Source organism: Heteronotia binoei, chromosome 8 (assembly GCF_032191835.1).
Source record: "Heteronotia binoei isolate CCM8104 ecotype False Entrance Well chromosome 8, APGP_CSIRO_Hbin_v1, whole genome shotgun sequence".
NCBI classification, from domain to species: Eukaryota; Metazoa; Chordata; class Lepidosauria; order Squamata; family Gekkonidae; genus Heteronotia; species Heteronotia binoei.
In genome coordinates this window covers 100,602,136-101,101,809 of record NC_083230.1, presented here as the reverse complement: position 1 = coordinate 101,101,809, position 499,674 = coordinate 100,602,136, and the positions used below count along the sequence as shown (strand labels likewise).

Genomic DNA, 499,674 nt, shown 5'->3' with positions numbered 1-499,674 from the left:
AACAGGTCACGAAAGCTAGCTTGGGCAAGGGGCTGTTGTGACCTGAGGGTCAGTGAAGAGAACCATTGTGAAGATTCAGCCAGACAGTCCCACAGTTGCCTGTGAAGCTCTGGATTTTAATCTACCTATGCAAATGGCCTGCGGCCAAGCTCGTTGAAGCTTCTGGTGAAACAGGGCATTTAGCGCATCCCTGTTGCGTTCTTTTGCCTTGCTGCATTCCATCTTAACACTGGCTAGAGAAGAAACTTTGGAGCATTGGACTCTATCTTCATGGCGTCTCATACCACTTCCTGATTCCAGCCTTAAAAGAACAGAGCATCTGCTTGGGAAGCAGAAGGTCCCAGGTTCAATCCCCGGCATCTCCAAAAAAGGGTCCAGGCAAATAGGTGTGAAAAAACTCAGCTTGAGACCCTGGAGAGCCGCTGCCAGTCTGAGAAGACAATACTGACTTTGATGGACCAAAGGTCTGATTCAGTATAAGGCAGCTACATATGTTCATATGTTCACATATATATATATATATGTTCATATGACTTTTGGCTATGAGTATATGAATGGTTTATTTGAGAGTGGCTTCCCTGTGCACTTTGTAATGCACTGTAATTTTCTATGAATATGTTATAAACATTGAATTTCTAGAAACGGAGGCTGATTTGATGTGGATGCCCTTGTGGCTTTGTTTCCAGCTCTCCTATTTCACGTTACTCTTTTTGGAGGCCCTCCCCCCACTTCAGGGTCATCAGAAAGCGGGGGGAGGGGAGGGAAATGTCTGCTGGGAACTCCATTATTCCCTATGGAGACTTATTCCCATAGGAAATAATGGAGAATTGATCCACAAGTATCTGGGGCTCTGGAGGGGCTGTTTTTTGAGGTAGAGGCACCAAAGTTTCAGCATAGCATCCAATGCCTCTCCCCAAAATACCCCCCAGGTTTTAAAAGGGGGTCCAATTCTATGAGCCCCTAAAGAAGGTGCCCCCATCCTTCATTATTTCCTAAGGAAGAAAGGCATTTAAAAAGGTGTGCAGTCCCTTTTATATGTGATGGCCAGAACTCCCTTTGGAGTTTAATTATGTTTGTCACACCCTTGCTCCTGGCTCCACCCCCAAAGTCTCCTGGCTCTACCCCCAGTCTCCTGGCTCCACCCCCAAAGTCCCCAGATATTTCTTGAATTGGACTTGGCAACCCTACATCCCTAGCTGCAAGAATAGGCCCCATCTCGGGCCTTTTTTTGAGCAGGAATGCACAGGAACGCAGTTCTGACTGTCTTGGTGTCAGGGAGTGCGGCCTAATATGCAAATGAGTTCCTGCTGGTTTTTCCCTACAAAAAAAGTCCTTCCTCATCTTACCCCCATTTCAAACATCCTCAAACCAAGGAATAGAACATGCAACAGAGATGTGATCTAAATGAGGCTGCCAAGTTCAGATTCAACTCCTGGAGATTCAAGGGCAAAGCCCTGGGAGAGTGGCAGGGCTTTTTTTTTTTTTAAACCAAGCAGGAAGTCATTTGCATATTAGGCCACACCCTGACACCAAGCCAGTCAGAACTGCATTCCTGTGCCTTCCTGCTCAAAAAAAGCCCTGGAGAGTGGGGTATAAGAAGGGGAGGGACCTTGGTCAGGTATTACGCTATGTAACCCACCTTCCAAAGCAGCCATTTTCTCCAGGAGAAGTGGAACATTTGTTTTAAATAAGTAAATAATTGATACACACATGATTTATGCAGTCAAGAGATCAGTTGTAATTCTGGGAGAGCTCCAGTCCCTCTTGGAGGTTGGCAACTCTAGTTCTGAACCGATATTTCTCAAGCTTATGGGATCCACAAGTCCTACATAAGAACATATAAGAGAAGTCATGTTGGATCAGGCCAATGGCCCATCCAGTCCAACACTCTGTCACACAATGGCCAAAAAAACCAGGTGCCATCAGGAGGTCCCATCAGTGGGGCCAGGACACTATAAGCCCTCCCACTGTTGCCCCCCCCAAGCACCAAGAATACAGAACATCACTGCCCCAGACATAGAGTGCCAACAATACGCTGTAGCTAATAGCCACTGATGGCTCCCTGCTGCATATGTTTATCCAACCCCTCTTGAAGCTGGCTATGCTTGTAGCCGCTGTCACCTCCTGTGGCAGTGAATTTCATGTGTTAATCACCCTTTGGGTGAAGAAGCCCTTCCTTTTATCCGTTCTAACCCAACTGTTCAGCAATTTCACTGAGTGCCCACGAATTCTTGTATTGTGAGAAAGGGAGAAAAGTACTTCTTTCTCTACCTTCTCTATCCCATACAGAATCTTGTAAACCTCTATCATGTCACCCCTCAGTCGATGTTTCTCCAAGCTAAAGACCCCCAAGCGTTTTAACCTTTCTTCATAGGGAAAGTGTTCCAAGCCTTTAATCATTCTAGTTTCCCTTTTTTGCACTTTTTCCAATTATATATTGTCTTTTTTGAGAATTGTACACAGCACTCCAAATGAGGTCGCACCATTGATTTATACAGGGGCATTATGATACCGGCTGATTTGTTTTCAATTCCCTTCCTAATAATTCCCAGCATAGCGTTGGCCTTTTTTATTGCAGTCGCACACTGTCTCAACATTTTCAGTGAGTTATCTACTTCGACCCCAAGTTCTCTCTCTTGGTCAGTCTCTGCCAATGCACACCCCTTTATAAGGAAGGAGGCCAAACCTCTCTCACACTCATTATAAAAACATGAAAATGGAGGACCCTTCGAAGAATGAAGTCAGGGACTAGAATTACCAACCTCACAGCAGCACCTAGGATTCTCACAGAATTACAACTGATCCTCACCCAACAGAAATTAACTCCTTGGAGATTTGGACTATTGAGTGTGGGGGGGGGGGGCAATAGTAGTCCTCCAGTGAGCTCTTATTTCCACTGAACTCCTTTCCCTGCCCAGGCACTTCTCCCCCTCACCTTCAGGAATTTCTAGCAGCCCTTTCAGAAACATTCTGCCTCAGGGGATGAAATCAGTTCTTTGGAAAGGGCCAGGCCATCATACAGTTCACACCACCTGAGAGTCACCTCGCTTCCAGATAACCTCAGGGCACTACCCAGAAAAACCTACCGATTGGCTGCAGGGGTCCAACAGCTCAGTCTGAAGGACAAAATGGCTGAAGGGCAGCAAGGAGGCACAGTCCGAATGTAAAAATAAAATAAAAATTGCTAGTTCAGCAAAATCTAAGGAGAGTCTTCAATTCTGGCTAACCAGCTTAAATAGCACTATATGGCAACCAGATGGGATCTCAGACAGGAGACTCAGACATTTTCTAACCTCCAGTGCTGGAACCATCAACCTTAGCTTTAGAAAAACTCAGGAAGTTCATTTCAGCCCAAAGCTCCACCCCTCCCACAATGAAGCATGTGATCCAGGGCAGCAACATTGTCGTACACAAAGAGGACCTAGGTCTGGTGCATCCGGAATACAATTAGAACTCTTTGCTCTGTACACGTTCAGAAGCACTTCATTATTCCACTTTACATGGGCCACAGCTGAGTTTTGGCAGGGAACTGAAACTAACTTCTTTCCACGGCCTAGTCAAATTGAGTCTCGAGTTCCTTATTGCAATCTGGCCTCTTGTTTATCAATTAAAAGTGGCGCAAAGTTGGATTCGATTTTACTTCAGACTGGATTATAATATGTATCTCAGCTCTGAAAAAAGGCCAGATTTCTACCCAAATGTCCCAAGGTCATTCACACAGTCCTCAAAAAGTAACACACACAGTAAAAGCCACAATGACTGAGAGAAGAAATTAGAACTACAAGAACTATACAGCACTGCAGAATGCTTGAAAATATAAGATGGTTTATGCATTGTTCAGTAATTATGTTATATTGTTTTTCAGAAATGTCCAATGGAAGAAGGGAGTAAAAGTGTATTGTAGAGTGTGTTGGGGGCATGGGGGGTGGTGTCATCTCTGCCCCATAGAGAGTGGTGTTACCAAAGTTTACAACAACAAAAAGTAGCCCAGTGGCACATGCTGGAGGCAGTGGGGTGTGGTGCGGGGTTGTTTTTGCTTCTGGGCCAATTTGCCAGGTATTTTGGAGCAAAACTTGTGTTCATTTCTTTAACCACTACACGCAACTCCCATGGACCCAGAGGCAAAGGCACATGGTGAGGAGGGGCTGTTCCTTTCACCTCCCTCCCAGTGTAGATCACTTACTAGGATAGCCAAGCTCCAGGTGGGGTGTGGAGATCTCCCAAAATGACAACTGGTCTTAAGGTTGACAGGTCTGTGTTGGAAAATACCTGACGACTTTGGGGGTGGATCCAGGAGAGGGCGGGGTTTGGATAGGGGAGATGCCTCGGCAGGGTACAATGCCATAGAGTCCATCCTTCAAAGCGGCCATTTTCTCCAGGTGTAACCAGGATAATGGAGAAAAACCACAGAAGAAGCAATATAATACAAAAATAGGCCGTGGTTGATTAACTAACAATATAACAAACTGATTTTCAAATTGTAATATTTCTCATAAATAATGTCATATATCACACATTCATTTCAAAATCAATCAACAATACAATACACAAATTCCTATATGTTGATACAAAATGACTCATATCAGTCCAAATAGACTTATCCAATTAATAAAACGCTTGTGCAATGTCTTCTTCTATATAATAAATATGAAAATTTTAGAATCTTTTAATGGATGCCCCAAAACTGCCTCTGACATCGCTCACTAGCTGATCAGCATGTTTCAGTCAACCTTCCTCATGGAGGGGTAGAAAGTTGTCCTCAATAATACAATTTCCAACCACTGGAATACTTTTACTTAACACATCAAGCACAAGTCCTCTTCAATGGAGAAAGCTTCAATGGAGAAAGCTCCATTGAAACATACAGGAATTTGTGTATTGTTGACTGATTTTGAAATGAATTTGTGATTCATTTATGAGAAATGTTACAGTTTGAAAATCAATTTATTATATTGTTAGTTATTAACCATGGTCTATTTCCGTATTATTTTCTCCAGCTGAGCTGATCTCTGCCAGCTAGAGATCAGTTGTAAAAGTGGGAAATCTCCAGGCCCCACTAAGGGCTGTATGGCATCAAATGAGCCCTGCAGAGTACTTTCCCTTCTGAAATTATTTTCTCTAGGATTGCCAACCTCCAAATGGGGCCTTGGAATCTCCTGGAATAATAACATCTTCAGACTACAGAGATCAGTTCCCCTGGAGAAAATGGCTGCTTTGGAGGGCAGACTCTACAGCATTGTACCCCACTGAGGTCCCTCCCCTCTTCAAAGTCCAGCCCTCCCAGTAGGATTGCCAATCTCCAGGTGGAGGCAGGGGATCCCCCAGTTTGGAGGCCCTCCCCCCACTTCAGGGTCATAAGAAACTGAGGAGGGGGGAGGGAAATCTCTGCTGAGCACTCCATTATTCCCTATGGGGACCAATTCCCATAGGATATAATGGAGAATTGAAATGCGGGTATCTGGGGGTCTAGTGGGGCTGTATTTTGAGGTAGAAGCACCAAATTTTCAGCATAACATTCAGTGCCTCTCCCCAAAATACCCACCAAGTTTCAAAATACCCACCAGGGGGTCCAATTCTATGAGTGCCAAAAGAAGGTGCCCCTATCCTTCATTATTTCCAATGGAGGAAATAATGTGTACGGTCTCTTTAAATGTGATGGCCAGAATTCCCTTTGGAGTTCAATTATGCTTGTCACAACTTTGCTCCTGGCTGCACCCCCAAAGCCTCCTGCCCCACCCCCAAAGTCCCCAGATATTTCTTGAATTGGACTGGGCAACCCTACTTCCCAGGCTTCACCCCCAGTTTCCAAGAGTTTCTCAACCTTGAGCTGGCAACACTGCAGTGCTTTTTTTGAGCAGGAACACACAGGAACGCAGTTCCAGCTGGCTTGGCATCAGCGGGTGTGGCCTAATATGCAAATGATTTCCTTCTGGGCTTTTTCTACCAAAAACGTCCCGCAACCCTGCATCCCTCCCCAGGCCTCATCTCCATATCTCCATGAATTCCTCAAGTTGAAGTTTGCCATACTAAGAAAGGAGGTCTGCATCAGAAAGGAGAAAGTTGCCCGTTAGGCTGGATCCAACCCACTATCTAGGAGTATAAGGGAAGGCAATTGCAGCTTCAGGACAGAGGCCAGAGAACTTAAAGGAAGGAGTTGTAGTTGTTGCTGAATTTTTGCTTAGTTACTAGTAATAAAACAAATTAGGCCATGGAATGATCCATTAAAACCTGAAGTGAATAGACTATGGTTGCCAGGTTTGTGTTGGAAAATGCCTGGAGACTTTGGGGGTGGAGCCAGGAGAGGGTGGGGTTTGGGGAGAGAAGGGGCCTCAGCATGGCACAATGTCATAGATTCCACTCTCCAAAGGTGCCATTTTCTCCAGGGGAGCTGATCTCTGCCGGCTGGAGATCAGTTGTAAAAGAGGGACCCCAAGTGTGCTGAAAAATCTGAATATTTTTCAAAAGTATGGGTTAATAAAACCATCCAAAATGATCAAAGCATCACCTGTAGCTTTAGGAAATGAATGTCCTCAGTGGCTGTTGCTAAGCAGCCACAACAGTATTGCCAGCTCTCAGCTTTAATGTCAGTAAAAAGAAGGGGGAGGGACCTTTTAAAGATTGTTTTGGCCTCTAAAGGAGAACTCTTTGGGGCCAGGCCTTGGCAGCAACCTCAAGCAACTTGCATCAGCAACCCAGGCCTGGCTGCTAGCTACTGTTCAACATCAACCACCCCAAGAAAGCCAGTGGTTTGTAGTGGTTAGCGTTTCAGAATAAGATCTGGAAGACCCAGGTTCAAATCTTCACTCTGCTGTGGAAGTTCATATCGTGACTTTGGGCCGGTCACACATTTTCAGTCTAACCTACTTCACAGGGTGGTTGTGAGAACTGAATGGAGGAGAAGAGAATGGTGTAAGCTGCTTTTGGTCCCCATTGTGGGGTATAATTGAAACAAATATCGATATGGCTGGGGGACAGGAAAATGATAGGTTAGTCAGGGGATAGGGAGGAGAAAAGGAAGTAAGGAAAAGTGAGAATATGAAGGTTTCCAGAAAAAGATAAAAGAGGAAATAGTGTGGGAAGGAGGGTACAGGGAAAAGAGAGGTGCCCCCCACAAGTCCTTGTGGGTCCCCCCATCATGCAGCTGAGCCCTCTGGCTGCCACTGTACAACTGGACCATAGTTTTCCGTGGTAGAGGCTGCAAGAGGGAAAGAAGGGAAGATAGCTGAAGACAGGGCCAGATATGAGTAGGGTAACTGGTGGGTGAGAAGGAAAGAAAAAAGCAGGAAAAGGGGGAGAGGCTATGGGGGCTACCAGAGGAAAAGGGAGGGTTAAATGTGAAATGCCCCTTGCAAGTCCTTGTGGGTCTCCTGCTTGGAATGCCCTATTCTTTACACACAATTCTCATGAGACAACAGATGAAGCATATGAGCCCTGCCCTCCTTCAGAACAGCCACTGTAACCACTAACTATATGCTCCATCATAAAGAGAACAGAATAGAGGGTGAGAGGTGGATGAGAAAATACAATTATTTTGGGTGTCATTCCTTAGTGAGCGTTGATGAGCTTGAATCTTTCCTTATAGTATGGCCTAGAAAAGTAAGGAAGGCCAATCCAAAGAAAATCTGATGGCTTTGAGAAGTTTTAGCATCTCAGTGAAAACAGACTTCTACAGAATCTATATTACATTTTTCTTTTTAGAGGGTGCTGTGCCCAGATGAGACAACACAAAAGTCAACAGTTACACAGACTGACCTAGAAGGGACTCTTGATGATCTTGTAATGTCTACAACAGAAGGGTCTTCCGAAATAGCTGAAAGCACAGAATCATCACCTGAGCTTCTCACTACCATGGAAACGCCTGCCATAGAGATCTCGACCATGGCTCTCCCCACCACAACAACCAATGCATCCCTTCCCAAACTTCTCTCTAGCAGTTCCATTGAAATGGCCGCCAAACTCATTTCTCAGATCCTCGATGCTTTAACAGCTGCTACAAATACCTCTTCCGAATCTGCCACCTCGGAATCTTTAATGGAGCTCACCTCTGCTAGCACTACCACAGCCACCCCAGAGTCCTCCTTCGAACTTGCCATGACCACTACCATGGCAGATGAATTCCTACTTGAACTCACCAGCACTGCTGCCATCATCACGGAACCTGAGCTCGATCTGGCCACAGTGGCCACCATTGCAGCACCCACACAGGCTACAACCCCAGAACCTACTGAGCCTGTCCCCGACCTTGCCACAGCTGTGGAGCTCATTTCAGAGCCCGCTTCTGACACCACTGAGAGTTTTCTTGACCTCCTGGCCCATACCACTACAACCACATCTAACCCAGAGACTTGTATTGTGGATTACCCTGAGACCCTCAGTACTTCCACAGATTCCACCTCATCTCCAGCTGCAACAGCCACAACTCCCGCTTCCACCTTGCCCATCCACACAGCTGCCACAACGGCAGCGGCTGCCGACACCTCCCCCATGACCACTGCATCTCCGCAGATTTTTGTCCCTATTTTTGATGCTCCCATACCATTTCCTCCTCCCCAGCCCAACAGTACCATGCGCATTCTCATTCTCTCTTATATCGGAGATAAAAAAGGCAACAATGAGGATGCAGCAGGAACCAGCCCCTCGCTACAGACTGCATCGGGGTCTGACAACATCCTGCAACAGGAAGAGATTGAGAACCCTCTCCCCATTAACAGCTTGAAGGACCTCTTCTTCCGGTTACATGACAAAAGCGTGCAGCGGCTGATGCACAAAATGCAGGATAGGATTTCTGGAGAATAGAAACCAAAGTTACTGCCTAGGTCTCTGCAATTCTTGTGTGTACTCAACCCAAAAGCAGATAACAGGCAGCTTCAAAGATGGTGGTGCCACAAAGGCCCATTTATGTGGTCTCTTTGGTACAAAAAGCACGCTCTGGTCAGACATTTCTCAGGTGGAATGGCTTTTCTGGAAGGCGCTTGGTCAGTAGCAGCTCACTGAAGTTACAGAGTCTGTGTAACATGATACTCATCCTTGGGAGGAAAGTGGGACCAAACTAAGAAGAGCTTGGTTTGGGGGAATTGAAGGAGGACAGAAGTCTATGGACTTTTACTGGGAAGGTAGTTCTGAATTCCAGCATAAACTTGAGCTAAATGAAGAATCTCAGCCTTAACTCCTCACATTCCTTAAACTGGGAGGTCTCTGGTCCTGAGTGAAGAAGAAAAATAACTCTCCTCATCTGGGTTTCCAGGCAGGACACTAATGAGACATGGAGAAAGCTAGACCATTCACCTGCAAAGGAGCTGGCTGGTCATGGTCTTTTAATGGCTGGTCATGGGCTTCTCCATCTGAAATGTCAGAGACCATATACCAGGACTCACTGATATATCACCTAACTGCTAGAGTTACTGCCTGCTTGATGCATGTGATTTCTTAAGCTAAGGACTTAACATTTACACCTGAGACAGAAAGATAAACCCACTATCATTATTTTTAATTAGTGATATTGCTGTTAATCACGTACAAAATAAATACAGTTTAATAATGAAAGTTCACCAAATGTCAAGGGTATACTGGGTTTTATCCAGTCCTAAAAATGGCAAAATCCTGGACCAAGGAACATTGATTTGCAACACTTGTGCAACTGTCTTCCATTTGTGTGTTAAGCAGGGCTTTTTTTGTAGAAAAGCCCAGCAGGAACTCATCTGCATATTAGGCCACACCCCCTGACATCACCATTGTTTTCCACAGGGCTTTTTTGTAGGAAAAGCACAGCAGGAGCTCATTTGCATATTAGGCCACACCCCCTGACATCAAGCCAGCCGGAACTGCGTTCCTGCTTTTAAAAAAAAAAGCCCCAATGTTAAGTATCCTCAAGTCGCTTCCAACTTGTGCAACCCTGCAGATGGTCAGACCTCCAAAATGCTCTGTTGTTGGCAGCGTTGCTCCAGGCTAGCCAACTGAGGGCCACAGCTTCCCCTATGGAGTCAGTCTTCCATACTGCAGTCATTATAGCAATGGGTGGTCTAGTCTAAGGTAAGAGTTTCCTTAGGTAACAAAAACTAGCATACTTCTTCCATTGTTACTTGTATACAGCAAGGACATTGGAGAGGGGCTGTGGCTCAGTGGTAGAACATAAGAACATAAGAGAAGCCATGTTAGATCAGGCCAATGGCCCATCCAGTCCAACACTCTCTGTCACACAGTGGCCAAAATTTTATATATATATATATATATATACACACACACACACACACAAACACACACACACACACACAGACATATACACACTGTGGCTAATAGCCACTGATGGACCTCTGCTCCATATTTTTATCTAACCCCCTCTTGAAGGTGGCTATGCTTGTGGCCGTCGCCACCTCCTGTGGCAGTGAATTCCACATGTTAATCACCCTTTGGGTGAAGAAGTACTTCCTTTTATCCGTTTTAACCTTTCTGCTCAGCAATTTCATCAAATGCCCACGAGTTCTTGTATTGTGAGAAAGGGAGAAAAGTACTTCTTTCTCTACTTTCTCCATCCCATGCATTATCTTGTAAACCTCTATCATGTCACCCCGCAGTCGACGTTTCTCCAAGCTAAAGAGCCCCAAGCGTTTCAACCTTTCTTTATAGGGAAAGTGTTCCAGCCCTTTAATCATTCTAGTTGCCCTTTTCTGGACTTTCTCCAATGCTATAATATCCTTTTTGAGGTGTGGCGGCCAGAACTGCACACAGCACTCCAAATGAGACCACACCATCGATTTATACAGGGGCATTATGATACTGGCTGATTTGTTTGTACACAGAGGGTCCAAGGTTCAACTCCCAGCACCTCCAATTTAAAGGACAAGGCAGTAGGTGATGTGAAAGACCTCTGGTTGGAGAAGCTGCTGCCAGTCTGAGTGGACAATACAAACCTTGATAGACCAAGAGTCTGATTCAGTATAAGGCAGCTTCAAGTGTGATCTGCATCAGTGACAGTAGGCAATCCAGCATCACAGAGATCCAGTGTCTTGAAGTACAGCATTGATAGAAACGTAAATCATGCCTAAGAAGTTAGTAGCATGTGCAGGCCTCAAATTCAGCGGGAGCTCACAGGAGCACAGCTCCTGAACCTTTCTGAGAGTTCCACCTCCTCCTTCCCACCTTGTCCATTGAATAGTAGGCGCAGCTGCATAACAATCACTGGATGAGCTCCACCACCTATTTTTCTACAAAACGACCCCTGAGCATGCGTACTTGCAACTGATCAGCCAGGAAGGCTTTGACTAGGGTTGCCAAGTCCAATTCAAGAAATATCTGGGGACTTTGGGGGTGGAGCCAGGAGACAGTAGGGGTGGAGCCAAGATCAAGGCTGTGACAAGCATCATTGAACTCCAAAGGGAGTTCTGGCCCTCACATTTAAAGGGACAGCACACCTTTTCAATGCCTTCCTTCCATAGGAAATAATGAAGGATAGGGGCACCTCCTTTTGGGGCTCATAGAATTGGACCCCCTGGTCCAATCTTTTTGAAACTTCGGGGGTATTTTGGGGAGAGGTACTAGATGCTATACTGAAAACTTGGTGCCTCTACCCCCAAAAAACAACCCCCCCAGAGCCCCAGTACCCACGGATCAATTCTCCATGATTTTCTATGGGAATAAATCTCCATAGGGAATAATAAAGTTCCCAGCAGACATTTCCCTCCCCTCCCCCCGCTTTCTGACGACCCTGAAACGGGGGGAGGGCCTCTAAACCGGGGGATCCCCTGCCCTCACCTGGGGATTGGCAACCCTAGCTTTGACAAAGCAGTGCCTGAAAGATCTTTGGTTGGTATCTGCTTGGGGGCTGCCAATTAGAAGAGCTGACAGTGCTGGAGGAGGATCAACCACTAGTCTGTCTAATTCATTGTGAGACAGCTCATAAGATCTATTGGGTAGCATGGGTTTGCTCCATCTTTCAGAAGCTAGTTGTTCCCAGAGAGCCTTTCCTAGGGGGAGAGGGGAACCAATGAGATGTGCTGTTTTCCATGATGCATTCTGTGTCACCTCTAGGGGGAAGTTCTGATCAAAGCACCCTCAGTGTGTTCCTTTAGCCCAGAAGAGGCAAGTTGTGAAAAAGCAAAGTTCTTTCTCTGAGACCTTGGGTGTTTCATGCAAAGTGAGAACAGTGCTTGTGTTGAAACAGTCCCTCTGATCCAAAGAGCATGGTTTCTATATGCCTTAGAATACAGTCATGGAATGTATCCTTGGTCTCCAGATCTAAACAACCAAAAAAGACCAACGTGCACAAAGTACATCAGATCCACATGTTTTTATTTCAATTAGTTACTGCACAGTAGAAAGCTTTAAATGGGTAAACCAATTCTTTCCCATGACTTCAGGGTAAAAAACACCCCCAATTCTTTGGGAGTGTTAAAAGACAAATACTTCCATTTGGAGGTGAAGCTGACATCTGGTTTTTATCATTCCTGTGGACCATTTCAAGATTCTTCAGAGGTGTTTTTGCTAGGGGTGCCACTTGCCAAGTCTGTGTTAAAAAATCCCTGGAGAATTTGGGGGTAGATCCAGGAGAGGGCAGGGTTTGGGGAGGGGAGGGGAGGGACCTCAACAGGATTGAATGCCACAGAGTCCACCCTTCAAAGCAGCCATTTTCTCCAGGGGAGCTGATCTCTGTCAGCTGGAGACCAGTTGTAAAAGCAGGAGATCTCCAGGCCCCACCTGGAGGCTGGCAACCCTAGTTTTTGCACATTTTCTGTTATTCAATAAAGCTGGTCTATACTTACTGCTTCCTTCTGTACTTCCCCACCCAGATGTCAAGCAGTTAGCATCAGTACTCACTTCTTCATCCCAATCTGGCAAGCAGATTACTCCTAAGCAGAAAATAGCATGAAGTTGAACTCCATTCCTTACTACACACACACACTTTCCATGCAGAAAGTTCCAAGTTCAGTCCCCACCAATACTTCCTCTAAGGTGCAGAGTCTTGTGAACAAAAATTCTACTTCATGAGATACTGGCATTAAAAGTTGTGAGCTACTGCATAAATTATTGTGCTCTGGGGCCATCCTTCCTGAGCTAAGACAAAAATGTGTGAGCTGGAGGCTGAGAAACTGTGAGCTAGCTCACACTAACTCATCTTAGAGGGAACACTGGTTCCCACCCTCTCTTGTTAAAAGATCTAACGGAACAGATACTAGCAAAGACTGCTCTCTACCCAAGACCCTGGAACGTTGCTGCCAATCAGAGTTGATGATACAGCCCCAATGGTACAACTTGCTACAAAGTTACTTTGTATGTTCATAAGGGGTAATTTAGGGTTGCCAGGTCCCTCCTGGTAACCAACGGGATAAGGTGACTTACCAAGAGTGGAAGGGAGGCTCAGCCAACGTAGCAGCGATATGTGTGTCTACATCCCTTCTGACATGCCCTGGGAAGTGACATCATCACGCAGTGACATCGGGCAACACTCTGGTATTTGGACAAAAACTTTATGGTATATTTGGCTTTGACCCAAAAGTGATGTAGACATCACTGCAATGTTGGTTGCGGGTAGGTCTTCCCTGCCAGCCAACTAATGTTTGGAGTCTAGACATCTCTGGAGTGCTCTGATGGCATATGTAGTCTGGCCCTTATTTGCTACTAACTTTCACTTGATTATTTGGTATCCAGTAACATTGCTCAAATGTAGCATCATCTGAAATATCTTACAAGTTAAAATATCTTGCATGTCAGACTCCTGAGTCCTTGTGTCAGAAAGAAAATAAGCTGTCACTCAAAAGTACCTGTCTGGATGGGTTCCTCCAGATCCAACAGAGTAAGGTCATTGCTAGAAGGAAATCATTGAAGTTGGAATGGAGGTGTGCAGTTTTTGCAAGGACCTGGACCTAGCCTTTTACAGTGGGCAGCAGATAGGTGGCCCCTAGGATAACTTTGTCTGTTTGCACACTAGAAGAAAGAGAACCTGTTTTGTTTATGCAATTTATTTATTTATTTGTACCCCGCTAAACTGAGACTATGTATGTTGGTCACATGATGAGAAAAGACACCACTGGGGAAAAAATAATGCTAGGAAAAGTCGAAAGCAGCAGGAAAAAACCCCACATGGGATGGACCAGGGGTGGCCAAACTTGCTTAACATAAAAGCCACACAGAAAAAAATGTGAGATGTTTGAGAGACACAAGACTCAAACAATAGATTTTTGAAATCTGCAAGGAAGGAAGGCAAATAGATGGGGGGAGGGGGGAGGTAGAAAGAAAGCAACTTTAACTGCATTTTCCAAGTTGCTGGCTGGCTTGGCTTGAAGAAGTTATTTAAAGAAACAAATGCTTTCTCCAAGCTGGCTGATGGGGGGGCGGGCTTTGGGAGCCACACAACATGTGTGAAAGAGCCACATGTGGCTCCCAAGCCACAGTTTGGCCACCCCTGGGATGGACTGACTCAATAAAGGAAGTCACAGCCTTTAGTTTCCAAGACTTAAGCAAGGATGTTAATGATAGTGAATTTGGAGATCATTAATTTATAGTGTTGCCATGAGTTAGAATCAACTTGACTGGCACATAACAACACACATGCACACACACACACTCTGCTTTTCTCCTCAGAGGGCCCCAAAGTAGCTCACAACAGAAAAACAACAACACTATACTATTGTCGCGTAGACACAATGCACAACATATTTCAGCATGCAGGAGATATTCCTTTCAATTGAAGAGTAATATTGCAAATTATATGTATTTCATCCTCCAGTTTCTGAACATCTGTGTAGGTTCCATAGTTTGTGGTACAATACTAGCAGTAACTTGACGCAGACCGTATGATATTTTCTAGCCCAAGAACCATTCTCCAAAATCATGTCTGTGTTTGTTTTGCTCTGAAATGCGTTAGTCAAGTCCAAAACTCCCAAGGGTGTGGTTATTTGAACATGCCTAAAATTGCAGCATCCAGCTGTCAGGAGCCAGTTCTTGTCAATCAACGTTCCTGCACAGAAGTGCTTGTTCTTATACTACAGGTTAACAAGCCAAGGCCAGGTCTTTGGGGGTGCTAGGTTGCCACCAACCAACCTCAGCTTGCCCTGCTCTTCCTTTGATGGATGTGCAGATGTTTCTGCCATGGGGAACAGATCCTCTGGTGGAATTCTACATTGTCCTGAAATTAGAATAATCAGGGCTTTTTTTGAGTGGGAACGCACAGGAACACAGTTCCGGCTTGCTAGGCATCAGGGGGTGTGGTCTCATATGCAAATGAGTTACTGCTGGGCTTTTTCTACAAAAAAGCCCTATGTGAAACAATGGTGACATCATGGGGTGTGACCTAAGATGCAAATGAGTTCCTGCTGGGCTTTTTCTACCAAAAAAAGCTCTGAGAATAATTCAAAAGAAATAATTACCATACAGCAAGAATATAGAAGATTCCTTTTGTTATGGGTTCGTGCTGTCATTCTTCAACAGCTGATTAATTTCACAAGGCCCAGTGCTGGTCTTATTTTGTTACCTTCCTTAAAGGTCTTATTGTGTTACCTCATTGAGTGCAAAACACAGATCCAGAAACTATATTGAGAAGAACAGACCAAAGACCCATTGAGTCCAGCATTCTGTTCACCCAGTGGCTATAATGTAGTGGGTTCAATGCAATGAGGAGATGAGGTTGCAGAGATCATAGCTCTTTATTGAGTTACAGCATGGTAACCGCTGAACTAGAAGACTGCCCAACTGAGGCAACAGGGCCAACTATATACAGCTTAAGCACTAGCACGCCATTGGATCATTCAAACCACCAGAGGGCCCATGATTGGAGCAGGGCAGCAGGGATTTTGATCCTACTGTCCATTGTTCCAGAATCCCCAAGTTTAGGCCTAAAGGCACATTAGTCCACATACACAACAGTGGCCAACCAGCTATCTCTCTAGAAAATCCACAAATGAGATGACTGCAACAGCATTCTCCCATCTGTGGTCCTCAGCAACTGATATAAAGAGCCATTGTGCCTCTGGTGTTGTGTCACACAGTCGAGTCCGACTCTTTGCAACCCCATGGACCAAGTCATGTCAGGCCCTCCTGTCTTTCACCATCCTCTGAAGTCTGCTCAAATTCATGTTAGTTACATCAGTAACGCTGGCCAGCCATCTCATCTTTTGCCGTTCCCTTCTTCTCTTGCCTTCTTTCTTTCCCAGCATCAGGATCTGTCAGCATATAAGAATGCTCAATAAGGCATTGGGCTAGTGACTACTGAGATCATGCTGATCTAACTGACAGTCAGTGTCAAAAAGATGACATCAGTGTTTAGCAAGTCTCAACAAAGTGAAACCAGTTCTGACCAGCATTTGGGCATGAGTGCAGAGATTGAATGTCCAGTGCACAATGACTCAGCACTTGTAACCCATTGGTGCAGAAACTATGTAATTTGTATATAAGCAGTGCTGTGCTGTAGAATTTTCCCTTCTACTCTAGATGGTTGTTTGGCAGAGCACTTTGCTGGTGAATGTAAATATTGTAAATAAATTGTATATAGTTAAGCGCAGAGTGTCGTTGGACTGTTGCTTGCTATATTGACTCACCTACCAGGGCTAGCGGTACCAGGGCTAGTGGAAATAACTATAAAACGACAGGATCTTCTCCAGTGAGTGCTCCCTTTTCACTTGGTGGCCAAAGAATTAAATACTAAATTTATTGTTATCTGCACAGATGCACATAATAGGATATCGATATAGGACAGAATTTCCTATAACCTTTAGAATGGCTATCCAGAATCTGGAGAATTCTATATGAAAGGATTAATCTATCATAAACAACAGCTATGATATTGGTTTGGGTTCTGATAAATTTGTTGAGCAATGCAATTTTTTTAGTCTGTTTTGGAAGAATAACAACCCACCCCCAAAAGACATCAAAATATGCCTGAATCCCATAAACCCAATGCAGTGTTTCCAGTAAGCAATATTACTTTTAAATCATGCTCCATTTTTTAATTTTGATACATCCAGTACAGCATGGAACAGTCAGCTAAATGGATTCCAATGGTTACTGTGTCTTTAAAAGCAAGTATAGTATGAATGGCCACCCAGTGGAGAACTATCCATTCAATTATGCCATTTGGCCATTGACCACCCCAGTTGAACAGCATGCAGTGTGGTGCAGATCACATAGCCAGTTGCGAACATGGATTAAATTTATTCAGGTATGAATATTCAGGTCTGTCAGTCAGCAGGTTTAACATCAGTGCAGGACCAATTTTATCCCATTGGCTTTGTGTGAAGGGCAGGAAGTGGGGAGAGAGAACAGGCATGCAGAATAGTATTTACTTGCTTCAGAAGCAACTAGTTTACTGGGTGGACCTGAAAGGGAAGTGACATCATCTATCAGCTAATATTTTTAAGAAATCCATCTCTGTTAGGTCTTTTGCAAGGACCTAGTATGTCTGTTATGTCTTTTGTTTCATGGCTTACAGCTACTTGTGAAAGTGGCTAATGATGTTGACTGAAACCTCTATTAGGCATTTGTTCATAAGAATCATAAATGGCTAATTTTATTCCATAAACTTGAGGACAGAGGCTAGCTCACCTGTCTCTTGGAGAGAGCTATGAAATTCAAAAGGCAGAAAGGCAGGAGAGTATAATAATGAAATGGGTAGGTAGTAGGGTTGCCAAGTCCAATTCAAGAAATATCTGAGGATTTTGGGGGTAGAGCCAGGAGACTTTGGGGGTGGAGCCAGGAGCAAAGTTGTGACAAGCATAATTAAACTCCAAGGGAGTTCTGGTCATCATATTTAAAGGGATTGCATGCCTTTTAAATGCTTTCCCTCCATTGGAAATTATGAGGGAAAGGGCACCTTCTTTTGGGGCTCATAGAATTAGACCTCCTGGTCCAATCCTTTTGAAACTTGGAGGATATTTTGGGAAGAGGTACTGGATGCTATGCTAAAAATGTGGTGCCTCTATCTCAAAAAACACCCCTCAGAGCCCCAGATACCCACAGATTAATTCTCCATTATACCCTATGCCATGGGAATTGGTCTTCATAGGGAATAATGGAGTGCCCAGCAGATATTTCCCACTCCCTCCCTGCTTTTCGATGACCATGAAGTGATTGGCAACCCTTGTAGGTAGGAATTCTCCTTATTGCAAGTGTCACAACAGGATATATGTATGAATATCAAAACTACCTGATACATCCCTCCTGCTCAACACCGTCTAATCTGACTGGCAGTGGTTTCCTGGCTGTAAAGGTCTCTCCCAGCATCTATTATTCAAGGCCTGCTCAGATAGAGACACCAAGGACTGAATTTGGGATCTTCTGCATGCAAAGCATAGACCCTGGCACTGAATCATATCCTCTTTCCTCAGGCTCTGAATTAACTTTTTTAAATGGAAAGGAAGATCCCCCCCCACCCAGGTCACACAAATCACACAGGCATGGTGAGGACAGTTAAATGAGAGCCATGCTATCCATCACAGGCAGTATCCACGAGAAGCATGAGATATGCATACATGCACAGATACTCTATCTCAAACTGCAGTTATCTTGTTAGCTGGGATGGGGGAGGAGGAGGAGGAGCAGGAGGAGAAGGAGCAGGAGGAGGAGCAGGAGCAGCAGCAGCAGTTGGATTTATATCCCGCCCTCCACTCCGAATCTCGGAGCAGCTCACAATCTCCTTTACCTTTCTCCCCCGCAACAGACACCCTGTGAGGTCGGTGGGGCTAACAGAGCTCTCATGGAAGCTGCCCTTTCAAGGACAACCTCTGCGAGAGCTATGGCTAACCCAAGGCCATCCCAACAGCTGCAAGTGGAAGAGTGGGGAATCAAACCCGGTTCTCCCAGATAAGAGTTCGTACACTATACTAAACTGGCTCTCATGGGTCTCCACTGTCAGCACTTTGAGAATTTTGAGAATGGAGTGGGCACCAACACAAAACAGCTGCCATGAGGACAATCATAAATATCTTTCTACAATGGAGGCAGGTTATTTGGATAGGTGACCCTTGCAGACCCAAAGGTAACACTTTCCTCCTGGGTTTTTCTGAAGCATCTTCTACTCCAGTGAAATGCAGGAAAGCCAGGATTTGATCTTTACTATTGGAGAAAGTTTGTTGGAAAAGCACATGGAAACCGGGTGTGGGGGGGGGACCACTGGTGGGCACAATGTCGAGGATCATGGTGAAAGATACTGTTGGGGAGGAAGGAACTGACCCCTGGATGGAACAACAAATGAGAGCTGTGCATTAATTATTGCTCAACTCATCCAAGAATGCCTTTATGACGCACATTGCCAGACACTTATTGCATGCACACACAGAGAGCTAATTGAGAAGACTGATGTCAATGTTGGTTCTGAGCTTCAGTTACATTGACTCTTGAACTCTATCCCATTTTTGCTTCTCTGTGCTGGTCGTTGATTGAGCTCTTCAAACACCATCTTGAAGCCTCTGTCCTCGACTGAGTTTTGAAACACGCCGTCAAGTAACTGCCACTGGAAACAAATTGGAGATCCCTTTTTTTGCCACATAAACAACCTGCAAATCACAGAAACAGAACACTGGTCATAGGCATCAAATTCACAATGAGAACACATTTCCACTTACTGTAGGAAGAATCTGTGCATAATCAACAGGCCACCCACTTGCCCACCTCCCTAATTTGCACTACTATTGTATATGATGAATCAGAAATCCAAACCAAATGCCCAGGAGTTTCAAGGATTAAAAGACCCACACACAGGGAGGGGTTGACATTCACTATAAATATCCTGTATGTATAAGATCTCATCCTAAAAACTTCTGGTTAAAATAATCCTCAGGCGTCAGAGCTGAGGGCTCTCCAAGAGTAGATAGGGTTACCAGGTCTAAAACTGAAATCCAGATGGGAATTCTGCCACTTGTGGTTTTAAACTATCACTGGAACATTGCAAACAGACACAATGAAAAACTTAAGGAGCAGTGGAGTTGCGCAAGGGATGGATTTCACACATCATTTTGGGCTGAACAAGTTTCTAGTATCTCTAAATACAGATGTTCAGACTCAGTTGCCAGCTCCTTACTTCTTGCCAGCAGAGGGAGGGGGGCAGCACTCTGCCCTCAAACAACCTCCCCAACATGATGACATTACATGGAAGTGATGTCATCATGCTGGGGATGTCACACAGGGACACACTGGTTTGAGGGCAAAACTCTATAGGAAACTTGCCCTCAAACCAAAGCATCCCACTTAAGAACATAACAACATAAGAGAAACCATGTTGGATCAGGCCAATGGCCCATCCAGTCCAACACTCTGTGTCACACAGTGACCAATATATGTGTGTGTGTGTGTATACATGCACACACATATATACACACTGTGGCTAATAGCTACTGATGGACCTCTGCTCCATATTTTTATCCAATCCCCTATTAAAGCTGGCTATGCTTGTAGCCGCCACCACCTCCTATGGCAGTGAATTCCACATATTAATCGCCCTTTGGGTGAAGAAGTACTTCCTTTTATCCGTTTTAACCTGACTGCTCAGCACTTACCTTTATCCTAAGGATCTCATAAGAACATAAGAGAAGCCATGTTGGATCAGGCCAATGGTCCATCCAGTCCAACACTCTGTATCACACAGTGGGCAAAATACACACACTGTGGCTAATAGCCGCTGATGAACCTCTGCTCCATATTTTTATCCAATCCCCTCTTGAAGCTGGCTATGTTTGAAGCTGCCACCACCTCCTGTGGCAGTGAATTCCACATGTTAATTACCCTTTGGGTGACTTCCTTTTATCCATTTTAACCTGACTGCTCAGCAATTTCATTGAATGCCCACGAGTTCTTGTATTGTGAGAAAGGGAGAAAAGGACTTCTTTCTCTACTTTCTCCATCCCATGCATAATCTTTTAAACCTCTATCATGTCACCCCGCAGTCGACGTTTCTCCAAGCTAAAGAGCCAACCTGTTTCCATTATTCCATAGGGAATAATGGAGTGCCCAGCAGACATTTCCCTCCCCTCTCTGCTTTCTGATGACCCTGAAGCGGGGAGAGGGCCTCCAAACTGGAGGATCCCCTGCCCCCACCTGGGGATTGGCAACCCTATTTTAAATCTCATCTCCAGATTACAAAGATCAGCTCCCCTGGAGAAAATAGCTACTTTCATGGTGGACTCTGTGGCATTGTACCCCCCTGAGGAATTTCCCTACCTGGATGTGGCCGCCCTACTCCCCATCCTCCACCAGTGGCCAGGGAGATCTGGCAATCCTGCTGGCATCCTGACTTCAGAAAGCTTTTCCACAGAGCCAGACCCACAACAGAACAGGCCTGGACTTTGGTCAATGCTAGATGGGCAACCCTAAGTGGTCAAATAGCCAACAGATGGCTGCCTGATGACCATAATTGGCACACAGAAATACATGGAAGGAAACAGTCTCTCAGTTACAACAACAGGTGCAGAAAAGCAGTCTTATGAAGGGCTCCTTTCTTTGCTGTACATCAAGTGACAAATAAACATACAGGCCGACATACCAAGTACTGCTGAATTACAATCCGGTCCATCATAAATGTTAAGAGAGTCCCAGACACAGTCCCTGCTTTCCTCGGTTTCAAGATCCTTGATCACAGCTTTCAGCCTGTTCCCTGAAGCAGAATAAGCTGTCCATGTGCAGGTCGATAAACTGGGGTAAATATGCGGGTAATTAGGAGAAGTGATCTCGGCAATTCCGACTGGAATCAGATCCAGAATTGGACATCCTTAAGGAGATAGAGAGAACATTCCTTAAGCTATTGGGGCTGTGGCTGTGTCTATTGCCAGGCAGGGCTTTTTTTGCAGCAGGAACTCCTTTGCATATTAGGCCACACACCTCTGATGATGGCAGTTAGGGCTGCCAAGCCCCCAGTCTGGGCGGGGGTTCCCCCACCTGGGAGGTTCCCAACTGGGGGGAACCTCTCCTTACATCGCTGGCATGATGACATTACCTGGAAGTGATGTCATCACAGCAGCGATGCTACGCGGCGGCTGCTGTAGGCATTTCTGGGGAAACTCTATGGTTTTCCCAGATGCTCTAGCCATTTGGGACAGAAAACTCTAGGGTACAATAGGTACCATAGAGTGTTTACCAGAGAGTTTTCCCGGAAAAGCCTAGAGCGGCTGCTGCATGTGGCACCATTGTGATGATGTCACTACCGGGTGACATCATCGCATTGTGTGCTTGCAAAGAAAGTCCCCCGCTGCAGATTGCTGGGGACTTGGCAACCCTAGATGTAGCCAATCCTCCAAGAGCTTACAGGGCCTACTGTAAGCTCCAGGAGGATTGGCTACATTAAGGCCTTGAAGATAAGCACTCCTAACAAGCAGGAAAGAGAGCAAGTTGCTCTGAGAACAGCTAACACTGTCCCACTCATGGCAACTGAGCATGTAACAAAGATTGAGTCATCCAGCCCAATACAAGGTTGCTGTTGCAAAAGATGTATATGACTGAACAGCCCACCTAGTTTGGCCTGAGATTCATTCATGCTTTTGTCACAGTCAACCAAAGCAACTCAGTCTCTTGGGGATTTCTGGTGAGTCACGAACAAGACTCTTCTCACGACATGCTTTCAAAAGAAAATGGGACTCTTGGTACATTCTGAGTCTCCATCCCAGAATGTTAGTGGAAGAAACTGAAGCCAGAAAATGTCTATTGTGTTCTAGAGTGCCATTCAAGCTGGATGAACAAAGAACATTAAAGGTTACTTTTAAGAAGCAGAGATTTCTGACTGCAACTATGGTTAAGGACTCGCTGATTATCCACTCGGTGTGATTCAAGACACAGCCTACTTAGAAAGTTATTTCCATTTGGATACTTTCATTCTCCTAGTAATACATGCACACACACATACACAAGGAAAGATCTGTTCTTACCTTTACCATTGTCTCTCATTCTCTTTAAGACTGGACCTTACAGAAGAAGAAAAAAATGTCAGGACAAGGAGTTAAAATTTACCAGGGTAGGCCATAGAGTGAGAAGGTTTCTGTAGCCTCAAGGTATTAGCCAAAGAACTTTAATCAGTTATTGTTGGTTTTCAGAGAATAGCCATGTTGATCTGTAGCAGAACAGCTAGATTTTTGAGACCAGTAGTATATTAGAAACCAACAAGATTTTCTGAGCATGAGCTTTTGAGAATCCAAGATCTGACAAAGGGCATTTTGGATCTGAAAAGCTTGTACTTCAAAAATCTTGTGGGCTTTTTAAGGTGCTACTGGACTCCATACATAATTTTGGAAGCAAGGGAGCTTCTGGAGGCTGAAAAAGATTTTGAATCATGTCCTCTGTGGACCGTTCCAGCAGGTGGGCTACTCTCAACTGAGAGAGCCCAGCAGAAACTTCTGCTGGTTCGGTGCCCCCTCCTTTGATATCAAAGTGCAATATTTTATCCAGGCATCTGATGGATATGTCAGAAGTTCTCTTTTTGAGTCCTCTAATATAGGGGGGTTCCTGTGGCAGGGGGAGAGCCTCATTTGTAAGAGAAAGTTATTACTTATTTCCTCCTACGGTTCTCTACATTGCTTAATCTAGATGCCGTCAAGACGTCCTGCAAAAAAGGCTTACTTACTGGGCTGAATTTCATGGATTCTGTAGGCAAGAACAAATCCTTTCATCGTTGTTGCTGTGCCAGAATTAAAGGTCAGCATCACCACAGGACCATGAGACTTTAATGGAAAGCGTGGAGCTCCATCACAGAAATTACCTGTCAGACAGAAACGTATTACACAGAAGGCACCCTGACACTGCAGTCTCTCGTTCGTACAGAATTTCACGTACACAGGAGCTCTCGGCACACTGGAACAGTCTCCAGCAAAAAGCTGTCTCTTAAAAGCATAGGGCCCATTATCTGGAATAAATTTACATGGCTGGAACCCAGCAGTGTCTCATTTGGTTAGCTTGGATGAAAATATCTGAGGCTGCCACCACTAGAATATTAACATACATGCTATTCAGGAAGCTTAGAAGCAAGATACAGGACTAGCCATGACAAGCCCAGGCCAGCTCCCAGTAGCCCGTGATAACTGCATATATCACACATGGGTGCCGGGTCCATTTGGGAGATTCTCATGACACCTGCTGACCCTGCAGAAGCAGACTGCTGTGAATCAGCATGGGTCCATTTACCTACAATGGAAACAAATTGCAATTACTGTTCTATTTTAGTTGGGAGATATAGCTAAGGCAAAGAAGAAGAAGAGGCTGGATTTATACCTCACCCTTTACTATACAAAGGAATCTCAGAGCAGCTTACAATCTCCTTTCCCTTCCCCTCACCACAACAGACACCCTGTGAGGTGAGAGAGCTCTCCTAGAACTGCTCCTGGACAGAACAGCTCTTGTGGCTGACCCAAGGTCACATCAGCAGATGCATGTGGAGAAGTCCTCCCAGATAAGAGTCTGCACACTTAACCACCACACCAAACTGACTCCCCAACTTACCTCATTGCAAAAACCTCTAAGGTTTATAATGTATGGTTAAAAACAGGGATGGGTCAAAATCAACACTTGGGAAGAGACAGGGTAAGAGCATTCTTATACCACTCTAGCACAGCTATATTCAATGTAAAGACCAATGCATTTTTCCCCACCATAAACTTCTGTTGAATAGAGCCTACTTCTACAGGTGCAAGGAGTACATTTATTTTATCATGTCTTAGTCTTTCATGGCCTAAAGATGCATGCAATGAATACAGTTGATATATCTACACGCACAGTATGAGGAGCAATTATAAAAACTGGAGTAAAAAGGACATGAAACCTGCAAGGTATAGACTATGCAAAGCAATACTTAGAAACAATAATTCGTAGCTAGTGAGAACATAATCTTCCTGAAGCTGTGCTACATTTACTGAACTTCCATAAGTATGAGAGAAATGCTTCATCTCTATCTAAGTCCTAGTTTTTCCTACTGGTCAATTGTAATTCAGATATTTCATACCATACAAGACTAAACAAAGTTATACTCTTCTATGGTTAATGGAGTCAACAGGCTCAGAAGAATATAACTCTGCTTTGGAGACTGTACTGGTAACCTTCATTTGAAGTTCCTTTGTTATCATGAACATATGAAGCTGCCTTATACTGAATCAGACCCTAAGAACATAAGAACATAAGAGAAGCCATGTTGGATCAGGCCAACGGCCCATCAAGTCCAACACTCTGTGTCACACAGTGGCAAAAAATTTTATATACACACATACACTGTAGCTAATAGCCACTAATGGACCTGTGCTCCATATTTTTATCTAAACCCCTCTTGAAGGTGGCTATACTTGTGGCTGCCACCACCTCCTGTGGCAGTGAATTCCACATGTTAATCACCCTTTGGGTGAAGAAGTACTTCCTTTTATCCGTTTTAACCTTTCTGCTCAGCAATTTCATCGAATGCCCACGAGTTCTTGTATTGTGAGAAAGGGAGAAAAGTACTTCTTTCTCTACTTTCTCCATCCCATGCATTATCTTGTAAACCTCTATCATGTCACCCCGCAGTCGACGTTTCTCCAAGCTAAAGAGTCCCAAGCGTTTCAACCTTTCTTCATAGGGAAAGTGCTCCAGCCCTTTAATCATTCTAGTTGCCCTTCTCTGGACTTTCTCCAATGCTATAATATCCTTTTTGAGGTGCGGCGACCAGAACTGCACACAGTACTCCAAATGAGACCGCACCATCGATTTATACAGGGGCATTATGATACTGGCTGATTTGTTTTCAATTCCCTTCCTAATAATTCCCAGCATGGCGTTGGCCTTTTTTATTGCAGACGCACACTGTCTGGACATTTTCAGTGAGTTATCTACCACGACCCCAACATCTCTCTCTTGGTCAGTCTCTGCCAGTTCACACCCCATCAACTTGTATTTGTAGCTGGGATTCTTGGCCCCAATGTGCATTACTTTGCACTTGGCCACATTGAACCGCATCTGCCATGTTGACGCCCACTCACCCAGCCTCAACAGATCCCTTTGGAGTTCCTCACAATCCTCTCTGGTTCTCACCACCCTGAACAATTTAGTGTCATCCGCAAACTTGGCCACTTCACTGCTCACTCCCAACTCTAAATCATTTATGAACAAGTTAAAGAGCATGGGACCCAGTACCGAGCCCTGCGGCACCCCACTGCTTACCGTCCTCCACTGCGAAGACTGCCCATTTATACTGACTCTCTGCTTCCTATTACTCAGCCAGTTTTTGATCCACAAGAGGACCTGTCCTTTTACTCCATGACTCTCAAGCTTTCTAAGGAGCCTTTGATGAGGATCTTTATCAAAAGCTTTCTGGAAGTCAAGGTAAACAACATCTATCGGGTCTCCTTTGTCCACATGTTTGTTCACCCCCTCAAAGAAATGTAACAGGTTAGTGAGGCAAGATCTTCGCTTGCAGAACTCATGCTGAGTCTTCCTCAATAACCCGTGTTCATCAATGTGCCTACTCATTCTGTCCTTGATAATGGTTTCTACCAACTTTCCCGGTATTGAAGTCAGACTGACTGGCCTGTAATTTCCCGGGTCTCCTCTGGAACCCTTTTTAAAGATGGGGGTGACATTTGCTACCTTCCAGTCCTCAGGAACGGAGGCAGATTTCAATGAAAGATTACAGATTTTTGTTAGAAGATCCACAAGTTCAACTTTGAGTTCTTTCAGAACTCTCGGATGTATGCCATCCGGACCTGGTGACTTATTAGTTTTTAATTTGTCTATCAGTTGTAGGACCTCCTCTTTTGTCACCTCAATCTGACTCAGGTCTTTCAACACCCCTTCCAAAATTAGTGGTTCTGGGGCGGGCAAAAAGTTCTCATCTTCCACAGTGAAGACGGAGGCAAAAAATTCATTTAGCTTCTCAGCCATTTCCCTATCCTCCTTCAGTAATCCTTTTACCCCATGGTCATCCAAGGGCCCCACTGCCTCCCTGGCTGGTTTCCTACTTCTAATATATTTGAAGAAATTTTTATTGTTGGTCTTTATGTTTTTTGCAATATGCTCCTCATAGTCCCTTTTTGCCTGCCTGATCACAGTCTTGCATTTGATTTGCAAGGGTCCATCAAAGTCAGTATTGTCCACTCAGACTGGCAGCGGCTCTCCAGGGTCGCAAGCTGAGGTTTTTTTACACCTACCTGCCTGGACCCTTTTTAGTTGGAGATGCCGGGGATTGAACCTGGGACCTTCTGCTTACCAAGCACATGCTCTACCACTGAGCCACCATCCCTCCCCAACCTATTAGAGCAAGGGTCCCAACCTCCAGTCCATGGACCGATACCGGTCCATGGCCTGTTAGCAACCGAGCCATGAGTTGTATAATTATTTCATTATATATTACGATGTAATGAAGATGATGATGATGAAGAAGAAGATGATGAAGATGATGATGATATTGGATTTATATCCTGCCCTCCACTCTGAATCTCAGAGTGGCTCACAATCTCTTTTACCTTCCCCCACAACAGACACCCTGTGAGGTAGATGGGGCTTAGAGAGCTCTCCCCAGAAGCTGCCCTTTCAAGGACAACTCTGCGAGACCAATGGCTGACCCAAGACCATTCCAGCAGCTGCAAGTGGAGGAGTGCAGAAATCAAACCCAGTTCTCCCAGATAAGAGTCTGCACACTTAACCACAACACCAAACTCATAGAAACAAAGTGCACAATTGTATTATCTCAAAACCATCACCCTTCCCCCTGGTAAAACCAGTCTTCCACAAAACTGGTCCCTGGTGCAAAAAAGGTTGGGGGCCACTGTATTAGAGTATTCATACCCTCAGCTTCATCATGGCTCAAGTCAGCCATTTTTGTTGAAGAACGGCAGCTTTCCAGTCACCAACAGAGTGACCTGATGCACTGAAATGCTACACTGTAAGAATGTCCAATATTCAGAGGCGGTCTTAGAGAGAAAATTTGAGAACTGGGCCCCCAAATCACTGTGTGAAAGTGCTTCCCACCAAGGAAACAGAGAGAGGAAAAAGCCATCCCCCATATCTGTCTGTCAAGCCCTGCGTTGGGCCAGGAACCGTCCTAGGGGCATAGCTTAAGGCTTCACTGGGCTGGCTGTGATGCTTTCTACCCACAATGTCAGCTAGGAGCTCAACTTTGTTTGAAGTCTCCTTTGTGAGGGGCTCAGTCCCCGGAGCACCTCCTGCCTGTACAGCTCAGCCTGCTGACAAGAGGCTCTCCCCACACCCAACCTACCAGCAAGCATGGTGTAGTGCTTAAGAGCAGTGGATTCTATTTAAATTCAACTTTTATTATTTTCCAGAATTACATATACAGGTAAGTAATGTGCAAGATAGTCATAATAATTCAAAAGAGCAGTGGATTCTAATGTGGCTTTGATTCCCCTCACCCTCCTCCACAGGAAGCCTGTTGGGTGATCTTTAGGACTCTCTCAGCCTCATCTAACTCACAAGGTTGCTTGTTGTGGAGAGAGGAAGGGGAGGTGATTATAAGCCACTTTGAGATTCCTTAGGTAGGGAAGAGGGATATAAAAACCTACTGTTCTTCTTTTCCTCCTACGCTGATGCCCTCTGCCCTCCACACTTCCTGAGGCTCTGGCAGCAGGGGGGATTGCCATAAGCCTGCAGCCTGATCCAGCTATAGAGTTGCCAACAACCAAGTGGGTCCTGGTGATCCCCCAGAATTACAACAGACTTCCAGATGACACAGATCAGGCTGCTTTGGAGGATGAACTCTTTGGCATTATACCATACAGAGATCCCTTCCCACCCCAAACCTTGCCCTCTCCAGTCTCCATCCCCCAAATCTCCAGGAATTTCCCAACCTGGAACTGGCAACTCTAATCTGCCACCACTACCACCACTTCATGATACTGGGGGCTTTAAGGCAGCTGACTGCAGTACGAGCCCCACCCCACCACTGGGGCAGTTACCCTGGAGGCCCTGTGCTTAAAAACACCCCTGCCAATACCTAGTTAAGCTATTTCAGTTTAAATCCAATGTCTCCACCAATGACTACTATAAGTGGCAAAGACAATCTAGTCTTCATTGTAGCAACCTTTTTATGTACTTCGAAAAAATTATTCCCAAGAACAAAGGCAACTGGGTTGTCTTTTCACTGTAGCAGCTCATCAAATGTCTCACCGAGCACCTCCTTTGCTGATTCAGATCCTTCATAAATGGAGAGTCCACCATGGCATTCCGAAAGAGATTTTTCAAACATGAAGTCTAAGAAATCCAACTGAATGACAGAATTTAATGGGCTGACAATTCTCCAGTGACAGCTGCAAGTTAGTTAAAAAAAAAAGCCATTAAGTAATGAGGTCACATTTATTCTACCACATGACAATCAAGTGTGGGCTGACTGGTAAACAGAATGTGGACAGCAAAGGGAGACAGTTATTACTTAGCTATGGAGGTTTTCTAAATAGTTATGTCAATTAGTGACATTGCCAGAAAAACAAATGCTGCAAGAAGGTACCAAAGAAGGAGCCAAGGAGATTTTGAAAGGGCAAAGCTCTGTCTTGCGCATGAAAGATTTCCAAAACAAAACCAGCAAAATCAAATAAACACTCCAATCCAAAACCTGTTTACTCAAAGGAATGCATTGCTAATACAAATAAGATATATAGCCAAGTAAACAGATTTAGGATTGCATCCCTTAATTAAAATTCTAATTTAAGAGGCTGTTATTTATTTAGCAGTAATCTCTAGATGCTACTAAAAACTCTGGTCTTTCCTCCACCCCACTCCACATAATAGGAAGCTTCTTTGTTCAGGGAAGTGAGGATAGAAAGGGAACCTGAGGTATAAAGCATTCTCCTCAGTAGTGCTGAGGTAGAAAAGAGAGCAGTGAAAGTCAAACATGTACTGGAAAGTTGGCAGAAGATAACCAAGTTTTCTTCTGTATTCAGCCTAGGTGACCTTTCCTCCTGTCAGTGACACACACTGAAGTCTAAACGAGAGGCTACTAAAGCAGTAAACTGTGAGAGAAGAGCATCCTGATCAGCAGTAGAAATACAGCAGAAATTGCTAGAAACTCTGTTTGGGCCTGGCAACTGACACTTCCCCACTCAATTTCCCTTCCCTCTTCCTTTGAACTCATCCTGCTCTTTCCCTCTTCCTCAGACAGAATATACCCAAGGGTTTAGGAGGACATAGCTTGGACTTCTTCCCAATGTGAAGCAGTGTGATTAGTGATGGACTAAGGTTGCCAGCCTCCAGGTGGGGAATAGTAAAAATATCAAACTGTGGAATAATGACAAACTATATTTACACTGATGAATGGATTCTAAACACTGCAAAAGTATCATAATTTTCTTAAGTGCATAAATTGCTTAAAGTGCCACAAAAGATATTACAATATTGAATACATCAATATTCTCATCCTATACTCAAAATATATCCAAAGTCCATTCCATAAAGACATTCTGTGGTTTCTAATAGCAAAACGTCATCTCTCTGCTCCTGCAGACCAATTTAAAGTGCTAATGCCAGTTTCGTTACACCAGTGGTCCCCAACCTTTCCGGCACCAGGGACCAGTTTTGTAGAAGACAATTTTTCCACTGACTGGTGGGGGGGCGGTGCTGGGGGTTTTGTCACCCCAGGCTGCCCTTCCACCCATGCCACATCCCTGCCCCCCATGGGGGTCTTTAAATGGGGGAGAGACTGGCGCTGTTTCTGCCTCCTCCTCCCATTTAAAGACCCCCACTGATCAGCTGATTGGTGGAGGTCTATAAATGAGGGGTAGGCTAAGGCCACAGCAGCGCTGCCCCTTCTGCTGGCCTGGGACCCTGCAAAGGGAGGCAGCCTTGGAGTGAGGCCTTGCCAGCTCTTTAGTCTGGGGCTGCTCTGCCTCACTCCGCAGCCCAGTTGCTAGCAGACTACGGACTGGGACTGGTCCACGACCCGGTGGTTGGGGACCCCTGCGTTACACAATAGAAATTTTCAGTGGTGTGTAGTTCCAATCTTAATTTGTTCTTCAATATGGATATCTTTTTTTCAATGGGAAACTTCCCAATTATTATTCAATCATTATTCAGCTATGTATTTTAGAATTTAATGCATGGGCCATGGTAAGCCCGACAGAAACATCAGCCTGTGATATCAAAGAGGCATCCCACATACACCACCATTCAACGGGCCATACTTCTTCAGCACAATTCACAGAGAAATCTCTCCAGGTGGGGCCTGGAGATCTCATGGAATTGCAACTGATCTCCAGGTGACAGATCAGCAACCTGGGGTGTGGGGTGTGGAATGGTGGCTTTGGAGGATGACCTCTATGGCATTATACCCCACCGAGTCCCTTCCCAAATCCCATTCTCCCTAAGTCCTACCCCAAATCTCAAGGAATTTCCCAACCCACAGTCGCCAACCCCAACCAGGACCTGGATGATTTTGGGTCAGTCACTCTCTCCTCGCTCCCCTACTTCAGAGTTGTTGTGATTTTGGGTCAGTCACTCTCTCCTCGCTCCCCTACTTCAGAGTTGTTGTGATTTTGGGTCAGTCATTCTCTCCTCGCTCCCCTACTTCAGAGTTGTTGTGATTTTGGGTCAGTCACTCTCTCCTCGCTCCCCTACTTCAGAGTTGTTGTGAGACAGAGTAGGAAGAGTCCAAGATCCTTGGAAGAGGTGTAAGATATAATCCTATGAATTGTCCTTACACTGATTTACCTCTTCAGTGAAGGCCAACACAGACAAAATGATAGAAAATCCATATTTGTATCTCCAGCATGTTTTCTAACAGTTAAATAGCTACTGCGGGACCCACAGCACGGGAGGAAGAGATTAGACCTCCCAGGCCATTTTACCTGATCTCGAACATCATGTTCCATCCCAGGTTCTGTTTACTAGTCACTTGAATATTGCCTGTGTGTTTCCTCCAATAGGGACAATAATAATGTCAGAGAGGGTGAATAGGTTGGGAAAGCAGCAGAGGTGAGATAGAGATAATCCTCATTTCTTATTAATTGTGGTCAATGAACCTGAGGGTTTTTTTTAAACTCACGGGAGATCTAGTCATGGATGTTCCAATATTGCATTGGGTTTGATCCTCAGAACAAGGCCAAAAATTTCATGAACGAGTGTAACAGCAGAATAAAGAAAATACAGTCCAAACCTGCTTGTAAAATGCTATGACATTGAGATATGTTCCTCCCAGGTCAGCCACTTCTCAAAGTCATTACAATTCACATAAAGATTTATTATTGAATGTTACAGGCTTACTGGAAAGGTCCAACACAGGAAGTGATCTAGCCATAGATTTCTGCAACAGGTTAGAATGAAAGCTGCGCTCTCACCTAGCCATGTCGGAATACCCATTTGGAAAACGTGGCGACTGGATCATTCCTTCCCGGGCAATGAGGATGGCATCTCTGCAGTCAGCCAGCTGCTGGCTCAGATTGTTGAGGTATTTCATGCTTTCCCCCATCTTTGGCCATTGTGGGGAAGGAATGAATCATTAGCAAGTGGAGATTGTGAGATTTTATTTCACTTTCAGGCATTTGATTGCTCTTTGGTTAATGGACAATGTGGTAGGATGAATTATAGGATGTAAGAGGAGGTACAGAGATGAATTTGTATGGAAGTGGGATCTTACATATCCTATTTATAGGAGAGCCAGTTTGGTGTAGTGGTTAAGTTAGCAGACTCTAATATGGGAAAACCAGGTTTGATTCCCCACTCCTCCACATGCACCTGCTGAGTGACCTTGGGTCTATCATAACTCTATCAGAGCTGTCCTCTCAAGAACAGTTATCTGAGAGCTCTCTCAGCTCCACCTATCTCACAAGCTGTCTGTTGTGGGGAGGGAAAGGAGATTGTAAACCATGCTGAAACTCTGTTTGAAGGGCAGAGTATAAATCCAATCTCTTGCACAGGGCTTTTTTTGAGCAGGAATGCACAGAAACGCAGTTCTGGCTGGCTTGGTGTTGGGGGAGTGGTCTAATATGTAAATGAATTCCTGCTGGGCTTTTTCTACAAAAAAACCCTGTGTTAAACCATGTGATGTCAAGGGGTGTGATCTATTATGCAAATGAGTTCCTGCTGGGTTTTTTTCTGCAAAAAATAAAGCCCTGGGTCTAATCCTCTTTTCTAGACATCTACACTAGCAACTATCACTAACTCCTCTGGCTGGGAGTTCCACACATTAATTATGCTTTGTGCGAAAGAGTTGTTCCTTTTGCCTGTTCTGAATTTACTGCCCAATCAATCATTCAGATGTTCCTTCGTTCTAGTATTATGGGAAAGAACCATGGTCATTGTGTCCTAGAAAAAGACAGATCGTTGCACAGTAGGAGATTTGAGGAGGAGAAGGAGGAGGAGGCTGTTACCTTGTCCATAAGGAGTGCCTGACAGATTCATAAATGACTTTGGTGGTCCCACTAAGGTTTCATGTCCAGTATTATTTATCGGCATACCCGCTGGCCCCTTTTCTGTTACAAGACAAGTTTGTGTAAATACCAAGAACAGAACAAATGACAACATTTCTTTTAAAAAGATACACCTTCTAGCTGCCATATGGTAGGATTCCCCCCAAAGCTATGCATTTCTAAGATCTTCTACAGATAATAATATAACATTATTTTGTCAGTCTGCAGATTCACTGTGCAAACAGAAGATTTAGTGCAAAGTGCAACACCCAAGCAGGCTATTTAAACCTTACTGAAATGTTTAGGCATTCTTGAACTATAACATCTAATATTTAAATTCCATCTTATGGAGTAGATATGATTCAGTCCCCTCCACATCTGCACAAAAAGCTGTTTGTATCCAAACACTCTTATATATCTCTGCGGTGACTGGAAGCAGAAATTTGGTACTCTTGATCAGCACTGTCCATATATTGGGTGCATCAAAGTGGACTGGAATGCTCCCTCCCCTCACCTGTGCCACCTACCATACAGAATAAGGTGGTGAGGTGGGAATCATATTGGAGCATAGAAACATAGAGCTAGAATGGGTCTCAAGGATCTTCTAGTCCTTCCCCCTGCACAACGCAGGGAATACACAACTACCTCCTGCAGTGATCCCTGCTTTATGCCCAGAGGACGACAAAAAGCATCCAGGATCCCTGGGCCAATCTGGCCTGGAGGAAAATTCCGTCCTGACCCCAAAGTGGCAGCCAGCATGACCCTGGGCAGGTAAGAAAGGGCTACAAGAGTTGAGCACCGACGCATCCTTTCCTGCCCTTCTTCAGCCTTCAAAGCAGCACAGCCCACCACCTCCCAAGGAAGCCTGTTCCGCTAAGGAACTGCTCTGTCAGGAAGTTCTTCCTAATGTGTTGCCCCACAAAAACGTTTGGGCTAAGCCACCTCGACGTGGAAACACATAGGAGCTGTTTGGTACAAATTAAATATCAGGACTGTATCATTCACCTCCTTGCATATCTGAATATTTCAAAATCTATATGCTTGACAGGGACTAGTTTGAGAGTGTATACTACTCAGGGCTTTTTTTGTAGAAAAAGCCCAGCAGGAACTCATTTGCATATTAGGCCACACTCCTGACACCAAGCCAGCTAGAACTGCATTCCTGTGCATTCCTGCTCAAAAAAAGCCCTGACACTACCTAACCAGCATGGTGTCGATGTTAGAGTATCCATCTCAGATCTGGTAGACACAGATTAGAATCTCCACACTACCACGGACATTCACTTAGATGACCTTGGGCCAGTTACTCTCTAACCTAATCTAAGTAGCCTAACTTACTTCAAAGGATTTTTGTTGGTAGCATAAAATGGAGGCGAGAACAAAGTTGCAAGTTGCAAAATGGGTATACGGTGGATGGACACATTTGGGTTCCTGGGCTATGTATCAGAAGGGGGGAAATTAATCTGGTATTTTCCAAAATACTTTCTGTGCTCTCAGTTGGCATTGTAGCAGTAGCCCCGTTATTTCCACAGTACTTGGCTACAGCAACATACCAGGGCAATGCTAGTGGTCTTAGTGGTAAGACATCCTCTTACAAAGCAGGACATTTCAGTAAGAGATGCCAGTCATTGCTGCAGCAGAAAGATGTAGCCATGCTTACCTTTCATTCTGGAGAAGATCCAGTCCAGAAAGACGCTCACTCTTGTATAAACACCTGGTTTCTTTGGCCTGGCACATCCTACGCCCCAGCTGACAATGCCGTAGAGTGTAAATGATGAGTCCTCATTTTGACAAACCAGCGGGCCACCTGAATCCCCCTAAGAGACAGACGTGCATACATAATAGTTAGTTTCTTGCATTTTCCAAATAGCTTATCTATAGAGTAGCTACCTATTTTCTTGGTTAGCTATTCTAGCATCCATCTCTTAGTATTTCTAGAACAGGAATGTCTCTTTTGTCCTGGGACATTCCTTTAAGAAAACTGACTGGGCAGGATGTCTGAGCATGGTTGGCCATCTGTTCACACACATTTCATGTATCCAGTCCACCAAATAAGCACTGCTAACAAGAGGGCCATCCCCAAATGAAACTGTGTATTCGCTGAAGACTACAGTTAGTGTTCTCTAGCCTGGAAGTGAAATCCTTAAATTACTAGCATTACCATCATTCACGAAACACAGCAACCCACAAGAAACTTGCTGCATCCATCTTGTGGTGAATTGCAGGATACAAGCCCACCATTACAGAATTACAGCCATTCTCAGAAGGTTTTGATGGTTAACTGAAATTTTAGTTTTAATTTTCCAGATTGTCTTACATGCACTTCTGTGTCTTTTACACTGTACCTTTCTATTTCCATTTCTAGCCTATGAACTCTGTTGCAGTCTGTGTGTGTCCCCAACTGCTGAACTGATGTGGGGGATTATGAGGGGCAGGGCCTTCTCTGTTGTGGAAACTCAGTCCCCCCTATCAGTTCAGCTAACAATGAGATGGTCAATTTTTAGGTGCCAAGCAAAAGCATTCCCCTTCTCCCGCTACCTAAGCCTTTTCATTAGTTGCCAGTACATTTGGATTTCCCCCCTTTTTAGAACCAGGAGATTTTATTTTTTAATTTACTGTGGTTCTTGGTTTTGAATATGTGTCTGGTTTCTTTGTTTTATTTCTAAATCACTGTAGTTTTAAAAGAAGTTTATTCTGAAGCTACATTGAGAGCTAGTGAAGTATGCTTTTTAATTAAATAAAGGCATAGTCAGCACATCTTGGTCCATGGATTGTTACTAGAATTGCTGGGGTCTCCTCTTTTTAATGGAAAATTAGTGGAGGTAGATCATAGGTAGAGCTAATTTGGAGCAGTATCTAACCAAATATATACCAAGGTCCAGTTCCAGAAAGAAAGCTCCAGATTTAAAATAATTAAAAATGTTCTTTTGTTACACCTCAAACAACTTTTTATTGGGGAATATTAATATTTCTTAGCTCAAAATGGTAGGCCTACGAGAGGTGAGGTGTATAGGATCTATGTCTTTGTCTACGGAGATAGACCACTGAAAATCCTTTGGCTAATAATGGATTTTATTATAGCATAGGGTTTCAAATAGTTACATCTCAATCAAACAATTTCAAGCATACAAGAGGAATTACAAAAGAGGTTAGCTGAATAAGCAGGATGGGGGAGGGTGATACAATACTTAGATCTTTGCAGGGCAGGCTCAGTCAGAGGAAATGCAAGGCTTCTGGAGGGAGATTTCTCTTGAGAGGAGGGGGGGGGGGTGAGGGTAGGAAGGGGGTGGAGGAAGGAGAGGATGAAGGGATTCCCTTTTTCCCTTTCTTCCCGCGCTTCCCACGCTTCTCTTTTTCCGTTCTTCCCTGTGCTGTGCTAAACCTGACAGGTTGGGTTGTCTGTTTTCTAGGGTAAATTACGTCACATCACTCAATTAACCTACCCAATGAGGGGACAGAGTGTCACACCAATGGAAAATCGGGGTGTCATATCCAATCAGAGACCATTCGTATCATAGATTCATACCCCAACATAGGCATTTTAATTACACTGGCCAAATGACTTTATGGCCTTGTTTTTCCCAAAACTGGTTCCTTTGAAGCTCCCCAAAAGTGATAGATTTCTCTCTTAGTGTCAAACATGGATGGGCATCCATCAAGTGGTCAGGGGACTGGCTGACTTTGATGGCCTTAGCAATTAATTAAAGAAAAATAGAAACTTTGTTAAAAGTCGGAATTGTGAGATCAGTTTACACGTTATTCACAACAAAAGGAGTACCTAACCTTTAACCTTCGTGTTTCTGCCATCTTGTCCTGAGGATTACCAGATACAAGCCATTTATTTGTGTTGGAGGTTTCCTGGTTCATTCTTATTTCCTTATGCTTTGATAACAGGACTTTTAAAGGTTGCCAAAAAAGTGGAGGAATTTTTATGGCAGTGCCCACCAGTCTCTCTGAGCCCGAAACTTTTTCATTCCCAGGAGCAGAAAGATGGATGCTTCTCAACCTTTCAGCTGGCCACATGTTGTTCTGGCTTGTGGACCAGAATCACATTACAGACCTGCTTTGGGGTCAAGAAGGAATTGGATTTGTCTCCCTTATGTGCAAGAAAGACCATTCCAATTCAAATGGGCATTGCTGTATCCAATTAATATTCTAGGGTTACATTGCAATATCACATTCCAGGGGTGCATGGCTTGGGAATAAGTACAGGGGTGTCTTCCTGGGTATCACATTTAGAAAAATATGTGTAGAAAATATAATCATACTTGAAACATTCAAAAATACACACGATCCAAAAAAGCTAGAAAAAACATGGGTGAGAAGTAGAGACTTTGAGGGATGGTTACAGAGACAATATTACCTGTCCAGATGTGTAGACATCCATGTAGAGAAAAATGGAGATAGGGACATGCACAACCAGCATGACACATCAAAAAGGCCCAATTACACAGTGTAACAGGGGGTACAAATCTATCTTGGGGCCCACACATTGCGCAATGAGGCAGGGTTTGCTCTCATGTTTTATACTGTTTGGGAAGGGCAGTGCTCCCTCCTGGGAAATGATGGAGTTAATGATTGCTGATGGGCTTTCCGGGGTGTTTTGAATGGATTCCCAGTTTGAAACAAAAGGTGGAAATGGGTTCCTGCTGGGTGTCACAAAAAGCCATATAATTTATTGTTTGAGGTTAATTTTATCTGGGTACTCTGGGGAAAGAGGCAGGAAGGAGGGGGGGTTTGTGCGATGGGTTTTGCACATTAGCATAGGGTGTCTCTTCCTTTGAGAACGCACGCATAGCTGGTCTTGAGGACAAAAGGAGATTGAGGAAGAATCGCGCTGCTACAGCACCAGCCCCAGATCAGACTTTTCCCTGCAGCCACTGTGGCCGGATCTGCCTGTCCCGCATTGGTCTTGTCAGCCACCAGCGAGCCTGCAGCGGACGTGGACTACTGCACCCTTCTTAAATCTTCGTTCGCGAAGTCAAGCAGAGAGAGAGAGAGAGAGATAGGGTAACAGAAAAGGTGTTTGGGTGGGGTTTGGAGACATGAGAGGATTAGGCACATGCTGCCAGCCAGGTCTAGAAAGACAGATACTATACCTGGTAGAAGCCATTGTGTTCTGACATTCCATCGCAGGGTGGGGAGGATGGAGACTGGAACTAGCCTTGAGGGTACCTGTTTTGCAACCTTAGACAGAAACTCCTTTTGGAGAGCATTGGCAGGCTTTTGGCCCAAGCAGAGAGTGTTCTTACTAGGCCTGTTTTTACAGGATCTCTGGTTCCAGTAAAAACATGAGGACCACATTGTGTATCGGGGCGCCTCCATGAGTCAGGCAGAGCCTCTTGGCTACAGGATGCCTTCCAGAGTGAAAACCTCTCTCCCCGCACCTCATTTTCTAATGGCACTAGACAGCCAGAGCGGCGTAGTGGTTAAAATGTTAGACTAGGATCCAGGAGACCTAGGCTTCACAATCCCCAGTTTGAGAGCCAGTTTAGTGTAGTGGTTAAGTGCATGGACTCTAATCTGGGAGAACTAGGTTTGATTCCCCACTCCTCCACTTGCACCTGCTGGAATGGCCTTGGGCCATAACTCTCTCTCTCTGAGCTGTTCTCTCAATAACAGTTTCTGTCAGAGCTCACTCAGCCCCACCCACTTCACAGGGTGTCTGTTGTGGTTAGGGGAAGGGGAAGGAGATTGTAAGCTGCTCTGAGACTCTGAGTTAAGGGTGGGGTATAAATCCAATAGAATTAGAAGGGGAAGACATGGAAGTAGTGACAGACTTCACATTTCTGGGATCCAAGATCACTGCAGATGGTGGCTGTAGCCATGAAATTAAAAGAAGTTTGCTCCTTGGGAGGACAGCTATGGCGAATCTGGGCAGTATAATAAAAAGTAGAGACATCATCCTGCCAACAAAAGTCCATATAGTCAAAGCGATGGTATTCCCAGTAGTAATGTATGTCTATGAGAGCTGGACCATAATGAAGGCTGAGTGCAGAAGAACAGGTGCTTTTAAGATATGGTGCTGGAGAAGACTCTTGAGAGTCCTTGGGCTGCAAGAAGATCAAATCAGTCAGTCCTAAGGGAAATCAACCCAGACTGTTCCCTGCAAAGTCAGATGCTGAAGCTGAAGCTCAAATACTTTGGCCACCCAATGAGAAGGGAGCACTCGTTGGAGAAGATCCTGATGCTAGGAAAGCAAAAGATGAGATGACTGGATAGTGTTACTGATGTAACAAACATGAATTTGAGCAGACTTCGGAGGATGATGGAAGATAGGAGGGTCTGGCGTGACTTTGTCCATGGGGCCGCAAAGAGTCGGACTCGATTGTGCGACTGAACAACAACAACATAAATCCAATCTCTTCTTCCTCTTCCTCCTCCTCCCACAGAAGCTTATTGAGTGACCTTGGGCCAGATAGCCTTTTGCAGCCCAGCCTACTTCACAGAATGGCTGTTATTAGGACAAAATGGAAGGAGCGAAAACAATGTTGTAAGCTGCTTGCAGTCCTCCACTGGGAAGAAAGGAAAGATACCCTGTGCAAGCACCAGTCGTTTCCAACTCTGGGGTGACATTGCTTTTACAACGTTTTCACAGCAGACTTTTTACGGGGTGGCTTGCCATTGCCTTCCCCAGTCATCTACACTTCCCCCCCCAGCAAACTGGGTACTCATTTTACCAACCTCGGAAGGATGGAAGGCTGAGTCAACCTCGAGCTGGCTACCTGAAAACCCAGCTTCTGCCGGGGATCGAACTCAGGTCATGAGCAGAGTTTAGGACTGCAGCACAGCAGTTTTAACACTCTGCACCACGGGGCTCTTGTAACTGGGAAGAAAAGCAAGGTATAAATACCTAAACCAACCAATGCAGTTGCTGCAGCTCACCTGGCAAGTGCCTTGGCCTCTGGAGGATGCAAACCCGGCACAGAGCATCCTGGCTGTTATCCCTCTGGGGTGGTTGAAATAATAATTTTGCTCACAGACATCATTATTAAGCATAGGCACTTGGGTCTGCTGCAAGCGGCTGGTGAGGCCCCCAGCTGTAAGGGAGGCAATGAAGTAGAACATTCAAAAGAAGCGCAATTTATTTCTAGGACTGAAAAAAGAGAGAGCTTAATAGGAATAAATAACCGCAGACTAGAGATGAAACTGTCAGGCCTGCAGGAGAGCAGCTAATCTACATTCACGGTCTCAACATCTCCTTAAGATCCCTGGACCAAAAGAAGTTCGATTGTCCACCACCAGTGCCAGAGCGTTCTCAGTAATAACCCCCACTTTGTGGAATGCCCTCCCCAAAAACATCAGGGCCCTGCAGGACCTGCCACAGTTCCACAGGATCTGTAAGACCAAATTATTCAAGCTCTCCTTCAACGGTTAGGGGGAGGTGGCTATTACCTTACAGCACCGATAATCTCACTGAACTAATATAATAGAAATTAGAAACTTGCCATCTTGGACTTTTAATGAATAGATTGATGATTGTTAATATGTATGGAAATGTTTTATTATATATTTTATTTTTAATATTCTCTGTCAATTGTTAATGTTTTTAACTGTGGTTAGCTGCCCTGAGCCTGTCAGGGGAGGGTGGGATATAAATCTGATTAAATAAATAAATAGTCTGTGCAAGTACAACTTGCATCTGAGTTAGGGTTGCCAAGTCCTGGAGATTTGGGGGTGGATCCTAAGGAAGGTGGGGCTTGAGGAGGGCAGGGACCTCAGCAAGGTATAATACCATAGAGTTAGGGTTACCTGGTTCTCCCTGGCCACCAGCAGGGTGGGGGGTAAAGGTTGCCATCTCCAGACTGAGAAACTCCTGGAGATTTAGGGGTGGATACTGGGGAGGATAGGGATCTCCATGAGGTACAGTGCCATACAGTCCACTCTCCCAAACATCCAATTTCTCCAGGGGAACTGAGCTCTGTAGTCTGGAGATAAACTGTAAGTCTGGGGATCCCCAGGTTCCATCTGGAGGCTGGCATCCTTCATAGAGTTTACACTCCAAAGCAGTCTTTTTTTTTCTTCAGGGGAATTGATCCATGTATTTTGGAGATGGCATAATTCCAGGAAAACTCCAGGCCCTGTCTAGCGATTGGCAACCCTTATTGGCATGACCCAAAAAAGCCCAGAATTTCCTCTCATTGCAAGCTGCCATGGTGGGACATGGAATAACATCCCAGGGCACCAAATTCCTCTGTTTAAGATGCCCAACACTAACCTACTATTGACACAAACATCTTTGCTAGGACTCTGTCCAAGGATAGCTCTACCAAAGAGTATTTCCGCATGATTGAAACTGATTAATTCAATATCTCAAAAGCGTTTGAAGGCTGGAAGGAGATACAGACCAATTTCTTCCCCCTTTGGTGATACGCAGTTGAGGCAAAGAGATTTGCAGCTCCTCCAAGATCTCTAGCTGAGAGCCAATGCAGCGTAGTGGTTGCTTCTGGTGGCTTGTCAGTGAAATCCTAAACAGAGTTACACCCTTCTAACACCACTGAAGTCAAGGGGTTTAGAAGCATGTAACACTGTTTAGAACTGTTCTGTTTGCGGGGCCGGCCCTGCTACTAGGCAAACTAGGAGATTGCCTAGGGTGCTGGCCTTTTGGGGGCGCCAAATTGGGTGCCCCCGTGTAACTCGGTGATGTTATCAGTGCAGAGGTGGGGATGCCAGAAGTTAACCTTGCCTAGGCCCTGTCTGTGTGAAACCTGCTCGTGCTTGACAGTATGTAATCTCCATTAATTCTGCAACAGATTCTGTACTCCATCCTAAAACTCACAGATTGAGGTCTCTTCACCATGTCCTGAAGCGTCTTTTCTTCCATTCCTTTTTTATGTTTTGGTGGACCACATATCCAGCCTGATTAAAAAATTCAAAGGAACATAAATGCTTGCACAAGGTTTTGCAATAAGTTTGGTGTAGCACAGAGTGGAAGAGCCCCGTGGTGCAGAGTGGTAAAGCTGCAGTACTGCAGTCTAAGCTCTGCTCACGAAAGCTAGGTTCAGGTAGCTGGTTCATGGTTGAGTCAGCCTTCCATCCTTCTGAGGTCGGTAAAATGAGTACCCAGCTTGCTGGGGGGAAGTGTAGATGACTGGGGAAGGTAATGTCAAACCACCCCATAAAAAGTCTGCCATGGAAACATTGTGAAAGCAATGTCACCTCGGAGTCAGAAATGACTGGTGCTTGCACAGGGGTACCTTTACCTTTTTAATGACATGGGACCAAAACACAGTTGTCTTTTTTGGAACATTTCTGTGGCCCTGCATAACTACCCATAAATCTGGATGAGGACCAGGGGAGGTCTAGGTTCAAATACTCATTCAGCCACAGTGTACACTGGATGACTTTGTGATGGCCATTCTCTTTAAGCCTGGACCTCTCGCACAGGGCTGTTGTGCAAATAAATCAAGGCTGAGGAAAAACAGTGCAAGCTCCTTGCAGGAAAAGTGGGATAAAAATATAATAAGAACAGATGGACAGATAGTAAACTCACATTATGGAATAGCATTCAAAATAAAGGTCTCCATTTATAGTCTCAGATTCTAGTTACTAGATTGCCCAAAATTAGAGCATGAACAGTGTCAAGATCATAAAACTGAAAGCTTCAAACTTCTTTATCCTGGCACAATATCTGTTTGTCTGTCTCTCTCCCTCCCTCCCTCTCCCTCCCTCCCCCTCTTCCTCCCCCTCTCTCCCCTCCCTCCCTCTCCCCTCTCTCACTGCCCCCTCTCCCCCTCTTCCCCTGCCTCGCCCTCCCTCCCTCCCTGCCTCTTCCTCCCCCTCCTCCTCTCCCTCCCTCAGTCACCGTGGCTAGTAGCCACTAATAGACCTATCCTCCATGAATCTATCTAATCCCCTTTTAAAGTTGTCTATGCCTGTGGCTATCACCACATTTTCCTCCCTGTGAGAAGAAATTATAGGATGGCTTGCCCTTCCACATTACCCTGGTTACCTCACTGTCCTGATGGCATTCTCACATGAACAGAGCTTTCTACTCTCCTCAAAACAGAACATTTCAAAAATAAATATCAGCACATATCATTTGAGTTATTTGGTCCGGGCATCTAGCAGACATTTCAGTCCTAGTCAAAACATCAACAGGGTCATCTTCAACACTGATAGAGCCTCCAGACTTTTCCAGTCCACAGTAACACTCGGCATTCACCAAAACAGATCTTTTGGACAGAGAAAGAACATTAGTTAGTGATACAACCGCTCCATAAGAGAAGAGCAAACTGACCTTCTTGGATGCTTCCCCAACTAGTCACCGTACAAAGCAGAGAATCAAATAATAGCTCTGTGTAGTTGGGCAAACATATTGGCCGCACTGCAGCGTTGTAAGTGAGGGGGCCTTCGAGCTGGACCAAGGCGATGTCAGAATCATAACTTGTGACATCAAAGTCTTCATGGATTAAAATGGTCTTTACTCTTCTTACCTGCAGCAAGAAGAAGCCACAAAGATGTCACTAGCAAATGGCACATGAGTAAAATAACCTTGATATCCAACCCTTCTCTTTGTCATTATTTTTAAAAGTCTAACCACTGCAACAGCAAGGCCATAAAAACCAACAAATTAACTTGATCAGTACTGCCCCCACTCCAAAAGTGGACAGTCTTCTGATAGATGGCTTAACTGGCAGCGATATCCACCACTGAGACACTAACAATATAAAGAAGAGCAGAATAATACAGGTATATCTGGCAATGAATAAATCCAAACAGGAAGTACATTTCAACCTGGACTCTGAAAGTGTAGAGGAGCAGCAAGACCAGCCTGGCAAGAAGCCAAGGAAACTCGCAGGAAAATGAGTGTTTTTGTTGAAATGCAGGGCAGGAGGAGTGAATGAGAGAAAGGGCAAGGTGCAGTCATGTTCACAACTATTGCCTAAGACAGTAGTCCCCATCCTTTTTGTGCCTTTGGATATCTCTGGACTTCTGATGCAGATTGGTGGGCACAACCACAAAATGGCTGCAAGAGTAGGTGGAGACAATCATAAAATGGATGTTGCAGGAGGTGGAGCCAACCACAAGGTCAGCTGATATGTAATTGAAACTTTTCAACATTTCAGGCGGATGCTCTAACAGGATGCCTTTTAATCTGCACAGCCAATCAGAAGCCCTGCTGGGCCAAAGCTCCACCTGGCTCCGCCCACTTTCGAAAAGCACTTGGTGGGGACCAGAAAAGGTTCTGGCGGACACCATGGTACCACACTGGCAATAACTCTACCCTAAGATGACATCAGAAGACAACTGTCACATTTTATCCCTTGCCTTTCTGTTGTGATACTGTGTCAGGCCTGCCTAAGTTACTAACAAGCAGCATGCTTGAAGAGAGGATAGATTTGATAGGTTACTGCCCTCCTGTAATGGGTCTCCAATCACTTTTGCAGGAGCAAATGTTACTTGCCTTCTCAAGTTGCCAGCTTCCAAGTGGAGCCTGGAAATCTCCCAGAATCAATCTCCTAGAGAACAGAGATCAGTTTCCCTGAATAAAATGGCTACTTTGGAGGATGGACTCCATGGCATTGTCCCCATTGAGGTCTCTCCCATCCCCAGGCTTCACCCCCAGATCCCCAAGAATTTTCTAGTCCACAGTTGGTAGCCCTATTCTGGGCAACTCTGAGCACTTCCAGAGCTTTTTTTGTAGAAAAAAACAGTAGGAGCTCATTTGCATATTATGCCACACCCCTGATGTCACCATTGTTTCATACAGGGCTTTTTGGTTAAAAAAAGCCCAGCAGAAACTCATTTGCATATTAGGCCACACTTCCTGACACCAAGGCAGCCGGAACTGCATTCCTGCTCAAAAAAAGCCCTGAGCACTTCACAACAGGAACCTCCATTCTTCCAGATCATGGAGATCAACTACTTGGGACTAAACATTCAGATTTTCCTAGGCAGAGGTGGAATTCTAGCAGGAGCTCCTTTGTATATTAGGCCACACACCCTGATGTAGCCAATCCTCCAAGAGCTTACAAAAAACAGCCTTGTAAGCTCTTGGAGGATTGGCTACATCAGGGGTGTGTGGCCTTATATGCAAATGAGCTCCTGCTAGAATTCCACCCCTGCTCCTAGGCAATATGCACTTAAGAAGCACAGTTTACACATGCAGCAGAGAGGACACAGGAATACATCCAGGTGCTGGAATGGACACTTCGGACTGCACCTGAGAGATCACAGCGTGAAATATTCCTTGAGTTAAAATCTCCCAGCAAAGCAAAAAACAGCATACCAGAAAAAAGACTGGGAAGGAACCTTTCCTCAGATGTACCAGGATTCCATTTGCAAGGAGTTGGTTTGAATTGTTTGCCATGGTGCAATCTCTAACTTCCAGTGGTGGATTCACAATGCAGAGAGATAGTCTGTTCCTGGCTGGATAAGATGCTGGATAAGATGTAGAGACTGACCAAGAGAGAGATCTTGGGGTCGTGGTAGATAACTCACTGAAAATGTCCAAGACAGTGTGCGATTGCAATAAAAAAGGTCAACGCCATGCTGGGAATTATTAGGAAGGGAATTGAAAACAAATCAGCCAGTATCATAATGCCCCTGTATAAATTGATGGTGTGGTCTCATTAGGAATACTGTGTACAATTCTGGTCACCGCACCTCAAAAAGGATATTATAGCATTGGAAAAAGTGCAGAAAAGGGCAACTAGAATGATTAAAGGTTTAGAACACTTTCCCTATGAAGAAAGGTTAAAACGCTTGGGGCTCTTTAGCCTGAAGAAACGTCGACTGCGGGGTGACATGATAGAGGTTTACAAGATTATGCATGGGATGGAGAAAGTAGAGAAAGAAGTCCTTTTTTCCCTTTCTCACAATACAAGAACTCGTGGGCATTCGATGAAATTGCTGAGCAGTCAGGTTAAAATGGATAAAAGAAAGTACTTCTTCACCCAAAGGGTGATTAACATGTGGAATTCACTGCCACAGGAGATGGTGACAGCTACAAGCATAGCCAGCTTCAAGAGGGAATTGGATAAAAATATGGAGCAGAGGTCCATCAGTGGCTATTAGCCACATTGTGTATGTTTGTGTGTGTGTGTATAGGCCACTGTGTGACAGTGTTGGACTGGATGGGCCATTGGCCTGATCCAACATGGCTTCTCTTATGTTCTTAAAATGAGCCCAAGATATGGGGAATCCAACAAGAGCCAAAGCTAACAAAATGAAGAGCAAGCCCCAAAGCAGGCTGTTTGTAAACTCCACAAAGTTGTAGGCAGTTAACTCTAAAGTGATTTTTAGAAGATGGAACCAAGATCTATCAGATACAGAAATCCATCACAAAGAAAGAAGGGAAAGAAATATATCCATATTTTTTAGCCTCTTGGCCCCAACCTGTTCAGCTGGTTCCTTCAGTAATCTGTCATGGTCTCCAGCAACCACTGTCCAATATAACGATTTGTTTGCTCTGCAATGCAAACAACAACAAAAACACAGTCTGCAATTAATCTTATATCTTTTGTAACTCAAAGGCCAGATGCACAGCACTAACTGAAAACTTGTGTTATGGATTTCCCATGAGGAACCCTGAGACTTGTACTTTTGTGAGGGTGTTAATTCTTTGTGAGAGATCTCAACTTCAGTTCCTGCAGCATCTTCATAAAAGGTAAAAGTAGCCCTCTGTGCAAGCACCAGTCGTTTTCAACTCTGGGGTGACGTTGCTTTCACAATGTTTTCATGGCAGACTTTTTACAGGGTGGTTTGCCATTGCCTACCCCAGTCATCTACACTTCCCCCCCAGCAAGCTTCATACATCACCATATTTTGATTCTCTCTGGCACTGATTCTATACACAGACATAGAAACTTAATTCTGGAAAGAAAACAAGAGTTTTAAAAATCATTCTAGTCACTGTAGCTTTTCTATCTGGATTACAGAGACTGGAACCATGAAAGAAAAAGAAAACTAAACAGCAAATTTCAAAACAGCTCCAGAATGCATCGAACAAAAAACCTGCTAAACTGACTTAAGTCATATCTTTGAGCCAAACTACACATTCAGGTTATTAACTAGATCCAGGTGGGGAGCCGTGTTGGTCTGAGGCAATAAAGCAAGGATAGAGTCCAGTGCCACCTTTAAGACCAACAAGATGTTTAAGGGTACATCAGAACAGCTCTGAGAAAGTTATGAATAACCCAAGTTCACTCCAGGATGTGCATGTGGCAGAGTGAGGAATCAAACCCGGTTCTCCCAGATTAGAGACTGCACACTTAACCACTACACCAAACCGGCTCTCTGCAGGATGGACTGAGCTGAAGAAAACCACTCAGCCAAGGTTACCCAGAGTCTTTCAGAGCCCAAGCAGAGATCTGAACTTGAATCTCCTCCAAGATCCAACTGCAACACTATCTGTTGCACTTACTCCCCGAGCCCACAGAATTTAAGGAACCATTGGTCTACTTACAGCTGCAAACAGTGGGCTGCAGTGAGCACCCAATCTGGGCCAATGATGACACCACTACATGCGTAGTCCCCCAGAAAATGCAAGCCTACATGCCATGGCCAGCAGTGGGGACAACTTTCTTCTCCCCCAACAACACGTCTGGACTGCCACTGAGGACCAAAGGGGGGAGAGCCACAAACATCTGGAAGGCAAAAGAGAAGCTCCTGGCAACGTGTTTACAGGACAACAGCAAATAAACAGAGCCAAGAACTGAAAGCAGTATAGGTATTCAGATCGCAAAGCATGGAGGCACACCATCCACCAGGCTGTCTCTTCCTTTGAGAACACACGCATAGCTGGTCTTGAGGACAAAAGGAGATTGAGGAAGAATCGCACTGCTACAGGACCAACCCTAAATCAGACTTTTCCCTGCAGCCGGTGTGGCCGGACCTGCCTGTCCCACATTGGTCTTGTCAGCCACCAGCGAGCCTGCAGCAAACGTGGACTATTGCACCCTTCTTAAATCTTCGTTCGCGAAGCCAAGCCGAGAGAGAGAGAGAGAGAAATGGCAAGATAGAAAGCCACCAGCTATCAGAGAATGGCTTGCAAAAACTTGGAGAATCACTGCAGAGTCTAAATTAACTGGATAAACTCAATTGAGACATTCAAGAAAAGCCTCAGAAATCTCTCAGAAGTCATTGTTACCCTAATGTCACGTACCGGATAATAATATAAACATAGACAGTATTTTTCCAGAATATAACAGGTGTTGGTTGCCATGTACTCAATGATGTTTTATCAGTAAGTTTTAAAACACGAGTATCAAAAAAGATGACTTTGTGTCCTCAAGACATTTCCACCCCAAGTAAAAGATGACTGTCGTGATCTTTGAACAACTTTAAACATGCATAATTTATTCCAGTTTTGCTAAGCTCGGAGAGGACATTGAGGTAGCATGCCCTGATCTCTGAAACTCCTGTTCACAAGTACCCCACCCCCTCCAAAGCTTCTGAGAGTCTGCCAGAGGTCCCTTGCCCATTATTTACCAACCACACTTTTAAGGGCTACAAGCTGGCTCCTCACGCTTCTGAAAGTGCAGGCTCTCAGAAAGCCAAGTTCTGCATCCGTTACCAATTTCTATACATGGCATGAATGACCATGGCATACTAAGGATCAGCGTAAACTGTGGCCTTCTGCAGCACCCATGTCAAAACACAAGTTCTGACAATATTCACAGAAAGGATGGATCCTTTTCTATGGGATGCTCAGGACTTTGCTTTGAGATACAAACTCCTAACTCCTTCATATTGGTGCTGGCTGCCTGTAATTTAAACCCATTATTGGAAATCCTATCACTTATTAAGTAGCTAGATTTTGTGTATTGGATGCTTAGGTCATGGAAACTGTATGTTAACTAGATTCCAGTGTTAACTTTTTATTTTTTATATCTTGCATTCTGTATACAAAATTTTAAAAATTATATGTATATGGCTGGTCTAGTGACTGTAATGATAAATATCTACTTATCCTCCGATGCCAACAGGAACAGTTCCCTGCCCTCTTCTAAGTGACAGAAATTTGTTCAGGCCCTACCAACTTTTGTGCCACTTTTCTTGAATGAGATGTCTGTGGCAGCCTTTCACCCCCACTCCCACCCCCAAGTAGGCTTTTAAAAAAATCACTAATTGACATACTCCCATTTCTATCTAGTCATGTTTCATCAAGTGTCTGCTAATACATCTGAAAACAGGAGAGGAAGGGAGGGAGGAAGGAGAGAGAACAAATAAAAGAGAGAGAGAGAGAAACCAACCCCAGGGATTCCCTACTAGCTCCAACTCAGAGTTTCATAATTTCCAAATCACATCTTACTTTTCTTTGACAACATACTTCAGAAATGAAAAATCAATAAGCACTTTCAAAGAGGAGGCTTTTAAAAAAAATTTCTCTGGCAAGATTCGCTAGCAGAGAAGAGAAGCATCTATAATGGAGAAAACTTAGAATGAGAGCCAAGACAGGCTTGGCCGCTAACATTACAAACAGATGGAAGCAAGACCCTTGTCAACCTCATGCATGAGCGCAAACACCCAGGAGTCTGCCGCTCCAACTATTCATGCTAGATTAAATAGACAGCCTTCTCTCTGTAGACACCGCTGCCCTTTCATCTTAGGATATTCATGAAAGGGGATGTTTGTTGGATGACACTTGCTTACCTGCAGGTACCTGCTTTGGAATGGATGCTTGTACAAACACCGGCCCTGCAAATTCAGCTTGGGTGTTTTCTGCAGGAGATAAATGAGGGTTTCTATTCAGTTCTCAGCAAGAAGCAGTTGTTCTCTTCTTTCCTTCCATTCCCTTCTTTACTGCCTTCCAGCCCCCAACTTTATTCATGGTCAGCAACAGTCAGCATGGAGGAGAGGGGGATGCCATGAGCCCCCAAAGCTGCTCAGCCCAGGTCCACACTACGTCTACCATGTGACCTCCACAGGGACCTGCAGTCATACAGCAATTGTGGCCTTTCCTGCAGGAACTCAATTCTGAAGTGCCTTGGGGGGCTGATTCAGTCAGGACCATGACAAGGTGTCAAGATCGCTTGCCATTTTATTATATCTATCCAATGTATTCTGTTTGTAAGATGCCTGCCTGCTTTGCTTTGATGCACAATGCTTGCACTTTGTAACAGACATAAGTAACTGTTTATGCCCTGCAGACCGGTACTTCAAGGTCACTATCTGGTCTGGAGAGACAGCACTGCTGCTCACTGCCTGCTATGTGAGAGAAGTTGGTGGGAAACAAGTTATACTCATTGTGAGGGTTTTTTGCACTGTAATTTAGGCGGGCTAAGTAATGGCCTTAGATAAGGTATATAAGACTGGTCACCACACAGGCGACCCAGTTTTGACACATCTGTGTGTGGGCTACTGCTCTATCTATCAATAAAGACAATTTTCTGACAACACCGGAAGTCTTCTTTAATTGAGGATCGTCCCAGAGCTGACACAAGGGGGGAAGAGAGCTTCAGTCTTCCCTCCTGTGGCATTTTCCCCAACCTGAAACAACAGAGGGGGCTGCATGTGCAAGTATTCAGTGTATGTGCGCCTCCAGGATGAAGCAAATGAATCCCCCAAGGGCTGCTTCAGGTAAGGAGAAAGGTGCAGGGAGAGAGACTGAAGGCCCTCCCTCTCAGCTTCAGAAGTGAGTTCTAACAGGGAACTCGCAGGTAGCATACAGTCTCAAGTTCCCATGGCAATCATGCAACGTAGCTTAAGCCTCAAAGACATTTTACCACCCAAAGGTAGCCATGCTACACAATCCAAATGATCCATCCCAGGATCTTCTGCCGCAGCTTCAGGGCATCTCCTCTTAGGTCATATACCCCAAAATGTCCCTGCCCCAATGGACATTCAGGGTTGCCTGGCCAATCAAAGTTGGCTGCTAGCTAGACTCAGGGACTTCTCCCACAGGCCCTTATATGGGGGAGGGTTACTGTTTAGTAGGGTAACACCAACAAAATAAATGGACTAAGACAGGGGTTCCCAATCCCCAGTCCATGGACCAGTACCGGTCCACGGTCTCTTAGCAACCGGGCCGTGAGTTGTATAATTATTTCATTATATATTACAACGTAATAATAATAATAATACATTGGATTTATATCCTGCCCTCCACTCCGAATCTCAGGCCGTTTTCCCACTTAGCGTTTGCTCCCCTTATTCCCCGGCGCAATTATCTCCGGATCATTTTTTTCGTTTTCCCACTAGTGACTCTTTGCGGAGTCGCCTTCCCTGAAGCCCCGGCTCAAATCGTTTTCCCACTGGCATCGGCTTGAGTTCGATGCCCTGTCAATCATTTTTTTTTTAAGCGCAAGTCTGGTTGCGTAATGACGTACTAACGTACTAACGTAACATCGAGCTGTTCCCTCCCCTTCATTTCGTGGACAAACCGCATCACGTGTGCTGCTGTTGCTCATGGATTGGCTGCAGCTGTAGAGTCCTCCACAGTCCTTTATGTATTAACAGAAGCATTCCTAGCACTATATCCCCCCCCAAATTCTGAATTTGCGAAATATCGCAATAACGAAGAGAGAGAAATCGAGGGGTTTGTGTGTGTGTGTGTGTGGCAGCTTCTTCCCTTCGCTCCCTCCCGGGTGGCGAAGCTGGGATTTCCTCCGCTCTCTTTCTTTCCCCTCCCCGGCTGGCGCTTGCAACGGGGGACCTGACTGATTCCTGCTGCCAGAGCTCCCCCCCCGCCCCATTCTCTCCTTCCCCTTCTGTGGCGGGTGTGAAGAGCGAGCTCCGTCTATTTTCTAACCGAGCGGAATGTAGCCAGGGAGAAGAATGCAGGACTCCAACTTCCCATTTTATACATGGCGATTTTGTGCAGGTCCAGAAATCCTGGTGGCACAGCTGAGGGAGGCATTCCGTTTTTAACACACACACATGAACGCTTTGGCCCGCACCGGCACTAGATTCCCCCCCCCCCCAACAATGGAGAAGCGCCGCCGCCGCCAAATGTCTCTGGGCGGCTGGGCTCCCTTTGCCAAGGCGGCGGCGGCAGCGGGAAGCCGGCGGGGTCAAGCGGGGCGCAAATGGAAGTGAAGTGGGGGGGTTTGAGCTGGGGAGAGTCGAAGCTGCCGGGGCCCCTCCGCCGGCCCGCTGAAACCGCCTCCTTCCCGCTCGCCCTCCCCAAACTAGACCCGAAACGAACTGGCTGGAAAAGGCCTGCTGGGGGGGCTGCCGCGGTCCCCCCACTGGGGCCCCTAAAGGGAGAAGAGGCGGGGGATAACGCAACAGCGAAATAACGCAACTATTCCAGGAGGGTTTTTTTTTTCCCCTTTGTTAATTTCGAAATATCGCTATTACGCAAAACTGTGAAGTTTAAAAAAAAAAATGGCCGCGCCGGCACTTTGGGGAAGCGCCGCGAAAGGCTGATGATTGGCCAAGGGGGTGGATGGGGTGGGAGGACGGAAAGGGAGAGGGTGCCGCCCACAAAGCAGTCGATCCGGCGTGGATGGATTTCCCACAGCAAACTCCGCTGAGTGGATCCGGAGTGGATCCGGAGGTTTTCGGAAACTCCGGCAACATGCTGAAAAACATACTCCGGCGTAAAATCCCTGTAGCGCCGGAGCAAACCGCAGCGCCGGAGCAAGATGTGCGAAATCCAAGAGAAGATCCGGAGGTAAATGGGGCGCTACGACGGAGCAAACGCTAGTGCGAAAACGGCCTCAGAGTGGCTCACAATCTCCTTTATCTTCCTCCCCCACAACAGACACCCTGTGAGTTGGGCGGGGCTGAGAGAGCTCTCCCAGAAGCTGCCCTTTGAAGGACAACTCCGTGAGAGCTATGGCTAACCCAAGGCCATTCCAGCAGTTGCAAGTGGAGGAGTGGGGAATCAAACCAGGTTCTTCAAGATACGATTTTGCACACTTAACCACCACACCAAACTAATAGAAATAAAGTGCACAATTGTATCATCCTGAAACCATCTCCCTGCCCTCCCCGGTCCGTGGAAAAATTGTCTTCCACAAAACCAGTCCCTGGTGTCAAAAAGGTTGGGGACCTCTGGACTAAGAGTCACAGCATATGGACAGCGCTGCCTCACCAACCTGAGGGGGAAAAGGTAAATCTGGCCTTGAATCCTCGAAAGTTGTTCTCTCCATCACTCTGAAAGTGTATCAGCAAGATATTTCCAGAGCTCCAGATGGGGGGAGGAATTGAGAAACCACAAAGAAGAGCTGAAAGGAGACAGACATCAGCACCATTAAAGAACAAAAGCATTCCTTTACTTTTCCCCACAGTGGTCCTTCCTCAAGACCTGAGATCCTTATTGTGTTCTTTATCATACCTTCACCAAGCAACATGTCCTTCCATTGTCTGCCTTACTGGCCAGCATTCCCACTAACTACAGAAAGCCGGTGAAGGTTTAGGAGAACCATGTTCAAAGCCCATCTCAGCTACCAAGTTCACAAAGGCAGCCTTGGGCAAATCATCCCCCTCTCAAACTAATTTACCCCGACACAGAGTGTTGGACTGGATGGGCCATTGGTCTGATCCAACATGGCTTCTCTTATGTTCTTATGACCATCGCAAAGCTAACATGTCACATTTAGAACTCTGAGAGGAAGAGTGGAACCACTAGTCTAATGTGTTCTACAGGAACATAATGGAGACACTGTGAAGTCTAGTGAGCTACAAAATCAGTAGTAATCCTTTGACCAGTCTCTTCACAGGCAAGTATCTCTAGAGGTTGGGACAGAAGGTATTGTGGAATATTGGCATAATTATGTTAATTATTGTTCTCCCCCCTCCAGTTCTTTCTTTTGCATGCCTGTTAGGTTGAAAGGACAGGTTTCTTACCTGTAACTGGTGATCTTCGAGTGGTCATCTGTGCAATCACACATATGGGTAATCCGCAGGATTGGCCCCGACCTCGGAGAGTTCAAAGCAATCTTGATCGTAGATCTGGCGCGCCTCCCACTTGTCCTGGGAGGAGACAGCTACTGCGCATGCCTGGACAAGGGGGAGGTGCTTAGCCACTCAGTTTCTTCCCGCCGCCGGATAGGTGGAAATAACTGTGCTTACTAGCTTCCAGCAGCGGGGAAGGCTGGGTGGGTCTGTGTGATTGCACAGATGACCACTCGAAGATCACCAGTTACAGGTAAGAAACCTGTCCATCTTCTTCGTGGTCTCTGTGCATTCACACATATGGGTGATTAGCGAGCCATTTCTTCGGAGGTGGGTGCTGGACCTGTAAGAACATGAAGGGTTAGAGCGTAACGTAATGATAGTGGTACTCACAGTGGTTAGTCGAAGATCGATCGTAGCACTGCTTGTCCGAAGGAGGCATCTCGCCGGGCACGGACGTCGAGAGCGTAGTGCGAGGCGAAGGTAGATGTGGAGGACCAGACGGCTGCAGCGCATATGTCCTCTATAGGGATGCCTTTCATGAAGGCAGACGAGGTAGCCACGGCTCTGGTTGAGTGGGCTCGTATATGTTGAGGGATTGGTTGCTTTGCCAGCTGGTAACAGAGTTCGATGGCAGCAACAATCCATTTGGAGAGTCTCTGGGTAGATATTCTGCTGCCCTTATTATGGGTAGCGTAGGTGACAAAGAGTCTAGGGTCTTTACGGATTTGGCGGGTTCTGTCTATGTAGAAGGCTAGGGCTCTCCGTGCATCCAAGTTGTGGAGTGCCCTTTGTCCCGCGTCCGCGGGGTGCTGGAAGAAGGCTGGTATAGTGGACTGTCTTCCTAGGTGAAAGGTAGAGACGACCTTGGGTAGGAAGGTCGGGTCAGGTCGGAGGACCACCGTACTGTTATGAAATATCGTATACGGTGGGTCTGCTCTGAATGCGCAGATGTCACTGGCCCTCTTGCCTGTGGTGAGGGCCGTAAGTAGTGCCGTCTTCCATGACAGCAGGTGTAGTGGGATGGAGGCCATGGGCTCGAAGGGTGGTTTCATGAGTTGGCTCAGGACTAGGGACAGGCTCCAGGTGGGTAGAACTTGTTTGATTGGTGGGTGTAGGCGAATGATGCCCTTGAGGAAAGCTCTGGTCGCGTGGTGAGAGAATACCGTTGTGCCATCGATGCGGGGGTGGAAGGCAGAGATGGCTGCCAGGTGTACCTTCAGGGAAGAATACGACAGACCCGCTCTGGATAGCGTTAAGGTGTAAGTTAGTACCTGAGGTATAGTGGCGAGGTTGGGGTCGAAGTTGTGCTGTGAGGCATAGTGTGAGAAGCGTTTCCACTTAAATAGATAGGATTTCCTAGTAGATGGTTTTCTGGAGTTCACTAGGACCTGACGGACCTCCGGAGGGAAGTCTAGAAACTGATTCTCCAGGCTGTTAATTTGAGCGATGCCGGGTTGTGGTGAAGGACCCTGCCGCCCTGTTGAGAGAGGAGATCCCGTGTTTGAGGGAGCTGGATGAAGGTATTGTTGGACAGGAGCAGCAAGGTCGTAAACCAGGGTTGGCGCGGCCACCATGGAGTTATGAGGATGCAGTTTGTGTGGTCTACCTGAATCTTCTGTAGAACTCTGGTGATAAGTGGAATGGGCGGAAAGAGGTAGTGGAGTGTTCCTTTCCAAGTTTGTATGAAGGCATCCCCCCTGGAGAGGTGGGATGGAGGACCTCTCATGTAGAAGCGGGTGCATTGGGCATTTGACGGTGAAGCAAATACATCTATCTTCGGTTGTCCGAAGATGCTGAATATCTGTCTGATGTATCGGCTGTTGATAGACCACTCATGGTTGTTGGTGGAGTGGCGGCTCAGGGCGTCTGCCTGGGTGTTCTCGGCCCCTGGTAGGTGTACGGCCGTGAGGAAGATGCCCTGGCTTATGCTCCAGTGCCACAGGGCTAGGGCTCTCTTGCAGAGTCTGACGGAGGCGGTGCCGCCCTGCCTGTTGATGTAAAAGACTGTGGCGATGTTGTCGGAGGTGACCTGGACGTGCTGGTTCCTTAGCGATGGGAGGAAGGACCGCAAAGCCTTGTGCACTGCGATGAGCTCCAGGCAGTTTATGTGGAGAGAGCGTTCGTAGTCTGTCCACTGGCCCTGCACCGTGAGGTCTTCCAAGTGGGCTCCCCATCCCCAGTTGGAGGCATCTGTGGTTACAATCACCGAGGGCGGTGTCTGCTTGAATGGCATGCCCTTGTAGAGGTGATGTTCCTTGGTCCACCATTTGAGGGATGGTACAATGTGTAGTGGAAGGGTGAGCAGTGTGGATTGATGTTGTGTGTGAGGGCGGAAAGTTCTTACGAACCACATTTGGAGGGGACGCATGTGCAGCTTCGCAAACCGCAGAACTGCTGTGGTTGCTGCCATGAGGCCTAACATTCTCTGGAAGGTGAGCGCTGTTTGGGAACGCTGGGCGATGATAGTGTTGGCCAGTGACATTATGGCGAGTGCCCTGTCCTGAGGTAGGAAAGCCGTTTGTGAGAGGGTGGAGATGTCTGCTCCTATGAATTGGATCCTTTGGGTAGGGACTAGTTTGGATTTTGAGAGGTTGACTAGGAGGCCTAAGGTGGCCAGGGTGGAGAGGGTGGTCGAGACGTCCAGTTGTAGTTGCTCCCTGGAATGGGCGACGATCAGCCAGTCGTCTATGTACGGGAAGATTGATATCTGTTGCTGGCGTAATGTGGCTGCTACTACTGCCATGCACTTGGTGAAGACCCTTGGTGCTGTGGAGAGACCGAAGGGAAGGGAGCAGAACTGGAAGTGCTGCTTCCCTATGGCAAACCTGAGGAATCTTCTGTGATGATGGTTGATTGTAATGTGGAAGTAGGCGTCCTGGAGGTCTATGGACGCCATCCATGCTCGTTCTGGGATGAGCGGGAGGATTGCCTGAAGCGTGACCATACGGAATTTCTTGTAGGTTATGTGTAGGTTGAGTTTGCGGAGGTCGAGAATGGGTCGGAGTCCTCCGTCCTTTTTTGGCACCAGGAAGTACCGGGAGTAGAAGCCGGTGCGATGGTATTGGGGTGGGACTGGTTCTATCGCGCCCTTGTCCAGCAGAGACGCGATTTCCGTCTGCAGGGGTGCGGACGGGGGTGTGGTGAGGAACCGGTGGTGCTTTGGAGTGGACGTAAACTCTATTAGGTAGCCTCTTTGAATGATGGCGAGGACCCAGGCGTCGGATGTTATGGTCCTCCAGGCAGTGTAGAATGGTTGTAGTCGTGTTGATGGGTTTGGCTGATGGAGGGAGACTGGACGGCTCGGGGCAGGGAGGTCAGAGAGACGGTTTGGATGTGGTTGAAGGTTTCTTGGTTGTTTGGCGTCTGTGTTGAAAGGAAGGCTTGGACTGCGGTGGTTTGCGCTTCCATGGTTCCTGTTGTCGTGGGGATCTGTTCCCTTTGTATTGGTTGGACCTCCAGTTCCTTTGTCGATTGGTTTGGGTCAGAGGTTGGGAGACTCCCAGTCGTCTTGCCCTCTTCCTGCCATCGTCTACAGATGTGAGGATGTCATCTGTAGAGGAGCTAAACAGGCCAAGGCCATCAAAGGGCAAATCTTCAACTTTGTATTTGATGTCTGGTTGGAGGGAGGAGGACCTGAGCCACGCGTGTCTGCGGAGTGCTATGGCTGAGGCCAAGGTTCTGGAGGAACACTGTGCAGCGTGACGGGCAGTGTTGATTTGCTGTTTGGTTACTCTGGCCATCTCCTGCAGGGTCGTGGTGGCTGACTTTTGGGATGCCTCGGGCAGGGATGGTACCAATGCGGCGAGGGAGGTGGTCAGGTTGTGGGTGTATGCGGAGAAGCATGCCATGTAGTTGAGGATTTTGGTTGTGGCTGTAGTGAGGGCGTAAATCTTTCTTCCGATGGTGTCGAGTTTTTTGCCCTCCCGTTCTGGTGGTACCGGGTGTCTAGTCTGCTTCGACTTCGAGGACGAATGTACAATGATCGAGTTCGGAGCCGGGTGGGTGAACAGGAACTTGGAATCAGGTGCGTGTATCTTGTACAGCGCTTCAACCCTCTTGGATGTTGGCGGTACCGATGCCGGTTTGTCCCATGCTTCTTTGAGTGTTTCTAGTAGAACGGGGAGCATTGGGAGAGAAGAGCTGGATGGAAGATCCGCGTGGACTAGATCAAAAACGACGTCCGAGACTCTGGGGGCGTCCGTATTGAGCTTTAGATTTAGCGAGCTTGCCATGTTTGCTACCAGGTCGAGGTAGGATCTTGGGCTTTCAGACGGTGATAAGTCTGCTGGCTTGGCTATGTCGGAGTCTGGGGATTGTAGGTCCGAACCCGAAGAGTGGTCGGAGTCGGAGAGTTCCTCCTCGGATCCGTCGTCGGTTCCTTGAGGTAGGTCGGGCTGTGTTGTCTTGGGAGCCGTGTGTAGGGATTCTAGTGGTGACGGGAGCTTCGGTTCGGCGCCGAGGTCCGTAGGGTCGTCATGGTGAAGCGATTCGATCGAAGCAGTTTGGAGTCTGTGTGTGCGATCTCGGTAGCGCGGAGACTCTTGGTAGCTGTGGTAATGGCGATCATGGGATGGTGATCGTCGGTGCCGTCTTCGGTGCCGTGGGGATGGAGACCTAGATCTCGATGGAGAGTAATAGTAGTGTCTCCCCCTGCGGTGGCTGCGAGAGCGCCGGCGGCTGCGGGACCTGGTGCGGCGGCGACTGCGGGACCTGGTGCGGCGGCGGCTGCGGGACCTGGTACGGCGGCGACTGCGGGACCTGGTGTGTCGGCGACTGCGGGACCTGGTGCGTTTGCGACTGTGAGATCGAGGTCTAGTCAGGGGATCTCTCGGGGTCGAGGGTTCTCTGGTGAGCGCGTGGGCGTCTATCGGCTGTGAGAGATCTACGAATTTAGTGGGGTCGAGAGTGTGGGTCCTAACGGATGCGGTAGAGTGCGTATCCAGCAGCTGGTCTGGTGGGGAATTCGGAATGGACGGCGACTTTGATGAGATGCGGATGATTTCCAACGGAGTGATTGACGGTGTTGCCGTCGACTTCGACGTCGGAGTCTTCGGCATCGATCCGGAGGCAGTGGCGGTCGGGTTCGAGGCCTTCGGTTTGGTGGTCGGGTTCGAGGCCGAGTCGAGAGGGCGGGTCTTATGCTTTTTTGAGCTAGTGCTGCCCGTCGGGTCCGAGTGGGCGGAAGCGGAGCGGCGACGCTTTTTGGGGTCGTCCGACTTCTTAGAGTGCTTGCCGGTCTTAGGCTTACAGGGAGTCTGTGCCACGGAAGCTGCCGACTGCGCCTCTCCCACGAGGTGTGGGGAAGATGGCGCGGGTTGTTGTTGTCCGCCACGCGGCATGGCCGGTCGGAGTGAGGTTTCCATGAGGTGGCTCTTGAGTCTCGCGGCGCGGTTCTTGCGGGCCTGTTTGCCAAATTGGCTGCAGTGCACGCAGGAGTCTGGACGGTGTGCCTCTCCAAGGCAGAACAAGCAAAGAGAGTGGCCGTCGGACGAGGGGATTTTTGAGGAGCAGCTGGTACAGCGTTTAAAGATTATCTTGTCCCTTCCTTCCATCCGCCCGGGAGGGGGGGGGGGAGGGAGGGGGAAAGTCCAGAAAGATAGTAAGAGGAGGCTTTTTTTTTTTTTTTTTTTTTTATACGATACCAGGAGAAGTAGAAGATGAAGAATTGAAGCGAAGAGAAGGTAGTTGTTTGAGATTGCAATGAAGAAGTTGGAGATCAACGAGGAAGGTGCGATCCGGTCGGCGGTAAGGAAGAAACTGAGTGGCTAAGCACCTCCCCCTTGTCCAGGCATGCGCAGTAGCTGTCTCCTCCCAGGACAAGTGGGAGGCGCGCCAGATCTACGATCAAGATTGCTTTGAACTCTCCGAGGTCGGGGCCAATCCTGCGGATTACCCATATGTGTGAATGCACAGAGACCACGAAGAAGATCCACCTGTTTTGCTTTCCTAGAACTCATATCCTTACATAAGCACATGAATGTTTTGTTGCTATCCATGAATTGAGCATATAATTCTACCAATGCTGTTAGGGAACTGAGGTCCTATAACCAGATGCTGAAAATGATCCAAGGCTGAAATGCAGCAAGCTTTTTACTAGACCTCAGGTCATACATATTATTCTCTGGTAGTTTCAATTTGTAATTGGTTCTTTGCATTTCTTAGTGGCACTAGTGTACTCCAAATATTAATTTTCAGTTGTTGGATCTCTAGGCTGTTACCCAGGGGCTCTGCACTTGTGCATTGGCAACTTTTAAAGGATTCAATGGAGCTTTCAAATATATCTGAAATTGTTTGATATTTCTTCTTCAATGGTTTTCAGGTAAACTAGCCACTTTATTACTTGATTGTTACATAAAGAGTTATTTGCTTGCTTGCCCCTTTGCTTTCTGTCACCTTTTCCTTTGATATTGTATTATATTGTAAGTATTATGCCTTGAATGCAACAACAGAAAGGCAATATACAAAAGTATGCTAAAAGATATGATTTGATCAACCCCCACCTTGTTCTTAGTAGCTGACTTTTTTTAGATTTGCTATATGTTTTGCTGCACCAGTTACATTATTCTAGCATCAGTATTTGGGAATGCCAGGGGTAGGGACTGGCACCATATATAATCCTTGAACGGTGTGGGGGGGTTGCCCGTATCCACTAGATTCCATCAAGCTGAATGAATTACTACCTAGTCGGTGTTCCTCTTCTGTATCTCCAAACACAGTGATGGCATCATAAATACAGTCCTGGCTGACTTCCACAGCAAAGTCCTCAAATTCCAACTGTAAGGGAACAACACAGTTTCCACCACCAAAGGTCATCCTCAATTTACACAGTGTCATAAGTGCAGCAATGAGCAAAGGGAGAATTTGGCATTAGGGCTCATAATTTTTTGTTGCATATCATGGCTGAATCACGCTGATGTTTCGGGACAATTTTATTGTATTCCCTTCCCAAACTAGGTACTGACCACCTGGTTACTATCCCTCATTGCCTTTACAACAGGCCAGAAATCTGCCTTAAACAGATTTATTGACATATCCCACGAAGCACGCTCTAGTCCACAAAAGTTTATGCTTTGATAAATTGGTTTAAGGTATCACAATGCTGCTTTGTTATTTCTGCAGCAATGGACAGACGTGGCTACCACTACCTTTATGGCATGATCCACGGGGGCTTCAATGAGCCAATGGCATTTGGTGTGGCTGGGATACAAGCCAGGGTAATTAGCTGTGTCAATCTTCCCCTCTTCCACCAGCATTGCGACACTGCCACAGCCGGAACCTATCAAACAGGATGAGTGAATTAGAAGCACTCACTTCAGGCATGTCTCTCTTTTATAGATGCCCATGTAAAATTATTCATTCAGGACCAGCCTCACCATGGAGGCAGAGCAGCATGGGACGAAATCATTTGAGGTTTCATTAGAAGGTGGCAAATTGCCTCTTACTAAGTGTTAACTCTAAGAGGCACCACATTCAGATCAGAGGCATCAGGTGGCCCTGGGTTAGTCCTGCTTGCATCGCATTTCTTAAGACAGAGACATAAAAACCAGGCAGGCTGATTCCTGGAACATGGGTAGTAGTAGCAACATGCCTTGCTAAAGGGAGATTTACTGGGGAGTGTTATTTCCAGGCAGGCCTGAACTGCAGCAGCTCCAGGATCTTAAAGTAAGCACAGCTGGAAACAGAATGCTCAGACCACTCTGCCAACAACACACGAAACCTACTGAAAATTTAAAGCACCTCGAATCCTTGCTTAGCATTCCAGCCCTGCAACATGATGGAACTCTCTGTCTGGAGCAGTGATGCTCTGTATTCTTGGTGCATGGGGGGGGGGGGAGAGACAATGGGAGGGCTTTTGGTATCCTGGCCCCACTGGTGGACCTCCTGATGGCACCTGGTTTTTTGGCCACTGTGTGACACAGAGTGTTGGACTGGATGGGCCATCGGCCTGATCCAGCATGGCTTCTCTTATGTTCTTACCCGTGGCTGCAATTTCATACATATGCAACAGCAGCCACTTGTTTTTCTTGGCATATTCTAGGCATTTTCTAGGAATATTAAAGGTTGGGAAGTCAACTCACAGGGAAGTAGGATACTTCCAGAAGCAGCAGAACATGCAGACAACTGAAGCTTGCTCCCTAGGTTCTCCTCCATGTCTTATGATTGAGACATGTGTTTATTTTAAACATTTGTATGCCTCTTTTCCACTGAAATGACTCCCGAAGTGGTGAACATCAAGGCAATGAAAAATTTAAAAGCTTTAAAATGAATTTAAAATGTATATATAAATATTTAGGAAAAGCAATCAAAAACATATAGATACACACATGCACGCACGCAGGAAAGAAGGCCTGGGAGGGACAGTTTTCTCCCAGAAAGAAAGAAGTAGAGAAGCATCAATGCCTGAGTGCAGTTACCTGCTTCAGAAGCCTTATGCACAGCAGTGAAAAGGAACTCAAAGCCGCCCCCAGTCTAGCTACTGTCAGACACAAAAGTGACTGTTGCTCGGTTAGAGTCTATCAGCAGAGGGGAGGGTAACACATGACCACAGACTTTACCTAAATAAAAAGAATGGGGTTCAAAAAGCTGAAGATTTACATACAGAGAACTCAGTTCAGGCCATTGGTGACATCCTGGGCTCATTTTGTAACAGGAGCTCCTTTGCATGTTAGGCCACAGACCCCTGGTATAGCCCTGTAAGCTCTTGGAGGATTGGCTACATCAGGGGGTGTGGTCTAATATGCAAAGGAGCTCCTGCTACAAAATGAGCCCCGGTGACATCTAAGAACTCCTGGTTAGATCACACATAAGACCATTCAAGGTTCCACAAGGGAAGCTGTCACGTTCTCAGGGTTCAGGCAGGCAGGCGTCCAAAGCCAGTCCAAGGTCAAAGTCCAGGATGTCAAGCAGGAACCAAGTCACCAATGCAGAATCACAAACTGGAATCAGAAGTAAATGTCCAAAAGCCAAAAGGTCAGGGTGCCAAGGAAATCAAGCAGATCAGGAAGGAGTGTGGATGCAAGCCAGAGAATAGACTTGTTGCTTCCACAAGATTACCAGGTCCTGGATGGGGGCTATATGGGAGTCAGCCTGTGCCCTGGGTGGCAGTGACTCTGCTAGAACTCAGGGCTGAGAGATATGAAGCATTGGCATGCCTCATGTCTTTGCTCTGAAAGTTCTTTCCGGAGCCTGCTTTGAACTCTTGAGATGGGAGGAGGAGACTGATTGTCAACAGCTGACACTGGTGCCTGGAGAGTGATTGATGAGCCAGCTGCTGTTTGTTCAGCCGAGGAACTGGCTGGCAACTCTTCTAGGTCTGTTAGCCCTTCCAGCTCCTCCTCATCAGGGCTCATGACAGAAGCAATGTCTCAATGGATACAGAGGATGCCCATGCTTAGTAACAAAGTTCAGCAGATGACCTTGGATTGGTAGCTGTCTTTCAGCTTAACAGGATTGTCATATGGATAAAGTTCATATATGAGGGGAAGTGGCAATCACACTGCCTTGAGCTCTTTGGAGTTAGGGAAGAACATTTGTTTCAGAAGTCACATGATTCTCACATCAGCCCCTTCTGCTGCCCACATTGGCTTTTGACAAGGAAGAACTCATGTAAACTTAATTACAGTTAATGTTTGTAGTACAGCTGTACTTCAGGGGTCCTCAGCTTTGTGGAAGTCATGGGCATTACTGGAATTTTGGGAAAGGATAGTGGGCATCACCACAAAATGGTTCCCATGGGAGATGAGACCAATCACAAAATGACTGCCACAGAGGCCTATTAGAAAACATTGAAATGTTCTGAGGCAAATGCTCTCCTTTGGCAGAGGCAGCTATTTCCAAATGAAGACCCCAAGGAGTCTTTCTTAAGCACCTCCTGGAATCTTTGCTTTGGGGAAAAGATGAAGATGCAAGTGGCATCAAAACACACATTAATGGGCTCCTTATTGGGGATTGCTGCTGAACTATATATATAAGGAGTGGGGAAATCTTCCCAGCAAGCCCCCTCCCCCATTTACAAACACATATAAACAAACATTTACAGACAGACAGACAGCAATGAAGACCCTGTGAATTTAGGGGGAGGTATTTGTGAGTTTCCTGCATTGTGCAGGGGGTTGGACTAGATGACCCTGGAGATCCCTTCCAACTCTATGATTCTATATCCAGGCACGTCTGAGTCATTTTCCCATGGCACTATCCCACATGGAAGTCAGGTGTGAAACACAGGAGCATGCAGCATGGATGATCTCTTGCATCTTTTGCACCTAGCCACATCCAGAATGGAAAGTAAATGGTCCATGAATAGGTGTTCCAGCTTGCTGCTTCAAACAGCAAGCCTGAAAGGCAATTTAATATCCCAAGGAACATTACAGGAAAGTTATTCTGAGACGATACCAATTTTTCCATAACAAAACCTGAAATCCAAAGTGGGATTTAGAAGCAATGAGCTCTTACCATACACATGTAAGAGCATTCACATGTAAAGTCCAAGATTAGCAGAAACTGACTGAATGTGAAGTGCTCTAATATTCTTGTGTAGGCATTTTATCAGCATCTACCCCAAATTCCTTTTATTATCAGAATGCACTACATAACGTATATAGTTAGAGGATTCTAATCTAGAATCCATCTGTTATTATGCCCTAACTGTGGAAGGCTGGAAGAGAAACATTTTACATACCAATTAATTTCCCCTCGCTTGAATGAAAAGTCACGGAGTCATGGTCACATCCAACCTGATCTTCTATGTCTACTTTGATAAACTGCACGAGCATGAATCTATCTTCCAGCACAGTTATATTCCAGACGCAGAGGCTGCAAGCAGACAAGCCAAGAGGCATCAGCACCAAGGACAGAGGCCAAGGCATTGCTCCGTTAGCACATCACACAAGTTCTGAACAGTCACCGACCCTTTTGCCAGGAATAAATGCCTTGCATTCATTGCTAAGCCAAGCCTCCATTTCATTTTCAAGCTTTTGGACTAATTCACAAAATTTTCTGCATAAAAGAAGAGCCCTGCTGGATCAGACCAGTGGTCCATCTAGTCCAGCATCCTGTCTCACACAGCAGCCAACCAATTCCTCCTAACAGTCAACAACAGGACATGGAGGCTAAGGCCTTCCCCTGATGTTGCCTCCTGGCTCTGGGATTCAGAGGTTTAGGGCCTCTGAATGCGGAGGTTCCCCTCAGACACCATGACTAGTAGTCTTTAATAGACACCCTCCACAAACCCCCGGAACTGAAAGAAGTTTGATTATCTACTAGAGCCAGAGCATTTTCGACAATAGCCTCCACTCTGTGGAATGCCCTCCCCGAAAACATCAGGGCCCTATGGGACCTGCCACAGTTCTGCCAGGCCTGTTAAGACCAAACTATTTAAGCTTGCCTTCAACAGTTAAGGAGAGGCAGCAAATGCCCCACAGCACTGTCAATCCCATTGGACAAATACAGATACTCAGAAACATCGACGTGCATCTTGGATTTTATGGTTAGAAATGTGTGGAATTGATTTTACTGTATATTGTTTTTAATATTCTATGTGATTTTTAACTATTGTTAGCTGCCCTGAGCCCATTAGGGAAGGGTGGGATATAAATTTGATAAAAAATGAATGAATTAATTAATCTAATCTGTGGGCATCACTACATCCTCTGGCCATGTATTCCACATTTTAATCACTCTCTGTATAAAAAGTCAACATGAAGGTGTTTGCAGGTCAACAGGAAGAAATAAAGTGGCTACAAGTAGAATATTTTTATACATGAGTACAAATGAACACATTTTTTTCTCTTTTCCTTTGTGTAAACTCCTAGCCCATGCATCTTTTCTATCACAGACTTGTTGGGAAGGATGTTAAAAAAATTAGCACAAGTAGACAAAAAATGGACAGAGTAAATGCATAACAGTAATAGCAATCAGGCTTCTTGGACTGCAAGGTTTACTCCACAGCAGGTAGCTGAAAATGTACCTCAGTGGGTGTAAATCAATTAGTTATATCTTCTGATAGGCAGCTGCTAGCAGCAAACAGGCGATGCGGATTGGCTATGGGATGCAATAAGGATTTACGATATCATGAAGGGGAGCACTAAATTACCCCAGCAAGCAGGTGGTTCCTAAAACAGCATTTGGCAGATTAATGCTAACTCAGGGGAGCAATTGAAGGGAAAATTGGATAGGATGGAGTATGTGCCTAACCCTCCCTCCCGGCTTATCTCTATAAATTCTCTCCAACAGCTTCCTCCTTGTCTGCCTTCCTGGAATCAGAAGCAAGCCTGACTTGGAGTGAGATGGGGGTGCAGCCTGCAGAATGCACAAAGTTTCCTTATACTGAATTGGATCATTGGTCTACTCCAGTCACAAGTGGAGATCCCCAGGGTGTCAGGTAGAAGTCTTTGACATCTACCTGGTCTTTTAAACAGGAGATGCCAGGGACTGAACTTGGGACCTTCTGTATGCCAAACCGATAGATCCAAGTGGGCAGCTGTGTTGGTCTGAAGCAGTAGAACAAAGTAGAAATCAAGTTTCACCTTTAAGACCAACAAAGTTTTATTCAGAATGTAAGCTTTCATATGCATTCCTATCCCCTCATCTGAAGAAGTATGCAAGCATACGAAAGCTTACATTCTGAATAAAACTTTGTTGGTCTTAAAGGTGCAACATGCCAAGCAGATGTTCTACCTCAGAGTCTGACCCCACCCCTAGAAGAGGGGTGTTATGCTGAGTTTCCTTTGCCCCCATTCCCACATTAACATTACCCAGTGCATGTATTTGGAACCCCGTGTTTACAGAGGTAACTGGCAGTTTTATGCTAAGAACAGGGTTACAACATACCATTGAAAGAAGAGCATGTGGCATTTTGACAAAACAGGGCAAGAGATCTTGCTAAACAATCTCTACTGTATTTCTTTACTCACCTTCTTTTCATTTCAGAAGGTACTGGTGACACAAGGCAACCAGCATATCTGGCAACCTTTTTTTTTTCTACAAATACCTCCTATACAAGTATGAGGTTTGTCAAGTAACAATCAGATTTCCTCTACAGAAATATAGGTGAAGCTTTATTGAGTTGCTTCAGTACATAACCCTTCTTATTGCAGAAGCACTGCTAGGAATGAAAGTAATTGATACAGGTAGTCCTAAATAACCCCAGTCCCCAACTCCCCCTTAATTAACCCATCTAGCATAAACAGCTGAAAAGCAGTTACTCTCTAATGTAAACAGAGCAGGATATAACTCAAATAAGTCACAAGGTGTTATCTGGAAGGATGCATCTCTCCTTTCCCCCAGATGGTGTGTGGAGGAGTAATTTGTGAGATGGTGTTCACAGATCAATTCACAAAAGGGTGCTTTTATGTCGCTTCCCAACCATTCCCCAAGGACATGATATTACAGAGTTCAGATAATACAATACAAAAACCTGAAATAATCACAAGGTTATAGCAGAATAAATAGTATGGATTCTGACAACAAGATGGATTTCCTAGAACTCAACAGATACCTGTTATCAAGATAATGATCCCCCATGAGGCGTGGGTGCCGAATGTGGCCCCTTTCTCCAAATATTGACATTCCATGGGAGCTGCAGTCTTCCAGACTGGTGGGCAGTGAGTGGCTTGGCTCAAGTACTAGGCAAGAAAAGAAAGGGAGTCTTACTTGAAAGTATTCTCATAGCTTTGTCCTAAGCAGAAGCACACCCTTCTAAACCCACTGATTTCAATGGACCTAGAACAGTATAACTCCATTTAGAAATGTGGTGTTAGGGTAAACCAAAATAGACCATATGTGTTATAAGAGCTGGGACACAGATGCCCAACCTGATGTCACACTTAGCATCAGTGTAACCCAAAGTGTTTTGTTGCTTTGCATCGCTCTAAACATTGAGGATGTATGTGGAGGGGGGAGGTATTTGTGAAGTTCCTGCATTGTGTAGGGGGTTGGACTAGATGGCCCTGGAGGTCCCTTCCAACTCTATGATTCTAGGGGTAAGAAATGTACCTCTGGTGTTGGGGCAGATGTAAGCAGGGCTTTTTTTAATAGAAAAAGCCCAGCATGAACTCATTTGCATATTAGACCACATCCCTGACATCACCATTGTTTCACACAGTTTGTATTGAAAAGCCCAGCAGGAACTCATATGCATATTAGGCCACACCCCCTGATACCAAGACAGCCAGAACTGCATTCCTGATTTAAATTTTAAGAAGCCCTGGATGTAAGAAATGCTCCTTTGGGTCATTCAGAATTCTATATGGTTGGCAACTTGGGACAGACTGGTGATGTTCTGATTGGCCATCCAGCATGCTGCCTGAGGGCCAATGCAGTGGTTTTCTAACTTATGCCAGTATTATGTTAGAGGAAGGGATTTGCCAGATCATGGCTTCTCATCTGCAATTAGAAAAATCACAAGAAGAGGAGCTGCCTCTGCTACACATCCCCTCCTCCCACACTACCCTGACGACATAAGCAAAACCCTCTCGGTTTAAAGAGGGAATCTAGCTGCAGTGAAGCCTACACAGGCTGTAATCTAATGGATACAGCAGCACTGCAGCAAAAGCAATGTCAGAGTTGCTGCATTCATTGCCACAGAAATTTAGCACCACGGCTTTAAAAAAAACCACCTGAGCTGTGAGTTACGAGAACCCTGGTGCAATTCTCACCTCTAAGGGCCAGAATAATCATGAGTGTGACATGAACTGGGATACAGATACCCGACTCAACTTGATGCCACACATAGCATCAATGTGACTCTGACACGTTGTGTTGGCTCCAAATGCTGGAAAGGAGAAGGAGGGACTTGAGGCTTCCCTTCTGGGTTGATTCTAGAATGGAAATGGCCATGGGGTGAGCCTGGAGCTGAAGGAAGCAGCAAACAGGCCTCCCTGCAGCCATTTCCACTGACAAAAAGGACACGGAATGGGGTCACTTTCTCCTGAAGACCCTTTTCTTCTTTCACAACAGTTGGAACCAAAGGGACTAACACAACACTTTCAAGGTAAGTTACACTGAACTTATATGTAACAAGAAGTCTGGGTTCCTGGCAATGCTAACAGAGGGAAAGAACAAAACAAAAAAGGCAATGGGTGAGAAAAAAAACAAGAGATCTGTGATTTATTTTTGGAGAAGGGATTCTCTGTAATGCCACAATACTGGAAAAAGTTGAATAAGCAAAAAAGAGAATGCATATACACATGGGAGCCCACAAGACCCACCAAGCCTGGCCAGCTTCACCATCCAGCCACAGCAGTGGCAGTGCCTGAGATCTGTTCTGATCCCCGTATCAGTTCCATCTAGTGCCACTGTGGATAAGCCCAGAGAGCCTCTGCACCCAGCACCACCCACCATTCTGCACCCACCATTACAGGTAAATGTGTTGTCTGAGGGTGCCCAGTTCATGCTGTTTTGTTTGGGGCAGAGAGAAAAGCAAAAAGCTCATGGCCAAAATTACTAAGAATAAATGTGTATTGCCAATGCAACAATAAAGTGTGACTCTGTATAAAAATGTGTGTGCAATTATTTTCAAAAAATACCAATTACAATACTTATAAAGGCTGAACAACATACAGCTCAACATTTCCACCTATGTTGACTTGAAGGTTGAAACCCCAACACTTAGGGTAAATAAAAACAATGTACTTCAATCCAGTTATAAATAGAACCACAGCAGAGCTAAAGTCTTTACAGCAGAGATCTATTCTTTTCTTAGAGCTCCTGTGGGTATCCAATGATGATCTCTGGTGTCCCCATGAGTTTTGGCAACAGACCGCTAACTATACTGAGCCGTTTCATGGCATAACTGGATTGAAGTACATTATATTTATTTACCCTAAGTACTGGGGTTGCAGCCTTCGAGTCGTTAGCTTTTCACTTTTCTCTCTGATTCCTTGCACGGCTTCCTCCTTTTGTGCTGTTTGGTTTGGCAATTTAAACCTTCTTCTGCGTTTTATTTGTGATTTCAGATTTTTCTGCAAACCTGGGGAGGGGATCCCTGAAGTTTTCAGAACAATCTGTTTAGCGATCCGCAGATGGGAGGGGTGACACATCACTTTTAGATATTTACTGGTTAAAAAAGACAGGAAGATACTCACTAATGGCCATATTCTGAGCTACAAAGTCTTGCAGCTCAGCAACATTAGCAAAGACGCCTGGGGAGCCTCTGCCTCCAGGGCTTCTCTCGCCAGCCAGCCAGCCTCTCGCACACCCAATCCCCCAAGATGTGACACCAGCCAGAGTCCAGATGCCGCTGGGTTTCCTGCATGCTAGTGGGCCTCCAGAATCACCCTGATATAAGAGAGGACAGGGAAAGACAAGCTATTCATCTCATTCAGAAAACTGCCTCAGAATTCAGAGCAGGGGTGGCCAAACCTGCTTTAATATAAGAGCCACACAGAATAAGCATCAGATGTTTGAGAGCCGCAAGACATGAACAAATATTACACAAGCATCTTTACTGAAACTCTTAATATTGTCTTTGCACATATATATATACACGCACACTTTACAACATGATCATGCTAGAAAGAGACTTTTTCAAAAACAAAAGCTGGGAATAACAGTCCCCATATGACCAGGATAGGGAAAAGTTAGGGAATTATTTTTTTGGCACTAGTGGGAGAAGGAAACACACATGTACCATATAAATCACTGACCACCATTTGCATCATTCTGCATCTCTCTTTTTTCCTTGGCACCAAGGTGAGTAAATACAGCTCCTACAAGAGCTATGAAATGAAAGGGAAACTCTGCACCACCCTCTTTAATTGCATCCCTCCTTCCAGTGGCTCCCACAGCTCTTGCACTCTCTTTCCTTGCTTTAGGTCTCTCAGCAACCTCTCTGGTGGTGGTGGTGGTGGTGGTGGTGAAAAGCTTGCAAGCCTACCTATTTCCCCCTCTTTTCCCACTTCACATACAGCAAAAATAGTCGCCTACCTATGGATCAGTGCTCAGAGGCTGACTGAGGTCCCAATTCTAAGCATGCTTACTTCAGAGTAAGCCTGCATTAAGTTCCTCCTTGACCTCTAGGTGTTGCACAGTATATGTGAAAGAGCTTCCTTTCAGGGGACCAGGTCTTCTATTAGTTATGTGATTTCAATCCTGCCTTTCACCCCAATGGGGATCCAAAGCAGCTGACATCATTCTCTCCTTTTTACCCTCACAGCAAATCCATGAGATCGGGGGGCAGGGGGAATTCTAGCAGGAGCTCCTTTGCATATTAGGCCACACACCCCAGATGTAGCCAATCCTCCAAGAGCTTACAAGGCTCTTTTTGTAAGCTATTGGAGGACTGGCTACATCAGGGGGGTGTTGTCTAATATGCAAAAGAGCTCCTGCTGAAATTCCAACCCTGCATGAGATAGGTTAGGCCGAGAGTGTGTATCATGCATCTTTCCACTGAGGTAGTTTCCAAGGAACCCCCAAGAATCTTCAGGACAGTTTGGAAACAATAAAACATTGCAAGAATTAATGTCAGGAACAGAAAAGAGGAGCGGCCTGGAAAAAACCCTAGAAGAGAGATGGACTGAATGCCTGTCACACGCCTGATAAAATGAAGAAGATGAGAACATCATAAGCTGCTCTGGGACCCCACTGGGGGGAAGTAAACAGTTAAATGCCTCTTCCCATCATACTGGCTTTCACTGTATTTATCAGGGGTGGAATTCTAGCAGGAGCTCCTTTGCATGTTAGGCCACACACCCCTGATGTAGCCAATCCTCCAAGAGCTTACAAAAAAGAGCCTTGTAAGCTCTTGGAGGACTGGCTACATCAGGGGTGTGTGGCCTAATATGCAAAGAAGCTCCTGCTAGAATTCCACCCCTAGTATTTATGTAGCATTGGAATCTCTCTCCACATACAAAATCTTCCACCACATACAGATATGAAGGCCAAGGATGGTTACATGGATTCGTTTAGCTGAGGGAAAGAAAGCTGAGGCATAGCATATCATTAGACGGCACTCTTGAATCCTCAAACTAAAGTTATTTCATCATCTCAGCCCTGCTGTCCAGCCAGCCCTGCAGAGCAATTTGATTCACACTGATGATCTCAATCCAGTTCACACTACCAACAGGAACTGCCATAGGATCAGTGTTTCCTCTAAGCTGAGTTAGTGTGAGCTAGCTCACCATTGTTAAGCCTTCGGCTCACACATTTTTGTCTTAGCTCAGGAAGGATGGCCCCAGAGCACACTAATTTATGCAGTAGCCAAATCGCTCACTCACAACTTTAATGCCAATAGCTCACAAAGCAGAATTTTTGCTCACAAGGCTCCACAACTTAGAGGGAGTATTACACAGGATTAATGCACAAGACTCTGCAGTCCACATTGTTACTTTCCTGTAGCAAGTATGCCTCCAGTAATCCAGGGACAGAAATCTGCTTGGGATCAAAGGAAACTACTTTTCAGATATGCACTTAACCAGGGGTGGAGTTCTAGCAGGAACTCCTTTGCATATTAGGCCACACACCCCTGATGTAGCCAATTCTTAAAGAGCTTACAAAAAAGAGTCTTGTAAGCTCTTGGAGGATTGGCTACATCAGGGTGTGTGGCCTAATAAGCAAATGATCTGCTATAATTCCACACTTGCACTTAACAGTTTTCTGTTCTGGTCTTATATGGTCCCGTTCCCTACCTGGCATGCATCCTTTCTGCCATCAGGAAAGCCAGCACACAGCACAGAGCTCCCCATTGGAGGCAAATTCAATGTTTCCAACAGCTCACTGCAACTTCTGCTATCAAGGATGGGCAGAGCCACTTCCTGTAGTATATTGGACAGAGCACCAGCTGCAAGGGGAACAAACCAAAGCAACATCTGAAGGTTTTTTTTCAAGGAGCCTCAAAATGGAACAACACCCAGCTGTTCCCTAGCTGTATTTTAACATGAGACTCTCTCTGTTGGGTCACACCAAGATTCCAACCACTCTAATATCCTTGACCATGGTTAAGGACAAACACACACACACACAGGTTGTTACTAGGTTTCTGCACCCACCTAGCGCCTCACTCTTCCCTTGTCTTGCTGAAAATTTTAGTCAAACACCAACTCCAGTTACAAATTCAAGAGCACAGCTTAACCAGAATTAGCTCTAGGAATGGACACGAACCAGGAAAATGTGGTTCAGTTTGTGTCATGCTTGGTTTGTGAACCACAAACAATCACAAACGTTCTGCTGTCAAATGAACTGGTTCAGTTTGTGAGGTTCATGAAGTGGTAGAATGGCCCTCCGGCATGCTAGACACCAAACTCACAAGGAAATCTCCAGTGGACTCTCCTCTACCCAGGGCTGGTATATAGGAGTAGGCCAGGGAGGTGGCCACCTAGGGCACCACCTGGCCTACAGGGGCGCTGCTGGGCACCCCTTCCCCCTATCCCACTACTCTCGGTTTCTGGGTTTGCACAGACCCAGGAAACCGAGAGCAGCAGGGTGACGTGTCAGCATGTGCTCTCCTCTGAGCCTGCCTTCTCTTGCTGGGAGGTCAAGAATGGCTGGGTGGCACATCAGCATGCTCTCTCCTCCAAGCCCGCCTTCCCTTGCAAAGGAAGGCCGGCTCAGAGGAAAGCATGCCCCGCCCCACTGCTCTTGACTTCCTGGGTCTGCCCAAGATGGGGGTGGGGCCTATGGCACCAGGAACTCTGGCACTGGGCCTGTCTCTAACTGTCCTCCCTGTTTGGTGAGGATGGATTTACAGGGTCCAAGTTACAAGTTTGTGTCCTTCCCTAGTTAGCTGTCCCTCCACAAACTGTCTGATTAAACTCTGGTTAAGGATCCTGCTTACTGGTATGAACACAGAACTAAGTCTCATTAATTCATGCATTTGTACATCGTACATAGTCAGTTTTTAAACTATGACTTGCAGCACAAGAATGTCGGGGGAAGGTAGACCGAGGCACACATCTGAGGTCAGCAAAATCAAGGTTTGTGCATATTTTCCCCTAACTGTGGTTATATGCAATATCAGTATGCAGCCTGGATTGTTCTAGAGATCAGGCTGGCCTAGATGGCCCAGGCTATCTCATCAGATCTTGGAAACTAAGGAGGGTCAGCCCTGGCTAGTATTTGGATGGGAGACCACCAAGGAAGTTAGGGTTGCTGCACAGAGGTAGGATAAGGCAAGCCATCTCCATTAGGCTCTTGCCCTGAAAACCCTCTGAGGTCACCACAAGTCGGATGTGACTTGACAGCACTTGCCCCAAAGTATGAACTTATGCTATAGCGGTGCTCTTTTACAGATTGAAATTTACTTTTATTATTATATGATTTTATTGTGATTTTATTATTATGTTGTGCTCTGCCCTGAGCCCCTACGGGGGACTGGGCGGAATATAAATAAGCTAATAATAATAATAATGTTGCCCAATTGCTATCACCGTGGTACTTGAAAGCAGAAGCTTGTTGTGGGCTTACCTTCAGAGACCTTGCCCCACCCACTCACCACACAGAGCATCCCTACTTCAAATGTGTCTTCTTTGTGGGGAAGACAGATTGGCTGAACTTCAGGCCCTAAAATGAAGGGAAGCACATTAAGCAACTTTCTAATAACATTTTTAAAAGGTATTTTGAAAATAATTCTTGAACAGTGTTATGTATCTTTCCATGCAGAATCAAGTGAAATGAAAACTGCCTGTTCTCCAGGTTACAATTTCAGCTTTACATTCTTAAAATGTACATAGGGAGTTTTTAAGTTGGTTCTTTCCAAAGTCCTACATCTCAGAATCATAGAGTTGGAAGGGACCTCCAGGGTCATCTAGTCCAACAATGCAGGAAACTCACAAATACCTCTCCCTAAATTCACAGGGTCTTATTGCTGTCAGATGGCCATCTAGCCTCTGTTTAAAAATCTCCCAAGGAAGGAGAGCCCACCATCTCCCGAGGAAGCCTGTTCCACTGAGAAATTGCTCTAACAGTCAGGAAGTTCTTCCTAATGTTGAGCCGGAGACTCTTTTGATTTAATCTCAACCCATTGGTTCTGGTCCTACCTTCTGGGGCCACAGAAAACAATTCCACCCCATCCTCTATATGACAGCCCTTCAAGTACTTGAAGATGGTGATAACATCACCTCTCAGTCGCCTCCTCTCCAGGCTAAACATCCCCAGCTCCTTCAACCTTTCCTCATAGGACTTGGTCTCCAGACCCCTCACCATCTTCATTGCCCTCCTCTGGACCCATTCCATCTTGTTAGATCCACCTGCCTATATCACAGCAATGCCTACTAAGGAATGGCCCCATTTGCTGTCTCAGCCTTTGGGCACCACCACAAAAAGCACCACCTGCAAAGAGGCAGTGTGATATTGCCTGTGGAGTCTTGGGAAATATTCCTGCATGTAGGACATATCTGTACTATGGACCTAACGGGACCTTAATACTCACTCCCTCTCCTCAAGAAACCTGGGAATTGTAGTTATGTGAAATGGGTTAGGTATATTCTAAGGAATTTTAAGGATCTTTACCAACAAACTACAAAAGACAAAAAAAAGCAAATATATCTGACCTGAGAGTGATATGAGTGGTATGAGCTTTACTGCCGAGAATTCTGTACCTCAAAGAGACACAGAAGGGAATCTTTTGTTAGCAGATGTGGGTTTCCCGTCACAGTGCTCCCAGGAAAGAGAAGATGCACATGACAGAATTCTCTCTTCTATGTAGTGAAAGAGTGGGTTTTTATACCCCGCTTACCTTTATCCTAAGAATCTCAAAGCAGCTTACAACTGCCTTCCCTTCCTCTCCCTGCAACAGGCACCTTAGAATCATAGAGCTGGCAGGAACCTCCAGGGTCATCTAGTCCAACCCCCTACGCAATGCAGGAACTTCACAAACACCTCCCTCCACTACCACATATATCCCCAGTGGCCCTTGTTCCATGCCCAGAAGATGGCAAAAACCTCCATGATCCCTTGCCAAACTAGCCTGGAGAAAAAATGCTGACTGACTACTTTGTGAGGACTGAGAGAGCTCTGAGAGAACAGTGGCTGGCCCAAGGTCACCCAGCTGGTTGCATGTGGAGGAGGAGTGGGTAATCAAACCCAGTTCTCTAGAGCAGAGTCCACAGCTCTTAACTGCTGCACTACACTGGCTCTCCCCACAAAAAGTACTTGTGAGGTAGGTGGGGCTGAGAGAGTTCTGAGAGAACTGTGACTGGCCCAAGATCACCCAGCTGGCTGCATGTGAAGGAGGAGTGGGCTCTCCAGAGCAGAGTCTGCTGCTCTTAACCACTACACGAAGCTGACTCTTTCAGGTTATAGGAATCTCCTCAGCAGGTCGTGGAATTACAAGAAGCAAAAGATACCACACAAGCAGCCTTGAGTCTGAGGAGAATCACAGGATATAAATATTCCCCCAGTCCTCTTCCTATCAGCAGTTACCATTGATTGAGTCCTCTTACCATATTTTACTCTGTATTTCAGATACAGAAGAGCTATATCTGAATTCATATACCCAAATCTGCTGAACGCAGGGTGGAGAATGACTTTTGAGACAGGAATGTTTTGTTCGCCTTTATCTGTCCTTCTGAGGTCATATTCTCCAACAGTCACAATCAAGTTCTTCACAAGTTCCCTGCTAATCAAAGCACCAAGTCAGCAAGAAGGGAGAAAAATTGTAGCTCAGTTGGCAGGGCTGTGGAAAGGGCACATTAGTTGGCTTAATCCCCTGCATCCCCAGTCAAAATCATCCTAGACAGCTGACTCAGGAGAGAGCCTGCTGAGAGCAGAGCTACACTTTACTTGTAATCCCATGACTATATTCCTCAATTTAAAAGCTGCAATTTAATGGTGAGAGATTCAACTCTTTTTCTCTCAGCCCATTTTCCTGCCAAAAACTTGCCTCCCACCAAGTTGGGGTTTTTTACCTCTGTTAGGGAAATATTAAAGGTACTTGTACCCTGTCCCCCCCTGTAGAGTATCGGACTCAGCGCAAGCGCCGCGCGACCTGAGGGCGCACTCAGGTCGCCGTGCGCTGCGCGGGAAAAGCCCCGCCAATCCAGACCAAGGGCGGGAAGTTTAACTGGCCAGGATTGGGCTGGCCAGCGAAGGGGATGTTCCGGGATGCATGTATAAATTAGCGGACCCGGCCGCGTCAGTCAGTTCTGTAATGTACCAGCGAATAAAGAATAAGCTTCCACCACGACTCGTCTCCCAGTACATTACACTGGCGATGAAGGTGGGATCTAGCTAGGTCCGGCCGCCCGAGGGGAACCAGACCTGGCCGGAGACGAGGAAGGTGGGGACCGCAGGACCGCACAGCCCGCCGCCACCATGGCGAACCCGAGTGTAACGACGGGCCATCTTGCGGAATTCAACCTGGAGCACCCCGAGAGATGGGAGACCTATACGGAACGAGTCGCGTGCTACCTGCGGGCGAACCTGATCGACGACGACGACCGAAAGAGAGACGTCCTGCTGAGCGTCTGTGGAGAAGAAACTTTCGAGATCGCACGCGGTCTCTCCGCTCCGGCGAAGCTGACCGAGAGGACCTACGGAGAGGTCGTGAGGCTCCTCACGGACCACTTTTCGCCCCAACCGTCCATCGTCGCCCGCCGGTTCCTCTTCCACAAGAGGGACCAGAAGGCGGGGGAGACAGCGGCGGTCTACCTGGCGGCCCTTCGGCAGATCGCCGGAAACTGCAGTTTCGACAAGAGGGACGAAGCCCTGAGGGACCGATTTGTCTGGGGCCTCCGGGACGAGCGACTGCAGCAGAAGCTCTTCGCAAAAGAGGAGCTCACCCTACAACAAGCCTTCAACGAGGCGACGGCGTTCGAAAGGGCCACCAAGGCGTACGGCCAGCCACGTGGGGAGGCAGTCCACCAGGGAGAAACGGAGCCGGAGGACCGAGCAGAGGAAGAAGCGTTCCAGCTCCGGCGGCCTCAAAGAGCGGACACACGGGCCCCCGCGAGACAACGAGCGACGGAGAGGGCCACCGCCACCACCGGTTCCCGGTGCGCCAGCTGCGGCGACCCCCACGAGCGGAGGGACTGCCCGTACCGAAACCTGGACTTCCGCAGCTGCGGAAAGACAGGCCACATCGCCCGGGCTTGCCGGGCCAAGAACAGCCGCCGCCAACCGTCAGCGCATCACGACTCCATGGACACACACACGACGGCATCCACCAGTCTGCAGGTATTGAGCTTGCCCCTCTCGGCCCCAGACAAGGTCAAAATGTCAGTCCTAATCGAGGGCGCCCCCTGCATCATGGAAGTAGACTCGGGGTCCTCCATCTCTATCATTTCGGAGGAAACCCTCAAGAGACTATGTCCCAGCCGCCGCCTCCAAATGAGGCCAGTGGACTTCGTACTGAGGGATTTTCAGAAGAACCCAGTACACATCGTGGGGTGGGCCCGGGTGCATGTAGAAAGAGGGGGTTTTAAGGGGCCCCTAGACATCCTAGTGGTCAAGCGCCAACTGACCACACTCCTCGGGTTGGCTTGGTTCAAACCACTGGGGATCCAGCTGGTGGGGGTGGACCACGTGCAGACCAGCCATTTCGACGGGGTCTGCCGGGAGTTCCCAGAGGTTTTCGACGGGTCCTTGGGGAGCTACAAGGGCCCGCCCATCACCCTACCGATCGACCCTATGGTCAGGCCCATAAGGCTCAAAGCGAGGCGCGTTCCGTTCGCCCTCAAACAAAAAATAGAGGCAGAGCTGGACCGCCTCACAGCCCAGGGCGTCCTAGAGCCGGTAACGTATGCAGAATGGGAGACCCCCATAGTAACGCCGGTCAAGCCCAACGGGGAAGTAAGGATCTGCGCTGACTACAAGTGCACGATAAATAAGGCACTGCAAGACAACCCCTATCCAGTCCCGGTAGTCAGCCATGTCCTGGCAGCACTAGCCGGGGCGAGGGTTTTTGGGAAGCTGGACTTAGCACAAGCATACCAGCAACTGCCGGTCGACGCTAAGACAGCGGAGGCACAGACGATAGTGACCCACAGGGGTGCGTTCAGGGTTAAACGGCTGCAGTTCGGGGTTAGCGTAGCTCCGGGGATATTCCAGAGCATAATGGACTCTCTTCTCAAAGGGATCCCCGGAGTTCAACCCTTCTTTGACGACGTTTTAATCGCCGCCCCCACCGATGGAGAGTTCGGCTGCCGCCTGCGAGAGGTCCTCAGACGGTTCCAAGCGGCGGGGCTGAAAGTCAAAAAGGAGAAATGTTTGTTGGGAGTTCCGCGGGTGGAGTTCCTGGGGTTCGCCGTGGACGCGGCTGGAATTCACCCAACGGCAGACAAGACCAGGGCCATAGTTCAAGCCCCTGCCCCCAAATGCAAAGCAGAACTACAGAGTTTTTTAGGTTTATTGAACTTTTACCACGCATTCTTGCCCCACAAGGCCGCCGTGGCGGAGCCGTTACACCGTTTGTTAGATAAACAAGCCCCGTGGGTCTGGGGTAAACACCAAGCAGCGGCGTTCCAGGCGGTGAAAGACCTCCTGGTCTCTAACGCGGTACTTCATCACTACGATGAAAACTTACCCCTGATCCTGGCTTGCGACGCCTCTCCCTACGGAGTGGGAGCGGTCTTAGGGCACCAACTCCCGGGCGGGGGAGAGGTGCCAATCGCTTACTACTCCAGGACTCTGTCCCCGGCAGAGAGGAACTACGCCCAGATCGATAAGGAGGCCCTGGCGATCGTGGCGGGGGTGCATAAGTTCAACGACTACCTCTACGGTAGGCGCTTCACCATCGCTACTGACCACAAGCCGCTCCTCGGCCTCCTAGCCCCCGATCGTCAGACCCCCCAAATTCTGTCTCAAAGGGTTTTAAGGTGGAACCTGTTCCTGAATTCTTACACGTATACGCTGATACACCGCCCCGGTAAAGCAATGGGTCACGCTGACGCCCTCAGCCGCCTCCCGCTACCCGCGACGGACCCAGATCCCGCCCCGGCACACGGAGTGATGCTCATAGAGTCGCTCCCCGAGCGCCCCCTGCACGCGAGCGAGGTGGCTCGGGCGACCGGGAGAGACCGCGTCCTCGCACGGGTCAGGGACTGGGTGGGAAGGGGGTGGCCCTCGGGCAAAGCGGAAGAAGCCTTCCGGCCGTTCGCGGCCAGGAAGGACGAGCTATCGACACACAAGGGGTGCATACTCTGGGGTAGCAGGGTGGTGGTCCCCCCCCCCTTGCGCAGGCAGGTATTAGAGGATCTCCACGAGACCCACCCGGGCATCGTGAGAATGAAAGCCCTGGCACGGAGCTACGTGTGGTGGCCAGGCATGGATGAGGAAATAGAAGGGTGGGTAAGAAGGTGCCAACCATGCCAGGAGTCCAGACCCAACCCGCCGTCCGCCCCGACCCACAGGTGGGAATCGAACGGGCGGCCATGGTCCCGCCTCCATGTGGATTTCGCGGGGCCGCATCAGGGCCAGATCTTCTTTATACTGGTGGACGCATACACGAAATGGTTGGAGGTAATCCCGGTGGCCTCGACCTCCACCGCAGCAGCAGTCCGGGCGCTCAGAAGGGTCCTCTGCACACACGGGATCCCCGACACACTAGTAACGGACAATGGCACGGCATTCACCTCCCGGGAATTCCGGGAGTTCACCGACAGATACCTTATAAGGCACATAAGGTCCGCCCCATTCCATCCAGCCACCAACGGCCAGGCGGAGAGGATGGTGCGGACCACCAAGGAAGCCCTGGGCCGTATAGTACAAGGGGAATGGGACTACCGCCTCTCAGCCTTCCTGTTCCACAACAGGATCACCCCAAACCCCATAACCGGTTTCAGCCCCGCAGAACTGCTCATGGGGAGGAAACTGACCACTCGTTTAGATAGGCTACACCCGGACAGGGCGCCAGAGGTCCGCGGGACCCCCGAGGTCAGGGAGGCAGTGAGAGGGTTCTTCCCGGGCGATCCAGTGTATGCGAAAAACTTTTCAAGCGGCCCCGAGTGGTTAGCGGGAAGGGTTTTGAGGGTGACAGGCTCCCGGTCCTACGAGGTAACCACCGCCGGAGGCCAGGTGCTGAGACGGCACATCGACCAGCTGCGCCGCCGCACCCCACCCGAGGAGTCAGCAGAGGGAGAAAGCAGGGAACCGCCGGTCACGGTACCGCCAGAAGAGGCGCCGCCAATACAGGAGCTACCAACGTATGATGCCCCCGGAGCCGCGGAACCAGAACCGGAGCCAGTACCCGACGCGGGCGGGCAACAGCCAGAAACGGCGCCTCCCACATCGGGATCGGGCCCCCCACCGACGGCAACCCCGAGGAGATCAACACGGGAGCGCCGAACACCAGGGTACCTAAAGGACTATGTCGTTTAAACTAGGAGGGGAGGAGTGTAGAGTATCGGACTCAGCGCAAGCGCCGCGCGACCTGAGGGCGCACTCAGGTCGCCGTGCGCTGCGCGGGAAAAGCCCCGCCAATCCAGACCAAGGGCGGGAAGTTTAACTGGCCAGGATTGGGCTGGCCAGCGAAGGGGATGTTCCGGGATGCATGTATAAATTAGCGGACCCGGCCGCGTCAGTCAGTTCTGTAATGTACCAGCGAATAAAGAATAAGCTTCCACCACGACTCGTCTCCCAGTACATTACACCCCCCCCCAAAAAAAAAGCAGTTTAGGGATCATTTTAAAAAGAAGAACTATAGTATAAGAGTCTGATCCCTCCCTTTCCATAGTTATTGCCTTTAAATGGCAGCTCCAACAGATGCATTCTGTTCAAGAAAATCTGTGTGGACAAAATAATAAAGTACTCATTGGGGCTGTTCAGACGCACAGTATAATCAGTTGTCGCTGCTGCTTCATACCGGATTAAAAGTGGCTGATCAGACAGCAACATCTGTCTCCTGGTATTAACTCGTAGTAGCCACCCCCCCCCCCCCCCACAATCCTTCTTGGAACCGGAGTATTTTGTTACCTGCTCCTTTGCGGTGTTTTTTGAGTTCTCCGGTTTCACCTTGTAGTTTTCCCATCTGGATAGTTCTCGATCAACTTCCGGATGTCTGAAGGCTATCCCGGAGAAAAGGAGCTTCAGACATCCGGTTTACGGTCGCCATTTTTTTTTACTACTTAGCAATATGCGCATAACTGCATAACCACATGCTGTTTTAACCTATGCACATGTGCGCATAATGCATGCACACCAATAATGTGTGCATGCGCTTAATGCACATAAAAGTGGAGAAAAAAGAGAATTGCATGGTGCAGTCGTGTGGATGGCAGAAGACGGTTTCACCATGGAGTGATTCAAATTGCAGTATGGCAGTCTGATCGATAATATCCAGAACAAAGATATTCGGAACAGAACCGGGTCAGTTTTACATGGACTCAACATGCTGAGTGAACAGGGTCATAAAGTGTCATTCTTTCCAAAGATCCTGTGGCACCTGTTACTGATCAAATTCAAGGACATTTTATTGCAGCCTACAGTAAACAACACGCAGTGTAAGCCCAGGCATATCTACACAGAAATTAGAGCATGGATGGCCAAATTTGCTTAATGTAAGCGCCACATAGAGTAATCAGATATCTGAGAGCTGCAAGACATTAAGTCAGATGATTGAAAGCAGGCAGGCAGGCAGGCAAATAGACGGGGGAGGGAGAGGTGGAAAGAAAGCAACTAAATGCATTCTCCAAGCTGCTGTTTGGTTTGGCTTGGAGAAGTAATTTAAAGTGACAAATGCCTTCTCCAAGCCAGCTGATGGGGTGGGCAATGGTGCTTGCTTACAGGTAAGTGCACACAGGATAGTGTCTTCAACAGACCCAAGTTTCTAGGGACTGTGGTTTGAATGAAACAACTTGTCTGATGCAATGTGCAAAAAGCTAAGCTAGATAGTTCTGACTGAGTGTGATGGTGGTTCTTTATAACCTCAAGATAATTATTTTTATGTTTCAGATTTACTCTACACCAGCTCTCTATCTTGGAGCCCTCAAAGGCAGCCCTTCGGAGGGCTTGATTTTCCTCATCATTTTGAGGATCCCCCATGTTTCTGATTACTCTCATTTTTCAAACTTTTCCTGGTGAGCAAAGAGTTACACAAATTGACACTCTGAGGGAGGGGGAAAGTTTGTGGAAGAGGGGAAAAGATTTTTGGATCAGTAGGAAAGAAATGTTGACAGTAAGATTTAAAGGCCATGGATGTATATAAGGTTCAAATTGCAAAATCAATAACTCAGGTAAATTGAAGACTATTTATTCTGGCTATTTCATAACCACCAGAGATACATGTATACCTGAAAATCAAAATGTATATTGCTGGTGTGTGTGTGGGAGGGTGTTGTGTGAAGGAAGCTGCAACTTTTCTCCTTAATTGGCAATCTTGCAAAAATGTTGCTCTAATTCAGGGGTGGGCAACCTGCAGCTCGGGGCCACATGTGGCTCTTTCACACCCCACCCTGTTGGACAGCTTGGAGAAGGTATTTGTCTCTTTAAATCACTTCTCCAAGCCAAAACAGCCAGCAGCATGGAGAATGAATTTAAAGTTGTTTTCTTTCCACCTCTCCCTCACTCACCTATTTTCCTTCCATCCTTCCTGCCTGCCTGCTTTCAAACGTCTGATTTCATGGCTCTCAGACATCTGATGTTTATTCTGTGTCTCTAATATGTTAAGCAAGTTTGGCCACCCCTGCTCTAATTTCATTACACATGACCAGAACAGACTTTGAATTCTCAGCTCAAGCACAGACAAAATCAGTAGGATGGGGCTATGGCAGGGGTGGCCAACGGTAGCTCTCCAGATGTTTTTTGCCTACAACTCCCATCAGCCCCAGCCATTAGCCATGCTGGGAGTTGTAGAAAAAACATCTGGAGAGCTACCGTTGGCCACCCCTGGGCTATGGGAAGGACAGGTCAGGGGTAGCAAATCCTTCCACGGTGAGCAAAAACCGTTTAATTTACATAGAATCATAGAGAATCACAGAGCTGGAAGGGACCTCCAGGGTCATCTAGTCCAACCCCCTGCACAATGCAGAAAATTCTCAAATGTTCCCCCCATGTTAATAATATATAAATAATATATAAATAAGGTTGCCACCCCTCCAGGCAGCACCTGGAGCTCTCCTGTTATTACAACTGATCTCCAGACAAGAGAGATCAATTTCCCTAGAGCAAATGGCTGCTTTGGAGGCTAGACTCTGTCATTATACCCCGCTGAGGTTTCTCCCCTCCTCAAACCCCACCCTCTCCAGGCTCCACCTCCGAAATCTCCAGTGCTTCCCCACCCAGAGCTGACAACCCTAGTACATAAATATAAAGCCTTATATTTTTATTTAGGCTAACTCCACTTTTTGCCACTCAAGAAACTGGATATGCATAAACTACAGCTATTAATGTCAATGGGCCTACTGAAGGAAATGGAATTAGACACACACAGAGAGAAGAATTCATAAACTTACGAGTCAAGATTTACCACACAGTGAGCTGCGGTAACCACTATGTTTTCATGGATCAAACTGCCACCACAGAAATGAGAAAAACCCAACTTGATGGATACCTAGGCAGAAGGGGGGAAAAACACCACACAAATAACATGGATCATTTTGACAATTTCTTGCACACCTGCCAGTTTGTGTGTCAGCTTTCAACAGGCACAGAAGAGAAAAGGTCTGTCATTGATATTGTTATCCCCATACAAACAGAATGCCATGCTGAGAGGGAAGGAACCTGAAACACAGTTCAGTCCCTGCTGCCAACCCCATCCCCCATATATAAATTCATTTGACCCAATACTACCTTGTAACCACCCTCAACATTAAAATCCCATCCCGCACAAACACAGTCTCCTAAGAAAGAAAAATATGCCTATTTTGTGTATGAATTGACACAAATGGCCTACAAATATAGGGCTTGCAAGCCCAAACTGGGCTCCCCCTACACTCTACTAAAACATGCCTGTTTTATTCACCACCCCTGCATTTGAGTTCTGCCTTGGGAACAGTGCCTAGAAGACGCAGACCTTCAACAACATAATGCTCCATCAATATTCTAACAGTTAAGTCTTTAGACTCCAAAATGATTGGAATTGAAGAGTGGTTAGAGTGCTGGAGAATTCTTGTCACAGGGTTGCCAGCTCTGGGTTGGGAAATTCTGTGGAGGCTGTTTTCAAGGTAGAGGCACCAAATTTTCAGCATAGCTGCTGGTGCCTCTCCTCAAACAGCCCCACCATCTGGACCAGGGGTCCAATTCAATAAGCCTCAAAAGAAGGTGTCCCATTCTCCATTATTTCTACTGAAGGGGAGGCTTTTAAAAGGCCTCCTTTTAACCCTTTCACAACCTTGCCCCTGGCTCCATCCCCAAAGTCTCCTGGCTCCACCTCCAAAGTCCCCAGATATTTCTTGAATCGGATTTGGCAACCCGTCCCTAATCTGAAGTTTAAAGGAACTGCTGTATTTTCTGGTTCCAGTAAGGCAAAGTGAGCGAGGGCACTTTGAAGGCCCAATTATATTAGAAATGCTGACTGTTTTATCAAAATTGGGTTCTTTCTTCCTACAGAAGCTGCTTCTGAAGCAGAACAAAATTAACATTGTGTAGAAAAAGGAGTTCCTTTCATCACAGTTATTTCTGAAGACAAGATTGACTGTAGTCATTTCTTAGTTATCAGGCTTGTATATCTTTAGGTTTAAGATAAAAAGAAGGAAGAACAGCATTACCTGAATGTAGCATCTCAGAATTCAGTGACTGAGAAAAATTAAATTCTTTGGGTGTCTGCCTGCTTTGTTGCCATAATTCTGTCCTACTCCACTCCGCCGTTGCTGAACCCCAGCTGGCTGTAAAACATAATAACCCTGTGTGGGAAAGCCAAGGACAAGCAAGTAATTTTACCTGATCCCTAGCCTTACATCTGGAGATGCTTCCCTGTTAAAATTTAAACCTTTCTCTTAAAATAGCAGCAATTACCTGTTGTTTTTTCTGAATACCTCTCTTTTTGCCCAACAGCTATCTAGAGTGACAATTTTGTCTATAAAACCAAAAAAACTGGTTTTTAGTAGAGCCCATCTTAAGAAAACTTTGAAGTGCATCATCTGAAGGAGAATGCTCAAATCCAGAGGCAAAATGCAAATTTAAGTCTGCCTAGAATCCAACCACAAAATGAGGTTTTCCTGGCAAGCTCTTTATTCCAGATAGGTAGCCACTGCTTTCCTGAGGGTTTTGAGGGCAGATGGCCAGCCTGCCCTGCCAGTTCCTAACAATCTGAATGCAGAAACATCAAACAGATCTCCAGATAAAGCTCTGAGTAACTTCTACCCCACCCTAGGTAAAACCTTCAAGACTGGGACAAGAGAGATTACCTGCTCCTTATGATGTAGGCATACCAATATTTTGTCAGTCATACAACAGCCAGTGGCAACAGTCTGTTTGGGGGTTTTGAGAAAGTTGCTTCATTCTTCTACACATTGTGTGAATTGGCAATTCTTGATGGAATGCAGGTTTTGTATAATTTTGAGTATTTGCTATGGCCAAGACAAACTTGACTGAATCAATGAACAAGGCAAAGCTTTTAAAAAACAAACAGCAGGACTTTAGCAGTTCGTGATAAAATTTCTGCCGTCCATAGGGTTGCCAAGTCTGATTCAAGAAATATCTAGGGACATTGGGGTGGAGCCAGGAACAAGGTTGTGACAAGTATCAACTCCCAAGGGAGTTCTGGCCATCACATTTAAAGGGACCATACACCTTTTAAATGCCTTCCCTCCATTGGTAATAATAAAGGATAGGGGCATCTCCTTTCGGGGCTCATAGAATTGGACCCCCTGGTCCAATATTTTTGAAACTTGGGAGGCAATTGGAGGAGAGGCACTGGATGGTATGGTAAAAATATGGTGCATCTACTCAAAAACAGCCCCCCACAAGCCCCATATACTCCCTGATCAATTCTCCATTATACCCTATGGGAATCAGTCTCCATAGGGAATAACAGAGTGCCCAGCAGACATTTCCCTCTCTCCCCCACTTTCTAATAACCCTGAAGCGGGGGGGAGGGCCTCCAAACTGGAGTATCCCCTGCCCCCACCTGGGGATTGGCAACCCTACAGTTGCAAATGAGTTCCTGCTGGGCTTTTTCTACAAGAAAAGGGCTGTACAGAACCACTGTACAGGTTGCTGCCTTTTAACGAGAAGTGGCATTTGTTTTTCTCAAAAACTCACTTGGTTGTGTTTGTTGAAATTGATAGACAGTGCTCAGCTGCTTCTCCCAAGATCTGATCTTCAAAAACTTCCTAGGTAGATGGATCATATTAGAGCTTCTTGAACCTTCTGAAACAAAGTGCTCTCACTATAAATCCAAGTCCCTTGTTAAGGGTTGGTGAACAGGATCACTGAGCTTTTGACCAAGCATCTTGGCTTTTAAGAGCAGCTCAAAAACAACAATTCAGCTTGTGAAATTTTCTCTAGAGGGATTTGGTGGGGAAAGCACCACCAGCTGGTTTCTATATTCCAAGCCATTGTTAAAGTCACACAAGTAGTCTGGTAAGCAGCTGGCAAGCTGGGAACCCTACATGAATTCAGAAGGGATGGTGATAATGGAAACTCACAGCAGCAGCTTTGAGGAACTAGGATCTAGAAAGCTGTACACACCGACAAAAGTCAGAACATCTTTTTAGATGTCAGTTCACCTGATAACCACTCCCATTTTCCTGGAAGACTCTGGAAAACCAGATATGTTTGCAAGCTGCAGTCTGCAACAATACCATGAATAGTTTTTTGGGGGAAAGCAACTGACCATTGGAGGTGATTTCTACCTTGTTTCCCTGAAAATAAGACCTACCCCAAAAATAAGCCCTAGCAGGATTTCTATGCATTTGTTAAATATAAGCCCTACCCCGATAATAAGACCTAGTGATAGGCGTGGCTATGCAGCGTTTCTGCATAGCCACGCCATGCGTTTCAGCGCGGAGTGGTAAGGAAGACTGAAATACCTGGAGAGTTATGACAATGTTCCAGAAGATGACTTAACTGTATTTGAATAAATGTAGATTGTTGTATCATACTTAATAAAAAATAAGACATCCCCTGAAAATAAGCCCTAGTGTGTCTTCTTGAGAAAAAACAAATATAAGACAGTGTCTTATTTTCGGGGAAACACGGTAGTGTTACTAGTTCTGGCTTGGGGAACACCTGGGGATTTGGGGATAGTGCCTAGAGCAGGGGTGTCAAACTCATTTGTTATGAGGGCTGGATAAGACCTTGTCGGGCTGGGCCATGTGTGTACCTATTTAAGATTAGGTAGCAGACATATAAACTTTTTTAAGGACACAAACATAACTAATTTTTTAAAAACTTAAAACATGCTTAAAGCATTAGCACTTGTTGGTCTTAAAGGTGCTTTCTTTGTATTTCTCCCATGGGATCCAGGGAACTGAGCAAAGGAAACTCTGGTTCTTTCCCTTCCTCCCCAGGGGACCAGGAGGGAGAGGAGCCTCAACCAATGGAGAAAATCGAGGTTTTGCTCTGTAGCTCCTGTGCGATTGAGCAAGTCTTGTGAAGCAACCTGACATGCAGAAGGAAGCAGACAAAAGCCAGTTGCTTGGGGGCCTGATAGGAGCCCTCCTGGGGCCTGATTTGGCCCCCGGGCTGCATGGTTGACACCCTTGGCCTAGAGTTACCAGCTTTGATAACTCCTGAATATTTGGGGGCAGAGCCTGGGAAGAGTAGAGATCTCAGCAGGAATGTGGTGCAGGCTCCAGTTGAGCATGATTTATACATGCTGTGCTCCACTACCAGGCAGTACTGTTTTGGTGATTTTCACCTTGGTTTCAAGTAGTTTTATCTGCCTTCTGTGTCTACTCTCCAAAGCCAACATTTTCACCAGCAGATCTTACCTCTTGTGGTCCGGAGATCAGTTGTACTTCTGGAAGAACTCCAGACCTCACCTGGAGGTTGACAATCCTAGCTATTTCCAGTGCATGTTCACCTGCAACCAACCTGTTCACAACAAAAGACATCTTCAGATGTACAAGGACACTTACCATATGGAGCGATGAAATAAATAAAGCAGCAGCACAGGGATCTTCTCAGGGACCATATAGAACAAATGCTAATCCACTCTTCCATTTGGAAAATGATGAGAAAAACGTGGACCAAAAATAGGCTTTAAAATTGCTTCGCTTTAGCTCAGACCTAAGGGGGGGAAAGGTGGGGGATGATCACAAACAGTGTTCTGTCCCTTTCAGTACCCCTTTACTGAAAATGGAATAGCTCAGGGTAGATTGACAAAACAGGCTTAAACTCATTAAAGGGCCATGTTAACTTCCCTGGGAACTGCAGTGTTTTGGGGTGGGGCTACAGCTCTTTCTTTTTAAGGTTTCTAAGCACCTCAGGACACTATAAATTCCCAAGGTTCTTTGAGGGCAACTTAATGATGCATAAAACCAATTTACACCTGTAGCATAACATTGCTCTCCACAGAAATACTTTGAGGGGATTTGATCAAGGTTCTTTCCACCCACCCTTGCCAGAATTGTGTCTTTCTTCCTTTGCAAATAATTGGTTTTTACAGAGAGACACAATGGGCGACCTAAAGATTTTAGTGGAAACTAAATTTTCCTACTGAACAAGCTTTATGTGTATCCACAAAGACTCCAGCTTTTATGTATGTGTAATTTGTTTAAAATTCATGAGATTTTTAAGGTGACCATTTGCGACAGATTAGAGGATTCCTGTATTTGTTAACTATTATGGAGTAGAAAGGAAATTGGTAAGAGCATTTTCCTTATCCTTCCGCAGAACAAAATTCCCTTCTCAAGATGCTATTCAACATACCAAAGTCCCCTTCTCTATTTAGAGCCAGATTAACAATTAGGCCAAGTAGGCACTGGCCTACGGGCCCCCATGCCCAGGCTGGCTTTTTCCCCGGTTTCCCCCTTGCTCTCAGCCCTCCCAGCCTGCACATGCTGCCAGCAACTGAGCTGTTCTTTGCCCCACTTGCCTGGTGTGGCTGCTGCAGGCATTGTCACCAAGTTTGCCTCTCTCTGCCTCTCCCCTGCATCTTAGTAAAAGGGGCTTTTAAGAAGGTGCCTGCAGGCTGCAGTGGGGGCCGTGGGGTGGGCGCTCAGACTCTGAGATAATTTGTGAGGGACCCCCCAAGATTTCGACTGCCTAGGGGCCTCCACAGGGTTTAATCCAGCACTGTCTCTATTATAGGGAGTGGTGGTGGAAAGTGCCCTGAAGTTACAGCAGAATTATGGCGACCCTGGGGGGTTTACATGGCAAGAGACTAACAAGTGGTTTGCGATTGCTTTCCTGCTGCATAGCAACCTTGGACTTCCTTGATGGTTTCCCATCCAAATGGTAACCAGGGCCAACTCTGCTTAACTTCCAAGATCCTATGAGACTGGGCTGACTTGGATAGTCGTGGGCTTTATTATAGTAGGCATCCAGAAAACCTCAATGACACAGAGTTGGATCCAGCCAACTTTTTTTATCTTGTCTAATTCTCCTCACTTACAGATTCCATCTTGCATGGCTTTTGTCCAGGCAGGTCTTGTGATTCTCCCAAGATCTGCTCTTCAGAAAGTTCCCAGGTAGATGCACCATATTAGGGGTTCTTGAATCTTCTGAAGGGATAGATTCATGAACAGAAACAGCAAAGTATTCTCACTATAAATTCAAGTCTCTTGTTAAGGGTTGGTGAAAAGGATCACTAAGCTTTTGACTTTTGGTGTCAAAGGACTCGCTCTTCTTTTTTCACCAACAGGAAAGTGGGTTGGATCTAAGCCATTCTGTTGTCAACTTTCTCCACACACCACAGATTAGTTTGGTGAGGTGGTTAAGAGCAGTGGACTTTAATCTGGAGAACTGGGTTTGATTCCCCACTCCTCCGCATGCAGTCAACTGGGTGATCTCGGGTCAGTCACAGTTCTCTCAGAGCCCTCTCAGCCTACTTCATGGTGTGTCTGTTGTGGGGAGAGGAAGAGAAGACGATTGTAAGCCACTCTAAATGAAGGGCAGGGTATAAATCCAACTTTTCTAGAAGCGTAAATACTCCATTTTTAGGCTTTCCAGTTTCTACTGTTTTCAGTCAGGGATCCTGTAGGTTTAACAGTTGTATGAAAAACAGTCAATCACTTTGGGCTGGGGGTTGACCCTGAAAATTTGATCCCAAGCCTGGGGATTAGTATAGGCAGGTTTCATCTGTAAGATGAGAGCCAACCATGCAGGCAAAGTCACAGGCAAACCTGTTCTGTTTTGTGCATAAGGACAGTGTTCCCATGTAGAGATGTGAAGACCCAGAAGAAAAAACCAGGAAAATGTGGGATGGGGTCCATTTTTTCCTGAGGCCATTTTTTCATTTTTTTTCCAGTGGAAAAGTTGGAAATTTGGGGAGTGCAGAAAACAAAACTCACTATGAAATATTTTGTTTCAGAATGAATTGAATGCTTTCAGAAACTTTTTTTTGTCATCAAGTCACAGCTGACTTAAGGTGATCCCGAGGAGTTTTCAAGGCAAGAGATGTTCAGAGGTAGCTTGCCATTGCCTGTCTCTGCATAACAACCCTGGCATTTCTTGATGGTCTCCCTTCCATATACTGATCAAGGCCTCTCCTACTTTGCTTCCAAAATCCAATAACATCTGGTTAACCTGGGCAATCCAAGTCAGGGATGTAGACTTGTACAACTAATTCAAGATGCATTTCTGTACCAAGGAGGATACCTAAACTTCATGAGGGTAACTTCATGAGGGCAGGCCAGGGGTGGTCAAACTTGCTTAATGTAAGAACCACATAGAATAAACATCAGATGTTTGAAAGCCACAAGGCATGAATGTCAGCTGTTTGAGACAGGAAGGAAGGAAGGAAGGAAGGAAGGAAGGAAGGAAGGAAGGAAGGAAGGAAGGAAGGAAGGAAGGAAGGAAGGAAGGAAGGAAGGAAGGAAGGAAGGAAGGAAGGAAGGAAGGAAAATAGATGGGAGGGGTCCTTATTCATCAGATTTTGAATTGATCCTTATTCATCAGATTTTGAATTGGTCGGGTTACTGGTTTTAGAATTTGCATCTGATAATGTTATGTCGACTTCCTGCTATGATGTTTTAAATGCATTCTCCAAGGGGCAGGGTGAGATCAGAAAGAGGTAGGGCAGAAACCGCACCAAAGCCTCAAAGGAAAACCCTGAGCTCTCGCTAACCAGTAGCCACAGATGGAATAGGCAGCATTCAGCTGGGACTATGTCTAGCTGTTCACATATTATTATTGAAAGCTAAGAGTTTCAATTTACGGTGAATTCAATACAAAACTGTACTCATAATTTAATCACTGCAGTTTGATTATATTTTATATTATTTACCACAAATTTTGAAGAAAATGAAGCCTTTTATAACTTTTAGTTCTGTAAATATGTCACATTTTGTGATTTTATATACTCAGGTTATAAATGATGCATTTTATGTTGTTAAATTAGTTCAGGTTTGATAGGACTAAGTATTGTATATATTTCAGTTCCCCCTCCCAAATTTTGTGGGTTTTCTTCCCTGGAAAAAAAACACAGGATCCTCCCACCCACCCACCCCCTTCCCAGCAACCCGATGCTTAAAAAATTCCAGGAAATTTTACATTTCTATTCCCATGTGGTTAATACACCTGCCACAAATCCATCTACTTCCAAATATCCATACAGTCCACAGTCTGCCAGCTGAGAACCTCTAGTCAAGCCTGTGCCCCCCGCTGCAGAGGTAGAGCAAGCAGAGACAAGGCTTTTTGGTGGTGGCACCTGACCTCTCCCTTGAGGCTCATCTGGCACCTACACTTCTTTCCTTTAAGTACCAGGCCAAAACATTACTTTTCATCTAGGCTTTTAACTATTTTTGGTTGTTTTACAGTCTGCTCCTACCCTGAAGGTAGCGTTGCCAATCCCCCATTGGGGGCAGTGGATCCCCCATTTGGAGGCCTTCCCCCCACTTCAGAAAGTGGAGGGCGGATGAAAATGTCTGCTAGGCACTCCATTATACCCTATGGAAGCCGATTCCCATGGGGCAGAATGGAGAATTGATCTGTGGGTATCTAGGGCTTGGTTTTTATTTTTGTTTTAAAGATAGAGGCACCAAGTTTTCAGCATAGCATCCAGTGCCTCTCCTCAAAAAGCACTCCAAGTTTCAATACTATGAGCCCCCAAAGAAGGTGCCCCTATCCTCCATTATTTCCAATGAAGGGAAGGCATTTTAAAGGCATGCAGTCCCTTTAAATGTGATGGCCAGAACTCCCTTAAGAATTCATTTGTGCTTGTCAGAACCTTGCTCCTGGTCTCACCCCAAAAGTCCCCTGATATTTATTGAGTCAAACATGGCAACTCTACCTGATGACTATTTTATACATTAAAAGTTCTGTTTGTTTTACATGGTTAATATGTTTACGGCTTGTTTTAATTACATATTCATTGCCATGTTCTTAATTATGTGAGAGTTGGCTTTTTGTACTGTTTTTATTGGAATGGTTTGCTTTTATTGATTTTTGTTCCTTACTTAATTTTATTATTTTTGTTGTGAGCCACTCTGGGAGATCTGGGAATACAGCAAACAAATAGGTAGGCCAAGCAGGCAACGAGGGCACATTCTTCTCTTTTGATATCCCTGTCCTAGAGTAGGTTTGAAGGGGTTCAGTAGTTTGACTATTTTGAAGCCCGCAAAAATTAGTAGCAGGCAGGAGGGACGGAATGGTGAAAGCACTTCTCAAGAGTGATCACCTCTTTTTACAGTTGCTGATACATGCCCTGCCCCAGGGCTATTTTTGTAGGAGCACCTCTTTTGCATATTAACCCACATCCTTCTGATGTAGCCAATCCTCCTCGAGCTTATAGCAGGCCCTGTACTAAGAGCCCCTGTAAGCTCTTGGAGGATTGGTTACATTAGGGGTGTGTGGCCTATAATATTCAAAGAAGTTCCTGTTACCAAAAAAAACCCCTACCCTGCCCACTCTGATAAAGTTGGGAAGGGGACTGTCTTAGAAATCTGTTCAGGTATCATGCAAGCACAGTCCCCTCCAAAAGTCTTTTTTAAAAAAAGCTAGTGGATCTAATTCATGGGTAGCCAGACTGGCTCGGGAACCACATGTGGCTCTTTCACACATGTGTGGCTTTCAAAGCCCCCCACCCCAACCCATTGGCCAGCTTGGAGAATGCATTTGTTTCTTTAAAGTTTAAATCACTTCTTCAAGCCAAGCCAGCCAGCAGCTTGGAAAATGCATTTAAAGTCGCTTTCTTTCCACCTCTCTCTCCTTCCCCCAACTGTTTGTCTTCCTGTCTGCCTGCCTGTCTTGCAGATTTCAAACATCTGATGTTTGAGTCCGGAGGCTCTCAAACATCTCATGTTTATTCTGTGTGTTTCTTATATTAAGCAAGTTTGGCCACCTCAGTCTAATTGATAGGTAGACAGAAGGGATGCCTATTGCTTTTTTTTTTTTAATCTGTTTTATATTTTCAGCACTCAGAGTATTCACACATACACATACACACACATACGATCATGTAGTTTTTGTAACAGCCCTATAGGTTAGGCCAGTATTATTACCATATCAAAGGTGAGGGAAAACAGAAAAGTGGGGCTTCTTTGCCCAAGGCCACCTTGTGAGTTTATAGTTGAGATGACGTTTGAAATGAACACCTCCCATATTACCATGCATTGTTTCCTTTTGAAGCTCTGTCTCCCAGTGCGCTTTCTCCTCTTGTTCAGTGCTTTTGACCTTTCACTAGGCAGGCACTGCCTTGTGCCAGTTTGGACTTGAGCTCTGCCAACATTCCTGCTTCTTGTCCTTTTCAGGGCTGAACTGGATTTCCAGTAATAAGAGTATCTCCAGGACTTTTCTGACAACTGTAGCTTTAAAGAATTACTCCACAAGTAGGGTTGCCAAGTCTGAGTTGAGAAATGCCTGGAGATTTGGGGATGGTGCTTTAAGAGAGTTAAGTTTGGGAAGGGGTGGGAGTGGGACATTATACCTTTAAGAGCTGTTGTACATGACCAGAGAAAAAGGTATACTATCCAAGACTCCACCCTCTAAAGCTGCTGTTTTCTCCAAGGGGGACTGATCACTGTCATCTGGAGTTCAATTCTAATTCTGGGTGTTATGTGTTGCATCTCACTGGGTGCTTGTTGCCTGAGCTTGATACAGGCACTCCTTGCAAACCAGGATCCTGAGGCCAGAAAGAGCTGGCCAATCAGGATGCTAGGCATGTAACAATTTGTAACAAAGAGATGCAAATGAAGGATTCTGGAGTGAGCCAATAGAAGTAATTGTTCCCTGCTAGTGCGGCATGTTTAACTCAGCCACAGTGTATATAATGGGTGAAGTGCTTGTGCTGTTTGTGACTGTTTCTTGTAGTGTTCTTGGTTGATTCAGAGCTGGCTGAATTCACTTTATTTCACTGGGAACTCTCCAAGCTTTACTTGGAAGCTGGCAACCCTATCTCATAGGCTTTTTGTTGGCCGCTCACATTGTTAACCATGCCAGCGTACGAATTCAGTGTGAAACTCTACACATCTGCTTCCATTAGGCATTGTCTGAATTTGCTCTGCAGATCTAAAAAAAACCACCTAAATCCAAAATTATATTGATTACTATGAGGAATCCTTGGGGTGCAAGACATGGCAGACAACATCTGGACCCCGATCTTGTTTTTCTGCACATCTTTAGAGTGCCAGTTTGGTGTAGTGGTTAAATGCACAGTCTCTTATCTGGAAGAACCAGGTTTGATTCCCCACTCCTCCACTTGCACCTGCTGGAATGGCCTTGGGTCAGTCATAGCTCTCGCAAGAGTTGTCCTTGAAAGGGCAGCTTTTGGGAGAGTCCTCTCAGCCCCACCTACCTCACAAGGTGTTTGTTGTGGGGTAAGAAGATAAAGGAAATTGTGAGTCTCTGAGATTCAGAGTGAAGGGTGGGATATAAATCTAATCCAATGTCTTCTTTTTCCTCAAACATCAAGCCAATCTATGGAATCCCAGGAAGTGTCCTAAAAATCACCTTAAAGCACAACTCTTTACCTCTCTGTTTTGGGGCAGAGGAGGATAACCAAGATTCCATTGAGAATAGATCTTTTGCTACTCAATTTATGGAACAAAGAATTAAAACCATGCCTTCAGAATGAAAAGAAGTAAAAGTGAAACTATGTGTTGCAGCAAGTTTTGGAAATGTTTTGACCCACCTGCAATCACCAGTTGGCTTGGCAAAGTGTTTGATTTTTGCTTGATGGATAAATTGTCATCTCAAATGGTGCAGGGTGACACTGGTCCTTATTCACGTGAACAGACACAGTGGTTGATTCAACAAGCTGGTACCCATCTCCAGGACTGTAGTTTCCCTTTTCCCAGCCATTGCAGCGGTAGAAATGGCTGCTAGCCCCTTGCTAGCCCACCCACCCACTCACACACACATTAACCATTTACTACATCTGTGCTCTTCCCACTGAGAGCCAATTTGGCGTAGTGGTTCAAAGCATGGACTCTAATCTGGAAGGGCCAGATTTGATTTCCCACTCCTCCACATGCAGCTGCTGGGTGACCTTGGGCCAGTCACAGTTCTCAGAGCTGTTCTCTCCTCAAGAGCAGTTCTCGAAAGAGTTTTCTCAGCCCCACCTACCTCACAGGCTGTCTGTTGTGGGGATAGGAAGGGGAGGAGATTGTAAACTGCTCTGAGACTCTGAGTGAAAGGTGTGGTATAAATCCAATCTCTTATCTTCTTTCTCTTCTCTTCATTTCCCACCTGGCCATTTGCAAATATAAATAAGTGCATAGAGAGATTTTCCAGCATGAATAGACTTAGATAAATCCTAAAGTGTAGCATGTGTATATTGGTCTTCCCATCTTTCCTGGTGGTTTATGCCCTGGAGAGCTCCTGGTGGCTGGGAACAAGTCAAACCAAGATCTAGCAGCACTGGCTACCCTGCAGGGCTAAGATCCAGCCCGTGGCATCAACAGTGTGTGTAGTGGTTAGAGTCATACTAGAAGATCCAGGTTTGAATCTTCACTCTGCGACAGCTTACAGGATGACCTTGGGCCAGTCACACACTCTCAACCTAAGCTACCTGAGAGTGTTTCTTTGAGGATAAAATGGAGAGAACAACACAAGGCATTTTGGCATCTCATTGGGGAAAAGTTGGAGTATAAATAGATAAATAAAACAGGTGAAGGCTGGTCCATTGCCTCATACTGCACCTCTGTTGCCAACCCAGTCTGAGTTGAGTGGTCCCTTCAATTTTGCAGTCCACCCCTGAAATGAGAGTAAACCAGGACAAATTTTGGCTTTCAAATGAGCATATTAATAAAAGAAGTGAATGTTATGGCATGAGATTTTGTTCCATGAAGAGTGAGGGTATTCTTGTTATACACCCCTCTTGTTTTTGAAAGCTATGGTTATTTCAATCACTGCTGTACCCACCTCAAAGCCCTCACCAATTTTAACCATGAGGTGCTGCCTTACTTATGAAAGCACCCCAACAAACAATGGGGCCCTCATATTTTGACCTGAACCAGAGATCCCACAAAACAGGCCAACACACTCTGCTTGTGCAAAGAACTAGTCAGGGGTCTCAAAACAGGAATTCTAGCTAAGATAGCAAAACAGAATCCTAAAGGCTGGTTCCAGTCTCCTCTGTTCCCCCCCCCCCATCCTCCAATAGAATGTCTGTATCAGAGAGTTCTACCAGGTGAGTATCTCCATTTCTAAGGGTGTCTGGCAACATCTGCCTAATCCTTTCTTGTTCCCCAATACCCCACCCTGGCACTTATCATGTTATCCTATGGTAATGTGCAACCATTGCACAAGCCCCCTTTCCTTCCTGCCTTTTCCCCAGCGTACCGAAGTAAAATTAATCTCAAGCATTAAACCATTGTGGCCCTTCCTGACACCCATCTGGAACCCATTCTCACCTTTTGTCTCAAACTGGAAATGGGGTAAAGAGAAAAGCCCACCAACAATCATATTCCAGGTGAGTACCACCCCTTCAAATACTGTAAAATATGAGAGCAAATCATGCCCCTCCATGCAATCTGTGGGCACCAAGATATATTGTACCCCGTTACTCTATGTAATTGACCCTTTTTGAAATGCCACACTGGTTATGCATGTCCCCATCTCCATTTTGCTCTATACAGATGTCTGCACATCTGGACAGGTAAATATCACCTCTGTAACAATTCCTAAAAATCTCTATTCCTCATCCCTAATTTTCCTAGCCTCTTGATTGTGTGTATTTTTGAATGCATTAAGTGTGATTGTATTTTTTCTACATACATTTCCAAATAAAACATTTTAAAGTATTTTAAATCTGGAGTCTTCTTTCTGAAAACTGGACCTTGGAGGAGGAGAAAAAGACTGCAGATTTATACCCTGCCCTTCTCTCTGAATCAGAGACTCAGAGCAGTTTACAATCTTCTATATCTTCTCCCCCCATAACAGACACCCTGTGAGGTGGGTGAGGCTGAGAGGGCTCTCACAGCAGCTGCTCTTTCAAGGACAACTCCTGCTATAACTATGGCTAACTAGCAGCTGCAAGTGGAGGAGTGGGGAATCAGACCCGGTTCTCCCAGATAAGAGTCCACGCACTTGACCACTACACCAAACTGGCTCTCTACACTCACTACACCAAACATGCTCCACAGTAGCTCTACCTATTGTCTGACTCCACTAATTTCCCCATACAAAGAGGAGACCCCAGCAATTCCAGTAACACAATATGCTATTTAAGCAGAACTTTTCAGTCAGTTATTTTCCCAGCCTTGTTTTGATGAAGGCAAGATGTGCTCAATGTCAGGTAATGAATGTCCATTGTTCTGTATGGAATGAAAACTTCATAGAAGCACTCAGGATTCTGACCTTACAAGTCAAGGAGATTCTCTTGGCTGTTTGCTTTAACACGAGCCGTATAGGAAATCGTGAACCACTTGGTCTGTGCACCTATTACACAAACAGCAAAGAACTACTACCTCTGTGCTCTTCCCACTGTGAACAGAGATAGCGTCATGTGGACCATCCGTGAGTTCCATTAACTGCTATGATGAAGCTGATCCATACGGGTCCTCTTCAGAGGTGGCACATCAGTTATGGAGTTCTCTCTTGCATGAGATTGGTCCGACGTGCTCCACTGGATATGAAAACATTTTATTTTACACCAGATATGCTCCACTCAAGTGTTTTAAAATGGTCACGAGAAATTATTTTATTTTATGCCACGCTGTAGATTGCTGGGAGTTAACATTTCCTCCCATTTTAATATGTCTTTTGTTCATAGTGTTTTATTGGAATGTTACTATTACCTCCAGCACAGATTAAAGTTGCTTTTTTGTGCAATAAAAATAGGAAATTCATTTTGCAAGATTAATTGAATATCCTGCAAACACACACACACATGGAACAATCCTGCACAAACCATTCAACTGCACAGGTTACGAGCCAAAAGACAAAATAAACTTAGGCTTGTTTATAATTTTTATAGAAAATAGACATTTACATACATTTCTTTTGTTGGAATACTTCTTTGATCATAACTTTTGTAAATAAAACTCATCCGTACATCAGACAGCAAAAATAAAGGACATTTTAAAATCCTGTTATCACTGAAATACATCCCACTGCTATATTGTGCATTTAATTTATTTAAGAAAAATAACCAATATTTGAAAATAAAAAAGGCAAACCTATGAAGACAAAGATAGAGCAACACAATACAATTAAACTTTCGCTTGGTGAAGGAGATAGATGGCATCTGGTTTTGGCAAAGAGTTTTCTATATATTCATAGAAGCCACATATTGTGATCCAGAGAGCTCTCCTCCCCATGCCCCGTGTATTCAATAAATCCATATACACATCACAAGGAAGATTCAAAATGTATTCTCAGAGAAGGCCATCAGCAACTTCAGCACTTTTCAAACACCATGAACAATCAAAAGAAATGTTCTCGTCGCTATTTTTATGAAGTGTACATGGAAGCAGACGGCTAACATTCCAAACTATTGCACAAGTCCCCTAAGGCAAGAACCCCTTTAGATGAGCAATAAGCCAAAATGCACAGAGCAATTGCAAATGAGGGCCAGTATGTACGAGGCAATCTGGCAGTTTCTCAAATGCTTTGCAGAATCACAGGACATGTACAAATGATGGTTTCCCAAAAGTGGTGCTGGCATGTTATCGCGGCAGCTATTATTAGTTAGCACATGAACAAAAATAGAGCTCAGCTGTATATCTGTGAGTTTGCATGGTTTTCAAAAGAGAAAAGCAGTACAAGGGGATCCACTTTCCTGCAGCATTGCCCTCTCTTTTCTTATATTAAAGCATTATTATTTTTAAAGGGAAAAAAATCTTTCTTTGGACAATTCATGTTCCTCCTCGGAATGAGCAGGGACAATTCACAATCTTGTTTAGTCAGCTGTAACCCTCTACTGACTTGTATGGAGCTAGGGAAAGAGGAATGTAATTAGAAACTTAAGATGTAGGAAAAAGAGAAAACAAGCTCCCCACACACTCTCACCTGCCAATATAACCACTTGGAATGAGGCTGGCTTAGCCATGTGGGGACAGAATTGAACAGAAAGTGAGTGGAGACGGAAATTCAGCTGGTTTTCCTAGGGAACACCATAAGATTTGCTAAGCTCTTTTCTAGGGTTGCCAGGTCTGACTCAAGAAATATCTGGGGACTTTAGGGGTGGAGCCAGGAGCAAGGGTGTGACAAGCTGAACTCTGAAGGGAGTTCTGCCCATCACATTTAAAGGTACCACATACCTTTTAAATGCCTTCCCTCCATTTGGAAATAATGAAGGATAGGGGCACCTTCTTTTGGGGTTCACAGAACTGGACCCCCCGGTCCAATCTTTTTGAAACTCAGGGAGTATTTTGAGGAGAGGCGCTGGATGCTATGCAGATAATTTGGTGACTCTCCCTTAAAAATAGCTCCTGTGAGCCCCAGATACCCACATCAATTCATTATATCCTATGGGAACTGGTCTCCATAGAGTATAATGGAGTGCCCAGAAGACATTTCCCCCCTCCCCCCCGTTTCTAATGACCCTGAAGTGGGGGGAGGGCCTCCAAACTGGAGGATTCCCCTTCCCCCAACTGGGGATTGGCAATCCTACATCCCACCTTAGGAACATATAAGTTAGTTAATAAGGGTGTGGAGTCCACATTTACTATGTTACTATGGTCACTTTTATGCTATTATTACAAGGCTGTGAGCGATTTTGCATTCTCATTATTCTCACTTGTAACTTCTTGTTTCTTTGAGGGATTTTTTCCCTGTTTGAACGTGTTTTGCTTCCTCTAGTGGTTCATTCGATATTACAGTGGTTCATGTCCGGCATTATCACCCTGCAGATTTAAACTGCGGGGTTTTATGTCAAATATAAACCAGCATGACATTGAACCAATCACTAGAAGGAGCAAAACACGCATGGAGCAGGAAAAAAATCCCTCGAAGAAAAAGAAATTTACAAGCAAGGAAACTGGGAATGTGGGATATGTCTATGTCTTTCAAGCTGCAGACTACAGTGTTGAATTCCCATTGCAAGAACGCTTAGAAGGAATCTAGCCCCTTGATTGCCTGGAGATGCAGGACTTGGGCACTGCAAAGTCCCACAAGCTAGAACCAGTTGAGTTCAGAGAGACCATCAAGTTGAAATACCCAGGTATTTAGCAATGGGAACCTTTGTTGTACTATTCTATACAGTGGATGATTTGAGGTCAAAGAAATACTGTTTATTTATCTTGCAAGTGTTTGCTCACAAAGGCAGAGGTTATACTAACACTACAAGTGGTATGCTGGATGAAGGCTAGTGGTACTGTAGCATTAAAGGAAAAATTGTGGCTTAGATGTCTTTATGGAGTTTTATTTTAAGAAGTCCTTGAGAGGCTGCTGCTGAATCGTTGCACATTTCAGGAGACTCTGGAGTGAATTATCTGGTTGAAACATTAGGTGTTTCAAGGCTTTTCATGAAAATGCCAAAAAAACAACCTGAACTCACCAGTGGTTGTATGCTGTAGATCAAGACTGATGGATAATCCCTATTCCAAAGACTCTTTTGCCCCATCTCATATCTTCTCATCAAGGAACCAGCAATAAGCCTTTGAGAAACGCCAAAGCAGGCTTGCCGCATGTTCCTTACTTCAAGAAACTGTTCCTTATTTCACAGTCTGTTTCTTATTCTGGAACTTTTTGGGCAGCAAACCTACTCCTAAGGTTGCCAAGAAAAGAGTTTGAAACAAGTGTTCTACACACACGGGCATCTTGTACACAGACATCTGGCACAACAATTCATGAAGATGAAGAGATTTGAGAACCAGAGCTAAAGGAGCGCACAATTAGTGCCCTAAACCAAGTAAGATCTATGCTTTGAAATTCTCTAGGGAATAAACTGCAGGATCTATCTAAGAAGCAGCTCAGTTTTGCATGTACAACCAGCTGCTGCCTGGCAGCAATATCAAAATAAGATAGCTTGTCCAATTGCCAGTGCATCCTTACCATTAACATAGAGCCTCTAGTCTGAAAGCTCGTGGTACATGGAGTTCATGCACATGTAAGGCTTCCCCATTCAATGTCATAGACAACTCTGCACACACTTTTTGTGTATGTAAAGCAGCCCACTCAAATGAACTGCATAGGTAATTCCTTACTAGGCTGCATCCAAATGGTTGACCCTGATCCAAAAGAAAATTACATCCATAGGAATTTCCTTGGATGCATTTTGTCTATCCTCTGCTCCTGCGGTATTTCAGTCCATTAAACGCAGACTACTAGATATTCAGTTGCAACGTCTAACTGAGGCAGCTCGGAAAACTTGCTCCCCAAGCTATCTGGGTTTATCCCAGACTCCTGGGTTTTTAGCTCCCTATTTCCTCTTTTTAACTGATCCTCACCAAAGAAGAGCATTCATGCTGGCCAGATTTAATGCACTACCATCGGCCATCCTCTCCGGAAGATACCACAGAATCCCCCGCAATCTTAGATGATGCCCTTGTAGCCAAGGAGTCATCGAAACGGTCTCTCATGTTCTTCTGGACTGCCCTTTCTATAGCAGTCCACGAGCAAGATACCTAGATGCTCTGCTCTTTGACCATCAAGGCCTCTCTGTCAATGCCAAGGTTCGCTTTTTACTCCACGGGAAACACAATTTTGTTATTACTCACGTTGCTTGCTTTTTACAGGTTGCGATCCAAATCAGAGACGCTTTTACTCATGCATAGCCCACAGCTATTTTATGTCATTTAACTTTTGCTGGGGTTTTTTTTTAAGGTTTTATTATATCCCACAGTGTTATTGTTGGTTTTTAAAGTATACTGTACCCTTATATCAATGCCAATAAAGGTCTATGGTATAAAACTAGGCTGCACAGAGCTGGACAAAACTGATGGAATGGGGCAATAGCTGGGTTTTTAAAAATAACTCTGTCACCACATTCAAATGAAAATATAATCTTAGATTTCAAAGTGAAGCTGGTGAACTGAGATCTCTTTCCGTCAGAGTTTAGTTTTAGATTGCCATTTGAGATTGGAATTCATAATCCCTATGCCTTGAACTCTTTATCTGCTCAGCATCAATTCTTCATTTGAGATTTGGCTCCTGTCCATCTGTACAGGTGTGCTTGGTTGGAAAACAGCATTTCAGCACATGGGAAGAGAACTGATTGTCTATTCTGCATTTTTTTTCCTTATAAAAGGCTCAGGTATTCTTAACACATGCTGCACAGGCAAACAGCCGGACAGTAATTGAAGTATTTGGGCCTGCATTTTGCTTTTGAGCTGCGTGGGGCGGAGGGGGAGGAAAGAGGCATCTCCTAATATCTACAGGGGTAAGATCAATTTTACTGCCAATTACTCTGCACCACTGGAACAGTAAAACCAAGTAAGAGACCTATTCCAGTACAATTGGACCAATATGCAGTAACATTTAACAGAGAGAGTCTTTCTCCATTACAGTCTTCATTCATCTCGCAAAGGACTTGAATCAGACAGTCAACAGAACCATCTTTGTTATTCAAAAGTAACAATGTGCTTTTCTTCATTTTAGTGAATCTCAGTCTAGGCAAAACTTCGATTGCTGCACTAGATCACAGAACTGAAAACTTAAAATTACTGCATGAACTGCAGGAGAGGAAAAGGGACAATATGTGTAACACTGTCTCTTTTCTCTGGCAGTATTCCACATTTGGGGTAATTTTGCACAGCCAAAACTGGCTCACGGATTAGATTCCAGCTGTGTGCACCTGACATGTCATGGCATGTTGTGATGGTGTGGCTGAACAACAGATGCAAAAGATGTTTGTTCCAGATTGGGGGGCGAGGAGAAGAAGAAACCCACTTTTATCTCATCTCAATTGCAATTTTTGAGTACAATTAAGGGTGCTGCGCATTTGAAAACGACATAGGGTTTAAAATGGGCTCATGTTAGTCTTATTTGGGGGCAATTCTGATTATGTGAAAAACAGCTAGATGTAGAAGGGCTAACATGGAATGCCCGCAAATGCCTCCCACTCAAACGCTATGAGCGATGGGTATCTTAGTTTAATGTCATTGCACGTCTAGTGCACAAAGGGGTCATCGTCTTCTGCTAAAAAAACCAGTGGATCAGAAAAGGAACAGTGCTGAATAGGTCTACTTGGGAGCAAGTCTCATTTTATTCAATGGGGCTTACTCTCAGGAAAATTCTCTTCAGATGCAGCCAAAATGTATTTCTGATAGGGCGTAGGGGTTGACTGGTTCTTCAGCTTACTGCACAAGTAACTGGTAGGCTGCAGCACTCAAGGAAGGGCACTGTGGGGCCACTCCACGGAGCAGGTTCCATGTCTGTTTTAATGCCCCCTCCCACCCCCTTCCCCACATTCTAGGACTGCAATGACAGTGGTTTTTGAGCCAACCAGTTCATGATATCTCTTTCTGGCATTCCAGTTTCCCAACACCCTATTCCATGGCCTCCATGCCATGGCAAAGGTAATCTCCATTTATGTCTATATTTGCATAAACTAACATGTGAAAATTACCAATACTCAGGGCTTTTTTTGAGCAGGAATGCAGTTCCAGCTGGCTTGACATCAGGGGGTGTGGCCTAATGTGCAAATGAGTTCCTCCTAGGCTTTTTCTACAAAAAAAGCCCTGCGTGAAACAATGGTGACATCATGGTCTGTGACCTAATATGCAAATGAGTTCCTGCTGAGATTTTTTTTTTTTTTTACAAAAAAGCCCTGCCAATACTACTGCTTCTGGTTAAGAAAAAAAAACCATAACCAGGGCTTTTTTTTAAGCAGGAACGCAGTTCCAGCTGGCTTGTCATCAGGGGGTGTGGCCTAATGTGCAAATGAGTTCCTGCTGGGCTTTTCCTACAAAAAAGCTCTGTGTACAACAACAGTGATGTCAGGGGTGTGTGGCCTAATATGCAAATGAGTTCCTGCTGAGAAACTTTTCTCAGTTGAAGTAGACAGAAACCATTCTTTTACTAAAGTAATGTTTCTTTTTCTTAAAGTTGCTTAAAATTTAAACACAAATTTCAGCATCACATTCTGGATACATGCACCTGGGACAGAGAATGAACAATTACCGTCAGCTAGTGGTACAAATCTAGTTTCCAATATGTTTCTCCCACCACTTGGCAATACAGTCACCCTTTTATCCTCCAGTATGCAACGTCACCCCAGAGTCGGAAACGACTGGTGCTTGCACAAGGAACTACCTTTACTTTTTTTAATGCTGCATTTAGGTTTCGAAGTGATATCAAGGAAAAATATCTCTTTGGAGGAAAAGCCATAAAGGAATTTGTTTCCAATAAGAAGTCTGTTAATGCTTGATAATGAAAGATTCTCTGTTTGAGACACTCCAGTGTTTGTCTGTTTTAACTCCTGTTCCTTTATTTCAGGACCCTCTGCTGTTAACGTGTTACAATTTCAAATTCTGGAATAAAAAAGTTTTTTAAAAAAACATTGCCACAAATCAGATCTAGAAAATGATGGAGAGGGGGCAACATCACACTGGATTGGCAATAATGTCATATGAATTCCGCATTAAAAGTGGATCTATTATGGTAATTGCAGACTCAATCGTCAATATTGAAGCAACCACATAGAAGTTTCACATATACAAAGTCTTACAGCGGTCCAAAGGAAGCTGAAGTTAAGCACCAATGGTGTCATCCTAAGCAGAACTGCATCCTTCTAAATCCCACTAAAAACAAGGAGACAAGTTAGTCATAGCCAGCTTGTTGCTTTGTTTTCAATGGGACTATATGACTAAGGGTGATATTACGTGCATATTTTAAAGTGCTTTAAATTGGCAGTCACAAATTTATCACTCTTTCAATTACTCTGAATTCACATTATGCTTTTCCCATTTTAAATCTCACCTTCACTCCTAAAACTAAGGCAGGAGAATACCCTCCCAGCCCCTAGGATGATGATCTGTATTGCCTAGCAACTGGGCAAAGAGGGCATCCCACAGAAATCCTTCTAGTGAGCCTCTCCCACCACTTGCTCCCCTGCTTCCCCCTCTCCAGTGAAACTGCCGAGGTTGCAAGGGTGGGGGAGCACATGCAGAATGGGAGAGAAACTCAATGTGCTTTACGTGGCACATGAAAAATCTGTCTCTTTTATGTGTAGAAACCATCAGGGAGCTTTTGCTGCAGTGCATAGAACTTCCTGCTGCGGACTGAGCCACAGGTCTGCTACAGAAGTTTTACCAGGAAGGATTATATTCAGGAAGTATACACTTTGCAAAATAACTGCTTAACATTTTTCATGAAATGCAGATGAGATAGTGGGCCTTAGCCACAAGCTGATTAACTTTACACTGATTTATGGTGACATATGAACATATGAAGCTGCCTTATACTGAATCAGACCCTTGGTCCATCAAAGTCAGTATTGTCTTCTCAGACTGGCAGCGGCTCTCCAGGGTCTCAAGCTGAGGTTTTTCATACCTATCTGCCTGGACCCTTTTTAGTTGGAGATGCCAGGGATTGAACCTGGGACCTTCTGCTTCCCAAGCAGATGCTCTACCACTGAGCCACCGTCCCATCCTGCTGGATCAAGGCCAGCAATTGCCTGCTGGTTTTATTTAGATTTCTGCACTTAACTCATGCAAAGAAAGGTGGGACATACATAATGAGTAAGCACAGGGGTCCCCAACATTTCTCAGCCTGTGGAATTTTGATACAGGATAGTGGGCACAACCACACAATAGCTGATGCAGGAGGAATGCCTCTTCCACTACCTCCTCCTCTGTTTCCCCCTCTCCGGTGGGAATTACATAACTTTAATTGTAACTCTTCAACATTTCAGGCAGAAGCTCTGTCTAACAGGATGCCTTTCAATATACTTAGCCAATCAGAAGGCCTACTGAGCAACAGTCCCAGCCAGCCCCACCCACTTTCTGAAAGCACTTGGTGGGCACTGGAAAAGGTTTCATTGGGCGCCATGGCAGCCACAGGCCCCAAGTGAGTGACCCATGACTTAGCACATCCTTAGGTAATGGCTAAGAAAGACTGGTTCCCATGAAGTGTTTATACCTGTTTGGATTTTGTCTGCGCACAATCACCTTTCCTTTTATAGAACATCTTAGATTTGTGAAATGGTTTATCATCTTACTGCATTTTCTTGAACATGTGCTACGAAAGAAACAACTACAATACCATTTTACAGATTTATCTGAGAACATATTTCCCAGCTCCACTGGGTTACGCTAAGAGAAAGACTAAGTAGGTCTACTCAGAAATAAAGTCCCATTTCAATAAATGAGGCTTACATCCAGGAAAATGCTGTTCAGATTGCAGCCACTGGCTCCCAACTATTAAGGCCACTCAAGGTAATGTTACCTTTTCTCGGTCAAGGATCCTAAGATCAGCATTTCTACTTAAAAAAAAAAAAAAAGCTCTTGCATTTTTTTCAATTTACATTTCCCAAAACTGCTGTTTTAAAGGTAAAGTGCACCGGGATGGAGAGCTAATTACACCAAATATCAGAATGTATTTATCCTGTCAAGTATTGAGAAGGATTTACTGCCTCCCCAGATGTCTGATCAAGTCTGGAATGACAGCAATTTTTTCTTGACTGCAAGATCAACTGTAAAGGTAGGCTTGCCACTAAAATGGGCACACACATTGTGGTTTTTATGCTTCATGATTTTGATCTGCCTGGTTAGCTGCTTTTAATGCTTTTGCCTCTGGTTCCAAGATATGCATATTTAGGGTGCTGATAATCTGTATGGCTTTTTCTTATGGTTGTTATTATTTGTTGTAAGTCACTTTGAGAATATTTTATTAAGAGGGTGTGATACAAATGTTTTTGAATTGGTTTGCAGTTCACCCATTTGATAGGGACTGTCAGGGCTTTTTTTTGTAACAGGAACTCCTTTGCATATTAGGCCACACACCCCTGATACAGCCAATCCTCCAAGAGCTTACAGGACTCTTCTTACAGAGCCTACTGTAAACTCTTGGAGGAATGGCTACATCAGGGGTGTGTGGCCTAATATGCAAAGGAGTTCCTGCTACAAAAAAAGCCCTGCTGTAAAAATATAGTGCAACCAGTGTTCTGTGAGCCCAATTTTGGGGTAAGAGGTAGGGATGAGTTGGGTTCTATAAAATCGCTGCCTGTTTCCTTGGCATGCTTAATTCAGCCCTGCCTGGGTATTCCTTTGCTCAGAGACTTGGCAGTCCTGTTCACATCACCCAACGTCCAATGGCTTTGTGAGGGAAAAACCTCTTCATTTTATCATAATGAGCCCCCCATCCATGCATATAACAGCTAAGCTTCTAAATGGGTAACTACGGAATCCTTATCTGAGCAAGGAATCAATAGAACAGGGTGCCAAGGGTCATGGGAGAGGGGGAATGAATCTACTTCAAGCTCTAGGGCATCCAGTTACTCCAGAAAAATTAACAGCATCATTCACATACATTCCTCTTCTCTGTGGTTGCCACCTTCTTTAGCTTCACAAAAATAAGAGCAACAACCACAAGTTACATTACATGTCTGCTTGTGAAAGAGGTCATCTCAGCTCTTTCAAACACAGCGAGCAAATTGAGAAAGATATATATATATAATAATATTTTATTATGTTAAATAAATAACTCACTCACACACACACGCACACAGAATAAAAACACCCAACCCTGTCCAATGTGAATTCTCCTCTGTCACATGTACGCTCTGATATTCTTAATCAAATGAGAGTGATGGAACTGTCCATGTGAAAAGAAAATAGCTTCCCCCTCCAAAAAAAAAAATCTGTTTTCACTTCTCACCCCGCATCTCACAACCCGCCCCCCCCAAACTCCAACAATCCAGAACCTCTGTAGCAAGTTAAAATGTCTCTAAAGCCTCTGCCAAGGTTCCAAGGCCCACTCACGTAGCTTCTGAGTGCATTGTGGGTATTCTCGGAGGCTCTCTTTCCCCCAATACCCCCCCAGTGGCCAACTGCCAAACTGCCCTCAGGTCAATCAGACTCTGGTGATGCAGTACAAGGCTCTTCACTTGTAAAAAGAAGCTCGCATGCAGGTGGGTGGGTGGGAAGTCATCTTTGGATCCCAGCTGTTCTATTTTGACCAATTCACATTATTTTCCAGAAGCAGCTGCAACCTTTAATATTGTAAAAACAAGGTCAGCTGTTTGGGCTGTCTTTAGAAACGGACCCCATCACCCTACTCAATTCATTTCACTCTCTGCAGAAGCCCACTGTTCAGTTGGAGAAAAACAAAGCCAACTAATTTCTGTTGTGAGATCTTTGAATGTAAACTGTCATTTAAAGAAAAATGACGTTTCTCAGGAGAGAAGTCTCTTTGGAGATCTCTCTTAAGGATGTTCAGCTAAAAAGCAGCCATACCTGCCTTTTCCTTGGATGACGAGTCAATTATGTCCAAGGAATTACAATCAGAACCCCTGAGATGGCTTCTTCCCTGGAGCCATCACAGTTTCCTCCCATATTTTCTTAGGTTGCTGCTGCTGCTCTCTTATGGACCAATGAGCCTGTTTTCCATTGCCCTCTAAAAGTAAAGGACTCCTTTGAGAAAGTCTTCTAATGGACTCCACACGCCTTGTCCCCACTCTGTGACGTAGCAAGCCAACACCTGACTTCCCACTGTGATCCCTGGGCTCGATATTTTTAATGAGTGAGAGCCGCACATTACTGATCCATCTCCCGTGCTGAGCATTTAATGGAAGTAGGATGGAACATACCCAAACACACAGATCTGGATGAACATGAGATTGTTACCCATCTCACAGCACATTCAGAGAGAAGCAGCAGGACTCGCATAGTACTGGTGACTCAAGGGTGATCGCCAACCCATTTCCGGTCTGAATCACCACCACACCTCTTTCCAGGTTGTTTCCATCTTGTGGGGAAAATCAGGGTTTTCCATAGCATTCTCTTGTCTCCTGAAGGCAGACATTCATCTAGTCCCTATTTATCCTCTCTCGTGAGCTTCCTGCAGCCGTTTCTCTAAACGGTCCAGTTTAGCCAAATTCTCTTTCAGCAGTTTGCTATTCGGAACCAGCAGTAAAGCTTTCTCATAATAACCACGTGCCGTGATGTAGTTGCCCTACAAAAAAGACCGGGGGCGGGGAGAATAAAAGAGTTTGCATCACTGCTTGTTCTATAAATCTGTATTAGATAAAATTGTTCTACAGACCCGAATGCCAATATAGCAGGTTGCTTCCACAGATTCTCAGAGTGGTTCAACAGCGGTGTGCTCTGTATGCTGATGGTCCCTGGTCTAGTTCTCTCTACTCAAAAGAACTCAGGTACCAGGCACTGGGAAAGACCTTTCTCTGTCTGAGACCCTTGAAAGCTACTGCCTGCGATGGTCTAATTTAAAGTAGCTTCTTGTATTTACATCCATATGAACCTCCTTTCTGATGGAATTGTGCTCTAGTGAAGTTGCCAAGAAACAACTCTGAATTAGGAAGTTCCGAAACTAACATTGCAATCCTAAACATAGGTATATGCTTCTATAAATCCACTGCATGCAATGGATTTAGAAAGGGGTCATGTCATAGAAAAAGAGGTGCCAGAGCTCATTATCACAACTCATTTACATAACTCGTTTGCATATGTCACATACCCCTGACATCACCGGAAGGTGTACTAAATTATATCAGCTCAGGATCTACCTTAAAATGCTTCTTGAATTATGTCATAATAAAACCCATCATACTTTTAAAATTATTTTCTCCTATGTGGCCACAGTGGCATGAGAAAGATTTCCATCTGTCTGCTTTATATGTTTTGGTTATTTTCCAGGTTTTTTGTGGGGGGGAAATATTAGAATTTGTCAAATCTTAGCGTTCAACAAAATTCTCACAGGGGGTTTGAACAATGGAGCCCAGAAGCAAATATTTGAGGTAGAGGGGTAAAGAAAGAAAAAGCACAATAAAATGTAGAGGTTCCAGAACTCCGCTCTTGTGAGTTCCTGCTCAAAATGAGGCTAGGTTAGAAGATGTAACCCTGTTTAGGACTGGATCATGAAGCTTCTTTCTGCCTTGGGCTAACTAACAGTGCCACCCCACATAGTGTTATACCTAAGTCCATTGAAGTCAATGGGCTGTAAAGGATATGACCCTACTTAGGATTGTACTATAAGCAGCCTGAGACAATCCACTACTGCATTTACCATCTGGAATATGGGGAGAATACTGACCTACCTTATAGGTTTGTAGCAATACAACATAATGCTTGTGATGCACTTTAAACAGTCTATAGTCCAAAGCCTGGACTAGGGATGGGTCCAGCGATGGCGTCAGCATTCCTGACGCCCTAGGCGCTGCCCCCAGCAGACCCAGGAAGGCAAGGACAGTGCAGCATGACACCTTGTGTGCTCCTCAGAGCTTGTCCCACTGCTCTTGCTTTCCTGGGTCTGCGCAGACCCAGGAAGAAGAGAGAATGCGGGCTCCAAGGAGAGCACATGCTACTGCCCCGCCCCTCTTGCCTTCCCGGGTTTATTCAGGCCCATGAAGGTGACAGCAGTGAGCCCGGGGGGTGTGCCCAGTGGCACCCTTGTAGGCCAGGTGACACCCTAGGTGGCAGCCTACCTGGCCTACTCCTACACGCTGGTCCTGGATGGGCACCAGCGTCTGAGGGCATTCAAGGCAGGCTGTGCTGAAGCTAAGAAGGTCTGTGTCTGGTCAGCACCTGGATGAGAGTCCTCACGGGAACCTCATGTATATTTCCCCAAGTTCCATGATGGAAGAAAGGCAAGATATAAGCGAACAAAGTGTTAATGAAATGCTAACTGTGATCATTCTTAGCTTATCAAAGTTTGTGGACTTCTCACAGCATTTACTTCCTACGATGCTTTCGTTCCCTTTTATTTTGGCCAAGTAACCTTCCATTGCCCTGAAACAGCCTTACTTTGTCCCATGAAGCTGCCTTAGACTGACTCAGACCCTTGGTCCATCACGGTCAGTATTGTCTACTCAGGCTGGCACTGGCTCTCCAAGGTTCTCATGCAGAGGTCTTGCACCTCACCTACTGCCTGGTCCTCTTAACTGGTGGTGCCAGGGATTGAACCTGTGTTTTTTTGCATGCCAGAAAAACACAGGTGCTATCACTGAATCACAACCCTATCACTGAATCACAGTCCCTATCACTGATCACTAAATCACACTCTATCACTGAATCACATCCCCTCACCTTGGATCCTGGAAATTAAGCAGGGTTGGCCCTGGGCAGTATTGGGATGGGAGACCACCAAGGTAGCCCAGGGTTGCTGGGCAGAGGCAGGCAATGGCAAACCACCTCTGAGCATCTCTTGCCTTGAAAACCCTGTGGAGTTGTCATAAGTCGGCTATGAATTGACAGCACTTTCTGCCACCACTAGTCTTCCATACCCAGTATGTAAGTGTTGGAGCTACACAGAAATCTTTCTCAGGTGGCTGTTGGAGGCCAAAAAGGATGAGAAAAAAAGCCAGATGTTTTGTGCCAGACCAATATGCTGTCCTGAAGCACTAGCCAACTATCAGATTATTTCCCCTCTCCCCCGCCCCGCTCCAACATCAGCTCACTTGGGTTTATAGGACCAAAATGGCCAGAAAGGTTTTGTCTTTAGCCTAAGGGGAAAGGCTGAGGGACTTGGGAATTCTGTGTGGAGAAGAGAAGGCTCAGGGGGAACATGATTGCTCTCTTGAATATATGAACATATGATGCTGCCTTATACTGAATTAGACCCTTGGTCCATCAAAGTCAGTGTTGTCTACTCAGACTGGCAGCGGCTCTCCAGGGTCTCAAGCTGAGGTTTTCCACATCTATTTGCCTGGACCCTTTTTTGGAGATGCAGGGGATTGAACCTGGGACCTTCTGCTTACCAAGCAGATGCTCTACCACTGAGCCACCGTCCCTCCCTGTGCAGAGGCAGGCAATGGCAAACCACCTCTGAGCATCTCTTGCCTTGAAAACCCTGTGGACTTGTCTTTTAAGTATTTGAAGGGCTGTCACTTAGAGGAGGGCAGGGAGCTGTTCCTGTTGGCAGCAGAGGAGAGGACTCGCAATGATGGATCTAAATTAAGGGAGGGAAGGTACCAGCTGGATATTAGGAAAAACTTTTTGATAGAAAGAGTTGTTCCACAGTGGAATCAGCTTCCTGGGGAGGTGGTGAGCTCCCCCTCACTGGCAGCCTTCATGCAGCAGCCAGACAAACACTTGTCAGGGATGCTTTAGACCAGGGGTCCCCAACCACTGGGCCGTGGACAAGTACCAGTCCATGGCCTGCTAGCAACCGGGCTGCAGAGTGAGGCAGAGGAGCCCCAGACTAAAGAGGCAGCATGGCCTCACTCCAAGGCTGCTTCCCCTTGCAGGGTCCAAGGGGCAGCGCTGCTGTGACCTTAGCCTACCCCTCATTTATAGATTCTTTTAATGGCAGGAGGAGGCAGAAACAGCCCCAGTGTCTCTCACCCCCATTTAAAGACCCCTCATGGGGGCAGGGATGTGGCGTGAGCAGAGGAGGGGGAGCCTGGGGTGGCGAAACCCCCAGCACCGCCCCCCCCTCACACTGGTACATGGAAAAATTGTCTTCCACAAAACCGGTCCCTGGTGCCAAAAAGGTTGGGGGCCACTGCTCTAGACTGATCCTGCATTGAGCAGGCGGTTGGACTAGATGCCCTGTATGGTCCCTTCCAATTGTGTGAGTCTATGATTCTGTGATTCTCCCAGTAGTAGCCAAGTTTCTGCCAATTGCTGCCACTGTGGTTTTTGCCTACAACATTTTCTGTAAGCCTCTAAGATGAAACCTGTCCCTTCTCTCCTAACAAAGCTGGCAGAGGCAGAGCGGGTGAATCTTCTTACCTTGATATGTTCAATCCCGCCCATGTTCATCCAGGCTTGTGCTTGCTCTGGGTTGAAGTCAACGGCCACTTTATAGCTCTAAATTAATACAGATTTTAAAAGTTAGAGGATCTGTCATCTAGAGTTGAAATCTTAATGATGCTACTGACAAGTGTCTCTGAAATCGCCTTAGTACCATTAACGTTTTCCTGCAGGACATCATAATTTTTTACAGGCCAACCATGGAAGGATCCTGTTTTGCAAGGGTTTTGACAGCTGTTTCCTTGCAAAAGCGGGGTGGGGGTGGGTAAAGCAAAGTACATGGAAGAATGGGAAATATATTCCTATTTAGGGTGTCCAAGAGCAAACAAAGCTTTTGGGGAAATTGTACATCAAAACACACTGCTGCCGCTAAAATAATTAACGCCCCCCCCATGTATCTAGACCACCACCACCTCAGTCACATCTGCTATAACTTTACCAATATCCTGACATCAGGATGTTCTGTGTCTCTCTATTTGGTATTTTACTGTAAGTCTGTTTACTATGGGGGTATTACAATTGACTCAGCTTGTTTGTATAAAAGTCTAGAGCCATTTTATAGGTCTAAATGAATAAAGTAATGTTCCAAAGTTGTTCTTTCTCCTACAGGAATCTCTGTCATAGGCAACTGGTGTTCCCTCTAAGCTGAGTTAGTGTGAGCAACTCACAGATTTTTTAGCCTCTGGCTCACACATTTTTGCCTTAGCCCCAGGATGGCCCCAGAGCAAAGAAATGTACGCAGTAGCCAAATTGCTTGCTCAGAACTTTAATACCAGTAGCTCACAAAGTAGAATTTTTGCTCACAAGACTCCACAGCTCAGAGGGAACATTGTACATAACCCTTCCTGCCAAGGGTTGCCAACTGCCTGGATGGGAAAAAAATCATGCCCCATTGATACAGAATTAATAGGATGTTATTTACCAGGTGATGTTATTTACCCACCATGCTGTGCAAAGTTTCAGTTGCTCATTTTCACACAGGGAGCCCTCTATTAAAGCACATTTTTCTCCTGGCCTGCTGGCAACCTTCCACTTACCCCCTGCTTGTGTCACTCCATAGTATAGATATTTCTATCCCTGCTTTTCACTCCAAAGTCACTTATATCATCTCTCCATCCCAATTCATATCTTAGCCCTGCAACACCCACCCTGAGAGGTAGGTTAGGCTAAGAGAGAGAGATTAGCCCTAGGTCATGGAGCGAGCTTCTATGGCAGAGTGGAGAGATTTGAACCTGAGTCTCCCAGATCCTGGTCCAGCACTCTCACTGTTTACACCATGCTGGACTTCTGTCTTATATCTAATCCAAAAAAAGCTAATCCACCTAGTGTAAAGAGCTCTGCTTCAGTATGAGGTAGTACCGCAGGGCATTTCGGGTCACCTTCAGCCACCCTACAAGAGGCATTTCCAAATTCAGTATAATCCAATGAGACTGTGTCTAATAGAACTCCCAAAATCAAACCTATGATTTAGGCCTTAGAGCTTTGCTGGGGGTAGTTTGGAAACAAGTGTACAAAGGCATAGGCAGCCCAGGAATTCTATCTACTTCTCTAATTTATTTATTTATTTATTAAGTTTGATTTCTAAGCCACCCTTCCCAAAGATAGGGCTCGGGGCGACATAGAACAAAAAACAAAATAAATAGTAGAAATCAAATCAGCATTAAAACCCTTTAAGAACAGCTATAAATCCATAGTATATCCAAGATAGCAGGTAAAATTTCCAGTTCCAGTTCCCACAGGCCCCCTAGGATAGCATGGGTGTAAAGTGGTGATGGGTGGGGGATAGGAGAGTGCCATACCATCGCTGCCCTCAACCAAATGCCTGGCAGAACATCTCTGCCTTGCCTGCCCTGCAGGAAGGTAGTAGATCCCACAGGGCATGGATGTTCTCAGGCAGAGAGTTCCACCGGGTAGGGGCCAGGGATGAAACGGCCCTGACCCTAGTTGAGGACAGCTGCATCTCTCTTGGACCAGGGACCACCAGGAGGTTTCTGTTCCCAGAGCGCAACACTATTCCAGGGGCATACTGAGAGAGGCAGTCCTGGAGATATGTGGGTTCCTGCCAGTAAGACTTTTCAACTAGAGAAGGAAGACTGAATTTCAATACCGCGCTCTCCTTTGGGGGTGCCCTTTACTGTGTGATTCCTCAGCTGTACCTTGTGTTCATTTGAATATATCCAAAGCAATCTTCAATGTACTGTGATGTGCTTAATGAAGTGGTCTATATGTTAGAAAGTAAAAATAAGGTTTGTAATTTTTTTTTTACCTCAAAAGCCTTGTCCAGATGATTTTGTTCTCTTAGCTGGTTTCCTTTTGTGAAGAAGAGCTCCGATATGACTTTGGGGTCCTTTGGTTTCAGCTGTAGAGCTTTATCTATGGCTTCAAGTGCCTGCACCAGACAAACAGCATGAAAAACACAAGTACAGCAATAAAAATGGCTTGTCTGGAAATCCCAAGATCACTCACAAAGAACTGATTCACCCATGTCAATCCTGTTGCATAATGTAAGAAAACGCCCCTACGCTTCATGGTTAACATAAAAGAAATGTTGGTTGGTGAATCAGAAAACAGAATTTTTCTGTTGGAATTATATCCTAAGGCTGGGATAACTGAAAATAACAATGTAACTGGAAACAAAAGAACTGCAGCAAACTGGGCCCAAAAGAACAATTTAGCAACAAGGGCTGTGAAACAGCTCTGAGTGTCTGTTTTTGGTTACCGCTGTCTTACCAGAACACATAAAAATGTCAGATAATCGTAACATACACGCATAATTCTACGCACCATGGGGCTTGTTGCCAAGGCAGTTCCTTGTAACAATCTACATGCTCCTAAGAGGAAGATGATACAAATCTGAAGCACTCCTGAGAATCATACTTTGAGATGTACATGCTTTGACATGTGTCATTTAGAGAAGTGATGTTTTCCAATATATAAATATGGGCAGTTCAGGCTTTATCCTTACCTCACTTCACTGAGCATCACTATATCTTGTACCTCTCAGATCCTTCTCCTGAAGAGGTAAACTCAAGTAGTGGCTCTCTGGTCCCTATGGACTATGCATCTACTCTTAAAAGCGCTGTATTTCTACACATCTGTCATGGTATGTCAGTTTCAGGGGAGGCTGAACCATAAAAGGCTTGAGTCTGGAGCCTCTACTTTCAGCCATTGCTCCCAATACGTGTCTGACAAAAACGTTTTACTGGTCTCTCATGCCAATGATTTACTTTGTTCCTGCCTGCCATCTACCACAGAGAAAGGAAATAAAAACCCCATCTGTTGTAATTGTTATAAAGTTTAAAATATCAGGATCTTGTGATCAACTGTTAGCAGTCAGACCCCTCTATTAGGACACCCTCCCCCCCCCCGATGTAGCCAATCCTTCAAGAGCTTACAGGGCTCTTAGTACAGGGTCTACTGTAAGCTCTTGGAGGACTGGCTACATCAGGGAGGTGTGGACAAATATGCAAAGGAGTTCCTGCCACAAAAAAAGCTCTGGCAGGAAGCATCTCCCTCCCCACCCCTCCACTTCACCTGTTGTCTAACTAGATATTTCTGCTTTAACTAATCTAGCCACAAAGCCTGCTACAATGTGTGCACAAACCACATGAAACACACAACTTTTGGGGGCCACCTCAAGCTGTACGAAGTGCTGCTTCCAAATCGAGTGCATGAACTGGAAACTTCACTATCACAACAGCATCTCTACCTTGTTGTAGTTCTCCTGCTTGCTGTAGATGGCTGATAAAAGGCGGTAGCACTCCAGGCATTCAGCCTCCTCAGTCACAATATGATTGGTCATTTTTTCTGCCTCCTTTGTCTGTCCCATCATTGCCAAAACCTGAGCCTACAAAAAGCAAAAACAAATATAAGGCACCCCCAACCTTCCTGCTGAGCAGTTAGAATACCTGTGAATATTCCGTTGCATCAAAGCAGGTCAGGATATCTGAGGTGTGCTTAAGCCTGTGAGATAGAAGCTACTAAACTCACTTTACACGATTATATTTCAGTAAGCATCTCTGACTGGTTTCAAAAACGATAAAAAGAATTTGGATTGAGTTTGAACATTTTATCTGGCTTCCTCGCCCTTACATAAACGTCACAGTATGTCTTTGTCTAACGGGCAAAACAACAGGGGACAAAAGAAACAGATGGCTTTAAAAATAAGTGAGACATTCGCTTTTTGCCAGGAAAGCCTGAGGTGTCCCTCCCCCCACTCCCGCAATGCAGCTATCTTTTCCACTGAACTAGAGGCTGACCTGTGGTCATCTTTTTGATGTGAGGCACAAAAGTAATCTGATTCGAGTCTGAAAAATTCAAGGACAAGCATGAACTGACAGGTGGCATCTGGAACTGCTGAGCATGGCCATAAAAAGATAATGGCCCTTAAACTTGCACTGGCAGGTATGGTATTTTAGAGCCTTTTAGAGACAGCAGCTTTCAAAAAGAGAGAGAGAAACACACACGTATTTGACACGGAGTCAGGACTAACAAAGCCATACCTCTCAAGCCTTCGGAGGTCTTTGCTAAGGTTTAAATCAGGGGTGTCAAACATGCAGCCCGGGGGCCAAATCAGGCCCCCAGAGGGCTCCTATCAGGCCCCTGAGCAACTGGCTGTCATCTGCTTCTTTCTCCCTCTCTCTTGCTTCCTTCTGCATCACAGCTTGCTTTGCCAGGCTTGCTCAATCATACAGGAGCTACAGAGCAAAGCCTCTATTTTCTCCATTGGCTGAGGCTCCTCCCTTGGGGAAGAAAGTGGTGGGGGAGGGATAGATTGCTTCAAAGGAAGTTCTGGCTCTTTCCTTCTTTCCCCAGGGGACCAGGAGGGGGAGGAGCCTCAGCCAATAGAAGGAAGAGAGGCTTGGCACAGTAGCTCTGCTGTGTGACTGAGAGAGCCTGGATTGCACATGAGAGATACAAAGAAAGCACCTTTAAGACCAATAAGTATTAATGTTATAAGCACGTTTTATTTTAAGCTTTTAAAAAAGCTCACACAGTTCCGCAGGGCCTGCAAAGCAGCACTCTTCCACCAGGCATTTTTGAACTGAAATCTATGACAACAGATATTATACTATCTGGCCCAAACAGACACCAACTGGCTCACCTTGAATACTCTATTGTGCCCCTGGGACTTTTCTTTTAATAGGACAGCCAGTATCGACTGAAACATCAATATATTCCGATATTAGATCGAAATAGCACCTGAACACAGTTTTACGATTTATTTTATATATTTTACCTATGTTGTATTCTTAATTTTATGCTTGGCTTATACCAATATTGGTTTTTATGACCTTGAATGTGAGCTGCCCTGAGCCTGCTTCGGCGGGGAGGTTGGGATATAAGTCTAATAAATAAATAAATAAATCTTTGTGTTTGTCTGTGCCCTTTATAAAGTTTATACCTCTGCTGCCTGGCATTACATTTTATGACACACACAGCCTAGACCAACAAGGTCTCATTCATGTCAGATCCGGCCCTCATAACAAATGAGTTTGACACCCCTGCTTTAAACTGTCCTTATGATTGTTTGGCTCATGTACTCACCAAGGCCAGCCGGGTCTCCCTGTTGGATGGCTGCAGGGCTGCGGCTTCCCTGTAAACCTTCAGCGCGTCTTCGTAGCGCCCCGTGTTGTAATACAGAGCTCCGAGGGGTGACAGGATTTCGGGATTCCGCGCCACTTTCAATGCCCTGAAGGATGGCAGCCAAAACAGAAAGAACTGGAGGTGAGAAAGCAAATGGTGTGAATTTAAGGAAAGGAAAGGAAATGTCCCCTGTACAAGCACCAGTCGTTTCTGACTCTGGAGTGATGTTGCTTTCACAAAGTTTTCACAGCAGACTTTTTACGGGGTGGTTTGCCATTGCCTTCCCCCCCAGCAAGTTCGGTACTCATTTTACCGACCTCGGAAGGATGGAAGGCTGAGTCAACCTGGAGCCAGCAACCTGAAAACCCAGCTTCCGCCGGGGATCAAACTCAGGTCGTGAGCAGAGCTTAGGACTGCAGAACTGCAGCTTTAACACTCTGCGCCACAGGGCTCTTCAATATGAATTTAAAGGCAACTGCAAAAAGAACTAACACAAAAGCACACAGGTATGGCTTTTAGCAGGTGAATGGTGGGGGGCGGTCTTTCATGCATTGAACAGTTCTCTGCTCTGCTTCCACGATCCCTTTCCTTGTTGTGTGTTTGTCTTGTGTTTTTGCTTCCCTAGCTTCTACCAAAATATCCTGAATGTCAGCCAAAAGAAGAAAAATCGAAAACACTCCCAACTGCAATAAAAGAATAAAATATGTATAAAGAGTTGGTTTGCATAATTCATCCAGAGAAGCATCATTTGCATTTTGCCTGGAATAAATTCAGGATCTGGCTGGGGTGGGCTGTTTGACAAAAAGACTGCCAGCGTTTTGGGGAAGGGAAAAGCCAGATTTCTCTCTTCCTGCTTTCCTTACCGTTTATACCAAGACTCTGCGTCCTTGTTCTGCCCCAGTGAGCGGTAAAGCCTCCCCAGATTCACCATCGCCACGTAGTGACTGGGGCTAAGCTGGATGGCCTTCTGGTAGTGGGATACCGCAGCCTCTGGAGAGCCTGCAAAAGACGATTACGGCTGGTTATGACTGCCCTCAACACAATCAGGAAAGCTACTGTGAGATTTAGCCCAGGGACACACACTGAGAATTGTGTATGAAAATGTAAAAACAGCAAGAGTAATCCAATTTGTTGCTTTTTGGGTTATACTAAGGGGTCTTGCAACCTATTTGAGCATGTGGGTACATCTGGAATTTTGACACAGCATGGTGGCCCCAGCAACAAAATGGCTGCCACAGGAGGCGGAGCCAACCACAAAATGGTTGCCACAGCTTAACTTCAGGAACACAGAGCAGATCCTTGTGCTGGGATGGCACCTGCTGCCAATACAACATTTTTAGATAATCTGCACAGTCAATCAAATCTCCAGTGGCCAATCAGAAGTCTTGTTGGGTGAGGGTCTTACTTGGCCCCACCCACTTCCTAGGAACACTTGGCAAGCACCGGGGAAAGTGTCAACAGACACCACAGCATCCATGGACACCATGCTGAAGACTCTTGTGCTGAATGCTTAGGGACAGGGTTTATCAAGGACTGCTTCCTCCTCCATTATGGACTTACTGAATGCTTAGTGATTTTCAGAGTCTTGTTATGCGTGCTCCCACTGTTAAGAAGTGTGGGTGGGTGGCCAGGTGATACGAGATCTTTTTGGTAGTGACACCAGGGTTATGGAATACCTCTCCTAGGAAATGCTACTATGGCCCCTTAGTGCTGCCAGTAAGGAGGCAAATGAAAACAGTGGTATTAGTTCTGTAGTGATCAGGCCTGTAGTGAGGTTACTTTTCCATCATTGGATTGCTGAGTTTTTAATGGATTGGGTGCGATCAGCTGCTGTTGTATTTCTGATTTGTTCTGAGGGCAGCAGCTTTGTGGATCTAGTTAAAGTCAAAAAGTGGGATTAAAATGTTTTCTGCGAATAAACTAAAATATAATAGTGAATGGAAATTTACTATATGGTTTGAAGGTATTGGGCACAACCTTATTCATCCTACACACATACGGGGACCTGCTATAAATTAAATTTTAATTTAATTAGCACCCCCCCCCCAAGGGAAAAAAAATCCTGATTATGGCCCTGGACAAAAGAGTGCACACATGGCTCAATGCAGAGAAAACTCAAAGCAGCAGTCTCATCAATCAATCAATCAGTCAAGAGCCAGTTCAGTGTAGTAGTTAAGTGCGTAGACACTTATCTGGGAGAACCAGGTTTGATTCCCCATTCCTCTACATGCACCTGCTGATGTGACCTTGAGTCAATCACAAGTTCTCTCATATCCGTTCCTCTTAAGAGCAGCTTCTGTCAGAGCTCTCTCAGCTCCTCCTATCTCACAGGGTGTCTGTTGTGAGGAGGGGAAGGAGATTTTAAACTGCTTTGAGACTCCTTCAAGTAGAGAAGGGAGGGGTATAAATCCAATCTCCTCCTCCTTTCATCATCATGTATTTTTATTAGTATTTATTGCCTGCTTTTATTGAATTGGTTGTTTTCAGAGGTGGGATTCTAGCAGGAGCTCGTTTGCATATTAGGCCACACCTCTCTGATGTAGCCAATCCTCCAAGAGCTTACAAGGCAATTTTTTGTAAGCTCTTGGAGGACTGGCTACGTCAGGTGTGTGTGGCCTAATATGCAAAGGAGCTCCTGCTAGAATTCCACCCCTGGTTGTTTTATTGTTTTTTATTTTAACTAGTTAGCTTCTTGCTTATTGTTCATTTCTGCTTGGTTCTGCCATTGCTGCCTACTAGTAATTAACCTTTGTGGGTCATGATGTGACACACTTATGTGACAAATGTATCTCTGTGTCTGTAACCTCTAATGTCCCCTCCTGTTTTTCTCTCTCCAGCAAGGGTTTTTCTTGCTGCCAATCAGAGTAAACGATACCAGGCCTGATGAGCCAACAGTCTGTAGAGCAGTTTCATATAGACAGCAGACATTTGTACTGACAGCCAGTATGGTACAGTGGTTAAAGCACGATCAGGGATACCCGTGTTTGAATCCTTACTCTGAGCCAAGGCAGCGCGCTAGGTGATCTTGGGTCAGCTGCATCCACTCAGCCTAACCTCCCTCAGAGGATTGTTGTGAAAATAAAATGGAGGAGAGGAGAATGATGAGTCCCCATTGGGAAGAAAGGCACGGTAAAAAGCAAATAAATATTTTAATCCCTGCTCAGCCATGAATCTTAGAATCATAGAGTTGGAAGGGACCTTCAGGGTCATCTAGTCCAACCCCCTGCACAATGCAGGAAACTCACAAACACCTCTCCCTAAATTCACAGGATCCACACTGCTGTCAGATGGCCATCTAGCCTCTGTTTAAAAACCTCCAAGGAGAGCCCACCACCTCCCAAGAAAGCTTGTTCCACTGAGGAACTGCTCTAACGGTCAGGAAGTTCTTCCTAATGCTGAGCCGGAAACTCTTTTGATTTAATTCCAATCCGTCGGTTCTGGTTCTACCTTCTGAGGCCACAGAAAACAATTCCACACCATCCTCTATATGACAGCCCTTCAAGTACTTGAAGATGGTGATCAGATCACCTCTCAGCCGCTTCCCCTCCAGGCTAAACATTCCCAGCTCCTTCAACCTTTCTTCATAGGACTTGGTCTCCAGACCCCTCACCATCTTCGTCGCCCTCCTCTGGACCCCACATGAAGATACTGACCAGTCAATATCTTCCAGATTAGCCTGTCCAGGTGGTTGTAAGAATAAAATGCGATTAACCCCACATATGCTGACCGGAGCTTCCTAGGAGGTAAACAAGAAGGCTGCACAATCAGTTTGTGGCAGATAGATCCAAGTGGGCAGCCGTGTTGGTCTGAAGCAGTAGAACGAAGTAGGACTCAAGTTGCACCTTTAAGACCAACACAGTTTTATTCAGAATGTACGCTTTTGTGTGTGCATGCACACTTCTGCAGACGAGGAATCAGGTACAGTGAGCAGTGCTACATATTGCTGGTAGGCAGTGGCTTAGAATGCAAAATGTTTGTGGCAGAGGCGAGAATGGATTCTTTCTGCCACATGGACTACACCGACGTTGCCTAAACAGTCCTGAATGGCACCTTTATTTCCATGTCACCACAAGGTGGAGCCACCTGACTGCATTTGTCAGGAGCAAGCAGCGACTTATGAGATTTTGGGGGAAATTTATTATAGCGGGGAGAGAAAGAGTGTGCTGTGGGTAAGCTGATTAAGCAGAATCATTCATAGGTGTCTTTGCATTAAAAACAACAGCGACAAATGTGCTGATGTTGATTTCATCCTGAAGGGGGGAAAATGACAGATTGCTAGCCTTGAGAAGCAAGCAGCTATTTAAGATAAATTTTGTACATGAATCCACCGCCTGTCACGTGGAAACATCTCCCACAGCAGCATGCATACATAATCTGTGCGTAAAATGCAAATAAACATGTCAAGGTTAAAAATAACCAAAGTTTAAGAGTTGCCAGGGGGGGCGGGGGGGGAGAGACTCTTGAAGTGCTGTTATCTTCATTATAAACTTTCAGCCGTTTCACATTAACATATGGCAGCAGCGCTCCATTATTCAAGCGACATGGACAATATTTTATTCATTGCAAACTCCAGGCTGGATTACTGCAATGTGTTGCATAGGAAGTCTGTCCTTAAAGTATGTCCAGAACTGATAGAGACCGCAATGACCTCCCCATCAAAGTACAGGGACCACATTCCCAAGAACAGGAGTCAAACATCTGCTTTGGCTTCCCATGGCTTTCAAGTCATCCTTCAAGGTTCATATTCTGATCTAACAATCCATAACTGGCTTTGGCCACTAACCCCTGGAAATCACCTTTCTTATGCTCTTTCACAAGCTCTGAAGGTGGGCTGCAGAAGGAAGCAAGAGAATGTACTCTTAAATTCCACGTTTCCTAATTTCTATTGTAAGCCATTCCTATGGGAAAACTCCCCTGAACTCACCATATTGTGGCCAGTGGCCTGATTTTCATATGTGTAAATGCATTGGAAAGGCCAGGATTCAAATTCCTATACAGCCATAACATGTAACAAACCAGGGGTGCCAAACATGCATCCAGGGAGCCGAATCAGCCCCTCAGAGGGTTGCTATCAGGGCCCCGAGTAACTGGTTGTCACCTGATTCCTTTTCCCTTTCTCTTGCTTCCTTCTGCAGCACAGCTTGCTTTGCTATTTTCTCAACTGGCTGAGGCTCCTGTCTTGGGGAGGAAGGAGAGCTTGCTTTGCCAGGCTCTCTCAATCGTACAGCAGAGTTACTGAGCTAAAGCTTGCTTTGCCCAGTCCCCTGGATCCCATGGGAGGGATACAAAGAAAGCATCTTTCAGACCAGTGAGTGCTAATATTTTAAGCAAGTTTTTAAGTTTTTTAAAAAATCCTTAATTGTGTTTGTGTCCTTTATAAAATTTATATCTCTGCTAGCTGATCTTAAACAGGTACACACACGGGCTGAACATGGCTCGGCCCAGAATCGGCCCTCATAACAAATGAGTTTAACACCCCTGTAAACTATCCAGAGGCTAGATGGCCATCTGACAGCAATGCTGATTCTGTGAATTAGGCAGATCATGAGAAGGAGGGCAGGATGGGTTGCATCAGTGTTTAGTTCTTGTGACCCTTTCTTACACGCTCAGGGAAATGCTTATTGACACTTTGGGGTCAGGGAGCAATTTTTCTCTAAGCCCGTTTGGCCAGGGATCCTGGAGGTTTTTGCCATTTTCTGGGCATGGAGCAGGGGTCACTGGGGATATATGTGGTGTGGGGGCAGGTATTTGTGAAGTTCTTGCATTGTGAAGGGGTGGCCCTGGAGGTCCCTTCCAACTCTTTGGTTCTATTATTCTATAATTCTAAAGTTTGCCATCTCATAGAAATCTCATGGTAAACTTGGTAACATCCAATATTCCTGGAAGTATAATAATACTTTATGTGGATTAACCCTGTTCTGGAGAGGAAGTCTTCAGGCAAGCAGAGGATCCCCATTCCAAGTAGTGTTACACACAACAGTGGAATAAGGCAACGCTCAGTTTAAGAGCCAGCACTGTGTAGGGGTTAGAATGCTGGACTAGGCTCTGAGAGATCCAGAGGGTTCAAATCTTCACTCTGCCACAGATGCTCATAGGGTTACCTTTGGTTAGTCTCACTCTTTCAGCTTAACCTAGGGCTTTTTTTGCAGCAGGAACTCTTTTGCATAGTAGGCCACACGCCCCTGATGTAGCCAATCCTCCTGGTGCTTACAGTAGATCCTGTTAGCTCTTGGAGGATTGGCTACATCAGAGGGGTGTGGCCTAATATGCAAAGGAGTTCCTGCTACAAAAAAGCCCTGGTTTAACCTATCTCACAGGGTGGTGATTGGGAAGATAAAATAGAGGAGAGAACAGGGCTTTCTGGCATTCCCATTGGAGAGAAACATATACTTGGAAGCATCTAAGAGAAAAGGTAGAGCAGAACTGGCTTTAAACCAATCAAGAGTTTTCAGGACAACAGATGAGCAAAGGTGGTTTGCCATTGCCTTCCTCTGCATAGCAGCCCAGCCTTTCTTGGTGGTCTCCCATCCAAGTACTAATCAGGGCTGACCCTGCTTAGCTTCCAAGCTCTGATGCATCCACGCTAGCCTGGGACACTCAGGTCGGGACAATGTTTTGTTATTTCCAAGAAAGAAGAGAATTTGCCCCCAGAGATTTGCAATCAATCCCAGGCATCACTAGGAACAAGACAAAAGGTTTCTAGCTGGGCCCACGTGAAGCCAGTGGTTGGGAGTTTTTAAATTCAATAATCATAATTTGAGATTTGGGGAGACGTTTTATTGGGACATAGTTCGTAATGGACTTTCTGTTTCCGACCTGGATGTACTCAAGTAACAACAATCCAGCTTTAAAGTAAATGAAAGTTAATCCTGCTGCAGGTGACTTTATTTATTTGATGAAACGTTTATACCCTTCTTTTCCAGGTGGTTCAAGGCAGCCTACAATAACAGTTCAAAACCGTTTCCAGTTAAAACGAGTGCAAACCAACAAACCACAGATGCCTGCCAATTTAAACCTCCTCAAAAGCCCTTGCAAACAAGCAAGCTCTGCAGCACCTCTTGAAGATCTCCAAGGGATGGGGGGACTTCTTCTCATCCCTTCTCATATACAAGAATCATGGTTTTAAAATTCTGCTTTTAGAAAGAAGATGGTGATGATATTGGATTTATATCCCGCCCTATACTCTGAATCTCAGAGTCTCAGAGCGGTCACAATCTCCTTTACTTCCCCTCACACACACACAACAGATACCCTGTGAGGCAGGTGGGGCTGAGAGAGCTCTTACAGCACCTGCCCTTTCAAGGACAACTCCTGTGAGAGCTATGGCTGATCCCAGGCCATTCCAGCAGGTGCAAGTGGAGGAGTGGGGAATCAAACCTGGTTCTCCCACATAAAAGTTCGCACACTTAACCACTACACCAAACTGGTTCTTAGAAAGAACCTAGCTCTCATAAATGTATGGGAAACAAAGAAGCAATCCTGAAGCTACGGTAGTGGATAGCTATATTTTTTTAAGAATGCAGGAATGTGGATTTTATCCAGGCTTAGAATTCAGGGGAGACGAACTCTGCTTAACTCGGGCATCTGCATTTTTTGCACGCTGCTGGTAACCGGGGTTTTGGCTTTATGAAAGAAGGGAAGGGGGGAAGTGTGCGCCTGCACATGGAAATATGCCAATTTTGCGCACATCCCGGCTTAATGTCAGCTTAACACGACATCTGAATGAAGCTCAGAAGACAAATAAATAGAGAGAACTAAAGACCCATTAGATTTTTAAATTACAATATTTTAATTATCTTGTTCCAAGAGCTTAATTGACGGTTTGAAAGGGCTGGGGGTGGAAAACAACAGGTCTCCCAGCCGTGTCAGCTGGCAAGAGAGAGATTTGTCACAATTCCCAGCATTTTAGCCGCTGTGCTTTTCACGTGTGCTGTCAAAAGTGTCTTTGGGGAATGTGGGTGGAAATATAAGACAGTATGAGGGCAAAACAGCGTGAGGGACATTTTCCTCGTATCTAGCCCATGTTTCTGACATCCTTGACTTTAGATATAACACAAATAATCTCACTGCATAAATGGAATAAAAACCGCCAATTTCCGTGCTTATCTAGTTTTTTTTGTCTGTTTTTTTGTCTTGTGCATTTAGAAGGTTACCTCTCTACTTCAAAATGTAAAGACTGTGTTCTCATCTCTCATCTCCTCCAAGATCTTTGGAGAGGAAAACAACAATTGCAAAACAAGAATGGTTCAATGCAAGAACCTGTGCACTGAGACAGGAGGAATGGGGGAGGAAGAAGGGATTGTATAAACCCAAGACAATCCATTTTAGTTCCTGCACATGAACAAACTCCCGTGTGCCCATGATACTGAATTCAGCCAGAGCATTTGCAAAAGCCTGGATTTTGCCAGAGTTAAGATACATTCACTTGCCTTGAAAAGCCCCTTGCTGGGTCCACAATAAGTCAGCTGTGAACCAGTGTTTCCTCTAAGCCGAGTTAGCGTGAGCTAGCTCACAGATTTTTAGCCTCCAGCTCACACATTTTTGTCTTAGCTCAGGAAGGATGACCCCAGAGCAAAATAATTTATTCAGTAGCTCACAACTTTAATGCCAGTAGCTCACAAAGTAGAATTTTTGCTCTGCAGCTTAGAGGGAACACTGGCTGTGACCTGTCAATTGTTCACATACACACACAAGATACATAAATTTGTAAAAGGGCACCACTTATCTCCCCCAGACACACACAGTGCACAAGAACAATAGATTGCCCACAGACTGGCAATCCAAAATGACTTTCCCTGCCACTGCCTGGCCTTTAAAAAGATTCTCCCCAAAGCACTCCACGTACTTTGTCCCCATTTTAACTCTGAGATATGCTGAGCACAATAGCTGAAGGCCCAGGCAATTGCATAAGCTTCACTGACAACTGCTCAGCCAAGTGTTTCATGCTGGTTGGGGGGGGGGGCTCTCAGGAAGCAAAAGGGCAGCTCACTTGGTTGGTCAACTATTCAAACTCCGCCAAGTGACCATTTCTACTATGCGTATGCCAGGCAAGGAACAGAAGGCACAGAAGCAAGAACTGAGTCAATAGCATCGGAGTGGAGCACTCACCAGCACTGCTGAAAAAAGCATTCTTCCACTCCACACACAACTTTCCCATTTGGCCAAAAATGTGCCTATTTGCAAAGCTTTATTTATTTCGTAGCAGCTGCGTCCTGCCCTCTCCAAGCTGGAGAGCCGCTCTGCTGCTGAGCAGCTGTGGCAAAGTGAGAGAAAGTGGCTGGAGCATTTGTAGCTTTGAGCGGCCGTACCGTGTTACTGTCAAGATATGGTATGTAGCCGCTGCAAGGCCCTGAGAGAAAGGAGTGCAGAGCTTTGCGGGGATTAAAAAAGGTAAACAGGTGCAGGCTGGATATCGCTGCTAATTGCAAATCTTTGCAAATGCACGCAGTGTGACTGGCCAGTCTAGAAGTGGAGTCAGGATTTATTCATTTACTTAACTCAAGGGAGTTTTAGGGCTCTCTAAACTCAATATTAATATTTGAAGCTGGCATTTCCTGCGCAGCCAAATTAAATGCCAAATAGAATTTTCTGCCTTGAACTGCTAACAGGAAGGTGGGACACCTCTTCCCTCACTGCTGCAAGACACACCTGCTGTTTAATCTGGGCAGGTGCAGTGATGCATGTGACATGACAGCATCACATTATACTGTGACTTCATTGATAAAGTCACGTGGGAACCAATCACCAAGCCAATTCAGTGAAGGCAACTCAAGACCAAAAGAAAAGGAGAAAATATAGGGCTTTTTTTGGAGCAGGAACACACAGGAATGCAGTTCTGGCTGGCTTGGTGCCAGGGGTTGTGGACTAACATGCAAATGAATTCCTGCTGGGCTTTTTTGCAAAACAATGGTGGTATCAGGGGGTGTGGCCTAATATGCTAATGAATGCCTGCTGGGCTTTTTTGTGAAACAACGGTGATGTCAGGGAGTGTGGCCTAATATGCAAATACATTCCTGCTGGGCTTTTTCTATCCAAAAAGCCCTGGGAAAATGACTTGCAGAGCAGTAGAACGGAGGGGAGAGACGGCATCAGATTGCAAATCTATTCATGAATCTCATTGTGCGAAATGGGAAGCACTTTGCAACAGCTATGAACACTTAATCCTGGGTCAGTCTTGATTTTACTTGACCGCAGTGAAAAAGCTTCCAGAAGTCCCAGGCTCCTCAGATGGTTTTTGCAAATAAACAGAGCTAACTAACTGCACAGTCCTAAGCAGAGTTAGACCCTTCTAAGCTCACTGACTTCAATGGACTTAAAAGGGTGTAGCTTTGCTGAGGATTGCGCTGCAAGAGCCCTTTTTCCAGAATACCCAGATACAGCACACAACCACCCGTCTCCTTTTTTACTTACCGGTATCCACTAAGAAAACCCCATAGTTATTATGCAGATCTGAGCTCTCTGGGCAATTCTCTATTCCAGCTTGATATACTTCCTCTGCTTCTTTTAATTGATCCTTAAACACAGAAAGAATTAGGAAATATAGTTATTCAAAGTACAGTCAGCCCTGCTATAAATGGCTACGCACTGATTTATTTCACAGAAACAGCTGGCTTACGGAGATGGACACACACACAGTGCCCTCCCTAGAAGCCAGCAATAACCCTGACAGAGCAATTCCAGTACTCACAGATGGCCCAATGAATAGCCAGACTAGGTGCAAAGCAGTCCTGCACAGTGAAAACTGAGCAGGCTTGCTGCTGCTCCAGCCTCCTTGGCAGAAGAACAGGGGCACAAATAAAATTAATGCAAGCAGAATGTTCCCAGGAGACAGGGAGATTCACCAGTTTGCTATAAGGTGAGCCTACACAGAACTATCCCACACAGTGATGGGAATGGGAGGGAGTCCTCTCCTCCAACAGGAGTGCCAGCTGCACTTTGAACCACATTTACTTTGGAGAAGGGGTGTCGAACTCATTTGTTATGAGGGCCGGGCCATGTCTGGTTGGGCCAAGCCATGTCAGGCCATGTGTGTACCTATTTAAGATTAGGTAGCAGAGACAGAAATTTTATAAAGAACACAGACAAACACACAAACACACACATATATATATACACACACAAACTTAAAACATGCTTAAAACGTTAGCAGTCATTGGTCTTAAGGGTCCTTTATTTGTATTTCTCCCATGGGGTCCAGAGAACTGGGCAAAGGAAGCTCTGGTTCTTTTCTTCCTTCTTCGGGGACTGGTGGGGGGAGCCTCAGTCAATAGAAGGAAGAGAGGTTTGGCTCAGTAGCTTTGGTGTGCAATTGAGAGAGCCTGGGAAAGCAATAATAATAATAGCTTTTATTTCTATCCCGCCCTCCCCGCCTAGGCGTCTCAGGGCGGCTAACAACAGCTCATACATTAACATAAATAATCGGTAAGTAAGATCTGAGAGTTCTACTTAGTGCAGCCGCAATGTCCGGCCAAGGGATTCCAGTGCTCCTGGGGAGAGGAAGGTATGACGGTGGGAGTAGACAGTTATATAAAGGAAGGAGACAGAGACAAAAAGGGGCTCGGCCGCCTTCCAGTCTACTTCCCATCCCAACGGTGGCAGGTAGTGGGACCAAGAGGAATTGCTTGCCTCTGTCATTGGTGTTATGCAACGCCAGGTCCATAAATAACAAGACCGCGACCCTGAGGGAGTTTTTGCTCCAGCAGGACGTGGACCTGGCTTGTGTGACCGAGACCTGGGTGAGGGACGGGGAGACAGTAGCACTCTCCCAAATGCCCCCCCCCGGATACTCGGTCTTTCACCAATCACGGATCAGCGGGCGGGGGGGAGGAGTGGCGTTACTCATACGGGAGGATTACTCCTTTTGGGCCCTCCCGGACCCAAGGATTGAAGGTATTGAATGTGCCGGTTTAGCGTGGGATGCCGGAGAGGGGTTGGCACTCTGGTTGGTGTACCGTCCGCCTAACGCACCAACCAGCGCCTTACCATCACTATTGGAGGCAGTGGCAGGCTGGGCATCGAGGTTCCCGAGGCTTATGATCTTGGGTGACTTCAACGTCCATGCTGATGACACGGCCTCCACTCAGGCGATGGACCTAGTGTCTTCCATGGCGACACTGGGGCTCTCTCAACTTGTTACGACTCCCACGCATCAAGCCGGTCACACACTAGACCTGATCTTTGCGTCCGGGATTTTGGTGAGTGATATCGCGGTAGAAGCGGTACCATGGTCGGATCACCTAGCCCTTAAGGCCCGTGTGGGGACGCCACACCAACCCTGTATGGGCGGAGAGCCTATTTTGGCTCGCCCCCGGAGCCTGATGGACCCGGAACCAGGGCCATCGACGAAATAGCACCTCGGCGCCCTCGGCGCCCTCGTACGAGACTGGCACCATGGTACACCTCGGAATTGCGCCAGCTCAAACAAGGGCTCAGACGACTAGAGAGGCAGTGGAGACATACTCGGGACGAAGCAATGAGAACATCCTACAGAACGTTTATGAAGTCTTATGAGATGGCAGTCAAGGCTGCAAAGAAAAACTACTTTGCAACCAAGATTGCATCTGCAAATTCGCGCCCAGCACAATTGTTTAGAATAATTGGGGATCTTATAACATTGCCACAAGGCAAACCAAACATTAGAGAATTGGAGATCGGCTGTGAGGCATATGCGAAATATTTTGCGGATAAAATCTCATTGCTCCGCCAAGACCTGCCTACCACCTTGGAAACAGTGAGTGAAATTGAGGCTCCGTGCCTGTCTTCGGGTTTGGTTCTGGATCGCTTCGATCCGCTCAACCTGGAGGAAGTCGATGGGATCCTCTCCGCTGCTCGCCCAACAACATGTGATTTGGATCCGTGCCCCTCTTGGCTGATTAAATCTTGCCAGAGGGAGCTCAGATGTCCTTTACGGGACATCATAAATAGATCCCTCGCAGAGGGGCATTTCCCAACGCCTTTGAAAGCTATTCCTCCTCCCTTCCTCCCCAAGGGAGGAGCCTCAGCCAATGGAGAAAATTAAGGTTTTGCTCTGTAGCTCCTATGCAATTGAGCAAGCCTTGCAAAGCAAGCTGTGATGCAGAAGAAACTAAGAGAGAGGGATAAGGAAGCAGATGACAGCCAGTTGTTCAGGGGCCTGATAGCAGTCCTCCTTGGGCCTGATTCGGCCCCCAAACTGCATGTTTGACACCCCTGCTTTAGAGGGATGCTACTGAATATCCAGGAAAAGAAAACAGGCAACTGATAGTCTAGATAGAAAATACACGGGCAGGTGCTGTGCAAGGAATCTTCATATGACTCTCTTTGGTATGGTGCCCTTGTCTTAAAGTTCCTCAACAGTGATGGATTACAGTCTTTTCCAGAGAGACAAACAATACGGTATTTCTTAAAATGTATGTTGGAAAGCAAACTGAGTCCATAGAAAAGATTTCCCAGGTTGGGTGCATATATCCTGGAGATAGTATGTGATGTACTTAATATTATTATCCTGAAGTTTACTACTTGAATTTTGAAAATTAAACATAACTGCTTATATATCCTTCATATTATTTATTGTGCCTTGTTCTAGCCCTTAGGACAGGAAAGGTTTTGAATCCTATCAACTTTTCCACTATTCTGGGGAACCACAAGACCCACATAGGCAAAAAGCTGTGCTGGGCACAGGCTCCAGAAGGGAGGGAAACTGGGCAAGACTGTCTCTCCAACCTCTGGAAAAGGCAATAGGATCCAAAAGACCAGAGGTACACAGCACACTGCAGCCTCCACACATTGCCTATGTGGGTCTTGTGGTTCCCCAGAATAGTGGAAAAGCTGATAGGATTCAAAACCTTTCCTGTCCTAAGGGCTAGAACAAGGCACAAGCATAGACAGCTTCAAGAGGGGGTTAGATAAAAATATGGAGCAGAGGTCCATCAGTGGCTATTAGCCACAGTGTGTATATATGTGTGTGTGTGTGTGCGTGTATATATATATAATTTTTTTTTGGCCACTGTGTGACACAGAGTGTTGGACTGGATGGGCCATTGGCCTGATCCACCATGGCTTCTCTTATGTTCTTATGGCTACTGGGAATTCTTCTCAGACTCTTCTGGCTCCCAAAATTCTACCATGTACAGCACACATTTTCAGGATTCTCTTTGTATCCACAGAGATAAGAAACCTACTTGGGGGGGCAGGGAGTCTCAAGATGTAGAATCCTGTGTCAGAAAGCAAATCCTGGATTTGCATGGCACTGTTATAGAAACCACAGAATCACTACTACATGATAAAAACAGGGGTGGAATTCTAGCAAGAGCTCCTTTGCATATTAGGCCACACACCCCTGATGTAGCCAGTCCTCCAGGATTGGCTACATCAGGGGTGTGTGGTCTAATATGCAAAGCAGCTCCTGCTAGAATTCTACCCTGGATAGATCTACTGTTCTCAATGGTGTCAGGAACAAGTTCCTGACAGTTATAGCTTGGGATGGTACTGCGGTTTGTTTTGCTGGTATTATTATCCTTGGTCATCAATGATCCATCATGATCATGCATTTATGATCATGCATTTATTATCATTATGCATACTAACTGGATACTGTGATTGTATCCATGAATACTAACCCCCATTGATATCTTTAGCAATTTAATACTTTGTGTGTAGTGACATGTTCCAGGCCTGCAGGTGGGAGAGGAGCACAGGGAGACAACTCTAATCTAGTCTCCCTGGGCAACGCTGATAGGAACCAACTGAATTGGGAAGAGTATGTGGAATGTGACCTTGATGGGGGGTAATACTGAGGCCTGGGGAAGGACTTTATATTACTTCAAAAGACTTTTTGAGGGTGTGGGCAAAGGAGAGCCGTTATGTTGTGACCTGTAAGTGTTAAAGATCTGCCAATTCACTTCAGTCTGGCAAGACCAGGTTTTGCTATGCATGCCATTAATGTTTGCTTCGAGCCTCATCATTAAAGCTTTTTTTGACCCAACCGACGGAGCCTCATGACTGAACTTGGGTAAAACCTTACAAATGGGCAACGAGGAGTGTCTTGCCTCAGCTGACAACTACTACAAGAGACCTGGGCTCTTCTCTTCACTATGCCATCCCATTTTATGGGGGAATGGAGCCCAGAAGCTCCTTTATTACTTGCTCTTTTTAAAGTCAAGTAACCGTGGAAACCACGTGTCCTGCTCTTCACTTTGGGGCTGAATGTATGACTGTCAGGACTATACTGGATTCCTGAATGGCTGTAGCAGAAACCAGACTAGGACTGTTCCTGTTTTCCAGTGTGGGTTGTTTGTTATTAAGCAAGAGCCAAACCTGGAGGAAGGGGAAAGGGAAGGGGCAAAGAGCTGAGAAGAGGGCCTGTTGTGTATAGGCTGAAGTTCTCCATGGTCTAGGCCAGAGGTAGGGAACGTTGGCTCTCCAGATGTTTTTTGCCTACAACTCCTATCAGCCCCAGCCAGCATGGCCAATGGCTGGGGCTGATGGGAGTTGTAGCCAAAAAACATCTGGAAAGCCAACGTTCCCTACCCCTGGTCTAGGCAAGGGCAGAAGGCCAGCCTTTTAGCCATTACACTTGCCTCAGCCTATCAGACTGCATGCTAACCACAGGGATTGATTTACACAACCCTGTTGCCCTCTTTGCTCTGGGATGTAAGCACAGTCTTTAGAGTTCACTAGGATAACCCCATTGTTCGATAACAAGATTCCCATTTCAGGCCCCAGAAACAACCTGTTATTCGTGACTTGTTCAGAGGAATGGGATTTAGCCGCGTTTTTGCTTCTCTGGGTTTTCCTTCCTCAGTGGCCATGATCTCCCTGTCTACTTGGTTCTGCATCTGTACTGGAACCTACTGGCTGATCCTGCCAACTTTGCTTTTGTTGTTATAATTTGTGGAAACTTTGTAATGTTGACCTCCAGGTGTGTTTTCTGGGGAAAGTTCTGTAAAACGCCTCAAAGCCACTAAAGTGACTCTCCTCTTCTCCTCTTCTGTCTAAATCATCCGATTGCTCACAGGAACCAGCATTAGTCTGCTGTAACACTTCAGTTCAAGACACCTACAGCAACCTCTCAGGTGTCTTTCCCAGAGCAGCATTTCATCAGAAAAGGCCCCTCATGATTGTAGCATCAATCTGGGCAACCTGACACAAGACTGATGGGCTAATCCCCCCTGTACTATTGAATCAAGTGCTGAATCCCCATCATTTGATATCATAAACTTTCCCAAACAGATGGGTTTTTGAAGTTAAGTCTGAAAGCCGCAATGGTACTGTGCAGTTTGCAAGAATGGGACTCCAGTTTCCAAGCCACGAAGTCTTCCAAAGCAGCAGAACACAGTCTTAGTAAGTTCACTGGAATGCTGTTTTGTGTAAGCATTCTCTTCTTCTAAGTCTGCTGCAGTTTGGAAAATCACCTTTCAAGAGGAGGACAGGGTAATTACGCTGACTTACAGCCCAACTTCTGTGAGCATGAAACATTAATCTTAAGTGCCCCTTTTACAACTCCTGGAGCAAAGGAACATCAGCGCTCATTTTAGATTCCCAGGGAAAACGTGCTGTGCAGGACCAACTGAGGCAAGTTCCATCCCCTAAAGAACTGTAATAAAAATATATCCAGAACCTGCAATTCATCAGTATGGCTAGAAGGTGTCTGTAAGTGTAACTTGCAGCACTTTGGCCTAGTGTGCGCATGACTCTAGCATGGGAACTGAGGTGGCACAGCTTTTTCCCATTCTGTACCTTTTGCAATACAATAAACCTGGGCAGTATAATACAAAGTAGAGACATCACCCGGCCAACAAAAGTCTGTATAGTCAAAGCGATGGTAGTCCCAGTAGTAATGTATGGCTGTGAGAGCCAGACCATAAGGAAGGCCGAGTGCAGAAGAATAGATGCTTTTGAGCTGTGGTGCTGGAGAAGAATCTTGAGAGTCCCTTGGCCTACAAGAAGATCAAATCAGTTAGTCCTAAGGGAAATCAACCCAGACTGTTCCCTGGAAGGTCAGATGCTGAAGCTGAAGCTCAAATACTTTGGTCACCAAATGAGAAGGGAGCACTTCCTGGAGAGCTTTCCCCAGATGCTAGGAAAGACAGAAGGCAAAAGAAGAAGGGGACGGCAAAAGATGAGATGGCTGGAGAGCATTACTGATGTAACAAACACGGATTTGAGCAGACTTCGGAGGATGGTGGAAGACAGAAGTGCCTGGCATGACTTTGTCGCAAAGAGTCAGACTCGACTGTGTGACTGAACAACAACAAAAACCTTTTGCAACATGGGCATCCTCTCTGTGACTTGTTACCATGTTATTTTACCTGGTGAGAAAGAACTGCATTGCAGCACCTTCTACAGTAACAGGAGTACTGGGCTGTGCTTCCTTTCACTTGGAATACTGGAGCTCATATGCTCCCATTCACAGATAGTTACCTCCAGTACTCCCTTTTAGCTGTGGAGTCTTGTGAGCAAAAATTCAACTTTGTGAGCTGCTGGCATTAAAGTTAGGAGCTACTGCATAAATTAGTTTGCTCTGGGGCCATTTTTCCTGAGCTAAGACAAAAAGGTGTGAGAGGCTAAAAACTGTGAGAGGCTAAAAAATTAGCTCACACTGATTCAGCTTAGAGGAAACATTGGTTACATTTATTCTTAAAGCTACCTCCCTTTGAACAACTCTTAGGCTGCAGCCAGACCAGCAGTTCAAGCTGACACAGGGACAGCTTGCAGATCGATTAAAAAATCAAGTTCAAATGTGCACATCTGCCGCCCGTCCAGCTCCCGTACTCACCCCATCCTCTGGCGGCTCTGAGGTGGTTCAAAATTCTTTTGCCTAATGGTGCAAAGGATGCTTTTTTAAAAGACATTATACAACAGCTTGATGAATTGACACATGACCAAGTTTTGATAATGGGGGATTTTAATGGACAGGTCGTTAGGGGAAAAAAAATAATAGTAAAGAAGGAAAATTGCCAAAGTCTTTTTTTGAACTGGTTAAACAAGGAAATCTGGAAGATATATGGAGGAAATTAAACCCTGAAGTTCGGGACTATACTTTCTTTTCTGCAAGACACAAAACTTTTTCTAGAATTGACATGTTGTGGGGAACTAAAGATTTAGGTCTTATAACAAGGAAAATAGAGATTTTACCTAAAATTGGTGCTGATCATAACCCAATAATGTGGATTACAAAATTGTCCAAGAAGGTGAGAAGATGGAGATTGAATGAAGATTTGCTACAGAATAAAGAAAGAGTGACATACCTAGAAAATGAAACTAAAGCTTTTTTCCAAGTGAATGACAAAGAGGATATTGACTTTCAGATGGTTTGGGATGCCTATAAAGCAGTAATGAGAGGAATGTTGATTACTTTGAATAATAAAGATAAGAAAGTAAAAGAAAAACAGTTGTTGGGCATTCAAAATAAAATAAAGAAAAAGGAAGGGGAGTTGAGAAAAAGGCCAGGGAAAAAGAAAATTTTAAGGGAAATTACAATATTACAAACTCAATTGAGACATTTGTTAAATAAAGAAGTGGAATGGAGTTTGAAAAGACTTCAGCAGAAATCCTTTGAGGGAGCAAATAAACCGGGAAAGTATTTGGCTTGGCAATTGAAGAAAAAGAGAGAAAATAGAATTATTAACAGAATTGTGGTAGATGGAAAAGAAGTGGTTACTCAAGAGGGAATAAAAAGAGAATTTTTTAAATACTATGCCAAATTGTTTAAAGGTGTTAAAATAAAGAAAGAGAAGATGGATGAGTATTTACAAAAGATAAAAATAGAGCCCTTAACTGAAAATATGCAAAAAGTTTTGAATGATCCAATTGAAAAAATAGAAATTGAAGCAGCAATTAACGCAATGCAGAATGGAAAAGCACCTGGGCCAGATGGATATATAGCTATATATTTTAAAACTTTTAAAGATGAGTTAATACCAAAATTGCAGAAGTTGATGAATATGATAAGAATAAAAGGGAAAGTACCAAACACATGGAACGAAGCTGTTATTTCGTTGATACCTAAGGAAGATAGAGATGTCACGAACATAAAAAAAATTATAGACCAATTTCGCTATTAAATAATGACTATAAAATATTTACAAGAATCTTGGCAGAATGGCTTAAACAACATTTGATAAACTTTATAAAGGAAGATCAAGCAGGATTTCTTCCCAAAAGACAAATAAGAGACAATATTAGAACTGTTGTAAATATTGTAGAATATTATGAAAGACATCCAGAAAAAGAAGTAGCATTATTCTTTGCAGATGCAGAGAAAGCATTTGATAATTTAAATTGGGACTTTATGTTTGCAGTAATGGAAAAAATGGAGCTGGGAGAAAACTTTATAAGAATGATAAAATCAATACATTCTGGACAAAGTGCAAGGTTGTGTATAAACACAGATCTTACAGAAGATATGAAAATTAGCAAAGGTACTAGACAAGGCTGTCCGCTTTCACCATTGTTGTTTATAATGACTCTTGAAATATTACTGATGCAGATCCAAGAAGAAAAAGAAACAGAAGGATTAAGAATAAAAGGATTTACTTACAAATACAGAGCTTTTGCTGATGATATAATGTTTATAAATGAAAAACCCATACAAGTTACACCTTTGTTGCTAGCTAAAATTCAAGAGTATGGGGAGTTGGCGGGACTTTGTATTAATAGAGAAAAATCAAAAATTCTGTGTAAAAATATGCAGATGAACAAGCAACAAGAATTACAGAGACTAACTGGTTGTGAAGTCACCTCTAAGGTAAAATACCTAGGGGTGGAGATAACAGTGAATATTGATCTGTTTAAAAATAATTATGAGAAGTTATGGCGTAAAATGGATGAAGATATGTTAAATGGAATAAGCTTAACTAGTCATTGTTGGGTAGAATAGCTGAAATTAAAATGAATATCTTACCAAGAATAATGTATTTGTTTCAAACTATTCCTATAGTGAAGGATGGCAAACAATTTGATAAATGGCGAAGAAAAATTTCAGAATTTGTGTGGGCTGGGAAGAAACCAAGAATTAAAATGAAAATTTTGACAGATGCAAAAGAGAGAGGTGGGTTTCAACTACCGAATTTAAAATTATATCAGGAAGCAGTTTGTTTAGTGTGGATGAAAGAATGGATAACGTTGTTAAACAAAAAACTTTTAGTGTTGGAAGGTCATGGAAATAAATTTGGATTATGGAAAAAAGAAGATGGACTTTTTTTCTCTCATCATTATATAAGAAATAATTTGCTAAATACATGGATTAAATACAAGAAATATGGAGATTATTTGTATTATGGAAAAAAGAAGATGGACGTTTTTTTCTCTCACCATTATATAAGAAATAATTTGCTAAATACATGGATTAAATACAAGAAATATGGAGATGAGAGAAGATCGTTATGGATCGTGCCAGCTGAAGTAATAAAAATAACGGCTGAAATAGGCGAAGAAAAGTGGTTGTCATATAATCAATTATTACAAATACAAAGTGAAAGAGTTAAAATGTTTTGGCAGATGATTCAGCAAGAGATTTCTAAGATTTTGGGATATGAGTTTAACAAAGTTGCAGAGACTTTTCTGTTGGGATAACAAATGGAAAAATTTCCAAAAGAAGATAGAACTTTAATCTGGTACTTGCTCTCAGCCACTAGGACATTATATGCGCAGTTGTGGAAGCAAGAAAAAATACCAGAGAAATGGGATTGGATTAAAAAAGTTATGACATGGAGTGAAATGGACAAATTAACAAGAATATTAAGAGACTATGATTTAGAAGTTTTTAAGACGGATTGGAAAAAGTTTAAAAGATATGTAGAAAGAGAGTGGAAAATAAAAGGACATTGGACAATCTTTGATAATGATTAAGTTTTAAAAAGAAGAATATAAATTTTTGTTTTAATAGTTAAGGGTACCTTTAAATATTTGCATTTTAAGTAAATAACACCGGCAGGGGTCAAGTAACAGGGGGAGAGGTGTGTAGAAAGTAATATATGGGGTAGATAAAAGAAGTTTTTTTAAAAAGATGTAAAATATAGATTTATTACCATATGTTACAAATAAAACTGTTTTAAAACCAAAATTCTTTTGCCACACACCATCCACCTTTCCAGACATCTGAACATTGGAGAGCACAAGGAAGGCGGATTGAGGGTGTAAACCCACCAATCTGCTCTAGGCACTCACCAATATTCTTTAAAAAAAAAACCTGCCCTAGGCACATGGGCACAGGAGCACATTGCCACTAAAAAAATGAAAGGAACAAAAGAAACTCAAACCACACTAAGGAGATGGTGCTCAAGAAGAAGAAGACTGCAGATTTATACCCCGTCCTTCTCTCGGAATCAGAGACTCAGAGCGACTTGCAATCTCCTATATTTTCTTCCCCCACAACAGACACCCTCTGAGGTGGGTGCGGCCGAGAGCGCTCTCGCAGCAGCTGCCCCTTTCAAGGACAACTCCTGCGATAGCTATGGCTAACCCAAGGCCGTTCCAGCAGCTGTAAGTGGAGGAGTGGGGTGTCAAACCCGGTTCTCCCGGATAAAGAGTCCAAGCACTTAACCACTACACCAAATTGGCTCTCTCAACTGACTCTCAACAACTGACTGTGCTGAAGCACCTCTCATGCAAGATACAGGAGCCTTGTGCAGCAGCTTCTGATTGCTCTTTGTCCACTCCAGTTTGGGGTGGCACAGTCTGGGGCGCCTCCAGTGCACCCGAAGCTGCCTGTCTGTGCCCAGCCACACCTGCCCAAAGCATAACAAAATAACCCTAGATATAATCAACTGCATGAACAGGCAGGCTTTAGGCATCCAGTGAGTTATTGCCATATAATGTTTAGGAAATTGAAGGAGGGTCGGGCCTACAGAGATGCCTATGGATGAGCAAACCTAACCTGCAGTCCCACCGTCAAGAAAGCCAAAGCTTAAAACTGAGCTGAGGCTGGTAAGGGATGCCCAGAACACCAAATGGGAATTTTTCAGGCTTGCTTGAAGTAAGAGGGAAAGGAAGAAAACACAGCCTGCTTTTTAATGAGAAAGCTGAAGAGCTGACATGAGAAAAGAGAAGGTGAAACAACTTCAACCCCTGTTTGGCTACTCCTTCCAAAAAGGGAACTGTGTGTGACCTCACAAAAATAGTGTGAACAATGAAGATGCTGGATGGCAGCTCAAGTTTGGTAATGAGCAGGTCAGGGAATACCTAGTTAAGTTAAATGGGTTCAAGTCTAAATGGCCAGATGGATGGAATTCTACAATACTAAAGGAAATTGCTAATGTACTGTCAGAACCTGTATCATCTTCAAGAAATCCTGGAGGACAAGTAAAGTATAGCAACAGTCACAGAATTACAGAATTAAAAAGTTGGAAGGGGCCTGAAGACCACCCAGTCCAACCCACTGGGTCATGCAGGATGACCTAAAATATTCCTTACAAATAAATATCCAATTTCCACTTGAACAACTCCAAGGAGGGAGAATCCACAACATCCTTGGGAAATGAATTCTACCAATGAACTGCTCTTATTGTTAAAAAGTTTTTCCTAATAGCCTACCAGTATCACCTCACCCATAATTTAAACCCATTATTATGCATCTCATCCTCTGCCACCAACTGAAATAGCACCTTACCCTCCTTCAGATCCTTAAAAAGGGTAATCATAATCCCCTTTTCCAGGCTGAGAAAATTTTCCCACTGTTCCTAAGGTTTAGTCTCCAAAACACTAACCATCCCCATTGTTCTCCTTTGCTCCCCCTCTAAAGTTTCCAAGTCCTTCCTACAAAAAGACCTCCAGAACTGGATACCACTATGCCAAGTGGAGCCTGACCAGTGCAGTATATAATGCTACTATCACATCTTGTGTCCTAGACATGATGCATCTGTTGATATACCCTAAGATCACATTTGCCTTCTTTCTTGTCACATCACACTTAGGTGTGTAATTCTGGTGTAAACCAAACTGAATAAATACCCCAAAAAATACCTTATTGGTTTCTGGGGGGAATTTATTCTGCTGAACACTTCTCTAATTTGATTCAGTTACCCATACAGCTGAGCCTAAATAAAAGCCTGTATTTGGCTTTTATTCAGGCCCATCTTGGAGAAGGCATTTAAAGAGACTGCAGTCATTTAACTTCGAATCTTACAGATTTGTCAGGATGCAGGGAGTTTAAAGTATTCAGACTATCATGGAATGGCTACCAGGGGATCAGTGCCTCATAGCACCTCTCCAAATTTCTACCTCTCTAGCAAGAAAATGTTCTCAACATGGAACATAAGCACAGTCACCACCATCTAGGAATTCTCTTACCCATGAATACTAGGATTCAGGAAGAAAAAATCCATACTTCCAGAATATGAGGTTTAACTAAAAATAACCACTGCAAGTGTTTTAGTTCTAGCAGTTACTGATGGCATCCTCATTTGGCAAAGAAGAAATAGAAAGCTCATCTGGATCTTCAGCGGGGGCAGCAGTTCCAGATGTTCGTAGGTACACAAATTCCTGTTGAATCACATGCAACACCTCCATGTGGGTGCAACCACAGCTGGATTGTTCTTTTAATAAAACGAAGCATTTGTAAGGAATCCATGAGCTAACAATATGAGGATCTGTTTTGGTCATCTGGTCAAGATGGTCCCAGACCATAACATCCACTTATTCTCTACAGACTTTAAAAATTGCTTCCATGCATAAGATACTGCCTGAAGGAGCTGTTCAGATCAATGATGAACCTTTCTTATGGGTTTTCTTTAATCTCAGCAGCAAAGAAGGTTATAGCTTCTAAGGGGCAATTGCTTTTGACTCACAGCTTCTTTGACTCTATATTAGTTATTGCTCTAAATGGCCTTTTGACCAGTGTTCCATGCTACTGAAAATCCATACTGTTTAAACCACATGTCACTGAGAGCAATTAATTTCATTTATTTTTCTGGAGCTGGTTCAATGTAGGAGCTTATCCATACTTCAGTGGCAAAGCAGGGGGAGAAATTAGCATGCAGAGAGTTTTCCACTCTATGCCTGTAGATAAAGAAAACCAGCATCAAAAGGCAAAGTTCTAGTTTTTTTTCTCCCAACAGCCCTTGTGGTGGTTTCTATCTAGGCTTATGAACCCAGGCCCTTTAAAAATCATCCCCCCAAGGAATGAGAATAAGGCGGTATGATAGCATTTTAATAACATAAAGAATAGCGCTTCTCCCCATTTCAAAAACTTCATTTGCCTTTTACAAGAACAAGGAAGTGAAAAGATTTCAGAGCTGATTTAGTAATGTTTCACATCAGTTGTTTGCAAAATGGTGCAAGTGCTCCTACTGAGGAATGATGAGGGAGAGCTACACACACACACACACACACACACACACTGGTACAAAGGTGTGACAGCCGCTGACATACTGAGAGAACCTGCAGTGATCTGGCTTTACTGTAGATAGTTTCCATTTTAGCCATGGTTTGTAACAAGATTTAGAATGGGACTGCAAAATCACGGTTAAGGAGGAACCTTAGTGAAGATCCCCAAGATCCCCCTTTCCTCTCCCGTTTTGAAAGGGAATAATTGCAGGAAACAGATATGAACTCTCAATCCTGCACACCATATCAAATATCACATCCTTTATTATGGTGTATGTACAACAAGGGAACCGATGCTCAGACCCAGAATCTACTGCATCTATAAGGTGTTTGGCAGACAGCTTTAGAAAACAAAACGCTATCATACCAGCAAGGAAAGTGAATTCTTAGGAACATCTCTGTCAACTGCAAAACATTGAAACTGAGCTTCCTCTTCCCTTCCTGTTTGCAGGTATTTAAGCCTTGGCATGGCCCATGAGTTAGCCCATGAGTGAGCGGTACCAAGTGAAATGAGGAGTTTATTGTATTTAGGGGTGTGGGTGTGTTCATTTGGTTTGGATTTCTGTAAAGAGGGAAGACCAGTGTGGTTAAAATTTTCCCTTAATATACAAAAAAATTTTTTTTTTGCAGTAGTCAACCTGAACAGCTCCTTGGCTGGTAAAAACAAAACACACAATGTATAAACCAGGGGTGGCCAAACTTGCTTAATGAAAGAACCAGATAGAATAAACATCAGCTATTTGAGAGCTGCAAGACGTGAACACTGTGCACTTCCAGTACTTGAGAGCCGCAGGAGGGAGGGAGGGAGGGAGGGAGGAAGGAAGGAAGGAAGGAAGGAAGGAAGGAAGGAAGGAAGGAAGGAAGGAAGGAAGGAAGGAAGGAAGGAAGGAAGGAAGGAAGGAACTTTAAATGCATTCTCCAAGCTGCCAGCTGATGAGGCTGTGGGGGCTTTGAGAACCACACAATATGTGTGAAAGAGCCACATTTGGCACCCAAGCCACAGTTTTGCCACCCCTGGTATAAACAAGTTAAAAATAAAGGTGAAATATGAAAATGAGTATGTACAATCCAGGCCCAGAATTGCAACTACCTTGACACAAATTTGCTTCCAATTTCTTAAACAGGTTTTTAAAGCCCATATTTACACCAGCATAAAAGACAGCTGTCAGTGATGATGTTCATGTTGAGTGCATTTGATCAGGGGAAAGTATTCAAAATAAAAGAAACTGTGAATACAGATTTCCAAAATTTTAAAAGGAGATATTATATTATGATATTCCTTTGGAATTAAGCTTTAGTCAGTTACATTACCCGAAAGGCATTGTGTTAAGTGCAGATTTAGAGTTAGCAGTAATCTTATTGACTACTAAATTAAATATTGCTTTTAGTCGGGGGGGGGGGGGGGGAAGGGGGAGGGGAAGTAATCCAACTATTTCTGATTGGTTGAAATGGATTTGGAATATAGCTTTAATAACTAAATTAACTCACACTTTTAGGGACCAAAGGAATAGATTTGTCCCTAGAGACGGGTCTGTGGAGAGAATGGTCACTGTTTATTGGTTTCTGAAATCTAAACATAAGCAATAATATAATTCCATAGGCATACTATCAGCCTTTGTGAACTGCTCATTCCCCCCTTTCTCTTTTTCCTTTATTATTATGTATCATTAAATATCATTACTATTATAATTCAGTTTTGTTATTAAGGTGTCATTCTGCTTCTTTTGTCAGTATTTCTCCTGCACAAAATGCACTCAGCCCTAATTACGAGCATGCTTCTTCCAGCAGCAAGACAATTAAACGTAACGCTAGTAACCCAATACAGACACATGATTGGCTATGTGAACCTGAAGGGAACAGGTTACCTGTTCAGCCAGCAGCGAAGCGAGGCTGGAATAAGCATCTGCAAACTCTGGTCCATACTGAATGGAATCTCTCAGCAAGAGAGCGGCTTCCTCCTTCTTCCCTTGGGACCTGCAAGCCATATGAAGGGAGGTGGAAAAGAGGCAGTTCTTTTAATAACATTCTCTGCTCACCTATTGATTACAGCACGGCTAACAGACTCGAAAGTGCCCGTCTCCTCTTTTTTCAGCGAGGACTAAATAATTAAATTTCTTCCATCGAGCATCTCCTGGGGCAGTATCATATTCCACAGCCTGTCAGCACAGAGACGAGGGGGAGCGGTTACTGGATATGCGCTCTGCTTTGTGTGCCTTGGTACTTGCCAGCAAAGTTTCCCATCGCTTGCTGGGCAGGCCTTGCAATTCACCACAAAGCTCTTTCTTTTACTGTTCTGCCCACCCCCCACCCCCTTCAGTTGTACTCAGCAACATAAAGCCCCTACTGAACCTAGGCTAAATAAGGCAGGCAAAGCTGACCAAAAGGGGAGTGGGGGTGAAATCCGTTTAATACTTTGCTCTCTCCCTTGTCCTGCTCAGCCCAAGACTCTCGTTCTCATGAGGAATGTCCAACACTCCAAAAGAGAAGAGGGACCCAACAGGAAGTCTGTCTACTTTCAGAACAGCCTGCAATCCAGAGATTCTTAACGCAATCTAATTTCATAACATCTTGAGCTCTTCCTGTTCTTGGAATGACCCAGCTTGATGGGAGAGAAAGGAATGCATGGGTAGAGAATGACATGTTATTAAAAAGGTACCAGTAGCATAATGCACAGGTGAAGGGGGATTGGTTAAGTTCAGGGTACATGACAAGGCTTTCTGCTACACTGTGTGTGTGGCGGGGGGGGGGGGGGCGGGAACTGAGACGATGAAATCACAGAATCATAGCATTGGAAGGGACTTCCAGGGTAATCTAGTCCAACTCCCTGCACAATGCAGGAAACTCACAAATATCTTCCTCCACACATGCCAAGTGACACCTGCTCCATGCCCTGGAGACAGCAAAAAAACCCTTCCAGGATCCCTGGCAAAACTGACCTGGAGAAATTGCTGCCTGACCCTAAAGTGGTAAACAGCATTCCCTGGGCAGGTAAGAAAAAAGCCACAAGAGCTAAACACTGATGCAACCCATCCTTCTCATGATCTGCCTAAGTTCACAGAATCAGCATTGCTGTCAGATGGCCACTTTCCGAGGTAGCCTGTTCCACTGAGGAACTGCTCTGTCTGGAAGTTCTTCCTAATCTCTAGTAGAAAACTCTTCTGGTTTAATTTGAATCTCTGCCTGAGCTGCCTGCTAAACAGGGCACAGTAGCTTCCCCCCCCCCCTCTTGTGGCACAACATGGTACAGGGTGAGACTGGCACTTTCAACATGCAGGGCAAGAGCAGACCTACAGGAGGAGGAGAGATGCATGCATGCCTCCTGTAGTTCAATGGAGAAAGGCTGCGATAAATAGATAAAATAGCTACTGAACAGCATAATGAAAGTTTCACTGTATACTGGATTGAGCTAGGAGGCTGCTATTTCCAACACATTAGTTTCCTGTCATTAACATAATTGCATGACATTTGCATAAACACAGCAGACATCAAACTCCAGACAGTTCTTCCATCCACATCCTACAATATTCTGAAAGTGAGCATGTACTTGACAGAAACTGATACTGGAAACAAGAATTTGGGTCTCTTCTTAACTTCCATCAAGGTTTCCAAAACCTTTTGTAAATTTTCCCACCACATTTTCAAACTTATCTCCAGAAGGGCTAGGATCAGAACCCTGTTTCAATGCCAGTCTCTTGCGCTGGGGGATCAGATTATTTTCCCAGTTAATTTTGACAATACGAATTTAAGAACAAGACATCTTGGCACACAGGGCTGCTACAACCAGCTGCAGGTTTGAGTCTTCTCCTTGATGAAATGTCGCTCTATGGCAAGTTTCCCCATCTGGGCTCCGCTTCATTGGCTGTCATGTTTTGGCTGTCATGCGACGCGCTTTGTTATGATCAGGCCGTAGCAGGGGAGAGGAAAGGAATAGACCCAGGACTGCTGGTTTTGACAGCAGCCACGCACCAAGGAGCTTGCTTCAATATTTTCCTGCCTTAGAAGAAATCAAACTGAAATAAAAAGCAGCGTGCCTTTGCTAACTCTGCAGTCATGCAAATAACTTCCATTATATAGTCTTTGAAGCTCGTTGTACGTAAAATCTGAATAGATGATAATAATAAAAGCAGGCTGAACAAAACGCTAAATGGAAAATTTTTGGCGCTGGGAACTACAGGCACTGATGAAGCATGTCTCAGCACCCAGCCACAGTTCTGCCAAACAGAAGTGAACCATGAACCCTTGAGAGGGAGGGCAGGAAGAGATGACCCAGTGCTTGGCTCTTTTGGCCCAGGGTCATGCTGATCAACACTTTGGAGTCAGGAAGGAATTTTCCTCCAGGCCAGATTGGCCCAGGGATCCTGGAGGGTTTTTTTGCCTTCCCCTGGGCACAGAGCAGGGGTCACTGGGTGGGAAGGGGGAGCTGTGAATTCCTGCATTGTGCTGGGCCCCTTCCAGATCTATGTTTCTAACCCTGTTGGCCTTAATGGAAGGTACTTTTAACCCCCTTTTGGAAGCTGCATGCTGACATGCACAGCTTCCCTGATCATTTAAAAAAGAAACAAGCAAGGACCCACAGCCTCTAATAAATGTTAGCAGTTTTCTCCCTTGTAGGGGACATGACTGGGGGTTCCAGAGCTGGTGGCTTGGCTTGACTGACATTCATAGCTGATGAGCAGGGGTGGAATTCTAGCAGCAGCTTCTTTGCATATTGTTCTTGCTTTTCCAGGTACATTAATGGGGCCTGCCTGTCAGAAATTGACAAGTGACAACTAATGTTGTGTAGTGGCTAGAATGATGGATAAAAACTGAGGAGACTTGAGTTTGATTGCTTACTGTGCTACTGTATGAATCTGGGTCATTTGTTTTCCCTCTTGCCTAACCTTCTTCACAGGGTTGGTGTGAGGGTAAAAATGGAAACAAAGAGAACCATGTATGCCTCCCTGGCTCTCCTAGTAGGAAAGACAGAATAAACACATACAAGACAGACTTAACTTACAGGGTGCCAAAATCCATCATACTTAATTCGGTCCCTCTTTGTGTGCGAGAGAGGAGCAATAATCAAATTTGTTTGCCCAAGATATTCTGGCAGCCAGCAAGGAGTAAAGCAAACAAACTGAAAAACCTATGCAAGCTGTCATCTAGGGACTGGTTTAGGATCCTTATCAATAGTACCACAACTCAACGTTAAAACCACATTTTGAAAGCATCATATCCCCAAGAAATGAGAGCTGCTGGACAGTTTGTCCTGTTTTGACAGCAGAAGGACACTGCTGACACTTGATGGCCTGTATCCCACTGGAGGATGAAGAAACAGATGAGTCCAAGATGGTATTGGCTTGATGTCACTAGGACCTGTAACAGTGTCACCTGAGTGGATATGGAGACAGTTGCAGGGTCTGGGCCCAGGGTCTGTGTCTCTGTTAAGAAGCTGTTTGTCAGATAATGTATCTGATAAAGTGAACTCTAGTCCACAAAAACTTATGCCCAAATACAAATGGCTGGATCTTCTGGATCCAACACACAAGTATTTAAGGTGCCACAGAAGGAAACTGGGACTGCAGTCACATGAGCAGTTTGATCCTTAAAGAGCATGATCAGGCAGGGACAACCTGCCCCAGTTGTTGCCACCCCATTCTGCCCCATCTTCGAAGCAGGGTTAACAAACACCGGGGAAAGTCCAATCTTTACGGATGCCGGTGTTTTCATCCCCGCATTTCCGACTGTCTGAACTCCCCTCTTGCTAAGTCAAGTTGTTTAGGAAGTCACAGAATCATAGAGTTGGAAGGAACTCCTGGGGTCATCTAGTCCAACCCCTGCACAATGCAGGAAATTCACAAACACCTTCCCCTAAATTCACATGATCAGCATTCCTGTCAGATAGCCATCTAGCCTTTGTTTAAAAACCTCCAAAGAAGGAGAGTCCTGAACCTTCCATTTCTTCCTCTCTCTTTTTCTTTTGGATAAGGTAATGATGTGTGCATAAGCACACACGCTGTCAATAACCACAGCTAAGTCGTCATTCTGGATTGGGAGTCCCCAAGGGAGTTGTTTTTGAGCAACAACCCCCCACCCCCATCCCTTCTCTCCAGTTTCTGCATTGGAATTGCTGTTGGAGAATATCCCATGATTGACACAAGGGTAAATGTACTAAAGTCAATGGGACTACTCTCATGTTAATCTGTCCACCCTCCCCCCCCCTCCATGGAAGAGAAGGGAAGGAGACTGAGAGGGGGTGGAGTACTTAGCAGAGGGACTGTGGAGCTGTCAAAAAAGGAGCCGGAGCTTCAGATACATGCTTATGTGCATGAGTGAAAGACCAAAAAAAAAATGGTGCAACAATCTGAATGATCGACCATGAAGTGACCGCATGGTGAAGCCAGTTCAGGGTGGCATGTCTGATCAAAATTTCCTGTTACAAAATAAAGCAGTGTAATTAGAGGCGTGGTCAGATCATTATAAGCCTCTAACATAACCACAGCCCAGGTCTCCTGTTATAGTAGAAGTCCCCACCCCAGTCCCCTGCTGCCCAATGAAGCAGTGGGAGCAAAATGGGGAGAAAGTGCATTTGTGGCATCTCTTCCTGTCACACACCTGGAAGCGATATCATGCATCACCACAATGCTCAAGCAATCCCAAAATGTTCTGCAAAATCACAGAGATTTCGGAGATTGCTAGAGCGCAGCAGCAATACTGTGATGTCACCTCCGGGTATATGTATGGAAGTAATGTTATAAAATCATGTGACATCTACACCGACCCACCCACCTCATAGGAGTTGTCAGCAAACTTCCCAGGAGTTCTAGCATTGCCACAGGACTCCCGCTTATTTTTTTTGATGCAACACTCAAACACAACTATTACACTGGAATCGCTATAATAGAAGCAGAACCTTGTGAGAAAAATGCCAATCCCATACCATCAAAAGAATAATCACCGGGGGGGGCGGAGCATAGCCACGAGCAATGGTGGACACATGATCCTGCTGCTCCTGCAACCCCCTCCCGATTATCACTAGAACGGACGGTAAAATCGCCGAAAAACAGCTTCCTTATCTGACGATTACTGCTAAAGCCTTTAAAGTCACAGTCGAGTGTTTGAGGCAACAGAACTCCCTTACCACTAAAAACCGAGAGCAAAAAGGTCGGCCTATAATACAGCCAGGACACGAAACGGAGCAAAAATGGCGGCCGCTAAATTGGGCGACGCAGAAACTATGGAGGAGATGCCCATGGAAGCCTCTACAATCAAAACATTACAGGACACCCTACAAGAATCTCTCCACTCTTCCTTCCAGAGTTCCTTTAAAGAAATGGAAGCTACTCTGTTAAAAACTCTGACAGAAAAAATGGAGGAAATCATGAGACCAACAACACAGAAGCTTCAGGAAATATCAGAAGCTGACTCTCACTGCACAGACTGCTGAATCAGCCATGAACCTCAGCACGATCCTTAAAGATGACTGCAAACAAACTCAGGAAGACATAATGACTATGAAAGATAGAATGGTCACACTGGAATCAACGGTAAGACAGAATAATTTAAAATTTAGGGGGCTGGAGGAAGGATTAGAACAAGACTCAAATATTACTGACTTTATGTCCCAATGGCTCTCCTCAGTTCTTCATGTTGATAAATCCTTCCCAATAGCTATTACTAAGGCATACAGGCTGGGATCAATCAAAGCTGCAAATAAGCCCCTTCCAAGAGATGTCTTAATAACTTTGCAGGACTTAAGCATCAGAAATGCTTTAATGTAGGTGGCAAGAGAAAAAGTTTTTTTGGATTACAAAGGCTCCCATATTCTAGTCCTCCCTGATGTACCAGCAGAGGCTCTCAACTTCAAAAAATTACTGAAGCCAGTCACCAAACATTTACAAGAAGCTCAAATAAGATATCGATGGAACCCAACAGGGAAACTTTCTGTGTGTTATCAAGGCAAGACTTTTCAGGCATTTGATGAGCAGTAGGGACTACTACTACTCAAAGCTTTAAAACTGGACACTAATCCAGATCAACCTACAAAAACACACAAAAGAAAATTGTCATTTTCATCTCCTCCACTGAAGTCAAACAAGATTCCAGGATAAAGAGTTCCAGTCAACTTTAGAGCATGTCTGTGTCTGAATACCAGTAGTGAGCAAACAGAGGTATATTCTCAAAGATTTCAGGTTTTCACGGCTGGTAACATCATTAGGGTTTGTAGAATCTTTCGGGCTCAAGTGCCGTGTTCTACTGGAGAAAGTTTTCCTTCCAGATGTTTCGTTCTCAGCTGCGGAGAACATCCTCAGTGGCGTTGCAGCCGGAGCAGGTGCGCTGACCTTCTTGGCTGCTGTGCATTGAGTGGGGCCAGGGCTGCTGGAGAGCTGTTATTTCTAGGCTGGAGGGGGTGTGATGAAAGGGCAATTGGTTTGTGGATGTGCCCATTGTTTGGTGGGGCTTCCTGGAAGGGTAGTGATAAGGAAACTGGCTGTTGAATGTGACCATTGTTCTGTGTTAATTGCTGGGAGGGTTGGAAGGGGTGTGAAGATAAGGAAGATGGTTGTTGACTGTGCTGATTGTTCTGTGGAATGTGCTGGTTCATTTAATATTATGGTTATGTTACTATATGCCTTTTGGTTGGCAAAAGGGGTACGTGGAAGGGTGGAATGGCATAAAGCTACTAATTGCAATATTGCAATATTGGTAATATCTATCCCGCCCTGAGCCGCCTGGGCGGGGAGGGCGGGATAGAAATGGAAGTTGTTATTATTATTATTATTATTATTATTATTATTATTATTATTATTATTATTATTATTATTATTATTATTAAATGGTTACCAAAGTTAATTTATGCATAGTCAGTTCTAGAATTGCAAAAAATTTTTACCTTTTATAAGGGAGGGGGCGTGGGAGATTTAGTAAGTTAGGACCTAAGCTCCAGCAATTGTTACCAAACGCAAACGTATTACTTTAGAATCTGTAGAAAATAGATTCACTGTTACTTAGGGGGGGGTAAGGGTAAAAAAGTTGTAGATTGTAGAGTTAAGAACTTTAAAGTATTTTAAATAAGTTTCCTTTTATCCAGTTTTTTTTGGGGGGGGGTTGGTGAACTTGTTTGTAATATTTTATTTGTTGTTTATTTTGATTACAACTGGTGTGTAGCTAACACAACAGCAGATAGATTGGCTAGTTTCACTGCATAGTATAATTAGTCATAAGAGTACACATAATTGGTCGGTTTTAACTACTCTTCAGCTTTGAAATTTAAAAACCTTGTTTCGCAAATTCTTTCTACTATTCACTGCTTAGTATTATTGTAACATCTAATCACTAGGAAATGTCCTCAGGATATCAAATCGTTTCACTCAATGTCCTAAATCAGAGATGGTTCCCACTTTGACAAAGGAATAGTGAATATCTAAAATGGAGGGAAACAGGTTATTCTAGATTAATAGACCTATGTGTTAACTACACCTTTCTTGAAAAAAAAACAAATGGAAAAGAAAATGGTTCCAATGTCTACAGGTTAGAGACATGTTTGGCTCAGTCAAAATGAAGGAAGCTTTTAAACGCTCACTAACAGAGTATGAAAATTTTATCAAAAACCTCAAGGATAATACCAAGGGTATACTCTCCAAAACATACAAGTTATGCCAACATATATTAAAAAAACAAGAATTTCAATACCAAAAGAGGTGGAATGAGGATTGTCAAAAGGTTATACCAGATAATCATTGGGAAATAATCTGGAGTTCTTATTGTAATAAATCAAAGGTTTTTAACCTAAAGTTCCAATTTCATAAGACTCTTCTACGATGGTATTGGTCTCCAAAAAGAGTAAGCAAAATATTTCCTTCAACAGACCCGCTTTGCAAGAAGTCTTGTGGAGAACAATCTGATTTTTTCCATGGTTGGTGGAAATGTAAATACATTACCACATATTGGCAACAAATTAAAGAGCAAATTTACTGAATCACTCAAATAGACCTGCCATTGGAACCTGATATATTTCTACTCCATAACTGGGCAGATTCAAAAGTGAGTTCTAGCACTTCAGAATTAGTCCATATTTTAATAGCAACAGCGAGACTGACTATTGTTACGTGGTGGATGGGCAAAAGTATTCCGACAGTAGACATGTGGCACCAGAGAGTATGGGAAATCTTTATTTTAATAAAATTAGCATACAATTCATATGATATAAAATATGAGCAGTATGAAAAGCATGTATCATCAGTGTGGTTCCCTTTGGTTTCTTATTTCTATGAGAAAAACATTCTTCCAAGTAAACATTATTACAAAAAACTGATTTATCTGTACAAGGATTAACTCATTGTATAATAGGGAAGATATTTTATTTTGTTTAGTTGTATATATTTTGGTTTAATATGATTTGTTGTTTAAATTTGTACGTGATGAAAACAAATGAGGATGCAGTTTATATTCTGTATGTATGGAATTGACTAATAAAGACAATTTATAACTTCAAAAAAAAAAAGAATAATCACAGCACATTTTGTTACATTAAAAAAAAAGAAACCTGGAAAGGCCTCTGTTCAGCAAACCATACAGGGTTTTGATAACTCCAAAAGAAGGCATTATGTGGATAAAAACCCAACGTATGTACTCTGCCGTTGCAAAATACTTGTTTATGTTAAAAAATTGCATTCCCTCCCCTGTCAAAAACTCAGCAACATAGTTTTACTTAAAAATCAAAGTCCCTGAGAAGAGCAAAATACAAATTGCTCAGTGAGACTTGTGCCTCCCATGAATCAGCAGGAAACCGTTGTCTAAATGGAAAGTTCGCTCAGAAGAACTGATTAAGGAGCTTTGCTTGCCCTCTGGGAACTATTTGCTTCCGAGCCTTGCGGGGGTGGGGGAAGTCACTTACTGGTAGTCTCTCTACTCTTCTGCTTCACACATCTATGAGCGAGCACAGGACATGGGGAGTTCTGAATGATCCTTTCCCCCTCTCATGTTGAGGTTATTGTAGTGAAAGGCTTGGACAGAAATGGGAGCATCACAGGGCCATAGCCAGGATTTCATGTTTGGTGGGGCCCACAACAGGATTTGTTGTTTGGGGGGAGGTGAGGGGCCATCCAGTTTGGGGAAGCCCAGGGCTCTCAGCACTGCATGCTGCCTTGAGTTCCACAAGTTATCCCCCCTTCATGCCTGGGCAGTCACAGCAGCTCTGCTCCCCCACCCCTTTCTTATGTGCCCCTCTCTCAGAGAAACAGAGACCTCTTGATTCTCCCCTCCCCCCTTTGCTCTGCTAGGTGTGTTAGGGAAGGGGAGGGGGGAAATGAAAAGACCATCAGCAATGCTACTACTTGTTCAGAGTGGTGGTGAGCAAAGGGGACAATTTGGGGGCCTCCAATGGAGGGGCCATATAGTTGGAAGGGGGGTTGAAAGGATGGGCCTGGTCCCTCCCAGCCCCCACTGTAGCTATGGGCCTGGAGCATCAGTACAACAACACATCAATGAATAAAAGGAATGAGGAGACAGAAATTACACCCTTTTCCATCCCTGCCAACCCCCTTGCACAGCTGAGAGTTAATACCTGCTGCTTTTCTCTTTGAAGAGATCTAAGGAAAAGGTTCCAAATCATAGAGACTGACATGTGAACAGTATGCAAACTATCTGAGGTCCCTGTTCTCCCTATATTTGAGCTGAGCTATATTCATCAAGCTGTTTATCACAGGTCCCAGGCTGCAGGCTCAGGAACAAGAGCCCTTTAGCCCAGACGAAAAGACCTCAGGCTTGTCAAGATTAGGGTTGCCAGGTCCCCCCTGGCTGCCAGTGGGGGGTTGGAGAGATAGGCTCCCAGCTCAATGGGGTATTATGCCATAGAGTCCACCCTCCAAAGCATTCCCTTCACTCCCTGTGTCCCACCCGTGAAGACAGCATTGCATGTCCAGGGTCAGCTCACCCCAGATAATCCCTTATTAGACCAGCCACAGAAAGGGCAAAGGAGGAAGGGCCAAACCATTCCCACAATGCTCAGGGAGAGGTAGATGGCTTCAAAGAGAGTCAAGGAAAAGCTAGAACCCCACCCCACATGACTGTGGCCTAATTAAAGACAGGCCATGAAAAATGGGTGCTGCAGTCCCAGACTCTGACACGCCATTGGGAGAGTCTGATACCTGTTTTCCAAGGGACAAATTACACATTATGCAGCAAACCAGTGGCAGGTTGTTGTACAGAAAAGCAGATTGGGAGGGAGCCATTTTGAGCAACTCAGCACCTTCCTCAGCTTTTTCTCCATTCAGTATAACCACTTTCCAAACTTATTTTAAAAAAGCAGCCAGCAGGGCTCTCTTACATGCATTTGGGCACAGCATACACAAGGCAGAAGGGGAAAAAAAGATTTTACTCTCTGAAAGCCATTTCCCCAACAGTGTTTTAAAGAAACGATACCAGACCCAGATGCACCCTATGGATTCCAACTTCCAGGTGGGACCTGGGAATCCCCTAGAACTACAGTTCATCAGTTCCCTTGGAGAAAATGGATGCTTTGGAGGGTGGACTCTATGGCACTGTGCGCCACTGAGGTCCCTGTTCTCCCCATAGTTCATCCCCAAATCTCCAGAACCTGGATCTGGCCACCCTACCCCACAATCCTCCCCCTGGTGTCCAGGGAGGAATGGCAGCCTTATAACTCCCATATCTGGGGGAGGGGGAACTGAATATGAGAATATAGGTTTAAATATACATATTTGCTTTCAGTCTCAGGTAGGAGGGTGGACTATAAATAGTGTATTTGCTAGAAAGAGAAACGTTTACATAGACATCTCTTTATGTCCTGGAAACACACCTGCATACACCAATCCTACTTTATTATTACTGAATTGTATGTGGTTCAGCAGGAACTATTTTGAATGCTATGCTCTGCAAGTACTTTCCCACAGTGCATCAGGTTTGTTCTTTGTCGCATGCTACACATACTCAAGAGCACCAGGGGAGCCGCTAGATGTTTTTTCATTTGGGCAGGGACTGAATGAAGCACCCTCTGAACTGTATCTCATAAGTGTTTTTGCCTTTCAAGGAGGACCGATTAGCACAGAAAGCTCTTTCCCCCCCTTCCCTTTCCTTTTTTGGGGGGTGGGGGGGGTAATTGCGATTCTTTTACCTGCAAGATTTTTATCCACTCAGCACAGACCACCAGCAAACACACTTCGGAGAAAGTGGCATGTCAATCATATTCAAAATAAATATTTTACACTTATTCCTCACTTATTCCTCACAGCAAAACACAGCCAATGTGGTACAGTAACAAGTACATTGGACAACAATCTGGGAGTCTCATGTTCAAATCCCCATTTTTCCTTATGAGCAGGGCTTTTTTTGTAGCATGAACTCCTTTGCATATTAAGCCACACACCTCTGATGTAGCCAATCCTCCAAGAGCTCACAGTAGGCCCTGTAAGAAGAGCCCTGTCAGCTCTTGGAGGATTGGCTGTATCAGGGGTGCGTGGCCTAATATGCAAATGAGTTCCTGCAACAAAAAATGCACTGCTTATAAGATTGCTGAGTGACCATGAGCCAGTCTCTCTCTCAGCCAGGGTTGCCAGGTTGTAGTCTCTCACCGGCGGGGTGGGGTGGGAGGGAGCTTTCTGGGAGTAGGGGGGTGGGGAAGAGACATCACTGCATGCAACGTCCCCATTGTGATGACAGCACACAGAAGTGACGTCATCATGCCAGGGATGTCATGCAGCGACACTCTGGTATTTGGGGCAAAATTCTATGGTTACCACAGAGTTTCACCCCAAATAGCAGAGTGTCGCTGCACAATGTCCCAGGCATGATGATGGCACTTTCATGTGATGTCATCTTGTCAGGACGTCACATTGAGTTGCAGCTGTTGGAGGTGGGGCTTCCCCCTGCTGACCAGCTGGCTGGCAGCAGGCAGGAGCCCACAAAATTGGGGGAGCCCCCACTCCCACCTGGGGGCTGGCAATCCTTCTCACAGCCTAACATACCTTTCGGGTTGTTGTGAGGATAAAATAGAAAAGAATGATGTTGCAAGCTGCGCTGGGTTCTCGTTGTCAAGAAAATCAGGGTATAAATAGCTGAAATTTTTAAAATAAAAAGTGCAGACAGAACAGCTTCATCCATGTACACTTTCAGGGAACTATGGTCCAACCATCCCAAATGAGTACAGTTGGATACTGAGGGATACAGGTACATCATTTACATTTGACATATCAACTGCAAGAAAAGCCAAAACACCATAACCCACAGCAATTTTGTCCTACATGATATGTGGGCACACTTGACACAGTACAGCCAAGCAAGCAGAGTAGAAGGCATTATTTGTGGCTTTACAAAAATAATCAGTTTTGAAACTGATGCATAAAGGAAAGGGGAAACGGCAACTACCAATAATTGACGCTCAGTGAATTTGCCACTATACACAGCATTTGAAGTCCTGCCTGGGAATTTTATGACACGTTTACAGACCCTGATAATAGATGACTGTTTGGTAGACAAAAACCAGCATTTGGCAAGAGAACAGGAAATGCCAGTATCTGAAGTTAAAGGATTAAAAAACCCACTTGGCAGCAGTAAAATCTTTTTATTACCCACAGGCATAGTTCCTGAGCACGAAGTCATCCTCTCAGTTATGCTCCTTTTCCCATTAATGGCTTTTTTTTTTTGTTTGATCAGAGAACAACGTGCATCTTTAAAGGAGATCGTAAAAAGATTATAGAATCTCTTACGTGACAGCAGGAATTACATATGTTGCTTGGTCCCGTGAGGAAATGACTACTCTGGTCCCATTCCAGACACACACACTCAATTTTAGATACGCAAGCAGTTTGTAGTGGGTGAACAGAGGTGGTTTTCACATTGAAGAAGGGAAGATGCTCCAATGTGAATTAAGTGGGATACTCTGGATAGGAAGTTAATTTAGCCACAACAGACCTTAATTCAAATTTTACCTATTCCAACAACTTCTTGTGTGGTCCTGGGCAAGTCATTCATTAGTAATTTCACCTGGTTACCCTCATGCATTGGTTTCTGGGAGCTTTCAGGAACACCATAGAGGCAAGTTACGATGGTTAGCATCAAGGTCTAGGACCTGGGGAACAACTCATCAGGTAACCTTGGTTTTGCCAAGTTACCATGACCCAGTCTTCTCTCTCTCTCTGCCTAACCTACCTTACAGAGGGTAAGGTGGAGGAGGTGAAAGCTATTTGATCTGCTATTCTGGGACCCACTCTCCAAGAGCAAAGCAGGAAATGAATGAAAGAAAGAAAGAAAGAAAGAAAGAAAGAAAGAAAGAAAGAAAGAAAGAAAGAAAGAAAGAAAGAAAGAAAGAAAGAAAGAAAGAAAGAAAGAAAGAAAGCAGCATCACTCAGCATTCTACAATGACATGTAGGATACATCAATCTCCAATTTTGACATATCTATTTCCTTCTCTGTTCCCTGCCCCCAGAATTAAACCCAAACAAATAAAAACCACATAAACTAAGCATTATTCCTGTTTGCCCTCTGAGTTTGTTAAACATCTTCTTTATGCTGTACGATGATTTATTACTCACTCTCCATCTATATGTATAGACTGAACATTTCCATTTTTATTTCTGTCTCTGTCTTGATTCCAATTGGCCTTTCCTGGCAACTAAACACTCCCCCCTCCCTCTCTCCTTCCTATATATATGAAGAAGTGTGCTTGCACACAAAAGCTTGAGTAAAACTTTGTTGGTCTTAAAGGTGCCACTGAATTCAAACTTTGTTCTGCTGCTTCAGACCAACATGGCTGCCCACCTGGACACCAGAGAGGCAAGTTACAATGGTACCTGTCTTTTTCTCTATCTGAGGCATAAAAGATCCCAGAAGACCTTTTTTAAAAAAAACAACAACATTTTTTTGTATTTTCATGTGCATTTGTGCACCTGGAAGTTATGTTGACCTCAAGTGACTGACCCTTACTGGGGGCATGGAGGATATTCAGAGAAGTAGCTGAATAAACCCTGCTCCTGCCTCCAGCTCTGGCATTCCAAGGAGGTATTCCATCCAAGTACTTGCCAGAGTCAACCCTGGGCTTGCCTGGGTTATCTAGGTCAGGGCCCCACAAGGCCATTTTTGATCACGGCAACAGCACAGGATGGGAGAGTTAACTCTACTTTCTCCAAAACTGTGGTCCTGATCCATGCTGAGTCACCTGTTAGCTCCATTTTTAAGTTAAATTGCCCATCTGATTATCTAACACCGGTCCCCGGTATCCCTGTAAGTTCTCAGCATAAAAAATTTAGCAGAAAAGATGGATACAGTTGTTGAACTAGCCCCTTGGGGGCATCCTGCCTTTTCTCCAAGTATTGTACAGATCTCAGCCAAAAAAGATTTTTTTGATAAGCATGCTGCTGGGTCTCCAGGCACTCAGCATTTGCCTCGCAAGACCAGGCATGGCATGCTCAAGGCTCTCGGGAGACCCAAGCGTCTATTATCTTCTCTGATGCACAGACAGGCAGAGTGTAGCAAACAGCAGGCTCCATCTATTCTTTTCCGGCAGCAATAAACTCTAGTGCAATTTGCGCTAGACAAACTTGGCCTGAATAGTTACTCCAAAAGTTTAGAAAGATTAATTTCCTAATTCATTACTGAGCTTCCTCAGGGCGCCCCATATCTCACGAAGGAATCCCTCTCTAAGAAATAAACTATGCGTTTATCTTTTCACCCTGACGTTTCATCAGAGTTAAGTTTTACACAGCATGGTCCCTGCGCAGAGCAGGAGACAAAGGGAGACTTTTAGGGCACATGGAAACATTCAGAATCTTAGTAATGACTGCATGGCACAGACTGCATTCACTGCATCTGGGGCAGAGGCAAAACATCCTCTGCTGGACCTGAGGAAACCTATTTCTTCCGGTCTGCAGCCAAAGGGCTGCTGCACAGCAAAGACAGGCTGGACCTTGCACCAAATTACATCTCCCCCCTGTCTCTTGGTGCAGGTGTTGAAAGTGCAAAATAAAACATTTCTCTTTTTAATTAAAGCAAAAAAAAATGAATAAAACATGCAGGATGCTTTTTAAAAAACATAAAAGTAAAGTGGAGAAGGTAAAGAATATTCATTTTGGAGCCTGGGAATGTGCTGTTTGAAAAACATGGGGTGAACAGACGATCACCCCGACAGGCAAAAACCTGTACCTGCTCTTGATCGCAGGTATTTATTTACTTCATTTATGCCTGCCCTTTCTCCCCAACGGGGATCCAAATCAGTTTATATCAGTCTCCTCCCCTCTATTTTATCCTCAAACAACGGGGGGGGGGGAGGGCAAGAGAGAGAGGGAAGTAGATTGAGAGACAGAGAGGGACAGAGACACAGAGAGAAAGAGACAGAGAGACCCTTCCAAGGTCACCCAGTAAGCTTGGAAAAGTTATTTGAACCAGGACCTCAAAGATCACAGTCTGACACACTAACCACCACACAATACCAGCTCTCTGTCTGCATCCTTAAGCTACGTGAAGCTTCTGACCAGTTACTGAATGGCTCAGAAGAACATCAAGAAAGAATTAAAATAAGTATTTTAGAAGGAATTATTAGCACACGTGCCTCTGCTTAGTGTGCAACAGACACCTGCCCCTCTCAAAGATGGTGGAAACAGGAGACAGACGAGAAAACCATCATGAACAGAATTTGGAGAGCAAATGATACAAATCTTTTATATGACTTAATTCAGTAGCCAGATAATCAGGGAAAGCTGGGGGAGGCAGAAAAGGGAGTTCTTGGAACCAGGGAAAAGCAGGAAACACTGGGGAGACTGAGAAGCAGATTGCCTGGGATGGAGGACATGAAGCATAATAAAATGGCCAAATCCTAAATTAGTACAATAGACAATTATCACAAGGAAAAGGTGGGTATAGAGAGCCAGTTTGGTGTAGTGGTTAAGTGCATGGACTCTTATCTGGGAGAACCGGGTTTGATTCCGCACTCCTCCACTTACAGCTGCTGGAATGGCCTTAGGTCAGCCATAGCTATTGCAGAAGTTGTCCTTGAAAGGGCAGCTGCTGTGAGAGCCCTCTCAGCCCCACCCACCTCGTGAGGTGTCTGCTGTGGGGGGAGAAGATATAGGAGATTGTAAGCCACTCTGAGTCTCTGATTCAGAGAGAAGGGAGGGGTATAAATCTGCAGTCTTTTTTCTCTTCTTCTTCTCTCTCCTGATAGGTTGGCTTTCAATTTCAACTTGGAAGTTGTTGTTTTTTTAACTGAGGAAATATTTACTGCCTGCAAGTTGAAATGATAAAGGCTGAAATTCTAAGAACATTTTCCTGGGAATAAGATCTATGGAGCAAAATGGCACTTTTTTCTGGGTACACATGCTTAGGGATTGCTCATTCAGTCACTGCATTCCACTGTATGTGCAGATCTGACAGACGACAGTGAAAAACTGTGGCAACCTGTAATTCATTATCCCTTCAACGATAGTCTGAAACACTCCACAGCCCTTGGTGAACCTCCAGTCATCATGGGCATCCCATCTCTCTAAAATCTTCTGGAAGACATGGAAATCCAAGTCTTGTTGCTTTATATCCCAGTACGATTTTGCACCAGTTCTCTTTCTCCACACTTTAGTGTTATAGAGGGCAAGAAAACGATGACATATGGTTTTTTCTTTTTTTAAAAAGCCTTCATTACATTATCTAACTACAATATCTAGCCTATGGATGCATTTCCTACGGCTAAAATAGAAATTGGAAGTGATTTTTTTTTGTTATTGTCAAAGGACAAAATGTGACAAGCCTGAAATATCTCATCCTGTGGGCTACAAAACAAACATACTGAATTACAATGAATAACTCTCTCTGAAAACATCACTACATCTAATAGTCCCTTTGCGCATGATGAAAGCAGCCAAACCGGGTCCCTTATTGACAACATTCGGGTATTTACACCCTCAGGGGACTCTCCAGGTATGCAGAAAAATATAACTTTGTAAATTAAACAAAAGGAAATAGGGGGGGAAACCCTGAATAAGTACCCTAATGGGGACTGAAAATATCCCGGGGGGGGGGGGGGAAGAGGAGGAGGAGATTGGATTTATAACCCGCCCTTCACTACCTGAAGGAGTCTCAGAGTGGCTTACAATCTTCTTTCCCTTTCCCTCCGCACAACAGACACCCTGTGAGGTAGGTGGGACTAAGAGAGTTCTGACAGAAACTGCTCTTGAGCAGAACTGCTCTGAGAGAAATTGTGACCGACTCAGGTGCATGTGAAGGAGTGGGGAATCAAACCCGGTTCTCCCAGATAAGAGTTCGCACATTTAAGCACTACACCAAACTGGAATGTTGAATGCACTTTATAATAGAAGGGAAAGGGGAGGGACAAGAAATTAGCCTATTACAGACCCTGGGAGCTGGGGGGACAGATTTTGGGGAGAGTAATGTCCACACTCTTCCCCTCTCCCATGATATTGTCTACCCCACACCCCTCGTCAGATGGGAAGGAAGTTTAAACAGAAACTAAAATGCACAGCGGACAGCACAGGAACACAAGTGACCCTCCCTGTCCTCATTTCTGTGGTCAGTTCTGATTGGCCTCCTGGGTGAAAAGTCTAATCCTATGAAGGTTGCCAGTCTGCTGCAGACATGATAACAACTCTTGAGTTACCTTAGAGATGAACAAATTTACTGCAGTGTGCCCATAAACTTTTGTGAAACACATCCCACTTCATCAGATGCAGATGAAAAATATCACTGTGTTAGGACTCGAACCCACAGTTGACCCTCCTGCTATGATCGAACCCACAGTGGACCCTGGTGCTATGAAATTCCAGGCAGGTTTTTAGACACTGTTCCATTCCTGAGCACCAGCCGGAAAGGAATCTGCCAGACTTGACTTAGTTAGTGAGGCTACTGTTTCAATTTTAAAACTGTAAAGGAACAAAATGGGATCCAAAACCTACTTGAGCAGATTTCCAAGATTGAAGAGAGCCCGGTTGTGTTGTGGATTTAACTGGAGGGCCCTTCTGTAGTACTCTTTTGCTTCCACTAGGTCTTTGGTCAATGTTCCCAGGTTGTTCAGAGCACTTGCATGGCGAGGGTACAATCTGTCATTAGAACAAAAAAAAATGAGAAAGCTCATTGTTCTGCTGTGAACAAACACCCAAACCACACCCTCCTGTAAACCCTAAAACTATTGTAGTTTTCTCTATGAATAAATTGTAGTTTTCTCTATGAATAAATTCATGGAAGTAAATGTGACTGGGGCATGAAGAGCTGATAAAGGATGCTGAAGCAGGCTGAAAGTGCTTCCAAAAACAGGATAGCCATTTCCCCCCTAAATGAGATCAGGCTGCTGTTTCTGTAAGCATTCAGAGGAAGACACAAGTGCTGGGCCGGAGGAGCTGCTTCTGACTTCACAACACTCAGTCCACACTTTCCAGGGGAAAATGTATCTTGCTGTTTCAGGAGACAGAAAACTGTGCAGGACAGAACATGGCTGTCCTCCAAGAGCAAATTTCAGAGAGCAGCCCTGTTGGTCTGCAGTGGAAAAGCTAGATTTGAAGGGAGCTTGGAGTCTTCAAAGCTTATAATATGAAAATGTTGCTGGTCTCTGAGGTGCTACTGGACTCGAATCTAGCTCCATTAAGAACAAAGCCACCTTGGGCCAGAACAGGAGAGATGCTGGAAGACCCTATTTTATATCATCTTAGCACCTTTGAAAGCTAATTTTTAGGTGCGGGGGCCTTGACTGGACACACATATGGGAGAAAAGAAGGGGTTAATTTTTTCACCTCTGCATGGTTTCATTCCCCTGCCTTGGGCCCATCCTTTTTCCTTCCAGAGCTAATAGGAGGGGGGATGTTTTAATCATCAAAATTAAAATTCCCTCCCTGTGGAGGCAAGCTTGTCAAGATTTAGCTACAAGATCCATAATTTCTCTCTCATCTAGTTTGACCCTTCATTGGCACCAACACTCAAAAAAGAAAAGTGAAAATATGCTCATCTTGGCAGGGGGTAAATGCCCCAAGCCAGCAGAGATTTGTCTCCTAAACTCTGCCTCTGACGGAGAGCTTCCCAGCAGACAGAACTGCTGCTTCGTTCCTATTCCTCTCTACTTTTCCTAGGTAGGGGATCCGACATTAAGTGATCTTACACTGAAATTAGGGTTCAGGATTCTATAAACGGCAGCAATACTCAAAAAGAGAGTGCCTTTCTGCATGTAATCCCACAGGCTTTTTATTATGAAATACAGCTTTCCAGTTTGGATTCTGTCTTACAAAGTACATGTGTAAGCACATACATAACACACAACAGGCTGTATGTATCACTGGTAATGGTAACCATCTGCAAGCAATATCTCTTTTGCTATGTATCTCATTAGGCACAAAATCCTCTTCACTTCACCTAATCAAACGCCAAGTGCTGCATTATTTATGAAAGAAAGCTGCATTTCATTAAAATGCTCACCGGGGGTAGCCAGTTTAAAAAATCAGTTTTGGAATCCTCGGCATTTTTTACACAAATTTCTTTTTCTTAATAACTATAGCAAAAGACCTGAAATGGCACAATTCATTATTCCTTGTGGGGGGGAGGGGGAATTGGAAATGCACTTTAAATGAGGTTTGGCTTTGATTTCTGTACAAAAGACAAGCAGGATGTTTTCTTGGGGGCAAAATGAATTATTCAGAAGATTCCTTCAACGCCAGTGCAGTTGTCAGAATAAATTGCAGCAGCCTAGCCTTGAACTATTAAGGTAAGCACGGCACAAAACTTCTGCTGCCAATTATGGCCCCTCCCCATTTACCATGAGGCTACCCGTGCCCCCGCTAAAGCCTACCATAAAACAGAAGTGTCTCTGACTGCCGAAAGACTGGCAAATCTAAGTCACTGGATGACAAATAGAAGATGGAAATGCATTTCCAGCTTTTAAAGAATGGAAACCATCTAAGGCACATACCCATTTGCAAGACATATTCTTGCTGCCACCACCACTGTCTGCTCAGTGCATGGTGGTGGCAGCAAGAATTTCAAAATCAATTGGGAGGGGAGAGGAGGGGAGGAGGAATGAATATTGTCCTGGATACAATCTAGGAATCTAGCAAAACCTTTAATTTGTTGTTAATTCGAGAGCTGGGGGATTAGGTAGGATGATAACAGGGCTGCCGTCACTTCCAGAGCATTGGAATAACCAAACAGAAGAAGCTCTGCATTAAGGCAGAGACTGCATGACAGAGCAAAGCACTCACCCAGACTGAGAGGGATTGTTTGTGAGAGCACCAGCAGTCCTGGAGCCAGCCAGTCATGTAAGAGAATTCAGGCAGTGAAGAGAATTTTCAGAGAGAATGCAAGAGCACAGGATAGGATAAGACCAAGAGGAACACGAAGCTGAGATATTAAGGATAGGCAGGGATAAACAAGTTGAGGAATTTGTGAGGTTTTTTTTTAACTAGTACAATAAACTTCAAAACGGAAGACTTCAAGATTCAAGTGGAGTCCCTTGTGTACTGTTTGACATTTTCAATGTTGGTTCTGTTTCCAGTGGACTTTTGACTTTGAATACCATGGATTATATTCTATTTTGTATGAATTCATTTTTTCTTGCTTGTATTGTACTTTGTAGTTTATACTGTTTTTCATCACACTAAAAAAAAGGTAAACGTAGTCCCCTGTGCAATCATCATCATCATCACATTTTATTTGTATCCCGCCCTCCCCGCCGAAGCGGCTCAGGGCGGTTAACAACAAGAATTTAATACATACATTGTACAATATATAACATTTTAAACTACAATTGATTAAAATCTATTAAAATTCTAAAAACAATGACATTAGTATGTTGGTGCTATAATACCGATGGTAAATTTCCTTAGCAGTTTAGCAGTTTCAGTCGGTGAAGGCCATTCGGAACAAGATGTTCTTGCAGGCCCTGCGGAACTGTTCAAAGTTCCGCAGGGCCCGCATTTCCTCTGGAAGCTGATTCCACAGCTGTGGAGCCATAGCAGAGAAAGCCCGAGTACGGGTGCTCTGGAGTTTTACCTCTTTTGGCCCGGGAATAGTCAGCAGGTTCTTCCCTGCTGACCTCAGTGCTCTCTGGGGTTCGTACGGGGAGAGACGGTCCCTAAGGTAGGCAGGTCCTCGGCTATATAGGGCTTTAAAGGTAATAACCAGCACTTTGTAATGAATCCGGTATGTAACTGGCAGCCAGTGCAGTTCACGCAGCCCCGGCTGTATGTGCTCCCACTTTGGGAGCCCCAGCAACAGTCTGGCAGCCGCGTTCTGCACTAGCTGCAGCTTCCGGGTTCGGCACAGAGGCAGCCCCATGTAGAGGGCATTACAGTAATCTAGTCTCGAGGTGACCGTTGTGTGGATCACTGTTGCCAGGTCCTGACGCTCTAGGAAGGGAGCCAACTGCCTTGCCCGCCTCAGGTGAAAAAAGGCTGACTTGGCAGTGGCTGCTATCTGGGCCTCCATTGATAACGAAGGCTCCAGTAGGACTCCCAGGCTTCTGACTCGGCACGCCGCTTTCAATGGCGCCCCATCAAAGACCGGGAGAGATATTTCCCCTCCCAGAGCACCCCGACCCAAGCAAAGGACCTCTGTCTTCGCCGGATTCAGTTTCAGCCCACTCAACCTTAACCAGGTTGCCACGGCCTGAAGTGCCAGGTCCAGGTTCTCTGGGGCGCAGTCAGGCCGGCCATCCATTAGTAGATAGAGCTGGGTGTCATCTGCATACTGATGACACCCAAGCCCATACCTCCTGGCAATCTGGGCAAGGCAGCACATATAGATATTAAATAGCGTCGGCGAGAGAACTGCTCCCTGAGGCACCCCACAGTGTAGTGTGCGTCTCTGGGAGAGCTCACCCCCGATTGCCACCCTTTGTCCCCGATCCTCAAGGAAGGAGGAAAGCCATTGTAAGGCCGACCCCCTAACCCCAACAGGGGCACGGGTCCAAATCACAAGTTGTTGGGCGTGCACAGGAGAGAATTCCGTCGACTTCCTCCAGGCTGAGTGGGTCGAAATGATCCAGGACTAAACCCGAAGACATGCACGGAGCCTCCAGTTCGTATACTGTATCCAATGTGATTGGCAGGTCCTTGCGGAGCGACGTGATTTTGTCTGCAAAAATTTTTGCAAAAGCCTCACAGCCTATTTCCAATTCTCTAACATTTAGCCTGCCCTGGGGCAGTGTGGTTAAATATCCAATTATTTTGAACATTTGTGCTGGGCGCGAATTTGCAGACGCAATCTGGGCTACGAAGTAATCTTTCTTCGCAGCCTTGAGTGCCATCTCATATGACCTCATAAGCGCTCTATAAGATGTTCTCGCCGCTTCGTCACGAGTGCGCCGCCACTGCCTCTCTAGTCATCTGAGTCCTTGTTTCAGCTGGCGTAATTCCAAGGTGTACCATGGAGGCAGCTTCGAACGAGGGCGCAGAGGGCGTCGAGGTGCGATCTCGTTGATTGCCCCGGTTAGCCGATCTTGCCAGGCATCAACTAGGACATCAAGGGAATTGCCAGGGGGCCAGGGGTCCTGAAGAGCCATCTGGAACTGTTCCGGGTCAATCAGGCTCCACGGGCGAGCCAAAATAGGCTCTCCGCCCTTACAGGGTTGGTGTGGCGTCTCCATATGGGCCTTGAGGGCTAAGTGATCCTACCATGGCACCGCCTCCATTGCGATATCGCTCACCCAAATCCCGGACGCAAAGATCAAGTCTAATGTGTGTCCCGCCTGATGCGTAGGAGTCGTAATAAATTGAAAGAGTCCCAGTGTCGCCATGGAAGACACTAGGTCCATTGCCCGACTGGAGGCCGCGTCATCGGCATGGACATTGAAGTCACCCAGGACCACAAGCCTCGGGTACTCCAATGCCCAGCCCAACGCCACCTCCATCAGGGATGGTAAGGCGCTGGCTGGTGCGTTAGGCGGACGGTACACCAGCCAGATCGCCAACCCCTCTCCGACATCCCACGCTAGGCCGGCACATTCAACGCCATCGATCGTTGGGGCCGGGAGAGCCCGGAAGGAGTAATCCTCCCGTATGAATAACGCCACCCCTCCCCCCGCCCGCTAACCCGCGATTGATGAAAGACCGAGTAACCCGGAGGAGTCATCTGAGAGAGAGCCACTGTCTCCCCCTCTTGTACCCAGGTCTCGGTCACGCAAGCCAGGTCGGAGTCCTGCCGAAGCAGGAAGTCTCTAAGAGTCTCGGTCTTATTGTTTATAGACCTGGCGTTGCATAACACCAATGACGGGCGTGGACAATTCCTCCTGGTTCCACTACCTGTCACCGTTGGGATGGGAAGTAGACTGGAAGGGGGCCGAGCCCTGTTTTGTCTTGGCCCCCTTCCCTTGCTCCTCTGTCCCTTCCCACCGTCATACCAAGCACCACTCATTTCCAACTCTGGGGTGATGTCGCATTATGATGTTTTCACAGCAGACTTTTTAAGAGATGGTGTGCCATTGCCTTCCCCAGTCATCTACACTTTCCCCCCAGCAAGCTGGGGACTCATTTTACCAGCCTCGGAAGGATGGAAGGCTGAGTCAACCTTGAACAGGCTACCTGAACCCAGCTTCTGCCGGGATCGAACTCAGGTTGTGATCAGAGAGCTTCGACTGCAGTACTGCAGCTTTACCACTCTGTGCCATGGGGCTCTGTTTTCATCACTCTACTCCTTTGCATTATACTGTTTTCATTATACCTATGCACTACTGTTTTCATATATAAGGGAGTGATTTTTGTGTTCCCTTGTTAGAGGCAATGCAGCAGCAGAGGGTCCTTGCGATGGGAGGAGCAAACTGATCTGTATGCTCTCCATATGAAACTCTCTGGCCTAGTGTGGTTAAGAAGCAAGCAACCAAATATGACTTGTGATTCTCTTTTGGCCAGACATTAGTAGGAAGCAGTCTGAATCTCTCAGGTTCAGCAACCATTCACACATTTCACCTCATAGGAGACTAAGTCCTGTGAGGAAAGGTTGAAGGAGCTTAGTATGTTTAGCCTGATGAGGAAATGGCTGAGAGGTGTTATGTTCTTGAAGTGCTGTCATATAGAGGAGGGTGCAGAGTTTTTTCTGTTGTCCCAGAAGGTCGGACCAGAACCAATGGGTTGAAATTAAATTAAAAGAGTTTTCAGCTAAACGTTAGGATGAACTAGGATGAGCACTTCCTCAGTGGAACAGGCTTCCTTGGGAGTTGGTGGGTTCTCCTCCTTTGGAGGTTTTTAAACAGAAGCTAGATGGCCATCTACAGCAACGATGATTCTGTGAACTTAGACAGATGAGAGGGAGAGCAGGAATGGTTGCATCAGTGCTTAGTACTCATGGCCGTTTCTTACACGGCCAGAGCAATGTTCCCTCTAAACTGAGCTAGTGTGAGCTAGCTCACGGTTTTTTAGCTTCCAGCTCACTCATTTTTATCTCAGCTCAGGAAAAATGGCCCCGGAGCAAACTAATTTATGCAGTAGCTCACAACTTTAATACCAGTAGTTCACAAAGTAGAATTTTTGCTCACAAGACTCCACACCTTAGAGGGAACACTGACCCAGAGAAACGCTGATCACCACTTTGGGGACAGGCAGCAATTTTTCTCCAGGCCAGTATGGCCAGGCATCCTGGAGGGGTTTTTTTGCTATCTTCCAGGCAATTTCCTGCATTGTTCAGGGGGTTCAACGAGATTACCCTGGAGGTCCCTTCCAACTCTATGATTCTATCTATCCAAAGACAGTTCGGTCCCTAAAGACTCAAGCCAGCACTTTTAAACCTACCCCACACTTCCTGAATTCTGTGCTATCAGACCCACATATACCAGCAGGCTTGGTTAGTTTCTCAGTTTCAAGAACAGGTGTTGAGTATTGCTGCAAATCTCTTAATTTTCGCTTGCTATTAAGAAGCCGCCAAAGCTTCCCGATCAGGTGTCCTCGTTGGTCTGAGCAGTATGTGGATCCAGGGAAAGGCCCAGCAGAGAGATATACAATTTTTAATATTTCTCTTAGGGTGTTCAAATGGCCACAGTGTCAACAGAATTACTGCAGCTCGGCAGCCAAAAGGAACCCCTCTCTGGATGGATATTAAATCATGAGGCATGATGAAAAGAAAAAAAAGAAAAACAGGCTGCAGCTTTTTATATTTTTTGTCGATGAAATTCTAGACTCCTTACTGGTGAGGAGGAGGAGAGAGGAGTAGACTGTAGCATTAGCACTAAGGAGATATGAAAGGAATTTCATGTCAGTGGGAACTAAAAATAAGAGACAGTCTCCCTCAGCTATTTACCACAAAGCCAAAGCATCAGACATACGCTGTACATAGAGAAAAATATTTTTTCACATCCCCATGTCCTTCCTGTGTATGACAGAGACACAAAGATGTTTTGCTATTGTGCCAAATACCTCAGGAGGTGTTCTGCTAACTTGTTTTCTAACTCTTTTTGTAAACGCAACCCATCAGCAGGAAAGTTCAGTAATGAGAAACCTGTTCACCCAGTGTCAACAGGGTTGACAACTCTAGGTTAGGGAATTCTGAGGTTGGTGCCTGGAGATGGATCTCTGCAAGCTGTTATACCATAGAGTTCACCTTCCAAAGCAGCCATTTTCTCTGGGGAACTGATCTCTGTAGTCTGGTATTCAAAAAGCTGAAGAGACATGCCTCCAGAGGTCCATTGCCTCTCAAATTCTTCCCATAATCCAGTTCATAGTTCATTCTCTCCCGTCCCCAACACAAAACACAAAGCTTTGTTTAGAAAAGATTTGAAGAAGTATCTCTCTATACAGTATAGCATATGACTCGATTTTGTGCTGGTGCTGGTGGTGGTGATATTGGATTTATACCCCGCCCTTCACTCTAAATCTCAAAGCAGCTTACAATCTCCTTTACCTTCATCGTCCACAACAGACACCCTGTGAGATAGGTGGTACTGAGAGAGCTCTCAAAGAAGCTGCTCTTTCAAGGACAACTCTGTGAGAACTATGGTTGACCCAAGGCCATTCCAGCAGCTGCAAGTGGAGGAGTGAGGAATCAAACCTGGTTCTCCCAGATAAGAGTCCACACACTTAACCACTATACCGCTTAACTGGTCAGGGCCAACCCACATTGTTAGGCAGTAGCGATACCTGAATGCAAGAACCGGCACTCATCCAAGGTGGTACATGCAGGTGCTATAATATGTGATTATGGTTTTTCCCCCCCAAATAGTCATGATCATGTTAATTGTAGCCACCATATGCATATCCCCCGACACAGAAATACTGGTCCACACATACATGGCCTTCTGTGTGAGCGATGCTCAGCTGTGAACTGGGGGACTAAACTTGTGTACCCTCAATGTACTCAAGGGAGTCATCACAAAAAGATGCTGTTCCTTGCCTTCAACTTAAGACCGGCTAGCTCTTTTTTAATGTTGTCCAAGACTGTGGATCCAAAAATAGTAGAGCAGCTTACAAAATATTTTCCAGCACTGAAGAGAATGAGGTAACCCATATCCATATGAAGCCCACGAGCCCCATGAAAATTTAGTTAAGGGCCAGAGTTGTTTTTCAGCCCAAGCATCAAAGCGCACCTTGCAAGCAACGCTTTGAAATGCCTGGTTCTTGCAACAAAAGAGTCATTTAAGTTTCACAGCCATAACTGCCTTGAGACCAATCTTTAAGAAATCATTCCTAGAATATACTAGAGGGCATCGAAAAATACTTAACACATCACAGAAGAGGAACGCTACGGCTTTTTCAGACGTAGCAGCACAGAACATTCTAAGCTTGTAAAAATAAAATATGGAACAATGACAACAAGGAAGAAAAAGGTGGGATAATGGTGTTGGCATTTTAATTCTTCCCAGAAAGAAACCCCCGATGGTGCCCCAGGCCACCTGCAGCCCCTTGCTGCAAAGTATTCAGAATGTGAAGTCAGAGGGCAATTTAATGAAGTTTAAATGAACCCAGACATTGCTAGTTTTCAATACAAATAAAAACACTGTCAGGAATCATGTGGGGAAAGTTAGCAGGAAACCAGAGTCTCCATAGTATTGGCTTGGGTTTCATTTTAAAAGAAGGTAACCACCTGATATTCAGTGGTATTTACTTTAATAAATCTATGGCTCAACTCTGTCCCTCCTCCCAAACCTGTCTCGCATGGAAGGTCCAAAAGTATCGGTATGTACATAGCAAACTTCTTTATTCTCACTATATCAAAACCACAAGCACATGAATGCATGAAGCTGGCTTATACTGTATGAGATCATCAGCCCATCCTGGTCACTATTGTCCACTGACTTGTTGGAAATATGTATCTGTTTTGTATGTCCTTTGCAATGTTCTAAAGTTCCAGTCATTCTAGGGTTAACACTGTGCCTGATTCCCTATTGTCTGCATGACCTAGGAAGAAGATCCTGGCTGCTGTCAATCAAGGTCTAGAAGTGGGGAAACCTGTTTTGTCTGTTTGGTCAGTTAGTCAGGTGACCTTGTTCAGGCAGAGAGGTCAAGAAGAAGGAGAAAGTAGTCTCCATTAAGCACATGATCTTATAGTGTAAGCATGTAGTTCTATAGTGTTTGTTATTTTCACTTCCCAGTACCCTTTCCCTGTAGAAATAAATATGTTTTTGCTTTTTCATGTTAAATGCCTCTCGATGATTATTTGATCCAGTGATCCATCACACTGTTTGAGATAAAGAAATAGAATTTCAAACAGAATTCCCTAACATGACTGAAGGTGGGATCTTGGGTAGAGGTCTTTTGTTATGGAATAGGCAGCCTCTCCCCCTTTCAGAGAACACATCTAGGGAAAAACACTCAAGGCTTTTCGCTAACAAGCATACAGTCTTTATTTTGGATGATCACCCTGATGTCTGCAAGAACAGATTATGAAAGCACCTGGAGGAGGAGGAGGAGGAGGAGGAGGAGGAGGAGGAGGAGGAGGAAGAGATTATTGGATTTATACCCCACCCTTCACTACCTGAAAGAATCTCAAAGCAGTTTACAATCTCCTTTTCCTTCCCCTCCCCAAAACAAGACATTCTTTGAGGTAGGCAGAGCTCTGAGAGAGCTCTGACAGAAACTGGTCTTGAGAAGAAGAGCTCTGTGAGAACTTGTGACTAAAACCAGGTTGCTTACCTGTAACTGATGAACTTCGAGTGGTCTTCTGTGCATTCACACCCATGGGGATAGCGCGCCTGTGCCGACCCCGATAGGTACTTAACAAGCCAAAGGATTTTTGCGCCCAGACTCCAGTGAGTGTGCACAGGAGCCCCACCACGCATGCTCACCAGAGTGGGCGCGGACATCCCTCCAGTTCCTTCTGACTGCTGTATGATCCTAAATAAAGCCTGAGGACCGACAGCAGTGGGGAAGGAGGGTGGGTAGTGTGAATGCACAGAAGACCACTCGAAGATCATCAGTTACAGGTAAGGAACCTATTTACCTTCTTCGTGGTCTCTGTGCATCACACCCATGGGAGATTAGCAAGCTAGGCCTAAGTCTGGAGAAGGATGCTGGAGGTCATTCAGGCATAGCAGACAGCAGGATAACATTGCACACTCCAAACACTGGTGCAGACACACATTGAAGGCACAGCAAAATGCTAAAATGCCTAGATCATAGTTCTGCAAATCTCTTGAATTGGTACATTGTAGAGGGAGAAAATGAATGCAGCTAAGGCCTTAGCAGGGTGGCCTCAAAGTGGGTTAGGGAGCGACTTCGGCTAGGTTGCAGTGGAACTAAATAGCTTCCGTAGGAACTAAAGGGAATCTCTGTGAAGAGATGTCGTGATCTAGCTTCGGAGAAGTAGGGAGAAGGAATGAGTTAGCATCATTTCTATAGGTTTTAACCTTCTGAAGGGAAAAGCAAAGGGGGAAAAACCCTGAGATCTTTGAGCAATGGCACCTCTCTCCAAGTGCTGACAAAGGAGAAGGAGGTTGGAAAGAAGTGTCAGAGTTAAGCAGGGACTCAGACCCTAATTTCAAAGGAAGGACACCTTTGTAGAAAGGTAATTTACCAGCGTCATGAAGTGGAAGGGCATCATGACATAGAGGTTTGAGTCCAGATATCAGTCTAACGGAGTTGATGGCCCTCAACAGCACTGCTTAACTAGACAAGGAACAAACAGGCCTGGTGGCCAGGGGCTTGGTCGGTTTCCTTGTCAGGTTAGACAGGAGAAAGGCAAACCCCACAGTGGAGTGGGTGGTTCAACCAGGGGATAAATGCAGAGGAGGCCTTTAGGAACCACATAGCATGAGAATGCATAGCAGGTACCTGTCAAAAGGGGGTACAATGTACTGCGGCAGCCAGGAGGCCAACCTTAATAGAAGAGGAGTAGAGGACTAAAGTCTACTAACTATGGTGTAAGGTTATAGATGGCAGAAGGTCCCCCCTCCCCATGAAGGAGGCTGTCAGGAGGGGGGCAATCAGGACTATTTGTAATTGTGCCATTATAGAGAGAACTTCTACTACTCAACCGCAGGGTGCTTCCTGGAAGAGGAGAGCACAATAAGACCTTCCAACCCATCTGTGAGAAGAGGAGTACATTGTAGCACAATGTCTGGTCTTCGTGCATCAGGTGAAGATCCTGGGAACAGGAGGCCATCCCCCAAGGGTAGAAGTCCACTCCTGTTTTGGGGCATAATATTGACATCTCCGATCTTGAACAGTAGTAATGGAATAGTTGGAGGGGACCTCAAAGGCATAATACCAGTCGGAGAGATGTTCAGTTGATACCTCACTCATGAGGGGCTGCTGCCCTGTGGCCCAAAGGATCCGTCTGCCATTCAGGTCTCCAAATTAGTGGGAAACCTGCAGGAGAGAAATGGAGGTCCATGCTTTCTGCCCATATTCCCAGTGCAAGGGCATAGAGAGTCCTGACAACAGTCCACCTTGACCATGATGTATATGAGGGCTGTGGCAGCTGTGTAAGAATGGAAACAGCTTTGCTACAAGTAGTGGTTCGAAGAAGCATAGAGCATGTTCCCCAACCAGCAGTTCTAGGAAAGTAATAAGGTGGTTGGCCTAGTTACGAGGTCTTGGGTTCCTGACACAAGGCCATTCGTGTGCACATCCCAGGCCCTAGGGAAGGAACTGGCAATGATTACAATTGTAAGAGTAGGGAGCTGGAAAAGTGTTCCCAAAAGCCTAGACAGTCCCATTGTCCACCAGTCCCATGGCTGAGCCACTGGTTGATAGGGAGAGGCAGAACCACGAGGGGTCTTTGAAAGATCCAAGAGTTCTGAAGCATCAGATATGCAAGAAGGGCATGGGAAGGTCGGTAGACATCTAGACTGAGGTGGTCAGGCCGTGAGACAGAAAAGGTGTTGAGTGAAGGAAGATGTACCTTGTCTTCATGCTTGGAACACACATACCACAAGGGGGCAGCATCCAGCGCCTTGTGTAGGAAGGGGAGAAATCTTGGAAGTTGGGCTCCATGGTCTCCTATAGATTGGATCTTGGTGGGATTTTCCCTCCTTTAAATTTTTTTGGGGTGTGTGTGGTGGGGGGTAGATTCACCCTGCATCTCAAACTGGAGTAGGTCAAAACTGGACTAAATTCAGTAAGTGTGGGTCTGTTCGGATTTGGATGTCCCAAGTGCAGATGTAGATATTCCAAATGGTGTCCCAAGTGCAGATGTAGATATTCCTAGCATTAGAGCATATGTAGATTTGGAAATGTCCTATCCTCTTGTTGAATCAGCAGGAGGATATTGTTTAGGACAGACATGCCGGGGTTATGAGATATATGAGAGCCGGTGGTCCCCTCTTTCTTTCTTTCTTTCTTTCTTTCTTTCTTTCTTTCTTTCTTTCTTTCTTTCTTTCTTTCTTTCTTTCTTTCTTTCTTTCTTTCTTTCTTTCGGAAAAGAAGAATAGAACCGCAGAAGGGTGGAAGAAACTTGCTCCCTGACTCGGTTAGTGAGGAGTAGCTGTGTGTCCTCCAGGGGAACGATTGAGAATGGTGATGGTATACACTTACACTCAGTAGGTAGCCGAAAAGGATTGTACCACAGGTGTCTCAGCTATGATAAGAAGGATCCACCTGACAGAGACAATGAGTCCCCGAGCTGGTCAGAATGGGTACAGGCAAATACGTTAGTGGAACTTTGATTAGTTGTAAAAGGGTATGGTGGATGCTGAGGTAGAACCATGCCCTCATGAGAGTTCAGAGGGGTAACACTGGGGCTGCATTTGTTCTAGACAATGCCTTAGATGTCGAATCTGGAGGTGAGGCCAGAGTTTGCAGCATTCATGATGCTCTTGAGCATCTCTCATAAAATGATAGCTGTACTTCCGTGTACATGGATAATGCTGTAAGTAAGAGTACCTCAGTATATACCCTAGTGCCCGTTTGAAGGGCAATGCAGTAGAACCATCTAAAGGTGACAGCTGAGGTAAGAGTCTTGATTGCAAGGTTGACCCATTGTTTGGATAGACTGAGCTGTAGTCGGAGCAAAGATGTGCTTCCTTTGGATGCATTTGGCAGTCTAATGGTTAATGTTGAGGAGGAAAGGGGGAACTGCGTGTCTGAAAGCTGTTCCCCTAACACATACTGGTACTAGCTCATGTCAGTAGAGTAGTTGAAGGTCTTAACGTCTGGGCACCAGCCACATAGAATGCTTGCCCAGAGTGTTGGTTTCTCTCTCCCTCGTTGGGGAAGGGGGGGGGGGGTCAGCAGACTGCAGACCCTAAAAGAATGACTCCTGGATTAGATATTGGTGAGTGAGCGTAAACTCAGTCCCAGGTTCCTGCATACAAGATGCAGCTAGGGGGAGGGACTTCAAGAAGGGGTCAGCATGGATAAAGAATCCTTTACAGGTTAAATTAAAGGCAAAAGTATAGTCCCCTGTGTAAGCAGCTGTCGCCTCCGACTCTGAGGTGACGTCGCACCACAATGTTTTCACCTGAACCGAGCTTCCGCAGGGATCGAACTCAGGTAGTGAGCAGAGATGACTGCAGTACTGCAGCTTACCACTCTGTGCCATGCCTTTCAATGGTGAAAGCAGGGACAGTCAGTGACGTTCGGGCAAATCAAACCAATGCAGAGTGGCTGAAGCTTGATCTGCATCAGAGAGGCCAACGTAAGGGGAACAACACTGACATTTGGTGTTGATGACAGCCTTGTCAGTTCACTAAAATTATTTGTGAGAGCACTCTTTCCAGTGTTGATCCAGTATCGGGTTGGTCTGGTTATTGTTACCGACAGCTAGGATAACGGGTGGTAAAGCACCCACTGGATCTGGAAGGCTTCAAATTGCTGGACTCAATCAAAAGGCTCTCAAAGTCGAAAACACGGAAAGGTGTCTGGGACGGGGTGCACCCCGTGCAAATATTGCCCCCATCACTTAACCCACATAAAGGATGAGGGCAGAGGCGGCAGCAGATGTAGGAAGTGTTACTGTCCTCGCCGCTGATTAGCATCCAATGTTGAGGTCGGATGGTGGGGGGCTGGGGGCGGCGGGGGATGAAGAGCCGCTGCCCTCACCACCGATAGGCCTCCACTATTGAGGTCGAACATCGGTATGGAGGAACATTCTAGCACTGGTGCCTACAGGACTGCAGCTGAGTGGGAACCACTGGCACTCGGAGGCTGCGAGTGCATTTGCACTCCAAGCTACAAGAGCTGAACTACCAAGGTGGAAGTGAGTTGAGTGTTGGGGAGCTTAGTTGGTAGGGATGACCTCCGACACGGATCCTCTTGTAGAGGCAAGTGGCGTATGACAACTGCAGTCATGTTTGCCACGCTTGCCCTCCTCTGTAATCCCTTATCCTCCCTGCAGCACAAATTCTGACAGGTAGCAAGGACTCCGACTTCGATGCCGAGTTTGCTCCTTCGAGAGAGCGGTCGGAATCGGAATGGGATAAGAGCCATGAGAGTTTCCCTCGCTCTCAGAGGGCTTGAGCACCAACACAGCAAGTTGGGCCATGCATCATCCGGGTCGAGGACGTTCCACTCTTTCCAGTCGGTGTGAGAGACGACTTGGGCTTTGTGGGCAGGCATGTAGCTCAAGTTTTCTTTCATCTGCGGAAACGACTCAGCACAATGTGGGAGTAGATCCACATTGAGAGTCGTCCTGAGAAAAAAGAGGGGACCAACGGGAGAGGAATTTGCTCTCCCACATTAGGAGCCATTTTAAAAAACACCATCCAGTGCTGTTCCATTCACGGAAGGGCAGCGGGAAAAAAAAGGGAGGGGTGTCCAAGACTGAGGAAAGTAAAGTCTTGCACTTTCCCCTCCTGCTCTACACTCCATGATTGTTTTAGGTTTCCTTTGTTTTGAGATGTAGATAAGAAGAGAATATTTGAAGAGAGGGAGAAGGTGTAGCGAAAAGTACCGGCTGGAGCGAGAAGATCGACTTATCAGCGTGGCGGTCAGAAGAGAACTGGAGGGATGTCCGTGCCCACTCTGGTGAGCATGTGTGGTGGGGCTCCTGTGCACGCTCACTGAAGTCTGGGCACGAAAATCCTTTGGCTTGCTAAATACCGATCGGGGTTGGCTTCGCGAGCGCCGGCTGCGGAGGGGGCGGCGTGCTTCCTCCGTGCCTGTCTGCCTGGCTCCAGCTCTGATGCTTAAAGCAAGCGCCGGGATCAGAGGGCGGAGGGAGCGATCCTGGCGCTTGCTGTAAGCGTCAGACAGGCACGGAGGAAGCACGCTGCCCCCTCCGCAGCCAGCGCTCGCAAAGCGCTGGGTTTGCGGTGGGGGCAGCGTGGAGCGATTCCAGCGCTTGCTGGAAGCAGAGCTGGAGCCAGGCAGGGAGGCACGGGGGGAAGCGCCGGAATCGGAGGCGGAGGCAGCAGATCGCCCCCCAGGAGGAAGGTGTGTCCTATGGTCCGAAGCGTCTTATGGACCGAAAAATACGGGTAGGTAAGAAGAAATAAGCTGCATGACATCTACCATGATAAAAAGTTATGGCAAATTTACTGGAAAGAGGGAGAGAAAAATCAAGCTAACAGCTATCTGTATACTGTATACTAAGTCAAGGGGAAAATGCAGCAAATGTTGACTCTTTGACCATGAAATGACATCACACACATCTGTATGCAAACTGCTGTTTCTCATTTTTAAGAGCCACTGTGGCAGCACACCAAATCTGAAGCCGCACCTGGAGAAACTTCTACATACTAAATCCCTTAGAAACTTCCCAATGGGGTATTTTTTTAAAGCAGCAACAAAAACTTTCAACATTGTGAACCTTCCCATTAATATTTAAAAATGTGAACCCTTGCATCAATGGCCTGTGACGTTGTCCAATACCACCGCAACTCTGGGCATATGAGCAAACTCATTTAAGTCACAGCAATAACATAAGCCAAAGTAGTAACATTTTGTTTTGGCAACACCCACTGTGTACAGATAATAATGAAATGACTTGAATTGGTGCAAATGGAAATAAGAAACCTAAAAGGTTAATATGCAATTAAAGGGCCAAACATTAAAAGCAAACTGAATAATAAAACATAAGCAAACATACATGTATTATTATAGACAGCTAAAACCATTTAGGGGCCCATCATTAGCCTCTATCCTTTGTACAGTCATAAAACCATAATGGGAACCCATTTAACTTAACTTGACCTGACACATTTCAACTTAGATTGGTGGTCTTCAGAGGTCAGAAAAGTAAGTACACATATTGGCTCATAATACAGAATACAAGAACAATGCTGGACCACAAGGAAATTTAATGAAGTGACAAAGGCTTAAAGATATTCTTGAGGCTTCTTATTCTAGAAGCCTTATGTCCTAATCAAGGGCATACATATTGCATCCAGTATCTTATTGTATGCCTCATCAAATGATCCAGAGTGGATCAAGGTCAGAACCTATGTGCCAAGAGTTAACTGGAAATAAGCAATCTTTGTCTGCTGATAAATAGCTGTAGTTAGAATTCACAGAGATGGAATACAATCAATCAATCAATACTTTTATTGGCATAGAAGATGGAATACAATTGCCCAGTCATCTCCTGGGAAAAGTGACTGAAGATTATATTCTGTAATTGCCTAGTCAATTCATTGTGCTTCATCCTCTTTCCCCAGTTTGGTGCGAAAAGAGCACTTGAACATGAAGAAAGAAGAGTTGGATTGATATCTTTGCTCTTCACTCAGAGTCTCAGAGTGGGCTTACAATCTCCTTCCCTTCCTCTCCCCACAAAGGCACCTTGTGGGATAGGTGGGGCTGAGAGAGCTCTTTGAGAACTGCTCTTGAGAGAACAGCTCTGAGAGAACTATAACTGACCCAAGGTCATGCAGCTGGCTGAAAGCGGAGGGAGTGGGAAATCATACCCAGTTCTCTAGATCAAAGTCCGTCACTCTTAACCACTACACCAAACCGGATCACAGGCAGCCATTTTATATGGAGCCAGACCACAGGTTAATCCAGTTCAGTACTATCTACCCTGCCTGAAAGAAGAGGTGAAGGTCTTTCTCAGCTCTGCAGAGGTCTTTTTCCCCCCAGCTATAGATTAAACCTGTCGACTTCTACATCCAAAATGTGCTTCTACAGTGAGCTATGACCTTCCCTAACTCTTGGGAATTGCACTGCAGGAGGTAAACTGTGGTTTATCAGCAACACTGCGGTGAACAGGAAAGAAACACTTAATAATCCAGTCAGAAGGCATTTCAACACCACACTAAACGTTCCGCACATCACTAGAAACTGAGCTTCCCCACATTCATTTTTAAAAATCTTTTGCACATATAATATGCATGCACAGTAATGATGAGCCATTACTTATTTCTATTGAAGGTGAATGTCCTTTCATCATATTGCAGCAGGGTGTCACATACAGAACTGTCGGAGAAGCAAACGTGCTAGAGCGGCAAGTATTTTAAAAGGTACCTTAGGGTATAAGCTTTCACCTCTCAACAGTATACTCTGTTTTGTAGCATCTTTCTCCTTTTCTAAAACAGTTCAGCAATATAGCATACTCCCTTTTTTCCCTCCTGAGGCCAGCTGCAGCACAGCTGGCAAGCTGCCACAGGAGTCTATTGTGGTGATTTGTCTTTATTGCTTCACTGCAAGTAAACTTAAAGGTTTATAACCATTATCGCCATTCCAGAATATCAACCACTCGTGAACTCTGGTTTAGACACAGTTCAGTTTGCATTCCCAAAAAGAATGAACCTTTCAAGGTATACTTAGTTTCCACATCTGTGCTTGGCACAAGGGAAAAGTTTTTCCAGACCAATACGTTTATGCAGAGAAGTTTATTTTAGATTGTTTAAAAACAGGACTGGCTCCCCACTGTGCAATTCCAGATTTGCAACAACCCAGGCAACACCTCATTAGATTGCTCTAACGCAGCCAGTGGTCCTCTATGCTTTACATTTTTTGTTAAAAGTGATTTGTTCACCATATACAGTATGACAATGATCTGTACTAATAAAGATAGATCCAGGTAGGCAGCCGTGTTGGTCTGAAGCAATAAAGTTAGAGTCCAGGGGCACCCAGTTTTATTCAAGGTATGAACTTTCATGTGTATACACACACCTTGTCAGATACAGTGCGATGGAAGAAAACCATTCAGATTTACAGATAGAGTGGAAAAGCAAATCAGCATATAACATAATGTAGACATTTTGAGACAAACCAGGAACAACAAGCCAAGCGTACAAAGTCAACAGGTGTATGGATCCAATTAAGGAGGAACAACAGTCAAAACAATAAATACGTCAACATAGGAGATAAGTGTGTAAGAGAATATTTTCTAATTGTGGAAATGTTAACTGAGATCCCTTTATGATGCCCCATCCATCTCTCCTCAAGTGTGAAGGTAACAAACAGCATGTCTTTCTTTTAGTTGGGATGGGGTACAGTATATTTCAAGTTTCATTGCATTAAATTATAATCACTATATGTTGCTCTAAACACTATACCAATGTGTTGTTCTTTAAGGGTGTTTTATTAGAAAAAAATCTACTGTAAACTGTAAACTGTAAATGATTGGGGAAGGCAATGGCAAACCACCCTGTAAAAAAGTCTGCCATGAAAACATTGTGATGCAACACCACCCCAGAGTCGGAAACAACTGGTGCTTGGCACAAGGGACTACTTTTACCATTTTACAAACAGTATTCATGTATATTATTCTAATTGTACTAATAAAGCACAATGTTCAAGAGTTCTTGTTTCAGGCATTACATCCATATATCTAGTTCTAGTTCTGAACCTGGCCCAAGGCAGAGGATTTTTAAAAAAAAAAACCCAATGGGATCAAATACAGAAAAATACAAGAAAAATATTTTATTTTACCCCCCAAAAGGGGATAAAATAAAATGTTTTAAAATGCAAAGGCTTGCAACATTACCTCATGAGATCTTGTCAGCCATTCTGGGTTGCCTACGCAATTGCATACTACATCATTATTTTATTTATTTATTTATTTATTTATTTTATTCGATTTATATCCCGCCCTACCCCACCGAGGTGGGCTCAGGGCGGCTTACAACATAAAAACCAACAAAATCAATTTAAATACATTAATAATACATTAATAATTATAATTATACAATAAAATACATAAAATACATATAAAATACATAAAAACACATAAAACTCACTTCAGTATGTACTATGCTACCTTCCTTAAGTCAATTCTTCAATATTCCAGTATTAAGTAATCTGGTGTTCGAGATTTGAGTGTTCAGGCATTCCGATAACAATTAATTGTATGCCAACCGGAAGAGGGCTGTTTTGTGATGATGTTTTCTGTGGTCGCCTAAGGAACCCTAAATGGGTGCTGCAGTTTCATTTGGAAGTTCAGGTCATGGGGAAGGAGCGTAGGCAGGCATTAAGGACTAGCAGGAAGAGTGGGGAGGAGGGAAGAAAAATGGAGGGACTAGAGGAAGAACAGAAAGCTGGGGAGAAGCTCCAACAGGGAAGAAAGCAGGGTAAACAGCAAACGAGAGGGGGAATGTGAAAGTGGAGTTGAGGAAGGAAGCAAGAAAGGAGAGAACCTGCAGGGGCTACAAGAGATAGGGATGCCGGTCTCCAGGGGGACTATGCTGTTTATATATTTTATTTTTTAGTGTGGATAATCCCTTTCCTGAAAAAATTTACACTGAAACAAACATATCAAGTCGCTTGTCTGTTGCAAGGGATGTTCATGTTGCGAGGGATGTTGTGAGGTGTTTTCACCGTTGGCATGGAAGAATGACATTGAAATGACGACATTCTCCAGTAAGAAAAAAGAAGACAAAAGCACTCCTTCTGTACTGAGGAATTTGATAAATGTTTTTGTGGTTCTGTTGGAGGATACTGAAATATCTCTGCATTAGTTTTGTATCACTTGGCATTAGTTCAAAAGGTACTATGTAATTATAAAGGGCAACTACAATGATTAAAGGGTTGGAACATTTTCCCCATGAATAAAGGTTAAAACGCTTGGGGCTCTTTAGCCTGAAGAAACGTCGACTGCAGGGTGACATGATAGAGGTTTACAAGATTATGCACGGGATAGAGAAGGTAGAGAAAGAAGTACTTTTCTCCCTTTCTCACAATACAAGAACTCCTGGACATTCAATGAAATTGTTGAGCAATCAGGTTAGAACTGATAAAGGGGAGTGCTTCTTCACCCAAAGGGTGATTAACGCATGGAGTTCACTGCCACAGGAGGTGGCGTCAGCAGCAACCATAGCCAGCTTCAAGAGGGGATTGGATAAACATATGGAGCAGAGGTCCATCAGTGGCTATTAGCCACAGGGTATTGATGGAACTCTTTGTCTGGGGCAGTGATGCTCTGTATTCTTGGTGCTTGGGAGGGCAACAATGGGAGGGCTTCTAGTGTCCTGGCCCCACTGATGGACCTCCTGATGGTGCCTGGTTTTTTTGGTCACTGTGTGACACAGAGTGTTGGACTGGATGGGCCGTTGGCCTGATCCAACATGGCTTTTCTTATGTTCTTACGTTGATAAGTTATTCTTTGTAATTAGCCACAATAACTGTCGTGGTTCTCTTTAGTAGCCTCCAGGTAGGACCTGGGAATCCCCTGGAAATACAGCTCATCTTCAGACTATACAGATCAGTTCCCCTGGGGAACATAGAGCTGTTGGAGCATGGACTCCATGGTGTCGTACCCCCCCCCAAGGGTCCTGTCCTTTCCAACCACCCCCCTCCCCCCAAATATGCAGGAGTTTCCCAGTCTGGATCTGGCAACCCTACCTCCATCCAGGGGGAACCTGGTAAACCCAGCAAGAGGAGATGTACAGGAAGAGGATAGGAAGAGCAGAGGAAGAAGGAGCAAGGGGGGGTTGAGTTCCCTTGCAGTTCCCACTGTTTGTTATAACCTATTTTGCGTTCTTTCCTCTCCCTTTAAGAACAAATGGGGTAGGATTCAACAGTTTTGAAACCAAAACAAAGGTCCTATTCACAGATCACAACAAAATCTGGCTTGTCCATGAGGAGCAGAAACCAGGCTTGTTGTCATGCTTGCTTCCTTCTCTTTACCTGCATGCACAGATCCAAGCCGGCAGCCGTGTTGGTCTGAAGCAGCTGAACAAAGCAGGAGTCAAGTTTCACCTTTAAGACCAACCAGTTTTTATTTAGAACGTAAGCTTTCGTGTGCTCTTAAGCACATTTCATCAGACGAGGAATCCAGCACAGTGAGCAAAGCCATACATATGTATGGCTTTGTTCACTGTGCTGGATTCCTCATCTGATGAAGTGTGCTTAAGAGCACACGAAAGCTTACATTCTAAATAAAAACTGGTTGGTCTTAAAGGTGAAACTTGACTCCTGCTTTGTTCAACTGCATGCACAGAGTACAACTGAGACTTCCTGGTTTGTGAAGTCTTCATCCAAAATCTGATTTGGTGTGACTTCCAAATACAGATCCATGAGCAAATTGGCAATTATTTTTTTCTAGTAAACCAGGATTCTAAACTAGGATTCAACTGCAAAGTGATATGCACACAATCAGAAAACAAGCCATGTCCATCACATATGGAGCATCCAAAAAACTGTTCTGAACAGGTACACTAGTTTGTATAATATCTCCCTCTCCACCAGCATATCATACATCTTTTCCAGTCCCCTGGAAATGAGCTGGGGTTCATTCTTGAAATGTATGATGTTGTCCTGAACCTCCACCTCCATATTCATTTCAAAGACTTATTCTTCAGTGCAGCTATTGCTTTGTACTGTATTTCACATCTTTTCTGGTATAGACATCCAGCTGAGCTTTACATTTAAAACACCTAATGTTATATAAACCCGCATACTAATGTTCATTCCAAAGTCTCAGTATCTCAAAGGAAATACCGCATTGTGTTATAGGTGCTTCCTTCCCTAGGAAAATGTGTGGAAAGTAAAATATTATTTTAACCTGGAACATATAACCGTGCATGCGTGTGCATGTGTGTGCCTGGAAGTCATGGCTGACCTCTGGCGAGCCCTAGTGGAGCTGGGAGGCAAGGACATTCAGAGAGGTGGCTTGCTGCCTGCCTATGCGTTCCATCCAGTAGGCAAACTGGGCAATTGCCTAGGGCACCGGCCTTCTGGGCGCACGAGACTGGGTGCCCCTATGTGACTCGGTGACATTATGAATGCGGGGGGGGGGCACACCAGAAGTTAGCCTTGGATTCTTGTATGTTAGATTTGTATTTCTGTTATATATTTTCCCTAGGAGAGCCAGTTTGGTGTAGTGGTTACGTGTGCGGACTCTTATCTGGGAGAACCAGGTTTGATTCCCCACCCCTCCACTTGCACCTGCTAGCATGGCCTTGGGTCAGCCATAGCTCTGCCATAGCTCTGGCAGCTATGTCCTTGAAAGGGCAGCTGCTGTGAGAGCCCTCTCAGCCCCACCCACCTCACAGGGTGTCTGTTGTGGGGGAGGAAGGTAAAGGAGATTGTGAGCCGCTCTGAGACTCTTCGGAGTGGAGGGCGGGATATAAATCCAATATCTCCTTCTTCTTCTATGTTCTCTATGATCCCCTTGTATTGGATTAGATTTTATTTTATTGAATCTAATCCAATACAAGGGGAACATAGGGAACATAGGGAAAATATATAACAGAAATATAAATCTAACATACAAGAATCCAATTAGATCATTGGATGCATATAACAAACAATTTACAAAAACAATACGTATTAAGGTATTAAGAATCAACAAAACACCTACAATTCATTTTATTAGGCAAAAGGAAATATTCCCAAAGAATTCCAAAACCGGGGCCCAAAGCAAATAATAATCTATAGCCAAATCAGTATCATTTTCGAAGAAAGGGTTATCCATTGTCTTACCCATTACATACTGGTCCCATAACTTATCATACCACATTTCAATTGTAGGAGTACATGGGGGTTTCCAATTTTTAGCAGTTGTCATCCCATGTTCCTGCTTATTCTTTCTCAGCACTGGACTGACCTAAGCATTGCAAGGCCTAGCATTATAATCCAGACTTCAAAAGCAGGTTCACTTCCCTAAAATTGAGGGTTATCATTTTGACTCCTGTCGTTGCACACTGGCTTCTGCTGTTGTACACTGGCCTCTGCTCATTAACTATTTGGCAAGAGCCACTCGCATCCCAGCCAGCTGCAACAATCTTCCGGCATCACCGAAATCAAGATACTCACATGCTTATTTTTGCCCGTGTAATTTAGCTGCTAGTGTTGGAAAGGTAACAAATCAGATCAGGCAACTACATCTTAATTTCAAGTTGCCAAGCAACCGCACATCCACTGCTGGAGAACTCACTGCCACCAGCAACTTTGGAAAATGTGATTCGCAAAAGGCACAAAGCACCAAGCAAGCTCATGTTCACAATGCTCTCCAGACCAGGAGTATGATGTGCTATGTACCTGATGCTTAATTAACACTCCTGGCAATCAATCCTCAGCCTCTGGCAAAATTAAAGCTTAGCCAAGTTGAAGACAGCACCATAACTATGGCAACTCAGTTCTTGCTGTAGGGGAGAGGGTAAAATAGGGGTGGGGGGAGATCTCTGACAGCAGTTACTTTGCACTTAGGCTAATTCACAAGCAGACAGCTGCACTTAAGGCCTGTTGAAGGAGGTATGCATTGTACTGTCAGTAAGAAAGGAATAGAGAGGTGTGTGTTGTACTGTCAGAAGAACAAACAGGAGTCATGCAGTGTCTAGACTTCAACCAGGAAGCAAAATCCATATACTACTTTTTTTTTTAGGGTCAACCAGAAGAACACAAAAAGCTGCGCAAAACTTTCAAACTCATCAGAACTTTTCATCAGACTAAATGTTACAATTTTTTTTTAAACAGAGAGGGGAAAAGCAGATTTTCCAAGTTGAGATCTTAAGACTCAGACTGATTCCCCACTAGACTTATGCCGCTTTCACGCTCTTTTCTGCAGGGCTTCCATCGGATTTCACACTATTTGCCCAAGGGCTGCAACTTGCTTTGCCTTTTTCATGCGGCAAACAGAAACCGGTTTTTAGAGGCTCTTGTTTGCTGCATGAAAGAGGCAGAGCTAGTTGCAGCCCCGGGGCAGGTAGTGCGGAATCTGACAGAAGTCTCGCAGCAGAGAGTGAGAGCGGCATAAGGCTAGTGGGGAATCGGTCCCTGAGTGTTGGTGTTATACTTTATATTACATGGATTTTGTTTCTTGTTCTGGGTTTTGTGTACAACTTTTCCTTTTATTTATGGATACAAAATTTCAGCAGAGAGAAAGAGATTTGTCAACAGGATGGGAAGAGCCTGTGAAAATACTGCTGATACAAGGCGATAACAACTTGATTTAACTTCAGTTTTATATACCTTGTGAACACCTGTAAATTCATCTCAAGCACAGTTAAAATACAGACTACCAAATGCCTTCACCTATTCTCAGCCTGCAAAGAGAACTATACTTCCCACATGGGTTTCTGAGTGACACTTGGACCTTGCCAGACTTTGAAATGTCCCCCCATTCACCTTCATTTTCTTCTTCTTCCCAGAATGCAAATATTGTAATCTAACACTTTCAGCAATTAAGCTACAGTCTGTGATGCAGTTGCACTTACTATTCAGTGGACAAGGTGGGAAGGAGAAGGTGGAACCCTCAGAAAGATTCAGGAGCTGTGCTCCTCCCGCTGAATCCGAGGCCTGTGTGTCATTATGACAGAAATGAGATAGAGAGATGCGGCTTCCAGAAAGCAGCCATGAAACTCTCCACTCAGATAGCTCACGCCCACCACAACAGATCAGAGCAATTGTAATTGCATGCTAAATGTTATCAACAGTAATCTGACATCGTGGTTTGCCCATAAGTGGTACAAATGCTGTTTGCTTGCTACTCCCCCTTCTCCCTCTCCTTGCGTGCAAGGAGTGACTGAAGGTTTCTAGGTCTAGAAAGCCTTGAATCATACTTAAAGTAGTTACAAGGGTTGCCAACCCCCAGGTAGCCAACAAACAGAAAAGGCACACAGCTGAAATTACTGGAAAATTGGTGTAGTAAAATTCCTTATCACAAAGTGTACAAAAAGTACAAAGATTAGAACATTCACAAAGGGCGATTTCCCACACAGCTTACCGAGGAGCGAAGTCCCTCCTCACTGCGCAGCGTCTGCTCGGATTTTCCACCAACTGCTCCACGGATTCAGGAAGTGCCGCACCTTTTGCGTTGCTAACGTAAACTAGGGTTTTAGCAATTTCCATTTGAGATGCAAAAGGTGCGGCACTTCCTGAATCCGCGGAGCAGTTGGTGGGAAATCCGAGCAGACGCTGCGCGGTGAGGAGGGACTTCGCTTCTTGGTAAGCTATGTGGAAAATCGCCCAAAGTGTACCAATACACGTGTACAGTAATCTTATATAATAACAGAGGCTCGTACAAAAGCTGCAATCAAGTGGATCAAGATCCTGCAATATATATGTCTCTCTAGCCCATTGCAAACATCACGAAGTTCATATCAGGAACCAGTCCACATTTTAGAGATGGCAAGTGGGTAGAGATGCAGCAAACCCCCCCCCCCAATGCTTTCCAATAACGGGGCCTTACACTGGAGCCGGCCGTTTCACTGCAGCCAGCATTGCGAGACTCGTAGCAAGAATTATCTTTGAGTTTATTGAAGCAGAGTCACCCCAATCTGAATATCCGATGAAGCGGACCAGTGAAACGGCCAGCTCCAGCCTGCAGCCCTGTCATTGGAACGCGTCGGGGGGTTTTTTGCTGCATCTCCATCCACTTGTCATCTCTAAAATGTGGATTGGTTCCTGATATGAACTTTGTGATGTTTGCAGAGGGATAAAAAGACATACCATATATTGCAGGATCTTGATCTGCTTTATTGCGGCTTTTGCATGAGCCTCTGTTGTATAAGATTACTGTACACGTGTATTGGTACACTTCGTGAATGTTCTAATTTTTTTATTTTTTGTACACTTTGTGATAAGGAATTTTACTACACCAATTTTCCAGTAATTTCAGCTGTGTGCCTTTTCTGTTTGTTGGGTTCCTACTCCATGGCTTCCTCTACGTGCTAGTCAAACCCCCAGGTAGCAGCTGGAAAGCTCTCAAAATTACAACTGGTCCACAGATAACAGAGATCAGTTCCTCTGGAGAAAATGGCTACTTTGGAAGTTGGGCCTTTTGGCATTGTATTCTGCAGAGGTCCCTCCCCAAACCACACCCTCCCCTGGCTCTATCTCCAAAATGTCCAGGTATTTCCCAACCCAGTCCTGGCCACCCTAGCTGATGTCTCAATCTGAGTCAAAATAACCCTCAAGTATAACCCTCTGTTTCATCCCAGTTTGGGGTGAGGTTTCCATATCAACCACTGAAACGATTGTCTTAAGAGAAACAGATCAGAGACAGGATCAGTTCCTTATGAAAATTCTGCCATGGCTCATTCTTACACAGGCCTTCGTCATTTAGAAAAATACCAAAACAAAAAGGTGTTGTTTTTAAACCTGGTAAGTAAAGCAATTAGATTTGTCTTGGCTCCACATTAAAAACTTTAAAGCATCTGGTAGTGAAACGGAAATATCTGGCTACGTCAATTTTTTCAAAGGTTTTTTACAATGAAAAGCGCTTTCTCTACAACCTTAAAGACTTTTGGCTCAGGGCCAAATTATGTGTCGCATGGGAGATGCTGCAACAGTCCCCCGGTTTTTTAAAAAATGGAAAGCAGCCACAGGAGGCTGCCAGAAAACCTGCAGAGATGTTGCTGTCTCCTGCCTGGGAACTAATTTACCAACAGATTAATTTTGTATGAGAAATGTTAATCCACGCCAGCCTATTGTCTATGCAAATATAAACTCCTGTCTATCTTTTGTACTGATGCAGATAAGCCTTTTAGGGGACCAGACACTTACTGCTGTTTCCCCAGGGCATCCTGTCCAAGGCAAGTTACTCTTCTCACATGCTGCAGGTTTCAAATATGGAGGAGGAAAGGCGTAATAAGGAGCAACGGTATAAGCAGTCTATAGGCCAAACTACAGTTCGCTAGAGGGATCTAAGATATGATTCTATGACGTTTCGTGAAGCAGCAAAAAAACCAACAACAAACACCAGTAAATGAATATGGGTCAGACCATAGAGCTGGGGAAAGGGGTTGACTCTTCCCCCATTCTCGTGCTATTTCTCCAATTAAAAATTGTTAAATGGGGAGTGGGGAGATGGGTACAAATGCCTCCCTCCTCACCAGAGTTTAAAGCATCTAAGAATGGGAATGTCCTAAGATTGGGCGGGGGGCGGGGTCTAAATTACATGGTGGGGATCTCCAGCATAATCTATAGCAGAGGTGGCCAGACTTGCTTAATATAAGAGCCACATAGAATAATGTCAGATGTCTGAGAGCCACAAGACATGAATGTCAAGTTGCAAGACAGGAAGGAAGGAAGGCAGTAAATAGATGGGGAGGAAGGGGGAGGTGGAAAGAAAGCAACTTTAAATGCATTCTCCAAGCTGCTGGCTTGGCTTGGAGAAGTGATTTAAAGAGAGAAATGCCTTCTCCAGGTTGGCAAACGGGGCAGTTGAGGGCTTCGAGAGCCACAAAATGTGTATGAAAGAACCACATGAGGCTCCCAAACCACAGTGTGGCCACCCCTAATCTATAGTTTGGCCCTTAAAATGTTTTCAGAAAGTAGCTTCTCCAGCAAAAGTAATGTTAAAATAGGAAACTGAGCAGCTTCCTTAAAGGAAAGGAATGTTCACGCTTAAGGTCTTACTGCTACAGATGCTGATTTGGTGTTGCATTTCTGTACTGTCAGTACTGTTCTATTTGGACTAGCAGGTATTAATAAAGGTATAAGTGCAGTGCTAGTGTGGGTTAGAGATATCAGGTACGCGAATTACATGTTCCTTACTCGAATACTGAGGTCTAAAAGTGACTACAGAGATCCTTAATTCTGGATAGGTAGCCTGTCAGTAAAATAAAACAGGAATCCTGTGAATCCCTGAAAACTAACAGAATTTATCCCAGTTTCCAGGTTTGCTGAATCAGATGCATGCATCTGATGGAAGTGAACTCCAACACATAAACGCTGATGCTAGAATGTTTAGTTAGTCTTTATGGCTATTTTATGTTGCTACAGAATTCCAGTATTTAATTATAGGACTTGTTTACAAAGGATAAATTGATGAGGTGAACTACTGTAAATTTTGCATCTTGGATTCACAGAAGACAGCCTGGTTTCTCACTATACTAGGACTGTTCAGAGGTTTTTTTGCCTCCAATGTGCTTCTGAACATAAATGCGGTATTCCTTAATAGAGACCTTTCTTTACAAAATATCGGAATGGGAAATCAGTGAGGTTCACAAAATCTGAGGATTCAAGTGAAACAGCCCAACTGCTTCACTAATACATTCTCATTTGTTCCAAATGCCCGGATAATGAAGATACTCATGGGTGAAGACAGCAATTTCCTGGTATGACCTTCAAGCTGACCTCTGGCAACACTCGAACCCCTCAAAAGGCATAGCTCAGTTTTTTAGAGAATAGCAAATGATTTTATAAAGCACACTGCAGCATTCTTCTAACAACAGACTCTTCATGGCCCCTTCATAGAGTGCTGAGCAAATATTACCAGTTCCATTTTGCATACAGTAAAATGGGGAGGATCCACCAGGAAACATGAGGAAACCCATTCTATGACAACCTCTTCCTACTCATTTCCAACAACAGGTGTCCCATGGGCACCATGACACCCAACAACACTTTTCCTGGTGCCTGCCAAGTGTGTGTGTTTAAGAAAGTGGGCAGGGCCAGGTGGGTTATTTGCCCAGCAAGACTTCTGACTAGCCACTGGAGATCTGACTGCCTGTGCAGATTTTTAAAAATGTTGATTTGGCAGCAGCTGCTATGACCAGACAAGAATCTTCACTGTGTGACTGAAAGTGAGTTGGGGCAGCCATTTTATAGCTAGCTCCATGTTCTCCAAGTAGCCAGTGTGTGGCAGCACGGATCATGTATGTCTGAATTCAAAAGGAGCCCATGGGCTCAAAAAGGTTGAGAACTCTGTCCTGCAACTTCTTTCTAGTCACTTATATGAATTAACAAAATGGTTATCGGGAAGATTTCCATGAACTTACTTGAGTGCTGTCTTGTAGTGGTAGATGGCTTCGCTGTCACGACCTTGGTCTTTCAAAAAATTGGCATAGTTATAATGCACCTTGGCATTGTGGGGCAGAGTTTGCACTCCTGACCTAGGAATGAGAAACCACATAAGAAAAGCAAGGTAAATTCATGAGCTCATCCCTCATCAGTGCACCCTGAGAATCATCAAGTAAGAGCAAAACATGCTGGAAAATGAGTACTCAGAAACAATCCTAGCGATTCTCTTATTGCGCTTTCGTAATTCCAAACAAAACTGCATTATACCAGATCAGGGCATCAATCCATCTAACTCAGTACTGTTTACTCTGAATGGAAGTGGCTCACTCAAGCCTTCGACAAAGATCTTTCCCAACACTTGCTGCCTGAGATCTCCTAAATGAAGAATCCAGGGACTGAATTTGGGTTGTTCTGAGTGCAGACCTTGTGCTCTTCCACATCTCTCCCTTGGAGGGGCAATCCCACTGAGTCTCTCAGCCAGAAACACAATGCCAAGCTGGTGGCATTCCTTGATATTACAAATGTCTCCTCTACCGCAGGAGGGCAGCAGTGAACGGAATGGCAAAACTGTGTGGTCATAAAGCAGGGTGTAGCCTATGCAATGATCAATGGCTTCTGCTGAAACCTAGCAGGAAGTCCCTACAGGGGTAGAACAAGAGAGTGGAGCTACACCTGTAAGACAAGGCTGCACAAAAGACCATCAGCTAGATGGAACAAGAGGCTTGTCAGGAATAACAAAGAGCTGCTGGTTGTCGATAAAGAAGGAGAGAGGAGTCAGGGCTAGGAGAGAGAGAACAGGAGCATGAGAATCCCACACATTCAGGGATGCAGTTTCAGCACGCAACAAAACAAGAGAGGAGGAGGAGAAGAAGAAGAAGAAGAAGAAGAAGAAGAAGAAGAAGAAGAAGAAGAAGAAGAAGAAGAAGAAGAAGAAGAAGAAGAAGAAGGAGAAGGAGAAGGAGAAGGAGAAGGAGAAGGAGGAGGAGGAGGAGGAGGAGGAGGAGGAGGAGGAGGAGGAGGAGGAGGAGGAGGAGGAGGAGGAGGAGGAGGAGGAGAAGGAGAAGGAGAAGGAGAAGGAGAAGGAGAAGGAGAAGGAGAAGGAGAAGGAGAAGAAGAAGGAGAAGGAGAAGGAGAAGGAGAAGAAGAAGAAGAAGAAGAAGAAGAAGAAGAAGAAGAAGAAGAAGAAGAAGAAGAAGAAGAAGAAGAAGAAGAAGAAGAAGAAGAGAAGGAAGAGGAGGAGGAGATTGGATTTATACCCTGCCCTTCACTAGCCAAAGGAGTCTTAGATTGGTTTACAATCTCCTTTCCCTTCCCCTCCCCACAACAGACACCCTATGAGGCAGGTGGGGCTGAGAGAGCTCTGACCGAAACTGCTCTTGAGCAGAACAGCCTTGAGAGAACTTGTGGCTGACCCAAGGTCACATCAGCAGGTGTATGTAGAGGAGTGGGGAATCAAACCCAGTTTTCCCAGATAAGAGTCCATGCACTTAACCACTACACCGAACTGGCTCTTGTGTTCCTCAGAAGCCTTTGTGTTCCTCAAGAGCAGACTGAGGTGTTTTCCACATAGAAACAGGCATGTTTAGTTTCTTTGCTGCTGCTGTGGCTGTTGATGCAGCCCAGCAGCAATGGGTTATCCACATGGCAGGTTTTCCCATAGTTTCCTTGACCCAGACCCCAACAGCAGCCATTCCGCCTCCCACCACATCACCAGGGCTTTTGAAAATCAGCAAATGAATGCCATTATATCATTATAACAACATATCAATCTGAGCGCCAGATTCTCTGAATTATTAGATTTCTTTTTTAAAAAAAGAAGAATTAATTGCAAAAGATATACCTTGCCTCTTTTATCTCCACAAAGAAGGGGGCTAGAAACTTATAAAGATGAAAGCTGGGAATTCAGTGAACCTGATAATACACCTTGTCAGTTAATACACAACTGTCAGTTAAAAGTGGATTGGCTCTTTCTTGCCTCATTTTACCCCCTGCAACCTGCCTGGAACGTTAGAAGAAGTAATGGTAGATGTTGCAGGAACCATTTGAACAAAATAACCAGTGGGAAGTGGGAGCTGAGCAAAATTGCCTCACCTTGCTTTTGCTGCAAAAATGCCTCTAGCACCAATGAAGTCCCACAGGCTAAGAAAGAAAACATGGACAGCTTCACCCAATTCACCCTCCTTACTCTCCTCTCCCCCCCCCACACACACACACCACTGCCAGCCCTATGGCATTTTATCCATGCAAGTCCAGCACTTGCAGGTTGTTGAAGAAAGGAAAAAAGGAGGAAAGATCCACATCCAAGAACACACTGGTGTTTACACTGCACTGGATCCAGTCGGCTGATTACAGCTTACAGTTCTGCCTACACTTCCCCTTTTGTCATAACACCCATTTGCTCTGGGTGACACTTCCATACACACAGCTTTCCTAGCCATTCTGCTGTTACTTTTATTAAAATGAAAGAGGAGCCCATATGTACACAACTATCATGGGCACATCACATCACACATAGGACTTGGGGCGGGTGGGGGAATAGAACTTTTGTCCAAAGGTTATTTCCAGGGAGTATCACCAATTATGGCACTCAACATTCACACAGTGAAGAAATTGCCAGACATTTTCTGTAGAGCAGCCCCACATCTGACTCTGACAGACTTCCCTCATCTTGGGGAAGGGCTGTGGCTCAGTGGTAGAGCATATGTTTAGCATGCAGAAGGTCCCAGGCAGGTTCAATCCCCAGAATCTCCCGTTAGTAAGGAGCAGGTAGTAGGTGATGTGAAAGACCTCTGCCTGAGATCTGGGACAGCTGCTGCCTGTCTGAATAGACAATACTGACTTTGAGGGACCAAGGGGCTGATTCAGTATAAGGCAGCTTCGTGTGTCTGTGTGTGAAATCATAATAACAAGGACTGGTCCTACATGCTTGTAGAGTCAAAGTGACTGGCATTTATTAAACCTGGTCCTTGATCCACTCAGGAAATTGTTTCCTAATACTAGAAACACTAATTTCCCAGCCAAATGAGGAAAACCTGAAAGACACATAATTAGTCAGCATAGGACAAAATTTTCCATGTCTGTTTCCTTCATCCTCTCAACTGCAATTTTCCATACACATTCTTCCTAACATAAATTCCTAAACACAATTTTTCTCCTTCAGGGAAAAATGTGCAGCAAATGAGGTGGCCAAGGGAAGGAAAAGCCAGATACACTAAGTTTCAGAACAATGTCTCTGCATGATTTCCTTCCTAATTGACTGTTACGGTGTTTCTGACAGACTAACCTCTAACACAACGTGCTGGCACAAAGTCCAGTGATGTAAATTAATTTGTAAAGCCTTTACCAGTGCCAGCTTAAAGCAAAAATAGTGATGCAAATTTGCTTATTTTGCATAAATGTGCTCAGTTTCCTTGCTGAAAGCTAGTGTGGTCTAATTCGTAAGAGAAAGAGCTGCAGAATCAACAAGACCCATATTCCATCAATGCCAAAGCTATATAAGATAGCCTTAGACAAAACCTTACCTCAGTCACATATACTATGGGGATAAATAATAATACCTACCAACTAGAGTTACTGTAAGAACGTGCATGAATGATCTGGACACTCTGAAGTCAGAGAGAGAAAGATGACTGGGCCATAGAGCATGCATCAATAAATCCATACAATGAGGCCCGGGACAGTCAGGAGGCGGATCAACAAGTCCAGAGGAAATCCTCAGGTTTTAAAAAAAATTCAGCATGGCAAAAATATTAGGGGTTTAAAAACCCCTCAACATTATAAAAGCAATGTCTGCCAGTTTGGTGTAGTGGTTAAGTGTGCAGACTCTTATCTGGGAGAACCAGGTTTGATTCTCCACTCCTCCACTTGCACCTGCTGAAATGTCCTTGGGTCAGCCATAGCTCTGGCAGAGGTTGTCCTTGAAAGGGCAGCCGCTGTGAGAGTCCTCTCAGCCCCACCCACCTGACAGGGGTCTGTTGTGGGCGAGGAAGATAAAGGAGATTGTGTGCTACTCTGAGACTCTGAGATTCAGAGTGGAGGGCAGGATATAAATCCAATATCTTTTTCTTCTTCTTCTTGTTTAAGAAAACAGTGCCACTGAACTCTTGTGAGGCTGAGATCTGACAAGCCATTTCGGGGGTTGCAATACTGCAGTCCCCTAAGCTATGCTCACGACCTGAGTTCAATCCCAGCGGAAACTGGGTTCAGGTAGCCAGATGAAGGTTGACTCAGCCTTCCATCCTTCTGAGGTTGGGTAAAATAAGTACCCAGCTTGCTGGGGAGAAAGTGTAGATGACTGGGGAAGGCAATGGCAAACCACCCCGTAAAAAGTCTGCCGTGAAAACATTTTGAAAGCTACGATACCCCAGAGTCAGAAACAACTGGTGCTTGCACAGGTAGTCACCTTTACCTTTTTTAAACAAAGCCCAACTAACACTGCTAAGGATTCCAAGCCTCAGTTAGTGTCAGCATAGGGAAGAAGGAAGAGACATAGATTAAAACAGGGGAAACCTAGGAGAGAGAGAAAAGGTAACACTGAAGGTGGTAGGAAACAGAAAAATTAAAAAAGAGAAAGCTGCAGAGGGTGGAGGGGAACTGAAAAAGGTGCATGAGGGAGGGAGGGGACAGAGGCTGCCAGGAGAGAAACAAAAAATGGTAAGGTTAGAAGCTGCAGGTCCTGGCAGGAGGAGGCAAATAGGAAAAGAAAAAGGGAGAAAGGATATGAGACTCTTCACAGGTATGTGTGCATGTGCAGATATGTCTATACACACATCGGCACCAGACCCTATTTCATCAGATACATAAAATTGTTGCACAGAACCTCAAGAAGAAGCATAATAGCATAACCAGAAGTTTTAAGCAATATTTATGTATTATATACTTAGAATATTGGTCACCTCTCAAGACCTGCTCAAGGGAGTCCATAAAGTATAATAAAATATATGAAAACAGCATAGAATTATCAATAATAAACATATGTTGTCAAAGGCTTTCACGGCTGGAGTCCATTGGTGGTTGTAGATTTTCCAGGCTGTGTGGCCATGGTCTTGATATTGTCCTTAATGACAATTTCAAATGAACACAGTAAAGCATTTCTTGCACAGGGAACAAACCATAGCTAAGGCAGTTTTATCACCTCCCTAGACTTTCTGTTTGCACATTGAGGCATTCAGACAGATCTCAGCTTGGCATCAGCCCCAACCAGCATGGCCAATGGCTGGGGCTGATGGGAGTTGTAGGCAAAAAACATCTGGAGAGCTACCGTTGGCCACCCCTGATCTACAACAACCAATAACAAACATATATTAAAAACACGTGAGGGCATTAAACAGCAATTTTTTAAAGCTTATACCTGTGACTAGAAGCTTACACTTCCCCTGGTCTCCTGTGGCAAGAATCATCTGCAAATTAACACTTACATTTATTTATTTTATTATATTTATAACCCATCTTTCTTGCTGAGACTCAAGGCAGATTGCATACTGTAAGTCAGAAAAGTATAAAATCTTCAAAACCCCCCCCCAAAAAAACCCCCAAACCTCCTGGACAGCTTAAAAGATCCAAAACTGTTAAAGGGAACACTTGTAGCATTAAGCAATGGAGTCTCTCACTGGCTGTTGCTAGGCAACCACAGCACCCCATACTCTGTCAGTAAAAGGCAAGGGTAGGAGTAGGCCCATTCCAGCCCTATTTTGGCCTCTGAGGCACAACTCATTGAGGCCAGGCCTGACTAGAGCTGCCAGCTCCCGGTTGGGAAATTCTTGGATTCTAAGTGTCTGAGATAAACTCAGCCTGGGATATCTTTCTTTTAGATCGCGTGCTGCACCAGGCAATTACTTCTAATTCTATTATATTGTTTCTTAATAAACCAAGCAAGCAATCTTAAACAGGTCTCCTAGAATCCTACTCACGTCTATTCAGTGGGACTTCTCCCAGGAAAGTGTTCTTAAGATTGCACTGCAAATGTTCATGCTATGTGGATCCAGCTTCTAGTTGTAGTGTGTTGCTTTAAAATATGTTAATGCCTAATTGTAGTTTCATAGGCCTAGTGTGGACATAATTCTTAATTATGGTTAGTGCTGATCACAGTTTTTTGCTTTAACCTGAATTAAGATCTCAAATGCACACTGAAACTATTGTTGAGTTTGCCAAGCTGAGATCTGTCTGAATGCCTCAATGTGCAAACAGAAAGTCTAGGGAGGTGGTAAAACTGCCTTAACTATGGTTTGCTCACTGTGCAAGAAATGCTTTACTGTGTTCATTTGAAATTGTCATTAAGGACAATATCAAATTTGCATTGATTTAAGTAGCAAGTTTTAATTATTTGTGTTAGCTCATTATGAATTCTGGTCCACAGATTTACTTTCGACTTCATTTTTATATGAATTCTTTAGCACTCTTTGCACTTACTTTGCCCTGTTGCTAATCCTCCAGCAGAACTGGTTGGCCATTGTGTGAGACAGGATGTTGGACTAGATGAGGTGTGTGTGAAAAAATGATCTAGATGTCAAATATGCTAGGTACAACTACCATTCTGCAGTAATCCTTTAATGCTCCTGCATGTGTATCCATCCTCATCTTTCTAATAAGACCTTTTAAAATTGTCCCAGATATTACAGTCATCAGAAGACATACTAGAACTTTTTAAAAGCGGGCTGATTTAATAAAGAAGCAATTTGCTCATCTGAATAACTGAACACATTAAAATCTCTTTTGAGTCATATTAAAAATGGATAAACAATCCTCCAATTCTCCAATCAAGCTAAGTGACACCAAAGATGGGGGGAAAGCCCAACCCAAAAATGGAATTGGATATGTAAAAGGTTGAGCTTCAGGCCATGGCATCCCGCCAGGTTTCAAGTCATGAGTTACTTCCTGCTTACACTGCAAGTCCTCCCACTTTCATGGAAGAAGGGTGGCAGGACTGGGAGTGCACCAGGATGGTCAATGGAAGGCCCTGCAAGGTGCACCAGGATGGCCAATGGCAGGCCCTGTGGCCTAGACAAGCAAGCTGCAGCACTTATAGAAGAGGCCTGCCTCCCTCTCTTGGTTGGCCGGCCAGTACAGCCATGGTAGCTAAAGGCTGTAGCCAGCCAAGTGCCATTGTCCCCTGACAGTTTTGTGGGCCTACTAAGCATGGGGGAACTGCTGCATCTCCCTCCCATACTGGGCTTTAGAAGTAAGCAGGTTAACTAGTCTCCCATCAGGTTCTGGGCAGCTGAAGAAGTGGCAGTGAAGTCATTGTGTCTCTTGGTTCACCTGTGATAACACTTTGCTCTCTTTCTCAGATGCCTCCCCCCATTAGGCCATCCCACTGGAAGGAGGGATGTGTCATGGGTGCTGGGGGCCCTGCAGAAGAAGCCGAGCCTGCAGAAGAAACTGTGCCCCTGCCACCTGCACAGTGCCCCTGCCTCCTGCTGGAGAAGATCCAAGCCCCCCTGCCTCGCCCTCTCGGGTGGCTCGTGTGCGTGACCGCCTTTGTCAGGACCCAGGGATCGGAGGAGGGCGGCACGCTCACGAGCAAGACGCTCCCTGAGCCCTGAGTTTTGAAAGGATTCTGGCCCTTCTAGGAGTGAGGGTGCTTGAGTCTCAGCAGGATCCTGGCTGCCCTCTGAGTCAGCAATTAGCCCAAATGGGCAACAGACAGCAGAGGGCTATATAGCTGTGGGCTTTGAGAGAAGGCTTTGTGGAAGCAACTAGTCACTTACCTGACGTTCTAGCATCCACTTCGGCTTCTGGACCCCCTGACTTCGGCTTCTGAACCTCTGACCTACGATACCTGGACTGTGATTCGGTTTTGGCGCTTTGGACCCTCCTTGCTACCCAGCTACAGACCTTGGACTGCCCCTGGACTTCGCCTGGCCTGGCCCCAGCCCGTGACAGGATGGAATAAAAGAGGGCAGCGCAGGGTTCCTCCTTACTTTCATAGCTCTTTTAGGAGCTGTATTTACTAACCTTAGTGTCAAGGCAAAGAGAGATGCATAATGATGCAAACAGTGGTCAGTGATTTATATGTTACATCTGTGTTTCCTTCTCCTACAGGTGCAAAAAAATAATTCCCTAACCTTTCCCTTTGCTGGTCTTATGGGGACTGTTATTCCCAGCTTTTTGGGGGGTTGGGGTTTTTTTTAAGAAGTCTCCTTCTAGCATGTTCATGCTGTAAACTGCATACATATGTCTCTCATCTTTCAGTGCAAAGAAAATACTAACAGCACAATCTTAAAGGGGGGGGGCTGAAAGTGCTCTGGAGTCAGACTTATCACTATGCTGGCGATAGGGAGAAATACGCCGGTGTATCCTCCTCCACGCCAGCGGAAATGGGGCGTGCGCCACTCTCCGGCCGCCGCAGCGTCCCACCGCCATCGGCTGAGGGTGGAGTGCCGCCCCACCGAGTTTGTGGTGTAGCAGAGGCGCAGGGTAGCATGTCGGCGCAGGAGGGGGGCGACCAAGGGGCTTGGCCACTGCTGGTCGGCTGCCAGAGAACTTTTGGTGTGGGAACGCCCCCGCCCCCCCCTCCTGCCAGGCGCAAACCTGCACCACAGAAAATGCCGGCATGCCCCATAGGCACTCATTGAAACAAAAAACAAAAGGAGCTCGCAAAATCCTTAGGGAGCGGTGTGAGTGCCTCACCAATCCCCTTGCGTCTCGGGCTGACGAGCCCCCTCCCCAGCACCCAATCGCAGTCCCCCCCTCCTAGAAATACTTCTGCTGTGGCCTTGCACAACTCAGTTGTTAGGGACAGCTTCGCATGGCGGGAAGGTCTGCCGGCGAGCTCTCTGCCATACGGACTTACAGCGAGGGACAGGCAGGCACGTTGGTGATGGGTTTTGCACTGTGCGGTTGCTTTGACAGTATTTTTGACTTGCGAGGGGGAGAACGAAGTCTCTCCCCTGGGGCTAACTGCTCATTTCCATGTCTCCAAATGTTCCGGGCTCCCAGAGGCTCTGCATGCGAGGACTGTCGCCCATGGCTGGGTAAATTGCACTGTGCCCCCCCCCCCCACTGTCCTCCCTCTCCCCTCACTCTCGACTGTTCGGTGTGCAAGCGTCTCTGACACTTGAACCCAGCAGTGAGCTCCAGCAGGGGGCATTTGCTGACCCCGCTACCCTGTGCTGCTGCCTGCTCCCTTCCCTTGGTCTGCCCTCTGCCGCTTTCCCAACCCCTGTGTCGCTCCATACTCCCCCTCTCCACCCCATCAGCTGTTTCTGCCCACTGCTCTGAATGGAGCCCCGCCCACAGCGAGACTGTCCAGCATGCACCAGGGAAACTGTTGCACTCTGTTCCAGAAAAATAAAGTCTGATCTGTACCTTCTGTTGTCTCTCCTGCTTGGCATCTGCTGCACATTCCCTGGGCAACCCCCCCCCCCCACTCTGTCAGTGGCCTCTCTGAGGGAATTCCTGGGAGGGTGGGCAGACTTGGGTCTTGGGAGGGAAAGCGGGCTATGAGCTGCCACACTTCCCTTGCATGGCTGGACAGGGGAGGGGGGTATTGCCCCTCAGCCTGCCCAGCCTGACGGCCTACCCGACCCCACAGGGCTGTTGTGCGCAGGACACAAGGGGGGGCTGATGAAGTGGATGCATGCCCAGCAGCTCACACTCTGAGTTCTGCGGCCCTCAGGGGAGGTGTTCCTTGCACATAGGGAGTGGTGGCAGGGCAACATCAGGGGGGGGGGGGCTCTGGGTGGTGGTGGGTATCTTTTAGACTTGGTGGTCTGCCCACTCCCAGACACACTTTCCAGCCACTGTTTAGAGCAGTGAACTTCTGCACTTTGTGTTTTTTGTTTGTCTGCGCATGCCTCTGCCCATCTGTCTGCCATTGGCAGAGTCTCTGACAGCAGGAGGGTGTGTGGGGATTGACGGCCTCTCAGGTGCGAGTTTCTACCCCCTCTCCCGGTCACATGCAATGGGCTGGCCAATCCTGTGGTCCCGTGCGAGCCTGTGCCTCCCCCGCCTCAGCAGCGGTCCAATGGCATGCGCATGGGCGTAATCACCATGGTGACGGGTTTTCTCTCGCTCATCGGGCTCACGCTCCCCCTCCACATGTGGCGTAACGTTTCCCCTTTGGGAGCCGACTGTGGCCGCCTACGCTAGTTCTGCACTCGAGCGCAGCTATATGGCGGTTCTCTGGATTGGGCTGCCCGGGTTTTAATAAAAATGTGTGTGTTCATGTTTTGCAGCTCTCAGACATCTGATGTTTATTCTATGTAGCTCTTATGTTAAGCAAGTTTGGCCATCCCTTGATGATATATACAGTTCGCAATAGTACAGTACACAGTCCTGTTCTTTTTATAAAATCATATTCCTGAACCATTTCGATATAATACAGCCCCATTACCCTCATAAAAATGCCCCCCTGATCAATTCTCTTTTATATAGTATGCAGAATGCCTGAAGTGTAGGAGCCTTCTGACTTCATCAGGGACAGAACTCCTCTAGATGGGGGTTGGGCCAGCTCGTCCACTAGAAAATTAGGCGGTTGCCTAGGGCGCTGAATTTGGTCCCTCTCCCCCCGCGGCAAAAACCTAGTTTTTGTGGAAGGAAGGGAGGAGGAAGTGCAGCAGGGAGGGGGGGGGCGCGGCACCGCAGGGGGGAGGTATGGGAGCCACTGTGGAAGGGGGGTGGCAGGCTGCGAGTCTGCCTAGGGCATCATGTGTCCTCGGGCTGGTGTTGGGGGGGTCATAACGGAGAACACATGTGTTTAGGCATGTCTTGATTCTTCCTATTTGAAAGGTGGAACCCTCAGATTCTTTTAGGATACAGCTGGAGATGCTAAATGTGGAATTCCAAGCCCCTTCATTACACTACAATTCCCAGGATTCCTTGAGCAAGGCCATGAGAATATGCTGAGAGTCAAGCAGTAGATTTTTCCACCTGTGAATCATCACCGTAGGTAATAACGTTTCCCCTACATGATAAACTCTTTGCTGCGCAATCTCCTATTAAATTGCCTTCCATTGATCTTTCATGAGTGCTCATGGTTGGAACTTATTAAATAATCCTGTTTGCAATGCACCAAACAAGGAGGACTGCTGCGCACAGCACTGCTAGTTCTGCAGAGTTAACATGCATAAGTAAAAAGCAGTAAAAGCATCCTTCTGCGTGGGGAGAATCATCCCTAGTCAGCACATTTGGCTCAGGGAACAGATTTGCTGAACAAGGAGAATCCATTTATAGATGGGATACAGAAGCATTTTAAAGGTTTGATGCCCCAAGACGAGGAGACATACGGGCTTTAGATGCATGATCCTTCTGTCACCCCCTTCCAGGGGGATACATGGCATTTAAGAATGCTGATTTTACAGTCGATACTCTAATGGCAAATCTTTCTCAGTAAAATACAGCATTTATTATAAATGTATACATTATACGAGCCGTTGCAGTGGTTGGAGTGCTGGACTAGGATCTCAGAGACCTGAGTGCAAATCCCCTGGGTGACAAAGTTTCATTGTTGTTATATTTATACACCACCTTTCCTCAGTTTAAGACAGCTTAAGACAGCTTACAATCAGGGCTTTTTGTAGAAAAAGCCCAGCAGGAACTCATTGGCATGTTAGGCCACACCCCCTGACACCAAGCCAGCCAGAACTGTGTTCCTGTGCGTTCCTGCTCAGAAAAAGCCCTGCTTACAATAATAATTAAAACATTCCCGGCTAGAGCCAAAGATAAAATAACAAGCCCCCAAACCACACCCCTTAACAGATGCCTGCTGTTCAACCCCTCCTCAAAAGCCCTGGCAAACAAGAAAGCCCTGCAGCGTCTCCTGAGGATCTCCAAGGAAGAGACCCTTCTCCAGGGGTTGTTTTGTAGAAAAATAGATGGTGGAGCTCATGCAGGGATTGCTATGCAGCTGCACATACTATTCAATGGACAAGGAGACGGAACTCTCAGGAGGAGGAGGGGGAACTCTCAGAAAGGTTCAGGAGCTGTGCTCCTGTGAGCTCCCACTGAATCTGAGGCCTGCCCTTCTCACCTCTTCAGGGAGCCCATTCCACAGAGCCAGAGCCGCAATGGGAAAAGTCTGGACTCTGATCGATGCTTGACAGGCCACCCTAAGTGGATAGCCAACAGATGTGGCTATCTAACGACTGTAATTGGCATACAGGGACATACGGAAGGAGATGGTCCTTCAAGTATGTGGGTCCCAGGTTGTAAAGGGCTTTAAAGAGCATAACCAGCATCTTGAATTGAACTCTGAAGCAGGTTAGCAGCCAATGAAGCTGGGCAACATATGTTCCCAGTGGTTAGCCCCTGAGACTAGTCAGACTGCCAAATTCTGTACCAGTTGTAGTTTCTGGGCTGTCTTCAGGCTGGCCTTATGTAGAATGCATTGCAGTAATCCAATCATGAGGTTACAGAAGCGTGGATCAGCATGGCCAGATCAGCTGAGTCTAAAGAGAAAGTTGATGAATCAGATGCAGGATATAGAAGGTGCTCATGGCCAACTGCACCAACTTGCTTTTCAAACATTGAGATATGGTCCAAGAGCACTCCCAAGCTCTTAACCTGCTCTGAAAAAGCCAAGTGGATTCAGACCTTCTAGAATATCAACCTTTGCAAGGTTCGGTTCTTGTCAGGGCTTTTTTTGTATCAGGAACTCCTTTGCATATTAGGCCACACACCCCTGATGTAGCCAACCCTCCAAGAGCTTACAGGGCTCTTAGTACAGGGCCGACTGCAAGCTCCAGGAGGATTCACGACATCAGGGGTGTGTGGCCTAATATGCAAAGGAGTTCCTGACAAGAACTGAACCTCCAGTCCCCTAAACAGATTATTAGCTAGGAGCTCAATCAGAGAGCCAGTTTGGTGTAGTGGTTAAGTGCGTGGACTCTTATCTGGGAGAACCGGGTTTGATTCCCCACTCCTCCACATGCCACTGCTGGAATGGCCTTGGGTTAGCCATAGCTCTGGCAGTGGTTGTCCTTGAAAGGGCAGCTGCTGTGAGAGCCCTCTCAGCCCCACCCACCTCACAGGGTGTCTGTTGTGGGGGGAGGAGATTGTAAGCCGCTCTGAGTCTCTGATTCAGAGAGAAGGGAGGGGTATAAATCTGCAATTCTTCTTCTTCTAGGTGCTCACTGGAGAAAAGAAGGTCCTTTTTCTTGTGTTGGGCCCACTACAATCCAAGATGGGCCCATGGCTGTCATGACGACCATGAATTCCTGAGCCTGACCTGACAAGGCATCCTTGGTATGTATGCTGAAATTCTCACAGATAATCATCCATGAGATTCTCAGCGTCAAGTCCAACACTACCTCCGTCAGTTCAGCCAGAGATCCCACTGCTAAGCTAGGCAGATGGTTCACCAGCAGGATCCTTAATCTGTCTCTGGTGCCCAACACAAGGTATACACACAATCAAAACCAGCTCTTTCCCTTCTCTCCCCAAACCACCAGGACAGCAACAGGCACAATGTGTGACCTTGAACAAGTCCTACACTCTCAGCCTCACCAGAGTTATTGTGAAGATAAAAGTAAAGAAGGGAGAACCATGAATATCTCCCTAAACCCACTGGAAAAAGGGTGGGAAGAAAATGCACTAGACAGAGAGAGGTAGACATAGAGCCTTGCAATTTCAAATGAAAGTTCTGCCACTTTTTTATTCGTCTTTGCCTTTATGCTGTAATATCATGAATGACAGAGTTGGAAAAGACCTTGCAGACCATATTGTCCAATCTGTGGTCAATGAAGGAAGCCCAGAAATAGACAGATGGCTATCCAGATGGCTACCCAAACTCTACCAAATGATAGCCTACCTACAACCCATCAAGGTAACTGGTTCCAAGCATTTAGTACAGCTAAGTATCATATCTTCCAGAAATCACAGATGCAAAGTCATACCTGAAGAGAGACTCCCTGGACAACCAGATTTCATTCTGCTTCACGGTTTTCCAGGAGAACAGCAACAGGAGCAAAGCCAACATAGTCATCGCAGTGGCTCTCCATTTGTTTAACCATGTGCAAAGCTTGTTTAAGCCGTGGACCAAAAGGATGCAGTACCCCATACTGAAAAGGCAAAGGCGAAAGGAGAAAAGAGAGAAATATCAGAGTCTCAGTGTTACAATTTCATTCCATTCAGACATGATGCAACGCCATGATTTATTTTAACTATGATTCATCTGCAAAAGAGTCCCGTGGCGCAGAGTGGTAAAGCTGCAGTACTGCAGCCGGAACCCTCTGCTCACGACCTGAGTTCGATCCCAGCGGAAGCTGGTTTCAGGTAGCCGGCTCCAGGTTGGCTCAGCCTTCCATCCTTCTGAGGTCAGTAAAATGAGTACCCAGCTTGCTGTGGGGGGAAGTGTAGAAGACTGGGGAAGGCAATGGCAAACCATCCTGTAAAAAGTCTGCCGTGAAAACATTGTGAAAGCAACATCACCCCAGAGTTGGAAACGACTGGTGCTTGCGTAGGGGACTACCTTTTTTTTCATCTGCAATGCTAGGATTCAGTTTGTGGGAAACCATCTGCTAGAGGAGGAGCTGGAGCTCCCAACCTTTTGAGCTTGTAGGAACCTTTGGAATTCTGACATATTGCAGTGGGCACAACTACAAAATGGTTGCTACGGGAAGAGGAACCACACATACAAAGAGGAAGCCCAAGTGCAGGGGAGAAAGTGGAATTTTTAAAAAAATACATTGGAGAAGAGGAGTGAGAGAGAATAAAATCAACATTGTTATGCAGGGGTGGAATTCTAGCAGGAGCTCCTTTGCATATTAGGCCACACACCCCTGATGTAGCCAATCCTCCAAGAGTTTACAAAAAAGAGCCTTGTAAGCTCTTGGAGGATTGGCTACATCAGGGGTGTGTGGCCTAATATGCAAAGGAGCTCCTGCAAGAATTCCACCCCTGCTGTTATGGCAGCTGCCACTGAAACAATGTAATTTTAATCTGCAGAGCCAATCAGATTTTCATTGTCCAATCAGAAGCCATCCTGGGGAAGAGCCCCATATGGCCACACCCACTTTTTAAAAATAGTCAGTGGGCTCCAGAAAAGTTGTTGGCCATGGCACCATGCTGAGGACCCCAGCACTTGAAGATTAAATATTTTTGAACAGAAAAAAACCCTTGTATTTTGAGGTCCAATAGAGTAAAAGAAAAATTTCTATCGAATTTAAACACTCAGGAATAAATATGATCCTGTGTAAGTCATGCTTCTACAGGGCAGACTGGAAGGCATATTGCTGCCAGCTGAAGCTGAGCTTTTGTTTGCTCTTCTTGTTTGCAGGTATAAAGCTTGAGCATGGTCAGAGAGGCAAGCTCTTAGAAGTAAGATAAAGGGTAAGAGCCAAAGAGCTCCTGGCCTATCTCCCTGTGGCCTCTGACAAACTAGCCCTTGGGAATCAGGATTGGCACAAGATATAGCTGGTTATATTTTGGTCTGTTTTGTACCCCTCACGCTCTGCATTTTGACAGTGGTTTTATTATTGTTGTTGTTAATTTATGTCACTTTGAGGAGAAAAGTAGCCAATAAAACACCCCTAATGATCAAGAAATAATACTTTTGCAAGATGCCATCATGGTCTGAAAGGCCAGTACAAACCACAGTTTGCTGATCTGAACTGCTGGGACAAACTAGAGTTCTGCTAAAGAGGAAGTAATGATATTAATCTTGGTTTGCAAGGAGGAAGCAAGGAAACACACGAGCACAACACTCTGGCGCTGAATGAATAACCAGCACTATGCCTGAATTGGCCCAATCAGTTTAAATTACTAGAAGGAAAAACCTATGAAGCTGCCTTACACCAAGTCAATCTATTAATCAATCTACCTAGACAGGAAGCAGCTCTCCAGGGTCTCAGGAAGTGAACAGTCTTTATTTAGCTGGAGTCTTTGGGGAATGACCCTGAGAATGGAAAGGAAAGAGTCCCCAAGTCTCCTCTAGGGTTGCCAATTCCCAGGTGGGGGCAGGGGATCCCCCAGTTTGGATCCGCTTCAGGATCATCAGAAAGTGGAGGGGGGGAGGAAATGTCTGTTGTGAACCCCATTATTCCCTATGGAAACCAATTCCCACAGGGTATAATAGAGAATTAATCCATGGGTATCTGGGGCTCTGGGGGGCTGTTTTTTGAGGTAAGGGAACCAAATTTTCAGGATAGCATCCAGTGTGTCTCCTCAAAACACCCTCCAAGTTTCAAAAGGATTGGACCAGGGGGTCCAATTCTATGAGTCCCAAAAGAAGGTGTCCCTATCCTTCATTATTTCCAATGGAGGGAAGGCACTTAAAAAGTGTGCGGTCCCTTTAAATGTAATGGCCAGAACTCCCTTTGGAGTTTAATTATGCTTGTCACACTCTTGCTCCTGGCTCCACCCCCAAAGTCCCCAGATATTTCTTGAATTGGACCTGACAACCCTAGCCTCCTCTAAGAAAGTCAGGAGTTCTCACACAGTCACCTACTTGGCTTCAGAGAGGGGATGCCATCAGGCATTTGAAGACCATTCCCTGAATCTGGCAGTGGTAGAATGGATTGTACTACTTCAAACTTCTGGGGAGGAACATTTTTTAATTCTGTGCAAGCAGGCCCTGCCCTAGGGTGCGTGGCGCCCCAGGCGGACTGACTGCCCGCAGCCCCCTCCGCATGGGCACCCCTGGGCCGCCCCCTCTCCCCTTCTCTGTGACGCTGCAACACAGTGCCGCGCTCTGTCCCCTCCACCCCCACGTGCTCACAGGTGCAACACCAGCCTCCTGCTTACCCACTTCAATGGGCATTGTAGTACAGCGTCCTCTTAATACCGAGCAGGAAGAGGTGGTTTGCCATTGCCTGCCTCTGTATAGCGACACTGGTATTCCATGGTGGTCTCCCAGATGAATACTGATCAGAGTTGAGCCTGCTTAGCTTCTGAGATCTGACGAGATCAGGCTAACCTGGGCCATCCAGGTCAGGGCACAGTCTGTTCTACCATCTCATGTTTACACCACAGTTGAAGAAATTGTGGCTTACCTACCTCAACCCACTGGATTCAGTTTTGAACCAGGGGACTTTCTGCTGCTTACCTCTTGTTCTCAATCACATTACTGTAAACCAAAAAATCCAGAGCTACACTGGCAGCTCTGTGAACCGTAGACTGTATACTTTAACAAGGTGTTTTGTATGGGAACAAGCCATGTGTGTGTTTGAGGGGGTCTGTTATAAAACCATCCCTCTAAAATTCTCTCTGCCTGAAGTTCCATAGGTGCCCATCATTAACTGTCACTCAAAATACTGGGCATTTTTACTCAAGAAGAAGATGAAGATATTGGATTTATATCCTGCCCTTCATTCTGAATCTCAGAGCGATCACAATCTCCTTTACCTTCCTCCCCCACAACAGTTTCTTTGAGGTGGGTGGGGCTAAGTGAGATCTCATAGAAGCTGCCCTTTCAAGGACAACTCCTACAAGAGCTACGGCTGACCCAAGGCCATTCCAGCAGCTGCAAGTGAAGGAGTGATGAATCAAACCTGGCCCTCCCAGATAAGAGTCCTTGTACTTAACCACTATACCAAACTGGATCTCAAGGGCCATCTTGGATGCTCAACTGAGAAACTTCTCATATAACAGTAAGTAAATGAGTAAATTCTCAAGTAACATTAAGTAACTGAGGAACTTTTCATACAACATTAAGAGTTTTACTTTGATTTTCACTTCACTGCCAACATAATGGCTGATTAGGTTTTTTTATGTATAATTGCTATTTTGTCTGGAAATTTTACTGTTTAGCATAAATTGCTTTGGATTTATTAAGGAAAGTGCAAATAAAATATAAAAAACAATTATCTAAATTAACTAAGTCAACATAACTTTACAAAACAATATTTTCCTTAATCTGAAAATAAGTCATCTAAATACATGGAATCTGTGCTACATCACTTTAAAAATTGCATTCGCCCACAAAAAGGACCTTCAAGAGGTGGTCCCCCCCCTCCAAAAATACTATTCGGATTGAACCTATGACATGCTTTTCTAATTACAAATAAACAAATCTTTGCAAAAAAAAAAGTTTATGGTTTCTTAAATTAGTTGATGTGTTTGCTTAAAATATAAACCAATGCCAGGATGCTCACATGCACAGATATCATCACTATAAATCTATCCAAATACCAACTCCATCTTGCATATGGCCAAAACGCATTTTTCACTCCAAAGGACCCATTTGCTATTTAGTTAAAAGAGCTAAATCTACAGTCTAGACGTATAGCGCCATGAGCTAATTTGTTTTTGTTCTCTGGCAATGCCTCGGCTTTTATTCCAGTGTATTCATTGGTCTTTGCCAAACTATACAGCAACAGCATCTCCTGTTTGTCCTTATGAAACCCAACCACTTTTTTTAAAAAAAGCAATCAGATTTTTCTTTGGAGTGTTGACATTAACAGGCACAGACCCAAATGTCAAATGTTCAAATCTGGGTAAGAATCTTTTTTAAAGCTCTTTTGTAATAGCTGTTGGGAATAACTGGTATAGTTAATCCAGTATCCCATCTCAATTTAGCAGAGTGCATTTAGGCGACACACAGCAGAAATCCTTTGTACTCCGTATGCTGGCAGAGTTACAAAGTTACACAGAGCCACTTGTCAGTTTCAAGACAAACAGCAGTCCTTTTATTTAGGAACGGCATTCTAGATAGTAAAGTTTAGAGAGACAAAGTCTAATCTAACTACCTTGGATGGGCCTGGATGCTGAGTAACGGCCCCTTCTTTGTGTAGGAGGGAGGGAGGGAAGGAGGGAGGGAGGGAGGGAGGGAGGAAGGAAGGAAGGAAGGAAGGAAGGAAGGAAGGAAGGAAGGAAGGAAGGAAGGAAGGAAGGAAGGAAGGAAGGAAGGAAGGAAGGAAGGAAGGAAGGAAGGAAGGAAGGAGTTTCTCTGTGTTATCAAAAGAAAAGGGACAGAGCCAGAGAGATCCAAGTGGGCAGTCGTGTTGTTCTGAAGCAATAGAACAAAGCAGGAATAAGTTGCACCTTTAAGACCAATGAAGTTTTATTCAGAATGTAAGCTTTCGTATGCTCTAAGCACACCTCATCAGACGAGGTACCTGATTCCTCACCTGATGGTGAAAGCTTACATTCTGAATAAAACTTTGTGGGTCTTAAAGGTGAAACTTGACTCCTACTTCGTTCTAGAGGCAGCAAGAGTAACAGGAAAGAAACCCACAGTCTGCCTGTCTGTCTAACTAACTCTCTAGCCTGAGGCTAGGAGACAATGTCAGGTCCTCCTCTTCCAACAATAGCAACATACAGTGTTTGCAGAGGCAGAAAACTGTAATACCAAAATTGTCTTTATTTCTTCCATTTTAAAATATGTGAGGAAGGCTTCAGGGAGACCATATTTTCATCATGCAAGTATTCCCCATGCATGTTTATGTACATGATCACTTCAGGCAACCCAGCCTGTGATATGGCAAAAATATATTAGCCATTCATTCATTCATTCATTATTTTATTTGTATCCTGCCCTCCCTGCCGAAGCAGGCTCAGGGCGGCTAACAACATTAAATTAATACATTGAGCCATGACTTCCACAATTGCAGCTGCAGCATCATAGGATATGCAATGTTTCTCCAAGCAATCACAAGTTTAGAGCCAATCAATTTTCATTACTTTACCTAATACAATACTAATCACAGAGATTAGAATCCTTCAGGTCTCTTCCCCAGCTGAAGGAAGATGAGGTCTGTAAGACAACTGGTATATATACTCAGCCTCTAGCTAGCCCCCCTGTTAAAAGACCTCCAAAGACAAATGAATGGACAAGAGGACCAGGTCAAAACGCCTGGAATATAAACTCTGGACTGTGAGGCCTCAATACACTCTGTTGGATGAAACTAAGTGTTTTTGCATGTGCAAATTGCTCTGGCTAAAGAGAACGACCTTTCTTAGCTCCTTCCACTTGCGGATGTCAGAAATTTCCTAAGGAATTCTGCTTCTGGAAGGTCCCCATCCCCTGGGAGCAAAATTCTGAGGGGAGCATTTCAGGCAGTTACGGGATGGGAAAATGATAATGCTGCATCCTTGGATGGAAGTCCTTGTACCCCCAGAAATGCTGCACTCAATCCAACCCACTATTCCTAAATCCTCTGAAGAATCGAGGGGTTGGAGCACTTCTCTCCCCCCCCCCTACAAGAACAGCAAAAACACTTGTTAGTTCATCAAAGAAATGACTGGGAAGAAAGAAAAAAAGTGTATAAATATTATAAAGGTATTTAAAGGATAAAATTATGATTGGCAAAGAGAAAATGTGCAGAGAGAACAAATGTTTTTTCGGTTTCTCATAATTCCAGTTCACCCAATTAAGTTGATTGGCAGGAGCTTCAGGACCAACAAAACCAGACCTTCCCACACCGCAAAAAAAAAAAAAAAAAACCCACACAAAGTGTATAGATTTATTAGCACCAGGCTCCTGATATAGCAAACGAAGTGAAGTGCTATTATACTGACCACATCATCCAATAAACACTCTGCGGCCAACCACTGGAGAATCCCTCTTATAATAAATTAGCAGTGGAAGTTCACTAATTGCAAATAAACCTCATTGCAATTAATTTTAGCACAATCCAGTCGGTGGTAGATACTTTAGGCCCTGCTGATTTCAGTGGGAATGACCATTTGCTGGGTGCTTAAGTCCCAAAGAAATTTACAGGGATTAAAACTGTATCATTGGCTGGATCATACCCTTTCTATTTAATAACAAACTTCTATTTAATACATTTTCTATAGACTGAGGGGAACCTCCACATTCAGAGGTATTGAGCCCCTGAAAATTGGAGCCAGGAGGCAACTTCAGGGGAAGGCTTCAGCCACTATGACCTGTTGTCCGTCTGGAGAAACTGGCTGGCCACTGTGTGAGACAGGATGCTGGACTAGATGGACTATCAGTCTGATCCAGCAGGTCTTTGATGTTCTTATGTCTCACAGCAAACCTGTGTGGAAGGTCACTATTTCCCCCATTTTATAAAAAGAATGCAAGCAGGCCATGATTTGCCAAAGGCCAGACAACTAATGAATTCATGGTAAGGTAACGTTTCAAACCTCATTCTGATAGGTGTAAATAAGGCTGCAATCCACAAAACTATTTGCTGAAGAAAAACCATCTGATCAGAAGAATATAACCTAAGGATCCCTAAGAGCAGGGGGCATTGTTTTGCATGCAGAAGGTCCCAGGTTCTATCCTTGGCATCTCCAGGAAAAGGGGTCTTTCATTAGGAGATGTGAAGGACCTCTGCCTAAGACCCTTGGACTGCTGCTGCCAGTTACAATAGAAGATCTGGACTTCATTGACAAATGGTCCATTTCAGTATAGGATAGCTTCATGAGTTCAATTCCTAGTAAACATAAAAACTGCATTCGTTTACTCCTGTTTGGACAAACACATGCAGTTTTCTAGGTATAAAAGTGATCACTAGAAACCTCATGCTGTATAAGTAGTACATATTAAATTTACTTCAACTCAAATATATATACTCAACAGTCAGCATTTGTGTAGTGCTTTCAGTGTTCAAAGTGCTTCATACCCATCTTTGATCCTCAGAACATCCCTGTGTAAAGACTCATTACAGTGTAAAGGAAGTCAATGTGACATACACCATATTGTATGCTGCTACTAAATACGTTTGTGACAGAGGCAAGATCTGAATGAGTGAACCCCATGGTTCAGAGCTCATTTTCTGAGCCAAAATAATCACCAGTTTACATACAGAGGTATGTTCAAGGAAAATTAAAAGAAACAAACCGAAGACTACCCCAAAGTTGGCTGCTTACAGACAGCTGGCTCAGGGTGGCATCAAGCTGCCCCACACTGAACTGGCTGGAAAAGGAGTGCCCAGAAGCGTCCAGACGCGTGCAGCCTGCCCCTGGAACAGGGACTGGCAGCAGGTACCCTGGAGAGAATCCAGAGCGCTCATGCACATATCTGTCGCTCCCCAGACACTCCCCAGGTGCTCCCTGGCCGTCCAGACAGCCAGGGAGGCTGCTCAGAGCCGCTTCAGAAATCAGGTGCCACTTTGGAAGTGGTACTTTTCTGAGGCGGCTCTCCTGCCGGCCAGGCAGGGTGCATGCAGGACGGGAACGGCAGACCGATGTGCATGTCTGGACACACTTTTTAAATCTGCTTGCCTGCTGTCACCAGGGTGGCTTAAACCACCCGTTTGTAACCAGCCACAGAGCCTCAGTTTTGTTCCTTGTATTACCAACAGCATTGCTATAAACATGCAAAACTTTGGATTTTCAGGACTGACTGTGGCATGTTTAATCAAATAACATACACCAGAAACAGAGAGGGCAAATGACATGGAAAAACTAGCATTCCAATCAGGAAGCTAGAAAGAAAAAGGTACACCCTGGAACCAAGTGAATAACAACAGAATCCTTGGCAGAAGAAACAGAACTCTCTTTTCATGATTTTAAGAGGTCACCCACCTCATGAAAATTTCAATTCCATTCTCGCATCCTCAATCACACTATGAATTTTAATTGCTATTGAACAAAATGCTATTAACAGAGGTCAAGTAAAAATAACTGCAAAAGTCACTTCACATCTTTCATTTTTTAAAAAAGCCAATTTAAAAAGGTATCAAATCTTCTTTTGGCCTGTTACACCGAATGCAATTTCCTGTTTTAAGGGGGGGAAAGATGAACATACTGCAGCTTTTGAGAAACATGGGCTCAGTGGACCCAAGTTTTGACTGGTGCAGATCTACAATATGTGGAAACAAGCAAAAGGTGAAAGGCAGTGCCACGACCAATCACAAAACTTAACTCACAAGTATTACTCAAAGAAACCCCCTTTATATGTGTATGTGTTGTGCCATCAAGTAGCTTCAGACTTATGGAGACAGTATGAATTAATGTACTCCAAACGTCCTATCGTTGACAGTCTCTGACAGCTGTAACTTCCTTCATAGAGTCAATTCATCTCTTGTCTAAGGCAGCAGGAAAAAGAGGATCTTTTCCTAGAATTATTGTCCTTTCCACTGACTGTCTCCTCATGATCAGAGCAAGCCAGGTTTACTCAGAAGTCAGTTCTATTTTATTCAGTGGCACTTACTCCCAGGAAAGTGTTAAGCCAATGTGACCAAAGTACAATTGCCTACATTTAGTAATTTTAGCTTCTAGAGATGATATTGATACTGGATTTATATCCTGCCCTATACTCTGAATCTATGGTCGTTTTCGCACTTAGCGTTTGCTCCCCTTATTCCGCGGCGCAATTATGTCCGGATCATTTTTCTCATTTTCCCACTAGTGACTCTTTGCGGAGTCGCCTTCCCTGAAGCCCCGGCTCAAATCGTTTTCCCACTGGCATCGACTGTCAGTCATTTTTTTTTTAAGCGCAAGTCTGGTTGCGTAATGACGTACTAACGTACTAACGTAACATCGAGCTGTTCCCTCCCCTTCTTTTCTTGGACAAACCGCATCACGTGTGCTGCTGCTGCTTATGGATTGGCTGCAGCGAAAGGCTGATGATTGGCCAAGGGGGTGGATGGGGTGGGAGGACGGAAAGGGAGAGGGTGCCGCCCACACAGCAGTCGATCCGGCGTGGATGGATTTCCCACAGAAAACTCCGCGGAGTGGATCCGGAGGTTTTCAAAAACTCCGGAAGGAGGTGGATCTAGATACTCCGGCGTGAAACCCCTGCAGCGCCGGAGCAAACCGCAGCGCCGGAGCAACAGGTGGGAAAACCAGGAAAAGATCCGGAGGTAAATGGGGTGCTACGCCGGAGTAAACGCTAGTGCGAAAACGGCCTCTGAGTCAAAGAGCAGTCACAATCTCCTTTTACCTTCCCCCCCCACAACAGACCCCCTGTGAGGTAGGTGGGGCTGAGAGAGCTCTCACAGATGCTGCCCTTTCAAGGACAGCTCTGTGAGAGCTTTGGCTGACCCAAGGCCATTCCAGCAGCTGCAAGTGGAGGAGTGGGGAATCAAATCCAGTTCTCCCAGATAAGAGTCTGCACACTTAACCACTACAGCAAACTGGCTCTCAATGTGAGAGAATATGGGCTTCATTTGATCTAGAAGCTATTTATTTTGTCTTTGAGGTGGTATAGAATATCCATAACTCTTCTCCAACACTACATTTCAAAGGAACCAATTTTCTTCCTGTCAGCTTTGTTCGTTGTCTAACTTTTACACCCATTCATAGAAATGGGGAATACTATGGCATGAAGTAACTAGATCTTGGGTCTCTCTTATACATCAGAAGATAACTGGCAAAGTACATTCTGTGAAAGGACCTGTAAATATCTGACATGTCTCTGTTGATGGATAAGTCTCCTGGGTCATCATACAATGTTTTATTTATTAATTTGCTTACTTATTCATTTAGACCTGCCTTTATCCCCCCATGGGGACCCATCATTCTCCTCTCATCCATTTTACATACACCCCTAGCTGCTACTCATGTGCTGGCAGTATACTCCCATCCAAATCTTGCTCCACACCTGCTGGAAAAAGCAGCACAAAACTGTACACATGTAAAATCCATTTGTATGAACTGCGTTTAGAAACCACCTGGGAACCAATGTAGCCCTCTCAGCCTCAGAACAACATACTCCCACTCCTTCACTCCCATCATTAACCAGAGACCAGCCATTCTGGACTGACTGAAATTTCTACTGTAGCCTTAAGTTTACTAGACTTGCATTCCCATCATCTTTCTCAAAGAATAATTGTAGCCAGGCCTCATTTTGAGCAGGAGCGGAACTCCGGAACCTCTAAATTTTATTGTACTTTTTCTTTCTTACCCCCCCCCCCCCCGCCTTTCCACTCAAATACTTGCTTCTGGGCTCCATTGCTCTAAACCCCTGTGAGAATTTTGCTAAACTCTAAGATTTGACAAACTTTCTAATATTTTTCTCCACAAAAAAGGGGGGAATAACCAAAACATATAAAGCAAACAGATGGAAATCATCATGCCACTGTGGCACATAGGAGAAAGTAATCTAAATAGTATGATGGGAGTAAGGTTTTATTATGACAATTATATGTCAAAAAGCATTTTAAGGTAGACGCTGAACTGATATAATTTAGTACACCTTCCGGTGACATCAGGGGCATGTGGGATATGCAAATGAGTTGTGCTAATGAGCTCTGGCACCTCTTTTTCTACAAAATGACCCCTGGTTGCAGCCAACAAACTGGTTACTGGGAGAGGCTGCGGCTTAGTGGTACAGAATCCAGCTTGAATGCGGAAAGTCCCAGATTCAATCAGCAGCATCTCTAGTTAAAAGGATCAGGTAGTAGGTGATGTGAAGGCCCTCTACCCGAGACCCCAGGTTTGGAACTGGGGACCTTTTCCATGGAAACAGATGTTCTGCCACTGAGCTGCAATCTCCCCAGTAGAATCCAAATCCAAGGAGCTGATACTAGGCAAATGCAAGCATTATATTTCTGCAACACTCATGGATCCTGTCCAACAGTGAAAGTTCCCAGGACTGACACAAATAGAAAAGTGACTTAAGCCCATTAACCAGGAAATGGTTTCTGTAATTTGACCATTGTGTGATGCAGGCAATGGAAAGGGAAATAACTAAGAGCACATTAGCAATTTCAGATAAATGGATATTGTTCTCAGAAGAGAGGTTCTTGGATAATCAAGCTTTTTAAAGACTCTAGGAACCAATAGTGATTAAAGGGAGAGGGGAAGAAAATCCCTGAACGCCATACCAACGCTGGCTGCTTCAAACTCATTCCCTCTGAACAGCCTTCAGTACCTGACTTGGGGCATTTGTAAAACACCAATGTTACTCATACAGGATTTTAGCAGCTATGGGGAGGATGTATATGGGGCTTTTCAGTTCTCATAAATCTGTAGTTATCCAACTGTGTCTACTCAGATGTGAGTCCCACTGAAATAAATAATGGATGTGGACTCCATCTTGAGTCCCTGTGAGAAAGGAGAATTATAAAAAACATGAAAAGTACTGACAAATGCTATTAAATAGTTAGATAATATGATGGAACGATAAGATTTGCTGAGAAATAAAACTGAACAACAAATTGGTGATGAGGACATGCAGAAATATGTATCTGAATCTACAAAAAGTCACTGATTTGACTTTTTTAATATTCCATCCTTTCTCTGTGGGATTATTCTACTTTACCCCTACAATCCTGGCCAGTAGGTTATGCTAGTTATTTCATTAGCTTCATGACTTAATCTATTAGGATCAATTTCTTTTATATCCTTCCACCCAAATGCTCAAGGCAGTAGTTTCGCCTTCTCCACAACATCACAACAACCCTGTTTGGTGTGAGCTGAGGCTTTGAGAGTTTTTCCCTATAGAAGAAGATTGGTGCTTGGTATGAAATGTGAATGAACTGAAGTGATTTGGAATTGCAATTTATAAGATTGTGGACAACTTTCTGTCCTTCCACTAACTAAATAAGATGTCTGCAGCTTAGCTGATACATACAGCAGAATGAGATGCTAGAATTCTGAGGCAGGATAATGGATTAGATCACACCAGATTCCAAATGGGGGGTTCACACTGAAAAAACCCCTCGCATGCACCACACACAGTAGAAAGCAACCTGAGCTAAAACCTCTGTGTGTTGTACTGTCTTTTTTTGTTTGCATTGAGCTTTTAAAATATATATACATGGGAAAGCATTCAAATACACTATTCTCCCAGCGATGTGGGTTTGCTGGAATAATTTGAATCGGATTTTTTTTTCATTCAAATTTAAATTATAAATAATTTAAATAATTATAAATAATTTAAATAATGTCAGAAAATTTAAATAATGCTAGCAAAAGAAGGCAAGTATGCTATGTACCAATCTGGACTATGTACAAGCACTGGGGCTGGTCCATACCTAATATCCCAAATTCAGCCCATCTAACTTGACTGATTTGCAGCATAACAGCCATGGACAAACACTGGGGTTGGTCACATGGGGGCATTGTTTATGTATGTGGGGTAGAAAATAAAACGCTAGAAAATTTTCTGCATCACGGCGCTGTTATCCTTACCTGCAGTCTGAACTGGTACAGTCTACTAACTCGTTCAGCAGTCAGTAGACCCATTTTAAAGCTGATGCCTGAAAGGCAAAAGATTTACCTGCAGGACTTTACATTCACATTGGCATCTTGTTCCAATGGGTGGCTTATCTGTGCAAAGCCACTATGCATGCTTAGCAGGCTTAGCATGCCAGGAACCAGTAGACTGTGTGTTACACTGGTATGTTAACTTTTAACAACCACTCTATGCAACTGGAAAGTTGTTCATTTAAGCTTCTTTGTCTATACCATATAGGGCTGTCAGTCCCTTTGGTGGTGGCAGGGGTCCCCTGCTGCCAGGCCCCTCCCCACCACTGTCGATCAGCTGGCAAGCAGGGGGACTTACCAGGATGAAGAGGGAAGCCCAGGCCATGTCATCAGTATTACATAGGAAGTGACATCGTGCCAACGACATTAAGGTGATGCTCTGGTATGTGACCTTAAAACTCTATGGTAGAAGCCATTTTTATCACAGAGCTTTCCCCAAGTACCAGATTGTCACAGCAATGTCACAGTGTAATGGCATCACTTCCTGTGTGATACCAGCAACATGGCCTGGGCCTTCCCCTTTCTCCTTGTAAGTCCTCCCCCATCATTTGCTGGTTGCCAGGAGGGACTTAGCAACACTAATACTATATCATGTGGCAGACCAGGCCTTGTTTCATCCCACTGACTTTTGACTAATATTCAGTTATTGCCTTCTCCCAAATCAGATGGCAGTTGTCACACAGTTGTCCCCATGCACGCAGTAACAAATGTTTATTTTTATATAGAAAAGATCAAAGAGGGTCTTCAAATCACCTCCATATACACCAATCGAGCGTACTGTCAGTCTGCACCATTTAGGCATCCTCACTGTATTCTAAATTAAATAGCTAAGAGCAGAAATAAAATTCACAGAAGATGTATTACATTTGGCAACAAAGCAAGAGATGAAACCACTTCTAAATAGCATTTGCAGTAACATTAGGAGGGGGGAAAGCCAGTCCCTGCTCTATTTGTTCAATCGTTTTATTGCCAAACTCCCCCTTGGAGCAAAGGGGAGGGGGAATTATTCTTCCTTTGCTGAGGTTATCAGCTATTTTTAAGGAGAACCAAATGAGAGACACAATTCATCACTGTTCAGTATTTCTGAAAGCAATCGAGTTTAGCCCTCTCCAGACCCTTCCCTGTACATGCCTCCTTCTCTCCCCTCAGGGAACCTTGGAACAACAAGCAAAGTCTATCCGTTTTCAATCTAACATACGAATTAGCTGCCACGTACATTTTTCATTCTCAAGATTTAAGTTCCAGTTCTGTATCAAGCTGAGGTATGAACAACATTTGAACAAGGAAATTCAGGATAAAGAAGCCAGAGTTGAAAGAAAAGGATTTTTACCTCCCAGTGGCATGAGGAGGATAGAGGAGGGAAGGGAAGGGAAGGGAAGAAGCATGAAAGGTTGCATCCCTTTCAAAACACTTTCCTCTTTAACATTAAAATCTCTCTTAACACCAACCAACACTCCTGGTTGGATAGTAGCAATTCTACAGCCAACGAGAGATCAGAATTATAAGCCCTGTGTGCCTTTTCAGAACAAAAATTGAAAGGGAGGTGTCTCCCCCCTCCTACCCAAAAAACATGACTTCAGGGAGAGATGCCATCTTCCTATTCCAAGGCTGAGCTGCAAGACACCCAGCAAGACAGATTCAACTTTGTTGGTCTTAAAGGTGCTACTGGATCCCAACTTTGTTCTACCCGGCAAGATACAGGTTGAAGGTTAGGATGGGCAGCACAGATGAGTGGAGGTGGGCTAGGCTGAGCAGGACAAGAGGGAGAATCAATTTTTTTAGGCTGAGAATCAAGTTGTTCAGACCTATGTAGCTAAGCATGAGTCAACATCTTTGTAAGGCTGGGTGAAAACCAATTGGCCCTTTAGTATCACATCACCGCTGCTCTGAGCTGGAAGCTGGGACAATGCAACTCATCTGGGATGGTTGTACTGAAGTATAGTAATTTGGACAAAAGTAAAGAATCTCAAGAGAACAGTCCCATTAGCCAGCTAAGAACAAAAGATCTCAAACTGTATCTAGTTTGGTTCTTTAAAAAAATTACAAATGCAAACAAACAAATGAAAAATTCAGGCTTCTCAGAGAGGTATCCAGTGGGATCTCACTTTGACCATATAGACCACAGCCAGTTTGGTGTAGTGGTTAAGTGTATGGACTCTTATCTGGGACAAATGGGTTTTGATTCCCCACTCCTCCACTTGCACCTGCTGGAATGGCCTTGGGTCAGCCATGGCTCTTGCAGCGGTTGTCCTTGAACAGGCAGCTGCTGTGAGAACCCTCTCCAGCCCTACCCACCTCACAGGGTGTCTGTTGTGCAGAAGGAAGATAAAGGAGATTGTGAGCTGCTCTGAGACTCTGAGATTCAGAGTGGAGGGTGGGATATAAATCCAATATCATCATCATATTTACAGCAGTTCCCATTCAGGGGCTCTGCATGTATCTGTCGCAACTGCTACCGTTGCACAATTGAAGTACCCAAAACCTGGCCACGACTGTGCAAATAAAGGTGACCCTCATCCACGTAAGAAATCCACATGAAGTCACCAGTCGAGAGAAACACCACCACCTTGTAGGCACAGCCAAGATGCAAGTCTGGCAGCAACCCATCACACTCTGGTTACACTCAAGCACATGCTGGTTGTGGTGTGAACTGGGCCACCGAGAAAGGAAATCCCTAATCACCACCAACGGTAGGCTCATTCTCTCAGGGAAAGCTTTGCAGCTATGATTCATTCCATCAGGCAGCTGGATTTAGTCAAAGTGCAACTGAGATATTTGAAAATTACTGTTACCATAGCACCTAATTCAATGAAGCCCTTGAGCAGGTCAGTATTTAACCCAGAAATTTCATTTCTAGAGATTTATTCAGAGCTCGGCGAACAGCAAACCATGAACGTTAATAAAGAGGTAATGTTTAAAAAATTGCATAACCCAGAATCGCTGCACAGCCCGTAACTAATTAAACTGTTCTATTTGCCACCGTCCAACAGATGTTGCTTGAGAGGTCTTAGAGAAAACGGGAGACATTTAATATTCACAGATGTTTTGAAGAGGGGGAGGGTGGACTGTATCTATATGTACATCGAGAGAAAGATAAAATGAAGAGTGATTTCAAAAGTGCGAAATTACCTTGGCATATAAAGGACACGCTCCGCCACAACAAATCCCACCCTGAAGAAGAGGTTGCTGGCTGGTATGAAGGGAAAAACCAGGAACAATAGCCCAACCAGGACTTCTCTGTGCTCCAGCTTCTGAAAGAGAGCAAGAATTGGAGGCACGTGAGTGAAAGAGAACACCAAATTGAGGCTAGATCGCAGGCTCATTTTTCATATAACAATATCTATACTTAGTAGCAGGCCTCAAATTCAGTGGGAGCTCACAGGAGCACAGCTCCTGAACCTTTCTGAGAGCTCCTCCTTCTGAGAGTTCCACCTCCTTGTCCAGTGAATAGTATGTGCAGCTGCATAACAATCCCTGGATGAGTTCCACCACCTATTTTTCTACAAAATGACCCCTGCTTAGTAGAGACCTGGACTATCTGGATATTCATCATAAGTGTGTGCCAACACACTTCTCACTTTTGATGCACTTGGGTGTCAGCCATGACACTATTCACCATCTCCTTTGTATTTATTCACTAGATTTTGTTAAAAGCTCACCCAAGGGGTCTCACGGTGACTTACAACACTTAAAACAACATAATAAATAAGAAAAGCCAGCCAAAACAAATAATACATATGAAATGTTATAATATATAGCTCAGCATCATATTATTTATCAAACCAGGTATCCTCCGTGGTTTGTTCTGCCGCAGCTGCCAGTTTCCTCCACAGCCAAGCCCAGTGTAGATGACAGAGTACTCCATGACAGGGCCTGCATCATCCACTGCCACAGCTGAACCCGGTGTGGCTCCTGCAACCCTGGCATGGCTGCCAGCATCCACCACCACTATGACTCGGTCTGGCTGCTGGCCAGCTCATGCTGGGCTGAAGTAGCTGCTAGCATCCTCTGACATGGAGGCTGGGCCCAGAGCCACTGCTGGGCCAGGCCAGAGTGACTGTTCCAGGGCTTTTTTTTTTGTAGAAGGAACTCCTTTGCATATCAGGCCGCACACCCCCGATGTAGTCAATCCTCCAAGAGTTTACAGAACTCTTAGTTACAGGGCCTCCCGTAAACTCCAGCAGGATTGGCTACATCAGGGGTGTTTGGCCTAAGCAAAGGAGTGCCTAATACAAAAAAGCCCTGCATGTTCTAATATGCCTGTGCATGCAAATATATTTGGGGGGGGGGATTTAACCCCCCTATATTTAAATACCAACATCTCATGGTTATTCTGGATTTAGGATGCAGAACATGCATCATCCCACTTTTTCAGTATATACAGGAAGATAGTGGGTGGGGTACCATCCAAACCTGTTTCATTCTGCCCAAAACAGCTCAAGAAAAGACAACACCTCCCCCCCCCTCCCAGGAGAGGACTGATTTGTTGCAGCTTCTGGTCACAAAGGTGATGGTTGAACAAACAGCATGTCTGACAATTTGTTCTAGTTTCTGAATTTGCAAAGTGCATACAAGTTCTGATTTCTCAGCTATGTTTTCAGCTCCGTCCTTGGAAAAGAGTTAACTTTGAACAGAAGGATTAATATCCAGAAAAGGCTTTGAACAAACTGATTTAACAGTTCAGTTTTGATACATATATTTCTATGGAAATGTTCTTTTAAGCTCTAGAGAACCGCTCACTTCATACCAACAGAACTGACAAACTGGAAGGCTTTGGTATAGTCATGTGAGTGTCACATAATTGGGCCTCCATTATATACACACGCCCCAAATATCCTTGAATCTCAGAAATCATATTTTATTTTCTAGTTAGTTATGATAAGGGATAAGGAATGATATGTATGTGTGCGTTTCTGATTTAATTTACACGTGCAAATATATTTTGTATCATAACAATTCTTTCGTATTTACTCATTTCAAGAATATTTACATTTATTTCAAGTTTTAAAAAAAAAACCTTAACAGATAAATAAGACCAGGACACAAGGTTCCCACTTGACACCTGGAATATATTAACTTCTGACTCCAGTCAGAGGGCTGTAACCTATAAAGATCAGGCATCAACACAGCTCTCTGATTTAGTGGGTAATGTTGCTTTGGAACAAGCAAAGAGACCCTTCATTTCCATGTGTCTGTTTTAAAAACAATGCTTCCCTTATGTTGGGGGGTGGGGCGTGGAGAGAGTCACCTGTTATAGATTTGCTTGAATAAGATTACCATAATAATCTGCAACAGTAGGTAACACGAGACACCAAAAGAAGAAATTTAATTGTCCCAGCTAGAACTGGGCTAGAACATTTCGTAGTAACCGGCTGTTCTCTTAAGCACTATCAGATGCTTAATGATCACAGCTAATTGCGTAATGATTGCCAAGAGTGACCACCTCAACACTAATCCAGAAGGTACCTTCCAGGAACAAATTTCTGCAGGGGTTTTAAAACCTGTTGTAATTGGTCATTTGCTTAGCAATTTGCTGCAAAACAACCTCTTCTTGCAACTGTTAACTTTCCCTTTGAGAATGCCCTTCCAGACACGGCGGCAAACTTTCGCATTTGATGCCCAGTAAAACTAAGCAAATGTGACAAGGAATCACCAAGAGGCCAGAAACATGAAGCTTCATGGTGTTATCTTTACAGCCATGTTTCAGTCTATAGCGCAGTGAAGCATTTTACACTGCTCAAGCGCCAGGAAATATTGCCTCCCATATTCTTCAATGGCACCGCCATATACACGGACAACAGATGCACAGCTTAGATGGAGTATCAATACCGTATCCAAATATCAAATCATACACAATTATACTGGGGCCTCCACTTATCCTAGAAACTTGTTTTCAACTGGCCAAACCAATTCTCCAAAGTCCTAGGGATTGTAGCTTTGCAAGAAGCTCTTTATTCTGTGATTGGAGACAAATTGTTCTAGCCAGTCCTGGAAGCCTGTTGGGACAACAAAGAGCTTTTCCTTTTCCTGGCAGGGAGCCATTATTGTCTCCCTTCAACTCACCACTCTGATAGCCACAGAAGGCTGTGCTGAGCAGGCCTGATAGGAAAATGCAGGCCATCCTGGCTGATAAGTAGAGGGTAGGGTTGCCAGGTCCTATTCAAGAAATATCCGGGAACGTTGTGGGTGGAGCCAGGAGACTTTGGAGGTGGAGCCAGGAGCACAATTAAACTCCAAAGAGAGTTCTGGCCATCACATTTAATGGGACTGCACACCTTTTAAATGCTTTCCCTTCATTAGAAATATTGAAGGATAGGGGCACCTTCTTTTGGGGCGCATAGAATTTGACCCGTTGGTCCAATCCTTTTGAAACTTGGAGGGTGTTTTTGGTAGAGGCACTGGATGCTATGCTGAAAATTTGGTGCCTCTACCTTTAAAAAAAGCTCCCCCAGAGCCCCAGATAACTATGGATCAATTCTCCATTATACCCTATGGGAACCGGTCTCCATGGGGCATAATGGAGTGTCCAACAGGTATTCCCCCCACCACCACTTTCTGATTACCTTGAAGCAGGGGGAGGGCCTCCAAACTGGGGGATTCCCTGCTTCCACCTTGGCAGTCCCAGTAGAGGGTGCGGTTTTGGCGCCAAAAATCAAACCTGCTTCTTCATGATCCAAGCTAACCAATTTGCCGCCTATGCCTCTTTCCAGAAGCTCTGCCATGGTGGGACAGCTGGACATGCAGGTCTGCAGGGATTTCCTGCTCTGCTGCCTGGGGATCAACTCCCCCAACTCTCCCTCAGAGGAGGTCTCATGGTTGGATACCTCAGCTGCAGACATCACCGTGACTGAGGCAGCAGGCAAAAGGAAAATAGCCATGGGGGAGATGTGACCAAAAAGAACAAAGTTTGTTATTTAAAGAAATGGGAAGAAACAAACATGGAAAGAGAAAAGCCATGTGCAACCAAAGGAGCTCCTTAAAGGAAAATCTCAGAAGTTCTCTAAATCCACTGCTCTCTCCAGCGGAGGCAGGAAAAAAGACTGAAGGTGGTCTCCTCCTCCCCCCAGAGATGGAAAGTGCAATAAATTTCCTGCCTCTAGGGATTGTGGAAAGAAGAACCCAAGCGTATCAGAATGTCCTTCTCCCCTTGATAGAGAAGCAGACAATAACCAAAATGCTACACTTGGGAAAAAAATCAGAGCCTGCAAATGGTAAACCAATTTCAACTTGGATGTTCCTAAGCCCACATTCTTTATGTGGAGGAATTATTTATTGGACTTAGACCAGGGAAGATTGACAAGATAGAAAAAGCCAGTGTTTCGTATTAAAGGCAAGAAGTGAACAAAAAAATAACTGATGTGCAATAGTCCAGAAACAGAGCTTTTATGATAAAACTCCCATATGCTGTCAGAGAAGGAACAATTTTCAGTGAATTTGCAAAGTAGCAACTTGTTCTTCTTCATTGCTAAGAAGATAATTTTTTAAAAATAACAATTTAGTAGATGAAGAGCAGCCAAAAGACAGTACTTTTTCACACTATGCACAGTTAACTTGTTGAGCTCACTGGCACTGGATGCAATGACGGCCACAAGAGGAGATGGCTTTTAAAAGGGGATTAGACAAATTCATGTAGGAGAGATCAATCTTTGGCAATTAGCAGTGATTACCTAATATGATCTTCTTGTTCAGAAGCAATATCCCCCTGTATGCTGATTGCTGGAAAGTAAGAACAGAGGACGGCTTTGTCATCTGAGCCCTCTCTGGGGGATTTGGTTGGCCACAATGGGAAACAGGATGCTGGACCAGAACAACTTCATTGGTCTGATCCAACAAGGATTTTTGTAGGTTATTAAGGACTGGTTTGCTGGCTCAGACCACAGGCTTTCTAGTTCAGCATTCTGTCTTCAACAGCAGCCAGCCAGAGCAATCTAGATGCTCACATACAGGGCTAAAAGATGACAGATATCTTCCTCTGTGTTTCATCTGGCACTCAGAGATATACTAATGTAGATATTAGATGCCATGGCTGATCAGCACCAATAAATCTGTCCATTATATCTGCAAAATCCTTTTAAAATCTCTACACTATATATTGTAAAAGCAATGTGTAAAGCAAATTCCACAAATTGTGTGTAATTAATAAAGTATTTCTGATGATCCCCCTATGCTGTCTACCAGGGGTCTTTAGACTGGGTTTAGAGAGCTACTGGGGAATCCAAGTGTGTTGTCCATACAGTCTTATTCAAGCACAAAAGGGAATACAGAGTGCAACATCAGTCCCTGAAAGGAGCAGGGAGCATGCCTGATTCAAGTATAGATGTGATCCCAAAACCTTCACTCAGTGCTTTATGAATGACTTAGACAAGGAAGTTCAGAATGTGCTCATCAAGGTTGCAGATGATACTGAATTGGGTGGTGTAATTAATACCTTGGAGGACAGCGATATGTAGCTGGATTTGGATACAATTAACAGACTGATCCCAGGCAAATAAAATAAAGTTTGAAATGAAGAAGTGTAAAGTGTTGCAACTTCGGTAGTAAGACATCAGTTATATAAATATTGGATAGGTCAAATCTTGCTGACTGTGAAAAACATCTGGGGTTCTAGTGGACCATAAGTTTAATAGGAACCAGCAGTGTGTAGTGACAGTAAAAAGGCTATGGAGATTTTTATTTGTTAGTTTTATTTAATCAGATTTATATCCTGCCCTCCCCTGAAGGGCTTTTTAGGTTGAATTAGCAGAGTGTGGTGTTGAGTTCTCATAAAGTATTGGTGCTGCTGTAGACCGCTTTGGTTTACACCTCACCTGGAGGGATGTGTTCAGTTGGGGAATCACAGTTTCAAAGGATGTCAAAGAGACAGAAGGAGTCCAGTACAGGGCAACTAAACTGCTGAGGGGTTTCGGGACCATGTCCTTTGAGGGGAGACTGAAAGAGCTGGGAATCTCTACGCTGGAGAAAAGATACTTGCAAGGCGATGTGATTGCCACCTTCCAATACCTAAAGGAGTGCCATGTGGAAGGTGAGGAAGAAATGTTTTCAGTCCTGTTGGAAGGCAGGTCTTGAACTAACAGATATGAATTACGGTACTGTAAAGGAGGTTTTGTCTAAATTCAAGGAAGAATTTCCTGATGATGAGTTGTGTTTGACACTGAAATAGTCTCCCTTATGAGGTGATGGGTTCTTTGTCATTGGAGGTTTAAGTACCAGGTACCTACTGCCGTGAAAACGTCGTGATACGACATCACCCCGAAGTCGGAAATGACTGGTGCTTGCACAGGGGACTACCTTTACCTTTTTACCTACTTGTTGGTGATATTACAGCTGTAGTTAGCAGGTTGTTGGACTAGATGGCCTTAGTGGTCCCTTCCAATGCTGAATTTCATTAGGTTATCCTGAGTGTCAAGACAAAGAGTGTTCTATTTTTTCCCCTTCATGCCACATCCAGGTATAGCAAAATCAGCTATAGATGAGTATTGGGCACAGACAAAAGGTCCCAGCCCCTGCCTTTGGATTTCCATTTTAAAAAGGATCTCAGCATGCAGGGGCAGAAAGTAGGACTGTGACTTTGGAAAACTACAGCCAGTCAGAAATAGTGAGGTTAGCAAGTCTTTCTCTGTCTAATGCATTCCTTACTTTGATGCAGCAAGTTCAAATGCAAGTGAAATGTTAACACTTAGGAACATTTTGTGTTATCGTCTTTCATCGACTTCAAGACACACACATGACTGAGAAGTTATTAATCAGAGCTTAATCTTCATTCTTCATATTTTCCCCCTTTTTTGCTCCTAGCAGCTTTATGAAGAATTGGATTGATTTTATCCACCTTAATCCCTACAAACATTAACTTTTTACTGAACAAAATGCATAGAAGGCATAATAGACTTATTCAGACAGGAGACAAAAAAGACAAAATTGGGTCTATTTTTTTTTTTAATGACCTTTATAGATTCTGTTCATTCCAAAAAGACCGCAGATTGCTTCAGTGTGCCAAGGAAGACCAACAATTGAATCTGATGCTCAAACAAGTTGTACATTTATGGGCATAGAATAATTCTTGATAAAAGGGCACCACAATGATTTTTCAAAATACAAGAATAGTATTAAAAAGAGTCCTTCAATGAACTTCCCCGTACCCTCAGATTTAGGGTGGATGAAGCTGTGCTCCATATACCTGAAGAGGCAGCATGGTGTTGTGGACAGCATGTCAAACTACAATCTGGAAGACCCAATTCTGAATCTCTTGTTGTTGTTGTTGTTTTCAGTTGCACAATCAAGTCTGACACTTTGCGACTCCATGGACAAAGTCATGCCAGGCCCTCCTTTCTTCACCATCCTCCAAAGTCTGCTCAAATTCGTGTTTGTTACATCAGTAACGCTGTCCCGCCATCTCACCTTTTGCCGTCCCCTTCTTCTTTTGCCTTCTGTCTTTCCCAGCATCAGGATCTTCTCCAGGGAGTGCTCCCTTCTCATTTGGTGACCAAAGTATTTGAGCTTCAGCTTCAGCATCTGACCTTCCAGGGAACAGTCAGGGTTGATTTCCCTTAGGACTGACTGATTGGATCTTCTTGCCGTCCAAGGGACTCTCAAGAGTCTTCTCCAGAGTAGCATCCTTTATTAAACTCTCGTAATACAGCATTTTGCCCTGACCTCGATAGCCCAGGCTAGCCCAATGTTCTTAGATCTCAGAAGCTAAACAGGGTTGGCCCTGAACAGTATTTGGATGGGAGATCACTAAAAAGTCCAGGGTCACAACATGAAGGCAGGCAATGGCAAGCCACTTCTGAACACCCCTTGCCTTGAAAACCCTTCTCAGCTGCTGTAAGACAGATGCAACTCGACAGAGAGAGAGAGAGAGAGAGCACATTTAGGACATTAGGACATTAAAATAAGCCAATTATGTTTCTGACTATGAAATTTCTACTATAGTTGTATGTGCATTTGCAAAGGCAAAACATGATTGAGTGGACAGGATTGTGCGTGCCTGCATTTGTAAATGGGGATTCATAAGAAACAGTGGCTTTAAAGATCTGAGATATGGGGTACCTGAATATGCACCAACAGTGTCATAGTTTGTATTCCGACCCTGTGGGTCAGTTGTCTGAAACTTTAGAAGGAACAGTCACATAGGAGCATGACCTCACTCTGCTATTTGTGTCTCCTTAAGGAATCACTGTTTTGGAGGTCTAGGCTAGCCTGATCTCATCAGATCTCAAGAAGCTGAGCAGGGTCCACCCTGGTTAGTACTTGGATGGGGGAGACCATGAACAAAGTCCAGAATCACTTTGCAGAGGCAAGCAATGCCAAACTACATAAGAACATAAGAGAAGCCATGTTGGATCAGGCCAATGGCCCATCCAGTCCAACACTCTATGTCACACAGTGACCAAAAACCCAGGCGCCATCAGGAGGTCCACCAGTGGAGCCAGGACACTAGAAGCCCTCCCACTGTGCCCCCTCCCCTGTACCTCTGCATGTGTTTTGTCTTGAAAAAAACATGAGGGGTAGCCATAAGTCAGGTAGAATTTGACAGCACTTTATACACACACACTGGATCACTTGTTACAATTTTAAGAGCTTAGGGCCAGAAACAGAACTTTTCTTCTGGGGGAATACAGCTTTGATTCCTGGGAGAATGGAGTTCCAGAACCTTTTCATAGAAACAAAATTCTCCAAAAAAATTTTTTTAAATTCGCAAGGGGCACCTATGTGTTTCTCCTTCATTTCCCTCTTGAGAGATCTGGCACTTCTTTCTCCAGAAAAAAGCTCTGGCCAGAAGTGATGCTGGGAGTTCAGGTGCAGGGGGACCAATTGGTGAGAGCCAGTTTGGTGTAGTGGTTAAGTGTCTGGACTCTTATCTGGGAGAACCGGGTTTGATTCCCCACTCCTCCACTTGCACCTGCTGGAATGGCCTTGGGTCAGCCATAGCTCTGGCAGAGGTTGTCCTTGAAAGGGCAGCTGCTGTGAGAGCCCTCTCCAGCCTCACCCACCTCACAGGGTGTTTGTTGTGGGGGAGGAAGGTAAAGGAGATTGTGAGCTGCTCTGAGACTCTTCGGAGTGGAGGGCGGGATATAAATCCAATATCTTCTGAGTAGGGGAGGGTGACTCTAAAGTTTCCCTTTGGCCATTTCCCTGACCTAAAATTACCATGTAGAGCTGTCATTTGCCCCAGTGGCAGAAAACTACAGGGAACTGATATGGGTACCTGTATGCTTGCCCCAACAGGGGAAATAGGAGCTCTACATGGCTATTTCAGCTCAGGAAATATCATGTGGGGGGAAATTAACCCCATTCCTCTCCTCATACCACAGCCCCAATCTGAATCAGACCCCTGCAAATCTGATAAAGAAAAGAAAAGCCAGGACCGTCCATTCACAGAGCTCCGAGTTGTGGCTGGTTTAGCCCTTAGATCATCTGCTAGGTGGTTCATAGGCTCATATGAGCATCAACAAGGCAAGCTGAAGCAGGGGTGGGGGGTGAGGGGAAGAATCTCATTTTTGCCAGCCAGAGTCCTTTGACTTATTGCTCCCTCTTTGTGAACCAAATGCTAATGCAAAGAGAAAGCGCCATTCCTGAAGCATTAAGAACATCAATAGTGACCTTCGTGGAGGTGTCGGATGGGAAATCGAGCAGGCCCTCAGGAAAATCAAGGAAAGATTTCTTCGAAATTGCTCTACTATGAAAATGAAGGCAGTTTCCAGAGAGCGAGAAAACGTAAGCAGTCAATAAACAGCCGGGCTCACCTTGCAGGGTCTTTGAAGCATGAAGGCAGAAAGTGTCTGGAAAGGCAGAAGGTGCGTTCGGGGAGGGGGGGTGCTAGATGTGATTCCAAAACTCTCTTGCATTTTGGCCTCTACTAGATTAATAAAGTGCAAGTGCTTTCACTAAAGTTTAGCTGGTGATTGGAAAGCAAACTGTAAAATTATGGCAAGCTGTGATAAGGTCTCATACATGATACATAAGAGGCTACAAGTGCTAACAAAAAGCCACAGGAGAGGGAAATCCTCAAAGGGGAAACCAAGTTTCCTAATTTTAATGTGTTTAGAATACACTGTTTGGGCATGCACCAGGTATGCTGTGAACAGAATCCTGTTAGTTTTTCTTCCCAGTTTTGTAAAATTGACCCAGCAAAACCCCCAATGTGCAGGATAGGGTAAAAACCATGCAGCAGTTAAGAGTGTTGGACCAGTATCTGGGAAACCCAGGTTTGAATCTTCACTCACACCATGAAAGCATACTGGGTGACCTGGGGCTAGTCACACTTTTTCAGCCTAGCCTACCTCAACTGGGTGGTTGTAAGGATAAAATGAAGGAAAGGAGACCAACATAAGCTGCTTTAAGTCCCCACTGAGTTAAATAAACAGTACAAAATCTCCTTTATCCTGGGAGAGAACTGACAAGTAATTCAAACTGGGTTTCAATGAGAACCAAGGCAGAATTTCCATTCTCCTTCTCCAGTGGTGGACAATTAAAGCCGGAAGAGAAAAAATGGCACCCAGCAAACCAGAGGACTGAAATGAGCACCCTGAAAATAATTAGGACATGCCCATGGATAAGAACCTATTCAGCACACTTGAAAGGAAATTGTGTTAAATTCACTAACAGCCACACTGCACGACACTTTTAGGTCACCATTTAATTAGAGACGTAATTAAATTGCAAGTTGTCATTGTCTCCTTGCTGAGCTTACATAGTGTGTGAAGGAACTGATCCGCAACTTCACACAGGCGTACAACTGCAAGGGAACTTTGCTGGGGGCTACAGTGTAAAGTCTGTTGGAACAGTCTTGTATGTGCAAGAGTGAGGTCAGCATATTGCTCAGTTATCAGTGGTCAGGAAACATGCCCCAAACATGTCCCACCTGTTGTCCCACTCCCATTCCATGCCAACACCAGAGGAATCGGTAATCTATAAAGTTGTGGCCTGATTTTTCCATACTCCAGCATGTCTGCATTGTCTTTCAATTTAAACTTAGGATGTCAGCAAAAAACATGTCCTTGACTCTTTCACAACTTTAAGTAGCGGACTGATTACATAAATCATCAGCTGAAAGCAGATCCTCAATTAAAAATGTTTTGCTCCAGGGGTCCCCAACATTGTGCCCCAGGGCACTATGATCACTGTCAACGCCTTTCCTGCTACACATCAAGTATTTTGAGAAAGTGGGTTATGCTATGTGGCGCTTTTGCCCAGCAAGGTTTCTGACTGGTCACTCAGGTAGGGTTGCCAATTTCCAGTTGAGGGCAGGGGATCCCCTGGTTTGGAGGCCCTTCCCTCATATCAGGGCTGTCAGAAAGTAGGGGAGAAATAGCTGCTGGCTGCTCCATTATACCCTATGGAGACCGGTCCCCATAAAGTATGATGGAGAATCGATCCTTGGGGCTCAGGGGGACTGTTTTTGAAATAGGAACACCAAATTTTCCACATAGCTGCTGATGCCTCTCCTCAAAAATCCCACCCAAGTATCAAAAGGATCGGATCATGGGGTTCCAATTCTATGAACCTCCAAAAAAGATGCCCCCATCTTCCATTATTTCCAGTGGAGGGAGCATGTAAAAGGAACATGGACTCTTTAAATGCAACAGGCAGCTGATCTGGAACTCACTTCAGAGTTCCCTCTCCTGGACCCGCCCCTCTAATGGAGGCTCCTGGTAAGTCCCCTGCCCACCTGTCAGCCTCACCTGGTAATCCTACATGGGATATTTGATTGGCTGTGCAGATTTTAAAAAATGTTTTTTCAACAATTGCTACCACAGCACAAGGTATGCCTTGTGTGCCTGAAGGTATGATGGGGCAGCCATTTTGTGGCTGTGTCCCCCTCACTAGGTCAGAATTGCAAAGATGCCCTGCCAAGCAGCAGGAAACCAGGAAAGACCTGCTGGCTGCCACCACTCTGGTAAGGGTCTGTTAGGGAGGGCCCAGAGCACCCACCGAACCCCTGTATCTTCCCTGTGAGCAAGTACCTTTTAACTGTGACCAAAGAGACATGAGGACCCAGGCAGTATAACAATAACAAGTTTATTATAAGTGCCCAAAACAACAAGTGGTTTTAATTATTAGTGCAGTAAAAGATAGAAACAGTAAAGATGATATAAAGTGAAATAACAGCCATTAACATACATTCCCGTCCCTCTAATACCAAAGACTCACCACATGTGGGTGAGGGATCTCTCCCCAGCTCCAGCCTTCTCCAGCCCAGCCTTTTCAAAGAGAACACAACACCCTCTCTCCAGCTAGCTTTTTAATGTTAGGTACCCTCCTAGGTACCAGCCCGCTGGGCAAGTTTCCCCTCCAAAACTACTGCCCACCCAATCAGAGGGACAGAAGGGATCCTGGGAAATGTAGACCCTGCAGCTACTCCAGAACAGGATTCGCTGGAGCCTATAAGCCACACTACGCATAGGATCATGATATACTAGGGTTCCCAAGTCTCTTTGCTGCTGTAGCGGGGGAGTGTTCTCTCATTCAGACTTTGCACTCACTGTGCAATGACATCGCCCAGAAGTGACATCATCATGCCAGGGACATTGCACCAGGGACACTCTAGGTAGCACCGTAGAGTTTTAATGCGATTCCTAGAATGTCCCCAGCATGATAATGTCACTGCTGGGTGATGTTATCACACCAGAGATGGTGCATAGCAATGGGACTCTATGGGGGCAGGCATCCCCCTAGCAGCTTGCTCCCTGCCGGCAGACTGGGGCCCTCCAGAGTGGGAGATCCCTTGCCCACGGTGGGAGCTTGGCAGCCCTATGATACGCCCACAGGCTCAAAAAGGATGGGGATCCCAGAGGGATCGCCTAATATATATGCTATATGAAGGGGACACATTTTACCAAATACAATGTTGATACTATAAAGTGCTATACATTTATAGTATTTGATACTACATATAGTAGTGTTGATACTATACAATATAGTGTTGATACTATAAAGTGCCATCAAATCACAGCCGACTTATGGCACTCCTCATGAGACATGGGGCAGGAGATGAGCAGAGGAGGTTTGCAGTTGCCTGCCTCTGAATAGCCTGGGTTTCCTTGGTGTTCTCCCATCCAAGCACTAACCAGGACTGACCCTGCTTAGCTTCTGAGATCTGACAAGAGCAAGCTAACCTAGGCTATCCAGTTTGGGGAAATAAAAATGTTAGTTTATAAAAAGAAATGCCACTACAGGCATCTCTCTTGGGTCCTTATGGGCTGAAAAGGAACACATTGTCTGGCAAGAACTATGACCTGCATGCAGGAAACAGAAACACTTCTGGGAACAGGTTTAATTAAACCTGACTAGACTGAATAAAGAAAATCAAATCTGCAGAGCCTCTTCTCTCCTTGTTACGTGAAAGAATGCAACAGAAAGTGGCTAAGAGTAAAAGAAACAATGCTGATCCCCCCAAACAAGCAAATGAAAGTATAAAGCTATGCCTCCATAAAACATACAATGCAATACTCTCTCCAGCAAAATAATACATGACCCTTTCTAAGAGCAGCATGAGCAAAAGTACGTGAGGCAAAATCCCGCGAGCCATCCATCTAGGAACCTTCTGGATTACGAACATTAAAAAAAAAAAATCAGTGATTGAAAACAAAACCATCAACCTTCATTGCTTAAGTACCTGTTATCAGCTTTGTTCAAGCATTCCAACAAGGTCATTACCCAAACCGCAAGCATCAACAACAAATTAGTCTCATTTAGAAAATCACTGGTAATGAAAGCAAAAATCCAGAAGATATACTCTGTAATTATATTCCACCCAACGCCACATCTAGTTCTTGCCTGCAAAGAGCATGTTCACCTATCTCGACACGGCACCTCCCAACCCCCCAACCCCATATCAGCAACGCTAAGCTCTTTCCTTTTTACCATACGCTTGCTTTCATTTTTATTCATATTCATTTAGATATACAGTCTCCCAAGGCTTGCAGAAATTGTGCAAAAATGAAAATCAGAATGTCCAAGTGAACAACATGTTTGGTAACAAAAGGAGGGGGGGGACCCACGTTACAATCATCTATTAAAATGCACTCCCTTCCAATGCATGGCCAGTTTACATAACCAGTATGAAAACGTGGGCTGAAAAGATGCATGCAGCGTTAGGCACAAAGTTGAGCAACCACACATTCGCTCTTATCCTTTCCCCAATTCACTCAAAGCACATTTTAAGCTTGTCAATATACCTCCATGATTTGGTCCTTTTTTCCTGCTATTAAGCCATAGCTGATCAAGGTGATCCCGGATAGGGTTTTCAAGGCAAAAGATGTGGTTTGCCCTTGCCTGCCTCTGTGTTGCAACCCTGGCCTTTCTTGGTAACCTTCCATCCAAGTACTAACCAGGACTGGCTTCTCAGAGCTGATGAGGGATCAGGCTAGCCTGGGCTGTCCAGGTTAGAGCCTCAGTCTTTTTAAATCACTCTTTATTCACATTCCCATTTCTTTGCAGTCAGTTGCCTTGTTCATGCAAAAGTCACTTCCTGCATTACAAATCAGCAAATACACAATTACTGAGGAAGCTCAAACCTTGAATAAAATTTTGTTGGTCTTAAAGGTGCTACTGCACTCGTAACTCTGTAACAGGCAAAGGAGGTGCATGATGCTACAAGTTTTGCACAGGTTTAGAGACACATGCTACTTCCACCTGCTTCAAAAAGCTCATTGCAGCCTGAGAACACACCCTCAAATTCTTTGCAACGGGAAAGGGGAGAGAGGAAGGCAGGGAAGAGCATGTGTGTTTTGCGCTGCCTTGACAACCAACTCTGATACTAGATGCAGAAAGATCTAAATCAATTGTAACTCCCTACTACATATATACTCATGGAAATAAATGCATTATATGCCTTGCACATTACAAAGGACATCAAAGAGGTATATTTGTCACCAGCAAGTAAAGAAGAAATGTTTGTGGAAAGCAGGTTTCTGTCTGGTCAGCACAAAGGCAGGTTAGAAGTTTGTGTTTTGAACAATTTTGCACTGTGTTTAGTGGTTATCTGTTTATTGACCAGTCATCTTTTTATCAGCCCCTTTTACCCAAGAGCTTAGGATGTGTGTAAGGTTCTCCCTTCTCTCATTTTAACCCCACAAGGCAGAAAGAGTGATTAGCCCAAATGAACTTCAGGGCACCACAGGAAATTTGGGCACCACATATTAAGAACGATATAGACAAGTTGAAACAGGTCCAGAGAAGGGCGAAGAAGATGGTGAGGGGTCTGGAGACCAAGTCCTATGAGGAAAGGTTGAAGGAGCTGGGCATGTTTAGCCTGGAGAGGAGGCAACTGAGAGGTGATGTGATCACCATCTTCAAGAACTTGAAGGGCTGTCATATAGAGGATAGAGTGGAATTGTTTTCTGTGGCCCCAGAAGGTAGGACCAGAACCAATGGGTTGAAATTAAATCAAAAGAGTTTCCGGCTCAACATTAGGAAGAACTTCCTGACTGTTAGAGCGGTTCCTCAGTAGAACAGGCTTCCTCGGGAGGTGGTGGGCTCTCCTTCCTTGGAGGCTTTTAAACAGAGGCTAGATGGCCATCTGACAGCAATGAGGATCCTGTGAATTTAGGGGAAGGTATTTGTGAATTCCCTGCATTGTGCATGGGATAGGACTAGATGACCCTAGAGGTCTATGATTCTATGATTCTAATTAGAACCTGGGTCTCCCCAGTCTTTATGGGCCTAACCAAATATGTACTTTTTACATGCATGCCAATAAGAGGGTAAAGTGTCGCTCCATACAAATGGTTGCACATGACCAGATCTGGTTCCAAATCACTGCTTACACAACACAGGCCCACTGAATCACCCAAAGCAGTACTCTGATGTCTCCCCAGATTATCTGATTAAACATGTGTCTTTCTTCATCTCAGAAGGGAGAGGTCGCATTTTAAAAAACTTCTCTGTTGCATGGCTTTTGGAGCATTCAGAAACTTGCCATCTGAAATCCATTTTAATGCTCTTTGAGAGGCACATTGCAGGTTTTCCCACCATGCTCTGAGACATCCCCCCCCCCTCCCAACACACACACTGCTGCCCTTTCGGTCTTTGTAGTTAATGTTCAGCCTGACTTAAGATTTCTGACGATCTCAAAAACCTGCCATTTTATTCCATGTCACCTGGTCCTAATGAAAATTTATCGCATGACTATTATTTGGGGGATTTTTCCTGGGCCAACATGGCTGCCTAACATCTAGCTGTAGAACGTGTTCAGAAACAGAACAGGTAGGGCTGCCAATCCCCAGGTGGGAGCAGGGGATCTCCCGGTTTGGAGGCCCTCCCCCTGCTTCAGGGCCATCAGAAAGCGGGGGGGGGGGGGGGATGTCTGCTGGGAACTCTTTTATTCCCTAAGGAGATTTATTCCCATAGAAAATAATAGAGAATTGATCCACGGGTATCTGGAGCTCTGGGGGGGGCTGTGTTTTGAGGTAGAGGCACCAGATTTTCAGTATAGCATCTAGTGCCTCCCCCCAAAATATCCCCCAAGTTTCAAAAAGATTGGACCAGGGGGTCAAATTCTATGAGCCTCAAAAGAAGGTGCCCCTATCCTTCATTATTTCTTATGGAAGGAAGGCATTGAAAATGTGTGCTGTCCCTTTAAATGTGACGGCCAGAACTCCCTTTGGAGTTCAATTATGCTTGTCACAGCCTTGCTCTTGGCTCCACCCCCAATGTCTCCTGGCTCCACCCCCAAAGTCTCCTGGCTCCACCCCCAAAGTCCCCAGATATTTCTTAAATTGGACTTGGGAACCCTAAGAACAGGTCTGTCTTAGCTTTCCAGACTTACAACTTCTTCTGGGTATTTTGCTTTAAGAGCACAAAGCAGTTCAAGGTACAAACACCTCCTTTGTTCTCAAAACAGAAGCTGGCAACATTTCTATTAGCTCCTCGGTATCACGTCACTCGTCCTGCTCCTGCCTGGTGTTGCAAAGCATTTGCGATTAAATTCACACATACCTCCCGAGTCTCCCTGTTTCATTACCAACCCGAGGCAAGCAGCACATTTCTGAAAAGGTGGCTAACCTAGGCTAAATTGTCAGCTCTGTGCCAAAAGCTTGTATTACTTGAGACTTTAAAAACAAAAGTTTTTTAAAAAACTTGTAAAAAGAGAGAGAGCCTTCAACTCATTTTTGTTTGTTTGTTTCTCGTAGTGGAGTTTATTTGTACCACAAGCTCTCCAAGCATAAGGACTGACAAGCTGGATGCGTATGCTTTAAAGTGATCGGTCAACATGGTCACAGGAAATCTGATTAGGATGGAAGAGGCGGACGAGGAGGGAATGAGGAGCCAGTAGAGTGACAAATGAATTCAAAAATGAGGTTCAACAACAGCTCTCTTCCTAATATAAGAGGAGAGGCTTAAAAACACTCTAGTCTAGTCCCACATTCTCATCATCTGCCTTTCTCCCTCTTTTCAGCTACAGCTAACAAGAACAAGGAGATCACAGGTACAGAGGAACCAGATATTTCATCCGTCCATGCATTATCTTCTGCCCAGGACTGATGAAATGGTGGAGAAAGTATTCAGGCACTAAGTCCAAGAGCAAGTGCTTTAGAAGTGCTAGTGACAGAGAGAACAAGGGAGAATCATAGAGTTGGATGGTGCCTCTAGGGTCATCTAGTCCAACCCCCTGCACAATGCAGGAAACTCAGAAACACTTCCCCCTAAATTCACAGGATCTTCATTGCTGTCAGATGGCCATCTAGCCTCAGTTTAAAAACCTCCAAGGAAGGAGAGTCCACAACCTCCCGAGGAAGCCTGTTCCACTGAGGAATCGCTCTAACGGTCAAGAAGTTCTTCCTAATGTTGAGCCGGAAAATCTTTTGATTTAATTTCAACACATTGGTTCTGGTCCTATCTTCCGGGGCCACAGAAAACAATTCCACCCCAGCCTCTATATGACAGCCCTTCAAGTACTTGAAGATGGTGATCATATAACCTTTTAGCTGCCTCTTCTCCAGGCTAAACATCCCCAGCTCCTTCAACCTTTCCTCATAGGACTTGGTCTCCAGACCCCTCAGCATCTTCGTCACCCTCCTCTGGACCCGTTCTAGCTTGTCTATATCCTTCTTAGAATGTGGTGCCCAAAACTGAACATAATACTCCAGGTGAGGTCTTACCAGAGCAGAGTAAAGCGATACCATCACATCACGTGATCTGGACACTACTGTTGATTCAGCCCAAAATTGCATTTGCCTTTTTAGCCACCACATCACACTGTTAACTTATGTTCAGCATATGATCCACTAAGACCCCTGCTAAGACAAGTCTCCCCCATCCTATAACCATGTATTGGATTTTTCCTACTTAAATGCAGAATTTTACATTTATCCCTGTTAAAATTCATTTTATTGATTTTAGCCCAGTTTTCCAGTCTGTCAAGGTCGTCCTGTATCCTGTTTCTGTCTTCTTCTGTGTTTGCAACCCCTCCCATTTTTGTATCATCTGCAAATTTAATAAGCATTCCCTCTATTCCTTCATCCAAATCACTGATAAAAATGTTGAACAATACAGGTCCCAGGACAGATCCTTGAGGCACTCCACTTGTCACTCCTCTCCAAGAGGATGAAGAACCATTCACAAGCACTCTTTGGGTGCAATCTGTCAACCAGTTACAGATCTAACGGTAACAGGATCCAAACCACATTTTATCAACTTGTCAACAAGGATAGTATGTGGAACTTTATCAAAAGCCTTACTGAAATCAAGATAAATGATGTCTACAGCATTCCCCTGATCCAGCAAGGTAGTCACTGTCTCAAAAAAAAGAGATCAGGTTAGTCTGACATGACTTGTTCTTGAGAAAACCATGCTGGCTCTTAGTAATTACATCCATTCTTTCTAAATGTTCCAGGACCGACTATTTGATGATTTGTTCTAAAACTTTTCCAGGTATAGACGTCAAGCTGATGGGTTGGTAGTTACCCAGATCATCTTTTTTCCTCTTCTTGAAGATGGGGACAACATTCGCCTGACTCCAATTTTCCGGCACCTCTCCTGTTCTCCAAGAATTCTCAAAAATAATAGCCAGAGGCTCAGAAATTACATCCACAAGCTCTTTTAGAACCCTTGGATGCAATTCATCTTGCCCTGAGGACTTAGTTTCATTTAAAGAAACTAGGTGTTTATGTACTACCCCTATGCTGATCCTAGGTTGGAACTTCATACCCTCCTTATATGTTCTGTTTTTGCCATGTTGAGCACTGTTTCCCACAGAAGAGAAGACTGAGGAAAAGTAGGAATTGAGCAGTTCCGTCCTCTCTTCATTACCTGTTACAATTTCACTTTCTTGCCCTCACAACGGACCTACCATATCCTTGCTCTTTTTCTTACTCTGAACATAAGAACAGAACCCTTTTTTGTTGTTTTTAGCATCTTTGGCCAGCTTAAGCTCATACTGAGCTTTAGCTTTCCTAACTTTTTCTCTACAAGCACTGTTTATATTCATACTTGGTTATAAGGCCCTCCTTCCAATTCCTAAAGGAGTCTTTTTTATTTCTCAAGAGAGCTGTTTATGGAGCCACTTCGGCTTCTTTAGGCTTTTTCCATTTTTTCTTTCAGTATTTTGCTTTTAAGAAACTTCCACCCCTCCTGAACCCCCTTCCTCCTAAGTATCTCTGACCATGGGGTTTTACCCAGCATAGTTCTAAGTTTATCAAAGTTTGCCTTTCTGAAGTCCAACCTATAAGTCTGACTACGTATAGCTTTTCCCTTCGCTAAGACTGTAAATTCCAAATTCACATGGTCACTACTGCCCAGGGTGCCCACTATTTCCACTTCTTCAATCAATTCTTCCTTGTTGGTGAGAATCAAATCCAAGATAGCAGATCCCCTTGTTTCCTTCTTTACTTTCTGAAAAAGGAAGTTGTCAGCAAGACAAGTCAGGAATCTATTTGACAAGTCCGGTCGGCACACTTTGGGCTCCACCCCTCTGAGAAGGAGTCTCCAGTCACCACCACCTTCCTCTTCCTATATTGAAGATGAAGAAGAAGAAGATATTGGATTTATATCCCGCCCTCCACTCCGAAGAGTCTCAGAGCGGCTCACAATCTCCTTTACCTTCCTCCCCCACAACAGACACCCTGTGAGGTGGGTGGGGCTGGAGAGGGCTCTCACAGCAGCTGCCCTTTCAAGGACAACCTCTGCCAGAGCTATGGCTGACCCAAGGCCATGCCAGCAGGTGCAAGTGGAGGAGTGGGGAATCAAACCCGGTTCTCCCAGATAAGAGTCTGCACACTTAACCACTACACCAAACCAAGCAGAAGCTCCAGGCTTCTTATCCACAGGATCCTGACAAACTTTCTTCAACTTCGTGGAGGCTGGGGAAGGAGCCCTTGTTCCAATGGCTCAGAATCAGTTACTGTGGGGAGATCCTGGAACCTATTGCTGAGCAGCAGGGGCTCAGAACATCTCCTGATTTTCTTTCTCCTTTGGGTTACATTTTTTCAGGAACCCTCCTCCGGTGTTGAGTCCTCTTCTAATTGCTGAGATACCATTTCCTCTCCCTACTCTTGTCCTTTCAAGAGCGCCTCATACATTTTGTCAAGAAAATTCTCATCTTCCTTTATACATTGCAGTGTGGACAATCGTGCCTCCAGTCCTGTATCTCTTCCTCCAGCAGGGCCACTAACTTACACTTGCTGCAAGTGTAATTCGTGCTACTCTCAGGTAGAAATACAAACATCCCACAGTCTTTACACGTCACTGCCTCTGCTCCCTCACCAGCCCTGGAGAAATCATTCCCTGCTCACAAATAGCCTCTTAATACAACCATTAATCCAAACAATGCTAAATTAATCCAAACAATGCTAAAGGGAAGTTGAAGGCAGCAGGACAAGAGGAAGACCCAACATGAGATGGATTGACTCCATCAAGGAAGCCACTGGCCCGCAGTCTGCAAGACCTGAGCAAGGCTGTTAATGAGAGGACATTTTGGAGGACCTTAATTCATAGGGTTGCCATAAGTTGGAAGCAACTTGACAACATTTAACACACGCATGGCCACTGACATCACGGAACGTAGACCAAAGGAGCTCTGCACAGGATACCATAAAAGATCCAATCACAAGCATACTTATATATACAAACAGCTCAGGAGGATCATAGATCTGTTCCAATTCCACAACTACGGAAGCTCCAATACATACTCAAGCTCCACTGCAAAAGCATTTATGTCAATGAAGGAAGCCCTTCGTCCATTCCTTGATATGTGTGTGAATCTGTTCCTTACACTAAAGTGAATAGGGCAGGCCCTGTAGGTGATAACTCCATATATTCACTGAAGTCCACCCTCACCAATGGATCAGGGTGACTGCCACCTTCCTCCTAGCAGCAATCCTTTTTTAAGGCACCCACCAAGCAAAGGAATTCTGGCCTGATACAATGCTAGTTGCCTGTTCACTGCACCAGCAACACAGGAACTGCTCTGAAATGCAAGTGGTGTGGATGTGACTGCTTTTTGGAAGTTTTCACTCTGACAGAGGTTTCTTGTAAGGCTGTGGCAATTTGCACTACACAAAATTTTTCAAAAAGCAAGAGGGCCCACCAGAGCCCACTTCAGACAAACACCTGGCCACGCTGAGCAGTTTCAACCTGGTTGCATTTTCAAGCATCTACCACATCACTTCCTGTATGCATGAATCAGACCCTTGGGAGAAAGAAAGTCCAGCGCACACCCTGTTCCTTGATCCATTCCCAGAAAGAATGCGGAGAAGGATTTTGGTGACAGAATCCGTATGATGCCATATTCAGTTCAAAATAATACAACCCAGGTGAAGTGTCTTTCATCCTGGGCAGAGATTTCTTTCTGGGAATTAACAACCAGACAGGCCCAGAAAAAGACGTCCAATATTTTTCTGGCCTCCAACAATTTTAGTACAGAGTTCCCTCTTTATATGTAATCTGTTCCAGAACATACACTGTAAAGTGGAGCAAAACTCACCTTGAAGATTACTATGCAGTGTAGACCAAGCAGCAGCAGAACTGCCACCATGAGCAGGGTGGCGAAATTCCTCGCATCCCAAACAGACTCCACTAAAGGGATGCTCCCCACCTGCCAGTCATAGCACAGAGTCACTGGAGCCAGTAGAAGCCAAGCGTTGAAGGCCAGGAGGTAGGAATAAGTTAGAAATCTGCAAAAGGAAATACAAACTTTTAAAAGCCAGAACACTAGACAGGGTTGATTTTCTTGATTCACACTGCTGATAATCACCTGTCCTTGGAAAACAAGGCCAAACCAAGCCAGATTCATCGGCCAAAAGAACACTTTGAAAAGCCACCAGAGAGAAAAACCTCAGAATGTCACATAACTTGCTGTGCTTGCATCATATTGTGATACGTTAGAAATTGCTCCTGTGAAGATATTGCCAGGTACTAGATAGAGCCCCATGGCGCAAGAGTGGTAAGCTGCAGTACTGCAGTCTGCTAACAGCCTGAGTTCGATCCTAGCGGAAGCTGGGTTCAGCTAGCCGGCTCGAGGTTGACTCAGCCGTCCATCCTTCCGAGGTCGGTAAAATCAGTACCCAGATTGCTGGTGGTAAAATGTAGATGACTGGGGAAGGCAATGGCAAACCACCCCGTAAAAAGTCTGCCGTGAAAATGTTGTGATGTGACATCACCCCAGAGTTGGAAATAACTGGTGCTTGCACAGGGGACTACCTTTACCTTTAGATAGGTTCCCTTGCATATATACATACTGTGGAGTCAAGGTCTCTTGAGCTAGGAGGACCAGGTTCTTTATTTAGTGTTGGTTTTACCAGAACATTTGGAATAGGTATAATAATCCTATTAGGTCCAATCATCCAGGTAGATCGAACCAATTTTATATTTCTCTCCCGCTTGGTGATCAATGCAAGGAAATTACCTCTAAACTAGTCAGAGTTTGTGGCTTGGCATGTTCAGTTAAACAGAAGAAAATGCCATTTTAGTCTATTGTCATTCTGTAGTTTTAGATGTTATATATTTAAATTGGCCTTTTATTGTTTTTATTGTTGATTGTTTTTATGCTGTAACCCACCAGGAGCTAAAAATCGAATAAATAAATAAATCATTTTAACAAATTTTATTGAACCAATGTTATTTTACAAGGTATATTTGAGTTATGTCTCTAAAGGGTATGTTTCCTGAAGAGTATGACCTTGGATCATAAAAAATTTACTATTTTATTTAGAACATTTGTATATCTCCTCTCTGGGAAACCTGCTCAAAGTAGCTTACAAGTCAGTTAGTCAGTTCATTTATTGTAATTAGCCACTGGCTGTTACAAATCTGCAAAAATTTCAAAGGTGGCTTACAAGGAACATATAAGAAATCAACCAATAAAATTAGTTAAAATTAACAAAATGTTACTACCATACTAAAAAGCATAAAATGATTATTACTTCATTTATATCCCCAACGGGGACTTGAAGTAGCTTATATAATTTTCCTTTCCATTTTCCTTTCAAAGCAGCCCTGTGATGCAGGTTAGGCTGAGAGTGCTCACATGACTGGCCCAAGGTCACCAGTGAGCTTCCATGGCAGAGTGAGGATTTGAACCTGGTTCTGCCAGATCCTAGCCCAACACTGTGACCACTCTATCATGCTGCCTCTCAAAGCTGGAGTACAGGTATAGTGTAACATCTAACAGTTTTGAAAGTGCCTCAAAACAGGCTAAAACAAACTAAAACAATTTGAAAGATCAACGCCTAGTGAAAGGCATGGGTAAAAAGGAATGTTTTAGCCTAAAAGAGAGAGCAGCTGCTATGGGGAAAGCCTCAAAGAGAAGTGCATTCTACAGATGAGGTGCCACCACTGAAGAGCCCCCTCTCCAGTTCTCATTTCCCTGACGTATGCAGGCAAGGGCACAAAGAACAAGTTGAGCTGAAGTATCTGGCCAAAGCAAAATCACAGCTGGAGAGGCAAGAAGGGATTTAGTTCCTAAAAGGCTGCCCCTCTTTACATCTACGTGGACTAACAGGATGCAGTTTCCTACAAAAAATTATCCAGGCAGCCACAAAGAAGACAAACAGCAAGGCCAAGCTGCAAAACCAGGAACACCCTCACATATAAGGCAGTGGAGCAGGTAACAGGCAGGGGACAGAATTTACAGATAGATGTTGAGCTACATGTGCAAGTACTTTTCAGCTAACACAAAGGAGACGTTACATGGAGACAGGAAAGGCCAGAGACCAATCATAGCACAGCTAGGTTATGAGGTACTTGAGCCCCAGGAAACTCAAAAGTTTTCTGCAAGTGTTTTAGAAGTAGGGCACATTTCTTTGAGGACCCCCAGGTCTAATTCTCCCATGAGCAATCGCCTGGACAGAAAGAGAGGTTTTGGTCACATTGTTTTTTTAAAAAAATAATATTCTGCACTTGGAATGAATGATTTAAAAGACACTACCAAGATAACACAGCAGATGATGAAAAACCGCTTTCTCGTAGTCTGGTTATGTTTGGAGCAACTCTGATCACAGGGCAAACCCAGACTTTTCCAGCACAAAACCATATATCAGGACCAGAGATGCTGCTATAGGAAGCAATGCTATCCAACAGGGGCTTGCTACAGGGCCAAAGTTTGCAGGTTGCTGAGAGAAAACACAAAACACAGCCACTGGTTCTTGTAATTACTCTCACAAACTATAGTTGACAGGAAGGGAGAATGAATGGCAAAGTCTACCTCGGCCTATGTGAACAGGTCTAAGGACAAATAAACAGAGCTTTGCTTGTAGAAAAAGCCCAGCAGGAACTAATTTGCATATTAGACCACACCCCTTGCTGCCAAACCAGCCGAAACTGCGTTCCTGTGCATCCCTGCTCAGAAAAAAGCCCTGCAAACAACAAACCGACTGTGAAGCCATCTATAGAGTGAATGTTTCTGCAGAAATTATGACATGTTGCTAAGAGCAACAGGAATGCCAACCAGGCAGGCTGACATTGTTCCGCTCCATCTTCTCAGCACCACCTTCTGTTCCTTCCAAGCTTTCCTCCAACAGCATTTTAAGCTGCGCCTTGCCAAAGGCTGAGCACATCTCAGAGAGGTCTGAGGGAGAGCAGAGCAGAGCAGCTCTGAGATAAGCGGAGACAGCTGAGTTGTGGTAGCTGGGGAACTGCTGTTTGATTGGTTGAGTGGGCTGAAGGTGAAGGTGATTGAAAGTGATTGCTGCTGATTGCTTAGGAGTGGCAGTGCTCCCCACCCTCTTTGCATTTTAAGCTGCGCCTTGCCAGAGAGCTAAAGGGCTCTTGGCCTGTGGCTCTTAGCCTGGGGGCTGTGTAAGGTCCAAGAATCCAGATCCCTAATTTCCTTGTTCACCCAATAAGGTAAGTTGACCCTCCAGAACGGGAGCCACTTAAAAAAACAGGATTTAAAGTGGACTGTATATTTAAAAAAAAAAAAAAAGCTATCATGAAGGTAGAATGCCAGCAGGGGGTGGGGGCTTTCCAGTGTTTTGCACAGAGTGTCACATGTATGACTATCTGCCCACAGGACAGAAGTCTTGGGTATGTGCTCGATGCAAGGAGCTCCTGGTCCTCAGGGAACGAGTTCGTACCCTTGAGGCCGAGGTGACTGCCCTGAAGGAGCAGAGACGGTCAGTTAGGCACTTGGGGAAGACTCTCGGGGGCGTATATAGATGAGCCCCGCTCTGAATGTGGCAGCCCCGTTGCTGCCAGGGAGCATGAGAGTCGAGAGGCAACAGGGCACTGTACTGAGGATAAGGAAAATGCACCCTCAGAACAGACCTCTTCTTCAGTTGGTGAGCAGGAATCCTTTTGTGCCATGGAACCATCCCTGGGCAGGGAGAGAGGGGGGTTCTTGGTAGTTGGCGGGGAGGGCGGGATATAAATAAAATTTTATTATTATTATTATTATTATTAGCATCTCTTGGCCTTTTTTTTTTTTTTGGCTTGTCAAAATACTGAAAGCTCTCATTAAATTTGCACGGTTTAGAAAGCATTTGCAAACTTCCTGGTAGGACCCAGAGAGAGCTCTTGTCGGTTTGCCGCAAGCCTCTTTTGAAATGCAAGGATTCTGCCTCTGACAGCTTTTTGAACAGTAACCATTTGGATAGCCCTTCGGTTTTAATAGCCTTAAATAATGCTTTGTCTTTTGTATACACTACAAAGCTAGAATGGGGATGGCAGCGGGCATTAAACTCAAGGCCAAGGAAAGAACGGCTGGGTTCCTTTCTTCAAAAGCAATAAAAGGCATTACGTAAGGCCTTTCATCGCTAGCTCTCAAAATACTTTGTGAAAACTGCTGAAGCCCCATAACCACTTTTGAAGCCAGAACTATTAACCTCCCTGAACAGAAGTAGTAAACTACACTGGTTATTTCTGCAATGTAACAATTCAACGGCAGCTTTGAATGTCTAATATTGTGCTGTTTGCCACGTATTTATCCTCAAAAAAGCCAACGGAAATTAGGCAAAAAGTCAGGGAGGGGGAAGGCAATGAACCCTGAAGTTAGACAATGGTTCAAAACATCCCATGTATTCTCCATGTTACTGCCACAGGACACAAGATTAGTTCAGATTTGCTGGCTGACCCTGAATTGTGGAACTTCCTCCCTCTAGATAATTGCCAAAGTCTAAGCCTGTGTGTCTTCTGGAAATAACAGAAGCAGTTCTAGTTCAAATTGATGCTGGTGGTAAAAACGAGTGTGTGTTAAGTAATGTCAAGTTTCCTGGGTCTTGAAAACTGAGGACCATGTGGCTTCAATGTTTCCTAGCATGATTGTCTTTTCTAGTGACTCGTCTTGGCATAATGTGACCAAAGTATGATAGCCTCAGTTTAGTCATTTAGCTTCTAAGGAGAGTTCAGACCTGATTGGATCTAAAAAGGAAAAGGTAGTCCTCTGTGCAAGCACTGGGTTGTTACCAGCCCATGGGTTGATGTCACACTGGGACGTTTTCTTGGCAAACTTTTACAGGGTGGTTTGTCATTGCCTTCCCCTGTCATCTACACTTTACCCCCAGTACTGGTACTCATTTTACCGACCTCGGAAGGATAGAAAGTTGAGTCAACCATGAGCTGGCTACCTGAACCTAGCTTTCCTGGGGATCGAACTAAGGTCATGAGCAGAGCTCGGACTGCAGTACTGCAGCTTACCAGTCTACTCCACGGGGCTCCTTCTAGAACCCTCTTGTTGGCGGTCCATGGTACCTGTAAATTCTTCTCTGTAAAATGCTCCTCCAACACCACATTTCAAAGCCACTTCCTTCCTGTCAGCTTTCTTCATTCTCTTTCTACTACCCTCCATGACTAGATAGTTAGAGAACAGGTGTACTCAGCGCCGGCCCAAGGGCATGTGGAAGTGAGGGGGAGCGAAGTCTCCTTTGGTGGGCTCTTCAAAGGAGTAGATGGCGCGCCACCAGCCACATTGAAGGCAGTAAGCCCAGGTGCGCACTCTGATGGGGGGGTGGGCAGGCTCTGATGCTCTGATCGTGCCAGGGGGGGAGGGGGGAAAGTGCAAGGGAAGGAAGGAGGCAGGTGGTAGGGGGGAGACAGGCAAACGAGGCGTTTGCCATAGGCACCGGGAGAGGGGAAGCCCATCTCAGTGCCCCCCACCTCCCGGCACCCTAGGCAACCGCCTAGTTTGCCTAGTGAGCCGGCCCTGGGTGCAGTGTATTATTAAGATAGTTAGTATACTGCATTGGGACCTGGAAAACCCAGGTTCAAATCCCTGTTCAGCCATAAAATCAGTCTCCCTCAGCCTAATCTAACTCACAGGGCTGTTGTTCAGGTAGACTTGAGAATATCATATGCCACCTTGAGATCCTTGGAAGAGCGGTGGCATAAAACTGCATTGAATAAATAGAGCTCTTCCATCAATCCAGCATGACTTCTTAAGCTGCCCGGCTGAAACAAGTAAGCAAGCTTATTTTTATTTTAGTGCTTAAGACAACAGAAGTGAGACTGCCTTACCTTCATGGCAGTACACAGTGCTTGGTATTCACCTAGAGTGATTTAATTTTTAAAAAATTCTCCTTTTAGTATTTAAGGGATGAACATGCCAATTATAGGCTCCTTCCCTATTTCATGCAAACGAAAGGCTAATTACTAACCTAAGCTTGCCCGATCCAGTAAAATGAGGCCAGACAGACATTACCCACTATAGCATAATTAATATCTGTGGTTGCATAAAACTAGTGCTTCAGATCTAATTATATATACAATACGCAACCAGGTCTTTCGCAAGAACATGATCAGGCTCCAGAAACACAGCTCTCAGCAAAACAACAGACTGAAACACCAGGGACTGGCTTTCTAACTGCGCTGTATATTTTATTTTATTTTTTTTCTGAATCCATATCTTAAAAGCAACTCCAGAGACTGCTTTTGGTTTTAGTCATTTTAATTAAAACCTCAAATCACTGTCAAAATTTGCTGCATTTCTTTTGACGAACACATGTATGATTTCTGTGCGCTCAGTCCAGCCTGCATCCACAGGACAGAATCCAATGAAAGGATGAGGCAACCGAAGCCAGCGCTGACCCAAACTGCAAGAGAAGCACTGCACATCTTACTGAAGGAAGTGTTGGAGTGAGCAACTCAGCATGCCTAGATGATGGGGGGCACTAAAGTGTCATCATCTTGAATGGGAGGTCTCAGTTTGGAGTAGTGGTTAAGTGTGTGGACTCTTATCTGGGAGAACCAGGTTTGATTCCCCACTCCTCCACTTGCAGCTGCTGGAATGGCCTTGGGTCAGCCATAGCTCTGGCAGAGGTTGTCCTTGAAAAGGCAGCTGCTGTGAGAGCCCTCACAGCCCCACCCATCTAACAGGGTGTCTGTTGTGGGGGAGGAAGATAAAGGAGATTGTAAGCAGCTCTGAGACTCAGATTCAGAGTGGAGGGCAGGGTACAAATCCAATATCTTCTTCTTCTTAACCTGGGCATTGCTCTCTGACCCCGCCTCTGTTCTTTCCGCATTGTTCTCCTCCATCCTTCACATGACTCTGCATGGAGTTGCACGTCTCTACAGGCCTCTCTTTTAGAAACAATGCCCTCATACTTCCATATACATGATGCTGGATCAGCTGGCTGCTTGTGACAGGGAAAGTATTTAGATAAGGCTTCTCTCTCCCTCTCTCTTTTCGACTACAACCAGAATGGGATTAGAATCTACTTGAATAAACGTTTCACTTTTTCTTGGGAGATTTATTTTATTGAATGCAATATCTCTAAGACTGGGCAAACTCTCCTATATTAAGAAGAAGAAGATATTGGATTTATATCCCGCCCTCCACTCCGAAGAGTCTCAGAGCGGCTCACAATCTCCTTTACCTTCCTCCCCCACAACAGACACCCTGTGAGGTGGGTGGGGCTGGAGAGGGCTCTCATAGCAGCTGCCCTTTCAAGGACAACCTCTGCCAGAGCTATGGCTGACCCAAGGCCATGCTAGCAGGTGTAAGTGGAGGAGTGGGGAATCAAACTCGGTTCTCCCAGATAAGAGTCCGCACACTTAACCACTACACCACTACACCAAATATTCCAACAGGAGAAGAGGAGGGGCAAAAACAAGAATACCAAGGAGGGGATACCTTTCTGACCAGGTACAGAGAAAAGAAGAAGAGAAGAGGAGATTGGATTTATACTCCACCCTTCACTCAGAGTGACATGCCACCCTCCCCCTAGATAAACAGCGAGGATGCTTCAAAGCAATCAGCATAGCAAGCACAAGCGTTAGCATTGTATAACTATTAGCCATTTGGATACATGTGGCAAGAGGAACAAAGATGGAGTGACTATTGACAATACTCAGATGGTGGTGCCCTCCTATATCTTTGAGTTTGGTTCCTGTCTTGCCTGTCAGAGCTATAACCCTAGCATGGTTAAAGGATATCAGGTAGAAGATGATGGGAAAGGCCTTTCCCTGCCAGAGATGCTGAAGAACTCTCGGAGAATGGACAATACCAAGCTGAATGGACCCCTGGCTCAGTAGCCCTGTTCACACGTTACCGTGAGCACATGTCCATCCTGCCTGTATGTGCATACACTTGTTTGCAAGAAAACAACCAACATGCATTCACCATACAAATGAAACTGGGAACCAATCGTAAAAACGTGGGCTTGAAATCGCAAGACAGCTGTGCATGTATTGAATGTAGCATGTACTCAATGCACTTATAAAGAAAAACCAGGAGTGCAGTGTACACGGATTATATGCACATTTACTGTCACCTGTGGATAAGGCAGTTCATATGAAAGTGTTACCCTCTTTTCTGAGTCTAGTTAACATTTCACAGAGCAAATAAGTCATGTTCACAAGCAAGGACCCAAGATAATTGTGGATGGATCCCCCCCCACCCCGACTGACTTCAGCTTCACTAGAGCTGCCCCCCTCTCAATCACTGCTGCCCCTGAGCCCACCACAGCTCCCAGCTTCTACCACCAACAGAAGAGAAGGTAGACAACAGTCTGGTTTGGGAGGATTTAACAAACACACACATACACACACCCCGCGCGCAGTGTTTTTAAAGGTTTTCAGATTTTTCTGCAAATCTGGGGGCTCCCCAAAGTTTTAAAAAAAGATATCAGTTTTATGGCAATGTGGCCCTGATCCACAGATTTAAGTATCTGCAGATGTCACATTTTGCTATTAGAATATTATAAGATGTTGGTCAAGGCACATGTAATAGAAACAGCCACAATACTATTTTCTCATCTTTTAGGAGCACACTGCTATAGCTGAACAGCTGGAATGGATTATATATTGCCTTTAAAAAGCTTTCTAGGGATGTGAGAAAATCCTGCCCCGATTATAATGGGTGGATCAGTGCCATCATGCTGTGATTCTCCATGCTGAGGATCATTTGGCATGCAGAGATCACTTTTACTTATATTTTTAATCTAGGGCATTTCTAATCCATTTTTCTCCATACAACACTGACCCCAAAGAGCTTACAATAACTCCTGAAAATGCTCATAAAACCACCAGATTTCACCAACATGATTCACCATAAACAAAACAGATTCAGAAGTCAAAGCACATTGCTGCCCCTGATGAAACTGTCTCTCCCCAGGCAGGCAGGCTGTCACTTATTTAAATACATGATCCCACTCAGCTAAAAAAGTTTCTAGCGTTGTATGAACAACACTGTGGTTAGATGGCAAATATTCACACAGAGGGGGATTGAGAATGTCTCCATGACCAAGCACACCAGTCTTTCACTGTTGGATGTTCATCCAACTGGGGCATAGTGCACTTACATGCGTAAGAGAGCCAATTTGGTGTAGTGGTTAAGTGCACAGACTCTTATCTGTGAGAACTGGGTCTGATTCCCCACTCCTCCACTTGCAGCTACTGGAAATGTCAGTCATAGCTCTCGCAGAGCTGTCCTTGAAAGGGCAGCTTTCCTGAGGGCTCTCTCAGCCCCACCTACCTCACAGGGTGTCTGTTGTGGGGGAGGAAGATAAATGAAATTGTGAGCCACTCTAAGTCTCTGAGATTCAGAGTGAACAGCAGGATATAAATAAGAACATAAGAGAAGCCATGTTGGATTAGGCCAATGGCCCATCCGGTCCAACACTCTGTGTCACACAGTGGCCAAAAAATCTAGGTGCCATCAGAAGGTCCATCAGTGGGGCCAGGACACCAGAAGACCTCTGCTCCAGACAGAGAGTTCCAACAATACGCTGTGGCTAATAGCCACTGATGGACTTCTACTCCATATGTTTATCCAATTCCCTCTTGAAGCTGTCTATGCTTGCAGCTGCCACCACCTCCTGTGGCAGTGAATTCCATGTGTTAATCACCCTTTGGGTGAAGAAGTACTTCCTTTTATCTGTTCTAAACCGACTGCTCAGCAATTCCATTATCCAGTATCATCCAAATCCAATATCATCTTCTTCTTCTGCATGATGTAAGCACCTGACCTCCATTCCTGTGATCAGGAACATTAGAAAAGCAGCACTGCTCATCACTTATGGAGTGGTTGCTTTATTTTAGGCTTGTTTTACACTGGCTTGTTCTTAATGGCTGTGTTTTAAGAATTTTGTTTTACTGTTTTAACTGTAAGTTATCTCAAACAGATCTCTGAAGAGGTACCACATACACTTTTCAAATAAATAAATAAATATAATATGCATATGCTTAGATACTGTACCCACACAAGGCAAAATATCTTCAAGCAGATATATTGATCTTAGTGATAAGCAGGATGGTGACAGCAAAGCTCAATCCTTTTCTTCTATGCACAGAACAAGGATGTGTCACATATACAGGGTTTATGTGATGCACACCTGATATACTTTGGAGTGACTGGCTCCTTTAACCTATCCAGGTCCCAAGTTTCACTCAACATGGGAACCCCCTTTATCATTAGTTTTCAGCTATCCTTGTATATAGTTATATCTGTCCTTTTATTCCTTCTCATCTTTTCCCTTTTCCTTTTGCTGGCCATGTTTTCCTTCCTACTCTCTCCAAAAGTTGATCTCAGCACCATTAGTTTTTAGAAAAAAGAAAAACCCAACCAATTTTTGAGTTGCAACCCATTGAAAGAACTTGACCTCCAGCAAGTCCTGACTGTGAGAAGTGGTAGGTGGGGATTCAGCACTACTGGGCTGTGGCCAAAGGAGAGACTAGCCAGTCTCTCAAGGCAGCCTCTTGACAGGAAGATACTAGAATGAGGTCATGCGGCATTCCATACCTGGCCACTACAAAAACTTCCATGTCAGGCTTGCTGACTAGTCTGAATGTTGATGGGATTCTGCCACTGTGATAGATCCCAGCTTATTTACGCATTGGGCATGTATTTTAGTTAGTTAGTTAGTTTGCTAGTTAGCTACCTAGTTCCATTTATATCCCGCCCTCCCCACCGAAGCAGGCTCAGGGCAGTTTACATGCTCATGCGTATGCATGGGTATAAACATAATAGGACATAGGGGGGAGAGGGAGGGAGGGAGGGAAAACCCAAACGGGTTTGCTGTCACTGTGGGAAGAAAAGCTCCTGCCTCCCCTCCCCTCTCCCCACATGGAAACAGCATGGGGGGGGTGAGTTAGTTTCCAATTTTTGATGTTCTGCAGGCACAGAATACGCCATGCACAACAGCAAAAATAGGAAAATCTCCTCCAGTGCTGCTGTTTTGACTCCAGAAAATACCTTGGGGGGAAGGGAGTGTTCTGAACTCATTTGTGCTCTCTCTTTTTTAAAAAAAAGAATCCATCTGCCACAAGTGCTGTGTAGCTGCTGAGAATTCAGATCCAACTCTTTAAGTACACTCACGTGTAGTTTAGCTCAAAGAAAATAGAGCTCCCTATCTTCCAACATGACTCCCTTGCCCCACATTTGCACATACACCCAAGCTAACTTGAAAGAGAAGAAGAAGAAATTGGATTTATACCCTGCCCTTCACTCAGAGTCTCCTTCCCTTCCATTCCCCACAACAGACACTCAATGAGTAGGAGGGGTTGCGAGAGCTCTCCAAAAGCTGCTCTTGAGAGGAACAGCTCTGAGAGAGTTTTGACTGACCCAAGATCATACCAGCAGGTGATTGTGGAGGAGTGGGGAATCAAACCCGGTTCTCCCAGATTAGAGTCCATGCACTTAACCACTACACCAAATTGGCCCGCAAGGAACTATGGCTGGTATTTGCCAGTTGAAAGTCAATGAGATACATGCAGTACCATGAACTCCTTTGCATATTAGGCCACACACCCCTGATGTAGCCAATCCTCTAGGAGCTTACAGGGCTCTTATTATAGGGCCTACTGTAAGCTCCAGGACTGGCTACATCGGGGGGTGGAGGTGGCCTTATATGCAAAGGAGTTCCTGCTACAAAAAAAGCCCTTGATACATGCATACATATACACAAAGGAGGCCGTTATGGTTATCTTTTTGAAATGATCCAGCTGACAGAAAAAGACAAGTGAGCCAAATAAAACAGAGGTCAGGACCCGTTTGTTGCATGGATGGGCTCTCTCTGATAGGAATGCCTTAGAGTAAACAAGCCAATGCTACAGAGATATGGCACCCATAAATAACAGCACCTGGTTATAATTGCAGCCACATATGTTTTACAACATTATTATGAAGTGCCTTGTCAGGCGCATTTGATTTAGAGCGCTGCAAAAGATGGAAAGAGCTCGCAGCTAAAACAGCTTTCAGCTGTAAATACCGAAGTGAAAAATTGTTACTTCTAATGAAGGGCATTAATAACACCCCCCAAAGCATCAGGAAGAGTTAAAATCCTGTTGATTATTGGGGGAGGGGGGAAGGACACATGACCGTTAAAAGGAAAAAAATTAATGGGCTACAAAACCAACCCCATGCTGTTCTTCCTCATTCTTCCACTATCCCTTAAGGACAGTGTATTTTTTTCCCCCTAAGAGACTTCCAGTTTAATCTGCAGAGATACAAAGAGCCCGTCATCTGTCTTCCAGACAGCCCTCCCTTCTGGAGGCCTCGACAAGACAGTTTCTCTTCCCCTTTTCTCGCAATAGTCTTAGGGATAAACCAGGTCTTGGTTTCTAGGCTTAGGGCCAGGCCTCATTTAGGACCAGGCCTCACAGGAGCAGAGCTCGAGAACCAGTAAATTTTATTGTGCTCTTTCTTTCTTATTCCCCCCCACCCCAAAAAAATACTTGCTTCTGGGCTCCATTGTTCAAGTGCCCTGTGAGAATTTTGCTGAACTCTACGATTTGACAAACTTTCTAATATTTTCCCCCACAAAAAAGATGGGGAAATAACCAAAACACAGAAAGTAGACAGATGGAAATCTTCATCATGCCACTGTGGCCATATAGGAGAAAGTAATTTTAAAAGTATGAAGGGAGTAAGGTTTTATTATGACAACTATAACTCAAGAAGCATTTTGAGATAGATGCTGAGCTGATATAATTTAGTACACCTTCCAGTGATGTCAGGGGTGTGTGGCATATGCAAATGAGTTATGTAAATGAGCTCTGGCACCTCTTTTTCTACAAAACGACCCTTTATTAGGACTACCAAGAGCATTAAAGGCTCATAGGGCAAAGCAGCTTCCCCGAACTAAGGGGCACCCATTCTGTTCTGCCGGTTAATGGAAGTAACATTCAGGAAAGAGGACAACCCTTAAAAGACTTCAAGAGAACATAAATGGAAAGTGTGGAGCTGGCTGCATCACTCACTGCAGGAAAAAATGGGTTTTCCCAGTCATTGGTGGACCCAGGATCAGCTCCGTGATATGTAATTTATTTGAAAAACACAGCTGTAGAGAGGTTCAATGCAGATCAAGACTATAAGACTAGGAAAGGGGCCATTCAACTCTGCTCCACTTGAATCTTTCTTGTTTCAGAAGCAATTGCCTTCATTTGCTTTCAGTGGGGAAAAAGACAGGAATCTATATTGTCTCCCCCCCCACCCCCTCCCCATTCAGCGCTAACAAGCAGGTCAGGAGAAGAGGAGATTACAAATCAGGAAAATGGCACAGGGAAGAGTTAGCCACTCTTTCCCCAGCATTTCAGCCCCAATATGTACCAACACACACACACAGAGACACACACACCAGTGGCTGATTTTTTCAGCAGTTGATTTTTCCCCCCAGCTAAATTATATACGTACCAAAGGTTCCAATCAGGGCTTTTTTTGTAGCAGGAACTCATTTGCAAATTAGGCCACACACCCCTGATGTAGCCAATCCTCCAAGAGCTTACAGGGCTCTTAGCACAAGGCCTACTGTAAGCTCCAAGAGGACTGACTACATCAAGGGTGTGTGGCCTAATATGCAAAGGAGTTCCTGCTAAAAAAAAAGTCCTGACTCCGATTACAGCTCCCCCAGTGTCACATGAAGTTTGGCTCTCAGAAAACGATTACTTGTTTTTGAGGAGGGTTCCACAGCACCATAAACGCCTCCTTTGCAACACTCCTTTGGGGAAATACTTCAAGAGTGTCTAACAAGATCAGCCACTGCATTTACCCAACCTTTAGATGTACTGATGATTGTTTTCCAATGCCGGCAGGCTTTTGGAAGCTGCAAAGGTTTGTACGCTTGGCAATGAATCTTGGATTACTGCCAGCACCCAGTTTAGCAATTTACAAAAAGCAACGCAGCCAGGGGGGGAAAGTGGTTTGTTTTGCTTTACAGACACAATTTCAATATTCTGTATTAAGGAATAAATGTTTCCTGCTTTAATGGTAAGAATTAGCGCCCTGACCTAACTGCAGAATAGCTGTTTGCCCCCACAGTTTCTTGTCTGACCAGTTGCATCTAGCCTAGTCTACTTCACAGGGTTGTTTTGAGGATATAAGATATTCTACTGGATATCATTCTGCATAAGGAAAAAAAACTAGCGGATTATAAATTAGGAAAATATACAGAATAACTGGCTTTTCTCCTGTCACTCTGCCCGGCGAAGTCGGAAGCCTTCCTTCAGTCTCGACAGCCGTCGCCTAAAGGAAGGGGCTCTTCTGCCGGAAATTAAGCCTCTTATCACCAGACAAAGTGGGAGTTTTGTTGTTGTTATTTTTTTTTGTATTTTGTGTGTTTTTGTGTGTGGGTGCAAGCCTGGAAATCATGGCAACTTCTGGTGACCCCTACTGAGGACATTCAGAGAAGTGACTTGATACAGCCTGCCCCTGCCTCCCAACTGCTGGTATTCCAAGGAGGTCTCCCATCCAAGCACTTGCCAGGGTGGGCCCTGCTTAGCTTCCAAGATCTGACAACATCAGTCTTGCCTATGCAATCCGAGTCAGGGCACCATCAGAGGAAGGTTTTGGTGAGAAGAATGGCAGGATAAAAACCACAGAGAGCCAGTACAGTGGATAAAGACAGAAGAGATCTAAAATTAAATCCCTATTCAGCCATAAATCTCGCGGCAGGAACCTAGACCAGTCGCTTTCAGCCCATCTACCTCGCAGGATTATTATGAAAAGAAAACGGAGGAGGGGTGAACCATATATGCTGCCCTGGGGTCCCTGGAGGAAGCAGATTACAAATGCAATGGATAAACAGAAAATGTGACATACTTAGGTACAGGACTTTAAACACATCTTGATGGTTAAAGACTTACATTTGTCTGAATTTAGAATCACTTATATGCATTACACATAGGTAGATCCAGGTGGGCAGTCGTGTTGGCCTGAAGCAATAGAACAAAGTTGGAGTCCTTTAAGACCAACAAAATTTCATTCAAAATGTAAGCTTTTGTGTGCATGCACACTTCATCAGACGATGAAATGGAGTACAATGAGCAGTGCTACATATAGCTGGTGGGCAGTGGTTAAGCATGCAAAGTAGTACAAAGTTAAAATCCAACAGGAAAAATGTTAAAATTAATAAATTGAAAAAGCACCATGGTGCTTTGCATGCTTAACCACTGCCTACCAGCTATATGTAGCACTGCTCATTGTACCCTATTTCATCGTCTAATAAAGTGTGCATGCACATGAAACCTTACGTTTTAGTACGTATTGTTACTCTGTAATTTTAGGTTTTATATATTTTAAATTGGTTTTTTATTGTTGATTGTTTCTATGATGTAACCCGCCCCAAGCCTGTTCTACGGGAAGGGCGGGCTATAAATAGAATAAAATAAATAAATACATTCTGAATAACACTCTGTTGGTCGTAAAGGTGCTATTGGACTCCAATTTTGTTCTAATGCATTACACATGGATGCCCAAAATTTGCTGGCTGTCAATATTGCAGTGTGACATTCCACATGAATTTTCATGAGTCACTGCTCACTTCTTCAGTGCCATATCTGAAGTAGTACACAGTGACTCATGAAAGCTCATACCCTGCCACAAATTTTGTTAGTTATGGTGCTACTGGACTCTTGCTATTTTCTACTGCTACAGGCAAACTACCATGGCTACCTGTCTTGACCTATCCACAAGAATTTTGTGAATGTACCAAAATATTTCCCTGCCTTTTGCACATACACAACCAAACAGTGGCAATCACAATTAGACAAGCGTCAGCATACCAGTCTGAGACTACATGGTAGAACATGTTTGAAACACATGCACAAAGTCTGAATATTCTAATCAACATTTACCTGGAATGTCTCCTTGGATTTGAGGCCACCTCACGTCAAAGGCCCTACCAGTGCTTTTGATCACTGTTACTTTTTTCTCTTTCAGCAGAATGTATGTTACTTATTTAGTTCACATACCTTGCCTTTCTCATAGGGATGCCAGTCTCCAGGTGGGACCTGGGGAAACCCCACAATTACCACTTATCTCCAGAGCACAGAAATCAGTTCCCCTGGAGAAGATGGATGCTTTGGAGGGTGGTGTCAGTGTGTCACACTGGCAAGAAAGATGGCATGCAGGTTCACCTGACATAACTGTTTGCATCTTCTAAGGCTCTGCTCTGTATGCTGCCCTTCTCTAAGAAGAGAGAAACAGCGAGCGAGTCCTCACTAGCAGTTGCTCCGACCCCGAGTTTCTGCCTCAGCTCAAGCAATCGATTCCCCACCAGTTGCTGTGCAGGCTCATTTTGACTTGCAGCTCCCTCCAGTTTCCCTCACGGCTTCCTGCGCTTGTTTTTTTAGAGTTTCCATGCAGCAACTGGTGGGGAATTGATAGCTTGAGCTAGGAAAAGCAGAAGCCCAGGGGTGGAGCAACTGCTAGCGAGGAATCAGTCAGAATCTTTCCAGCTGAAGTACTTCTGTTATTATCCCACATACAATGCTGAGACTTTTAAATGTCCAGTTTAAAGAAAGTACACATTGCTTCCCCCAGGCTTTCCACTGATTTTTTTAACCTGGCTTTGCACTATTGACCCTACTGCTAGAGGGCCTTCTCTGTGCTACCTGTGTTTTTAATGTTTACAGGGGTTTTTTTGTTTCTTCCTTTTAAATTTTATTTTTAATTATTAAATGGATTGGATCGTGAAAGTTTTATCATGGAGTGAGATGGACAAACTAACAAGAACTTTAAGAGACTATGATTTGGAAGTGTTTAAAAGGGAGTGGAAGAGATTCAGAGGATATATAGAGAAAGAGTGGAATGTAAAAAGACATTGGACAATTTTTTAATAATGAGTATGAGAAAAGGGAGAAATTGAACTTTGATTGGTTAAGGGTACCTTTATAAGTGAACTCAAGTATATAACTTCGGCGGGAGTCTCGTAACGGAGGGAGGGGGGATCAGAAAATATCATATGGGTTAGGGATAGTAATGATATAAACAGACACTGTTACCATATGTTATTAATAAAATTGTTTAAACACAAAATTTTTATTTTTAATTATTTACCTTTCATAGGCCTTTGGTGTGCATGCCTTAAGGGTTTTGTTTTGGTCTTTTATCTGCCTTTACTTATTTATTTATGTTATTTATAGTCCAACTTTCTCAATGGGGCTCAAGGAAGATTACACAGAATAAGTCAATACAATCAACGGAAAATCCAATAGAGAATGCAATAGAAATTGACTCTGGAACCAATCACAGGTGAAGCAAAGCTTAAGTATTAACACGACACATTAAAGGAGGTGTCATGATCCTGGGCCTAATGAGGCCTACAGGCTCCAAAGAAGCCTGCTTAGGAGTTAATAAAGAAAGCTTACATCTCCTCCCAGGATCTCCTCTGTCCCTCTGATTAGGTGGCAAGGTTTGGGAGGGAAAACTGGCCCAGATAAGAGCGGGACCTGGGGGAGAGCATAAAAGGGCCAAGCATAGACAAGGAGTGTTCTCTCTGGAAAAGGCTGCAGGAAAGAGCTTGCAGCTGGGAAGAGATCCCTCACCCAACGGAGGTGGTGAGTTTGGAATTAGAGCAAGGAATGTGTAGGTAAACACGTCAGGGCTTCTGTTTATTTGCTGTTTTTCACTGTTATTTCCCACGTATTATTTGAGCACTGTAAATAAACTGTTGTTGTTATACTGCTTGGGTCCTCACGTCTCCTTGGTCACAGTTGAAGAAGTATTTACTAATAAAGAAGACAGGGTGGTTGGGTGCTCTGGGCCTCCCATGCAGATCTTTACCAGAATGGTGGCAGCCAGTAGAAGGCCCTCCTAGGCCCCTGCTGTGTGAAAGGAGGGGTCCCCAATGTGGTGCCCTTTCTGGAGCCCACCAAGTATTTTTAGAAAGTGTACGGTGCTGCACTGGGCTTTTGCCCAGCAAGGCTTCTGATTGGCTGCACAGATTTTTTAAAATGTTGCTTTGGCAGCAGCTGCCACCATAGCACAAGGCTCTTCACTGCATGACTGGCAGTAAGCTGTGGAAGCCATTCTGTGGCTGGCTCCACTTCCTGCAGCAGCCATTTTGCACCTGTGCCTAGCACACTGCGTCAGAATTCCAAATGTGCCCACAGGGTCAAAACAGTTGGGGATGCAAAAATTATATAGCAGAAACCTAGTTACAGCAACAGATAGAACAAATTATACACAGTGATATATAGTCTACTGTCCCTAGTCCATTACCTGTAGCTTATTTCTGAACTGTTCAGCCCTATTTCCTGTACAAAAGGCCCTCTTGAATAATTCAGTTTTGTATAGTTTGTGAAAAGCCAGGAGGGCGTGAGCCTGACGTGTAACCTGCTGAAGCTTGAAATGCATAAATTCCTGCTAAAACGCACCAGCTCAGATCTATCAATACCACATAAACTGAAGCAGGTCTAGGTACCTACCTTGTAAGGAGATATGGCGAGAATGAAGCTGGATTGTCCTGTTCTGAAAACGCTGGCATGGAACCTCCCATTATCCAGAGACGAAAATACAAAAGTAAGATCACCTTTGGGTAAGAAGAAGAGACACTGAGGTCATCACAGAAGGGTGCGTAACTTCTGGTGGGCAGCAAGCAGGGCCAGTCCTAGACTGTCAATACCCTAGGCAAGGCTAACTTCTGGTGCTCCCCACCTCATACTGATAATGTCACCAAGTCACATGGGGGTGCCCAATTCAGTGTCCCCAGAAGGTCAGCAATTGCCTAGTTTACCTAGTAGCTGGGCCAGCCTTGCCAGCAAGCCACAGGACCAATGTTCCCTCTAATCTACCGAGTTGTGAGCAAAAATTCTACTTTGTGAGCTACTGACATTAAAGCTTTGAGCAACTGCATAAATTAGTTTGCACTGGGGCCATTTTTCCTGAGCTAAGACAAAGATGTGTGAGTCAGAGGCTAAAAAACTGTGAGCTAGATCACACTAACTCAACTGCACAGGACACTAAAAGATCTGGCTTGTCAGAACATATTAAAGACCTGTGCATGAGAATAGCTACTAACTGTACATTTTTTTTCTCTTCAAAAGTACTCACCTTTGGTACTATTAATGCATTACCTGGGGCAATTACATACAGAATAAGTAATGCCCCAAGACACTATAGAGCGTTAAATCCACATTCATACGTTATGAAAACCTGTGCTTATCTGTAAAGAACATGAAAGTAGCTTGTTATAATATGGGCATGCTCCCCTCCCTTCTTTCCCATTGGGCATATGGCACAACAGAAAGCGTCCTGGGCTGAGAAAGTGTTGAATCAGGCTCTGATGTGTCAGAATAGCAGAAGGCAGGTGCCTGCACAAATTGGACTGAACTGAACCTCAGGTTACGCTCCCAGTTTGCAAGGAGGAAACAACTTTGTTCAGCATCCCCATTCAGGCATCATGTCAAACTGGAATTTGGTTGAAAGCTTTCCAAACCAAGAAACCTCTGGCCACGTGCCATGCACAAGAGGATGAGAACATGTAAGCTCAAGAACACACTTCATTCGTGTCCATCATAGACCAAAGTTTATCATGCTGTCTGAATGCCCCAGAGGTGTACCATTTTCCAGCACTCCAACATCCATTTCTAAAATGGCCTGAACTGGCAAAATTCAGTGACTTTTAATGATAACCTCACTGCAAATTCACAGAAGGAAAGGAGAAGGAGAAAAATGAGGCAAGATTCTCTAGATTCTAGAGTTCTCTCTCACCTCTCCATCTTGGAGTACATACAACAGTAAATTCTCTCCAGGCAGTTATTGCTCTACAGTGTCACCTGACCACTTCTGAGATTTTATCACCTGTCCGCCCCACATCATCAAAGCCCTCCTACTAACTAGAAATTTGCTTTTTAAAAAGAAAAAAAGAAAAAGACCATTCAGATGGTCAGGATACTTAATTCTGTGCTCAGTTCCAAATTCTGCACAACAGAAGAACCGCAAATGCAGCCTACCTCTAGTATAGTCTCACTCAACCACATCTGGCAACAGACCTGGTTGGGTGACAGGGGTGCCTTACTTACATCTTGTAACTTCTGGTTCTAGAGATGGTATTCCTCCAACCACCGGAAACTGACAATCAACACACTGCTTGCAACTCTTCTTGAGACATAACAGCAGGTGACTCATGCCCCACTATTCTGACCAAGCATATTAATTCTGTGGTCAATTTAATGAATTCACAGAGTAAGGTACTAACTACATTAGCTTACTCTTAATGATCTTATGAGGAGACAGTGGAATAGGATGCATGGGGGCAGGGACCCTTAAAAGTGAATAAAAACAGATTTCAGAAATTAATACTTACATAGGTAAGTACCAAGGCAGCCCTCTTTAAAAATGGTCTGGTGGTATACAAGAACTTCTGTTTGTTACTTGCAGTCAGGTACCTGGAATGTCAAAAAGATATTTATAAAAATAGTAAAAACAGAAGGCAATTTATTGGCACTGGGATAGAAGGAGCTGGACACCCTATTTCAAACAGTTAGCTTGATGGACAGGCCAGCCAGCACTTTGCAAATAGAAGAATCCCCTGATTGGCAAGAAAAGAACAAGGCCAAAAGTCTACTTCACTGTGGGCTGAAATTTCCCTGCACATTCTATTCTTTTCACTTCTTTATTTTCCTTTCCTTTTATACCCTTAGAAGCTCATTGATTCATGACGCTTGAGCAACAAAAGGCACGCTTATTTTTTGTATGCAAGGGCTAAAAGGACTGAGACAAATTTTGCAATGGCTAGAGTGATCTTGGGATCCTTATCCCTGTGCAAAAAAACCCCAAAACTGGTTTCCTGGAATGTAAGGGGATGACAGATTGATTAATAGCTTAATAGAGTAATCCCTCATAATCTCAAAAAAAACCTGAATTCCAGGAGGGTGTTGGAGGATATATCAATCCTATTAAGGCCACAAGAGCAACTTATGTTGGTGTAGAGTCTATTCAAAAATCTCCCCCGCAAGCATAATGTTCAGTCAGGCAAACAAAAAAGTTCTGCAATAATGTAGGATGGTAGGATATTACATAAAGGGGGGTAATGATTTTGGGTACAACTGACCAAGAAACAGGGGCAAGCAAACTCTGCTGTCTCTCAGAATCAAACTACCATGGTCAATTTCCAGGACTTACTTTTTGATCAGAGAAAAAGCTTTGGTTTTGCCCATCTCAAAAATATCATCAATTGATATTCCAGCTATCATAAATTTCTCATCCAGAGCCTTTCATACAAGTCGATTTAAAGCAGCTAACAAACCATCTTCAACACAGAGTTGTTTTAATCTTAGTTTGAAGACATATAGCCATGATCTTGCCTCCAAGGATATCTGTTCAAATTCTGCCTGCAATACATATTTGACACACAGCAGGGAGCTTCCTGATTATCAGCGCCTATATTACAGCTCCAAGTTGTTGTCTAGATATATGAAAATTACAGTGAACATATATTACAAAAGTTTCATTTGCAATGTTAACCTTCTTCAAATTACAGCTGAGCTTAAACTTCATAGGCAAACACCTTCCAAAAACAAAAAACAAAGTTTCAAGGGGCCCAAAACATCATCGGGGGGGGGCACTAAAAAAACCCATACTTGTAATACCATTTTCATTTTTATTTGTTGCTCCTTTCAGCAGCCATTATCATTCAATATAAATCAAGAATTGGTTTTGCTGGCTATGTGATTCTTCCAAATATAGTCATCATGATGATATCATGGTATAATGCAACCAATCAGTTCTGGTTATGTGACAACACCAATCAAGTCAAATCAGAGTGAGAACAAGACTTGCTCTCTTTATTCCGAATGGGAGAACACTTCCACTTTCTACAATGTGTTCACTTAAGTTATTAACAAAACAGTGGGTGGAGGAGAGAAGGTAAGGGCCAACAGGTAGAAGAGCAAGCAGAACCTGAACAGGGAGGGAGGCAAAATTTCCCTTGTCCTATTAGTCCTCTGCAGGGTCCCCCTCTTGCCTTACCTATAACTCATTCCAGCAAGAAATCTCCTTGCCAACTGAAGCTTCAAGCTGTTTTGAAAGGTAACAATGCATAGAATGCTACTGCAGTAATTTAACCTAGATGTGCTCCAACCAATGTTGTGCTACTGCTGTCAGAAGATGAACAATATGCTCAGTAGAGAGCCAGTTTGGTGTAGTGGTTAAGTGCACGGACTCTTATCTGGGAGAACTGGGTTTGATTCCCCACTTCTCCGTTTGCAGCTGCTGGGATGGCCTTGGGTTAGCCATAGCTCTGGTAGAGCTGTCCTTGAAAGGGTAGCTGCTGTGAGAGCCCTCTCAGTCCCACCCACCTCAGAGGGTGTCTGTTGTGGGGGAAGGAGATTATAAGCCGCTCTGATTCAGTGAGAAGGGCAGGGTATAAATCTGCAATTCTTCTTCATATTGCTATGAATCTGGATTACCATTCCCTTTGGAAGAAAAGAAACAGAAGTATACAGATTTTTTTTCCTGCCTTACACAAAAATTTTCTTGAAGCCCTACCCTAGAAGACTGGCAATTTGGGACATGGCTATCACATATGCTTCCCCATTTGCTTCTCAGCCCAATTCCAGGTGCTGGTATTGTTCTTTAAAGCCCTATACAGTTCTGAGCCAGCATACTGTAAAGACAGCCTTCTCTCATCAGAACCTACCCATCCTCTCCAGTCATAGAATCAGAGAGTTGGAAGGGGCCATATAGGCCACCTAGTTCAACCCCCTGCTCAATGCAGGACCAGCCTAATGTTGCCTTAATGCAGAATCATCAGAGGCCCTGCTTCAGGTGCCCCACTTTTCTGAGGCTTAGAGGGGTGGCAACCCAAGTAAGGGCCTTCTCGGTCACGGCACCAAAACTTTGCAACACCCCAGGGAGATTAATCTGTCTCCCTCTACCAGTATCTGATAGAGCCAGTTTGGTGTAGTGGTTAAGTGCGCAGACTCTTATCTGGGAGAACCAGGTTTGATTCCCCACTCCTCCACATGCATCTGCTGATGTGACCTTGAGTCAGTTACAAGTTCTTGCAGAGCTGTTCCTCTCAAGTGCAGTTTCTCTCAGAGCTCTCTCAGCTCCACCTACCTCACAGGGTATCTGTTGTGGGGAGGGGAAGGGAAAGGAGATTGTAAACTGCTCTGAGACTTCTTTGAGTAGAGAAGGGCACGGTATAAATCCAATCTCTTCTATTTTATACCAGCAGATGAAGACTTTTTGTTTTGTTTGGCATATTCCCAGTTCCTGTTATTGGCCCTCCTCACTGGTTGTGTTAATGTGCATTTATATGTTTTTTACTGAATAGTTAATTCTATATAAACTTCCTTTTAAATACTGTTTTAATGTTTTGATGTTTACCACCTTGGAGATCCTGTTTGAGGGGGAAAACAGCATAGAAATTGTGTTTCACATAAATAAATATGCAGGCAAGACTTATTTTTAATTGTGTTTCTGTTCCAACTGTAATGTGATGAAAAGCTCTCCATGGTGACAAGGAAACAGAGGAAAATGTCCATATCAGCTGGTATTAAAATTCAGCAGCATAAATGGGAACTTAAATCCACTGGACAGTTGAAATAAAAAGACAGCCAGAGTGTGCTATTCTGAGGCAAAAAAATAAAGATGTGATTTGCATGTATTGCACCCAGCTAACTGACCAAGTGGTTCAAGACAAATTTAGACTTAGATCTTCTATCTTTTTAAAAAGAAAGGGTACTCTATTTCCCATTTGAAAAGGAGAAAAAAAGTCAACAGCAGATTTTTTTAAATCTACATTTCAGCGTCAGACAAAAAGTAACCTAACAAGCCTTATAATGTGCAGAAAAGTCCTCTGTAGTAGCAAAGCAAAACCCACATGAGATCAGATTAAAATTTAACCATCAAAGAGAACATGGAAGGTCTGGATGCATTCCAGAAAGCACACTGTCTAATTAAAACATTCTTACGAACATCATGTCAAGAAATGTAATAATAAAAAATAAACCACATGCCACATAAAATGAAGCATTACCTCAAGCCCTTTACATCTATTTATTCATAAATGTCAGTAGCTGATCCCGGTGTCCAAGTTAAAATGCCAAGCAAGTCTAAAAGGGAGGCTAATGCTGCAAAGGCACAAAGTTCCCTGAGCCCCCCACTGATTTTGGTCTGACTACAATTCTCCTCTTTATAAAGCCAACTCCAAGTGGCCTCCGGTATTTCACCTTGGCTGGGATGTGAAGTCCCTGGAGGGAAAGTGCAGTTGATTTAATTAACCTGAGAGCGGGCCCTAAGCCACCTCCTGTTGGTCTGCTTATCTAATGGGCCAGCAGAAAGAGCTGCCCTGTACAAAAAACCTTTTTATCAACAAAGGCCCATTAAAAGTTGAAAAGAAGAAAGCTAACTTTTTCCAGAACAAAGCCAACTTTCTTTTTCTGGTCTCTCTAAACAGATCACCAGCACTTACGCCAACTGCTTTCACAGGGCGAGAATTCCCTTCTTCCCTGTCATCACAGTCACGAATGCAGAGGATTTTGCACAGACAACGAAACAGCCACATGGCAGTTTTGAACACAGCTGCCTCGGTCACTGTTTTTCCTGAATTTTCCTTCCCTCAGAAGCAGAAGGCTTTAAAAAAACCTGCTATTGTGCTATAGTGCAGCAATGTTATAATGCTTTACTGCCACTAGATATTCTTAGAATCATAGAAACATAGAGTTGGAAGGGACCTCAAGGGTCATCTAGTACATCCCCTGCACAGTACAGGAAATTCACAAATACCTCCCTCTAAATTCATAGGATCTGCATAGGATTCATAGGAAAGGAAAGGTCCCCTGTGCAAGCACCAGTCGTTTCCGACTAGGATTGCCAAGTCCAATTCAAGAAATATCTGGGGACTTTGGGGGTGGAGCCAGGAGACTTTGAGGGTGGAGCCAGGAGACATTAGGGGTGGAGCCAAGATCAAGGTTGTGACAAGCATAATTGAACTCCAAAGGGAGTTCTGGCCATCACATTTAAAGGGATGGCACACCTTTTCAATTTCTTCCTTCCATAGGAAATCATGAAGGATAGGGGCACCTTCTTTTGGGGCTCATAGAATTGGACCCCCTGGTCCACTCTTTTTGAAACTCGGAGGGTATTTTGGGGAGAGGCACTAGATGCTATACTGAAAATTTGGTGCCTCTATCCCAAAAAACAGCCCCCCCCCCCGAGTCCCAGATACCCGCAGATCAATTTCCATGATTTTCTATGGGAATAAATCTCCATAGGGAATAACAGAATTCCCAGCAGACATTTCCCTCCCCTCCCCCCGCATTCTGACGACCCTGAAGCGGGGGGAGGGCCTCCAAACTGTTTTTATGATAGACTTTTTATGGGGTGGTTTGCCATTGCCTTCCCCAATCTTTTACACTTTCCCCCCAGCAAGCTGGGTACTCATTTTACTGACCTCGGAAGGATGGAAGGCTGAGTCAACCTTGGGCCGGCTACCTGAATCCACCTTCCACCGGAATCAAACTCAGGTAATGAGCAGAGAGTTCAGACCACAGTACTGCAGTACTGCTGCTTTACCACCCTGCGCCATGGGGCCACTATGGGATTCATAGGATCCCACTAAATTCATAGGATTCTTGATTTCCAGCTTCTGGTTATTGTTTTTAAATTAAACCTCTAGTTCAGGGGTGGCCAAAATTGTGGCTCAGGAGCCACATGCGGCTCTTTCATACATACTATGCAGCTGCTGGAAACTGAGGAGGAACTTGACACAGGCTTACTCTCAAGTAAGCGTGTTTCGCATTGGGATCTCAGTCAGCCTCTGAGCACTGACCCATCAGCAGGCGACTATTTTTGCCATGTGTGAAGCAAGGAAGGAATGGGACATAGGCAGGTTTTGGAAGCTCTTCTCCTCCACCACAGAGATTGCCTGGGAACTTAGAGTGGGGAAAGAGAGCACAAGAGCTGTGGGAGCCACTGGAAGGAGGGATGGAATTAAAGAGGGCAGCGCAAGGTTCTCCCTTAGTTTCATAGCTCTTGTAGGACCTGTATTTACTAACTTTGGTGTCAAGGCAAAGAGAGACGCATAATGATGCAAATGGTGGTCAGTGATTTATTTAGTACATGTGTGTTTCCTTCTTCCACTGGTGCCAAAAAATAATTCCCTAACCTTTCCCTATGCTGGTCATATGGGGACTGTTATTCCCAGCTTTTGTTTTTTAAAAAAAGTTTCCTTCTAGCATGATCGTGTTGTAAAGTGCATATATATGTATTTTATCTTTCTGTGCAAAGAAAGTATTAAGAGTTTTAATAAAAACCTGTGCGTGATATTTGTTCATGCCTTGTGGCTCTCAAACATCTGATGTTTATACTATGTTTGGTGTAGTGGTTAAGTGTGCTTGTCAAGCGCACTCATTTCTGGACCACATTTTTTCTGTTATAGAGAGCAGGTCATCGGGTCTCCACCCCCCCCCCCCTTATTTACAGCCAGTGGGAACGTAACAAAACCATCTGGCCCTGGGATGTTTATATTACAGGCTGGCCGTTATTACCTCCAAGTTGCCTCTCCCCCGGTTTCACACAGACAATCCTTATCTCTCTACAAAGAAGTGTGAGAAGGTTTGATGTTTCCTATAGCCTAAAATTCCTTAGTAATAAAATAGATAGTTGCCTCGTAACCTCTGAACCCGTGACTCAAGTATGCATCTGTAATGTAACCTTTGCTGACATCCTATATTGCAAATGCGTAAATGTTTGTACCCCATTACTCTCAAGGCTTGTGTCCTTGGCAAAGCTCCTGAGTTTCTAACAATGAGCCTGCTTTTGATTCTAAACAAAGGAGTTGGTTATTGAGAAATATCGGCGCTTGACAGTGCTAACTCTTATCTGGGAGAACCGGGTTGATTCCTCACTCCTCCACCTGCACCTGCTGGAATGACCTTGGGTTAGCCATAGCTATTGCAGGAGTTGTCCTTGAAAGGGCAGCTGCTGTGAGAGCCCTCTCAGTCCCACCCACCTCACGGGGTGTCTGTTGTGGGGGGAGAAGATATAAAAGATTGTAAGCCATTCTGAGTCTCTGATTCAAAGAGAAAGGCAGGGTATAAATCTGCAGTCTTCTTCTTCAGCTCTTAACATTAAGAAAGTTTGGCCACTCCTACTCTAGTTCATTTCAGTGCAGAGATACAGGATAAAAGGCAATTGAGGAATTTCCCCTTCTATCTCTTCAACGGAAAGGGCTAGATACTGACCTCCCCCACCCTTTTGATGAAAGTTGGGAATTCAGAGGATCATGGGGCTATAACATCATAATGCCATTGAGCTATAACCCAATGGCTATTACCAGATGGGAGGAAAGCCTCCCTTCCAACGTGCTGCAAGAGACTGATGTAAAGAAAAGGGTGCTGATCTCAGTGGTACCTTTAAAAATCCATACCTTCCTGTCCAGATGATTTGCCAATGCAACTGGATTACATTATTTCTGGAAAGGCTGAACCAATCCAAGTTTGGAAAAGAATATACAGAGGATTTTTTAAAAGCATATAACCAGGGCTCTGTATTCTTGGTGCTTGTGGGGGGGGGGGCAATAGTGGGAGGGCTTCTAGTATCCTAATGTCCTGGCTGAAACTGGAAGCGAAGTCTCCTCTCGCGGGCTTGTCAAAGGATTAGAAGCCACACCTGCAGCATTGAAGCCAATAAGGACCAGCCGTGGTGTGGTGTGGTGCACAGGGGGTGGGGGCCACGGAGCACAGCGCTGCAAGGCAGTGCCGCAAAGGGAGGGGGCGGGGGGCAGCGGGCAAGAAACCTGCCTGGGGCACCACGTGCCCTCGGGCTGGCACTGCACATATCTAAAGGTCAGTATCACGTGGATGCCCCAAAAAGAGAATATTATTTGAAAGCCATGGTGGAGAAAAACCTCCATGTGGAAGAAGCCACAGTGGACATACATGAAGCTGCCTTATAGTCAGGACTTTTTTTGAGCAGGAACACAGTTCCAGCTGACTTGGTGTCAGAGGGTGTGGCCTAATATGCAAATAAGTTCTTGCTGGGTTTATTTTGTAGAATTAGACAGACTGAATCAGACCACTGGTCCACCAAGGTCAGTATTGTCTACTCAGACTAGCAGCGGCTCTCTGTGATCTCAGGTAGATGTCTTTCATATCACCTACTGTCTGATTCTTTTTAACTGGAGATGCTGGGGAATTAGGCTTCCCAACCACCCCGCTTTGGCGGGAGACTTCTGGTTTTGCAGCTCCATCCCCCGGTCTCCAGAAATCGGGAAGCGGGGGGGGGGGGTGGAGGGCGGGGAGAACATACCTGTAGGGTATTGAGCTCCTGAGCAGTTTGTAAAACGGCTGCCCCTTTAAGGCTGGGCAGGAAGGAGGAAACAGGAAGGGCTTCGGAGAACGGCCCCTCCCTTTCTTTGCTTTCGTTTTCAAAGCAAGAGTTCTCCGGAAGAAGATCTGGTAAGTATTTGTGTGTGTGAGAGAGGAAGGGGGCAGGGAGGGGGGGATTCCCTGGTATGGAGGCCCTCCCCCCCTTTAGAAAGCATGGGGGGGGGAGGGAAATGTCTACTAGGCACTCTATTATTCCCTATGGAGAACAATTCCCATAGGGAATAATAAGGAATTGATCCGTGGGTATTGGGGGCTCTGGGGGGGCTATTTTTTGAGGTAGAGGCACCAAATTTTTAGTATAGCATCTAGTGCCTCTCCCCAAAATACCCCCCAAGTTTCAAAACGATTGGACCAGAGGGTCCAATTCTATGAGCCCCAAAAGATGGTGCCCCTATCCTTAATTATTTCCTATGGAAGAAAGGCATTTAAAAAGGTGAGCTGTCCCTTTAAATGTGATGGCCAGAACTCCCTTGGAGTTCAATTATGCTTGTCACATCCTTGTTCCTGGTTCCACCCCCAATGTCTCCTGGCTCCACCCCCAAAGTCCCCAGATTTTTCTTTAATTGGACTTGGCAACCCTATGGGGAATGGACCTCGGACCCTCTGCATGAAAACTAGAATCTATTCCACTGAGCCACAGCCCTTCCCCCACCTTCAAATGCAAACACACACACATGTACACAAAGAATTGGACCAACCTCCCCGTAAGAGAACAAAAGAGAAGCCATAAGGGATCAGGCCAATGGCTCATCTAGTACAACACTCTGTTATGCAGTGTCCAAAAAACCCCAGGTGCCATCAGGAAGTCTACTGGTGAAGCCAGGACACTAGAAGCCCTCTCACTGTTGCCCCCCCCCCACAAGCACCAAGAATACAGAGCATCACTGCCCCAGACAGAGAGTTCCATCAATACACTGTGGCTAATAGCCACTGATGGGCCTCTGCTCCATATGTTTATCCAATCCCCTCTTGAAGCTGGCTATGCTTGTAGCTGCCACCACCTCCTGTGGCAGTGAATTCCATGTATTACCTTTGTAATACATGAATTCTACGTATCACCCTTTGGGTGAAGAAGTACTTCCTTTTATCCATTCTAACTCGACTGCTCAGCAATTTCATTTCCAGTTGCTGCCATTTCACAAGCAGAACTACTCACATTTCAATCCTAGCTGTAGTTTCTGGAGGAGAAATATTTACACAGAAACCTCTAAGCCTTGGGACCCACTCATGTGAGGGAGACTGTACCCTGGCCTTAGAGCTTTCCCCTGGCATAGAAGGAAACAAGGGTATGCAACTTTGGCACGTATCACCAACCAGCAGTATGGACCTTCTGGACAAGTCAAGCATCAATATGTGAATCATATGCTTGTGTCCTCAACAGAACAACACTTCTGCCTGCTGAAGTTTAGCACACACACACCCTGCCCTAGTTCCTAAAGAACGCACTACTAACTACTAACTACTACTACTTCACTACAAACACCACAGAACTGGATCTTTGTATATCTGTTCCTGTCTGGCTCCAACGTTCTCTCGCCTTAAGAAAAGATGCTAAAAATGTTTAGCTATTCACCATAACTACATGATAAAATATTTCCAAAAAGCATCTATCACTGGCAGCACTTTTAAAAAAGGAAGATGGGAAAGGCAGCCAGCTCCACTTAAACTAGGGAATGGGAAAGAAAAACAAACATTTATATGGGAGGAATTTCAGCTTGCCTCCATTCCAGCTTCCTCACATGTCAGCATGTTAATAACTTGGTCACTTCCTTTTCTAAAAAGCCTTAGGGGGGGGGACCCACAGTCACAACAAACAGTGAATGCAGAAAATGCTTAATGAAGCAAGGATTTCTCTCCTGTAGTTCAAACGGAGGCCAAGACAGATAATCTGGCAGCTCTGATTTCCTGAAAAGGAGAGTGGATTTTTAAAAGCACATGACATCATGGCTGCACCAAGACCCTTTTATAGCTGAAGACAGCATGGTAGGTGGCCCAATAAAACTCAAGACCCTGCAAGTTTACAACAGTGTTAAAAGTTGCCGGTACCAGATGGAGTTGTGCAAATCAAAACAAACTCCTCAGAAGACCAGACAGCTTGTCTTTGTTAAAAAGGAAAAAAACAAGCGGCCCAATTAATATAAACAAAGAGAGGCCTGGGAGACATTTGAAAATGCAATCAGACAACAGCCTGCTCCACTGCTTTCATCAGGGGCATGGGGAGAGGAAGAGAGGAGAAGGTGAAGCCAGGAGAAGGTGGGGTTTGGGGAGGGGCCTCAACATAGTACAATGCCATAATGTGTGTGCGCGCACACGTAGGGCAGTATAGCAGTACATGGCAGTAAAGGGATTTGAACCTGGGTCTCCCACATCCTAAATTCATCACTCTAGGCCACTACACTGGTGGCCTCTTCTCTGAGTACTGACACTTACAGAAACTGTGTCACCAGGAGGAAGGAATAAGGCCTTTTCTAGAGCAGCCCCCAAGGGGACAGAGCAAGTTTCCTGAGAGTGTGTGATATTATACCTTTCTTACAAGGTTCAGGAGGCTGTGTTGAGACCCATTTAGGCTGGATTTGGGCAGTTTAAAATTAGGCCAACACCTACAAACACTTAGTGGGCAAGAAGCAAACACCGATTTGTTTGACGCACCAAAATTCAGATGTCACACCAAACCAAGGCTAGACTAAACCAGGAAGGCTTCAATCACAGCTCTGCAGGTGAGGAGGGGAGGAACATGCCACACATACTGCCTGAACCAGGGCTTTAAAAAAAAAAAAAAAGAAGATAGATAACTTTCCCAGAACAAAGCCAACTTTCTTCTTCTGGGCTCTCTAAACAGATCCCCAGCACTCAACGGGGTTTTTTAGCAGGAACACACAGGAACGCTGTTCTGGCTGGCTTGGTATCAGGGGGCGTGGTCTAATATGCAAATGAGTTCCTGATGGGCTTTTTCTACCAAAAAAGCCCTGTGTGGAACATTGGTGACATCAGGGGTGTGGCCTAATATGCAAATGAGTTAATGCTGGGCTTTTTCTACTGAAAACTCCTCAGAAGACCGAAAAAGCCCTGGCCTGAACACAGGCCTTGTCACTCTCTGGACAGAAGGCCCACATTTCTTACAATCAGGGCCTTGAATTCAGCAGGAGCTCACAGGAGCACAGCTCCTGGACCTTTCTGACAGTTCCCTCTCCTCCTCCCCACCTTGTCCATTGAATAGTAGGTGCAGCTGCATAACAATCCCTGGGTGAGCTCCAGCACCTATTTTTCTACAAAATGACCCCTGCTTACAACACACAGGCTAAATGTAGACCACCAGCCGCATGTGACAGTCCATTACCCCAAAGCATGTTCTGCTGAATTCAGTGGGACTAGTGGCCAATTAAGTTTGTAGAGGCTGGCAGGTTTATAGCTTACTGACTGTATTGAGATTTAAGCATGCCTACTGCACAGTGTTTTAAAAACAGCTAATGCCAGTTTCTGTCTGTAGAAACTACAGTTAACATTTCAGTGAATCCAGCATTTGATTTCGTTTGTGGTCTTGCTTTCAAAGCTGTTTAAGATCTCACTAATTTCACAGGGACCGCAGCCAAGGCTCAGCATTTCTGAATAAATTCCCAAATGATGGCAAAGCTACACCGATAGTGATCCTTTTATAGGCACTAGGACTTGCTAATGACTCTCTCTTCTTTCTGCTTTCCTGCAAAACGTACATTAAAGACCAGACAGCAAAAAAAAGAGAGACCTTTTCACGCAAGGTCAGAAAATATGCTACATACAGAGCAAACTGTATGTTTTTCTCCTCTCTATTCCATTCATCAACATGATGCACAAATCCTTTTCTTTCGCAAATGCCCTGAAGGTGAGTGACTGGATAAAACACAAAAGAAAAGCTTATGGTAAATGTATATATTATATAGCAATACGTGCAGAAAGGTGTCTGTACAAAATAAGGGGGAGGGAGAGATTTCGTCTTCATGCCAAGCATTCCACCAACTATCTGATCATAGAATCACAGAGTTAGAAATGACCTCCAGGGTCATCTAGTCATCGAGTCCAATTCCCTGCACAATGCAGGAAATTCACAAGTACCTCCGCCGCACACACCCAGTGACCCCTGTTCCATGCCCAGAAGTTGGTCAAACAAGGCAGAGCAGGGTTAGAAGCCCTCAGCCACTCATTGGTGGCTTCTTCAGTTCTTACAATGTCAGATTACCAACTGCGACATATGACTTCATGAGTTTCCATCTTCCTCCTTCCTTTCCTAGAAAAGAGCCAGTTTGGTGTAGTGGTTAAGTGCGCGGACTCGTATCTGGGAGAACTGAGTTTGATTCCCCACTCCTCCATTTACAGCTGCTGGGATGGCCTTGGGTTAGCCATAGCTCTCGCAGGAGTTGTCCTTGATTCAGCACTATATAATGGTTTTTAAAAATTGTGATATGTTTTTAAACTGTGAATTGTAAATTATGGTTTTATATATTTTATTAGTTTAACTGTGCAAATGATACTGTGAGCCGCCCTGAGTCCGCTTGCGGAGAGGGCGGGATATAAGTCAAATGTAATAAATAAATAAATAAATAAGAGCCCTCTCAGCCCCACCCACCTCACAGGGTGTTTGTTGTGGGGGGAGAAAATATAGGAGATTATAAACTGCTCTCTGATTCAGAGAGAAGGGCAGGGTTTAAATCTGCAGTCTTCTTCTTCAAAAACTTACTCATATTCCAGAGAGGAAGCTTTATTACTAACCATGCACACACATATTGCACAAGTACCCCATGCTGCCTGGAAGAGATTCTCTCCCTCCCGAATTTTATTCGACATCTTTAAGCTTTCCAGCATTTAAAAATCAAATTAGACAAATTCCTCAGTGTAAGGTATTTTGAAACAAGCGTTGTAGCCAGGCCCACAAGGTTATGCCCAGGTGGTCAGCGTTTTTAGGCAATGCTATTTTTAGTGCTTCAGATTACTGCAGTCCAGATGTGCAGCCATTTCAGAGCAGGGCTAGTTATGTAGCTCAGATTGCAGGCTTCTCGGAATGTGCTAAAGTGCATATGGGGATGGGGGGAGAGTAATTGGTTTGCTCTGGAACATCTCTCATGCGCCACTTGAACACTACGGATCCCAACTGCCAAGACAAAGGGCCAGAATTCTATAGGTCCATGTTCCTGAAGGAACAACAAACATTAGTGAAATCCCTCTTCCTGGATAATCTCAGACAGCAGCCAATAGGAACATCATCCTGCAAAGGCTCTCCACCAATTTTGATGAAACAAAACCCCATAGGAAACATGTTTTCTCCATTACCTATTCCAGAGGACGTCTGTCTGATGCAGTCCTCGAATTCCTAATGCTCTCCAAAACTGTAAGAAAATACCCCTAATTTCCAGAACATCATAGTCACCCGTCTGGTTGCCAGAGTGCCTGGAGACAGAGCTCTCACACATCTGCCAGAAGGACATAGGTTTCATCTACCAAACTGGAAAAGGACTCATGTAAACTACCAGCCACAACGCTACAGCAGCATTCCATGCTTCTAGAGGAGTGCTAGCAAGGAGAACGGATGGTTTCCAGTCGCGTTAGGCGAATGCCATCTCTATCATTGGGGCGGAAGAAAAGTGCGCCGCTAGGAGCTATCCAGCCACACGGTTTCCAGCCTTGACCATAGAATCCGCTTTGGGAGGCTAACACCAGCTACCTTCCAGAAATACCAAGACTCCGTTTCAGCGAAGCGGGAGACACACGTACGCAACAGATGTCACCCATCCATGAGGCCATCAAGCTTATCCAGGCGTGGACCCTGCCGGACCACCCAAGCCTTTGTCCAACGGAACCCAGGACAAAGACTGGTAGCAAGAAAACCGGGTGTTACGTTAGGTAGCAATTTGGCCATCTATTGTCACCTTTCTAGATAAGTTTAATAGTCTTAAGCACACCTCCACCCAGTGATTTCCCCCATTCTTTTCCCCAACTGTCATCCTGGAGCCTCCCCCTTGGCCCACTGTTACCTGTACAGCCAACCAGGTAACCCAGGCCAAGCCTGCTCATTGGCTAGCTATGAGCATCCAATAAGGGGTCACCAATTAACTGGCTATTGGCTACCACAAAGTCCAGCCCTTATGGTCACTGCAGAGCCTCCCCTTTTTCCTGAGGTCACAGACCAGCTGACCACTTTCCTCCTCCCTCGTACCTCCCATCCCCTGAGGGTCTAAGGTAGTCCTTATAACCTCTGACCCAGCTCCACTCAGGTGTGCATCTAGCAGTACCCCAGTTCCGCTGTCTAGATCCATCCCCGATTCTTGGCCAGTTTTGGGTCCATTCCCCCCGTCCTCATTCATCGCCATTGAAGCCTTCCTTGAAGACTAAGATCGGTAATTATCACCCTGTTTGTCTACCCATGTGTTGTCTCTGTATCTCTCTCTATTTTTCTTAGGACTGTATGTATGTTTCATGAGCACACTGCCTTGTATGTATGATCTATATTTTCTGGAATAAATTTTAATTGCTTTTACTTAATTAGAGTTCCTCATTTTTTTTAAGCATTAATTTCTGGACGTGGAATCCTGTATACATAGATTAAAAGATCCTTATTAAGCCAGGTGCCCAACTGACAATTCCCCAACCTCGTTTTCAGCGCATTTTGGCTTACAAAACCTCCCTTAGTTAATGACTACTGGCCATCCCAAAGTCACCCATCAGCACATTTGGAAATCAGTCTGAGAGCAAATACAAAGGGCAGAGCTACTTATGCGATGATACTGTGTGTTCTCACACCCACCGGTTTTCCTTTACAAATACTCCACAGGCTGTTCTCTGGTTAATTCCACATCTCAAAGCCCAGCTGAGTGAGGAGGAGGACTTAAACAGCTTGGGTGGATTTCCAGGGGAAATATCAGCAGGCAAGGAAAGGGTAGAGGTCCCTAAACTTGTCAGATCTGTGGGCAGTTTTCAGAACACCAAGGGAGCATCACAGCAAAGTAGCTGCTGAGAGGGCTGGCTCCAAACCACAAGATGCTGGATGTTCAACAAAACGTTAAGAGACCCCAAGCCAAGTATTCTCTTTGAGATGCAGGCAGCTGTTTCCAAATGGATGCTTCCAGCAGGCTCATATGAAGTGATCCCAACAAGCAATGCCATAAACTTCACAGGGAACGTGTCGTGTTCGTCACTCACAATCAGATCATGTGCCACATACGGATTTGTTCAGCTCAGGCTGAACAATGTGAAGGGATTCTGGACAGGATTGTTCAGAAGCCAGCTGTCAGACGGTCAGGGGGAGACAGCTGGTAATCTTCCTCTTGGGATTTTTTGCTAGGTTTCAGGCTTGCAGTGATTGGGGGGGGGGAACTCAGAAGTTGACTCCCAGCTGATTCTCCCATCAGCTGAGAATGGGCTTCTGATCTCCCAGCCTTGGAAACTTTGCTGCCTACCTGGCTGCCACTGGGACACTCCATATTTGAAGAGGGGTGCCGGAAGCTTACTCCTAACTGATCAGGGGCTCAGCTAGAAGTCTGCTTCTAATCCATCACCATCCCCCTAAAGTGCTGTGTTCTCAGGGTAGCTGGGACATAACTAAGCTGGAAGTCACAAGCATCTGAGCTCTAACTTTGCATTTAAGCCTTGTTGAGACACAGACAATGGCCTTCTGATTCACCCCCCTCCCCAAATCGCTGCACAGCAAAGTCAGGGATCAGAAGCTAGCTTATCTGAGAGTAGCTTTCTGTCACACAAATGCACCTCATCAGAGGAAAACGAGGAGCTGCTCTTAGAGGAGGAGATGCTATGGAGGAGGAGTAAGAAGGAAACAGGAAACACCTTAACAGGCACTAGGCACCCACAACCATCACAATAGGGATCCACTGGCTTAAGCATTCTTCTGCTACCCCCAGATTCTCCCCTATAAATGCCCCCATGCCCCATACAAACATTATCAATAAAATGCAGGGGTGGGAACCCCACATTTCCTTTGTAACATGTAGTTCCACTGTCAGACAAAGTGCTAACACTTTACATGGAAGTTACTCTGCTTCTGGAAGACTGGGCCAGGAACACACATTTCCCCATAGCAATATTTCACCCCTCGGAAAGAGGTTGGCCAGTCAATGGATCGATTTATTTTTACTTAATGCTTTTACTGGATCATACTACTGGTCTATCAAGGTCAGCTTGGTGTAGTGGTTAAGTGTGTGAACTCTTACCTGGGAGAACCAGGTTCAATTCCCCACTCCTCCACTTGCAGTCGCTGGAATGGCCTTGGGTCAGGCATAGCTCTCACAGTGTTGTCCTTGAAAGGGCAGCTTCTGTGAGAGCTCTCTCAGGCCCACCCACTTCACAGGGTGTCTACTGTGGGGGAGGAAGGTAAAAGAGATGTGAGCCACTCTGAGATTCAGAGTGAAGGACGGGGTATAAATCCAATATCATCTTCCTCTATCTTCTTCTGTTGCCTGCACTACTCGCAGTGGCTTTTCAGCATCTTGAGCATCTGCTATCTAATCCTGTTAACTGGAGAGTCTAGTAATTAAACTTGGGACTTTCTGTATGCAAAGCGGATGCCCCACCACTGAGCCATGACCCCTCCCCCATACATTCCTAATTATTTAATGACTGCATTTATAGTCCACCTTTCTCAGAGACTCAAAGGGAATTACAAAGTCTAAATCAATAACAGCCCACACTAAGAGACATCTAATAAGCACAGTGTAGAGTCAATACAATCAATATGTGGAGACACTGAATGAACAATGTATTAGGGCTAGGATTACTGAAATCTGAATAAGCACATTAGGCATGAGACAAAGGGGGAATAGAATAGAAAAAATACTGTTACATCAGTAAAAACAATGAAACAACAAGGTAATACATGCAGCAAACGGATAATATAGCCCATGCAGAACGGTATAACCTACAGTTCCTTTCCCTTTATAAAGTGTGGCCAACCATATGAATAACCTGATGTATAAGCAGCTGACTTTAACAAACAGATCCCAAAGAGTCGTAATCAGTGTTCCCTCTATGCTGAGTTAGTGTGAGCTAGCTCACAGGTTTTTAGACTCCAGCTCATACACCTTTGTCTTCATTCAGGAAAAATGGCCCCAGAGAAAACTAATTTATGCAGTAGCTCACAACTTTAATGCCAGGAGCTCACAAAGGTGAATTTTTGCTCGCAAGTTTAGAGGGAACACTGGCTGTAATCAGTGTTCCCTCTAAGCTGAGTTAGTGTGAGCTAGCTCAAAGTTTTTTAGCCTCCAGCTCACACATTTTTGCCTTAGCTCAGGAAAAATCACCCCAGAGCAAACTAATTTATGCAGTAGCTCAGAACTTTAATCCCAGTAGCTCACAAAGTAGAATTTTTGCTCACCAGACTCCACAGTTTAGAGGGAGCATTGGCTGTAATCAATTTTTTTTCCTGCTGCTCTGAATTCACAAATCAGCTCTTTCAAAAAAAGACTGGGAGGGATGAGTTGGGTGGGAGTGTGGAAACCTTGTTCAGCTGCTAGAGCAGTTGGCAAAGTACTCTGAACCAGCTCTCCAGGCCCCAAAGCATCTCTTCACTTCCCACACACTCCCAACACTAAGGGAAAAAAGACTTCATTTGCAAAAACAGAAATTATGTGGGTTGTGCTAGCAAGAAACTGTGTCATTAAATATTTACTGACAAGATAAGCCGTGCCGAAGATGTCTAGGCTACTGGCGGCCTTCTGGTACGATTCTAAAGCGAGAAGAATTCTACACTAAATTGCACGTGGCCGTCACTCACACCATCTGCTTTTCTCCACTAATACACAATTGTATATGCAGTTTTCTCCATGCAGACAATACACAGGAGACAATACACAGAAACAAGAACTGATTCTTGCCTGCAGATTAGGACTCTTCATAAAGGCAGGGTGTGAAAATGTTTTGTCCTCCCTATCTGGTTGTCCACATTCGAGCGAGCATCAAATTTTGAACCCAGAAACAGACGTTCAGTCCATTTACTTTCATCAAACTTCAGCCAAAGCAGGGAACTACTGCCAGGGAAATGAAAGATCCAAGCGGGCAGCCATGTTGGTCTGAAGCAGTTGAACAAAGCAGGAGTCAAGTTGCACCTTTAAGACCAACAAAGTTTTATTCAGAACGTCAGCTTTCGTGTGCTAAAAGGACACTTCTTCAGACGAGGGAATCAGGTACAGTGGGCTGAAATACATGCAGTTTGTTGATTAAGAGGGCAAACTGGCTAGGATCACATGGTGGAACAGTGTGGTGATTTAGGCGGCCATTTGGTCTGAAGAGCCATAAAAGGTAATAAAAGTTGCCTGCAAGTCTAAGTAAATCACACTGTTCCACCATGTGACCAGTTTGCCCTCTTAATCAACAAACTGCATGTATTTCAGCCCACTGTACCTGATCCCCTCATCTGAAGAAGTGTCCTTTGAGCACACAAAAGCTTACGTTCTGAATAAAACGTTGTGGGTCTTAAAGGTGCACCTTGACTCTTGCTTTGTTCAAGGGAAATGAAAAACCTTTAAAAACAAAAGGCTCCCCCATCCAGATGTTTCAGCAAAGAGCAGTCCAGATGCACCCAGTTTTCTAGAATGAAAGTCTTAAACCAACAAGATCCATGCCTCAAAATCAATGACTTGTGTAATGCTCATTCTTTTAGGTCTCCTGAACACAACACAAGCGAGGATATAATAGATTCATATAGACAGGAAACGATATACCAAACACTGGCAGTGCTGTACTATTTGGGATTCAGGTGCCATGCCAAAGTGAAATGGGGGGGAGGTGGGAACCCCAACAAACTTCCTTCAAGAGCTTAATGGCTCTTTTAATTCATATACAAAGATGCAGGTGGGAAGGACTGCTATTTGATCGACTGCCAAAACTGCACTGAAGGCTCATCAGGCATTCCGATACCAACACGCAAGGTCAATGGGAGAAACAGGAAGCCAGGACTTTAAGTGGATCTCCTGATGGCTAAAAGCAAAACCCAGATGTCAATCTTGCTCTAAATACCAAATTCACAGCAAATTCTTGTCTCTTCCCCCAGGAAGTCTCACGGCCAATTGGCATCAATGACTTAATACGTTTACAGCATTGCCTCACGGGACCTGGTATAGTCACGGACCTGCCTCACTATTTGCCCCCTTGTCTTCACCTTCCCTTCCTTCCTTTCCCCGTCTGTCTCTCTCCAAGAAAACTAAGGTTCGGTAGTGTGTTAGGAGCATGGTAGGTAACCTGAAAGACTTTTGGGGGACACTTCACTTTCTCCTAGATCCCCCTCTCCATATTTCTCATAATTCTGAGGGCCAATGTGGTATAGTAGTTAAGAGTGGCAGACTCTAATCTGGAGAACCTACCTCACAAGATGCCTGTTGTGGAGAGAGGAAGGGAAGGAGATTGTAAGCCACTTTGAGGCTCCTTGAGGGAGAGAAAACCAACTCTTCTTATTACTATTGTTTTTCTTAATTTTTCTCCCCAGGATGATGGTCCTCTGGACCCAGTTTCCATCTGCTGATCAGCTAAGTGTAGGCAGGCAAGAGCTGCAACTGACACGGTCTTCCACCATAAACAGGCAAATGAGAACCTTGGTTTATAGGGTTACCAGCTCTGGGTTGGGGAATACCTGGAGATCTGGGGGGGTTGACCCTGGGGTGGCCAAGGTTTGAACAGGAGAGGACTTCAGCAGGGGCCATTTTGTTGTAGTGGTTAAGTGTGCAGACTCTTATCTAGGAGAACCGGGTTTGATTCCCCACTCCTCTGCTTGCAGCTGCTGGAATGGCCTTGGGTCAGTCATAGCTCTTGCACAAGTTGTCCTTGAAAGGGCAGCTTCTGGGAGAGCTATCTCAGCCCCACCTACCTCACAGGGTGTCTGTTGTGGGGGAAGAAGATAAAGGAGATTGTAAGCTGCTCTGAAACTCTGATTCAGAGAAAAGGGTGGGCTATAAATTTGCGGTCGTCTTCTTCTCCTTCTCCTTCTGAGCCTACCCTCGAAAGCAGCCATTTTCTCCAGGGAAACTGATCTTGGTTGTCTGGAGATAAACTCTAATAGCAGAAGATCTCCAGATACCATCTGGAGGATGAAAACTCTACTGGTTTAACATTGAGGTTTGTAATATAATGTTTTCACAGCTGGTGATGTGAGCATGTTTAATTCCATATCAACAAAAAGAGACCACAGCTCAGCAGTTAAAGTACATGCTTCTTTCCTTCCTCCCTTCCTGCATAGATAGGGCCCCAGATTTAATCCCTGGCTGGCATCTCTCAGGTAAAGGGAACACAAGCAGCAGGACTAGGGAAAGTCCTCCTGTTTATATTCTCTGCTTTCTGTTGTTTTAGAACTAGGCTATGTTTGAAAAACTGCATTACTCATCAAATAGCTTTTGACAAGGAACCACAATTGCTTGGCTCTCTGCTCCCGAACAGGGATGATGCGAAACCTTGAAGCTATTTCCATGGGTATTGTTTAAATTGAGAGCTCTTCGTATTTTCCACAAGCCATTATCCACTCCAGAAGCTGTTGAATGGAGGCCAGAGCCAAAGTCATCAGGAAAACAGCCCCTTCCTGTCCAGAAAGAAAGCTCTAATCTGACATTCTGATCTATCATACTCCCTTACTCAAGTCCGATGAAATGAAACAGGCAGACTGGGCGTCTTGGAGATGCCTGACCAGTACTCAGAAATACCAAGAAGTTCCCCTCCCTTTCTTTTTATTTGGAAAAGCTCTGCTATTCTTATAAACAGTTTTGAGAATGATTTCCTCCCTTTCAAAAAAAAAAAAGTCAGATACAATTCCATTCATGATCTTGGAAGGGATTTTTAAAAAAGGAGATTCATTCACAGATGGGAAACTTATCTTCTCCTTGAAACATTTTCTATTTTTGCAGTGAAATATTTTTCTGTTTTTGCAGTGAAATAGAGGTCCATCAAGTTAGCTATGACATGGTAAAGTTTGGAAAGAAAGTGACTGGAAATCTAATGCTGCCTTTGGGGTTACTATGCTGGGACTTTTGACCTGAACAACCAAATAAGTTCACCCCCCTGCCACACCCAGACGCTCCCTCTTCTCCCATCTTATTTTGGATCTAGGTTTTAAAGTCAGAGGGGCTAAAATGGACTGTACCGCTTCAATTGCAGCAGGGGGGGATCACATTTTTGAATGCTCTCCTATGCAGCAACATCAAAACACCCTGCATGCATGTAGAAAATTTAGCACAACAGGGTGCAAGTTCAGCTAAATTTTTTCTCCCTGGTGCAGTAAGTTTACTTACAGAGATCTTTTTTTAATGAGAGGATCCAGTCCTATTCTATTTTTTTTTAGTAGAACAGGAAGGTAAACTTTCCCCCAATTGCTTATCTGTGTATATGTTACTAGCTCCATTATACACAGTGGGCCCAGTTCATTTATTTGGAAAACATGCAAGGGACTTGCAAACAGACTTGCAGGGGGTATCTTATTTTTTGTTCCCCTGCTGGTTCCTCTTTCCTTTCCCTGAATGACCCCAAAGTCTCTCCCCCTTCCCTTTGTACATTCCTAGCTGCCTGTGACTATTTACAGGGGTATCTTCTTTTCCCTTCTCCCACTGTTTTCTCTTTTCTTTTCCTATCTTCCTAGGCCTCTCTCCTATTCCTCCTTCCTATGCTCCTTCTCACCCACCCACTCCCTTTCTCTGCACTACATCTTCAGCTACATTTATCTACTGCATTTGTACCCTGCCTTTCTCCACATCAGGGGACCCAAAGCAGCTTACAACATTCTCCTTGCCTCTATGACTGCAACGGAAGTATCATGATATTAGCTGGGATACTCTCTTCACAAGCCCTTCAAGCAAGCCAGCCGTCATGATCGCTGGTTCACCATCTCACCACCATGACTTGCTGGAAGATCAAGCAGACATCATCAAGTACAGCCTGGCTACAGAGTTCCTGCCCAACCAGCCACATAGGCATTCTTAGTATCTCACTCCTACCCACATGATACACATTTTTTTGTTGTTCAGTTGCACAGTCGAGTCTGACTCTTTGCAACCCCATGGATCAAGTCATGCCAGGCCCTCCTGTCTTCCACCGTCCTTCGAAGTCTGCTCACATTCATGTTAGTTACATCAATAATGCTGTCCAGCCATCTCATCTTTTGCCGTCCCCTTCTTCTTTTGCCTTCTGTCTTTCCCAGCATCAGGATCTTCTCCAGGGAGTGCTCCCTTCTCATTTGGTGGCCAAAGTATTTGAGTTTCAGCTTCAGCATCTGACCTTCCACATTAATCTCTACCAAATTTATTGTGGCATGAGCTTTTAGAGACAAGGTCCTACTCAGGTGAGACTGAAGCTCAGTGGAGGAACCTTGATATATCCAGATCTTGATATATCCAGTCAAAAAATAGTGTCTGGTGCTGTAAAAGGCCTCTGCCCCAAAGCCTGGAAAGCCGCTGCCCATAGAGAATAGTGACCTTGATAGAGCAACAGTCTAACTACAACAGTCTAACTAACTCTAAGTTCAGGCACAGCTCACCCACCTGCAGAGAATTGTTGGAAGACTAATGAAGCATAAAAACAGTTTTTTGCATCTGTGAAATCCATACAAACTATAACAACATTCCAATGATGGAAGAAGATTCTTCTCCAAGCCAGCAGCCAAAATCCGCACCAACTCTGTGAAGTTCAAGCCAGGGGCAAAAATCTTCACGCTAAATATTCCATGTCTTTTCAATAAGTTTCCTGTTGTAACACACTGATAACACTGCACCTGATAGATATGTTTCACTTCGTTAACAAAAGAATTTACGGCAAACCACCCAGGCACTAAAACCTTGCTGCAAGTTACGGCAATTTAATGGAAAGATAGCAACACCGTCTTTCCATTTCTTAATGACAGAATAACAATATAGTTCATAGGCTAATATAAGCACACACACAAGAAGTGTTGGCACACAGAATGCCGCCTACTGTTTCTGGTATTTACTGGAAGGAATACAGAAATTACAAAATATTCTGCTATCCAATCCAACAACAATTGTACCTTTCAGCAGAAAATTGGTTGATTCTGGCTTTGATTGAAAGAGACACTGGACAAGCTCAGACAAGCAAGTCTTTAATAGATGTACCAAGACTGAACAAATGCAGCAGTTTTTCTGTAATAGGAAGGAAGGTGAGGGAGCAAGGAAAACGAGTCACAGCATCTCATGGTTTGGTGGCTGGCTGGCATTCGGCTAGCCAATCTGCCAATCCCAGATTAATAGTCTTCAGACATCTGGAGAGTCTGGAGATTCAAATAAGCAGGGTGCAAAGAATATATGCTGTCTGAAGAATCTTTCGGGCTCAAGTGCCGTGTTCTACTGGAGAAAGTTTTTCTTCCAGACGTTTCGTTCTCGGCTGCGGAGAACATCCTCAGTGGCGTTGCAGCCGGAGCAGGTGCTCTGACCTTCTTGGCTGCTGTGCATTGAGTGAGGCCAGGGCTGCTGGGGAGCTGCTATTTCTAGGCTGGAGGGGGTGTGGTGAAAGGTCAATAGGTTTGGGGATGTGCCCATTGTTTGGTGGGGATTCCTGGAAGGGTAGTGATAAGGAAACTGGCTGTTGAATGTGACCATTGTTCTGTGTTAATTGCTGGGAGGGTTGCTGGAGGGTTCCTGTGTGTTCCTGCTGGGAAAAAAAGCCCTAATTGTCTGTGTGAGGTATCCTAAGTGTGTCTCCTTAGAATCCTACTTGGCTCTGTCCAATTGGGCTTAGTCCCAGGACAATGTTCCTAGGATTGCACAATGTATTAAGCTGCCAAGTGGTAAAGTGGCTTTTATTATAGTGTCGACTGCATCTAATGCAGCCACCTCTATGTGTGTGTGTGTGTATCTTCTTTACATTTTAATACGTTTATCCTTCTGCCAAGAGTTCAGGACAGTGTATGTGATTCACTTGCAATTTTATTCACCCCAAATCTTAGTGAAATGTTGGTTAGGCTGAGAGAAAGTGAGTGGCCTAAGGTCACTGGGCAAGTTTCATATGTAAGAAGAAGATGATAGAAGAAGATATTGGATGTATATCCCACCCTATATGCTGAATCCCAGAGTCTCAGAGCAGTCACAGTCTCCTTTGCTTCCCCCCTACCCCACACACAACAGACACCTTGTGAGGTAGGTGGGACTGAGAGAGCTCTCATAGAAGCTGCCCTTTCAAGGACAACTCTGCAAGAGCTATGGCTGACTCAAGGCCATTCCAGCAGCTGCAAGTGGAGGAGTGGGGAATCAAACCCAGTTCTCCCAGATAAGAGTCCACACGCTTAACCACTACACCAAACTGACTCTCAGACTAGATGTTTGCTGTTGTAAAGAGTTGGTTCTGGGATACCTGGAACCAAACTGGATTCTCTGCAGCTGTTACATGTGCTGTGTAGCTATGGGGAACAGCTACTAAAAAAAAGTAAAGCAGAGTCCAATTAAGCTCAGAGGGCTGCCGCATGGGGAGGCAGGGTTCCTGCCTCACCTCCAGCCCTTTTTTTGCTGAAATAGTGCTGGGAGGAGATTTCCCTGTTTTAGTGGGCATCTGCAGAGATCCTGAACTCAGCTCTTTAAAGAAGTCTGGTTTGGTTAATGGGCATTTGAATTGTCATCTCCCCAATCTGAAACTTGTCCTTGAACCATGATACCACTTTGTCTTGTATATGTGATAAACGGTTTTCAGAGTTCTGGGAAGAATTTTGAACTGGACATATTTCCCCTGATCTGTCTTCCCAAGGGGTTGCTGCTTTTCCAGTCTTTTTGTTGGAAAGTTTAACCTTTCTGCTGTTGCTCAGCAGAAATCAGAATGCCTCTGTAAATTGTTTCCAGTCCCATAGAACAAAACGGCTTGTGCATGGAGACGATTGGCTCAAAGTTTGGGGGGGAGGGGAAGAAAAAGAAAAATTAAGTTCCCAAGTGACTGAACAATGTTGACATGTAGGAAGACCATATTGCAAATAGGATGTGAAGAGCTGTATAAACTCCTCCTTTGCTCCCACTTTAATGGGGAATAATGCTGCAGGCAGAAATAATTACTGTAGGATAAATCAAAGGCACGCAGTTGGAACATCCTGATAATGAGATACAGCAATTAGTAACAGCTTTGTTTTAGTGGCATGCTAGCACTATGCTTTGGAATTTCTTTGATGTGCTGCTATAGATAATATTGGGAAGGGAACAGGAGATGTGGGCATTAAGAGTTCTGGGTTTTAGGCTTAGGGAAGTTGTCCTTGGAAGCTGCGGTCCTGACTTGCTGGAAGTTAACTCTGTTAAGATTATGGTTATATGTGCCATCAAGTTGCTACCAGCCACCTTTGGATCAGAGTGGACTGTGTAAATTAAAATAGAACCAGGAGATGGGATGACATTTATTTTTCTGGCTGTAGGGAACTGGATTTCCTTGGAGACTTACTGGAGGGGTGGGTATGGGGAGTGTTCCCCCAGATTCCTTGAAAGGCAGCTTGCTTTCAACTAGTGAATATGGAGGGAAGGTCCATCAGTGGCTATTAGCCACAGTGTATTGCTGGAACTCTCTGTCTGGGAGAGTGATGCTCTGTATTCTTGGTGCTTGGGGGGGTACAGTGGGAGGGCTTCTAGTGTTCTGGCCCCATTGATGGACCTCCTGATGGCACCTCCTGATGGCACAGGAACGCAGTGTCAGGGGGTGTGGCCTAATATGCAAATGTTCCTACTGGGCTTTTCCCACAAAAAAGTCATGTGCAAAACAATGGTGTTGTCGGGGGGGGGGGGGTGACCTAATATGCAAATGAGTTCCTGCTGGGCTTTTCTACAAAGCCCTGCAGACAACCAACCCTCCCAGGGGTGAAAAAGCTCACTGATATTACGGTACTTGTCAGACCTCTCACGGTGTGGCAGATACATGGAGGGTGGACATACTGAGCAAATATTTTGGGGTACATTTTTATCCCACCCTTACTCCAAGGAGTTCAGGACAGCACACATCTGTCTCCTCCATTTCATCCTCCTAAAAACCCAAAGTGAAGGCTAGATTGAGACTGGCTGGCTGAAGATCCCCAGTAAGCTTCATGGCACAGCAGATCTGAACCTGGACCAACTCTTTAACTGGTACACCAAGATGACTCTCTAAAAGAAACACTGGGTTGTACCCAGCAACTCTGTTCCCTCGGCAGCAGCAGCTTTCCTCTGGAGAATGGAGATTCATGTCAGCACAAGAAGCTCTCTGCTTGCATCAGAAATAGCAGAAAGCTCAGCCATAGCTGGATACAGAGCATAGTGATCCAAGTCATATGATCTAAGCCAGGGGTGTTGAACTCATTTGTTATGAGGGCTGGATCTGACACAAATGAGACCTTGTTGGGCTGGACCATGTTGGGTTGGGCCAGGTCATGTGTGTACCTATTTACGGTTAAGTAGCAGAGATATTAAAAAAGAGCCCCGTGGCGCAGAGTGGTAAAGCTGCAGTACTGCAATCAGAACCCTCTGCTCACGACCTGAGTTCGATCCCAGCAGAAGCTGGTTCAGGTAGCCGGCTCCAGGTTGACTCAGCCTTCCATCCTTCCGAGGTCGGTAAAATGAGTACCCAGCTTGCTGGGGGGAAAGTGTAGATGACTGGGGAAGGCAATGGCAAACCACCCCGTAAAAAGTCTGCCGTGAAAATATTGTGAAAGCAACGTCACCCCAGAGTCGAAAATGACTGGTGCTTGCACAGGGGACTACCTTTACCTTTTTTAGCAGAGATATAAATTTTATAAAGGACACAAATACAATTAAATATATATATATTTTTTAAACTTAAAATGTTAGCACTTGCTGGTCTTAAAGGTGCTTTCTTTGTATTTCTCCCATGGGATCCAGGGAAAGACAGGTTGCTTACCTGTAACTGTAGATCTTCGAGTGGTCATCTGTGCATTCACACTTGTGGGATACTGCGCCTGCGCGGGTCCCCGATCGGTATCTGTAAGAAAGCCCGGGAATTTTCTGCGGTCGGCGCCACTGGGCATGCGCAGGCGTCCCATTGTGCACGCCCAACGGCGCCATCGCGGTAATCCCGCCAGTTCCTTCATGACCGCTGAAAGCTCCTATTGAAGGGAGACCGTCAGCAGTGGGGAAGGAGGGCGGGTAGTGTGAATGCACAGATGACCACTCGAAGATCTACAGTTGCAGGTAAGCAACCTGTCTATCTTCTTCGTGGTCTCTGTGCATCACACTTGTGGGAGATTAGCAAGCAAGGCATACCTGGAGGTGGGAAGACGGTCAACCGGAGATAACAGATTGTAGAACCGCAGTCCCCAACCGAGTCCTCTGTTGAGCATGCACGTCCAGCACGTAGTGCTTCATGAAAGCATGCGGGGAAGACCAGGTAGCAGCTTTGCAGACATCCGCCAAGGGCACGCCCTTCAGGAACGCCACCGATGTCGCCATTGCTCTTGTGGAGTGCCCACGAACAGGTCCTGGCAGCGGCCTCTTTGCTAGGAGGTAGCAGATCTTGATGGTCTCCGTCAGCCACTTCAAGAATCTCTGAGAAGAGATCCTGGAGCCCAGTCTGGGCGCAGTGTATGAGACGAATAGCTGCTGGTCCCTGCGAAAGGCTTTAGAGCGCTTTAGGTAAAAAAGTAAGGCACGCCTGACGTCTAAGGAGTGCAATCTCCGCTCCTCGTCCGAGGAGGGGTTAGGGAAAAAGGTGGGTAGCCAAACCTCTAGATTGAGGTGGAATTGGGAGGGCACCTTAGGAAGGAAGTTGATATCTGGGGCCAGGGAGACACCGGATTCTCTAAAGGCTAGGTAAGGGTAGTCACAACGCATCGCCGTGAGCTCCCCTACACGACGGGCAGAGGTGATGGCCACCAAAAAGGCAGTCTTCCAGGACAGGAGCTGCAGGGAGCATGTGGCCATAGGCTCGAAGGGACGCCTGGTTAGCATGTCTAGGACCAGTGTCAAGTCCCACAACTGAGTGGGAGGCTTAGATGGTGGATGCAGTCTAAATAGCCCCCTCATAAACTTTTTGGACTGGGGGTGGGCGAAAATTGAGTATCCGCCCACAGGCTCGTGAAAGGCAGATATGGCTGCCAGGTAGACCTTAATGGAAGAGAAGACCAGGCCTGCGTCGACTAGGGACAGCAAAAAGTCAAAGATTGCCAGCAGGCCTGCCTCCCTTGGTGCGCCTTGCCGGTCAGCCATAAAGTTCGAGAACTTCCTCCACTTTCTATCGTAGGATGCCCTGGTGGAGGGTTTCCTGCTATTTAGTAGGACCTCCTGGACCCTGCCCGAGAACTTTAAGGGTCTATGAGCCACGCCGTCAGTTTCAGGTGTGGCACGTGGTGGTGTAGCACCAGCCCCCCCTGAGATGACAGGAGGTCTGGTTCTGCTGGGAAGTGGTAAAAGTTTCCCCCCGACAGGTGTAGTAGGGAGGAGAACCAGTTCTGGCGAGGCCACCAGGGGGTCACGAGGATGCAACGTGGCCTCTCCGTTGCTATCTTGTTGATTACTCTCGTCAATAGGGGGAGGGGCGGGAACAGGTAGAGGAAACGGCCCTCCCAGGGGATGAGAAGCCCGTCCCCCAGGGATGCTGGGTCGGCACCTCCTCTGGAGCAGAACATGGGACACTTCTTGTTGTCTGCTGTGGCAAAGGCATCCAGCTGCGGGTATCCCCAAAGCTGGAAAACTGGTTGCAGGAAGCGCCACTGGAGTTCCCACTCGTGTAGTGAGGCCCCCCCTCTGCTCAGGGAGTCTGCCTGTATGTTGAGGACCCCTGGGAGATGTGCGGCCTTTACGAAGACGTCGTGCTGGATGCATTCCGTCCACAAGTCCATCGCCAGTGCACAGAGGCGACGGGACACCGTCCCACCCTGTCTGTTGATGTACGCCAGGGCGGTGGTGTTGTCTGTGAGCAGTGCCACCGTCTTTCCCGCCAGCTTCGGGCGGAATGAACGAAGGGCAAAGCGGACCGCCAGCAGTTCCAGGTAGTTTATGTAGTGCAAGGCCAGCTTGGGAGGCCACTGGCCCCCCACGCACAGTCTGTCCATGTGGGCGCCCCAACCCCACTGGGAAGCGTCCGTGGTGATGGTCACTGTGGGGGCCGGGAGGTGGAAGGGCGCTCCTTGGCAGATATTGTCCCTCAACTCCCACTACTGGAGGGATTGGAGCGTCGTAGGAGGGATAGTGAACCTCTTTCGAGGTGAGTCTTTGGTTGGTCGAAACTGACGGAGAAACCATAGCTGCAGGTCTCTCATCCTCAGTTTCGCGAAGAGAAGCACGCTTGTCGTCGCCGCCATCAGCCCCAGCATCCGCTGAAGCTGTTTTACTGTGCCCCACCCTTGTCTCTGGAGCAACTGCACTGTGTTGGTGATGTCCTCTGCCCTCTGGGCGGGCAGAAACGCTCGATGCAGGTTTGTGTCCAGTACTGCCCCTATGAACTGCACTGTCCTTGATGGAGTGAGTTTTGATTTCTCTAGGTTGACCTGCAGGCCCAGGGCATGGAGAAGGCATAGTGTGGTTCCGATGTGGGAAGACAGACTTTCCCTTGAACTGGCTACCAGGAGCCAGTCGTCTATATATGGGAAGACTATCACCCCCTGCAGCCGGAGGTGGGCAGCCACTACGCTCATCATTTTTGTAAACACCCGGGTGCTGTGGAGAGTCCAAATGGTAGGGCCGTGAACTGGAAGTGCTGTGGGCCTACTGCAAACCTTAGAAACCTTCTGAACTCTGGGTGAATGCTGATGTGGAAGTAGGCATCCTTGAGATCTAGGGTGGCCATCCAGTCCCCTTGGTTGATGAGGGGCAGGATAGATTGCAGTGTGGACATCCTGAACTTCTGGTACAGGATGAATTTGTTCAGATTCCGAAGGTCCATGATGGGTCTCAGCCCTCCATCCCTCTTGGGAACCAGGAAGTAGCGGGAATAGAACCCACCAGTTCTGTCCCCTGCTGGTGCTTTCTCTATGGCTTGTTTCTGTAGGAGGGTGGCCACCTCCGCCAGCAGAGGTGGGGAGGGAGGAGTGGTAATCACTACGGACTGGTTTGGAATCTGAGCAAAGTCTATTTTGTAGCCCTCTTTGATGATGGAAAGGGCCCACCTGTCTGAGGAGACCTGCTCCCAGGCAGGCAGGAAGGGGTGGAGGAGGATCGTGAAGTGGGTGGGGGCGACGATGCGTGGGACAGAAAAGTCAAAGTCCCTGCTTGGAGGGGCGGGCACCCTTAGGTTTGCCTGAAGGCTGGGTGCTGTAGCGACCTCTGTTGTTACCCGAGTAGGCCTGCTTGTCGGGCTGCGAGGGACGTGGGCGCCACTGTTGGTCTGAGGACGGCTTATGGGGGGGTTTCCTAGTCCAGGACCTGCTCCACTGCCTGACTCTGGGTTGTCTGGAGGGTACCTGCACCCCCAGGCTCCTGGAGATCTTTTGGTTTTTGTCAAGTTCCTGCAGGGCGTTATCTGTGGTAGAACTAAAGAGCCCTTCCCCTTCAAAGGGTAAGTCCTCGATGAGCGCCCTGGTGTCCTGCTGCAGGGCGGTAGACCTCAGCCAGGAGTGTCTGCGGATGGAGACGGCGGACATGATGGTCGAGGCAAACACGTCCACCAGGTGTTTTGCCGCTGTTAATTGCTGCTTTGCAACCTTCTGGCCTTCTTGTTGCAGTCTCTTGGCAGTCATTTTCTTGTCCTCGGGTAGGGAGGACAGGAGGGGGGACAGCTGTTCCCACATGGCGTACTGGTATCTAGCCATGCAGGCCGTATAGTTCGATACCTTGGCGCCCAGGGACCCCGCCGAGTAGATCTTCCTGCCCATGGTATCCAATTTCTTCCCCTCCTTATCAGGGGGGGCAGAATGCACCCTGCGCGACCTCGAGGAAGACGAGATGATGGCTGAGTTTGGTTTTGGGTGCGTGAATAAAAACTCAGCCCCCGTCTCCTAGACCTTGTACATATGGTCCAGTTTCCTCGAGGACACCGGTGCCGAGGATGGCTTCTTCCGTGGGTCCTTGAGTGCCTGTAACATGACCCTGGTCATTGGCAGGGCTACGGCTGCGGAGGTGTCCCGTTGGACGATATCAAAAACGCTATCGTCCACAACTGGCTTGGGCTGTGAGATGGGTAGGGAGATGGTGGTTGCCATTCTTTTAACCATCTCTGCATAGGACCGCAGGTCTTCAGAAGGCGAGACTGGAAGGTCCTCCGCTGTGTTGGGATCCGGTGAGGGTTCCCAGGTTCTCTCCCCGTCGCTCTCCGACCCCGATGGCGAGGACTCTCTGTGGTCTGAGTGCCCCGACAGGGGTGGTGTTGGCTCCCTCCGTGGCGACTGGATCGGCGTCGGTGCGGGGGCTCTGTCGGTGCGATGCGTCGCTCCGGTGGGATCGAGACCGATGCCGATGGTTGCCTGGATCGGTGCGATGCCCTGGAGAACGAGGACATTTCGGACCGATGCTCCCATTCCTGGTGTTCTGGTAGCTGGTACCAGTGGCACTGCGGGCAGCAGGGATATGTTGACTGCCATCTATGCTGCTCCCAGGGGGGCATCGGTGGGAAGCAGCGCGGCTCGACCGACGGCTCCCTTCGTCTCACGCGCTTGGGCGCTGCAGGCGTCGCCGCGTCGGCCGATGGCAATGCCTCAACGTCCGATGCCGAGTCGATGCTCCGCCGACGAGATGCCACCGATGGGGATCGACGGGTTAGGTCGATCTCCACTTCCGATGCTGGAGGCTGCGGCCGATGAGCGCTGGGCCCGGGGATCGGCGAGCTGCGATGCCGATGAGCGCTAGCCCTTGGAGTCGGAGGGCTGTATGGCCGATGGACGCTAGCCCTTGGCATTGGAGGGCTGCGTGGCCGATGGACGCTAGCCCTTGGCGTTGGAGGGCTGTGCGGCCGACGCGCGCCGACCCCTGGAGTCGGGGGGCTGTGGAGCGGAGAGGGAGGGACCCTTCTCGGCGGCTCGGTGGCGATCGGCGCCGACACGTCAGGAGAAGGCGGAGTGGAGCGTGGTCGCTTTCGCTTCTCCTTACTCTTCGCCTTCTTGGAGGATTCGCGCCCCGCTTCCTCCAGTCGCTTCTTCGCGGGCCTCTCGACCGACAGCTCGAGGGCCCGTTTCGCGGGCTGCTGCTCCCTCGGAGCGTCCGCGTCGACTAAGGGCGCATCGGCCGATGGGCCCGTCGGGGGTTGGGCGGTCGCCATTTTCGGTACCGATGCCAAAGGGCCCGCCGTTGGTTTCGGAGGACGAAGTGCCGAGGCAGTTAGTGCGGCCGAGAGCCTTGCCGCCCTGTTCTTCCTGGTTTGCTTGGAGAAGCGGAGGCAGTGTGGGCAGGCCTCCACACGGTGCGCTTCACCCAAGCAGAGAAGACATAGGGAATGGCCGTCGGGAGGGGCGATCTTCTTCCCGCAGGCCTGGCACCTCTTAAAAAAAACCCAGCGACTGTCCATAGACAGCGGTCGCTGGGAAGGTCCTCTCAGAGTCCTCTGAGAGGGGCAAAAACTAGGAAGCAACGGGGGGGGGGAGGTCCCGAAGGACGACCCGCCACAACATGCACCCGAAAAAACAACAACTTTTTTTTTTCAAACTAACTAACTAACTAAGAACTAACTACTACTCTAAGGAAAACAACAAACAGGCTAATATTTACAGAGGCTAGGGGAAAAAAGGGTAAAACCCGAAGCTCACCGACTGGGAACACGAGGAAAACGCAGCTTCTTCGCGCAGCGGTCAGAAAGGAACTGGCGGGATTACCGTGATGGCGCTGTTGGGTGTGCGCAATGGGACGCCTGCGCATGCCCAGTGGCGCCGACCGCGGAAAATTCCCGGGCTTTCTTACAGATACCGATCGGGGACCCGCGCAGGCGCAGTATCCCACAAGTGTGATGCACAGAGACCACAAAGAAGATCTGGGCAAAGGAAGCACTGGCTCTTTCCTTCCTTCCCCAGGGGGCCAGGAGGGGGGGGAGCCTCAGCCAATAGAAGGAAGAGAGGTTTGGCTCAGTAGCAATTGAGAGAGCCTGGCAAAGCAAGCTCTCCATCTTCCCCTTCCACCCAGTTGAGCAAGCTGTTATGCAGAAGGAAGCAAGATATAGGGAGAAGGAAGCAGATGACAGCCAGTTGCTCGGCGGCCTGATAGGAGACCTCTGAGGGCCTGATTCGGCCCCCAGACTGCAGGTTTGACACCCCTAATCTAAGCCATATACCGACTGCTAAATGCAAAGGAATGAAGACAAATGAGGGTAATCACCAGGGCCTTTTTTGAGCAGGAACACACAGGAACACAGTTTCAGCTGGCTTGATACCAGTGGGTGTGGCCTAATATGTAAATGAGTTCCTGCTGGGTGGTCCCTACCAAAAAAAAGCCCTATCGCTATCAAGCCCTGCTTATTCACTCTCAATATCATCTGTCTGTCTGCTCAAGAGACAGAATGCTGGACTACAGTGACTTTTGGCCTTATTCACCAAATTCTACATGGATTACGTTAACCTTGCACAGTACACACACCCAATCTCCTCCCCTCAGTTCTGCCCTTTAGTAAATGCCCTCCGAATGTCCAATATTAATTCCATCAATAACGAAAGGGCTAAAAATCTGGCCATGTGCAAATTCCTACACTCATCCTGGATGGGTGGGTAAATAAATGTAAAAAGTTTACTACGTGAAGGATTTCAGAAACCCAATTACAATTTTCCTACAAATGCCAAGCTCATTTTCAGCTAAGATAAAAGCAACAACCTTTATCTTCTGGCTTCACCTTGGCAAAAATAAAGAGATTATTACGGTATTTACCATGCAGATGAATATCACCATGAAAGAAGGGGAGCATTAAAAGACTGCTGGGGAATCATCTTATTTACGGATCAGGGAGCTTACAACTATCACCCAGGCACTAAGAAATCCTGTCGTCTTATTCACACTTCATAATTAACTGGCCTACCCAAAGGAGCCAATATGCTGTAGCGCTGAACTTCTCTTTCATTATTAGGAATGTCACTGAGGCTTCTTATTAGATCCTGACATTTCCAATCTCCAATCATGTAACACTTCACAGGCATTAAAATGAAAATAATCTTGATTTCTCCATAGGAAAAATTAGTCCAAAGGCTCTCTGGTCTATTTTAAGAACTGGGATATTTCAGGCACAGTCAAGCAAAAGTTCAGCCCACCGTAGACCACTGATTTCAACTGAAAATTTATTTATTTATTTATTTTATTCCACTTATATCCCGCCCTCCCCACCGAGGCGGGCTCAGGGCGGCTCACACAGACATGCATGTACATGATTCAACATACCGGTAGTAGTACAGCATTAAAACCATAAAACAGAGTAAAAATAGACATAAAATACATAAAAAATGTTTCAGTGCCATGATCTTACATTTTCCAGTTTTATAGTTCTCTTTATAGCAGATCTTAAGTTATCTTCTCGGCAGCTGCTATACAGCAGATTGTTGGCGGTGGTTCATGTTGCTTTAAACTGTAGTGGCCAACAGCTTAGTTCATAAATGCCTGGTGGAAGAGTGCTGCCTTACAGGCCCTGCGAAACTGTATGAGCTCTTGCAGGGCCCTGACCTCTTCCAGCAACTCATTCCACCAGCGTGGGGCCACTACAGAGAAGACTCTGGCTCTAGTTGACATGATCCTGGCCTTCTTAGGGCCGGGGATTGTAAATAGATTTTGTGATCCAGACTGAAGTGCTCTCCGGAGAACATGTGGGGAAAGGCGGTCCCTCAGGTATGCAGGCCCCTGGCCATATAGGTCCTTAAAGGTAAGGACCAACACCTTGAAACGAATCTGGTATGCAATAGGCAACCAGTGCAGCACTTTCAGCACAGGTTGAATCTGTTCCCGTATAGGAAGGCCCATTAACAACCTGGCTGCTGTGTTCTGCACCAATTGAAGCTTCTGGGTTCGAGACAAGGGCAGCCCCATGTAGAGGGCATTGCTGTAATCCAATCTTGAGGTGACCGTGGCGTGGATCACTGTTGTCAAGTGGCTGCGTTCGAGGTAGGGGACCAACTGCCTTATCAGCCGTAGAAGATAGAAGATGATAATTGCAACTAATTTGTGGCAGAAGGGACAGTTGCGTGGTGTAGCCTGATTTTGCCAGATCTTGGAAGCTAAGCAGGGTCAGTTCTTGGATGGGAGACACAAAGGAAGACTCTGCAGAGGAAGGCAATGGCAAACCACCTCTGCTTCCCACTTGCCTTGAAAAACCCTTGATGGGGTCACTGTAAGTCATTTGCGGCTTCACGGTATATATGTATACAATCTGTCATGAAGGGCGCCCTTTATGTGCACAGAAACCACTTCCCAGTATCTACAAAAATAAGAATGTTTTTCAGGAAGGATGGCCTCTAACAATCTAATGCTGTACATAAGGAACAGCATATGTACAACAGATCTATTTTTCCAGAGTTCAAGTTTTAGATATATGTTCAAAACTCAAAGCTACAGCCCAGAGGTGGCCAAACTTGCTTAATGTAAAAGCCACATAGAATAAATGTCAGATGTTTGAGATCCACAAGACATGAACACCAGATGTTTGAGGAAGGAAGGAAGGAAGGAAGGAAGGAAGGAAGGAAGGAAGGAAGGAAGGAAGGAAGGAAGGAAGGAAGGAAGGAAGGAAGGAAGGAAGGAAGGAAGGAAGGAAGGAAGGAAGGAAGGAAGGAAGGAAGGAAGGAAGGAAGGAAGGAAATAGATGAAGAAGGGAGAGGGGGAGGTATAAAGAAAGCAACTTTAACTTTCAATGAATTCTCCAAGCTGCTGACAGGATGGTGGGGGCTTCAAGAGCCACACAATATGTGTGAAAGAGTCACATGTGGCTCCCGAGCCACAGCTTGGCCACCCCTGCTACAGCCAATCAGCTCAGTTGCATGAGTGTTGATTAGAAGCTTCTTGCTTACAGCTTTCAGAGCTACAGCAAAAAGGAGTAAATAAAAAATTTCCTCACCAGATATTCTTACACTCAGGGCTTTTTTGTAGAAAAAGCCAGGCAGGAACACATTTGCATAGTAGGCCACACCCCCTAACACCAAGCCAGCTGGAACTGAATTCCTGTGTGTTCCTGCTCAAAAAAACTGCTTACACTTTATCAGGAACTTTTCCTATGTCAAGAACCAGGTGGGCAGCCATGTTGGCCTTAAGCAGTAGAACAATGTCTGAGTCCAGTGGCAACTTTAAGACCAACAAAGTTTTATTCAGGGTGTGAGCTTTTGTGTGCAAGCATACAGCCTCAGATACACTGAAATGGAAGTTAATAGTTCATATATAGAGACAGATACCTCTACATAGGTAAACAGCAAATCAGCATACAACTTCATGAAGTTGTGTTGACATGCAAAGGCCAAACAGCAAGAACAAACTAAGGCCATTTTTCCACTTACCTTACCCCGGAGCGACGTCCCTCTTCACCGCGCTGCATCTGCGCGGATTTCGCACAAACTGCTGCGCAGCACCAGGAAGAGCCGCGTAGTCCCGGGGCTTTTGCGTCACAAATGTAAACCTGCTTTTTGGCGGTTTACATTTGTGACGCAAAAGCCCCGGGACTACGCAGCTCTTCCTGGTGCTGCGCAGCAGTTTGTGCGAAATCCACGCAGACGCAGCGCGGTGAAGAGGGACGTCGCTCCGGGGTAAGGTAAGTGGGAAAACGGCCTAAGTTTACACCATTACCAGATCACCATTTCTTGGATTTTATTAGGGAGGAGATAGTGTAGCAATAAATATGTCAAAACAGGAGACCGTTGTGTAAAGGTATCCTTCTTTATTGTTCAGAGTAATAAACTGAGACCCTAAGAGAGCCAGTTTGGTGTAGTGGTTAAGTGTGTGGACTCTTATCTGGGAGAACTGGATTTGATTCCCCACTCCTCCACTTGCAGCTGCTGGAATGGCCTTGGGTCAGCCATAGCTCTCATAGGAGTTGTCCTTGAAAGGACAGCTGCTGTAAGACCTCTCTCAGCCCCACCCACCTCACAGGGTGTCTGTTGTGGAGGAAGAAGATATAGGACAGGGGTGGCCAACAGTAGCTCTCCAGATGTTTTTTGCCTACAATTCCTATCAGCCCCAGCCATTGGCCATGCTGGCTGAGGCTGATGGGAGTTGTAGGCAAAAAACATCTGGAGAGCTACCGTTAGCCACCCCTGATATAGGAGATTGTAAACTGCTATGAGTCTCTGATTCAGAGAGAAGGGCGGGGTATAAATCTGCAGCCATCTTCTTCTTCTAAGTCAAGAAAACAATATAAAGTTTCTTAAGTGTAAATTGGGGGGATTTCTACACTAAGAAAGTTCATCAGCTGAGATCCAGACAGATGTAGTATTTAGAGGGTCAGGCTAAGATCTAGGATCTAAGATCCCCACTCTGCCTCAGAAGCTTGCTAGGAGATTGAGAGCGAGTCACACAGTCACACAGTCTCAGGGTGACCTACTGAGTTGTTGTGAGGATAAAAATGGAGAGGGGCAGAGTGTTGCAAGCCACTTTGGATCCCCTTTGGGGAGATAAGTGGGGTATAATGAAGGCAAAAGGCTAAAAATATCTGTTGCAAATCTCCCTGATGGTGCAATCCCAAGCAATGTTGCACCCTTCTAAACCCATTAACTTAAACATACCAACTGAATCTGGGCAATAAGTCTAGGGTTACTGCAACACAGGGACCTTTACTCAAAATGAATGGTGTACTGAATTTTTAATCCAAAAATGAAATAATCAATAAAAGCCAATTTTGGAAAACATTCATGAAACAGTAGGTTTTCATGACATTAAAGTGGTATGATACAATTGTTCCATATAAAATCCCATACGATTCGAACCACCTGCCTGAATGTCAGAGTTGATAAGATCAGCATCCCTTCTGCTTTCTTCAAGATTAATCATTTAAAACACCACTCAGAAGCCAAAAAACGCACAGCTTAAATTCCAGAAGACATTAGCTTCTATCTTCGAACATCTGGTAGGTGGGCTGGGACTATTGTTCCACAGTTATTAAAGCAGCAAGTGAAGAATTACAGAAATAGAATCACTGAGTTGGGACAAGACACATCTTATAGTACATTCTTACATGCTGAGAAGAAAACAGGCCAAGTTCTGCATGAGATTTCAATTGAACCACAAGTTTCTTTACACTGAGATGAACAAAGGAGATGATGATATCGGATTTATACCCCACCCTTCACTCTGAAAGAGTATCGGAGTAGCTCACAATCTCCTTTACCTTCCTCCCTCACAACAAACTCCCTGTGAGGTAGGTGGGGCTGAGAGAGTTGTCTCAGAAAGCTGCCCTTTCACGGACAACTCTGCAAGAGCTATGGTTGACCCAAGGCCATTCCAGCAGCTGCAAGTGGAGGAGTGGGGAATCAAACCTAGTTCTCCCAGATAAGAGTCCGTACACATAACCACTATACCACACTAGGTCTCTGAACTTAAGCATTCCCATTTATGGGGAAGGGGGTAAGATCAGCATCCACATGTCATGCCTGGCCATCAGTCACAATGGCCTGCCTGCCAAATAACAACATATGATCAACAGATAATTTCATAACAAATCCCACTTTCTAAAGGTAATATCAGGTTCAAAGGCTCACCCATCCCTAGAAGAAGAGACGAGATTGGATTTATTTCCCGCCCTTCACTATCCAAAGGAGTCTCAGAGCAGTTTACAATCAACTTTCCCTTTCCTTTTCCCTTCCCTGAAGTTCCTACCAGAATATTTTACTTCACTGTCATTGGTCATCTGTACCATATTGCATTCAAGTGTACCAAGTATCATGTTGCATTCAAGGGAACTTCAAGAACAGAATGGAGAGAGAAATTGCTGAATTACAAATTATTATGAAACTTGGAACAAACACCTCCCCAGGACTGAACAGGGATATTGGTTTTTTATCTCATTACAGATGCTAAAACCACTCTCAGTGAGTATAGCTATACATCTGCAGTATTCCAATGTGTTTCTCTTTTAGAATTGTGTATCAGTATAATTATTTGTATTGACACACTCAAAATAGGGATATTGGCTGTATATCTCATTACATATGCTTTACCCATTTTCACTATATTTTATTGTATTCCTTTTTCTTATGGCAAACTAGAATTAAGTTTACAAGTTAAAAAAGTAAATCAGGTGGACAAGAACATCACTATCCAATGTATTTCTCTTTTAGCTGTATTGACACACTCAAACAGGCACTTTGGTTGCTTATCCCATTACATATATTGAACCCATCTCCCATTGTCATTGACAGACAATCTCACATTTTGACATACTACTGTTTTGTTGCTTTCACATGCTCATGCTACTCAAATCAAAGGTTTCCTCAATTTGTTAATTTTACTATTATTGTACCATTTTACATTCTAAACCACTGCCTACCAGATAATTTTATTTCACTGTCATTGGTTCTTAAATCTGTACCATGTTGCATTCTGGGCCACTGCCTACCAGCTATGTATGGCTCTGCTCAGCTATGTATGGCTTTGCTCACTGTGCTGGATTCCTCGTCTGATGAACTGTGCTTAAGAGCACGTGAAACTTTACGTTCTAAATAAAAATTGGTTGGTCTTAAAGGTACCATTTGACTCCTACTTTGTTCAACTGCTTGAGTCCAATACGGCTGCCCGCTTGGATATAAACATCCTGTAACTGTTACCTCCAACTTCTGTGTTGTTTGAAAAAGTGATCACCTTTTAAGCCTCAAATACACTGCTTATGGATTTCACTTGCATGTTTCTCTCAACATAAAAACAGAGGGGGCAATCCAACTCAAGTTAAGCACGTGTAAATCTCATTGATTTCAATGGCAGAAGTAAGCATGCACTTAGCTCTCTCTGGCCAAAAATCAATAGTAATTACAAAGACTTCACCCTGGCTGGATTACACCTAGACAGGATAAACTCTTTACTCATTCATTCTCCACACTACGACACCTATATCATTGTCTTCTCTCAGGGCTCGGTAACACCTCCCCACTTTCTTCCATGGTGATTTTAAATACCTTTTTCTATCGCACATGTAGCTGTCAGCATTGCTTTATCAAAGACAAGACCTACCTGGGGAACAGACAAAAGCTTTAACACCTTTGGCCTCCTCCTGTTTTCCTGCTGGAAAAGCCACCCTTAAACTGCTAGTTCCCTCAGGATGCCAGCGGAAGCTGGGTTCAGGTGGCCAGCTCAAGGTTGACTCAGTCTTCCATCCTTCCAAGGTTGGTAAAATGAGCTTGCTGGGGAGAAAGTGTAGATGACTGGGGAAGACAATGGCAAACCACCCCATAAAAAGTCTGCTGTGAAAACACTGCTATGCGACGTCACCCAGAGTCGGAAACGACTGGTGCTTGCACAAGTAGTCACCTTTACCCTTTTACCCTCAGTGGGTAGGGGAGACAGAGAATGTACCCATATTTTTCCCCCAACAAGAAAGCAGCAGAGAAGGAAATGGTTAAAGTTTTCCTCCTACCGCATCCCATTCTCCACCTTGATAAAACTATTCTAGCAGTTAATTCTGCAGAAGAAAGTAGTTGTTCAAAATAAGCATAAAAGAAATCACTATATATACTTCAGCTCTCGTTTTGAAACATTCCTTCCTAGGGATGTTGTACCACCTGGATAATTTTAGATGTTTTTTTTTCCCTAACAGGTTCACAGCATTATTTTGGAACTGCACCAGATTTAGAGGTGGGCAGGCTACAGAATTACACAACAGCTTTATAATACTTCTTAACCAATTCCCTGCCAGTTATCTGCTGAGCTGCGACTTTCCCAAGATGTTATGAGCCACTCCCCTCTTCCACAAGTATCAAAATTAGTTTCTCCATAAGGTATTTCGAGACTAGCATTTTTGTCATCACCTGACTCAACAACATTATGAAATGAACAGCTGAGGAAGAGACTGAAGCAAGAGGGCATCAAACACAATCAGGACAGAGCAGAGCTGCCAGTTCTGGGTTAGAAAATTCCTGCAGACAAAGAAGAAGAGAGAAGGGTAGGTTTTTATACCCTGCTTTTCTCAAGCTTAAGGAGCACCAAAGTGTCTTACAATCGCCTTTCCCTTCCTCTCTCCACAACAGGCACCTTGTGAGGTAGGTGAGGCTGAGAGAGTTCTGAGAGAACTGTGACTGACCCAAGGTCAACCAGCAAGCTTCATGTGGAAGAGTAGGGAATCAAACCCAGTTCTCCAGATTATGGTATTCTTAACCACTACACCACACTGATACTCAGCGTGGGGTCTGGGGAGGGATCTCGATGGGCTACAGAACCAGAGTCCACCTATTTTCTTCAAGGGAACTAATCTTTAGAGTTTGGAGGTCATCTGCAATCCCAGGAGATCTCCAGGCTTAAGCTGGTGGCTGGCAATCCTAATGGGATGGAATTAAGAGAGATTGCAAAGAGCAAAGATTAGGGGCACGGAACAATGTCCTTGATGGGTGCTCTTTTTGTGCTAGAGGAGGACTGCTAGGTCCTAGCTCCCTGCTGGTGGGGGGCGGGGTGGATCCTGGAGCTGCTCCAGGAGTCTTCTATTGGGCGTACAAAGTGCATGCAATGTGATGACATCATTAGGAAGTGACATAATTGAGTCACCGACGTTGCACATGACTCTCTAGGTTCTGGGCAAAAACTCTATGGTTTGCTGCCATAAATACATAGAGTTTGCCCAAAAAAACAGAGCACTGTCACACAACATGTCACTTCCAGGTTATGTCATCATGTCAGGGACTTCGCGAGACAACGTGCCTGTTTGGGGATGGGGTTTCCCACACCAGCCAGATGGCCGATGTTGACCTGGAGCCCCAAAGACCAGGAACCAGGGGATCCCTTGGCCAGACCAGGAGCCTGGCAACCCCATGCCAGAGTAATACTGCTAGTTCTCTTTATTCTGGATGCCATTCAAATCTGGAACAAAAAGGGCTGGGAAAACCTACCTTATTTAGGTGCCATCACCAAATTTTAAAGAGCCAAGATAAAAATCCAACCACTATTCCTTTACAGAGTTGAAACAATCTTCCAAATTCCAGCACAAATGTTTTTAAAATGCTTCTAGACCACATTTCTTTATTTTTTTATTTTATTTCTTTCCAAATCAAAGAACCAGAATTCTTGATTCTCACCTGACTGATCAACTAAAAATGGGGGGGAGGGTTTAGCGATTAAGATTGGTTGCATATAAATAACACGTGCATATTGCTGAAAATCTCTTTTTGAGTTCTTGAAAAGATTATAAAATCATGTTACAATTTAATACAGAGACCGTAACAGTCACTGCAAGAGGGAAAGGTTAAAAAAATTCTTTTTTGCTGCCAATAGCAATAATACGTCAAAATCTAGAGTCAGAAAACAAATGCGCCCTGAACTTGACATACCACCTATTCAAACCGGCCCCACCCTCAAAACCGTAATGCATATGCTGCTCTTGCCCAAATTATAACTAGGGGAGATTCAAATCACTTTTTAAAAAACTTGAAAAGGCTCATATACCAAAGTTCCATGACAATCTACTAGAGCCCTTTACATGCCATAAAGTCATACAAAGCAACACCATGTTTGACTCTGAAGAAGACATTCAATAGGAGCTTTGGGTCTCCTAGATTCATAGATGCCTTTTTCTCCTTGCCCCTCCATATTTAGACCATCCCATGTAGTGACTTCATTTGCTAAGTCACGTTATATGGCTGGACACAAGTTTTGCAACAGAGCCAAAAGGAGCTCTATGGGGCAGCTGAAGGAGAAGAAAACAGCATGAATGGAAAAGCTGCAACAGTTTCTTGACCAGAGACTCCCAGTAGCAAGTAGAAAAGGGCTTGGGTGAGTTTGGTCAGTATAAACTTCTACAGAAGACTGATGCAAAGTCCTTGTGTCTTTGCTCAGCAAACATGAGGATTCTGTAATGTGTAAGCAGTAGGGCTGACAACCAAGGGCTCCCTCTTTCAGGGAGCTTATGTGGGTATGGCCAGGTGTCTTGCAACATTGCTTGACACCACATCTCACTTCCAGCACTATAACTGGAACTGAGGTCACAATATCGATGCAACGCTCTAGTGACCCCTGCAAACTCTATGGTTTGGGGGATTGTTACAGCATCATGGGAGGGGGCAACAGTGGGAGGGAGATTTTTTTTTTTTTGGTTTGGTGTGATGTCTGACTGTTCAGCCTGCAAGTTAAGATCCTCTTCTCATGCCATACTTTCTGTGCCCCTGCCAAAAGAGGTGAGGTGGTGACAGGACCTCTTCTGTGGTGGCCCTTAAGATTTGTAGTGCCCTGCCCTATAAGAAGAGCCCCGTGGCACAGAGTGTTAAAGCTGCAGTACTGCAGTCCTAAGCACTGCTCATGACCTGAGTTCGATCCCCGGTAGAAGCTGGGTTTTCAGGTAGCCGGCTTGAGGTTGATTCAGCCTTCCATCCTTCTGAGGTCAGTAAAATGAGTACCCAGCTTGCTGGGGGCAAAGCGTAGATGACTGGGGAAGGCAATGGCAAACCACCATGTAAAAAGTCTGCCGTGAAAACATTGTGAAAGCAACGTCACCCCAGAGTCGGAAACGACTGGTGCTTGCACAGGGGACCTTTCCTTTTTCCTCCATAAGGCTTATCTGGTACCTACCTTATTGTCAAAGCAGAGTGCATTCTTTTTACCTAGACTTTTAATGGAGGAGTTCCGTCTCAATTAGCTGTGTTCATGGTCTGCCTCTAGTCTTAGATGTTGTTTTTATATCTTGTTTCATTTTTTATAGTACATAGAGTCACAGAAGGGGCCACATAGGCCATCTAGTCAGACCCCCTGCTCAACGCAGTATCAGCCTGGAGCATCCCTGACAAGTGTTGGTCCAGCCACTGCTTGAAGACTGCCAGTTAGGGTTCTTCCATTGTGTTGGTTTTAATGATTTTATTATATTGTCTTTATTTTTGTGAGATTCCTTGAGCAGGTCTTTGGAGAGGGTGTGTGTTTGGGTCTGTATATGGACACATACACACACACATCTTGAATAATAGAGCTGCATGTTGTGTTTCTTCTTTTGAGAAACTGTTTTATAGCTGTCTCTTTGCTGTTAATGGACTGCTATATCACTTGAGGCAGGATGTGTTTCAGCATTTTTTAGATTTTTATTTGGTTTGGTCATAATAATCACTCCTGCCCCCCACCCCCTGGGCCAGGAAATTTTGCTTGCAAACTGCTGGTGTGTTCTTTGACAATATTTAATTTTTTCCTTATGATTGGGCAGATTTATAGCAGGGAGTGGCTTGGCTATTGTGTTTTAACATAACCAGCGGATTGCATAATCGGACACGCTGATCTGTGAAGAATAGAGTTTTGCAAATATTGGCCAGGAAGTTAAATACTGGCAGACTGTCTATTTTATATTTATTCTGTGCATTTGTAATCGGGTTGTATGTATCAGTTGTGTGTTGCCGAGGTCAATGGGATCAGATTGTTTACACTGGAGTTTTTGTGCTGGGGCCAACATGCATGCAAGGCATTCGGATACTAGCTTCCCAGCTAGTTTTTCTAAAACCAACAAAACAATAGAAGAGAGAGAAGTGAACATGCTGGAGGAAACATGATAGTGGCAAACATTTTTGGTAATTAACATTTCAAGACCTACCCATTTCTTGTGTTCTGTTTCACTACTTGAAACTTGTAGAGAGAATCTAGCAAGGTGTTTCTAAGGTCTAGAGGATCAGAGAATTTAAGAGTGAAATCGCATGTGACAGAATAAATCTTGTAAAGGTTGAAATGCGACACTAAATCTGCTTTCCTGCATAACTGTCACTTGATTTTGCTTTTCTGTTTTTCATGTTTGCACCCTGATGCTGTTGATTTATCAGCCTAATTCATCTCTTGAGTGTATTTGTCTAACTGGGCCCTTTTTAAGTGGGGGACAAGGTCTCCTGCTATAGTGTCAGATCATTTATGCCTTTAGTCCCCTGCAATGTTCCCTGCAGAATCTTGTGAGCAACAATTCTACTTTGTGAGCTACTGGCGGTTAAGTGTACAGATTCTTATCTGGGAGAACCGAGTTTGATTCCCCACTCCTCTACTTGCAGCTGCTGGAATGGCCTTGGGGCAGCCGTAGCTCTCGCAGAGTTCTCCTTGAAAGGGCAGCTGCTGTAAGAGCTCTCTCAGTTCCACCCACTTCACAGGATGTCTGTTGTAGGGGAGGAAGGTAAAGGAGATTGTGAGCCGCTTTGAGACTCTGAGATTCAGAGTGGAGGGCAGAATATAAATCCAATGTCGTCATATTATTATTACTACATTGTAATATATAATGAAATAATTATACAACTCGTGGCCTGGTTGTCAACAGGCCACGGATCGGGACCAGTCCACGGACCAGGGGTTGGGGACCCCTGGACTAGATGACCCTGGAGGTCCCTTCCGACTCTATGATTCTAACTCCTGCAAATGTCAGAATCAGGGACTGAGATTCTTGAACTTTCCTTACAACTGAGGTCAAGGCTCTCCTGTAAAGCAAAAAACAAACAAACAACCACCTTGTTTCTAATGGGGGGAATGAATCAAACCCTTCTGAAACCAATTTGTTCCTATTTGTAAGCACAGGGAAATGTCAGGTTTGGTAAAGGTACGATTTAAAAAGAAAGTTTTAAAGACATGAATGTAAGGTAACTCTTTTGTTAGATGGAAGAGGGAGGAACATGTAACTAGCATTGTGTTAAATTAAATATCAAGGAGGAGATGCCAGTGCATTCACCATGCTGTGCAGAACTTAACTACAAAATGATAATTGGAGTGTTGTTTAAAAAGGGGGAGTTTTGTAAAGGCACAAAATGGTAGTTAAACTATCTGGCGCTCCCTTTTAATTCCCATCAGAAAATCATGCTTCCATACACCATTTAACCGCGGAGCAGTTCTCCTATAAAGCTGTCAGTCTTCTCAAGTGCAGTGAATTACTTCCTTCTACCTTTTTATACTGTAAAGCACATCAAAAGATGCTTAACCAAGTTAGATAACCGAGTGCATTTAAAATCCCTGTACATAATGACTGGAGAGCAGGACTAACAATTTAATAATCTGCTCTGCTGCTCAGCAGAGCACAGGATTTGATACTAGGAGACCCTCAGGGTCTCTGAGGTGCTGGCTTTGCACAAGAAAGGATTTTTTTTTTTAATGTGGGTGAACATTTGTACATGCGATTTCTCCACCTGTGTACAATCTTAGGAAGGCAGTGTCACCTGCTTGGTCTGAATGTTTGAACAAATGCCAAGAGGCCTGCTGTGGTTGCAAACATTTCCACAGCTGCTCTCACACAATTCCAAGCACATATACAAATTCTGCCCTGAGGGGGCTGGTATTGCTGTTGTGTTATGTAAACACTCGCGTACAACTGAACCACATGTTTGGAAGTAGCAAGGCCTAGTACTCTGGACTGCATATAGGGTGTCCTGAAATAGATGGAAAAGGAAAGAGTCATGCCTCTCCTTGACATATGTGTAGGGAGTATTTTGTTCCTGTTGTGGAGCATGGCTCACTGGCACTCTCTCACACACACAGCAGCCTGAAGCAGGGCAGACTACACAAAGCCACACTGTTTGAGTCTGGCAGTTTTATAAACAATACAGGGGTGGAATAATCATAGCAGAACCACCCACTCCAAGTAACAGAGGCAGCCACTGTTTTAGATTCTGGGCTAAATCCTACCCCTATCCTACCACTCCATTGAGTAAAGTTTATTTATTAAAATGTTTATACCCCCACCTTTCCTTTTGAAAGCTCAAGCCTGAAACCTCCCTCCAATCTAAGGAGCCCCCTTCCAACTAAAACGGATCTTCTGTTGAAGAAAGACTCCTTGGAGGACGGTTGGTTTAGAGCAGGGGTGTCAAACATGTGGCCCAAGGGCCAAATCAGGCCCCTGGAGGGCTCCTATCAGGCCTCTAAGCAACTGGCTGTCATCTGCTTTCTTCTCCCTTTCTCTTGCTCCTTTCTGCATCTCAGCTTGCTTTGCCAGGATTGCTCAATCATACAGAAGCTGAAGAGCAAAGCCTCTATCTTTTCTACTGGCTGAGGCTCCTCCCTTAGGGAGGAAAGGGGGGAGGCAGAGCTTGCTTTGCCAGGCTCTCTCAATTGCACAGCAGAGCTACTTACCCAAGTCTCTCTTCCTTCTATTACTGAGGCTCCTCTCCCTCCTGGTCCACCGGGGAGGGAGAGAAAGAGCCAGAGCTTCCTTTGCCCAGTTCCTTGGATCCCATGGGAAAAATACTAAGAAAGCACCTTTAAGACCAATGAGTGCTAATATTTTAAGCATGTTTTATTTTAAGTTTTTTTAAAAAAATCTTTGGGTTTGTCTGTATCCTTTATAAAGTTTATATCTCTGCTATCTACTCTTAAATAGCTACACACATGGCCCGGCCGAACAGTGTCAGATCTGGCCCTCATAACAAATGAGTTCGACACCCCTGGTTTAGAGGGTTGTTGGTCTGCAGTAAAAGAGAAGAGACTGGGTTTATACCCTGCCCTTTACTTAGAGTCTCAGAGTGGCTTACAATCTCCTTCCCTTCCTCTCCTCACAACAGACACTCTGTGAGGAAGGGGGGCTGAGAGAGCTCTGAGAGAACTGCTCTTGAGAGAACAGCTCTGTGAGAATAGGGATTTGACCCAAGGTCACCCGCTGGCTTCATCATCATCATCATTACCATCTACATTTGATTAATCGCCCATCCTGGCTTTTGCCAGGCTAAAGGCAATGTATCACAGGTAACATAAAAACATACAAATTAAAAATCACAGCAATTTCCATTTAAAAAAAATTTTAAAACCAAATGACGCCCTATAGGTTTTTTCTACATTTCTGCACTACCAGGGCATCAATCAGGTGTGTGGGGGAGAGCTTACAAAGCATTCAGGGATGGAGAAATGAAAGCTGCCAGCCAGATGGCGAACTATCATTATCCTCAGCCGCAAGCCTGGTGGAACATTTCTGTCTTACAGGCCCAGCATAACCGCATAAGGTTCCATGGGGCCCTGATGTTATCTGGCAGAGAGTTCCACCAGGTCGAGGACAGCCAGGCCTCCTTAGGGCCAGGGATCACTAGAAGGTTATTAGTAGAGTGAAATGCTCTTCCAGGGACATGTGGATGAGGAGTGAGGAATCAAACCCAGTTCTCCAGATCAGAGTCCACTGCTCTTAACCAAGAGCTACATTCGAATCCAGTAGCACTTCAAGAGACAAACATGATTTTCAGAGTACAAGCTTTCAAGAGTCAATGCTTCATCTATTTGGCAAAGGGAGCCTTGATTCTCAAAACTTATACCCCCAAAAGAGTCTTGGAGAATCACTGGATGAAGCCCTCCAGGTGCAGGTCATTTGAATGACAGAAATGTACCTCATATCATTGCTGCAACACTAATCACATTACAAAGTAATCAATGCTGAACACATAAAGGGCCTTTCCCTGGGGCAGGCGTCACGTGTTTGCAGGCCCGAGGCTTGCGTATGGGCTAAACAAAGACAACGGTCAGGCTAGATTATATATCCAGACCTAGAAGGTAGCAAACCCTTTCTGGAACAAATGAAGATAGGTAATACCACCAGGAGCCAAATGGTACAACTAGGATAGTAGCATATGGGGCATAAGAATACTGTGATACTGCTTCTGCTGTTTCATCTTGGTAAAAAGCATAGAAGAGGTTTTATTTGGCACTGATGTATTAGTAGATTTGTACCTGGGCAACTATATGGGATTCTTTTCTTTTAAATTTTCTAATTGGCCTGGCCGCATTTGCATGGGTTGCCTCCAGTGTGACAGCAACTGACAGAAAATTTCCTTTTGCTAAAGTAAGAGTTTCCTTTTTTTTTTTAAATAAACTGCATAGCTAATGAGAGACAGGGCTAACTACCCAAGTACTGCAGTGTGTGTGTACTCAGAGGCTACAATGATATCCAGGAGATGGACTTCTGGGAACTAAAATGAACACCGCTACTAAAATGAATGATGTATATTGACATCACCCTGTCCTGAAATCCCTTTACCCGAAAATGCTTCTGCAAAGTGGTTGATTGCTTATTGCAGCCATACATAACTCGCCCTTTACGAAAATCTACCCTGCCTCTTTAATCAATGCTGAAGCTACAGATACGGTCCAGCTCCCCTTTAAAGAGTCACTATGCTCATCGTCAAATGCATCAAGAAAAAGATCAGTCAATGCCTGAAACATAATGTCAGGAAACGAGCACATCCAATTAGCAGCACTGAGCTCTATTAAGGAAGGATTAAAAAGGGATAACGACTAATAAAGACTTATTTACAACTCAATCATCAGTTGAAGGATAGAAAATTTAGCAAAGTACAACATTTCTGTTGGCCTATACCATGATCCATCCCATTAAGCTAAGAAAATATTAGAGGGACCCAGAGTGCTTGGTTCCTCTTGCCATTTGAAAGCTGACATGGGGTGTGTCACCCAGCAGGGGACCAGGAAGTGCCTTCTGCTGGCTGCCACCACTCTGGTAAGGGTCTGTCTGGGAGGGCCCAGAGCACTCAAACATCCCTGTCTTCCTTGTTAGCAAAACCTTTTTATCTGTGACCAAAGAGACATGAGGACCCAGGCAGTTAATAACAAGAGATTTATTATAACTGCTTTAGAACAACAAGTGGGTAGTATAAACATTTAGTGAATGTTGAATAAACAGTAAAGATTGGTGTAAATAAATAAAAGCCCTGACACATCTGACTAGACATGCTCTTCTTGTGACTCAATAAATTCACCACCCTTGGGTGAGGGCATCCTCTTGCTGCAGTCTCTGCAGAGAAAACCACCTTTTTCTGTCTGCAGCTTCTCCAGAGAGAACAACTTTCCTTTCTACCTGAGCTTTTTATTGCTTCCCTCCCAGGTCCCACCCCTCTGGAAAAGTTTTCCCTCCAAAAACTTTGCCACCCAATCAGAGGGCCAGAAGGGATCCTGGGAGATGTAGGCCCACTAGTAGCTCCAACACAGGCTTCCCTAGAGCCTATAGGCCGTACTAGGCTAAGATCATGACAGTGTGGCAAAACCATATGGGATAGACACACATACCGGCCGGTCTAACAGACAAGGTAATTTGGCACTGACCACTATCCAAACTTCCAAATTCAACTGGAAGCCAGATTAGTCTATGGTACTTCTCTGGAACATGGCAGAAAAAAGCAGTCTGATTAGCCACTTAAAAAAAAAAGTTGGACAGGGGATGGAAACCAAAGCAATGCTTCTCTTGCCACTGTAATAAAAGCAACTGTGTGCAAGTCCCATAACGTCAAGCAATTGTTTAAATGTGATACCTAAAAACAGCCCCCGTAGCTTTGCGCCAGACAGAGGGGCTGCTGTGCCGCTGTTCCTCCGGCGACGCAGGATGGCAGGAGTTCCATGTCCCCTTGTGAGGCACGCGGTGCTTTCCATTTTCCCTGCCAGACAAAGTCAACTGCGAGGAAGTGGCATGGAGGGAAGCTGCGGGCTGCCGAGCCATCCTTGGATGCACCACTCCGTTTTTCCTAATTAAACAATGGAGAGAGAGAAAGAAATGAAAACCTTATAAGAGAAGATGGCTTTTCGCTTCCTATTCATTCACGCAGAGAGGAAACCAAAATGCTTATTGTCAGCATTTACTTAGCAGCAGTAAAGGAAGAAACGGTGTACGAAGGATCCCACACCGTAGGCCGCATCCCAGTTGATTTAAGGTAAGAGTGCTCTTTAGAGTTGCTCTCTGTGGCTGCAGACAGAGCAAGGGGGACTTCAAAGTATAAAGGTAAAGGTAGTCCCCTGTTCAAAGTATACATACACCTTAATCTTTCCAGACAGCCTCTTCCGTTGAGACTGACATCACCAAGTCTATTTCAACCTTGAATTTTTTTTTTTTTAATTTAAATTATTTATTGTCTGCCATTTTCACAGGGACTCAAAATGGGTTACACAGTACAGTCAACAAAATGGGAAATTCAGTAACCAAGGCATTACGATTTTAGAAATCTGGAACTGCCAGAAATAAATGAAGCCTAAGAAATCACATGATATATTTAAGTGACACAGAAAATGCATAACAGGATCCTTCTCACAATAGACCTTACACAGCAGTATAGACCACAATCCCCAATCATTTGCCCAAGTAACTTCACAAACCATTTTCTACATCTAAAGCCTTTTATTCCGCTGCACATTGGAGAAGGCTGAGGATGGCGCTTAGGTTTTCGCAATGATGTTATTTTGCTGTTTTGACGTGCTGGTTTGCTTTTTCTCCTTTAATCCCTTAACTAAATTGATAAAGCGCTCCCCTCCTTAACTGAACCAGTGCTAGCCACTGGGGGCCTGTAAACTGAAACAGCCTTTAAAATTTTTCAACAACAAGCAGTGTAAACAGAATTCTTGAAACTGAACTTGTTAAAGAAAAGTTCAGTCCATTTCCAAAAAAAAGACATACTTCTTGTTGAGGGGCTCTGAATCACCACTTAGGGTTGCTCATTAGTCTGCCTCCCAAATATTCTGTTAATTTAGCACACTTTTAATCCCATATTTCCCTCAAGGGATTCCAGAGCCGTATATGTGGCTCTTCTCTCCTCCATTTTATCTTCACAATAAGCCTATGAGGCTGATTTAGCTGGGGGTGGGGGAGAGAGAATGTATGGTGAGTGGTTCAAAGTGAACTTCAGGACTTACTGAGTACTTAAACTTAGCCTGACTTTCTAACCACTATCTATTTATTATTTATTATATTATATTTATGAAATGCCTAATCACCACAACTGTTCCCTCCCACTTCCAACCTCGTGGATGTGGGGGAGAGGAACTGAATCAGTCAGAGGGACGAAGAGCAAGGGAAGGGTGCCAGCATCACTGCCCTCAACCAAACACCTGGCAGAACATTTCTGCCTTGCAGACCCTACAGGACTGCATAAAATCCCACAGGGCCCTGATGTTATTTGGCAGAGAGTTCCACCTGGTTGGGGCCTGGACCAAAAAGGCCCTGGCCGAGGACAGCCAGATATCTTCAGGGCCAGGGATCACCAGCAAGTTGTTATCTGAGGGGCATACCAGAGGAGGTGATCCAGCTACAACCACACCAGCTTTCTGCAAACAGACACTAGCAGATATCATACAAAGGGAACACCCCTGCTTGAGCATGTGATTTGAGGGCAATCACTGCTCTATGCTGGAGAATCACAAAAACAGCAAAGTAAATTCCTGGCAATCCAAATCTCTGTTTAATCTTCTAACAGCCATAACTGCATCCCCATCCAAGACCATCCAAGCTCCTTCCAGTTTACTCCTCCAACAGCTCAACAGGGTAAGTGTTCGCAAGGACACTGGAAGCTGGCAAGCCAATGAACAGGCACATCCTCACATAGGGAGATTTCAAAGCTTCTACTTGTTGCATTCTTTTGAAGGGAATTCAAAAACCTTCTCCCTAAGCAGGCGCAATCCATACATTAAATGACCAATCTCACCCTCCCCGTGGTCCTTGAAACCGTAAAAGGATAATCCTCTTTGTGGCTTGAAAGGATAGCGGGGACCGCACTGTACCATCAGAAGCTGATTTCACCATAACTCCTGGGTTCTTTAAGCTAAAAGGGACACGGAGGCTCACAGTTTTAAAAGAGGAATAAATTTGCTCAGGAGCCTTAGTTTGCAAGTGGGAGGAGCCCCAGCTTAGCCCAAGGGCTGCACCGAATCTCCCTGCTGCAGTTATTCTGCTCAAGTTTAGTGCATCACAGCTCTTAGTTGCAAAAGAGGATGAAGTGTAACCATTGGTCATTCACTGCCTGTCCAGAGCTAACAGGTACCTTGCAGTGTTCCCTCTAAGCTGAGTTAGCGTGAGCTAGCTCACAGATTTTTAGTCTCCAGCTCACACATTTTTTTGTCTTAGCTCAGGAAAGATGACCCCATAGCATAATAATTTATGCAGGCGCTCACAGCTTTAATACCAGTAGCTCACAAAGCAGAATTTTTGCTCACAAGACTCTGCAGCTTAACGGGAACATTGGTACCTTGGATTGTCCCCCAAGTGCCTTTTGCCTTCCCTTCTTCGTCTATTTGTTTAGATGAGTTCTTTACAGTCAGCTGCTAACCACTGTGTTTTATGGCTTCGATTAACATTATATAGCTGCCACATCTGGACAGTAGAGTTTCCAGAAATAAGGCTGCCTGGCCCATGTGCGATGCATCTTTATATCGGTACTAACTTGTTATTGAGCAAGACTTGTAACAGTTTATGGTGCTCCATATTTTATGCCAGTACAACTTTGTTTTCCTTCTAAAAGAGAGATGCTGGATTACAACAGCAGTTATTGATGCCAGGACCAGAAGAGCTTTGCAATTTGTGTCATCAGCCCAAGGTAGGGTTGTTTTTTAATCTTAAGGGGCTTCCCAACCTGGATAGCCTAGACCAGCCTGACCTGCTCAGATCTCAGACTCTAAGCAGGGATGGCCCTGGACAATATTTGGATGGGAGACCACCAAGGAATTCCAGGATTGCTACGCAGAGGCAGGCAATGGCAAACCCCTTCTGAACATCTCTTTTATTATTATTTGTGTTTTTGTTTTTAAATGATTTTATTAAAATAACAAAATAGGAAAGCTGATTTTTCGGTATATTGCAGGTACTCGAAAGCCTTGCTAAAGGCAGATGTTCACCCTTGAGTTTGGGGTTTTTACCTCCTTGGTTTAGGGCTGAATATCTCACCTGCCTAACGGCCCCTTGGCAACGCAGAGCCTATTTGCAAGCTAGGTTCAATATGCTACCATCTGCGATACTTCTTGGAAGATTCCGTAAAATTCCCTATGCTAACAGACCGTGCATTTGTGCATGTCCAGAGATAGAAACTTTCGAACATGCATTTTGAAGCTGTACTTTTTACTCTGACCTGCGCTCCATACTCTTTGACCCCTGTTTGAGTGAGCAAACAGCAAAGTCCAACAAATATAAAATTGTCTTCTTTTTGTCAACTGGGAACCAATTGGTAATTGAAACGGTTGCAAATTTTTTATATCTAGCATCCAGGAGGCACTTAAAGTATTTGCAAATTGCCATTTGATGGATGGATTGGTTCCCTGTTATGTTCGATAACATGCCAATAAAGGTTATTGTATTGAGATAACGAAATAATGCAAAGAAAAAAGATGATTTGGTACTTTTGCATACAATATCAAGAATAATTTCAAAACTAAAAATATATCAAGCTTCTATAATAATGATTTTTTTGGATCTATGTCATGTTCTGCCACATAATCTAACAAAGGATACCATATTGCTATAACTTTGTTTTGACATTGATCAGGTGATGAATTTGAGAAATTATATGCCAATTTATGCATAATAAAATGTTCTCAATTTTTTTCATGCCACAATTCCATATTCAGTGAAGAATGATCTATCTGTTTGGCTGCAATAGTCAGTCTGGCAGTGGATTATTTATAAAATTAATATCAATCCTGCTTTTGGTTTATTAATCCTAGGATCTATTCCTTTATTCAAAAGTAAAGTCTCAGGCAAAAAAGATATAGTTTATCCTGTTATGTTTTTAATTTGTTGGCAAACTTTGTGCCAAAAAACTTGAACACAGGCCTACCAGCAATGTAAGAAATTTGCCAGACTGCCACATTTCTTTCTGCATAATTCTTTTATTATTATTCATTCAATAATATGCAATTTGATTTATATTCAATTATAGTGAATTTAATTATAATCTTGACTTGTCTTGTGACAGCAATGGCAGGGCCTTAACGGGGATCTAACTGCAGCACATTCATTAGGGTAGGTACCACCTTCTTCTGATCCAGAAAGCAACAATAGGCTAAATTGGAAGAAGGGGATTGGTACTGGGTGGGGCAACCCCATTCCCAGGAATTAAAAAATGGGAGACCAAAGTCCTCAGGCTGACCAAAAGTTGAGTATAGGATCCTGGCTTTACATTTCTACCTCATCTTTTTCCTACAGCTTGAGGACTTCTAGCGACATGCATCACTTTTCACTGAACAAAGTTCACCACCATGCTTGTTTATACAAAACATCCAGTATTCTGTTTGAAATGGATATCAGCCATCCATCAGCACCATCCTAAACAGCACTACAACTTACTAAATCCATTGAAGGGAATAATTTAAAAAAGGGGTGACCCTGCTTAAGAAAGTACTGTAAGACATTTACCACAGCCTTATAAATAAGTTCACAAAGGTCACTAAGCTCACCTGCTCTTGTGTCTTGAGGACAACCACAAGACATCCACCTGTATTTGAGACATTTCCTTGCCTGGTCATCTGGAGTTAATTATTGCTCACCCCAGGTAACTACATGGATGGTTCTTCTCCCCACCACCACCTTTAAGGCAATCAGTATACTGCCATATAACTAACACATTTACTTGTAGTCCCGTGGTTTAGCAGCTGTATTGGCAGTCTTGTCAATTTATATGATAGACAGGTAACAACAAATTGACAGAACTGGAAAGAATAAAATCATGTCCTCCACTCACAATCTGGGTCTGTTCTGGGAAAGCAGGAAGCCGTCATATACCAAGCAGACGCCAAACACTGTGATCCCCGTTTCTTTTACCAGCATTGCACAAGTCCCAAGAAATAAACTAAGCAGCAAGAAGAAGACCGAAGCAGTCGGAGGGAAATGTTCCCCAACATAAAGGTGATCCACGCTCCTGCAAAGAGAACCCGAGTGTTAACTAAAAATAAACACAGTCACTGTTTGTCTGTTAAGCAGATTTCCTTCCATTGAAACAAAACCCCCAGTATAATGGCAGTTAGCAGGGCAGCCTGCATCATAAAACAGACTAACAAAAATGCTTATTTTTGCTTAGAACAGCAAGGCGGACAAACAAGGGCAAAAAAAAGGAGGGTAATGACTGGGGAGAGACAGAAGAGGAACCAGGAAAAAAACAGAAGCTGCAGAAGGGAAAGAATCAAAGACAGGAGTAACTTCAGCAAACCCTCAAGTTGGGAAGGGGTCAATACCCTCATAACTGCCAAGGCACCAGGAAGGATACACTGGAGACATGTGATCTTTCCCCATGTCCCCAGGTTGCCAAAACAACCAGGCAGTGTTCCCTGCCTTGCTTCCCTACGAGCCTGATTGTCATGGTTCATCCCTACAGCTTAGTACAAGAAGATGGGGCATTTTTACTTGGTTGCCTCGACAACAGGAGACTGTCCCTTGTCTTGCCACACTAGAGGACGTCAATGGAACCAGCCCCACAGCTCAAGGTGGAATAAAAGGTGGAAACACCAGCAACGCAGAGACATCCCCTACTTGCCTTGCCTCCTCATTCAGAGCAAGAGCTGGACAAGGCTAAACAGGAAGCAGGGCCTTGTGGGGACTTCCTCCCCCACCCCCGAGACTTTTGTGCCCTTTCAAGCGTCTCTCCCACCTCAAAACAGTTGTCAAAAATGGGGACACACGTTGAGATGCGCAGAAAATGTTCGCAAAATTTGTTTCAGCTTTATACGCAATGAACACAGTTCTTGCATTTCTTCTCCCCTCCCCTCCCCACTGCAGTCTTGAAATTTTTTCAACATGTTTTACACAGTAGATCAATCCACATTAAAGAATTTCCCCTCAAACACTGGGCAAGATTTAAAATCTTGAACACAACTATGTTTGATGTAAAAAAGAAAAGCTTTTAAAGAGAAGCAAGCTATTAATCTTCATTTAAAGCTGCCAGAAACCAAACATTTTTAAAGCGTGCAAACTGCCATTCTTTACTTACACAGCACAGAGATTTTGACAGGCATTCCCAGTAATTACAAGATGTAATTATTTATTTATCCCTGTCACAACCCTTACTGCAATAGGATTAGACTTTCCAGTATGGAGGCAGTTCAACCACAGACAAGTTATATTCTCCAATACAAAATTATTTACTGGCCTAGGAGTTCCAGTGTTCTTACAGGGCTTCCCTGCACTTTACCCATTGCTGACCACAGATGATGTTTAGCATTTAAGTGGCACAGAGTGTTAAAGCTGCAGTACTGCAGTTCTAAGCTCTGCTCACGACCTGAGTTCGATCCCCAGCAGAAGCTGGGTTTTCAGGTAGCTGGCTCCAGGTTGACTCAGCCTTCCATCCTTCCGAGGTCGGTAAAATGAGTACCCAGCTTGCTGGGGGTAAAGTGTAAATGACTGGGGAAGGCAATGGCAAACCACCCCGTAAAAAGTCTGCTGTGAAAGAGTCAGAAACAACTGGTGCTTGCACAGGGGACCTTTCCTTTTCCTAAACTTGTAGGGGTTGTTTACTGCTTTGTTTAATGTGTGTGTTAAGTGCCATCAAGTTGCTTCCAATTTATGGTAATCCTATGAATTAATGACCTCCAAAATAATCTGTTGTTAACGGCCTTCCTTAAGTCTTGCTAACTGATTGAGTCCATCCATCTCGTGCTGGGGCTTCCTCTTTTCCTGCTGCCTTCAACTTTTCTGAGCGCTGGCTTGTCTTCTCATAATGTGACCGTTATGTTTAGCCTCAATTTAGTCATTTTAGCTTCCAGGGAGGGTTCAGGCTGTGGGCAGGGGTATCCCCACTTTTTGCAAGGCACTTCCCCACCAGTAGCCAGCTGGCTGGCACGGGGAAATCCCACCCCCAACTGACCCCATAAGGTGATGTGATGATATCACCCAGAAGTGACATCATCACACTGCTGATGTTGCACAGTGATGCTCTTAAGTTTTGGGTAAAACTCTGTGGTAAAATCTGCTTCAAGCTATAGAGCAAGGGTGGCCAAACCGCAGCTTGGGAGTCACATGTGGTTCTTTCACACATACTGTGTGGCTCTCGAAGTCCCACCGCCCCATCAGGCAGCTTGGCAAAGGCATTTCTCTCTTTAAATCACTTCTCCAAGCCAAGCCAGATGGCAGATTGGAAAATGCATTTAAAGTTAAAGTTGCTTTCTTTCCAGCTCTCCCTCCCCCATCCATTAACCTGCGTGCCTTCCTGTCTTACGATTCTCAAATCTTGCAGCTCTCAAACATCTGATGTTAATTTATTGTAGCTCTCAAACATCTGGTGTTTATTCTATGTGTCTCTTATGTTACACAAGTTTGCTTTAAAACCTCCTGCTTTAGAGTTTTACCCAAAAACTAAAGCATCGCATACACACACCCCAAGATTAGTGACATGATGACATCACTTCCAGGAAAAAAGATCCCAGAGAGGGCCAAGAATCCCCCCACCAGCTGCCAGGGAGGGCCTCGCAACCCTACTTTGTCAGTAATGAAAGTTTTATGATTGGGTGCTATGGGTATTTTCCCTTCCCCCCCCCTTTTGAAATGTTATTTCATTTGTATCTAGCCTTTCTTCCTTAGAGGAGCTCAAAGAGGCATAATCCTGGGCAGGTGTCCATTCAGGGGCTGTCCAAACCTAAACCTGCTTAGTTTTTGTATCCTGTAGCTGTAAATCAAGAGGAAGGGAAGGGAAGGGAAGGGAAGGGAAGGGAAGGGAAGGGAGGGGGAGGGGGAAAGGGAGAGAGAGAAAACGTGCGAAAGCTTCCTACAGAATGGAGAAACAGCAGGGGAAAGGGGCCCAATCCTTCCTCCAACACAATGCTTCTCAGCTTCAAATGTTTCCTCCATGGGGATCCCTCAGAATGGAAAGCCAGGATATAATAAAGATATTCATAGATAAATATAAATGGGAGTTCCATTGACTCACAGGCTTACCCAAGGTGCTTTAAAAGAAGTGAAAGCTTTGCCTTTGCGCTCTACAGGTCTGCAAGGGACTGCCCCCTCCCCACACCCCTCAGTGTGAACAAAGCCAAAATCAGCCTGAGCAAGACCTTGGACTGGGGGTTCTGACTGCACAGGAGGTGAACAGGGAAAATCTTTACATTCCTAGTTTGTATGGTACAGCACCATTCAGGAGTGTCCTGAGAAAAAGCCAGTACTTTCTTCTCTTCCCCTCAAAAACAAATACCACTCCACAAGAACTGCCGCACTTTGAGGCTCAATTAAATATTATGCAAATAGATGCGAGGGGAAAAGTGCATCAGAAGCCAGAGGTGACAAATGTTTCCCCAGCTGTGAATCCTCCACTCAAAAATCATCCACGCACCCTCTGGCTGTTTTCTCTGCCGTCTACCACACCATTCCAAGCATACTTTCCTTTGCATAAAGGCAGTTGAAACACTACAAGGGAAAGCATTTGAAGCAGAGAAGCACTGGTTGGGGAAGGATTGGGCCCCCTTCCCCTGCTGTTCCTCCACTCCGTAGGACTCCCTTCAGAAGCGTCTTTTCTTTTTTAAAAAAGGCTACCAAGGTTCTAAATCCTGCAATACCGCTAAATGATAAATGGCACTGCCTGTAAGAGGTGTGCACGATGAATGCCGCTAAGGTATTGATGCAGGTGGCAGCACAACAGGGATGCTGGTCTCCTGCGGTTCAATGTGCTATAAGCAAATCCAATTCTCTTAATTTAGTGCAGATAGTTGAGCAGCTGCTCTTAGCTACCACGACCCACCCACTGCAAAGGCAGAACAGAAAGGGAAAGAAATAAGGTTACAGACGGTGCTTTATATATAGGGCTTGGCAGGATAAAGCAAATCCTGCTAGCAGTGATGTGTTATTTGTTCCCCCCTCTGAAAAAGAAGTATCCCAGCCATTTTTTTAAAAAAAAAACATACCTATTATAGGAGAGAAACGCCAACAGAAATAGCAGACAGGCCAAGACATCTCCTCTGCCTACTATACCCGCTACCTAAAAAGAAATGGAAACGTGTCACATTAATAATTGAACAACAACACTATATTAAAATGCTTGTAACAATCTATCAACATCTGTCTTTCATTTTTTTTTTTTTGCATAGCATTGTTTTTCCTGACATTTGTCTCTCCTTAGTATCTGCCAGGAGATATTTAAGGGAGAAAAGATTAACGACGCTGTGTATTACGTTTCATTAAGACCAACGATCCATCTAGTCCAAGGGTCTGACTATTCTTTGTCAACATGAACAGTGTTTGAGGTTTCCATTGGGCATGTAATATTTCTTCTTCCATCCAAGTTTCCAACATTCCACCCAATTTTCCCAGAATTCCCTCACAATCCTTAGCATGATCAAGAAAAGGAACCAACAAACAAGATTGAAGCACCAGGCACAGACATCTCCTCCAGTGTTGCCTCCAAGCACAGATATTCAAATGTTTGCTGCTCTTGAATATGGAGGTTCCCTTGATTAGTAGCTATTGATGGACCTCTCCTCCATGAATCTGTGTAATCACCTTTTAAAGCTATCCAGCTGCCATCATTACATCTATAGGCAGCAAATTCTACAGTTTAAATGCTCACTGGGTGCAGACATACTTCTGCTTCCGCACTGCATACAGCAACGTCATATTGAAGTACAGTAAACTAAAGGACTTCCTAAAATGGCACCAATCAAACAACCAATCAGTGAATCTAGGTGAGACTTTCTGGCAAAAGGAGGGGGGCTCATGATAGAAGCTATGTTAGATTGTATTAAAAGCAGAGACCCAAGCACCAAGTAGTCCTCAAAAGGCCATTCACACAACCCTCTTTACGTGGTAGGTTAGTACATAACAACTGTGTTGCTGGTTCAAAGGTTCACCTGACATTGCTATGGAAGCAGGGGTGGACTTCTAGCAGGAGCTCCTTTGCATATTAGGCCACACAACCTTGACGTAACCAATCCTCCAAGAGCTTACAAGGCTCTTTTTTGTAAGCTCTTGGAGGATTGGCTACATCAGGGGTGTGTGGCCTAATATGCAAAAGAGCTCCTGCTAGAATTCCACCCCTGTATGGAAGCAATGGGTGGAGGGTTCTATCTCAATGGAATCCCTTATTATTTCCCCCAAGCATTGGGTCATCAGAAGTACACTGTCTCTGAAGATGGTGTCTCCATAGCTGTCATGGCTAACATCCTGTTTTCTACTGTACAGTAAAATCTCAACCCATGAGGAAACCAGAAGTAGTCCTGTGAACCAAAGAGGAAGTACACACTTTGCAAACTTTACTTATTTATCTGTTTCATTTACACCCACCTTTCCCCACAATGGAGACCAAATGTAGCTTACATCATACACCTCTCTTCCATTTTATCACAACAACCCTGTGAGGTAGGTTAGGCCAAGGGTGTCTGACTAGCCCAATATCCCCCCGCAAGCTTTCATACCACACCGGAAAGCTGAAGCTGGCTATCCAAAATCTGAGTCCAATATTCTTAACCACTACACCACACCAATGCCACTAACAACTGCAGTTCATGTTAAGAAAAGCACCTTTGGAAGATGGCACGATTGCAAGCAGAGAAGCAGAGCAAGGGCTCATAACCCTTTTCACACACCAAATCCATTTCTTAGCTTCTTCTACCTTGTAATTTTAAATGCGAGGAAAACATGCATTTAATATTCCATTGAGGAGGAACTGCTGAAGATGGAAATTTGGAATAAGAAAATGGTGGGCAGGGGAAAACACTGGCACCCTCTCCTCCTCTGCCCTCACTGGAAGTGACTTTTTCACATTTTATAATGAGGTCTCTAGGATACTGCAAAACGTCCCAGACAAGAAGAGGAAGAAGAACTGGTTTTTATACCCTGTTTTTCTCTACCTTAAAAAGTCTCAAAGAGACTTACAATTGCCTTCCCTTCCCATGCATCGGCTTTTCAAGGAAAAGAAGAGCTAGCAGCAAAGAAAACTTATTTGTAGCACTGAAAATGTTTCCACCTCTCCCCAGATCTTCATAACTCTGCAAGTCTTAAAGGTTAAAACAACTGGCTGTTTAAAACACAATACTGCTACAGTGAGAAATGGACTTGAGGAAAAACCCTCTTCTCCCCAGACAGGTACCTATTCTTACCATGGAAAACTAACCTATTCCTCCCCATTCCTAACCATGGAAAACTACGCTAACAAAAGGTTAAGCAATTCCTAATTCATAAATCAATTTTAATCACCAAACAAAGCACAGTCAAGGAGAACTTTCCCAGTCTCAAAACTGGTGAGTTTTGGTAATTTATTTGTGCTAGCTCAACATTTTACCTCCTCTTAAATAACAGAGAAATTAAAAATCCTGCCTTGAAACTCAGCACATAATAAGTTAATTTGTCTTCTGAGTTCTGGTATTTGCTGCTTGCTCTCTCAGTTCTTTCTTTGTTAAATCTTACCTTGAATTCACAAACATATATATTCACTGTATGAAGCTGTGCTTCCAACCAAACCCCCTTTCCTCTTCCAACCAATGATTTCCCTCTGCCCTCCCCTCCCCCCAAAAAGGTGCATTATTCTGGCTGATTAACTCATGAAACAGCCTGGGAGGAATCTGGAAAGCTCAAGGCTTCTTTGTTATTAAAAAGATAATCTTTCCTGAAAGGATCTCAGCAAGGCGCGACATTTCGTTCATGCCTGCCTAAGTCTCAGCCATTCGCATCTCCCGTAAGAACTGGTCCGGAGACCAGCAATGGAAACCTCAAGCTGGGATTTACAATGCTTCATGAATAATGCCGGCCAATCACCGAGCACCTCACTTTTAATTGACCAGGATGCTCCCTGATCATCTTTAAACCACCCTGCAGATTGACAGGTTGGAGGATGGGAGAAGAATAGAGGGATCTAACAGTTGCTGGAAAGCAAGCATGTCTCTACTTTACTTTTTTTTTTTTTTTAACACCATGCATTTCTTCCCAACAGGGACCCAAAGCAGCTTACATCGATCTTCTCTCCTCCATTTTACCCTCACAACAACCTGGTGAGGTAGGCTAGGCTAAGAGTGTGTGTTTGGCCCAAGGCCACCCAAGGCAGTGTGGGGAATCAAACCTGGATCTCCCAAATTCCAGTCCAAAACTTAACCAACTACACTATGCAGGCTCTATCTGAATAACCCTGCCATTGGTTGTTTCTTGACAATGAGGGAATTCTGGGGGAACTGGGTGGAATGTTCGGAACTAGAATAGACAGATGAACAGATTGTAAGCCACCCCGAGGCTCCTTCAACTCTCTTCTCTTCTTCATCTTTAGAAGTCAGTTTGGTGTAGTGGTTAAGAGCAGTGGACTCTAATATGGGAGAACCAGGTTTGATTTCCCATGCAGCTACTGGCGTGATCTTGAGTTAGCCACAAGTTCTCTCAGAGCTGTTCTGCTCAAGAGCAGTTCTCCAAAGAGCTCTCAGCCCCATCTACTTCACGGGGTGTCTGTTGTGGGAAGGGGAAGGAGATTGTAAACTACTCTGAGATTCTGAGTGAAGGGTGGGGTATAAATCCAATCTCTTCTTCCTCCTCTTCTTCTTCATACCAATTTCTGAAAATAAATTTGATTTTGTTTGGAATTTGAATCTTTTTTTTTCTCCTTCTTGGATACAAATATTAAAACAGTGTGCTCAAGACAAGCTTTTGACAGCTTGTACATTCTTTCTTGATGTGGTAGCACCAGCTCAGATTTAAAAAATCATCATCTAATTCATTTTTGAATTAGTCACCCTGATTAGCTGAACAATGTTTCTGGCTCTGCTCACAGCTTCTAACTTACACTTGGGCACATGATCCCAATCTACATCTCTTTCCAATATTTACAACACTCTCAGACACAGTGTGATTTGGGGAGTTTTTAGAATGGCAGATGGGTGAAAGAAAATTCTGAAGGCAGGCAGAACAATCTCGCAGCACGGCAGACATCTCAGGGCTCTTTCAGCTTCATGTAGCAGCCAAGAGTCTTCTTATTCCTTCAATGAAACCGGTTGGTGTTTATTCCTAGCAATGCTGATTCGTGCCAAATTAGGGCCAAATTAATTAGGGCCAAACCATACGTGATACATAATATCCATGATGCAATGTTGTATCCAACCAGTTATTCTCACAGTAAAAAAAAAAAAAAAAAAGGAATAAGGGGTTCCCTTTGATCACCAAAAAGAAAGGCAACATTAGGAATCATGGGACCTACATGCACAAAGGTCATATGGCATGGGACAAAAAAGGGAAGGGGAGGGAACTCAACCCAAATCTAAACAGTGTAATAGAGGGTCAAAGCTACCTATAACACAATTCATAAAAATGTACATTTAATATAAATCATACACAAAGAATGAATTTTAAAACATATTGTTTGAATATCAGACTGCAAACCATATACAATTTCACATATACATTTGATGGACTTCGAATCACCGCAATAACCATATGCGTTTCGGCCCCTAAGGGCCTTCTTCAGTGGTCAATATATAAAATCTACAATGGCACACATCCAGGAATACAAATAATAGAAAGTAAGGTGCCGCTTCTAGAATTATCAAATAAGGAGAAAAAAGGGGGAGGGTGAGAAACAAAATTACTTTATGCGTTAATTTTTTTTTACCTTTAAAGTTATTGTAAGTTGTTGTTACCTTATATGATGTGTGGTTACTTAAAATTATATTAAGTAAACTGTACCTTGATAGTAATATGTTTTAAAATTAATTTTTGTGTATGCTTTATATTAAACATTATACATTTTTATGAATTGTGCTATAGGTAGCTTGACCCTCTATTACACCATGTGGCATGCTAAGGAAGGGAATTGGATAAAGCCAAGTACAAAAGCCAGCTGGGGCCAACTCATAATCTCTTTTTTCAACTTTAGAAAAGTTGCAGGAGGTCCCAATTTCTTTGGAGCAGTGGTACAGCATGGTTTCACCAGTCCTTAACGATACTGTGACATTCCACCCCACCCCACCCCCTGCCCCCAAGGCATACACCAGATAAGGAATTATTTAAATCAAAGTGAAGACACAGGGAAAAGATTAAAGACCCTCTTCCTTGGAACTGCTGCTCTGATCACATTCAGAGTCCTTGTGCCTGTTTAAGACTTCTTAGAAACGAAAAATCAGAAGGTTTATTCACAGTTCTCCTGTGTCATCTGTGGTTTTGCTTGTAGAATTAAAGCAAAATCATTATGCAGGGATGTTGGAAGCAAGTCTAGTTAAACGAAAAAGGCTTCTCTTTCAAATCAACTCGCTCAGCTCCAAAGTCTTAAGATTTTGACAAGCAGTGAAAGTTGATTCTGAACCTCTCTTGTTATGCTGATTATTTTCTGTAAACACAACCATATTTTGTTGCTGGACCTTCCAAAACAAGCAAGCATTCCACATTTTATTGTGGCAAAATGATCACATTCTCAATTACTGGGAAGACGCTGTGTTTTTCCATGGAACTCGAAAAGAAACTCTCTGTCGCTTGGCATACTTACAGCCTCCGTGTGAATGGGATGGACAGCAAAGAACAGGGCGGTGACAAAAGACAGCCGTCCGTCCTTGAAAACGGCTTTGTCACAAGTGTACATCAGCAGCAGCGTTACCAGGCAGTGTAGGGCTACATTCACAGCATGGAAATAGAAGGGGTTCATGCCAGCCAGCAAGATATTCAGCCTGCAAGGAAATAAATACACAACAATGTCAAGTATTAACCTGGAAGCGAAGTTTGAGGGGAAACAGCAGGACACCCACACAGTATTGACAAGTGTTGCAAATAAAATTCACAAAAGGGTTTTTTTATTAGCCCACAAAAAGATTTTACTGCATGATTGTGCATGCCTGTGAAGCTGCTCCAGCAAGCTAGATCATCCAACCCCTGTAGGCTCTGACCCAGAACAACTCTTTCCCAGCCTGGATGCCCAGAGAATAACATTAAGTAGGTTCTAGACCAAATCAAGACTGAACTCGCCCTAGAAGCTAAAATGATTAAACGGAGGCTATTGTACTTTGATCACATTTTGAGAAAAGAGCCACTGAGAAAAAAGCCCAGACCTGGATAGCCCAGGCTAAGCCCAATCTCATCAGATCTCAAAACCTAAGCAGGGCTGACTTTGGTTAGTACATATGAACATATGAAGCTGCCTTCTACTGAATCAGACCCTTGGTCCATCAAAGTCAGTATTGTCTACTCAGACTGGCAGCGGCTCTCCAGGGTCTCAAGCTGAGGTTTTTCATGCCTATTTGCCTGGACCCTTTTTAGTTGGAGATGCCAGGGATTGAACCTGGGACCTTCTGCTTCCCAAGCAGATGCTCTACCACTGAGCCACGGTCCCTCCCCGTACTTGGATGGGAGACCTCCTTGAAATACCAAGTCAGGAGGACAGGGGCAGGCTTTATTCAGCCACTTCTTGGAGTATCCTCCAGGCCCGAGTAGGGATCAGTCACTAGAGATCAACATGATTTCCAGGTGCTAGCACACAAATAAACACCCACACATTAAAATATACAAAAGTACAAAAAAAAAAAGAATCACTGGAAAATACAATAATGCTGGGGAAAGGATAGCAGGATATTAGGAAAAGAGGAGGACCCAACATGAGATGGATTTCTTATTTCTTTCATAAAAGGCGGGAGAGAGAGAGAGACTGATTGACTGACTGACTTTCTTCCCCAATGGAGACCAAAAGCAGCTTACAAACATAACTAAGCATCTCTAAAATGAACAATTAAACAAAATACAAGAATATTAAATCTGTTAAAGGTAAATACAGGAATTTTCAACAACAGACTTTCACACTGTGGCCTACAGAGTTCTGTATGAGAATATGTGGCAAAACCAGGACAAATCACTTTGCCAGTAGAAACAGAGCAAACTATTGTTTCAGTACAGTTTAATTTTAAAATCAGCATAGGTTTCAGGAAACACATTCTTCTCTTTGGTTTTCAGCTACCCAGATGCTGTATCAGGTCTTCAGAACACAGAAATACAGAGCTAAAAGATACCTCAGGAGTTATCTAGTCCAGCCTCCTGCACAATGCAGGAAATTCACAAGCTCAGAGGTATTTTAGCCTCTGGCTCACACATTTTTATCTTAGCTCAGGAATAATGGCCACAGAGCAAACTAATTTATGCAGTAGCTCACAAAGTAGAATTTTTGCTCACAGCTTACAGGGAGTATTGGGGAGCCTTCTGTATGCAAAACATGTGCTCTTCTACAAGTCTGCCATTTGTGCACAGCTGCAGCCTGATAGCTGCACCCATGTTCCAGTTTACAAAAAATAGTGGGAGCAGTGTCCTTGTGGCAGACACAAGGGCACCATCACTTCTATTTTGGCCTAAGCAGCAGAGATAAGCTTAACACAGCAGGAATGGCATGGGAATGGCAAACGGTAATCTTTTGGGAGCCCGGGAATGGAAATCAGGGCTAGCAATGCCTGTGTGTGTTGGCCTGCGTTATGGACCATCTGTGTATATATGTGCTAGCTCTGGAACAGAAAGCCACCACGGTACAGTGGTTACAGGGCAAAACTTGTATCTAGGAGATTCAGGTTCAAATCCCCAGTCTGCCAAGAAAGATTACTCTCTCAGAGTTGTTGTGGTGAGGCTAAAAAAGGAAGATGAAAGATGTTGCAAGCTGCTTTGGTACTCTCTGGAGAGAAAAGCGAAATAACTAAATAAATATAGAGGTGAAGGGAGAACTGCTGTGAAATCATTGCTGTGTGTTTGCCAGTTCTAAGACTGATGGGTGTAGGTACTCTTATACAACCGTATGTGTGATGTTGTTACAGCTGCTGGGTTACCATCATTTGTTAATCCGACTGCTGCTAATAAGTTCCGTGGGGATAGCCACTTAAATCTGTTGCAGTAAGACACAAATATGCATTTTTTTAAAGTAGTATTAAAGACTAACAAATTTATTATGGTATAATTCTGTTCTTCCCCTCCCCCCCATGTGTATCACAATATGCTGCTCTTTAAAGTGCCACAAGATCCCCTTTTTGTGTTTGTTGTGCTGATGGCCCCTGGATGGGAACTAAGAATTGGAAATCTCTCTGTGTCCTGCCTTTGGAAGACTACCTCCTTCAGCTGACAGAAGGGGCAAGCAATTAAAGTTGCTGTAGTTTGAACTGGGGGGCTTGGGTGGTTCTGAGCTAGATTTTGACCAAAAGTGGGCAACGGTTTGGTTCCCAAGTGCCAAATATATTATGGCACCTAATGTGAAAATGTTGACATTCCAGCAAACAAAAGGGGTGGAGGGAGGGGAGTGAAGGTTGAGCAGGCCAGAGAGGCAAGTCCACTTAAGCAGGGGGTGGCAGTGGTGGCACCACTCTTGTTCTACAGCCCAGGCACACTGAGCAGCAGTGCCACACATCTAAGTAGTACAAGCCCGACCACTGGGGCAAGGACTTCTGGCCCCTGCCAGGGGCAGGCTGAAAAGGAGCTCCCAATGAGACCCGCTTTGGTGTAGTGGTTAAGAGTGGTAGACTCTAATCTGGTGACCCAGGTTTGATTCCCCATTCCTCCACATGCAGCTGCTGGGTGATCTTGGGTCAGTCAGAAGTTCTCTCAGAGCTGTTCCCTCAAGAGCAGTTTTCAGTCAGAGCTCTCTCAGCCCCACCTACCTCACAGGGTGCCTGCTGTGGGGAGAGGAAGGGAAGGTGATTGTAAGCTGCTCTGAGACTCCTTTGGGTAGAGAAGGGTGGGATATAAAACCAACTACTACTCCTTCTTCGAATAACAGTGCTGCTTGAGGCCCTCACAAAATTCATGCAACTTCACTCCAGCTCAGCTGACTACACCACTGCTTCTGGTGAGACTTTAAGAAGCCAAACAGTTGCTTTTTTGAAGAAATCCAGAGCAGGATGAGCAATTTTGCTTTCTGCCATGAATATGTGAAGCTGCCTTATACTTGAATCAAACCACTGATCTATCAAGGTTAGGACTATCTTCTCTGACAGGCAGTGGTTTCTCCTGGGTCTCAGGCAGAGGTCTTTCCCGTGGCACTTGCAGGGAGGTTGGGATATCAGTGTAATAAATAAGTAAATAAGCAAGCATCCTTCCTTGGAGTCCTTCCTTTAAACAGAGGCTAGATGGCCATCTGACAGCAATGAGGATCCTGTGAATTTGGGGGGAGGTATTTGTGAGTTTCCTGCATTATGCAGGGGGTTGGACTAGATGACCCTGGAGGTCCCTTCCAACTCTGTGATTCTATGATCATCTAGCTAACCTTTTTAATTGAACATGCCAGGAACTGAACTTGGGATTGCTCACATGCAAAGCATAGAGCCAGTTTGGTGTAGTGGTTAAGTGCATAGACTCTTATTTGGGAGAACCGGGTTTGATTCCCCAATCCTCCACTTGCAGTTGCTGGAATGGCCTTGAGTCAGCCATAGCACTCATAGAGTTGTCCTTGAAAGGGCAACTTCTGTGAGAGCTCTATCAGCCTCACCTACCTCGCAGGGGGTCTGTTGTCGGCGTGGGGGGGGAAGGTAAAGAAGATTGTGACCACTCTGAGAGTCAGAGTATAGGGTGGGATATAAATTCAATATCATTTTCTTCTTCATATGTTCTACTCCTGAGCCAAAGACCCCATCCCTGCTGTACAAGTTGCCTTGCATCCAACATGCTCCGCTTGCACATCAGTAAATAAAACAATTCCCAAGACACTCTAAGTCTTTACTACTTTTTTACTCCCAAAAAATTAAACCTCTGGATTTGCCACATGACAGACACACAAAGCTGCCTTACACTGAATCAAGGTCCATCAAGACTAGTACTGTCTCTTCAGACTGGTAGTGGCTTCTCCAGGGTCTCTGGGAGAGGACTTTCACATCTACTATTCCATCCTTTAAACTAGAGGTGTTTGGGATTGAACCTGGGACCTACTGCATGCCGAGCAGATGCTCTACCACAAAGCCAGGGCCCCTCCCAGCTCCTGGAATGGAAGAGGAATGCACTTTAATTGGTTCTAAGACTCTGGGTCAGTGATTTTTCCCCCTGCATTTGTGTTTGATGTGCCAAAATACTCCACCATCCCCACAGGAGAAGCTTCACTTCACTGACTGCACACGTGCAAACTGCTTATCATAAGCCTGCCTTGATCAGCCAGGGAACAACAAAGAGCACTCCACCACTACAGCTTAATCTTTGAAAGAGAGAGGCACAGAGGCTCAAGTCAGCTGCATTTGAAAATGGGCTATATAGCCACTGGGCATCATTGACTCCCATATCACTTTAAGAATAATTTCTCTACTAGGAAGGTATAATACGATATGGCAGGATTCTGTCCCAGTTCAGGGCAAAACTATGTGCTTGGGTTTTTAAAGAGCTGAAACCAAGTTCCCTGCAGCCACAGAGCAGCCATGGGGAATGGCTTTTACAAAAAATAAAGATTTCAAAACTATGGGGGGGAGGGTTCCTGTCTCACCCCCCCCAGCCATTTTCCTGTGCAGAAACAACCCGGGGGGGGGGTATTTCTCCATTTTGGTTGTTCAGGAATAAAGACAGGTTGCTTACCTGTAACTGTGGATCTTCGAGTGGTCATCTGTGCATTCACACTCATGGGATAGAGCGCCTGTGCCGATCCTCGAATCGGTACCTAAAAAGCCCGGGATTTTTTCAGGAATAACTCCCTCTAGTGCTAGAACAAAGTTTGAGTCCAGTAGCACCTTTAAGAACAAAGTTTTATTCAGAATGTAAGCTTCCATGTGCATGCACACTTCATCAGATGATGAAATGGGGTACAATGAGCAGTACTATATATAGCTGATGGGCAGTGGTTAAGCATGCAAAATAGTACATAGTTGGATTCTAACGTTGTGCTATGTTGCATACTTACCCACTGCCCACAGCTATATGTAGCACTGTTCATTATACCCCATTTCATCATCTGATGAAGTGTGCATGCACACGAAAGCTTACATTCTGAATAAAACGTTGTTGGTTTTAAAGTTGCCACTGAACTCAAACTTTGTTCTATTGCTTCAGACCAACACGGCTGCCCACCTGGATCCCCCTAGTGCTGTTCCACAGGAGAAAACAGCTGGGGGAGAGGTCTTTCCATGGTTGCATTCTGACCCCATTTGAGCTCTCTGATTTTTAAAAAGCCATTCCCTGCAACTGCTATGGGGAACCCAAGCTGGGTTTGGGGAACCCGAATGTGGAGTGTGACCCTTAGATACAGCCATGAAAGGTAGAGAAACTAATGCAAAGAATAAATCTCCTCAGTATTTCAAAAGGTAGATGCCAGGATTTGGAAAGCCAGCAACAACAGGTTTCCATTCTGTAATGAAATTCTCCAGAAGCGGTGTTTATTTAGAGCAAAATGTCATTGTTGTTCTAGGTGCTGGCTCATATTACTTTAGACTAGCCCAATCAGGAAATATTATCAGGCTGATGGTGGGTAACCAATATGCAGATACGCAGGCAGACCGAGCAAGTTAATAGATGGGTGTACACATGCAATCCTTAATTAAAAGCTCTTGAATGACAATTAAACTTCTGGGAACATCTGGCATTGGGCAATGGGAACACTTTCCCATTTCTATCCTTTGCAAGAACCTTTAGATGATTAAGGGTATTAAGTACACACCACATGCAGTTCCAGAACCCTTTCTAAGAGAAGTTTTCTTAAATTTTAACAAATGCAGCTGATGAGACAACAGTTTCACAGGGAGGGAAGTACTCATAATTTCTTCCCAGCAGAAATGAGAACAGTTTGGAGCTGGCCATTTTTAATGTGAAAAAAGCACAAAAGAAAGGATTAATTGCACGGTCACACGGGAAACTTTGTTAATGGGATGAAAGACCTAAGTTTACTTCTATGCCAAGAGACAAGACACCTAGCAGCCAGGGGCCAAAACATGCAGACTCCAGTGAGGAATCATTAGCAGATGCTGAAGATTGCTCCATCTAACATGGGGGGAATGGGATATGTGGAAAATAAAAGTAGAAAGAGAGGAATTTCAAGGCTCCTGACTTCCAGTATCTGACAGCCACCTCAGCGCAACAGCCCGGAACAAGAAGATGATGACAATGAAATAAAAAAAGATTCCTTTAGGAACTAGAAGGAGGGCCTTATAACCAAGGATGAATATAAACAAATCACCAGTGCTTGTATAGAAAAAGTTAGGAAAGCTAAAGCTCAGTATGGCTGGCCAAAGATGCTAAAAACAACAAAAAAGGGTTCTATTCTTATGTTCAGAGTAAGAAAAAGAGCAGGGACATGGTAGGCTCATTGCAAGGGCAGGAAAGTGAACTTGTAATGAAGAGGGGGTAGAACTGCTCAATTCCTACTTTTCCTCAGTCTTCTCTTCTGAGGGAAACAGTGCTCAACATGGCAAAAACAGAATATATAATGAAGGTATGTAGTTGCAACCAAGGATCAGCATAGGGGTAGTACATAAACACCTAGTTTCTTGAAATGAAACTAAGTCCTCCGGGCCAGATTTTAGTATCCAAGGATACTAAAAGAGCTTGCGGATGTAATTTTTGAACCTCTGGCTATTATTTTTGAGAATTCATGGAGAACAGGAGAGGTGCCGGAAGATTGGAGGCGGGCGAAAGAAGGGAAAAAAGGAAGATCCAGATAACTACCAACCTGTCAGCTTGACATTTATACCTGGAAAAGTTTTAGAACAAATCATCAAACAGTCAGTCCTGGAACATTTAGAAAGGATAGCTGTGATTACTAAGAGCCAGCATGGGTTTCTCAAGAACAAGTCATGTCAGATTAACCTGATCTCTTTTTTTGAGAAAGTGACTACCTTGCTGGATCGGGGGAATGTTATAGACATCGTTTATCTTGATTCAGTAAGGCTTTTGATAAGGTTCCACATACTGTTCTTGATGACAAGTTGGTCAAATGTGGTTTGGATCCTGTTACCTTTAGGTGGATCTGTAACGGGTTGACAGATTGCATCCAATGAGTGCTTGTGAATGGTTCCACATCCTCTTGGAGAGGAGTGACAAGTGGAGTGCCTCAAGGATCTGTCCTGGGACCTGTATTGTTCAACATCTTTATCAAAGATTTGGATGAAGGAATAGAGGAAATGCTTATTAAATTTGCAGATGATACTAAATTGGGAGGGGTTGCACTTGCAAACACAGAAGAAGACAGAAACAGGATACAGGATGACCTTGACATGCTGGAAAACTGGGCTAAAATCAATAAAATGAATTTTAACAGGGATAAATGTAAAATTCTGCATTTAGGTAGGAAAAATCCAATATATGGTTATAGGATGGGGGAGACTTGTCTTAGCAGTAGTATGTGTGAAAAGGTTCTAGGGGTCTTAGTGGATCATATGAGTCAACAGTGTGATGCGGTGGCTAAAAAGGCAAATGTAATTTTGGGCTGTACCAACAGAAGTATAGTGTCCAGATCACGTGATGTGATGGTAACACTTTACTCTGCTCTGGTAAGACCTCACCTGGAGTATGGTGTTCAGTTTTGGGCACCACATTTTAAGGATATAGACAAGCTGGAACGGGTCCAGAGGAGGGCAACGAAGATGCTGAGGGGTCTGGAGATGAAGTCCTATGAAGAAAGTTTGAAGGAACTGGGCATGTTTAGCTTGGAAAGGAGGCGGCTGAGGTGATATGATCACCATCTTCAAGTACTTGAAGGGCTGTCATATAGAGGATGGTGTGGAATTGTTTTCTGTGGCCCCAGACAGTAGGACCAGAACCAACGGGTTGAAATTAAAAGAGTTCCCAGCTCAACATTAGGAACCTTACCATTAGAGCAGTTCCTCAGTGGAACAGTCTTCCTCAGGAGGTGGTGGACTCTCCTTCCTTGGAGGCTTTTAAACAGAGGCTAGATGGCCATCTGACAGCAATGTGGATCCTGTGAACTTAGGGGGAGGTATTTGTGAGTTTCCTGCATTATGCAGAGGGTTGGACTAGATGACCCTGGAGATCCCTTCCAACTCTATGATTCTATGCTTCTATAATACATTCAGGTATTTTCCATCTTTTAGACAAGAAGTATACCCACCTTGCCCTGGAAACTCTACTCCACTTTCCTACTTTGTGTCTCCATTTGGTTTTTTTTTTTATTGGATCAAAAATTAGAAATCAAACTATATATAAACATAAGACTTCTGTTTTTTAAAAAAATCTCTGCAGTGCTTTTAATTAAATATTCCTGAACCTAAATGGATCTTAAAGTGTGTTCACACTACGCTAAATAATGTGATTTGCAACTGGATTTTTACTGTGCAAGAATAGCCAAAATCCACTTGCAAAACGCATTGTTTAGTGATGTATGAATGCACCCTTAGATACAGTTCCCAACAGAAAGGACAGAATTCATTATTATGGCCTTTCAAAACAATATCTCAGTTCTCTTACTTATGATAATGCTAGGGAGATAGTGAAACAGAGAATATTGGACGTTGTCAGACAAAATGACCTTAATAGCACAACCAAATGACAAGCTCTGACAGAACCAATCAACAGGGTGCCCCGATGCCCTACCTATACCGCTTAACAAATAATGAATACAGGAGAACGTTTACTCTTATGAGGTGGGGCATTCTCCCTGCAGCAGGGGTGGAGGGGAGATACAAAAAAGTGCCATTCCAAGAATGATTATGCCCCTGCTGCTATGATGGTATCAAATCTTTAGTCCATGTCACATTTGACTGTGAGGCTTACAATGATCTTCGTGAAGTACTTCCATTTTCCACGGCCATACCTTTTACCAGTAGTCAAAAACTGCAACTCCTTAAGAATCTTCTTGACGATAAGGTGAACCCTGAGGTTACATACAAATTAGCAAAATTTGGCTGGCTTGCCACAAGAATAAGGAAAACTTTAATAATTCAGTCAGGAAATGGCTTTACCAATCTGTTTGCTGTAACTGCCATGTTCTGTTATATTTGTAGTTTTATAACAGGATTTTATGTCTTTTTATGTATGATTTTATGGCCATTCAGTTTTAATTCTGTACGATTTTACTGTTTTAAATGCTGGTTTAGGCTGTGAATAAACTAAACTAAACCAAAACAAAACCAGACTAAAGGAAAACCAAACTTGGAAAAGAGAGAGAGAGCATGTGAGTGTTTTTTCCAGGCTTATGTATTTTGATTAGGTTTGTCAGCCCTTCTGAGAACTGAGAGGGAAAGAGAGACAAGCTGACTCTTTGCTTGCAGAAACAAGTCAGAAAAACAGAACATGCAATTCCAGCTATTAAACTGCCTAATGGGCAAATTACACATTACCCCAATTACATTAATATGCACTTCAAAGCTTACTCCTCCCAAACTACACACAGCTCCTGCTCTTTACTGCTTGTAGGGCATTTACAGTGCTTCTGTATAACCTACCGGAGGACCAGTTTTCTCTACGGAGAAAATAAGCCAAATGGCAGTTCGCCTGCAGCCCGGTAACAGACAGTTTTGCAAAAGTGACCAGAAAAATTCAAGAGGAAACAAAATGCCATCCCAAGGGGAAAAAAAGAAGCGAACAGCCCCATATTAGCAGTTAATGACTATCTTGACAAACAGTCTTTTAAGGAAGGAAGTAGCTGGAAATGTTTTTAGAAATATACTTTCACTTGCTTTGAGAGCAAGCTCTTTGATGCTGGTGATTAAGGTTTGGGGGTGTTGCTGTCAAGTCACAGGTGACTTAGGTGACCCCCTGTAGCACATGGGTGTCAAACTCATTTGTTATGAGGGCCGGATCTGACATAAAAGAGACCTTGTTGGGCTGGGGACATGTCAGGTTGGGACGGGCCATGCGTATATCTATTTAAGATTAGGTAGCAGAGATATAAACTTTATAAAGGACACAAACACAATTAAATATATATATTTTATATATATATTTATATATTTTTATATATATATATAAAAACTTAAAACATGCTGAAAATAACACTCATTGATCTTAAAGGTGTTCCTTGTATTTCTCTCATGGGATCCAGGGAATGGGGCAAAGGAAGCTCTGGCTCTTTCCTTCCTTCCCCAGGGCACCAGGAGTGGGAGGAGCCTCAGCCAATAGAAGGAAGAGAGGCTTGGCTCAGTATTTCTGCTGTGCGATTGAGAGAGCCTGGCAAAACAAGCTCTGCCTTCCCCCCTTCCTCCCCAAGGGAGGAGGGCCAATGGAGAAAACAGAGGTTTTGCTCTGTAGCTCCTGTGCAATTGAGCAAGCCTTGCAAAGCAAGCTGTGATGCAGAAGGAAGCAAGAGAGAGGGAGAAGGAAGCAGATTACAGCCAGTTGCTTGAGGGCCTGATTTGGCCCCTGGGCTGCATGTTTGACACCCCTGCATGTGGTGTTTTCAAAGCAAGAAACGAACCGATCTGGGTTGCCATTGCCTGCTTCTGACCCTGGACTTCCATGGTGGTCTCCCATCCAAGTACTAACCAGGGCTGACCCTGCATAGCTTCCATGATCTGATGAGATCAGGCTAGCCTGGGCCATCTAGGTCAGACCACATCATCTTCTAATGTCTTTTAACAGGATATATCAGAGACTTAACTGGGAACCATGCAAGCTCTTCCACTGAACTTCAGCCCCATCTAAGTAGGATCTTGTCTCTGAAAACTCCTGCCACAATAAACTCGATAGACATTAATGTCTATCATGTGGATAGGAGTGCAACACTGAAAGAATGCACATGTGACCAGCCTGGCCTATCCAGATCAGGACCAAAAAAAGTTACTCAATTAAAATATAAGGGATTTCATGGCAACACCATGTGCATTTTCGGTGGAGAACATAAGAAAATAAAAAGAGGAGATTGGATTTATACCCAAAGGAGTCTCAGAGTGGCTTACAATCTCTTTTCCTTTCTCCTCCCCACAATAGACACCTTGTGAGATAGGTGGAGCTGAGCGAGCTCTGACAGAAATGCTCTTGAGCAGAACAGTTCTGAAAGAACTTGTAATACAATAGCACAGGTACCGATGTATTAAGCACAATATATCCTTCAAAACCTCACCAGTTGAATTATCACTCACACACAAAAAGTGTGTAAACAATCATTTAGTGCACAGTTTACAATAAGTCCATACAGCAAAATAATAGAACGAACATCCACATGATGCTCCCCCCAGACTATTTTCTAAAGTCACGTCTCAGAGGCACTGCCTTCAGCCACTTCTTGCAGTTCAGAATCTGGGTGGAGACAGGGGCGTTGTTCTGCTCAAGAAGATCAAAAGACTGTATTTCCTGGATTTCCTATGGTTTCATTGGTTTTACCCTTCGTCAGTCTTCACTCAATGCTGTTTTAACTGGGGCCACAGTACAAAGAATTCAATCACGGATCAATGTGTACATGCTCATGTCTCTGCTACTGGCTCTCCAGTGGGTGTTCGTTCTATTATTTTGCTGTATGGACTTCTTATAAACTGTGCACTAAATGTTTGTTTACACACTTTTTGTGTGTGAGTGATAATTCAACTGGTGAGGTTTTGAAGGATATATTGTGCTGAAAGAACTTGTGGCTGACCCAAGGTCACATCAGCAGGTGCATGAGGAGTGGGGAATCAAACCCGTTTCTCCCAGATAAGAGTCCACTACACCAAACCGTACCCTTCTGTGTAAAGTTTTATAAGATCAATTTTTACTGGGGGGGGGGGGGATCTGCAAACCTGCTTACTGTCTGTACCATTTGCCCATCATCCATCCTGTGTGCGCATGCATGCACACACTTGCATTCCTCCTCCCAAACACACATACTGTCCACTTCTGGGATTTGATAAAGTAGGTTCTTGAAGACAAAAAACTCATGCTACATCAAACATGCCCGTTCATCTTTCAAGCCAAGACTGCTGAGTGCTAGATAAGACATCTGACAAGCCCACTGGAACAGCTCCTTGCTTTACAGCCCCACAATCTTTTGCCATTCTTTGTAAGCAGAAATCAAGGAGGAAATTTTCTTGAGACAAAGACAAAAGAAGGGCCTGGCTCCTAATTCATTCACAGCAATTAGCAGAAAGCAAACAAGAGGTCTGCATTTGCCCATAATGGTTTTTAGCCACACACCATCAGAAATACATTCTTTGGTCAATGAGCGCAGATTTTGGTATCTTTAGGAGTGGCACAGAGTGGTAAAGCTCTGCTCACAACCTGAGTTCGATCCTGGCGGAAGCTGGTTCAGATAGTCAGCTCGAGGTTGACTCAGCCTTCCCTCCTTCCGAGGTCAGTAAAATGAGTACCCAGCTTGCTGGGGGGGGAGTGTAGATGACTGAGGAAGGCAATGGCAAACCACCCCATAAAAAGTCTGCCGTGAAAACACTGTGAAAGGAACGTCACCCCAGAGTCAGAAACGACTGGTGCTTCCATAGGGGACTACCTTTACCTTTAAGAGTAGATCCTTATAGGCTTTTGTTATTTTCCTTGCACATTTTTCCAAAAAAAACCCACAACTCTGAGGTGACATTGCTTTCACGTTTTTACGGCAGACTTTTTACAGGGTGGTTTGCCATTGCCTTACCCAAGACAGTAAACTAGAGAACATGAAATAACATGGTAACTTAGCCCCAAAACGGTGGGATCAAAATTCTGAAATGTAAACGGTACTTCACACATGCAGTCAGCGGCACAGTACTCAGGCCAGCGTGGAGCTACCAATGTTCCAGATGAGGTTTCAGAGAAACAGAGAAAATTGGCAATTTTTCTCACATCCAACAGGATCTTCTATAACCCAGTTATGAAGATCCAATGTAATATGCAATAATATAAAGTTCTATCAAGATAGGCTACGTGAAAAGGGTTAAAATAGTAAGGAGGGCAAATGGTTAAAAATACCTTTAGGTACCAACACTGTGTGTAACTTATCAGTGTTGTAGCTGCTTAAACCACTCATGCACAACTAATTTTAATTCTAATTTAAGTTCTGTTCCAATCATAAGGAGGACAAATAGTTAAAAATACCTTTACATACCGACATTGTGTAACTTCTCAGTGCTGCCGCTGCTTAAATCACTCAAAGGTAGCTAATTTTAGTTGTTTTAATTCTGTGCCTATTTTCTGGTCCAGTTCTAATTTTAGCTGGTTTTAGATGCTCAAACTACTCAGGTGTGGCTAATTTTAGTTCTAAACAGGCTCAGAGGTTCTTGACAAATTTTATTGCAGTACAGGAAGGGTTAAACAGAGGGTCGAACAATGGACAAGGATTAAAACTGAGGGCAGGGGGATCGCTTAAACTCCAATATCACTTTGAAACTTCTTACACCTATAGATTAAAGTGATAATACTAGAGAGTAGGATAGTGAATTCCCAGATAAGGCTAAATCTTAGGCAAGTTTTTGTACTACAAAAAGGAAAGCAAATAAAACAAAATGCAGATAGTGTTTAAATACCGCTAAGGCTTAAAACAACAGGCGGTCCAATTTTAATCTAAAACTAAAATTTTAAGCTAATTCTCACATTCTTTAAAGGAAGGGGTTTTTTTCCTACAAGAAAACAAGCAGTTACATGCCTCCTGTAACGGTTAAGGCTATGGAGCTAGAACCCCCTTTACCCCAAGCCTAGAAGAGCTGAATTAACTTCAGAAATTAAATTAGCATTTGAAATAAAAGGCAGCCTGAGAAGGAAATGAGATCTAAGCATCTCTCTTTCAGCAGGGTCTATTGTTAAGCAATCAGGGGCTGACTCACCTGTTTTCCTTTATAGCTTGGCTCCCAATCAGTGTGATTGGCAGCAGTGGGGGGTGGAGTTTTGGCCCAAGCTACATATTTGTTTAGGGTTTCTACTAGCCAGGCCCCCGATCTACAAGGTAGCAGGCCCACTCCAGTGCTGTAGTGTCTCAGTTCCAGAGACAAAGTGTCTGGAACAAGGGACTAAACAGATGAGTTTAGCAGACATGCAAGTTTAGCAGCAGGGTAAGGAAGCCAGAGTACTAACCTCTCCATGTCCTTAACAGAGTAAGCAGGCTTTCCACAAACAAATCTACATAAACAGTAAATTTATAAAAATGGGGATTAAATAAAATTATGAAGGTAGAATGCCAGGAGGGGGTTGAGGGCTATCCAGTGTATTGCACAGAGTGTAACATGAATGACTATCTGTGAACTGGACAGAAGTCATGGTTGTGTGCTTGGTGCAAGGAGCTCAGGAGTTCTCAGGGAACAAGTCTGCCCCTCCAAGGCCAAGGTGGCTGACCTGGAGAAGCAGGGACAATCAGTTAGGCATACAGATAAGACTCTTGGAGACTGGTTAGATGTGTCCCACTCTGAGAATGGCCCCATAGCTGTCATGGATGGGGGTCAAGGAGAAACAGGACACCATGCTAATGGAAGTGGGAATGTTCCCTCAAAAGGGACTCCACATGTGGTGAACAAGTATTCTTTTGCATCAAGGAACCATCCCTGGGCAGGGAAGGAGGGGGGCTCTTGGTAGCTGGTAATTCAATCCTTAGATAGATAGATGGCAAACCTGCATACTGACCACATGGTAACTTGCCTGCCTGGTGTGAAAGTAGTGGACATTATGTGTGGTCTAGTTAGGCTTGCAGACACTGCTGAGAAGGAGCCAGTTGTTGTGGTACATATTGGCACCAACAATGTAGGAAAATGTTGTTGTGTGGTCCTAGAGGAAACATTTAGGCTACTCAGCAGGCTATTCAAGGACAGGACCTCCAAGGTAGCCTTCTCAGAAGTGCTGCCTGTTCCAGGCAGGGCCATCTAGAATGGAACAAATTAGGAGTCTCAATGCATGAGTGAGCTGATGTTGTAGGGAAGAATGGTTTAAGTTTGTTAAGCATTTAGATGCATTTTGGAACAAGCAGGACCTATACAAAAGAGACAGACTCCACTTGTTCCAAGAAGGAACCAGGCTGCTGGTGATTAAAATCAAAAGGGTGGCAGTTTTTAAACTGAATCTTTGGAGATGAAATGTCTCTGGCTCAGGATGGCTCATATCAAGAGATAAAGGGGTAGCTGTTACTCTTCTATAAGGGAATGGGGTTAGGGCTAGCCATTGAGAGGGTGACAAACAATACTAAATGCCTAGCAAGGTCCAGAGGCCATAGGAGGAAGGTTGCAGGCCTAACATGTCTTGGAAATTCTAGATGTTTATATACTAATGCTATAAGTGTCGGAAGGAAAATGGGGGACCTGGAATGCTTTGGGTCAGAGAATAAAACAGACATTGCTGGCATTTCAGAAACTTGATAGGATGAAGAAAATCAGTAGGATACAGTGATTTCTGGATATAAATTATATTGGAAGGATACGAACAGAAGGGTTGGAGGTGGAGTGGCTCTGTATCAGTGAGGGTATACAGTCCAGTAAGGCTGAGAATGTACGAGAAATAGATTCACTTACAGAAATGCTATGTGTGTGCCCAAAAAGAAGTTTAACTCTGAGAGTTTGTTATCGCTCACCAGATCAAAAGTTAGAGGATGATTTAAAAAGAGATGGAAAAGATTATTGCTCTAGATAAGGCAATGCAACCACTGGCCCCATTCCAGTAGCACAAACGGAACCCAGCAAAAATGCGATAGGGAAATCTTTCCACATGGCGCATTTTTTTGTCTGCGTCTGTGGAGCCAGTTTCCACAATAGTACAGCAAGTCTTCTTTTTAGTGGTCTCCCAGTAAAAGGGAGGATTTAGGGTGGATTCAAAAGACCGCAAGATTCACAAGGTAGCTTCAATTTATTACATGACAGCCTGATATTGAAGTTTCATCACATGGCGATTCACCACAAGAAAGTCATTCCATGCTCCGAGAGCGGTTTGCTCTGCTAGGGAACAAGGTCCTATCTCAAAAAGCCAGCTGCATCAGCCCAGTAAGGTGTCAGAGAGTTCTGTTTCTCTAACACTAAGGGTTATGGCCCTAAACTTGGTATCTGTTGTCTCCATAGATCTCAAGCTGTGACTTACTCAGCAAAGAAATTATGCTTAGGATATACTGAATACCACAGTAACTTACAGAATACATCTCTTAAACATATATTTCATATACTCTTAAACATATACCTCCAGTTATTCAATCTTTTGGGGAAGAGGTCATTACTCATATCAATGTTGTATTAGAATATTCACTCCTCTTTGAAGATGCTTATGTACTTTTAAACTGTTTGCATGTCTACTGGAAGCTAACTGATGGGCAATGAAAACAGACCATCCGTGCCCTTACAGTTGCTAAAAGACTTTATCACAACACTGGAGAGATAAATGCCCACCTTCCATAATTCAAAGGACTGAGGACATTTTATAGATACTCACATGTAAACTTGCCACTACTGTTATATTTTTAGTATTTCTTTTCTGTTTGAGTTTTGTAATTATTTTCTCAAAGTAAAAACCACTGAAAAACAGGGCAGAAAAGGAGCAGCTCGCCCACCCACAAACTACATTATAAGACTACGGCATTTTTATTTATTTTTTTTAAAATTCTGCAGAAAACTAATCTGGTACAAATCATGATGCTGATGGAGACCAACTTACTTTGGCTTGCAAGAGCTTTTCCAAGAGATCAGAAATGAAGAACGAAACCTCTTCCATGTGTACATCATGTACTTTTTAAAAACCGTCATACTTTTTTTGGCAAGATTAAGTAGCCTGATGGGATGCCAAGAATAGGGAACCAATCTGATGGATTTTTTTTTTTAAAAAAGAAGTAACAGCAATAGCTACAAAGTACAAGAAAATATACACTGTCTTCCTCCCCTTTTCTGCCAACAAAACAAATGAGCAGCCGATTCCCCAGACACAGACAAATGCGAGAAAAAGACGAGAAAGAGCCCAACTCAAATACACAGACACAAAACCTTCCATTCCTCAGTCTGCCCTTGGCAATACTGAATGCCAACTATTGGCAAGTCCCTGCTATTTTCAGCAGAAGAATTCCAGTAACAGGTCAGCTTAAGGGAAGAAGCAGGGGCTGCATTCAGTCCAAGAAGGCGCTTTGGAAGGCTTTGGGCTCACATGCTGTTTCTACTTCTCATGCACAGCCAATAGACTACAGATAGCAGTGACCAGATTATTAGTCAAAGATCTGGGAGACCCAGGTTTGAATCCCCACTCTGCCATGGAAGCTTGCTTGAGGGACCTTGGGCCAGTCGCACACTCTCAGTGATGGTCACACACCATCAATTATTAAGAGAGACAGTTTGGTGTAGTGGTTAAGTGCACGGACTCTGATCTGAGAGAACCGGGTTTGATTCCCCACTCCTCCACTTGCAGCTGCTGGAATGGTCTTGGGTCAGCCATAGCTCTGGCAGAGGTTGTCCTTGAAAGGGCAGCTGCTGTGAGACCCCTCACAGCCCCACCCACCTCACAGGGTGTCTGTTGTGGGGGAGGAAGATAAAGGAGATTGTGAGCCACTCTGAGACTCTGCAATTCGGAGTGGAGGGCGGGATATAAATCCAATATCTTCTTCTTCTCAGCTTAGAGAAAGGTTCCCTGAACCATTTTTAGATGCTGTATTTTCAGGATGACATTGCCACGTGCAGAATTGGAGGTTTATGTTCTTATTCTAAGAACATAAAAAAGCCATGTTGGATCAGGCCAATGGCCCATCCAGTCCAACACTCTGTGTCACACAGAACGCACCCGCAGAGCAACTAGTGGGGAATCTATCGCTTGCTCAAGAGGAAAACAGAAGCTTGGGGGGCGCAGCAACGCTAGTGGGAAATTAGTCAACGTTTAGGAGATATATCCTGTAAGTTACTGTGGTATTCAATATATACTAAGCACAATTTCTTTGCTGAACAAGTCATCTAGATGGGTAGCCATGTTAGTCTGTCCACAGCAGGAGAAAACAGCACCCAAGAAAAAAGAGAAGCAGCTGTGCCATAACAAAGCTATGGTATGGATACACAGGGCTTTTTTTGTAGAACCCCAGCAGGAGCTAATTTGAATATTAGGCCACACCCCTGGTGCCAAGCCAGATGGAACTGCATTCCTGTGTGTTCTTGCTCAAAAAAGGCCATGTATGCACTGCACAAAACCTAATGTCGTTGCAAAGGCAGACACAGGGCAAGGAGGTATGCAGGGCTTTTGTTGAGCAGGAACGCACAGGAACACAGTCCCAGCTAGTTCGGCATCCGGGGGTGTGGCCTAATATGCAAATGAGTTCCTGCTGGGCTTTTGCACCAAAAAAAGCCCTGGAGGTATGAATGGCAATGGTGGCTCCCCATCAGTTATTAAGACTCACTCCTAGTTTTGATAAATATCCAGAATCCATGAACAGATGCTACTCAATGCACAATGCCACAGGACCAACAACGTGCACACTTCACAGCCACACAGATTCCAGTAAACAGCAGCCACCTAACACAGAATGTTTCTGCCCTGTCTAGAGGTGCATGCATCCTGCAGGTATAATGTGTCACGTCAAGAGAACTAGATGTGCAAGTACCAAGGACAGTGCCAGAACACAGGCAACAGTGGGATGCCCAAGGCAACACATCCCACAGTGGTATGTGGACTCCATGCATTAAGTGAATGATAGACTTGCAACCAGATGCATTGGCAAAAGATCTTTAAATCCAAGAAAAGGCACAAGAATGGAAGCACAGCCTCAAACTCCACTGTTATAACTGCTTTCCCCCCACTCACTAGGTTGTAGGGGCAAACAATTAGAGCCAAAGAGGCCATGCAATGGCATAGATACACAGCACATGACCTAGTGTAGTTGCCAAGGTAGGTATGGGGCAAGAGGAAGGGCAATGGTCAGTGGCAGATTGCCTGCTTGGCATGACAAAGGTCCCAGGTTCAATACCTGGCGTCTCTAACAAAAAGCAGAAGGTAGTAGGCAGTGTGAAAAACCTCTGCCTGAGAACCTGGAGAGCCACTTCCAGTCTGAGCAGACAATACTGGCTCCGAAAAATCAGTTATATGATTCAGTAAAAGACTACTTAATCTGTACAAGTAGTACAGGGATGGGGAACCTTTTTTCTGCCAAGGGTCATTTGGATATTTATAACATCATTTGCGGGCCATACAAAATTATCAACTTAAAAAACAGTGCTCCGCTGAGGGAGAACGATTCAGGCCAGCAAAATTAATGCAAATAATTGTTTTTCTATTTGAAATCATGTGGGGAGAAGCCTAGTTTGGTGCACACACACCGCCCACTGCCTAGGCAAATGCCTAGGTCCAAGGCTTTTTTTGTAGGAAAAAGTCCAGCAGGAACTCATTAGCATCACATCCCCTAATATTAGCAGATTAGGTCACACACTCATTAGCATATTAGGCCACACCATCTGGGATAATCAAGTGCAAATTAAACTGGTGGTAACTGGCTCCCATCCCCCCACCCCTGCTACCCCTCCCTCCCTCCCTCCCTTCATATGGAAACTGCAGCTGCTCCCAGCAAACCTTTAAAGGCACTCACATACCCCAGCAGCAGTCCTTCACAATGCCTACCACTCAGGCTCCACAGAGAACTTGAGCTGGGCCCCAGGGAGGCCGCTGCACAGCGCAGCTGGGCCCCACGATCCTCACCTGCCAGCTGGGCCCCAGGGAGGTCGCCATGTGGCTCGGCTCAGCCCAGCAATCCCTGAGGGCCAGACCAAGTGATCTCAAGGGCCATAAATAGCCCTTGGGCCAGACATTCCCCACCCCGGAACTAGTACAAAATAATAATAACCACAGAGTCTTGCAGGGTATCCAAGCAACACCAGCCTCAGATAAAGTGCTTCTAGTTGTCTTAAGCACTCCACTCACAGAGCCATGTCACAAATTATGCAAAACAGAATTGTTCAGGAGGGCATTGTTATAAAGATATTAGGGCTCTAATATACAGGAAGGGTTAAGTGAGGCACTCTTCCTAACTCTATGCTGTATATATTGTGTGCTGCATTATCCAGGGGTGACCAAACTTGCTTAATATAAGAGCCACATAGAACAAACATCAGATGTTTGAGGGCCACCAGGAAGGCAGGCAGGAAGGCAGGCAAACAGATGGGGGGGGAGAGGAAGAGGTGGAAAGAAGACAACTTTAATTTAAAATGCATTCTCCAAGCCACTGGCTGATTTGGCTTGGCGAAGTGATTCAGAGAGACAAATGCCTTCTCCAAACCAGCCAACAGGGCAGTGGGGGCACTGAGAGCTGCACAATGTGTGTGAAAGAGCCACATATGGCTCCTGAGCCACAGTTTGGCCACCCCTGATCTATCTGTCCTGTGTATTATCCTGCTCTTACCATGTAATTTTCTGTAATTCTACTTCTGTAATTCCATTTTCTGCATCGCTTGACATATTCTGTTTGATACTTTCTTTGCACTGCTTTTCATTTTTGAATTCCTAGTCCTATTGCGTTGCTTATCAGAGTTGTGATGCTTGGTTACAGCATGCAATCCTCCTGGAGTCTCACTAAGAAAAAGCAAACTATAAATGCAGTAAACAAATAAGTTAGTAGTGAGTCATTATTGCTTACAGAAGCGCAGCCTCAAAAACAGCAATGGTGGAATCAGCTGCCGGAAGAGGTGAGGGCCCTGCGGGACTTGGCGCAGTTCCGCAGGGCCTGTAAGACGACCCTCTTCCGGCTAGCCTATACCTAGCCTACATCTAGCTAGGATAACAACTTGAGGTAACTGGCCAGCCATCTGTTTACAGGAAACTGAATTACTCTGTTTTAATGTTTTTAACTGTTTAACTATTTAACTGTTTTATATTTGAAATTGTTTAATTTTAAGTTTGATTAATTGTTGGAAGCCGCCCTGAGCCATTCGTGGGAAGGGCGGGATATAAATCCCAAATAAATAAATAAATAAATAAATAAATAAGCAATGGAGAAACCAGGAAACAAATACAGGTTCCAAAGAAACATCCTCCAACTGCAGAGTGAGCAGAGACTCAAGGACTACATTCCTCATAAAAGGTATCTGAGAAGTTACAAACTCAAGGAATAAACCAAGTATGTCCATGGAGTGAAGGAAGAGAAAACAGGCAGGGGATGGAAGAGAGGCAACACTAGTGGAGGCACTCCCATGCCCCTAAGCCAGTATTTAGTAGCAATCCAGAGGATACCACTGTATTGATATACACCCTGTCTATTCTTTCTGCTAGTACATATGCCTCCAAACTACACTCCCAGAAGGTATTGTTTTACTCTACTCTGGTGAGACCTCACCGGGAGTACTGTGTTCAGTTTTGGGCACCACATTTTAAGAAGGATGTAAGTTGGAACGAGTCTGGGAGGGCAACGAAGATGGTGAGGGGTCTGGAGACCAAGTCCTATGAGGAAAGATTGAAGAAGCTGGGCATGTTTAACCTGGAGAGGAGGCAGCTGAGAGGTGATGTGATCACCATCTTCAAGTTCTTGAAGGACTGTCACATTGAGGATGGTGCAGAATTGTTTTCTGTGGCCCCAGAAGGTAGGACCAGAACCAATGGGTTGAAATTAAATCAAAAGAGTTTCCAGCTCAACATTATGAAGAACTTCCTGACAGTGAGAGCAGTTCCTCAGCAAAACTGGCTTCCTCAGGAGATAGTGGGCTCTCCTTCCTTGGAGGTTTTTAAACAGAAGCTAGATGGCCATCTGACAGCAATGCAGATCCTGTGAATTTAGGGGGAGGTATTTGTGAATTTCCTGCATTGTGCAGGGGGCTGGACTGGATGACCCTGGGGGACCCCTTCCAACTCTATGATTCTATAATCTCATGGAGGAGTGGTCCAACAATGACAAAGAGAACCTCCATATTCTGAGGCAGTTAACCTCTGAAACCCACTGCTAGAAGGCCTTAGCCTCTGTGCTGTTTGATGTCCCTCCAGGGCAACTGGTTGGCCACTGTGAGAAACAGGATGCTGAACCAGATGGACCACTGGTCTGATCCAGCAAGGCGCTTCTTATAAAGCAGGTCTTTGGTCCAGCAAACAGCAAAGCTATATTTCCACTGCAGCACTTAATCTCAGAGCAGCTGAATACCCGCAAGCAACACTTGCCCAGTGATAGATCCAGGTGGGCAGCCTTGTTAGTCTGAAGCAGCAGAACAAAGTATGGGTCTGGTGGCCCCTGGAATAAAGATCTGTTGGTCATAATGGTACCACTGGACTCGAACTCTGTTCTACTATTGCTAAGTGTTCAATGAGACGGGGTTGAGCCATACTTCCCACTGCAGCCCAGAATGCAGGAAGCCCTTCTGTATTACAGATTAACCAGGGCTTTTTTTTGTAGCAGGAACACCTTTGCATATTGGGCTACACCCCCCCTGATGGAGCCAATCCCACAAGAGCTTACAATAGGCCCTGTAAGAAGAGCGCTGTAAACTCTTGGGAGGATTGGCTCCATCAGGGGGGTATAGCCTAACATGCAAAGAAGTTCCTGCTACAAAAAATGCCCTGATGATTAACCATAAAGCATAAAACCACTGAGCCACACCTTGATGGAGCGGGGAGGGTGCAAGCTTAAGGAGCAGGCTGCCTCCTATTTATTTATTTATACCCCACTTTTCTTTCCAGTGGAAACCTAAAGCGGCTTACAATTTAATTTAATTTTTGGATTTTTATTTATTTATTTATCTAAATTTCTATTCCGCCCTCACCGCAAGCGGACTAACAACATTCATATTTACAAGTTAAAACTAATAAAACATAATTACAATTTAAAACCATTTCATGGTGCTGTACCACTACAATATAAGCGAGTTCTTTTTTTTCTGATGGTGATCACATAGTAACTATAATGATGTGGGGTGGCAGTTCTCTCCCGGTTAGATATCAAAGGCCTGTTGGAACAGTTCGGTCTTACAGGCCCTGTGGAAAGTAGAAAGATCCCACAGGGCCCTTATGGCCTCCGGGAGAGCATTCCACAGTTCTGGCGCTGCCACCGAGAAAACCCTAGCTCACATCAAACGCAAACTAGCCTCCTTTGGTCCAGGGATTTTTTCCTTTGGTCCAGTAGATTTTTTGTCCCTATCCCACAAGTGGGCTCAGGGCGGCTTACAGCAGCAAAATTCAAAACATATTACAAATTAAAATTAACTTCATTAACATCAAGCTGGAACGGGTCCAGAGGAGGGTGACGAAGATGGTGAGGGGTCTGGAGACCAAGTCCTATGAGGAAAGGTTGAAGAAGCTGGGGATGTTTAGCCTGGAGAGGAGGCGGCTGAGAGGTGATATGATCACCATCTTCAAGTACTTGAAGGGCTGTCATATAGAGGATGGTGTGGAATTGTTTTCTGCCCTGGAAGGTAGGACCAGAACTAAGGGATTGAAATTAAATCAAAAGAGTTTCCTGCTCAACATTAGGAAGAACTTCCTGACCGTTAGAGCGATTCCTCAGTGGAACAGGCATCCTCGGAAAGTGGTGGGCTCTCCTTCCTTGGAGCTTTTTAAACAGAGGCTAGATGGCCATCTAACAGCGATGAAGATCCTGTGACTTTGGGGTAGGTATTTGTGGGTTTCCTGCATTGTGCAGGGCGTTGGACTAGATAACCCTGGAGGTCCCTTCCAACTTTATGATTCTATGATTCTAATTACCAAAGGACTAAGCACAGAATTGCTATGAGACACTGGAGAGCTTCAGCAGTCAGATATTAGACGTAACCCCCTCCCCACTTTGTTCCAGCTTAGCTATATCCAAGAAACACACTCTCAGCTAGAGACACAAACCTAGAGACTTCAGCTCTTAAAGTGGGTGTTCTCCTGCTGAGCCAATGACCACTGCCCATCAGGGAGGAAAGAGCTCCCACCCTACGCCATACAGCCAGATGTCAACCCCCAAAGTATACAGCCACAGAGGTTTAAACCAAGGGAGGCAGCACAATGACACTGGTTATCAGCTGTATTCAACAGATAGGAGCAGGAGAAATGGTTCTGAATTCAGAGCCTACTCGAACAATTTGTAAATGTGGTCTGTATGGATGTGGAATAAGAATGAAAAAAAACAGCCTGCATGCTCAAATATGGGCAGGGAAATATTATTTTGTACCAGGTGGCTGAGATTCCATCGGGTACATCAAAGACAAAGCAGAGGGCTCGAAACAGTTTTTATCCGAGGTAAGCGTCCATGAGAATCAATGAGAAAGGGCTGGGACAGAACTTCATACGCCTTTGGTGTAAAAGTCCCTAGGAAAGTCTTTCTGCTCTCCTGAATTTCTCCTGCAAACAGACAGGGAATAGGTCCACCGCTGGCTCTCGGCACCATAAATCAGTCAGCGATCAGCACTTCTTGGCTCGATCACAGCCTGGCAAAGGTGGGGCTGGGAATTCTATGGCATATCCTCCCCGCCCCCACGAGGGAGGGCCACACCAGCGCCTGGAGCGAGTTATGAATTCTTGCGAGCCTGGTGCACTGAGGGGGCACAGAAAAAGTGCCAGTCCTGCCCCTGCCAGGAAGCAGCAGGGGAGAGTCTAGATGGAGCATGAGAGAAAGTTGACTTTCCAGCAAACGCTTCAGCCCAGAATTCAGCGGGGGAAAGTTGCCAGCGCTGGTCAAAGGAAGGGATTTCAGAGCTGGGGGGCAAAGTGCCCAGCTGATGGAAAGATGAACAGGTAGAGGAATCGGGGGTGGGCTTGGAAGACGGACGCATAAGCAACCTCCCTGACTGAAGAGTTCCCTTCTCTCCTAGTGGCCACTGCCAAGGGACAAAGGAAATGCCTCCGAAGTCTTTTCCCTTTCTGCGCTGTTTCACCCCCTGTTGGCGTTTGCGCCTGGAAGGTCCTCCAGGAAGCAACACAGTTCTCCCACCCCGCACATGTTCTCTGCTAAATGCCAACAGACGCGAGTAGCACTGATCAGCGTCTTCCTCCTAACCTTTCCCACGCTACTGAACAACCCCAACAGAAATCCCGACAGGGTCAGGAGCCTTCCCCTCCCAGCCCAGCTGCACCTGTAGGATCGCCCAGATCGCCCCTCCACACACACACCCACTGCCTCTTTTCAAACAGCCGCAGGTGAAGTTTCCCCCCCGGCTTGGAGACGGTTCCCCATTCCCACGATCTCCGCCTTCGCATCCAGAAACACCCCCGGGCTGGCAGCGAGGCACGCGCGTTAGCAACATTACGCACTCGTGGCGCTGGTCCGGCGCGTCCCGGGGCATGTGCAGAGTGTCTTTCCCCTCCCTGCCGCCCCCAAAGCCAGTACGCCGCGCGGGCGGGGGAGCTGGAAGGCGGCGGACTTACTTGAAGGTGAGGATGCAGAGGGGGCGGTAGGACTTGTGGCTGGTGTTCTCGCCCATGCCCTTGCCCCAGAAGTCGTTGGCGAAGGCGGCTGCCAGGGGGGCTCCCGGCCGCACGTCGGGGTTGTTGACGATCGCCCACACGTCGTCATGCACGAACTCGCCGCGCAGCGAGTTCCAGTAGCAGAGCGCGGCCAGCAGCGCGGCGCAAGCCCCGGCCCCCCAGCGCCCCGCCCGGCCCGGGGAAAGCGGCGGCGACCGCTGCGGAGGAGGAGGAGGAGGCGCTCGTGGCGGCTCCCTGCTGCCCCGGCTGCTGCTGCCTCCCGCCGACGCCATCCTGCCGGCGGGCTAGCTGCTGCTGCCTCCCTCCGCCGGGCATCCCCCCGCTTCTCCGCCTCCTGCTGCTGCCCACGCCTGCATAACGCGCCCAGCGAGCCACGAGCTCGAGCCCCCCGCTCGCGCTCTGCCGCCGCTCCGCCGGGCCAGCCGCAAATAAACAGCGGCCGCCTCCCTCCCCGCGCCATCCCCCCCCCGCCAGCCCCGAGCACGCATGCTCCCTGCAGCACGCGCCGCTTCGCCCTCCCCTGGCCTGCAAGCCGGGCGCTCCCGCCGGAGGGGAACCCAGAGCTGCGGGGCAGGCGCTCCTCTCGCACCCCCGAGGCCCGCCTCTGCAGCGGGGGCAGCTCAGGAAACACGGCAGGGCCAGGCCAGCAAAGTTGATGTTGTATAAGCCAAGGAAGTGACGGTCCAGTTCAGAAGGTCAGTTCCGAAAGGCTAACTTTGTCCCTGGGAAAGAGGCCGGATAAAACTGATGTGCCGCTTTTACGGGACGCTTTCAGGACCCTAGTCCAAGGTGGGGGAAATTGCTGAACGCAGGAGCCGCGTAGAGTAAATGTCAGACGTTTGAGGCCCGCAAGACATGGACGTCAGTTTTTTGAGAGCAGACAGGAAGGATGGACGGGCAATAGAGGGAGAGGTGGAAAGAAAGCAACTTTAAATGCATTTTCCAAGCCATCTGCTGTCTTGTCTTGGAGAAGTGATTTAAAGAGAGAAATGCCTTCTCCAAGCCAGCCAACAGCGCAGTTGGGGCTTTGGGAGCCACACGATATATATGAAAGAGCCACAGGTGGATCCCAAACTACAGCTTGGCCAACTCTGCCTTAGTCGCAGACCGGCCCACAAGATGTCTCTGGGTTTTCTTTTATTCAGATATGTACACCTAGCTTTCTCCTGCCAGTTTGGTGCAGTAGTTAAGTGCTGGACTCTTATCTGGGAGAACCTGGCTTGATTCCCCACTTCTCCACTTGCAGCTGCTGGAATGGCCTTGGACCAGCCATAGCTCTTGTAGGAGTTGTAGCCTGGTTTCTGTGTTGTCCCATTTATGGTGACTTAATTCCTTTTGCATTGGAAGTATCTTGCATTTTGGTGTTTCGGAGAAGGCAGGCAGGAAGGCAGACTTGGCTCTCTCTTAAGTTTTTGCAAGGCAGAACTGGTGGTGGTAGAGGAGGAGGAGAACAAGAAGAAACTGAATGTATATCCTGCCCTCCATTCTGAATCTCAGAGCAGCTCACAATCTCTTTTATCTTCCTGTGAGGTGGGTGGGGCTGAGAGCTCTCATAGAAGCTGCCCTTTCAAGGACAACCCCTTCAAGAGCTCTGCTGCATTGTTCTGTATGGTGGAGCATTTTCAGGCCCAAGCATTCTGTTTCCAATTAATCTGTCTTCCATGTTCTGTTCCTGATTTAGCTCCATAGAACTCACGTATGCATAGGTTGTACCTGCAACTCCCCTTTGTGGATGCAGTTTCTCACTCAACTAGAGATATTGTACATGCATAGAAACCTCTTTGTTGGATTGGGGCAAGGAAAAAAAATAAGTGATGGGATGGGAAAATTGATCTGAAATTGCCATTGACCTGAAATCACCAAACACTTGCAACTCATGAAATTGAAAGCTGTAAAGATTGCTGTCAGAAAGAACTAGGAAGGGAAAATAAATAGTTCTTAAGAAGTTCTTTAAAAGAGGGGAATATAATAAGATAATGTCTGTCAGAAGGAAAAGAACTCCAAATGCAAGAGCAAGCAGTCAACCAATGCTGTACACACTGCACTGGTTACCAGTTGAGTACCGGATCCGTTTCAGGGTTTTAGTATTGACATTCAAAGCCTTACGTGGCCTGGGACTGACATACCTGCGGGATCGCCTCTCCCCATATGAGCCCCGAAGGGCATTGCAATTGGCCAACCAACACCTTCCGGTCATCCCTGGCCCCAAGGACGTCCGACTTGCCTCGACTACAGCCAGGGCCTTTTCAGCCCTGGCCCCAACCTGGTGGAATCAGCTCCCGGTGGAGGTGCAGGCCCTGCCGGATCTGTTACCCTTCCGCAGGGCCTGCAAGACAGAGCTGTTCTGGCAGTCGTTTAGTTGAGGCAGACGGGCATCCTCTACTCTGTTGCCTATACCATCGGTTGCCCCCCCCCAGTTATCTATCATCTGAACCTTTATATTCGGGCGACTGAATGATTACACCTAAAGTTGCACTATGTGCCGCTTGCCTCTGCTATTTAATGTTGATGTAATGCTGTTGTTTTAAATTGTATTTATTGTATTTATTGATTTTATTATTTGTGACTGGTTTTTATCTGTATGTAATCCACCCTGAGCCCGTCTGAGAAAGGGCGGAATATAAGTGAACCAAATAAATAAATAAAAGAAACGAGAGTGATCTGATTTGAATCCAGGGCTGCAGAAAGCCCCCATGGGCCCTCGGATCCACCTGCCCCCCATGATTCTGGTCTATACCAAATATCATAACAAAACAATCACTTGGCTTGCTGTTACCTACAGTAATAAAAGAAACAGCCTGTCTGTGCATCTATTATTTATTTATTTATTTATCATACCCCTCCTTTCTTCCCAATGGGGGTTACCAGCTCTAAGAGATACCTGGAGATTTTGGGGGCAGAGCCTGGAACTGGTGGAATTTGGGGAAGGGAGGAACCAAAATTGAAAGGCATAGGAAAATCCTGGCCCAGGTGAGACAAACCACAACCACACCATGGTATTTGCAATGGAAGCTAAAGCTTACCTAAGGCCAGTTTGGTGCAGTGGTTAAGTGCGCAGACTCTTATCTGGGAGAACCAGGTTTGGTTCCCCACTCCTGCAATTGCTGGAATGGCCTTGGGTCAGTCATAACTCTAATAGGAGTTGTCCTTGAAAGGGCAGCTGCTGTAAGAGCTCTCTCAGCCCCACCTACCTCACAGGGTGTCTATTGTGGGGCAGGGGGGAGGTAAAGATTGTGACAGCTCTGAGATTCAGAGTATAAGGCAGGATATAACTCCAATTTCTTCTTCTCAGCTAGACACCCTAACTATCGTTTTGCAAGATCTGAGTGCAAGGAAAGCAATAGAGAAAGGCTAGACTAATTGAGAAAACGACCTGCAGGCTGGCAATTACTGTATCAGCCATCAACATGCTGCCTTGGTCCATGGGCTTAGTATGATCTGTAAGGCTTTGGTCTTGCAGCTAAACACCAGTCTAGCTGATAGTACGCTGCCTTTTATTGTGCTCAGACTTCCCTTCACCCCTAGTGGCTGCTGCCAGATCTGCATTAAAATAAATGGAAAGAGGATCGGCTGAGAGCAGCAAGAGGCTGGCTTCCAAGGCCCCTCCAGTTGGCTGTCAGCGGCCTTGTCTCAGCCCTGTTTCACTTTAGAGAACAACAAGAGATTCAGATATAAGCTTTTGGGGGTTGAAGTTCCCTGCATTAGAATGGAAGTGAGCTTTGGCTCTCAAAAGTTTATACCCCCAAAAAATCTTGCCAATCTCTAAGATGCTACTGGGCTTGAATCTGTTTTATTGCAGACCAACACAGCTACTATCTGAGTATATGGCCGGGGGCCTGCCTATCTATAGGACCGCCTTTCCCCACATGTTCCCCAGAGAACACTGTATTTGGGAGGGCAAAATCTTCTCTCCATCCCCAGGCCAAAAGAGGCTAGATTAAGCTCTACAAGGGCCTGAGCCTTCTCAGTGGCAGCACCAATGCTGTGGAACACCCTCCCGGAGACTGTACAGGCCCTGCGGGATCCCTCTCAATTCTGCAGGGTCTGTAAGAATTATTTCAATTAGTCTATGGCATTTGAGTGGAGAAGGCTGCCACCCTTATAACTGAGCAAATACCAGCTATGAGAAATTAGATAACCTTTCAAAGGCCACCAAAAGAAAGACCATCTAAGAAACTAACAAATTGAATTGCCTTACTGAAGAAATCATGAACTGCCATAAGAAGTTGTGAATAGCACCAGTATGTAATATTTATAATTTTATAGTTTTAACATTATACTGTTTTACTGATTCAGTATGTAATTAGCTACCCTGAGTCCATTCGTGGAGAGGGCGGGATATAAGTTTAAAGTAAATAAAATGAGTAATCTGAACTGCAAAACAATGAGACAGCAGAAAGAAAAGTGGAGGGATGCAGAAATATGTGATAGTGCACTTGAGAATGCCAGAAACTTTGTACCCAACAGTGCCAATGCATCATGTAGTTAGGACCTTATGAAGTGAGCAAAGGGTATGCACAGTGTTTTGGAGGCCAGCATAAGCAAAATAAAGGTTGGCTTGAAGCTCCCAAAGAACTTACACCCCAGTGGAAAGACACAAGGGAACAAGGAGAAGTATGGGAAGGGCAAGAGTTCCAAAGAACAGGTTAAGCAAAGGGAGGCTTGGAGGAGGCTAAACAGTGGCTTCCATTTGAACTGGGTCATGCACAGTGAATGTTTACAAGGCTACACTGGGCAAATCTGTTCACAATGCAAATATGGACTTGCTGGTGGCTTGCTCTCTGGTTGCAACCATCATCTTTGAGAATTTAAACTGTTTGCCTGTGTTCAGGTCATTCAAACATGTTCACCTGCATGAGCACAGACTACTTTTCTGCAGCTTTTCCAAGCAGCACATGACCCTGTGACTCATGCGGCTGCTGTTTAGATACAAAATCCCTTGGCACAGAGTTTGAGCTGAACTGCAAGGAAAAAAACACAGTGGAGATCCAGCCAGGAGGCCAGAATTGAATGTAAACAAGGAATCTGAACAGTTTGTGTCAAAGTTCTCCATGACCCCGGTTACAAACGGCTCTCTTGCACTTTCTCCTCAGACGGCATAATGATCAAACTTGCACACAAATAGCAGGAGAAGGCTCAAAGGCTCTTGAAGCCTCTTGTGGGGAAATGCCACTCAATAGACTTCACTGAGATGGGGGTGGGGGGAAATCTTCATTTTAATGAAACTCCAAAGGTAAATTTTCACCTGAAAGCCACCTTGCACAGTCATCATTTCAATATGGTAATGGAACCCGGGTTGAAAACTATCAGAAATCACTTGGCCACAACAGGCAGCTTTGCTACATCTCCAAATCACCTCATGTTTAAGATTACACCTTTTCCAACCCCATCCAGAGTAGTATTAAGTTTAACCCTTGAAACATGTATTCTGGTACCTTGATGATAACTCGTGATGGAGTTCAGAGGAGCTCTCTAGAGGCAGATCCATAAGGTGTAAAAGTAGCATTGCCAACTTCCAGGAGGTATATAGCTTAGAACACTCCGTGAGAGCTTTAACTAATATATATATTGAAAACAAAATTTTAAACCACAGTATTTTTCACATATTAATTTGGAATTATTTTACAGTCCATTTTACAATATACAATGTTTTTCTTCGTTTGTAGGACTTCCTGAAGTCCAGTGCACCAATGCAGATGTGATTGCAGTTCCCAAACTGGTGTAGCTGCAACTGGACTGCTGCTTCCGTCCACTTCCAGAGAATCCTTCAGGCAGCTCACCAAGGGATACAATTTTAATTTGGCACTGCTCTGCTTATCTCCAAGGATCAAGCATGGCTCCACACTTCTGTTTGTCCTTAGCTTCTCTTGAAAGGGCTGGAGATCTCCTGGGACTGCACCTGATCTCCAGGTGACAGAGATCAGTTCTACTGGAGAAAATGTAGGGTTGCCAAGGGCAGGGGGAATTTTCTCTTGCATGCAAAGCGTGCACAGCTCAATGACATCACCTGGAAGTGACATCATCATGCCAGGCACATTATGCAGGGGCACTCTAGCAATTTGGGTTAAAATTCTATGGTGCCAAATTGCTAGAGCATCCCCCGCTTGATGTGGCACAGTGAGATCACTTCCAGGTGCTGTCATCATGTCGGGCATGACAGAGCTCTTTGAGGGCAGGGATCCCCATGCTGGTGAGTTGGGGGAGACAAAACCAGGGGAAACCCTGCCCCAGCTGGAGGCTGGGAACCCTAAGAAAATGGCTGCTTTGAAAGGTGGATTCTATGGCATTATACCCCGTTGAAGCCCCTCCCCTCCCCAAACCCACCCTCCTCAGGCGCAACCCTGAGGTGTTCTTATTTATGTTCTTATTTAGTCACAATGTATATATGTGTGTGTGTGTATGTTATGTATGTATGTGTGTGTGCGTGTGTGTATATATATATATATATGTATGCATATGTGTATATATATATATACACACACACACACACACACACACATTGCCCACTGGGTGACACAGAGTGTTGGACTGGATGGGCCATTGGCCTGATCCAACATGGCCTCTCTTATGTTCTTATGTTCACCCCTCAAAATTTCCAGGTATTTCCCTACACAAAGCTGGCAACCCAATGTATAAGAAAGAAAGACAGTTTCAAAAGGTCACCATCAGTAGAACAGCTAGATTTGAGTCCAGTTGCACCTTAGAGACCAACAAGATTTTCAGGGAATAAGCTTCCAAGAATCAAAGCTCCATTCACCAGGTATCTGACAAAGAGAACTTTGAAAGCTTCAACTCTGAAAACCTTGTTGGTCTCTAAGGTGCTACTGGGCTCAAATCTAACGACAGATAATGTGGTCAGAATCCCCCATCCTGCAAGCAGCAGACTCTCAGGTGCGGCAGTTGCCTAGAGATCCTGGTTTAGGGCCTAGAGATCCTGGTTGAGGCCCCTGTTGGCAATCCTGCCCCATGTTCTCCCCCTACCTGCTCATTTGCAGGTGCTCCATAACCCACACTCCCTTCAGGGAGAGTGCTGAAGGCAGTGGTGGCAGCTGTGAGCAGGGGCAGTGGGAGTACTTGGGAATGGGGCCAGGGAAGGATGAACAGGCAAGTAGGGGGCAGGCAGGAAGGGTCACATGCACAGGGGATCCAATGGTGGGCAGAGGCAGTGAAGGGGGACCCCAAGAACTCTCCACTCAGACCTCCACCTATCTGGAACCAGACCTGCCCACAAGTCAGTTGTCAACCCACATCGGGACACATGTGGAGGCAAGGTTCACAGACCCCTAGTGCATCTCGTTCAGTATTTTTAGAAGAAGAAGATATTGGATTTATATCCCGCCCTCCACTCCGAATCTCAGAGTCTCAGAGCGGCTCACAATCTCCTTTACCTTCCTCTCCCACAACAGACACCCTGCGAGGGGCTGAGAGGACTCTCACGGCAGCTGCCCTTTCAAGGACAACCTCTGCCAAGGCCATTCCAGCAGCTGCAAGTGGAGGAGTGGGGAATCAAACCCGGTTCTCCCAGATAAGAGTCCACACACTTAACAACAACACCAAACTGGCTCTCAGTATCGACTACTTTAACTTGTAGAAGCTCTTTAGGATCACAGGAAGAAGAATTATCTTGCTCACTCCTAGGGATCTTTGGAATATGAAGTTTTCAGAGACTTATCCAGGGACCTTCTATATTAGAGCTGTCAACTGCAGCCTGATAAATTCCTGGCGATTTAGGGGCAATGCCTGTGGCAGGGAGAATTTGGAGAGGGATTTCACCTAGAATCTATGACTTTGCCCTCTGATGCTGCAGTTTGCTTCGGGGGAACAGATCTCTGTAGGCTGGAGGTTGAGAACCCCATGTGAGCCACAGTCCCTTAGGGATAATTTAAGCTCAAAATTGCTGAACAATTTGAAGTTGAGTTGATTTCAATCCTGAATCCTCTCAGTCAATCATACAAACTGGCCTTTGCTTCCAACTTAAATTGTTAGTGGGAAACCTCCTTAAGAATGTATTCTGCCTTATCTCCTATTTGCATACGAGTATCATGGTATGCAGTTGGTAATCAGTTGCAAAAATCAAGATTCCCCTGAATATAGTGCTTGTTCAACCATGTCCAGGCATCCCTTTAAAAATATCCTCAAAATACTCAGGGTAGCTTTTCATGCAATGTAGGATTCTGAAACATGCAAAAATGCTTTAGCCATTTCAACCAATTATATGCTGCCAACAGTGAAAGAGACTAGTTAAACTTTCCCCCAGCAACACTAACCACTGAAGAAAAACTTGATTAAATACACATATGGACTTACTTATGTTTGCTTCCTTTAAAAATATAGTGTCTCGTTTACAGTACTTGAGAGTGGGTGAGAAGAGGACTGTGTGGGAAATGAACTGGAGACTGTCCTTTAGGATTTGTCTTGCAAACACCTGGTAAGTGGTGCAAGCAAACCAGGCCTCAAGTGTCTAATAACAAGCAAGAGAGGTAGTAGTGGTGGTGGTGGTGGTGATACAGTAGGATTGCCAAGTACCTTTAAGCCCCTCCTCACACACGTTAGCATGCACAGCACAATGGCATCACCCAGAAGTGACGTTGTCGTGTGGCGACCACTCTAGGCGATTCCGGGAAAATTCTATGGTTTTCCCAGATACTCTAGCCATTTGGGAGGGGAAACTCTATGGTACCTATTGTACCATAGAATTTCCCCTCCCAAATGGCTAGAGCACCGACGACGTCGGGGGAGGGCTGGAAACCTCCCGGGTGGGGGAATCCCCGCCTGGACCGGGGGCTTGGCAGCCCTATGATACTGTAGAATATAAACAAAAGAACAGGAGAAGATCACAAAATACCAAGGCCTATGAACAGAGTTAGAGCACCTCTAGGAGAAGAAGATTACCATTGTGCCAGTTGTCACTGGAGCCCTTGGAGCAGTGCCCAGGGCCAGAAGTCTCAAGAAACCTCTGGACATTCTGGGCATTGAGCAAATAACACCATAAGGCAGTGTTGCTTGGAACAGCAAGAATCTTGCAAAGATACCTCTGCAATTCTCAAGACTTTGGCTAGATCTCAAATTGCAGAGCAGTATCTACCAGTCAAATATTTGACTGTGACAATTCATAATAATAATAAAATCCAGTTGGTGAAGTCAACAAAAGGAAATAAAGATTATTATTATTATTTATTGGATTTATATCCTGCCCTCCCCGCTGAAGCAGGCTCAGGGCGGCTCACAACAATCAAACTACAAGATAAAAACCTAATGTTGGGACTGTAATCTCTAATAGGCCAAAAATCTCCCCCATCCCGTGTCCAGTGTAACAGTCAAATTTAATCTGAGGGTAGTCCTCAATTCCTGAACTCAGGAGGGTGGGGGTTGTATTTTTGTATTTATATGTGCATATAGGAGTGCTTATATGTGTGTGTGTGCATATATGCAGCTGGGAGTTCTAGTGACCTCTGGTGACTGACCGCTACTGAGGTCCTGGAAGATTCAGGAAGGTAGCTGAATAAAGCCGGTGCATTTTCTTTCTGAAAAATATTAACCTACCTTACATAATTGTTTTTAAGAATTTAAAATTTGGACACCAAAAAGCAAAGAAAGAATCGCCAATAACAACACTTAGAAATCAGTATTTGGTTACCCATTCCGGCTTCCAGAACCCACCACATGGTATATCTTTTCAGCAATCTGGAATAAGATGTTTAAATGATGTCTGTATTTTAACTGTAGCATAGCCTGAGTTACCACTGAAGCATCATCATCTTTCTTTCCCTCCTCAGTCCTCCAATTTGTGTAAGCCCTGCTCCCCTGCAAAATTAGTCTTCATCTGATTCCATCTTGAGTTTGATGAAAGCTAAAAGTTTTTTATTTCATCTCCTCCTCCCCCACTGGAGGAAGAGGGTGAGCTGGGGAAAGAATCCAAAGTCTCACAACATCACTAATTTGTCTCAGGGGAAGCTTACAGAGCCGGATGACTAAGCACGTTCCCGGATTTCATTTAACGGTGCTCAGTTTTTAACTGCAAATAATTCAGTTTCAGTTTCATTACGGATAGGGTTGCCAACTTTTAAGCTGGTCCTTTTAGCTGACCCTTCAATATCATCATAGTCTGCCACAAATGCCTGCTATTTATCCCAATGCCATGAGCAGCATCAACTGTCCCTTTCCGCACATGAAGTCTCCATTAAAGAGAAAGAACACATTTTCTCCAAGCCAGCTGGGAACCCGGGTTAATGAAAATGCCAATAAGCATGTTGATTGAACCTGGCCAGCTAGACCATAAATACGGTTCCCGTCTTTTAGATGACTCTCTGCTCCTCCTGTACAGTGAAGAACTGCCCAACTTACAGAAAGGCTGCAGGTAACATTTCTTTCTCTGTGCTGGTAGATGCTTCACATAGTTTAAGATCTGTGTTTCAGTCTGGCAGTAAATAGAAGCCAGGTAAAAAAAACACACAAGCCTTTATTGGCATATATCAGATTATAAATAAGGCAAAAAAGAGATACAGAAATAACAAAATAAACCAGTCATATACAACTATACATTGGACAATTAATCCTTGATTACCCGACTCAAGAATAAAGCAACCTTTTCAGTTATTTCAGATGACAAATCATTCAGAAGACGGCATACCTTTGCACCATCTGAGCAACTTGTCATATTGAGCAGAATTGGGTCTAGAAACCTAAGGTGTATAGTATCATATTGGGAGCAGTAAAGAAGAATATGGGGGCAACGAATCAACTTGTTTTAAGTTGCATGTACAAAGTTTTAATGAGAGTGGGATTTTTTTTATATCTGCCATAGGTAACTGCTGATGGGATAGTATTAAATCTGGCAAGAGTAAATGCTCTGCACAACTGTGCAACATGGAGAGTTGATAGATAAGAAGGCAGATGACCAATAATTGGGGAAATTCCAAAATTCAAAGGAGAGTAGAAGCCAGGTTGTTACCAGCAATGCTTTTAGTCTCTTAATGGGGAAATTAGCTAAGAGACTTGGTAGAGTGAATGAGGAGTGAAGGATCTTTGTTTTCAATGATACGGAGTTCGGATTTTCAGCCAAGAATAGTCCAAGCAGTGATATTTTATAATGTTTTACTCAAGTATGTAATAAAGGGATTCACACACAGGTATACAACAAGAAACTAAGAAAAACAGAGGTTATCGACAGAGGAATTTAAGAGTAGTTGAAGCGGGTAATATTCACCTGATCCAGAAGAGGAGACGTCCTTTCGGTGGAAATACAGAGAGAAGGACAAGCACAGCCAGCGTGACACGCCCTATAGATGCAATTACAGGAGTAATGGGGGGTACAGTCTGCAAATGGCGCCCTACAGAATGCACACCGAAATGGGTTTTTGACCCATATTATACAGAGGTCTGAAGGATGGGGATTGTTAGTTGCTAAGGGGTCATTGATGGCCCGGTGATGGCTTTCTTGAATAGATTTATTTATTTATTCGTGATTTATATCCCGCCCTTCCCACGAGTGGCTCAGGGCGGTATTTAATTAAAACAATAGATCGGGAATTCCATGCATTTATTAGAACGATGAGCTAGGACGTGACTGAATGGTTTGTTACTGATTTTGGCTGAAGGGATCCTTTAGGAAAGACAAAGACTTTGAGTGGTAGGATGGGTCATATCATGAATTTGAATGGAAGTGGCAGAATGGAAATGATGGGTCAAAGGAAGGAGTCATCAACAGGTAGCAGAAGATCAGAGTGAGAATGACACCAGCAGCTGCCATGTTATTATGCATCCTGTTTGGGTGAAGGCGTTGCGGGGAGTGGGGGGGGATAGATGAGATTACACTGAGAGACAGACTTCAGACACCAACCAGAACAAGCTCTCTGCTGAGTCCACCCCACTTTAGATGGAGTGTTTTCTTGCCCTGTTTCTGATCAGACTCCTTTTTTTTAAACAAAAATAGGAGCCCCACTCTCTCTCTCTCCAGGTATTGGGGTGCTCCGTATTAATAGGCAGTGCCTCTCAGTAACAAGGTCAGTAAACAAGATGCCAACCCTAGACATAATGATAGGCACTGGATTAGGCCAAGAAGTAGCTGCATTTTCTTGTGCATTGCATTGGACATTTGGCACACACTCTCCAAAGCTGTCATTTCTTCCAATCTCTGTAGTCTGGAAATCAGTGGTCATTTCAGAATTCCAGACCCCAACTTAAGATTGGTAACTCTGAGTGATGCTATCAGGGATCATTTTATAGAAAAATAGGTGGTGGAGCTCATTAGCATAACTCATTAGCATATGCCACACCCCCATCAAAAGCAACCTGATGCAAGAAAGAAAAGTCCCAGGTGAGCGAGGCCTGCTTGGGCTGGCTAGAGATCCAGCCAGCCCAAGCAGGCCTCGCTTGCCTGGGGCTCTCCTGGGCTGCCCCCCCCCCAGTCAAAAGGCCAGCAAGTAGGCTTGCCAATCCCCAGGTCCCAGCGGGGGATCCCCCAGTTTTGCAGACTCCTTCTCACCCCCAGTCGTCTGGCCAGTGGGGGGAAGCTCCGCCGCTACAGTCCACACCTGCCTTTCCACTTTAGAACAAGAGGAACCTTGGGAAGGCTTGCTTTCTGGATAGTGTGTCTGTGCCTTTAAATCTAGGACCCAGTCAGGCTGAATGGGGGTGAGTGAACCAGTAGAACAAGATGGCTGCTCCCAGATAGTAACAGTTCAGACCCTCCATTTGTTTCACAATCCTTTTAGAAGTCATTTGCATATTAAAGGAGGACTAAAACCTTTGCTTTCCCTGTGTTACTCTGATAGAACTTGGGACTCCAGCAACTCGTGAGTAAATTGCCACAAATGTGGGATTGCAGACTGTTTATTTTGGCTGCTCTGTGTGTGTGTGTGTGTGTGAGTGAGTGAGTGAGTGAGAAAGAGAGTTAGGGTTGCCAGCAATGTTCCCTCTAAGCTGCAGAGTCTTGTGAGCAAGAATTCTGCTTTGTGAGCTACTGGCATTAAAGTTGTGAGCTACTGTGTAAATTAGTTTGCTATAGGGCCATTTTTCCTGAGCTGAGATAAAAATGTGTGAGCTGGAGGCTAAAAAATTGTGAGTAGCTCACACTAACTAAGCTTAGAGGGAACATTGGTTGAGTCCCCAGATGGGGGCAGGGGATCCCCCGGTTTGGAGGCCCTCCCCAATGTCAGGGTCATCAGAAAGCAGGGGGGGAGTCTGTTGGGCACTCCATTATCTCCTTAAAGAATAATGGAGATCAATTCCCATAGGGAATAATGGAGAATTGATCTGTGATTATCTGGGGCTCTAAGAGGGCTGTTTTATGAGGCAGAGGCACCATATTTTCAGCATAGCATCTGGTACCTTGCCTCAGAACACCCTCTAAGTTTCAAAAGGATTGGATCAGGGGGTCCAATTCTATGAGCCCCAAAAGAAGGTGCCCTCATCCTTCATTATTTTCAATGGAGGGAAGGCATTTAAAAGGTGTGAAGTCCCTTTAAATGTGATGGCCAGAATTCCCTTTGGAGTTCAATTATGCTTGTCACAACTTTGCTCCTGGCTCCACCCCCAGAGTCTCTTGGCTCTACCTCCAAAGTCCCCAGATATTTTTTTCAATTGGACTTGGCAACCCTACTGTCACGGCTGGGGCCGGGTCAGGCAAAGTCCAGAGGCAGTCCGAGGTCTGTAGCCAGTAAGCAGGAGGGTCCGAGGCGCCAAATCCGAATCACTGTAGAAGTATCGCAGGTCTGAGGTCCAGAAGCCGAGGTCAGGGAGTCCAGAAGTCCAAAGCCAAAGTCAGGGAGTCAGGAACCAAAGTCAAGCCGGAGTGGATGCTAGAATGTCAGGGAGATGACTAGTTGCTTCCACAAAGCTTCCTCCCAAAGCCCACAGCTATATAGCCCTCTGCTGGCTGTTGCCCGTTTGGGCTAATTGCTGGCTCAGGGAGGCAGCCAGGATCCTGTTACCACTCAAGCATCCTTGCTCTTAGAAGGGCCAGAATCCTCTCAGAACTCAGGGCTCAGGGAGCGTCTTGCTTGTGAGCGTGCCGCCCTCCTCCGATCCCTGAGGTCCTGCCGGAGGCGGTCACGCACACGAGCCACCCGAGAGGGCGAGGCAGGGGGGCTGGGATCTTCTCCAGCAGGAGGCAGGGGCACTGGTGCAGGTGGCAGGGGCACAGTTTCCTCATCAGACTCAACTTCCTCTGAAGGGTCCCCAGCACCCATGACACTATCCCCCCCCCCAGGGCCCCCCTCCGTCGAGGGACCTGGAAGGTCGGGGTGGTCGTTGTGGAACTGGTGCACCAAGTCCGGGGCATGAAGATTGTCCTCGGGCTCCCAAGACCGGTCTTCTGGGCCGTATCCCTCCCAGTCCACCAGGTACTGGAGGCCTCCACGATGGTACCGGGAGTCCAGGATCTGGCGCACCTCATATTCTTCCTCGTCATCCACCAACACTGGTGGTGGCGGCGGTGGGGAAGGAGTCCGAGCTGGGTCAGGGGGTGCAGCCGGAACAAGGAGGGAGCGATGAAACACGGGGTGAATGCGGAGGTGGGGTGGCAACTGGAGCCTGAAGGCGACGGGGTTTATTTGTTCAATGACGGGGTAGGGTCCAATGAACCGTGCATCCAGCTTGTGAGACCGACCAGGCCGGCGCAGGTAGCGAGTTGAGAGCCACACCTGATCCCCCGGCTGCACTGGAGGGCCTTCTTGCCTCTTTCGGTCCGCAGCCCGTTTATATGCCTCCTTGGCTTGCTGTAGCTGCTCTCGGAGCAAGTCTTGGCTGGCACGGAGTTCTTGCAGGTAGGCATCGACGGCGGGGACATTCGTGGGTGGTAGGATCGCTGGGAAGAACCGAGGGTGGTACCCGTAGGTTGCAGCAAACGGGGTCATTTGGGTGGATGAATGGACCGCGTTGTTGTATGCAAACTCCGCTAGGGGCAATAGAGTGGTCCAGTCATCCTGCTGGTAACAGGTGTAACAGCGGAGATATTGCTCTAGCGTGGCATTGGTGCGCTCTGTCTGGCCATCTGTCTGTGGGTGGTAGGCCGAGGACAGGTGCACTTGAGTACCCAGGCTGGAATGGAGGGCTTGCCAGAACCGAGAGGAGAACTGAGGGCCCCGATCGGAGATCAGATGGGCTGGGAGTCCATGCAGACGAAAGATGTGTTGCAGGTAAAGCTGGGCCGTCTCCTGAGCTGTGGGGAGTTTCGGGCACGGCACAAAGTGGGCCATCTTGGTAAATAGGTCGACGACCACCCAGATACAAGTCTGACCCTTGGAGCGTGGAAGTTCCGTGATGAAGTCCATCGAGATGGTATCCCAGGGTCCTGAAGATGTGGGCAAGGGCTGCAGCAACCCTGAGGGTTTGGCTGGGATGTCTTTGGCCCGTCGGCAGACGTCACAGGAGCTGACATAGCGGGCAACATCAGCGCGAACTCGTGGCCACCAGAATTCCCTTGTCAGCAAGTGGGTGGTCTTATGCTGTCCAAAGTGCCCGGCGGGTAACGAGTCGTGGGTCAGGCGTAGCACTTCTGCCCGCAAGGGCCCGGGCGGCACATAGAGGCGTTCGCGGTGTAGCAAGAGGCCGCCTCGAGTCGTGAACTCCCCTGTTGGGTCATCTTGGAGAGCCTGGAGGTGTTGCTGGACCCAGGGATCATTGGCCTGGCTAGCCCGAATGTCCTCCACGAGTGCTGGTGAAGTGGAGGTGGCTGCAAATACTGAGGGCGGCAGGATTGGAGCAGCGGGCGCGGTCTCAGTTGAGGCAGGGGCGTATTCCGGTTTCCGGGAGAGCGCGTCTGCTTTCCGGTTCTGGGTATGGGGGATGTAGGAGATCCGGAAGTCGAAGCGAGAGAAGAATAGGGACCACCGGATCTGGCGCTGGTTGAGACGGCGGGTGGTCTGGAGGTGTTCCAAGTTCCGGTGATCGGTGAGCACTTGAACAGGGTGGCGAGCCCCTTCGAGGTAATGTCGCCAAACCTCAAACGCCGCCTTGATCGCGAGCAACTCCCTCTCCCAGATGGTATAGTTCCTCTCTGCAGCAGTGAGCTGCCGCGAGTAATAGGCGCAGGGCTGTAGTGGCTGGGACGGCTCCTCGCGCTGGGACAGCACTGCTCCCAGGGCCACGTTGGAGGCATCAGCTTCCACCGTAAAGGGAAGCTGGGGGTCGGGGTATCTCAGGAGTGGCCCGGTGGCAAAGCGAGTCTTCAGGGTGGAGAAGGCGTTATCGGCCTCTGGGGACCAGTGGAAGGGTTCTTTGGGGCGGAGTAGTTGAGTCAGGGGTGTGGTCAGGGATGCGTAGGCCGGGATGAATTGCCGATAGTAGTTGGCAAAACCGAGGAACCGCTGCAGGTCTTTGCGATTCTGAGGAGCCTGCCAGGTCAGGACCGCTTCTACTTTTTTCGGGTCCATGAGGATCCCCTGCGGTGACACGATGTGCCCAAGGAACTCGACGGAGCGCAGGTCGAAGTCGCACTTCTCCAGCTTGGCGTAGAGACCATGGGCTCGTAGGCGCTGCAGGACCTGGCGGACGTGCTCGGCGTGCTGGGCAGGATTGCGGGAGTAAATTAGGATGTCATCCAGGTATATGATCGCGAAGCGGTCAAGCAGGTCCCGGAATATGTCATTCATGAACCTCTGGAAGACAGCGGGGGCATTGGTCAGTCCGAAGGGCATTACCAGGTGCTCGTACTGCCCGTATCGGGTCCCAAACGCGGTCTTCCATTCGTCTCCGGGCCGTATGCGCACCAAATTGTACGCTCCACGGAGGTCCAGCTTGGTGTAGATTTGGGCCCCCTTTAGGCGATCCAAGAGTTCAGGGATCAGTGGTAGAGGGTACCGGTCGCGGATGGTGATCTTGTTCAGGGCCCGGTAGTCATTGCACAGCCGGAGCTCCCCACTTTTCTTCTTCACGAAGAGCACTGGAGCAGATAGGGGAGAGGTTGAGGGTCGGATGAATCCGCGTTTCAGGTTCTTGTCCAGGAAGTCTCGCAGAGCTGCCAACTCCGGCTCCGACATTGGGTACAGACGCCCCACCGGGAGTGGTGCCCCAGGTACCAAATCAATGGCACAGTCGTAGGGCCGGTGAGGGGGAAGCTGATCAGCTCCTGTCTCTTCAAAGACATCAGCAAAGTCCACATACTTCTGAGGGAGCTGAGGACCACCACTCGGGATGCCAGCTGCTAGAGTGGTGGGAGGAGTCAGATGGGGGCATGGGTCTCGGAAGCGTAGTTCCTGCTGGGCCCAGTCCACGATGGGGTTGTGCAGCTTCAGCCAGGAAAGGCCTAGAATCAGCGGGAAGCGAGGCATGCGGGCGACATCAAACCGCAGCTGTTCTTGGTGCTGCTGGACGTGGAAGGTGATGGGACAGGTCTCCTGGGTGACGGGGCCAGAACGGAGGAGGCGCCCGTCAATAGCCTCCACCAGCGACGGAATCCCTTTTGTCTGCACAGGGATCTGGTGCTGCTTCACAAAGGCGGCATCTATAAAACAGTGGGCCGCTCCCGAGTCCAGCATGGCATACACGAACAGCCAGCGTTCGTCAGGCAGACGGAGTTTGACTGGTAGCAGGAATGGCCCTGGGGTATCAGCCCGCTGTTCGGAGGACCCAGCTAGTCGCCCCAGGCTGGGGGGTCCACTTACGCCTGGGGCTGCCCTTTTGGCGGCGGTGGCAGCGAAGGTCCAGGTATCCGATGCTTAGCAGGGCAGCCAGAGGCATAGTGGCCTGCCGTGCCGCAGTAGAGGCACAGATTCTGCGTGCGGCGTCTGGTCTTTTCCTCTGGGGTCAGGCGGGGTCGAGCAGCTCCAAGCTGCATAGGCTCGTCCTTGGTGCTGGTACTAGCTGGGGACGGGCGAGGAGCCAGGTAGCACGGCGCAGGGAGCTGGTGCCCTCTGGTCTTGGCTTGGCGGCGACTTTCCAGGCGGCCATCGATGCGGAGGCAGAGGGTGATAAGTTCTTGGAGCGTGGGTGGCTGCTCCACCCTGGCCAGTTCATCCAGGACCTCCTCTGCCAACCCCTCAGTAAACTGGTCCATCTGGGCAGCCTCATTCCACGCCAAGTCCTGGGTCAGGAGCTTGAATTCAGTGGCATATTGAGCCACCGAGGAGTTGCCTTGTTTCAGTGCCCTGATCTTCCGGTTAGCTGTGGCTGCTTGGACTGGGTTTGAGAAAGCAGCAGACAGGTGGGCCTCAAACCCCTGGTAATCAGTCAGTAGGGGAGAGGACGCGACCAGTAAGGGTGTCTGTTGGTGGAAGCAATCTGTCACGGCTGGGGCCGGGTCAGGCAAAGTCCAGAGGCAGTCCGAGGTCTGTAGCCAGTAAGCAGGAGGGTCCGAGGCGCCAAATCCGAATCACTGTAGAAGTATCGCAGGTCTGAGGTCCAGAAGCCGAGGTCAGGGAGTCCAGAAGTCCAAAGCCAAAGTCAGGGAGTCAGGAACCAAAGTCAAGCCGGAGTGGATGCTAGAATGTCAGGGAGATGACTAGTTGCTTCCACAAAGCTTCCTCCCAAAGCCCACAGCTATATAGCCCTCTGCTGGCTGTTGCCCGTTTGGGCTAATTGCTGGCTCAGGGAGGCAGCCAGGATCCTGTTACCACTCAAGCATCCTTGCTCTTAGAAGGGCCAGAATCCTCTCAGAACTCAGGGCTCAGGGAGCGTCTTGCTTGTGAGCGTGCCGCCCTCCTCCGATCCCTGAGGTCCTGCCGGAGGCGGTCACGCACACGAGCCACCCGAGAGGGCGAGGCAGGGGGGCTGGGATCTTCTCCAGCAGGAGGCAGGGGCACTGGTGCAGGTGGCAGGGGCACAGTTTCCTCATCAGACTCAACTTCCTCTGAAGGGTCCCCAGCACCCATGACACCTACCAGCAAGCCACCCACCACCCAAAATCACATAAGAAGTGGAGAAAGGGTGGTTCAGGCTTCTCTAGGGGTTAATAAGGGCTGCTGGGCATGTGGCAAAGCCCCTGGTGGGTGGGTGGCTGCCTGTTCTCCTAATTCAGGGATTGTTATGTAACTGTACCTAATATTCAGTGGACAAGATAGGTGAGAGGGAGGAGGGGGGGCTTCAGAAAGGTTCAGGAGCTGTGCTCCTGTGAGCTCCTGCTGAATCTGAGGCCTGGATGTCATAACAAAATGACTGCACTGGGTGGACCAATTACAAAGTGGCTGCCACCGCCAAACGGGCTGGATTCCACAAAACATTAGGAGATTCAGGCCAAGTATTCTATGATGGAAGAAGCTGTTTTCAAGCAAGTGCTCACTGTTGACACAAAGGTCTCCTGGCCTCTCCTGAAGCACTTCCTGGACCAAAGCTAGAGGAAAGCTGGAACTGGCTCTTTGCCTTTAAAAAGAGAATCTCTGGGGAGGAAGGATCTGGACACCAAGAAATACGGAAGGGTTGCCATGGCACCCACAGCCATCACTTTGAGGATCACTGTTGTGAAGTAACCAGATTCATTTCCAAGATGGCAGCCAGACAGAAAATTGATCCTAACTCTGAATTGGATCTAGAATGAACCTGTGGTTCCTGTGACAACATCATCATGATGTGGCGGCAGCAGGAGCTTCAAAAGGCTTTATACAAATTCATTTCACACCAGGCCCAGACTAGCTCAGATCTGATCCTAATATATCCAATATGGACTCCACAAATCCAGGTTTAAAATCTAGTTTGGTGAAACTCCATTTCATTGCTAGACACCCATGTCAGCACTGTTTTAATTCCTAAAATATATGTCCGTATCACATGAAGAGAAATAATAAAGAGAACTTTTTTCTCTCTCTCTCCCAAAGTAGCACCTTTGAGGGCATTCAATGATGGGAAGTAGATTCAGGATGGACAAAACAGGAAATACTTCTTTACACAGTGAATGATTAAAATGTGGAATTTGCTATCAGAGAGTATAGTGATGGCCACAGACATAGATGGTTTTAAACAAGAGCCTGTTTGGTGTAGTGGTTAAGTGTGTGGACTCTTCTTATCTGAGAGAACCGAGTTTGATCCCCCACTTCTCCACATGTACCTGCTGATGTGACCTAGAGTCTGTCATAAATTCTCACAGAGCTGTTCCTCTCAAGAGCAGTTTCTGTCAGAACTCTCTCAGTTCCACCTACCTCGCGGGGTATCTGTTGTGGGGAGGGGAAGAGAAAGAAGATTGTAAGCCGCTCTGAGACTCCTTCGGGTAGTGAAGAGGGGGATATAAATCCAATCTCTTCTTCTTCTCTTCTAAAAAGGGATTAGACAGGTTCATGGAGGATATGTCCATCAATGGCTACTAGCCATGGTGACTAAAGGGAACCGCCACATTCAGAGACAGTAAACCTTTGAATGCTAGTGCCCGGAAGTAATATCAGGAGAAGGGCTCAGCCTTTATACCCTGTAGTTGGACCTCCAGAGGAATTTGTTTAGCCACTGTATGAGACTGGATTCTGGACTAGATGGACCACTGATCTGATACAGCAAGGCTTTTATATTCTTAAAGAGAGCAAGGTGATGGTTAGAACCGTAAAGGAACAACTGTGCTAAAATACAGAACAAGGTACACATCTCCTCTAAAGCCAATGCCAAAAGACACAAAGTCACTCCATGGTAAAAAAAAAATCTTTATTAAGCACATAAGCTAAGAAACTCTTCTTGTAACTCATCCCCCCTTTCCCTCCCACACACAGATTTTACAGAATAATTCACTCAAGGGCAATGAAGAATGAAGTTACCACTGGAAACAGATGGTAGAGAGCGCACATCTGCACACCCCATTTGCGTTATCATTCTTATGCCATTCATTTCTCATAAATTAGATCCATTTAAAAACCACACCAATATTTCTCTTCACACAGGAACACCAGCAGGAGAAAAGGTGTGGTTTATGAGCCCAAAGATAGGGTTCAGCACAGAGGTCCTTCTCACATCTGGCCTGGCAAGGAGATTAAGCAACTGAGAACACCCCTCATTTCATTTGTCGATGCTGCCTGCAGAGCCACGCAAAGTAGATTCAGGCCCTTTTAAATGTATCTTCTAGCACCTGCGTCAAACAATTGTGGAGGGGGATGAGGGAGAGAGTGAATGATTTCAGTCTAAGAAAAGATTAGCACAGCTGCTGCTGGATTAGCCACAGGGAATCTCCCTTTCAGTGCAGATGAGGAATAAAATGGTCACCATTTAGCCCACGGTGTCCCTGTGCTGCGTTTGTGGAGAAAATAAGCAGGACTGAATTACAGCAACCACATCCAATAGAAGGCCCTGCTAGCAGAGTATGGGGTAAAGAGCTGGTTGCCACAACCAAATTCAGAGTTTCCAAGCTGTGCTTTGGGGGGGTGGGGCACAAGCAGCTCATGATGGAAACAACCAATATGTTCCAAGCAACAAGTTGATTAAATCTTTAAAACCTCTTTAATTGATTGGCTTGAACAGGGTGACATTTTGAGTCAAGTACAGATAGGGTTCAGAAGGGGCAGCTCACTAGCGCTATACCATCTGATAGGATATTCACTTCCCAAATGGTTCTTTATGCTATTTCTAGGAAAAGACTGGGAAAAACTAAGGCATGCTACCAGAGGTCATTTTGTAGAAAAATTGGTGGTTGAGCTCATTAGCATAGCTCATTAAGCAAATGCCACTCCCACCCCCCACATAGCCAAAAGCGACCCGATGCAAGAAAGGAGACCCCCGGGCCAGCAAAGCATGCTTGGGCTGCCTAGAGATCCAGCCAGCCCAAGCAGGCCTTGCTCTCCTGGGGTTCTCCTGGGGCTCCCCCAGTCAAAAGGCCAGCAAACCACGCAACACCCAAGATCACATAAGACAGGGGTGGCCAACGGTAGCTCTCCAGATGTTTTTTACCTACAACCCCCATCAGCCCCAGCCATTGGCCATGCTGGCTGGGGTTGATGGGAGTTGTAGGCAAAAACATCTGGAGAGCTACCGTTGGCCACCCCTGACATAAGAAGTGGCGAAAGGGTGGTGTGGGCTTCTCCAGGGGTTAATGAGGGCTGCCAGGGGTGTGGAAAGCTCCTGGTGGCTGGCTGGCTGCTTGCTCTCCTAATCCAGGGATTGTTATGCAGCTGCACCTACTATTCAATGGACAAGGTAGGTGGGGAGGAAGAAGGGGAACCCTCAGAAAGATTCAGGAGCTGTTCTTCTGTGAGCTTCTGCTGAATCTGAGGCCTGCGTGCTACTACTAATAGAAGATTGGTTTGGTTTTCACGAGAACTTCATACATACCTTATAGCACAGTGGTTGTGGTGTTGAATTGTCTGAATCATTCGATCTTGATTGTGAGGTTAGACAAGGATGCCTCTCTTGGCCCTGTTTTATTTAACCTGTATGATCTTTCAACTAATTTTTTACTCACCTGCCATATTTGGCCAATTGTAATATTCCTCTGTGACGATTATTCTGTCCTAGATGAGAGTTGCTCTTCAGAGATCTTTAAAAGCTCTTGTGATTGCTAACAATATTTCTGCTCACTCACTGATTACTTTGAACATATGAACATGTCCTGCTCACTCACTGATGGCTCCTGTTTTCCTTGAGCTATTCTGTTCTCTGAAGCTGTGTCCATCAAGCACAGAAGCAAACATTTTGTTTGTGACAACTGGGCACCTTGGACAACAGGCACCACAAAGGTAGGGAGAAGAGATGAGGAAACAGAACAAATAGATTCCCACTTCCTGGCAATAGACTGCAAGCAGCATCACATAATCAGAATACAGCTGCACATGTTTATGCTTAGTTCCAGTGCTTCTTTTGAGCAGGAATGCAGTTCCAACTGGTTTGGCATCAAGGGGTATGCCCTAATATGCAAATGAGTTCCTGTTGTGCACTCTCTACAAAAGGGGGTGTGGCCTAATATGCAGATGAGTTCCTGCTGGGCTTTTTCTACCAAAAAAGGCCTGCTTCGTTCTATTATTATTTTTCTTGATCTTTTTTTAGAGTGAAATCACTGACCTTGAGCCAGATATCCTGGAGTGTGAAGTCAAATGGGCCTTAGAAAGCATTACTAACAACAAAGCGAGCAGAAATGACGGCATCCCAGTAGAGCTATTCAAAGTCCTAAAAGATAATGCTGTTAAAGTGATGCACACATTATGTTAACAAATTTGGAAAATGCAACAGTGGCCACAGGATTGGAAAAGGTCAGTTTATATTCCAAGTGATGCACACATTATGTTAACAAATTTGGAAAACGCAACAGTGACCACATAATTGGAAAAGGTCAGTTTATATTTTAATCCCAAAGAAGGGTAATGCCAAAGAATGTTCAAACTATTGCACCATTGCACTCATTTCACATGCCAGCAAAGTCATGTTAAAGATCCTACAAGCTAGGCTTTAGCAGTATGTCGATTGGTTTAGAATAGGAAAAGGAGTTCGACAAGGATGTATATTGTCACCCTGCTTATTTAATTTATATGCCAAGTACATCATGCGGAATGCTGGCCTGGATGAAGCAGAAGCCAGAATTAACATTGCTGGGGAAAACATCAACAATCTCAGATATGCAGATGATATTACTCTAATGGTAGAAAGTGAGGAGGACCTAAAGAACTTCTTGTTGAGGGTGAAAGAAGAGAGCACAAAAGTAGGCTTGAAACTCAACATCAAAAAAACTAAGATCATGGCATCTGGCCCCATCACTCCTTGGCAAATAGAAGGGGAAGACGCTTCACATTTCTGGGATCCAAGATCACTGTAGATGGTGTCTGTAGCCATGAAATTAAAAGTCGTTTGCTCCTTGGGAGGACAGCTATGGCAAACCTGGGCAGTATAATAAAAAATAGAGACATCACCTGCCAACAAAAGTCCGTATAGTCAAAGTGATGGTATTCCCAGTAGTAATGTATGGCTGTGAGAGCTGGACCATAAGGAGGGCTGAGCACAGAATAGATGCTTTTGAGATATGGTGTTGGAGAATAATCTTGAGTCTCTTGGACTGCAAGAAGATCCAATCAGTCAGTCCTAAGGGAAGTCAACCCAGACTGTTCCCTGGAAGGTCAGATGCTGAAGCTGAAGCTCAAATACTTTGGTCAACAAATGAAAAGGGAGCACTCCCTGGAGAAGATCCTGATGCTGGGAAAGACAGAAGGCAAAAGAAGAAGGGGATGGCAAAAGATGAGATGGCTGGACAGCATTATTGATGTAATAAACACGAGTTTGAGCAGACTTCAGAGGATGGTGAGGGCTTGGCGTGACTTTGTCTATGGGGTCGCAAGGAGTCGGACTCAACTGTGCGACTGAACAACAACAACAACGATTTCAAGGATGAGGCCAGGCATAAGTGAAAAGGGGCTGTTTAATCCTTTCTCCCCATGCTGTTTGTTTTCCTGCCGAAAATCATAAGGTTTTTTTCCCCATGTTAGAAAATACCTGGAGATTTGGGAAGTGGAGCCTGACGAAAGTGGGGTTTGGGAAAGGAAGGGACTTAAATGGGGTATAGTGCTATAGAATCCACCTTCCAAAGCAGCCATGTTCTCCAGGTGAATTGATCTCTATCACCTGGAGATCAGTTGTAAACTCATCTCCAGCCACCACCTGGAGGTTAGCAACTATAGTACCCATACATTGCCCTCTGCAGGAGTAAAAGGAATTTCAAGGTGGCAATTTTGGGCAGGAAAACAGTACTCCTTTCCTGTTAGACCTTTCTCCATTAATCACAGCTGCATTCTTTTAGGGTTTTTCCAAAGTCATCAGAAAAGATGAACTCAGAACAACACATACTACTTGTCAAGCATGCGGTTTCAATTATAAGTCAGGTTTGATACAAAACTACGTTTATTGATAGACCAATACTTTCAGTGTAACAGATTCTTGAGAGTGATGCTAAAGATACATTGATACAATACTTTTAAGGCATACTCCAAAAGGATTCCAAAAGGTGGGGGCGAGAGATGTGTTCTCACACATAAACTATCATAAATGTCTACATTCTCATGGCGTTATCAGGACTCCGTCCTTGCTTTCCCCAGATGTGCCACACTCCCTAACAGGAATGTATGGGAAGGTACTGATTACTACAAGTTAGTTTCGTTTCTCTCTACTTCTACTTTGCAAGCAATAAAGTAAGAAGGGGGAGGGGGAAAGAATAACAGAGTTAACAGACCTTGGTCCTCCATGATATTTCACAGGCCAGCTTTATGGGTGACCCTAAAACAATCAATTACCAATGGAATTCTACCATGCTTGACACTATGTAGTTCATACACGGAACATAACCCAACATGTAGTTCTGCCTTTAAGCTTCAAAACTGGCTATTTATCCACATCCATTTCAGGAAAGTCCTCAAAATGGCACGACTGTGACTACACAGGTACAATTGAATCCTTACAATTGATTTTTTAAAAGAAAATTTGGAAATGTAATTGGCTAAATGAGCCCCAAATGCCTTCAGAATTTGATAGAATCTTTCTCTCTCTGCAATGTGATTCATTTCTGAAAGACAAATACCAGCTCCAGCAATAACGCTGAAGTGCACAAAGCAAAATACACCTGGTACCATCCTTTGAATGCCAGATAACATTTTCATAAAAGATTAATGTTTTCCATAAAACAGATACAGTATATTGCTTTCTAGATTCTCTCCAGCTTTTGGAAGATGGCCAACTTTTTTTTTTAACCAGCTCCTCTCCCGTGCCTACTTTTGGGGTAACAGATATTAGCAGGAGGCACTTATTTTCACGCAGTGACCATCTTCACAGGGTAATTCTTGCAGATCAAGCCGTTTGTAAAGGAACAGGAAGGGTATATACAGCTGACAATTCTATACTGGAGTGATACAAGCAGGGTTTTTTTTTAAAGCCCAGCAGGAACTCATTTGCATATTAGGCCACACACCCCTGATGCCAAGCCAACTGGAACTGTGTTCCTTTGCATTCGTGCTCAAAAGAATTCCTGGAACTAAGCATAAACATGTGCAGTTCTATTCTGATTATGTGATGCCGCTTGCAGTCATGGATTTGGGGTTCACCGGGAGTTTTTCGGGTCAAAGTGAAAAGTCTAGGAACCAGGGCTTTTTTTGAGCAGGAACGCACAGGAACACAGTTCCAGCTGGCTTCGTGTCAAGGGGTGTGGCCTAATATGCAAATGAGTCTCTGCTGGGCTTTTTCTATAAAAATCCCTTTGTGAAACAATGGTGATATTAGAGGGTGTGGTCTGATATGCAAATGAGTTCCTGATGGACTTTTTCTACCAAAAAAGCCCTGATAGGAACAAACACATGATGAAATTGTCTTTTTAATGTTTGATATGCATTTAAGATCTTTGAATAATTATATTCTTTATATTGTTTAATGATTTATTGCCAATAATTTCCAGCCATGAGCTTTTGAGCTTTTTGTGTGTACGTGAAGGAAAGAACTGCAGCAGGTGAAAAATCACCTTCTGTGCTACTCTAACAGGAGTCCGCTGCAGACAGAATATATTTTAAAAAGAACACAGAATGGCTGGTACAAATGGCAATCTCATGCCAGGTCCTCCCACATGTAATACAACGTGCCATACCTTCTGCTGTTGTTAAGCACACACATTTCTCCTCTCACTGGCTCACTGGCTGACAGGAGTGCAGAAACTCACACCTTGATAGCATCAAGCCATGGCTAAAATGAACTAGGGTATTTGTTTATTACACTATTTTGCCATTTGATCCTAACTTTGTATCACTTTACACTCTTAACCCACCAGCTATATGTAGTTCTGCTCACTGTACCCCATTCCCTTGTCTGAAGAAGAATGCCCGCATACAAAAGCTTACATTCTGAATAAAACTTTGTTGGTCTTCAAGGTGATACTTGACTCCGACTTTGTTTCAGTGATGTGGGCTTCGGCAATGGATTTCCTGGCACCCGTTAGTTTCTTCACCAAACCAAACGGCCAGTTTCCTCCACAGCTTTCATCCATCTCTTTGGTGCAAGAAATACTACACCCCACTCCCAAGAGGGAGCATTTAAACTGTATCTACAGGAAGCCCCTTTCACACAGCTGCTTCCATCACAGGAAGATGTTTGGCTTACAACTTCCTGACATTTCATGATTGCCCTTAACACCTCATGGAAACACTATTGTGATTGGCTCTCTGACTAGGCCCAGCCTCGTGATTGGAGAAACAGGCTAGCACTATTGCTAGGATTACCTTCTTTTTCAATATTTAGTTCGTGATCTAGCCCTTGTTTAGATGCAGCTGATTTAGCCACTGTGAGCCCTGCTACAGTAATCTCCAGATTGGACTGCTATAATATGCTCTATGTAAAGATGCCTCTGAAGGTGTCTCTGAAGCTCCAACAGGTGCAGAATAGGGCAAAAAGTCTCCTGTTGGGTCAGTGGTTTGGTTAATGCCAGTGCTGCATCAGTGGCTTTGGATGCCTGGTTGTTTCTGACCCAATTCCAATCCAGGCTCTTCCCAGTCTGGGATTCTTGTACTTTTCAAATTGCATCTGCCAGTATACTCCCACGCACCAGCTGTGATCCTCAGACAGCCTCCTCCTGGTGGTGCCCTCACCTAATTTAGGGCTCTTTTTCTAGCAGGAACTCTTCTGCATATCAGGCCATGCCCCCCTGATGTAGCCAATCCTCCAAGAACTTAGAGGGCTCTTAGTACATGGCCTACTGTAAGCTCCAGGAGGATTGGCTACATCAGAGGCCTAATATGCAGAGGAGCACCTGCTAGAAAAAGAGCCCCGGGTCACCCTCCGGGTGGTACCTGGAGATCTGCCATTTCAATCGATCTCCATATGACCAAGATCAGCTCCCCTGGAGAAAATGGCTGCTTGGAGGGTGGGCTCTATGGCATTATATTAGGGTTGCCAGGTCTGTGTTGGAAAATACCTGGAGATTTCGGGAGTGGAGCTGGGAGAGGGCAGGATTTGGGGAGGGGAGGGGCCTCAGCATGATACAATGCCCTAGAGCCCACCCTTCAAAGCAGTCATCTTCTCCAGGGGAGCTGATCTTTGCCACCTGGAGATCAGTTGTAAAGCTGGAGCTCTCCAGCGCCACCTGGAGGCTGGCAACCCTACTGCTGAGGTCTCCCCCCTCCCCAAACCATGCCCTCCCCAGGTTCCACCACCAAAATCTCAAGGTACTTCTCCAATGCAGAGCTGGCAACTCTACCTAGGATGGTCTGTTTGGTAGCTTCCCAGTGAATCACAACTTGAGTCTGTGGTAGGCCCATTCCTCTGAAAGAGTGGATGTGGCACATCCTATCACTGGCCTCAGTTAAGTGGGAGATGGTTCTGTTCCAAGGACATTCAGCTGAGGGTAAGCTGCTTTCGCTGTGCTAACTCTGTATATTGGCGTTTAACTCTGGGTTTTAATTCTGAATGGTTTTAACACATTGGATCCTTGTGACATCTGTTTCCAGCAGCTGCTGCTGTTTTGTTAGCAGCCTTGAGTTTGTGGAGATAAGGCAGGACAGAAACATTTAAAAATTAAAATAAATAAGTAGCCACTGACACTAACCGCAGCCATTTTGTGGCAGTGTCTCTCTTAAAACTCCACAGATTCAACAAGATTGTATTTTGCTTTGATGTAACTCCCACCCCAAACTCACTTGTTGAGGGAGCAGTGGGGTATGAATATAAATTTGGTTGGTAAACAAATAAATAAATTGGGGGGGGGGGGCGCTGAGGTAGATTTTATAAAGGAGATGGCCCTGTGTTTTTGTATACTGTAGTTCTGCTGCTCTCAGAGCTTTGTTCTGGATACCCCAGTCCTTTTGAGAGTGTTTAGAACAAAAGCGGATCTCCACATCTTTGAAAAACACCATGAGATGCAGCCCTAAGGACCAGCAGTTACAGGTGAGGGATTAAATCGTTCCCCCTTTCTCAGAGCTTGCTTGAACCATTCCCAATTGGATAGTGTTTTCGGTCTGTTTTCCATCTCACGCATGTTCTCCAAGGACTTCTGTTAGAAAAGAACAATGTAAACCTTTTTATTACTTTCTTTGCTATGAACTATGATTGTGCCATTAGGAAGTCAGTCTACACCCCATTTACTCCAGAGTGGTCCTACCAAACACAATCAGTAGATTTAAATGTGTTTTCATTGCCATTTGTTCTGTTCAACACACTTTATATTGAGCAAAACAAAACAAAAGATTATTTATTTTTTTGTACTTTCCAGGTAAAATTGATCCACCCTTATTTTTTTTTTTTTTTTTTTTTTTAATGTCCAAAAACTTTTTTATTGAATTTAGTAAACATACAAATAAAGCAATCAATGACTGTATCTGCAATCATTCTTTGTGTATAAGCATAGCATACCAGAAGAAAACAGAATATATATATATACACAAAATACAAACAAAACAACACATACATACATTCACACATACATACATACTTGGCAGCTGAATTAAAAAATAAGTACTCTGTCCATATGTTAATTACATCAAATTAATAATGTCATAATATCTACCAGGAATACATGTACGCATCTGATCTACAGGACTAAAAGAAAATTTAAGAAATGGAAGCCACTTGTACATCAGAGAATCGTTACCTTCTGAATTATTTATATTGCATAAACTATCTGCTATCTTGTCCATAGCATAGACCTCCCAGATTTTAGCATACCAGGCTTTAACTGGAGGAATATTGGGAGATTTCCAAAATTGGGCTAACACCATTTTAGCAGCAGCTAGTAAAAGGGATATCAGGGATTTATTGAGAGAAGTAATAGAAATACCTTTCCAACAGTCAAGCAAAATGAGTTCCAATCTTAAGGGTAAACTATAGCCCGTGATATCCTTGATTTTTGCCACAATTACTGCCCAAAACGACTGCACCCTCGGGCAAGACCACCAGCAGTGTATAAATGTGCCCACCTCTCCACAATTTTTCCAACATTTGGAGGATTGATTTATCGCCATATGGCTTAATCTCTGAGGTGTTAAATACCACCGGAACAAAATTTTTTGAGTTTGTAATTGTATATTCAATGATTTTGAAACAAACGAAGGAGATGACCAGATTTGTTGCCAAACATCCTCCTGAAAATTAATTGAACTATTCCTTTGCCAAATTTCTTGATAGGATAACAAATCAACAGCATCAATGTCTAGCAAACCCTTATAGATAAATGAAATCAGTCCCTTCCGCTTTAAAAAAGGAGATTGTAGCAAGGATTCAAAGAAAGTAAGAGGTCGATTGAAATTGTATTTCTTTGAGAGTGATGTCACCAAGTTGTTAATTTGCAAGTATTCAAACCATGGGATTTTTGTCCCACCAGTTTTCTCTTCTAAAGATTTTTTGTCGAGCACTTTTCCATTGGACAAAATATCCACAAACCTATAAAGATTATATTTTTTCCAAATTGGAAAAGACTTGTAAAAAAACCCCGGTTGAAACCAAGAAACATCCATAAAATGAGATAGTGGAGACATAGGAGGGGCTAAAAAGAGGCGGCGTTTGTCCCAAATCTGAAAAATGGCTTTAAGGAAAAGGTTGGAGGAGATATTAGGAGGTCTCTTCTTTGGAACTTCCCATAATGTAGATTGAAACGATTTGTTATTTAGATAGGTATCTTCTAGGACCTTCCAGCCTGAATTTAAATCAGCATCATGGTATCTGACAAGGCCTCCTAAAATGGCAGCTTCATAAAATTTATGCAGATCCGGAAGAGCCAGACCACCTGAGGATTTAGAACGAATAAGAGTTGCATACCCTATTCTAGATAAGCCCTTGTTCCAAATGTATCTTAAGAACGAACGACGCCAACCCACAAATAAGTCCTCAGGAATAAGAATAGGAATGGCTCGAAATAAAAACAGAAATTTGGGAAAAATAAAAGATTTAATAATCTGAATTTTTTCATTCCAGGGAATGAGTGAAGAATTTTTATTCTTTTGCATAGTAAGAATGTCCTTAATCAATAAATGATGATTGACTTTAAAAATATCTCCCAATTTTAAAGGTATATTGATCCCCAAATATGTCCAATATCTATCCATTTTTTTGAAGTGATAATTTGAGTAGATGGAATCTTGGAGAGCATCTGAAATTGTGATGGGATAAAGAATGGTTTTAGATGGGTTTACTCGAAGACCCGATATAGAAGAAAATACAGATAATAAATCAAAGACAGCTGGTAAAGAAGTCTTAGGTTTTGTAACAAAAAGCACTAGGTCATCTGCAAACAAAGACACCTTAATTTGTTTCTTTCTAATAGGGATACCAGCAATAATATTGGTATTACGGATAGCATTAGCAAGAGGTTCAATTGCGATTGCAAAAAGCAGAGGAGACAAGGGGCAACCTTGCCTCGTCCCTCTGAAAAGATTAAATTCAGCAGAATCCAAATTATTAATAGAAAGAATAGCAGAAGGCGACTTATATAAAGAATGGATTATCTTCAGAAAATTCGGGCCAAAATTCATTTTCTGCAGTAAGGTTGTAAGATAAGGAACTTCAACGGAATCAAAGGCTTTTTCAAAATCAATAGACAAGATAAAGGAAGACTCAATATTAAATTTCCGGCAGTATTGAATAACATCAAGGACCATTCTAGTATTGTCCGTTAACTCACGGTGTGGGATAAAGCCCGATTGGTCAGGATGAATGTAGTTCCCTATAAAAGTATTAAGCCTAGCCACCAGGGCTGCTGTAAAAATCTTGTAATCGCAATTAAGGAGCGATATCGGCCTGTATGAACTAGGGTCTAGCAAGTCTTTGTCTTTCTTTGGAAGAAGAATGATTTTTGCCTGTGACCAAGTAACTGGAAAAGAACCAGACTGTACAAACTGATTACAGGCGTCCGCCAAGATGGGAGCCAACAAAGTATTAAAAAATTTATAAAATTCTGGTATAAAGCCATCTCGGCCTGGAGATTTATTGGATTTCATAGACTTGATAGTCTCCTGTATTTCAAGTGCAGTAAAAGGTTTGTCCAAAAGGGATTTAACCTCAGGAGAAACAGGCTTAATAACTGAGTGAGTGTCTAAAAAAGATGAAATAAGGTCTGATGCTGGATGCTGGGAGGAATATAGAGATGAATAGTATTTTTTAAAAACTCCTACAATATCCTTAGTGGAATGTTTCAAGGTACCGGATTTAGAACGAATGGAAGAAATAGCCATTGAGGATATTCTCTTTTTAACCTTCCATGATAGGAGTTTAAGGGATTGAGGAGTTCGAAACCAATATTTTTGTTTTATATAAGCCATTTGTTTTTGAATCTTGGAGACGTCAAAAGATTCTAATTTTTTCCTTTCTATAAGAAGTTTTGAATAAGTTTTTTTGCTACCAAATTTTTTAAATTTCTCTTCCAATTTGGTAATGTTGGCAACCAAATCTGATCTAATTTTGTCTTTTTCTTTTTTATACGAAGAGGCAATAGCCAAAAATCTGCCACGAATTACAGCTTTAAACGAGTCCCAAACTATATGCTGAGGTACTCCACACTCAGTATTGAATTGAAAAAATTCTTTAATGTCTTTTTCAATGGAATCTGTAACCGATTTCATAGACAGTAGTTTACTATCCAATCTCCAATTAAAAGAAAAAGATCTTTCAGTGATTCCTGACATATAACCTTCCAACCATGCATGATCAGACCAAATCATTGGGCCAATGTCTACTTTAAAAAAAAGGTTAGAAATAGAATCCGAAACTAAAAGAAAATCTATTCTGGAATAAGTTTGATGACGAGAAGAAAAGAAGGTATAGTCTCTTTCTTTTGGATGCCTGCTTCTCCAAATGTCTGACAGATTATAGGATTGAAAGATTTGAGCTAAATCATTTTGGCCATTCGAATCTTTTGATTGAGACCATTTATTGGCAGATAGAGGTAGCAGGCTTTTTTGAGATCTATCTAAAGAAGGATTGACAACATAGTTGAGATCTCCTCCCAAAATAATGGGCCCTTTATGAAAAGTTTGAAGTTGTGACAACGTATCTTTAATAAATGCAATTTGTCCATCATTTGGAGCATACACCGATGCCAGAGTATAAGGGCTACCATTAAAGACCCCATTGATAAAAATATACCGACCCCTAGGGTCAATTGAGGAATTTTCAAAAGTGAATTGGACTGATTTACCTATTAAGATGGCCACACCTCTTGCTTTGGAGGACCCGTAAGCTTGAAATTGATGAGCAAAAAATTTTGACTGGAAGACCTTGGGCTGGTTACCCTTAAGGTGAGTTTCTTGCAAAAAAACTATATCTGGTTTCTGATGAGAGATGGCAGAGGCAACCCGTTTTTTCTTAATTAAATTATTTAGCCCATTACAGTTTAGAGATAGAAATTTCAAGTGGCACTCTGCCATAATTGAAAGAGGAAATAACCAAGGTTATCAAAATTATTGCAATTCATAGCTTTGAACCCAGGTGCCACCAGGATAGCTAGAGGCGAATCCTGTAGATCAAATTTCAAAGGTATGAGGACAGATTTCAGATCAAAGGCTTTAAAAAACTTCCAACTAAATCCATAATAATTCAATACAGTTATGCTGCCCGTAACACAAACAAAAAACCATAACCAACACCAGTGGTCTAGCATTAACAGACACTAGCCACTAACTCACCCTCCAACTCTGTTAACCCAAACTTGGGAAAACAACAACTATTTACTTAAAAGGATAAATTTGAAGCGGAAGTCTTCGTTACTGAAGACACCACACAACTAGCAACAACTACCAAATGGAGCTAATTAAAAAAAACTGAAGTTCTCCATTCTCCCTCTCTGCCAAAAATGCTTATATTTAACACTATCAACCCAGCAAAAATAAAATTTATAAACAGAATAACAGAGCCGAATGTATAGAAAGTTTATAATGAAAGGCCAAACAAAGCTGATCGAGTCAAGGCTAAAATGCCTAGAAAGCCACATATAATAAAACCTGTGCCTTTTACCAACTCAGGTTAGTGAATTAAAGATAATTACAGGCAAACTAATATACCATGTGTAACAGCATCAGATCTCGATCACAAAGTTATTGTAAGACTTAAGACACTATGATAAAAATACAATGAAACTTTAAACAGAACTATGAACGCTATTAAATACTGGTCTCCCCAAACACTCCCCACCAACTATCCTTCAGCCACTTATAAGCCTATGTAGGGAGATATGATGGTGAGGGAAACAAGTTTCCAAACCTTCATAGTAGCATAAGGCACAAACTGACACACACATACATTCCCTACCCACCCTCTGTCTCACAGATTCATTTCCATTCAACAATTCACACAGGAAGGGAAAAGGTCCTGACAATTCATTAACTCATAGTAGAAAGAAATATATTGATATAAAACCCTAATCATACTATTCAAGTTTCTCACTCTGATCTACCCCCCCTCACTCACTCTCTCTCCCTCCCTCTCTCCCACTCCCTCACTCAACACCCAGCCTCCCCATTCCAGCTCCTACTCAAACCATATATTCCAAGTCACCCCATTCTTCCAATCATGCATACCCAATCAACCAAGAAGATTTCCTTTAATGAGTTGATTTGAATTAATAACTCCCTCACATTCATAACATTGTGTTCAAAAGATATAAATAACCAAAAAAAAAAAAAAGGGGGGGACCCCCCAATTTCGTATATAAACATTGCTTCATAGGCACGAAACAATCATCAGCATATTTCTAAGCCGTGACAGAGTTACACGTAGGCAAAGCTTATAAGTCAGCAGTTCAGTAGGCAAAGCTTATATGTCAGGAAAAAAAAAGGGGGGGGGGACGTCAAGAATCCACACAAAAAAGGGAAGATTTCTGCATAGCAACAGTTCCAGTGTTTAGCTTCTAGGAGAAACAGGCCGATCAGGACGGTTCATAGGCACACGACGCCATCTAGTGTCTGAAGTTATTGAGTGAACATGTGAGACTGCTTCTATAAGGCCGGTGGGAACAGGAAGATTCAAATCTCTCAGCATGCTTAGGCCTGAGTCAAGGCCTCCAGCGACAAACGACCGATCCTGTACAGTAACTTGCAGCTTGTACGAAGCAACCCATCGATATCTGATGTTTTCCCTGTTCAGGATTTCAATAATTGGCTTCAAAATTTTCCGCCTTTGCAAGGTTTCAGAAGACAAATCCTGTAGAATTTGGATGTTGTAATCTCCTAGCAGAAGTGGATTTATAGCCCGGGCTTTTTGCAGCAGCTTGGATTTAACTGAGGCAGAAGAGAAACGGACTAAAATGTCCCTAGGCAACGAAGTTTTCTGTGTGCGCAAAGGGCCAATTCTATATGCAGCCTCCAGGGCACAAAGATCAGATTCAGAAAAACCCAATGCCTTTGATAGCCAGGAGGCTATAAGAGATTTTAGGTCAGAGGGAGAGGCAGAGTTCTCGGGGAGCCCGCGAATTTTAACATTCCCCATTTTCAGTTGGTTCTCAAGTGCAATAATTTTATCAGTGGCCCATTCATCTCTTTTATAAAAATACTGAGTGTCCTCCTGCACAGCACATGCCATGTTAAAAGCAGAATCTGCAGTCTCTGCCACCTTCTCTAAGGACGTTTTGAAACCCTCCAACTGAGCAGAAAGGGGCTGGATCATGGCAGATATTTTGTCAGTCATATTTTTTTCCAGTTTTTGAAAAGCCTCCATTACCTCAGAACGAAATGAAGCTAGGTCTGCTGCTGTGTTTTCCCCTTCTCCCGACGCCATCTTGCTTGCAGGGCTGCTTGCTTTTCCTGAGGCCTTAGCCTTAGGCTTTTTGGGAAAATAGTCTTTAACAGAGTTCCTTGGGTTTCTTTTTGGTCTGGATTTTTGACCATCTACTGTTCCCATACTAATTAAAGAAAAAAAAGAAAACAAACAACAACGCTGGGCGCTTGCTTAAGTGGATTTGGCAGGGGTAAGTAAGGAGCTCTGTTTTCAGGCGTCCATTCCCTATGCGTGCGACGCCACGCCCCCGATCCACCCTTATGAAAACAATCATCCATATGGAAACCACGAAGAAACAAAGTTAACCATTGGCAGTTTATGTTAATTCAGTTAAGAGGGATTTAACTATCATCACAAGCATGGATTGCCTATTTCCCCCCCACTTACGGGATGGAGTCCAGTAAAAAAGAGATTAAAACCTGAAGCTAAAAAGTGGGGCGGGGGGGGGGGGGGAGATACAGAGGATCTCTGAGAAAGTCTTAAATTACCAGAGTGGATCCCACCCACCCCCTCCCCGATTTTCTTTCTTGTTTTTTCTTGCATTCTCAAAGGAAAATTCCATTTGGGGGATCTTTGTCCCAACAGCTTTTGGTACAATTCTGAATCATATTTTGCACCTAATACTACCTAAACCCCAGTTAAGTATTCAGCAGATTTTGCAAATTGCAGTCTGGGATCTTTTCTAACTAGAATTGCCAAGTCCAACTGATGAAATTTCTAGGAACCTTGGGGGTGGAGCCAGAAGATTTTGGGGGTGGTGACAGGAGACACTGGGGTGGAGCCAGGAACAAGGTTGTGACAAGCATAACTGAACTTCAAAAGAAGTTCTGGCCATCACATTTAAAGGGACCAAACATCATATGATGCTTGCAACGTCCCATAGAGAGGCAACTCTCTATTCTTATCATAATCAGTTGAGCATCGTAAAAATGCTTGCAACATCCCACAGAGAGGCAAATCTATATTCCTATCTTTATCCTGGCACACCTGAGCATCATATGATGCTTGCAACATCCCAGAGTGGCAACTCTCTATTCCTATCTTAATCCCGACCCCAGCTGAGCATCGTATGATGCTTGCAATGTTCCAGAGAGAGGCAAATCTATATTCCCACCATAATCCTGGCCCCATCTGAGCATCATTTGATGCTTGCAATGTCCCAGAGAGACAACTCTCTATTCCCATCATGATCCTGGCCCCATCTGAGCATTATTTGATGCCTGCAATATCTCAGAGAGGCAACTCTCTATTCCTATATTAATCCTGGCCCCATCTGAGCATTATTTGATGCTTCCAGCATTCCAGAGAGAGGCAAATCTCTATTCCTACATTTATCCTGGCCCCAGCTGAGCATCGTATGATGCTTGCAAAGTCCCAGAGAGGCAACTCTCTATTCCTGCCTTAATGCTGGCCCGATCTGAGCATTGTATGATGCTTGCATTGTTGCAGAGAGTGGGAAATCTCTATTCCCACTGTAATCCTGGTCCCAGCTGAGCATCGTATACTGCTGGCAACATCCCAGAGAGGCAACTCCCTATTCCTACCCTAATCCTGGCCCCAGCTGAAAGTGTTGTTCTATATAATACACAGTGCTGGATCTAAGCAAGCATTTAAGTCTTAACAGACAAAGCAGGTATTCTCCATTTATCTTAAATAGGCCTTCTATTTACATAACCAGGTTGGAAAATTACCTATGTCCCAATTTCCCATCTCCAAGGTGCCACTCTAGGAATTCCACTTAGTGTCAGTGGTAAAGAGCACAGAGATTAGGAGATGCAGCCCAGAACATCACCCAGAAGTGACATCACATCCTCCCAAAGCTCTGGCCTCCCCAGGAACTACCCTCAAAGTCTCCTGACATTTTCAGAGGCAATGTTGGCATTCCAGGGTTGCCAGCCCTCAGGTCCCAGTGGAGGTTCCCCAACTTTGGGGGACTTTGGTCTGCAGCTGGCTGGCAATGAAAACCCTGCCCTCAAACAGGGATGTTTCATGGTGATCCTCTAGTTTTTAGGCAAACTCTATGGTTTTGAAGGCAAAAACCATAGAGTTTTACCCAAAAACCAGAGCATCACATGTAATGTCACTGGCAGGATAACTTCACTTTTGGGTGATGTCAGTGCATTGGGGACTTTGCACATGATGTCCTGCCCATCCTCATTCCCCCTAGAATGCCCCCCAAATCCCCCCACTGTGACAGCAAGGGGACTTGGCAACCCTAGATGTACATTTTGGCACATGCTCCCATGATCAAATCTACTTTGGCCTTTAAGGATCCAAATGCCAAATGACACATTTTGTTGGTGATTCCATTGAGTTCAATGTGGCCTTAGTCATTAACAACTGTCCACAATAATCCAGTCCCTTGTTTGATCAGTGCCTAGCAACATAAGGCAATGCAAGCAATTGCTTTCATGTTGTAAGGTTTAAGGTTATCAGTGATGGAACTGCAGACGGAAACTATTCCAAATTCATTCTGCATCTCTCCCCACGATCTGACAAGTCAGACAAACACACAAGAGCACCCACTTACACTTGTCAAGAGCCATGGCTAATAAAGAAGAATCTGATACTCGGTTGTATGCGTGTGATCTATGTACCTAAGCCGGCTATTTACTGAAAGATTAATGACTGCTTCAGGTCTGGTATTCACAGTACATTTCATTCCCAAAATGCACTTTCATTTAAAGCGTATCGTTAGGGCCCTCCTTATTACTCTTGCAAAATCGCACCGTCTTGCTTATTATTGTGGCCATGCAGCTGGTTGTAAAACTAGGCCTTCTCCTTGGAGTATTAATTTTTACTACTAATAAAATAAGAGTACAGCCATTGCAGGTTTTATCAGTGAAAGCGGAGGAGGTTTCTAATTTGCTCACTCAAGGGCACTGCCCTTTGCCTGGTGCCAAAAAGTACAAGCCTCCAGACAGAATATCACATTCCAGAGTGCCATTTGCATGGCTCTTCTAGGTAAATATAGACCCAGCAGAAGACCCTGATCTCTTCACTGCTGTGTATGCAATTGCCTCATATAATGGGGGAAGCACTGTACAAATATTACTAAACTCAAAGCCAATAGTCTCTTCTAAGAGTTTCAAGAAATCTGAAAGTGTCCTATTCACTTCCACTCATCCTTTGGGATCTGCATTTATTACAGAGGGACTTCTCCCAAATTCATAACTTGGCTGGAATGTAAGCACTGCTGCTAGAAATACTGAAGAAGAAAAAAACAGGTTTGGGCTAAAAGAAGGGCCCTGCTGGATCAGACCAGTAATTCACATAGTCCAGCATCCTGTCTCATACGATAGCCAGTTAATTCCTCTGGAGGGCCAACAAAATGGCGTCAAGAGCAAGGCCTTCCCCTGTAGAGGGAAATATTGTAGAGAGCAATTTGCCAGCAAAATCCAGAAGGCTTTTACATCTGGTTAAAGAAGAAGTTCAGGACTGGCTTAAGCTCCTAATATAAATATATATACAAGTGGTATTTAACAACAATTAACAATATCTTATACATTAGTCATTTAAAAATTTAAGAGTTATCTATTTCCAGTCAGCTTTCTGGTGTATCTTGTTATTACCATGGTTTATTCCAAGATGAGGGAACTTGAAGAAAATAATGATGTTGCAGAGAGCATTAACATTGAATTGTTACAAGAGGCTGGTAAACCTGGAGGAAATAGGAAGGACTACTCCTGAGGAAGTTATTGACCAAATGAGCGTATATCTGGGTGCTCATTGAGAATGGACCTTTCTTGTAATATTGTAATGTGTGAATGGACCTTTCTTGTACTATTGTAATATATAAAAAGATTATATGATTCTAAAAAGGTTTTACACCTTTGATTTTACAACCTTTTACAAAGGTTGTACACCTTTTATTAGAGAGAAGACATTATCCACATTTATAGCAAACTGGAAACCCTTTATTGACTTTCTGCCTGAAACTGAAAGAAATGAATTGATGGTTTCTGGTTTTGATAATTAAGTACAGAAAATTATGATTAAAAATGAGAAGTCTTGTTCTGGTAACAATAGAACAATTGTGAATTCTGTAACTAGGCCAAATCTTGTCATGAAGAAAGTCGAAAGCTTTTCTTTGATACTATTTTTTCTTTCACTTTTTCTTTCCTTTGCTTCTTTTGTCTTCTTAATTTTTTTAAAAAAAATCCTTCAATAAAATTTGTCTTTAAAAAATCAAGTTAGTAATAAGCTGCGCGGGGTTAGTAAAAGTATTACTAACTCAATAGATTTACCAGCTGGGAATCAACAGTTTGACAAATGTGTGAATTTAGATTACACAAAACATTTTAAAAAACACATGGGGAGCCTTTATGAAGGCGCCATGGAATTTAACGAGGTTTTTGACTGTCCCTTGTGAACTGTGATGTTAACATTGCATGCTATGAAAACGAGGTGAGGAAAAACCGCTGATCAGATTCAACCACAGCAAAGCTGAGAGTTGTGTTTTATGTTCCAGCAGAGAGACTGCAGCGGCAGAAGTGAATGGTGGAAGAGAGGAGTAACTACAACCATGTGTCCATAGCCCTCCCTTAGCAGCTCCAGCCTTTTCAGTGTGGCCTTTCTTCACAAACACTGTAAAAGCCATCAGTGGGTCGGTTGCGCCATTCTGTTTCAATGCAGCCCCTGTCAGTTCTTCACTCTGCCACAGTTCCCATTCCTGCCCTCAGACACAGCTGTTTGTAACCAATGTTTCAGTAGCTGAAAAAAATAGCAATCGAAGGGCCCAAATGGGATTTAAACAGTAAGCAACAAACAGCAGAGTCTGAATTATGTTAGCTACAATATATTAGAAATGTAGTATTTTGTGTGACCAATAATATTGCAATAATTTTGGCTGAAAATACATATTGGAAGGATTATGATGATGACCAATGGGGATATCAGCCTCCATGTGGGAACTGGGGATGTCCTTCAATTACAGCTCACAGCCAGGTCACAGAGATCAGTTCCCTTGGAGAAAATGGATGTTTTGGAGGGCAGACTGCGGCATTGTACCCCACTGAGGTCCCAGGCTCCATCCCCAAATCTTCAGGTGTTTCCCAACCTGGGTCTGGCAACCCTCTCCTCCCCCCATCCTCTGCCAATGGCTGGGGGGACATGGCAACGCTATGACTGGATGTATATAAAAAAAACATTTATAATACTATGTGGGAATGAGGGTTTTTTTCCTAATTCATGAGTGTACACACACACACACACACACACATATACAGACATCTGTTTGACTTAAGCATAAGACAGTCACCTTTTTTTGCCAATATAATGAAATTCATGGAATTAAAATGTCAGTATTTTTTTTCTTATTGGCCTTGCTCTTTTACTATAAACACTGGAGATGCAGTAGAAAAGAGCAAGAGTCCAGTAGCACCCTAAAGACTAACAAAATTTGTGGCAAAGTATAAGCTTCCATGAGCCACTGAAGAAATGAGCAGTGACAGTCACAGCTAGAATGTGAGTCCATCTGTCCTATATACTGGAAAGCATATTGATTTCAAATGCCCAGGGTTTGTTTTTTTTTGTAGAAAAAGCCCAGCAGGAACTCACTTGCATGTTAGGCTACACACCTCTCACACCAAGCCAGCGGAAACTGCGTTCCTGTGTGTTCATGCTCAGAAAAAGCCCTGGAAACAAGGATTTTTATAAATTTTCTGCCCCCCTCCCCCACCGAGTTGAAGCATTTTAACTTTTTTAATCATCAAAGCATAGTGTTTGCTGGCCCTTTGGGACAGACCCTGTGCCTTGCCATTGCCCTCAAGCCAAGCAGGAATGCAAATGTGACAACTAGCATGGATAGACATCATACCTTTTGAACCCTGACTAAGCCAGCCGGAACCCTAGCCAAGCCAGCTAGAACTGCATTCCTGTGTGTTCCTGCTAAAAAAAAAGCCCTGCAAATGCCAAATGACATTAGCAGGTAAACAACAACAGCAGAATGATTGGATTAGGTATGATATGCAGAGGGGCAGAAGGCCTGGACAAATCAGCATTGGTAATGAGGCAGGAAACCTAGGTCTCAGTTTGATCTAGGAGGATGCATTGTCTTGAACATCATTGTCGGTTGCAGTTCAGAACAACATTCTCACCAAATGTAGAAGAGTGGAGATGCAGGCATTCAAGATTTTCCTATGGGGAAAAAGACTTCACATGCTACATTTCTGTATGTCAAGCTGCTTATTAAGGGCACAAACCCTAGAAATCACTTCTGATTACCTGTACTCTGCAAACAATCCAAGCCAAGAACGTTTGTTTTTTTACAGTCAAATGCCAGTTTGTGAGAGCCAGTGTAGTGAATTGCTTAGAGCTTTGGACAAGAATGGGAAACCTACCCCTGAATCCCTATTCTGGTGTACCCGTGGGCCAATCAGATACACGCTCTCAGCCCAGCCTACTTCAAAGAGTTGTTGCAAGAATAAAATCAAGGAGAACAGGACAATGGAAGCTACTTTGGATGGCCGTTGGAAGAGGAAGTAATAATTGAAGTAAGTAAACATAATTGAAGGAAGTAAACAAAGGTCAGTCTCTTTAAGCCTGACAAGCAGATATGAATGGGAAAATTTCCCCCCAGCATGGAAATACAGTTATGGGCAAAAGGTTCACCAATTATTTGCTGCCTCTTGGGCAACTGCTAAAAATGTAATATGTCTGCATCCACAGGTAAAGACTACCAGAATGAGGAATGTCTTAAAACAATTTTAATAAGAAGAGCAACTAAGGCTGCAATACACACGCTTTCAATGTACTTTCCCACTGGATTTTGTCAGTTCACTCTGTAAAATCCAGTTGGAAAGTGCATTGAAAGTGCATTATTTAGTGTATATGACCACAGCACTTTCGATAGATGTCTCTAAACCTTGTCCTAGAATTAACAAAGGTCATCTCAGAACAGGTTTCTGTGGTTGTGTGTGTAAAGTGCTTTCAAGTCACTTCCAACAGAGGTCCCCAACCCATGGGCTGTGGACCAGTAGCGGTCCATGGCCTGTTTCCAAGTGGGCTGCACAGCCACCTGCTCACCCCCCACGCAGCCCCGTCGTCCCCCGTTTATACCACTTTAAGGCCGGGGAAGGTGCCATGAAGCGCTTTCCAGGCCGACCTCCCCTGCCCCCTAATGATCAGCTGATCCAATCAGTGGGGGAACCCATGGCAGCAGCAGCGAGCAATCGCTGAAACAGCAGCGCTGCCGTGGTTTTCCCGGCCAAATGGATCAGCTGATTGGTGGAAGGGAGGTCAGTCTGGAAGGCGCTTCACCTTCCCTGGCCTTAAAGTGGTAAAAACGGGGCAGTGAGGCTGCACGAGGGTGGGGCAGAGGAGGGAGGAGGAGGCACCACGGGGGGCAGGAAGCGGCCGCTGGCTCTGGGGCCACGGTGGGCCAGCCAGCCCTGGGGCCAGTCCCTGGGACAAAAAAGTTGGGGGCCACTGACTTACAACAACCCCAACAAGTAGGGCTCCCAAGCTCCTGCCAGGGGCGTGGGATCCCTTGGTTTGGGGCCCCTCAATCTGCTGGCACAGATTAGGCCATTGGGGGGATCCCAACCTCCAAACAGCCCTGTCACCACGTGATGACATCACCCAAAAGTGACATCATCATGCCAGGCATGTCATGCCATGGATGCTGTAGGACGGGTGTTGAACATGCAGTTTTGGGGGCGAATCAGGCCCTGGAGGGCTCCTATCAGGCCCCCGAGCTACTGGCTGTCGTCTGCTTCTTTCTGCCTCTCTCTCGCTTCCTTCTGCATAACAGCTTGCTTTGAAAGGTCTGTTCAATTGCACAGGAGCTACAGAGCAAAACCTCTATTTTCTCCATTGGCTGAGGCTCCTCCCTTGGGGAGAAAGGGGGGAGGAATAGCTTGCTTTGCTCTCTCAATTGCACAGCAGAGCTACTGAGCCAAGCATCTCTTCCTCTGTTGGCTGAGGCTCCCCCCCAGCCCCTGGGGAAGGAAGGAAAGAGCCAAAGCTTCCTTTACCCAGTTCCCTGGATCCCATGGGAGAAATATAAAGAAAGCATCCTTAAGACCAATAAATACTAACATTTCAAGCATGTTTTAAGTTTTTAATATATATATATATGTGTGTGTGTGTGTTTGTCTGTTCTTTATACAATTTATATCTCTGCTACCTAGTTTTAAATAGGTACACACATGGCCCGGCCCGACATGGCTCGACCCAACCTGACATGGCCTGACTCAACAAGGTCTCATTTATGTCAGATGTGACCCCCATAACAAATTAGTTCAACTCCTGCTCTAGGAGTTGTAGTAAAACTAGTTCAACTCCTGCTCTAGGAGTTGTAGTAAAACTCTATGGTACCACAGAGTTTTACCGCAAATCCTAGAGCGTCCATGGCACAACACACCAGGCGTGATGATGACATCATCACCCCCCCACACTTTGAGCAAGAGAGAAAAGAGTCTCCTACCAGAGTGACAGAGGGACTTGGCAACCCTACCAGCAAGGGGCTTCCCAGGCAAGAGAGAAGCAGAGGTGTGGTTTGCCTTTGCCATCCTCTGCAGAGTCTTCTTTGGTGGTCTCCCAGGTACTGACCCTGCTTAGTTTCTGCAGGGCAGATTAGCAGTTCATGAGCACTAACACTCTTTGACACAGTTAAATATGAGGTAATATCTCTAAATTCTGAATCCTGTCACCGCAAAGATGTAGAAACTTTCTTCATTAAAAAAGGGATCTATCATAATTCTGAAGAATTAGAAGTTTCACAAAAGTTAAGGTTGTCAAAGAGCCTGGGAAAAAATGTCTTATCCCTTTAATAGAGGCTTAATGTGTGGAAATGGGCAGTTGAAGCTTTTCACAGAACAGAGGAAAATTATGCCTCATGAAGCCTCTAATTAAAGGAACAGGAGTTTGTTTCCCTCCAGGAAGTTGGCATCCCTAGGAAATGTTTGCATCACAGTATGAAAAGCATAATAAATGTGTGAGTCTTTGAAGAGTCACAGATACTCCATGGAGCAACGAAGGCACAGAGCCACCCTTTGGGAATTTAAATGCCATAAATAAATGAATAAAATAAACAAACCTGATTCCAAGAACAAATTGTTCCAACTTTGATTGGGATAGAAAACTTGAGGGAAAAGGCATACCAGGCTTCACCCATGACCAGCTGCAACACGAAAACTCTTTGCCATTCTGTGAAGTTAATATCATAAAGGAAATTTTATTTAATGCAGCAACCCAGCGGGCAGCAAAATTTGGCACTTCCCACAAATTGGGCAGAGCTGAGATCACCCCACCCCATTGCATCCTCCCCCCACCCCACAACAAGTTTGAATACACCAAAGCCCTTCCCAGCTGCGCGCTGAACAGGGGCCAACACAACATGAAACCCACCTGGTTTTTACAATGTAGCCTAAACATAACTGAGATTTGTGGAAATGTTTGCAAGTCTCCCAAGGGATGCTGGGCTAGTCTGCGGCTGATTACATGTCAAAGCAGGAAAAATTTACCACATTAATTCTTATTTAACCTAGAGCCAAAGTTGATGTTACAGGCATCTCCCAGCCCCTGTTTCACATCATTGGCAAATGGGGGCGTCACAATGTGAGGTAAATTGTGCTCATTATTATGGACGGAGAAGGGGAAGCTCGATGCGGCTGCCATTTGCAACTGCAGCTTCACATCCAAAGCCTCAAGTCTAGTTTGGACATTAAAAATATTCCAGTTCACTTTCTCTTTTTGCAGCAAGAGTGGAAGCCAAATATCTTCCTGTGATGAGTTCCAAAGACCACCAAGCCACTTGGAAATAAAGATGCTGACAAGGAAGTAAAGAATAAAGCGATTTTTTACAAAATCCATCTGTCCCTCCTAATTTTCTTTATTTGTTGTTTATCTGCACTTAGTTTTAGGGAATTCATGCTTGTTATGACCCCCACTGAAGTCTCCAGGGCTTTTCATGTAGCAGGAACTCCTTTGTATATTAGGCCATACACCCCTGATGTAGCTAGGATTGCCAATCCCCAGGTGGGGGCAGGGTATTCCCCCGGTTTGGAGCCCCCCCTGCTTCAGGGTCATCAGAAACTGGTGGAGGGTGGTGGTGGAGGGAAATGTTTGCTGGGCACTTCATTATTTCCTATGGAGATCAATCCGCATAGGATATAATGGAGAATTGATCCGGGGGTATCTGGGGCTCTGAAGGGACTGTTTTTTGAGGCAGATGCACCACATTTTCAGCATAGCATCTAACGCCTCTCCTCAAAAAATCCTCCAAGTTTCGAAAAGATTGGACCAGGGGGTCCAATTCTATGAGCCTCAGAAGACGGTGCCCCTATCCTTCATTATTCTCAATGGAGGGAAGGCATTTATAAAGTGTGCAGTTCCTTTAAATGCAGGGGTGGGGAACCTTTTTTCTGGGCCATTTAGAAATTTATAATATCATTCGCGGGCCAGCAGGAACTCATTAGCATATTAGGCCACACCCCCTAATATTAGCATATTAGGCCACACCATCTGGGATAATCAAGTGGAAATTGAACTGGTAGTAGCTGGTTTCCACCCCCAACCCCTGCCCCCCTCCCTCCCTCCCTTCATGCAGAAACTGCACTTGCTCCCACCAGACCCAAAGCACCCACATACTCCACCAGCCATCCTTCACAACACCCACCACTCAGGCTCCAGAGACAGAGGCCGTTTTCCCACTTACCTTACCCCGGAGCGACGTCCCTCTTCACCGCGCTGCGTCTGCGTGGATTTCGCACAAGCTGCTGCGCAGCACCAGGAAGAGCCGCGTAGTCCTGGGGCTTTTGCGTCGCAAATGTAAACCGCCAAAAAGCAGTTTACATTTGCAATGCAAAAGCCCCGGGACTACGCGGCTCTTCCTGGTGCTGCGCAGCAGTTTGTGCGAAATCCGCGCAGACGCAGCGCGGTGAAGAGGGATGTCGCTCCAGGGTAAGGTAAGTGGGAAAACAGCCAGAGAGAAAGAGAAATAAAGGAAAATAAAAAAATGCGAGGGAAGAAAAGGAAATAAAGAAATTTGGAGAAGAAATGGGAAAAAAGGAAAATAGAAAAATGGGAAGAAAGGGGAAGAAATGGGGAGAAGAAATGGAAATAAAAGGAAATAAAGAATTGGGGGGGGGGGAAGAAAGCGAAATAAAGGGGGGAAGAAATAGAAATAAATGAGGTCCCCGTTACTTACCTGAACTTCCACAGTGACTCTTTCATGCTCTGCAGCGATCAGCAGAGGTCGCAGCCCAGCTGGGCCCAGGCAGACTGCTGCAGCGCCCGGCCCAGTGATCCCCGCTGGCCAGCTGGGTCTGGGGAGGCCAATGCACACCCCGTGCAGCCCGGAGATCACCCCTTCCTGCTGCCAGCTGGGCCCGGGGAAGCCTGCGTGCAGCGTGCCTGGGTCAGACATCCCCACTGGCCACCTGGGTTCAGGGAGGCCAGTGCACAGCACACCCAGCCCGAACATCCCCACCGGCCAGCTGGGTCCGGGGAAGCAGATGCGCAGTGCACCTGGCCGAGAGATCCCTGCTGGCAAGCTGGGCCCAGAGAGGCTGGCGCTTAGTGCACCCAGCCTGGAGATCCCTTCCCGCCAGCTGGGCCCAGGGAGGCCGGCACACAGTGTGCCCGGTCGAAGATTCCGGCCAGCCAGCTGGCCCTGGGGAGACCGGTGTGCAGCATGCTCAGCCCGGACATCCCCTCCAGCCAGCTGGGTCCAGGGAGGCCGGCATGCAGCACACCCGGAGATCCCCCCCCCCGCAGCTGGCCCCAGGGAGGCCAGCGCCCAGCGCGCTGGGCTGGACATTCCTGCCCGCCAACTGGCTCCACAGAGGCCGGTCTGGAGATCCCCCCTGCCAGCTGGTTGGGCCTAGGGAGGCCGGCGCACAGTGCGCCCGGCCCAGAGATCCCGCCCAGTTGGGCCTGGGGAGGCCACCGCCAGCCAGTCCAAGGGGTCTTGTGGGCCGTAAATGGCCCGCGGACCGGAGGTTCCCCACCCCTGCTTTAAATGTGATGGCCAGCACTCCCTTTGTAGTTCAGTCATGCTTGTCAAAACCTTGCTTATGGTTCCACCCCAAACTCTCCTGGCTCCACCCCCAAAGTCCTCAGATATTTATTGAATTGGACTTGGCAACCCTAGATGTAGCCAATCCTCCAAGAGCTTACAGTAGGCCACAGGAAGAGCCTTGTAAAGTTCCACCTAGTGGGGCTTTCAAGGCAACAGATGAGCAGAAGTGACTTACCACTGTCTTCCTCCATATAGCACCCCTGTCTTCCTTGGTGATTTTCCATCTGATGCTGACCAGGCCCATAGTTATGAGGGGCCTCTGTGGCTCTGCTCTTCACTTCTAGCCGAGGCCCCCCAACTCAGGGCCTCTGAGCCAGCCCTGCCTCTCTCCCCCACTCCTGCTTGGCCAAGTGGGACAGGAGAGCAAGAGGCAGAGAGACTCCATTCTTTAGAGTTGCCGGGTCTGACTCAAGAAATAACTGGGGACTTTGGGGGTGGAGCCAGGGAATTTTGGGGGTGGAGCCAGGAGCAAGGGTGTGACAAGCACAACTGAACTTCAAAAGGAATTCTGCCCATCACATTTAAAGGAAACACATTCCTTTTAAATGCCTTCTCTCTGTTTGGAATATTTCATTTCATTTCATTTCATTCGATTTATATCCCGCCCTCCCCACCGAGGCGGCTCAGGGCGGCTCACAACATAAAATTCTAACAATAAGATTAATGAATATTAAAATACATTAAATAGTTTACAGCAGTTAAAACAAGAAAACAAGAAAACGATCTATCAATGTGCTATCCTACAACCTTCCTTTGGCGTTTTTCAGGTACCGGTCAGTTATATGCCAACCGGAAGAGGACTGTCTTACAGGCTCTGCGGAACTGCCCAAGGTCCCGCAGGGCCCTCACCTCTTCTGGTAGCTGGTTCCACCAGCAAGGGGCTGTAATCGAAAAGGCCCTGTCCCTGGTTGACTTCAGCCCGGCCTCCTTCAGCCCGGGGATTGTTAGTAGATTTTGAGAACCAGATCTAAGCACTCTCTGGGGAACATGTGGGGAGAGACAATCCCTAAGGTAGGCAGGTCCTAGGCTATATAGGACTTTAAAGGTAATAACCAGCACCTTGTACCAAATCCGGTATAATAATAGATAAGGGTACATTCTTTTGGCTCTCATAGAATTGGACCCCTTTGGTCTAATTGTTTTGAAACTTGGCAGTTTTTTTTAGGAGAGACACCAAATGCTATGCTGAAAAGTTGGTGCCTCTATCTCAAAAAACAACCCCCCAGAGCCCCAGATACCCATGGATCAATTTTCCAATATACCCTATGGGAATCGGTCTCCGTTAGAAATAATGGAGTGCCCAGCAGGTATCCCCCCCCCCCGCTTTTTGATTACCCCACCTGGGAATTGGCATCCCTACCATGATTCTGTCATCTTGCCAGCTGCGAGGAGCAGTAAGATTGGACCTGCCAGCCCTGCCTCTCTCCCCCTTCCTGCTCAGTGAGGGTCTGGCCACTCAGCTTGGTGGCTGTGAGAAGCAGGAAGACCCAGCCTGTTGGCCCTGCCTTTTTAGGTTGGGGGGGGGGGCTTTTTAAAAACGTGAGCACCCCCCACAATTTTTAAAAGCTTCCAACCTAAAAAATTCTGGCTACGCCCCTGATGCTGACCAACGTTCCCTCTAAGCTGTGGAGTCTTGTGAGCAAGAATTCTACTTCATGAGCTATAGGAATTAAAACTGTGAGCAAGAAATTTGGCTACTGCAAATTAGTGTGCTCTGGGGCCATTTTTCCTAAGCGAAGGCAAAAATATATGAGCCAGAGGCTAAAAGAATGTGAGTTGGCTCACACTAACTCAGCTTAGAGGGAACACTGGTGCCAACTCTGACAAAACCATGCTAGGCTGGGCTATTATAGGGCTCTGTAGTGTGCATTTTATTATCGTAATATATACATATTGTTCTTAGAGGACAATTTCATAACTTACTTGACCACAAGGATGTTGTCAACGTCCAAGGGAGGAAACCGTGTATATAGGAAAGCGAAAAAGCAAAAAATTGCTCAAGACTGCACAAGCTGTAAATATGGGTTGTAATCGCTAGCAAGAATAAACTGTCATACTAATGAAGAACAATGTGTAAAAAACTTTCAGATTTTTACAACAGGTAGCAATTCAAACCCTATACATTGTTTCTTATATACAATTCCGCTCGAAAAAAGGTTTGAAGTAGCCTATGGGAAACGCCATGGTATTGCTAGCTATCCTTCGCAGTGTGCGAGGACTACTAGTTGTTGACATCAAACCTCTACACAAGTATATGAAAAGGAATAGGAATTCCCTGAAATAGATTAAGCTGATCTGTGGACTTTGTGCTCTTCATTGATTTTATATGCTTTTTTCGAGTCTGCAGTGGAATTGTATAAGAAACAATGTATAGGGTTTGAATTGTTGTAAAAATTTGGAAATTTTCTACACATTGTTCTTCATTAGTATGACACTTTATTCTTGCTAGTGATTACAGACCATATTTACAGCTTGTGTGGCTGTGAGCAATTTTTGGCTTTTCCACTTTCCTCAGTGTCCAAGGGGCAGTGGCAAGACAGATACCCCATTAGGGAAGAAATTATTTGGAAGCACCATCCCTTAGAGTGCTGTAGAAGGCAAGAGGCCCCAGTAAAACCTGATGGCATCTCAAGACAGCAACTGAAGGCCAAGTAGCACTTGCCGCTGGGAGGACATAGTAGGGCATGGTGCATTAAGATTCCACCATTCAGGTTGCTCTAAACTGAGAGTGGCCAAACTTGCTTAATGTAAGGGTCACACCGAATAAATGTCAGATGTTTGAGAGCTGAAAGACATGAACATATATCACACACGTTTTTATTAAAACTCTTAACACTTTCTTTGCACAGGAAAATGCACTTTACAGCACAACCATGCTAGAAGGAAACAAAAGCTGGGAAAAGCAGTCCCCATAAGACCAGCATAGGGAAAGGTTAGGGAATTTTTTTTTTTTGCACCAGTGGGAGAAGAAAATACATATGTACTATATAAATCAGTGACCACTGTTTTGCATTATTATGCATGTCTCTTTGCCTTGATAGCAAGGTTAGTAAATATAGCTCCTACAAGAGCAATGAAACTAAGGGAGAGCCCTATGCTGCCTCTTTAATTCCATCCCTCCTTCCAGTGGGACAGCCTAAGGGAGGGGAGGCACCTGAGAAAAGGTGTGAAGTGTTATCACAGGTGCTCAAGGGCTGACTAAGGTCCTGATGCTACACATGCTTACTTGAGAGTAAGCTTGTATTAAGTTCCTCCTCTGCCTCTGGGAGCTGCACTTATGTGTGAAAGAGCTGCACGTGGCTGCTGAGCCGCAGTTTGGCCTCCTCTGCTCTAAACAATACATATGGCAACAGCAAGGAAGATGCAGTGTGGTGGCCATGTATACTCACAACCACCATTCTCCTATAAGAACGTTTTCACTGCCGTGGTGTATCTTACTGCATTTTCCAGCAGTGTGAGTTATCAGAAACAGCTTTCAGCAATAAGCAGTTACTGCTTTTCATTGAGGATACTGGAGGAGCTAGGCTTTTAAAAGACAAGGAGGAAAAAGATACATGTGTTGTTCTTGGTTATGGTGGTCAATATTTTGCTCTGGACTTTCTAGATTTTTTGTGTGTATGGATAAATAGTTCCTTGTGATGTGCAGAAACATCTCAGATCATGTCACACAGTATGGAAATTACCATCACAATACGAAATCCATATAAAAAACAGTGTCCTGAAGCTCATGACTGCATTGCATTCAGCTGAAACCCTTTCTTCACTGGGGATATTCTACCAATATTTTATGCACAATTGCTATCCAGCCCTTCCTACAATTAGGAATTTTTAAAAATTACATACTAGCTGCATCTGAAGATGTGAGTAGTGACTGATGAAAGCGCATACCTTCCCACAAATTTTATTAGACTTTACAGTGCTACTGGATTCTTGCTCTTTTAATAATATATATATATTATTAATATATATATTAAATAGCCTGAGATGCAGCATTTTTTGTACTCCAATAATTGAGCAAAATATTGTTATAGGGAAAGTGACATAAACAGAAGAAAAATGAAAAGACCATTGTCTAAAATGTATTATATTTTATTAGATCCGTATGTGAATCGGCATAAACCGCATGTAGCAAGACGAAGCAAAGATTTACAATACAGCACTTTTTGGCACTTAATTTTTTTAGGGTTCTTTATCCCTAGTAGGTTTCAATAACAGAGAAAACTGTTTCAAGATGGCATTTCATGCCGCAGAAATGGTTTCAGACTTATAAAACTAATAACAAAGGTGCTGCTGCCTTGCAGGTCTTGAAGGCAGTATTTTTTTTCATGTGTGGCGGTTGCACAGTATAAGAAAGTATTTTAGAAAACAGCTATTGAAACAATTCATGGGAAGGGGAATGTACATTTATCAGTTTACTGTTTTTCTAGTGTACTGAATCACTGTTTCACCAGTACAATTACAAGATCCTTCACTGTACACTTTGGCAGCCACAAGATTAACATTGGCTGCTGGAAAGCAATGTCTGAACAACCAAAAATTTAAAGGCTCAGAAAAAAAAAGAGATAGGTAGTGAAGCAAAGTTGAAGCAGTTTTCTTTCTGTGCTTGCCAACACTCAATTTACACGCACACACATGCAGAGCACAGTCACCTCACAGCTTGCCAACAGACTCTTATCATGCATCCTCAAATTCCTCTTCGCTAATTAAACAGACAATATGTGAGGCATGTCTTTTATAATAGAAAAGCCTCTCCAAAATGGGATTTGTCCCAAATCTTTTAAGTGAGTCAACTCTGTAATTGTCATTTTTGTCATTAAGTCCAATTACCACACTGCACATCCCTCCCCAGTGAAGTCTGTCTAGGCCATTTATTAGTCTCTCGGGGGCCCTATTGTTACCTTACCTGACCAGCTTCTCATCTATTTCTGTTCTCACCAGAATGTCTCAAAGCTTATCAATGAGAATAGAAAACAAGTCTCACAGAACTGATCTTCCCTGGTAAGGCACAGCCATGTAAGAGTTCAAGTATGGTTGCCAATCCCCAGGTGGGGGCAGAGGATCAGCCGCTTTGGAGGCCCTCCTCTCGCTTCAGGGTCATCAGAAAGTGGGGTGGGGGATGTCTGCTGGGCACTCCATTATTCCCTTTGGAGATCAATTCCCATAAGGTATAATGGAGAATTGATCTGCGGGTATCTGGGGCTCTGGGGAGGCTGTTTTTTGAGATAGAGGCACCAAAGTTTCAGCATAGTATCCAGTCCCTCTCTCCAAAATACCCTCCAAGTTTGAAAAAGATTGGACCAGGGGGTCCAATTCTATGAGCCCCAAAAGAAGGTGCACCTATCCTTCATTATTTCCAATTGAGGGAAAGTATTTAAAAGGTGTGCAGTCCCTTTAAATGTAGCCAGAACTCCCTTTGGAGTTCAGTTATGCTTGTCACACCCTTTCTCCTGGCTCCATCCCCAAAGTCCCCAGATATTTTTTGAATTGGTCTTGGCAACCCTAAGTCCAAGTATGTTCTGGAACGTATTTTAACTCCATACAGAAGAATCATCGGGCCCAGGTAGTCTGACTAGACTCTACATGAGCCAAGAGTTCATCTCAGAACAGTGATTTCAGTGTGGGACTCATGGGTACATTGTGTGTGTGTGATCAGTCACAGTTCCCTGTGATGGCAATTTTGTGGTGGCATCTACTCCCACTCAGAATTTCAAAAGTGTCCTCTGACTGCATGAGCTTGGGAACTGTTGCTTTAGAACATGTCCCACAATCCTTAGTGTTGCCAGGTTTGGGTTGGAAAATACCTGGAGACTTTGGGGTGGATCTGGGAGAAGGTGGGGTTTGAGGAACGGAGGGACCTCAGCATGGTACAACGCCATATATTCCACCCTTCAAAGCAGCCATTTTCTCCAGTGGAATTGATCTCTGCCAGCTGAAGATCAGTTGTAAAAATGGGAGATCTCTAAGGCCCCACCTAGAGGCTGGCAGCCCTGTGGGTTCTGTGACACTGTGGAAACTGTTTACTGAATGCAGAAAGTTTGAAAACCCTGCATCTCTGCTTTTCCCATTATCAACTGCAATCTCCAGCCTCTTTCCCCTTATTCCATGATAACCAAGTCTTGTTCTTCAGTTCTCTCAGAGTCACTTCATATTGTGTGTAAATGTTATGTTTACTGCCATTATGTTTGCTAAGGAAAATTCTTGTTATTAAGTCATTCAAAATACATATATGTTGTCTCATAGGATATTGCTTCTTGGGTAGCTTCCAACAATAAAATTAACACTAATAGTGAAATAATAATATAGAAACAGTTAAAGAGCTTGCTATAAAACCAATGCAGGAGAACAGCATGGTACAGCCCAATCTCATCACATCTCAGCAGCTAAGCAGAGTTGACTCTGGCAAGTCCTTGGATGGAAGGCTCCCCCAAATACTTGCTTCTGGGTTCCATTGTTCAAGCCCCCTGTGAGAATTTTGCTGAACTAAACCAATCAAAAGTAGCTCAAGAAAGACATTATGCTGTAACATGTGAAAAGGAGATGCGTATCTTTAAATACTCAAGGAGGCAGGGGAGGATTGAAGATGGTAGGATATGTTCCCAAATGGACTATGAATTTATGGCAGTTACAGAAAAGCTGGCCTTTAGAAGCATATGTATTTTTGCCGGGATGATGGCTGTATTTGCACAAGATGTATCTCTAGAGTAGAATATGCATTTAGTGAGCTGGATCCAGAGATGCCTCAATGGAAGTTACTCTTCTGCTGATCTATCTATCTATCTATCTATCTATCTATCTATCTATCTATCTATCTATCTATCTATCTATCTATCTATCTATCTATCTATCTATCTATCTATCTATCTATCTATCTATTTATATTTTGACTTATATCCCGCCCTTCCCACCGAAGTGGCTCAGGGCGGCTCACAACATCGAAGTGAAAAAGACGATAAAAATTTCACCACCTTCTCCCTCTTCTCAACTGCCTCCCTGTTTGGCTATTATCCCATGTGGATCCCATATCTTCATGACTTTCCTGAGGGGAGGGAGTGAAGAGGAAAACAGAGAAAATACAATCTAGTGTCACTAGAGAAAACACACAGAGTGGAAAAAATGGGCCTAGTTTTCACAGTTGCATCTGTTGTGGAAAAATGCTATTGACTGGACAGAACAGTGTAGACAGAATTATTCCAAAATGTAAGGGACACCTCAGTTGGCAATCCAGTCAGATCTGGCAACTAAACAAGTAGCTCAGGCGCGTGTTAACCCAAGTCCCATTTTCCAAGTCTAATCATAAACAAGATCATAACCGACATCTGAATATAATAATAGTAACCCTCGTCCAAGTATCACTGCCAAGTCCTTAGAACCAGTCTGCTTTCACATTCCCCTCCCCCGCCCCACCACCTTTTTTGCTCCAGCTGCATGATCTCTCTCGGCTTGGCTTCGTGAACGAAGATTTAAGAAGGGTGCAATAGTCCACGTTTGCTGCAGGCTCGCTGGTGGCTGACAAGACCAATGTGGGACAGGCAGGTCCGGCCACAGCGGCTGCAGGGAAAAGAATGACAATAAAGCACAAGAGGGAAATCTGAGGTTCTGAGTGCCTGGAAAATATTACCCAGAGAACGAGAGTCATTTTCTGCTCTTGTGTTCGGGCAGTTTGTTTTTCCCCGTTCACCACAAGCCTTTTAAATAGATGGTTTCCAATGTTTGGCACTCTGTACACAGAGCCCTTGTTTGCGTTTGCCTCATGGAATGGGTGCTCTGACAGGCTTTGTAAGACACAAGTGCACATGTGGATGTATTTAATAGTGTTTATTAAAGGCCTCTTTGAAAATCAAAGTTGTAAAGGGAGGCCCCGGGATTTATCTGGAGTCCTTCAATAAGGTCACCCACAACTAAGTGATAATGAGGGCAGAGATGAGACAAACCACACAGTCATTCCAAACATGGAGGGAGGGGGGTTGTCAGATCCCTCCTGGCCACCAGAAATGGAGGGGACGGGTGGGTAGTAGGGTTGCCAGATCCAAATTGTGAAACTCTTGGAGATTTGGGGATGGAGCTTGGGGGAAAGACAGAGACTGCCACATCAGACTCTGTCCTTAGTTTGCATCTGGTTTACATTCAGAAGGTCCCATGTTGCCAGTTAAAAGAAATGGATAAGTAGGTGATGTGAAAGTCCTCTGTGTGAGGCCCAGGAGAATCGCAGCACACTGGGTATGGTAACTCTGGGTTGAGAAATTCTTGAAGATTTTGGAGTGGAGCACTGAAAAGGCAAGTTGTGAAGAGCAGTTGGCCCTTGATGATGTATAAAGCTGTGGAGTCCACCCTACATAGGGTTGCCAAGCCCAATTCAAGAAATATATGGGAACTTTGGGGGTGGAGCCAGGAGATTTTGGAGCTGGAACCAGGAGGAAGGTTGTGACAAGCATGACTGAACTCCAAAGAGAGTTCTGGCCATAGCATTTAAAGGGACTTCACACCTTTTAAATGCCTTCCCTCCATTGGAAATAATGAAGGATTGGGGCACCTTCTCTTTTTGAAACTTGGAGGGCGTTTTGAGAAGAGGCATTGGGTGCTATGCTGTGAATTTGGTGTCCCTACCTCAAAAAACAACTCCCCCCAGAGCTCCAGATACCACAGATTCTTCATTATACCCTATGGGAATCAATCTCCATAGGGAATAATAGAGGAGACATTTCCCTCCCCCCTACCCCCACTTTCTGATGACCCTGAAGTGGGGGGAGGGCCTCCAAACCAGGGGATCCCCTGCCTTCATCTGGAGAATTGGCATCCCTAACCCTACAAAGCAGCCATTTCCTCCAAGGGAGACTGGTCTCTGAAGTCTGGAGATCTGTTAAAATTCCAGGAAGTCTCCAGGCCCCACCTGAAGGTTGGTAAACTAAGTCAGAATAGACAACACTGACCTTGACAGACCAGTGTCCTGGCCCAGTATATGACTGCTTCATGCATTCTCAGAGCTGCCACCATGATGAAGGAACTTTTTCAGTGGCTTCACCCGGGTGACCCTAAGGTAAGAACCAGCCCCCAGGCCATTACATGTCACCTGTCGCTTCCTCCAACAGCTGCATATATATGTAGCAGTATTTCATTTGCAACTAAAAGACCCTGACAGAGGGAAGATGATAGGCCCTGGAGTCCTGCCAGCTGCCTTCCAAAGCCCCTCTTAGCAAACCAAAGCAATCTTTACTATCCGGCTAGAATTTACAAGCTCTCAATGGCTAAGATCTGCCTGTTATGGCTGGAGGGGAGGACAATTAAGCCACCCACAAAGTTACTTCTCTCTTGTGTGGTTTTGGGCCACATTGTTCCAAGGGGAAATCAGGCCATCTATAGTCTCGTGGGCAGTGTTTCTAGCTGGGTGGTTTATGGCCTGGCTCATGCCTTTACTGTAACCGGCCTGCTGATGTCCTTTCAGTTTTGTGTTGAATAAACTGGCCTAAGAAGACATCTGGGGATATGTGTTGAGGGGGTTATGAGAGTTGCTGCCACTGTGTGTTTTTCTCTCATGTTTCCTTGCAGAGTTTTTTTTTGTAGCAGGAACTCATTCACATATTAGGCCACGCACCCCCTGATGTAGCCAATCCTCCTGGAGCTTACAGTAGGCCCTGTACTAAGAGCCCTTTAAACTCTTGGAGGATTGCCTACATCAGAGGCATGTGGCCTAATAAGCAAAGGAGTTCCTGATACCAAAAAAGCCCTGATTATAACCAATTTCTATTACATTTGACTAAATGCTTATACCATTACTTTAAGTTACTTCCAGCACCACAGATTTGAGAAGTAAATCTCCCAGACTTTTCATCACATACTTCTACTTTGATATTTTTTCTTTAAAAAAAAAATTAGTTTGGGTTCTGATGCATTTCAGGCTATGCTACGTCTAATGTGGGGAGGTAGAAAAAGCGCTTAAGCTAGCAAAGCCTGCTGTGCCAGAAAGGAGATTTTGTTGCATCGTCTGCTTTCATGTGGGCATTTCTTTCCCACTGTTTTGAACAGGATGTTTATCATGATTTTATGGGATTTTCTAATAATGCGCTCAGTGCTTTCTGCTTTTTAAGTGGTCAGGATGAAAATGAACTGTAGTGAAACGGTATACTTTCAGTTCTAGAATCGAGAAACCATTTCAGGCTTAAGGGAACGGATTCCACATCTGCTTATCTGCTGTGGAACTCCTGTGCAGAGCAGAGGATTCTGGGTGGGAAGTGTTCTAAGGTGCACACTCAGTTCAGCCAGGATACTGGCCAAGTCTGTCTAGCAAGAATGTCTCATGCAGAGGAGTCTGTAGTAGTGGACAAGTTGGCTTAAATTTCTTATGGGCACTGCCTCTACCTGGCTTGGAGCAGAAGATAGGTGGTAGCACTTTGTCCTTTTTCTTTTGCCTATACCAGCTTGCTTTCAGCTCTGGCAAGCTACATTTGCAGGACAAGTCTAGGATTTTTGGTGTCCTAGGCGAGCTGCCCACAAGCTCCCCCCCAGAAATGTAAAAAACAGAGAATTATAGGAGAAATGAAGAAACTTGAAACTATTTACAGTTTTAATTTACAGTTGTTAATTTTATTTTATTTTTTAAAAACATTGTGAAATTAAGCAATAAAAATTGTGAGAATACTACTTAATCCTTTTAGCTGCAGGTGCCAGTGACAAGACCTTGTGCATGCGAGAAAGATGCTCTACCACTGAGCTATGGCTCCCACCCCATGGCTCTGTTAAAGTAGAGTAGGAAGGCTAGGGTTTTTGGTGGCAGCATACAACTTCAACAGGAGCCAATTTTTAAAAACTGTAATTGGCTCTTCTTCAGCTTTTACAATTGGTTAACTTATCCTTGCTGGGCTCCAAGGAGCGCACTGTGCAGGCACCGTCTGCTTTCACGTTTCACAGGTCTGTAACAGGGAACGTGAAACCAGCCCGACAGTGTGTGCGTTCCATGGAGCCTGCTTTCCAAGGAGCACACATGCTACACATGGGGAGCAGGGGTGCCAGCCAACAGGGCGGTGGGGCTTCAAGAGCCTCACAATATGTGTGAAAGAGCCACATGTGGCTCCTAAGCCATAGTTCAGCCACCCCTGGTCTAGTGGATAGAACAGGGGTGGCCAACGGTAGCTCTCCAGATTTTTTTTGCCTACAACTCCCATCAGCCCCAGCCAGCATGGCCAATGGCTGGGGCTGATGGGAGTTGTAGGCAAAAACATCTGGAGAGCTACTGTTGGCCACCCCTGGGATAGAATATCATATTAATTTATGGGAGACTCAGGATCAAATCCTCACTCTACCAGAGAAACTTGTTGTGAAGATAAAATGAAGGAGAGGAGAATGATGTAAGCTGGGGTAGGGCCCTTCTGGGGAGAAAGGTGAAGTGTAAAATAAGTAAATATATCTATAAACTACCAGTTGTCAGGCTACCCTACTAGAGAGGGTTGTCAACCATTTATAGGCTGAGCCAGCCTCCCACTTAATGATGCTGGTAGAGCTCAGGAAACATACAGCAATATGGCCATCCCGGCCACATAGTCTTTAGCATTCTTTCCAACAAAGTTGTCTTAAAAATCAATACCCTGTGCATTGATGACCCATTTTCCAAACATGCAACTTCAATAACCTAGCAAGATTACAAAAACCCACTCTACCACTGTGTAAGCATAAACTCAGGAGTAAAACTGGGAGGTTTCCCTGGGAAAAACGGCACACGTTTGGGTGGCCAGTAACCTTTGGCCCTATACAAATGGGAAAATTTGGTGTTCTCTTATGAGAGTAGGGGGTTTTTTTTACAAATAATTTTATTATTTTTTATATTTTATAAGCAAGCATAAAACAAAATTCAATCATCAAATACTTACACAGCAACATATTCTCCCATTGATTGTCATACAGATACAATAAGCCTTAAAATTACAAAAAAAAAGTTCCTTCCAACACAATTCAAGACAATATGAATTGCATATTTGTTAACTGAGTCCGTGTTCAAAGGATCAGTGTCAATTTTGTCTAAAACCGGGTACTATTTAGCATAAAATTTTCCAACTACTTTAACAGGGTCATGCGAATCTATGTCTGCAGTAATATTCTCTAAAGTAATATACTTCCATATCTTGTGCATCCAACTGCCCATGCTTGGAGGACTGGTGGATTTCCATTTTTGAGCTATGATGGTTTTGGAAGCTGTTATGAGTGAGATAAGTAGTGAGATTTTGGAAGAAGATGCCTTAACAGCTTGCCAGTTGTTTAAGAGAATAACATTGAACTGCCTATGAACCACTATGCCAGTGATGTTTTCGACTAAGGGAAGAACCTTACTCCCAAAATCTTGAGTGACTAGACAGGTAAGGCCAGTGGTTAGTGACCCAGCAATATGGATACATGCCTTGCAGTGATCTTTGTTGGTCTAGAGGTATTTTAATGGGATAGATCAGGGACTTAGCTAGATTAAAAGATAGACCTGAAATCTGGTGGAATTCAGAAAAAAGTGGAAGTAAAGCTTGCAGTGAGACACACAGGTCTTGAAGAAAGAGGACCATGTCATCCACAAAAAAACTTACTTTGTATACCATGTGGGCTATTTGAAAACCAGAAATTAAAGTAGATTGTCCAATCCAGTTGGCCAAGAGTTCGAATCTGATGGCAAAAAGTAAAGGGGAGAGGGGACACCCTTGACATGTTCCTCTAGAAAGGGCAAAGTCTGGGGTTGAGACCCCATTGATGCTAAGAAGAGATTTAGAAAGAGAATATAGAGCCTCTGCTGTGGAGAGAAATTTTGGACCAAACCCCATTGATTGTAAGACTGCTAACAAATATTTGGATTCAACCCTATCGAATGCCTTTTCCATGTCCAAGGCAAGGACACAGGATTCATAGGGTTGGTATTTGCCATATTCAATCAGGACCTGCCTGATGTTGTCGGTAATTTGTCCCTGGGGAATGAACCTCGTCTGGTTTTCATGTATATATTGGCTGATAAATTGGTTGAGTCTGTTGGTCAAAATGGATGTAAAAAGCTTGTAGTCCGTGTTCAGAAGCGAGATGGGTCTAAAAGATTTCGGGTCTAATAAGTCTCTGTCCTTTTTAGGGAGAAGAATGATTTTGGCCAAATTCCAGCTTTCCGGAAAGGTGCAAGAATCTAAGATGTAATTACAAAGTTCTGTGAAGTAAGGGAGGATACTGTCTGAGAACTTTTTGTAAAAGTCCGACTGAAAGCCGTCTCTACCTGGGAACTTATTTATTTTTGTGTTTTTTATAGCTGTCTTTACCTCTAAAGGGGTGATTGGGGAGTTAACAAGAGTCCTGTGTATTTGGGCTATCTTTCTAACTATATTCGGCTAGGTTAAGAAACTTGGAAATCAAAGATATATCTGGGTTATCAGTGGCATACAAAGTCTGATAAAAATTCTGGAAAACTTGATGGATCTTAGGGGGTGATGAATGAATTTTCCTTGAAGGATCTTTAATCAAATGAATCTGCCGATCTGTGATTTCTGTGCAAAGTTTCCTTGAAATAAGCTTTAGAGATCTAGGGTGGCTATACCAATATCTCTGTTTAGTGTAAATGAGAGTCTTTTTAACATTATTTGATTTGAGTAAGTGCAATTTTTTACATTCAATTAGTAGTTTACTATAAGTTTTAGCTGAACTTGTACGTTTGTGGGATTCCTCTAAGGTTCGAATTGCATCTAGGAGGACCAATCTGGCCTGTTGTTTTCTTTTTTTAAAGGCTGAAATTAGAAAAATGCTTTTGCCCCAGAGCACTGACTTAAATGCGTTCCACACTACTGGTTTTGATACTCCACAGTCCGAGTTGTGTTCAAAATAGGTTTTAATTTCCTGTTCTATTTCTGTGCAGGCGACAGAGTCCAGTAAAAGTGATTTATTAAAGGACTATGTCTGGGTGCTTGGTTCTTGTGTTGTAGTTTTGATAATGCATTCCACCCAGGCATGGTCTGATAATGTGCGAAGACCGATGTCCGAATGGCAAACTTGTTGAATCAAAGAATTAGAAACCAAGAAAAAAAATCAATCCGTGTGTGAATATTAAACCGAGAGGAAAAGTAAGTGTAGTCTCGTATCCCTTCATGTTGCATCCGCCAGATATCACAGAGCTGGTGTTGTTGTGCCAGGGAATGCAATGGAGTTAAAGCGTTTTGGGGTACCTTTTTATGAGGGTGGGATTGGTCCCAGGTATTATTCATTATGAAATTAAAGTCCCCTGCCACCACCACCTGACCCCCTTGAAATTGAGATAGTTTAGAGAGGACAGCCTGTAAAAACTGAAGCTGGCCTTCATTGGGAGCATAGAGGCTTACTAGTGTACAAAGAGAGTCATCCAATCATCCCTTTACAAATATGTACTGTCCAAGAGTGTCTACCTCCTGAGCCAAAAACGTAAAACGAACCTTATTGGAAACTAAAATGGCAACCTCATGAGACTTAGAGGTGCCCGCCGCCTGATACTGAAAAGAAAAACAGTTAGAACGAAAGACATTCGTTCTTTGGATATTTTTTAAATGAGTATCCTGTAAAAAAAGCAAGTCAGGTTGAAGTTTCATCAGTGCAGATTGAAGCTTTTTTTTCTTTATGACATTATTTAAACCCCGACAGTTCAAAGAAATAAATCTGTTGCTACCAGCCATGGGTACCATTAAGTTTTGAGAGTATAATATACAGGGGATCACCATATAAAAAGCTTGGACGTTTGCCCTTGGACCCACAGATAAAATGAGCAGCGTGCCTTATGAGAACCTTGTGCTTGTAACATAATTTACAGGGGATCACCATATATAACGCTTGGGGTGTGGACCTACATATAGTACGGGGAAGAACCATACATAGAGCTTGGGGAGATACCAACCCCGCAAACTTAATGAAAGCCATATGACCAGTACCGGGGAGAACCTTGTGAGAAACCTGAAGGGACAATGTCCAGATGCCACCACCTATAAGGTAAAGTTAGAGGCCTGCCGGCTTCCTGGGAATCTTGTGCTGACAAAAGAAAACACAGTGGCACCGCCATATTGGGTATTGAAATGCCAAAAAGAATAGTGGCCCAGAACCTTCCAGAACTTTCTGGAGATTATAACAAAGATTACTACTAGGGAGAATACCTGCTAGTGTGTCAAAACCCACCCAAAAAGAACCCCCCTCCTCCTCCCTCCCCTTCCCCACCCCCCAAATTCATATGAACAACATGTGCATACACAAAAAACACAAAGAAATCAAACGTAGTAACATCAAACTGTAAGAGGGAAACTGTCCCCTCTAACTCCACAACATGAAATAAACAAGAGTATTAAACCTTCTTCCAATAGGACCAACCCACAAACGTTGTTCCAACGGACTAGTTCAAAGCTGTGTTTTAGCAACTGCTTAAAGGACCACAGAAAACTTCACATGGTCATGGCTGATTACTGCTTGTTCTGACGCCTGGATTGGGCTGTAGAGGATGAAGAGCAATCTGATGAAGAAGAAGGCGATCTCAGTTGTTCCAGTCCAAGGGCTACAAGAAGCTCATGTCCTGTCAGAAGGTCGAAGGCCAAGAGTCTCTGTCCCTGGTGAACCATGAGGATTTGGGTCAATGAAAACCAGTGAAACTGGATTCTATTGTCCATTAAGTATTTCGTGATCGGCTTTAAAACCTTTAGAAGTTGTAAGGTTTCAGGGAACTGATTCATAAGGACGAGGATCTTCTTCCCATTCAACAAAAGAACGTTGTAAGAGCGGGATTTTGGCAATATTTTGTCTCATGTTTGGGTGTCTGGAAAAGTAGCAAGCACATCCCTAGGATACTCCTTAGAGCATTGTGTTAGATGCCCTAAGCAGTACGCCACCTCGATAATCGGCGCTACGCCATCCTCCAGGTCCAATGTCTTCGCTAGCCACGACATTAAAAAGGACCTTATGTCCTGTGGGTCTTCCAATTTTTCACCAATCCCCCAAAATTTCAGGTTTCGCTCTCTCATTTTATTATCTAAGAACATAATTTTCTCCCGCGCCCAGCTTTCGGCCGTAGATAGAGCCAAGATATCCGTCTGTGCCTGGGTCGCCATTTCATAGGCAGCGTTTGCCGTCTGTGTGACATCAGAGAGCTTTTCATGGATCATTTTTAGTTCCTCTTGTATAGGGGACGTTGCTTGAGCTATTTTGGAGGAAATGTTGCTCTCTAGTTTTGCAATGGCCTCAAAGAAAGTCCAGTTAGACAGAGAGGAGGTCTCGTCAGCCTGAGTAGGGGAATCGTCCACCATTTTGTCTGCGGCCTCCAGATCGTAGGCTTGAGTGGAAGAGCGGCGTTTTTCTCCTTGCTGGAGAAATTTGGTGAGGTTTTGGGTAACCCGGGAGGATCTGGACTTACACTTCGCTCTTCCGACCATCGAGTCAAAGGTAAGTTCAGTCCGAAACCAGGAGGAAGGTGCGTTTTGTGTGGGTCAGAGAGGGAGCAGTTCTTTCAGGCATCTGCCATACTCTGCGATGCCCCGCCCTTCCTTATGAGAGTAGGGTTGCCAGGTTTGACTCAAGAAATATCTGGGGACTTTGAGGGTGGAGCCAGGAGAGTTTGGGGTGGAGCCAGGACCAAGGTTGTGACAAGCACAACTGAACTCCGAAGAGACCACATGCCTTTTAAATGCCTTCCCACATTTGGAAATAATGATGGATGAGGCACCTTCTTTTGGGGCTCACAGAATTAGCCCCCCTGGTCCAATCTTTTCAAAACTTGGAGGGTGTTTTGAGGAGAGATACTAGCTATGTTGCAAATGTGGTGCCTTTACCTCAAAAAACAGCCCGCCAGAGCCCCAGACACAAACAGATCAATTCTCCATTATACTCTATGGGAATTGGTCTCCGTAGGGAATTACGGAGTGCTCAGCAGTCATTTCCCTCCCCACCCTGCTTTCTGATGACCCTGAAGCAGGGGGATTGCTTCCAAACTGGGGGATCCCCTGCCCCCAACTGAGAACTAACCCAAACAACAAGGAAACCATGGACCAGATTGCCAGAAACACTTAAGAAATCCGTGAATATGCAACTCAAATTATTTATGATTGACTGTGTTCACTTATATCTTAATCTATTGGAACCAATAATTAGATGCACAGTATTTCACACACTCATACCATTTCCAACCACACTCATTATATGAATAATAGTCATTAAAGCAACATGCTGAACTTCATACAAAGTAAATCAGTTCCAATTGCTGAGTCCAATGATGATGCGGCTCAGTTAATCAACAGGAACCAGCTCCATGTAGCAAAAATTGAAAGGAAGAGAAGAGATCCAGGCAGGTGTCCAAGGGATGTGGCATCAGCCATAGGGAAAGGTCTGCGTACAAGAGAGCTTAAGGTATAAAGCAGAGTAGTAACCCCTCCAGACTGGATTATTGGGCATGTTTTGAGGGGCTAAGGCAGATCTAACTTTGGAGCTGGGGTAATAGAAGAGAAGAAAGCATTTTTTGTTTTCCCAAATTTGGAGCAAGGTGATGTATCAAGGTGATGTCAGCAGATAACTGCCTGACTGGCTGCAAGGGACTGTCCAGAAGATATGTTTCCAGGGCTTTTTTTGAGCAGGAATGCGGTTCCAGCTGGCTTGGCAACAGGGGGTGCAGCCTAATATGCAAATGAGTTCCTGCTGGGCCTTTTCTATATATAAAAAAAGCCCTGCATGTTTCTAATGTGGAGATGCCTCCACATAAGGAAAGGAAGGCTTGGAAACAGGGAGGAGTTGTGTTAGTAGTGGGGTTGTTCCTCTGCATATAGCCCCAAGCAGGGCTTGCACATTTGGCATGGATTTGGCTGCTCACAGGCCACAGATATAGAGACTAAAGTCACCCGAATGAAGACTTTGAAGATCCTCAGCAATGCATCCCAAAGTAAGCAATTTCAGAAAGCCCAAATTTAATTGGAACTCTCCCATGCTGAGTGCTTAGCAAGGTTATATGAAGCCGCTTGGTTTTTCACAGGCAATTATGGCACCACAGAAATATCCCTTTCCTTTTCAACTGCCTCTGGACAAGGATTATTCAGGAGGTGGCGGCAGCTACAAACATGGACAGCTTCAAGAGGGGATTGGATAAGCATATGGAGCAGAGGTCCATCAGCGGCTATAAGCCACAGGGTATAATAGGTAGAACTCTCCATCTGAGCCAGTTTGGTGTAGTGTTTAAGTGCACGGACTCTTATCTGGGAGAACCGGGTTTGATGCCCCACTCCTCCACTTGCAGCTGCTGGAATGGCCTTGGGTCAGCCATAGCTCTCGCAAGAGTTGTCCTTGAAAGGGCAGCTGCTGTGAGAGCCCTCTCAGCCCCATCCACCTCACAGGGTGTTTGTTGTCAGGAAGGAAGATAAAGGAGATTGTGAGCCGCTCTAAGACTCTGAGATTCGGAGTGGAGGGCGGGATATAAATCCAATATCATTATCATCATCAAGTGATGCTCTGTATTCTTGGGGCTTGGAGGGTGGGCAACAGTGAGAGAGCTTCTAGTGTCCTGGCCCCACTAGTGGACCTCCTGATGGCACCTGGGTTTTTTGGCCACTGTGTGACAAGAGTGTTGGACTGGATGGGCCACTGGCCTGATCCAACATGGCTTCTCTTATGTTCTTCGTTGAATTAAGGTTTTCAACAAGAAAAAAAATCAGAGTTAGAAAATCTTTGGCAGAGTCCTTAGCATAAGAGCTAATGTAACCTTGTATGTTTGTAGAATAACCACAGTGGCAAGATGCTGGCCAGCAGTGGGACACAGCTAAAGTGTTTAATAACAGTAATAATGATAAAATTGGTCAGGGTCTCAAGCAACGGGGGTGGGGGGGAGTTGTTGCTATTTAATGGGAAACATACATTGCATCAAAGAGACAAGCCATAAATTGTGGGAGCCTCATCCGCTATAATTTAATGGTTGGGAAAACATGAAGCTCTGGCCTCAGGAATTATATCTGGCTGGGCTGCGCCAGGCTCTTGATCGAAGGAGCTGCCACAAGTCTTGCGATGGCAGATGCAGTCATTCTAGGGAGCTAAAGCACAAGCAGCTGTCAGGCTGTATGAAGTAGTGTCCTGCTTTCACAACCCCAGATGTGGCTAAAATGCATCTCCGGCTTGCCCGCTGAAAGAGCAGGGATACCCATGACATCTGCCACTGGGATGCCTCCCAAAACCGCTGTCTGTGCCAACTCAGAGCCAAAACAGCATCATCTGTATGTAAAAAAATACTTGTTTTCTTCTTCTCATTTCATAGGCAAGGTTGTGTTGTATGCCAAGAAACTGCAAGGGTACCACAAAGGGGATACTGGGGGCAAAATTCAGCTTCCTGAGATAGCTATCTTTCATTTTAAAGTACCCTTTTAGTTGCAGAAGTACACCCAAAATGGTGTTGATGATGCTTGCAGCAATTATAGCCAGAAGGGTGGCTGGTACTTGGGTTGGGGAGGGCGGTTAGAAGAAGACTGCAGATTTATATCCCACCCTTCTCTCTGAATCAGAGTCTGAGAGTGGCTTACAATCTCCTTTACCTTCCTCCCCCACAACAGACACCCTGTGAGGTGGGTGGGGCTGAAAGAGCTCTCCCAGAAGCTGCCCTTTCAAGGACAACTCCTATGAGAGCTATAGCTAACCCAAGGCCATTCCATCAGCTGCAAGTGGAGGAGTGGGGAATCAAACCCGGATCTCCCAGATAAGAGTCCACACACTTAACCACTACAGCAAACTGGCTCTCCAACTCCCACTTCATGACCACACATGAAATTGCCTTATTCTGAATCAGGTCATCAATGCATCAAGATCAGTGTTGTCTACTCAGCCTGGCAGTAGCTCTCCAGGGTCTCAAGTGGACCCTTTGATATCACCTACTGCCTGGTTCTTTTAACTGGTGATTGAACCTGGGATCTTCTACATGCCAAGCAGAGGCTCTACTGCTGAGCCACAAAGCTATAATTATGCAAAAAATTGTAATAACTGGTGAATAAAATCATACTAAACGGGGTACCATCTCTTGTGCAGCCCCTTCTTGCTTTTTTAATACTCCACACAGACAGCCTTCTGAGAGGTGATGGGAGTACCAGTTTGGTGGCCACTGTGGAAAAGGCTTTCTCAGTGATGGCCCCTAACTAATGGAATCTATTGGCTTATGGGGTCCATTCCACCAGAAGGAGGAGCTAGGTCCTCTGAAGCAGGTCCAGCAAGGTTTTTATAGTTAACATGCCTCTTCTTGTCGATTTCAAATGGTTTAGAAGATATTGGATTTATATCCCGCCCTCCACTCCGAAGAGTCTCAGAGCGGCTCACAATCTCCTTTACCTTCCTCCCCCACAACAGACACCCTGTGAGGTGGGTGGGGCTGAGAGGGCTCTCACAGCAGCTGCCCTTTCAAGGACAACCTCTGCCAGAGCTATGGCTGACCCAAGAACATTTCAGCAGCTGCAAGTGGAGGAGTGGGGAATCAAACCCGGTTCTCCCAGATAAGAGTCTGCACACTTAACCACTACACCAAACTGGCTGCTTTAATTGCAGTTTGGTTCATTCACCCTTTTATTTATACCCTAATTTTCTTCCTTCATGAAGCTCAACGTAGCTTTGCTTAGGGGGCTCGGAAATATTTCATCCCTATACAGACCAGACCTAGCCCTGCAGTGCTGAGCCTCAGAAAAGAGTCTGCACTGTGTCTCCACCAGCAATTTCAATAATTCCCTAAAGCAAAAGACAGCCTATACATTTTCAAAAAAGGAAACCATGCATATGGAAGACATTATGCATGGTTCACAGTGAAGTGCATAATCCAGCTAGTCCTGGCTCACAACAGCACTTTGCAGTAGTTTAGGACAGAGCACCCTCAGTGGTGGTGTTTGAAAAGGGTCTCAGCTTGAAGAATCCCCTTTTTCGCCTTGCATGTCTCTGCCTTGCCTCTGCATAGGGGTCACAAACATCACTTTCTCCTTTGCTGAGATGTTATGAAAGCATCCTGCCCCAATTATTTGGGGGGCGGGGTGCACAGGCCACCTCCTTCTGAGGTCAAGTAACAAAACTGACATTCATTACGGAGTACTGTTCATTTTTCACTTCTGTTTTTTTGCTGTCAAGGAAACAATACCTGCCTATGCATTTATTTCCATAAATTTTCTATATACTTCTGGAACGGTCTAGTAAACCATTAACTAAGGTTCAATTTAGTTTTAAAAGAAACCAACCTGGCTGCTTTGCATTTTAGGGAAGGTCACTTGGGAAAAGGGTACAAGGCCTGACCTTTCCTGCTTGTTCTCTGGTTTTAAGTCACCTGTAAGTCATCCTGATTTAATGGGCTCACCTGTCTTTCCCCAAGGAGCGAACTACAGCTGGGGGCTGGATTTAAAGTGGGAAAGGCGTTGGAGAAGGGGCTTCATCTTCTCCGCAGGGCCTGTAAGACAGTCCTCTTCCGGTTGGCATACAACTGATCGGTACTTGAAAATTTCGAATAGAAGGCTGTAGTATGGTTCTTTGGTAAATGGCTTTGTTTTACTGTTTTTACTGGTTTATTGTTTAAATGTTGTAAATTGATGTATTTTAAAACTTAATCCTATGTTAGAATTTTTGTGTTGTGAGCTGCTCTGAGCCGCTTTGGTGGGAAGGGCGGGATATAAACTAAATCAAATGAAATGAAATGAAATGAAATTCTCCCAGTGCCGTAGGTGAAATTCAGATTGTCCCCTCGGAGTTGCATCTAAGACCACCCAGCGTCTTAGGTTGGTTGGTACGGTTGCCAACCTCCAGGTGGTGGCTGAAGACCTCCCAGGATTACAGATCTCCAGGCAACAAAAATCAGTTTACCTGGAGAAAATAGCCACTTTGGAAGGTGGATTCTATGGCATTATACCCTACTGAGGTCCCTCCCTTCCCCAAACCCCGCTCTCCTCAGACTCTGCCCCTAAAATCTCCAGGTATTTCCCAACTCAGAGCTGGCAACTCTATTGGTTGTGCTCCCTTCCTCGTTGCCCTATGGCCACCAATGCCAGGTATACAGACCCCATAGAGTTATTGGCAAAAGTATGCTCAAGGCGTACAAAGCAGAGAGGGAGTTTTTGGCAACATCCTGCCAGCTGCTTAACATCAAGCTGAGCCAGCTGCAGTGGGTACTCTAATCTGGAGAACTGGGTTTGATTCCCCACTTCTCCACATGCAACCAGCTGGGTGACTTTGGTCAGTCACAGTTCTCTCAAGAGTTCTCAAAGCCCCGCCTACCTCACAGGGTGTCTGTTGTGGGCAGAGGAAGGGAAGGTGATTGTAAGCTGCCCTGAGATTCCTTCAGGTAGTGAAGGACAGCATACAAAACCAATTCTTCTGTCTCCTTACTTTCTACAGGTATGAAAGCTTGGGTGTTGTCAGATGACTGAGTCTGTTGGAGGTGAACCAAAGGGCAAGCACCAAAAGGGCTCTTGGCCCATGGCTACAAGTCTATGGCCACAGAATTCAGACCTTGCTAGGAATGTAGCCTTGTGTTCCTTTCTCTGTGTTTAAAGTATATCAGCGTATAGTTTATTTAAATGCCATTAAGGTGCTTATGTAAGCCACTTTGGATCCCTGTTGGAGAGAAAAAGCAGTGTAATAAATGCCTTAAATCAATGCAGTCCTCAAAAGATGGACTGATACATGAGAAGGAAGACCCATGAGGCGCAAAAAGGACACGGGCCCTGATGCTGAGCTTGTTTTATTCCAGAATTCCTCCCTGCACTCAAGTAACACTTCCATTTTAATACTAACTGACATCATTAGAAAACAGAGACATTAGCGCCATGGCTTGTCACCTGAAAAAACAGCACAGTTAGCAGGATGGCATTTGGGATTTTACACATTGTGTGGCCAGTTGGATGGCCAAGAGCCTCTTGAAAAGGTCCTTCTGTCAAGGCAAAAATAGGAGTTTCCAGAGAGAAAAGAAAGCTGAATTTATTGCGGGGGGGGGAGGGTGAGGAGAGAACTCCGTTCAGGCAGCCTTGTTCATAATCCTTAATTATTGCTTCAACTGCAACGAACTGCCATGAATAGAACTAGTTAGCCTGGAAGCCAATAGCAACATCTGACAGGTAAAAGGGAATACCACTTCGCCAGGTCAAACATATTCTTATGTGCAAAGCTAATACAAAAAAGGAAACAATTAGAAGATAACTCTACACAGGAAGCCGTGGCAGTCTATAGTAGCAGAATAAAACAGGGGTCCGGTATTGGGCATACAGGTCAGCTTGGGAGACTGACTCTCCAATGCCCCTGATAAAGAAAGCTCAGACTCCTCACAAAAGCTTAGGCTAAAATAGATTTTGTTAAGTCTTTTAAGTACCACAGGAGAATCCTGTTCTATAAGAATAAGAAAACATCCCAGAGACAAGAACATCAAGAGAATGATTCTTAGGGCAATTCCTTTTAGAAGAAGAGGAGGAGATTGGATTTGTACCCCGCCCTTCACTACCTGAAGGAGTCTCAGAACAGCTCACAATCTCCTTTCTCTTCCCCTCCCCACAACAGACATCTTGTGAGGTAGGTGGGGCTGGGAGAGCTGACAAAAACTGCTTTTGAGAGGAACAGCTCTGCAAGAACATGTGACTGACTCAAGGTCACATCAGCAGGTGCATGTGCAGGAGTGGGGAATCAAACCTGGTTCTTCCAAAGAAGACTCCGTGCACTTAATCACTACACCGAACTGGCTTTAACAAACACACCTGTGTGAAATTAAAATGGACCTTGTATATGACTGATGTGGATTGGTTGAACTGCCAGAGAACCCTGCCCAATGGCAGATCACAAGACAGCCTTGGACCGGTCGACCCATTCAGACAGACGTCTCAGTTACTGAGATCACTCAACCGTTGTTCCATGGCTGTAGAATGCAATGTGGCCATTTGACCAAATCACGACAAAGCCATTAAACACTACTAAGGGCCTGGCTTCACAAGAGGTTGGCATTTTCATGAAGGGAACTTGTGGTGTGTTTTTCTCCCCCTAAAAATCAAGCCCCGAGGGCTCAATTCTGATCAGGACAACTGTGCAAAAAGAAAGAGTTTAGCTTCTCCTCCGTAGCAGTTTCCTGACCTAAATGGCCCCAGAAAGCTGACATTTCAGGCCAGGAAATCTGATGCAAGGGAGAAAGTTTCATTCCCCACCCCTTTTCCTCACACCCAAGTCCCAATCCAGAGTAGATGCCCATGGGTTTGAGCTGGAAGAATCGGATAGAATGGGTGGCAAAGGTAGCTCTCCAGATGTTGTTTGCCTACAACTCCCATCAGCCCCAGCCAGCATGGCCAATGGCTGGGGCTGATGGGAGTTGTAGGCAAACAACATCTGGAGAGCTACCGTTGGCCACCCCTGGGATAGAAACATTCCACCTGCAGCAGTGTGGCCCAGGGTGCAATGGCTAGAGTGTTGTGGTTTGACGCCCGAGACTCGGGTCTAAAATTCTGATTTAACGCTCCATATTGTAATCTTAAAAATTCATCTTGGCTTGTTTTGCAGCCTCACAAAGAGCTTTCAGAAAGAAGGCTGCCCCGAGCTCTGCCTGGCTCCTTGTGAGATTAAGTCGAAATCAAGAATGACTGTACTAAGTCAAGAAAGAAGCTACAGTGTCATGAATGCCTTTTTTTGTACAGCCTGAGGGCCCTTCTTGCATTAGCTGCAAGGACTAGGAACCAAGGCAGTAGCTCCTTTCCTGCATGCTTTGGTAACACTCTGAGGAGGGATGGTAGCTCAGTGGTAGAGCATCTGCTTGGTAAGCAGAAGGTCCCAGGTTCAATTCCCGGCATCTCCAACTTAAAAGGGTCCAGGCAAGTAAACATGAAAAACCTCAGCTTGAGACCCTGGAGAGCCGCTGCCAGTCTGAGTAGACAATACTGATTTTGATGGACCGAGGGTCTGATTCAGTACAAGGCAGCTTCATATGCTCAACACCAGAAAGAACAAGAGACTGTGGCTCTTTCTCACACAAGTGTCAGTCCAGTTTATGGGAGAGTGATTCTGCAATGGGACAGAAACCAGGGCAGACTCCCCTTTTCCCTGATCTGGGGCTTTTAAGGTTCCCCAGCTGCTTGCGGGGGGCGGGGAGGGGACAATGTCTGAGTAGACAATACTGACTTTGATGGACCGAGGGTCTGATTCAGTATAAGGCAGCTTGTTCAGCACCAGAAAGAACAAGAGACTGTGGCTCTTTCTCACACGAGTGTCAGCCCAGTTTATGGGAGAGTGATTCTGCAACGGGACAGAAACCAGGGCAGACTCCCCTTTTCCCTGATCTGGGGTTTTAAAGGTTCCCCAGCTGCTTGGGCGGGGGTGGGGGGGGACAATAGAACAGCTCCTACACTGCAAAAGGCAGCGTGAAACTAACTTTATTCTTTATATTCCAACAACAGAACCAGCTTGCTGTGCGTTTGTGGTTTTTCTTTAACCAAAGGATGCTTGCACATACAAGCCCCACTCAAAACCTTGCACAAAGTTCTTCTCTTAACTTTTGCTCCCCCCCCCCCAGAAGCTAGCTGTTTTAACAGACCATTTGTTTTAGATAACCTACGTTTTCTGAACCTTAAAAAAAAAAAGTGTTTGAGGAGGGGAGAATGGAGATGTCATCTGGTGACTACTCCATTTAGGACATTTCAAATTTAATGGCAGAGACCACTTAGGATATCTGGACATGTGCAGTTCCGGTACATTCAGTTCTACTTCATATGCAAGAACGGTAAGTGTTTATGAGTTGTGTTCAGTAGAAGCTGGCACCAGTAATTTAGATTGGTCTCCATTATCCGGTCAAGGGTTGGCTCCCCTCTGCATGTATACCATTTGGCTTCTCTATGCTTGTTAATGGTACAGTTCATTAGCAGCAGCAGATTGGCTGCACTGAGACCACTGAGTGGCTTTATATTTGAGGTGATGTGTAGCCAGGGCTTTTTTTGGTAGCAGGAACTCCTTTGCATATTAGGCCACACACCCCTGATGTAGCCAATCCTCCAAGAGCTTACAGTAGGCCCTGTAAGCTCTTGGGGGATTGGTTATAACAGGGATGAGTGGCCTAATATACAAAGAAGTTCCTGCTACAGAAAAAGTCCTGTGTGTAAGTTCTGTCTGAAGTGCGCAGCCACTGGTGGCCCATCTGCATCTGGGGGAAAAACTTCAAATGACATGGGGGGGGGATTTCCTCACACCCCATCTTAAAAAAGGTTCTTCATCACACCCAAAATGTGAGACCACAGAAATTCCAGGTAGACAAAAGAATTGAACATAAGAACATTGCATGCGCAGTTGTGGAGGCAAGAAAAAATACCAGAGAAATGGGATTGGATTATAAAAGTTATGACATGGAGTGAAATGGACAAATTAACAAGAATATTAAGAGACTATGATTTGGAAGTTTTTAAGACAGAGTGAAAAAACTTTAGAAGATATGTAGAAAAAGAGGGGAAAATAAAAGGACATTGGACAATTTTTGATAATGATTAAGTTTTAAAAAGAAGAATATAAATTTTTGTTTTAATAGTTAAGGGTACCTTTAAATATTTGCTTTTTAAGTAAATAACACTGGTGGGGGTCAAGTAACGGGAGGAGGGGTGGGTAGAAAGTAATATATGGAGTAGATAAAAGAAGTTTTTAAAGATGTAAGATATAGATTTATTACCATATGTTACCAATAAAATTGTTTTAATAAAAAAAAGAACATAAGAGAAGCCATGTTGGATCAGGCCAGTGGCCCATCCAGTCCAACACTCTGTAACACAGTGGCCAAAAAACCCAAGTGCCATCAAGAGGTCCACCAGTGGGGCTAGAAGCCTCCCACTGTGCCCCCCCAAAGCACAAGAATACAGAGCATCACTGCCCCAGGCAGAGAGTTCCAACAATAAGCTGTGGCTAATAGCCACTGATGGACCTCTGCTCCATATGCTTATCCATTCCCCTCTTGAAGCTGTCTATGCTTGTAGCTGTCGCCACCTCCTATGGCAGTGAATTTCACCTTAATCACCTTTTGGATGAAGAAGTACTTCCTTTTATCAGTTCTAACCCGACTGCTCAGCAATTTCATTGAATGCCTACGCGTTCTTGTATTGTGAGAAAGGGAGAAAAGTACTTCTTTCTCTACCTTCTCTATCCCATGCATAATCTTGTAAACCTCTATCATGTCACCCTGCAGTCGACATTTCTCCAAGCTAAAAAGCCCCAAGCATTTTAACCTCTCTTCATAGGGAAAGTGTTCCAACCCTTTAATCATTCTAGTTGCCCTTTTCTGCACCTTTTCCAATACTATAATATCTTTTTTGAGGTGCGGTAACCAGAATTGTACACAGTACTCCAAATGAGGCTGCACCATTGATTTATACAGGGGAATTATGATACTGGCTGATTTGTTTTCAGTTCCCATCCTACTAATTCCCAGGCGTTGGCCTTTTCTTTTATTATGATGTACACATAACAAGTGGAAGTTTTTTGGCATACAAAGGGGCAGAGTTAACAACAAATGGTGGCAGAAGTTCATCATATTAGGTAAAAGGCGAGATAGAAAGTTAAATGTTTGAATTGAGGTTGAGTCACGCATTACAGCTTTAAAAAAGAGGTGCACCTCAGAACTCAAAAGTGGGAATGCAAGAGCCTGTAACTTGCTAATACAGGTACTTTACAGGAAGCCTTCATTGGGGAGTTGTCCCTAGCTGTGATTCCCTGTTCAGTGCGTGCTCTGCAGCAATCTGAAGTTTGCCTCTTCCCTAATGTGCAAAGTGCCCTTCAGGTTGCAATTACAGAAACCATCACAGCATTCTCCACCCTCGCCCCCACCCCCGTGCTTGACTGCAGAATCCAGGAGCCAGCTTTGACAGCAAACCCTATGCTTATCGATCCGAGATGTTCTGCCCATTTCAGAAAGTGGAGCTTTTCAAGGCAGCTCGATGCGTTGCGACAAGGGACCCTTTTCAGCTGCAAAATGTGCAGTATTAAATCATCCGTATTTGACGGTTTGGGCAGGCAAACAAGTTTCATCTTACGGCTAAATATGGTTGCAGAGACTCAACTGGGGGGAGGAAAGAAGCAGTAAGAGCGCGTTTAAACTGAAAGTATTAGCACAGTTACATTTCTCTACTTCACACACAGAGAAACCAGCAGTTGCTCAAGTGGCCAAACTTGACATGCATTAAAATTAAGGGCCTTTGCATCCCTAACCTGATAAGCATCACCTTCAGGCTGCTTGACCCCGGTGCTAGCACTTTGTGGTTTCTTCCTTAAGATACAAGGCTTGGTAAACCTTAGTGTGCATTCACACGGTGACTGAATGCAAGCAAATTTTGCTCTTCTTACACAGTCACATGTCATTTAGTGTAGGTGAGCGCACCATTAATAAAGACAGCCCTGTGAACTAGAGAATCATTTAGAGAACCGAATTATAACAGCCCAGAAACTGGAAGAGTTTTCACTGAAGTTTCTCAGAACGTCAGACCTGCCTCCTGAAAGCTATTAGGTATTCGGGCAATGAGACCAAAGCAGGTGGGAAAAAAACCCAAAAACCTCACAGAAGGAAGCATCTGCATTCTGCATAGAGCTCCCCTCTCCTCCTCCTCCTCGCCTTAAAATACACTAATGTGGGTCTGCGAACCTTGGCTGCTTGCCACTCCTGTGTATTTTAAAAGGAAAAGTCGCACTCAAAATAAACACACTCTTCACGACTGACACAGTGTTCCTGTATTTCCTATAAGCAGCCATACGTGAATACAAAACATCTCATGAGATGCAGCCTTCAAAAGTGACTGGGAAACTGATGAGGCTCAAAGATTATCCTTCATGTAAGAAGAGCTGTCGGAGAAACAGAACAGCGCCCAGTGTTAGGATGTGTGACAGAGAACCAGGGACAGGCAATGGGTGGGCAAGGAACTTCATAAATTGCCACCTTGGTCACAACCCCCCATCATTAGGAATCCCTTCCCTCAATGCCATTTTATTCTAGCCTGTCATTCTCCTGTACTGTTCATCACTCTGCTGCTGGATACGGGAGTTAGATTTATCACCAATTATTTAAAGCCTATGTGGTTTTTTTGCCACTGAGAGGGCTGAAGATACAGCAATGTAACAGAAGTGAAAGAGGTTTGTGAGATCCAGATGGAGACTCCCGTCATATCCAGAGCTGAGCAAATATGACGTTGACAATGACCTCAAAAGTCAATGGGTCGATTTCTGGCCTATCAAGAAGTAGGTTATCAGCACTGATAATAGTGGTAATAGTCATAATAGTCTCAATCCACCTGGCTGGAAGCATAACCGCAACTCCTACAAACTTGATTTCAGAGGCCTTGCAATGCTTTTGTTCCTGTTCACACGGTGGTTTTTCAAACTTGTCTTCTAAGGGGCCCCCTCTGAAGGCCAGACATATGGCGGTCATGGGCTCAGCGACTCAGCTGGCAGACGGATGACCCACGACTTCTGATCTTCTCCAACGATGTGCAGCCTCCAGGGTGTAATTCTAGAGCCTACCCCGAGCTTGCAAACATAACGGTGATATTCAACAGGCCCGGCTTTTCTGCATGCGAACTCTGGAATCTTCTGCAATGCACGGCTGGCTCCGTGGCAGGCAGGTCGAAACAGAAAGAAGTCTGAAAAGCTGCTCCGCTAAAGGACTGCAAAGGCATGGTCAGCATTAAAGGGGGGAAAGTTAAGGATTCCTTGTGTGTTCACTGGGGGGAAAATGAAAGGAATACAAGGGGCAATCCTGATAATGTGGACATGGTGCTCGACACGCACACGCAAGTAAAGAAGCAAAAAGATTTTGTGGCTAATGACATGAGGCTCACAACTGACAATAGAGAGCTACCTGGCCATCGTCAGAGATAATGGAAGAACATGGAAAGCCAGGTCTGTGAATTGTGCCTATAATGTCGGTCCCTTGAAAGAAAGAAGAAATACAATGCGCTCTAAAACTCTTTTGTTCAGGCCACCCATATACAAGAGAAGGCACAGTTAATCCAGAGGACCCCCTTCGATTTCACATGGCAGAAACCTGAGAAACACAACTCAATCCAATTGCATACAACTGATTCCCCATTTCCTTTATAGGCTCAACGGGGGGGCAGATACTTCCTTTTCAGTCCAACAACTTATAAAAATACCACAAGGATTTATACATTACAGTAGCTGGTTAGAAAGATTATCCTAGTGAGGAGGAAGAGGGTCAATCACTGCCGTTCCCAAAGGGGAAATCTTCAACAGCACCCAGTTACCTTCCCTTGCCCGTTCAACGTCACAAATGTTTTATAACAAAATGCAATATCGGACTATTCTGCAAAGTGTCTTTTCAGCTATTTCCCGCCTCCTTCAGTTGCCGCCTGGAACACTGCCAAAGTTAAAGGAGGAGACCAGTCCTTTATTATCAAACGTGTAGCCCGTCTGTTGCTGTATCCTCTTTGATTCTAGAATTAAAAGAAATGCAGACGTATGTTAAGAAACAGATGTGGAAATATGTCCTCGTATAGTACTAACTGACCTTGCGCACCCATCTTCAAAGATGTGAATTTTACAAAGCTGGAAAAATGGAAAACTTGCAGATTTATCTTCAGTGATACTGACCTCTTCTACATGCCTTTACACACACACACACACACACACACACACACACACAGAAAGAGGAAGACCTTATCAGAACTGTCAGTGTTCCAGAATCTTCCCACTGCTTCCTCTAGGTGAATCCTCTGCCCTTCTAGTATAAAAAAGGGCTCCACTAAAGAAGAAGAGATTGGATTTATACCACTATTATAAGCAGCAATAACCTATTAGGGAGGCAAACCGAGAAAATACATGGGCGAGGAATGCTGAGGCTCCACACGGGGATGCAAGGAGGGCTCCCTCCCCTCCCACATTTCAAGCCATATGTGACCATTCCTCTGAAGCACACATATATTCCCCTGAAGCCAACTCACTGGTTCTATGTATCAAAACACCATTATTAACACTCATGGGTGGCATTCCAGCAGCAGCTCCTTTGCATATTAGGCCACACACCCCTGATATAGCCAATCCTCCAAGAGCTTACAAAAAAGAGCCTTGTAAGCTCTTGGAAGATTGGCTACATCAGGGGTGTGTGGCCTAATATGCAAAGGACCTGCTGCTAGAATTCCACCCCTGTTAGCACTTGAACGGGTGGCCAACAAGAAAAGTGTGGCAGATGCAAAGTGCGAGCCACTCTTTCTGCTCACGCTGATAGAATTTTGCTATAGTCAGGATCTATAAAAAAGTGCAACAAAAGCTTTTGTGCAGTTGAACCTTGAATGCCCTCAGAAGCTTGCCTTTAAAACTTTCTGAAATTCTTGGTTCCTCCCCCCCTTTCTGAAAGGACTCCTGGGAGGGCGGGGTGGAAATCAGCTGTACAAAGTTCCCAGTGAAATTTCTCCATTTACAAAGTTTGCTGTTTGCAGTGCCCCCCTGTTCTTAGAACACCCCTTGTCTCCAGTTTCCAGTGCAGCAACCCCTCCCTGGTGCACGCATCTCCTACTGCCCATGGGCGAGTGAAAAGCTAGTATGTGCCAGGAAAGGGACTGTGTGTGTTTCTTCTCCGATGGCCGCCTTCCCTCTTGTATCAAAGATATATTGCCCACCCACACCGAAGCTCATTCCAATGGGCAAAAATCAATACTTGGCCATGCTTACTACAACTGTTTGAGAATCTCCCTGCCTTGTATGCAGGTGGGATTTGTGTGTGCTTCATATGCACAAGCTTGCCACCTCCTGCAGAGAGAAGACTGACCTGAGGAAGTCCTCCGGTGTTCGGCTAATGCACAGATTTCCTGCAGCTGCGTCTTCTGATCGTTACTGAGTGGTGTGGTCAGCAAGTGGTACCAGGATGCGTCTCGGCTCTGCACCTCTGTCAACACACAGCAAACGGCCTTCTTTTAAGAGCCCCAGGAACACGAGGTGGAGACGTAACCAGCCAAAGCCCCTCGTCTAGACTCAAGTCCGGTAGCACCTTAGAGACAAGATTTTTGGGGTATGCGCTTTTGAGAGTCAAAACTGACGACACCTGATGGAGGGAGCTCTGACTCTCAGAAGCTCATGCCCTGAAATCCGTGTTGGTCTCTAAGGCGCTACTGGACTCGAATCCAACTGTTCCATGCAGACCAAAATGGCCACCCTCGGAAACTATAAAGAGTGGGGAGTATTCAACTCCTGCAAGAGCTATGGCTGACCCAAGGCCATTCCAGCAGCTGCAAGTGGAGGAGTGGAGAATCAAACCCAGTTCTCCCAGATAAGAGTCCACAGGGACCCAGAGTGGCTTCCATTGTTCCCCTCTCCTCCATTTTACCCTCACAACAACCCTGAGAGGTAGGTTAAGCCGAGGGCGTCTGACTGGCTCAAAGTCATCTGGAGCTGCCATGGCAGGGTAGGGTTTCAAACCTTTGTCTCCCAGACCTCGTGCAATGCCCCAGCCACATCCACCACCCTGGCTTTATCTGGGATTTGGACCTGGTTTTTTGGATGCAAAACAAAATGCAGTCTAAAGTTTGAGTCTGGCGGCACCTTCAAGACCACCAAAGTTTAATCCTGGGTATGAACTTCTGTGGGCAGGCACACTTTCCCAGATGCATCCCATACGAAGAGCACAATGTATCTGAAGAAGCGCACGAAAGCTTATAACACAGAATTAAACCTCGGTGGTCTTAAAGGTTCCACTTAAAGGTGCCACTTTGTTCTGATGCTTCAGATCAACATGGCTGCCCGTCTGAAATAATACAGTCCAGTCTACCTGGCAGCAGCTCTCTGAATTTTCAAACAGGTGTCTCTCCTTGCCCTTGTGCGGAAGCAGACGAATGAGTTTCATGTCCAGTAGCTCCTTAAAGACTAACAAGGTGACCAGGGCATCAGTTTTTGAGGGACTATCTGACAAAATGAGCTTTGACCCCTGAAAACAAGCTTATCCCCTGGAAACCTCACTTGTCAGAGAGAGACATTAGTTAATATTTCAATTACTCTCTACATGTAAACCTCTGGATAATTATCTGAAATTTGCAGATGTTGTGCTACTGAAATACTTATTGGAAGATACTAAGAAGTCTGTAACTCAGGTAGCAGCAAAATATTGGGGTTTTTAGCCATAAATAAGTGGAAGTTTTGAGCAAAGTAGAGATGGTTAATAATGCCATTTTTAAGGTTTAACATTGGTGGAATTTGAATATGAGAATGCTTTTATGTAGTCAGAAATTGTGGTCTGTGACTATGAGATTTTGTATACTGTTATTGCTGGTCAATTGACTGCAATAAATAATTGGAATTGGTGTGATTGGTGCTACTGCACTTGTGTTCTTCTTTTAGCCCTGCTAACCAAAATCTTTTTTAAATTGTGGGAAGGAACTGGTGCACACAAAGCACATACTCTGTCAGTCACCTACAACCTTAACTGTAGCTTCTCTGGAGACTGGAGGGGAAAACAGACTATGCTAGTTCAATCACAGACCTGTGGTCTTTTTCAGGGGGGTGGGGGGAGAACTAGCCTGAATTATAAGTTTCCTTTGGGGGGAAAGCACAGCAAAGAGATTTCCAGCTTCGGCAGTTTCTCTCTCTTCAATCAAGAGTACCCTTGCAAGGCAGAGAGAGGAAAACATTTTTTTTCCAAAGCACAGCAGGCTGAGTCAGTCTGTGGAATGTCTGGCAACTTTTCCCTGAGGCAACCAAAGAACCCTGCATCGAACCGGCAGCAACCTTGGGGGAAGGCAGAAACTAAGAGCCATTTTCTTCCCTGTGCCTCCTAAAACATACCTAAGAGCGCTTGTGCGAAGAACTGGTATTCATCCACGCCCCCTTCCAGGTCGATAGGGGTGCTGAAACCTTCCAAAGCCGTCTCTTCCAGTGCTTCATCGTCCCAGTCATCATCGTCATCATCATCTTCGTCTCCTGCATCACCACCACCACCAGCTTGGTTCTCCTGCATTTCCTGGTTTACTTCATTTGCCTCTTCTTCGTCACTTTGTATCTCTTCTGTAAGTTAAATATACATGGACTTTATAAAGGACTCCCCATTTAACAGTGCTCCAATGTATTAGAGTTAGAGAGAGAAGACACTATTTCTTGGACCAAACCCCCACCCCCCACCCCGCCCCAATGGTTTGATTTACTGATCTTCTGTTTGCTCTAGTTCTGCTTCTAAATTAGTGGCACCCTCCAAAAGTGCAGGAGGCAGTTTTAGCTCCCCTCCAGTTAGCAGCCCTCGTGAAAGTGACCAAGAGCATACGTTTGTAATTAAGGAAGATCAGAATGTCTCAGCCTTCCAGCCCTCGAGCACAAAGAAGTGTGCGTGAGAGAAAGCAGACTTAACACCTCCAGTATATTCCTTTTATTTTGCCCATAAATGAATGATTGACGTTCATCAGTGAAGGAAAAATAAAGCTGTGTTGGGGGGCACACTTAGTGTGAGGACTCACACCGACCAGATATCCTGCAAGGAGGGAGATGTGTGATGTGTCTTTGCAGGCAGCCTTGCAATATTCATCCCCCATCTCTCAGTTCACTTTAAGTGTCCAGTAGCTTCCATGATTAGAACAGAACAGGGCAGTAAAGATAACATCAAGACATCTGGCAAACCAAACAGCCAAAAGTGCTGAAGCCACCTCACAGCAGCAGTAAAAAAGCCAAACGAAAGATGTGAACAATGCTCTTGGGACAAGGGAGCAGGAGCAGGAATGGGTTAACTTGGTGTTTAAAGCTCAGCAAGTTTGGTACCAGATAAATTTCTATGGGGAGTTCTACAAACAGGGTGCCACAGCAAAGAAGACCCCGTGATTACAGACCTAATTCCAGAATGTGGAGGCCCAGAGAGAAGGGTAGTGTGCTTAGCTGATTGGCAGGCTCATATGGGAGTATTTAGTCCTTTAAGTAGGCAAAACACAATCCCTCCTACAATGCACGCCTGTCATAATGGCAAGCAGTTTGCTAGCAATAAATAATTATCGGAGAAGATGTTGCAGCGGGCTGCAGCTGCCCTCTAATATCTATTTCCTTCAAAGTGTGCAATATAGAATTCTTGGGGTGGGTTTACCATTATCTTCTGCATCATTCTTCTCTGCTTTGGTGTGCTCTTCGTGCTCCGAATGCTGCCGGGTGGCGCAAACTTGCTTGAGGCCCAGGAACAGCAGAAGAACTGATGGGACAATCTGGGCCACCACGGCGTCGACAGCAGGGGGGCGGTTTGGGAGTCCCATCAAGATACTCAGCCCTATGATGCACATCTTCCTGTCGTGAAGTCTAAACACAAAAACAAAGATTGCTGGCAGAATCTGTTGGCCCAACAGATGAAAAGGGAGAATTCTGCAAGTAATTACCACCCCCCCACACACCGGTCCTTAAAAACCAAACCGGGAGCCTGCGCTCTGATTCCACCTGCTCATGAAGCAAAATCCATGAGCCCTCAGAGCAGGATCCTCTCAGGGGTGGCACCGCAGCTGCAGAACAGACTTCTCTAAAGACTCTTGCCAGGCAAAACTGTTGTTCAGATACCTGCATGTGGCCAATCCATTTCAGTTCTCTGAGTCTTTTAGAAGGCTGCCATCATTTGCATTTTAGTGAATTTTGCTTTGTGTCGTGTTATGCTGGATGATTTCAGATTGGTTTCCATTTTGATTTTCTGCAGATTGGTTCTCATTTTTATTTTCTGCCTTGGGCATTTTTTAAAAGGGGAGAGTGATCAGAACATTTGTAAGTAAACAAAGCGAGTACGTAGCACAAACTGCAGCAGAATTCTGAGTGGAGGTGAAGAAATCAGGCGCTGAAGAAAAAACAACTTCTCCTGGCAGCACACGGGGAGGGACGGTGGCTCAGTGGTAGAGCATCTGCTTGGTAAGCAGGTCCCAGATTCAGTCCCCGGGATCTCCAACTAAAAGGGTCCAGGCAAGTAGGCGTGAAAAACCTCGAGAGTCTGGAGAGCCACTGCCTGTCTGAGTAGACAATACTGACTTTGATGGACCGAAGGTCTGATTCAGTGTAAGGCAGCTTCATATATTCACTGACTTCAGCAAGCAGGAACCCAGATGAAACTCACTTCAGACTCTTGTCTGAAGCCTTCAAGATAGCTAGACTGCCCCTGGGGGTTCTTAGTAATTCTGGGGCCCTAAGCAATGGTTCAGGATGGGGCCACAGAATCACTGTCACCCCCCCACACACACACACACACACTACTCCCCCCTGCCTCCCTGGGGAAACAAGGGGTGACCTTTGCCCCATGTAAGGTGAATAGGAACTACTGCTGCAAGCCAGTTTTCCAAGGCCCAGACAAGGCAGGCATGAGGGGTCACAGCAGCCAGCTCCTCCTCCTCTTCTCCACCTTCCAGGGCCTGGGACAGCTGCCTCGGTTGCCTGTTGACAGTGGTGCCTCCTGGACTGGGAGTGGGGCTGTGGCTCAGTGGTAGAGCACAGACTTGGCATGCAGAAGGTCCCAGGTTCAATCCCTGGCATCTCCGGTTAAACGATCTGGCAGTAAGTGATGCGAAAGACCCCAGAGAGCCGCTGCTAGTCTGAGTAGACAGTACTGACTTTGAAGGACCAAGGGTCTGATGATTTGATTCAGTAGAAGGCAGCTTCAGGTGTTCATGGGCTGCTCTGAACTCCATGGTGAACTGGGGAGCAGTTCTTTGCTTTCATTACCCTGTGTCTTCACGACAGCATGGCCAATGAAAGAGATTGTAGCAGAGAGAGGCACAAGCCAAGATGAATCGGGAAGTATTCATTATTCCTCAAGAGAAAGAAATTAAAGTCAGGTGGCACAGTGCATGTAGAAAAGGAAGGGAAGGAGTTTGGGTGGGTGATATAGGTTCCCCAACCCAAAGGAAAGATCTACTGCACCTTTTCCTTTTTATCTTTAACCCAAGGCCATCCCAGCAGGTGCAAGTGGAGGAGTGGGGAATCAAACCCGGTTCTCCCAGATAAGAGTCCGCCCACTTAACCACTACACCAAACCGATTCTAGTCATTAGCAGCTCTAGTTATTAGCATTTCTTAGGCAGAGATCAAAGTCTGTGTTCTCCCATTTCTTCCTGCTTTCCATCTCCTCCATCTGCACCCTTCCTGCTCAGTTCTCAACTGGCCACAATGCCAGATCCAAGAGACTGTGGCAAGTTTTTGTTCCAGTTATTCCCCCTTCGAATTTGCAAGGGCAGTGCTCAGAGGTGCACTGTCAGCCCTTGAGGGAAACCTGGCCATAGCAGGCCCCATAACCATCATCTTTGGGAACCACCAATGTATGGCCTGCTGAGTTGCTTTCCGCAGCCCACCTCCTCACCTGGGATGAAGTCTTCAAAAGCTGTAATACACAGAGGTCCAAACCATTAGAAGTCTCAGGGATACACAGACCGTAATAACATGCGCATTATCCTTACAGCCTACAAGAGGACAATGAAATATGTGGCTGTGCAAAGCACAGCTTTGTAGGATGGAGGAACACAGCAGAGAATAAGCAGGACTTTTTTGTAGCAGGAACAAATTTGTCCTTGAAAGGGCAGCTGCTATGAGGGCCCTCTCAGCCCCACCTACCTCACAGGGTGTCTGTTGCGGGGGGGTGGGGGTGGGGAAGATAAAGGAGATTGTAAGCTGCTCTGAGTCTCCGATTCAGAGAGAAGAGCACGGTATAAATCTGAAGTCTTCTTTTCCTTTGCATATTAGGCCACACCCCCGTAAAGTAGCCAATCCTCCAAGAGCTTACAGGGCCTACTGTAAGGGCTCTTTGTCATGAGCCCTGACGAGGAGCTGGAAGGGTTAACAGACCTAGAAGAGTTGCCAGCCAGTTCCTCAGCTGAACAAACAGCAGCTGGCCTATCAATCACTATCCAGGCACCAGTGTCAGTTGTTGACTATCAATTTCCTCCAAGCTCTTCCCCTCCCATCTCAAGAGTTCGAAGCTGGCTCTGGAAAGAACTTTCAGGCTGATTGAGGCTCCCACCCAGTACCTGGTAACCTTGTGGAAGCAACAAGTCTATTCTCTGGCTTGCATCCACGCTCCTTCCTGATTCCTGACCTGCTTGATTTCCTTGGCACCCTGACCTTTTGGCTTTTGGACACTAACTTCTGATTCCGGTTTGTGATTCTGCATTGGTGACTTGGCTCCTGCTTGACTCCTGGACTTTGACCTTGGACTGGCTTTGGACTCCTGCCTGCCTGCACCCTGAGAACGTGACACTCTTCTTACAGGGTCTACTGTAAGCTCCAGAAGGATTGGCTACATCAGGGGTGTGCGGCCTGGTATGCAAAGGAGTTCCTGCTACAAAAAAGAGCCCTGGGAATAAGGATTATCATTTGTGCTTCTGACCAACAGTGAGGGAAAGCAGGCATGCAATTCTGACTATTGATGAAGGAAACAGACTCCCAAAGTCTCCTGAAGGTCATGCGGGAGATCAGTAAGCATTCTAGAATTGAACTTTTTAATTTTTTTACTTCTTCAGCACACCCATTTTCTGCCTTGGGGGCTGGCTGTTGCGTTACCACCCTATTAACCTGCAGAGCCAGTTACATTCTAAGGGTGTCTTTTTTTTAATGGCTGCCGTTTCAGAGAATAATTTGCAAGACATCTACAGCTAAATAAACACATGCCGCTAACTAATGAGGGAGCTGTCCTGCCCTCTGCTGAATTATAATGACATGGGAGCAGCTATAAATCTGATGGGGGAATTAATTTGAATTGGTTTGGAGAGGGGAAAAAAGGAATCGAAATGGGCAGAAAGGACTCAGCAAATGGGAACAATAAACAGTGAATTATTGGCGGGTGGGAGCCAGGCAGGGTTGAAATGAAAGACTCAGGATGCTGCTTTTGATCGAACAGAACTATTTAATGTTCAAGGAGGATGCCTCAGTGACGCATTAAATTAATGGCGCAACTCAGATTAAAAAGGAAAGATGCAGCAAATACATTTTTTTTTAAAATATATGATTCATTCAGAAGGCCCTTAATGTAGCTCACAAAGGGATTCGGCATGGTGGGGAAATAGGCTTTGGCACACATGGGACTAAGAAACTCAAAAATAGTCCTTCTTAGAGAGATGACAGGACGGCAGCTGAAAGAACTTCAAGGGCTCACAGTGGGCAGGGAGAAGCAACTCTTCGCAGCACTTGAAACAATGCGAAGATGAAGATATTGGGTTTATATCTCATTCAGAGTGGCTCACAATCTCCTTTACCTTCCTCCCCCACAACAGGCACCCTGTGAGGTGGGTGGGGCTGAGAGAGTTCTCCTAGAAGCTGCCCTTTCAAGGACAACTGTGCGAGAGCTATGGATGACCCAAGGCCATTCCAGCAGCTGCAAGTGGAGGGGAGGGGAATCAAACCTGGTTCTCCCAGATGAGAGTCTGCACACTTAACCACTACACCAAACTGGCTCTCATGTGCCATGGATTAGGGCAGGGCTTTTTTTGTAGCAGGAACCACTTTGCATATTAGGCCACACACCCCTGATGTAGCCAATCCTCCAAGAGCTTACAGGGCTTTTAGTACAGGGTCTTGTGTAAGCTCCAGGAGGACTGGGTGTCACCTAATATGCAAAGCAGTTCCTGCTACAAAAAATGTCCTGGATTAGGGATGTCACATCTGTCTATATTTTAGGATGCTTTCTCTGAAGGAAATTTGAGAGAACTCAAGAAACAGAAGAGGTAAAGTGGGGACACTATCGGGAGTACGCTAGGACTCCTGGGTCCCATTTGAGCTTTGCATGTGAAGAGAGGACCCCATTCATATGGTACCTCAGTAATGGCATGGCTGACGCCATGGTTTCCCCATAGTGGTTTTGAGTTCCAAGATACCGAAGTAAAGCGTGGATGTTCCCTCTCCTGTGGACTACATTGTTCTATATGGTTCAACAGCCACACTACTGTGTAAACGGGCTCAAACTTGGGATGCTTTTAGATACATAGCGTGAGCAAAACTGACACTCCAGTACAAATGAATTGTCTGAGCAGCATGAAGGGGGAACAACCCTGTGTCAAATGGATATAGTTCATTTTCAAGTGCACACAGCTTAGGCCAGACACAAGGGCTAGATGCCCTGGGGCCTGCATATTTCAGAGACTTTTTAGTCTCAGTGCCAGTCTCTGTGTAATTTAAGACCTCACAGAGAAGCTCTGCTTCAGGTAACAACTAATTTAGAGACAAGACTGGCCTTTTTCACATAGCAGGGCCTTCTGGGTGGATGCCCCAGAGCTTTGGAAAACATTTTTTGTGGGAAGTTCATCTGGTTTCCTCTCCACTACAGCAAGCTGAAAACAGCTGTCCTTGTGGAAATCTTTGTGGCATTAGAAAGCTCTCCTTTAAAAAAAAATTAGTCTTGTTATTTGGCTGTTTCCTTGCTTGTTTTAAGTATAGTGGTTTTTACTTTTTAAACTCTAGTTCCATTGCTCTTTGCAGCAATCTTCGTTCGTCATTTTTGCTGCAGTCGTGTGCTCATTTGAACTTTTACCAGAAGCATGTGGACAAAAGGAATAAAATGAATATAGCTTATAATTATGCTGTGAACTGAGGTGGTCCATTTATGCATGGGTTGCCCAAGCTCACTAGCATCATTACTCGTTGGGAAGTTCTTTTATAGAGAGGTACAAAAACTCCCCCACGGCAATCAGTGAAAACGCGTGACTTCGTGCTTCTTTGGGCCTGTTCAAAACAAGCTATTCCCAACATCCTAGGATCCAAAGAAACTTTTTTTTGGTTTTGGACCTGTGCGTCTCAGCACCTCTGTGCCACACGGGCAAGCAACTTTTAAAATTAAAAGGGCTTCAAAAGCAGTTTCGGAAGCTGGCCGTGAGAAGTTAAAAATCCAACTGGGCATGCACAGCCTGCGTGTTTTCTGGCTCCCAGCTGGGTTCTTTCTAAGTCCCGTGTTTTGTTCACAGCTTTATGAAGCACAACATTCCCAATAGCAATGATGAAGCATAAAACTACCTACAGCAATTTTGTCTACTCAGCAAAATCATTGCAGCAGATCAAGAAGCAGCAGAAGATGCTGCTGTTAATATAACAAAGACTGTGCCTTGTGCCTGAGTGTCAGCCCAAACATGCTGTAAGGAAGCACTACATAGAATGAGAGTTGGAAGGGACCTCCAGGGTCATCTAGTCCAACCCCCTGCACAATGCAGGAAACCCACAAATACCTCCCCCTAAATTTGCAGGATCCTCATTGCTGTCAGATGGCCATCTAGCCTCTGTTTAAAAACCTCCAAGGAAGGAGACCCCACCAGCTCCCGAGGAAGCCTGTTCCACTGAGGAATCGCTCTAACAGTCAGGAAGTTCTTCCTAATGTTGAGCTGGAAACTCTTCTGATTTAATTTCAACCCACTGGTTCTGGGTCCTACCTTCTGGGGCCGCAAAAAACATGCTTCTTACCCTTTAGAACCCCCTTCTTGAGACTGGCAGATCAGCAGAATCACACATGAGGCTGCCTTATACTGGATCAGACCCTTGCTCCATCAAGGTCAGTACTGTCTACTCAGACCGGCAGCAGCTCCCCAGGGTCTCAGGCTTTCACATTATCTGTTGCCTGGTTCTTTTAACTGGAGATACCAAGGACTGAGCCTGGGATCTCCTGCATTCAAAACAAAGAGTCTTCTACTGCAGCCTTTCCACAGCAAATAAATGTTAAAAGGTAAAGGTAGCCCCCTGTGCAAGCACCGAGTCGTTACCAACCCATGGAGTGATGTCGCATCACAACGTTTTCTGGGCAGACTTTTTGTTATGGGGTGATTTGCCATTGCCTTCCCCCCACCCAGCAAGCTGGGTACTCATTTTACCGACCTTGGAAGGATGGAAGGCTGAGTCAACCTCAAGCCAGTTACTTGAACCCAGCTTCTGCCAGGATTGAACTCAGGTCGGGAGTAGAGGGCTTGGACTGCAGTACTGCAGCTTTACCACTTTGCACTACAGAGTTAATACAAGATAGCAAATTCTGTATTACAGTTTAATACAGGATAGCAAATCCTGTATTATGGCAGTTCTTCAGGCAGTAGCTACTAATACAACTTCTTGTTTCATGTTAATTACAGCTAGCATTCATATGTGCCTTGGTATGCAAAAATACTACACAAAGCATTCCTAACCTTCACACCATTTTTGCAAGAACCCATGAAAACACCTCATTTTACAGATGGGAAATGAAAGGTGAAAGATGGCAGTACTTCAGGCTGGCCAGTAAGATGAGCTGGCACTTCAGGCCAATCCAAGGTCTTAGGTTGCTATTTGCTGGAGCATAACCAGCTTTTGCCTTCTCCCTGCTGGGACACTGGGGTGCCTAGCAAGGTCCATTTCCCCAGTCACTGTTTTCTACCACTCCTGTTGTCATCCTCATCCAACCCCGAATTTGCCACCACGCTTGGCTTCCCTCATGAGTGAAAAGACACCTCCCCCTATTTGTTTTCCCCACCCCAACAGTGCTCATTTTCCCCCACCCCAACAGCAGTGTGGTATCACGCTCACCCTAGAGAAATCTTGTGAGACATTATAGTACCAACACCAGCCTAGAGAATTGTTAAAGGTAAAGGCAGTTCCCTGTGCAACTACCAATCATAGAATTGAAAGGGACCTCCAGGGTCACAATGCAGGAAACCTCCCCCTAAATTCACAGGATCTTCATTGCTGTCAGAGTTGTTTCCAGTTCTGAGGTGACGTCACACCACGACGTTTTCTCGGCAGACTTTTTACAGGGTGATTTGCCATTGCCTTCTCCCCAGCTGTCTACACTTTTCCCCCAGCAAAGGATGGAAGGCTGAGTCAACCTCAAGCTGGATACGTGAACCCAGTTTCTGCCGGGATCAAACTCAGATCGTGAGCAGAGCTTGGACTGCAATACTGCAGCTTACCACTACGGCGATCGAAAGAGGGGGAAGCGGTGTGGAACATGGAAGGCATGGAATGAGGAAGGCATAGGAGGAAGAGAAGGAGCAGGTCATGCCACTGCATGCATTTGCCTGCTGAGGCAGGATCATCGGTTCTTTGGCATGATCCAAGAGCATTTACTGATGTCCTGGAAATCCCAGCTTGAGCTGATCTTGTCTAATCTTTATGAGAAGTATGAATATTCAGCAGCAAAGACAGGGTCCTTGGTCCTAATCCCTTGACCCTCCTTGACCCCTTACTAACCTGATCCTGATCAATTAGTCATGGCACAAATACCTTAAGGAGAAAAAGAAAACTGAGCTCTTCCCCCAGCATTTGCATTCTGCAGCTGATCTGCTCTGGAAAGTTGGCTATTCCGCACCCCCCACCCCCTGCCCCTTACGGCATGCGATGAAGTCATTTTTACTGCACACGTACCACAGCAGTAAATGTCACGTTAAAGCTACATTTACGGCATGCTGTAATGCTCTGCAGTTATGTAACACCAACTCCGAGACAAGAGGAAATATTACTGGCCGTCAAGACCGCAGCCGTAATTAATGGTTTCTACTTCTCATTAAATGCTTCTGCCTAGACAGCAGCCAAGAAACAGCATAATTGTCTATGGCTCTTTTACAATAACTGTCTTTTAAAAAATAAAACCCGGCGAGTTCAGCGTGCAAAGCTTCCGACACAACTGGAAATGTCTTGTTTTAGATACCGACAGCCCTATTTAAATGATACTGTGCCGAGAACGGAGAAAGTCCTTAGCTACACCACAGCTGCACGTGAGGGCATAAGAAGCTCCTGACTACATGCACAATCCTGAGGGTGCACACCAGCTGCATGTGTGAGTTTATGTACGTCTGTTTAAACCAGAGGTGTCAAACGTGCAGCCCAGGGCTCGGATCAGGCCCCCAGAGGGTATCAGGCCCGCAGGCAAATCTGTTTTCTTGTCCCTCTCTCTTGCTTCTTTATGTGTCACAGACTGCTTTCTCAGGCTCGCTCAACTGCACAGGAGCTACAGAGCAAAGCCTTTCTTTTCTCCATTGGCTGAGGCTCCTCCCTTGAGGAGGAAGGGGAGAGAGAGCTTGCTTTGACAGGATCTCTCAATCGTACAGCAGAGCTACTGAGCCAAGCCCTTTTTCCTTCTATTGGCTGAGGATCCACCCCCTCCTCATCCCCTGGGGAGGGAGGGAAAGAGCCAGAGCGATACAATTAAAGATTTTGTATTTGTTTGTGTCCTTTACAAAATTTATATTTCAGCTACCTGGCATCACATTTTATGACACACATGGCCCGGCCCAACAAGGTCTCATTTATGTCAGATCCGGCCCTCACAACTCTTGGTTTAAACATTTCTACCCTGCTGTATCTCTTTGGATTCAAGGGGGCAAACAATGCAGGAGCCCAGCTGCGAGGGCAGGCATTATAGCAGTCCCATTAACAAAATTCAAACACAAATTAATACAGAGAAGTTACGAATCTAAAAGCACTCAAGATTAACATACAAAGGAGAACTTAACACAGTTAAATCTGCTGAAACAATTGCCTCTCTGCCAGCTCCTCCCTTACATGCCTTCCTATATGTGGCAAGTCAAGATGCCCTCCTGGCCCGCTCTGGCAGGCCATTTCAAAGGACCGGCTCACCAAGGAAAAGGCCTGTGATCTCACTGTAGCCGTACAGAGGGTCATAACAGAGGGCACCTTTAAGGAGGCAACTTCTGAAGAATCAAACTAGCACAGAGAAGTATACTGGGAGATGCAATATGATAAGTATAAAAGCCATAAAGGGCTTGAACGGTAATATGCGGAACTTTGAATTGGCAGCCCCACTGTTGAGACCTGGGAGTTGCGTGTTCCGAGCAGCTGACCCCAACCGAGAGACTTGCTGCCACACTTTCTACAAACTGCAGCTTCTAAGCCATCTTCAAAGGCAGTCCCACAAACAGCATGTTAAAACAGTCCAATCTGGAGGTTATGGTAGGATGCCTCAGCGGAATCTAGATCAGGGGCCTGCTAATGAGCCAGCTGTATCTGGAAGGAGGTCCTCCCAGCAACAGCTTCAACCTGCCTATCCAGTCAGGTATAGCAGCACCCCCAAGCTCTTTGTTTGATCTGCTACGGAAAGCTCAATCCCATATACGTCTGGTAAATCAACATCAGCCAAACACTGGCTTGTCTTCCCATTCAGCAACACCTCTGTCTTGTCCGGATTAAGCTTTAATTTGTTTACCCTCAGCCACATGAGCATGGGTTCGAGGCCACAGCTGCCTCTGGGAACATGGACAATGAGACAGAAGGTTCCTTAGCATACTGGCCTCACCTATGGTAACTGGGGTTTGCTCATTTCTTTTTTTGGGGGGGGTGGTATTTTTGTATTTATATGTGCATGTATGTGTGTGCATGAGTGTGCACCTGGAAGTCATGGCGACTTCTGGTGACTGACCCCTACTGGGGGCCTGGAGGATATTCAGAGAGGTGACTGAATAAAGCCTGCCCCTGCCTTCCCGACTGCTGGTATTCCAAGGAGGTCTCCCATCCAAGTACTTGCCAGAGCTGAGCCTGTTTAGCTTCTGAGATCAGGCTTGCCTGGGCTATCCAGGTCAGGGCAAGGTTCTACTCATGTCTTGTTGGCAGGAAACAAACAGAGAGCAGTCCCTTTTACCCCAAACCTTGATTTCAGACTTTCCACCAAAAAATATAAGATGCTGTACACAAGTTTAACAATATCAGTGGCAATGGATTGCTCTGTAAGCACAGATCAACCTCCAAGACCTCAAGTGATATTTCAACCCCAAATACCGGTCTTTTGAACATTATGCTCCCCATACACCATATCTGTCAGCAGGTACTTGCCTGTGGCAAACCAGAATAATCCCCAGGCGAACGGCCAGAGAAGTTGTTGTGAATTGGAAGCATTGGTGCTTTTGTTTTTCAAAAGGCTCTTAACATGCCTTAACTAGCTGTCACAGGTATGGGGTGGAAAGCAGGCCAAGAAGAAAACATCTGTGCACTGGTAACATCTATGGATTTATTTCCAAGGCTGCTGGTATAGATTGTTCTCTTTTTAAACTCTTTATTTTAATTTTTTTTTCAGAGCATTCTTTGGCATAGATTAAGGAAGTTAATTACATTCCTTAGCCACAATACAGGATGCTACAATAAAACATGTGATCAGGAGCTGCAGCAAGAACTGGCAAGAGAATACAATGCATTATTGATATTGCATAGTTACTGCGTTCTACTTAACCAGTAACTAGGAATAGGCACAAATCGAAGCATGAATCGCGATTAGTGCCTAAAACAGACGATTTGTAGTTCGTTCCGATTTGGTTTGGGTAGTCGTGCTATGCATGACTCAAAAAACAAAGTGGCTTGTGTTTTGGGCAGTTTGTCAGTGTCATTATTGGAGGGGGATCCTCCTCACATGCCACGACATGCCCAGCATGATGACATCACCTGGAAGTGACACTATCGCGCCAGGCATGGTACCCTGGCAAAAGTGCCCAGCACAATACCATCACTTCCATGTGATGTCATCGTGTGTCAGTACTTTCTAGCCCTACCGAACCAAACGGACCAACTAACAATTCATTCAGAAAATTAAAAACAAAACGAACCAAATCACTGAATCAGGCAAACCAACAAACCACAAAATGAACCACCATTTTCCTGTTTTGTGCCCATCCCTACTTGTAACTAACTAAAGGACCATTTATTTATATGTAGTAAGGTCTATTTCCATCTTTCATGGGATGTGTTCTTATTTGAGTGAACAAACAATGAAAATGGGATCCATTTTTCCCCATATAGTTACTTATTTGAGGTATTTTGTGTGGCTTTTAGATTTATTTTATGTTCATTTCTAGTCTGCCTTTCTCAAGGAGAGTCGGCTTAGGGCAAGCCATGTGATGTGACTGAAAGGCAGCAGTGATAATGTTCAAAATTATTTTGCCCTCACTGTTGTGGAAAAAAAGCTTCTTTATATATTTTCTTCACCTGAGGTGGTAGGAAAGAATGAAGAGAAAATAAAGGCTTCCCTCTCCTCTCCAAATAGTTAAGCATTTTACAGGGTCCTCATTTGTTGCTGTTAAGGGCAAGGTTACAATTTGCGGGTAGAAAGGGACCATCAAGTTACAGCCAACTTATTTATTTAAGCCTACTTGTAACCCCCACCTTCCCCCTGCAACAGGGCTCAGGGCAGAGCGGGGTAACATTTCCAGTTAGACAACATTATAATCCAGGGGTGGCCAAACTGTGGCTCAGGAGCCACATGTGGCTCTTTCACACATATTGTGTGGCTCTTGAAGCTTCCACTGCTCCATCGGCCAACTTGGAGAAGGCATTCGTCCCATGCATTTAAAGTTAAAGTTGCTTTCTTTTCGCCCCTCTCTCCCTTCTTTCCTTCCTGCTCTCAAACATCTGACTTTATCATAGAATCATAGAGTTGGAAGGGACCTCCAGGGTCATCTACTCCAATCCCCTGCACAATGCAGGAAATACCACCACCACCCCTAATTTCACAGGATCTGCACTGCTGTCAAATGGCCATTTGGCCTCTGTTTAAAAACCTCCAAGGAAGGAGAGCCCACCACCTCCCGAGGAAGACTGTTCCACTGAGGAACTGCTCTAAGGGTCAGGAAGTTCTTCCTAATGTTGAGCTGGAAACTCTTGATTTAATTTCAGCCCGTGGGTTCTGGTCCTACCTTTAGGGGCCACAGAAAACAATCCCATTCCATCCCCTATATGTCAGCCTTTCAAGTACTTGAAGATGGTGATCATATCACCTCTCGGCCACCTCCTCTCCAGGCTAAACATTTTATGTGGCTCTTACGTTAAGCGAGTTTAGCCACCCCTGTTTTAATGCAACTAAAACAATTTTAAACACCTTAAAAATTCAGCAACAATTTACAATTTGCAGAAGGTGCGTAGAGGGAAGGAAGGGGAAGCCAAGCTGGATGGAAACTGATTGCTGTCCTCAATCATACACCTGGTGGAACATCTGTCTTGCAGACCCTGCAGAATTGCATGAGGTATGACCCCCATAGGCTTTTCAAGGCAAGAGATGACCAGAGGTGGTTTGCTCTTGCCTGCCTCTGAGTCATAAGGCTGGCATTCCTTAGGGGTCTCCCACCAAATACTAGTTGGAGCCAATGCCGCTTAGCTTCTGAGATCTGATGAGATCAGGCTAGACCAGGCCATCCACGTCAAGGTTTTATGAATGTACCCCCACCACCAATGTTCCCTCTAAGCTGCAGAGTCTTGGAAGCAAAAATTCTACTTTGTGAGCTGCTAGTATGGAAGCTGTAAACTATTGCATAAATTATTGTGCTCTGGGACCATTTTTCTTGAGCTAAAACAAAAATGTGTGAGCTGGAGGCTAAAAATCTGTGAGCCAGCTCACGCTAACTCAGCTTAGATGGAACACTGCACCCCCCCCCCCACAAAACCCCCCTCCGCCCTACTAGATACTTACCCAAGGAAACAGTCTGTATCATTCATCCACTGGTTTATAAACTGGGCAGTGATGGGCTCAGGGTTGTGAGGAAATCGGATGTTCTCCAGGGTGTGGAAGAGAAGTTGAGGGCTGTAGTAAAGGGCAGCTATGGCAACCTGGAGGCACATGGTGCGAAGCTCGCTGGTTTTAACCCCTCGCGTTAAGCGTTCCAGAACAGCTTCTACAAAGAGTGGGATACACTGGAGATAGAAAGCAAAGAGAAAAGAGGAGGTGAGGGGAAAAAACCAAAAACACACGCACAGTTTCAAAGAAACATCCTGCCTTTAAAGGTTCCATCTCTACAGACATCAATTGCGTTTCTCTTTCCAGCAGGAGAGCACCTTTGGTTCCTTATATAAGCTTGAAGGGATAACTGTGTCAATACATCTTTTCTTTTTCTCTTCTCAACAAACTGCCATTTGCAATTCAAAAGAGATTTATTCTCCCTCAGACAAAAGAAACTGCTCAGTATTTATTCCATCTTTCCTCTGAGGAAACTCAAGGCACCGTATATGGTTCTGCCCTCCCATTTTATATCCTCACAACAGCCCCATAAAGGAAGTTTGGATGAGAACATGTGGCTGCCCCAGAGTCACCCAGCAAGAATCCACAGCAGAATGAGAATTTGAACTCCGATCTTTCAACTCCTAATATAATGCTAACTGCTATACAACACTGAACCAGTTCCTTGACCACCAACCCTCCCCACCCACCCCCCACTCCACATAATACGCACAAGCAGAACAACTGTGAAAACATGCAAACACCCGTAATTTCATGCGGACCACAGGATGATAACCTTGATGCAAAATTTGTGTTATTTCACAACCTTTGTGTAGATAACAAACACACACCGAATATGAGGCAAGAAACGGGTTCCGTGACAGCCCCTGGACGTCACTGCATATTTAGATGCTTCCTGCCTCATGAGGTGTAAGAATCAATCCCAGAATGACGCAATCAGTGTAACTACTGAGAAGCTGAAGGTCTGACCGGCTGGGCAGGGAGAGGGCCAAAGATCAAAGAGATGAGACAGGGCAGCGTGAAAAGTCTGCCCAAGAGGTGGGATGGCTGCGGACACACATTATCCTTGCAGGCAGGCAAATGCGAACTCATGCTTGCCAAAGGAAACAAAAATGGGTGAGAAAGCAGAGGAGAATCAAGAAGAAGTTGGATTTATACCTTGCTCTTCACTACCCAAAGGCATCTCAGAGTGGATTATAATCTCTTTTCCTTTCCCACTCCCTCGCAACAGACACCCTGTGAGGTAAGTGGGGCTGAGAGAGCTCTGACAGAAACTGCTCTTGAGAAGAACAGCTCTGAAAGAGTCATGGCTGACCCAAGGTCACTCCAGCATTTGCATGTGGAGGAGTGGGGACTCAAACCTGATTCTCCCAGATAAAGAGTCCGCGCATTTAAGCACTATGCCAAACTGGCTGTCAACAAGCAGAGCTACACCCCCTTGCCCCCAAATCCCATTCTCCCCAACATATACCCTCCCAAGGTCATTCTTCTCCTCAGGAAGGTTTACTTCTAGGTATTTCCAGTCTGAGGAATGGTTAAGCATTCCCAGCACAATTCCTACCTGAAATCACACACACACAAGCACCCCAACATTATGAGGGAAACAAAGGACTGGGAATCTCAGCTTCCCTATATTCTAAAAGGGGAAGACCCAAAGAGGTGGAGAAATATGTAGCTAAAAGGAAGTGGCTGGAGAAGCAGAGGCAAAAGGCCAAGGAAGAAGCGACACATAATTGGCTCTGGCTCCAGGAGCAGAAGAGATACAGTATATCCTGTTAGTGAGCTTGGTGGGACAGACTGGGGCTTATGGGGGCAAGGAGGCTGGTTTCTGTACCAGCCCATTTAACCACATGAATACTGGGCTCAAGATTTCCAGTTTTATACTAGACAGACCAAACTGACCCAAGGGAAGAGTCAAAACCTTGACATGAGCAGCAAGAGTATTCCACAGCCTTCCCTTTCACCCTTTACAGGGGCTGATTTCTACAGGGCTGGCTTGAATCTAAACGTCTGCTCAAGATCTGCTTCAGGAAACTCTACCTGGCCACGCTCTCAGACGGTCTGCTCTTGGGAACCCGCTATTTATTTATTTAATTAATTCTATTTTTAGCCCACCCTTCCTGTAGAACAGGCTCAGGACGGGTTACATCATAAAAACAGTCAACAGTAAAAGCAGTAAAAGACTAGTTAAAATATAAAATCTAGAATTAGACTAAGATGGCAGATTCTGCCTCACAGATGTGACCTATTGTCCAGGTCTAGCAGATCTGGGATGGAATGAGGCGGGGAGGCCGATACCAAGTGATGCCCACTGCCTCAACTGAAAGCCTGGCGAAAGAGCTCTGTTTTACAGGCCCTGTGGAATTGGAGCAGATCCCGCAGCACCCGGATCTCCAGGGGGAGCTCATTCTACCAGGCAGGGGCCAGGGCTGAAAAGGCCCTGGCCCTCATCAAGGCCAGATGGATGTCTCTGGGGCCGGGAATTACCAAAAGTTGTTGGTTTACTGATCGTAAGGATCTACGGGGCTCATACAGGGAGAGGCGGTCCCGAAGGTATGCTGGCCGTATAGGGCTTTAAAGGTAAGTACCAACACCCTGAACCGGATCCGGTACTCAAAGGGTAGCCAGTGCAGTTCACGCAGCACAGGATGGATCTGTGCCCGTACAGGCGACTAAGTCAACATCTGTGCAGCAGCATTCTGCACCAGCTGTAGTTTCCGGAGGAGGGTCAAGGGCAGCCCCACATAGAAAGAGTTACAATAATCTAGCCTGGAAGTGACCATTGCATGGGTTACTGTGGCCAGGTCACGGGGGTCGAGATACGGGACCAACTGTCTGACCCGCCTCAGATGGAAAAAGGCCGATCTGGCAGTAGTTAGAGAGGCATCCAGAAATACCCCCAAGTTCTTCACCCTTGATGTAGGCATCAATAGAGCCCCATCAAAGGACAGGAGCCTGATCTCTGATCCCAGTCCCCAGTAACCTAGGCACAGCACCTCTTTCTTCGATGGATTCAGTTTCAGCCGGCTCTGTTGCAACCAACCAGCCACGGCTTCCAATGCCCTACCCAATTCCTCTGGGGCTGAATCCGGGTGGCCATCCATCAGCAGATAGAGTTGGGTGTCATCTGCATATTGATGACACCACAGCTCATACCTCCGGATGATCACTTTGTCAGCCTTCCCGCTCGCTGCCTCCAAGTCTCTTTATCCGTTCTCCCTCTCCTTGCCTCTGAAAAATGCATCAAGGCTATCCTTCTAGATGACCCCCTTAGAACACCTTCCCCGTTTAAGACGTTTTTAATCAAGTCCCAAACATCTTTTATGGAATCACTCGGAAGCAAAGCACCCAGAGCACCACCTGGTGGATGCATTGGGTAAACAAAATTCTCCTCGCAAGCCGAAAACCAGCCAGTTTTAGGGAAGACTCCAGATTGGTCCCTCCAACTCCTCCCCTCCCCAAGCTTGAGTCCTTTTCTCTCCTGCACTCCCCCCGCGCCGCTCGGCTCCCTCCCTGTTCTCCAGGCTCCATCTACCTCCCATTACAAACCAGCTCTCGACACTCCTGCCCCATAATCAGGTGCCAGCAGACAAAGTTATTATGAGGGTGCTCTGGAAAGTGCTCCTCACGTTGTCCCTGAAAGCACAGCCATTGCTGCCACCACCTCCAGCAGCGAGCAATGGAGGGAGAAGCCTTCCCCGCATCCTCCCAACTCAGCATGGCTCCTGCTCCAGATATTCTGCAGGGGATGCAAGAGGCATTGCCTAGAGAGCCCCTCCGGGAGCCTAGAGGGACGACTCTTGTCAGTTCCTCTGTATTGGCTGGATGGCAGTCAGGGAACAGGCTAGAACTCTCTGGGTGAGCATCACTTCCCCCAGTTGCTCTGGCTATTGGCAATCCCATGCTGTCCTGGATGGGAGAGAACAGGGAGTTTGGGGGAAGCGGGCTCTATGGGCTCTGCCTAGGAAAGAAGCCCACAAACTAACAACACGGAACTGCGGCAGCATCTCAGGACTCTGGGGTGACTGCAAGGGATCCCTGCTTCGTCCTCAAGTCCCAAGAGCTCAATCCCTGCAGCTCAATACCATCTTCTTTATTGCTATAAATATAGAGCTGATGCCTGCCTGGTTTAAGTAACAAGTCAGTAGACTTCTCCAGACGGCTCAAGGAAGTGAACCAACTGAAGGGGAGGAAGGAGGGCCCTTCTCACACAAGAGGGCTATGCGCTGCCTGAGGAAACACTTGGAACCCCCCATCTTCTTCCCCAATAGGGACCCAAAGCAGCTTTCATCATTCCCAGCTCCTCTCTTTAGCTTCTCAACAAGGTTAAAATTACGTTAAGTATGTGCAACCAGCCCAAGGCCATAAGAATGTAAGAGAAGCCATGTTGGATCAAGCCAATGGCCCATCCAGTCCAACACTCTGTCACACAGTGGCCAAAAAAACCCAGGTGCCACAAGAAGGTCCACCAGTAGGGCCAGGACATTAGAAGCCCTCCCACTGTTGCCCCCCCAAGCACCAAGAATACAGAGCATCACTGCCCCAGACAGAGTTCCATTTATACCTTGTGGCTAATAGCCACTGGTGGACCTCTGCTCCAGATGTTTATCCAATCCCCTCTTGAAGCCATCTATGATGGTAGCTGTCACCACCTCCTGTCACCCAGTGGGCTTCCATGGCAGAATCTAGGTTTGAACCTGGGTCTCTAAGATCCTAATTTGACACTCTAACCACTACACATTCTAAAGACATTTGAACTAAAAAGGGAGGGAATAACCAACTTTCCCTATTTGGAAAATCATATCAAAAGGGAAAAAAAGTTCATTATTCAAAAACACAAGCCCCTCCCACTCAAATAGCTCTTCAACAGCCAAGTAGTGCCTTCTGATACACATTGGGGGGGTGTTGTATTGAGGAGGTTACCTGGTCAATACCCCTCCCTTTGCATTGCAGAACAATGACCTCTAAGAGCTTGGCGGCATGACACTCCGCGTCTTCACCTGCATCCCCGGTTAACACCTGGCAACAAAAACCAAGGAAGAATTTAGATCGGCACTTTTGTTTGCAGCCTTGCTGGGAAGACAGACAGTGCTTCTTGTGTAGATTTAAACAGGAGACACAGAACCAGCCCTGACTGAGCAGGCAAGCTTAGGAGGCAGATGTGAGCAATTCAGTGGAATCTGGGTTACATTTGAACAGCCAACTCAGCAACCCGAAATAGACATGACATGATAGAACAGCAACCCGAACCAGAATAACTACATGGGAAGAACTGAAACACTGCATGGTCACAGGTTTTCTTAACAGGTGTGTGAATGGTGAACCCATGGAATTCATTTACATTGATTATTTATTCTATTACCTTACTTTTCTCCCCAGCAAGAATTCACAGTGGCTTACATGGCTCTGCCTTCCTCCCACTTCACCTGCACAGCCCACTCCATTGTGAGATAAATTAAGCTGAGAACATGCAACTGACCCAAGGACATTTTGGGAGCTTCCATGGCAGGGTGGGGATTCCAACTTGGGTTTCCCTGATCCCAGTCTGACATCTGAACCATTACACTAACGCTGGCTCTCCACTTAAAAAATCTATTGACTGAAATTCTTGATTAAAATCAAAACAAGACAGGAATAGCACCTTCCAGATCATGGCCTATCATCTGCATGGGATTAGGTTTCTCAACATATTGCTTTATAGTCCAGTGGTCTATGGAAACTATGCACTGACTCCCAGCTTTTTGTATAAAAAAAATAAAAAATGAAAGTAGTCCTTTTCATTCTAGACTTAGGGGGGGGGGGAAATGCAGCCAGTGACTTTCCCCTTGTAACTTCACAAGGAAAAGGGCTAGAGATGTACCTTGTTAAACTTTGAAAGCTGTGAAAGTATATTAGATTGTTATAATGCCACAATGACTAGCAATTTCTGCTTTTTCTTCTTAAAAAGCCTTCATTGAGCCTAATCCTATGTTTGCCACCCTTCATACATCTTGGATGTGCATCCCATGAATCCCCTGGATTCCGATCATGCATGGAATGGACAAGGAATCACTGGCTGGATGTGGAGAAGAAGGGCAAAAGCTGGAAAAAATTCCATCCTTTCTGCTCTTCCTCCCCAGAGAAAGGATGTAATAACAAGAACAACAGGTATGAAGGAGCAAAACATAATGACTGAATACATTTTAATCCTGAATTTGTGTTGATATCCGTATCATGGACACAGATACAGGGAAGTGGGAAGCTTTCTACAAGGGGGAATTGCACACACATGCGCACAAACATACACAACCAGCAGTAGTCTCAAATGACATCCAATGACAGATTTTTAGTTCACCTTAAGAACATGCACACACTCACCTTTTTACAGATAGCATAAATTATCTCTAAATTTTTGGGATTTGACAATAAAGTATCCGTGTCAACAGTGATGTAGTTGTGCAGAAGAGGCATCATATCTAGAAAAAGGTGAACAAAAAGATCATTTTGAAAAAGGGAAATTTAACAAGACAAGAATGTGTTTTTTTTTAACACCAACTTCATGTGTGATTCCAGAGTAGCCTCCTAGCACAAACCACTGAGGCCTCTAAAGGCATCTCCCCTCCCTTCCCCCCCCCCACACTTTGCTGCGAGCTTTCTCAAACCTGGTTTGGTATGATCTTTTTGGAAAAGCTGCAGGCAAAGCACCTCTGAATGTTGTGTGGAAGGCAAAGTGTGAGGTTTTTGCATGTTCTGTCCACATGTGTGCTATTTTCCTTTCTCTTTGCTGTTTCTCCACCTACATACAGAGTTTATATTCACAGGCTTTGAAAAAATGGGAATTGCTAGATCACTACAAAATTATTATGGTCTATGGAAACAATGTACTGACTCCTACATTTCATTGCTTTTTTAAAAAAAGGAAGTACCTATTCCTTTTTCATTCCAGAGTTATAAGGGGGAAAATGTACAACTAATACCTTTCCCCTTATACTTTTACAAGGAAAAGGCCTAAAGACTTAGCTTTTTAAAAGTTGAAAGCTGCAAAAATATATTCCCACAGCTGATCATTATAAAGCAACAGTTATCTAGCAATTCCTGAGAGGAAATATTTGTCACAAGGGGCTAAGGCAGGGAAAGTGCAGGAAACACCGCTGTGTGGATATTCCACTGCAGTAATGAAAACTACTCAGGGAATCATTTGTGTGCTAGCAGCTTCAAGTGTATGTGGAATTATCCTATTTTACCCTTATAAAAATACTGCACAAATTGGTTTGCTCTGGGGCCAATTTTTCTGAGCTAAAACAAAATTGTGTGAGTCAGAGGCTAAAAAACTGTGAGCTCATACTAACTCAGCTTAGAGGGAACCTTGCCTGTGAGGTAGGTAGGACTGAGAGAGCTCTTTCAAGAACTGCTCTTGAGAGAACAGCTCTGCTGAAAACTTTGTGGCTGACCCAAGGTCGCACCAGCAGCTGCATGTGGCGGAATGGGGAATCAAACCTGGTTCTCCCAGATTAGAGTCCACACACTTAACCACTACACCAAACTCTAGTAGATTTTAATTTTCTTCTCTCCAGCCAGAAAAAAAATCCTGGAAATGGCTACCCAGTGTTTTAAACTTCTGGCACCTAAGAGTAAATCAAGGTTGGTTTTGCTCAGCTGAAATAGCTGAGACGTTATGACAACTGATACACTCCATCATAGCTTCCCAAACGACTGTGAGTCAACATCAGTCTTTTCATCAAGTCGCGTGTGTGACTCTACGGCTTCACGGTCTCTGAGGTTATTATAACATCCATCAATTCCCCCTTCAGAACACACTGCATAGCTCATTACCTGCAAAGTACTCAAAGTAATCCTGCTGAAACACTTCATATAAGACACCCAAAAGCTGCCACATTTGAGGTGAAACCAAATGGCAGGTCAAGCTATACGCCAGGGAAAGGATTTCTTCGTAGAACTCTGAAAGGAAGAAAACAAAAATTGAGGAGGCAAAAAAGCCAAGCCTTACAAACTGCACGTTGAAGGTAAAGACAGTCCCCTGTGCGAGCACCAAGTCATTTCTGACCCATGGGGTGATGTCACATCATGACATTTTCTTGGCAGACTTTAACGGGGTGGTTTGCCATTGCCTTCCCCAGTCATCTACACTTTCCTCCTAGCAAGCTTCACTGCCCTCAACTCTAGCTCAAAAAATCACAGATTCATCAGGCACTTGTCACTGACCAGACCTCTTCAATGTGCCCTTTTCTCCCAGTACCTTGGTGTGATTCATCCACACCAATCCACTCCTCCAAATTCAAGTCTGCTCCCATTCCTTTCCTTGCAGTTCATTCCCACTTAGAGGCCTGACCTTCCACAAAGACACACATACACTCCACGGTGCTGAGCTTCAAGCAGGGGGCTAACAACTGGGAGACCAAGATTCATAAACCCCACTTGCTGTTGAAGGTGCTGGGTGACTTTGGGCCAGTTAATCTTTCAGCCTAACTTATCCTGCACAGTTGTTGAGGAACACAGAGGAGGAAAATGACACTTGAAGACAGTTGCTTTGGCTCCCCATTTGGGGAGAAAAGCAAGGAACACATACCTAGAAAATGAAATGATGCAACAAAACCCTGTGAAATCTTTGGGGGGGGCACAGTGGGAGGGCTTCTAGTCCCACTGGTGGACCTCCTGATGGCACTTGGTTTTTTTTGGCCACTGTGTGACACAGAGTGTTGGACTGGATGGACCATTGCCTGATCCAACATGGCTTCTCTTATGTTCTGGGTACTCATTTTACCGACCTCAGAAGGATGGAAGACTGAGTCAACCTGGAGCCGGCTACCTGAACCCAGCTTCTGCCGGGATCAAACTCAGGTCGTGAGCAGAGCCTGGACTGCAGTACTGCAGCTTACCACTCTGCACCAGGGGGCTTCTACAAATTGCACATTAGATCCATATTATTTTCAATATCCTATGCAGTGATTTGAAGTCTTCTAATGTGCTTTATGATTTTTCACTTTTAATATCACTATCACAATAGCAAGGATTGCCAGACACATCTGATTCAAGGCTTAAGCAAAAAGTTGCACTTTGTAGATGCACAGAAAAACTGAGCACTAAGATAGGAGCCTCCCTGCCAAGATTCCACAGAACGTTGAACAGCCATAATGGCAAGTCACTTCACAGCTTCCGCCCCAGCTCCAAAAGCATCTGTGAATTCTGAATCTGTCCACCTTGTGAGTTCTAAACTGAAGGAGGGAGTCATGTGGAACCTTGCTAGAAACCACAGCTGTGAGACAGCTGGCTTAAAGCCAGCATTCAGTGGGGGGGGCGGGGAAGGAGAGAAGAGGAGGAGACTGGATTTATATCCTGCTCTTCACTACCCAAAGGAGTCTCAGAGTGGCTTGCAATCTCCTTTCCCTTCCCCTCCCCACAACAGGCACCCTGTGAGGTAGGTGGAGTTGAGAGAGCTCTGACAGAAAACTGCTCTTGAGAGGAACAGCTCTGCGAGAACTTCTGACTGACAGCAGGTACATGTGGTGAAGAGAGGAATCAAACCTGGTTCCCCCAGCTAAGAGTCTGTGCACTTAACCACTACACCAAACTGGCTCTCTAGCATGAGGGAAGCCCACAGGTGGGGTGAGATAGGAAAGGCAAGAGCTAATATGTTCTCCCAAACGGATTACTGGGATGCTGACATCTTTAAACCATTAAAAGTCTGCCCAGATCCTCTGAAGCCAGGGCTTTTTTTTGTAGCAAGAACTCCTTTGCATATTAGGCCACACACCCCTGATGTAGCCAATCCTCCAAGAGCTTACAAAGCTCTTCTTACAGGGCCTACTGTAAGCTCCAAGAGGATTGGCTACATCAGGGGAGTGTAGCCTAATATGCAAAGGAGTTCCTGCTATTAAAAAAAGCCCTGTCTGAAGCAGTTGGAGAGGAACAGTCTCCTTAAAAAAGATAGGAAGCCACAGCCACTCACCGTAGACCACACCAGATTAATGCTCATTTCGGGGGGCTGGGAAGAAGAAAACACCATTTCTCTCAGCAGTCTTCCTGCAAGTATTTTTTGTGTGTGATGAATTATGGCTATTGCGAGTTACTGTTTTTTTTCTTTTTTTTAAAGCGATGCTAATGTGCCTAAGATCATAAAGGAAGTTTGTGGCAATGATGCCATTTGAACCTAAGTTTTCCTGATCTAAACTTGACATTCACCTCCCTGAAAAATGACAAATTTGACAGTGCAGGCAAATAACTGAACTGGCAATTTTCTTCTACTTGGGCCTGAAATCAGCCCTGCATTCAACAGAAAAGAGTGGTACCATAGCACTTTCTGCAACATTAGAATAAAAAGAGGGTTCCCCCCACTCTTAAACCATATTTGCAAGGGCTTTCCTTCCAAGCCCAAATCTGAAGCCAGAGCAGAGGACAAGAAGGTATGCTGTGTACCCTTTACATTAGCTCTAAAAATGGCATACTTTCATTCCCTGCCATACACCATAAGCAAAACACAAAAACACAACCTCCTTATACATTCTCAAAGGCCACCTTTTAAAACCATACCTATCACACGCTTCTGCAAGACAAGGCCGATGATCTGCAAGCAAATGCTCTCCAGCTGTTGAGTTATCTGGATGAAATGAAACAAAAGAAGACTATTGATATAAAATTCACACACAAGAATAACAAAAAATGAAAAGGAGGAAGAGGAGGAGGAGGAGAGAAGAAGAAATTGGAATTACAGCCACCCTTCACTCAGAGTGGCTTACAGTCTGCTTGAGTCAGCCACAGTTCTTGCAGAGCTGTCTTTTCAGGAGCAGTTTCTGTCAGAGTTCTCTCAGCCCAACCTACCTCACAGGGTGTCTGTTGTGAGGAGAGGATGGGATTGCAGGTTGATCTGAGATTCCTAGTGAAAATCTAATCTTCTCCTCTTCCCCTTCTCCTCCCCTTCCTCCTTCCTCCTGAAACAGACACCCTTTGAAATAGGTGGGGCAGAGTGAGTTCTGAAAGAACTGTGACTGGCCCAAGGTCACCCAGCTGACTGCACATGGAGGAGTGAGAAATCAAACCTGGTTTTCCAGATTAGAGTTCACCATTCTTAAAACTGCACCAAGCTGCCTCTCAATTACTACCAGCTGAAAGCGACACACAGGCGAGGTATGACTCTCCCATGAGGCATAGGGAGCCCTTTGAACAGCCAGCCTGCACTTCTTTAGAACAATGGGGAAAGCTAACCTCTTTGTGGTCCTGCACAACAGTCAGGATGGTGTCGATGGTATGCAGGATCCCCATGGCCATGACAGTTTTGTCCTCCATTTCTTCGTATTCTTCACTCTGGAGAACTTTGCCAAATATCTCTGCCTGAAGCAAAGGAAATCAGAGAAACAGGTCATCATATCCCGGACTGTGTCCTCTGCAAATCCTCTCTAATTGCCATACTTGGGCCTTATGCAATTAATATTTATACAGTGCCAATGGAGAGGGTGCTTCATATATCCTAGCCCAATGCCCGTCCCCAAAAGGTTCCCAGCTAATGCCTACAAGCTGAGAGAGGGAAGACAGAAGGGAAGGGCGACGCAAAGAGGGAAAGGATGAGAAAAGGTGCAGCCTTGGGACACGGAGCGCACATGAAGTTGAAAGACCCTGCAAGCTACACACAAAAGTGTGGGTGTTTTAAGTGGTTTGTGGGGGTTATTATCACCTCGTCACAGCTGGCTTACAGTGACTCCGTAGGGTTTTCAGGGCAAAAGATGTTCAGTGGTGGTTTGCCATTGTCTGCCTCTGCACAGCAACACTGGTATTCCTTGGTGGTCTCCCAACCAATTGCTGACTATGGCCAGGGCTTTTTTTGTAGCAGGAACTCCTTTGCATATTGGGCCACACACCTCTGATGCAGCCAATCCTCAAAGAGCTTACAGTAGGCCCTGGACTAACAGCCCTGTAAGCTCCAGGAGGATTGGCTACATCAGGGGTGTGTGACCTAATATGCAAAGGAGTTCCTGCTACAAAAAGAGCCCTGACCACGGCCAACCCTACTTAGCTTCTAAGATCCTATGAGACTGGGCTAGCCGGGGCTATCTAGCCCAGGGCTTTTGGTGGATAGTACCCTCCAACAATTAGTCTCAACACAGAATAAGAAAAAAAAAAATGCTAACATTGCTATGTTCCAAACACCTGTACATGAAAGCCAAATAAAAATCGGAAGCCTTACCAGGTGCTGCGTCATTTCAACAGCAATGGATGTGACCTCCTGGCTGTATTCGCAGATCAGCTTCTGGATGACGTTGGTGAGGTCGTCGTTCTCGGTCTCCCGAATAACAAGCAGCAGCTCCTGCATAACTGGCCGGATGTAGGGCTTGACATATTCTTTTGCTAAAGAGACAAAAGAAGCGGATTAAAAAGCAAAAATGGAAGAAAAGGGAGGCACTACCGGGATGTTTGTGTGTCAGAAAAAGAAGAAGCAGGGAACCCCTGAAAAAAACTTAGAAGAAGAAGATTGCTGATTTATACCCCGCCCTTCTCTCTGAATCAGAGACTCAGAGCGCCTTACAATCTCCTATATCTTCTCCCCCCCCAACAGACATCTGAGAGGGCTCTCACAGGACAACTCTTTCAAGAACAACTCTTGCTAGAGTTATGGCTAACCCAAGGCCATTCCAGCAGCTGCAACTAAGGGCCCTTTATAAGTACAGCTGGTGTGCAACGTCAACAAATGGTTCTGTTTCTTCCTAGTGAGGGCAGGAGACACATTATATGGAAGATAAGAGGGAGAAAATGTAAACTGCTTGAGGAATTGACAGCCCCACACACCCAACTGCAACACCCCCAAATTCCTTCTCCATAAAGTTACCTTGGAAATACTGAGCTATCAGATTCACATGCAACATTAGGCCGCTCTTTAGCAACACCTCATAGCTGTTTGGATACTTAACAATCACCATGCTACAGAAAACTACAAGTTTTGTAGAGGCACAAAATGATAAGTTTGCAGATGTTTACAGGATGAGAGATGCTGGGAAAGCAGATGGTGAGCAAAGAAAGACAGGATGAAAGTGGCAAACGGAACAGCAAACCCAGTTCAGAAAGAAGCCAACAGAGGAACAAACAAAAAATGAGGGAGAAAAGAATGAAAGACTGTTAGCGACATCCAAGTTCAGAAGCACGTATTTAAACTGAGTACGTTGGGAAGGCTAAGCCAATGCAGAGGAGGGAAATAAAAAGCAAACCTTGTTCCTGATGGCTTATTAACAACTGCAGTGCTATGGCAGCCTCGACTTTGACAGGCATCTCCTTGTCGTCAATCAGGCTCTTCTTTGCCAGCTCGACGGCATTTCTCAGGTTGAGTTCATTGTGGAACTCCAGCGTGCTGAACGAATGAAGAGTCCAGCAAGACTGCAACACCCCCAAGAAGAAAGCGGATCAGTCACTACTGCAGTGCTAAGACTCATGCAAACTGTCAGTGGTGCGGCTTGGCGTCACTCCGGGCTTGGCAATGGATGGAAGATTTTTGTTTTTTAATTCATAGCCAGTTTTTCTCACTGGGACACAAGGCGGGTTTTGAGACATAAAACAGTGCAAAATCTTTTCCTCCTCTTACTCGTTTTTGCTTGGGTTTTCTTGCTATAGACATAACCTGAAGAAGAGTGCTTTTGCTCCTGAAAACTTGTTTCACTACTCTGTGGAGGTTCAGTCTGGTCCTCATCAAGGTACAGCCCTGTTGTAGTCTCTGGTCCAACCAGACTGCCTACAATTTTACATCATGGATTTTGTTGATCTTTATAGATTCTAGCACTCTTGATTTAAAACTTTTCAGCTGGGGGGCCCATGGAACCGGGGGGAGTGTCAGCCCAGTTACCACAGTGAACAGAGAAGACATTCCCTGCTCCTATGCTGCTGCTGGTCCTGGCAATGCAGAAAATGGCAGCCCGGCTGCCTTGGTACGAGATCCTTGAAAGCCTGGAAACTTGGTGGTTTGGTTTTTGATTTTCTGACCATTGTATTTATTGACAACAGTGTGCGTGGTTGACTTTTTCCCATTAGTATTACTAGTGTTTTGTGTATTTTTCATGTGTTTGTGTACTTAAGTACATTGTTTTCATTGAACAAGGGGATAGCTAGTGTTTTTCGGTTGGTATGAGATCTGGCAATTTCTTAAGAGTGTAAGAGGTGTGGCTGAGAGGTGCAGGTGACCCAGGAGAGGACCCCACTCACTGACAGCTTCCACTGTAGTTTCCTCCCCCCCCCATAATTGAAACAGATGATCTTGAGTGATGTTCAATATAAAATCAAACCCCCACAGAATAACGCATGCACTCTGGGCGCTTACCCTTGCTCTTAAATACCCAAGGTTGGACATGAACAATGGGAAGACATGATTCTGTAGCATCAGCTCCATCTGATCCTTGAATATACTCTTCTGGTGGAATCAACAACAAACAAACAAAAAGTAAACCTCCATTTTGTTGTACAGGGATTCCTATTTCTCAGAATGACTGCCCTGGAGCAATTCTACCACAAGAAGTCAAACCAGACTCGAATTTAAGTCCATTTCCAGAAAATATGCTGATATAATACAAATCCAGTGAAAGGCAGGCAGACCCAAACGTTTAACAGAACCACCACCTTGCGCACACACAATATCCCAGATTTGTTTTGTAAAATGATCCGAAGCCAGTAAGAACAGCTGTCCTCAAGGTTCAATTAGAAAGAGAATTACGGAAAATGAACAACAGAGCAAAACAATCCGTGAAAAATAACTAATACACGAAATAGTCAAATTTAAATGAATTTAAATGAGTATGCAAAAGTTCACTAAAAGTCTAAAAGACCACAAACACATTTCTTATATATCTTTACTGTGTGTTTAAGCATTAACAGGTAATTTAACAAAGACAGAGTGCTAGTATAATATTAAAGTCCTCAATAAGTCCAAGTCATGTGTAGACGTCCTATGAAGACCCTCTACGTGGATAGTTGACAGTAATCTTCATGTTTCAATGGAGCCACATTTTCATCAAGGAGGGATGTTGGACCATCCACAAAATAGTTTCAATACAAATTTTATACAGAGTGTCCAGCACTATGTCATCAGTAGTGGAGAAAACTCCTGGACATCTACACATGACTTGGACTTATTGAGAACTTTACTATTTACCCATTCAATGCACAGCAGCCAAGAAGGTCAGAGCGCCTGCTCCGGCTGCAACGCCACTGAGGATGTTCTCCGCAGCTGAGAATGAAACGTCTGGAAGGAAAACTTTCTCCAGTAGAACATGGCACTTGAGCCTGAAAGATTCTACAAACCCTAATTACTATTTACTATTTGCAAACTCATTTAAATTTATTTAAATTTGACTGTTTTGTATATTAGTTAATTTTAACAGATTGTTTTGCTCTATTGTCCTCGAGGTTCAAGCTGATTCTCAACAAACCTGGAAACTTGTGGCTGAAACGTACATATTTGCTGTACTTGTTCATTAATGTTTTACAGCTTTGTGCAGTCATAGAAAGATCAGATCTTTGAGACTGATATCAGGATTGCTCCATATTAGACTAAACAATCCTGATGCACCCACAGCCAGGCCTGGCTCTTGCGTTGCTGTAAGTGGGGCAAGGAAAAGACAAAACTGGCCTCCAGCCACTCAAGGAGCAAGGTCAATGGGAAAATTCAGTGAAGAAGCGTAGCCAGAAAACTTTGCCTCCCAACCTGCCATCACTGTAAAGAGATGGCACTGTTAAGAGATGGTACCTGGGTTTTTTTGGCCACTGTGTGACACAGAGTGTTAAACAGGATGGGCCATTGGTCTGATCCAGCATGGTTTCTCTTATGTTCTTATCTTTGTTTGCCTGGTTCTCTGCCACTTCCTACATTGGGAAGACCTGGACAGAGTGATTTCCCACCTGATGGTCCTCGCCTCCAAAGCTAATGGATCAAGACCAGCATGGATCCATTTCACAAGCAGCTCTTTTTTCACAATGCACTTTTGACAGCACAAGGACACTCTTGAGTCACACCCATGAATGAAGACAGCACAAACATGGAGCGTGAGAAAATGCAGAATGCAGCTTCTGGAGAGATACAGATCTTTTTTTATCAGAAATATGTAAATGCATTCTGGGTCTCTCCATTGTTTTTAAAATATATTTTCAGCCTCTGCTAGCAACAAGCATCTTTGGAGGCAGATACTTTTCATTCAGCTTCATCTTTATTACCTTCAAAAGAATGTCCGCTAGAGATCCTATCACGTGCAACGCTCCGTCTTTCTTCCTCGGGTCAGCGCTGGGTTCAGTGAGGATCTGATAGCAAAATGCCATCATTTTGGGTAACACCTAGAGTGGTGACACAAAAACAAAGACAATTTTGGCTGGGAAAAGTCACTCATAATCACTATTGAAACAAGAACAGCATGACTGCTTTGTTTGTAAGAATGCACTTCAGATAACTGAGATCCCCTCCTCCCCCTAAAGAGAGTGAGAATTTTGTTATAATCCTGCAGTTTCACATCAGCCATCAAAGCACTAGAAAGCCTTTGCCACATTATAACAGGGCAATGGGGAAACTCAAGACCTCTGATCTGGGCAAGCAACAAACATGTTTGATCACAGGGATAGTAAACACATGTCAAAAGGGAGGGGAAGAAGACACGCAGCAGGGCCTTGAGAAAAAACATATGGAGCAGAGGTCCATCAGTGGCTATTAGTCACAGTGTATTGATGGCACTCTTTGTCTGGGGCAGTGATGCTCTCTATTCTTGATGCTTGGTGTGTGTGTGTGTGGGGGGGAAACAGTGGGAGGGCTTCTAGTATCTTGGCCCCACCGGTGGACCTTCTAATGGCACCTGGGGTTTTTGGCTACTGTGTGAGAGTGCTGGACTGGATGGGCCATTGGCCTGATCCAGCATGGCTTCTTTTATGTTCTTATGAAAGCAGTACAGGACAAAGAAATGTACAAGTATTCTTAAATACCTTGCTATTTTCCTGGTTTAAAATACACTGTATTTTGTAAGCAGTAGTTTCAAGCTTGAGATTTAGAATGCTGCTTTTGCTGAAATATTGCAAGTTGCACAGACCATTCCTCCCCCTCCCAGGCTGCCCCAGTTAAGCATAACTGCTTTGAGACTCCAGGGAACCGGTGAAGTATAGTAGTTCGAGTGCCAGATTATGGAGACCAGATTATCAAACCCCTGCTCAGCCACAAATCTTACTGAATAACATTGGGTTGGTTACACTGTGTTTCAGCCAGTGTTCCCTCTAAGCTGCGTTAGTGCGAGCTAGCTCACAGATTTTTAGCTTCCAGCTCACAATTTTTTGTCTTAGCTCAGGAAGGATGACCACAGAGCACACTAATTTCTGCAGTAGCTCACAACTTTAATGCCAGTAGCTCACAAAGAAAAATTTTGCTCACAAGACTCTGCAGCTTAGAGGGAACACTGGTTTTCAGCCCAAGCTACACTACAGGGTTCTGGAGGAAGAGACCATGAAAGGGAAGATGAAAACGCGACAATGAAATAAAAATTAAAAATGGAAGATGACAAATATACATGGTGCAACTCCCTTTGAGGAACATGGGGAGGGGGGGCAAGGCTATTTAATCATTCAAAATTTGCCATTGCATTTTAAAAGAATGAGAATGAAGTACCTCCTTTCGCTTTTTTGCTGCAGTATACAGAAGGATCTGAGCCGCTGTTGTGGGGGAAGCATAATCCTCAAACACATCTAGCAAAGTTTCAGAAGAAATTTGTCACTGGATAACTTAAAGCAAGACAATTACCTTGAAATGTACTGTATGGGTAAGCAGTAAGTGGATTTCTAGCCTGTAGTTTTGTTTTCAAAAAAAGAACACACCCGTTCCTGGACCGCAACCTGAAATTCAAGGGCTTGGTCTTAAATCCCTTTACCTATGTGGCTGTCAGTTCTGTGAAGTAACTTCTTGTCTCTGGTATAGCACATTACATAGGCTGGGATCACACTTATTGGCTATGATTTTTTCTGCATTCAGCATAACTTCTGCAAGATGCTTCTTAAGGCACTTTTACAAGCATCGGCTATCTAATTCAGATGTTAGCAGTCAAAATTGAGTCCAATAAAGTTTCAAAACCCCAAATCACAGGCAGGTGTTCTGGCTAATGAGGCCCCCTAATCTGGTCCAGAATCAAGAGAGGACACACAGGGAGATACAATCCAGACCAAGGACACAGACTAGAAGGAAAGATCTTCCTGTTATGCCAGACTGAGTTGGCATGATTCTAGCTGACCAATCAGATGTGTTGCTAGAATGAGACCACGTCCTCTGCAGATGCATGGAGGTCAAATTAAGCAAGCCACCTGCCCCCACTCAGGTGCTAACAAGATGGAATGTGCAGGTGAAACTCCCTCCTGGCTCTCTTGGCCTTGAAACCTCCAGGTCCAGAGAGTCAGTTTGGTGTAGTGGTTAAGTGTGCAGACTCTTATCTGGAGAACCAGGTTTGATTCCCCACTCCCCCACCTGCAGCTGCTGGAATGGCCTTCGGTCAGCCATAGCTATCTCAGAGGTGTCCTTAAAAGGGCAGCTTCTGGGAAAGCTCTCTCAGTCCCACCCACCTCACAGGATGTTTGTTGTGGGGAAGGAAGATAAAGGAGATTGTGAGCCGCTCTGAGACTCTGATTCAGGGTAGAGGATGGAATATAAATCCAATGTCTTCTTCTTCGACTTCACTACCACCTAAGTCAGACTTATCATCCGCAACTTGCTCTCTGAAACTGCAGTCAGCATGACCTCAAGTTCGCAGAGAAGAAGCAACATCTGTTTCTGTAGGCCTGAATCCTAAACCAATGCTTCTGGAAAGCCAAGAGACCTTTAGGCAAGCCAGTTGCGTGATGCTAGGCAAGTGCAGTGAAGACCTATTCCTCTGAATAATGCCCCTGTACAAAAAGCCTTGCAGGACTGCCTTTGGTCTTGCGTGCCTCCCCTTCTTTCAGCAGGGCTTTGCTGGAATGTCGTGCGCTCATGGTAATTCATGAGCTAAGTAAGGGCTTCATTCTGCATTACAATCTTCACTGGAAGATCAAGATGTACCTGGCGTTCAGATAGTGCTTCCAGGTCACGCTCTATTTTCAAGTAACCCACTCTCCTGAATAAATCAGAACTGGTTTTTTATATGACTTGTAGCAATGGTCTCTATTTGCACATGGCTGTTTTCTAATCACTCTGATGAGGTATATAATGGGGAAGATTGAGACATGGCTATTTCCACGGTTATGTTGCCATGGGAAGTAATCAGGGGTGGAATTCTAGCAGGACCTCCTTTGCATGTTAGGCCATACACCCCTGATGTAGCCAATCCTCCAAGAGCTTACAAAAAAGAGCCTTGTAAGCTCTTGGAGGATTGGCTACATTAGGGGTGTGTGGCCTAACATGCAAAGGAGGTCCTGCTAGAATTCCACCCTATAATCATATTGAGTCCTTCCTTTTAATAAACCTTTATTTAAAACTCAATTCGCAAGTTTCCCACCTGGCAGGGCTGACTTCTCAATTTAGATCTGGGAGGGCTGAAGACTCCATCCCTTGGACTCCAGCTGGCAGGTTAGTAGAGGGGACTAGTGCTAGCATGGTACCCTGGGGTTGTGAGGGTTCACAATCCAGCATTCTGTGGTTTTGCTCATGACCAACCTATCACCTTTAGGATTAACTTCTGACACACAGCATCTCCCATGCATATCACTGAGGTCTGTGCAGATGTTCCAGTAGAATTGCATCCATTGAATGGGCAGGATTGACTATATTCTCCAAAGCATTCTTTTTCTGTCCTCCAGCGAACTATTTTGCTTTTCAGTTAACAACTGAATTAGTGTCAAAGCTGCAACAACCCCTGGTTCTAATGAACAGTCATCACCTGTTTACCCTGTAAATAAGGTTCTGAATTGACTGAGACTAAGATTGAAAGAGATCTTTGGGTTACAGTTTATAGGTCGATGAAAGCATCGACTCAAGTGTGCCACAGTGGTGAAAAAGGCAAATTCCATGCTGGGGATTATTAGGAAAGGAACTGAAAATAAAGCATCTGATATTCTAATGCCCACGCGTAGAGCCACGATGCAGCCTCATTTGGAATACTGTGCACTGTTCTGGCTGCCTTATCACAATGAGGATATCACACAGCTGGAAAAGAGGGAAACCAAGATGATCAAGGGATTGGAGCAACTTTCCTATAAGGAAAGGCTAAAGATTCTGGGACTTCTTAGTTTAGAAAGTGGACAGAAGTAGCTTTTTTCTCCCTCTCCCTTAAAAGTAGAAGTCGGGGGCATCCAATGACATTGTTGGGAAATGGGTTCAGGACAGACAAAAAGAGATACTTCCTTATTCAACCAGTAATGTGGAATCTGCTGCCGGAGGATGTCGTGATGGCCACTGTCACAGACAGCTTTAAAAGGGGATTAGACAGATTCATGGAGGAAAGGTCCACCAGTGACTACTAGCCTTGGTGACAAAGGGAACCTCCACATTCAGAGGCAGTAAACCTCTGAATATACCAGTGCCAGGAGGCAACATCAGGAGTCTCTTTTGCCCTGTTTGTTGGCCCTCCAGGGAAACTGATTGGCCAGCATGTGAACCAGGCTGATGGATTAGATGGACCATTAGTCTGGCCCAACATGACCCTTCAAGATGCTCTTCTTGCTAGCTGACCCCCAGCTCTGTTCCCACTGCGCTTTTTAAACATGTAGCTAATGAAGTTTCCTAGGAAGTTGTAGCAGAGGTAATTCTAACAGAACTATGCTCTCCTTGCAATCTGGGGAGCATTTTTTTCTCCCCGTTTGTTAATGTCTGAACAATACAATTTCAGTGTTGGGCTTAAAAACACAAACTAGCCATAATCCTCTGCAGAAACTGTAAAGGCTAAGCTCAATAGAGAAATATAACTAGGAGATCAAGGAACAGAACAGCACGACATCAAGGACTTCCACAGATACATACCGAATTTCATGCGAATGTACTCATAGGGGTCCTCTTGCCAGAGCTCTTCATCCTCATCTTTGTAGCACATCAGGGAGAAGATCACTTCTTCACAGAGAGTCTGATAGAACACAAAGAACATCCAGAAATATGACTCCACTGTAAGTCATTCAGTGCTCCAACAAAAGCTGTAAGAAATTCTGAAACAGAACAATGTTCCACACGAATAAGCTTTTCAGTCTGTGTCTGGGCGCAGTGTGCGCCTGAAAGATTGCGCCTTGTTGCTGCCTGTCTGCCCCTGCACATCTTTCTGGCATTTCTATGGCTGCTGGATGGAGCACCCCTAACACTGGCGCGTATAAAACATTATTTAAAATACAATGCTTGGAAAACGAAGATGATGCCTCTTGTTCAAACTGCTAAACATAACCAAATATACCCATCTAGTGTCACTTGAGCTTGACACAGCAGAACCTTGCATGCATGACTGACTGCATTTTTCAGAAACCCAGCAGCCCAAAATATTCATGGAAATATCACAATACAGCACGTGATGTAACCCGATCGCTCAGAGCTGAACTGACATAACCAATCTCATTACTGGGCTTACTTGCAAGCAGGAGATAATGGACATGGATTTAAAAAAAATGGCTGTGGATATATTTATCACAAATAACGACTGCAGAATCCATAGCCACAATGCAACACCTGTGTGATAAACTATGTTGACTTGCCAATAAAATGCTTGGGAACTGAAGCCGCCCAAATACTGGCTAGGTGGTTATTTATTATTTCTATCACAGCGAGTTTTTCCCCCATTTTAGCACCAGCAGTGGGAATGTTTGCCCAAGTTCCAAAAAGCCCCAGCTCAAACCCTTGGGATTGTGTCCTAGTGCTAATTTACTGTTTTCATCTGACCTGCATATGTGGTTTCATCTGCTTCCAGGTTATACAGTGATGGACCCCTTGATTCAGATAGTTGAGCGTTTGCTGAAGGACACGCGGCGCGACGTATTCTTTCTGTCTATATTGGTCCAAAATTTTTAGGAGCACCTAAATAGGTGGGGGCAGAGAGTACAAACATCAGACCACATTAAAGAAGCCTTCTTGTAATGAGAACATTGTGACAGGCCTCCACGGGACCTTCAAGCAGCTACTCGATACTTTGCTGTTTTAAAATCTGAGTTCTGACACTGGGCATGCTGAGAGTGTCTCAAAAAAGCCAAGCAGAAACTCGTTTGCATATTAAGCCACACCCCGACATCACGATTGTTCCACACAGGCCTTTTTTTTAAGAAGAAGAAGCCCAGCAGGAACTCATTTGCATAGTAGGGGCCACACTACCAAGACAGCTGGAACTGTGTTCCTGCTCAAAAAAAGCCCTGCTCAAGACCAACAGGCACAGACAACAGAGAAAAGCATCCTAGATTCCCTTTCATTAACACCTCACAATCAAAGAACAATTGGAGAGAAACTGCAGGATGCCAGTCACTCAGGGTTGCTTTCATCCTCCCGAAAAGCTCATAGAAGATATGCAGTTGGATTAACAGGAAATTGCTTCTGACGGGGCTGAGGGGAAGGAGGAGAAACCTCTTGACGCCAGATTTCCCTTTGCCACTCACCCCAAACATGCAATCCCAGATGGCATGTAAACATGAGCTGTTTAACACATAAATAAAATAATAGAGTGCCGTCATGTCACAGTTGACTCGTGGCGGTTTCCCTCATGGGGTTTTCAAGGCAAGAGATGAGCAGAGGAGGTGGTTTGCCCTTGCCTTCCTCTGCACGGCAATCCAGGGCTTCTATGGTGGCCTCCCATCCAAGTACTAATGACGACCAACCTTGCTTAGCTTCTGAGCTGTGACAAGCTCAAGACTCGTCTGAGCTACTCAGGCCCCAAACAGCTAAATGAAGGAACAGCAACTGGAGGATTCAGGGCAAAATCCATCAAAGGAGCCTCCACCCACCCACCCACTGACAAGCCAAAAGGCAAGAGACGGCGTAGTGGCTACACAAAAACAGGATTTGCTGGCAGTCCACTTTGGGGATGGAGGAAACCGCCACACACACCCCTCCTCAAAAGAAGAAGATGAGAAAAGAAAAAGAGACTCTGAATCTCAGAGCGGCTCACAATCTCCTTTACCTTCCCCCTCCCACAACAGACACCCTGTGAGGTGGGTGGGGCTGAGAGAGCTCAAACAGAAGCTGCCCTTTCAAGGACAACTCTTGCAAGAGCTATGGCTGACCCAAGGCCATTCCAGCAGCTGCAAGTGGAAGAGTGGGGAATCAAACCCAGTTCTCCCAGATAAGAGTCCACGCAGTTAACCACTACACCAAACTGGCTCTCAAAGCAACCTTCCTATAAGTTAATAACCAGCATCAACTCATTATTTGTTTGGAATTTCAGCCAAAAACATACAAACTCCCTTTAAGTGCCAAAGGGAGTCTGCTAAGTAGTTTCCCTGGGAGTGTTCTCCCATCTCCCTCTCCAGGGATGCCCCAGCTCGTCACTCCTTCCTGATGCACACAGGCCCTCCCCCAGTCAAGGAAGGAAGAAGACTGCAGGTTTATACCCTGCCCTTCTCTCTGAATCAGAGACTCAGAGCAGCTTGCAATCTCCTATATCTTCCCCCCCCCCCACAACAGACACCCAGTGAGGTGGGTGGGGCTGGAGAGAGCTCTCACAGCAGATGCCCTTTCAAGGACAACTCTGCAAGAGCTATGGCTGACCCAAGGCTATTCCAGCAGGTGCAAGTGGATGAGTGGGGAATCAAACCCAGTCCTCCCAGGTAAGAGTCCGCACACTTAACCACTACACCAAACTGGCTGATGATGGATTTTGACAATATCTGTATAAAAGGCAATATCACGTGCATACTGGGGACTCATCGTACCCCTTCCCATAATAAATGTAAAATCTTTACCTGTTGGATTCCAACAGCATAGGTTTTCAAGAAGAACTCGGAAAATTCAAAATATTCTTTTGTTACATTCCCCGGACTACCGTACCTATAAGGAAAGAGAGTTTCAAATCAACTGTGTAAATATTTAAACCAAAATGTCTGTCTGTCAAAAAGGGTGGGGGCGGAATCCTTGGATAATGTATTTCTTTATAGTAAACTCAATAATACATACACAAAAGCTTCTGTTGGGGCTGTGCTGCATTGTTTGCTCGACTGATGTTTTCTAGCCCCATACATCACACCGCTTCCTACGCAAAGCTCTCAAGACACACTGCTGAATTCATGACAAAAGGGATGCTAAACCGACACATCAAATACCTTGTTTTTCTGAATGAGGCTGACTGAAGACAGACATTTTAGAGAAATGGTGCCTTGTCAAAACCTGCACTGCGTGAAAGACTAGAGAAAGAGGAATTCCTGGATCTCCATACGCAGACATGAAAAGAAGAAAAGCTGGCTTTTATACCCTGCTTTTCACTACTTGAAGGAGTCTCAGAGTGGCTTACCATCTCCTTTCCCTCTTCCTGTGAGGTAGGTGGGGCTGAGAGAGCTCTGAGAGAACTGTTCTTGAGAGAACAGCTCTGAAAGAACTTTTGACTGACCCAAGGTCACCCAGCTGGATGCATGTGGAGGAGGAGTGGGGAATCAAACACAGTTCTCTAGATTAGAGTCTGCCATTCTTAACCAAGGCACCACCCTGAGTGAGCCTCTGTAACAGCAGAGTTCAGAGTCACATGCTGGCATCTTGCATGCCTCAGGGGACTGCCTCAGGAGAATGCCTCTCACATCAGGGTTCGAGAACCCAAGCTCTGAATCAGGAAATCTCCCATCTGAAAGTCACTGGGGACATACCTTTTCAGTCTCAGCTCCCCTCTCTGAAATACTACTGTACCATATAGGTCTGCTGCAAGGATTAAAACAATGCTAGTTAAATGCTTAGTACCAATACACCACGCACACTTCATTACTGTAAGAAGAGACGATTGTGAGCAATGCTGATGTGGCTGGATGCAGAGCAGGGGGGGGTGTAGAAAAAGCCCAGCAGGAACTCATTTGCATATTAAGCCACACCCCCTGACACAAAGCCAGCCGGAAATGCGTTTCTGTGCATTTCTGCTCAAAAAAAGCCCTGATGCAGGGTCAATGACTAAGTGGGAGGGGGAGCCTAAGAAACACAGCAGCAGGAATGAAACAGGGAGGACCCTTCTGTTAGTGGTGAAAATGGCTCTCTGCAACCAGTGTGCAGCTGAAAGAAGAGCGCTGTTCTTGGGACCTGCTGAGGTGAACACTGCTATGTGTCGTCGATCACCTGACTTGGAGTCAGCCAGTCTCAGGAGAGCAACAAAACCAAAAGGCTTACTGGATGCCTGATAGGCCACCATACAGGGCTGACGGGACATAAACCAAGAGGGCCTGGCAACCCTACCCTCAGGCAGAGAGACAAACAAGTAAAGATGATACAAATATTTCCTCAAAATATATAAATAAACGCATGACAATGAGCACATACAGTTTGCCACTGTTTCCTCCCCCTCCCTTTCCCCTTCTCCTGTCTCTCTTTTCTTAGTTTTTTCCTATCATTTTGTTCTCCAATTAGGAAGGGAACACCATCATGCCTTTTGTTAGCACAGAAGTGAAGAAAGGAAGAGAGAAACCAAAAGAGGGAGAATCTTGGGGTAGGTATTTGTGGGTTTCCTGCATTGTGCAGGGGGTTGGACTAGATGACCCTGGAGGTACCTTCCAACCCTATGATTCTTTCTGGGTTAGACATATGCACCCTCTCCTTAAACTTTTGCCTCAGAATCACAGCCTCAAGTCCCGGGTTAGACATATGAACACGTTTACAGGGAGACAAAACAGAATTTAGAAACTCCATTTCTTGTTCTGAGCATATTACCTTTCAAAAAGGCGAGTGACGATCCGCAAAGCCCACTTCTTACATTTCCACCAGACCAGTTCCGGTCGGTCGTCTTCATCGATCTGCAGAGTTTCCTGTTCCAATGAAATCATCATCAGCCAGCAAGCACACATTTTTTTTAAAGTAAGCATTAAACACAGCATAATAAGGGCTTCTTACCCTTCAATACCAATTTGTAACAAACTAAATATTGTACTAAAACCTGTCCTTTAAAAAAACCTAATCCATTTTATATACAAAGACAAGGTATGCATTTTTAATCAATAAAATAATATTTCAACAATCATGTAAAGGGCAAACATTCAAATCGAGGACTACCTACCAATTAGTAGGTAGCAGTCTGAAAGCCAGTTTGGTGTAGTGATTAAGTGTGCAGACTCTTATTGGGAGAACCAGGTTTGATTTCCCGCTCCTCCACTTACAGCTGCTGAAATGGCCTTGGATTAGCCATAGCTATCACAGGAGTTGTCCTTGAAAGGGCAGCTGCTGTAAGAGCTCTCTCAGCCCCACCTACCTCACAGGGTGTCTGCTATGGGGGAGGAAAGGTGATTGTAAGCCTCTCTGAGACGCTGAGATTTAGAGTGAAGGGTGCGGTATAAATCCAATGTCATCAGCATCATCTTCTTAACGTTCTAGTGAAACTACAGCTTTTTCCTAACACATGACTAGTTTTATCTCCCTGAAAACCACTAGGACTGTTTCAATTTACACAACTGTGGTTTCAAGAGTCTTTCACCGCTGCAACCAAGAAATTGACGATTATTATTCTGTGCAAGCAAGAACTCTTGGAAGGAAGCTCTCAGAATTTCACCAACAGGCGCATTCAACGCTGCTCCTGCTCTGCAGATGACCCAGCCTTGCAGATCCTGCAGTCTGTCCCTAGGAGACATCAAAGCTGGCACACCTCTGGCCCATGCAACACTGAAGCTCATCTAGTATATCCTCACAGATCCTCACTTCACAAGCATCAGTCAGTGCTTGAGCCTGGAACCTTTAAGCCCAAGGGCCAATGAGCTGAATGGGGGTGCCTGGACTTCAGAACCTTCTAGAAGCTCCAAAGAGAACAGGGGTGCGGATCTGGCAGGCAGTAGAAAGCCTCGAGATTGACCAGTCCTGGTATAAGTATAAGAAGTCCAGACTTCAGCTTCTAACTTTCCCAGCTCCATCAACTGAGGGACTCTGTGCTGGAGAATACAGCTTCCTCTTCTAGATCTAGATACCGAACTGCTTGTGGCAACAAGGCAGTAGGCACATATGGAAAGACAACTTCCAGCCATGTGGATGATTTTCTGTTCCCTTAACCACTGCAACTAAGACCTCTGCCTGAAGAGGCTTTTCAACTAAAGCTCTGAAGATTTTTGAGGAAACAAGCATCTGTTTATAACAGGGGTGGCCCAACTTGCTTACCACAAGAGCCACACAGAATAAATGTCAGATGTTTGAGAGTCGCAAGACATGAACATCACATGTTTGAGAGTCACAAGAGAGGAAGGAAGGAAGGCAAATAGATGGTGGGGAGGGAGACATGAAAAGAAACCAATTTAGCTTTAAATGCATTCTCCACGCTGCCAGCTAGCTTGGAGAAGTGATTTAAAGAGACAGATGCTTTCTTCAAGCCAGCCAATGGGGTGGGGGCTTTGAGAGCCACAGAATATGTGTGAAAGAGCCACATGTGGCTTCTGAGCCACAGTTTGGCCACCCCTGGTTTATAATGTACATACTGGTGAGCAGGGTCAGCCCTGGCTAGTCCTTGGACGAGAGACCGTCAAGGAAGCCCAGGGTTGCTATGTAGAGGCAGGCAGCAGCCAGCCTTCTCCGAATGACTCTTGCCTTGAAAACCTTTTGGGGTTGTCACAAGTCAGGTGCAATTTGGCTGCACTTCCCACCACCATACCATACCATGACTTGGTTCTTAAGCCTTGCTTCCCTTTGCACCATCCTCTGTTCCCTGCAGAAGTGATCCTCCACTGTGCAGCGCTTTCCACGGCCGCTAGGCACTTTCTGGCTCGCTGAAAGATGCCAGTCTTACATGAAGGGAAGCATCTAATGCCGGAGGAACACCCTCTACGATAGAGGACTGCACCGCAACAGAAGCGCCAAAACACTCCTTGCACTAACCGTTCGCAATCCACCAAACAAGTTCACCTAAACCAAAAGAATAAACCTTACGGCAGGCACATTTCTGTCAATCACCGTCCGGAAAATCTCCATCCACTGAGTCATGGTTTGGTTGTTCACCAGCTGAAGTGGCAGTGCATACTGGTAAAAAGATAGGGAGGAGGAGAAAGAAATACGTTGGCTTGATAACAAGAAGAGCAAAGAACTCTCATCCTCCAGAAAACGCTACTCCCAGAAATTACAGCTTGCTTTTTGTTCCAGACAGGGAAAAAATAGTTTTATCATTAGTGGGAAGGGGCAGAATGTGTCACGGTGCTCCACGGGACATGATGCCCATAATGCTGCCTCCTTATAAGTCCTGGGAGACCACGTAATATTTAGGGGGCAACTGGTGGCCTGCAGCGAGCCTTTCACTCCTATTCTGTAATTATCCCATGCTGAAACATACAGGGTTTCTTTCTTCAAGGAGAAGGACACAGCAGTTGCACAGAGAAATCCAGAAATATCAGAAGGGAAAATAGGAGGAGGGTCATTGATGCAATGCACCAAAGTAATAGAACACAAAAAGCTGCTCCTTTTACTGAGTCTTAGCACAGGCTATCATTTCTAAGATTGGCCAGCAGAAGAAATTTGTGTTTATGGACTCAAACATACCAGAGGTTTCATCTGACTAAAAGCTCCACTGAGATGTGAAGGTACAAGAAACCTCCTGTTCCCGGCGCAAAGGGAGGGTTCGTTCCAGAAGCTTAACACTACCATCTATGCACCAACTGCGGTCATCAGCTCTTGATTACTGCTGCAACCCCCAGGAGCATTTAATTCTTCCTGACATGAGTAAGGGCCTTCTCAGAAGTGGCTCCCACTTTGTTGAATGGCCTGCCCAAAAAGATCATAAAGTCCGTGTCTCCAAGGATTTTCAGGAAAAGATGTCAAGCAGCAAAGATTACTTCTGCATAAGGAAGGACAGCTGTTAAGTATAGGAAATGACTTTTTCTATTACATATTTTGGGCTGGCTTGTTTAAATTCCTGCCAGCGATATTTTCATGACTTGATCTTAAATCGGGAAGGGAGAAAAGAGTTCCAGAGGATCTTTATGGTACTATGTACTATGTACTGTTAGAATAGAAGAGCCCCGGGCCCAGAGTGGTAAAGCTGCAGTACTGCAGTCTGAACTCTCTGCTCACCATCTGAGTTTGAGCCCAGCAGAAGCTGGTTTCAGACAGCCTGCTCAGGTTGACTCAGCTTTCCATCCTTCCAAGGTTGGTAAAATTAGTACCCAGCTTGCTGAGGGGAAACTGCAGATGACTGGGGAAGGCAATGGCAAACCACCCCGTTAAAAAAAAAGAAAGTCTGCCGTGAAAACGCCGTGAAAGCAATGTCACCCCAGAGTCGGAAATGACTGGTGCTTGCGCAGGGGACTACCTTTTTTATTGTTAGAATGTTATTTCTTAGTTGAATTATCTTTTTAAAAATTACTATTCTAGAGATTATTATAAAATAAGGCCTTTTGAAAATTGTTTTAAAATGTAACCACATCAGCAGTTTTCACCGCGTGGAGAGCTTTAAAAAGATTAGACAAGATTCATGAAGAACAGGCCTATTCAGTGGCTATTAGCCATGGTGACTAAAAGGAACCTTTACATTCAGAGGCAGCAAACCTCTGAGTACCAATGCCAAAAGGCAACATCAGGGAAAGGTCCTGGCCTCTCTGTCCCTGTGGTTGACACTCCAGGGTAATTGGCTGGCAACTGTATGAAATGGGATGCTACACTAGACAGACCGCTGGTCTAACCCAGCAAGACTCTTCTTACGTTCTTTGCTGAAATGCTGTGATGTGTGTGTCGAAGGCTACCACCTTAAGTGTACTTTTTAAAAACTAGGTAACAACAAAATCAAGGAGACACTTCAAAGCAGAATCATAGATTTACTGGATGGAACTAAGGAAATAAGGCCATCATATTAAGTTTAAGAGTAAAGTGTTAGAAGACTGGATATGCAATATTATGACAATAACTGAATGCACGAGTGTTCTATGAGCTGCGTTGAAATTGCAAATTTAAAGGAGGATATCCATGTATATTTATATTTTGTTATTTCTCACTTGTTATTTTTCTTTATTTCTTTACCTCCTGAGTTCTTTAAAACCAAATAAAATCTTTGAAACAACAACAAAAGCAGAATCATAGGACAGAGGTTTAGGGGGGGTTTTCCTTCCCGTCTCCCCATAACGTAAGAATTCACATTGCTTTGGGAGTAAAAGGCTTATACCTGGACAAGTGCATAGAAGATTTTTAAGATCTGCTTTTGAAGGAGCACGGAGTAATGGGAGTTGTCAGGAAGGAGCTGGATCATCTGCTGCTGAATCCGAGGCAAGAATATCTGCATAGCGGCGATCAGGGGATCTCGTTCCTCAGCTTTCTTGTACCTGCAGAAGCAGCCAGACCCAGAAACAATCAGCGAGCAAAGTTACACTCTCACCCTAATGATTCTCTTTGCAGGACAACTTCCGTTCTCCCCCTGCTCCTGGCTCTTCGTCACAGCCCACGGCACAAAAATCCTTTTAGATCCAAAACAAAGGGAGGGAATCACAAGCTTCTTGGGGCACAAACTGGAGGTTTCTAGGCCATATGGAACCAAAGCGCCTCTAAACATCAAGCAATTTGTGTGGACATCAGCTGGAGAACTTTGGAAAGCATATATATGAACATATGAAGCTGCCTTACACTGAATCAAACCCTCGGTCCATCAAAGTCAGTATTGTCTACTCAGACTGGCAGCAGATCTCCAAGGTCTCAAGCTGAGGTTTTTCACGCCTATTTGCCTGGACCCTTTTTAGTTGGAGATGCCGGGGATTAAACCTGGGACCTTCTGCTTACTAATTGATTCATTTTGATTTACATCCCACCCTCCCCGCCAAAGCAGGCTCAGGGCGGTTCACAGTATAAAATCACAACAAACAATTAAAATCAATACATATTATAAAAATTACACATTCAGTAGTTAAAACCGTAAGAATTAATTTGGTGCTAATCTCTTTGATGTGATGTTTTCAGTGGTGACAGTATTTCTTCAGTTTCTCTATGATATAGGCTCCGCGTCAATTGAAAGCGGACTGGAAGGAAGTGGTCTTGCAGGCCTTGCGGAACTGGACAAGGTTCCACAAGGCCCTCACTTCCTCTAAGCAAATACTCTACCACTGGGCCACCGTCCCTCCCCTAATCTCCCTTATCAACTGCACAACTAAGCTCCTTCTATCTGGGATGGTGGTCCTCTTCCACCAAGTGCGCAACTTCGGGAGGGATGCATATGGAGTGGTGAGGGAGGTAGGGGATACCCGCCTAGCCAGCCAGATCAGCCGAATCAACCCTGGTGATCAATGGGGTGACAGATGTCACAGCCAGATCGCCCTCACATCCATCCCTTTGTCAACCTTTTAAAGGCATCTCCTTTCTCGGGTAGGAGCGCTGAAAGAACACTTTGTTCTGGTTACATACAGAATGTTCAAATTTACGTTTTTGTCAAGAGCGAGCCAGAATATTCAACAGCTGCGCAAATCATAATCACAGACCCAGTCACAAAAAAATTCATCTTATTTCAATTTCGTACTCTTCCAATGAAGACGTTACGAAACACAATATAATAACCGGGTTCCTGTCTCATGTTGTTCACACATCCCACAACATACATTCTTCTCTGTTATGCTATGGCTCTGTAATGGATGAATGTGAACTGCATTTTGCTGCATGTACACGTTTTAATGTTTACATATATATGGTTTACATTTTGCATATTCTGTCTGTAATACATATGTATAATAGCATATACAGTGTGGTGCTCTTTAGCGCTTTGGATTTTGATGGGAAAAGCCTGCCATGCCTTTGTACATCAGCTTAGAAAAATTAAAGGCTTTCCAGCATATACAGTTATTTCTTCCTGAGCAAATGGGTCGATCTCTCTCTCCCCCCCGTTTTGAGAACAGGAAAGACTCTGAAGCACTCCAGCCACTTCTCCCTGTACTGGCTGCAAAGGAAGCGCATCCTCAATGCAAGATCTACTTACTCATAGGTCTTCACTAGCTGGTAGAGGCACAGCAGACTTCCCAGCCAGCTCCCACTGTTGGGAGACTGCAAATAATAGCCTATCTTGTCTACCACGGCCGTCCAATGACCTGGGAAATCGTGCTTGATGATAGCGCGGAGGCACATTGTCAGCTGGGCCCTGGAAGGTTGGGGAAGAAGAAGAGAAAGGAGAAGAGTCAACAAGAAGCAGATAAACAGGATGAGATGGGAAGGCTTCTAGTGTCCTAAGCCCAACTGGTGGACCTCCTGATGGCACCTGGTTTTCTTGGCCACTGCGTGGCACAGAGTGTTGGACTGGATGGGCCACTGCCCTGATCCAACATGGCTTCTCTTATTTTCTTAAGTTGGAGTGAAGTCTGTTCCTTAACAAACGTTCCTGGCCAACCCCTCCCCCACCCCCCGCAAAAAAAAATAAAGTGTATCAGAAACCTTTCACAAAGGAAAAGAACTGCAGTTATATCTGTGGATTAGTGAAATAGTGATCAGCCACCACTACGAAGTCAAGATGTAAACTTTAAAAAAAAGTCCAAAAGTAAAGATCCTACACTTCAGTGAAAAAGCAGTGGAAGGTAGAAAAACCACCTTGATCAGAGAAACTTCATTTTATGACTAGATATGCAAAGAGGAAATAAAATGACAGCAAAAACAAAGACCTCCCCCAAGTAGATGGGAAAGAAAGGATTGTGGAAAAGGGCTTTTCAGATCATCACTCTGTGATGGGTGACCCTGGGCTGTCTTGGACAGTCTTCCCCCAGTGTAGAGTATAAATTGTGTATGGTGGAGAGTGATACCGCACCTTCCTTCACTACTTACCAGCTTCACTTGTCCTGCCACAGTGGGTTTGTATCTGCATGTATGCCTACCTGTATGAAATTCAACACACATAGGCCCAGATAGCAATATTTTAAGATCCTACGTGGCATACAGAAACAGAAGTTCAGGTAGGCCCTATTAAAACCTTACACCCACGTGTGGACAACGGGCAGGTACAATGTCATTCCCAGCACTACACAGAGCCTCTATACCGGAAACAGATACACTCAGCCAACACTCCAATAAGAGAACCATTTACATTCCTATTTCCTTACCCTCACTGGGGAAAAATAGGCCTTCTTCACTCTTGCAAGAGAGCCATAACATTTTCAAGCTTTCTCTTTTGCTTTTCTCTGTGTAACTTCCAAAGGGGTTCGCAGCATTAGGCTGTAGCGGCAAAATGAAACGGGAGCCTAGTGGTACCTTAAAGACTAACAACCCTTCTTCGGGCATAAGCTTTCATGATTCAGAGCCCACTTATCCTCTGTGTAGCTCCCCACACAGACATATACATAGATTATTATGGCTAGCTCCTGGAAACGGTCCTCCTGGAAACCCCCAGTAAGAATTACTGCCAATTTCAGAACTGACTCTAATTCTTTTCATTCTCTTTCTGGAATCCTTTCTATTGCATTCACCGCCAGTTCTTTGTTCCTGCTGTCATTCTGCTTCCCCCCCCAACCTTGCCTCTTTAGCTATAATGTGGAGTCTCTTTGATCACGGAGGCCACTGTTACCTCCCACGTCTCTGCCATTTCAGCAAGCGAGCACAGGAGCCAGGCCTTTGTTTTCTGCATTAAGTGATGCTAGCCCCAGCTGGCTGGCAAGAAAGCCCTGGGAATGTGGGGGCAAAATCTAAAGAAGGAATCGGAAAGTCTCATTTTGCAGTTTTGCTTCTACAGAAAGTTACTCATCCAACGGGGGAGCCTGCCCTTCAAATTAATCTTGCTCTGTTGAAGTTGAGAAGTCGAACATTTCAGAAGTCCCCAATCCCAGGGGTGGAATTCTAGCAGGAGCTCCTTTGCATATTAGGCGACACACCCCTGTTGTAGCCAGTCCTCCAAGAGCTTACAAAAAAGAGCTCTGGACATTGGGATGGTGTGTGTGGTCTAATATGCAAAGGAGCTCCTGCTAGAATTCCACCCCTGCCCATCCTCATTAGCGCAATAGAACTTCCAACAGTCAGCAGGTAGGACATGCCACGTACAACCTGACATTGTTCCCCCCACCTCTGAAAGACATTCCTGAATCTTACTGAGCCCTTCAAAGAAACCCAGCGTTTTGCATCTTCTCTCCTTGGATGCTGCCACCAAATTTCTCTCTCCCCCCCCCAAAAAACCCCTCACTTCCTGAAAAAAACTAAATTTTTAGAACAAAATTATGCAGAATAAACTTCACATAACCTGCTGTAGCACATTCCCTGAGCTTAACATACCTCACTAAGTCTGGAGACCGAATAATTCCTTCCACGATATTATCCCGAATCTGCTGCCGATCATTTTCATGAATATTGAACGGGAATATTACTTCTCCGGGTGGGGGCTCCCGATCTGGCCAGTACTGCGTAACCATGTTCTTCAGATAAATGGCAGCTGAATTACCAAAAATAACAAAACAGTTCAGACTGAGAAGCATAAGAAAACTTGCTTAGGAAGGCTAAATTTTAAAGTAAGTGCAACCGCCATGATATGCAAAGGAAGGTCCCAGTTCTGGAAATAACCACTCGAAAATCAATGCAACAATTACAAGAAGCTGAGGTTTCTTCTCTACAATGGCAGAGCCCCACGTTGCCAACCACCAATACAAAGCCCTACTCACAACACATAGAAGTAAACTGTAGCAGAACCTTTGCTCACCTGCTTGTCGCACTGGGAATTCCACTTGATCGGAAACAATTATTTGCAGCAGGCTAGGAGCAAAGTTGATGATCTTGTAGGACTGTAAAATCATACCAAATGTTAATCAGCAAAGTTGTATATGTTGTGAAAATGTAAGCATAAGAGTAGTGCCATGGAATATCTTCTTCCTCCCTAATAAGGCATGATCTTGCCATGTTAGATGTTTTAAGTACCATTTATTTTAAAAGAAAGTTCGTATTTTGTGACTGAAGTCAGTGGAACTTAACATGCTTTAACAGAATATGATCCTGTGTGGTGGCCCTGAAATCTCAAATGTCTCTTCTGGGCGGTAGCTAATCCTAGCTCTACAGTAATGGCATTTACAATAGTGACTCCAGTCTTAAGAACAAGTTGCCAAACAATGTAAAACCCTCATGCCCTTCAGGAAATTCTGCAAAACTGAATTATTTAGGATGCCATTTGAGGGGGTCTAAGGGCAGAAAATCCAGCACTACCCTGTTTATTATTACAGCTTTTTACTGTTGTGTGATGTGATTGTTACTGTTTTAATAGTGCTGGTTAAGGCATACTTTGCAAATACTGTTTTTGTTAACCACTTTGAGGAAGTGGAGTACAAACGTTTTCCTAAATTAAGTGCTTCCACTTGTCCTATCCCTAACCGCAAAATATTGCTTTATGAAAGATCCTCCTCCATTCAACGTTTGGTTTAGTGCAGTATGTGATAAACTCAAGGGATGAAAAAACCAACAGACTTCATTCACTTAATGCAAAATAAGGTATTGATCCCAGTTGTCTTAATGCATAAATGTTATAGCGAACACAGAAGTGACAGATACTTGCAAATTAGGAAATTTAAAAATTTAAATTTAAAAAGCTGAATGCCTGTGCTTTGAACATTATTTTGCCCTTTATTCACTTGATTCTGTATAGTTTGTGAACATCAACAGGAACTTTTAGAGCAGTTCATGTGGTTCATGGATGGAGCAGAAAGCAGGGGTTTAAAGGGTCCCTTTTAACTCTGCTTTCAGCTCCCCGCTAAAGCCACAAAAACAGCTGAGTTTTGGGCTGTCTAGTGCAGTCTCTTTAAACTTTAAAAGAACTGCACAAGACAGCTTGAAGAACAGCTGCGTGGCGGAGAACACAACAATTTTTCAGGGTGTCTTTTGCAGTCCCTCTAAATTCTAGAGATGGCACAAAAGAGCTGTGTGGCAGTGCCTCCCTGCTGTGCAACTGTTTTTCACCCTGTCTTCTGCAGTCCCTTTAAAGTGTAAAGCTGCTTTCAGGCTCTCTGCAAAACCAAATGAAAGGGACTGTGATCCCTTCCAACAGGGTTTGTGGAGCCACAAACCACATGAACAGGTTTGGTTTATGAACGAGCCTCCCAGTTCAGTTCATAGTTCAGCCTGAACCAAACCACATTTTCCTGGTTTGTGCCCATCCCTACTCATAACACAAAAGGCTTCTCAAATGCAAGCTACCAGCCACTTACACTAGATTTGAACTTAATCTACTGGGTCAGAAGAGTAATTTGATACAATGCAGTCCTTCTCATTTGCCTCAATTCACAAATTATTGTATTGTAACCACACTCTCCGCAGCATGCTAGGTGGTCTTCAATTTGATGTGGCTGATTGGATTGTGTGCACACATCCTGGATCAATTATAGCCCTTTGTCTTCTGAGAAGATAATCAGATTCACTCTTATTAAAAGGCTCTAATACCAGAGAATTTTAACAGATTTCTTTGTGCCAGCAGCAGCTGCTTCACAGTAGCAGTCTAAATTGGCAACCCAAGCCTATGTGCCAATGGATCAGCACCTGCCACTCACGGACAGCACCCCACAGACTGTAGCTGCTCTCCTCTGGGTCTATGTGGCATGCACTTCTCTAGAGCTCTCCAAGTCTATTTGGCTAGAAAGCTGAAATTAAAGCAGATGTCATTAGGATCTTATCAAAGGGGTGGCAGATATGGAAAAGTGCCTTCTGGATTGCAATTTCACAACAATATTTCATTATTCAAAAACTTTTTAAAATTCAAATGTTAAAGTTAAAACACTTGAGCTGGAATACACCTTCATGAAGGGCTGTATTTTGCTCTGAATCAAATGATACAGAAATGCATCTGACATTTCCCAATAGGAGTTGCTTTACCATCACCTTGGTACTGATTTATTAAAATCTGCTCCAAGGCTGAGAAGGCTTAATTTAGGGTTTGACAGTTAAATGTCTCAGTGTGTCAAAGGTGAAAATAACAGCATTCTCAAGTTTCAGCAACCAAGAGATCTCCATTATGATTTCTAAAAAAATTGTAGTCCCTCAAAGTCTTCTTTTTTTCACTAGTGCCTTCATCACATAAAACTAAAAAGGTAAAGGTAGTCCCCTGTGCAAGTACCAGTCATTTCCAGCTCTGGGGTGATGTCACATCACAACGTTTTTATGGCAGACTCTTAACAGGGTGGTTTGCCATTGCCTTCCCCAGTCATCTACACTTTCCCCCCAGCAAACTGGGTACTCATTTTACCGACCTTGGAAGGATGGACGGCTGAGTCAACCTTGAGCCAGCTACCTGAACCCAGCTTCCACCAGGATCAAACTCAGGTCATGAGCAGAGCTTGGACTGCAGTACTGCAGCTTACCACTCTGTGTCATGGGGCTCCTCACGTAAAACTACCCCAGTTCAAAAATGCAAGACCTGTTATGCTTACCTCTGTTCTCTAGTGTACTTCAAACAATACTGCGATCACAGCAGCTACACTTTAAAAACAAGTCTAAGTGAAATGCTTGATCATCTTGTATGAAATGACTTTTGTTGTATATCTGTTTCTAATTTTTATGTTGTTTTAACTGTTCTTAGCCACCTTGAGCCCATTTGGGGAGGGCAGGATATAAATATGATAAAATAAATAAATATGTATATGGCACATAAGCAGGACAAAAGTACGAGTCAATGGTCAGGTTCCACAGGCTAGCTGAATCTAAAGGGCCATCACTCAAAAATCCAACTTCTATTAAATCTCATCCCTGAATTGAAAGGGACTTTGTGCCAGAGACACTAAGATACTTCCTTTTTTGTATTACAATCAGAGCATGGCTGACCCTGGTTTGGAAAGGACCTGGGAGCACATTCAGAGCAGGTAACAGAAATATTAAAAAGACCAGCATCGTGCACAGTCTGAACTCCAATCAAAAGCCATTGTTGGGTACAATGCTCCCTCTAAGTTGTGGAGTCTTATGAGCAAAAACCCTACTTTGTGAGCTACTGGCATTAAAGTTGTGAGCTACTGCATAAATTGCTGGGGCCATTTTTTCTGAGCTAAGACAAAAATATGTGAGCCAAAAGCTGAAAACTGTGAGCTAGCTCACACTAACTCAGCTTAGAGAGAACACTGGTTGGATGTTTTCTATGGATGTGAAATGACATTATATAAAGAGATAATTATATATTAATTTATATAATTAAATCCTTCACAATGAAAAATAGAAGGGAAACAAGATCAATTATAGACCTGAAATAGAGCTGATGATTGCTTTAGGTCTTTATCTCTTTACTGTTACTCAGCCAGTTAAGAGTTCCTGAGGTATTCCCCACAAGCAAGCAGTGCATTCCATGGCTAATACAATGGGATAATCCAGAACCAAGATGACTGTGAGTGGTGGTGGTGGCTATAAAAGTTACCAGAATTTGAAAGAGTGGGAGATCAATTACCGTACTTCTGCTTTTCTGCAATGGTGAGTCCCTGTGCCACAAAGACTTAAGAGAGCTCTGCTTTCACAGAAACCGGATGGGTATGGGAGAGACTCCTGGAACCACTGGGACCTCCAGATCCCAGTCTAAGAAATGGCAGCGTAACTGATCTGTTCCTCTGTAAGAAATATCCTTTTCAGTCGAGTCAGGATCAATGCTAGCAATGCTTTCTCTTGGTGCTATGTTTGTGGAAAGCCAGTTATCAAAAATTCAATCAAGGATTCTTTATAATAATAATAATAATAATAATAAAATTTTATTTATATCCCGCCCTCCCCGCCGAGGCGGGCTCAGGGCGGCTAACAACATTTCATAAAATTATACAGAGTTTAAAATCACATTAACTTTAAAACATTCCAGTTAACCAAGTATTATACAGATTTCCAGGTGCTAATTCCATTTATAATGATAATAGCGAAAGTCACCCAACAGCGGTCTCTCAGCCAGCAAAGGCCATCCTGAAAAGGGTGGTCTTGCAGGCCCTGCGGAACTGGTCAACGTCTTATAAGCTAAGAGAAGGATTATCTTTTCTAGGATTCTTTCTAGGGTAGAAAATCACACTCATTTGGCTTCTTCCTTCCAGACAAAGCATCAGTGGCAGGTATTTCTTCATCTCTCATGGAGCTTGTGTACAGACATGTTTATAGACTCAGAAGGAGGTGATAACAGCAAAGTGTTCAGCTTTCTTTCTGCCCGCAGACCACTGGTATCATAAGGAAACAGATCAGCACTAGACACATATGCACTTGGGTTAGATCAGGAGTGTCAAACATGTGGCCCAAGGGCCAGAGCAGGCCCCCAGAGGGCTCCAATCAGGCTCACGAGCAACTCACTGTCATTTGTGTCCTTTCTCTCTTATTTCCTTCTGCATTACACTTGCTTTGCCAGGCTTGCTCAATCACACAGCAACTACAGAGCAAAGTCTCTGTTTCCTCCACTGGTTGGCCAGCACATGAAGCAACTTATGTACAACAGCTCACAATGCCCAGTTAGTTGATAGTTTTCCCCTGGCTCTTAGGCTCAAAGCTTTGACCATGAGATTTCTGTAATGAGTGTCAATTAATCAAAAGTAGGTGTGCAGCTTACAGATATGTACCTGAACAACACCTGAACAGCATGCTCAATATTGCTACAGCACAGACGTCTCCAGATTTTGATGCAATAATTCAAAGCAAGAGGTGTCAGTTATCAGAAACTGTTAAATAAACAAAATATTGCAAGAGTGCTAATCATTTAAGGTTTTTTTGAAAAAATCTTTAATTGTGTTTGTCTGTGTCCTTCCTAAAGTTTATGTCTCTGCTACCTGGCATTACATTTTATGATACACATGGGCTGGCCCAACAAGGTCTCATTATGTCAGATCCTGCCCTTATGGGTTAGATATTAAATATCTAGATTTTTACATGTATGAAGGAAGGAATATGAAATTAGGGGCCACTGGCACCCATGCTAAGAGCCCTGTGAGTCAGGCTCAGGTTTTCTGCTCCCTGTGACTGCTATTAAGAGGAACCACAAGCAATTCAAACAAAGACACTGTCCATTTAACACAGAATCCTTTTGACAGCGTGAATCAGGTCAATCTTAAACGACCGTCTACATACATAGTTCCCAGATCTGTGCTCTCAGTCTGGACAGCTTATTGATGAGGGAGGCTTATCAACTAACTTGTGCCCTTTTTGTTTGCCTGGCATCTGCTAGCCTTATGCACCCAATGTACATACATGTCTTTTAATGTCTGCTTTGTTCACAATCCCTATAGCTTATCTTTCAGGGTCCACCCCCCCCCCCCCAAAATAGTGGTGGTGGTGAGAATGGACCAGGAAAGGCAGGTTTGGATAGCTTTTTTAAGTGATTCATTTTAAAATCATGTTTAATTTGAAATCCTTTGGCAGTCACTCCACCCAAGGCGATGCTGAGTAGTCAGATTCCTAGAGGCTGCTTAGCATCAAATTTCTAGGAGCAGAGACAAACTGGGATTTCTTTGCAGTCCTGATAATGCTTTCCAGCATCCAGTTCAGCCTTCATTTATTTATCATATCATATCAAAATTTAGATATTTTATCCCTTGTTTGGCCTTACATGAAATGTCTATCATATTCTAATCTTGTCTTGCATATAAGAGCTGCCTACTGAAAAGGAATTCACAAGTATCTGAAGCAAAGCAGGGTGGCATTGTTATTGTATTTTTAAAGAAGATTGCTAAATGATACATACTATTTGATGTATTATGTTGCATGTTATATATTATGTTGTACCCCCTTTCAAAAACCACATGTTGCATACAATGTTCTTTCTAAGCTGCAGAGTCTCATGAGCAAAAATTCTACTTTGTGAGCTACTAGCATTAAGTTTCTGAGCTACTGACATTAAAGAAGAAGAAGAAGATATTGGATTTATATCCCGCCCTCCACTCCGAAGAGTCTCAGAGCGGCTCACAATCTCCTTTACCTTCCTCCCCCACAGCAGACACCCTGTGAGGTGGGTGGGGCTGGAGAGGGCTCTCACAGCAGCTGCCCTTTCAAGGACAACCTCTGCCAGAGCTATGGCTGACCCAAGGCCATGCCAGCAGGTGCAAGTGGAGGAGTGGGGAATCAAACCCAGTTCTCCCAGATAAGAGTCCGCACACTTAACCACTACACCAAACTGGCTGGTGTGCTACTTCATAAATTATTGTGCTCTGGGGCCACTTTTCCTGAGCCAAGACAAAAATGTGTGAGCTGGAGGCTAAAAATCTGTGAGCTAGCTCACACTAACTCAGTTTAGAGGGAACCCTGGTTGCATATACTATGCATCCAAACAAACAAGGTTTTATCAGCAGAGCATTCTGAATATTTACTGCATTTTTTCAAACAGATCCAAATGAATAGTGGAACCATTTTGAGTATACAACAGCTGATAACTTTTAATGCTCAAGTAACAGGACCAAAAGAGACCACTTCTATGCAACTGTCAAACAGAATTTGCTATTTACTGCTGTTTATATTTTCCCACTGAGAAACTGGTTAACAATGCTTTACTGCCGCAATGGGTTATAGACCAGCTTCTTGCAAAGTTCTTGGATTTTACTGGAAGATGATGAAGGATGATAGATAAAATTAGGTTAGATTAGATTAGATGAGATAAGATTAGATTGGGTAAAATAAGATTAGATAGATTAGATTAGAGATAAGATAGAGAGAGGGAGAGAGAGATGAGGGAGAGAAAGATGAGGGAAGATGGAAGATGGAGGATGGATGGATAGATTTTAAAACCACTGGGATAATGAAGATTCCAATCCAGAGTTTATGAACCTTCCACTATTTATGCCCATCTTCAACATTTTGATGACCCCATTTGCCCAGCTCAGTCGATACAGAATCCTGGCATTGACTCACATCCAAATTATGGTTTTTGTACATTTGGGGGTTATACTCTAAGAAAGGTAACAATATCTTGCTTAGTTGCTATGTTTATCATGCAACTATAATTAAACACATTGTAATTCAATTTAAATATTTTATATTCAGAGCCCCTAAGGAGTGGCACAGAAGTCAATTTATAGGAACTTTTCAATATTCACAGCGCAATTCAATGCGGTATTTCTGCTACTGAAGTCCACTGAAATCAATGGACTTAGGCTGGAGTAACTGTACATAAAATGTACTCCCATGCATATTTAACTGGTTCCATGGGTTTCACACAGCATGAGAAATGGAAGTAACAACCAAGTTAATAAGCAGCTATAAAAGGTGCTTGCGCCATTAATTTAGTCACTATTTTATAACCTCAGATCCCAGAGGAGAGGGGGTGGCAAAAGAGACAGGGTGGACAATCAGCTTGTAGGAACTTCACCACACTATTTTCTAAATGGTTTTATTTAATGAGAAGCCACAACAGGCATTAGAGACAAACCTATGGGGGTAAGAAAGCAGAGAGCCCAGACTGCCAGAACTGCAAAGGGGGTACTATGGAAGCTTTAAAGACTAAAATTTACTTAATATTTTAAAAGATCAATATTGCAGCAAATAAATCACAACATCCCATATATATGGATGGAATCTGAGCTGGCAGCAATAGACTAAGAAAAGGACCTTGGAGTGGTGGTGGATAGCTCAATGAAAATGTCAACCCAGTGTGCAGCTGGTGTAAAAATGACAAATCACATGCTGGCCATAATAAGAATACAATTAGAATAGGAACAGAGAATACAACTACTGCTATCATACCACCCTCATACAAATCTATGGTGAAGCCATTCTTGGAATATTGTGTAGAGTTTGGTCGTTGTACTTGAAAAAAGGATATTACAGAGCTTTAAAAGTTCAAAAAGAGCAACCAAAATGATCAGGGGACTAGAGCAGCCACCCTATGAGGATTGGTTAAAACTTTTAGGGTTGTTTAGCCCAGAAACAAGGTGAGTAAGGGGAGACACGACAGAGGTTTATAAAATTATGCATGATGTGGAAAGTGTGGAAAGGAAAAAACTCTTCTCCCTCTCCCACAATACCAGAACCTAGGATCATCCACTGAAGCTGATGGGTGGGAGATTCCGAACAAATCAAAGGAGGTATTTCTTCACACAGCAAATAGTTAATTTGTGGAACTCACTGACACAGGATGTGGGTCATAGCTGCTAACCTGAAAAGCTTTAAAAGGGAAGTGGATAAATCCATGGAAGACTGAGCTAACAACAGCTACTAATCATGATGGATATATACTCCCTCCAGTACCAGAGGTAGTATGCCTCCTTAAATTAGTTGCTGAGGAGCAGAGGCAGCCTTCCTAGAAGCAACTGGTAAGCTTCTGTGTGATCCAAATGCTGGACTAGATGGGCCTTTAATCTGACCCAGCATGGCTTTTCTTTCGTTCTTATTGCAGTATAACCTTTCATAGACTAAAGCCTCCTTCTTTAGATGCCTGATCTCAAGTTTGCAGGAACACAGAGCCATATGGTACAGCGATCAGAGTGCTAGGCTAGGACCCAAAAGTCCCAGGTTCAAAAATCAATCATGAAGTTTATTAGGCAACCAATCACACCCAGCCTGGCCTACCTCACAGAGGTGCTGTATATTTAAATCTCCCTTCTCCAAAATCTTCCTCAAGGCAGATTTTAAAACTGTGGGGCTGGGGAGCGATAAGCTGGGTACAATTGCTTGTAGGAAAAAAATGTGATAATGTCAGACACAAATGGGATAATAATGTCAGACACAAACAGCAGAGGAGGGAACATTGTAAAACAACAGAATTAAACGGCCACGAACAGTGCCAAGGGCAGTGTTCCCTCTAAGCTGAGTTAGTGTGAGCTAGTTCACAGATATTCAGCCTCCAGCTCACACTTTCTGTCTTAGCTCAGGAAGGATGACCCCAGAGCACACTAATTTATGCAGTAGCTCACAAAGTAGAATTTTTGCTCACAAGACTCTGCAGCTTAGAGGGAACACTGGCCACAGGTACTGACATTTCTGTTTTAAAGGCACATTCTGGTGTTAAGTTTCTGCACAACTGCAAAAGATTTAACAAGGAAAAGCATCTCCTCCCCGCCCCTCCCTTTCAGCCCAACCAAATAAGCAGCAGTGACAAGACTCCTTTCCAACACAAGCACTCTTTTGCCACACTACAGTTTGCAATGGAGCATTCCCCAAAGATCCCCCTAAGAAAGTGGGGCGGGCAGACCCACGCAAAGCAAGGCCTGTGCAGGGAAGAGGCTGAACCCGGAAGTGCCCCCTCCTCGCCCTGCTAAGGAGCAGGGAGGGGGCTGCGCTCTCTCGCTCACCTGGTTGAGCTCATTCTCGGCCGCAAGGCGCAGCTTGGGGTCGATGGTGCCTTTGAGGGCCTGGATGATCCTGTTGGGATCCATGGCCTTCGGGGGCGGGGGGGGGAGAGGCCGCCTCGCCGCCAAGAGGAGCCGCCGCCGCACACCCTCCTCGCCCGCTCGCCTCTCCCCCTTCACCACACAGGAGCCATTCACCGGCTTGCGACAGCGTCGTGCCAGCGACAGGCTGCTTTACGGCCTCGACGCCGGTTTTCCCTCTCCCATCGCGGGGCTGTCACGGCGGGCGCCATGTTGTTGTACGGCGAGAGGAGCTTGGCGTAGAGCGAAGGGCGGGGGCAGGGCCTCCTCCGTGTTGCTTTAAGAAAGGGGATTTGTAAGATCTGCATACCCCGTCCTAGGGGACTGTGGGGAGCAAGCCGCACGCTGAACAAACTGCAGCTTATTTCTGTTCTAAGCAAATGGATTAGAGAAATTGGGCAGCCTACGTTGTTACTAAGACATCTTTCTGACTATTAACCTAGATCGGGGTGGCCAAATTTGCTTGATGTAGGAGCCATATAAAATAAGCGTCAGCCGCAAGGCAGACAGGCAGGCAAATAGCTGGTGGAGAGAGAGGTGAAAAGGAAGCAACTTTAAATGCATTATCCGAGCCACCAGCTGGCTTGGCAAAGTTATTTAAAGAGAGAAATGCCTTCTCCAAGTTGCCAAGGGGGTGGTGGGGGCTTCAAGAGCCATCCCGACCTAGATCCAGGTGGGGAGCCATGTTGGTCTGAAGCAAAGTTTGTCCAGTAGCACCTTTAAGCCCAACAAAGTTTTATTCGCAATGTCAGCTTTCATGTGCTGAAAGCACACTTCATCAGATGACACTATGAAATGGATAGATTAAAGTGGGCTGAAGCAGTAGAACAAAGTAGGAGTCAAGGTTGCACCTTTAAGACCAACAAAGTTTTATTCAGAATGTAAGCTTTCGTGTGCTCTAAGCACACTTCAGATGAAGAATCAGGTACAGTGAGCAGAGCTACATATAGCTGGTAGGCAGTCCTACATATAGAGAGTGTGGACAGTGAACATCCCACTAAAAGGCATTACACTGCTATTGTTTTGGGATTCTGCTATTAACCAGTGTCCTTTTTTGACTGCATTATCGCCTCCTGCAGTGATCAGTCACTAGACTTATACTATTTGAACTGAGAGACCACCAATTTCCCCTCCTTTCCATTGCTTTTTCTGACCCCACTGTTTGAGCTCTTGTTCTATGCTCTTCATTCACTGTATCATATAGTTGGATATCCCAGCTATTCAGAAAAAAATGATTTTGTAAATTAACCTAAAAGACAAATACCTCCCCGGGTGGAATTCTAGCAGGAGCTCCTTTGCATATTAGGCCACACACCCCTGATGTAGCCAATCCTCCAAGAGCTTACAAGGCTCTTTTTTGTAAAATCTTTGAGGATTGGCTACGGGGAGTGCAGCCTAATATGCAAAGGAGCTCCTGCTAGAATTCCACCCTTGTAAATCCCACACTAGCTCTGTGCAGTTTTGATCACTGTATCTCTGAAAAGTCATTGCAGAGCTGGAAAAGGTACAGAAGAGTCAGGCAACCAAGGTTATTAGAGATTGGAGCACTTTCCCCATGAAGAAAAGCTGAAGAGTCCAGGACATTTCAGTTTAGAAAAGGGACTAAGAGGGGACATGGTGGATTTATAAAATTATGCAGGGGGTGGAGAAAGCTAGCAAAAAGAACTTTCTCCCTCTCCCAAAATACTAGAACTCAAAGCCATTCAATGATGCTGAAACACAGTAGACTCAGGATGGACAAAAGGAAATACTTCTTTACACAGTAAGTAAATTAAAATGTGGAATTCACTTCTGGAGGATATAGTGATGGCCACAGTCATAGCTTCAAAAGGGGATAGATTCATGAAGGACAGGTCTCTCAGTGGCTACCAGCCATGGTGACTGAGAGGCATCTCCACATTGAGAGACACTAATCCTCAGAATTCCAGCGCCAGGAGGCAACACCAGGGGAAGGCCTTGGCCTCTATGCCCTGTTGTCTCCAGAAACAGGATGCTGGACTAGATGGACCACCGGTCTGATCCAGAGAGCTCTTATGTAACCCCTGACTGCATACAGACCACGAGGCACAGAACATTCAGTGCTTTAACTGAGTCAGTTAGCGGGGAAATGGAGGGAGAAGAAAATGGCCTGCTCAAGGCTTCAAGCTTATAACATTTAGAGAGGGAGAATGTGGGGGTGCTGCCCCCCCCCAGTAATTTTAAAAATGAGCCAAACATTTAAATTGATATTTCCACCAGTGGACATATTTCACATGACTGAGGAAGTAGACTTTGTCCATGGAAGCTGACACCCCAAAAATGTTTGTTTAGGAAATTGGGAATGCTTTGTATGGGGGATGGGAAGACAACCTTTTCAGGCCAATCTGACCAATTTTCTCCAGTCTGCACAGTTCAGCACCCTTGGAATAAGACCATGCTCTGCTACAGTAAACTGTACAATTGTGCATAACTCAACACTCCCTTTTTGCTGTTCTTTCCAGGCCTTGAGGGCAGATTGGTCACTACATCATAAAACAACGCAGCCTACTCAACCCAAAGTAATGCTGAAGTTGTTCAAACTTTTCAAATGTTGACAGATCATCAATCCATCAGCGTGTTACATGGCGAAACACTTTCCCAGTGGTTCGTGTATGTTTTCTTAGAAACCATCAACATATCCCTGAGAGGTTAGGATCATTCCCATATCGCAGATGTGAAGTTACAAAATGGTGTTTATATGAGTACCTAATGTGGTTGCAGATGAGAGCTTTCAGTCAGGTATTTCCTAATAGAAGAGATTGGATTTATATTCCGCTACCTGAAGGAGTCTCAGAGCAGTTTACAATCTCCTTTCCTTTCCCCTCTCCACAACAGATACCCTGTGGTAGGTGGAGCTGAGAGAGCTGTGACAGAAACTGCTCTTGAGAGGAACAGCTGTGTAAGAACTTGTGACTGACCCAAGGTCACACCAGCAAGTACATGCGGAGGAGTGAGGAAGAAGACTGCAGATTTATACCCCACCCTTCTCTCTGTATTAGAAA

General features: G+C 45.0%; 3 protein-coding genes across 3 annotated transcripts; all 3 read right to left on the bottom strand.

Annotated features, from left to right (window-relative positions):
• Positions 1-19,191: 19,191 nt before the first annotated feature.
• On the bottom strand, positions 19,192-89,007 carry OVCH1 (ovochymase 1). Its single transcript, XM_060244441.1, is given in 27 exon segments — positions 19,192-19,404; positions 19,407-19,478; positions 21,461-21,685; positions 22,836-22,871; positions 23,528-23,662; positions 29,044-29,183; positions 32,202-32,345; positions 33,251-33,335; positions 34,933-35,089; positions 40,158-40,312; positions 43,513-43,708; positions 46,614-46,686; positions 47,683-47,863; positions 49,872-49,940; positions 53,264-53,392; positions 60,746-60,839; positions 61,211-61,341; positions 62,480-62,620; positions 64,744-64,877; positions 67,561-67,687; positions 70,148-70,340; positions 72,689-72,840; positions 74,463-74,558; positions 76,439-76,611; positions 84,383-84,480; positions 88,856-88,907; positions 88,952-89,007. Coding segments are annotated over 27 exon segments (3,345 nt in total). The 3' UTR covers positions 19,192-19,303.
• A 21,241-nt stretch (positions 89,008-110,248) lies between these two features.
• On the bottom strand, positions 110,249-356,828 carry TMTC1 (transmembrane O-mannosyltransferase targeting cadherins 1). The gene is made up of 20 exons (XM_060245730.1): positions 356,497-356,828; positions 330,961-331,142; positions 325,419-325,488; positions 321,278-321,454; positions 316,097-316,306; positions 265,914-265,995; positions 264,034-264,137; positions 245,444-245,633; positions 223,651-223,772; positions 207,354-207,518; positions 193,500-193,613; positions 164,011-164,154; positions 145,987-146,095; positions 130,229-130,331; positions 120,682-120,817; positions 119,780-119,924; positions 117,942-118,079; positions 116,499-116,621; positions 114,212-114,289; positions 110,249-110,474 (listed from the first exon to the last, which is right to left on the bottom strand). The coding sequence occupies exons 1-20, from the start codon at positions 356,826-356,828 to the stop codon at positions 110,340-110,342; spliced, it is 2,859 nt and encodes a 952-aa protein (XP_060101713.1). The 3' UTR covers positions 110,249-110,339.
• Positions 356,829-432,766: 75,938 nt separating this feature from the next.
• On the bottom strand, positions 432,767-496,768 carry IPO8 (importin 8). Its single transcript, XM_060245729.1, has 25 exons — positions 496,577-496,768; positions 487,078-487,159; positions 486,657-486,813; positions 484,390-484,548; positions 482,599-482,755; positions 480,381-480,470; positions 478,191-478,285; positions 476,255-476,339; positions 474,249-474,383; positions 473,352-473,451; positions 470,040-470,116; positions 468,614-468,730; positions 466,728-466,817; positions 465,628-465,793; positions 464,613-464,773; positions 463,637-463,762; positions 462,965-463,031; positions 460,250-460,375; positions 458,795-458,892; positions 457,361-457,456; positions 452,393-452,613; positions 439,116-439,321; positions 437,840-438,058; positions 435,834-435,950; positions 432,767-434,502 (listed from the first exon to the last, which is right to left on the bottom strand). The coding sequence occupies exons 1-25, from the start codon at positions 496,658-496,660 to the stop codon at positions 434,408-434,410; spliced, it is 3,126 nt and encodes a 1,041-aa protein (XP_060101712.1). The 5' UTR covers positions 496,661-496,768; the 3' UTR covers positions 432,767-434,407.
• Positions 496,769-499,674: the final 2,906 nt, after the last annotated feature.

Coding starts and splice junctions, on each gene's coding strand:
- TMTC1 (XM_060245730.1), bottom strand. CDS start 356,828: ATGGCGTCGGCGGGAGGCAGCAGCAGCCGGGGCAGCAGGGAGCCGCCA. Junction 223,773..245,443: donor ACTGCATAGTAATCTTCAAG/GTGAGTTTTGCT, acceptor GCTCTCTTTCAG/AAGCTGGAGCACAGAGAAGT. Junction 207,519..223,650: donor CGTGTCCTTTATATGCCAAG/GTAATTTCGCAC, acceptor TTGCCTTTTCAG/TATGGGGTACTGCATCCTTT.
- IPO8 (XM_060245729.1), bottom strand. CDS start 496,660: ATGGATCCCAACAGGATCATCCAGGCCCTCAAAGGCACCATCGACCCC. Junction 482,756..484,389: donor CAGCTAGTGAAGACCTATGA/GTAAGTAGATCT, acceptor CTGCTTCTGCAG/GTACAAGAAAGCTGAGGAAC. Junction 474,384..476,254: donor ATGCTGTTGGAATCCAACAG/GTAAAGATTTTA, acceptor CCACCTATTTAG/GTGCTCCTAAAAATTTTGGA.